Genomic DNA, 576,716 nt, shown 5'->3' with positions numbered 1-576,716 from the left:
CAAGAATATGAACATCTTTCCCTCAAGAAAAATAATGTCTTTCCCACTGAAGTTTCAAAGCGTATTATTTCTTTGTACACTGTAATCTCTCTGCATTACTGAGAGCAAATCACTTCCTGACATGTCTGGTAAGGGTTATTTCCTCATCCATAATGCTTACCAACTATATTGAAATCTTGACACACTTTTTTCATGGCTTATAGATATGTTCCCAGCTAACTGTGTGAGAGGCTCTCTCTCACAGAGAGATTAACTTACTTTGCCAGGAGTCAATGTCATCAAGGAGTATTAGGTGGCTGATCAACAGTTGTTAGCAGCCAAAGCGAATGGCTGTGATGCCGCGATCTCTTCAGTCACAAGCAACTAGTGATAACTTGGTTAAGAAAGCCCAGTTAGTTCGACTGGGAGTGTAGTTTGGATTTTGTGGGACAAATCAGGTGGCACCAGAACAATTAACCTGAAATTTAGTTATTGTTATATGTGATTTCTAAAAAATTAACACCCATTATCTCTGAAGACAGTGACTATGTAGGGAAAAAACTAATCAAAACGCAATCTTATTTCAATTCTTGTTATCATCAATTGTATCAAGACTCTTCAAATCCACCATTTTAAAGTTATTCATCAGGGTTCATTTACTCCAGTAGAGTCAATTCTCATCCAATTATTTTGACTCTGCATCACTCATAGGCACCACACATTTTTTCTTTGCTAAATAGTTTCTTCAGGAACCATACAATAAACTTAATGAGATGCAGTCTGTTCTAGCTACCAACATCTGGCAGAACTTATCTAGGTATATTCCTTTTTCACAACCTATTGGAATGAATCACGAGTGGTAGATAGAGAGTAATAAGCACCATGGGATAACCTCTTCACACAGGACGGATTCCAAACTGATGAAGCATGTGAAAAACCTTAAATATGGACACAACTGTGTGCAGTAAAAAAAGCAAAGCTGGAAAGGGATATGAAGAGAAGGGAGGAATAGGTCAAAGAAATTGGGAAATAATTTTGCAAAAACAATGACAGTGACCCTAATTCTTGTTATGGTTTACACTGGTCTATAGTCTTTCATTTTGAAGGTCCTCTGTTTTTAAGGCTCTCCTATCATAACAAAAAATATTTAAAATTTTTTGTTATGTAAAGCAGTTAGTGAGAAAAATCCTGTTCTGAAATCTCTGATTCAAAAATATTATAAAAATTGTCCCATTTTGACTTCTGTGCATTCAGTTGTGCAAACTAATACATGTGTTTATTAAATTCACGCACATTTTCTGATTAGCTATTTGTCATGATTTTAAGATTTAGTTTTTTATTCACAGTCAGGCTGAGGACATTTCTTCAGAAAATCATTTATTCTTGTAAAATGGAGACGTTGTTTTGTTTTTTTTTAAATAGCAAAAGAACCAATAGAAACCATTAGAAGTCTCAGGATCAGTTTCTGGTGGTATCTACTACAAATTCTCAGTACAGAGGTACCAAGAAAGGATGAGAAATCTGTAGCTTCTGTCACCAGCCATCAAGGTATGTGTGATTGTGTTGCATTACAACGGTGAAAATACATGTTTACATTTCTGGAAAGGTTCTTAAACTGCATTTTAGACTTTCCCCATCAAACCTCGGTTCAGCTATTATATAGACTTAATTAATGAAGCATTTTAACAAACAGAAAGCTCATTCATAAATTTGTCTTCATAAGCTTCATCTCAGTGTTCTGTGATGACTGAAATGAGAAGTCAAGGACATCTTGGGAGATGAAAGTATCAGTTACTGCAACTATCTGTAACATTAAGGATTTCAAATCTCAAGATTCTTGCTATGAAAAGCAGCAATGCAGTAAAAAATTATTTTTTTTTAATAAGAATGTATATTAATGTGAACTTGTCCCCAATATTTACCCTGCTTTAATTGTTTTAGTGAACTAAAAAGGCATGTATTTCTAATTACATGGAGATAACTGCTGTTCACACTACGGGGATCCTTTGTTTAAAAGTAATTCTTGCCATTCTTTAAAGGCTGTTGGAGAAATATTTTAGAAAGAACAAAGTCACAAGCCTTTGTTCAGTCAAAGCAGTCAGTAACTTTAAAAATAATATAGCTGAATTTTTTGGTAAGGTTAGAAATGGATTTAAAATTTGAGATTTATCTTAATATGTCTGATAGGATTATTCTATCTTTAACTCACATCTATATTTTTTTAGCATGTCAAATGCATTGACAATTTGAAAAATATATAATAATTATGGAAGAATTAAAGCAGGTGTACATGTATCATGGAGCAGTCTAAAAAATGTGCCTTTTAATAGCAGGTTCCTATAGGTTATGTTGTCCATGGTAATAACATTAAATTCTATAGATGTATGCAAATAGTCCAAATACTTATTATTTCTCTTTGTAGAAAAAAAATTACATAAGTTTGAACTTCGTAGTTTTATTTCCTTTCTCTGTTCAGTTAATGGTGTCAACCAGCCACATGTAGTTAACGGCAATAATGCAAATAATTGTTCCACTTCAAATGAAAAAAGTCAGATATCAAAGACATTAATATGTATTTAATGAGTTCAAGAAATATCCCTTGGTTTTCTCAGAGATGTGAAAACTACCATAGTACAAACTTCCTCCAAACTATGATCTCCACAGAACAAACAAGATATTCCCTGATTTAGTAAAAATTTCAGTGTCTATGGCATTAATGTGAAAGCGCTTACAAAACATAATCCCCTCAGTACCTGCATATTACAGAGACTACTGAGATAAAGTCAGTTTTATGATTTTGAAAAATAACTGGCAGCACTGAAGAATGAACCAACCAATTATGCCCTGAAGCAACCAGTGTGACTTTGAATAGAAATAAGGCATTGTAGGGTTATTTAATACAATATTTCAAAGAGAGTGTGACGATTTGCTCATCTTCTGCATGTAGTCAGTGTTCTCATTGTACATTGCAGGATATTGTGCTTAAATAATTGTTGACATTTTATGCACATGGTGCATATATTCTGGAATACAATAATGATCAAAGGAGTTGCCTGGGCCACTGGAGATATTATGTGTCATTGATAGAATGCCAGAAAAGAGAAAGCACCAACAAACCAAACTCACAGAAAGTGTTCTATAGCTAATAACAACTGTCCTCCTGTCACCTGGAGATGAGAGGAAGGTTAGAGCACAAAAAAAATCCTGTCTACATTCTAGCTGAGTGACTCTTAGGAAGTATATTCTTTATACTCTTGTCCCTTCTGCCAACCTTGATTAGTGATCTCCAAGGACACAATGACAGCTCTGCAGATTTGCTGGCCATAGGTTATGTTGCCAGAAATATTCTCACCCATAAATACATTTTTTTGATAAAATATCCATGTTATTTTGCAATAACGGTTTTCTAGTTTTTGAGATAGAGCTCATATGTGGACATCACCTATTGCAGTGATACTCTGAACTTTTTTATTTAGGAAGGAATGGTCTATTGATAGGCAGAACTGTGGAATGTACTTCTTAGATGTCCTCTTTCCTGAAAAGTGTCACTTCAGTCAAATGTATTTACACATTGCTAAGGACAGAAGGGAACATTAGGGTCACCTAATCTGAAATTCTGGGTTAAAAAAACCTTACCAATGTAGCACACATAAAAATGGGCTGATAATGCTAGAATCATTCCCTGCTCATCTAGTATTTTCTCGGTCTAATACCAAGTAACACAGCATCAGCTCTGAGATGCAGAAAAACATTCACATTCTCCTGAAGGAAATAGATACATGGATACATAGATACACATGTAGATTAGATAAAACATAGCACATGGATTTATGTTGTCACTTAACCAGGATTAAGCAATACCTACTTGCCACATCCATTTCAATGCCTGATCTACAGAATCTCATTGCCAGTCAAATCAATGGATATGGGTATGTACCAGGCATCTCTTTTGAAGATGATGGTGTAAGTATCTGAGAATCTTACACAACTGTTGTGTCATGTATTTCTTTAAATTCCAGTGCTGAGGAACAGCATGGACTTTTCAACCCATTTTCCCACTACTGTTCCCAAACTGAAGCAAGTTGGTTATCTTTATTCAGAGCATAGTACCATTATATAACCTCATCTTAGTGTTCCTCCAGCTCCCCAGTTCCCAGTGCTTGGAAATTTCCCTCCAGAAGGGAAAAGCCACCACTTCCTACCAAGCAGATTAGAAAAATAGTTTGTTTTAAAATGGTGGTGTTATCTCTGCTTCTGAGAGGAGAAACCAATGCACCACTACTTTACAGTGAGAAATGCGCAACACAATTGTCCCAATGCAGCACCTTGGAAACCACAGTAGGGAGTCAGCGGGAGGAAAAGAGCTATTATCATCATGAGGATGTCCTTGCTGAGGGCTACATCTCCTTCTTTCTGTTCAGAAAGAGCTGTTCCAAAACCAGAAAGAATAACTGGGATTCAGAAAAGTCTTTCATGACACTTTTATCTTGTTAGTTAAATAGATCTATGAATTCACACTGGTATCACTACCCTTGGGCAGTGGCAGCACTGGGATTTCTAGGAAAGGTAGTAAAGCCCAAAGATGCAGTGTATAATTTTTACCTAAACTTCTCAGGACTGGAGGGAAGAGGACATCTTCTGCAGTGAATTTTCTTTACCTTTTTTATGCGGGAGGCCAGAAGGGAGAGTGATAAGGGATCTACTTGCAGGGCTTGGCAGTGAAGCAGAAATAAAGACAGCAGTTTTGGTGGTAATTCTAGTTCACTTAGCCAGATAATGTTCCATGATTCTTTACAACTACTTCCCTTTTCTCACCATTGAGTTTTTCTAGTCTCTAATGTCTACTTTTCCCTCAAAGTAAAAATGTATAAGTACCTTCTATATTGTCCCATAAGCAAAGGAGACAGGGCTACAGAACTAGCTATCTTCCCATCAAATTCGAAGGACAAAGATTCATGTCCAGGTTTCCCTGTGTGTTAACTGGAGAGGGTGGATTCAGGCTGCTGTGCTTTCTGTATTAACATGCCCCAAAGTTATCTTTTTAGAATTTTCCAGTTTAGCCTTTCTCATCTCATTTCAGTGCCTGGAAGTAAGACTTGTTTTTGAAAAGGACTTTCTGTTATATTCTATTTCTTCATTCAAACTGCATAATCCTAATTAGATTAGAAATTTAACTTAGTCCTCCATTAGTCCTAAACTCAGTGCATCACAGGTTTCTTGAGCTGGAATGGGTGCATTTCTTGCCACTTTATTCATGTCTCAATAACTGTATTATTCATCTTCTACATCAGAGATTTCTCTTCTGTTTCTCATTTTCGTTTTTACGAGCCATCAAATAATTCTCAATTAAAAAAAATTAAAAAATAGGATCACAGAATTATTTAGGTTGGAAAAGACCTCTTGTATCATTGAGTCCAACCTTTGACTTATCACCACCTTGTCAACTAGACCATGGCACGAAGTGCCACATCCAGTAGTTTCTTGAACACCTCCAGGAATGGTAGGTAGTTGTAGAAAGTGATAAGGTCTACCCTGAACCTCCTTTTCTCCAGGTGAAACAACCCCTGCTCCACCAGCTGCTCCTCACAGGACTTACCCTTTAGACCTTTCACCAGCTTCATTGCCCTTCTCCGGTCTTACTCCAGCATCTCAATGTCTTTCTTTCTACGTGACCTAACAACATGCTTGTACTCTTCCTGAGCTACTTCCTTTCCCAAAGATCATAAATCCTCTTTTTTTTCCCTGAGTTCCTGCAAAAGTTCCCTGTTCAGCCAGGATGGTCTTCCCCAATAGCTCAACTTTCAGCACACAGGGACAGCCTGTTCCTGCACCTTTAAGAAAAAATCCTAACTTTTTAATAGCCCCATCTTAATTTATATGGCTTTAAAATTAACGGACAACTTCATTTTCATCTTCAACACTTTAAGTCAAGAAAATTGGTGGTCATCTATATAAGAGAATAAGTGTTATGTTATATTATTAACCAATATGTACTAAATAACTGAGATCTCAACTTTTAGGTAAAACAAGACTGCATGAGTTGGTTGTTAAGTGATTTCCTTGAACTATGTTAAGGTAAATAGCACTCTTTCCTAGGCATACCAAAAACATTAGAGATTGAGTGTGTTGTTTTAAGACAGGTTGCTAAACAAGGCTAATTACGAAAGAGAGAATGTGCCAGAATGTGAGATGAATACTAACATAAGCAAGTTGGGGTTCAGTTTACAGGCACAACAGTTTCCAGTGGGTTCTGATGCTATTTCAACATAAAATTGACCCTGTTCTTTTCCTCTAACTTTCAAAATTTCAGCTGTTGTTTAACCACTGCAGAGGAAGGTCCTCAAGACGGTTTGTCTGTTTAAAAAGTTCTCATCTGGAGTTTTTCAGGCTAAAAACTATTCTGTCATTTAATTAAGTGTATAGATATATTAAATATAATGAAATGACAAAAAAATAAAATTAAAAAAATAAAAAATAAAAAAATAAAAAAAAAAACAAAACAACAACAACAACAAAAAAAACCCCAAACAAACAAAAACCAAAACAAAACTCAACCAACCATAACAGTGTCTTGAAAGTAAAAAACAATGGATGTTTTCCTTTCAAAATGAAAAATATGGCATTATAGTGTCTTTACTTTACAAGAAAATTGTTTCATATATAAATTCATGCAATCAAAAAATGTTCAGGCAACTGCATTGCTTCATTGGCTGAACATCCCTAAGTACATTATAATTTAGGTCTTAAGGTTTAATTAGCAGAATACAGTTTGGGCAAATGAACAGCATGGAGGTGCCAAAACATGAAATCCTAAAAATAGGAACCGATAAATCTTCCCGCTGTGGTGCAAATATGCAGCTGTACTGTATCTGATGGATTGAAAACGCCACCTGAAAACAGCATTAAGATTCGCAGCAGCAGAGGAACTCGACTGAACAAATTTCATAGGGCAGCAGGAATTTATCATGTTTGTTCTGTCAATGTAACTCACATCTCACTCACTAAACTCCATAAAGGAGTGCAGGAAGCAAAGAGAAAAAGGCGGAGGAGAGGAAATGGAGTGATATCAAACAGGGATTTTTTAAAGAGATTTATACATAAGCTACTTTGAGACTACACTGCTTCTCAAGAAAAAAAGCAAATGTAAAATAAAAGAATCATTAACTAGTATATTGTTTTTACTTTGCACTATGTTTTATGACATAGTGCTTTTCTGAGGTGCTCTGTCAAAATACCAATTCCCAAACCTTTTCAAAGGAGTGCATACAGTATTTCTACTTGAAGAGAAGTAGATCATAAACCCATATGGTGCGCTCCTACAGCAATCACTTTGACAGTTCTTAGGACAGTAGCCAACACAAATGTTTTCTTTAGAAGAAGAATATAATATGAGTTTATCCAATCTTTCCTGTTCTTGTTTGGTCTTTGCTTGAATCGTACAGCCTAATAAACAGTCTTCCTTTCTGAACAGGATAAATTTTCTCTGTGTGATTGGCAAGTAGAGGTGTGAAAAATCATGAGATTGGCATAAAGTTCATGATATAAACCCAAACTCAGAGGAGTCCAAGAGAAAGAGTTTTCTGACACAATTCCCATCTGAAGATGGAAAGGAAGCATCTCTAGTCAACTTTCTTTACCCAGGTGATATTGTTTCTACCATGAATTCTACCATCTAGTTTTCATCACTTGGAGTAAGATTTGTTTTCAAGGTGTGAAGGTGAGAGACAACCACTGGCAAAAAATTCAAATGGGGGTCTGAGGACATGTGCAGCATATGCTGTGGAGTGAGTGACTTAAAGATTATGAGTAACAGATAAAGAGTTGGTATCAAACTCCAGTATTAGTATAACATTGTGGATTAACTCTTTGGTGCACAAACACTGTCCTAAGAAATATTCAAATTACATCTGTATAGACGGGGGTCCCATGAGATGATTCTTCATTGAAACATCAGTGCTGTGAACTTTCCAGTCAGTGTTAACCAGACTGTTAGCAGTGCACAATTCACCATAAAGAGATGTGACAGATGGTGACTCTAGTTCCTATAAGACAGCAGGAGCAGAGCTAATATCCCAGTACAAAGTCAACTAGCTCAACATCAATACAGGACCTGACAAAACATTTCTTCACAAATGAGCTAATCAGATAAGGAAGGAGGGCCAGCCTTCACAGAGGGACTTAAAGCATGGTCTGTCTCTTTCAGCGCAGAGAAGCTCAGGTACCAAAGTCTATATTACCTGCAGAAACAGAAGCAGGAACAGCTGCTCCTAAACTGCTACACAGTAATCAAGCCATTTTAAGAGGTGCTAAAGACCAAACAATTTTCCCTGCATGGTGCCATCACATACAAGTCACGGTTAGCAGCTCTGCACCATGTTCCACTTTCTGCTGTACCAATGTCCTAAAAAGCTGCTCCTTTGTGAAGTGAATGGTGCTTAGCTGTGGCTGTACAGTGACTAAACTCCAGGGGCCCATCCTGTGTTGTTAAGATTCTTGTACATAAATAGGTATACCTGGTTATCATGAGTTTTTTTTTAATGTGCCTTTCTCGTTTTCCTAAATAAAAATATAGTAGTGAACCCATAATCTCTAAGACTTCCTGAGCTCTAACAGAGGAATGACATCTCCAAAAGTGACCAAGGTGCTGCAGGCAGGAACAATGTAGCAGAAAGGGATTCAAAACTTAATTTTATTGAGAGAAAGTCCTTTCATATAATCTGATTCAAGTCTTTGTGCCTATTATTGGCATCTGACAAAAGATTCCTGAGCTAAATAAATGAGTTCTCAGAATGATTTTCAGAGCGCTTAGGTGTTTCTCAGCCCTTTTCTTAAGAAACCATTGCTTTTGGCTAATGTCTTAGAACCTATCTCACAATGATCCCAAAAAAGGAAAGACAGTGAAGGATTGTGTGAAGCAGAGCACGTGCCTTCAGCTGGGTTTAATAACAGATCAGACCTTTCTGCCTGATAAAAAGTAAGGCAAGTGGATGATCTGTCTACCTGAAGCGCAAGGCTGGAGCTATTTCTTCTTTGATACTAGAAGAGAGAGGATATTTTAGATGTAGGCTGTTAATAACTGTATAGGAAGAAACCACATATTCACAAAATAGACCTGCCAAGTTGTCTTTTTTTCAGACATTTTTTCAAGTACAGGCTAACTGGAATGCAAGAATCATCTAGAATACAGTCTCCACATGTGTGAGACAGAGCTGGGTACATCAGATCTGAATTACTTCCTTCCACTGGAAAAAAAAATGCAGATTGAGGGCAATGATTTAGAGACCAAATATTCTGACCTGTGTTGTAATATTTCATTGCAAAACTTCCCTGGTTTAACCCACATGTTTAAAATCAGTATGAAATGTTTTATTTTTGTCAAAATTGCTTCCTTTGAACATTTCTTAAATATTCCTGCACATAACTGCCTTGTGACAATATGCAGAACAGATACAATATTGAATTTTTCCATTCAAAATGGACAAATTTCTCTAAATAGAATACAGGTATTTTCTGCTTTTTAAAGAAACAAGAAGGATTGCTAGTCATTAACATAAAAATACTGCATTTGCATCTTGCTAGCTCTACTGCTATATTCTTCCCAGAGGACATTCCTAAGTGGGGAAAGCAACAGGTATATCTATAAAATAATAACACCTCCATCAGGTGTAAGTCATGCAATCTTGCAGCTGTAGAGTTCATTTTCTCTTCATTCACTAGGGGTGGAGTTTGAACTCCCATTTCTTTGTTGTTGCCTCATCAGCCTCAGAAGTGCTTAGAAACACGCTGAGAGTAATTCCCAAGAAACATAAAGCAGAGCCAGGTTGGAACAATTCATGCCACTGTTTTCAGCTGGTTGCTCTTTTCCATTTTCTCTGAACGATCTCTTCTTCTCTTCCCCCTTCCTACTCTCCATTTTCTTTGTCCCTGCACACAAATGAAAAGAGCAAAGCAAAACCAAAGAATATTTGTGAGTGCACTCCCTCTCATTCTGCTGTAACCCACTGTCTGACCAGCAGCTGCTGCCTGGCTCCATGGTGATGAAGAGAAGTAAGTTAGCACCCTTACTATTATTAGTACCTCATCGAAAAGGACATGAGAGCAATCAGAGAGAAGACATGAGAGCAGGTGGGAGGGGAGATGTGGAATGAGGAAAAAGGTGTCAGGGAACCGTTCGTTTGTTCTCTGATGACCAGCCAGTTGTTTTCCTAACCTGCAAGAATGAATAAGCCATGATAACATATCCTGTAATACTAATGACTAAGTGCTTATTATTTGGCTGCAATTCCTCTGTGATAATTCAAGATGGACAATATACTATGTCATGATGAATGCTGTTAGAGACATAATCTTCCCCACTCCGCCAGTTTGGTTTGCGTTATGTTTAGGGAAAGATGTTTGCTGAAGAGAGAAGAGGAAGCACATTGCTTCTCCCTCCTAAATCCCACATCCTCACTCCCTCTCTGCGACTCTCACATCCAAGTCATTTGTATTCATAGCCAACTAGTTAAAGGTAAGGACTGAACTCTCAGAAACCGAAGGGATGAGAAGAAAAACTGATAGGTTGGTAAATCCGTAAGGCACATAGTGAGCAAGAATAAGAGTCATTATGATTTAAACAGATCATTAACCTACACAGTACAGACACTAACAGGCCTAGAAAACTCAAGCAGGAAATTGTCAGTTTATTGTCACAGCTTTATTGAAAGCCTAACCATGATGATGAACATTGAAAGGTACTGCTCGGCTCTTCCCACATAGACTGAGAACTAATCCTTCAGTCCTTCCTAGTTCTAAATAAATAAAAGTTTTCCAAAATGAGATGACATAACACAGAATCCAAAACAAAACTTAAGAAAAAAAAAATACCCACTACCTACTCGTCAGCATCAGTCTGAGGCTGAGGTTCCTGTGACATCTCTCTTTGGCAGCTCTTAGGTGGCTTCAGCAATTTCTATCCCATGATTCAGCTGTTTGCAGGACTGTGTGAGAAGCAATAGTGGTGAAGTACTCTGGCTAAAACAACTGTAAAGAAAAAAGAGAAGGTTTGTTTCTCCTTTGTTGTCGTAGTTCCTTGTGATGCTCAGCAAACAGCAGGACCAACACAACAACAATCATGGCACAGGAGCAGGGAACCCTATCTTGTCGAAAGAAATGCCCATGCTAGACGAGTTCCCCTGGCAAACATCCATGAGAGCACAGCCTCAGGTTATAACCACTGATATGGCAGAGGTCCAGACCAGTAGAGGAAAAGTGAGCAAGCCTGCCAGGCTGGCTCGCTGCATCGATTTGCTGTGCAGGCAGATAACTGTCAGGGCAAAGACAGGAGATGCCCTGGGATCAACAGGTGGGACCTGGAGGTGGAGGACAGGGTAGGGCAGTTAAGAAGCTATGGTGGTGGATCCAAGGAGGGTAGAGCAGGACTGATCTATTCAAAAGGAGTAAACTGTAGGATGAGAGTAGCTGTCCAGTCCAGCTGCACTATGAGGGGGTTCCATTGGGGTACCTTTCCCACATCTCCCCTGACGAAACTGCCATAAGGTCTGAAAGTCCAAGGACTGCGTTTCACCCCCCCTGCAAGTGGGCTTTTGTGGTGCTTGGAGACCTGGGCTTCACACTGAGGGATCAGTGCCATGATACGAGTAAAAGCTGTGATTCACAGGGTTACTCCTAACGCAGAGATCCAGTGGTCCCTCCAGCACTTGTCATTCAGCTGAAGGAACAGAGAAATGGGGAGAAGTCCAAAAATGGGGAGAAGTTGCTCCCATGGAAGACAGAGATGAGAGCTCAGAGACTTGCTCCACTGGATTAACCACAGAAGGAAGGACCCAATGAAACTACATCTTAAATCCATTTAGCACTCTGTCGGTCAATGGGTTAAGGTGAATTAACCTGTGTGTGTGGATTTTAGGTAATGAGGGCTCCAAAATTACTCATATTGACCATCTGGTAAACTTAAACTGACAGACTTTTTTAGTATTGTAGATTTTTTCTGTTTCGTTGTAGGATTTTTATGTACATGCTACCTCATAATCAATAGTTGTACTTTGCTGAAAAAACAAAATAAACGTTATGTGCTTCAGGGAATAAAGTGGTTTTAGCAGAAATGTTGAGCAAATCCAGAAATTCCAACTACTCAGCTTGTGGTTATGAATCCAGGTAATAAACTTGTCCAACTCCATGCATTCTCAGCAAGCTGCAAGACGATCTTTAAATATGTATGTATATATATATATATATTTTTATATATATATATAAATGAGACAAGTGAACCAGTTGGCCATTCATTTTGGCTGGAAGAGGCTTAACTACTCACATCTACTCACTCAACATAGTGCCTGCAACTATTTCCAGGATTTTGCGTACACAAAGTACCATCTCACTGATGTTGGACATCACGACAAAATATGAAATTAACCCCTTATTTGAGTCCCTACAGGCCCCGCTCATATGTCAGTATTCCATATCTCTATCAGTGACATACACTAAAATTGGAAGCTCCACTGTCCAAGGTTGAAATTGATTTCCAGATAGTGAAACACCAATGCCAGCTTAAAACTTCTTTCCATAAAGGTTCTCTAGGGTGACACTTCATTCTTTAAGGATGAAATGCGGTGTAAGTAAAAGGGTTCTTAGCTTTACATGCTGCATTTGTCAAATGCACTTTTTGAATACTTTTAATACAAACTTTCATCTTGTGATAGTGGTTTTTCCAAGCATTTTTACATACAACTGCATTTAAGTACACACACAGGAATGCAGCTTCAAGTTTGGAAATCTGTATGGAATAGATCCCACAAAAAGATGCAGAAAGCAGCTTTTTAGGCCACAGAAAACATGACTGGTTCCAACTGTAGGATCAAAAATTATATATATATACATATCTTTTTACTTGGACCTATTTTTTTATATTATTATTTATTTTAAAAGCTTAGTATGCAGTCAGTCTTTTTTTATTCTTTAGAACTATATAGGAACTATTTATCCCTTATGCTTCTCAGTCTTCTCCTGAGGCTGAACAGACCAAGTGACCTCAGCCACTCCTCACATAACTTCCCCTCCAGGTCCTTCACCGTCTTCGTGGCCCTCTTTTGGATTTCTTAGAGTTCATCTCCTGAATAGAGTTTTAGTGTTTCAGAGTTGCTACCCAGGGGTTGTGAAGCCTGGAAAAAGTAGATGAACCTCATTCACCTCTACTAAATGGGAAGAGCCTGATCACAAAGTAGCAGAAACTTTCTCTGGGCAGCTGACGGACACTGCTTGTAGTCATTTAGAGGACCTGTCATTAGACTATCTCATCTTCCTCTGTGGACTGAACTTCACAGGTGGATTTCACCTCCCTTAACGAAAGGGCAAAATAATAATGACTACATTGCTGCAAGGGAGATTTATGTTAGACATCAGAAAGGAAGTTCTAATGGGTTAGATTCTGTGGAGAGTATTTGGAGTCATTGGTACAAGAGGTCTCCAGGTAGAGGCTAGAGGAAAATACAGGTATAATACAGGCACAGCTGATCCTGCCATAGGGTACATGCACTCCCAAGGCTTGATTCTGCGTCCATATACCATGGGCATCACAGCAACTCGCTCCCCTTCCTACTCATTGTCCTCAGCCAGAAAGGTGATGGCAAGGGGAGGTGGGAGGCGCAGTCTCATGCTGGAGCCTCTCTAGGACTCAAAAAAAGGTGTTTGAGTTCTAAGGGGGAGTTTTTTCTGATCCAATAGATAGCTGCCATGTACATTTACTAAAAATAATGCATTTTGCCTTGTAAATTGACATTGCAGTCTTAAGAGCAGAAGCTTTGTTCCAGGGCTTGGGACAAATCTCGCTAAGAAAAAAAGAAAAGACTAAAATCTCAAGCACTGATAATATAATCAACTCACACCAAAATCAAGGAACTTTTAAGAGTACCTGCAACCTCACAGAATCAGAAACCATACCAGATGAGATAGATGTACTGTAGGATAAGAGACAAAGCTTTGTTCAAACAAGCTGCAATAGGATTTTTGATTAAGATAAAAATGCAAACAGTGTGCTGTAATAATGTGAGTCATTTTTTTATTTAATAATTTGAAAATTCACTGTAATGACAACATCCAAAAGAGACTTCCACTGAGGTCTGTAGACGAAAAAAGGGAAGTGGAAAAATAAGATGAATGGGGCTGTTAAAATGCCATGTTTTGTCACTAAAACACCTTCAGAAGGTACTCTGCCAGACCCACTACTGGTGGTTAAAAGAGATTCTGAACCACTACTTCTGAACTCTGTAATTTAGAGGTACAGTCTCTTAGTGCAACTTCAACAAAGAGATATTGACACTGAAAGACACAAAGTTAGATGTTAGTAAATGCCTCAAAATAATTCACTGTAAAAGCTTGACAGAGGAGGGGAAAATGTGAAGAATAGTGCCAGAAATCAGATAAACAATTCATTAATATATCTGTACTACATGGTCATTTCCTGTTACCTTCATTTAAAATACTATTTGAAGTAAGCCAAGGTGGCAAAATCTGTCTCACTTTGTTTTAGAAGATCATTTTGAAGCTATGTTCTAATGTATTTGCAGTCCTACAGTCAGACCGAAAAAAAATTGAGTACTGTGAAGCTATTCACTTTCAGTGAGAGACTAACTAAATATGCTTCTTCATCACTTTGATACAATAATACATTATACAACTACTAGTTAACATCCACGGAGATAACTCCAGTAGTCAGCTCTTGAACAAAACTGAGTGTTAAAACACGATCTCTTACAAAAAAATTCTGTCCTCAATCCATCTTACATTGTCCTGGTATTTAATCTCTCTTTGCAAATTCAAGCTGAATATTACCCCACAGAAAGAAGTAAAGAGTAATTCTCATCATCCAAAATGTTAAGGTCATCCTTCCTGCTATTAACAGGATTTTTCTTTTTCTGTCTATTTATGTCAAAATGTTCCTTAAGAAATATTGATGTGTCTAATGGCTCTAAAATGCTCTCTCTTTTTTCCACCTCTCTGGCATAGCTGATAATTTGACTAGAAATAATATAAGATAATTAATATTTAATTAAATAAATGTGTGTTCAAGCTTAGAAATATTTTTGTTCATCACTAGATGTAGAAAAGCATTCATTAATGTCTCCTTTAAAAACTGCTTTTTGCAACTTAAAAAAATTTATATTTATTATTTTTAAATAAAAAAGGAAGAAAAGCAATTCTGCATCAGGCTCATGAATTATGTGGAGCAAATAGAAACATATTTTGGGTATCCATCTTGGTAATAGCAGAAGCTGGTTCAGATGCAGATTACATTTCCTTTCTTTACAATGAATACAGCCTTCATCCTGCTGATTTTGTCTTTGATTTCAACACTAGCCGAGGTCAGGTACTGCTTAGAATGTATCCTTCAGTTGATACACTAAGGTTAGTGCATAAAATATCAAATGAGGGAATAAATAGTAGCAAAGCGCACTAAGGTCTTTATAACGTGCCCAAAAGATGACATAGAAAGCTGCTATCAAGCCAGTTAAGCCTTGGAATGTGATGTGAAGAGAGGTATTGCACAGTCTCCATCCTTGGAGATTTTCAAGACTCAATTGGAAAGAGCCCTGGACAACTCAGTCTGATCTCTGAGCTATCCCTGCTTTGGGCAGAAGGAGTCTCTTTTAGACCAGAACTATCTCATGCTCTAGGATTCTGTGCTCGCAGTTTAGAAATTACAACAAGGAAGAAGGCTGGAGAACAGAGAGAAGGTGGGAGGAGGCTGAGGGTGTTTGAAAGGAAGCATCAGGCCTGCTATCTCCTACCCATTTCTGCTCACACCGGTTGCAGAAAAATCTGGAAGACAAATTGGTATGAGTAAACTGGATGTTGAAATGTTTTCCCTGAGGAATAAGCACTAGTGTTCAGAAAAAGCACTTTGAGACAGGAGACTATCAGATCATGGATCTATACTGATTTGGATTAGATGTTGTTTTGTGAAGGTAGTAGTGAAAAGAAGCAAGGGATGGCAGGGTAAATTCAGTAATTAAGAGTAAATTAAACTCACTGGGACAAATAAGGGAGATCCAAGATGTATCAAAGAGAGGAATACAAAAGGATCATGGAAATTTGTGGTTCAGTTAATAATGGGCTTATAAAGGGACAGAGGAGCTTTAAGGTTTCAGAAATGCAAATTAGATCCAAGAATGACAATACAAAGGAGTGGCTAAACAGAGGAAGACCCACTGTGTACCTCTCAGGCTGCCACCTCAGAGAAGACAAGCATGCAAAGGACCAAGAGAAGAAACAGTTAACACCTGCAAACATCTGCTTTAGTTCACAGTCTAACAGCAACCGGGTCCTGCTGTGTCCTGAAACCTTCTGGATACTGGGAACTTGTAGCTGTCCTTGATTATAGCCCACTATTTGCTATCTTAAGACATCATTTGGAAGCAAAGGGATTCCTCTTAGATTTTCTCAGTACGTGAAATACATATTTTTAAGAGACATTCAAAATTATGACAAAAGTTATGTTTATATTTCCATCCCGTGTCATACAAAAGCTCTCACTCAAGAAAATTTATTCACGCACCCTTGAAAGTCTGCGAGTGTTTGTGTTTTCTCAGCTGCTGTTTACCAGCCTGGAATGCTTTGAAAATGATAATTGGGGAGTTTCAAGGTTGACTACCACTTGACTTCACTGGTTTCTATGAATTCCTCACCAGAGGAGGTGTTCCTCAAAGTCTGTAAGGGTGGTAGAAACCAACCTCAGCACAAAGAGCCAATATGTAGTTGTTTTATAGCACAACACCAGAGGGGAAAAGATGACAGTGAAAAATATCTGAAGATTACAGTCACACATAAAGCTTTTAAAACACACGCTGAAAATGAAGCACTGTGTTCTTTGACTTAAGAAGAGTTGTTCATCTTCTTAAACTTAAAAACATGTACATCTTAGGAACTGGATCAGGTCAAACTTTTCTACATAGGTCACTGATACAACTAAATATTTAAACCCCTCTCTGTCAAGGGCATGATTAAAGAGATGGAAAAGCAAATCAAGTTGAAATATATCTGGGCTATGGAGTAATCTCTGTGTTATTTTTAAGTAATCTGAGAGATACTTTGTAAGAAATCATTTGCTTTGTGATCATTGGGATGCACAGAAGTTAGTGACCTGACTGTTTTAGAGAATGAAAGACCCAAGCTGTAATCTTCAAGTTGTTCACAAGCTATCTGCCTGAGCAACTTACACTGAAATGTGTCAAAAATAAAAATAAACATTTGAAACAGCCAAGAGAAATAGCAAGATGAAGAATTTCACTCAGTTGGCACTTACCATAGGAAGAAATATTCTGTAGTATTAAAGCATACCAAGAAATATTTTATTGGTCCATTAATGCACATAATGGGAGCACTGCCAAGCACAGAGATGATACAGAGATGAATGAATTTCTTTCAGTGATGGATGAAACGGTCCCTCTGTATGTAATCTCTACAGCCTTCTCTGATATTTCTGTGTGAAAGTAGGAGACAAATATCAATAACTTTTGTTGCCTTGGCTTTCAGGAGGATGTGGTGATGTCAACTTCTCCAAGACACGCAAAGTCATCTTCACACATGTTCTGATGCATTGCTTTCCTCTGTGTAGGGCAAGAGTTGCCAAAGAAATTTCTGTAATAGAATAAAATAAAATAAAAAAAAGTGCAGTGGTAATCACAAATACACATATTAAAAAAAGTAAATAACACATGAAGCTGTCTTTGTCACTCTGCTTATGAGGTAAGAGATTTTCCATAAGTATTATTGAAATACACATGAAAAGATATTTCATAGCAGCTGGTCACAAGCATACCTTATTTATTTTTATCTCCCAGCCACAGATGTTTAGAAACTCCACGGATCACTCTAAGGGTCTGCAAACACTAATCAAAGCAGATATATTACTGGTAGTCTTCATTCATTATACTAGGGTCAATGCCTTCAGTGGAAACTTTTAGAAATCAAAAACAGTGTAAAACACAATGAAACACAATATAACACAGTGAAATTTAACGGAACACGTTCTTCATTAATCCACCCCAAACACATTAGCATGAGCGATTAGACAATATGCAGGGTCTTGCTGACTTGTCTCTGTTAGAAAGAGAAACTCACAATGTAGTCAAGTATTGCTTGCATGCAATCCTTCCTTTCAGGGAATGTATAAAAAGTTTTGTTTCTTTCATCACATGAAAATTAAATAAGAAGATATTTCTTTTTCTAGTACTCCAAGCTGGCTCAGTTTTCTGTCTCCCTCCCAGCACTATCATACCAATGCGTCTTCAATTTCCTGCTTCTTTTTTCTGGCTTTTCCTGCTAGTAGTTTTTCTCTTGTTTGTTTCTTCCCAACCGATAAAAGTCAAAAGCAAAACTGCCGCATTGCAGCCCCAGAAACCCATGGATCCTGTGGCTAAGCTTCTGTTCATCCTGCTCTAAAGCTCAGTACATGTTCCTGTGGTTTCACCTATCCTAATCTGTACTGGGCTAAAATGCTTTTTACAGTGGTTAGCACACCCATTAACCTCTCTGTTATTCAAGGTCTTTCTTTGCCTATCAGCCGCTATTCCTGCTAGTAGCCATCAGCCTTTCTTAGCCTGACAGGGTCATATAGAAGCTGCAATGTTCAGAGGGCTGGTGACCAGGAATTTCTGACAGTGGGCTGAACACAGAAATACCCTGTGGCAGAAATCCTAGAGTGCTTTCAGGAGAACTGAAAACTTTTAAAAAAAATATCTATTCAGTGTTGTGTTACAGCTTAAAGAGTGGCAACTGACAGCCTAAAGTGAAGAAGATTACTTGATTTTGACCTGTTCTGCTTCTTGGATGATGTGGAAGTTTCTTAAAGAGGGAAATTTGAAGTCTTCACCACCACCATATTAGGCAGACTTCATACAGCAGCATCTTTTGTGGAATGTCTTTGGGAGTCAGGATTACTTGACATTAGAAGTTCCCACCCTACTCAGCTTTTGATTTTTTCTTTTTTTTTCCTTGTTATTCCCAATGAAGTATGGGCAGTCCAAAGGTTTCTTATTGAGGACATCTCTTTCTGCATCTCAACTGGAAAAAGACAGAATGGTTGGTCCTGCTCTATGTATGCATCTCATTGTATCTGGGCCAGAAGCAAAGAAAAAACTGAGAGGGGGAAGGTCACCTGAAGCTAATGGGTATAGCAAAAAGGGGCTTGTTCATGCACCTCTAACAGAGCTGGTACTGCTGTGTTCCCCATTTGACAGAAACCATTAAGAACCTGTGGATGACAGTAAGCAATCACAACCTCCTCCCTAATTTTTCAGACGTGCAAAGAATAATGTACAGAGAAATAAGGAATACAACAATTTTAGAGAAATAAAACATATCAAGAGGAGAAAATGGAGCTACGTTTTTGTTGCTGCATCTACCTGCTCAGTCATCTTCCAGTTTTATTTTCAGCTGCTGAAGCTGGGAGCTGAAGTACAACTTTTGATGTTCAGAAGTACAGGACTGAATGTCAGGGAGCAAAGCGATACTTCTTTGAAAGGAAAAAAAAACAACAAACCAAAACAAAACCATAAATCAATATAAAAGTAACATGCATTTGTCTGGTACTTTTCCTGGGGGTACTTCTGAGAAGAAGAAATATTTAGAAACTGCAGACAGCACAGCAGTAGTTGGGAGAAACCTAGAAAGCTGATCTGAAAATCTGAAGAAAATTACTGTTTCAGATCCCTTATCTGTTTAGTATCCTGTGACTATCTTCTTGCTGTACAGTAGTCAAAGGATCAAGTAATTTTTAAGTCTGTAGTGAAGAATGCAGAGCTCAGAAATGTGTTTCATATCAGGAAGTTAAGTATATGTTAGACTAAGGCTGTGCCTTTGCCCCGGCAGAAACAATACCAGGTGCCAGATATAAACCTACTTTCTCTTTCACCCTCTCCTTGAAATGATGCATTTTCACCAAGACTCAGACAAGAAATCCAGAGCATTTTATACGTGCTTGCAAACCTTGACCAGAAGCATGGACTCTAAGTTGTTTCTAGGAGTGTGATCAGAGCATTGTCACCATGGTACTGCACTGACATTCTTGGCCACCTCATTTCCAGAGGGCCAGGCCAGCATGGAGAAAATCCAGTAGGTCAGAAAATTCCCTTTATCTTCCAAGTTTCCAGAGATCAATAGGCTTATTTTACCAGACTTTCAGGTAAGAAAACTAAGGCAGGTGGAAGAGACATGTTCAATGCCATTTGACAGGAACCATTTACTGAAGGTGTTGCTGAATAGCTTGCAGGGTGTAGTACTTTAACTTACCCAGATCTCTTCAACCAAAAAGTTCTCTGTATGAAGCCTATTCACATGAAAGACTAAACCAATACCAGTGTGGAACATTGTGGGGAAAACTTTATCACCAGCAGGGATGGTGGGCAATGAACTGTGCAGAGCTGTACAGCTGTGCCAGCAAAACAGAGTGGTCACTTGGTGACCTACATAAACTGGGGAGGAACAGACATGGTGGTTTCTTGAGAATAACCTTTCTTAAACATCAGTCCCTTTATTCTCTGATCAGTTGTCCATGGAGACTGAGTAAGAGAAAGCTTAGCTTTATCCTTTGTAGAAGGAGATATTATAAATAGAAGCAGATTATTCAGAAAATAGTCATCTTTATTAGTAAGACTTGTAGAAGTGCAATAGTCCACCCCATCTAAAATACACTGCTAAACTTAGAAACCCGAAAATTTAGAAACAGCCAAAACTACTGCTTAGTGATATAAGGCATCACTTGATTTCATCTGGGAGGAAAGAAAGAGGAAGGAAGAGAACACAACAGATGGGAAACATGATCTGTAGTCAAATAGTTCAAAGACAGCTGTTTCTTGCTGGAAAAGGAAATGATAATTTAATTTTGTATCCAAGCCACAGAAAGTTTATAATAAGGTAAACTGGAGTTTGATTACTTGATACCCACCATAATTTGGCTTGGTATTTTAGAAGAAAAATGTCCTCTTTTACTATTCTGTTAGTATCTTGCAGTTTCCTCATAACTGCTTCTCTAAGGGCTGAGCACACTAGTTTAGTAAATAACTATTGACTTGTTCTTTTCAAATAAATGTGTTATATATAGACTTGGGGAACATAGATATATAAACAATGCAGAACCACCCTGTTAAACTTTAAGTCTAAGTAACCACTCTGAATCCAAATAATGGAGAAAGACTTGGAGACAAGTCAGCATAAAACACATCACAAAAGTGAGCATGTTGAGGAACTTAAGAAATTTAGGTGTAACCATGCTTTCCAGCATTTGTAGGGAGCCAGGATATCCACCTTATCAGAAAGATCAAATGTGTTCTGAGATTTGTGCAAAAAAAAACCAAAACAAGAAACAAATGATATTTTATGTAATAATAGGCTTTTTTACTTGGAGGTGTGAGCTCTTGGGAACAGATTTCCTTCGTGCACTTCAGGTAGCATTTTGACTGCTGTATGAGAACAGTGTTTGATGAGGAACAGTAGGTTTTAGGTTTCTGAAGGTTTTTTTGGTTTTCTTGTATTGCACAATACAAAGAAGGTAGATCTAAAAATTTGCCTCCTCATTTTTCTGCTCCTTCTGTCATAACACTCTAGCACTTCAGTTTCAGGGACTTTGAAATCTTTAAAGTCTCTGGATCTGGAGCCTGCCACACACAAAAGGCATGAGCTTTCCTCTACCTCAGAGGTGGCAGCTGCCAGGAAAAGGCTAATAGCTTTCTGTAAGAAAAGGAAAGCCTCTGATGTTTTCTCATCTAAGAAACTATAACTGAAGCTACACCTGGCGAAGTAAGCATGGGATTGTGTCCTCTTTTTCTTTTCCCTGTTTTTTCTGGAAGAAAAACCCACAGTTTACCAGGATCTGACTTTCCTTTGGTTACTTATGTTACTGAGAATGAGGATCTTTCCCATCCCCAGTGCCTGTATTTTTTTATTCCAGACATGACTGTCTCAACAGTAGAACCAGCAGGAGGGAATATGTACTTGTGATTCAGCCCCTGCAAATCACAGTGCAGCCTAAACTGCCAATTTGTGTGATTTTGCACGAAAATGTACTGAGAGTGATGAGGTGGGCACACACTCTGCCTGTAGACCCTCACTGAAGGGTGATTCCTTGCAGTTGGAGGAAGCAACTTCTAGCACCACACCAAGTGTTGGCTCGATGAGTGCGTGAGTCCATAGCTGTTCTCTTCCTTTAATTTAAGTAAACCGGTATAATTTTTCTATGCAAATTAAAATCTAAATCCATTAAAATCTAATCACGGGAATGCTGGAACTGGTTCCCAGCAGAGTGGCTGTCACTTTTGACATTTGCTGGTACAAAGTAGAAAAAATGGGACAAAGCAACTGTGTGACACATCTCACTTGTGTCATTCATCTGCTTTCTTCTCCCTTGTGTCCTTTCAATGTCAAGTAATGTAAGAAATTTTTTTACTGCTCTTGTAGTATGTTATGACCCTTTTTCTTCTTTGGCAGACTGTTTGAACAGTAGAAGACTGCAGAATCTAGTCTGTGTTCCTCTGACATGAGGTGAGGTTTCATCCAGTCTCATCTGAAGCTCAGCCCACTTTGTCCCACAGCTTTCTGAGGAAGAGAGCTTTCCTTTAGTTTGCTAGCATGAATGATTGCAAAACAATGTGTCTAGCTCTATGGACTCAAAATTGAAAGACTTTTACAGATTTTATTCTATAGTTGCAATAATAGTGATTCCAGACTGCTATTACTGCACATCTCAATATATTAATATATCAAGGCCTTTCTCCAGGGTGTGTTATAAAACCACTCAAAGATATCACAGCAATAGTTGTCTGCTGATTCTTAATTGCTGAGGGTAAACGTTTCTCTTCAGGAAAGGACTTTAAACCAAAACATTTTTGTTTCCTCCGGGCATCTTGCTACACCTAAGAGCTATTCACAGTCTGAGAATGTTCTTTTTTTGGAAACAAAATTTCACACTATCTTTGGGCTACATACCTGTAGAAATTTCCTCTCCTACTAAAAACACCTGTGCTTCCCTTCCTTAATTTCACTTGCTCCCTCCAGCTGAGACTGCTCCCCATGTTTAGTCATTCAGCAAGTGGAATTAGCTCTGGTAAGGATAGAGTTTCTTTTCCTGGTTTGTTTTTGTTTCATTTTGGTTCTGTCAAACTTGTGAGTAGTGTATAGGTAAAAAAACATGTTTTCTGTAATTTGTCAAAAGTCAGAGGATGTAATTTGGCCAGTAATAGGACATCTTCATCTTTTATATTAAAAAAAAATTCTTTTATATAAATAACATTAAAAAAGGGGCAATCTTTAAATTATTACTACATGAATGTTTATTTCTCTCTGAGTTGAAAAATATGTTTCTAGAAAACCAAATTCAAGTTTCAAGATTTGCAGACTGGTGCCTCTGTGTCTATAAAGGGAATGTGTTTCCTCTGCAAATTGATATTTATTTATTCAAAATGATGTCTAAACTGATTCTGTGAACCATTTGTAGAAGTTTTCAGGCTTCCAGTTGTGTAAATACTTCCTTGACTTTAACTGTATGCTTTTACCTGATTATTTAAATCCCTGATGATAGAAAGTAGTAATAACACTGCAGTAGACTATGTAAAATAATAACAAGAAAGACTGAGACAATCTGTCCAATCAGAAGAGGACAGTATAAAGAGTATTGATATACTAAATTTTCTTCTTTTTTTGATAACTTTTTATGTATTCCATATAAATCTTAGAGGAACTGTTTCAGACATCAAGCACACACGTACCATTTACAGAAAGTCATGCATGGTTTTTCAATTTTTTTTTCCCAAAAAACCTACAATAGGTACCATACTGTGCCCTTGCTTCTTACAGTAAACAAATGTATTGCATTTCAGTCTAGAGAGAAGCTGGGGGATGTCTTGTCTCCCAGAACACATCAAATCCATTAATTTCTTTTATCATTTTGCTTACTCTTGATTATGTTGCTATTGCTTTCTCACTCAATTTTCAATATTTTGTCCTTAGCTGGTTTTATGGGTTCACTTCCATCAGTAGTCACCAATATTAACTTCTATTACTTCAGCAAAGAGGTTTGTGTTTTTCCTACCCAGAGGTATTATTTGTTTGCTGCTCTTACACACTCACTTCTTTAGTCTTGCAGTTCATGAACATACCTTCCATTGCTTTCTCAAGTTTTCTTTCCCTTATCAACTTTTACTCTATTTCTTTTCCCACTTCATCACCAGATTTTTCTTTTTTAATTATCTTACTACTTGCTCTGTATCCTTTTCTGTATACTCTAGCTTTGTGACCATCTTTGTAGTAAAGCTCAGGTATTTGCAGCTCTAATTTGGTTATATTCCACATCTCCTGTCTGCATACTTCATCTCGTTGTCCCACTTTATCTGTCTTTTACTGAAACTTCATATCAAGTTTTTTTAGCTTTAGTTTCTGCCTCCAGTGCATCAAATTTATGCCTTGAATTAATAGAGGTTGTGTAGGTGGTTTGGATTAGGTTGATGGTGTTTTTTTCCTTTTTGGTTTGGTGGGTTTTGGGTGAGATTTTTGACTGTTTTGGGGATTTGTGGTTTTATTTGTTTGGAGGATTTTTTTATTGGATTGATTGTTTTACCAGCCTTTCAAATTTTGCTTTCTGCTTTTCCTGTAAGTAATTTTTTTAATAGGTAGGCTGGTGTAGTTGATAGTTCATAGGAAGCAATGTTAATCCATTAGAATAAAGATCACATAGAGCAGATGTCTGTTACAGTCCTTAATTTCAAGTAATTTTCAAACTAGGAACTGTAAATAAAACAGAAGAAAAGTTTGTGAAGGAAACTGTGGAGCAAAGCCAAGCCCACCATCATGGAAACACTGCTACAGGAATATCAACAGAGACCATTGGCAGAGATTTAGAATGGCATTTTTCTTGTCAGCAAAAAGGAAAACAATGTGTTCTGATTTTTGAAAATTTTCTAAAAATAAATGAGTGAATAATAAATTGAGGAATTCTGAGTGGTGGCTACCTCTCTCCAAGCATACTGCAACAAACTGAGAGCTTTACAGACCAAGGACGTTTTAAAGGCTGGTGATGCTGGAGACAGGGCATCCAGAAAGGAAGCAAGAGCAGACACATCATGAGCAGACACAGAAACCAAGACTCCTTGAACTGTGAAGCTTGACTGAGCAACAGATGTAGTTTTATCTCAGATGCTGAACTGCCTGCTGTTTGTTTACCCTACTCTGCTCTAGGAACCTGTACTTTGTGCTTATTTTCTTTAAATAAACAAGATTACACCAAATGATATACCTGACTTCTATTTTTCATTTTAAGAACAACTTTGGCAGGATGTATTGGCTAACTGCTTCGGTAAAGTGGGTAATCGTATGAATTTGTAGTGTAAATTTAGAGGAAGTGACAAAGTTGATTTGAAAGACAGAATGCAGTAGATGACACTTGTAAATCAGTGCTCTACATTCACATGGTTTTAAAAACTAGCCTGTCTCCAGTTAGCTATTTAATAGTTCTCATCAATATAGATTTAATTAAAAAAATGTCTAGAGCCCCACTTGACATCTGCCTTCCTGTCCTAAAGAAACAGTAAATAGGAAGAAGAATACTGTTCAAGTATAATAAAAGGGGCAATTTTTAAATTAGCATATAAAAAAATATTCATGGGGCTTTGAACTAGTGTGATTTAAAGTTGCCTAAAGTACTGTCACATTTTCTTGTATTTTCACATGTCCAAAAATTTAATACATCATCATGAAGAATTTTACAAGGAAAATGTAAACTCAGCTGACTTGCATTTTGTAAAGCAAAATCATGTTTGTGTACTCACAGAAAGAAAATTACTCTACTTTGTCCTTAAGCACTAAAGGGTGGTAGAGTCTGAATAACAGTAACCAACTTGATTTTAGAAGGTGTCTTCTCCTGCTGACACTGGTCAGGTAATGCATATCATTGCTGTTCTGTCACAGTGAGTACTGACTGAAAACTGGAATATTTGTTCAGAAGTTGAGGCATTTTGAACAGAAGAAAAGGCCCTTCATATCAGTTTAATTCGAGTGTTACACTTCAGTGAATCACAAAAGTTTTGTTCTTTTATGAAATACTGTATTTTTGAAGAGGTATTTTGAATGGTCAGATTTCCAAGACTGAATGGCTCAATTCAATCAAATTGTCATTTTTATAAAACATCATCTCATCACAAAATGATGTATTCTCATACAATAATGTATAATAATCTAAGTAACAATATTTTCCAATTAGCAAAAAAAAAAGTGACATGATAATTTAAAGTCTCCTATTAGCAATTCATTTAGTAGCAGACACTCCCATAGACACCTCTCCCTTCCACTTGATTTCATATTTGCCCCTTTGAATTGTGAATAATTGCCAAATATGTCAAATAATTATTTACCCTTTCCATTTGGAAAAAAATGTGCTCCTTGTGATTGCTCACAAGTGAATTGTCCAGCTCCACTCTCACTGATTTTTAAGATCTATTGCTATGAATGTAGATAGGCAAAAATGCTAGCTTTGTGATTTATTATGGAGTCAAGTAAAGAGCTATGAAAAGAAAATATTCAAAATATTCACTGCAAAGACAGCAGGACCTTTCAGATCATTAATATTAAACGGCAGCTTTATCTGAGTGAGGATGAAGAAAGAGTGAACAAATCTTTCAGGCCTTGGTTTTTTATGATAAAAAATAATAGCAAAAATATCAAGATAAGCAGATAATATTTCTCCCTACTGGCTATTATTTGTTGGTTTTATTTTCTCAAATTAACTGGTTACAGTTCCTAATATTTTGGCTAATAAAAGTAATTTCATAACGTCAAGCAATACCCATTGCTGATAAATGCTATTTGATGCCTCATGTCTCTGACATCATATATAAAGACCAAATTTCTCCAGATATCAGGAATTTTGCTCTTACTGATTGTTTATTTTTGGGGGTTTTCCCAGTCTTTTCAGAGTCTCTTTCTATTATGGCCAGCTCATGTATTTTAGCGTGTGAAAAGAGTAAAGTCATACTATTTTTAACCTATTATAAAAAGTTACAAATTTAATTTCACAAATTTGGAGCTTTTGATATACTTGTATTAGAGACATAACTGGTTAAAGCATATATGTTTTTACACAGCAAACAGTTATAGTTTAATAATAGATTCATCAGATGCTGAATAACCATCTTCAAAACAGAAGTGTGTTTTAAGACACACTACACTGTGCCTGTAAGTGTCAGGTGAAGGTTATTTTTAGGTTTTTGAAAATTTTTGCCCTATAGAAATAGCTTTAATCAGCCAAGGCTGATTGGATTAAGTAGATGTTTACTGTGAGAATAAAACACAGGAACAAAATATTGTTAAAGCCAGGAAGGAAGGGATGCTCCTTCTGTTTTTTTGTCATAGGATGAGTTGTAAAGACCTCAAAAAGCCAGTCTGCACTCACAAATAAAAAACACTTCAATGAAGTAATTTTACTGTTGAAAGTGCTTGTTGTTGTTTTCTACTACTTACTTCCTCCAGAATTTCTACATGACTACAACTTCAGAGGTGAGTGCTTATGCTGGGTAGTTCTAAGATACTGGCTTCCCTTCTAGACTGAGAGCATCAGCCAGCTCCACATGTTGTTTCATAGTACCTGCTGTCATTCCTAGCAGTGTTGCTAAAACATCCCTTTGCCCTTGCACAGCTGTGCTGAGTGGTACTCACCCCACAGTTTAGGGGCCCAGTCTCTCTTTTTCTGCTGGGGATATTATTCTCTAGATTTGCCTTCCTATTCCTGATAATCGTTGACAGGCTTGTCAGATGCTGGTGACAACATGTGCCTCACTGCAAGGAAGAGACATCACAAACCTTTGCCTTCTTGGTTTCTAGGTGCCCCAAAGACGGTGACAACGTGGAGATGGGGAATGAGGGATATCTGTGATGACAAGTCTGGCTGAGAGACAGTAAATTTTGTGGCTCTTGCAAAAATAAGGTAGCTGTGCCTCTATTTTGTTACAAAATTTATGTAGCTTGGACTCAGTCTTAAAGGTACTTTTCTGAGCACAAGATAGGTCTTAGTATATTTTCAAAGGTTTCTTGACTATTTTGTATTGTCAACTTTTTTTATAAAAAATCAAATACATAGTTTTCAGTTATTCTTGACCAGTTGTTCTAGGCTATTAAACAAATTGCCATTTCTTTTTCTTATCCTACAGCTTGAGATTTTAGCATATTCTGTGGCCTATTTCTTGGATTAAATATATAACCTCAAATGGTGAGAAAAAATAAATTTCTCAGGAAATCTTAAGATATACTGTACACTTACCCAGAATCACAACAATATTTCTTCCTTACTGATGACAAGTCTCATCAATCTTTAGCAGATAGAAAAATGAAAATATAAGTTGTGATCCATGCATAGTATTATAGCCACAGTTTACTGGTAAAAAACTGTTTAAGTTCAGCTAACTGCAAGTTTGTGACTTCTTCACTAACAGAAGCTTTCTCTCTACTCCCTCTGTGATGCTGGCAAGCCCAAAGGCTAGGATCTAGCATTTGGGTTTGTTTCTCTTACTGCTTTTGAAAGGAGAGTGATAAAGAATATTTGTGTACCATTGTGGTCACAAATACGGCCAAACCCCAAGAGATTTGTACAGAAAAGACAGCACCAGGTTCAGCCAGTTTCTTTCTATATTAAGAATCCTCTTCTTCCTGCTCAGGAGTTGCAGATAGGCTTGACCTCCCATGTGTATATGTCACCTCTCATACATTTTAAAATTAAATATAATCTTGCATACACTTATCAAAACCATTAATGACTACTGTGCCATCATCAAGGTTTGCATTTCCCAGCAGACACTGAACTGAAGGATCTTCAGCACATCTAAAAGTTAATAATTTCTTTTGCAAAAGGTGTTAGGGTTCCTCTGTTCCACCTTTCTCCCTCTTTGTCTCTCTTGGTGTTTATTTCCCCTCTCTCTTTTACACCTGCCCTCCAGCTGCAACTGGTGTATCCTGAGGTCTGATTTCATTTTGTAATGATTATTGCAGAGCCTCTGTGATCCCTAATCTCTGGTTCTGCAGACAAAGTTTTCTTTGTCATGTTGTTTATTTGCCCAGTCCTCTGAAATCCTGAGGAGTAAAAGATGTGGAATAATGGCTCATTCAGAAATAAACTGTTCATGTTCCCGCTTCACACACTGTTACCAAAATATCATCTATTTTAATAACAACACAAGTAATTCCAGTAGATATTACCGTATCTAAAGTGCCTTTAGTAATGGACCTAATATACTATTTATTGCCCTTTAACTTAGTACTTGTGCTTGAATGACAATAGTCCCACTGTGAAGCAATTGGGATAAGTTGTCCTACTGTGCTATTATGTTTTAACGTCTCTTACCACACACTTTTATACTCCTGCAAACATTTTCACTGTGATATAAAATGTAACTGATATCAGATTTCTCTCTTCTTTATAGTTTAAAAAAAAAAAAACAGAAGTGCCCAACTAGATTTAGAGGTTTTGTTTTTTGGTTTTTTGTTGGTTTTTTTAAAGAAATATATATCTATAACGTGAAGATACATATATTTATATTTTTATATTTATGTATGTATAAAATGAACTTGATTTTATTTTCTCCACTGAATTCAATGAAGCTGGTTTGGTTAAATGACAGAAGCAAGCTGTATGTGTATGTGCTCTGTGTGAATTGCAAAATATCCTATTGGGACTAATATAAGATTAAGAATTAGAGATTTTGAATGGCAACTGTTTTGGAAAAAGCTGTTAGATATGTTTCTAAGGAAAAAATAATCTGTCCCTTCTGAGACCCAGTTAAGGAAAGGGTGACATTGTTGGTTTTACTGGGTATCTGTCAGAGCTGAGTGAAACCATCTTTGGGTTTTATGAGAAAAAATATTTGGATAGAAATTCACATAATTCTTCATGAGAACTGTTTTAAAATTATATGTGAATTACAACTTTCAAACTAGAACAAGTGTTTTCAAGCTTTTCTTCCTCCCTTTGTTCCAGACAGCTGTATTGCTGTTATGCTCTTCTACTAACACTAACACTAAACTGGGCCTCAAAAAGGCAGCTTGCTACAGCAGAAAGTAAGAACAGCAAACCAAAGGTCTTTGCAGCACTGCAAATGGCAAGGCCATGCCTCAGATAATATAAGACATTCATGCACAAAATGTTTACAAAGGTCTATTTTTCATTAAAGATTGCAATGTCAAGACATATAATTATATAACATGATTTTTTAAAAAGCTGAGTTATTTTCTTTGCATGTTGTTAAAGCATTCCATTATAAGTTTTATGTGAAAAATAACGGAATGGGCAAATAAACAGTTAGTAGGGTTTTTTAATTGGTGATATATTTACTAAAACATAAAATCAATTACATCTTTATTATTTTATTTCTCCATGTACATTATGGTGTTAACACATAATTAAACTATAGAGTGGTTGTTGCTTTTTGCATTGTGAAATAGTAAAAAAAAAAAAAAAAAAAAATTGGAAATAGATTCCTGCTTGACAGATGCTGTATCACTTGCAACTCAAAGTGTCAAACTTACACATCAGGTTCAAAATGTATGCAAAAATGAATATTCGAACTTGTGCTGTGATTGAAATAGAATAGAAAATCATCCCTTTCCCAAAGGGTATGGGAAGAAAATAATTTGGTAGAAATAATGAGAATGTCGTTTAGTATATATTACCTTTTTTTTATTATCATTATTAATAGAAAAAACTTTAATATTACAATCAGAGTTAAGAAACCCATTCGTTTCTTGTGAATTATGTATGTCTAGTAGTTTATTTAAAATGAAATGTGGTAACAGAGTGAAAGATGCACCTCCTCTGAGCTCCTTGATCAGATTGATACTTGGAAGACTTGCAAAAAAGCAAGGTTTGTAACCTTTTCTGCACATAATATCATGCTTTTTGCTCTAACAAGTGACAGTCTTATGTTACTGCTGTCTACAAGCAGGAACTGGAAAAACTATCAGATAAGTAAAATATAAAAGGTGAAACTCATAATCAATGTTTGATGAGGAGGATGGGAGAATAAGCAAGATTTCAATAACTACTAAAATCCAAAGCCTAGGTGGTCAGACCATTGTTTACTCTAAATAATATTTTGCATGAGTAATTGTCCTGTAACTCGAATTGAAAAAATTGTGCCTTATCTTCTTTCAAATTACAATATATAGACTCTCAATATGACCCAAAGTAAAGCAAAATCTGGCTCATGCCCTTTGGAAATGTTTAGTAGTAAAAAAAAGAAATAATCTGAAATGTTTTAACTAGTTTAGATATTTTAGGAGGAATTAACAGGTTGAGTAAATTAGAGCAATCCCTGGAGGATTCCTCAGGTGGGCAAGTAGGAGGAAAAGTTAACATTAATTGTTGTTTTATTGGGGATTTTATAGAAGAAGAAAAAGCTACTTAAATCCAAACACATTTCTGTCAGAACAAGGGATGGATCTGATCACAAAATACAAATGTTGTGGAACCTCCATCCCAAAGTCTGATGCTGGCATGAGGGATTTTGAGCTAACAAAAACTGTGGAGCAAGCAACACCCATCTGAGGAAAACACCCATGATATAAAAGGCCAAATGAGGATCAATACCATTAACAGATCACTTTCCTCAGAGCTGTTTCCAGGTTGAGTATTTGAAGCAGATTAATAGACAGGCCTAAATTGTTTCAGTAAGCAATTTGGATGGAGTTTGATTCACCTTGAAGAGAAAGACAAAAGACCTGACACAACTCACAGACTGTGATCCAGATTCTGTTCAACACAGAAACTTAAAAGAATAGGAGGTGCAAGTAAGAAAGAGGTCTCAAGCAGGGAACAAACAAGTAATGTGAAGGTTATGACATTTTATTTTCCTGCTAAACTCCTTTAGAAAAACTGTCCATTTGGTTCTTGCAAACAAGGATTCCAGCTGTGTGTAGCAACTTGGTATGTACTCAAAATTTTACATGCATGGAATACACAACTGACAATCTGACCTGTGTTATTTTCTAGTCATTCAAGTTCTGGCTGCAGGCTGGCTGAAGGCAAAGGTTTTAACTAGAAATAGCTTGAAAACCTGGGAGAAAGCTTCCAGAAATTGTCTTCTGAAAATACATACTTGTTTTTGCAGTCCTTTGCATCAGTCCTATCAATTTTTTATTTTTCTTTCCTCTGAGATTTAATTCTTCTTTTAATTGCTGTTTCTAACCCTGCTCATAAGTGGAAGATAAATACTTTTATCTCAATTTAGCTAGTATTTAACAGATATGTGAAAACACAGACATTTAAATATACATGAGCTCTTTATGGGTCTCTATTTAAAGTGTTTAAAATTTGGTGATGAGTACTTAATGATTTTTAGAGACAATAACCTTGATTATGCATTCCAATAAATAATAGTTCTTTTGCAAATAAATATCTTTTCTCCTTTATGTACTATTTTAGTTATGCAGTTTAAAGGTAATATGCTAAAATTGCAGTTTACAGAATGAACTGTAAATGTCTGTTAAAATCCAGTTTAAAATTTTATGTAACTGCAGCTTATTAAAATTGAAAGAAATTTAGCATTTAGTGTATGGTCCTTACTTTTGCCTTAATTTATTACCCTGGCCCTCTTATAGATCACTTCAAGCTGAATATCATACAGGAGATTGCTGCTAATATTGGCTTAACTTGTTGGATGGTGGCACACACTGTCCCTTCCTCACAATAGGTTTATTCATCTATAAGGTGGTTTCTGTCTTATTTAATTAGGGAGACCTCATATTTATAGACTTCTGGACTTAGCATTCTCTTTGACTACTACCAAGTGCTAAATTCTTCTATTCTGACTGAAACATGTCAGGTGAGCCAGAGCAGCAGGGGCTGTCCAGTAAGGCAGTAGATAACTTGAGTAGGATAACAGGAGCTGAGTAGGTACTGAAATGTTCCAAGGAGAGATAAAGCATATACCATCCTAAAAAAGAAAGAAACTTCTGAAAGATATCTGACATTGTTAACCAGAAAAAAAAAAAAAAGCTTTTGAAACAGATGTCAAATATTCAAGACCAAGCATCTTGAGCAATTTCCAATTTGAGATTGAATTACAACAGAAATCAAGGGCCCCAACAGGAGAAAAGGATTCTCAGAAAGACTTTTTAGTACATAAAAAAGAAACGCAGATTTGGCAAGCTAAGAAAGGCACAACAGGCCATATATTTTGAGGGGAGAGAACAAGAAATGTTAATGCACTGGATAAGTAAGTCTTACAACTCCCATGAGCATACAGAAGTGGAATAAGATCAAACACTCAAAGAAAAGCCTAAATAATGAACTGAGTTTTGCTCAGAATAAACAGGATGAAAAATTGTGCAGGATAAGGAAAAAAAGTAAGATTCAAGCAGTGTCTGGAGTTTAGACAGACTATATTTGGAAGAAGAAAAACCATCTTCTAGAACAGCCAGTAAAGAATGACTGCATCTAAAACTAAGTTAATGATGAAGTTTTGGACAACAAGCAGAAGGAAGACTTTCACCATTGTGAAATTTATCCAAAGAATTATGTATGAGAAAGGGAACATCAGCTTAAATACCAGTGAAATCTTTATCATTTGCAAAGTAAGCCCTGGTACACAAGCTTGTGTGCTAGCAGCAACAAAGGCTTTGGAACAAAGTTATTTGTAGTAGAATAGGGAATGTTTGAAGAACAGAGCAAGAGAATAATTCCTAGTGTGTGAAGGAAGGTTAAAAAAAGCAACCCAACCTGTATCAAGTCGGTTTTTTCATAAAATAGGAGTAATGAGCTTCTGAACAATTATTTTTGTAATCTAGGAGTAGTTTCAGTAGAAAACTAAGGCTTTTGGATGTGAAACTTAAGTGCTTACTAAATGGGACACAGTAAATGTTGCTATGACAGGTAAAAGACCACATTCAATTATTAAGAGATGGAATGGTTTTCAGAAGAATAAGATCATAGGTATTTTACCACAGGTCCAGAGTGCCCAAGGTCAGTGGGTTTAGTGCTGCAGAAAATGACAGGAGAATGCTTTAAAAAGCTAGGAAAAAATCAGATTCTTATTTAGCATTTCTGAATTTCAGGGCAACATCCTTTAAATTTGATCTGTCACCAGCTGAAATGTGGTTTGACAGAAAACTTAGAGCCAGACACCTTTATTGTATAACCTTTTCTTTTAATTTAAAGGTAAGTTAGAAAAAGACAAATATAAAACAAAGAGTGTACTTGGGGAATAGAAACTATCATACAGCCTGTACATCCGTGAGACAACATACATGACGGACAAACATGAACAAACAGCAAATGTGATCTTCAGTAAAATTGTTCCAGTGAGGTTGTTATAGAACATAGAGGAGCAGTTGGAGATAGTTCCTCTTCAGAAAGAAACTGAAAGAATAAGAGGTGAATTCTAAAACTATAAGTATAGAAACAGAAGCAGCTATAAAGAAGTTGGCAAAATAAAACATAGTATTGCAGTAGTTGAAGAGGGGAAGAGTTCCAGGGATTCCTTCAGGAGACCAGAGGAAGGATACAAAAGGACTTCTTACAACAGATGGTTGTCAAAGAATCCCAGCTATATAAGCAGCAAGAAGAGGCAGTTAATGCAGGATTTGTCTTGTATGCAACTTTGAACATGTCCCTAGAGAACAAGAAAGGAATACTGATATTTGGGGCAATCTGCAACCACACAGCCAAGTGTCAGGTTGTTAATCGCATTCATGGCTGAGCCAACAGAAAATGAAAGGGTGCTGTGGAGACTCCATGGCTAGAAATCTTAAGGAGAGGTTATGCAAACACCTGTCAGGAATGAGGCTGACATAGTAGGTGTCACTGGTAGGTGTTCCCACTCATACCAGGGAGGTTGGAACTAGAAGATCTTTAAGGTCCCTTCTAACCCAAACCATTCTATGATTCTACAATAAGTGTATGAAGGCCTGGAGATATTTTTTCGTAAACTTTAATCTTGCACATTCTCTCCAGGAATAGTTTGAAATGTTAGAAGACTAGGATCCTGATATTCCTTAGAAATTAGAATGTTACAGAAGCCTTTTCAAAGTAGCAAGGGTACTCTAAAAACGTCAGTGTTCATTAAATGTTATCAGGTATTTTATTCAGGTATTTTATTTTGTTGTGCAAAAAAGTCTTGCTGTGCACAACTCTATATATACTCAAAGGAGAGAATTCATACCCTACTAGCTCACACTCCGGGGAAGAAAGACAAAAGATAAAGAAGAGAATGTGTTTTTATTCCTGTTTTACAGAAGGGGCACAGAGAGGTAAATCACTTGTTGTGGTCATACAAAAAGTGTATTACAACATAAAGTCCTGTAAGGAATAATTCAATACCTTCTGTTATAATATCCTTTCTTTCTTTATGAGTGTTGCATGACTCTGTGACCTAATAAATTATGATGCATTTTCCAAGGTCTCCATTATTATATGTTGTCTTTCCCACACATCTTTTGTTTAGCAGTCTGATTTGATGTTCGATGCCAGCCTGCAATCAGTTAAAATGGGCTGCAGATTCAGATGACCTAAAACTAAGCCCAGCAGAGGCCATTTGATCTTCCTCCACACTTTGGGAATAGATATTTTGAGGGACGAGACTGGTCAAAAGGAATTGATAATTCAGCATTCAGTTAGTTGTTGTCGTTATATGTGCCTGTGTATGTTGCACTTGGTTGACAGACTGCAAGCCACATTAAGAAGTAGTAATGAGAAGAGCAAGACAGGAGCTGAGAATTTTCCTTTTTGTGATGTTACTTCTGACGTTTCCAAAAGCTGAATCTTGAATAGTGAGATGATGGATAGTGAATCACTTAAAACCAAATCTTGTTTAGGTCTTTATCTTGTATAATAGGATCTCATTTAACAGAGCTCCTTGTTAACTTGTCAAGAAATTTCAAGATGGAACTGAAAACAGCTTTGCATTCTACCGGAAGGTGAGATGATGCATAGAGTTGTCTCTCAAGCAGGTGTATTTATTCTATTGATTCTTTCAAAAGCATTCCGTGGATTTTATGACTTCTATTTTTCTCTCTTCATTTCCTTCAATCTATAATTAATCTTGGGGAATGTTTGCCATGCATCATTGTCATTTGGTAATCCATGAGGCTGCTTTGGAAGCCTGTCTCTTGTAGACACACAGGAAGGATATTTTTCAACATACAGTCAGTACAAGAAATATCAGGAAAACCATTCATGACTCTTTGTGGAAACTGTCTGTAACCTCACGGATTAAAGGCAAGAAAAGTGATAGAGGAAAAAGTTCACATATGCATTGAGAGAGAGAAATAGGAACAGGAGATGGGAAAAGTATTTCTTTAAGTAAAATAACCCTGTTCTCCTCTATGTTTTGTTGTATTTGAACATGTACATGTATAAACATCTTTAAACATACAGCTTAATAAAGTGAGAGATGAAAGTGACTGATTTTGTTTTTCAGATAAATTACTAGGTAAATTTTGCAGCAAATGAAGTTAAAAATTTTATTGGATATATGCTGTCAAAGTGGTTGGACTCCAACGGTGGGAAAAAAATTTCATTACAGATGTAGTGGGTTTCTGTGGCTGGGTTTTGGTAGCAGAAGGGGCTACAGGGGTAGCTTCTGTTGGAAGCTGCTAGAAGCTTCCCCTGTCCTGTGGAACCAACGCCAGCCACCTCCAGGATGGATTTCCTTCCACTGGCCAAGGCCAAGCCAATTAGGAGTGATAGTAACACCTCTGTGATAACATATTTAAGAATAGAAGATTGTTGCGCAGGAGAAATTCCAGCCAGGGAAGAGTGGAGTGAGAACATGGGCATAACAGCGTAGACACCAAGGTCAGTGCAGAAGGAGGGGCAGGAGGTTCTCCAGGCGCCAGAGCTGTGGCCCCTGCAGACCATGGTGGAGCAGCTGTGCCCCTGCAGCCCGTGGAGGACCATTGAGGTGCAGAGATCCCCCTGCAGCCCATGGAGGAGCCCATGCTGGAGCAGGTGGATGCATGAAGGAGGCTGTGACCCCATGGGAGGCCCAGGATGGAGCAGGGTCCTGCTGGAGACCTGTGGCCTGTGGAGACGAAAGCCCACGCTGGAGTAGGTTTTTCCCAGATAAGACTTACGGCCCCTGTGAGGGACCCACACCAGTACAACTCATTTGTGAAGAACTGCACCCCATGGAGGAGTGAGCCACGGGACAGCAGTTTGGGAAGAACTGCTGCCTGAGGGATGGACTCATGCTGGAGAGGTCCATCAAGGACTGTCTCCCATGGGAGGGACCCCACAGGAGCAGGGAAGGACTCCTCTCCCTGAGCAGCGGAAGAAAAAAACAACTGACTGGAACCTCCATTCCCTGTCCCCCTGCACTGCTGGGTGGGAGAAGGGAGAACATGGAAGGAAGGAGGGGTTGGGGAAAAGTGTTTTTAAGACTATTTTATTTCTCACTCTTTGGCTCTTTTCCTGTTAGTGATAAATTTAAGTACTATCCTCACTTTGAGTCTGTTTTGCCCGTGCAGGTAATCAGTCACTGATCTCTCCCAGCTCTTATCTCTACTCGTGAATCCTGAGCTGGTTTTTTTACTCTCTCCTCTGTCCAGTTGCAGAGGGAGAGTGAGAGAGTGGCTTTAGTGGGTACCTGGCATCTGGCCAGGGTCAACCAGATAACTTAGAAATTTAAGGAATAAGAAAGCTTTTAAAGAAACCTTGCTCTTTCCAAGTTTAGGAATTAAATAGATTAAGACTTTAAGGTATTACTACTGTATTAATGAAGATTTATGTCACAACATTGTTGGACAGCAAGTTGCAATGAAGTGACGTTGCTTGGATTTGAAAAGGAAGGAAACACATTGATTAAGGAGCATATGTTCTCAGGAAAATGGGATTTGCAGATCAGCCTTATTGAAATGCTCACTGAAGTACTAACTAGGTGGAAAGATGTTCTTGTTTGTGCTTCACAAAATCATAGGGGCGAGTTGATTGATTTTTTTTAATTATTATTTTTAAGATACCCTTTCAGAGAGTAAGATAGGACTACCCTGGAGGAAAAAAGGCAATTCACATCCATCTGAGAAAGAAGCAGTGAATAGCCCAAATTTTCAAAACCCGAGAACTCAAAGTGTATTTTTTTTTTAGTGTAGATTTTTGTTCCCTCAGTTCTCACTCTGCAGCACAGGTACTTTATTTCCCCTCCCATCCTGGTGGCCAAACTGTGTAGCTCTTCCTTTGGAATTCACTTCTCTTGAGCCTTTGTGATTAGAGTTGTGTTTTGAATTCTAGATAAACTCTTGACAGGGTTTTGTAGGGAAGCATTCATACACTCTATCCTCATTAGAGTGACTTTGTCTGATAAATATTAGCTGTTTCTTTAGTCAGATTGGTGCCTCTTGTTCTTCCAAACTATCTCTGCATCCCTTTCTCCTTTCTGGTGGTGTCTTTCAGGTCTACAACCTATGGAAATTTCATTATTAGAGTTAGAAGTGTTTTCCTTGCTTAAGGGTCATTAAGGAAAAGCTTAAATGCAACATGTTCAAAGATCAGAGATATTCTCCCAGCAGCATCCCTCTACTTTGAAAGTTCCTTATTTACTCCAGTGTCATGCTTCTCCCTTAAAATTTCCAAGCCATCTTACAAACAGTTTCCTAATTCCCAATTTCTTTACTTTAGAATTCCCGTGAATGCCTTACTGTAGTTCAGGCAAATTGGATCGAACATGTTTCACTTGTCTGCAGAAAACAAGTATCTTCTCAAAGAAAAGTATAATCTGTACCTGGCATGATCTGCTTTCTTTCTATTTTCCATCTACTTTTCAGCAAAAACTACTCTTTTGGGCCTGTCAGTGGTTCTTGAGTTCTCCTGAAAGGTAATTACAACTTTTATTGAGGGCTCCATCTAAGAAAAATCTTCAGGATGATGTGAAAATGGAATTGCAATATTCTGTAAGAAAGACAAAGAAATGGCTGCACTTCTCCTGGTATATTTTAATGTCTCCTTAGTTAGCAACCTCTACAGAAACATCAGCATTCAGGTTGTGCTGATATTGATGCTAGTGCTGTGTAACGATTACAATAAACCTATTTAGATGAGGAGCACAACATGTTATACCAACAATGTCCATTAGTTGGAAATGATGTTGAGTTTTCTATGTTTTGCAATATTTTTGTTTATTTTGGAGCAATGTGAAGGCACAGGATCATTCTAGTTTCTTAAAACAGAACAAGGGTTTGATTATTTGTGATCATTTCAGATACTGATTTTAAGCTGTAACAGAGCTGAAGTCTTTGCTAGTCAAAGACTTTTCAGAATAAAAGAATTTGCCACTTTGAAGCAGGTCAGCTTAATTAAATAACTATGACCCTAATAGATGTGTAGACATGTAGAAAATTGTGACTCCAGCATTTTATGTTTTTCTAAATCTTGTATCGAAATGTTGGATTAAATTTACACCATAAACTTTGAAAATATGTGCTCAGTAAAACTGGATAAATGATGTATTGAATATAGTTTCTTAAGGGACTGCAGGAGCCGTTTTCTTGATCTTGAAAAAAAACCCTTATTTATTTATTTTTTCAATACTGGCTGTCAAGATGAAAGGAGAAAAACAAGCAAACAAACACAAAACCTGAGGGTACTCTGTTTCCTTTGTCCAAACACACATAATAACAGAAACAAGTGCAAAACATTAATAAATCTAATCCAAAAGTCATTAGTCATCTGTGGTCACTGCATAGAAAAAACTACATAGAAAAAGTATCTGTCTTAGTGACATGAGTGACAAAACCATCCAGAAGCTGTGTAACAACAGTGAGAATGTGTCAATAGACATTAACAGATTAAAAGCTCCCACCTAACATCTGCATGGGTTCAAATGTTTCCTTTAATTTTTTGAGTTCGAGTTATGGTCTACCTATTAGTTCTTTATAGATCTAAGAAGAGAGTGTCTCTCTTAAACTCCATTATTGATAGATTTTGGGCTTCTGTCAGAAACAGCGCGAGAACTAACAGCATTAAAAAGACCTCATTTTGCCTCCAGCTAAATTCACCAAGTGTCAAATCAAGTGATTTATTTATTTATAAAGCAAAAGCAACTCAGTTTTCAGACCACTAAGATTCATGTTAGGGTAGGGAGGTGGGGAAGTTTGGAGACTAAGTCACCTGCTTGGGTTTTATTTTATTTAGCTTGGTTCCCCAGTTAAATGTGACCCTGTGGCAGTTTATGGCCCCCACACGATACACACTTTGAGTGAAAAATAGACCCATTTGACCATAGTTTCAGGGAATGTTTCTTGAGAGTTTTACCCTGCTGAAAGCTTTATTGCTGCTATTTGTGGGAAAAGATAAAAACTTTCAAATAAATTTACTCAATATTTGCCTGTTTATTGTCTCCACTTAGGCTTACACTTTCTATGCAATTTCAAACAAAACTTCAATGAAAAAAAAACAGACAAATTGCTCTTAGTTAAGTTCTTATTACTGAATGGTAATTTAGGAGCTCCTTTTGCTAGGGTAGCTATCTCAGAGTTTGAATTTACTTTTTTTTATTTATTTTCCTTTTTTTTTCCCCCCTAAAATTGAAAACAATACATGGAGTGAAAGACTTTTCATATTTTTATTGGATTGAAAAGTTTTTTCAATTTTTACATGGGATCAATCCTAGGTCTTTCAAAGTTTTTATGGAAAACCACAGAAGGCAAGATATTAATTTGGTGGGTGACATACCTTCAATGCAGTAGGCTCAGCCTTAAAATGAGCAGGGCTAAAATCTTGGTTGTATTCATTACAAATAATACGCTAGCTGCAAAAGGTAAATTTTGGGCCAGTTGGCTATTTTGACACTCTTTTCCATCCAGTTTTGGCAAGCAAGAACATCCTGTAATGTTTCCACAGCAATTTTTTTTTTTCACAAAACCATTTTTCCAGTGGATTTAAAAAAAAAAAAATCTCAGCAAATGTTCTAATGGTGATACAAGCACCCAAAATTTGAAGTACTTGCAGATCTTGGTCACTATCTTTATATTCATGATATGAGACTCTTTGGTTTTGGAAATCCTGAAATGAGGAGCAAAGAAAAAGGCAGAAGTGCACCGTTTTATTAGAAACTTTTATTTGTTTGGGGTGGATATGTCTGTGCGTTGTTTTCATATCATAATTTGAAATGTTTGGGAAACCACTTCAGTACTTCACTGAACTATAACAACACAGCCTTTTCGATATTTTCATTTTATTCATCTAAGGTAGATCGAAATATAATATCCAATATTCAACCTGCCACATTTTAATATAGGATCATACAGGATTGTGAGTTCATAAAATAGTAACTACTTTATGTTATTGTTAATGTAGTTTCTCCTGGAACATGTGCAATGATATTCTGTAGTTAATAGGCTGTTCTTGCAGAATTCAAGGTACAGTGAAATAAATAAGTCATTATGGAATGGAAAAACAGTGTTTCTTTCAGGGGCTCAACTGACTCTGGTCTGCTCATCCAAAAAGAAAACGGACCATTATGTTCAGCTTCTTCTGTCAGGCTTGCAGCTGCTATGAGAGAGAGGTCCCCCATAAAGCCTACTTGCTTCCTGGTTGAAAATTTATATGCTGATGTCCTGTATCAGGAGGGAAAAAACACCCCCAAGGAATGCAATCCACAGGCACAGCTGCAATTGGCAACTTTGTGCAAGCCCTTGTAAGGCAGCAGAGAGGGGAATTGCACAAGTCATCAGGGAATGCTCTATTCCTTGTTGGCTGTATGTTCTAAGCTGCACCACAATGGGTAACAGCACACAGAAGATGCCCATGCAGCCTGCTAGTGCTCACACTGGCCTCTGTACCCTGGTGTCCTGCAGACAGAAGCATAACTTGAAGTGACTAACACTCTTTCTTTCCCTGGACTTTTTCATTTTAGAAACTGCTGAAAACCTGCAGTTTTCTTCTCACCAGCAGCCCCCAGGCACGTGGGAACACAGATTAAGCAGGAAGTTCCATTACTCTGGGAGATGACTGCAGTGCCAGGAGTCAGACTGACTTCTGTTCCTCAAGGTTAAACTATCTCCTTGCTCCTTTTGTCACTGTGTCTTTTGGTGACCTGATGAGATCATTTGGCTGGATGATAAGGAAGCTTCAGAGATCATACAATCCTCAGGCAACCCTAAAATAATTCTGTAGCTTAAGTACCGGAGAATCGGCAGCAAATAAAAAATCAGGGTCAGGCTTCTCAACAGATCAAAGTTGCCCAGATGGAGTACTCTACTGCCATGTTTATAATCTTTTGGTTGGACTTTTCCAGGTTACTGCACTCAGCAACCTAATTTGTTGACAAGTGTTTCACAGTAAAATAACTGCTACTTTTCATTGTTTTGCAGTGGGAGGCAAAAGTATTCCACACTTCACTTCTGAATTGATTCAGGCACCCTCTGAAAAACAAATTATTAGTCTTCATTTCAAAAGTTCTGCAAGGGAGCAATCTTCACCCTTGTTAGGAGTTCTAAGAGAATTAAAGCACAAAATGAGCAAAATGTTTATAACAAAGTTGGGAGAATTAAAACCAACTTAGGAAAGAAAAGACAGCTAGGGTAATCTACATTTTCTCATACTTGCCTGGAATGCGTATGCAATAGCTTTGTGGGACAAGCTCAGAAAAATCGATACTCTAAATGAAATATCATTGGAAAACTCTTCTCATTTCAGCTGTGGTCTCAGTGAGGAGGTGTAATGTATCTATGAATAATGTTTAGCTTCAATCTCTTTTACAACCATTCCAAACAGATGAGCAATTTTTGAAAAGTTACTGTGGAAGATGCACTTTTGCCTCTTCATCAAAAACATATAAAAATGAAATATATTGCAGTATTTATTGCAATGTATTACAAATGTTCATGGTGATCCAGTACAGATGCTTCTTTTTCTCTGTGGCACTGACCTTCAAAAGTGATGATATGAAAAACCTTAGATTTTATGACAGCTTAACTCAGAATACATTACAGCTTCTATATTAATATGTATTTGTTCTTCTGTAAACTTTGAATATAAAAAGAAACTCTGTACCTTGTACTCTACTGTAAAATTTAAATATCAAGAAAAAGAGGTTCATGGAGCTATAAGTAGGATTTAAAAATATTTATGTGAAATGAATTTCCCTTTCAATCGTTCCCTACCACACAAATAGTTCTTCCTGGGTATTTCATGAATTCTACATTTGTTAAGTGAATCTAATTACTAACGATGTAAAGGGCACCAGAGTAGCAATACATAGATCTGCATGACACAGCTATATATAGATATACAGGTCACTTAATAATTAAAAGCAGGATTCCAATGCAAAATGTGCATGAGCAAGAGCTGTGAGATGTGGGCTGTCTGTATCTGTAGCAAACTTTGTGATCCAGTTCTGTCAGCCTGAGCCATGCAAACTCTAACACTTCTCACTGAAGGACATTTGCTGTCCCAGTGGTGAAGACCTCAACAGAATTAGAGCAGTGATTCCTCTCTATTGTCCCTGATAGACTACGACAGTCATCCCTTCGAGGTGCTGGCTGACTCCATGTGTTGCTGGCTCTAGACTTTGAAGCACTATTTCCACAATCAAGGGCTCCAGAATCATGCACTACGTTAACAAAGGAGTGACCATAGTGATTACTGCTAAAGGCACGAAGAGCTCTTCTGCCAATTTTGGTGGTTCCTTGGAAAAGTAAAAAAAGACACAACAACCATTCCTGAGAGAAAGAGAACACCTCCTTTGGAAAACACCATTTAAGGTTATCAGCTTTGATGCTGTAACTGGCAGTATTTTGCTGCCAGAAGGAGAGAAAAAGATGAAGCAAAATGGATGACCAGGAATGACATTCATGGAATCATTCAGGGAGGGCATGGTTTGGCCTCCAAATACATAGTTTTAATTAAGTTTGGGTTCTTTGTGTTACTTAACCTGTTTGTCTCCTTTGTGTACATGTGTGTTGTTTTGCTCCCATGTGTTGCATGTCCACATCCTGTCAGGAATGAATTATGGCTTTGCTTCCATGGGCAATGCAGTGAGACAGTTCTGCCCGAGATAGCACCCTCACCTCTGCAGGTGAGGTGTGACTGATAGCCAATGAACAGCGCTGGCTTTGTGATACTTCAGATCTGCTCCTGGATCATAGCTGTGCCAAATAGGAAAAGAGCACCCAAATCCACAAACTCCATTTACAGAGACAACATAGGTAGGATTAGTGAGGTACGTCTGAATAGCAAGTGGAGAGAGACCTGCAGAGGATACTCCCTCTTTACCTAGGAATGTCTTTATGAAAGAAAAGGTTTGTCTTTAGGAACACTAGAGGCTTCTCCAATGCATGTGATTCCAGAAATTGAGCGCTTACCTCCTCCCTGGCCTGTGGTTAGCTCAGACATTGATTACAAAGACAAGGATGGCTCATGATGGAGTGAGGAATCAAATGAGGAGAAAGCCATTTCCTGCCTAGGATAACTACCACCCTCTTTTGTCTTGCTCCTGTGTGGCAGTCCCCGGGTACTCAATTCACCACCTTCTGGTTCAGACACATGGTCCCTCAGAGGATATGCACTGCTAACAGATTCCATGTTGTATGTAGCTCACTGGTGGAAATAATGAGCAGCAATGTGACTATGCAGCAAGTCCGAGAAGGAGCCAGGGATCTGTGGGATGTGAGGTCCATCATTTGGATCATACTGGGCTGTGTCTCAAGAAGATAAGATCAAAGAAGCACTTACTACTTGAATATGGCACAGTCACAGATGCAAAGGACCATGGGATAATTTGTAAATCCCAGCATCCTATCATGGAAGGCATGTCAGGGTGACTATAAAAGAACCTGGAGAGTTCTGTGATGCAGATGTGAATGCTGAACTTTTGGGCACTACTCTTAGTTTAGAAATATTATCTATGACTCTGGGCTAGTTTTCTGGAAAGGATGGCTTTAGCTGTGCCCCTTCTACTTTACAGGTGGTTTTCAGTGCATTCCCTTTTCTTTGATGTAACAAATATTGTTTTGCCTTTATCAGTTGCGTCTTGGCAATAAATTGGAACTTTCATATCATTCTCCTGTCTTGAACCAATTCTGATATTTGTATTGTACATTTGTATTTGTGACATTTCTATGTGCTGTTCCAATATGGACAAAAGTTCAGCTTGTGCTCAGAACATCCAGTTGGGAGTAGTAGTGTTATGGGCAGTGTGATGCTGAGACTAAGCAAACCAGCTTGGAATCTATTACCTCCCACTCACTGCTGTCTAACAAGTTTGCCTGGCTTCTAATTGTCTAAGAGCATGGGTGAGTTTACTTGCACCTCCTCACATGTGATCATTAGATATGACTTCAAATTCATGCAGCACTCTTAATCTTTGGAGAAAGTACTAAAAAGAAGTCAACTCAGTTCTTTGGCATCTAATGTGTCTCTTAATGAGAAGTTATTAGGAGGGACAAAGGTGAAGAAGACTCATGAAATGAAGTACCTTATGCACTGTTTAGTATATACAAAGCACGTAAATTTATGAAGATAACTAATCCCTGTGAGAAGTAATAAATAAAACATACATAGCATCCTTTTCAGTTCAGCAAGTTTAACAATATGTAAGCCAGATTAATACCTTCTGCAGAGAAATACATCTGATGCTTTGTATATAACACAGTGTAATGAGAAGACATAAGATTTTTTTCTTTCAAACCTGCCTCCTTTCCCCAGTGGGATTCTGAAATCTGAACTATGAACAAGGACCAGATGCAAAAAAAATTACTTTGGTACCTAAAACTCAAGAGAAGTGGAATTTAAGTCTCCCGGTCCAAAAGCAAACAATCCACACCACTTTTATTTAACTCATCACATCTGTCCATTTCCCTGACCTCTCAGACAAGCACATATACAAGTTATTGCACACTTAATGGAAGTTACCTCCTCCCAGCTGAGGCACAGCAACAGCTCCTTTTCTATTACAATGTACAATAAACCCTGAAAAGTTTTCAAGGGAACTTGATTAGTCTGCAGAATGGAAGATCATACCAACCATCAGCTCCTTTCTGCTGAGGAGACAGTAATTTCCATCTGAAGAAGGCAGTAACCTTTCACATTAAGCTAACATCATCACAAGCAGTCATCTATTTTTATTAGTAGTTATTTAGGTTCATAATAATCTGTTTTGTATATCCAGTCATACCAGACTTTTGGCTGGACTAAGCTGAACTCAGCAGTTTGGTGTCTTCTTATGTCTGACTTTCATGTACATCCCTAAAATAGTGATTGAAGTCATACTAAATTTGTCCTCCCATCTGGGACAGTGTGAAGCTCACTAAAATGCCATTGAGGTTTAAGAAAATCCAAGCTTAACAGCAGCAGGTTTAAACAAAAAGCCGTAACTGTAGCTTTCATATTTTAGAGGAGGAAGGTCTTGTTCCTACTGTCTTGGTGTTACCTGTTCATGCAAGAAAATCTAAGAAAGAGAGGGTAGTTAGTGTACAGCTCAAAGCCCAGTTTGGCACATTTGGATAGCAGTAGTAGTCCAGGCCTAGTCATTCCCTGGGGTGAAAGTCCTCCAAGCACTTCTTCTCCTTGACTAGTTCTATATCAGTTTTGGTAGCAACAATTGCCTGCAGATGGTAACTTTTATTTAGCTGCGTGGTACACAGTGCACCAATGGCAATGGCCTTGTTCCTCAGTAGAAAACACACTGTGTTTCACAGCCTCCAAAAATCTCAATGCCTTGCCTCCTTGTGCAAAGTATGACATTCCCAGCATATACCAGCTTTATGGGAGTACTGTGACCACCCTAGGAGGCTCAAGACTGAGTTGAGACACTGCTGCCACCACTCACAGTGAACCTTGAGGGTCTGTGACCAGCAGTCTCACCTTGGAGTCAGTTGGCTGGCCTGAAGGCAGAAGAAGCCTTCATGCAAGGGCCTTGAATATCGAGATGAATATTGCAGCCTATATTCCAAAGTATTGAGGAAAATCAATACATTTTTTTAATGCCAATGAAAACTTCTGGCTGACGGATGGAGCTGAGGAATAGAAAAAGCTAATTACTTACATCTACCGCAGAGGAAATTTCTAAAAGTTGATTACAACACCTTTTAGAGTACTCTGAAGCTTATAGTATAGTGAACTGTTGTACAGTCTGAAAAAATGCTGGAGAATTGTGGTCCAAGATTTAGGCAAAGGAAAATGAAAGAGGATAGCACCTGCCAAGTAGCTGTTGGGCTCGGAATTCCTGTGGAAATTGTTTAAGGGAGAAAGGGCTGAAACTGTTGAAGGAGTCATGTTTTTCTAGACCTGGAACAACAATGTGTTCATTAACCTTTGGCAGTGAAACTGTAAACAGTAAAACTGTAAGTAGGGGGCAGGCACCCTGTCACTGTGCCTGAGGCAGCCAGGTGGGTGATGGAGTACAGGCTAAGCCATTCCCCAGAGGGAAACAAGACCTGGAAATGTTTCTCTTTCTGCAAGCATGGCATTTAGCCAAAGGCTGGGGATTCTCGATCCAGAAAAAAACCAGCTGGGACAGAACTAACAGAAATGACACGAGTCAAGCTTTTCTAAATGGCACAGAGAAAGATTTTTCAAGATTTTTGTAGAGACCAGTGAGCAGAATCCCTGCATAAACCAAACCAAAAAAGCCCAACAAAGGAGTACCTTTCCAGAAATGCAGTTGGAAAGTGCTTATAGGTAAAGTTTCTCAGAGGGTCACAGAAAAAGGGATAGGAAAGGCGACAAATCTGTGTACCCAAGGAGCTAATCATAATAAAAATTATCTATTGGAGCTGAAGGGTCAGTGGGGTAGAGCTTGTGGGAAGAGCACAGGATTGATGAGTGGAAAGCACGGAGTAAACAGTCTCATCTCAGAGAAGCTTTGGGCCAAATGGTTTTACACAGGGCTTGAAGCAACTCAGAAAGCTACTGGGTGAATTGCAGGAAGGACCTGCCTGCAGAGTTCCTAACCGTGTTGCCATTGCTAGCTTTCTAAAGACAAACTTCCATGTATTTAAACTCTCTTCGGTGTTTATTGTGAAGTTCCCCAGAAGGAATAGACATCAGCAAGTCTGCTAATAGGACCCAGAAGATTCTAGTAGCCTTAATTGCCCTTACCATATTATCTCACATAGGGTCACCACCCACACCTGCCCATGGGCCCTGTGGCTTCTGTTTAAGTCAAACTGAGGGGGTTAGTTCTTTTGTAAGCTACGCTGTAAGTGTACTTACAGCTGGATCCATTTTCTGCTGCCCTAGCATACTGCCTGGGTCTTCTGTACATTCTGTAGCCTTACACTGTAGTTAGCACTGTCTCTGGGTTTGTATGGCAAGCTTTGCTAGTGTGGTCAAGCCACCACAAACAGTGGCTGGTGGTCCTTGTGTACCAGAGTTATACCTCCTCACATGAAAAAAGAGAAAGCTGTGCTAGTCTGAAGTTGCAGGTTGTGCTCATACAGCTGTACTGGGCTTCCAAGGACAAAATGCTTTGCAGTTCAATACCTAGCCAGCTTCTATGCTTTATAGAACATGTTGTAGGAGAGTAGACTGCAGAGCTTTGGACAGGGAAGCATGTCATCCAATGGTAAGTGCACAAAAAGGTGGGGGAGATGACTTTTGTATTAGCCTTGGTGACCATGTAGTAAAAAGCCTGGTTTTTTTAAATAAAAAAAATGCTTTCATGTTTCATATAAAAGCTTGAAGTCTGAGAACACTGAGAGAAAACACAAAACTTGTAGTTGCTCTTAAAATTGAATAGTGCCATATGATCTCAATAAACAGGAGTGCAATAGCCGAATCAGTCTTTCAGAAAATGCACAGTGTGCTGATAGTCAGTCAGCTCACTCGGGTTTAAGAGCAGCCCCTCCCTTTCAGCTGCTGTAACTCTGGGAAGGTGAGAGGCAAGCATGAGCAGTGCTGCTCAGATTGTAGTGGGAAGGTTTATACTTGTTGATGATGTGACTCCAGCCTATGCAGAGCTGGAACAGCATAATGCTTTGAAAAAAACAGTAGCCTGGAGTGCTGTGTGGTTTTCTGCAGGTGTATTTCCCAGCTAGCTTGTCATGCCTGCCTTTGCAAGTGTGCCTGGATGAACAGTCTCTGATGCTGCATCACTGTCCTGGATTTCTCTGTAGCATGGGTGAAGGCAGGAAGGGGGAAAGTTTTCTGGAAGTGTTCCTCCTCTGGGAGTTCAGGTGCTACCCCTCCAGATGCTGCAGCATTTGCTCACCTGTGCGGAGCCCTCTCAGTGCTAACTCTACACTTCTCTTTTGCCCTTTAACAACTTGAGCAGCCACAGAATCCTGCACTTAATAGAGCAACAAGGGAAGTTTCAGTGCCGCGTTGTGACTGTAACTAAAGCAGTTTAGGGTCCTTTTTCTGACTTTCTTTGCCTACATTGCTGAGGGAAAAATGTATTCCACATGAATATAAGGTAAATGATTTGATGAATTATGTAGCATGCAGGACCCCTGTTGTCATTAAATATTAGACTATGATGAGTGTAATGATTACTGTGGCAATTTCTGCTGTCAGAATGCAGCTTTGTTGTCACCAGCATTACTATTCTTAAGTTTAAATGCATGTAATATCTTTTCATGTTCTATCATGACCAATTGTCTCTGAAGAGTAGCACTGGGCACATGATGTTGAAGTTAGAGTCATGCTTACAGACTGATCCTGATAGTAGCATCTTTCACTGCGTTTACATTCAACATATTCTATATTTCCATTTTTCTTATCTTCTCCTTGAGGGTTTTAGTAATTCTGTTTGATCCAACTCCCTGCTTCTAAGGTGAGACAAGCAGCTGCAATTCTACTGGTCTTGGTGTTCATCTGTCCTTACACCTGTTTCCAGGGGACCCATTAAAAGCTAATAAAATTTTCCTGACTCTGGACTTGTTAAAAATACAGAGACAACTCAAGATGTCTGAAAGCAGAGTCTTGCTGGGCACAGTCACTGTCCTCTCTCTTCTTCAGAGTTGCTTTCCTTGGACAGACAGACTGTCAGCTGTAGAGACCTGCTCTCTTGCTGCCATTGATCACATCCCAACTTTGCCATTTATTGTCTCCAATAAATGACAAGACTAGGTTGTCTTTTATGGGTGTAAAGTTTTATTTAAGGCAAAATTATGACTAGTGTAGCACATGTCCATAAAATCAGTTTTCATTGAATCTTTTGAAAGAGTTCTAGAAACCTTTCCAGTTTCTAGGTTTGGATGCTTTAGGAATGTGCAACTGGAAAACAAGCTTCAGGTGACAATATTCGGAAATCCGGCATAATCTGATACACTGCCAGAGATTAGTTTTATATCTTAAGTATACCTCTAAATTCAGATGATCTCTGTAAAAATTCCTCTAATGATTTAATCTGAAATCCCAAACAAATCCTATTAAGCATAATGGAAAGTTCAAAAAGAGCACAGCAGGAAAATATTAAGCAAGACAGCATCCAGTTGAAACTATTGTGAATTTTGGTTAATCTCACTTGCCCTTCTCATTTGAATTTGCCACATTTGTAAACATATCCTTTGTAGACTTTAGTCAGTTTTAATTGAAAGCCAATGACAGTAAAGTCATTTCATACGTTTTTTAACACGTTCCTTAAAGAAATTGCTTTTGCTTAATGACCTTTTTGTATTTCTTATGATAATGTAGCAAATATGAATCTCTAGTTTAGAAAAAGCTGTTGTAGGGGCTGGACTGAAAGAACGGTATGTCTTCAAAATGACCTATTTTCAGAAATCACTTGGCAATTTGTCAGAATGAGAGATTTAACTAACAGAGACCCAATTTTGAAATAACTATGTAAATGAAATAATTTCAATCTCTTTTGAAGACAGGTAAAGCAAACTTCAGAGCATACTACAAGGATTTGATGTCCTCCCAGCCACCTAAAATAAATTACCTTTAGTCTCAATGGTAAAATCATGTAAATCAGCACAGATTGTACAGTAATCAATCAACAGTTCCTTATTGCCAAGTGAAGTGGTATATTTCTGCCACTGATGTATGGCTGATTGGAGAAAGGCAGATTTTAAAGCAAGGAGCAAGATTAGGATCAGTTGAGACAACTGTTACCTACTTTGATTCTGAAAGTAAATTAAAATCCTTTTAAGGATACAGGATCTCGACAGTCAGTACTGTCTAGCTTCAATAAAGGGGAGCTTTTCACCTGGGCTTCAGACTAACCAAGACTTCCCTGTAATGTCTTCCCTTCCTCTGCTGGTGTGAGCCATAGATGACATTTTAGGTGCTATCTCTTTGAAAGATTATGCTGAACACCAACCCAAAGTGAGATCATTCTCTAAGAATAAGTGAAATTTGGGAGTGTTCAGAAAAACAGACTTGATATTGTATTGTGGACCTTGGAGCATGGGAAATAAAAACTGCATATGTACAGCAGGTGAAATACATAAGATATTAAATGGGTATTTGGAGGAGAAGATAACTAGTTTTAACATCCACTAAAGCATGTAGAATATTTTTTCTTGAAGGTAAATAAATATAGTGTGATGAAAATTTTGCATCCTGTAAAACATCATACTTCATAAAATTTCACTCATTCTTACCTGATCATTAGGCTATGCAGCAAAACCACAAGTTTGTGTGGGCCACAGCATAGGATGCTTGTAAGGGATGATTAAGCTCAACGATCCTCAAACCCATTATCATCACATGGTTGGTTGCCATCAGGACTGACTTCAAGATCCAACCGTGGTCTCGCATTTCCATGCATTGATCTCTGATGCTTTTGTACCAAACATCTTTACATAAAATGGAAGTTTCAGGGTATGCCAGGCTTTAGGCTGAGGCTTGCACATTGCTTTTTCCACTGATCAAGGCATTTTGCTTGAAGATTTTTCAGTTCTTAAAGTGAGGAGTAAAAACCCAAACCGAAAACAAGCACAAAAACTTGCCTCTTTTTGGTGGTGAGCAAGATGAACTAGAAATAATAAGGACAGTAAATGATAGCTTTTTTTCAGCTGCTGTTCTCTCATGTAGTTGTGGTATGAGAATAAGCACCTGCCCCGACACCTTGGTCTTGCGTAAGACTATATGATGAAGTCTTCTACACAGAGTGAGAGAGGCTTTGGGACTTGAATTTGAAATAGTAAATTGAGTATTTTCCTTATGTACTGGGTGTGGCTGGATGGAGTTCACTGCTGTTATAACAGTTCCCATGGTGCTGTGTTTCAGATTTGTGACCAAAACAACGCCAATAACACTGTTCTAAGTATTGCTGAACTGTGGTTATACAGCATCAAGGCCTTCTCTGCTTTTCACTCTGATTTACCCCCACCCTGCCCAGTGAAAAGATTGGGAATGGGCAAGAGTCTGGGAGGAGATGTAACTGGGCAGATAACCCAAACTGACCAAAAAGCTACTCCATGCTGTGTGATGTCCTACTCAGCAATAAAATGGAGAGTAGAGTAGTTTAGGGAGTTTTGCTCATGGTCTGAGTGACTGTTAGTCTGTCCATGTGACATGGTGAGCGAGTACCTTTGCATCTTGTCTTATGTTGTTTCTTTATTCTTTCACTTCGTGTTTGCTTATTAAGCTATTTTTATCTTGGCCTATGAGTTTTCTCTTGCTCTTCATTTTCTTCCCCTATTGCACTGAGGATGGGGGAGGGAATGTAGTTAGGAGTGGTTTGGTGCTTAGCTGTTTACTGGAGCTAACTCCCAACAGCTTACCTAGTTTCCTGTGTCTTTTTGACTCTTTATAAATGTGTTTTCTTTCTTTTTAAATAATACCTTAACCTAGCTAGAGATTAGGATGTTTATAAAATACCTGGCTAACTGAAAATTCATCTGTACACCTGTGACAGTTTGAAACAAATATGACTACTCAGGACAAAAATTTCCTTCAGATTACTCAGAGTATAAAACATAATTTTACTGTAATACATGGGCTGATGTAGGAACTGGAAATTTTAAGAAGGAATAAAGGAGAATCGACTTCTTGTGATTGCAGTCAGGTCAGGTTCTAGAAAGAAGGGAAGACTGAGCTCCTGTATCAGGTTGCAACTGGCTCTTCTGTTTGTTTTTGTGGGTTTTTTTAAATTTAGAAGAGAATAACCAGCACTACGAACAGCACAGTGCAGTGTGGTTAATAATGACTTTCATAAGTATTTATTGTATTTATTTGACTTTGCTAGTCTGTTGCAGTTTACTACAAAGTAGAGTCATGTTTTCTGGGTTTTCTGTTATACTTTAATGGGCAGCAGATTTTGAGAGAGGTATACTTCTTCTGTTAAACAATAGTATGTAATAAACCTTGCATAACCCCATCTTTACTCTGAATTGGGTGTTTGAGCGGTCCAGTGCTCTCAGCATGAACATATTATGGTTACTTATCTCCTGTGATTCCCTGTAAGAGTGAAAAACGCAGTGTAGCTTATGTGCAGTAACCCCTACAGGAGTCTATGCAAAGCTTATCTATTCAGCATGAAGCCATGCAGAACGTACAAACTTCCCAAGACTATAGGAAGGGTGTTTAAAAAATCCTATCAAACTTCTAGTGTCTAATAGGATTATAAAATGTGTTGAGGTCCTGTGGAGTATGAGGCTGTACCACAGGTTCTAGGCATAGCAAATCTGATTGGAGAACTAGTTCTTATTAGTCCTTTTGTCAGCTACATCCCTATCACTCCTTTATTTCTGGGCCTACTGGTACCCACAAGCTGTAGAACATTTTGAGCTGTCTCACACAGAAATGGTTAAAAGACAAATGGTGAAGCTTATTGCTAATAAAAAATAGTACACCTTGTACATGTCAGAATTGATATGTATGTAGGTGAAAGCCTTTGAAAATAAATTTCAGAAGGAAGAGCTGCTGTTCATGGTACCCAAAGACAACCTGAGTAATATGTAATTAGCTAGAATGAAGCCCAGAATCTGCTAAAACAGTAAAAGGAAGGAATTTTGGACCTATTTATTCTTATTTATGCATTGTATTTATAAATTTGTAATGGAAATGGAGGAGGTCAGACATTATATTGCTGTAAGATGACACTAACCAAATAAAATAGCTAGATATTGGCACTTAGTATGTAAGAACAATTATTGGAGAAACAATTAGATATAAAGCATGCTATGGCAGATCCTTAGTTCTAGAATGTCTAGCTAAATTGCTTTGTCTCAAATATTGAAAACTTTGCTGGTGCTATTTCTGAGGGGGAAAAAAGTGATAAACAGGACTTATACACCCTCATGGAGGCTTGCTTTTGAATGGTGTGAATTAACAGAAAGGATTGCACCTAAATATTCCACGTTCAAGGAGATACTTACTGCTAAAGAAAAAGTGCACACTACCTTAAATGGCAAACTCCTTTCTAGTAGGAAAAGTTAAAAGCTAATTCTGTTGTTCCAAAAAGTATATTTTTGGTATGTGTAAAATAGATGATTTCTAATTGATGGTAAAAAGGAAGGGATAGAACCCAATACTGTTTTGATCATTTATATCTGGTGAGGTTTGCTGTATTTTTTCTTTTTCAGTGTTTGCAATATACTTTAGTCATGTTGAAGTATTGCAGTTTTGACCTGTTTCGATTTCTTATTTCATTGTAGCATCCTATTTTAAAGCCCAGATTCTACAGTGTAACAAGATTAGTCTTCTGCACTACAAGAGTGAGCTAAGAATGATTGAAGACAAACCTGGGATGGTGTTAAAGTGCTTTCTAGTTATGTTTTGGACAGCATTGCAAGCTGGAAGTATTTCTCCATAAGAGTAGGGCTACGATAACATGACATTGCTTCAGAGTTAGTGCAGGTATCTCTACAGAGTGCAGTACTATGCTGTGTTGACAGATCTATTCACAGCTTTGAACACATTTCATCTGAACTTGCCCATGCCTCTTTTTATCTTCCCTTGCAAACTAATCTTTAATGCTCAAAGGAGCAGGAGGCAAAAATGCCAGCATTTGTGGCCAGACTATTCCTGCAAGCAGATGCAAATAACAGCCTTAGTGTGTTGTGAGTACTATAGCTGTGCTCCAGGTTTTTGATACCTGCAAGGGCAGTGTGACCTGTATGTGCACAGAAGTCATCACACACCTGCTACTATCTGCACCATGCCCTATATATCACTGACTATTGCTAAACTCAAAGCCCTCTTAATTGAGATTAGGGGAACTACAAGTTGTATGAGAGACTGCCTCATACCCTGTGTTGTGCACAGCAGAGAGATCTTCACAGAAGTAATTTAACATACTCTATTTGATTTTTTTTTTCTTCAGTTATTCAACTTCATCATGGACCAGTTCTCTGTGTAAAACTGGGTTTTTGCCAGATTCTTGATTACAAACAGCCTTTTTGATGACTCTTGAAAAGTCATTCATCACAATATAACAGCAGTTTACTCGAGAGGTGATGGACATGAGGTAGTGGTTAATCTCTTTATATCTACTAGACAGTTCTCCTAGTCCTCTTGCTGGGGTGCACTGGGGAAAATGAGATTTATGTCCATGTCACTCTTGTGTAATTAGAAGTCAAATCTTTAAGAGCTTTGGCCAATGCACATTGCAGAGAGTCTGTTCTACCTTCTGTTTGAAAAGCTCTGGTAGAGTGGGCTTGCATAGAATTTCCTGACAGGCGTAATTATGTATAATGTCACTCGTGCTGTTTACAGAACATAGCATGGGGTGATAGTTATTGCTTTTGAGAAGTGTGCAATCTTTTCTGAAGTCATTTTTAAATATGATTCATGTGGAAAATTGACATTTACAGGTTTTGTAGCTAGACTTCTTATCCCTAGGAGCCCTTCATTTGGTTGTATTTTAGAAGTATATATTTTTAGGCAGCAATAGAAAAGGATGGCGAAGGGAAAATAAACAGAAACAAGTTTGTTTCTGAGAATAACTGAACCCAGGGAATGTTGTTTTTCTGTATCTGAATCATTGGGGTTTTACATTGATGACTGTACTGCTTCCTCTGGTTACTTCCATTTAAAACAGAGCAAAATTCTAACCTTACAGTGTCTTTCACTTCTCTTGTGACACCGACAACCTGATCACTCTCCTGTGAATGTTTTACTATCAGTCTCTCTTGTCTGTTTTGCCTTTCATCTTTCCATACTCAGAAAAGGCATTGGACGAGGTATACTGAAATTCATAGGAGTTTTCTAGTGCAGATTTAGGGTCTGTAAGGATTCTTCTAGTGGCCAGACCTGTGAGTCCACTGGTTATGGGTCTGTGAAATGGGATCGTATGATCCCAGACAGCATAAACTAACATTTTCATGTTGTTTCAATAAACCTATGCATTTTTCAGAACAAAAATATGTTCTTCAACAGAATCCAATACTTCACAAAATTAGGTCCACAGCATTTAGCTAAAAAATATAAATACACTTGAGAACTTGTTTAATAAGAGACAAAATGAGAGAATATGAATGGATAATAAAAAATATAAAGTCAATGTTGGAGAACATCTATTGTGTGCTTCAGCCCTCTCTTAAAAATCAAGGTCTTAGATTCTTTATTCAGAGCGCCATCAGTCTGTGTCCTAAATATTTTCAGTGAAGGAGAGTCCACTTATTTGGTCAACCTGTTTCCAGGTGTAACTAGGTTCAGTGAAGAACCTTCTTCACATCTGCCTCTGAGGTAAAATATGATACTGGCTTATGAAATCTGCAAGTGAACTGATTTTGCACATTCATTTTCTCATAGACTTCATTTATTCACATTGCCAAGATTATATACTAAATCATCAAAAGGTATGTTGTAAATGTTATAGACAAGATAATTAATGTTGCAGAGAGGACAAGGGGTGCCAGCTGTTCAGTCTTAACTTATTGTTGTGGTTCTTTATATAAAACCAAGATATTTTCATTCTTGCTATTTGAACCAAGCTTTTGTATTTTTAGGAGGAAGCAGTTGGTAGAGGATGACCCTTTGGTTAATGGATCTTGCTAGTTTGGGCCTTCACGAATCTTGGACAATGGGGAGTAAGTAACCTTTCCTGATTTTTCCCATGTCTGGTAGGAATATCTCTGTTCCTGAGGGACTAGTAGAAAAAGAAATGGCATATGAGATGCTGCAGCCTTGTCGCTGTCCTCCTGCTATTGTGATACAGGATCTTCTGCTGATGACACATCACTGCTGTGGTCTTATCAGGGTACAGTTCTTCTGGTCTTCATATTAATTAACGAATATGAATCTTATGAATCTAACAAATATCAGTCTTACTTCTGAGAGCAATATCTTGGGAATTGTGTTCTCTCTATCAACACAGACTATTAACCTTTATCATGCTGTTTCTTCCAGTACTTGTAAATACACATGCTCTGCTATTCATATTTCATTTGTACAAATTTTAATATTTCTATGGCAAATCTCTACAATTGAAACTTGACCCAAGTATGTGCCATGAGCATATTACACACCCATGTTTCTTTGACTCATACATGTATATATTAATAATAATGTTCAGCAGCAGAAGACAGCAGCATCAATTATTTACTGCCGCTCCTGCTTGTTTGAAACTGTCCACAATCCTCAAGAAATATCTTTGTTTATTTTAGAGGAAATCAATTACACAGGACTTGAGGGAGGAGTGTTCCAATTCAAACCTACAGTTACTCTCAATTTTGGAGGAGACTTCTCTCCACTAAGCTATTTATAACATAAGAAGCTATGGTAGAATTGGTCATGCTAAGATATTTTTTTATTTATCTTCCTTAATCCCACAGTGCTATGAAACTGCTGCTCCTTCTGTCACTTTGACATATCATCGCTTTCAAAAATTTGCCTAAGAACAGTAATTATTTCAAACTCCTTTGCTGACAATTGATTAAAACAGGTTCTGAGGACAAAACAATGCTTTTAATTAGGTTGAACATTAGTTTGAATCCATAATGCTTGAAAATAGGAAGTGCTGTTATTAAACTAAGGAACCCTTCATCAAAGTCATAAAAAATGTCATTGGCTCAAAGTGAAGAAATTAGCAAAGTGTAGGAGGAAGGTCACTGCTTGCCTTGAAGAACAGACCTAGCAAGAAGAGTGTATTCTTATTGCTCTCCTCGAAAAAAAGTAGTATGTGGCCTTTCAGCACAGCTAAATAAAAGATAAGATTATTATCTGGGAAATAGAACTTGTTTATTATTTTCTTTTTTATAGAAAACACTATTATCAAGCCAATTACATTAATCTACTGAAGTATGACACTAAAAATGCTTTTTAACTATTTTATACAAAGGAACATATTCTGCTGAAAATTATTGTTCTCATCTAGACCAACCTTCCATGGAAACCAGTGTGTGCCTGTTAGTTGGATAAGTACTTTAATATGTAGGCTGGGGTATTCTGAATTGAAGCGTAAAGACACTTCAGAGTTAACACTAGTTAGCAAACTGAATGGCTTTTACATATCCTCATTGGAGAGGGAGGAAAATAAAGGCATGAATGCTTCTCTAATAAATCATTGTACGTCATCTCTCTTCTGTAACTACCTTGTGAAAATTCCAGCTGTAAAATACTTGCTTACACAGCTCAGTCAGCTCTATATACATGCTGAAATGTTTCCCTTTGCTTCTACTGTTTCTGATGAAGGTTGGAATCCTTGACCTTCTACACATGTCAAATCTGCATTGTTGAGACACTGAATTACTTTCTCCCTGTTTTTAAGATTCTGGAAAAGGGCATAAGTGGAGTTCACATTTTGCTATGCCTTGCCTAAGAAAACCTCAGGCTGCTTCTTTAAATTAGCAAGTTAATGTAGAGGAAAGTGTTCTGGTTGCAACCAGGACAGGATTAATTTTTGTAGTAGCCAGGAGGGGGCATGGCCAGGACCCAGATGTTATTCCGTACCACCTCACATCGTTTCCCTGGACAGGGGTAGAATGGAGGTGGTTTGCATATTGCCAGTTTCTGCATGGTGAGCATTTGCATATGAATTGTTTGCCTCTCTTGTACCCTCTGTTATTAATATTGTTACTGTAACTGTTTGTTTTCCTATTCCATTGCTGTTTCCAGTGAATTGTTCTTATCTCAACCCATGATCTTTACCTTTTGTACCTTCAATTCTCTCCAGCCCACAGCAGGGGGAAGAGAAAGGGGGAGTGAGTGAGTGGAGCATGGTTTGGGGTGTTTCAGTGGGAATACCATTCCTAAACCGTGACAGGAACGAATCCAGCATTTTTCTGGGCTGAATGCTTCTTTGTTCATCCCTCAATATAAATTACAGTTATCTAAGTCTGCACAGCCAGCTTCTTCTCCTCTCCATATAAACTGATATTGCTTCAAAGCTGCTTTGCCTTCATATTTAGTAAGGCAAGTGAATCATCCTAAAACTCTGGGTTTGAAGAAGAATTCAAGCTGCTCATGATATGTCGATGTAAGTAGGACTGTTGACCAGTGAGTCAACAAAAATTTAAGAGCTAATTATTCTTGCTGGAGCTCAGCTTCAAAAAACCACTGCGATGTTCTTGGCATACCTGAAGCTTCAGTAGAAACCTTAAAAGAGAGCAGCAGCATCTCTTCTATCCTCATACTTCCCACCTCCCACCATACTGCCTATAGAGTTTGAAGTGGGTTTTGTTAATTCAGTAGGTTACTGGTTTGGTTTTTTTTTCCCATGTGTTTTTCCAAGGCTTCTATGTCTGAATTGACTTTTACTGGGAAGTAGGAGAAAGATTTTGTCTGAGCAGAACAATCATGAGGTCCTGAAGACTAACATTGTAAAGCTGGGGAAGGCTGGGTAACCCAGCCTTGTTCTATCCTCATCCTTGTTCTAACCTCATCTCTGCTGCAAGCATATTTCATATAAGGAGCACATGAGCTCCTGGGGAGTTCATCTGCAGCTTATTGTCTTTTCTCTCCCTTAACCCTCAGCACAGGTTTTGAGGACCATGATATTGATCTGAAGTTATGATTGCTCATGTCCATGTACCATGAGAAAACAATACTTATGACAGGTATTGTCTTGTAGCAGAGCTGTAGTAAACCTTACCTTGAATAACTACCACAGTACTTGACTTGCTTCTGTTTACTGAAGGTTTGCAAGCAGGTTGTCTTAGCTCTCCCATTATCTGCACTCCTGATTGTCTAGAGTCACATGGTATCATTGTATACCTTTGTAAAATCAAGGTTGTCTGGCATTTACTATTTTTATTTTGTCAACAAACTAAGACCAACCTTCACCTCTTCTCTGTACATCCTGGGTCTCCATTGCATATTCTGTGCTTGTTCAGTCCCTGTGGATAAAACAACTGCAGCAGGCACAGAAAAGGTGAAATTTCCTCTTATCTAAATTGTTTGCATACATTAGTTAAAAGCTACCTGACCTCTGAGGTACCTCACTAGTAAACTCTTTTCTTTCACACCTCTTATTACCTCTTCACTGTTTCCTATTTTTGAGCTAATTTTCTATCCTAAAGCTATTATTTTAACCTATGTACCATGACTCTCTGCCTTATTCAATTATCTTCAGTGTGGAACCTTATTACTCTTTGAAAATGTAAGTGTATGAAACACTGCAGTTCCCTTGCTCCTGCTGCAGCAATATTATCTCTTCAGAATGAAAACGAGTTAGTTTAAGCAGGACTCCTACGGGTCCACAATGGATATTTAGAATCAAATTATTCATGTGAAGGTCTTCGTAATGCGTCCTTCAAACCATTTCTTCACCTGTACCCCTTCTCCCTTAACTATGCTAACCAGGCTATAATCTGTTTGCCACAATAGACTTTTTTCATTAAATAGCAGATTTCCTGTTTTCCAGTCCTCTGGAGTATGTCCCGTGACTAGAAAACAAAGTTCTGTCTCCTTTGTCCTCTGGAAAGTTTGGAGCAAAACAACTGTTTAACAATCTGCCATCTTCACCCTTGTTGCCCATTCCCTATGACCACATTTTAGTGGACCAATTTTCTCTTTTATAATTTGTCAAGTGAGAAAATATGAGAGAAGTTCCTCATTTTAGTTGAACATTGGCAATTTGGATGTTTGTTTTTGTTTTGTTTGTTTGTTTTTTTATTTTACACCTCTAACCAGAAAGAAATATGCTGTCATTTACCCTGATAACAGACATTGGTAGCTATTAAACTCATCAGATATTTTATTGATTGCTACTTCAACGAGAGTTCTTTATTATAAGAGTGTAACCTCAGTCCTTCAAAAGGAGGATCACATGCCTTTTCATTTTGGGATATGCAAATTCACATCTGAAACTTGTGACAGACCCCTATTATAATAAAGTGCTAATGCATGTCCCAGTCTTCTCATCAAAAAGCTCCATTCTGTACAAGACTGATAAAACCAGTTGTTCTTGGGGCCCTTTTCTGCCTTTGTAAGATATGAAGGGCTTTAGAGAGTATGGAAGTGGGTAACACCCTATTTGGAGAGTATGGAAGCTTGAAAAAAAGGATAATACCAGTTACCGTTTGTATCCACCAAACTAAATGGAGAAATCAATTTACATTTAATAACACAATTCTTTCCACTGCTGTAATAATCAGTACACACCCCAGCTTAGCTACTGTGGCATGTGTTTAGCTGCAGCTTATTTATGGGGAAGTGCTAGTACTTCTGAGATCAACATATGTTAAATCCCACTGAACTTACCATGAGGGAAAGCTTATTTCATCTGGGTCATACCTGTATAATTGAATGCTTTAGAAACAGAAAATTGGAAATCTCTCATTCATTTGCAGTTTCCATATAAAATGGAAGGTGGTTACTTAAACTTAATAAGCCTATCAAAATCAAATTTATCTTGTGTTCTTTGATATAGTAGAATAAAGCTATGAAAGAGACTCATTTTCAAGACCTTGACAAATATGAAACGTATTATTATACATTTCTAGAGGGGGTTTGTTCTCTTTAGGATGATACCTTATAGCTTGTTTTACTCTATCCTATTTCAGCAATTTTAGAGGAGCTTGTAATACATTCCCCAGTACTACTGATGGTGGGGGGGGGGGCAGGGAGAGGAATCTGCAGTTCATACAAGGAAAAGTAAGTACTAGATCCTCAAGCAAAGATTCTTTGGAAATTTCTTGAGGTTTTACAGTTGCCCTTCTGCCATATATATGAGCTTCCTGACAGGTGTTTGTCTCCAAATCCCAAATCCTGCTGAAAACAGGATTTAGACTATTACTTGGCCAGACCAGGGCATAACTCCCTATGCAAGTATTACATGTTAACTCAATCCAAAGAAGAGTTGATGGTTTTCTTTCAGACTAATTTTGTCAAAGAACACTGATTTTCAGTAATATTAAAAACATTCTTAATAGCTTTGTCAAGATGATTAATAACAAAGCCAGGTTTCTTAAGTATGGAAAAATAGTTTTGTTCTGACTTCTGTACAAAGTTATAATGCAGAATAATCATGCTAAATTCAAAAATGTCTCAAATGATTAATGGATAGCAGAGCAAAATATATCTTCATGAGACTTGCAGAGGGTTGCCACCTGGGGGGACCTTAAAAGGCTAGAGTAGATTGGCAGAAACCTTGTATGTCCAGCAGAAGCAAGTGGAAAGTCCTGCACCTGAGTGGGAGGAAATAAATGTATACGTACAACTGTACAGCTGCTTGTGCAAAGGGACCTGGAGGGGAAGGTGCTTCATGCTCATGCTGCAGTCAAAGTTAAGCATGCAGGGGGGTGGATTATCCAGGATGTCTCTGTGCGGTTCGGGGAAAGGACTGTTCCTTATTTTCCAGCACTTGCGTGTGGAAAGTACCATTCCTGGTTTTACTCCTCACCAGAAAAGACTAACAAACTGGAGCCAATCAAGTGGAGGGCTGCCAAGTTCCTGAAGGGGCTGGAGAATGTGGCGTATCAAGAGAGACTTTATGACCCTGGGACTGTGCATCCTGGAGAAGGCATTTGAGGGGATCTTCCGGTACCTGTAGGAGTCTTGTTAGAGAAGATGGAAGATAAGGCCTTCTCTAAGGGTGCACAATGAAAGGAGAGTGGTCAGTCATTGCAAATTGCTGCAAGAAAAATCCTGGGTTATAAAGAAGAACTTTCACTATGACAATAGTCAAACACTGGAACAAGTCAACTGGAGAGGCTTTGGAACTCTTCAGAGCTTGACCGAATGAGTCCCTGAGTAACCTCACCTGACACTGAAGTCAGCCTTAAATTGAGCACTTAGTTTCCGTGGGATTAGATGGCACCTGGAAGTTCTTTTCAATATAAATTTTCTGTAAAAAACTGTGGTAAATTTTGATACAGAACTTGTTCAGAATTTTAGTACTATGGATTTTATGTTCTTCCAGAATGGGAAGAAATGGTCACAATTTGACAAGTGAAGAAAACTGTTGCAAAACTGTTCCCATCCAAATTGTAGTGAGATTAATCCTGATTCAATTTTAAAATTGTCATAAATACAAATGAGTTTAAATATGACACTTCTATCACTCCTTTAATTTAAGCAAGTAGGGTATTATATACCAGTGAAAAATTAGTATCTTTCTGCCATTTCACTCCCTGGCACGCTAACAAAGAGCAGCAGCATAAGTTCTACAGTTTGAACTCCAGTTTGTTAATCATGTTTCCTAGGGCAGTGCTCACAGACCACAAGAGATGGCAACCCCATGATGCTAAGTGCTCTGCCAGAACACTGTATTGTTTTCTCTTATATTGCAGAAAATGTAATTTTTCTAAATTACTTGATATGTAGAGTTCTGTAATACAAAAACTACAAGTATAAGATTGTTTTTGGCCCAAGCAGTAGGTTCGAACAATCAATGAGTATTTTTGTATAGTTTATTCAAAAGCAATCTTACTTGTGTACATGTTCATGAAGATCTTAGCATTCATTTCAAATCATTGTGTCTTCAGAGAAAAATTTGAATTAAGAATTTGTATTTAATGGCTTGCATTTGGTGAGTTATGTAATTTAAAAGGTATTACTTTTAGATCCTGTTGGAAAGTTTAATACATTTTACATCACTGATAGTGTGTATTGCAATCAGCTGTACAATGTGCTTTGAAAGTTGTGCTAGTTCCACGAGTTAATTTAGAAGGTTGCAGCTTACATTGCAACATACGTACTTGGATTTAATAGAGAAGGCTGAAAGTATGTACAAGACGAAAATTATTTACTGAAGCAATTTTTAACACTTTTAATGAAGCAGAGATAAGAGGATTCTTCATACACCTTGGAGAATTCATAAATAGGGGAAAATATTATGAATTAATCCCTTGTTTCTCTGCGAGATAAGAATATAAGCAAAGATCATGCCTATTTGATTTTTTTCTTTTAGACCAATATTCTGCCTGTGTCTAATACACAGATATGCTTTACAGGAGCACACCAAGTATTAGTTGTGTAGTTGACAGAGGACACAGGGCCTCTGATAGCTGCTTAAGAAAATCCAAGTGAATTTTAGTTAATTTCAATTCTTTTTGCCAAGAAAATGTTCTACTAGTGTTACTCATAAATCTTACTGATGTGGAAACCAATGCTTAAAAAAAGAAAAGAACAAAACACCCGCAAAGAAACCAAGAAATCAACAACTTCAAGAAAACGAACATGAAGGAACTGGCCTGGTGTTGAAAGTGCCAATAAAAGGTGGAATAAGAAAGATTATACCCTTGCAGCTTAGTTTAGTGCCAAAGACTGTTTCAGTGGAGTTCAAGGAACAAAGACTTCAGAGAGCCTAACCTGGAACTGGGGGGCAGGATTATAAAGTGTGTATTTGATAAAAATGACCAAGGTGATACAAAGTAATTGGGAGAGATGGGCAGAGTCACAGGAGAGATGGTAGTCAGGAACTATAAATGAGTTATTAAATCCTACTCACTCCATGATATGGGGGGGGTGGTGTGTATAAACCAGAAGAGAATGATGGATTAAACAGGGAAAGAAAGGGATGGAAGTGAGTAAGTGACATCTTAAAAACTGGAACAAGTGGGAGAGAGAGGGGAAAAAGAGAGCAAAGAAATACTTGTTCCAGGGAAAATTGTTATAGGAGAAAAATGGGAAAGGGAAGCAACTGAAGGTAAAGATGAAGATAATTTTGTCAGTTTTCTTTGTAGGGAGGGAAATTAAAATAAAAATTAACCAGAAACAGAAAACGGACTTAGCATCCAGGATTTGGTTAAGTTAAACAAATTATAGATATTTGCTCAGAAAGATGTTTTTTATAGAGGAACAAGCATATTTATGGCATTTCCTCAAACAATGCAACATACCACGAATACAGAAAGTTGATTTTGGAACTTTGGAACACAAGAGGGTGTTGCCAAAAACTGAACTTGTGCTCCTTTTGTCATAAGCAAATGCCAAAGCTTGGGGAGGCTGAACAGCTCTCTCTTCAAAAGAGAAAGAGCACTGAAAGCATATGCTGGCTCCTCAACACAGCTGAGCTAGTCAGCAGGGCTAGATTGAAGAGTGGGGGGCATAAAGAGGGGCTTGCTGAATCCTGGTGGAAGAATGTGGTCAATGAGAAAATTTGGCAACAGGGAAGACCAACAGATGAACTTTGGAAAACTTACAAAAGTGACTGCAGTGGAGCTGCCATTGAATGGTAGGACATAAATTCTTTTCCTTCCTGTGTGAACCTCCATTTCACTGTTGTTTTTACTCTTGCCTGTACATACTATGCTGCTTAGGAGTTTGTACAAGAGCTTTACTGTTCACATCGTTAGAAATTTAATTTCCAAACAAAACTAGCTCATAGCCATTTGTTCTTTTGCCAGTACCAGCCTCTAGTTTCAAGTAGCTCTGGCTTAAATACTTCTCATTCTCTTCTATAAAGTAGAATATCTGTATCCCTAGTAGATGATTTTGCTCCCTCTCACCTACTCGAATGCAGCTGACCAGAACTGTATATCCCATCTGGTCTTTCTATTGCCTTTTCCAGAGTGCTAAGAACTGCTTCTGGTGGTGATTGCCTTTTCCACAGCTGCCTGATGAGGGTTTATTCTCATTCTAATGTTAAACCACATACCTTAACTGAAAGAGAGTACAAGGCTGAATGAAGATAGGAAAACAAGGACACAGCTACCAGAGATGGAAGGCTTATCACCAAGGATACACTATAAAGTGTTATTCTAGAAGTGCTGCTCCTTTACTGCAGTGCTGCTCTGATTAACTTGACGACAAAAAAGCACTGCACCATGTCTTGGTTCAGAGGCCTCCAAGACTATCAGGGTGTTTTGTCTGGAAGAGCCTGATCTGTGGTGAAACACATAGACCACCTCAGCACCAGTCTGAAACAGGCCACATTCTGCCGGGCATCTGCTGTTCTGGACAGCAACACATAAAGTCTTGGTCAGCTCCTTCCTTGTAACTGAAGATGTTGCTGAAATATACGCTGCTCTCCCATTAGACCTGAGTAACACAGGCAAAGACACCTGGGATGTGTTTATGCTTATTGACATGAAAATGCTCAGTAAAATTTCTTAGAACATTAGAAAACTGGAGGTTGTTTTCCTTCCAGGATATCAGGACTTATACAGCACAAAGTAGTTAACAAAGAAACAAAATACCGCATTGCTAACTCTGGTCAATTTTACCTTTATTTTTAGTTTTTGAAGTCATTATCAAGTGTATATATGTTTTGTTACAGATTGCATCCTTAAATTTGTTTAAATTCTGATCACCTTACCTGATTTTTTGACTTGTTTACCTAGCAGCACTACGAAGTCTGTGTGTAAGTAATGGCAGCTTTTTGGTCCAGAAGTAATCTTAGCAAAGGAAAAATTTCAGCAGAACTTTCCAGTCATTGAGATCTTGCATCCATTTATTCCCCCCATGGCGCAGATTCGTTCTCTCTCAGCTGGATGGGGAAAGGCAATTGAAACACACTGAGCACTGAGAATCTAAGAACGAGATCCTGTTAAAAACAATGGGGCAAGATTGTAGGAGTACAGTTATTGGCAGGTGCTATGCGTTCACCAAGCAGATGGGATCAATAAAGCCTTCTAAGTCTATACCTACCATACTCTTAAAACTGTACTTCTGGATTTAGGGGATTGTGTGTGTGTATATGTATGTATATTCAAGGACCAACAACAATCTTGAATTTGTTGCCGTTAGTTTTATTTAGAAAAGGTACTATTTGGATACTGAGAGAAGTGAACTTTTAAAACAATATAAATCCTAGAATCTATATAAAAGCTTAGGCAGTAACCCCCGACAAAATACTTGACATACTTATTCTTTGTGTGTTGCAATAAATCCAGTTCAGGAATTGCAAACATATATTTTCCCAAATCAGCTGTTTATGCCGAGGCTCACACCATCAGCCCACAAGTGAAATAACTGTGGACCTCTGTGTCTTGAAGACTCTGCTCACCTGGAATCCACTGGCAGCCAGGAACTGGGTAATACAGCCCCAAAAGGCAGGGAATATCAATAGAATAGGAAAGAACATGAAGGAAATGAAAAGAGGAAGATTAAAGAAAACAATGTGAGGAACAGAAAAGACAACAGGTTGTGCGACAGACTTGAGAAGACAAAAAAGAAGAAATCCAGAGAGGTGAAAAGAGAGCAAGTGTTACCTTGGGGAATAAAGAGTTATACCCCACTGTTATAGGGGAATAAACAGTGACGGTAGAGGGGTATGTGAGTTTGTAGTCAGGCTGGGTAGTGGTTCAGTCCCCCAGGAGCTAATGAGAAATGAATGTCTGTCCCAGGGGAATTTCTCAAATACTTGTTTTTCTTGCTGTGTTGGGATGGTAATTCAAGTTAACACAACTTTTCAGTGTCACAAAAAGCTTAGTTTTGAACATGCCAGTGAATCAGGTTGAAGCAAGACACTTGTCCTAAGGACGGTGTGATAATAACCTGTGGTCCACTGCATTGCTGCAGTCTCGTTCGAACTGCGGTTCGACCATACTCCCTCCCTGTGTGGTATGCTGAAGTCCCCAACAGTGCCTGCATGTGGCCCACCTTGAGAAAGAACCTCAGTGTGTCAGAGGAAATGCGGTCTGGGCTCCTGTGGCTACGCTGGGATCCATAAAAATACATGCTGGTCAGCTCATCTTAAGGAAATGTAGGAAACTACGTGCATACCTTGAAAATGCACAGTTTTATAGCTGGGCTTGCTGGATTTACTGGTTTGTGTTTGGGAATTTGTGGGCACAATCTGAATTTTCCTTTGGACTCTACCTAGATTTTTGGTTTTGCTGTTGTACTATTCTTCCCTGATTATTAATGGTATTTATCTTTTTTATTTCTCTGTACCTTTCACATTTTTCTATTTCCTGTGCTAAGTCTAGTTTGTACTTTCTCTCCTATGTTTTTCCTGAATTCCAGTGTGCTCCTTCACAATTCGTTTTCTCCCCATCACAGTCTATCTCTGGTTTCTTTCCCTCCCATGTGTGTGCCAAGGCATTCCAATACAGAAGGCTTTATTGAAGCAAAATAGTAAAAAATGGGAACTGTCTAGCTTGCAAGTTACTCTTCTTAACGTTTGCTGTGTCTGTCTACATGGGAAACTGGTGCACTGTGAGTTCACATACTAATTTACAATAAATTTATGACACAGCAAATAAGCCTAGGCTTCTAAATATCCAGGTAGTTTTTATAATGTTATGCATAGTGCTTTCTGGTTTATAGCCATACAGTTTAAAAAAATGCACATGTAGTAAAATATCTTTTTAGGTTTGGAATATTCAAATTTTAAAAGTTCTGTGAAATTATAGCATTTCTCAACTTTTGATTTTTTTAAAGATTTTTTTTTATGAAAATGCTTTTTTTTCTTGAAGATCAATGCAAAATATGCCTGTTGAATGTGTCCATCCTTTCACAAAATTAGTTGTAATTCTGAGCACCTGCTAGTATTCCTCAAATAACTGAGAATGTGTCGTGTGGGGCTAGAAGATCCTTAAAATTACAGGAGACAAATTGCTTCTTAAAAAATGTGATATGCAGTGAGACTCAGACATGTACAGCTTCCCACTTGCAATGTAATGTACTGTACCCACTGTAGAAATTTGCAGTAAGGGAGGTTTCATGAAACAGCTTTCTTCCACATCTGTCTGTGGGACTGAACCTCTGTGGCAAACTGAGTCCCAAAGCTTTAGCTAGCCTTTGAACTTCAAAGTTTAGGTCAATGTCTAAAATTGAGACTAGTGACCTGTCTCAGACCTTGAGTCCTGGAGGATAAAAAGTTATTAGATAATACTTTCTCTTGCAAAGGGCTTCAGCAAAAACAGGAATAGGGCCTAGACACATTTTTTTCCCTTACCATGAACTGGTCCTTCTTTCCTGTTGTCTGCATTGGCCCCTTCACACTGTTCCCATTTAAATGCACATCCCTGCCTGGATGCCTCCTTAATCTTCTTTGTTGTAGTCAGTTATAGATCATGATAAAGTAGGCAGTCCCCGGTACATCACTGCCTTTAAATTGTTCATAATTACAAATGTTCAAATTGGCTTAGATTTATGCTCTATTTCTCGATTTGTTTGCTTTTATAAAGTGGTTTGGTTTTTTTTTTTTTGGTCAGTGTGCACTGTGTTTGGCAAACATGCTTTGCTCCTGGACTTATAACATGATTTAGTCATGGTTAGCAAATTATAATTTCAATGAGACTTTAAGTAGTCTAAATCTCAATAAACTCAACACCGGGGTTGATGTGTTGATATTCGTTTTCTTCCAATTTATGTCTAAATGTTCTTGGCTTTCAGTTGTCAATGAGTTAATTTTTCTCTTCATTTCTTAAGTGAAGATGTACTCTCATGGGCCTGAATCTCAAGGATAGAATTTTTTAAATGTTTATTCACATAGTAATTTTCATTATGTGATTGGAAAAGAGACACTGTGATCTGCCTGGTTATGTCAATAAGTGTGGATCAATGTCTTTAGACCTAAGGGCTTAAAATGAGACTCTGAGCTCTTAAAGCCTTGGGTGTCTTGTGAAATTCAAGTGCTAGTATGTTTAATGAAATCTTAAAAGATAAGGTAAAAATTATTTTGTTCTATTTGTTCAGTGTTTTACTCTATACCAGTTTTACACCACTATTAGGATGATCAGTTACCTATTCCACAGTAGAGACTGAGTTAACTTTTATGTATAAATAGGAAGACACATAAAGTAATCCATATAACTATAATAAAATATTATATAAATGTAGTATACTGACTGTCATATGCTGAATTCTGGTTACTCATATTAGGCAACACCCAGAACTTGAAAAGCAACTTACTGCTGAATATCAAATCATGTATTTATGGGCCTAAATATCCATATAAAATCATTGAACTACAATTTACAATAGTTGCAGGACTTAGTTGTCAGTATACCCCAGTGGTAAATTCAGTGATAGGGTGTACATTTCCTTATACCTCACCATTGTCTGGGATCAAGTCTTAAAAATAACAAAATCCAGCTTGGCAGGGCCCTGAGAGGTCATCTCATCCAACTTTCCACTCAAAGTAGAGTTAGTGCTCATTTCAGACTGACTTTGTCAGGACTTTGTTCAGCTGGGTCTTGAAAAACTTCAAGGAAGACTGTGCAGCCTGTTTCAATGTTCATCTGTCTTTCAGAGATTTTTTTTTCCTTTTTATGCAGTTGAAACCTCCTTTGTTTCAATTCAGGATCATTCTCTCCTGGTGTCCCACAGTGCACCTCTGTAAAGACCCTGGCTCTGCCATCTTAATCAGGAGGCTGTCTGCAGGGACAGCCCAGTCCCAGAAAAGTCCACACTTCCTCAGCTTCTGTTCACAAGGCATGTGATTGAGCCTCCTGGCTTGACTGTCTTTGCAGTCAGCATTTGCCTCAGTGTCTCTCTGGCACTGGGAGGCACATATGGATTGCGAGTTTCTGAAAGAGATTCCAAACTTGATGAGCCAGTTTGCTCAAGGTCATTTTTCTCAATTACCTGCCTTTCACAAGATCCTGCCTACCAAGATTCTTTGCAAATGTTACTGGTTTTTACTCTTAAATTAGTCTGTGGGTTTTTTAAGCCCAACAGTTAGTAACCTGTCTTGTCTGATTCCCCTTGAGACTATTCAGGCTGATACCTTTTTTCCCCGATTGTTTCTTGTCCCCCTCAGTACATGACATTATCTGTTAAGTATACATCAGGTCTTACAAACCTTGTCACTTCTTCCATCAGCTCAGGGAGTGGTTTTCTCCTAGGGTTCTCATTTTGCTTATTTTTTTTTTAAATAGTATTTCTCTTTCGTCGTATGGCTTAATAATGGAAGATGGCAAGTGCTCTGTTGTAATCTCTCTCTTTCTCGTGTAATAGCTCTCTTTCTCTGAAGAAACTCATTGCAGTCACAGTTGACGATTCAGGGAGAGAAAATCTGTCTCTAAAAAAAGAAAAACTAATCTAACCCAACTGATTATAATGCATATTTTTCATGCTTAAAAAAAAAAGATTCCTGCTTGGTGAAGGATTATAAAGGTATTGATAAAAGAAATAAATTAACTCTGGCAATATGAATGTTTTACTCTAGCCTGCTGTTAGTTTACAATATTTCAGCATGATGATTTTCTTATGTGCCTTTTGTTTATACAAATTGTTGACTTCTTTCTCCCCCTCTTGGTGCCTGCTGAGCATAGGCAACACAATTTTTGAAAATTTATACTTTGCTTGCAACTCTCTTTAATCTCAAGTTTTACTTCATCTCATGCTTGCAGCCACACAACGGAGGAAACCTAATAAAAATTAGTGAGAGAGAAGTTGACCGAAAGAGTTGGATAAAGGGTAACTTCACGAGAAAAACAGACTGACCTACATGAAATTGTTTTGTGGAATTAAAGAGCAACTAATGTCTCCATAGCCAAGACTGTGGCAGCATGCAAGTTACTTTCTTCTTGAGTAGACACATGGATGCTTTCCACTGTTTTCTTTATGACAGATTGCTTTGTTTGAAGTTCCTTTAATTCTTGTTGGTCTGGCTACTCAAGTTCTTATAATTATTTTTTGATCTGAAAACACCTAGCTCCTTTCCTATAAGGTAAACATAGCAACTGTCAAGCAATGTGTGACACTAAAATTATTACTAATGCAGTGAGGTAGGGTGGGATGGGTAGAGAGAACACCAAACAGTTTGGATTGTTATGATGCGGTTCTTTCCGACTTAAAGTGGATACAAAAATGTGCAGAAAATGACACATGAAATTTAGTTGACAGTAAGTATGCAAAGCATAGTAGAAAATTCACTAATCCATTTGGGGCTGTACAGAAGAAAACTGTTCTATAATTCAGACTTGAGATGCAGCCAATTAGTGTTCCTATTTTTATGAACAGCATGTGAAGTCTTTTTAGATGGCCTTTACTTGTTTATTTCTCTCCCTGTAACTGTCCCTTTTATTTTCATGTCTGATCAGAAAACCTGTTTTTACTCCATATGCTTTTCCACACTTTCACAGTTAACTGGACAAAATATTTTGTTCATGAGATGACATCAAAATAATGACTTTCTAATGCAATTACAGTAAGAAAGGGTGTTGAAAGTGCTCACCCAGAAGTCTTATGTAGTCCCTGTTCCATCAAAGCAGAGCTGGATGGCCATTTTGTTAAACATGAATAGCTCCATTTTTTCCTCTTCCAACAGTCTCGCTACCAGAGAATTACAGTATCATTTAATATTATGTATCTTTTCTTTTTAGTCTCAGATTAGAAATGTATGGTTAACAGCAAAAAGACATGCTCAGCCCAAACTGCTTTGCCTATTGACAATGAGAACAAACATACTGTTTTCCTGGAAATAAACCATAAACTACTAAAATGCAGACTGTGGTAACTGAAAAACCTTCAGAAAAAAACCCAGCAGGATAAAGGTCTTACAAAGTTTTCTACTGATACTGCTCTTTAGTTGTGTCCATCCAATTTTATTGTGTAAATAACTTAATTTTGTTGTCTCGAATGAGATGTTTCAAAGGGAATACAATACCAGTCTGTCCTATGAATAACACATTTATAAATGGGTCTGTGCCCTAGTTATGCTACTTTCAACCCACCATGCCTGTACACATAACTGCATTTGTATCAGAACCATGAACAATGTGGCACCAACAGCAATCCTACTGCTTGACCACCTATTTGCTCAAGGAAAGCAACAGATGCTGTATCCCTTGGGATGCCAGCCCTTTAGGTCCTTACTGGGTGCAGCTGCTCTACACCTAGACCTCTGTAGTGCAGGGAACAGACTGCATGACTCACAAACAGGCGCCTAGTGAGCCCAAAGCATTACAGGCCCTAAACTCTAATGGAGTTACTCAAAACTTGTTGTTACTAGACTGTTTAGATGCACCTGAAAAATGTGTTGCATTACAATGAAGAAGGAGCTTGGGGTTTTTCATTCAATGCTATTTTTCTTTTTAATCAGTTAACTGAGACTGCTGTACGCTGCTGGCAGTTGCGGATGTTTGCCTTTCAGGCTAGAGTTCTGTCGTTTTCTCCCTGCCTGAAAGCATCATGCTCCTGAGCTCTGCTTCTTGAGGGATGAGCAGAAAAGGTACGTTCTCTAGCAAACCTTTTGGTGATTGACGCTAATAAGTACCAGTGGGAAATGTGTTTAGTCTTTCCCTTATAGGGAAATTCCCCCATGTGAGGATTTGGATACTCTTTTGGAAGTAGAGTCAAGTAGGCTGCAGAACTCTTGCCTGATGTTGCATACACCTGCAGAGTTCATGACCCATGTTAGGATTTGGCAAACCGGTTTCATATACATCTATAGATTTTTTGAGTAAAAAGGGTTGAGCAAGTGTATTATTGGTCTAATATATTATAATGTTATTAAGGTAGGTAAAGATGGAGCAGTATGGTGACAGAATTGCAATCTATTGTTTTTTATTTGCTCACAGTATCAGTAATTCTTTGCCAAGGGAATCAACATGATACAGGCAAAATGCTTCTTCCTGTCACAGTTAACAAAAGAGCTTTTCCAAAGCTTTAATCTGGACTGAAGGGTGGATTGTGCAGTAAATCAGGTTTTGAACCAAATGACACTTTATTGAAAGAGGCTTTGTGGAAGGAGACTTCAACAAACACACATGAGAATATGTTGACTAATAAGATAAAGTAACAAAAGGTAAAGTTGTCACTTCAGTGAAACAGGTAAAAATAATTTAAAGCACCTCTACCTTATTACTCAAGATCTTTAATTTAGGTAGTTGTTGGCAGGCCTTCAAGTCATGAGTCAGCACCTCTAAATTCAAAGATGCAGATCCATCACAGTATTCTTGCTGATAATTCTAAATTTTCTTCTTGTATGTAGAAAGACTACAGCAGAGAAACGCAGAGGGGTTTTTTTGGATGTTGTATAGCAAGATAATTTGAATAGTAGGAAAGAGAAGGTCCATTTTCTTCTATATTGCTATGTTCTTTCGCGAGTTACTTCTCATATTGTCGAGCTCATGAGTAGTTGCAGCTTCTGGGAAGCCTCATCACTGAACAAACTTCCATTTTGGTAAATAGAGTATAAATAAGAGGACCTCTTAAAATATGTGGGTGGTAGGTTTTACATTGGCTGGGTGTCAGGTGCCCACCAAACTCTTCTATTACTCCCCCTCTTCAGTTGAACACGGGAGAGAAAATAAAATGAAAGGTTCGTGGGTTCAGATAAGGGCAGAGACAGATCACTCTGCAAGTCATGGGCAAAACAGACTTGATGAAATTCATTTATTATCAATAAAATAGGAGTAGTATAATGAGAAAATAAGAACAAATCTTAAAACACCTTTCTCCCATCTCTGTTTCCTTCCTGGTTTTAACTTCATTCCAAATTTCTCTATCTACTCACTCAAGCAGTGTAGGAGAATAAGGATTGGGGGTTGGGGTCAGTTCATCACGTGCTGTCTGTGCTGCTCCTTCCTCCTAACACTCTTCCCCTGTTCCTGCAACTAGTATGAAGCTTTAAGCATTTACAGAAAAACATGACCTTGTAGGTTGTGATAATGTAAAACCATGAACTGCATTTATATAAAATAAAATCTCCTTTGAATTCATTTTTGCAGAACTGGCTTCAGATTCAAGTCAACATGAGACTTCTCATCAACTTGACTTTCTTTAAAGTGGCTCAATTCTGCAATACATGGCTCATAAATCAAAGGTAATCTTCAGAATGAAAATGTTTTACTTCTGTAAGACTTAGTGTGGGTAATGTCACTGGGTGATATTTAGAACAGAGTTTTGAAAAGTCATTCAATAATTCCATCTAAATTATTTACTGAGTGGAGAATGTGATGGGTAAGAAATGGATGACCTTGGAAAAGAAAGGAGCACAACATCTGGAGTGCAGTTTGTAATCCCAGAACCACAACTCTCTCATGCTGCAGTTGAGGGTTAGTGAAGGTGACAGCCGGAGGAGAATCAGACATGTATGTAGTACAGCAAGCAGGTCACCCGGTAGATGTGATGCCTGTAAAGAAACTCAGCCTGAAATCTCTGTATCCCTCCTGTCTCAGGAGCAGATACACATATGGTACAGAAAGTTTGCAAGAAGAGGATGATGTGAAAGGCAGAGAAGGCTTGAGGTTTAGCTCTGCACTAAACAAACCACTAAACTTTTGTGCCCTCCTTCACTCCAGTTGTGCTCTGCCTGCGATGTATTTACAGTGAGTGCTCTGGCCTCTCCCCTGCAAGCATCTCTACCATGGACTGCTGAACTTCTGTGGCACATTAATACATTTGGTAGCTGCATTGTTCCTCCTGTACAGCTCTACAGATGGCACACAATGCCAAAAAAACTGGTTGAAATTATTGCCTTTGCTACAGATTTGATATGCATATGGAAGAGAGGAATTCTCACATAAATGCTCTATTCCTTAATGCAGTCCTCTTTGCAAAGTGCAGAATTATTTCTCCCTGTATACAAACAGCTTGCTGGAAAACATCGTTATTTTCTGATCTAAATTGTGAAAACATCCATTAATACTGGCACAATAAAACAGGTGCACACAGGCTATTTATTTTCCCATTTTCAACTCTGAGTATATAATAATAAAACAGATTTGAAGGGGGTAAGTTGGTTAACAGGTAAAATGTGGCAAAAACCCATTGTGTGACAGAATAGAAACTTGTAAATACCAAGGTCAGTCTTTTGTATTGCTTTAGAAAATACACTGTGCCATGGTGTTTCAATCTTCCACCACTCTCTTGGCAATTTGAAATGAGGGATGTGCCAGGAAGCATGGCCTAAACAACACCAACTGGAAAAAGCAGATTCCAGGTTTTTGGACCACGTGGAGTCCTGAACTTCCATAAAAAGGCACACATTTGAAGCTGTTCTGGGAAGTATAAAGCAAACTAAATAAGCATATGTCCATTTATGCCTCAAAATGTTGTTAATTAGCTTTAGTGATGTGATTCCTTGCTTGTGGAGTGTTTATGTTTTGATTCTGCATTGCTATCTTACACAAATAATGCTTGCTTAACAATTTAGATATAAAAAAGGTTAGTTTGTATATATTTCTCTGTAAACACACATGCATACATATAGTAAGAGATGGAGGCACACAGTGCCAAATGCTATTAGAAAGAATTTGTTGAATGAAATTGAGTAAATTTTAAATACTGAAACTGCCAGAATTTGCCTTGACTCAGAGTTTTTAAGTCTTCTGAGATGTCTAGATTTCTCACTGGTAATATTAAACCAGCATTATTTATGTACATATGTGTTTTCAGATTGATTTATTCTACAGCTGCAGTGAATTGTATTTGCAAATTACAAAGTGTATGTAATGTAGTTTGAGTTTACAGAAAATCAAAAATCAGCCTGGTTCCAATTATGATGGTTGGAGTAGGTCCCCGGTGTTCTATTTTCAAGAGCAGATTTCACTGCAGGTATTCACTTATGAATATCCACTCATGAGAGCAATGTGTAGAGTTCACCTTTTTTACTTAATTTGGTTTTAAATCCCCCCCCTCCAAACCCAACCTAACAATCTTGAGCTCACTAGGCTTAAATTCTCTTTGATTTGAAGGGGGGAAAATACCTTTTGTATCCAATGCTACTTTCCCCAGGTATGGAGAGTCAGTTTCTATGCAAGGAAAAAACAATGGGGATAAAGCAATAACATTGAGAAAGGGTGGATGAAAACAAAGTGTGGTGGTTTGGAGGTTTTGTTTGTTTGTTTTGTTGTAGGGATACCTCCTTCCCTCAAATCTTATGAGCAATTGTAATGATTCTCATGATTTTCAGTCTTGGAAATCAGAATCTACTGTCTCCATTGGTCCATGGAACTGTTCACCCACACAAATATGATCAGGATGGCAACCTTGACTCATATGCCTTAATAATAGAGGTGTAAATGGGTTTTAAAAAGGAAAGGGACAAAGTAGACCAATTTAATAATGTAAGACAATTTGGTCAGAAATGCAGCTAAATTCTTGATTGTCGCAGAGTTTTTTGTTGCTCTGCATGTAATCCCTCCCCCTTCTTTTTTCTTAGAAGCAAAATATTTGAAGTAAGGGAAACAGAATGATTTGGGAAGGGTGCTTACAGGACAGGGTGGGAGAACAAAATTTGTTATAAGAGAGATTAGTATAGGCCAGCTGAGGGTCTTCCTTAGCTATGTTGTGGTCTTTTCTGCAAAAGTGTTTTAATTCCACTGTGACTTTAGTTACGAGCTTTGAAAATGCTGAACTTGTTTAAGCTCAGTACAGAAGGCAACAGGGAATCATTACAATGACTCATAAGGCACTGGATACCAATATTGAAATAAAAATGAGTTGTTCCAAATTCTATGTTTCAAGCAGTAATTCTGTAACATCCAGGACTGCTTTATGAAGCACAATCATTTTCTTTAATAAGGAGATAATCAAAGACAAGTTAGCTGGGCTTGAGAGAAAAAACGGTGTTTCTCCTGGCTGGCAGGAGATCATAAAAATGTTTTTGACAAGGATTTAGAGAAAGCTCTGGCTGTATGAGGTCATATAGCAGAAGCTGGTCTTCTTGACCCCAAATATATATCCAATGTGATGATTCTAGACTTCGGGAGGTGTCAGAAAAAAATCTCTTGGGTTCTTTTTGTTACTACTTTGACAGCAACTAGTGTCTTGAGGCACTAGGAAGGAAAAAGTGAGCCTGATAGGATAGGAATTAATTGCCTCCATGACAGAAAGGAACTGCTGTATGTAAGGAAGTAATACACTGACTGCAGGAGGGTGAGGAAAAATAAGAATGTATATGAGGACAATGTCTTTTCCTTATTGAGTATCTAAAGGCATTAGTCTTTCTTATATTTTTTCCTCGTCTCCTACTTTCTCCATGTCATGAAGTGCACTTTTTTCAAGCTTACGTTTGTTGTTTCAGTAGGTTTTATTATGTATATCTTCATTGTACTATGTCTTTTTCACCATTTTGCATATAAACTCCATATTGAAACATCTCTCCTAATCCTACAACATCTTTTGATGCTTCAAGAGGTTTTTTAAATGGATGACATGGATATAAATCCTTCACTTACGCAACCTACCAGAGGCCTCGAAAAGCCTGAGCTACGCTGTGTCTGCTCTAAACCCTACAAGAAGCAATATTAAATGATTAGCAGTTGTCTTGCAAGAATCTCTTATCACCTTGTACTTGTGGGTTTGGATTTTTTTTTCCTTGGATTGAAGGCTCCTTTTCTGATACTTCTTGGTTTCTTTAGCTCTGCAGGTGATGTATAGAAAAAGGTAAAATGTCAATATCATTGATGTCTGCTGGTATTTTGAAGGTATCAAGTTGTTAGCTGGGAAGCAAGTGTTTAAGCTACTGTTCAAGTAATTAACAACGATGGTTAAAATTATTTCCATACTTTTTTGGTACATTTGTTTTAACTTTGATTTTCTTGTTTGTTTAGTTCTTCACCGTGTCTTCTGCTTTGACACTCCTAAACCTTTAATTCTAAAAATTAAAGATTAATTTTAAATTAACAATTTAGCTTTGACTTGTGAATAAGATTATTTCATCATTTTGAGATTTAGTCAGAAAGTAAGAAAATAGAGATGAGACTAGATAGAATAAAAACTTTCAAATACAGGTTTGTATTTGAAAGACAGTTTATTTACAGAAATAGGGGACCTTGAGATGTGAAAGACAAATGTGAAATATGGGGTAAAAGAAAGATAAAATCTGATGGTAGGGCAGGGATAACCTGGGGGTGGGGGGGAAAGAAAATATTTTTACTCCTATCATCCACACTTCTGCAATATCACATCTCAAAAACAACCTGTCTGATTCCTTAGACTCTTTGCTGGCAACAGACTTCATAAAAACATGAACATAGAATGGAATTAAAGGTTGATTTTTACCATTGTGTAGAGGAAAACAAGTCTCAGTTGTAAATAAGAACCAGCTATTTCTCACTGCTACAGATAACATTTTGATTTTCTTTCAGATGAAAAAACACAACAAGGAAAAAAATTTTGACTTTTTATGCTGTTGATCAAAAAGTAAGCATGATGTTAGAGAATGAAGGAAGAGCAAAACAAATAGGTTCTATACATGTGTACATGCTCTAAGTGGCTCTGAGAGTAGCATTTAGATGTGGAGATCAGATTGAACAACAATCCGAAGAAAGTAAACGCATTAAACTCAGTGGAAGAATAACTTTTTGATCTGTAGGTGAACAGCAATTTAACAGGGAAATTGGCCAGTGTCTTACAACAAGGGCAGCAAGCTTGCACAAGACAGAAATCCAAAATGGTTCATCTCTGGAGTTCAGAAGCATTTCTCTGACATCTATCTCTGAGCTAGAAATTATTCAGACCTTAAATGTGCAGAAGAAAATGAACTTATCATATTTTGAAGTCTTTTGGGCTCCTCTTCTCCTTTCTGTCAGGAATCAGTGACATCCTACCATATTTCACCTATGCCTGCCTAATTAACAAGTAACTTTCTTTTCAAGATAGGCCTATCATCATGCCATATCAATGCCACTCTTTCTTTCTCTAGTTTTTTTCCCCCTACTTTTTTTGTGGGGAGATTATGGTTTAGTATTAATACTAGTTCAGACAAGCAGAAAGAAACACACATCATTAATGACTGGCTTCACTTGGATACCATTGCACTGGTTGGCATACTCATTACAATCTGAAAATTATCTTCACTTATATAACTGTATTCATCAAAGTTATAGCATCTAAGCTAATAACTTAACAAAAACCTACAGAACAGATTAGTCTTACATTCTCTTCACCCCTCAGACAAATAGGCTCTATAAGCAACATCTAGTGCTAAACGTGCCACTTCAGATCTTTGTACATTTTCCTTGTTCCCTTTCTGCCTGTGTTTTTCTTGTCTTTTTCTGTTTGAACTCTGTCAATGCTGAAGAAAAAGAACGTCTCAATCTGAAGCACCAAAGCTGTGGAAGGGCATTGAAGCAAGACCTCATCACCTATGAACTGGCAGTGAGGGATATACACTGCATACTTAATAGCACCTGCAGAGCATCAGATTGATCACCTCCATGGCAAGTGCTGTACAAACATGTTATAAAGGAAGACAGTGCCATCTCCACAGAAAGTACAACTGAAAGTCTCTCCTGTCTACCTTCTGTTCACTTTCCTATGCCCATTCCAATTACTACTGCTACTCCTGTTCCTATTCACTATTGTCTTTCCACTCTTCTCAGGCTCCTTATGAAAAGGAAATTATCCCTTCAAACAGCTCTGTTCTACTTCTTTCTCCATTTCAAGTGCCTAAGTATAGAGTTAGTATGTTTTGTTCAGGCATAACCATGGCAGACCTAAGCTGGAGAAGGGAGGGCACAGTGTGAGGAAATGTCTCTGAGGGATGTGGTGTAGTTTGTATCATCCTCTGAAAGTTAAATATAAGTACACGAGGAATAAAGAATTTGTATGTAAGCATGTAATGGGCTAAAAAGTCAAACAAATCAAGACACAGGATACAGGGTAGACAACCAGGGAAAAGGCTGCATGTAGGTTACACCTAGGCTGCAAGTTCAATCGTATTGTAGTCGCTGTGAGATAAAACAGAGAGAAAGTCTGTCCATGAGTAGCGTGAGATGCAATTGCTGCAGCAATGAAAACTGAATTTTTTTTTTCTCAGAAAGGATGTAATTGTTAATGAATCTTTGATGAATTTGTTTTTAGGAATGAAACCCCTTTTGTCTTGCCCAAGTATAATTTAACTTGAATTACAACTTTGCATCTTGCAAAGAACAGCAAAGGAACGAATTTTGGCAAACTTACTCAGTGCCTCAGCAGGGAGATTTTAGAGGATAAGACACATGGATATTTTTAGTGATAAAAATTTCTAATCAGTTCTTTAATCCCAAAGCTAGCAGTCAAAACCTTCAGCTTTCAGGAAATGATGGAAAGAGCTGGAGGCTCAGCTTTTGGCTTACAAATGCTTTCCCATTGCAATTATTGAGAAAAAAGTAGAGAAGTATTTTAAGGATTTGAGCCCTTACTAGTTTGCTGTTTTCATGCTAAATTCTGGGAACTACATTAAAAATATTATAAGTTTACTGATTGCAGGAAATATTGCACACTAACATATGAGTGAACAAATGCAATATATCACCTCACATGGTCAATTTGTATTGTCAAGAGCGGTACATCTTTAATGTCTAGTCTTCATCTCCTTGATCCTTGAGATGGGCCATGAGCAATAGTTTCCGTGTCAGAGTAAAATCTGTGCTGAGAACAGACTTGGAAATAAAAGATGGTGTGATTTCGCACACAGAATGATCCAGGTGATGGACACAGCAGGAACACGTGGAAGGAAAGAACAAGAATGCAGAACAGGTCATTTTGAGATATTATGGTATCACAGCAGCATGCAAAAAGCAAATAGGTAGCGGGGCAAGAGGAGATAAAGAGATGCTTCTTTTCTCTCCTTACATTAGCCAACTTAGAACTCTTTAGGATGCAGGTTTGCATGGAAACAAACTTTGTAAAAAGTGTTTCTAGGAGATTTATAGTGCATTCAATTTTCTCCTTTTTCTTCCTGCATCGAACAAAGCTGATAAGGAACATTTTTGTTCAGGAATAAATGGCACTTGAAGGCTTAAGAAAAATATATGAATTAAAACTTAATAGAACATTTTTTATTTTAAAAAAATCATATATTTTATCTAATTTTTCCATTTTATCGTTCACAGTTCATTTCCCCAGAACTAGGAGCCAGTACATTCATGGGTAACTTTGTTGTTTCCCTAAAGATCACAAATATTCTTCTAAAGAAGTTGTGTTCCTGCTGCTAAATTCAGAGTCATCCACATATTCATGCTGTTCAGGTACTTGTAAATATGGTTGTCTAAGCATGTTTATTGTGTGGGGCTGAATATATCATCAAGTGACTCTTTCCGTAAAAGGACAATTTTGACTGTGCCTGCATTTACCTCTGTTTATTGTTGCTCAACCTACTGCACTATGGTGCCTGTTCTTATAAGCACAGGATGTACCACTAAGGCGGCATCCCTTAAAAAAAAAAAAAAGAAAAAGAAAAGAAAAAACTGTAACTTTAGTTAGTGTTTTTGACTGGATGAAATAAACTGGGAACCTTTGGCATCTTGGGAAGAAGTTCCTGGGATACCAGTGCATCTCTATAAGAACACAAGCTGGCTCATGTAACAAGGATGTTGTAGGTTATTTATTGGTCTGTTCTACATAAAATTATCTTGAAATATCATTCTGAATATCTAATTTTGAAGAGTTGTCAAAATAAATGCATTTAACATCTGTCTAATTATTTCATATGCAACTAGAAATTTTATGAAAGGACTTTTAAAACTATTTCCATCCTATGTTGCCATGCAAGAACTGAAAGTAAATTTTGGAAGTGATTCTTATCTGCCCTTAAATAAAAGGAAGTTTATTGTGACTTATCATATACTGTCCCAAACTTGGTATTGTGACATTTGTGCTAAGAAAAACAGTATCTTGATGGCAGCATCTTTCACCTATTAAGACAAAGATTCATTTCTTAACTGTATAGAAATCAAACCTTGATGAAAAGTTCCAGTAAAAAGCCTTATTGGCTTTGGGATCAACTCTCAAGTAAAGCTTATAGTACTGCTTTAACCTTTACAAAATGCTTTGAACCTTTCAAAATCAGATTGAGTCAAGTACTTCAAGTACTTCTCTAAAATATATTTTAGAGAAAAATATTACTTAGGCAAAGGAATGAACAAGATGCAATTAGGTTGACAATAAGTCTTCTATATGGAACTTCCTTTTTTGGGGGTCAGGAGGGAACTGTAGAACTGTAGAGAAGCTGACTTGAACAAGTCTCATTCTTTCCAACTCTCATGTAAAATTAGAAATATGCCAGTTCAATATGCCAGTTCATGCTTCTGATAAGGTAGGGAAATACAGAATTTTATGTAAAGACAGAGACAGATTTTGACTTTGAAGGTAACAGCAATCCTTCTGCTATGGGAGCAAATTGTCTCAGTCCTTTATGCTGTAGTATTTCTTGCCTTGTGCTATCAGTGGGGGAATAGCAGAGTCCTTTATAACAAACTCAATTCTAGCTGTGTCTCCTTCTCAAGGGGGGAACCATAGTGTGAATTTTCTGACTATGCAGAGAGTGTAGCAGAGGGTGAGTTTCACAGCTACTGCTGCACTATAAATATACTGTATTACTCACTTGATGGGATACTTTTCCAGTAAGGTAAGAACTTGTCTTGGTGTTCAAATACTACTGTCACCTGAATAGGATATAATAGTCTGGATAATGGATGTAGCTTAGAACCTAACAGAATAATGTATACAACTCGGGGTCATTATTTTTTGTGTATGGAAGAAGATATTTTATTAATTGTATTGAAAGTTACAGATTTTCTAGTCTTCTCTGAATTAAGAAACATGGCCTTAAGCTAAATCAAGAGGTCTTCTGAACACTTTGGCAGTACATTTCTTCTGGAACAGCTAAATGCAATTAATTGGTAAGCACATGCTGCCATAGCAAGAAAATTTGTAATCATTCTCATGCTTAGAGAATGAACTGCTACTGTAAGACAGGCCCCAAAGCACATAATCACAGAGTACTGACTTGAAAGTATGCTTTTTTTTCACTTGCACTTTTGCATAGTTGTGCTTTTGGGAGTAGGTGAACCTGTACAAGCAGACTGTGCTTTGTCTTAATTATAATTTTTTATTCTCTTCATGGGATAGAATATGGAGTAAAGCTGAGAGTTCTGTGCAGTAGTGCAGTAGCTTTCTTGAAAAATAGACCCTATGAAAGGATCTACTGTCTCCAACTTACTTGCACAGAATCACTCGAAATGTTGAATCATCACTCTGACAGCAGTAAAGTACCCAATACTCCTCAGCAGTAGACTAACACAGAGAAACTTAATTCTCTGTGTCAACTGAAACTTTTATTACCAAGGTATGTATGTTAATGATCTTTGCAAGAAAGCGATCCATGAACAATACTTGACTTCCAAAGATCTCAGCATTTTTCCCTGTCTCTATTAGGAAGTGACAAGTATCTTAAATTTACTTTATTCAGAAAACAATTTATTGTTTGCCCTAAACTTCACTTTAAAATGCTATATTTTCTGTGTTAAATTTCTATTTAATTTCGTCTTTATTCTCTGGCTAACATTCTTCAAACTGATACATTTTTATGTATAAAATGTCTATCTACTTAAATATTCTTATTTATATCATTGCAAAAAATAATGGCAGATGGAACCCTTTTGGTGTTTGCAAACAACAATAACGTTTGACGACAAATGCACATCACTGTTCTCCAAAATTGCTGTTTATGGTGAAATGCAGCCTTTAATAAGGACTTACTCTATATGTTGAACAGTATCCTGGATTTCTGTAAAATGCTTCAATAAACTTGTCACACAGATTTCTTTACCTCCTGGAAAAGACAACTTAATGCCTCCTCTATGTTTACCTCTGTTTTGGATTTATCAGTGAAGGCATGCATGTGTATAGACACGCTAGGAGGTTTCCATGAATTACACAGTTACTGTTATTTCCCCTCATACACAGAGTATGAGCTCCTTTCAGCCTGACTGAATTTTAATTCTATTTCAGAGAATAACAGAACAGGAAAGCATCAGTCAGGCTCTGAGAGAGCACATGTTGTGGGTGTCCTGCATAATCTGAGTGGCTGTGGGTGGCACAGTCTAGCCTTAGCTAACTGTTAGAACAACCTGATTTGTCTCCCATAACCTTACTTTCAGTGTTTGAGGAATTTATCAGCTGTAAACTCCTCAGTTTAGAGTTTTCCATGGTGTGCATATGCCTCCAGCTGTTTGTATCCAGCAACTCTTTGTGAAAGCTTCAGACCAACGTGGCACAGTTATTTACAAGATGATGATTAGGGAGAAACATGTTTAGTGCACTTGAAAGAATAAATCTGAAAATATTTTTGAGAACCATGAAAGATTTTTCCTTTTCTCAATCCACCAAACCCTGTGTGCCAGCCCTTGAGGTGGGGAATCATTACCTGCAAATGTTTTATTTCCATAAAAAGCAACCCACTTTTAGCCATGTCAAAAGCCTCTGAAAAAGACTTTCTGAACATGATCCAGCAGACTTTTTCAACGGAGCACCGGATTTTTCCAGAGATGACCTACATTCATTACACCCTGGCCCACTTGACAGTATTTGTCTTTATGATCACACTGCTCTAAACTGTCCAGTCTTGTGTGACTAACCATGGTCCAGATTTTTTAGTCCTGGTGACCGAAATGGATTTTCTCCTGAAATTATGCCTGAGGTGAGGTGGAAGCAACTTTGGAAATTGTGGGTTAGGATATCACCTCTTCCATGTTTTCCACCCTTTAGCCCTAAGGAGGAAGAGAGACAGAAGAGCTGTGAGCTCACCCTACAAGATGGTGGTGGAGGTAGGTGTGTTAGAAAAGAGTACTAGGACAGAGACGTGAAGATACTGAGAACTGGACATGAAAAGTGAAGAGTGGGGTGGTTATAGAGATAAGACAACACAAATTGGATCCCCACTGCATAGGGAAGGGAGGGTAAAACTGAGATTTTTGAAGTAATTTTAATTATTTGTTTCTATCTTTTCTTCTCAATGTAGATGATCGTTGAAACATGTGATGGTATCCTGAACACTTGTTTTGCATAATAGCAGCCTCTTATTCATCTCCCACCCCAATAAATATAGGAGGCAGTTTTAGCCTCTTGAGAATATCTCTATGTTGAGAGAATCTTAGATGATGCAGGACATATACTGCTTCAGGCCTGCTTGCACAATCCGGCCTGCGTGCCGGACGGCAGGGACCTGTGTTCTCCAGCAGCAGATGTGTGTCCTTGAGCAGCAGATATCAGAAAGCTGTATAGAGGAAAACAAGGAAGAAGGTTGTTATCCAGGGTGTGAGAAACCAGAAGATGGGGGGGCTTGGAAATGTGCCTTGGCTAGTAGAGCCAATGAAGTTATAGATATAGTGTGTGAAAATGAATGTAACCAATAGAAAGTTAGAATAGAGCGTGTGAACCCTGTAGGACCCTTGATAATGTGTGTATTTTTGGAATAAAGTTAGAGCATTGACTGTACCTCCATGAGGATGTGTCTTTGACTCTCGAGCTCCTTTTTTGCATCTTCTCGTTTTATATCTACTACTTGCCTTTTCGCAAAAACCAGAACAACACTTCCCTCATGTCACTTAACAGCCCTGTTCCTTGGAGGATACGCTGAGCCAGCATTGCATCACTTGGTAGCGTGTTTTGAGCTTTGATGCTCTATCCAGGACAGTAGAAAGAAAGTATTCTGAACATGAGAATTGACATGCTGGGGGTGGTTTAGCTTCCATCATAATGTGGAGTCATCTAGGAATTTTTTTTCACTGAAACTACTGCAAGTACATTTCTAATTTCATGCCAAAAGCACTGTTTCCTTCTTTGCTTAAATGGATATTTTTTTTTTTATTACATTGTGAAAAATGGTGCTGTGCAGACTACTTCTCTACAATATCCTTTTTCCCCTGCCTTTCTGATAACTTTGTAAGGTTGTTCTTTCCATTGAATCCAAGTTTGCATGTGCATTCCTGCCATATTAGTCAGGGGAGATGAGAAGAGGTGATGCCCTCTATGCTGGAGCTCTTCAAGGGAGTGGATGATGAACTAACCAAGAGCTTATTGGTCAGGAATAAAGGGAAGGCAGGGACAGGTGACTTTATAGTGGGGCTCTACTACAGGTCACTTGCCAGGAAAGACAGAGTCAATGAGGCCTTTTATAGACAAGTAGGAGCAAACTCACACTCACAAGCCCTGGTCCTCATGGGGGACTTCAACCACCCCAATATCTGTCGGAGGGACAACACTGTAGGGCATAAGCAAACCAGGAGGAGGTTCCTGGAATGTGTTGATGACAACTTCCTTCTCCAAGTGATAGAGGAGCAAACAAGGAGGAGTGTTATGCTGGACTTTTTTCTCAAGAAGAAGGGGCTGGTGAGAAATGTGAAGTTCAAAGGCAACCTTGACTTCAGTGACCATGAAACCATGGAGTTAGAGATCCTTAGGGTAGCAAGGAGGGCACAGAGCAAGCTCACTACTCTAGCCTTCAGGAGAGTAGTCTTTGGCCTTGTTACAGATTTTCCTGATAAAGTACCATGGAATAGAGCCCTAGAGGGAAGAGGGGCCAAAGACAGCTGGTTGGTATTCAAGGATCACCTCCTCTGAGCTGTGGGGCGATGCATCCCAAGAAAGAGATAAAAAAAAAGGAAGCTTACAGAGTGTGAAAACAAGGACAGATAGCCTGGAAGAAATACAGGGAGATTGTCCAAACAACCAGGGATCAGGTTAGGAAAGCTAAAGACCTGATAGAATTAAACCTCTCCAGGGATGTCAAGGGAAACAACAAAAGCTTCTAGAGGTACGTTGTGATAAAAGCAAGACTAGAGGAACTGTGGGACCTCTCTGGAAGAAAACGAGAGACATGGTAGCCCAGGATATGGAGAAAGTTGAGTTACTCAATGATTTTTTTGCTTTGATATTCACCAGCAAGTACTCCAGCCACACCACCCAAGAGGAAGAAGGCAGAGGCAGGAACTGGAAGAAAGAAGAATCACTCACTGTAGATTAGGTCCGAGGACATCTAAGGAATGCAAAGTTGCTCAAGTCCGTGAACCCTGATGGGATGCATATGTGGGTCCTGAGGGAACTGGCAGATTAAGTGTTTAAACAACCATCCATCATATTTCAGAAGTTGTAGCAGTCTGATGAAGTTCCTACTGACTGGAAAAGGAGAAACATAACCCCTATTTTAAGAAGGAAAAAAAGGAAGACCTGGAGAACTATAGGCTGGCCAATCTCACCTCTGTGCCTGAAAAGATCATGGAGCAGATCTCCCTGGAATCTATGCGAAGACATACGGAAAACAAAGAATTTATTTATGACAGCCAACATGGCTTCAGTAAGGGCAAATTGTGCTTGATAAATTTGTTATCCTTCTATGATGGAGCTACAGCATTGGTGGATAAAAGAAGAGCACTGACGACATCAGAGGAACTTTTTACCAAGGCCTGGACTGATAGGTCAAGGAATAATTACTTTAAACTGAAAGTAATGGTTTTGATTAGATATGAGGAAGAAATTCTTCCCTCTGAGGATGTTGAGGCACTGGAAGGTTGCCCAGAGAAGTTGTGGACTTTTGTGTCTGTGTCTGGCCCTGGTAGTGTTCAAGACCAGGTTGCTTGGGGCTTTGTGCAACAATGATCTACTGGAAATCCCTGTCCATGGCAGGGGGTTTGAACCAGATAGTCTTTAAGGTCCATTCCAACTCAAACCATTCTATGAATCAGTGATTCTATGTTAGGAACCATCAGCTTTATTTTTGCATACTCTTCTGTCAACTTCTTTAATTGCTTATTAGGGCCTCTATAAGCATTCTTTATCTGATGTTTCTTTTTCATCTTGTTCCTTGGTTCTTTATGAAGGAAAGGATTAATCTATCTGTATCTCATTGGAGTGCCTGCAGCCAAGCAAAATCTGCTGTCTTGATTCTTTCATACTGCATTTTTGAGCCTGTAGTTAGTTGCAATCTGAGCCTGCTTATGTACCATTTCATTCAACTTGAGCTTTTTCACTGGTCTTATTTGTACTTTGTCACCTAAGATTACCAGTGCATGTATGTTGACTAAAGTAAAATATATTTTTCTTCAAGTTTGTTTGATTCTTCTGGCCAGTTCTGTGCAATGTGTGTCCCAATTTCAAGCATGCATTGTTAGGGAAATGGTCTTCCTATAATCTCTATTGGCAGCATTCAGTATCGTATTTAGTCTTACACACTGAACTTAAATAGCCAACAAGACATTATTTTGCCTCCAGATGAAACTGGGAAATTGTTCTAGAAACAGTAAACCAACCTATTTTGACGTTTGCATATTGAACTAAAAATTTGATATCCTAATTTTGTCCCTTCCCGTGCAATTGTTCTTCACATACGTCTTATGTATAGTTGTTTATGTACAAGTGGCCCAGGTGGAAAGACATATTTTTCTGGAAAATTCTACTAAAAGAAAATTTATTTTTTTCCTTAAGTTTACTTTTATTATTAATATGAAATGTGTTCTCTGCTGTATTAGTTTTTCTTTGGAACTCCTTACCTATCTAGTAAGGGGAAACTTTAGCAGTTCTAGAACATACTTTGATAAAATTCTCCGAGGTATATCACTAAAGATTTTGACAGATATACATATATTTGTTAGCAATGTTATAGCACCCTTGTGAAAAGATTTTATTTTCTTCTACTTATGAATACATCCTTAATATTGTGAATGTTGCTTCTTAGCCTCAAAGTAATTGAAATACTGATCAAATTGTGCAAGTTCTTCAAAAAATATGTTGAATTACCTTCTTTCCATAGGATCATAGAATGGCTTGTGTTGGAAGGCAGCTTTAAAGGTCATTAAGTCCAAATCCCCTGTCATAGGACACCTTCCACTACATCAAGTTGCTCAGAGCTCTCTCCAAGTTGACCTTGAATGTTTCAGGGATGGGGCATCTACAACCTCTTTGGGCAATCTGTTGTGCTTTAGTTAAATTGGAAATGCATGTTCCCAGGACACTAAACAACTATCAAAGCAAAAGGAAAAGTGCAGGTCTTCTGCAGCAGTAGGTAGTTTAGAAGGATTGTATGTGACTGTTCTATCATTCTCCTCTTTAACTTTTGTCCTTCATACCAATATAGTCTGCAACATGTCAGCTTCCTCTAGTCAGAAGACATTATTGTCATTACTATATCCTGTTAAGTTCCTTCTCACAACATAGGAGCAGAGAATGACAAGAAAGAAATCTAATCACCTATAAAATATGGGCTGGGTAACATACTGAAGGGGATTAAATTCATGATCCCTACATTAGTTGAATGGAGTTGGATTTGAGTACGAGGTAGCACCTTCTCATCTGCTGTCTAGCTCATCTACCTCTCAGGTGAGAAATCCTGAAATTAGAACAGCACTAGAGCCCAAAAGTGGAAATATGTTGCCAGACTTCCCTCTTACTTCACAAATTCTGAGGATGTTGAGGTCGTCCAATGGAGGGGTCTGGCTAGGGTGTGACACGGCAAACCGGATGTCCCTTGCAAGCACCTACTTGCCCCTGCCAGGCCTCTCTCTAAGGGATAGGCCCGTGCCTATCCCTAAGAGTCAGAGGATACAAATACAACTCGCTATTGAACCCATTTTTGGCACAAGTGTTCAGCACATGTTTACACAGCAGCTACTGCAATGGATACTGCTGAGGCTTTGAGAAGCTTGTAGGTAAAAAAGTACTGCTCTGGCTTTCATTCTGGGAAACTCTTACTGCCACAGCCAATTGTGCTGGGTATGAAACGCACCAATCAAGATTACAAACAAAACAAGGGAAGGTACACAATGAACAGCCAGTGTGCTCCCAGGAATTCTACAAGCAACAGCCCTATTTGTGGCACAGTCCTCTTTTATTATTTCTAACACCCATCCTCTAAGCTTCCAGTTAAAGCCTAGTATAAACATGCATATGGATCCCAGTGGCTGCATTAGGACTGCAAAAGCACTGTGCATATGTGTATTTCCTGATCTTAGGTGCTTAAAGGTACAACCTAGCCCTTAAATTTGATTATTCTTTATGTGGAATTATGTGCTATATTCTTCTGCCTATTTTCATTCAGCACTAGTACAATGAGCAAAACCCAGAAACCTACTGACCAAATTTTATTTAAAAAAAAGACAAAATAAAAAAAAGAGAAATAACTGAGCTTAAACTTTAGGGCTGATGTGATATCTTTACAGTTAATAAAAATTTTCTGTACTAAGTGCCTAGGTTTCATGAACTATAGGTTTCATTTGTAGTCTATAATTATTCATGTTTATAAAAAGATGTGCAGCAGTAAAGTAGCTTAATCTTTAGAGTTTTAAAATAGCTTGATTTAAAGAAATGTTAGTATCTTGATAATGAGATTAGGGTATGGGGGAGGGGTTGTTTGTTTCTAGGTTTGTTGGGATCTTTGTGAGGTTTTTTGGGATTTTTTTTTTCTGTTGTTTGGTGGAGGGGGTTGGGTGTTTTTGGTTTGTTTTTTTTTTTTTTATGTTAGCTCCTGCCAAATACTAATGTCATTGCTTGGATTTCAAAAAAGGGACAAACTTGTGGCAATTTTAACTTTGCATAGTGGGAACATTTTCATTTGGAGGGCATATATCTACCATTTGGCTCAATTAGACTCGAACAGACACAGCAATTCATAATTCCTGGAGGTAAAGCAAGCTTCTGTTTCAGTAGCACAGATTCAGAGGGTTTCATCTCCGGAATGATCTCTGAGGGCATGAAATATGATTCATTTAAATCTTAAACTTTGTTCACAACCAAGTAAAATCTGTAACAGGGTTTTCTTACTCTGATTTCTCAGGATTTCTTTTCCCCTTCAGTGGGTTTTAAATATCTGCTAACAATGAATTATATATTTGTGACCGATCAAAAGCTGAGGTCTTGGAAATTACAGTGAATGCATGTGCATCCACATATGTTTTTGTGTGCATATGTGCCTACATGTGGTTGTAATGATTGGACTGAGACTGCATGAATATGTAAGTTGTACTAGTAAGACCCTGTTTCCTAGCTCTTTGACAATCTGTATCAAATCAAGGCCACATTTACCTTGTATGAGGGACTATCTTAGCTAAGGTGATTCGGTTATTCTTAATGAGGATGCCTGTGTTTTCTTCATCAGAAAACATCCCAACAGCTTTTTCAGTGAGAGCTGCCAGACTAAATGCTGATGTGCAAAGTGATCAGCACTGACCATTTGTCTACAGTGTCTGAACACCTGGCAGCCCTGCAGCCTGCCTGCTGGAGATCCAGAGACCCAATAGATTTCACCAGCAGCTCTAACAAGGGGAGGAATTGGGCGTAATCTCCTCAGATTTTATTCATCATCCTTCTCAGCCATCATCCAGTGGTCCAGGTGGTTCATATCTCCTGTAGTTGAATGTACTACTTGTCCTTCTCCTTTCTACCTGATGGTTCTTATGAATTCCCACTGAACATCCATGGAGACAACATTTACTGTTAAGGGTCAACAAAATAGGTGAGTGACCTGGCTGCAGAAAGTTCTTCAGAAAGTTCCCAGATTGGTGATTTATTTCAAAATCTAACCCTTTAAAAATTTACTTCTTGATATCCTTCTGTCGTCACAAACAGTAGAACTGAAAGTCTGAAGTCTGCTGGTTTTAGCTGGGGAAAAAAAAAAAAAAAGCTTTGCTGGGCCTCACCTCATTTTTCATTTTAAATGACACAGTCACTGGAAGCCCAGGAGAAGCATAAACTCCTTGAGGAGATGTGTAAAAAATAATTTATTTTTTTAAGCTAAACTTGGTAGTGACAGTTCAGAAAGGCCCTAAGCTGCCTTATAAAAACCCATCTCTTCTACAGAAAATGATGACAAGGGACTTGCTTTTTAAAAGGTCAGATCTTTGGGATGAGAGATACAGTATTGTGTGAGATAGAGAGCCATGACATCCAGGAGGCACTAGGATTAATGCATTCTACATCGTGACTCGTAATAATCGTATTTAGTGTAAGTGGTAAATATATTTTCTCCTCAGAGTTTGTGCCACAATTTGATATAAGCTTTTCACTTGGGGAATATGGTGTCAGTGCAGGAATCTGGAGAGTTTAAAGGCTTCTGACAACTGTCAGTTTGAAAATTGGTGACAGGAGACATAAAAACAGTGATGTTAAATCCACAGTAAGGGACAGCTTAACCTTTTGATCTTGAAATGTCTACATGTATTTTATTGCTTGATATAAACTTACACAATTTTACACATAGACAACAATAAACTACTGTGAAATATAACTATCGTGCTGACAAGTCAAAATGCATTTTTTAACTTAGGAAAATAAAAGAACAAAGAATGTAAGAACACTAAACATTCCTCTATCTTCTTTCAATGTTACTCCACCTAACCTTAAAAAGCTCTGCTTCTAACATAAGCATGAATTTCTAGACAAGACCAGAAATGTGATATTTCTGGTGTTTTTCAAGCAAATCAAGTGTAACCTACAACCTATCTGAATTCTAATGAAAGCATGAATGCATAGAGCTATAACTTTTCCTCTACAACATGATACCTGAAAACTACAGCCCAAATCTTCAATTACATGTACATGCTTAAGCACAAACCCTTGCACCAGTGCAGTTTGCCAGCTCTCACATAAACTGTGTCATGACATATAATATCAATATTAAAATATGAGCTTGCTGAGAACCTGAGTTTTCCTAGAAATAAATAAATTTTCTGTTGTGTAGAAGAACTGAGAAGTAAGAATCTAAAAGTCACAGCATTCAGGGCACAGACTGAAGATATTTCTGCAGCCATGTCAGCTATCTATATTTTCATTGTCAACCTCTGATGAAGCTAAATAAAAATACAGGACTGCTTTGAGGATGCAGCAGTTGACTTCTCTGTCCAAAATAAGACAGTCTTGAATTGGTATTAGTACTTTCCTAACTTTTTTTTTCCAGGCTCATAAAAGTTCTCATGCAGTTTCTTTAGTAAGTGCTCATTTTTGTGCAGCTATTGTCACCCGGCACTTGAGTTCTGCATTTCAGGGAAACGTATATATGCATTGTATTCCACCAAAATCTGCCCTAAGCCAGAAGTGGGTCCTGATGAATTCCTAATTAATCTACATGTCAGAGTAGGTGTGACTGTAGGCTAACTACAAATGCTGTTTGGATATATGCTGAAAGCTGTCAAAATGAGTGAAATTGTGTTCATTAAATTGTGCTCAACAAGCTCTTCTGCAAATTCTCTCCACTGATCTGAGCTTTCTCTTCAGTCTCCTTTCTTTTACAGTCTGTTGTCTAGAAAAGTCCCTCATGTATTCTTGTGGGTTATTTAAATTTTTAAAATTCAAGTTCAGTTTTGGGTGTTGCACCTTTGTAAAATTCTTGACATGCCGTGGGTGAAGGGACATGTAACTGAAGCCCTTCTCTGTCATGTAAAGATTCGTTCCTAGGGCCAGATTTACTTCTGGAATTTCTTGTAGACGCACAGTCTTCTGTGATGTGTGAATGGCCTTATGAGATTATTTGCTAATTGCAAGCTACTTGACAGAAAACAAGCTAGTGATCAGAAACCACTTGCTGCAAGATGACTTTTCACTGCTGGAATAGGAAGACATGAATGTAAATTAGAACTCTTACAGTATATTTATGGTTAGGTTCAATGATTGGGGTTTTGGTTTTTTTTTTTTTCATGTAGTATTAATCACCTTCTACCATTAATGTAACATATTGATAAGGAAATGTAGGCATAGAGTTCACTTGCTTCATATTTCATGTTTGTAATGTTATGGAACTTAGTGCTAGCTCAAGCCTCTTCAGAAATAAGTGGTTTGTACTAAATAAGTTCTGTCTGTGCATTGTTACTGAGGGTAATAATACTTTTCATAATAAAAAAAAAAGGTAGGGGGGTGGTAGTACCTTGATAAGTACCTGTAAGATAAAGCTATTTGTAATGCAAGATTAGCCCTTCCCTTAGAACTACTACATGACCTTGCACAGCTCACTGCTAGGAATGACAATGCAGTTGTCTCCAAGTGCAGTTGGCATTTCAGGTACAGCTTCAGGAATTCCTAATATTTAATGGTCAGAGCCTGCAAAAGGATATTAAGTGCTCTTCAAGACCAGAATGTATGACCCTAATTTGCCAAAGAAGATATACCTGAATGTTTGAGTTGGATTAGGTTTTCCTTCCTTACATGTACTTGAAATTCATAACCAGAGAATGCTCACAAATGTGAAGCCAGGTTTCGACCCAATTACTCAGACTGGCACAAGGTTGCTCCCATGGCTAATTGGCCTGAAGCTGAGATCATTGTTTGTGAGCCTGATATAAGACAACGTTTATTAATGAAAAGTGCAATTTAATCTCAGTGGAACTAGTAGTTTAAGTGCCCCTCTTAAAAAGAGCAGCTTTCTTTGTTGAAATACTTTTTTAAACTACAACTCTTTGATGAGGTACAAATAGCCCTGAGAATACTGTTTTGGTCATAAGGACCTTGGTGTATTTTATCTAAATTCTTGATCAAGATTCCAAAACTGATATAGAAACTGCTTCAGGAACTCCTTCAGATTAATAATGAATTTACTTTATTCTGGGAAGAAGAACTGCAAGGACTGCAGAAGTTGAATTTCCATACAGGGCAGACTAAATCTGTGAAGTTCAGTCATTTATACTCCCCTATTATCTGGTCTCTAAGCCATGATTTAATGAGCACTCTTTAGCTGGGACCACAGCAATCCTCATGCTAAAGTTCTCTGATGCCCCTTGGAAAAGAATAATTGTATTCTCTCAAATAAGTCAGAATGAAATAAATTTGCATATCCTTTGTTCTTTGGAGTCTTGTAAGACTTTCATTTACCAAAAAAAAAAAAAAAAAAAGGAAACCACAAATTAAAATTCTTGTGAAGCAATTTGATGCATAGATAATCTAAATGGTGGTAAGAATCAATATACGTGCCCAATAAATCATTCTCATAAAGAGTAGCCAGAGTTTGAAAATGAACACTTATAAGCTCTGGCTCAGGCTTGTTGAAAATTTTTTTCCAGGTTTTATTTTTAAATTACAGATAGCAGTGAATGATGAGGGGGGAAAAATTATGTTTAAATATAGAATTTCTAAAAAACTATGTTTAAATGTAGAAATATGCAGTGCCTGTAATTTTTTTTAGGATAAGAGAGCAATGGGAATAATTTTCCTATTTTAGTTAAAATCATATAAGCTCCATATTTTACAGTAATATTAATATTTATTACATGTAATATTAATATTTATTACATGTAATGTTAAAATTTATTACATGTGTATTTACCAGGAAATGGGAAAAAAAGCTGGGGATTCCTTGGAAATGATGGTAAAAAAAATTAATTTTTTTTCTTCCTGTTTTGTCAGAGGATGGGGGGTTAAGGGCATATGGTAGTTGGAAGAACCTATGAGTAGAGTTATGTTATAAATAGTTCTTCTTTATTAGACAGTTCAGGTAGCCCTTTGGGTGTTTGTTTCTTGGTTCTTGCTCAAATGATTCAATTTGTTTTAATTAGTTCTTGTGGTTTTTTTCCTGCATTTTGTATACACAGTCAAAAGCAACGAAATAAAATTCTGTAAAAAGAGTGAAGAATTCAGTTTGGATGGGGGTATGAATTTTCTCTTTTTCCCTTCAGGGATAAACAGAGTAATGCCTCCAATTTTGTAATATTTATGTAAACTTTTAAAAGGATTCTGTTCACATTTTCTGAGACTATCCAAACCTACTTACTTCGACCACACCAACTCTATAATTAATAAACTTACAAAGTTGCTTCCAAACTTCACTGCTAAAGACAATCAAATCTCTCTTCATTTTTTATTCTTTTTAACTGAGCTAAAAACTAGAGGAAACTGCCTTTCTTAAGAAGAAATAGAAAATACCAGCTTTCTTATATATCTATCTCTTTACATACCAATGAAAGTGAATATGTCTATGTGTGAGAGATATTTTTTTCTTGGAAAGCAGAGATATATCTGTATCTTCAGGGTAAGAAATCACTGTCTTCAAATGAGAATGGATGGTGTTTTATTAATGATCTTTTACTGCAGATAGAATGTGTGTCTGTGGTGAGGGTGGGTGGGACCTTAGCTATGTCCCTAGAGCCAGATGTTAAATATAGATCAGAGAACGGCAATTCTGCATCCTATGAAGAGCTGAGAGGGAGGGTGAAGGGACTGTTATGTGGTGGTTAAAACCAGCATTTCTAGAAAAACAGATATCCCATGGAGCTTCATGGAAGCAAGAGAACAGATTCATGGCCCAAGGGCTCCATCAGTTTTCATGTTGTGAATTAAGTTCGTACCATGTGGAAAGCAATATCCCAAACACATGCTGTGCATTAGAGCCACCTTTAACCATCTCCCAGGTCTGCTGCTGCCTCTGACAAAATGACAGTCACTCTCTGTGGGGAGAAACATTCAATGACATGTCATGGTAGGGGCACCTTGGCTAAGGGCAAACACCCAGCCAGCTGCTTGCTCCCTCACCCTCCTTAGTGGGATGAGGGAGAAAAAAGGCTTGTGGGTTGAGATAAAAGCAGAGAGCTCACATTCCAATTTCTGTGATGGAAAAAAAGAGACTTATCTTGGGGAAACTTAATTGTATTGCCAAATAAAATAGATTTGGGTGTTAAGACATAGAAAGACAGGCATTAAAACACCACCCCTTCTCCCTCCACCCTTCCCTCACCCAGACTTAGCTCTGGGAACACTGGAACCAGCTGTGTTCAGCATGGGGCAGCTCAGCCTCTCCTCTCATGGAGACCCCTGCAGCCCCCTGCCAGAACCTGGGCACCTGCACCCAATAGACTTATACAACAGGAAAAAGTGCATTAGTAGGGATTCCCAAATCAAATAGGATAAGCAGGTATGTCAGAAGGAAGTATAAACTGTATTAAAATAAATCCCTGAATGGTACAAGAAGGTAACATTAACATTTCATGGCCTTTCCTGAGATGTCCTGGAGACTGACTGAGAAAACCACATGAAGTGTTTCCCTCATTAAAAAAAGAAATAAATAAAATAGTCACTAAAGATTGTCCTTATGTGATATGGCCAATGAGATCGTTTGAAAAAGGTTCTTGGTATACTTAATAAGTTAACTAAAAAATTCTTGGAAATAATTACTTTTCTTAGAATTAAAAAAAGGAAGCTCTTCAGACTACCTAAATCTGAAGTGATACAGAATGCTTATTAATGTAAAGCAAAGACTTAATAAATTGTCAAGAGATAAAATAGAAGTAAATTAGTTAAAAGAATCTTTATGAAAAGGGCAATGGAACTGATAAAAAGATTCTGGCTTATCTCCTCAGGAGAGCTCATCTGAAAGCCATTTGTCAAATAAGAACTAAAAAGGGATGTGATAAGGGATCCTAGATCTATTAAATCTGTCTTTTAGGATTTTTATACCTATTGTGTCATATCACCTCACAATACAGAGTGAATAAAATCATATTTTAAAATGTGAAACTGCCATTTATATCAAAAGTTGCAATTACATTAGAGGAGGCAGTCTCAAATAGAGGCTGAAAATACTTAAGGTTTAATAAAACTTTTAGGAAGTTTGCTAAAATTTTAGAAACAGGAAGGCCTTTGAAAAGCCTGTGGAAGTGACAGTGTCTGATCAGTTGGTTTGTTTTCAAATTCACAGCTGAAGTCTTACAGAGGGATGCAAAACATCACTGGCGCTGTTTGCCATCGCAACAGTGTCATTGAAAGAAAAATGCATGTTTGGAAGGAGTGAACTTTGCTTGCATAATTGTGGGGTTTATTACAGTATTATTCTACTACTGTAATTATGTTATGCAGTGTTTCATGTTTGCAGTTCATGAAAGAGTGGTCATCCAGAAATCGTGCAAGAAGCCCCAACTGCAAATTTAAAAAATTTGTTCAATTGTTAGACTGAAGAATCTAGTTTCCAATCAGTTGTAGTATATGGATATAAATGCATGTATAGCTGGGCCTCTTATTGTCAGATTTCCCTTTAGGAGTTATTAAAATATACAGTGCCACAAGGAATGAAGATTAATGTGCAGTCTGCTACTAAAAATGAACCAGCCTGTATTATAAGGGTGGAAGATCCAGATAACCTGCTATCTATGATGAATGGAGTCTGCCCATGCTGCTCACAAGGGTACTTGTTTTGTCATCGTAACTCATAAAAGGACTTTGACTATTGAGTGGCTGTTGTTACTGTTTTGAGCTATTTTGAATGATACGAATTCTGCATGACCTTAGAGCACAGAAAAAAATCTGTTTTGTATTTATTCCAAGAAATAGCATTGTGTGTCAAGACAGATTGTGGAAAACATCAGCTCATTTTGTGGTTTATTCATAAATACTGTGACCTTCAGAAAAATCACTTAATCTACCCTTTAGCTCTATTGCCCATTTTATAAATAGTAATTCTCAATTTTAAGACCATTTTTGAGAACATAATCTATCAGTAGTTTCAAAAAGGGTAAGATACAATGATGATAAGAGACAGAAAAATGGCAAAGTAAATATTGTTTTGCTTTCTGTTCTTCTTGCTGGGTCATTTTCTGTAGCTATAGAGGCACTACCTGGAATATTAAACAAGTATATCTTAGTGCAAGGAAGTGTTATGGGTTTGGCGTAGGAGGTACCAGGGTAGAGTTTACAGTCTGTGACTCAACAGAAGATCAGACTTCACTTGAAAATTTAGTTGATCTTAGCAGTTTCAGACGGGAACACTGAGCAAAAGACCTGTTAATATATGACCTGAGACTAGTTCCACACAGCTTTTATTACTTTGCATATTTTCTCAGTTTTTCTGACCATTGCCTGTATTGGTAGAGATCAAGTGAAGAACAAAACCAAGACAGAATCATAGAACATTCTGAATTGGAAGGAACTCACAATGATCATCAAGTCCAATTCATGGCCCTGCACAGGACAGCCCCAACAATCACACCATGTGCCTAACCGTGTTGTCCAAAAGCTGTCTTCTTGAGCTCTGTCAGGCTTGGTGCTGTAACCACTTCCCTGGGGAGCCTGTTCCAGCACCCAACCACCCTCTGGGTGAAATGCCTTTTCCTAATATCCAACTAAACCTCCCCTGACACAGCTTCAGGTCATTCCCTTGGGTCCTGTCATTGGTCACCAGAGAGAAGAGATCAGTGCCTGCCCTTCCTCTTCCACTCACAAGGAAGTTGTAGACTGCAATGAGACCTCTCCTCAGTCTCCTCTTCTCCAGGCTGAACAGACCAAGCGACCTCAGCTGCTCCTCATACGGCTTCCCCTCAAGGCCCTTCACCATCTTCATTAGCCTCCTTTGGACATTCTCTAACAGCTTAATATCTTTCTTATATTGCAGTGCCCAAAACTGCACACAACATTCAAGGTGAGGCTGCCCCAGTGCAGAGCAGAGTGGGACAATCCCCTCCCTTGACCAGCTGGCAATGCTTTGCCTGATGGTCCCCAGGACATGGTTGGCCCTCCTGGCTGCCAGGGCACTGCTGACCTGTTTTCCGTTTACCGTCAATGAGGACCTCCCGGTCCCTTTCTGTAGCACTGCTCTTCAGCATATCATTTCCCAGTCTGTACAAACATCCAGGGTTGCACCATCCCAGATGTAGAATCCCGCACTTTCCCTTGTTGAACTTCATATGGTTGGTGATTGTCCAGTCCTCTAATTTGTTGAGGTCTCTCTGCAGGGCCTCCCTGCCTTCGAGGGAGTCAACAGCTCATCCCAGTTTTGTGGCATCTGCGAACTTAATGTACCCTTGAGACCCAAGTCATTTATGAAGATGTTGAAGAGAACTGGGCCTAAGATGGAGCCCTGCAGAACCCCACTAGTGACAGGTCACCAGCTTGATTTATCCCATTCACTATAATGCTTTGTGCCCAACCCATGAGTCAGTCGTTCACCTACTGAAGGAGGTGTATCCAGCTCTATGCTGGACATTTTGTCCAGGAGGATACCGCGACAGACAGTGGCAAAAACTTTGCTGAAATCCAAAAAGATTATACATCAACTTGCTTTCCTTGATCAACTAGGTGGGTTACCTTGTCATAAAAGGAAGTCAGGTTTGATAAGCAGGACTTTCCTCTCATGAAGCTGTGCTAACTGTGACCGATGACTGCATTGTCATTTAGGTGTTTTTCAAGACCTCCCAGAATAATCTTCTTGATAATTTTGCCAGTCACTGAAGTGAGACTGACAGGACTGTAGTTTCCAGGGTCAGCCTTATTGCCCTCCTTGAAAGCTGGAACAACATTGGTCAGCTTCCAATCAGCAGGGAGCCGCTCCAGATTCCTGAGACTATTCAAAAATCATTGAGAGAGGCCTCGCCATGACATCAGCCAGTGATTTAAGCATTCCTGGATATATCCCGTCAGGCTTCATAGATTTACAGGGATTCAGCTGGAGCAGCAGATCCCTCACAATTTCAGGTTAAATTGGGAGTTTATCATTCTCATAGTCATGCTCCTCCAGCTCAGGGCACTGGGACCCCCTTAGGCCATCATCAGTGCTGAAGACAGAGGCAAAGAAAGCATTAAACATCTCTGTCTTGTCTACATCCCTGTTTGTGAGTGATCATCCTCATTCTGTAATGAGGATGATGAAAATAGTTTCTCTCCTGGACTTTTTAAAGCCCTGGCTAAAAAAATACCAAAAGGTGTCACTAATTATACCCAACAAAGACTGTAATTGGATTCCCAGGCTTTAAACAATAGTATTTGATAGCTGATTTATTTGCATGTCATCAAACTTTACTTGTGTTAAGACAACTGGAATAATGGAGGCTTAGCCTTGAGATATTGTATTTGTTGATGATGCTAAATTTACCATGGCAACAGCTTTTCTTAATTACAAAACCCAAAGTATTTGGACGTTCTTCTAGAAAGAAAAGAAAACTGCTACAATTCCTGTCACCGCATTTAAAATTCTAGCTTCAAAAAATTAGAAATTGTTGAGAAATTAGTTTAGTAGGAAAAGGCATAAACTTCTACAGTTAGTTTAGAATCAGTCTTATTCCTGGATAATCAGAGAGGAGAGTGACAACATGTCAAAATGTATGTCAAAAGTACAAAAATAGCAAACTGAATTGTAAGGAAAGAAAGGAAATCTTTTTATGTTTCAAATTGAAAGAGGAAGTAGGCACAACAGAGATTATCACTACACGCATAAATTCTATAAATTATATCAAGTTTGATATAAACTGAGCAAACTTTCTGAAAATATGTCATAATTTTGGTCAAGATTGAGATGTTAATAACTAGCACAGCTGTAAGACAGACTTTTTCCATCTGCTTAAAAATATTTATTTTTCTTTTGTTGGAGGTAAAGGAGAGGTAAACGCCATCAAGTGTTGTTTTTGTAAAAGGTAAATGTGAATTATCACTTCTCTTCCATTTTTGTTCATTGGGAAAAATAAGTGAGGAAAAAGGGAGAATCTTGTGTAGTTCACAACAAAGTTTTTTCCCTGAAAGTGTCAAGCAAAACAATAAATATTTTGTTTCATCTTATACTTTTAAGAGAAAACACAGTCATTTTTTGCTAGCTATGATAGATTCTACTCTATGGAGAGAAGGTAGTGGCTCACAAAATAGGAGCCAGAGGAGGTGCAATGATGGAGATGATGTGAAATGGGAAACGAGCTTCAGGCAGATCATCGCTGTTTCCTGAAAGCATAGAATTACTGGTAGTTCCAATTACTGGAACAATTATTCATGTAAGAAATATTGTGCTTTTTCCAGGAACCTATATTTAGAATACAGAAAACTGAAATGTCAGATGCAAAACCCATTAACAGCCAAACAGATTCTTAAAATATTTTTTTCTGATACAAACCTGTAGTATTTTAAGGATCAACTTTCTCTTGTAAAAGGTCAGACTCCTGAGATGAAGCTTTTCAACTGATATAAATAGATATAATTCCACCAGCATCACTGAATTTCATCAACTGACATTTGGCTTTTTCTCAGCCCCATAAAGCAAAGTCTGCACAGGAAGGGATTGAGACAACTGGTTCTGTTTGAGGGAACCAAAGTCCTCAGAACTTGTGTTAAATGGGGCTTAAGGTTTAGATCTTTTTTATATGATTGGATTTGATCAATAGTAAGTGCCTACTTTGTAGTTCATGGCAAAGAGTGAAAGCAGACTTGGGGATTTATCTTTTCCTAAAGGACATTAAAGAACTTTAAAAACTGAAAATGTCAATCTTACATTGGAGGGTAGGTGATTCTAAAGATGAACAGAGTGCAAATTATATTTCACATAAAGACACACATACAAAATGTTATGCTTATTAAATAAATATGTATTTTATCAACTTGTTTTTAGTAAGGTTTTAAATCTGGTTCATCACTGTCTGAAACTGATTTTTTTATGATTACTATATTGTTGTTAAGATTTTTTCTATCTTCAAATTTACTGGTATATTTTACACAGTATCTAAATGGCTGAAATAGCATATTGGCCATATTAATAGATATGATCATTAAAAACATGTTATTACATATATGAAGGTAAAATGTGCACAAAAAGTTTTGTTACATTACAGATGTAAAAGAAATTGTTCAGGTTTTTATTCCAACAGCTGTCTGTGCTGTTACTTTAACAGAGAAAAATAGTTTGAGCTACCATAGCCAGGTTGAATCCAGCAGTAGAGAGGTGGTGTGGGAGAGTATTCTATGCTTTTTGCAGTAAATGAAATCTTAGATCTTGGTATGCACCTTGGAAGAATTTCACATTACATAGATGCTTCTAATTTCTTATGTATTTAATATTGTGAATGATATGTGCTTGAGCCCCAGAGTCTCTATGACCTTTCTCACTACAGTTTATTGTTTATGCCAGATGGCTGGATGAGTATTAAGGTTTTTTAATTCTTATTTCATAAAAAAATAATATATTAAGTATAAGTCGTAAGAACTTAATAGCAGAAGGGAGAAACAGAGATTTGCTTACTTTAATATAGCATAACTGATATCTCTTAAAATTGTTTCTGCTGATACAGATATAATGGAAAAATTCAAGATGGTAGTAGTATCACGTTGAAGGTAAACTCAGCACAAAGTTTCTATTGAGTGGAAAAGTTCAGAAGCAAAAAACATTCTTTATAATTGGCCTGAGAGCATTTTGTTCTTCAGAATTACGTGCTTCTTGCTGAGGGGACCATGCCAGTGCACTCTAACTGTATAGAAAGCCTTTAAAACATCACATAAAGTGTACTAATGTATACTGAGATTTTGAAACTGCACAATAATTTAGTGGCTTAGTAATTCCAATTGGTTTTGTTGCAACCTGATCCTTCCAAGGATCATCCACCTGAGGCAATGACCTATTAATTTTATGGCACAGCTGATCCATTTTCAGTTCTGTGGATACTTCTGGAGCCCTGCTCATATTAGACTGTACATAGAGGCTAAATAGAAACCATTTGCAAAGTAACATCTCATTTACAGCTGCTTCTGTAAATTGTTTCTATTTATGTTAATTACCACATATTTAAATTTGGAGAAACAGTCAATATAAAAAGCACTGGCATTTTCTGTTTTAGGTAAGAACTGCTGAGGTTTATTTAGATGCAGACTTTCTGATGAAGGTAGATGAAAAATAAGCTGCATAACCCAGTAAAATCAGACTTGTTGAAAAAGTGTGCTCAATTCTTTCACTCATCTAGTGCGAAAGAGATAATTAATTCAGGGCTATTTCAGGTACCACAAAGAGACAAGACCACTGCATTAGAATTTGACAGAACTATGGTGTGTGAACAGTCGAAGCAAGATTCTGTTAATATACGGTTTTGTCTGTGTTTTTTTTCTCCTTTTTCATACTTTTCCTCATTTGCAGATCATTATATTTCTGTAATAGCTTAGCAGCCAAGAGAGACAGAGGTAATGACAATCCCTAAGTAGAACTAGCTGGAGGAAGAGCTACAATTGCTTTTGGATTGCTGATTACTGTAGGAGTTTGCCCTCTCAGATTCTTTTTCCTTCTATTATTAAGTCTTCCTTATGTGAATATTGCCAATAAAGGTGAGAAAGAGAAGTACAAGTACCACCTTTTGAAGAATATAGCAGATCATCCACAGGGCAATACAGCTCTGCCTATTAAGCAGAGTCCCAAGCCAGTCATCCTTGAATTACACTATTTGCTATAGCAAAACCTAAGCTAAGACCACCAGATGGATTTTAATAAATACAGCCAAATGTGAAATATTCAGGTCCATTCATACCTGTATAAGATTACCTCACTGTTGTTATGTACTCTATGCCTGAGGAAGAGCCTAGAGATTTTTCTTTTTTAGTATCACTGTTCTTTTATAATGTGGTCCTATTGAGGGGATATGTCGGGTGTAGGTGAGATGAAGTTTGTTCATTTTCCCCACAGAAGCCCTCACAGTGTTGTGCTTTTCACTGGTAGCTACAAAGTTAATAACACACCAGTGTTTCGGCCGCTGCTGAGTAGGGCTCACACAGCAACAGCACCACACCTGTAAAAAATTCTTGTTCACTCTGTCCCAGCCTCAAATTATTTTTAATTTTTTTCTGTAGGCACATTAATAAATAACAGATCCATCCAGGTACCATGGACTTTAAATGTAAGACTATATAATCTAACCCCTGGAAATTTTCTGTACAAAATTACTTTTGATATTAGCCCATCTCAGCAGCGTCTGTGGGAGAGAGCAACGATCTGAATGTTTGAAAAAAGTTCACACCTCCACTCATAATACTTATCCTTTATATGACATGTTTCTCCTGAAAGTTCCTCTACTATAATCAGCTCTTTAGCCCACTAATTAGTTATTTTAGGGTTAAAAAGCCAGTGGTACATTTTTAAAAAGCATGCAAGCTATTTAGAATCCCAGAATATTCTCCCCTGCTTTCCTCAGCCTCAAAAGGAATCTGTGCCCAAATTTCCATATGTATTTAGGTCTTTAACAAGACTAGCCTAGAGAAATTTCAAAAGCCAACTTAAGTGGCCCACATATGGTTGAAAATCGAGCTGGGCCCCTGAGGCCATTTTGTGCATGTTTGAATAACTTTGAAAATCCAGAGACAAGGCATTTTGTCGTTCAGTTTTCATCGGCTTAGAATGAAACCTAAGCAGGTAAAAGCCAAAGATCCTGTTTTCTAAAATGAAGAATTTGAGAAAATATGGATACTTTTGGAAATCGTGCATTATGCATTTAGCGCTACAACAGACAGCAGGGTAGGAATCCTGCCACAGAGAGAAATAGCAATGCCCGGCAGCTGGGAAGGGAGTAGTACCAGGTTGCAATGACCTCAGGCAGAGGGAGGGTTTGGCTACACAGCTGGAGACTGAGCAGGTTGTGGTTTGGCTGCAATTTTCCTTTGGAGGTACAGAATAAGTGAAGTGAAGGGAGAGTGGGAGGGAACAGGGCACCACTGATGGTGAGGAGGAAGGAGGTGAGTATCTTGAGGAGGGACTAGCAAGTGGGGTGAGAAGGTGAAGTGTGAAGTGCCAGCAACCCTGGCAACGAAGCTAATGGGCTGAACAACCTTACAACAGGCCAAGTTTATGAGCAGGTATGTGAAGACACAAGCAGGAGCGATACCAGATGATAAATAGATCAATATAAAGAAGAAGAGGGAAAGGGGAAAAGAGCATGATGGGGACAAACATAGCCTGGTGTCAAAAGGAAAGCAAAGAGAAACAGTAGGAAACAAGGTGGTGAAGGAAAGAGTGAAGGAAGAATCAAAGCCTGGAGATTATTATCTACAGAAAAGATTCCTTCCCCTCAGTGAGAAGGTGCAGCAAATTGGGAAGATGAGAGAACCACTGGTGTAAAAGGGAGAGTAATGGAGTGCTGCAACTGAAAAGGGGGTGGTAAATGGCAGCTAACTATTGGAAGGGGCAGGCATTGGGTAAGGGAGGTGTTGGTGGCAAAGAGGACAGTGAGGAAAGGCAGAAGGGGAGGATGTCAGGTCTTCAAGTGAAGGGAAGAATAGCAACAGCAGCACAACAAGCAGTAATGCAGAATCACAGAATCAGTAAAGTCAGCTGTTTGACAGGAAATTATACTGAGTCTGGATGGGATAGAGTTAATTTCTCCATAGCAGTCCATATGGAACAATGTTTTGGATTTGTGACTAAACCAGTGTTGAAAATACACCAATGCTTTTTCTATTGCTTAGCAGTGCTTGCACAGTGTCAAGATTTCATTTGCTTCCACCTTACCTTCCCCTACTCCTCATCCCCCAATGGCGTGGGAAAGAGATTAGAAGCAGACACAGCAAGGATAGGTGACCTGAACTGGATAAAAATATATCCCATACCATACTTCATCATGCTCAGCAACAAAACTGAGGGCAGAAGGAGGGAGAAGAGTCTCATAAGGTAACTACTGCTTAGAGATTGGCTGGGCATCAGTCAGCTTGTAGGAGGTGGTGAATGATTGCCTTTGCATTGCTGGGTTTTTTCTTCTTGCTTGCTTTTTTTCGCTTGCTTATTAAACTGCCTTCACTTATTAACTTCACTTATTGGCCACATTAAACTGTCCTTATCTCAAGTTTTCTAGCTTTTGCTCTTCTATCCCACTGGGAAGAGAATAAGCAAGGAGCTATGTGGGAGTTTTGCTGCTAGCTGGGGTCAACCCACCATGGAGTTGAATACTGCTGCTTGGAAAGGCACTGAAAGCAGGCAGCTAAGGAGTCGGGAGGAGAAGCAGCTATGGGAAGTGGTGAAAAGCAAGCTGCATTACAGCTGGAAGCTTACAGGCAAGGGAAGTTTTGAGAGCAGTCGGTAAGGAGGATGAGGAGACTTGCCAGGAAATGAAGTAGCAATCACAGGCAGAAAGTGCTGGTGATGTGGCAAGAGGAGACTGTGCAGCAATGGGAGAGGTGCATGTCTGACAGGCTGGTAAGAGAAGGGGGACAACCAAGGCAAGTGGGAAAGAACGAGGACAGCAAATGCAGCTTGTGGGCAATGCAGAGAACGCAGGCAGCATATGGAGTGACAAGCTGAGGATGAAGACAGGCAGCAGATCAAGGTTTGAGAAGACATGCTGAGCATAGGGTGCAAATGAGGTGCAAAGTCAAGACAGTAGGCTGGCAACAGCAGGAAGCAGCAAACATGGTGGTGAAGAGAGATGGCAAACATGGTCCAACATGAAAACTGAGTGTGGTCAGCAAGTCAGGTATTGAAATGAGGTGATGAGGCCAGGAAGGAGCAGTGTAGAGAAATGGTGAAGGGTAGCAAGGAAAGATTGAGAGTGTAATCCAGAAAGACAGCTTTGAAAAGTCATGGGAAGGACATGTTTACAAGAACAGCAAGCAAGCAGTGGGCAGAAAAGCTGGCAAGACAGTCAGTGAGAACAGGTAGCTAAGGGAGGTGGTGAAGGCAAGCAGCAAAAGAAGGGGCTTGTTCTGTACAGAGTTAGCAATGGGCAGCAATACATGCTGGGAATGAATTAGTGAGAAGAGGTGGGAATGGCAGGGGACGCAGAGTGGCAGGAGGAAGCAGAAAGTGAAGGAGAAGTAGGGTGATGAGGGAGGGTGGTGACAGGCAGTGAGTGAACAAGCATGGACGGCAGACAGGAAACAGGGAGAAGTTGTGAGGGCTGTCTGCAAACAAGGCATCTCTGACAGGTGAAGACAAAATGAAGCAGCAGGATGGCAAACAGGACAATAAGTGATGGTAGGGCAAGGTGAGCTCAGAAAGGTCTGGTCATTCGGGGAGCAAGAGCAAGCAGTAAGTGGAGTGGCAAACAAAGATATTGTGTGTAGAGAGCAAACATGACTGCTAGGAGAAGAGGATGATGATGAGGAGGAAATATGCAGCAAATGGGTCTGGACGGAACAGACAGTGAATGACAGTAGCAAGGCACGTGGTGGAAAACAGTGCAGTTAAGAGAAGGGAAAGCGGAGGCAAGCAGAGAGGTGGATGGTAAGGACCAGGACAAAGATATGGGACCAGGGGGAAGGTGACAATGGGACAGAAAAAGATGCACATGAAGCAACATGAAGTAAAATTAGAGGCTGTAGGGGTGAGGAGAGAGGCAATGAAGAGAATTAGGTGAGGGCAGGCGCCAAATTAGGAGAAGCAGGGTAAGACAGGGACTGATGAGGCAGTAAGGAAAACATCAAGTGAGGTGATGTGGCAGCAAGAGACAACAAGTGAAAGATAGAGAGGAATAGAGGACCAAAAGAGAGAAGGTAGCAGTGGAGTGAGCCCAGCAAGGGTAGGCAGAATTAAAACAGGATATACAGTAAGAGATGGCAGAAAATGAGATGGCAGCAATGTCAGAGGCTGTGAAAGGGATAGGGTGTCACAGGCATTGGGGCTTGACTGGCATTGCCAGATGGAGGAAAGGGGCAAAAGGAAGTGCAAGTGGCAAGCCAGTGTATGCCAGTGATTCATGGGGGAGGAGAGAAGTGATAAACAGGTAGGCTGAAGTAGCAGGCAGGATAACAAGTGAAACAATAAAGATGATGCACAAAATACAACCCTGAGCCTTGCTGGCTGGAATTCATTGAACCCTAAAAGAAGTATGGACTTGCTTCCCCCCACCTGACTTTCTCCTGAAGGGGGAAGGACTGTACTCTTTCCCTCTTCTCTTCTCCGTTAATTTTTTTCTTAATCATTGTCTCCACAACACACAGGACTTGAAATCTACTGACAACAATACTTAGTTCTTTCTAGGAAGTCTGGGATGGTTATTAACAGAACCAAATCCTTGAATCTAAACACATCAGCATTTCCCCCTGGTCTGTGTTACTGACTTGAGGTGCTTACTTTTCACTTTTTCTCTACAACCTTTTTTTAAAGGGATTTGTTCAGGTTACAGCCCCAAAAATCTGTACCAGCATTTTGGATTGAAGAAAGCCGTAATCCACTGAGCAGGGCTCTGGCAAGATGACTGGAAATAGACATTGTCTAAATCTGACTGTTATGGTGTGAAAATAGTTAAAAATTTGCTGTGACTGAAGAAGTACTTGGACTCATTTTGTATTGGTCTAGTTGGTTTCTTAATAGGGGATTAGGAGTAATTTATTGCTTAAGTCAATGCTGTCTTTACTCACACATCAAGTGGGTAGTAAAAAGGATAGATGCATCATTAGACCATATCAAGGATTTACAAATAAGAAAAAATTAAGAAAAAAATCATTATTCATTATTTATACTTGCACCTGAAGTGACTCTGAAATTTTCAAATTGGTCTCATAGATCAGTTACATTCAATGGCAGATGCACATATTTTATCACAAGAGGTAATTTCACGATTTGTCGAAAGCTGAATCACAGTAAGCAAAGATCAGCTTATCATGCAATATCTTAAGGAGGAACAGCAAGGAAGCAATCCAGTGGAGTTGACTCAGCCCTTTGCCCTTCTAAAGCAGATGAATTGTATACTGTTTGCTGTGTGACATTTTTCAAATGAAACATAAAGGAAAGCAGACCTATTGACTTTGCCCGGAAACTATGGTCCATGTTTGTACCAGTCCATCTAAAAAATGCAGATCGAGTTTTCACCTAGAGAGTTACAATGTTGGTCAAGTTCCTTTCTCTGCTCAGTGAGAAAGTGCTACAGAGTTTATCTACTGCCTCATGGTGACCATATTCTTAACTTTGCCCCTCCTAAATATTTTGAGGATTAATCAGTACCTAAATATCATTTAAAATGGAATATGCACCCAAGAGTTCTTGGTCACCAGTTCCCTTTTGGTCGCAGACCTGCTTGCTACTGCTCACCCATGGAAGAATCAATGGATTCTGGTGATGCCATGCATATGCTGTGTATAATTAAGCACCAGGGTTGCCTGTAGGGTAAGTGATTATAGCACATTTATTTCCTGCATCAAAGAGAACTCACATTTAATTAGTTTTTCCCAAGTGAAACTGATACCATGAGACTGTCAGGAAACTAATTTCAGATTGTGTACCATTGCTAGTCAAGTTTCTTTGAAATATTTAAGGAAAAAGGTTTGTCAAATAAAATGTCACACTGTTGCTGGGTTTATGTCACCCTTTGTATAAAAGTAGAAATGGGGAGTTAGCTTGTTTTCTTCTTAAGTTGCAAGCTGTACTGTCGATGTGCCCCAGTTTTTAAAATTCTGAAAGAGATTAAGGCAACTTTGCCTGTGGAAATATAAGATAAAAGTAGTTTGGGGAGAACATCAACACTAATGAAGTCTGGTTTCCTCTGGATTTGCATCCTCCATTTGTATACCCGCATCACCATCAAAATAATGTTAGATTTCCATAAACTTCTTTAACAATCCCTCTAGTAGCTGGTACGAGATATCATCAGTGTTCTCTACTACTGCTGACTGACTAGGTCATAGGATAATTCAGATTGGAAAGGACCTCAGGAGGTCTCTAGTCCAACTTTCTGTTCAAACAGAGATAGCTGTTCCATCAAAGCAGTTTGTTCAGAGTTTCTTCCTGCTGAAAGTGACAAGGATGGAGGCTGCCCTGTTAGAGGTAGCATCATATTCACAATGCAATCTGCTTATCAATTAAGTTCTAATCTGGAGCTGTCTCCTCCACCCAGCTTTTGATTTTTGCCAAAGCTGGTGAGGATGAGGTAGTGGGGAGGGGAGGACCTGTTTTGCTGTCAGATCATCTAGAAATCAACCAATGGTAAAAGTCCCTCAGGGGAGTCAGGGAGAAAAGATGAACAGGTAGGCAAATACCACATCCACACAAGTGTCCTATTTCCCAGGTGTCCTATTTCCCAGGCATCCTATTTCCCAGGCTAAAATTACAGCTGCAAGCACTGAACCTCTCCACAGAAACCCAGATAGAACCATAAAATTAATTTATATTGACAGTTTCTACATTCAGAAGAAGCATGTAGTTCCCAGCTCTTATTTTAAAAGCAATATTAAGATAAAGTGATGCTCTTCTGTCTTGCAGAAACTGTGGCCGGACAGAATGAGCTAAGAGTGTTTTAACATAAAGCACAAAGAAACGATGTCAGTCACCTCAATGGTCTTTATTATTTCTGAAACAGCACTATTAGGATCACTATCGCTCATTACCATGTTTATATCTGGCATCTCAAACAAGTTGCTTGCAATAGATGAAAGTACCTCAGTCTTGGTCTTGTCCTCCTGAGGAAAAAAAAATCATGTCCTGTTCATGTGTACTGATTTTGGCTGTGGTGGAGTTAATTTTCTTCACAGTGACTAGTGTGGGGCTGTGGTTTGGATTTGTGCTGAACACAGGGTTGATAATGTAGAGATGTTTCTGTCACTGCTGAGCAGCACTTAGACAGAGCCAAGGCCTCTTCTGCTTTCCACAGTGCCACACTGGCAAGCAGGCTGGGAGGAGACATAGTCGGGACAGGTGGCACAAACTGACCAAAGGGATATTCCAGACCATATGACACCATGCTCAGTATATAAACTGGGGGGAAGAAGGAGGAAGCATTTGTCTTCCCAAATAGACGTTGGACGTGATGGGGTCCTGCTCTCCTGGAGATGGCTGAATACCTGCCTGCTCACGGGAAGAGGTGAATTAATTCCTTGTTTTGCTTTGCTTGTGTTTGCAGCTTTCACTTTCACTATTAAACTGCCTGTATCTCAATCCATAAGTTTTCCAGTTTTTACCTTTTCAGTTCTCTCCCCAATCCCACTGGTAGGGGAGTAAGCGAGCAGCTGTGTGTGGCTTGGTTTCTGGCTGGGGTGAAACCACACCACCATGTCAAGTCATCATTTGATATGGCCCTTGCAAGGTCTCTGCTGCTACTTCACCAATACTGCTTGTGGAAAATATTAGACACACTTCATCTGTCAGACCATGAGTTAAGCTATGAACCTAGCCAGGGTAAAAGTGAAATTGTAAGCAACTGATCCTTTGCTCTACAAATGAACAAAAAAACCCTGAAAGTCTTAGAGGAAACATCACTAGTACCCAAGTAAATACGTGCAAGATCAAAAAGAGCTTTTTTACAATTGGTTGAAATTACAGAGACCACAAATAAGCATGCAAAATGTATCATAAAAAAGAGGATTATGAAGGCACTGTGCTTACACCTAGCTGTACATGTACAGGTTGTCAAACAATAACAAATGAAATTGTAATGACAAATAGGAATGGGATAGCAAGTTGTTCTCAGATGCATCTAATCTAGCTATTTAGATGATAAGGCACATAATTCCTTGTTGTGTCATCTAACCCTCCACTGGGCAACCACTATGATCAGGATGATGTTAAATGTCAAGGAATTTGTTCATTCATTACGTGATAGGATGACAGTTTACTTGAAAGGCTTGCTGATAAAAGCAAGACATGTTTCTTGATTCATGCTCAAATAATTTATTCAGCCCAGATGCATTGCTCAATTTATGGAACTAAAGTGTATTAATTATACTACATGAACAAAACAAAGTACATCCTCTTGAAACTAGAAAAATTGTGAAGTTTGTATAAAAAGCAACCCAAATCTACCACATTCATATTATGGAACAAGTTTTAGACCCATGCAAGTTTTAAAATATTTACACAACTGTATGCATAGGAAGAGACATTGTTAATCTTTGGTAATGTTTAGTTTTCCTAAACACTTAGGCTGTAAATATTTGAAACTCATTTATTGGCAAAGACTTTTGTTCAGAGACTTTTACATGTAACTGAATGATGAATATATTGAACTAAACCAGCCAGAAGATTTTAGGACAAAGTCGAATGAGCTCCATTAGTCCCAAAGTGATTGAATTGAAAGAATTTTCTTACAAACTCAGAGTAATAAGGTTTTTAACAGTTCCAGAAGCTATTATCTCTTAGAAATGCATGACCTAAATGTTTTGTAATGAATCTGTGAAATGTATGAGTAAAATTCACAGCAGAATACAGTTTCTATTTTACTTCTGCCTTTTTCTCCTGTTGTTTTTTTTTCTCTTTTTAGAATATGTAAAATTATTTCACTTCTAAACTAAGACCTTTGTTTCTGAATGTGAAGTCACCTACTGCTTTTCCTGATAAAGCGGGTTACTGCCTGGTACCCCTTAGGGCTACATATGCTGATGTGTTGTGTGTCTGGTCTTATCACCAAATGATATGGCTCTATTGCAGTTCTGACATGATGTAATTAAAAATACTTCCTTCGGTGAATTGCATGGGTTTTTCATTAGAAATTCTTCAGAACTCCCAAATGATTTTGCAACTGGTCTCTGGTGCAAGATACCATTTTTACATATTCACCAGCCTTTGACAACGCAGAAGTGTGGCAGAAACATGTTATGCTGAAATCTCCAGGGCTCTTAGTGGCCCCAAGAAAATGTTGCAAACGTGATAGGAAATTATGAAGATACTTTGTCCCACAACAACATATTACTATTATCATTATTAACCTTTCTCTGGCTGTTATTATTTGGAGGATCTTGAAGTTCATTCTTGATCCCTAGTGGTTAATTAGTTGTACCCCATCCAGTTGATTTCAGACTGTAGATGAGAAGTAATAAATGTGGAGAGAAGACTATGATGTAAGCATTGGCTTCACCGGACAGGGGAAGCTTCTAGCAGCTTCTAACAGAAGCCACCCCTGAAGCCCCCACTGCTAGCAAAACCCAGCCACAGAAATCCACTACAGTGGGGAATCTGCTGTTTGATGTTGGTGTAGTGACTGGTGATCTGATCTAGCAGTTTGCAAACCCCATTTATACCTGTGAATAAAAAACTAACATTCTCCATACCAAAGATTTTACTATCAAAATATATTAAACATTACAGGTATATGTACAGGCACATAATTTCATATCTACCCAGGAGGTCTATTTTTTTTCTCTTCTGAAGCTGGAGTTGCATTTAATAATAAGGGTTGTCACCTTACTATCCCAAGTACCATAAATTTTAAATATTAATTCATGCAGTTTTATTTTTAGCTTATGATCAAGCTTTGCTTTGTAGTGAGGTTTTTTCATGTGTGAATCAGGTCTTAATATTCACATTAGGTTGTCTGAGTTGCTTGCATGATATGAAGAGTTGTAGTTTACATTCTGTTAGTCACCCTTGGCTGCTTTGTCTTCATCTAGGCACAGACTCAGAACTCTCTTGCACCAGAGGTGTCTCTGAGGGAGGGTCTAGGATCTGCTAGATATAAATTGTTATTCTTCACTGCTTTCTAAATATGAGTTGTGGGAGGTGGGGAGGGAGGGAGGGAGGGAGAGAGGGAAGAGCTAAATGAGACAACCAGTGGCCTGTGCAAAGCTGAGAGGCATGAGACTCAGGTCCAAGTCCCAGGTATGCTACAAAATTCCTTCATGAGTTTTTGAAACTGCCTTTAGCTATGCTTACCAGATATCTTGCAATGCTGTGGAAATGTTCCCAAGCTAGTTAGGGACCAAGAAGAGGGCTGCTATTCACAGAGCACTCTAGGCTACTTAGCCCCCCCTAACAGACAAACAGAGTATCTTCCAGGCTTGAGTATCTCTCTTCAGTGCTGTACTGTACTTGTTAACATCCCCTGAGGTACTCCGTGCTTGCACCTTTCTCTATGAAATCCTCTTTCCCTGCTCACACATTTTGGATGAACTGCAGGGAGAGGTGCTATTTCTCACACTATGTTTGGATGGCACCTAACAATGGATGTCATAATCTCTAGCCAACAGTGTGATACAAATAAACAGAAGGAGTGATCTGCTATTATTTGCTTGTACTGCTCTATCAGCCAGAGATAGCAAGCCAATTTTACACCCTTTGGAGTGAAAACATAGGTAAGCCTGCGGGTAGAATGATAAGATTGTAGATTGGATTAATCTTTCAAGAAGGATAGCAGGATCTGTATCACCTATCAGACATCTGAAGTGGTCTGGATGAACTGTCTTGTTCCAGTAGCACGACAGATTAAAGGAAAAAAAAAAAAAAAAAGCCAAGAAAGAAAACCGGACAGAATACCACTTAGACAGCGAAACAGTGATCCTCAAGTCAAACCCCACTGGCTATAGCTCTTTCCCGGAGCGCCTGGCTGGACTGTAAGTCTTCTCGTTAGCTGTCACTAGGTGGTGCAGAAGCCAACGTCCCTGCCAGGTGTGTGCCCAAGGAACCTCTTCAGGCTGGCATTTCTCAACAAGGGAAGAAAATAAGCTGCACTGCCTTCTCAGTGAGTTCTGCCTCCATCTTGCTGAGTGCTTTCCCCATTCCCTGTCTCCCTCTTTCTCTTTTTAGTGGTCTGCAGTTACTCCCATTTCGTTCTGAAGGATGAACTTTAAGAGAGAAGACCTGATGCTGGCTCAGAAACTTGCATGGTAGCCCACATCAGTTATTCTGCACCTTGTCCTTCCCCCTCCGTACTTTGTGGTACTGTCTACCAACACTGAATCACAAACACAATGGCAAAAAAACAAGAAAGAGAAAAGATACAGCACTTGCCTTTCTCAGTGTTGAGTTATACAGCACCTTACAGCCGAGTATAGCATATTCTTAGAAGCCAACTATTCTTCCAGCCATGAATCCCATGGTGCTCTACACCTAGCATTCTGAGGCATGCTGGGCTTTTGTTTACAGGGTTTTGATCTTATTTTAGGCTCTTCCAAGTCATAACCCAAATATTGCCATTATACTATAGACATAAGGTCACAAGGGCATGCTACAATTATGACAGATTAATGAGATGCTTCATTAACCTTTGCACTTTTGACTGCTTAGAAATATTCATCTGTATTATTTTCAAGAAAAAAGAAAAAGTATTAGCAAAAGGAAGCAAATACTTTGCTGTTGTTAGACCACTTTTGTGCCAGAATTTAGCACTGGTTCTTTTTACTTTATCTTCTCTACCTGCTCATACCTTCCACTGCATTCTTCTTTCCCTGCTTTCAGCTTTCTCTCCATGCCTGCTCTCACATCACCCTGAGAAAAGCAGTGATTTTCTCAGTGGTGGAGGGACACCTCACCAATAAACCACCCAAAATTCAGATTTTATTCAGGGAAGTTGGTACTCTTGTGACTCTAGTTTTAATCTTCTTTGATTTTGTGTCAGTTTTCCAACACTTCCCATGATTTAATGGTGATTTTAGAGACAAGGTTTATTGTAGGTAAAAGGAGAAAGGCAACTTGCTTTTCCCATAGGTGCTTAATGACTACTTTAAAGGAGTATGAGAACAACTCTAAACCACATATTTAAAAAAAGGAAAAGTTTACTTTCTGAGATTAAGTATTTTGCACTGCAGGACAGTTTTAGACTGTGCTAGAAATCTCTTACCTGCTGAAGTGAAGAAAATGAGTAAATGAGGAAATCCACAATAATTATAACTTTGGTCAAGCAGCTATTTTAATATGTTCAGATTTTGCCTTAGATAACTTGTTATCCAGTTCTTGATTTGGTTTTTTTTTTTGTCATACTGTACTTTGAATTTTTATAAGAATTAGAATTCAGTGGATCAAGCACTGTTCACAAAATTTTCCCATTGTACTAAATTGCTTTTTAAATCTCTTAAATCTCATTGAAGTCCAGTAAGCCTCAGACTCCTGAATTATTTAGGTGTTCTTAAAACTCTCCTTTAGTTTATTCTCTTTAGGGGTTACAGCCCTACCTCCAAAAGCTAATAGTTTAAAATTAGACAAGATAGTGAAATAATTGATGCGAGCCTGATTTGACAGAGGGAAAAATTCAAAGACGTATTGAAAGAGAAGGTTTCACACATGTCTAAGTACATCATGTAAACCTAACATCCATTTTTTTTCTGCCCTTCTCCCTTTGTTAACTCAAATATTGAGTGGTTTTTCTACGTCCGTGCTTGAACTGGTCAACAGACACCAGTCTGAGCTCTTGTTGTCAGAGTCCCTACTGCTATAATCACAGGTCAGTCCACCTCACTGCCACAGTCACTTTATTCTCTGTGTTGAGGAAACATCTAACACAGGGTCCAAAGGAAGAATGAGAAGTTCTGTGATCTCTGCAAAACTGGAAACTTTGCCTTTTTTATTTGTCTGTGGGATCCCACATCCTCTCTGAGGTTTATGAGAGTTGCTCTTTTCCTCCCATAAAAAGAAAGTGAAGGAGGAAACACTGGTGAACTGTGACTCCAGGATATTGCTCTATGCTTGGTAATGAACCTGCTTCTTCATGGAGAGAGATGGGATTTGGAAAATGCTGAGAAACCACTCACAGGTTCCTTGAACATGATTTACCACTGGAGGGACACTGGCTGTAAATCACACTGTCCTTAAATTTCACACCTGTAACAAGCTTCTGGCCCATCCACCCCAATTCAGGTGATGCTGAATTGTCACATCCCAGAGCTTTTCTTTGAATTTTAGTTTTTCAATTTGCTTCTGGACATGGAGGCTTCTCACTAATGAAAAACAACTCTTAAGGCTGAGGTACCAGCTGGTGATAACCAGTTAAGCTTGCATCAGTTTCACCTCTGTAGGTGAAATCCTGGCCTCATAGAAATTAACTGCATAAAACTCCCATGAGGGAGGACAAGTCAGGCAATCTTATTCCATAAGACCAAAGGTCAACAGCCCTTAACAGCCTTTTCATTTGCCAGATGAAGACCTAGATCCTTAATTTCATTTAAGATTTACACCCATATATAGGTTAGTAATTTAGCTAGTACCTATTAGTAACTTAGCTAGTACCTAAAACATGCAGTGTGTATTTGCTGTCTGAAAAAGGATCCTGGAGTCTGGAGAAAGGCTAATGCAGTAGAACAGTAACAAATTATTTATAAAGGAGCATCAGGACTTGTGTTGCCTTGCCGAGGCCTGTTTGGAAATGCCTATCAATCACCTTTAACTGGTGTGCCTTATCTCTCACTTCAATTTTAGGGCCTTTTTTCATCCTTTTTTTCCTGTAAATATACCTTTTTTTTTTTTTTTTCCTCATCACACAGGAACTGGTGAAGGTCAAACGTCAGTCCCTCTTTTTATACCGGACAATTTAAAGTCTATAACAATGAACTCTATATTGAACGCTTGTCTTAGTTCAAGATGTTTCTAACTTGGGCTTTTCACAAACTGTTATTGATTTCCACCTCTAAACCAGTAAATCCTTTTGTGTAGTAATTCCATAAATACAGCAGAGTTGGGAAGGCTTTGAATCTTTATTTGATCAAAAAGTTCCAAATCTCTCAGATAAATCTATAGCTCTCAGTGTCAACTTTGCAGATATTCAATCATCTTTCCTTGGACACTAAATGAAATACCTTGAGTTTATGTTTAATTTTTTGATAAGCTTCCATGACATCTGTGGTAAATATATTGTCCTCAGGCGACTGTCAATTAAATACAATTTGCATTTGTCATTATGAGAAAAAGGTTATCCACTTAATAAATTTAACTAACTCTTTTTCTCTTCTTCTAATTTATGGTCACAGACAGCTATAATTTCAGGAGGATGGAGGGGGTAAAATAATTACCTGAATCTGCCTAATGTCTTCCAGTAAAGTTCTTTTAAAACTGGGTTAGTAAACTCTAATCTCTATTTATTTGGACTATTTATAATAAATCCCATTAGACTCAGCCTTGAAAATATTTGGATTGGACGAAATTAATCTCTTACAGGCACAAAAGGGGCAGCATAGGTTACTAATTTAGATGTAGGGTCTGAAACAAGTTACCAAGTCCTCTTCTTGTCTCCTTGTTCTTTAGCTGCTTGGCAAAGTGGGAAAAATAGCTGCTTCAACAATTTTAGGCGGAGTTACTTCTTAAATTTGATAATAGATACCTGGCTGTAATCTGCATATTTTTACTGGCAACACAATTGCCCTGCTACTGGCTCATTTTCCTTTCTTTAGTCTGTAAAGGCTTAGCTGCAAACAATATTACAGAGGTGAAGATGTTTTTTTCCTGCAGGAATGAACTGCCATCAGATTCAGAATATATCTCTTTCATTGCACATCTTTTTATCATTCGCTACAATAAGTGTTCAAAAACACATCATGCATAATATCTCTTGAAGACGAGCACAAATCAAAAACTCTTGAAACTATTAGGTATTAAAAATATCTATTCATTAGTGATACTACTTTTATGGTATATTATAACTTTCCCTAATTCTGAGGCCTTGTCCATGTTCCACAAAAAACACCTTCTTGTTTCTGTCCTGCAGAGACAATCTTATGCTCTATAGGCAGTGTCCTAATCTGAAAGATATAATCTGAGTAAAAACCAGAGGAGCTGTTTTTAGTTTGAATTTGATTTTCAAGTTTGCTGCTTCTGTTTCAGACTTGGAGAAAGAAGATTTTTGCCTGAAAGTTTGTCTTCCCATTATTTGTCCAAATCTCTAACCTTTTCCTTCCATCCTTGATTTCATTATATATTAGCATATTACAGCTACAGCAATACTACTACTGTCAAAAGAAGACAATAACTGAAGACTAATTTGAAAAAATCAAGTTTCCTTCACAGGGTCCTAGATTTGAATTGTTTACTGCTCCTTTGGATAAGACCATCACTTTTTTTGTTTCATCTAATTCACTCTTGGCCAAATGCTTTCCCCTATGATATTTCTGCAGTCTCCAAAGACTTTCTCTGATTTTAAGAAAGTGGCTTGTTGGCCAGATAAAACAAGAAGGCCACAACTACACTTAGTTAAAGCAAGACCCTGTTATGGTTTTTCGATTTCTTTTCCAAAGGCTGAACATAGTACTTGAGTAGAGATAAGTACATGGAGGCCATTACTTCCCTAGTCCTGCTGGCCACACTATTTCTAATACAGGACAGGATGCCATTGACCTTCTTGGCCACCTGGGCACAGGCTGGCTCATGTTCAGCTGGCTGTTGACCAGCACCCCCAGGTGCTTTTCCTCTGGGCATCTTTCCAGCCACTCTTCCCCCAGCCTGTAGCACTGCATGGGGTTGTCGTGACACAAGTGCACGACCCAGCACTTTGCCTTATTGAACCTCCTACCATGAGCCTTGCCCCATCAATCCAGCCTGTCCAGGTCCCTCTTAGAGCCCTCCAATCCTCCAGCAGTTTGACACTCCCACACAACTTGGTGTCATCTGTATCTAGAGGCCAAGAAGTCAATACACAGATAGTAGGAGTAACCTCCTGAAGGCAATGCTTTCTTACGGAAACTAGTATGCGCTTCAGTTTGGCTATAAAGACACTGCACGTCAAGGTGTTGCTTAAATCAAGGCATAGATAACTTCCTTGGTTTCAAAAAGGGATGGACTTGTTATGCTGGACATTATCTAAAATGTTAAATTGTCCAAACAATGAGTTTCCCTACTGAAGTTGAAGCTATCTATTCACTACTATTTCCCATGGAAAATGTCACTGACAACATATAGATTCCTGCAATGTACTTCTATAAAACAGCTGGCATCACAAAACTATTTTGTCAAAGACAAAAAGAAATGGCTGTGCTTTGACTTAAGTGTTGTTTGGTGGCTTTTGATCCTTCATCATATTAAGACTGTGCTTTATGCCACCAATATATTTTTAAAATTCAGTCACTATGCCTTTATCTTTTGGACTTTCCTTAGGTGCTGTGAACAGTTCATGACTTCCAATTTCAATCTAGAAGCCTTTAAAATTTGCCCTCCTCAAAAATTGTCAAGTGTCAGAGACCTAGAGTTAGAAGCAAACAGAGTTGACAAGACCATTTAACTTCTATTCTTAGGTATTCTGCCTGTAATGATATAAGGATGGCATTAGGAGATGACAGAATCCATTATCCATTTCCTGTCCTGACATACTTAAAGTAGTTAATACAGGATTGGTTTATTGCTGAAAAAATCTTTGTGATATGTAGTCAAATACTTTTATTATTAATCTTGTGTTTAATAGGTGGGTTTTCTGTCATCTTTTGTTTTACCCCTAAAGTTTTTTAAGCATTTGCCAATTTCAGCTGCATTTTTTGGATGGGTAGACCCCTTAGAAATACTGAGTTCCTGCAAATTTTGTGGTGAGATGAGACTGGGGAGGAGAAATGAGATAACAGTGGATCTACATAGAAGCTTATCCATGAATCCACAGAAAACAGGGATTTACTATTTCTGATATTCAGAAATTAAAGTGCTTTTTTCTCTTGTCCATGTTGATGACTGAGAATAAACCGCACTCACAGTTAATCTTTTCCAGGTACATGCATGCTATCAAATTGGCTTCTTGTCTCTACACAATGCATACCCAGTTCTCCTAGCAGTCTGCACTGAACATATTTCTTCAGTCTTTTATCTGTTTAGTTGTCCTCATTGGAATCTTTCTGATTTATTTCATATTTTGGGCTGAAGCCATTGCTTTTCCACAAGCACCAACTTGACTTAAAAATAAATCTTGGCATAACAGAAATTAAGGTAATGGCAGCACCATAGTGGTGTGTACAGCTGCAGATCCAGCCTTGCAGAGTTGATGTAAAATAGTGCTGTTATTACTCCCTTGATTCCTCACTGGGTAATACTACTGTTTATGCATTTCAAAACAGCAATCAGGTCTTTTTGGAGCAGTAGATTCACACTTCATGCTTGTCTGGAGTTAATGGGCTCAGGCTGTACTGGGATCCCTTGATTAAGCTTTGGTATGGTGAAACACTTCAGGTGTACCTTGTTGGATCACAGCCCCAGCCTGCACACCAGAGCCTCTCTCTTTCCCCAGTGAAGCACCTTGAGCATATGGTTGATTTTTTCCTAGTACTTGCTGCAGCCTAGATACCTCCTTTGCAGTTTTAACTGCTTTTCTTAGCACGTCTCAAGCTATTTAGGACAAACAGCCCAATCTGGTTGTCTGCAGTTAGACATTTAAAGCACTAACCAAGCACTAAACAAATAGGCTGCTTCTATTCTGTTTTCCCTCAGTTTGTTTAAAATCAGTAGGATTCCTGAGTGCTTGAGAAGTCACGTTTGGGGCATATAAAGTTTGACCTTAGCGCTGATATTGTCAGAAAGTGGAATTTAAGGAAAGCAAGCTCCTCAGACACGCATCCCAGCAGAAGTAGTGGGAATCCATTCCCATATGCTACACCACACTGCTGTAAAGATCTGGGTTCAGGGACGTTGTAACTTGACTGATTTATAATGGTCAAGGAAGTTGCCATTCATCAGCTGAGATAAATCATTGGGCATACATTTAGCCGATCCCACCTATAGAAATCATGTCTCTCAGACTACTTCATTGTCTTAGTCAAGGCAGACTGAGAAAGGGCTATCACAGCTCAGCTACTTCTGAACACTAAACAGAACCTGACTTTAGCAAAATTTCAATTTTTATCGTGTTCCTGGAGTACCAGAGAAGAAAAAAAAAATGTCTTAATTGCTTCTCCAGTTGGATTGATTAGACTTTTCCTATGTAACTGATAAGTGAGCTCTTACTTCTGAGCTAAGGATTATGTCTCTAGAAGGATGACTCCTGCTGGAGCTTTCAGAGGCAGCTAATTTAAAGATCCCCATTCTAAGGTGTAAGTCTGCCAGACTGAAGTTCAGCAGAAGAAATATGCTGTCTGACATAGTTATTCCTTATATGATGTATTGATCATTGCTATGTCTAATGTAATTACTGTCTGAACTGATTTAATTTTGTCACAACTGTCTGAATTTATATACATACATATATACATATATATATAAATTTAACAAGTAGCATGTGCAGACAAAAACTCAGTTGTTTATATGTGTGGTGCCTGTGGGAAATCTTGCTTTTTTTCCTTGAAGGAATATAAGCAATCTTCCGCTACCCCGAATGTTTTGTATGGAAATTCGGACAGGTGATTCCCAAGGTCTTCCTTCTCTTTCAAACAAACTTCCAGTCCAAACTGGATTTCTTATGAGGGGTCACCCATGTCACCACAATGTCTCATGGATGGAACATCCCAGGTAGAAGCTGAAAGAGGACGCTAGAGCTACAGCTCTCATGTAGCTTTATAGAGCAGAAAACTTTTTCTTGAAACATCCGTATGTTTTCCATCTTCCAGGTACTGCTGGAAACAATATAGCTTTTTGTAAATGAAATGTAAGTTCTGGATGGAAGAGAACTCAGGAGAGCTGTAGAATAAGTTTTCAGTTATAGAGCGTGCTTTTCTAGCACAATGTCCCTTATAATTTGTGGTCACCTTTTAAGCAAGTAATTAAGCATTACTGTGAAGTACATAAGAAAAATTATACCAATTTAACAGATGTCTGAGCGGAAACAAGGCAAAGCAGTAGCCATTAGTCCCTGAGAGAGCCAGAAGACTGGATTCCTTTCCAACTGCTATATCAGCCTCTTTCATAAAATAGCATATTCTCTTCCAACATCAGTTTTTACAATTATTCCTCCATTGATCAATTTTCTTTGAACTAAAGCTTTTGAGTGGATCTTTTAATTCACCCTCATCACCTAACAAACAAATGCTCTTTATCTTTGGAGACTGTTTCTCTGAAATTGCTGTTTTTCCCTTGGGCAGCCACCTCAGGAACAATCTGGTGACATTGTAGAAGAGCCTGAAGCATCTAGCATTGCTGCATTGATAAAACAAGTTGTCTACTCTGGACTGGTGAAGAGGAAGCCTTTGAAAAATTGTTCCTGGTTGTAACTGTTCTAGTCTCCAAAATGCATTGTTGCTAGGCATTTGTTGTGTCTTATTTTGGTCATGGATCAAATATTTTATAATGTAGTATGCTGCCTTTCGAGAAGAATCAACTCGGACTTTTTTCTTTCATATTTCTTTACCCTGTATTTTATAAGCCAATTCCCCTACAAGCATATGAAAAACACCTTCCTTCTGCTGAAAAAGCTATTTTTTTTTTTTTTATAATTTAGCAGTACAGTTATTTTAACAAAATGGTTATTGTTATAGGCTTATTTACCCCCAAAAAAGAACCATCATTAATTGTTAGAGCCCCCAGGTAGAAGCTGCTCTTATTTGCATTACTGTAACACCATCAGGTCTCTTAAGAGATCTTGCAAGACCTTCAAATTACACATGGATATTATAGACAAACACTAAGATGCCATTTACCATTCCTGTCCCAGAAGAGCCCTCAACCTTCTTGTTAGCTGCCTGACTCATATGCTCATTACTTTTTTTTTTCCCCCTCCCATCCATAGACAGTTTATTCTTCTTTCTATATAGCTATTTTTACTCATAGGATTCACCTCTACTATGGTAGTGTTTGAAAACAGCAGTTATATTATTCTGGCACTGTACAAATACCACAGTCCCAACCTGAAGTACTTACAGTTTAAGATATAAGCTTGCTTCTATGGTAGGTTTATTTAAAGAGGGAATTGTGACTGAATATGAATAGAGATAGGCTAGTTTTATATTAGTTTCACTATGAAAGCAAACTTTCATACTCCATCCTAGATCTCTTTTATTTACTTTTTCTTTATAGTCATGTAATTCTATATACTTTGAGAAAATGAATTATGTCTCATGCTAGCATTAACAATAAGAGAAATAAATGCAAACAACACATTATACAGGGAAACACTATAGGACACGGCCATTAGAGAATATACTGGAATGCAAATTGTACGTTTCAGATGCTGAAAAAGATTGTAAGGTGTTTGTGTTTGGTTATTTTTATTCCCCTCAATTTAGTCCAAAGTACCCAAGATGCTTGGTGGGTCTGTTACTCTAAGATAGATTACACGATGCAATTACTTTAGCAGAGGGAAACACTTGCCTGAAACTATATGGAAGTCAATTTTATGCAGTTGAATTTGGATTTCAAAACAGTCTCCTACTTGCAGAACATAAACACCCTCCTTCTTGTCTAGGTGGAAGCAGTAAAATGAGGCTCCTAATTCACACTGGGTGGTAGGAAGCATGCTGGAACAGGGACCCGCTGCTGCAGTCTGTGCAAGAGAAGGGAGTCCCAGAAACCTGGGAAAATGGTGTAAAGCTGTTACTGTTAGTACTGCGGGTTTTGTAATGGCTCCACTGATAATTGTAACATTGGCCAATTTTTATTGGCTTTGGCTTTTTCTTCTCATTTCCAGATTTTGACTTTATTTTGCTCTTGTTCCTTTATTATTCTTTCCTCTACTCCAGGTTGTTGGGGTTTTTTTTAGTTTGTTTCCTTTCTTTCTTTCTTTCTTTTTTTTTTTTTTTTTTATAGTCCCCATCAAGCAGCTGTTCCTAGTGTGGGCGCCTGATCACTGCTGCTTTTCATTTGCCATAGTCCCTCCAGGACTCTCATGTCATCAACACCTGTTCCTTATTCTTTTGAGTGGTGACTAAAAGGCACATTAACCAGATCCTTCCATGTCATCCATGGAAATTACCTATTGCCAAGACAAACAAAACCCAACTAAGGCTCTAACTCTTGTTATCTTCCTTTTTGCCTTTTTTTGCCTTTTTTTTTCCTTTTTGTTTTCCCCAGCTCCTTCCATCATAGGAGGGCAGAATTCCTGGTCCTTCTTCCAGACCACCTATCAGCTATTACTAGTGGTGTCCTCCCTTGCCAATCCATTAGCCACTCACCTATCAGCAAGTCAACAGCATTCTTAGTACCTGCTTTTATACCAAATACGTGCAAAAAAAATTTGACTCATAAACCAGCTGTAAGTTTAACTTTTTGGCCTTTAATTTTTTTTTCATTCCATACTGAAATGAAGAGAAATGGACCTTTCCTCTGGTTTTGCCAATAGTTACAGACTGCAGTTTTCTCTCTGTAAAAATGCACTGTAGTTTGTGAGCTAGATTTAAGTCCTACACTTCACACTGCATTAGTCCTCCTCCAAAGTGGCATTTTATTACATGTAAGGAAGTCATAACTGATGTTATTGTTATAACTGTAGTGGCTCAAGTGTTTATTATTCTAGATATAAAATACATTAATTAGACTGGACTCACTCTCCAAGAAGTTAGTTTTGGTAGAGCTTTTCTTGGTAGACAGTAAGGAGAACTCAGTTGTTTATTTTTTTGGAAAGCTTTGATAAGATGTTTAAAGAACATCATAGAAGACAATACTAAATCTAAATCCTTCTATTTTTAACAGGCAGAAAATGCAATTAACCGTCTTTCCCCAGAGTAGCAATACAGCAGGCTCCAGCAGGTGTGTTACCATTGCAATATCAAAATAAAAAGTCTAGTCAGCTTTTCACTATAAAAATAAGTGAAATGCAGAGCAGATGCTGTAATAACCATTAATTTACATTCACCAACTATATTTGTTGTAAAAGTAGATGAGGACACTGGAAAAACAAGTTATTTTTGGCACTTCCATGCAATATCACAAGAAAACTACTGTAATGTGTTTAGCAGAGCAGTGAATACATATTGGCCAAATTTATCTCTGCTATAACCTTGCAGAAATGTAGAATGAATTCAGTCCTAAATTTCACTTTGTGGAAGGAAGGATAAAATTAAAGGAGTTTATTGAACATCACTGGAAGTTTTCCAGATCTGGTACTGAAGTAACTTTAAAAAAACTTCACAAGAAAAATAGAATAATACACAGACTTTACCTAAACTTTACTGTTCAGAATTTACAGCTAAAACTTCCTATAAGAAACAGATTTTAATGAGTTGTGTAATAACCTATATCCAGAGGAACTCAAAAGGAAAGTAGCATTTCTTGGATGCTGGTTTCTGTAAGACTTCTGTGCTTAGTGCTGGGGTCTTTGTACCAATTTAACCATACAGCATGTCCCTGCTGAGCCACACATGGGTGTGGGCACATAGCTACTGGACTGCTGGATGAAAGGGTCAACAGTATCTTAGGTTATATGGTACTTTTCACGTGGGGATGCTCAGGTGCCATATATACAGTTAAATGAAATTTGCCCTAGGTCAATTTATGCTATTTATTTATTTTTAGACATGAAAGCAAAAAGGTCAACCAGCCTTGCTGGTTTACTAGAAGGGTTGAAAGTCCTCCCTACAAAGCACAGTGTTCAACTACTGAAATAATTTGCCCTTAAACTCGTAGTACTTGTGTCACCTCTGCCTGTGGTGCAATATTTGACAGCCACTTCTACTAGTGGCAAAGCATAAGAACAAGAGAAATAATTTCAAAATTATCCTTGGGCTTCATTTCTTCATGAAATACTGGTATTAAAACAGAGTTTTGACTTCTCTGCAAAGTTGTCTTTTTGTATTGAGACTACAATCTAACAGATCGTGGTTCTAATACAATCAAGACAAAAGTCCTTTTTGTCTCTGATTGTTATTCATGTAGGTGGGTGCTTATGAAATTTTGTCTATATTTGTCTGTATTACAAATCAGATTTTTTTCAAAAAGTCCTATTATATATCTGCCTCAGTTTTGAATGGAACCTTGATTAATAGCTTTTACTGGTGACTTGCTAGATCTATGAAACACATCAATGGGAATTGTTTCGGACTGGTTGTAAAGCCAAACTCTCAGGGTTTCCAACTAAACAAAAAAAGCCACACAAAAAAAATTACGTAAGTTTCACTTCAGAAGAAAAATTTGCAGAAGCTTTTGTACTATTGTTGTTGAAAAGTTTAAGCTTTTTTTCCTCCCCCCGATTTTTCACTGAAAACGATTGGGCAAATTCACTACAGATTTTCTGGCAGATTCAGCTCAAGGTGTGCATTTTTCAGAGAGAAAAGAACATGCTTGAAATCTTTTTCCACCTGGAAGTGTTACCATTGTGCTTCACTGCATCCTTATTTTTTAGTAAAAGAGCCAGTGCTTAGGAGTTTCATGCTGAGCAAATTTGAGCAAGGTGAGATAAGTGGTCATACAGTGACTTTTAGTGACTCTCCCCTGTCAATCATATAAAGGATGAGGGGGGGAGGAGAGGAGGAGAAGAGGGGGATTCTCAAATGAAATGAGGGGAGGTATGATGGCTTGAGATGCTTTGGGAAAGAGAGACACCTTATAACAGAGACAGGGCAATAAAGGGAGAGAATGACATCCATGTATGTGTCACTTTTCAGTGGCCATGTGTATGTTACTATGGTTCTGGCTTTAACCCTGACATGGAGGAATATTCACACAACATGACTGTGGTGATTTTATGTTGTCAGATGCTTTCCCTGGACTCCCTCCATTGTCAGTGGAAAGCAAATACTTCTCTGGAGGGCAATTCAGAAAAGGAGCCTAATTTAGTTGTGCAGAATTGGTCACTAGAGAATATTTACTTCTCTCCATTGCCTATAGAGGGCATCTAAATCTGGGTAGATGGTGTGATTACTTTCTCTTTTCCTGAGCAGTTCTGATTTTAAACATCCCGAGTCACTGGACCATGTGATGTTTCTTCTGGAGGTTTGTCAGCTCACAAGGGAATGCATTTCAGAAGCCAGACTTGAAGGGCCTCAATTCTTAGACCTAATGCATTTAAAGGATATGGGATCCCAAATTTGAATCTCTGTTAACCCACTGATAATGAACTTATAAAGAGGATATGGTCACAGGGGCTATAACCAGAGTGCAGGATTGATCTTGACTAGCTACACGAGGCAGAAAGTGGGAAAAAAACACATGCCACAAGGCAGACAGGTTTTTCATATCAAATTGCTATCTGGAAAGGAAGCTTTTAAATTTATTTGCATTGAGCACAAAGCCACAGAATGGTGTTTTCAAGAAAACGACAGGTGTGAGTTTGCGGGGGGCTAGGAGGGTTATTCTTTGGACTAGCTTTAGGCGAGTCTTGCAGACTGGACCACTTGAGTGTGTGGGTGAAATTTGTGCTCTCAAACTGTTTTCTGATGCAGTTTTATCCTAGAGGTATGTATGTGATGCACACTAATTTCAGGAGGTGGGAGACATTTAAGTGACACTTACATATCTTTCACAGAATAAGGGAAGGAAGAAAGGTGATAACTATTTTAATAAAAGATCAAGCTTGCTGTAATGTGGCTCATACTACTGGCAAACAGAAGAATCTTGCTGTTCTGGTAAGGGTTGCAAAGCTTCCAACAGTGGTGAGGTGTTCCATAAACTCTAAACTAAAATCTCAATTCACACGTGCATTAGTTACCTTGAAGGAATGCCAACAGGCAAGTTACACATGATAGTAGAGAATGCATTTTCTAATTTTGTCATTATTATTTTTATTATACATTTTTATCCCTTTTGCCTTTATAGTTTTTTACACATCTCATTTATTTTTTCCTAGCTTTGAGTTATTTTTGTCATCCTTATGAGCTTAGTAGGACATCAGAGAAAAACTGATAAAGCCACATTGACCCCACTACCCACTGGCCAACTGAACAATTGCATCTTGACCAGTGTCTCCAGCCCATACAAACTGTGAAACAAATACCAAGAAGCTAAAATGCCTGTAGTATGCACTCCCTCTCATCCTGTACATAAGACAAACTAATAGCATGTATGTGCTTTAAACTTGCCATTAATTTTGTGCATAACAAAAAATAAATTACTACCTTACAATCCAGACAGTATAGCACTAACTCCACTAGAACTTTGCCAGGTTTTCAAGTGTGGGTAGTTAAGGACCTGCCAGCCTTGACTGTGGCACAATTACAACAGCAGTTTCTCCTACTGGCCTACTATTGCTATCCCCTGGAGATCTAGCTTTGAAGGAACAATCATCAGCAAATTTCATTCAGGCATTTGCCCACCTCCCAAGATTCTTAAAAGGGTAGGGAGGTGCATGTCTGTGTGCTTTTTAATGAAAAAAGCAGGCAGAGATTAGTGACTGCTGAGAGTATATGAAAGACAACGAAGCACAACCTGGGCAGCACTTCAAGCAGAAGCGACCTGAAGTCACATTTCTGAATTTCCTTTAGAGCTGTTGTGCTCAGGTATGATGCACTTCAACTAGAACTTGGAAAGAGTAAAAACAGAAATGTAGACAGGAAAGGGAAGAATGGTTTATTTACCTCACCTAGAATTCAGAGTTAGCAGAGAACTTGCCAGAGAAATGCACATTCTTATTGCACTTGCTATAGCACACAAATCCCATTTATTAATATTGCAGCAGAGGATGGTATAACTGTAATAATTTGTGATTTCAATAATTTATATCAATACACAATTCATGAATTCTGTGTTTGCACATTTGGAGAATGCTACAGCTGAAGAAGATCTATTGATAATGTAAGAGATGAGTAGTTCTAATAATTTCCATCTTCTTTTCAGTTCCCTGTAAGAACAAGACAGCTACAAAATGCAAAGATCCAGGTAATTACTGACATTAAGACTGCTGCAAAATACATGAATGCATGCAGGTCATAAAACAAGAAAATTACCCATGAACCTGAGTGTTGAAAACAGTGTGTAAACACTGAATTTTTAGCTCTTGAGTCAGAGAGCACAAAACCGTCTCCATTCAAATGAAATCAGCAGCTCACTTTTCTTTTTTTTGTTCTTCAGTACATATGTGTGTGTGTTTCTCTATCTGTGTCAGGTGCACAAAATGCTCAGCTATGTATCTTTTCAATAGATTCTGTTTCCAAAACAATGTGTATCAAAGTGCCATGTGACATGTAGTCCAGGGCAAAACCTTCCAAGGATTCACAGCAGTTTTGGGGCAACAGGACTTCATCACTGGATGTGAAGTGAGGCATTCTGATGTGATCACCAGCAACTAGGAGAGTGAGGGAAGTTCATCATTAACACTTTATAAATCTTAGGCTGAGGTGCATGGTGGTCTTTGATACATTTCGGGGGTAGTGATGTCAGTTGCAAGAGACTTTTCTTCTGGTTTTTTGGTGGTTTTTTGTTTTGGTTTGGTTTTTTTTCCATGTTTCAAAATTTGGGATGCCGGGGGTGTGCTGATGAAAGCCCATTTTTGTGGGCATATAGAGGTGGATCAAAGCTACTGTACATAGAGGGAAATACAAAACCTAAAAAATTAACTCTGCTACTAGGCTGTCAGTTCATGAAGCAACTTACATCTAGCAAGCACAAAACTGTGTAGGAAAGCAAGGAAGAATCTCCTCTGCTGGTAAACCAGTTATATTTGAAAAGACAATATGTCACCTGTCATACTCAATGGCATGAGAGCTTTCTTTTCTGGACATAAAATGTAAACATTGCCAGAGGTTAGAACTTGGGACTTGGCTCTTTGATTTATTTATTTATGTTATTTGTCATGAAAAAAAGACAAATTGACGCTAACATTTTCAAAAGGAAACTCATGACCGAATGAGAAACAACATTTGAAACAAGGTGAGAAATTAGAGTGGTTTAGATTTCTTTTGAAGAAAGATCAGCTTACATTTTTCTAGCTGTCAAAATTATTGATAGTTTAATTTGTAAGTCTTTTTGTGCCAACCTAATTTTCATTGATGACATGAAAACTTCATGACTCAAAAATTAAATTTCATTTTTATAGGTGACTTCAAAGAGGATTTTTAAATAAAACTTCAAAGTTCCTCTTAAACTGAATAATTTCTGCCTCAACTTTAACTAGTGCTTATATTCTTTTGTTTATGGTAGGCACTGTAACCAGTGTTAAAACAATCACAAAATTCTGGCTGCTGTTGTTTGTCTGTTGCCACAATTAATATGAGGACTAGCAGAGGTGATAGTTATAAAACCCCACTACTATGACTACTTTTGCAGTCACCACAAATGGTAGTGCAACTGTAGATTTGAAATTTTCAGAAAATTTTCATACCAATGATTGACTGAGCATGTGCTGCTTCCTGAGAAATGGAAGTATCCTGCTGAATACACTTTCAGTTCTTCTTTTAATAGAGGGCAAGAAAGGCCCCAAGGATTATTTATTGTTTGGGTATGAAAAGTGTCATTCAGAAACATGGTATCATAATGAGAAATTCTAAATCTATGTATATTTTTTCATCCAAAAAGCTAAACTATTCAACTCAGCCATCAAGGAAACAGAATCTGAATGATTAAAGGATCTTCTTCTTGTAGAGAAAAATAATTGACATTTGCAATTTTTGGTTTGATACAGTTCTGCCAAAAAAAAAAAAAAAAAAGGAAAAAATCCTGTTAGTATGTGTTGTTGAAAATCCTGTTTTATAATGCAGACACTATAAATTACAAGGCTATAAACAAAGATTCTAGTAATGTCCTTATCCAGATGAGCTGTGCTCTTATGATTAATCATGTCACCGAAAACCTATGTAATCTATAGCTACCTGTCTTATTTATCTGTTTATTGGGCTATCAAATGGTCCCATTTCATTAAGCGCTTGCTCTCTACTGAGAAGGTACTTAACATTTTGCATTGCTGCAGGCTTTTTTCAGGGCTCCATGCTCCAAAGACTAGTAGCCCCATTTAGCTTCTGCTATTTTCCAGGCAATGCTGTCTGTCAGCAGTTCTCCAGTTCCCACATCAAGGCCTTGTCACCTGTGAGGACAAATCTCAGATTAGAAGGCCTTCATTAGGGTGCTATACTCTTTTCAGTTATTTGGTTATTTGTAGGAGCTCTGTAAATAAGGCTAGACATTCTCTAAAAGTCAAAATGTCCTCTTTCTCCCTGTAGCATCTAGCATGTGCCAACTAAGTGACAAGAGGATGTCCTTGCCTCAGTGGAAAACTTTCTGTCTTGAAAGAAAGGATGTTTCTGTGCTTCTCCTGACTGTAGTAGGAGTCTAAGATGACCAAAGCTACAGCAGAGGAGCAGAGATGTGGAGCAATGGACAGGCTTTAGTTTGGCAAGAGAGCTGCAAGGTCGGGGTGCAGCAGTCTCTGAACAAACTTGTCATGAAGTGACAGGCAATCAAGTTATTCTGACTGTTAAAGAACAGGATAGGAGAGGAATTCACAGTTGGAAATAATTTTTAAAAACATTACTGAACATGAAAAAGATGTGACTTGAAGGATAGAACAAATGGGACAAATAAATCCTATGCTCCTGCCCCTCATTCTTCCATGTCACAAATTATTGGTCTCTGATTTTTTGTGCATTTTCCTGGAAGCTGACATTTTCAGAGGAAAAAATTACCCTTTTTAAGGAAGAAAAAGGGGAGTAGGGAATAAAGGAGACGAAACAGATTCCAAAAAATATGGAAAGTGAGTAGTGGTAGGGGAAGATTTGAAAGAGCAGAAAAGAATTGTGAAATGATGAGACTAATTTAATCAAATTTGATCAAGTTAATTTGTTTTTCAAACATGAATATGCATAGGATGCATGGTATGTGTGTGCACATAGGAAGGATAAAATCAAGAAAAATAAAATCTGTCACCTCCCAAGGATGTATTAGTTGTGCACAAACCATTTCCAGGGAGACAACCTGTTCTTAAAAACTCCCATTGGTGAAGGAGCTCCAGTCTTGCCTGGCACTATATTATAGTGTTTAACCATCATTATTTGTTCTCCTAGTAGCTACTACAAATCTTACTTGCAGTAATTTAAATCCATTCATGTCCTATTCATTGTGGAGAAGGAGAAGCAGGACGTGCTTCTCCTCTATTCTACAGCCTGCTACATATTTGAATAGTTATGGTGTTAACTCTAAGCATTCTTTTCTCCAGTCTTTACAACCCTTACTTATTCAGATATATTTCCTAGGCTTCTGTTACACCCAGCTGTTTTCCATCTTTATTAATTTGCATACCCAAAACTACTCAGAAAACTCCACTAGAGAGCATCTATCTCAGTTTCTAACTGATGTGAAAATATGACATATGACAGGTAGCACACTCATTTGCATGTGTTCTTATTTGTAATAGGAGATCACTATTGATTTGCATCTGCAAAATCTACTCTAATACCCATTTTTGCCCATGGTTAAGCATATAGCTTGCTGTCTTATGAGTGAAACTTGACCACTCCTGGAAAACTATATCTTGTACTTCTTGTCATGTAATTGCCTTTGTTTTTTCTAATTCTGGCCCCAGTCTTGTGTGCTCACTGTTACATCCACCTTGAGATCATCAGAAAATGTAAGAAACATATTCTCTATTTCATCATTCTTGGTACTTCTACAAACACTCACAGGGCCCCAGACAAACCCCTGTAACGCCCCTTGGTACATCTACATCAATAACCACTGTAATTACTCTCTGAATATCCTTTTCAAAATACTTGTGTGACCACCTTCGAGTAGTCCCATGAGGTAGCAATGATGCATTTAGACAACTTTTTCCAGGATGTGCAGTTCAGTCTCAGTTCTCATTTTTTGCTGCACTTCATAATGAACATTGGTATTTGTACAGCTGCCTTCTATCTTCCTGGTTGGCTGAATAAGGGCCTGATTATTTTCCAACAACTTTTGTAATTACCCTTGAAGAAGTAAATTGCTATCTGTTATGTACAGTCCATCTGTCATTATTATAACTGTTCCTCTCTTCGTAATATTTCCATGTGGGCTTTAACTGGCAAGCTTTCGTAGCTTGGCGAAGATTTCATGAGCTCTCTTGTCTGTGCTGTGAAGAACAAAGAACAAATTTCAAAGGTAGGGAGACAATACTAATGAGTATAGCTGCTACTCACTCACTATAAAGGTGTCTCTCACTCGTAACATGCCCTGGGTTTATGGTTTGTTTGGTTTTTAAAAATCTCTGTACTGACGCATGACATTAGCAAAACAGGGAAAACTGTCTTTTCTAGCATATGTTTTTCTACACAGCCTCCTTTATTTATATGAAAACGGTAGTGGAGAGCTCTCATCAGGCAACTTCATATCCTTTCCTGCACAAACTCTATGTACCTTCACAGTGCCTTGTTTCAGACTGCTGGCCGGAGTGAAAGTTTCTGCCTGTGATGTTAGTGCTGGCACTCTGTGCCTGCTCCCACCTTGGAATAAAATAACTTCCCTCAGAAAAGATGTTGCGAAAATGTTATTGAGAACAGTTTAGAAGAAAACCATCTGGAAGTGTATTAAAGCATAAATCTTTTGATAGCATCTTATGACAAGTTGCCCAGATTTAAAATCTCAAGTAGGTCTACAAGGCAGAGTTCAAGGAAATTATGTTAACATATATGCAGTATTACACATCTTGACTAATACAATTAGAGGCCTTATTTCTCCATAGACTAAGTCAGAACGTAACAAATCCTTACAGAATGCAACACTTTCAAATTTGAATCTTCAAAATGTTAATTAATCTTCTTTAAATTCTTGGGATCCTTTGGTTTGGTTTTGGTTGGGTTTTTGCCTTTTTGATGGGTTATTTTTTCATTTTTTTTCTTTTTTTTTTTCTTTTTTTTCTTTTGAGGGGAGGTGTGGTCTGTTATTTTGTTGTGGTTTGGTCTTAATTTTTTGTGAATAGAGGTAAGAAACTTTGCCTATAATTATCATGTGGCTTTAGATGAGAAAGATGGCTTTAAGTGAGATATATGGATAAAAAAGCTCTGGTATTGTGATTGTTAATATCAGCTAAATCCATCAGAGTGTGTTTCCTTTTTCGGAAGTTGTAGCATTTTATTAATTTGATTTTTAGTTTACTGTAGCAATAGAAGTGGTTAAAATAGATTAATTTTTGAAGTATGGGAAGGTCTTCATTTTAGAGACCACTTAGGCATTGCTTATTTAGCAATCCATAATTTGCCATTTGCACCTATCTCCATTTATGCTCTGCAATAGAATTAACACTTTCTTGATGCGTACTTGAGATTTAGGTGATGACAGTGGTTTAGGACATCAAGGGAGCTCCTCATTCTAAATCAGGGCTGAGAACTACAGAAAATGGTAGAGACAATATATTGTTGAGGCACGAGCTGTTTGGTGTGATAATATATACATGAGGCATTCTGACTGCTCTTAGGCAGTTCTACTGTCCCTTCTGTAAAATAAAAGATTATTATTCCTCATGATCAGGGACTTCAGATACAATAACTCTATTCTACATGCAGTTAAACTAACTTTTACCTGCATTATATCTAATTCTTTAGTTTGTTGCTTTGGATTTACTTTTAAATTTTTTTGGATCTAGCATAAAGTAGCAAAGTAAATCAGATGTGGCTTTCTTTTAATGGTAAATATAATAGCCTATATGTGATTCATTGGTTTTTTACAAGGTATTGTAATCTTTTGCATCTAGAGCATTCATTAGCGTGAAAGATGCTTATTTCTTAAAGATAAGTAAGTTCAAAGTTTGCATAAGAGGAAGAAAAAAGAAACTGGCTCATGGAAATACATACACAAAGCTCTTTCTGAAAATATTTATTTGATTGTCCTCCTCCTTGGTGAGCAGAAGGGAGCTTTTGTTGTTTGTGACAGAAGAGGTGATCTAATAAAGTTAAGCATGAAGATGAGACACAAAAGATTAATGGAGACAAAGCAAAAAAATGCTAAGTGCTTTACTTATACCAAATATATTGTTATACCAAAAGTTTTTCTGTGTAGAACCTTTAACAGATGCTTCTTTTTTTGCTATTTTTTAAGCTCTGAGAATTTTTTCCAAGTCACTTAACAAATGATCAATTCATTGTATTACAGACAATAAGCTGGGCCTCCAGATAAGTCCCTTAGTAGTTGGCTTCAGTGTTATTGCTTCACTCAGATCCTCTTCTGAATCAAACTTTGAATGCAGGGTTAATTAAGGGGTCAAATTCTCTTTTGTTGTTGTTGGAAATTTAGGGTTGACTACACTGAGCTTGTTTTAAATAATCACTGAGGTTAAAATATGCTTCATGATCTGCATAATATAGAAATAGGTTTTAAAATATATTGGGAGGAGGATTAATACCTTCCCAACGATCTTTGGCAGTGGTATTAGCATTTTTAAGTAAACACTATTAAAATTTCAAATTTAAGACCACTTTTCATCACTATGTGGACACCACTTGCTGATGAGAAGTTGCTATGAAAATTAATAATAAATGGGAACTGGCAAAATTTGTCTTCACTTGAGTGGTGCCATGGTCCAATTTACATAGCTTCAGTAGCAGGAGACAAATGAGCAGTGATTATCATTTATTCTGTCAGGAGCAATGGTGGTATGAATGGCTTTGTCCAAAATAGTCAGAGTGTTGGCTCTAAGCCAAACTGAGGGAAAGAGCAACACATGGTGTTTTACAGACCTAGATAGCCGTATAGCTTCTGACTGTGGAAAAATCTGAAGTGAATGGGTGGGATGGAGAGTGGAGGAGGAGAAGGAGGTGTTCTAGTACTGTCATTTCAGAAGACAAATATCAGACTTTCTGGTGCATGTATCTTTAAAATGCAAACAGTAATATTCTGTCTCTCATATTCTCTTTTTCTGTACTCAGGAGGATTAAACAGTACTTTCCAGCCTTTTCTCCATATGATTCAAATACCCCCATTCCTGGACAAACTGAAAGATCTGTCCACTGATCATATCCTGCTCATCTAATTTCTAAGGTAGTGGTTAAAGCACGAAAGATTGTGTAAGAATACTAAACGCTTCAATCAATTTCAATTTTTTGTGGCTAGTTGATTTTCTCTCTTTCTAATCTGACTGTTCACTTATCTGAAGTGGTCTTGAAACTCCCACTGGATAGGCAAAGAAATGTTTCCTGATCCTGCAGCTCCAGTAGAGTTCCTGCTAGATGGTACTGTTCATACGTGCTCTACATACATCCTCAATTTTCTTGTCACCATCAGGCACCCAAAAGGAAAAGTAATACTGTGCTGTCAGCTGGAAGGTTGGAAGTGAGCACACTGAAATTTGAGCTCTTTGTGAGAGGCTGCAGTTCCATTGGATCGGCAGCTATTATACACATTTTTGTCAGTTGAGGTGGACTAATTTGGAGGTTTGATTTCTTTTTAACTACCAAAAGAGCTTAGTGAAACAAGCATCACATTTATTATATAGTAATCCAGTACAAGAGTAGTCGATGTCCTATTCTGACAGAGTTCTTTACTTGCTGGATTTTACACGCTGCAGCCCTCTGAGATCCCTTCCATCATCAGAGAAAGGGGATTTTCAATCATACTAAGGATCTTAATTTGTGTAACCATTCCAGGAAAGGCTCTGGGCAACTTTTATCCAGCCTGAGGTGCTACACATTAAACAGTCTTGTGAATCCTGGAACTAATGAAGCCAGATTTCCTACTTCATTAAACTTACACTTTACTTCTCATTACTATTGTTCATTTTTGAAGTTACTTTGTTGTATTTGTTGTGTCCATCCCTCTACAGGAGCTGCAGATGAAGTTACTGAAGGGGAGCTGTGTTTGCAACAGAAAAGAAAAGGAAAAAAGTAAAAAGCATATTATGAGCTACTTTCTTTGTTTTTAAAATCAAAGTCAGTTGTAACAAGAGACAGACTTCCTGAGCATCCCACCCACTGCACTGCAGAGATAATATGAATGACAGCCATTGTGATATCACCTTGGGGAAAAGCTCCAAACAGCCATTCTTTAAAAGCCGTCTTATCTTCATACTGGCTGATTCATACATTAAGCAATTATATATGGCATAAACTGTAGCTGAGTAAAAATTATTTGAGTCACTTTAGGACAGGGAATATGATTTTTTTTGCAATCACTAGTAAAGGGCTACAGCTTTACATAGACCTGACAGAACAGAGTCTCAGGACTTAACCAGGTTTTCATTGGCCTAAGCTGTTTCTAGATGGCTTAATGCTTGCCAGCAGCCACCTGACTGGTGCCTAAGTTAATAGGCTTCTGCTTAGTGAGTCTCAGGGACAGCGAAGGACTGACAGATCCTGTTGTCCCTGTGTACACAACAGCAGACCTGTTAAGTGAGGTTAAGTAAGGGTTCTGTGCAACTTTCAAACCTCAGCTGGGATCTGATGAAGAAGAATGAGATTGGGATGTGAAAATGAACATAATTAGTCCCAAGAAGACCTAAGACTGAAGAGGAAGAAAATCCCACCATTAATGTCCTCCCAGCAAGAACTTCAGAATGCTAATGATGTGACTCCCCACCATCACCATGAAATAAAGGAGACAGAAACAGTCAAGCTTAGGATCCAAACGTATACCTAAACCATGAACAGGATTGGTCTAAGGCCATTTTGTACAAAAAATGTAACTGCACCATCAATTAAGTTTTTCTTTATTAATGAGACCATTGTGGACTATTGGACTGCTAAAGCAGTAACTGGAGTAAAAATGAATTCTTAGCTCAACAGATAGTGTGTTAACTTTTGCTCATAAGAAGATTTTCATAAGAAAATAATCCAACAGTAAATTTGCTGCACTATATTTTTCTGAATTAACATAGTTGGATTTGCACTTTATTCTGATTCTAACAACCTGATGCACAACAAAGCTTAGTGCCTTGCTCTTCAGTTAGCAGAAGTCAGACATTACATATGTCGAGGATAAATTGGTCTTTCCCTATTCCTTGATATTGCCTGTCAGAGCTTTCATTTACTAGGCCTCTGCCCTTCAAACCCAAACTTCATTCTCCCTACTTCAGTCAAGTGATAAAATACTCATGTACATGCAACTTATGTGAGACTGATTATAAATACTTAATAAATCTGTTTTCCCATAGTGAAAAGCTTTGAAAGTGAGTTTTTCCAGGAAGATTCTCCAGTGTCTTTAACACGTGAGTCTAGATTTTCCTTCCGTCATCACGGTTTTTGTCATGAAACTGGAAGAAACCTGTTTCTCTGTCAACATGAAAACTGAGCTGTAAATTCAAAAATTACTAAGGATGACCAAATTCTCTTTTTCTCACCTTTCCCTGTGATTTCATGCATATAGATCCTCACTATTTACTTTCTGAAATTTTGAAAAGCATCCATTCCTCTGCAAAACAGACTAAAATATCATTTTAGCCTATCAAGAAATAGCATTGAACTTGTTTCTTGGTCTTGTATTCTATTAGTAGGGTTTCTGAATAATGACAGAGACTTTCTAAAGTGTTTTCATTTTGTCCTCTTCATTGATTTGATATTGAGGCAACATATTATGCTCTGAAGACAAACTTGTATTCCAGTATACTGGATACTTTTAAATTACCACAGGCATTAAAGAATTTAATGACTTATTATCATGTGTTTTCTGCCTTTTGGTAATGTATGTGTTATTTACTGTATTAATTATATTTACTTCTTCCTCACGTCTGCCATGCCATGGTCAAAATAAATATTTTGTCCTATAGGATGTGTGGTAAAATATATTCCATAGTGAGAATGGAGTAAATAGCCCAGTACTAGATCTTTACTTTCTAGTTTCTATAGAACCGAGGGGGGGGAGTGTTGTTGTTTTGCTTTGTTCTTAAATCTCAGTGCATGACTGTTGAAGTAAAATTCAACTCTAATTAAAATTGGCCTACCAGGCTTCTCCCTTTCCTTATAAAATATTCTTGTGTAACCAATTCCTCTACTTCGGGTATGTAAATCTACCACATTTTGAAATAAGTTTCTCTAATGATGCATCTGGGAAAAATGAAAATATAATTTGCATCCTGCAACAATTTGTGAATGTTTTAACAGCCCCTCAACTTTAAGAAGTTTTAAGGTCATTGCTCCATCTGCCCTAGGATAACAAACCTGGGATAAAAGCCTGATTATAACTACATAAGGGAAATGGGATGCAAGGGGACAAAAAAAAAAGAATTGAACCTTTTATAATTGTGGCCTGTATAAAAATTATATTAAACTGACCCAGGAGTCATATCCCAGAATAAATATCTTCAGTAAATAATTTCATTGAGAGTCAGCAATTTCTTCCTTCCCACAAAGAACTTTAACTTTTCTTGGGATACACCATTTGCAGTGTACAGCCTCAAGTGTAACACAGATTTCTTTGGCTTAGCATCTTAAGTAGGTAATATTTGCAAGAGTATTCCCTTCTCCACTTTTTGCCAAGGCAGGAAGTAATATTAATCAGCTTTACTATAGTTACTCTGCTCCATTATTTCAGGTAGGAGGGCCCATGGGAAAATAAGGGTAGAACTCAATAGAAGGGAAAGAAAACTTAGGGAGGAGCAAGGAGGAAAAGAAAGGCATGAAGAAACAAATATTAAAGAGAGAGAAAATGAGAATAAAGGAAACATCCAAAGTATAGAGATCCTAATCCACAGTGATGTTCAGGTTAAGTATTAATTTTAAGCCTTTTTGAAGCTTCAATACTTTGTAGCACTGAGCTAAAGGAATTGCTAAATAAAAACTTGCACTAGTTTAAATAAAAACTGCTAGGTAGCTTGACACAATGATAATTAACAATCTGGTGTTTCAAAATATACTGAATTAAGAGCTTGGTTCTGTTCATGAATTTATCCCAGTCTACAAAACAAATTTCACAGATAAGATTAACAAATCAGTACAAGTCAGGCAAAAGTACATGTCAAAGCACAAGGAGTGCTTTGAATGGGATAAACTTCAGTTTACAAATGAACACCTGCTAACATCACCCTGCAACTAAGTTCACCAGAATTACACTATCCTTAGATACTTATGCAGGTGCAAGTTGCCACAGCCTGCTGTTAGGCATTGCCATTATCTTTTCTCTATTGCTGCCCTTCTGACTTCTATCCCACTCGCCACTTCTGCTACAGAGAGGGAGAGAACATCCTTGAGCTCTGTGCTCGTTACTTTACCCATCTCTTCCTTTTTCCAGCTGTGCTGTCAACCTTCTCTCTGTCCTTCATGGTTCATAGGCAGAGCCTTGGTATGTGAATAATAATGTTGCTTTAGTGATATTTAGTGATTATACTCCCATGACTGGGCTTATACATATTGAATCTCAATTTGAAACATCTTCCTCATCGGTATTTGGATATCACGGTGAAAAACCTCTTAGCAATGTCCCTGATTAAACTCAGAATATTCCTGTAGTAGAAGCCAGGACATGCTTCACACTGTTGGGAAGGGAACAACTTAAGAAGTGGCCAGTGGAATTAAAACATCTGAAATGGTAGGGAGGTTGGAATTAGATGACTTTTGAGGTCCGTTCCAACCCAAACCATTCTATGATTCTGTGAAATGGTACCAGGTAAATGTGATTGATATTGTAGTATACTCAACACAATTTCCTAAAGGGGAGGCAAGGAAAAGCAGAGGTTCTGCAGGAGTAGAAATGTGCTGCATGTTTCAGCAAATGCATGAGCAGCCCAGCTGGATGTGGTAGTCTGTCTTAAAACCCTTAGATGAATTTTCTAAGGTGATGAAATGCCCAAGGATTAATGTAATCAAATGTAGTAAAAATATCCTAGGATTCTAATCTGTATTTTAGGCACTTGGAAAATCTGATCTTAAGTCTTAAGGAAATAGCTATCTGTTTTCTCATGAAGTAGGTATAAAACCCCCAAACTGACTTGGTGAGTTTGTTCAATTCTGAATGCATTTTCTAGAAAATACTTTGTACATTTTTATGAATGAATGTGCTTAAGAAACAGAAATACTTTTTTTTTTTAAATTTTAGACATTTTTAGGTGAGTGTTGTATGTATAATGTCTTTGCACCTTCTTAGGCTGTACATATTCTTTATTAACACATTCGATGCAGATCCAGGATCAGAGTAACAAAACTGGATTTGATATTTTTCATTTGATGTGCATACCACTTTAAAATTAAGCTTATTAAAGATAATAGAATGATTCATCGGCAGGCCTTCAGCTGCAGACCTAGAGGTGACAGGCTATTTGGTGAACAATTTACTGAGTGTCTCACTCCCCTCTCCTTCTTAACCATGGGCATTGTAAGTTCATTCTATTAACCTTAATAGGTTTGCTTTCAAGGTGTTTTACTCTGAAGATTTAAATGTGAACTCTATCATATGTCAGCCTGCAGCTAACTTAGAGCAACTAAACTATGAGAAGATGCAACATATTTATCTATGTACATATTTGTATGTATGTCCACAAGTAGCAGCAACTAATGCATGTGAATAATTGATGTACTCTGCCTTGCGTGATGCTCTTTTGCTATAGGTCTTTCATTGTCTCATAGGGTGTCTCAGGAATTTTTCTTTCTCTCAATTAAAGGGGCATTAATGGCAGGCATCTCCAGACAGGGAGTGTCTTTGCATGCATGAGTTGAAAAAGGTTGTGCAAGTGAGAGAAACTTGTTTTCCTCACATAACTCCAGAAGGTATATCTGAGGGTTGCCCTCTGTCCCAGCAGGATGTTCTTTTCGCTTCATATGGGACCCAAAGGTAGAATTAGCAAGAAAGTGGTAACAGATTTAGTCTTTGAGTTAAGGGTAAACTTGGGCAGCTTTGTTCAGAATAGCAGCCATTATCTTTTCTCTATTGCTGCCTTTTAAACAGCTCATCAGACTGTACTGCCACTTTTATGGAACCTAACAAAGACACTGAAGCAGCTGGGTGCTTCCCATCATTTCCATTCCAGAGATCCCTCTAAGTGGCTCCCCCTCACAATGACACTGTCCCTGACAGATTTAGGTCCTTGCAGGACTCAACATCTCTTCCCTTACTTTGATGAGTTAAAACAGTGGCTTGGAGAGGTCAATACAGCTGTAAATGTCAGTTATCAACGGCCCCACTTTTCATCACCCTGGCAGTCATCACCATGGACACCACTTACAGTCCTTGGCCAAACAGCCCAGGCAGGGCAGAAGTGACACTAATGACTTGTTAGCAGAAGCTAGTCCTGTTCTTATCCTGAGCCATTATTCACCTTCTGATCTCCACAGACCTAGCATCATGCCAACTGTGCTGCATGCTCGAATGACTGCAGGCAAATGTTGCCCTTGGCAGTTTTACAAGACTGCTTCATTCCCGTGGAACAGGGATGAGAACCTGATAGACCACAGTGTGAAGCTACTGCAACCTGCTTTCTCTCACTCTGAATGCAACGGCACACGGACAAGGCCAGAGACACAGGACAGTATTCATCACATCTCACACCTGTGAGGGCAAATGCCATCCCATTTGCCCTCACATCCAGTCCAAATGTACAATATTCACTTCCAAATGCTGCCTCCTGAGAGAGCTATGCTTGTAGGAGTAGCACAGTTAACAAGACTCAGGGTAAAGACACAAAGAACCAAAACCACGTCTTTTTTAGTGCTGTGAAATGCATCGACATGAGAAATTAGACTGTGCCAGAGACCAGGTCCTGAGAGGAAACTGCAGAGTGATTCTCGACATTGGTTGTCCCACACTGAGAAAACAATGAGAGTTCCTGTACATGTCAGTCAAAGAAAGACAATTCTTCCAGGCAGAAGAGAGTGCAGCAAATCACTGGATTATTCCTACTTCTTAACTCTTCTTGTGCTGCCAGGTCACCACAGAGAAGGCCTCTCAGAAATTCCCAGCCAGATTAGTCAAACAGTTTGCCTATCATCTCAGTAATCTGCAGTCTCCTGACTTCATGAAGTCAAGAATACAGTCACAGGTATTAGCCTGCACAATCTCTGTTTACTGATATCCATAGTGTCTTGATCGCAGCTGATCTGATGCAAATGCCTTATTTCTAAAAGTTATCACTTCAATACACATCCTCTTTCCAAAGTTTATTTTTCATCCATCTTCATGACACAATATTGTTGATGATCATAATAAATCTTCTTCTCGATTTATATAGAATTGATTCACAAACAAATGCCATCTGTCTATTCATTAGTCATGGCTGGGCTTCGCGAATGAAGATTTGAGGAGGGCTTTACCCACGTTTGTTACAAGTGCGCTGGTGGCTAAAAAGGCCAATACGAGACCGGCACGTCCGGCTGCAAAAGGCACAGCAGAAAGACTCCTTAGGTGGTATATTCTGCAAGGCACGAATCTTTCTGCGTTGTCTTTTCTCCTCAAGAATGATCCTGCGTGCGTTCTCAAAAGCATCAGCAGCATTATAGATACTGTGTCTCCAGACCTCCCGATTAGAGGCCAGAGTAGACCAGTGATACTGATCAATATGGCCAAGGCTGAGATGTTGCTTCAGAGAGTCCTTGTATCTTCTCATCGGGGCTCCTCTCATGCGGCAGCCGGTGGTAAGTTCACAACATGGCCTCAATACTTGTGATTGCTACTTGTTCTAGAACAGATGTATTGGTCACATAATCTGACCAGTGAATGTTTAGGATTGTACGGAGGCAGCGTTGATGGAAGGAACTTGGGGGGACAACCTACACATTCCAGAATCTGCCATAGACCTTTTCTGCTCACAGTATCGAAAGCCTTGGTGAGGTCAACAAAGGTTACACAGAGACCTTTGTTCTGTTCCCTACTCTTCTCTTGCAGTTGTCTGAGAACAAACACCATGTCTGTGGTGCTCCTGTTGGCTCTGAAACCACATTGGCTTTCAGGTAGAATTCCTTCTGCTATACTGGGTATTAATCTGTTCAAAAGTATTCTTGTCAGGATTTTGCCAGCAATGGAGAGCAGAGTAATACCACGGTAATTTGAACAGTCTGATTTAATTCCTTTCTTCTTATATAAGGTGATGATGACTGTATCACGGAGGTCTGATGGTAGTTCACCTAGTTCCCAATAGGGCAGTACAAATTGTTGAAATTCAGCATGTAGTGCAAGGCCCCCACGTTTCCAGACTTCAGGTGGAATTCCATCAACCCCAGCTGCCTTGCCGATTTTCACCTGCTATATGGGTATTCATTAGTAACACAATTTCATTTGTATTTGGCTGCTGATCTCAGTTTCATTTAAAAGTATAGATATACCTCCCTGATGCCATTATACAGATGAGGCAACAAAGGCATAGAATGCTCTAAACTAGATCTCTCAAAGGTAACTTAATTGCTAAGAAATTATATACACTTGAGGCTATGCATCCATGGGGTTTGATTCTGTCTACGCAGGCCGGTGGTAGAGGGTGGATTAAAACTCAGGTATTCCGAACGCAGCGTCCTGCCTGGTGAGCCACAGGATTATTATCCCACTATTTTCTTCTGCTTTACTGTGTGACTTAATAAAATTCATAAGTTTTATCTCTGGCCTGCTCTACTCCACTACAGAAACAGATTGCACTTAACATCATATATTTCTGCAGTTTCATTATCTCTTCAGGCCTTGAAACAAATGTGAAGTTGGTTCTATTGATGGTTACAGGACCTGGACTTGAAGTAGGGGGGGTGTCTTAGATTCTGTCTGCCTGTGTTTGCAGGTCTTCTTTTTTTGTGGGTTTTTTTTTTCCCCCTCAGTGACTGTAACTTTTAAATTGGTGTTTTGAGTTCTGAGGAGGTTGTGAGGACTTAAATTGTTGGCACAGGAGAATTGCAAGGATATAATGTCTATAATAAAGCATCCCATTTATCTACTGATGCCTGCGTTTTTTGAATTATAAAGCACTTAGGGATGTACAGACAATCAGACAGCTGAGCTAGCTAAACATTCTCAGACTTATTATTCTGCATAAATACTGGGATAGATAACAGAATGAACCATCCCAGCATGCTAGTTTTAACTCTGGATTCATTTTAGTATAAAGTTAAGCTGTGGAGAGAAGGAGAAAATATTTTTGACATTTACATGTTGCTTGAATCCTGAGTGCCAGCCTTGTACAGACTGTTCTATTTTAGCAATAAAATTGGAGTAGCTGGAAGAACAAATGCCCCCTGCTTTATAAGCAGCTTGTTTCAGACATCACCAATAGGGACCTCTGAAGGTACTTTGGTAGTTTTGAGTCTACATGCTTTCCAATCAAAAGGCTCAGATACATGTTGCCAATTACTGAAATCTGCCATAGCTTTTGAACAGAACACAAAGTACTTCCAACTCAAGCACAGAGACATGATTCCTGTTTTGGTGAACAATGAAGAAGGGAAGGGAAAAAAAATAAAGCGTTAAATTATGAATTCTGGCATTACCAGACCTATTTGACTTTCATCTGGGAAAGAGACATTATGCCATGAATGCTAGAGACAGGCTCTATCTTTTTGTTGGACAAAAATCCTTAAATACCTTTAAACCTTTCAGTCTCAACTAGATTGGCCTATTTGAAAGAAGGAAAAAAATTCTGAAAGCAACTAATGCTGCAATAAATTAGCCTCAGCAGCATATCCACATATGCAGAGACTGATCATCCTAAGGAAGCAAAGCAAACGCTGCAGGCTTTAGCTCTCTTGTATAAATCCCCTTGCAATTCATTTTGACTTTCCTCCTCTTTCCTTGTTGAGTCCCGGGAGATGTTATGAGTAAGTAAAAGCTGGTGTCCTCCTAATCACCCTTCAACTCTTCCCATCTGATCAGTTTTAATGGTGCTGAAGTGCAGTGCTAGTCATAACTGTTCTCCACAGAAGCTACCCAATTGACTGCTCCTCTGAATAGTTTTCCTAAAGAAGAGGAAGCTATATGGAGTGTGCTAAGAAGGCTTTTTTACATATATAAATGTATATAATAATACATATACATTGTGGTTTCTCTTTATGCAGAGCAGTCATCAAGTCTGTAAAAACTTTAAGGGATAATATCTCAGGTGAGAGGCATGACTGGCTCAGGAACTACATCTGCTTGCCTGTTTACTTTCTCACTTAGGGTTGAGGTCACCTGCCCTCCTTTTAAATCAGAGGAGACAGTAGTAATCAAAGCACAGTATCAGTGGTCCAAGGATGCCTTTCCTGCATAGCCTCTCTATGTTCATCTGCAAATCTTGTAATGTAGGCATATACAACCAGAAGAAAAGAACAGGGGAGAAAGTTTTGTCTGAAGCTAAAGGAAAAAATGTATTGCTGAATCTCATACATTACCTGGAAAAACAGGTGTAATATTTTTTGAGGAATTTCCCATGTGTGACAAGAAAAAAACACTAGTTCAATAAATGGTAGCCCTTCACAGGAAAATTCAACGGATGTCCTAGCACAGATGTAAAGTGCAAAAAGTAGGTGAAAGTGCTTATTTTTCGAAAAAGTAAATCAGCCTGCTGACTGCTCATTGTCCTTAAGGGACTATCCATAAGAGAACATGCCAGTCTGTGCAGAGTTATTCATTTCGCTCTCTGAAACTTCCTCTACTAGATACCTTTGTTAGGCTCTGATAAACAGTATTAAATAGTTGTCAGGTCCTGCCTTAGAGATCAGTGCACTTTAGCATCGACTGAAACTATTCCTGTGGAGTTGACTCTTAAAAAGAGCTTTATACTGTGGATGAGAGGTTTGTATCTGAAGGAAAGACCAGCGAAAACAAGCCAGAGTTCAGGGAGAGAAAGTACATCTGACTTGTTTTCCTCTTTTCTATTTGTACAGTGGGCTGGTAGTTTGCCTTACCTTGCAGACTCTTGCACATCTTGAAAGGATTTAAAGAATACCAGTATCAGCCTGTTCTCTCAAAACTGATTTCTCTTTGCAATGCTATTGTTGTGATGAATCATGTATTAGTGTGATTAGCAGAGAGAGGTACAATTGCTTTCTTGCAGCAGTGGCTGGCAAAGGATTGCCTGGAAGCCCAGATGTGACAGAGATGGGAAAAGCACCTTGTGGGATATGAAGAGAACGGAGAGATGGAAAACAGGAGGAAGAAGACTAGTAACTGAACACTACTGGGAACTGGTACCTGAAAGAGATGGACCTTCCCTCTGAGCAAGTGTGGCTATTCTCATGCATAAGAAGCTGTTTATCAGCAACTATTTGTACCAGATGGTACTCCTCAAGCACAAATTAAAAAAATAATTACAGAGACACTGAAGAAGAAAAATAAGCTATCCTGGAGAAGGTTTAATAATTTTACCAGGCAATAGGAAAGTGCTTGTCAAAATTGAAAAGAAGAGGAATGGGGAGATACAGTAGAAAAACAGATAACTAAGAGTAGGAGAGCACAGGCCAATTGCATGGCTGTTCCCACATGGTCTCCTTTCTTGGGAGGGACAGCAAGCTGCTTCTTCCTAATGCTGGCTGTTCTTAACCTGCTTGAAGAACGAGATGCTGAGATGATACCAGGCTCCTAAGAGCCTTTGAAATTCAAGTTCTCAGTGGAGAGGGTAGAAAACTTTTAAATGACACAAAAGTGAAAAAAAAGCATTTTCTATTTCTATAGTGCAAACAACAGTAATCTTTTGATTTCAATATCTTTGTCTTCAATATCTTTTCTTTGTTCCCCAATAATCTCATTTCTCTCATTGGCAAGCACAAATGCTTCCAACACTCCTGAATTTCTATCAGTCTTTGTGGCCTAAAACTGCAGAGTGTAATCTCTTCTAGGTGGCAGGGCAGCTTATGTGAAAGGTGCAAAGCAAAGGTTTAGTGCTTGAAGCATCCAAATCAAAGGAGCACCTCCAGTCATTGGGGTAATCATAGAATCATAGAATGGTTTGGATTAGAAGGGACCTTAAAGGTCATTTAGATCATTTCAACCCCCATGCCATGGGCAGGGACACTTTCCACCAGACCAAGTTGCTCAGAGTCCCGTCCAACCTGGCCTCATCCCAGGGATGAGGCATCTACAACTTCTCTGGGCAACCTGTTTCAGAGCGTCACCACCCCTACAGTAGAGAATTTCTTCCTGATATCCAATCTAAACCTGCCCTCTTGCAGTTTGAAGCCATTCCCCCTCGTCCTAAACACGTGGTCAAGCCTCACCCAACACTGAAGTCACTTAAATCCTGTTGACCTGAGTGTGAATCTCAGACTAACAGCGTGGACTGAGTAGCTGACGTGTTGGTCCCACTTCCCTCCCGTTTGACGGGAAACCCTGACAGGGAATCATAGAAGCATTAGATTGGGAAAGACTCCGGAGGTCATCGAGCCCAACCACTGACGCAGCTCACACTGTCTTTATCCAAACGACCCTAGAACGAGACCTCGCCTCTCGCCCAGTCCCGTCCCAGGATGTTTGGGTGCAGGACACGATCGAGAAGGCGACGCGGCGGCTCCGTGCGGGGCTCGGCGGACCCTCTGGGCGGCTCGGTGCCTGCTGCCGGGACAGCGGAGGGAGGGACGGCAAGGGGAGACGACGGGAGAGCGTAAAAGAGGGAGGGAGAGGCGCTCCTCTGCCGCCCTCTGCTGCGGGGCCCCGCTCCGCTCCCTCCGAGCGCCTGGGAAAGCGGCGGTCCAGGGACAGCTCCGTGCATTCAGGCGAGGGGAGCGCGGCTGAGAACGCCTGGTACGAGGAGACGGCCGCCCCTGTCTCTGATGGATGGGATAGGGGGTACCTACAGGGAAAAAGGCTGGCCCAAGAGGTGGAGACACATTACAGACACGCCTTGGGGGATCAAAACTTGACCCCCGCGCTTCCAGAGCAAGCTTAAATTTAGCAGGTGCTGTCTATTTTTTTCGTAAAGATGATTAACGTCCCGGTTAAGAGTGCGTAAGTTAGCAGAAACTACGTATTTAACAAGTTTTGTGATGACACCTAAATAACTTTAATTGAACCTTAAGCTGCACCTACAAATGCCGCGTTACTCTGCGAGGTCTCGGAGACAAGGGCACAGAGGTGGCACCAGCGCGGTGCGGAGGCAGGTGGCGGATCCCCCACCCGCGGGGACAGCGAAGGCACAGCAAGCCAGGCTGCCACCCGGTAGGGCTTTTCCCGCATCCCGAGCACAACCGGCGCCGTGGGATGGCGGCCGCACACGGGCTGCAGACGAGGGGCTGAGGAGTCAGGGCACAGTCCTTGTTTTCATTCACTTTCCACGGGCAAAGAGCTGTTGGGAGGGCTTTTATTCCGAGTGAACAGTCAGTACAGCACCACGGGTGTCCGCCGTGTAGCTGCCCCTCACGGCCTTCCCAAGCGAGGCTGTACTGAGGTCGGCACCACGCTGGTGCCCAGGGAGGCCAGGTTCTCTCTCTCTCCCCCCGCTCCTGTCCTCCCCTTTTTTCTCCCTCTCACTCCTCCGCTCCCTTCCCATTTCCCTCTCCCCCGCTCCGCGCGCGCACAGTCGCTGGCGGGGCGGGGCTAGCCCCGCCCCTCTCAGGGGAAGCTCCTATAGGCCGCCGCCGCTGCCAATCACCGAGGGGCGGGGTTCGGCGCCTTCCTCCCCAACCGCTGCTGAATCCACCGCCGAGTAACGGATCGCGGCGACGATCGATTCTCTCGGCTTGCCTTTCCACCCCCCCACCTTCCCGGTCACACGCACCATCCCAATCCCGATCCCGGTGCCAGGGGATGTAGGAGGACGCGCGGCCGCAGGTACCCGGGCAGCGCCGCTGCCACGTCCCCCGGCACGCCGCCTACCGCCTGCAAGGGCGGGCGCGGCCGCGTGGCTTCAGGCGCTCCTCGGGGACACCGGGACGGGGCACCGCCGCTCCCCGTGCGCCCCAGCCCGGCCCCGCCTCGCCCTCCGTGCCTTTACTGTGTGCCTTCCCGCGCCCCGGGGCCATGGAGCACGCGTTCACGCCGCTGGAATGCCTCCTGCCCGCCGGTACGGTACCTCCAGCCCCCGCCAGCACCGGGGGGCGAGCGAGGGGCGGGGCGGCCCCGGTGGCGGGCGGTGCTACCGGGGCTGGGCGGGGTGGGGGCTGCGCTGTGCCCCCACCCATCCTGTGCCTCCCTCCCGCCGCTGCCTCCTGTCGGGGCTGTGCTTCTCACCCGGGCTGTGCCTCCTGCTCCGGCTCTGCCTCCCGTCCTGCCTCTGCCCCCCGCCCCAGCACCCGCCGGGTGCCGCCTCGGTGTGTGCTCGGTGTGCAAGCACCGTGGTGTCTCTGCCCTGCCCTGCCCTGCTTAGGCTGCTTTCTTTTCAATACAGCAATTTGTTACCGTGTTGGAATCAAAGATTTGTGTTTAAAGCCCCCAACCCCCGCTGGAGTTAAAGCTTTGTGTTTAAAGCCCCCAGCCCCTCCGAGTTCAGTCGTTCCCTCCCGCTTGCTCGCCGCCGTTTCTCTCGGCTCGGCGGGGCAGAGCGCCCCGGTGAATCCGGTCTTATCTCCTGTTTGTCTGCTGGCCTGGCTCCCTCCACGTGCCCTTGGCTCCCTGGCCCTGCCTGTGTGCTCTGTCCTGGAGACACCTGTGAGCCCTGCTTGCCTCTTCCACACAGCAACACTTTGGGGGTTTTCTTTGGTTTTCCCAAGGTGTCCTCCAGTGCTCTGCTTTTGGTATTATGTTTGAGACCTGAGAGGTGATCCTTATTAATATATATAATTAACATCCTTCCCTGTCTAAAGCATGGAGCACATGAAACAAGCACAGACTATCTAAGTGGCTCGTATGCTGTTTGGAATAGGCACCTCTTCTTCACTATGTTTTTTTGCAGTGTCTAATTCAGTAGGGTCCAATTTGTTATTCAATGATAACATTATAAATAGTAAATATTTTCATCTTTCTATAACATGATTTTAAAGCTGCTTAAAAATCATTTGGGCATAGCAGCTGAATTCTAACTTACACTGCTCTTTTCTGCTCTGTTGTGGCACACAGACCAGCCACCACAGTGAGGTGTATGTTGTTGTTTACTAGTAAGATCTGTAGGAAAGGCAGAGTTTAACAGGATGTACACTTTTAACAATTCAATACATTTTTATAGCTGGCAGTTTAAGAGCATGTTTAAACTCATCCCAGTATTTTTTTAAAATCATATTTTTCTCTGATTCTTAAAAACTTCTTCAGGATATGTTCAAAGCCAGTAACAGAGCTGTACTCAATGTATTCCTGCCAGAAATGTATATTTGACACTGCGTGCATGTGTATTTTGAGATGCACTGTTGCTTTGGATGGAAAGAGGAAATGAATATGGAGGTGAGATTTTAATGGGTTAATTTTGATTCATTGCAATGTGATGTCCTCTTGTGTGAAATGAGGAATAAGTGCTTGCTAAGTATGTAATAAGGCAAGACAAAAAGGTACCTTAAGAATGTAAGGCTACAAAGTTAAGAGAACTGGATAACCTCACTTATGAAGACAGGCTGATAGAGTTGGGGCTGTTCAGCCTGGAGAAGAGAAGGTTGTATGGAGACCTCATCACAACTTTCCAGCATCTGAATGGGCCCTACAGGGAAGTTGAAGAGTGACTCTTTGTTAGGAACTGTAGTGATAGGACAGGCAGTAATGGGTACAAATTGAAAGAGGGGAAATTTCGGTTGGATTTCAGGAATAAATTCTTTACTATGAGGGTGGTGACACACTACAACAGATTGCCCAGGGAGGTTGTGGATGCCCCAACCCTGGCAGTGTTCAAAGCCAGGTTGCATAAGGCCTTGAGCAACATGGTCTAGTGGGAGGTGCCCCTGCCCATGGCAAGGGGATTGGGAACTAGATAATCTTTAAGGTCCATTCCAACCCCTTAACATCATTCTATGAATTTATCCCTCTGGAATTACAGGCATCATTTTTTACATTCTAGGATAGTTGCTATTGATAGATGTTGTATGATTTTAGGGCTACCATGTGTTCTTAGTTTCCAGGAGTTGCCTGTCTGGTTGGTTTTTTGTGTGTGTTTTTTGGTTTGGTTTGGTTTTTTGTTTGTTTGTTTGTTTTTTTCTCTTTGGTTATGTCTGGTTGGATTTGAAGGTCTGGGATGTTTGTTCACAGTTTTCTGGTAACCCACAGCCCTCTCACACCAGAGGCTTCAGCTGGAGGTAAAGAAGCCCACTTCTTCCTAAGAAATGTCTGTGTACGAATCAGTTGGTTATACAGGATGTTGTGCCTATGAAATACACAGTGATGCTGTATCTGGATCCTTGTCATCATTACAAACATTCATTACGAAAATAACCAATTGGCTTAGCCTGCTCAAAGTATTCAAGGCTGAGCAGATTTATTTGGCAATTCCACAGTTTAAACTGTGTTATCCCCCTAGGCAAATTCAGAAATAAGATTTTCAAAATTGGGTAGGTAAAATGAGCCTCCTGATTTCTTCTGGAGGAAGTACCTAGCAGTAGTTCCTCCATCTGTTTGCTTCAGTGGGATACATTTTTAAAGGCCCAAATAATGTAAAGCTAATCAATATAGAACATGGCACTGCTTAGAGGCTAGATGTGGGCTTACAAAATAAACCCTTGTGAGGCCATTGGAGCACTATGGAACTTGACCCTTTCCTAAAAATACTATAAATAATATGATGTATGACAATGTATATAATGTTTCTGCTTGCTTTCTAAAAGCCCTGTGTAAACATAGTGGTACATTATGGTGGGGAGCTTGTGAAAGATTTGTCACCTATTTTTGGAGGTTATTAACTTTGTTTCTCTTCTTTGAAGGTGTTCAGAAATTATATGTATACTGAATAGAATAAAACACAGGTTTTGAAACACAACATTAGGTACCTGCATTGGAATTTCAGGGCCATGTGTGCTTTGGTAATTTTAGGCAGTGTAGTTAGAGCGTGTTCTTAGATTGTACGTCTCCCTGTATAGCACCTGATTGAAGTCGAAGTAGTGGATATTTGAGAACTGCTGTGCTAACTAGTATGCTCAGGGATTTCAAACATTATTCAGTCAAACAGCTGGAGCACTGTTGAAAATCACCATGCTACAGTCAGAACGCTGTGGTGTGAGCTTTAGAGCTGTGTTGATTTGCTTAATGTGGTTCAGAATGTGTAATGAGGTAGAATTTAAAGTGGGATTGAACTCTAAATTTGTGTCTTGCATGCTGAAACAAGTATATTTTCTTTTCCTCATGAAATGAAACCGTTAAAAAGTTCACAGAAGTCCACCATAGAGTCCTGTACGCTGTGGTGAAAGGGTCAGGCAGATGCTTCACAGGGTGAAGCTGTTGTAGAAGGCTCATCATGGTGTCACACTACAGCTCTTGAATTCATGACAAGAATAGCTTTGTTTATTCTGGAGCATCCTTTGATAGGCTCGACATTTCCTTCCCGCTGTTTATCCCCTTTTCTTGCACTGTCATTGCCTCCTGCTGCTTGTCCCAGACTGTGCTGCAGGCACTTCTGCAGAGAGACAAGTGTTTTTAATTTATTATTTTAATACCATGAACTTCAGGAGCTGAGTGTGCTGTGCTTGTGACTGCTTAACAGTGGAAGTACTGCAGCATCCTCTAATAAGGTTGCCCCTGAATACCACTTGAGATTTTGAGAAGAGCAGAGTGCCAGTTTGCTAAGCTGTATTTTCTCACAGGGAATGTTTTACATTGCCTTTCATAATATGGCCTGGATTTTCACTCATCTCTGGATGTGATTAATGATTGGCCTTGCGCAGTCCTTAAAGTGCGGCTCATTATTGTTTTTATCAAGTGGAGTGATGCAGAAGGAGGTATCTGCCTCAGTTTATAATCCAACAGCTTCTGATATGAGTGTCTAGCCTTGTTGAGGTGCAGGGGCGGCAAAGAAGCAGCAAATCTGGTCCTTCTGCTCTCTTCTGTTCCTTGCTGTCAGTGAGGGTTTGTTCCCCTGTTCCTGCTTCTCCATGCTCCGAGTCAAATGCACTCCTGAGCTATGCTGCATTGACAGCTAGTGGTTAAGACTTGGTTTCCTTGGTTTGCTGAGAAGTGGGGGTGCTGTCCTCATCTCACTGAAGCAAGGTCATCTATATACCATGAGAGACAGAGCAACAACAAATAGGACAAAGACTACTTCAGAATTATGGGGAAAATATATAGTTGTCTCTTTGTTCAAAGGGACTATAAAATTCTGCATTGAATTTAAAGCAAAGAGAACAAGAGAAAGCAACAATAAGCTGTGGATGCTCTTCCATCATTCTACAAGCTTGATTGTGTCTTGCTTTACTGTATGTCTTCTCTTGGAAATGTTACTGACTGGAAACGGTTTACCTCTGAAAGGATTGTATCACCACATTCCTTTTAAATGCCTGGGGCTTGAACTTCTTCCTTTATGTTCCCTTTTATCTGACACTAAGGATTGAAAGTTATTCTGTGAAACAGTGGCATGTTTACCATTCAGTGAATGACCTCCAGCCTGGTACAAGTGCCAATGACTATTAAAATGCCCCTTCACTAGAGCTCTATGTGGTCTCTATGATGCATTATAACTCTATGTGGTCTCTATGATGCATTATCTTGCAATCTAATAAACAAAATTCTGTGGTAGAAATCAAGACAGTCATGGAGTTAGGAAATCAGTCTGATGGTCTCTGTTAGCTCTTGAATATCAAAGGCAGATGGAAAGGGTGTGGGGTCCCAAACTATTGGATAGTGCTGGGGTTTGTGACACTGCTGTTGATCAAACTAGTGAAGTTTTCAGGTGAATCAGATTATTGAAAAGCAATTATTGAGTTCACCAAAGCCGAAAAATATTAGCAGAGGTGGAGTTCCTTGATGAAATTAAGAAGCACTTCCATATGGCTGTTATACTCTTCTGTCTTTTTTAATTGAAACACATTTAAAATGCCCTTTTTTTTTTTTTTTTTTTTTTTTTTTTTAATGTGGGTGTTGCTGATCTGCTCCTGCTCTTTGTTTCCTGTAAGAAGCAACATTGTTCATTTAGTCTAGTCACCTGGAATGCTTTAATTTGTTTTTGAAGTAGCTGTTAATACTCAGCCTTGGACCCTGTTGCTTGCTAATCTGCTGTGCTGGGTCAGCATTTTTTCTGTAAGCATTATTATATAGATTACTTACAGGTGCACTTGTGAGTGAAGTATTACAGATGGAATTAGGTAGTCATAGTCTTTGTTAAGTTCACTTTCTGTTAGATCTTTGCTTTCACACACTGATAGCTTTTGAAGTTATCTTTCTTTTTTTCAATGTTTTGTATGCAGATGTGTTATTTAAAAGGGGGCAACAAGGCATCTTTAACCATTTGAGCTAATAGGAAAAGTATATTTACTTATATTTACTTATCACAGAATCAGCTAGGCTGGAAAAGATGTCTGAGATCATAGAGTCCAATCAATGTCCAAACACCACCTAATCAACTGGACCATGGCACGAAGTGCCACATCCAGTCTTTTCTTAAACACCTCCAGGGATGGTGACTCCACCACTTCCCTTGGCAACCCATTCTAATATCTAATCACCCTTTTTGTGAAGAATTTTTTCCTAATGTCTAACCTAAACCTCCTCTGGCGTGGATTTAGACTATGTCCTCTTATTTTTGTACACACACACACACACACACACACACACACACACACACACACACACACACACACAAAGCCCCCTTTAGAAATACGTTGACTTCAAAGCCACTTTATGTGGATGATGGATTCTCATCTTGTGGAGGGTCAATGAACTGATAGTTCCATATCTTGCAGTCACTAATTGGGCATAGCTGGCTCCCTTTTGGATGGAAATATGATGGTGGAGGGGACTGAGGTGATCTCAAAAAACCCAAAAAACAAACGAACAAAAAAATCCCACCCATCAGAAAAACCCCAACCAACCAGCCAAACAAACAAAAAGAACCCCAAACCAACAAAAAAGCCCAACCCAAAGCACTCCAGACTATAAGAGCAATGATGATGTTACTGGAGCTTCTGAGACAAAAACTCACATTCATTACTGCTTTCACAGATAGTAAAACACTTTGATGAATTCCTTTTGGAAGGCCTTGTTATTTTCCATCAGTTGAGGCTTTCAAGAGTAGCTTGCAGTGAGTTCTGTGAGATAGAGCCTTAAAGCTATACACTAGCTGACCTCCTGTAGTATCTTTTTGTTTTGTTTTGTTTTCTTTTTATCCTGTGATTTAATATCAGATAAGGAGGTGGGAAATACACTTATTCCCATCTTCAAAATGCTCATGTCATTTGTAACCAATTAAATGTGTACAGGACTGCTAGAAACCATTTAAACTTGTTAGTGTTTAAAGAGCAAAATATTAATTTTAAGAAGGTACAGGAAGTCAGGGAGAATAGTGGACTTTCAAGTTTTGTTTTTCCTCTGCTGTATTCACTGGTATGTCTCTGGTCACCCCTTAAGAGGTTGCAGTAGTTTCACAGCAACTTTATCATTATGCTATATCTCAAATATGTGTATATACATATATATGTATAGAACTTAGTTTTACTTTTTGGGAGTGAAAAACAGAAGAGACTTTTTTCCTGTTTACAAGGTTCATCCAAGTCTGATTTATGGAGAAGTTGAATATGAAGCATAGAAATGAGGTACTTTTATTTACACAGGAGAAAACATAACACATGTAGGTTTCAAACTTTTCAAGATCCAAAATAAAAAATCCCAGGCATCCTTGTGGATTTGCTTTAAGTTTAGACATCGTAAGATATTAATCAGAGCTTGATCTATGTAAAAAATAGCAGCATCGAGAGTAAAACCTAAAATCAAAGTCTTAAAGAAAGGAAGAAAAAAAATAAATAAAAACCCCCCAACATGCCAAGTAAAGAAACCACCTGAAAACTAAGAACCAAGTTAAAGGGTTAGCAGCTTCTCTTCATTAGTCAGTTCTCATCAGCTTTCACTCCTAGTGAGTTTTTGGTTTGGGTGTAACCTCAGGGATTAGGACCTTTATGAACAGCACTGTTAACTTTGTCCGGGGAGGTTACTACTAGCAGATAGATAACAGATTTGTCTCTGTGTGACATGAAAATAACCTATGCCAGTCTCAACATACTGTTGTTGAAAAATATGGATTAAAAGAGGGGAGGGCAGATGCTTCTCTTCCTCCCCCCCCAAAAAAAAAAAATCAAAAATCCCCAAACCGATAGATAAACCAACAAACCCCAAAACCAACCCACAAAGAAACAAAAATTCCAACAACCATTAGTAGATCTTACCCAGTACAAAATGGAGTAAATCAACCGGAGAGAACTCTGATGTATACACCTGCTTGTTGTTAAGGTATAGAGCATTCCCTATCTCTGATCTCTACAGAGTGAGGGGAATTTGCAGTGTGTCCAGCAAGATTAAATAATCTGATCAGTTGCCAAATAATTTCAAAATTGAAAAGAAGTGACTATCCACTGTCCCTTCCACCGAAGTGACTATACCTGATCACCGTGCAGTATAAACAGTTCTTAAGATTTTTGGCTTACATCTTTCTGTATATTATAGCTGTGGTGGATTACATGTGAGTAATTTATGGAAACGGCTTCTCTGTTCCATCTAGCTGTGACCTTAAACATGAGGAATATGATTAACAGTGTTTTTATAGTACTGCCTTTGTAAAATTAAAAAGAGAATTGAGAATTTAAAGTTGTTACAGGAACATTCTGTTAGTTAAATTTTACATAGAGTGTACACATAGTAGCTTTTGGATTGCCTTAAATTAAATCTATTGCTGTATATCCAGTAGCAGTTGGAGCTGCTGGAAGGCTTTTCCTATAATTTCCTAGCTTTGAATTTTATTTTGAATGGCAGCTGAATTTTCTCAGTGCTTGTGCTGATTCTTTGTGGCTTATGTTGATGGATTGTCTGCCAGCCTTCCTCTCTGGCAGGACAGGAGCTGGAGGGATGCATGTGTTTATCAGGCCAATTGAAATAAATGGGAAGCTGGCCAGTGAATTCAGTAGGAGCAGAACCTGTCCCCTCACAATTTATTTATTTTATAGTTGTGACTCCTGGTATGGGTTCTGTTTGTTTTATTTCTTGTTTTGTCTTACTGTAGCTCTTCTTTTCTGATCTGTTCTTTCCTCCCAAATTATCTGTTCAACATTGACCCTGGGTAACACAACAATAAGAGAGTTATTAAGAAATATTCATACATACAGTTTTTGACTAAATTGTTCAGTGTCTTTGGTGCTAAAAACTGTCCGTGTCTGACAGCAGGAAGTTAGCTTTACTGCGAAAGGAAAATATGTTGATGTCACAAAATACAGGGGCCTCAAGAATTCATCATCTGGAAAAGCTTTGACTTCTGTGACAGTGTCATTAAGGGTGTCTGTGGACTTACTTGGTGTAGACACAGCAAGGGCTGTCAGGAGATTCATTCTTTCTTTTTTTTTTGCATTCAGATTTCGTAGCAGAAGGGCCCTGGTATGTCAGTGAAATCTCTGTATGTATGTATTTGTGAGATTTATTTGCTTTTATACATAGACCTGATTTAGATGTGGCAAGCAAAACATCGACATACAGACCAGACCTAAGTATAGGCCAAAGCTCTAGTTGCTCAGAATGAGTTAAAAGGCTGTTGGTTTGAAACCACACCTGGGCAGTTGTTCAGCAGATGGTGTGACTTAAATCACTTGAAACTTTCCTCAGGTTGATATGTGTCACAGAGCAGCTATGCAAAGAGAGTCAATCTCCAGGTGCTCCATTTTGAGACTTTGAACTCTTGGTGAGAGTTTATGGGGGAAATCCTGGAGGCTGAGGTGAAGTTTCTACTAGGAAGTTTGACCTGTGTATCAGTAATGCTTGCAAAGTACCAGGATCTTTGCTTTAAATGTAACTGACAACCTTTAATGCAGATACTTTAAGGCAAGTAACACTTTCACTTCAGGAAATGAGTGCTCTGCAAGCTGTGGGGGGTAAAAGCACATCCTTGTGAGTGTAGCGTTCCACTATACAGCTATTTCCCTCTTCAGTTTACAGTTACATTTAATAATCATCTAAGCAGTGTTTTGCCATCCTGTGAATCCAAAAGAGAAAAAATATATTAAGGGGGGCAGCTTGAGAGTCAAACAGCTAAAGATCTGCCAGTTGGACACCTGGACTGCCAGAAGAACTGGTGCAGTGGCTTCGCTGCTGCTGATACAGCAAGAATAGCTCTTGGGCAATGTGTCATCACCTTATTTCGTAACGAGTCAAGCTGGCTATGCTAGAGGTGATTAAGCTCTGATATGAAAGTGTGTGTCTCCATATTGCCATTTCCTGCTATGAATGAAAAATTTACCTTTTAAGTTTCTTAAAGAAAAGCTTGATTTATTCTTTACTTAAAAAAAAAAAAAAAATAGAAAGAAGAAAAGGGGGCAATACTAGGAAACTTTTGTGAAGGGCAAGTTAATGTTTGGCTCTCTGGACTTTTGACAGCAGTGTTCTTGAAAGGTGGTGCTGCAAGACTGCCTTAGACTGATTTAAAGACTCCACTCTTGTGAGACCTCACCTGGAGTACTGTGTCCAGCTCTGGAGACCCAGCATAAAGACGTGGACTTGCTGGAGGACCACAAAGATGATCGGGAGCCTGGAGTTCCTCTGCTATGCAGACAGGCTGAAAGAGCTGGAATTGTTCAGCCTGGAGAAGAGAAGGCTCTGGGGAGGCCTTAGAGCAGCTGTCCAGTACCTCAAGGGGGCCTACAAGAAAACTGGAGAGGAACTTTTGCTGAGAGCATGTGATAGAACAAGTGGAATGGCTTTAAACTGAAAGAGAGTAGGTTTAGTTTAGATATTGGGAAGAAGTTCTTTACTGTGGGGGTGAAGAGGCTCTGAAACAGGTTGCCCAGAGAAGCTGTGGGTGCCCCCATCCCTGGCAGTGTTCAGGGTCAGTTGAAAGGGGCTTTGAGGAACCTGGTCTAGTGGGTGGTGTCCCTGCCCATGGCAGGGCATTTGGAACTAGAATATCTTTAAGGTCTGTTCCAACCCAAATCATTCTACAATTCTATGATATGACTTTCACTTGGTTCAAAGTAGAATGGTATTATCTGCAGTTCTATCTTCTTAGGATGCTGATATATTCCTGCTGTTATTCAGAGTGCTTTTCTATTAGCTCTGCTTTCTTTGCACAGAATTCACTGTGGGAACGACATTTAGTACTGTATGCACAGGCTTTGAACCTTTCTAATGACTTTGGTAACTGTGAACAGAGAATTTGAATGGTCGTTTGTAACTGTGGGAAATAAAATCACTGAGATCAGATGTTCTTCCTTGAACTGACTTGTAAGGTTTTCACTTGGAACCTCAATTTCTTAGTTCCATATGCCTCTGTTTGCACTACTGTTCTTATGTACTGGTCACTAGTGCTGCTGCTGCTGTATTACCTTAATCATAGTAAGGAGTTTGCTCACTTGAACCTGTGGAAAAATTTCATTTCTCTTAGTCTACTATCCTGTCATAAGTTAAATTTTAGTGCCAACAAACCTTTTTGAGTCAGTAGGAAACTAGATCTACTGTGTAATGTTTTGCTTTGTCTTCTGCGACCATGTTTGTTTTATTTGTTTCTCTTCACACTCTCAGCTGCCATAGTTCTGTTGACAAAGCCCCTAGAGTAGGCCCGATTACGCAGAGAGCACAGCAGTTGTCACTTGGGAGGAGCAACAGCAGCGCTAGACAAAAATAAAATACCTTCTTTTAGAGTATGCTGCACCTGCATGAGGAGGATGTTCTGACAGTGACATGGACAGAGCGTGTTGTAACATGCACATGCTCTGCATGTCTCCTTTCGCAGCAGCGGGATGTTTTTTCCTGCTGATGAGATGTGAAGTTTGTGTGAAATTATCAGTCAGTGTCTGGCATCCCCAGAGAGGTCAGGGAGTGATGCGAGCTGGGTTGTGGCCTTGTGGTAGCACTCAGTGGAGATGGCCATATGGTGTGGGAGAGGGGGTGCTTCAAAGGGGTGGCTCAACAGATGTTTGATAGCATACTTGTTGCCAAAATCTTCAAGTGTCAGCTAGCTCCAGTAAGGTGGTGTTAGACCTGTCCCAGGGGTGCAGTTAAGGAGCAATGCTCTTTAGATAACACATATTATAATTTATTATTTGCATTGGTATTGCAGTAGCTATATTTTGTCAGGCAGACAAAGGTATGACAAGACACAGAGGGTGGACGTTGAAAGCAAAAAAATTCATACCTGAATCAGGTACAGGTTTTTAACATGGAGAAGAATAACCAACCATTTGAATACTGTACCTAGAGAAACACAGATTTTACATCAGTGTAAATCAGTTTCAAGTCATACTTAGCTTCAAAAAAAAATGAATTTCAGGCTATCCTTTATAAAAAAGGCTAAAGTAGATTGTCACAGCAATCCTTTCAGGCCTCTGAGTCTATACATTTGAAACACTTAGCCCACCAAATGAGACACTTCTTTTTCCTTTCAATTTAAGTAGAAGACAAACTTGTGGGAAGAGAAAAGAAATTATATATCCTGGGGTGCTGCAGCATGAAGTATCAAGTGGCTAGTCTCATGTCACAAAGGAGGTCTTAGAGAACTAGCAGCAGATTTCAGAGCTCTTGCGATGCGATTCAGAAATTTAGAGGGCTGTACTTCCTCCTTATGTTTTGAGTATGTTGTGTTTTTACAACTGAAAAAAAACCAGCTCAAAAAGCACTGTAGTATTTTGTCACGGTTCCTAGGCAGCAAGAAGTTATTGCAGTAAGATTTTACTACTCAGTGTGTTGAATTTACTGCTGGTTACTGTGAGCTATCGAGAGCTTTAAAATTATTTCCATATATTCTATTCTTATTTATCTATAAATATTGTAATTGTGAATCCTGCAAAGAGGAAAAAAAAAGCTTGAATTCAGACAGTGAAGCAAATAGTTATGCTAAACTTATACAACTTTTTGCCCAACTATTCTGTTTCTTGTGTAGATTTGCATTTTCTGAATACATTTGCTGAAATAAATAGCCAGTTTCCTTTGAGAGCAAAGTTGGAACTGATTAAATGTAAGCTTCAGAGTACTAACAAAGGGACTGAACTCTAAAATAGTGTAGTTATACACCCCAAATAATGTAAATTAGAACAGCAGAGAGGAAATGTAAATTTAAGAATACACAGGAAGAGCTGGTAATGTTTTGTGAGAGTTTATAAACTTATAAGTTTGTAGTCTTATCCTTTGCTGTTTTTTTCCCTTTTCTTCTTTTCCCCCAATGGCAAATACATATGGAAAACACATATCTTATGATACAAACACTAGGTGAGAGGAGTTTTGTTACTTTTCTCGAGAGAAGAAGCCTATGGAAAGAGGAGACTTTAGGAAGGAAATCCTGCTGTTCTATGCAGTGGAAGGACATTTGCAGCTGACAGTCTATCTGTATAAAATTGTCCCATTCATAGCTTCCTGAAAAGCATACATAACATACCTTGGAAATATGCAATTATATTGCAGTTGGGTGAGAAATGAATTTCAGTTCTAGCAAAGATGGCTTGAGTTAGATATTAGGGGGAAAACTTTGTAAGTAGCAGGAGGAAGCACTGGAATACATTATTTGAGAAGATGATGTAGTTCCTGTCACTGGGAGCCTTTCCTTTTTCAAGGGTACATGAAGAGGAATTTTTTAGAGAACTGATTTTACTTAGGGGTAGAGAAATGGACTAGCTGTACAAAAATTCGAGGTACAGATGTGTAGAAAATTGAGATGTGAATGTAAGAATCATATGCGTAGAGTCAGAAGGAGCTTCCCATATGTGTATTGCTGAAGGCAGGAGAGGCCAGTTCTGCGCACATTCTCACTCAGGTAGTTATACCAGCTTCATCTGGGACAAACAGGACTTATTCTTGTGTTTTGAAGTCTTCATACTGTAAATTACTAATGCTTTCTTCTTCGGTACAGTAATGATATTTATTTTTAGGTAAGTCACAGATGATAAAAGTACACAAATATGTGAAAAGAGGTACAAGGAGTGAAGCTCCGTAAGTTCTGAAATAAGGAGTGAAAACTGTGTGTAGCAATCACTATGAGTTTGCCATATGGTGAAATCTGTCTCTGTGATTTCATTTCATCTATTTCCATACTGTTGATAATTGGCATTTGAATTCATAGAGGTTTCAGAGAGATTACCTTGAAAAAAAATCTGAACAGTTAAAAGCTCTCTTAGTCTTTTAGGTTTTACAGATGATCTTTTGTAGTGATAAGAAACACAAATGTCTTCTAGAGTTTTCTAGGAATGTACTTTCTCTTCATACCCAAAACAGACTTTAGATTTTCAAAAAGAAAGCTTCAGATAATAGCCCCTAATTTTTTTCACAAGCTCCAAGTATGTGTTTTGGAGAGTAAAAATGAGCAAGTAAAAATGCATCTGCAAAGAGTTTCTCTACAGTTTAATCCACTTTATCAAGAAAGAGTTAATTTATTTCATTTTTGTGCATGTCACTCTAGAGACAAATCCTGCTGTCAGTGTAATTTCTGTACTCATTACCTTCAGTGAGAAAGTGTGCCTCAAATCACAGGATTTCTGGTGGTTTGAGGTGCATCGGTTATGGAATCTGTGTACATTGTGTTCATCTGCTGCGTTGGCAAATGGTTGAGGTGAACATCTACTCTCTCTTCAGCTTTGAAAGTCAGAATTGATGGCAGCATTGTCAAAATATGTCAGCATTTGAAGGGTGGTGTGCAACAAACCACTGGCTCCACAAAACGTCTTGGCACACAAGCTGGGGCATTGAAACAAACTATATTATTACTATACAACTGGGTTTTTGTGGTGGTTTTTTTTTTTTGGTTGGTTGCATTTTTTACTTACTATATACTTTGAGCTACTGACCTGGAGAAGTTAGGAAAAGGGTATGGCACTGAAATGTTTTACTTGATATCTCACATCAAGAAGCAGCTGTGCTTACATTGTGACTTATGCTTAACCCTCCGTCTTTAATTTATTTTGATAGTCCTGGATTGGCATGTCAAATGCCAGTGCTTGACAGTTTATAACAACTGCTTCATAGAAATAAAACTCTCAGAGATGGCAAGAGGAGAGCAGGAGGTTGGGGAAAAGAATTTTCTGGAGTGCTGTATCCTAAGTTGCTGAATAGTCTGGAGTAGCAAAAGCCATAGGTGATTTTCCTAGGCAAGGGCATAGGGGTAGTAGTAGTGCTAGTAGTTTTTCTGCTACCACTCTCAAAGTAGTCTATGACTATAGAGGGTGCAGAAGGTAATGTTGTAAAACAGAGGGAAGAAATGGAGCAAGATGCAGGAATAAATACAAGTAGTCTCTAATGATATGCTGGCTTGAATTTACTTGATGGATGCTAAAAGCCATTCTTTTTACTAAGAGAAAACAACATCCTGCCTGAGAGGACAAAGATGGCATTTTGTTCTTTAGGGGCATAAAACTAGTTACCCTGATTATTCGTGACATTTTGTCATTCATACTATGAGCTTCCTTAGAGGATAGAAGCAAATAGCCAATGTGAGAGTGAAACATAAACTGAATGAGTTTAAGAATTGAAATATGCTAGCATTGGCTCCAAACCTAAAATGATGTTGTTGGAATTCCAGAATAAAACAATGGGGAACAGTGTGAGATACCTAGGGTACGTTACAGAGGCAGACAGTAAACTTCTCCAAATATAATACAGGAAAGTCTATATTAGGAAGGCATTTATATGCAGTTTTATACTTCTGAAGTTTATGTAGAAGGCTGAACTTTGAATATATTATTGCTCTGTTATTCTCACACCCTCAAATCCTTGCAGGACATCTGCGGTAGAGGATGTAGATGACAAAATGCTATTCCTACCTTGAATGCTTTAAAGTCTTATCTTGCACAGAGCAGCCTCCTGGCTGAACCTGGCACTTCCGCAGAGTCAACTCAACATGGAGGAGCCCAGAGCCTGTGCAGAGGTACAGCTTATACAGCATTTGCAGCCAAAAAAGTAGCAGTTAAAATAGCCATAGGCATTTGCCAAAGAGGTACTTTGCAGATCATTACATTTATATGGAAATTCAAAAGATAGCTAAACGCACGTTTTTCTACAAACCTGATAATTCATTTTAGTTCTCGACATACCAGCGCTTTGTGACATTTTGTATGTATTAGGAAAGTTTTGTTCTGACACCCCAGATGTTCATTCAAGTTCACTGTTTCTCAGCTATTATGTAAAAAGTTGTCATTTTTTTCTTCGTAGCCACAAATTTAGTGTTTGCCTTAAACATTAATATTGCTGGTTATTCCACTTTTATGCAGTTTTCTCTGGGAAGGTTCTTGGGTGCAGAACAAGCGGTAGCATTTTTTCAGTTTGCTCATTTCCAGTTATCGTGAACTTGAAGGTACTTGAGTTTCTTTCCCAAGTCCTATGCTGCATAATGTTGGGAAAGCTTTTAACCTTGTGCCTCAATTCCTCATCAACAAATTAGAGACAACTATACTTCCTGAAATACCCTGTTGAAAAGCTCCAAACTTTATCCAGTAGTAATTGTACTTTTTTTTTCCCCCTTTCTTTTAATGTTCATGTTGATTGTAGATTTCAAGATAACACTATTTGCTTTGCCAGAACCTAAAGAATGTTTCCTAAATCTTTCCAGAAAGGTTGTTATTTCTGTTTCTTAGATTATAACCTCTGCTTCTGGCACTTTGAATGCCATCATTAGAAGCAAAGCAAATATAGTTGAACAGGTGTCATATAAAAGATATACAGGTCCCACCAAGGGTTTAGTTTTTCTTGTTTTTCTGAGATAATCTTTAATCACATGTTGATTTGATTGCTGTTTTCAGTTCATGATACAGCAGATTACAAAATCTGTGAAAAAATCACAGGAAAAATTATTTTTAGGAGACAGCTTTCAGAATGTTATGGCATTTAGAGACTAAATTAAGAGTTCTTTTTCAGAGGTAACCTGACCATTGTGGAAATGCAGCTGACTACTGATGGGCAGCTGACATTTCATGAAAATGTTTATGTAAACTTAGAGCAAGCTCTACTTTTATGAGAAAAGCAAAGAGAAGAGATTCATTTGGTTTGGGGATTTTACCACCACCCCAAGATACAGTGCTAAATGCGATGTGTCTTTTCAGGTGACCTTTATCTTAACTTTAATATTTCATAGCCTCTTTGGGGAAGCTGTATTATCTGATTGTCTTCCATGTGTGAAAATTTACTTTACCATCCTTTAGCACATTTTATGCTTTTAAGATGGATATTTATGTTACTACAATAATAACAGTGTTATGAACAGAAATGGCTTTTTGGGCATTTAAAACACTTTTACAGTATTAGAACACTACTTATACCATTTTTGTGTTGAAAAATTCTGTTAATCGCAAATAAAAATGAGATGGAAGAAGCTGAGATTAGAATTCATGTGTTAAAAGCCACTAGTTTTAAATAATAAGTATTTTTCTTGTTAAAGGTTCAGTTGCTGAGAGAGGATGCATGAGCAGCACCTGTAGCATCTTTTGAAGGTCCAGATTGCCAGTCCTTTCAGAATGAGGCAGTATAAGTGGAAATAATTGGAAAATAACCTTGAAGGTTTCTGTGCCTATTTGAGTGTGAATGGATGTATGTCAGACCTAATTAGGTCTACTGAGGAAAACATAAATGTCAATCGTTTTTTACCAGTTGCATGCAGCTACTTTTGAGATTTTGAATGGGGTCCAGTGAACATACAGCTTGCTTAATGTCACCTTTCTATCTTATGTCTTTTAGTTCTATCCCCTGTGATGTATGGCATTTGATTTTTCTTGAAAACAGAGTCAAAGAGCTTGAAACTAGGCATTGTCAATCCAGTGCTTGCTTAGCTAATGTATCCACATATAACTTAGCTAATGCAGAATATTTAATGAACATGGTGGTGGTTTTACCTTCCAGTGGTTCACAGGGTTTAACTGGTTAAATCATGGGGCTCTATGTATTTCATTTTTTGGAAACTTGATTACCCCTCCAGTGCCTTGTCTAACCTATTATTTTATTCTATAGCTGCGATTTTATCAAATCCTATTAGAAGTGTGAAATGCACATCCGTTTTCAACCGTGATTGTAAAAGGGTCTTTCTTGCTTAGTTGCATTAGGGTGCACCTCTTGTGCAGACTTGTATCCTCTTTCTTGGTAAGTGAGGTACTGCTGGCTTTGCTGGGTCATTGTGAAGGGTACCGTCTTTCAAATTTGTTCTCTCTGGGTGGGTTCTTTAGAAATATTTCTAGAATTCCATCTGTGTGTTCCTGTAGTTTGTTAGAAATAAGTAACTTTCCCTGGGGAATCCGTTAAGAGCGTATTAGGAAGAAAAAGTCACAATAAAAATCACTGAGTCCATTGAGTCTCTGATTGTTTTGAAGAGGAAAGAACACACCTTTTTTTAATTTGTTTGGGGAATTTGGAGAAAAGTGGTAGTTTGATATTGTTCACATGAAAAAGTTTATTCAGAGGCATGAGCTGTACTGTGTAAGTAAACTTTTACAAATCCCTTTATGGACTCTCTTTTGTGATGTGAAAGCAGCTTACTCTGTTCATCTTAGATGTGTTCCTAAGAAAAAGAGCTGAAATAAAACTTAAAAAAAAGCTTGTGGGAGCTGAAAAAAGAGTGTCCGTATAGCTTTTTGTACAAATATAATTAGGTTGGTTGAAAATCATACCTTCCAGATATCTATTCAGAATTTTCTTGGAGACAGTCCCTTACTGGGAGTGGAGAGGTGAGAGGCAAGTCTTTGACTTTCCAGTGCTAGCATTCATAACATTGAAATCAGTAGAAAATCATTGAAGGTCTCATTTTGGCCCTGATTTGAATTATGGACTGAAATTTTGGTAACTGTTACGTACATGACTTCTCACTAGCAAACTTAAGATTTGAGAAATTGACTTGCTCCTTTCAGTGTCTCACTTTCTAGAGATCAAGAGATATGTGGAAATATGTTTTGTGCTGTGCAATGCTCAGAGAAGTGCATGTGATTCAGGAAAGATATGGTCAGTGCTTGTAGCACCAGATAGTCCTGGAGATTCCTCCATTCATCATGCTTCTGCTATTACAGTTTATTATAAACTTGCTCAATTTTAACCTTATTTTCTTTCAAAGTGATTTATTTTTAAATTCAAGTAGTCTTTTTTATTAACTCACTGTAAATGTAACAACTTCTTTGATATTTTGATACTTCGTATGGAAACAAGAGAGAATAGAATCTCCTACTATATTGCAGTAAAACAGATATGGCCCTTTAAGGTATTTCTTTCAGACCATTTGCTAGAGCTACTTGAGCTCTCCATGGTTGTTATATTTGCTGGGTTTTAAACGTGTGTATAACTCAAATTAAATGTAATGGAATACATACTTAAAAACAGTATATATTGTAACATTATTATTTTTACAATTGTTAGTTATTTAGTTGTTATCACCTGAGTCACCTTAAATTCTCTCTTTGGGCATACTGGATACAATGCCGTGCTGCAGACAGCCCCAGAGTGGGCAGGAGGAGGACTGTTACATCCTGGCAGTGCTCTTGGTACAGAGAGGCGTGGTGCTACAGCAGTACTCCTTTGAGGACCTCATCTTATGCCATTGTGCATCAGTGCTCTGTACTGGGTAGGCATTACCTGCTGGCTCAGAATTCAGCATGTACTGATTAGTGTCCTTTCAGTGTTAGTGTAATTGTTGTGATTTGTATGTGATTCAGATTAGCAAGGTAATTGTCACTTCTGAAGGCTGGGACTTTATCCTATGCAAACCTGGTCATTGTAACATGAAGAGTAGATGTATAGGGTGGCTAATCAGAATTAAAAAGGTAATTACTTGGAAAATGCTTATTCCTTTTCTCTTGAGAACACACTATTCAACAATTCATTATTAAGCAATTATATTTTATACAATATTGCCTTTTTGCTTTATGTTATGCAGACAATACCCTAAGTTGTTCAAAGCCTAAATTAACAAGGGATGCTTCTAAAAGACAGGAGAGGATATCGTTATCTTCTTGAATAGCATGTCCCGCAATCAGGGAACATGGATTTTAGGATGTTCTGTTATTACTTTTCTTTTTGTGTCTCTCCTTATTTCTGGAAATTTTCCTGACACATTCCACATTATCTTGTTATATTTTTCTGAGCACGAGGAATGCGCTATTAAGACACACTAACGAGGCCTGTGCAAAACAAAATTAAAACCTATATTTGCACTGAAATATGTCCTGAAATATGAGGCCTGTAGGCTAGTGGTAATCCATGCGTAGACTGTAGACTAGCTGTTATTCAAAACTGTTCATGTACTAGTTCAAACTATGAGAAAAGAGAGAAAGGAAGCACCAAGTGAAGGTGATATGGCTGTAGTCAGCACCGTATATAGTAATCACGGCATGCAAACTGCTTAATTGCCCATCCATGTCTGTGGTATTGTGGCACCAGGTAAATTTTGAGAAATTCTCAAGGAGAACACATAGTGAGTTGAAGTTTTCACCGGTGTGGGATGGTTTAACAGAAAGCATTGGAAATTCAAATGTCGCTCATAGATCTTTTGGGCTGAAATCATTGCAGGACATCTGTGAGCAAAACACAAGATGTCAATACTGACAGAGAGGAGCCAGGAGTGGAGGGTATCATCTGCTAGTGATGCTAGTAATAGGATCATTCAGAAACAGTAGGAGGAGAGGGGTAATCAGACAATCTTCAGAGTTTTGAAAGAGAATAAGGAGTAAAGAAATGACAAAGAAATACTTGGGAAGCAAAATAAAAAAATGGAGACAGATCCATGACTGCATGCCAGGAACACATTGGCATTGTTAACCAAAGTCTTGAAACCATTCAGTAGTCTGGTTGTCTTACAAAAGCCCTTCTGAATTAAGGGGACTGAAGTGTTCATATGCAGTCCCAACTGGTGATGGCACTGACTAGGAAAGAATGTTAGTAGGGTAAAATGTCTTGATAAGTCTGAATACCCCATTTTTTCATCAGGTTATGTGAATTAGACTAGTGGTGTAAGCAGAATTGAATATGGCAACTGTCATGCTTCTTTGGTGTCAGAAAAGTATTTTGTGAAGCAATACAAGTTAATAGCTGTAGATTTCACTTGCTCTATTGTTGCATATGACTGCAACATTCCTTGGAGAAGAATCTTCCCTTTTAAACATTACAGATTTTTCAGAATGATTACCTAACTGCATAGCACAGCTTACTGCTTTTTCAGCACTTGCTCTCTTTGCAATTACACTCATGCCTTTTAGTTTTGTTTCTGGTGCCCATAAAATCTCTTTCTAGTCTTAAATAGCAGATCAGTCGATGTCCAAAGGAGGTTGGATCTTTCAGTTTTAGCATGTGCAAAACTGATAAACTAATGGTCCATTCAGGCTCTTTATAGGTGCTGTGTGTTTGAATACATTGGTTTGGATTTTGAGCCTCTGAACTCTGCCCTTTTATTTTGTTTGATTTTGTTTTCATATTCCTATCTTAATTTTCATTTCACTTTTAATTAGTTTCATTACATTTGATGGCAAAATGTTTGCTTTATCTTCACTGTTAATAGTCTAATTGTTTCTTTTGCCTTAAGTAATATCTCGTTAACTTTATAAGCCATCTTTTACACATCATCTACAGAATTAATTTCCCGTGCATGTAGCTGTATTGGTTGCAACATCTTTGCGAAAACTTTCTCAATTAACATTTTTATTGTTGTATTGGTTTCTTTTCTGTAAGAATTAAGCTGTGAAGACAGCTGATAAAAATTTACACTACTAGTTTGTGATCTTTTCAGACATCACTAAAAATCTATGTATTCCATATTGGTGAAAGAGCTTAGGAGTTTAGAGGTGATATAGGCATTTAAAAAAAAAAAAACCAAACCACAAACAACAGCCAAACAAACAAAAAGCCAAAAACCCCAGCTTCCATGAAATAACTGAGTGCTAATTTCTAAATCCAAATTGAAATTGTCAACACACTTTTGATATGCAAACAGCAGATGTGACTGGTGGTTTTACAGGAAAAGTGATGAGTGTAGTGATTGTTTCTCCTAGTAAGTATTTTATTTCCACTTTCTGTTGGTTGCATTCATCAGAAAGAATACGTGTAGACAGGAAACATGTTCTGCAAAGCAGATATGGTTTAGCTTTTAGAATACTCTTTCATATTCCCTTCCTTTCATTGAAATTACATAGCAGAAATATAGTGAAGTTATGATAGACTGCCACATTACATTTGGCCATCTTCCTTTAACATCTTTAGTGGGACTATTGAGTGGGTGTGTGTGTGGGGGGTGTGCACACGCAAGATGCATCATAGAGTGTGACATACTTCTTGGTTTTCAGATTCCAGTTATTTTAGCAGTATGCCACCAAGGTCACCTGTGGATATTGGAAGACTGGAGGCCCTTTTGAGGAGGTGCAGTGCTACTTCAGGGAGTCTTGTTCTGCTGGGAATGTTATGTTGTTGAGACATTTATTCACTACACTTTTAGCTCTTTGTTGCAAGTTATTTCAGGAGGGATCAAGGACCAAGGAGTCAAGTTATTAGGACAACACATATATGTGTCATAGATGCAGGTGAAGTAAAAAAAAAAAGTCATCTAAAGTGGTACTTAATGGAACTCTGTTGCTAAAAATATAACATATTGCATTTTTTAGATAAAAAAACCCCGAAAACCTAACAAACCTCAAGAAAATGGTGGTTCCCTGTCACCTGGTAAATCCAAAGAAGAAGATTGTCTGCTCCTGTGGAGTTCTGGAAAATCAGTTCTGTCCCCACTCCTTAAAGAAAGTTGCTGTGCTCACTAGGAGTCATTTTCAGAAGCATAAGGTTAGATAAACACCTGTGTTCACAGATACTTTGTGCATTTTCTGTCAGTCTTGAGTTGAGAGAAGATTACTTTGTTCTGGGAAAATATGCAAATTTTTGAAAGATGTCTGTGTTGTAAACTAGGAGAAGAAGTTGAATTCTCAGACAAGTTCCTAAATTATAGCTAAGATTAACCAAGTCACTTTCATTTAAATTATCTTAAAATGTTTTACTTCAAATGTGACTGCTCATGCTCATGCTTTAATAATGAACAATCTTGCTCAGACTTAGGAATAGTTTAACAGCTTCAGAGATTATGAAAACAAGCATGTTTATCTAACCTCGTCTTTCCTGTGAACAATTTGTTTTACTAATGATTAGTTATTCTGAGACAAAAAAATGTTTTCTCAAGTGTCCCAGTTTGCTCTATCTGCTGCACATTTTACTTCTGTAAACTCAGAGCCTAGTGCTACATGATAAAATACATGGGCTTCTTACAGAAATATTTTAATTTCAATGTTTTTTAAATTTAATATCTGCTTGTATTTCTTTGTAAGACAACAAAAAACCTGACAGTCAAGGAAAGACTACTTTGATAAATAATACAACCCTTATGTAAAATCTAAGACAGCAGTAGTTTATACCTGTACTTTAAAAAGGAAGGCAAAACAATGTCAGGTAATTTAGATAGGCATACTTTTTATATTAATGTTCATATGTTTACTGAACAATCCAGGCATACAGAAGATTATTGTGCATTGTAAAAACATTATGCTGAATTATAAGATGGAACTTATAATACTACGCATAATTACATTTTTTACTAAGTAAGATGTATCTAGTGACAGAGTCTCACATGATATGCCTTGGCATTTTCTCCCTAATTTTGGTAGTGTTGTGCTCATTCAAGGTAGCACCAGTGTGTACTTCCTAGGTTTTTTTTTAAGGTTTGTAATCAGTTATTAAGGTACTTCAAATACAGGTGCTGCATCATGAAGTTAGTTAAGAGCTTGACTTAAGATCATTGAACCTGGTGAGAGTTTTGTTTGCCTCAGGGTTAGATGAAAGCTGGATCAGACCAAATTTACTGTATAGGGCAAACAGAGGCAGTTTTGTACATCTAGAATTAAAAAAAGTTATAGAAATAGGTAATGATGAACTATCAGTGGTATGAAGTGTTTCCATGCAAAGAGACTAAATAGATTAGAACTTTAGCTTGGAAAAGAGAAGACAAAGAAAATATAGTAAAAGCCTATAAAATCATAATTATTACCAAAAAAGGCAAACCAAGACAAGTATTTTATGTTTGTGGGTTTTTTTGGGTTTTGGGTTTGGTGCTTTGTTTTGTTTTTTTTTTTTTAATGCCAAAGCTGAGGCTATAAAATGAAACTCTTGCATTGAAGTTTTGGAGCAAAAGGAGTAATTTTTGTGCATATTGCAATTAAATTGTACAGTCATTAAAGGCCTGGATGCACCCTTTGATTCAGTTTGTAGCCACTGGGTGCTGAATGGTGCAATAAGAGAAGTGTTATTTCATGCATGTATAATTTCTGCGCTCTTCACAAGTTTGGGGTTATTTTTCAGTACCTAGTACTGAATTTCTAAAGAACTAAAGGTACAGGCTTAACTGGAGGAATAACATTCTACAGATTCTTTACAAAGGGAAGAGGAGGGGCAGGCACTGCTCTCTTCCATCTGGTGACCAGTGACAGGACCCAAGGGAATGGCCTAAGTTGTGTCCGGAGAGATTTAGGTTGGATATTAGAAAAAGGTTCTTCACCCAGAGGGTGGTTGGGCACTGGAACAGGCTCCTCAGGGAAGTGGTCACAGCACCAAGCCTGACAAGGGTTCAAGAAGTGTTTGGACAATGATCTCAGGCACATGGTGTGACTCTTGGGGTGTCCTGTGCAAGGCCAGGAGTTGGACTTCAATTCTTGTTGGGTCCCTTCCAACTCAGGATATTCCGTGATTCTATGATATCAGTAAAATCCTATCAGAATAATTTTCGTAGCTAAGAATTGCATTATTTTGATTTTTTACTAGAACTGTATCACTATTATTTTTACTTTTTTTGTCATCAGTAAATACACAGTATTTGAGATCTTAAAAGGCATCTGACTATTCCGATGTTTCATATGGACCTCATTTCACGTGTTAACTATTCCTTGTGGAACTAAAACACATCATAAAGCAAGCTAAAGAACAGAAGAGCTTTTCCTCTTTGATGCTCTGTAAAATGCTTGAGCGCCTTGCATGGAAAACTCTTTCTAAATGCTAGACAATTATATTGATGATGATTATGGCAAAGTGCTGAGGAAAATGATGAAGTGATTAGATTCTTCTCTGCCTTACCCCCAAAAACCCCCAAAACAATAAAAAAACCAACCAACCAACAAAAAAAAAACCCAAACCCCCATGAATGGTGGTATTCTTTTATTACTTGAGAGATGAAAGCTATGCAGAAACAAAAGCAAATCTGGCTAGTAGTGTGTATATTTAGCTTTCAAGAGTTCAGTATGTTTTCCGAGTATGTACTTTATTACCTGAACTCAGAAAAAATTAATAAAATTGCTGCAACAGGCAGAATTCTACTTATATTAAGAAAAACCAAACCAAACAAAAAAGCTTATTTTGAGCCACGGTGCATTACAGTTTGTAATACAAATTTCCCAGCAGAGCAGAGTGATAAAAACTTGTTTGATAACCAATCTTCCAGTAAAAACCAAGTAAGTATAACTGTGTGTCAACACTGTACATTAACTACGGAAAAAGCTGTATTGAGTGCAGATCTCGAGAGAATTCATGACAGAGCATCATGCCCTCTTTGGTTTAATTATTGTTCAGAACTCACTGAAATGACAGCTAATGGAGAGTTCACCTGAACCGTGGAATGCAATATTGGGCCTTAAGAAAGAAACAAAACTGACTTCTGATTTGTGTCTCTGTAGAGGGACTGACACTATAAAGCTAGTAAATGGTTGTTCTGTTGCTCTCAGTTTTGGAAAGTCTCATGACCTTGTGTGGAAAAGCAGATGGGTTAGAAGTCTAGCACCTCACAGAGCCCAGTCTGCAGAGCTGAAACACAGGACCTCTGCCAGACTGACTGGTTTGGATTCAGACTGTCCCTGATAGTTCCCAGTATAGTAAATGTATTCTCAAGTGTGAAAAAAAAGGAGTTAAACTTTTATATTATCTAGTGTTAGATTATGTAATGTTATAACTAGATATGGATCAGGCAGTTGTGTACTTTGCAAATGCAATCTGTTTTGGAAACAAAAATGGTATTAGTGAAGGTTTTAAGTAATGTATTTCCCTGGATGTGTAGTGAGTGCAAGTTTTACAATGACTTGGAAAACTAGAAAGTAGAGGTAAGAAGAATGAAAATGTTTGGATGGGTCATCTAGTGGTTGACAATTTTTATCTCACACAATGTAATACTTTTCTTGCTTTCAGCTAGGTCTTCATTTTTATGTAACAACAGGTGGTTTTTGTCCTTTACCCTCTCCTATTTGGCTGATACTACAAAACATCATTGTTCTCATATCTAGAAACTAATTTCCCTTTTTTTGAGTAACATCTCCCAGTTAATTTGTGTGTGAACATTTTACTGCATGGAATCTTCCATAGGAGTTTTGTATCTTTTCTACAAACTTTTTGCTGTTCTCTGTATATACAATGCAACATATTTTATTTATTACTTATACAACTTTGTCGTCTTTGTGTGACTTGTAGTGATCTTGTGACTAGTTAGCATATTTACATACTTATTGTGCTTCAGCAGTTCATGATCTCCCAGCATACAGCATGTTTTTTTATTAGACCGACTCCACAAATGCATTTCTCCTGCTTTTGGTACTATTAAGCTTTGTGCAATTTTTATTTTGTGTCTTGAAGCCATGCATAAAATTCCATGAGATATCTATGTCTTTGTGTTGATGATGCCTTCTGACTTCATCATTAGTAAACTTTGTCTTATGCTACAGTTATTAAAATATTAAGATTAGTCCTGGCACTGATCCTTGAGGATCTACACTAGTAACCTTTTCTTCAGTTTAGTACGTGTCCTTTTGAAACAAATCAGTATCATTTGCTAATTAGCCAATTTCTTTTCCTTTTTAGCCACTTTCTACTGGTCCCTGTCTTCTGTAATTTGTGGTAAGATCCTGTGCAGCTTTATGACATATTCCTTTGCAGTAAGATCTTTTCCTTCATAAGGCTTCTGAATGTTGCTTTTGTTTCAGTCAGTTTACTATTTATGTTCTTTCTATCATCTTTTCACATTAAGTGTATTTGTGTCTGGCTTTTATTAAGCAGACTTATTAAATAATTTCTTAAGATCCCTTCTGCTTTAATTTTCTGTTTTGTTTTTATTTCTTCTTCTTCATGCTTGAGCTTCTACATCAAGAAATTTGTTTCTGGAGTTATTTTTGGCTTTAATGTTTTATGCCAATTGCTATATAAATAACAATGAGATTGAAAGGAGAAAAAAGAGTACAGACATATACAAATATGTTTAAAGTAAAATTAATAAAAACCTAATGAGGAAGAGGACACTTAGGAAAAGTTCATTAATAAAATCATAGATCCCAACATGTTATGGCTGTTTTAAGAGGAATGAGAAATTATGAATCTACATTCTTTTGTTAGTGGTTCACTTATGACAAAATGGAACTTAATGAAAAAAACATTTCCATCTCATTCCCTGAAATTAAGAAGGTTACATCAGTGATATATTTAATTGACTAAGCTTCTCTAATAAAAGGCCTCTCTGCAGTGCCAAGGTATAACCTTGTAGTAAGAGGTAATATTCACTGTCATCTGTTTCTATAACACTTTCCCCTGCTACAGCTGTGGAAAAATAGCTCCATTTAAACAAGGTTCAGTTCTTTGTCATTAGAATGAGTAAAACAAAGAGACATGTTAGAGTAATTTAAAATCCACTAAAATTCTCTGAGAGGAATAATAATAGTAGCTTTGCTAATTTTACAAATGAAAAAAGTATTCTTTCCTGCTGACAACTAGAAATTGCCTTTATCTTCAATAGTATCTTAACTCAATGCAACTAATCTCATTATGAGTACACCTTTTCTTTCTAAGCATACTGACTCAGCCTTGCTATGGCTCTTCAAATCACTCTCTGAAGCAAGATTTTCATGAAAGGCTTGGGAAGGATTTGCACTTAATCGCTTCCTTTAATTAAAAGGCTCTCCTCCTCCATCAAATTCTGTAAGGGATCAATAAATCACAGATTTGTGGTATTAAAATAGGAGTCTTTTGCCGTATTTGTTGCATAGCTATCTCATGGTGACTTCATCCGGAATATTATTCAGTGCTTTGGATTAAAACCTCTGAACTTGGCCACTCTGTTTTTGTTTGGTTCACTGACTGCTTGTATCTCTTTTAATTGTGTTGTCCATCTGTAGCATTTTAATTTTCTTTGCTGTAAAGTTCCTCTGACAACAGTAGGCCATGTTCTGATTGCATTATCCTGTGTAACTACATGGCAGTAAGACTACATAGAAGTCTTCCAAACAGATGCTGGAAGGCTCTAAGCACAACTGGATCTGTTGTTGTTTCAGATATTTCCTTTTATTTTATTTTATTTTTCTGTTTTCTTTCTCCTCTACCTGCCCCATTTAAAATTACAGAGTGCTTGGCAGACCCTAATACTCACACACAGAACCACTGATGGCATGTGCACAGCTGACACTGCTTCCTTCTTGAAAGAGCAACAGCAACCAAAAATTTGAATTACTTCTGCTTTCCTGATGTAGACAATCAGAGTAGCTCTGCTCGGGGAAGTAGATGCTACCTTTAAGGAGAAACAGCAGTCAGTCCAAAATAAGTAAAGATATGAAAAGTCTTGTATATCTACTGAACAGTAATTTGGGACCTGACATTTCAATTAAATATTTATTAAATTATAGATAATAATTAACTGTACTAGTATATATGCATTATTTTCAAAAGACGTCTGTATCCTTGAAAAGTTTCTGTGCTGGTTAGGGTTAAAATTCGTATGACTGGCTTTTGAAGTCAACAGGAAAAATATATGTTAAGTGTAAGAAGGATAGCAATTTAAAACTGAAAGCAAATTGGTTTGAAATAAATACATAAAAGGCTTAAGATTAGTAATTCTGTCTTATTTTATGATGAGTCGAGTATTCACACAATCACTTCAGCAGAGTAGATGTGAAGTGTGGCACTTTTTTTTTTTTAATTAACACTATAGAAATCCATTCCACCTGGATTTTGTGCCAAAGCCCTCAGATAGCTTTAGCCAAAAATACTTTACATCAGTTGTGTTTGGCCTGAGAACTGTCATATGAAACTAGATATCTCAGGGAACATAGCAAAACAAACTGTGAAACTCATCCTACCATAAAATTAAGTTGCTAAGTACTTTCACTGGGAGAAAATTCAGTCTGACTTAAGGGAACACAATTCCCAATAACTTCACCTGGATACTTGCCCCTGTCTTTTTAAAAAATAATTTTTCCCCCAACTTAATAACTTAGAAATTTTCTTTTTGCATTTTGAGCAAGTAAAAAGAAAAAATATCTCCATACTGGTATGGCTCAGTACTGCTGTGAACAGATGTTATTGAAAAGCTATTCGCTCCTGGAAAAGTTGGCTGAAATGTGAAGATGCAATAATGAATTTGTTCAAGTGCTCTTAACTCAAACATTATACTTCTTAATGACTTAATAGACTCTAAAATTAAGTTCTTTTTCTTCTTTGCTGTTTTTATTTTTTAGTATCAAAAATTTATTGAAACAGATTAAAAAATGTATACTTGAATAGAACGGTAAAGAGAGCAGGAGAAAGAGCAATTTACATTTGTTTTGGGACTATCTGTTTGAACCTTCAGAATCTAGTCTGTTTGAAACTGATTTAAGGTTCACCTACACCTTCCCTTGCTAGAGGAATGTCCAAATGAAATTTAAATTGCAAGATAATACATTATATTAGCGTCATCATAACTGCAAGAATAACAGAAATTCCTCTTTTTTGTTTGTCATGAGAATTGTATTGCCAGCTTATAAACCAAAATTATACATATTTTTGTCATCATTAAAAAATGTCACTGTAAGAGAATTAACAACTTAATGTTAAATGAGCTTGCTGTTAGTGCTGATTTCGACTCCTGTAAGTGAGAAGTGCATGTAAGTGTAAGGCTTTATATTGGATGAGTGTATTTACAATTTAAATATAATTTTTAATACATTTTTTTTAAAAACCCATCCCCAATAATTAAAAACAGTCTTTTGAAGTCAGTGGAAAGATTGTAGTTTAATTCTGTGAATTAGGCATAAAGTTCTTGGAGGCGTCTTTCAAAAGTAGCAAATATGATCTGGTTTTTTTGACATAGCTGTGCTGAAAGGCTTGGGGAATGAGGGAGAACTTAAACCTCTGTTTAAACTTAAGCATGTGCCTTAGTTGGTTTTCCCTGCAAAAACTGTTTTTCATTTTCAAGGACTTGGACTTTAAGTCATTCACTAAAGAATATTTTACTCTTGTGCTACGTATTACTCTTACCATGCCAAAGAGATAATTCTCCCTAAAACCGAGTTTCATTTGTATCTTTGTATTAAACTGTATTTGTGCAACCTTAGTCTTTATAAATGTTCTTTATCACAATTACTCTCCTGTTCTTTTTTCCTAATTTTTTTTTTTCAGTCAAAAGAACTCTAGCTTGATTTTTGGATCCACTTATATTGCAATTTGCATAATAATTGAAAGTAAGTTGATGTAAAAGTGTAAATTGTCAAAACAAAAAGGTTAGCATTTTGCAGTATTTTTTCAAATACAAGGGAAAAATACTTTGAGTTGCCAAATATATTGAAAATGAGAAGAAAAACAATTCGTTGGAGCTGGCAATGACGTGAGTATTCTGTAGTACAAGAATGTGCACTTTTTTATCATTAAAATATCATATATCTTATTCATTTTAGAACTTGCATTATGCTGCTAATGCATTTCTTCTATCACAAATGTGTATTATTTTTTATGATATTATAGCACGGAGGAAGAAAAGAAAATATGTGGGGAACTAACTGTAAAGCAAACAAAATTTATGCTTTTTGAAGGATAAAGGAAAGGTGTTGGAGTTAATTACATACAGTTCCAAGTAACTTTAGAACTAGCAGGAGGAAATTAGCTGTTGTGTGAAAACAGCATGAAATGTAATTCAGAGAAGCTGTCTAATTTATCAGCAAGAACAAACTGCTCATGTTCTTAAACTGTACTCAATTACTCTATTCAACCTTCTTTGACCTGTTCAGCCTGGCAGTGTTTGCTTAAAACTAAAAACTAAAGAAATTTTACCAACCTTTTAAAATAAACTAAAAAAATCCCCATGAGCTTCCTTTGCAATATACTTGTATTAATTTTTGAATTTGTATAACTCTGGACTCATCGCTTCTTTGGAAGAGATATATGACATTCTCTGCTTAACAGTGCAGAGTAAATAAACTTACATTATTTTGTGAATGATTTCAAAATACTGCCAAACTATGATGGCATATAACACCAAGCTGAGGGATTTTTTGCTATAGGAAATTACTGTGAAACTATAAAATCAAAATTATACTTTGCTGGTAGCCCATGGGATTGCTGCTTTATTCTGTGATTGTAATATTTCCTCATGTGCTGACCGTGACTCTGTTCACACTGTTTTTCAGAACAGTCTTTTAAACTCTGTTCATTCTACATTCTGGTTGGAAATTGAGCAAAATATATAAACCTACTACAGAACAGATGTTCGACCAGAATGAAACAGTGTAACACCACCAGTTTTTAATCATATACTCCAATTTATGCTGTCAGTCTCTTATAAAACCCCATCAGCTGTCATTGCAAATACGTCTTTTCTGTCTGCTGAAGGGAAATTACTCTTTGCATTTTAAATTTTAATTATAGTTCCTTTTTCAGTGTAGATAAGACATTTATATCACAGAACCACAGAAAGGTTGAGCCTAAAAAGAATCCTTGGGAGTTCTGTGGTCCAAACCGCTTTGCTTAAGCAGGGCCACCTACAGCCAGTGGCCCAGAACTATCTCCAAACGGCTTTTGAGTATCTCCAAGGAGGGCTAATCCGCCACCTCCCTGGGCAACCTGTGCCAGTGCTCAGTCCCTTCACAGTGAAAAAGTGTTTCCTGATATTCAGAGGAAACCTCCCTTGTTTCAGTGTATGCTGATTGCCTTTGGTCCTGTCACTGGGCACCAGAAGATTCTGTGTTATAGTGCTGGCAAATACTGTTTACAGACAGAATTATGAAATAGCATTTTTGAATGTCTCTGTGCTGTTTAGATGATTTAACAAACCTTGCTTATTATTCCTCTGATGAGAAGGACAATGGCTTTTATAGAAAACTTGCAGATGCCTGGTAATTCTGATCAGTGAAGCTTTTTGGTGCTTGACCTAAAAAACCCGTTTCAGATGATGTAATTTTTGCAACCAAAATGTAAAAAGCGACCTCTAGACCTTTTTACAATTTTCCCACTTTCCACTTTTTTTCTCTCTAAATTAAAGATCTATTTTGCAGTAGAGAAAGCAGATAATTATTCTGTTGAACTAATCTATTTCAGGTATATTTTCTATATTAGTAATGCAACTTGTACCTCTTTAGACATCCTTTTGGGGCATTTTTACAGTCTTAATAAAACTAACTCAGTTCTGAAAGTATACATCTAAATAGTTATGTTCTGTAAGGCAAATAGAAATGTGTAAGGTTGTATATAGATAAAAACCAAAACGTACCTCAGTAATAGTTACAGCCTTAAATCTACAATTCAACTAAATGCTTTTGAGAAAATGCCCAGCACTGGGGGCTCTGGACAAAGGTATTGTCAAGTGAACTAGAGCTTGGATAGAACACTTATAGGAGCAATGTAATGTTCATAGGGTTCTGTAGGACACATGTCAAGGTACTTTTGATTTAGAATCTGTTGTGGCACAAAATTAGAATAGTGTATCTGTATAGGTGATAGAGTGATTGTGTGACAGGTCTCAAAGTACAGCAGTATACAAGTGCTCCCTGGGAGGTCTAGCAGGATTTTGTGCATAGTCATATTTTGTCTGCAATGAAAGAAAATGCAAAATCATTACAGCAAGTGATTATGGACACAAAGATTGATGGAATGGGAAATAGCAATGAAAAGGAAAAGTACGGCGTACAGGATTTTTGGGTGAACTGCTTGTAGACAGATAGGGTTAAGTGATTAAAATTAAATCCAATCCAGTGTAAAAACTAGAAACAAAATGTTTGAATACAGAGAGGCAGGACTGAAGTAGAAACAATGATTCTAGTGAACATGAATTCACAAAGAAGTTCTGTTCCAGAGCCTATTTCTGTGCAAGGGAACCTTTTGCTACGTCTGGTTTTTCCTTCCAGTCCTTAATACCATGTCCATTTCTGGTGTATACTAATGGAGAAGAGCACTGAGAAATGAGGCATGCCATGAGGCATATGAAGCATACTTATAAAGGAAGACTAAGAGCTGCATTGATTTAGCTTGGTAAGAGAAGTTTGTAAGAGAACTTTGCTCATCAAGAGCTCTTCGGTCTAACAAGGGCATGCCAGGATAGAGTGTCTGAAGGGCTGTGTGTGGATGTTCCCTCCCAGCTGGTGTCATATTCCATCTTGAAACTTCTAAGTGCCTTCACCTTGCACCAGGCTCCAGTTTCTTGTCAGTGTCTTTGTGAGCTTTCCTGACTCAACTCACATTCCATTTGTTTTCTAGGGACTCACCCACATCACTGAACATTTTTATGATTGTCTAATCCTTTTTCATGCTTGGAATATGCTTCCTGGAGGTGCTGGGAGACATCACACAGCCCTGGGGCCTAATGCAGTTAGTTGGTGGTATTAAGCAAAGTTTATCCTTATTCGGTGCCCACACCTGTGCATAATGTGGGAATTGTGACAGCACTTCAGTATCTTGGCTGGCCTATTCTTGCTAAAAATCTATAGGGGTAGTGTTTTATGAGATTAAAAAGACAAGCACCAGATTTCAAACGTCTTCCAGTTCCTTAAGACTGCTGTTTGAGATGACAGAATCTCACAAATGAGCCTGAACAGTTTGGTTGTTCCAAACATTCCTTCCTTACTAGTTTTCTTTTTTTTTCTTTTGTTTAGGGATTTTCGTTGGTTGGTTCGTTGATTTTTTGGTGTTGTTTTGTTTTTGAGTTTTGTATGTGTATATTTTGTGTTGTTTTTTGTGGGGATTTTGGTGGATTTGTCATTTTTGTTGTGGTTTGTTTGTGGTTTGCTTTTTGTCTTGGAAAGCAACCCTCATTTTCTCTTCCTTGTTTTGAAAACTTTCCTGGGTCATGTGTTCCAGTAGGGCTATATGGCATATTTTGGGGACATGAATTATTTCTGTGCCCACTTTTACTCTGGTATATGAAAAACTTGTGCAAAGTGAAGAATCTGAGGAAGGGGAGCATGAACAGGTAGAAAAACAGGAGAAACCTTTCTCATGAAAATAGGCAGATGAGTGTGTATTTACTCATCAGTTAATAATGCATGAGTTCTAATTTTAAATAAAAGCATATGGAAAATAATTGTAAAAAAATGTTTACATAATCTTTTAATGATGAGATGTGAGCAGTTTTAAGGAAGAAAATACTTTTTCCTTGCAAATCATTCACAGGTGCAGAATTTGAGACAAATCTTGATTGCAAGCATTACTTCAAAGTAACAGCATCTCATTTTACTACAGTTTTTATGTAAGTGAAAATGACTGAGAAAGGTTTCAAGTCATCCTTGATTCTCTAAAGAGCCTGTTGCTGAAGAGAGAGCAGGCTGATGCCAGATGTGTAATAGTTCCCAAGAATTATAGAAGAGAGATTCTTGAGGACTGTAGGGAGTAAGGACCACAGTGTATTGGGAATGGCTAGTAAATTACAGATTACAGAATTGGTTGCCTGAAGTGGCGAGATCAAATTATCTTTGTCATAGCAGTTCTGTTTTTAAGGTGTGTGTGATGGGAAAGGGTTATTGGACTCAACCTTTGCTTATAAATACAAGTAGTTCACGAGCAAGTCAGGAACGGTCTAGAAGTAAAATAAAGTCAGTATTTTGTTTTGACAAAACAGACTTGAAAGTCTTCCACTGGTTAGGGATGTAGTGTACAAGCATACAGTGTATATATTATAGTAAAAAATAAATCAATTTGTCACCAGGATGTCAGGTGCCAGCTCAGTAAATTCATGGTGTCCCTAAATTTGCATGTGTGTGTAGCTGCACTGATCTGTATTCTGAGAAGAATGTGGTTCTTTCCTAAGTGGAAATGGAAGTGATCCCAGGGATAACTAGATCACAAATGTTTATCTTTTGATTCTGGTTGTTGCACAACAGGTTTGAGATTATTTCCAAACAGCTTGGTTGGACTTCCCTAGCTGATTTTCCCTCAAAAACATTTGGGAACCATTGTATAAAGCTTCTGCCGGTATTTGTGTGTTGGCCATGAACTCTGACAAAGGAGCAGATCAGGCAGATAATATGAGCTCTTCGCACAGTGACTTTGTGGTCTGTGCTTTTGTTACTGACATCTTACACATTTGCCATGTTTCACATAACTGAAATGTCAAATAATTTTAAGCTCTCTTTACAGACTAATGCTGACTACCTAAGCTTCATCTGGTGCAACTTATGTGTCTGCATTGAGCCACAATAGTCATGACCTTAAATACATCTTAAAGCAGAAAGAAAAACTGCAGCAGTTTATTAAAATAAGTGTGAAAGCTGATTTGTTTTTAGTGAGGACTCTCAATAGAAAAACAAGTGGTGGGAAAACGTTCCTATTTGTAAAGATATGTTGAGTAGATCTGTCATCATATCATTTATTCTGATAAATGGAGTTTTGGTTCCATCACAAACCTTAGTATTCCCTTCCCGAGATAAAAAAAGCACAAGTAAAAGGTTCTGTTTAGAAAAGAAGAATCTGGCCTGAGAATGGTGACCATTGACAGTCATTGTGAATATAGCTGAGTTATGATGTTTTGGCATTTGTTTAGATGATGTTGAGGCATTTGTTTAGAAACAGTAGGATTAACATGCACTGTTCAAATTATTACTTTGGCTTTGTTTCTTGTTCTTAGAACTTGCTATGTGCCTGACCAGTTGCTCGAGAAGTATGACATGAGTTTGTCTTGGTAGTCTCAAGGTTGGAGACAATCAGACAATTACTTTTTGTTTCACTCCTGTCTGTGTTGCTGGCATGATTCAAAATATATGGCAAGTGGCACTTTGTTTCAGTGACTTGATCTGCATTTCTCCTCTCTCCTTTTGGCAATTAGATCTAATTAGTAATCAACTCTTTAAACACCTGTTCTTGGGAGGTACCCTTTCAGTGAAACTGGTCTTCACTGGAGCTCATAGCTGTTACTTTAAAAAACCAGTAATAATACAGAAAGAAGAAAAATATACTGATTGTTTATCTTGTTGTCAAAAGGCTGTCCTTTCCTATAATCCTAGAATGCTTTTATTTTTTCTATCCAAGTACTTCATTGCACCATCACCATTCCTGCTTCCAAGTGGGCGACTTGTTAATGATCTCTCTGTCACTTAAGGAGAGGGATAACAAGGTCACTGGGGAGAATAAAAATTAGAGCAGAAAGTGTTCCTTGTGAAGTATCTCTCCTTTCTAATCTTTATTCTCCATAAATTGTAAATAACAGGATTTGACAGAAATATAGATTGCTTTACTACACAGTAATGAATGCCTTAAGAGTCATGATCATTTGGAAAGCTATGACAAGAAGCAGAGAATTTTGTCTTCAGTCATCCAAAAATGTGCATTACAGAGCTCATCTTCATCTTTGGCATCTATCAAGCAGGTTGCTGGAAGCAGCAGAGCTAGTAAACAAAGCGCATTGGAGTAAAATGGTCCCCTATGGGGAATAATTTAAAGACATAGTGAAGTGTTGTTTTCAAAAGACATCGAATTACATTTCCACTGGAATATCAGACATATTAAATGCATGTGTGATGGAGAGTTCAGCTTAAAACAGGCGGCTGCTTCTGCACTCACTTAAAAGCTCAACAACTCACATTTATCTCTCTCTGTCACTTTGTGTCTCTGTACAAGCCCACAGTACTCCTACCAATTTGTAAGAACATTATTTAAGATGTGTCAATATCTTTATTTTATTTTTTTATTAGCATGTTTTCTGTGTATGAAACCAGAAGCTAATAAGTAGATACTGGTTTATTGTTTCTCCATCTGGGCTGTTTTTATGTTTTCAAACATATACAGTATGACCATAATATTTTGATAGACAGGGTACAAGGACTTCTATTAAGGAAACAGGGAATTGCAAGTACAGTTTCCTAAGGGGTTTTTTTTAAGTATTATTGACTTGACATCTGTCTCCTGTTTCTTTGCATAACTGGAGATTACGTTTGGCCCAAGCAGTGAATTGGGTTACCTGAAAATTAAATTTCTGTTCAGAACCCTCACCAAGAATTACTGCATTCTCTAAACCAAGCTCCACAAAGAGCTACATACTTGGAAAGTGGTTTAGGAAGAGGATGGGAGGTGGATCATGGGCCAGGTTTTGCACTTCCTCTCTCAAACAAATATACTGTTTTGTCTTCTTGACATCTACTTAGCAAAAGGTAAACTTTGCTATGGTGAGCTGCAATAAACTACTGTGCACTTGGGAGAAGTATGAAAAGGTCTTCAAATCTATCACCCTGCTTGCCACAGTTCTAAAGTATCTTACCGTTAGTGAGCTCCTAATTACCAGAATTTCCTGTTGTCTCACAGACGCTTCCAAATAGCAAACTACTATAAATCACTCACCCACATGTCTTTTAGTGTTTTTATATGGATAGTCTGCTGTTATTCAGATAATAATATCTATTACTGAGAGTTAAACTGGGCTGTTCATCTGTAGACACCCAATTCTTTGCATATGATCATATCCCTCTTGTCATCTCTTCCATCAGGACCCACATGAAATTACTTTTCACTTCTTCCTTCTGTATACTGAATTCCTGCCTGCTGCCCCTTCCAATTACAGCCTTCCTGTCAGCGCAGCCTTTTCAGAAGCCAAACATGCTAACTGGGTCGTGGTTGGAGGCTGCTGGGGCAGGGTGAAATGTTGGGTGCCAGGGGCTCTGCTCTGGAGGGCTGTGTGCAGTGGGGAGGCTGGGGTGGGGAACAGTTAGCTGGAGAAGGGAGAGGGGACACTCCTGTGAGGTGCCTGGTGGATATATCACATAATGGGTAGGACTAGATGTGGAAATGAAGGCTGTGCCATGTAGCATCTCAAAGGAGAGAGCCTGAACCATGTGGAACAAATGCTGGTGAAGCCACAGGAATGCTTCAGCCATTTTCATGCTTTAAGGGGAGATGTTGGAAGAGGGGCAGTTTTACTTCTGTTCTTGTCCACTGTCGCCGCTGTGCCACAAGATTGGCAGGGCTGGAGAGCAGAAGGAATGCCTGAGTGCAATTCTGTAGCAGCTTTGTCTGAGCTGATGCATTGGGGATGCTGCTGTGCAGCATGTGTGAAGTTAGGCAGCTCGGATCTTGTTCATTAGGAACTTGAAAAAGGTACTCAAAAGCCAGTTGCAGGTATCCAGATCTGATAAAAACTGTTCCTTGTGTAAAAGCAGCCGTGTCAACCAGGGATTCTTAGTGCCATTGTGCATTTAGTTAATTTAGTGGGTGATTTTTGTTTTGTTTCGTGGGGTTTGATTTAAAGATGCAGAGCAGATGAAGTCATATGCTGCCACACCCAAAATATACATGGTCTACTCATTTGGAAAATCAACACCTTTTATGTTGTATTCATTTAACTTTCCTAGCCTGATTCACTTTGTAAGTGCTGCAGCAGGCTTGCTGCTTGGCTCACTGGTGGCTTTGTCAACACTCCCACTTGTAGATAGCTGCCTAGCATCAGATTTCCAGTATCTGTGTGTATCCCTGTTTTTCAGGTGTAACTAAAAAAGTATTAGAGTGTTTGAATAATATGCTTTAAAGGAGCATCAGAGTATTAGTGGTTTTCAATTTTTGGAGGTCACACCACATTATAGCAGTTTTTATGTTGTCACTCAAGAATATTGGGATATTTATTCAGTTCAAATCCACATTGTTTTGAAATTCATGGCTTTTAGATTTGAACTGGATATTCAAAAAGTTGAAACACATTTCAGGTTCCTTCATTTCTTTTTATGATTATAGCGTTTGGTGCCAAATGGGGCATTTTAATCACTTTTTTAATGCTGAAATTATGTGATTTTTTTTTTCACTTTCCACACAGAGAAGTAAGGTAATTAGAAGAAAATACTCATTTGTGTGTCTATAGAGGTGTACTTAGCAGTCCACTGAATTGTCATTTGAATTTCAAAATGCTGTAAGAAGCACAGGTTTACATTTGTTTTTAAAAAAAAGAAACAGCTTCAGCAAAAGTTTTTTGCAGGGCAAGCACCATATGTAGTTTTATTGTATTGTATATGGTGGTGATTTTAGCTTTCTAAGGAATAGAGAGCTGGAAGTAAACCTTCATCTGCACTCTACAGTTTTGTTTTTTCATCATTGAAACTTCATTGATTTTAAAACTACAGGTGTGAAACTTTCTTCATTAAATTGCATACTACAGTTGATAGGGCACATCCATCTAAACCATTATCTTCTCTATGGAAAATGAAAAAAACTGAAGTGTTGCTGACCTGTTTTATCTGAGCATCATTATAGCAAAAAAGGAAATAAGGGAAGGCATGCTCTTAGAATATATAAGATACAAGAATTCAATACATCTTTTAAAACAGCAATGTTTAGGGACACTGAAAAAGAGAGCTTTGTATTACTTGGCATTAGGTGGTTCTTAAACCCATCAAATGCAGCTATTGAAGGTAAGTACTGTGTGAACACTCTTGTTGGTATTGATTATTTCAATAAGTTTAAGGTAATAAGACTGGAGGTAATAAGGTAGTAAGGCAGGAGGAAATTTTGGGACAGGATAAACCTAAAAGTCAACATACTGGGTTGCAACATAAGAGCTACTTTGCTGAAGATTTAACTTGTTTTTGCCCCATTGAAATTGAAACATGCATATGCACACTTCATATCCAGATTTTCTTTCACTAATTTTTCTCCTAATGCTCAAAACAGCCTGTTCTTTTACTGTGTGTAAGGAAGAATGGCACAAGGGTGAAGGAAAGTTAGTGGCACTGTTGGCACATGGGATTAAATGGTGGCCCTTTAAAAAATCAACACAGAACTTCCAGCTGTGGGTTCAGGATCTCCCCAGAGGGTTCAAACTTGGGAAGTTGTTTGGACACTGTGACAGTTCCTGGGAATGGGGATTGTGCCCACTAAATTTAAGTTTGACAATACATGATTGTGCCAGTGAAATATTTGTCCAGTTATGAGACTGTTTCACCAGTCATGACTGCCTGTACATCTCAGTGCACACAAGTCACACTGGTGATGGCCCAGTCAGCAATGTCAGTACTGGTACCAGCAAATGCCACATGCCAGCTCAGTGTGTAAAGTTGCCCTATTTTTTGTAACCCTTTTCTTTAGCCAGTAGTGGTCCCTAGAAATCTGTTTGATTTGACTACTCATCACTAGTGTTGAGGGTTTACACTTTTGAATGTCTTTTAAAAATGTTCTTAAAAGAAAAATTAATGGTGCCTCAGTTTCATCTGCTTTAGACTGTTTATAATTTTGCTTCTTGGCATATGTGTTTTCTTCCATTAGTACTATTACTATTTGCCATTACCAGACTGCCATAAGTAGGACCTGTTGCATTGCAAGTGGTTCTTTTTGTGCATAGCAGTGTCTGGATTATTAAAGAAAGTTTCTTTTCTTTAAATAAAAGCTTTGACTTTTTTATTAGACCTAAAGGCTATTAAGTTTTAAATGCCATTTGTTTTTCATTAAAAAGGCTTTTCTATTTTAAATCCTTGACTTATTTTTATTGGAAAAGTAATATTCAGCTTTTTTTTTTAATTTATTGATGCTTAATCCATCAGCTAAATACAGAGTAGTAATCCCATATGACAAAATAGGCCTTGCTGTGTGTGTGGGTGTGTGCATATGTGTATGCTTCCATCTTTCTTTATTTTCTCCTTTGACTTCTGCTTCCTCTAAATTTATCCTGAAGCAGAAATTATGAATGTTGATTAAAGATTTATTTATATTCATGTGCAGAACTATAAAATCACCCTCAGTCCTGAAGGGGACTAGTGTTCATGCATCTTTTCTTTAATTCTGCTCATATTTAGAGGTGCTCTTTGAATGTACTTTCAAAAAATAAAAACTTCTACATGTTTTCCTCAGCTTATCTACATTTAGTTGCAGTGCTGCCTCCTGTTTCAAAATCAGACAGATGAACCTCTGCTGGAGGCATATGAGCATTGTAGACAGGATCAAACCTACAGTTTATCAGCTGTACCCTTGTTAGGTGTTGTCATATTAGTCGATAACAATCTTTGTTGTGGCTTTAGGGAGGAAGTGGGAGGTGGCATAAGAAGCCTGAAAGCTGTTAAGCTGAAAGGAACGTGTACTGCCAGTAGATCTTGCTGACAGGAAACCTTGATTTGGTTGTAGTGCAGTTACAGTGGAGCTGAAGCAAAAGTTGGTATAAAACAGCAGATCCCAATTTCTTCTTCTCTCATCTGGTGAATTTTTACACAGAATGCAAAGCTTCCCTCTACATCCTCCCTGACCTAATGAGTCAGGTGTAGAGGAGACACTCTCAAGTGGGCGACCCTGCAGTGCCCTGGCTGGGAAGGGAAAGGGGCTATCACTGAGATCACCTTCTTTAAAGATAAAGATTGACTCACCATGGTGTGCTGCAGAACTGATCAAGACATCTTGGTACTGGTGGTCAAACTAAACGTGTTTCACCCAAAAGTTTTGTTCTTGCCTGCCACCATCACTGACACACATTCACGTGTTAAAGTTTGACCGACTGTGGTTGTAGTCAAGGAGTGTTAGAGAAGTGACCATGTAAAGAAACACTGATAAAATTTCCGAAGACACAGCAGAGCAATTGTCATGCTGGGCACAAATTACATTGAAACCATTATGGATTTATGCCTTGACACAAAACTGTAATATGAGAGAGAAGTGATGCTGTCCTGAAATAAGCTACAAAAAACCACAGTGGGTTTGTCAGCTTTTTTTTTTTCTTACTAATTTGAACAGGCATTTCTGTGATTACAAGAAGTGTAAAGGAAGAAAAAAAAAACCTCTTATTACATTTAAATTATTTAATATTCCTCTTGACCAGTTGCTTATAAATTATGAATTACAAAATTTTTCAGGGTTGTAGCTGTAGCAAAATCTCAAATTATTATAACTCCAGTTTGGCATCTTCTGTTCTTTGTCTGACACATTGTGCTTGGAAAAGTAGTTTGATCTGTCCATTTCTGTCATATTCTGTATAAAATTTACTAGACTACTATTGAATTAAAAATATTTCATGTTTTTATTTGTTTGTTTTGACAGTTCATTTTTGTTTATGCTTTTCTCCTTTATGTACAAAATTGATTGTCCTTACACTTTTTGCGTATACAAGCTGCTGCAGATTGATTTCTTTGGCAACTATTGCAATTTTTTTAAAAATACCAGTTCTGCAAATACTTAGGGTCTCTGTTTATTTAAAGTTAGAAGTCTGCAAGCGTGTTTTTTACTTCCTTTACTAACCGTGGCTCTGTTGGTATCCTTTTTTGGCCAACTGATATTTGGGGAAAAAACTGAGTAGGTTTGAAGCTGATGAGAGATACTTTTGACTTTGTGGGCCTGACGCTGAAACTAAGCAGCTTTTTGGAGAATAGATAGTAGTTTTAAGGCTGCAACTTTGAAAATACCTTTTTCTACATGCTAGCCTCATAGGCCTAATTTTTTTTTTCATCCCCATAATTCTAAGAAAGGAAAATACAGTACTACTTCCTCGTTTTTAGCCTTTAATCCAGTGTGAAATTGGAAATGTTCGTTAAAGCTTAACCTAAGTGACCAAGTGATATTTGAGAATAAAAGATATTAAAATGATTTCAGTTAACAGAGAAGATGAGCTCAGTATTTTCCTGAGTCCTTGGACTTACCACACAGAAGTGCTTTCCATAACGAAATTTAAAATCCATAGGTAAGGCTGTTGCCACGTGCAGGAGCTGTTGTCCAGAGGAGGAATTATATAGAGTAAGAGAAATGTTATTACAGGAAATTGGGGTCTTTTGTCAGCAAGAGAAGAGAAAAAAGTGTGACGAGGCTGATTAAGGAGTTCTCCTGGTCAAACTCCAGTCTGTCCATTGCCATGTATCTTATTATTTCCTTTTTCTTCTGGAACGATGCTATTTCATTTATTTGTGTATTTTTTTGTGTTTGTACATTGCAATGACGTCTGTGATGACCATCTCCCCAGTGGTCCCAAAAGTTAATTTTTTAAGCAACTAGATTAATGTAAGGCAGAAATTCTTCAGATCTGACTCATGAGTTTCTAGTCTGTGCTCCTACTCCCATGCAAAAACCTTCCAATTTCAGATGGACTGTGTCTGGTTTTGCTACGGTGGGTATTGGTGGAGTCTGAAATTTACAGCTTAGGTGGGAAGAAAACCCTGGGGAGATAATTTCAGGCTCTTAACTTATTCGCTAGAGAGTGCTGCTTCTCATACAAATTGCTACAAATCTCTGTACTTAGTGAGGCCAACTGTGAAATGAGAATAATAATGCTTATGCACCTTTGTAAAGTGGAAATTTAAGTTCAGAGCATTATTATTATTAATAACCACATTTTCCACATAGGGTAATGAAGAAGAGAGAGGCATAGTTCCTTTTCTTAGTATCTTCTCCCAAAATGTATTAACTTGCTGGCCAGTGTGGGTTTCTGTGCCTCTCTGGACCTGACAAACAGCCGATAAAAGTCTTTTACAGCTAATGTTTAGTCTGCATAAATTACGCTTTTAGGTATTCAGCCATAATTTCCTCCATAAGTTAACCCAAGTGTTGTTTAATACAGAAAAAAGTGATTGTCAGGATAGAAACCATTTAAGTTTTTAAGGAAACTTTTATTTTAAGGGGGTGGCTGTAGACTAACTGTCAGATGATCAGCAGTTCTATAAATTGAACTAATCTGTTAGTCCATGAAGCAGATGAAGAAAGCCAAAGGTTTCCTCATGCAATCATACTACAAAAATCATTAGATTAAGAAACAGTAATAAACATGATACTGTTTTAATCACCCTTCTGTTTTAAGCCTTTAGGAGTTGCATTTTCAAGGATAACTCCTTTGCTGTGAAGTCCAGAAAATAACTTTAAAAGTAGGAAAGTCACTGGTAAAACTGTACCTGGGATTTTTTTAACATTGAAAATGGCAAAAACCATTGATTTTGAAATCTGTCAAGCCTTTGAAGCACTGTAAGCAGTTGTCTGTTAAATTCAGTTTCTGGTTGAAAGTACCAATATGATTCAGATTGCACTCGTTTTTATGAATTGGTCTTGTGCTCCCTAGGATGCTGATTTGGCAGAGGTTCTGGTGGAAGACCTAAGCACTGTTAAAATGGAAGCAAATGCGTAGTTCCCACTGAATGGATAAGGTGGTTTTAAGGTTTAAATCTGAGCCTACACTACCGCGCTGTTTTGGTGGATTTTGTGGAGTGTGTCACTGGTGTCTCAAACTGGGTGTGCTGTGTGTTAAAGGTGTTTTTAAAGCGCAGCACTTAATCAGTGAGCTCTTGATACTTCTTTCTCAGTATCATTCTGCCTGATGCTCTGAGGCCATGTGGACAGCTGTGCACACTCAAAAGGCAAAGAAACTTTAGAAAAAAATATTGAAAGAAGCTGTAGAGAAAGGCAGTTCTCTGCAGACTTTTTGGAGGATCACAAAAAGCCATGGTGAATTTGGATGGAATAGCAGTGTAAGCACTAGAATATGCATTGAGGTCCACTTTAAATAGTCAAATAAACCAAAAGAAATCAGGATGAAATTATTTTATGATGGTCTTTATATTCACTGCAGGAGAAGCAATAAAGTTATTTATATTACAAAGTTGTGTATAAGGAACCTAAATTAGGTCTCAGTAAGAGATATTGCGTATTTAAAAAGAGATGTTCACTAAGGCAGTCATATTACTTTTCTGCTGTATGGATTTATGGTTTTGAAATGGTTATGCCCCATAACTCTTAATTAAGCTTGACAGTTTCAGCACTGAAATTGAAGTAGCTGGTTGGAAAGACAGTCTGCAAACAAGGGCCTCTGTTAATGGTCCCAGAGCTGGTCTTTGTTTACAGGCTTAACTGTATTGTAAAAAAAAGGAAGAAAGTAACAGTTATCTTTAATTATACATCATCTGCAGCGTGTCAAAACAAGGGACTGTAAACAAGCACAAGTGGCTTATAATAAAAGCAGTTATCATAGACTTTGCGTAGTGACTAAACCTACCAAACTTTATTGGTGTGACAGGTATCTTACGGGAACAGTTTGTCATAATGATTTGGATGGTCTGCTTGAGTAAGTATTCTAGTTACAGGCATGACCTACTTTCTTGTGAGCCTGTATTTGCTGAATATGGTGTCCTGTTCTACCCAACTACAGTGATCCCAATAATGCTGTCAGACCATTTACTTGCAAAGGGCTTTTTCAATTTTCTTGAAAAGTTATATGAAGGATGAACAGCTCTCATTCCAAAATTTTCAACATTAAGTAATTTTTTTTATATCTCTGGAAGAAACAATATTTTGGTAGTGTTCTCTATTTGTTTCTTTATCACCCAGTGGTTTTATTCCAAGACACAGGTTTTGGGCAGTTCCTGATTTTAGTAAGCTTATTGGAACTATTCAATCCATAGAACGTTGTCTTATTTTTCTGCCAGATGCAACACAATGACGTACTACAGAATAAAATCTGAAGAGGAACTTCATCCAGGTTACATAAAAGTTCTTTACCTGACTGGTAATGTAATACAATTTTCATTGCCTTTGTGGGTTTTATCTTTCTTTTTGTTTATTTTACCTTGTTTTCTCTAAGTGTAGATTTATCTATTTATAAAATACATAGAAGTAGGTCTTAAAAATGTTTTTTAAAAAAGAAGCCAGTGGCAGATGTAAAGTTATAGAATGTCTTAAAACAGGTAGCAGAGCTGAGCTGCCTTCATTAGGTAAAAAAAATCAACTCTAGAAATAATAAAGTGAAGCTCATGAAAAAAGAAGTAATGCTTTTAGAAGTGAAACGTTTGTGAATGTTGGAAAATTACAGTCATTGCCACTGCTTCCTATATCTTTTAAAATAATCCTCATTATAATAGTGGACGAGGTTCCCCTCTTCATTACTCTTTACCAGAATCTTATTCTGGAGGCCCAAATGCCCTCCCATGGCCACCACTGCTTATGTGGGCTGTTGTTCTGACTACCATGAAAACCCCTTTTACCCTTCTAAACCTTCTGGATGGCATTCCGGTCCTTTTATCAGATCTACTCCCTTAAAAGTACAGAAGAATCTACTTTGGGAAAACAGCAAGACCAAAAAGGTAGTATGGGCATGAATGTCCTCCCTGGCATTCAGCCCAAAGAGGCTTAAGGTGTTGCAGAATCCAGTGGGAGTCAATGGGAGTTTACTTGTCAGTCTCACCCATTATATCTGAGGAGTAAGTAGTTGATAGTTGCAGAGGTCGCTTAGAATTTACTCAACTTTTTTTAAACTCCAAAGTCCATGGTAGCCTGGTTTCAATGCTATGTGCAGTTAAGGAAGAGCTTAATTAGTACGTGAGTGCAGGACAGTAGAAGATATTGTATTTCATTAGGATGGCTGAAGGGAAATAGAGAAACAGAAGTCTGTAAATTATCCAAACTAGAGTTTGGCCAGAAGCCATCTGTGATTTTTAATGTTTCTTATAAGATCAGGCTGAACCAGAAAGGAACTTTTGTTTTTCCATGCTGGCTCATTTGCTGACTAGGTATGTGATCTTCCTGCAGTCACATAATGCTTATTTTCCTTTTTCTAGAAATGTGACATTACTGTCTGCCCTTGCAACATTATAATGGAGTTTAGCCCTTGGGCTATCAGCAAATGTGTGTATGACTTTTAGCCACAGCATACTGGTCCTGAGCATGACCATGTTTATATAGGGCAGAGGGAGAATTTGTATACAAAGAGCACAATCCATCTTAATACGTGTACTAAGAAGGAATCAAGCTGAGCTTGTCGGTGGGAATACTATGAGCAGTGGGAAGAATGAAGCATCTAAAATCCTGCTCTCTTGGATTTGGACATCTTATGCCATACTGCAGAAAGTTATTCCCTCCTTTTGTGACTGCGAGTGCCAAGTCTTCTGAAGATAGTGAGAACCACTCTTCCTGCCTGAAAAATATCCTACAAAACCAGAGGTTTCACTTTTCTCTGAAAGCATATTACACATTAGGAAGGACGTAAGAGTGGATATAATGTTCCTGTGATACCGTGATGAAGTAATTGAAGGATTTATTCAAAGTGGGAAAGAGAGTTTGAGTAAGTAAATGCTGGAGTACAAACTGTATTCAGGTCAGTGGACTGTAGAATTGGACTTCCACATGCTACTCCTGTTTAACTGTTTTATGAAAATAATTCCATAGTATATTTAATTTTGGAGCAGGGAGGAAAGGATCTGCTTCCCCAAAAATAGTGTCATGCATGGGGAGGAGAGTGCTGTCTTGATTGAATTTGGATGTAAATTCCCTCTGACAGAGAGAGAACCTGAATATGGGTCATCAGCCTCCTGAGGGAGTGCTCTAACTATCCATGCTGATAAAAGGTATAGCTCCTTCTCAGTTTTTAAAAAGGAGATGGCTGACACTGTGAAGCTGTATCCAATAGGTATGCTCTGAAAAGAGCTACTTCAAATGTGTCCTTCAAATGAGATCACTAGGGAAATGTCTAGTTGGTGGATAGGAGTGGTATTTTGACATCAAAGGAAGCATGAAGTTCTGTCAGCCTCTTAAGGTGCATCTTGGTGCAAATAGAAATCAGACTTTTATGTACACAGGAAATGTTAGTGCCAGTAACTGAAGTGTCAGTGGAGTGTTTGGTGGTTTTAAGTGCTGAATAGTCAGGCACTTATGTGTTCCCATGGATCTTACTTTTTGGTCAGTACTCTAATATGTGAATCATTAGATACCTATTAAATTTTGTTAATCCTGTAGAAAATGCCCAAAGATATTTGTTGACCATAGATAGGTGAAATAAGATGGCATTATACTGTTTGCTGAGCTGAATGTTTGCCAAGGGTATCATGCTTTATACCAATTTACCCAAAGAGACTACTGACATCTGCCTTCTCTGACTTGTGATTCCTTGAAGTCACCTTGCTCCTGCAGTGTGCAGATTGAGCTGATGATACCGACTGCCAGGGGAGCTTGTATGCCTAGTTCTAGCCTTATAAATAGAGACATCCCAGATAACAAGTATTGTTAGCATGAGACATTCAGACAATGTGATACTGTGTTTTTAAAATGCAAGGAGGGCATTATATTAGACCTGGCTATTGCACAGTTACAAAGTGAGCAACTGTCTTGGGTTTTCTTTTAAGGTTGGAACTTCCTTGAATAGTAATAGTCGTGTGGATGTCATTGAAGAGGTTGTTCAGCGATTCCTAAAGTTTTTTGAAAGTGAAGTTATTCCAATATCTTTCCGAGGAAAAAAAAAAGTTAAGACTAGAACCTACTGTTATCTAGTAATTTGTGTTTATTTTTCAATTATTTTATTATTCAGAAGATAAAGTGGAAATCTCATAGATTTTCCTCCAGATTCACTTTTATTTTCACTTTGATGTAGATTTATACTCCAATCCTAATGCTCTGTGCCTAGAAATTTTGCACTCAAAAGTCAAATTTACCATTACACTATCAATATTTTTATAGCAAGCCTGTATGTCTAATTCTTGTCTCTTAAGGGCTTCCAATTGGTATCGAACTTAGACAGTGTAAAATGGGTACTGTTTCAGATGACAACTTACCTGTGAATAACGAAGCAAAGTATTTAGTTGTTTTTTTTTACAAGGTAGTTGCAATGAAATTCATGTACTTTTAAAGTTTACCTGAAGTATGAAACTTGTGTCAGATTCTGCAGCCTTGGGGACTAGAGTTCCCATTCTGCAGAAAACCGTATCAGAAATCTCTCTTTTTTTTTTTTTTTTTTTTTTTTTTAAATGCTGGACAATTTGAGTCCAGTCTTGAAAACTGGGAGAATAACATCTCAGCTAAAGAAACTCTGCTCCTTCCAGCTAATTCTGACCTTTATGGTGCTCAGATTGAAATGAAAGTCCTATTTGCACAAAGCACAGAATGATGGATGTGTGGTCTGGCCACATCTCTGGAGACAAGCAGCAAGGGTATGAGGTAAACCTAGCCCAAGGCTTTGCAGTGGCAAATGGTGCATCTGTCAGTGTGTCCCTTGAAGAGCCTGTTTTAGGGTTTCTATACCTTGCTACCTCCCCAAAGTGACTGGTTACTCCATTGTGTTTATTTTCAAATGAGAGTTGATAATGGGGCATGAGCATCGTTTCCATGTTTATAATAGTAAGAAGTATGACTGTTATGATTTCTATTTAAATAGACAAGTTCTCATGATTCAGCTGTTGAATGTTGCCCTAGAGAGTTGAATCCTGACATGAAGTTTCTTTGTGATGCTGGGCAATTTATCTAAAACTAAAGATTCAGTACTGGGAACTGTGTGATCTTATTCTGCTTGACCAGACAGATGTTTGACACATTAAGAGCGGAAGTCCCAAGCACTCAGATATGCAGCTATAGGAGTTAGTATGAAAACAAGTATCTCATCACACACTGAGATGAGAAATGCACCACTCACATTCTCCAGAGAAGCACCAGAATTAATTGATAAATTTCATTGCAAGGCATAACACCCTTCTAGGAGCAGCAGTGGTTGATGATGTGGGTGGGTTATCCCATGTGTATGTCCGTGTTTGTGACTTATTGTGTTAAATTAGTTGGTTTGAATTCATCCACATAAGTTCTTGTAGAGGGCTCTCCAGAGAGTAACATATTGCAGCTTTTCAATAAGACTGTTTGCACAAATCCCCTTTTCTTCCTACTCTTCTTACTGGAATTTGCCTGGAGAATTAAGAGCTGTAAAATCTTTAAAAATCAATAGAATTTACATGAAAAAATTAACACTAAAATGCATTGACAGGGATAACACTGCCTTTGCACAAAAATCAGTTGGGTATGCATATTTGATTTAGTCATTCAATAAGTTTGAGAACATGTTTATAAGGTCTGTGATCCTTTTGCATAATTTGTGCTGGTTTATTATTGGAGTTGTCATTCTTATGAGGAAAATTAAATGGCTTGTTTGGAGGCTTGGGATTCAGTGTGGTAAAATGCAGCTACACAATGTTTTATGAGTAGTGGCTATAATTAATGCAATAGTCCTAGCTTAAATGTTTCTCTGAATTAAAGCTGACAACTACTTCGTTAGCAAGAGCACAGATGGAGGAAGTGAATTTTACTGACTTGATTTGAAAGAAAGTTCAAGAAAGAGAAGAGCAGAATGAAGAGAGTTTTTGTATAAGGTGCACTATTTGTTCCGTACAAAGTGAGGTTTTTGCCTGAAAGATAAGCTTAAAAAGTAGCATCTTTGGATGTGATGTTAAGTGCTTTTTCATTTATAATGCTAATAAGCTCAAGTTTTGGGTTAACACCCCCCCACACTTTTCCTACCTGATAGATAGAAGTGTCAGTTTGTCTCTGAAGTATAACAACCTGAAGTTAGAGCCAAATTTTGATGAGTATAAGATTACAAAAGTGTCATGTAAATTAAACTGATCTAGTGGCATTAGTCATATTATTTTGGTAAAGACATCGGTTAAAAAGTAAAAAGGAAAAATTGATAAGCCACAAGCTATGTGGCTATTGGCATACTTATATTAGCATTTTGGTTTGGATCAAGAATATGATTTTGAAGCAAGTGTCCTGATCCTGCCTATTTACTGTGGTTTGCTTTACATGCAGAGTGGCTTTGGAATATGTGAGCTAATTTCCTTCTGGCTGAAAGAAAAATGTGCTCCAGGAGCATGCATAATACTCTCCTGATGCTAATGGATATTTAGTCTAGAGAACCAGACTAGCCTTAAACCTGAAGTAGCCTTTCTCCCTCTCTTTCTTCCCAAAACACGTGTAGTGTGAATATCATGCCTTCAGGATTAACAGTTTTGGTCTGTAGACCTGCTTTTATTCTGCCATGCTGCTTGCTAAGGTAGACCCAGATAGTGTTCATAGTCAACGAGTTAAGACATTAATTGATAAAACCAGAATCTTGTCTTGTGAGGCAGAAGTCAGCTTTCAAGAATTGCTACACTAGCAAGTAAATTGCCTGTTAGGAATTGTATCTGTGTAGCAGGTAGGAAGCTACAGGTGCTGAGTTTCAACGTCTAAAAAATAGAAAGCAAACAGCCACATTGAAGAAACCCTTTCAGGAAATGGGGGATGCTCCTTAGTCTGATGGACTCATTTCTCCTTAGTTTCTGTCTAATCAATCATTTACTTCATTTCTGGTGGGGAGACTGTTTGAGTATGTTTGGGAAGTAGATGGTAGCCCTTAATAAAAGCCCTGAATGAAATGGTTCATTTCAATAAGTTGGCCAAGTAGCTCTTTCCAGAGCATAACTTTTGGACTTAGCACTTGGAGACAGGTGCTTACTTGGCAGAAAAGGGTGTAGATTTGCTGCTGTTCCCCCAAACTCTTTTATTTTAGTTTTAAAATCCCAAGTCACTTCAGTAACTTTGATCTGTAGCAATAGCCTTATCTATCGTTGCTGTAATTCTGCATGAAGATTACTTTGTTATCTTCGCTGTTTTTATGAACTGCTTTCTTTAGGGTTTATTATGATGGGCTCCCATTAAATATAGCTTATGTGGAATTCTTAGAATCACATATTAATTCTTCTGCAGCAGAAGAAACTTCAACTGCCATAAAAAGAGCTGCCTCAACCTGTTGCTCTGCTGTCCTATCAGTCAATTTTGAAATTGTGAAAAAATGCCTTGTCCCTTCCCAAATACTCTGACATTTAAGCAAGCAGTGAGGGTTTGTTTAAAAAATTAATCTGAGGGGTAGGAATTTCCTGAATATGGTATGGTGCTGGAAACCAAATATTTTTATTTTTTTTAATATCATGGTATAGATATCTGTAGATTGATGTGAGAGCAGCAACAACAACAAAGGAAATTTTCAGTGAGATCGTTCAGAGTTTTTCTCTCTCAGAAGCTGTTTTATATTTGGACTTCCAGTTATGTGATTAGGAATATGTGTGACTGCAGTATGTTTTCAATGGATCTTAGTATCTTTTTTATCTAGATGTATTTCTATCAGTACAGAAATTTTCTGGAAACTGAAACTATCATCCAGCTTTCAACTCTGCCCCCATACTACCTGTCTCTTTCTTACTTCTTCCTCTGTACTAAACCTACCTCTTTGTAGATGTTTGATAGATCACTGGAAAGGAAAAGAATCACTCCTCTTCAGGCGAGCAGTAAAACAGAAGTACCAAAACCAAATCAAAACATTAACTGCTTAGTGTAAGCCCTTTTCTGTGGTTGAAGCTCTGACTTTGAAGTCATATTTTGTTAGCAACTTGAGGCATGCCTGTATCTTATCATAGCATATCCCCCATTGTATATTACTGCTTACATAATTTCACAAAGACAGGGAATAGTAATGATCTTTCCCAAAGGCCCCCTTGTTTGAAGCACTGAAAGCTTTTTTCCCCCCTTGGAAAATTCAATAGCCAAGAACCTCACAGGATGTGGGATAACTCCTAGTGATATTATTCTAACACTGAAAGGAAGCAGAGAAGTGGTATGTATTATTTTACTGGCTACCAGAGAAAAGGTTGTCTTTAAAAATATATATGCCTTTTGCATATGCTTTGTGACAGACATACAGCCTGAAGACTGGCATATGACAAGGGGAAATCAATAAAAAACACATAATGATATTATAAATATTTATAGAATAGCTAGATGAGTATAACATGGCAGGGAGAAGTCAAGCAGGCTTTTAGAATAGCAGAACTGTGCTCTAAAATGTATTGGAATTTTTCTGGGTGAGTTACAATGGGGTAAAAAGGCATTGCATAGGCTGTCGGGGACATTCAACAACATTTTTGATTAAAGTAATTTCTAAGCAACCATGAGAAAATCTTCATCAAAGAAGTACAGCTAAATAAAAGTTGGAAAGCAGAGAAGGGAAAAAGTTTTCAGAAGGGATGACATATTCACAGAGCGTCCCAGTAGAAACCTGTAGAGATTGATGATTGATTGATTTGTAACCTCAGAAATTAGGGAAAGGGTTCTCTGTGTTTCCAGCAGGATTAAAAATGATACAGCTTTATCCAAAGACTAGGAATTTTCCAAGTCTGCTAAAAGACTTTTTTAACTATATTTTTGCATATAACTGCCTATTGATGTAGTTTTGTATCTGTTAATACATACATATGTAGCTTGGGCCTGTAAGACTTCAAGGTTTATAAGCAGCCAATAGAAAAACAAAATGAGAAACAAATTTAGTTCCATAAATGAAAGTAAAATTTTCCTATAGTCATCCTCCTGTCCTGTAGAAATCAGGCCTTAGTGCACGGCTAATTTGTTTTCAGGAGGACTTTGACTGTGGGAATTGGCTCCATTTGTTGTCTGTGTTGATGTAAACATCAAGAATAGACTGGAGTTTTTGTTCAGAGAAATTTATTCTTTTCTGCTTGTGCTGCAGATGGTTGAATTTGCTCAGTCTGCAAAAGCTGTAAAAATACATAGGGAAAGAGAAAGTTATACTAAAAATGGAAGAAACTGTGCAAAAGGCAGCAAAAGACAAGCTTGTTCTGCCTTTATCAAAGGCCTGCAAAAGCTTCTTCAGTGGAGATATCCATGTCTGGGGAAAGGTTATTTTTGCTGCTGAATTCTTGCTTATAGAATCCTCTTTCCCGTTAATCCAAATAGAGCACAATGTCATTAATGGTTGGGTCAGGGTGCTAATTATCTTTGTGAAAAATGGATGGGCAGACAGTCAGGAGATAGATGCTTCCTAATTTGTTAAGGGCTTTTCAAGATAAATGCCCTTAAAGTAGATTTGTTTTCAAATGAATAGCCAGTAGAGTGCTCAGAGCAGTGGCACAGTGAGCTCTCATCAGTTTTTCTCAGAGTGATGAATGTTGCATATTCTGTCTGCTGACGTGGTCTTTGCCTTCAGATGTCCCAATTTATTAACAGTTTTTTAGGGCAATGGTGGTAAATTACTGCAGCTCAATTTTATTACTGTTTTACATCTACCGAGGACTGAGCCCTGTGTGCAGCTTTATATTAACTCAGCAAGCACCATTAAAATATTGACATTTAGGCTCATTTTGGTAGCATTAATCGTAGCATTAATCATAGCATTTTATCATGCGTTAATTGCATGAAATGACTGGTTTGAAATAACTGGAATGTTTACTTTTCTTAAAGCAGGAGAAACAATAATTTCCATTTCTCCACTTTTTCAACGTATAACTGTGCTTTAGAAAACTCAAACAAACAACAAACAACCCAAAATTCACAACCTGCCTGCTTCTGATTGTGTGTGTTGAGGGCATCTTCTTCTTAGCTTCCTTGAAACAACTGAACATGTAAGAGCCAGCAGCTCTTACGGGCCTCACTGGAAGCTCTTGGAAGTGTCATCTCTGAAAATCAGCCTCTGAAGTCTCAGTGTGAATACCCACAGACAGGCCTTGGCTTCAAAAATGTACCTCAATGTATATAACAAGACTACTCCTGATGTGCAAAAAATGCTGAAAATCTACAGCATTTTCATATGTTGATACAGCTTAAGGGTTTCAAATAGGCACAGAAATGCCTTTTGTTATTCACCAGCAGGAATAGGCTTACAGCACCCATGTATATTTGTATTACCCTATCAGTAAAAGAACCTGTGATATTTGCTGGCTCTTTTCAGAGGAGGGCATCACTAGATGATTATGTTTAATATAAGGAGCAGGCAGCCTCTCTCACTTAACAATCATTAGGAGATCTGCTGCGGAGTTCCCATTTTGTGAGGCAGTTGGAAAATGGCACTTAGTTTGGATTGTTTTCTACCTTTCTCCTAAAGTTCAAGGACAAGGCAAAACTGTTCAGACTACACAAAGAAAAAAGTTTTTTTCACTTTCCTTTGTTTACTTGGTCCTCTGACCTCTCTGTTTATTCCCTATGAAAATTTATTCCCCACATAAATGTATTCCCCCATATATACATGAATTAAAAGGAAGTGTGGACCATGTCAGGAAAAATGAAAGTGGAAGGCATGAGGGGAGGTATTTCAAAGCACCATACAGAAGATAGCTACGATAATCATGTAGACTTTTTGTGAGGTAAAAATTATCTAGGTCGTTATGTTTCTCTTGAAACTTATTAAAGAGGACAATACTGTTACTTCTGTTCTAGGGAACTGAGGCACAGAATAGGTCAATGGGGAAACCCTAAATCACTCAAAAGGCAAAATGCAGAATAGTGGTATCCCAGTCACTAACCTTCACTTCCTGCTCCTAACTATGCATTTAATTAATTATTTTAAATACTGCTCCTCCCAACTCTCACCCCAGGATGTTCCTACGTCTTCAGGACTTTGACCACCTGTTATTTTCACTGGTAGCATCATATGGCTTAAGCCATAGCTTCATCTGTAGCCTTCTGCCTCCTGCTATACAGGATCTTCTCAAAAGCTTAAAAGACTTTCTAGTGATAGAGGTTTTCTTTTTTCAATTACAGTGGCTTCATATGACCAAATAATACTTCATTAACCTGATTGCCTAAGGATATCAAGCTCCAGAGGAAACTTGTATTCCTGTATGATTGGCAAGATAATTAGGAAGTGCAATAATGCAAATCCCACCACAGGCAGCCGTCAAAAGATTTATGTATTTACTCTTTGAATTCAAAGTGTGTCATATCATAAATCCTTTTTTTCTTTTAAGGCTTTTATATCTGTGGGTTTATTATCGACCTTCACAATGCACATTTTGCTGGGGCAGGAGGCTTTATGAGCTCAATCAAGTTGGGCTGGTAAATCCACCGAGATTTTTAGTCTGCAGTATCACCTAGATAACACAGGTTCAAGTACACTTTTGCTTTTACTAGCTTTTGATTTGAAGCTCCTGGGTCATGGGCTTTCATTCTGTATTTAGAAAGTATCTACCAGAGTGGATCTACCACAATTAGAGCTTTTATGTGATATTAAAATGCAGGCACAGAAGCCACTGATGGCTGCAAGAGTTCTCCATTGGCCAGGAGGGTGGAATATTGGACATAGATTAGAGACATCTTCATATGAAGTCACCTACTGCCTTCCCTGTTAATAGAGGGCAGGGTGAAGCTCATGTCAGTATTCGTTGCATCTAGGCAGCAGCAGCAGCAAGCGGGAGATTAAATGAGAGAGCTGTATAGATATGGGGTCCTGTTGAGGGTGGCCTTCAGTAAGCAAAAGTCACTTATAAATTAAACGTTTAATAAAACCCTACCAAGTAAAAGGTATCTAATGAAGTTCTGACAGCTTCTCCATCTGAAAATGGTGAAACCTAAGAAGCAAGGAAATTTGTGGAGTTGATCTAAGGTGGTTGGATCAAAATTAATCTGGCAAAAGGAAAATAAAAAAAAGGAGAAAAAAAATCAATAGTCTTCCTAATGAGAATCAACATTTATCTTGCAGGAAACCTGAAGTTTTGCCTTCTGATTCTGAACCAGCCTTTAAACAAAGGTCATTTCCATTGTCTGTGGAGCAAAGGTAATAATAACTTACATACATCTTCATTTGCTTATTTACTTAGCTGCTACCTGGCTAATGTACTTCATGTCTGTTGAAATGCAGTGTGGCAATTTCCTCTTTGCTAGAGCAGCCTTCTGATGAGGGCGTAAATTGGCAGAATATGTCCCTTGTTGCTGAATGCAGCAAATAGGCTGATTATGCAAATTTTGCATCTCTGCATTGCATATGTCAGTGGGAAGTTTATGGACTGATCTATATAAGACCAGCTTTTCATAGGCAGCTTAGGAGCGATCATTGTTTTGCTGACAAAGTGCAGCAGATCAATGGTGCATTTAAGAGTCTGGAAGCAAGCATTCCTTTAAAGGTCATAAGTGAAATGTTTTAATTTTAATCAAAATAAAATGAACCGTGTAGATATTAAGTTGTGAAAGCGGTGGGAATTTGCATGCTTTTCAGAAATATGCAAATCAGATTTCACTACCCCTTTGTTAAATATACACAGTGCTAATCATCATCTCTGGTATGATAGCTTCAGATTTACTGACATTTTGTGAAGATATGTAAATCTCTACAAGCTTGGAACTATTAATTCCTCCAGTGCAGGAATGTAGTCCTTCAGAAGCTTTCTGAAAAGCCACAGGAACTGTCTCCAACTTGTTACCAGGATGTGAACCTTGCAGAGATTCCTCTTAACTGACTGAGGAAGACAGAGCTATTTGATTTCACCATAGACATAAGGACAGGCAGGGGGTAGCTGTGCAGTTGAAAGGAATTGGAATAAGTGGCAGGATGTATTTGTATCACTTAATTCCAGTAAACACAAATTAGGTGCCTATATAGCCAGACAAGTGAGAAAAAAAGGGAGAGAGCTGCACTAGATGATTCAAAGCATCTGAAGAAGTGCTGTACCCCAAATGGGATTGCTTTCATTTGCATAATCAGCAAGAAAGGGAAGTGGAAGGGCTGTCAAGTTATCTTATAGATGTGATTCTACTTATTTTTGCATTTAAAAAGATACATTGAGAGACCTGTTCTGTATTAAGTAATGAAAGAAAGAAGGTGAAATATTTTGATCTTATTTCTTTGTCCCACCTTTCCTGTTTTGAGGGTTGAGGTTAAAAAAAGAGACAGCAAATCAGACATGCACAGTTAATGGCAGTATTTGGTGTGTTGTAGTACCTTGCATGTGTTTGTGCTGTGTTCTGTTAATCAGACTATGTTTTTGTCTGTCCTTTAGAATTTTAAGTCTTCCTCTTTTGATCTAACCTTCCGACATGGAGTGCTTCTAACTGTTAACACTAATGATTTCTTAACTGTAGTGCTTCTGTAAAGGCTTGGGATAAGAAGCTGAATAAAATCGAGTAGACCTAAGACTACCTTGTGTGAAACTACCTCAATGGGTTCCTGTTCTCTGAGTATAATTGCGTGGACAGTGATTATTGGTGCTGTGAATAGTGTCCCAAAGAGTTTGTGACACTTAGGAGCAGAAGTCCTATTTAAGCTAATAAGACTTCTGCTGGTAGATTACTTTCGGAAATAGATGGATATTTTCTATCTAAGTAAAATGACGGGAAGGTGGTGACATAGTGGACCTGAAATGTTTTTCTTCAAAGCATCTTCAGTAAACCTTAGTGAATTCAGGACAAGGTTTTGGCAATACCTGGCTTACAATTCTAGTGGACTGCTGTAGATATCAGCAATCTTCTGGATTCTACTTCTGAAAGAGTTTCAGCACAGAGAGTGTTGGAGGACTAGGAGAACCTGGGGAGTTTGGTATGGAAACTGAAAGAATTTCTGAAAGAATGAAACATCCTTAGAAACTGTGCTTGATGACCAACTGTATATGTTTGAGATCTCATAAATGAGTGATGAGAAGGAAAAAATGGGGCAGTTAATCCACAGAATATTGCCAGCTACACAAATTAAGGGGGAAAGGGAGAGAAAAATGGAAAGGAAGAAAAAGAAGATAAAATACTGTCCATCTTCTCTAAGCTACAGCAATCTTGGGTGTTACACTGAGTACAGAATGTGTTATTTTCAAGTAGATTGTGTCCTGTCAAAATAATTCATTTCATTAGCCTTGTCAGTTTAGCATCAAGTAAAATTGAAGGTGTGATTGATATGTCCTGAGTTTGAAAAAAAATCACATCGATAAATGTGGCTATTCTAGGCTGAAATCATCCCAGGTGTAACTCCTCTTGACCTCAAGAAGAAGTGGTTGCAGCTAATTAGCCTTTGTCTTATTACAGACTTGTGAGAAATCTATTTTTACTGACATACTTTTGAAAAAAAGTATTTCATTCTGTACAAGTTTGCATGAACTTCCTTCCCTGTGCTTTGTGAAGGACATTGATCAGTTTTCATCACTTCCAGAGGACATCTTTTACCACCTTTGCCATACAAGCAGGGTAAGTGAAAATAGCGAGTTAGTACAAGTTAAAGACTATATGATTTTAGTTTATTTTATTCACTATGTAGTAAATCAATCTAGAACATGTTCCCTTTGTGTTAGGTACAGTCATGCAGTATTAGTGCTGTCCCAAAGGATGAAATTTCAGGATGAAATGTGGGAGACGAGGTAGTTTTTCAAAGCAGGATGAAGAATAACATGACAGAAAACACTGGTTGTTCCCTGAAGGATTTATTGGGTTGGGTATAGTGAGAAGGGACAAAGCAAGTGGCAAGCAAAATTGAAGAGAATGGGTCAGTAAAGGGGAGTAGGTAAGGGAAAAAGCTCTCACAGTAAGTGAAGCTGATATAAGGAGACTGAATATGGAAAAGTGAGGTGGATGCAGAGGGTTGGAAGTAGGCTATGAGTAAGCATAAGGCTGGGAACATCGGTCAAATCCATCAAAAGTGCTTTGACCGTAGCTGCTAATGCAGTGATTTTTACCTGAGGAAGTTGTATGGATTCCCTTGCAATCTTGATCCTAATTGTGGAAAATATATGGAAGAGTCAGGGTCCTGCTTTCCTCAGAGCTGCACATTTTTCTGTCTGTGAAGTCTCTGTAAGGAAGACTGAATCCAGTATGGCCTTACCTTAACAACACCCTTACACTTTCTAAATTCCTGCTTATGTGAATTTTCTAGTCTCTAGGGCTACTTTGCAAGTGGTTTCACATGTAAATATATCTTTAACAGAAATTACTCTGAATCTAAAATCTAAAGCTGTCTTTATTATAAGTATGAAAAGTACAGAAGCCCAGGCTTTAGTGGCTGAAAACAGAATGGGCTTTCTGGAGAGTTAAATGGAAGTTCCTGAGGCTTTGATTCTGCTCTTTAAAATCTCATTAATCAGAAATGCAATGACTTACTTATGCCAAGAATTTCACCAATGTCTAGTGATTGCAAGTGCTTCTGTTTTTTGATGTCTCCCTAGGGAAGAGGCAGAATAATTGCAGTGCTGAGAAATTACCTCTGTAAAATTGTCTCAAGTTCAGGACCTGAAAGTTGTTTCCTGTTTCTGAAAACATTGTCCCTACAAGCTACTCAAATGATCCAGAATTGTCTTCATGTCCTCACTTGATGATAGGATGTTAAATGACTGTACATTGTAGAGTACTTTCCTTTCTTAAATGTTGACAGTTACAGCTTTAAAGAGCAAGGAATTATGCTTTGAAAAATAAGATTATTATTTCAAGAATCAGAGTAAAATGACAACATTCTACAGCAATCTGATGAAGTTGTGCTTTACAGTAAGAAAATGGGTCCGTGGATATTTTTCAGTTCTTTCAATGGTTGTGATACATTGGCCGCTGTGTCTTCCTCAAGAGGATTGTGATCTTTTTCTGCAAATAAAGATGTTCCATGAAAGCTTTTAATCAAACAGAACATGCTGGAGTAGTTTAAATATTAGCCATTTATACTACCAAATGCCCTTGGCGGATGTACTATACTAAACTACCAATACCCTTTTGGAAGAGGCTGACTGAATCCTGACAAGGATTCAGTATTTAATGTTGGATAAGTAGATGAGAAGGAGACATCTGTGAAACTGGACTGCAAAAATATGTGCCCTTCAGATGTACATTGCTAAAAAGTCCCTTTCATGGACCCTTCTTTTCAAGGAAGGAAGTCGGAGTCTAGCTATGTTTTCATATGCTGCCCTACTGACAGCCACTTCTCTAGATGCATAGTATATAGTCATTTTATGACACTCTGTAGATTGTGATCGTGGAGGAATTCCAGAAAGAGGAATGTTGCCCACCCTGGAGCTTTCAGCTCTATATTTTAGGGGGGAGAATCTGAGTTAACAGAATGCATCCTTCTACACTACAGCAGCAGTGTAATAATTCAAATTCAAACTCTGTTAAATTGTCTTAATGTATTTTTTTACACTACTTCTGTTGTGATTGCTTATCCATAAATTGAGGTTTTTTGCAAGTTTCCATCTCTATCAATAGCCATATTGCAACAATCAAAGTGTCTAGTAGATTTTAAATTGTATCTTGAATGTGAGGCAAATTTCCTATCAAGGTCAGCCTACTGTGTGGTGAAAATGCGGCTAATGAATGGATGGTTAGCACCTGGAGGTGACTTGCATTGCAAAATATCTCCTCTTTTGAGTAATCAAGTTGGGAAAGGTGCTAATTTGTATCACCAATTTCAGAATCATCTCTCTTTGAATGCCACATGCTCCCATGCATTTTATGTTCCATATGCTTTTGTCTTCAATCTAATTGATGACTGATATTTTGAATGTCTTCTGTTGAGATCCAAGAGCTGTATGTAAAGGTAAATAAGATGCAAGTGGTGATGTAAAGCTCAGGTAGATATGCAGAGGGGATAGTAACAGATTACTTGGAACAGTTTTATTTTCTCAGAGCAGAGAAAAGGATATTGTAGTTTAATAACAGGAGGAAAATAACCTGACTTTCCCTGGTGCTATTTTTTCTTGTCCATAATTGATACCTTTTCCTCCATTGTCTTTAGTGGTTGAACTCACCTGCACTTTTGGAATTATTGGTATGTACAGCCATTCACTTGCCCTTTTACCTATCATCAACAAACTTGCCTTGTTGGCATATGGTGAGCTTTTTTCTCACCTTTTATTTTCATTTCTAGCTGAACTTACTTGTAGTATATCTCAAATTTGTACTGGACCCAGAATTGGCAGCTGGCATAAAACTTAAGGGAATTCAGAGCAGCTACTATTAATAAATAGGAAAATGTTCATAAAAATGGTGATTGGGATGTCACATGGACTGGTATGCTTTATTGCACTTTCCAGCAGGCATCCAGACTAGCAGTAACTCTTACTGTGGGCCTCAGCAAAACTATTCTGTTCTTCCCTGAGAACAGAGGACTATGTTCTATTAGATTCTGGATATGTCAAAATTAAGTTCATTTTTTCCACATTTGAATCAAAACACGAATATAATTTTTAGTTTGTATTCAGTAACTTAAATTAGCTGTTCCGTGCCACTCAATTTAGATTTTAAACAGCATTTTGTTGTGGTGGTGTGCCTGTTGTTGGACTGCACACGGTGAGTTAAGGTCCTTCAACCGCAAGAGTCTGAGAGAAGTTGTTTAAAGTATTCTTAAGGGTAGGGAATCTATGATTTAAGAATTTGAAAATCTGACCCTTTCTAGGGCTAGCTAGCCCCGTGCTTTAAGCTTGGAAATGAATCACAGAATCATTTAGGTTGAAAAATACCTCCAAGATTATTGAGTCTAACCTTTGAACAATCACCACCTTGTCAACTAGACCATGGCACTAAGTGCTACATCCCATCATTTCTTAAACACCTCCAGGGACAGTGACTCCACCACCTCCCTGGGCAGTCCATTCCGATGCTTAACAACCCTTTCCATGAAGAAATTCCTCCTCATGTCCAACCTGAACCTCCCCTGGTGCAGCTTGAAGCTGTGTCCTCTTATCCGGTCAGTTGTTACCTGGGAGGAGAGACCGACGCCCACCTGGCTACAACCTCCTGTCAGGTAGTTGTAGAGAGTGATAAGGTCTCCCCTGAGCCTCCTTTTCTTCTGGCTAAACAACCACATCTCCCTTAGCTGCTCCTCATATGACCCTCCAGACCCTTCACCAGCTTTGTTGCCCTTCTCTGGACATGCTCCAGCATCTCAATGTCTTTCTTGAAGTGAAGGGCCCAGAGCTGGACACAGTACTCAAGGTGCAAAGTAGTATCTGGATCTTAGTACATGCAGTAGTTTGCATTAGTAGGGATTTGGGGAAGAGAGTTTTTCTAGACTACACTTTGCCTATGACTCAGTGTATAAGCTTGATGTCTACCAGATTTTCATTGTTGAACTGGAAGCTTTATATTTATATTCATAAAACTAAGCTTAAAACTCCAGAAATATGGTAAATTTTCCTATTGGTGACTGTATATTGTTAGTGTGTGTCTGGTTCAGAATTGGGGCTCTTGAGAAACATAGCCTGGGTATGTGAACCTAGGAATTTGCAAAAGTGAGTCTCATTGATTTTTGTGAATTTTTAGAGAGTTACTAGCAAAGCTGAGAACATAGCTGATCTTCCAGGTCTTTTGGATAGTTCAAGTTTACTCACCATAGTAGAAACTGTGATAGAATGAGGTCTTTGGATAAAATTTGAGACATACTGGGCTATTTTTTTTTGTTGGTGGTGATTTTAATTTTCTGCAAATCCAGCAACAGGAAATTCTGAGATCTAAAAGGATTTTTTGTTTGTTTAATGGATTTGAGATTTTTTTTGAAAAATTAAATAAAAAAGAGTAATTAAGATTCCCCTCTGTGATGCTTTGAAAAGCTGAACCCCGCTGAGCTGAAGTTCAGAGTAACAGAACAATAGAGAATTACTTTGAAGTACCAGTGAGAAGCATAACAGATGATTACAGCACAAGAAAAAAATGAGAGGTTATTAAAGTGCTTTTTCTATGAAACCAGGATGCAAATCCCATTAGGGGAGTGCTATTGTCACAAGATTTGCTCTGTAGATGCCTTTGATAACATCGTGTTATATATCAGGTTACCATGATGTTTCCCAGAGGACTGTTGAAAGAAGGAGCTTTGGAAAATATTGTCAGGAGAATGCTTTGGAGCACCCCAAGCAGAAAGAGAAGCATAAGGCAGTAGAAAAAAAAAAAAGATTCATAGCTCATTTTGTTAGTATTCAACAAGAGAAATGGTACTGGGAATGAACCCAGGGAGCAGGGGTGAATGCATGAGGTTAGCATAAGTAAGACTTGTGACAGAAAAAAGCAGGTTCTTAATCCCATAAAAGGAACACTTGGATTTTCACTGCCTCAAGCTACACAGTGAAAAGCATTTAAAAAGATTGTTTCTCTGGGAGTTACTACAGGGCAAAAGTATTGTTTTCGTAGCTATAGCTTAACATGAATCCACTACAAGGGTAAAGTGTAAGGTCTTGTAAAAGATGGATGTTATTTAGAGTTGCTGGTGTCAGGGTCTTCTCACTGGCTGTGATGGCCTTTGGATCAAACCGTTGTGTTATAGTCTTCCTTTTTCTCTTACTCCAAGGTTGCCTTAGGGCAGAAAAACTGGTTTTATTAAAAAAAAAAAAAAAGGTAAAAAAAAAAAACCACAAAAAACCCAAACAAACAAAACAAACAAACAAAAAAACCAAACAAACAACCAAGCAAAACCAAAACCAAATAAACTAAAAAAAACCAAACACAAACCCAAAAGCAAGCAAACAAAAAAAACAAAAATACCAAGAAGTCCATACTGGTATAAATGTCTCACTTTGGTTTTCAAATCGTGATTGCTTTTAAAAAGTGCATCTCCTCTTTTTAATTTGCCTAAATCTGGTTATATTTCCAGATTTTGAATTTGAATTTGATTACTTTATTACCATGGTTGTAAGAATAACTAACTCAGGCAGAGAGCAGTTTAACTCTTCTGTGATATGTCAAGACTATGCTAGTATTTATTAGCTACTTGACTGATAGAGTGTAAATCTTTCACTGTGTTCAGGACCTGAAGTCGCATCAGTAGTTTGAGATTGTGGATGTTGGATTGCTGGTATTCACATCTGAATGGTTTACAGACTGTCTTGCACTCACCCGTATTATCAAGTATTAAAATTGAACTTTAAATTCATATAAGTAGAAAATAGCTAATTTTTCTGCTCTACTCATTATCTCTGCTCTTTTGTACAGATAGGCTGTTTTGTTAGATTTCAGCATTATATAAATGTGTTACTAAAAAGAGTACGTGCATTTGCATTTTGAAAACAACACAGTGAGATTATTTTTTTTTAATGTGTAATTGGTTAGATTTAGGCAAAAAATTAGCACGTAGAAGTGGAACCAGTATTGTGGCTATTAACACTCTTTTTTCTCACAATTCTTTATTTAATATACTGAGATGAGGGTGATGTCTTTGCTTTCATTGACAGTGAATTACACTGGAATAGAAATTAAAAAATTGTCATATATTTCTCATTGTGGAAGATTCCATTGACCTCAGAAATAATGGGGGCAACCTATAACTTTTAGGGTTTTTACTATCATCTTTCATTGTTGGAAGCTTTATGACTAGCAGCCTGATGTAGAAGCTCTTGATATCAATATGCCTTCAGTTACTTTGAATTAATTTGGTTCAGACCTTCATAAAATTCTTTCTTTAGAGAGGGCCTGCCTCTGTTTTCACTGAAATAGAGCTTAATGTTAACTTTGGTGTCCTGGATAAGATGTAAGCAATTGGTTCAATGTAAGCTGCAGTAGCACTGAAGTAATTTGGTACTTTAGAGTATGAGTATTATTCTGTTGGATTTTCTTTTGAAAAATCCCATCTGCTTATGTTCAGAACCCAAGGTCTGGCTCATTGGGAGTTCTTTTTCTGGCAGTATCAGTTATTCAGCAGGTAACTAAGTTTTTCCTTATGTTTGAACATGCACTTGTCTTTCAAGCTTCTTGATGTTACCTACATCAAGTACTTGGCTTCAGCTCCCCTCTTCCAGTAAGCCATAGTAGTCCATAGTATTAGCTTGGTGTTTGTGAGGTGTAATAAGCTATCAATAATTGATATGCAGGTTAAACTGGATGGTAAAATCTAGAACAGCACTCTTGAAATGTGTTTCATCAGAGGAAGAAAAGAGAAAGAGGGACTGATTTGACATTGCAAGTCTTTGAAGAGGTGCAGACATTTTGAAGTGGAAGAACTGGGGAGGTTCAGAATGCGTCTAGACTGCAGTTTGAAAACGTTAAGTGGCCTACAGAGAGCACAAATTTGTAACATGCTGTCACAATGACTTAAAATTAACTTGGGGATATGCCAATTCTGTACTTTACTAATAAACTCCAGATATTTACAAAGAATTTTGAGTAAGTTATTTAGCCTGAGAAAATACATGGTTCAAGAAAAGAACACAGCTCATGTTTTAATACAGGGTTAAGATGGGTCCGTTGGACTTTGAAGTCCTTTGAGGTACAAAGCAAAAGTGATCTAAGTGTAGTATCTGGCCCAGATCATACCAGAAGTAAGAGACTTTAATTATCTTTTGGGTTTTGGATGCCCAGATTGCCATCTTAAATGGACTGTGGTTTTCCAACCTTCTCTTTGACCCATCCAGGACTGAGCACTGAGCAGCTGAGGCAGTACGTATTAACAGCTTTGGCCTATGTTTCATCTTAACTTAAAACCACTGAAAACCCTGAATATTTGAACAGTCCATTTACTGTCTTGACAGATAATCCAAGATAAAGGGAATGAGAATTATACCTTCTATTCCTAGGAGGATAAATATTAAGTTCCTTACTCCTCACACAGAACATGACTGCCAACAAACCTTTGCAAAGCAGCGATGGGGTATATGCTCTCATTCTCTAAAATCTTCTGAAGTTGAAGAATTTTAGGAATCAGGAGAAGAATTTTCTAGGTGAGCCTACATCACAGAAGCAGTATAGAAATGGTCTCTGATTTTCATCGGGGTTTTTTTCCTATCTCAGTTTAAGTAAACATGGAAAATTGCATCCTCTGTGATGGATACTGCATTTGAAGGAGCCTCTGTGGTCATTTGGACTTAGATCTTTTCATTGCTGAAAAGATGTAAAGTAATTACAGATCTGGAACATGATTTTTGATGAGGTTTCTGAAGAAAGTGATTAATATCAGCAAAATGTCCTCAAGAAGTCACAACATTTGGTCACTGCCAAATGAATTGCCCTTAGCATAGCATAGATCACATGTCAACTCTTTAACTGAACTGTGTAATCATTTTGACAAATGTATGCAAGGCCGTTATGTAATATCAAAAGGTGTATTTAAATTGCAGGAAGGCTTTAGATCATCAGAAGACACTTCTGTCATCAGTAGTAGTCTCACCAAGAACTTAGAGCCAGGTGAAACCTTGGAATACCTCACAGAACTGGTTTAGTTCACTCTACTTACCTGCTTAACCAGAGACTCAGAGACTGTGCTTCTTGATTTGTTTTCTGAGGTTGGATAACTGTTTCAAAAGTTACTGTGGGAATGGAGTGTGAGCAAAGACATGTGCAGAGACAGTGGGAGAGGAACATGCCCAAGTACATAGAGCATTACTGTGTAATCCATCATTTTTAGGAAAAAAAGATTAGGTCAGGACAAAAGGAATTGCAGCCAATTTTAATTCCCTGGAATATTGACATATTAAGGAAGTAGTCTGGTTCTTCTGATTTGTCTATACATTGTCCTTGGTGGTGGTGTAATATAAATAACTGTGATATTAGCAACTGTTTGACAAAAGCTAGTCTCCTTTTTTTTTTTTTTAAGTTTTTATCTTTCCCTCTGCTTCCTGAAAGAGAATAGAAAGCGTAAGAGGCTTCATGAGGCATAGCAAAAGTCCACTAAATCTGACACTGACAAGGTTTAAAGTTTCTTCAGTAGTAATGCACTGGGTCTTCCAGTTATATCTCACTTAACTTGGGACATTAGTTTCTTAGTTTCCTGAGTTGTTGCCAGTGTTTTCCTCTCAGTCAGTCTCAGGAGATCTGAGTTGTCTGCTGGCTCTGCACGGAAATTTAGATATGTCTACTAGGTACCTAAAAGTGAGGAGGTGTGTAGGCCTGAATAGGAGCCCAGATGTCAGGTTATTTTTATTTCTGTTTCCATGGCCAGTTTACTGCAAAACCAAGAGGCAAGTGAAACAAGAGGTGTCTATCTGCTTTATATAGTCTCAGTGTTATTTGTCTTCTACCTTCAGATCTTTCCCACTAGCCATCTCAAACTTGCTTTCTCTATTTAGCAACAGGGGAAGGACAACGACGTTAAGACCCTGGAGACTGCAAAGCTATCATCTAATTTTGAATATGCCTTGGTTGTCCTTTTCCTTGACCACCTCTTTTTCTGTAGGTTTATGCACCTTTGTCATAAAGCAACATTCTCCTTAGAACTTTGTAAAACCCAGATACATATTAACAAGGTATCTGAAGTTGACCTTTTGTCTGGGAGGGAGATTGCTAGTGCTCTTTGCAGTGATTTGTGAAGTTTTCTTTCCTTGGTGAATTTAGGATCAGTTTAGTGTTTAAGCTTACTTCTAAATCGTGCATTTAATTTTATTGCTTTTTCTTTAGATCTATAGATTTGAGTGAACATTAATGCATTGGTCATATTTCATTCAGTGATTATAGTGCTTGATATCCTTTGTATTCACCTTCTAGAAAAGCTTTGGCAGCAGAACTGACTATGCCAAAATGGATAAGAAAGGGTAGAAATAATAAATGTACTATCAATTTGGTTGACACAGTTCAACATTTTAAGTTTTGTTTGACCCACTGTTCATCTCTGGCAATTTAAATATACATATGCAATGTCCTTTTTTAAAATGTGCAGGACAATAGGTAGGCTTTATTGCCATTAGCCTCATAAATCTTTACTAAAAGAGGTTTCTTTTATATTGCAAGTGCTTGCCGCTACTGTTGTCCTTTAGATATTAAGTTTAGAGGAGTACAAAATTTGTTGAAGTTTGCTGCAAGTCTTAGCAGTTTTTGTGGTGTGTAGGATTTGGGGGGGGGGAGAGTTTGTTTTGGTTTTTGGTTTTCTTTATGAATGTGCTGTCTTATCCTAGTAGGACTGCTTATAATAACATGAATAACTGCACATTAAACCTTTGTCCTTGTTGATTCAGTAGCATCACACTCTCTAGACCACTTCTTTATCAACGTAGTGCAGGATGCTGTAGTTGTTAACCCATCTTACTAGCCATAAAAGGTTGGGAAAAAGGATCTTGAGAACACTTCAGGGCAACAAATTCAATTTACATTTTATATGTTGCATTTGCAGTAAAGATGTAGCCAGCTCATTCCCACGTCCAGAATCATTGCCTGCAAACTGAATGCACCGTGTGGCAGTTTGAGCCACATTAGAAATCAAAGATCCAATTTCCAGGTTCCCCCACCCCTTCCCACAATTTATCCCAACACCGGAGAGAAACTTTCAGGCCAGAGGCTTCTATAGGGAAAGGGGGAATTATATACATTTATTTACACAAATAAATATACTGTACAAACTAAAAGCAACTATATATATATTATTACACTTCTATGAGTCCCTTTGAAGCTTCTCCTTTTAACTTTAGTCTAGGAAAGGCCTTTTCAGGCTGGGAAGTAACCAGTCTCTCCCTCATGGGAGTGTTCAGGCCCCCTGAACACTCTCTACCAACCTTCAACTGTTTGTGGAAGTCCTTCCTTCCTCACGAAGTCCAAGAAGGTAGCTCTGAGTCCTTTCTCCTCGGTTCCATGTCAGTCTCTGCTGTGTCATTCTCTCTCTCTCAGTCTCATACCTCGGTTCGCTGTTGCTGTAGTGTAGCTTATCACAGTAGGCATTTGGAATCTTCACTCTTCCAAGTCAGTTTTTGGCTGCCCCTGGATGGCTTTGGTAGGGCAACTCCCAAGCTTCTCTCTCTCTGGCCCGTCTCCAATTTCGCCTGGGATTCTTCTCCCTAGCACTGAGCTGCTTCATTATCAGCCTGTCCACTTGGCTCTGCTTCAATGCTGAGTCTCTCCTCCACTTTACAGCAGAGGGAAAGAAAAAGGCCCCCCTCCATAGCTTAACTGCAAAAAGGGGGGGGGGGAGAGAAGGTTTGGCTTCAAGGCCTGCCTCTCTCTCTCTCCCACTTACCAGTTATTTGTGAGTCGCATCCCTCACAAACATACACTCACTCTAATGCTGTCTCTAACTCTGGCCTAGGCAGAGTTGGGGAGCCACAGGGCTCCCCTTCCCCCCTGGAGGGGGGAAGAAGGAGCCCAGCCACCCCCTGGCCTTCTACACCTACACACAGCAGACACCAACAGAAAGACTGCCAGCAGCTTCCAGTGCTGTGTATATATGATTTTTAGCAGAAGTGAACAAGACGAGTGGTGATTGGCTCTCCAGGGAACACTGCCCTGGCACCCAACCACCTCTGAGCCCCCGACTCCCGGGGGGGCCATCTCAAACCATGACACACTGCTAAAAAGAAACTATAAAAGATTTTTTTTTAATGGTTTGGGGGTGTTTTAAACCTGTTATTCCTAGTTTGTTTGTGATACTTTTCCTAGCATTGTTTTATAAAAGAAGAATATCACTTGTTTCCTCTGAATTAGTGCGGTGGCTTGAAGCGGGCTTAATGAGATGTTTTTCTTCATTCATAGACGCAGTTGTTGAACCTGCAAAAGAGGAACTTGTGTGGGTGTTTCCTTTTTCTTACTGAGACTGCAAGACCACTGTAGACATTCAGGTGTGAGTCTGTGTTAGATGCTAGTGGATATCAGTGGATTTGATTATTTCTTGCTGAAGTATTTAGAATTAGAGAATGGTAAGGAATAATGCTCTCATTAGAGACAAAACCCACTTTGATATGGGCTGAAGAATTTTGAGCTTTGGTTTGGGAAACCAAGTGCATTTCTCCTCTTCACTTTTCCTCCATGTGGAGAGGTCAGAAATCATTTCAGTCTCTGTTCCCTTGGGAGTTACAGTGATTTCTTTTTCTATGATCAGTTAGGAGCTATTGGTCTTGCCTAAGGGAATCTAGAAAAAGTAGGACATGAAAGTGGGACATAGATTTGCATGAGGGCACTGAGTCCCTCCCTGATATCTCTGTAGAAGAACTCCTCTCTGTCTAAAGATGGATGATTGATTGTCTAGCCACATGTCTCTATAGGTCACTTAAGAGGTTTTCTAGGTCTAGAGATGTTTCTTGTTCTCATGTCATACCTCATTTCCTGTTTGGGAATCACTACCAGAATCAGAATTGTGATTCAAACCTTACTGCAGGAACATACCCTGCCTGTGGTCTTTCTGAAGTGCTAAGTGTTCCCAGACATTGAGGGAAGCAGTAGAAAGGAGGACCTGGCACCACAGTCAAGTTTGAATCATACATGTTCTGAGCAATACTGTGATGACATGAACGTTAAACCATTTCTGGGATATCTTCCAGTTCACTCAGCATTTGAAATGTAGTGCTAAAATAAACAAATTATCCCAGAGTTCACCAGAGACCAAGAACCAACCATTCATTTACTTGTATTAAAGCAATTGTTTGTTCAGAATGTTGTTTCAGTCTATTGTTAATTCTGTAGCATGGATTTATTTTGTTTAGAAAAGGCATTCTGCATTCTTATTGGAAGCAGCTGAGGGAAGCTGAGTGTGAAGATTGACACACTGTGTTTTCACAGGGAATATATGGCATATTTGGGCATTCCAAGGGAAATGTTGAAGTTACAATATACTTGAGCATAAATGAGTGTAACAGATGCTTTTTCAAAGTAGCTTGGAGAAGTTGTGCCATTTAAAATTCACAAGTTTCATTGCCTTCGATTCTTTGGAAAATCCTGTTCAAATCATGTAAAAAGTACATGTTCATCTAACAGATCCCCAGACTTTCTTTCCCCATTTACAAATGAAAGCTGGGAAAAGATCCTGTCATGCTAAGATGCGAGTATTCATACAGCGCAAGTCTTCTTTTTGTTCATAGTTGTTGTTGAGATCTAGTCAAGCAGTGATGTTCATCAAAGTTTAGGTTTTCAAGACTTACGTGGACAGGTTGGTTATGATAAGGCAAGAGGCCAAAAGTCTTTTATCAGCTGTGAAGGTTATGTATGGCTATGTGGCAATGCACACTGAACGCTGTCGTCTTCCTTTTTTGTACAATTTATTAATGTTTAGAGAACAGAGGTGGATAAATATTCTTTGAGCCCTTGTTGGCAAAACACTGCAAAGTGTTGAAACCACTGGTTAGCTTTTCTGTGACTATTGGTTACCTTTTCTGTAACTTCATTAAATCTTGGTTCAATGTCTATCTCCTTAAAGTGTGAGGCACTGTGAACGATAAGCTGGCATACCATTCTCAGTGTCAATTTGTTCAGGAGAATAAATCACAAACCTACAAGGTAGTAGGGTCTCACGTTTCAACAAAGAAGCTCATCCAGACAAACTCCACATAGCAACACTTTCCCAAGTAGTACTTTCCTTGAATAAGTGTTCTTTGGAGGAATGCAGTAAAATGAATCCTGAATGTTAGAGCTATTTTTCAATCTCAGCTTTTTTATCTGCCAACTTTCTGTTGGAGTATAATCTATTAAAGTTCCAAATGAGTGTGAATTCCAGTTCATTGCCCACTGATGTTATTTAGGCCATAAGACTTGTGAAATGGATTTTATTGACATGTTTGAAAGTTAACCCTCTCTTATGCTCCTGTTTAGAGGATAGCCTCTGAAAGCATAGGCTGCTGTACTTATCCTGTCCAAATCTCTGATGTAAAATCTTTAGAAATGTAAACAAATACTGATGGCTTGGGCTGCAAATAAATTATATTTGTCTCACTCAGAATTTTAATGCTTTTCAGTAGATTCATGAGGAAGTAAGTAATAAACTAATGTATAATACCAAGGTATTTATTCAGATGTTTTATATCATTAGCTTTTGTGTGCAGCCATAGGCACTTGAGACAGAACTCCTATTCCTACTTATGTCAACAGTAGTTGTTTCCTTGACTTCAGTCAGAGTTTTAGAAAGTGTTGTCCTCAGCCACCTTCACTGCCCTTGCTAATAGACCTCATTACTCTCCAGAGCAGCGAAGTCTATGCGAGAGTTGTCCTTCCCCAGGAGAAGAAGGGAGAAGTTTCCAATAGGATGAGCTGTCTGTGCAGAGTTAATGACACTTCATTTCTTCCCTCCATCACCCTACTCTCAAAGATGCTATAATGGAAAACAGATATGGACAACTGCTTCATCTGTTTCACATTCTTTATCTGAAAGTTGCATTTTTATAAGTAGCTCATAAAAGAGTAATAAATTTTGATTTACTAAAAGTCATCTGGTTAATGGATTGTTTCAGAACTATTTATAATAGCAGCTATCTATGTAATTAACCATTATAAAACATACTGTTTATGCCTATAAGTTGCATATTGCCATTGTTTATTAACCCTTTGCAAGTGATGTATGGCTGCATTCTAAAGTCCAGGACAGATTTTGTTTGAAAAAAGTGTAATATTGAGTTAGTGATTTTAAATAGCATTTGTAGCTGTATTGTGTCTCCAGAAATTGTCTCCCTTCATCAATGTGTGCTATTCTGGAAGGCTTACACCTTGAATTTAAATCTGGTTGTTGATATTGTTTCTTAACTTCAGAGGTTAGTGAAAGGAAGTGTGGTGACACGGCCTGAATTTGGTCAGCCTGAGCGATAGGTCGTAGAATATATGGATGTAAACCTCATCTTCCATTCAGCTGAAAGGACAGACATATTGTGAAGAGCTTGAGAGACAAACATGCAGAGTTTTGTTCTGATCTCTGTATTTACTTCAGATGTGCAGCACTGAGATTCAGGTAGAGTTTGGCAGACTTTCACCAAGTCCAGCCTCACCCCTCCTTATTTTGGTATACTCTTGCAGCTCCTCAGAGACTGGCACTGCACAGCTGGCTGCAAATTTGGAACTCTTAGGAACTTACCACAGACTTGCTGCTGACTGGTAGAATGAGCATGAGGAAGTGTAACACTGTGTCCTAATTCAACTACTTTTAGAAACAAAAAGGAAAGAACCTAAAGGTTTCAAATGGGTTTTATGTCCTTCTCAGGGATATTCAAACCTATTCTAAGAGGTGGAATACCACATATCAGTTCCTTGGGCTGTGTTCCCTGAGCACCACCTCTTTGTGGTGCTCAAAAGTCTCCTACTAATTAAGATTTTTTTCCTGACTGTTTCTTTAAAAGTCTCCAAGGATCCAGCAAAATAAAAATGCTTAGCTGATCTTGTGTGAAAAGAAAAAGACTGCGAACGTGCAGCAATTGCAGAGAAGTTGGCAGAAATTTTTAATGTGACTGAAAATGTCTGAGTGACAAATTAGTAATAAAAATGTCACTAATTAGACCATAGTAGAATCTTGATAATCAAAACTACTTGGGTGAGACTAAATATATTCAGATGACGGAGAGCCCAGATAATGGGAATCAGCTGAACAGAAAGACAAGCTGGCAGCTTGTTACAAAGGCAGGCTTAGATGGTGGGTGTTTTGAATAAACAAGCATCTAATGTAATTACAGAACACAGTCCAAAAGTAGTAATGAAAGGACAGCTGGATGAAGAATTTTAAATAGCAGGGAAACATCATCTCCCTTGAATGAAGAAGATCAAAGGCAGTGCTAGAACTTTGTATTTTTATTGAGGCAAGTAAGCCTGAGAAGTCTGGCTTAAACCAGACTGAAGTCTTCTCTGTTCTACTAAAAAAGATCCGGTGTGCTCAAAGGAGCATTTTGGGTCTCCTGTTCTGCCAACACAAGTTTGTGACATGGGACGTTGATAGGATTTGAGTCTGCAGCAGGATAAATTACCTCTTTAAGAGGGTTAGGGCTAGCTGATTTCCTCAGGTAACAGGTTAGTTCTGTGGTAGGAACTGGTGACACACCTTCTGGGAAAAGGGAGGAGACATGGGGAGGTTTGCTTTATCCTTGGGGCAGCTGGTTTAATAAATGCAGTTTAGTAGGAAATATGCTGAAAATGCTAGCAAGTGCCCTTTGCAGGAAGATGAAAGTTTGACAGTGAGGGAACAAGATGTCCACAGAAAAAAAAAGGAAAAGTCCAATATCAGTATCAGCTATTGTATGAGGAAGAAAAACCATCAGTCTTTGACAGGGGAAAGTCTTTTAAAAAGGACTTTCTGATTCCTTGGTTGTTAAGTTGCACTGACTTACAGGGATGCTGTGATCCTTTAACTCATTTATTCTGCTGGTTCTAATGCTGCATTTTTGTCATTCTTACCATCCCTTCTCAGGTGGGATTGTGGGAGAAGTAGTACATTAAGTACCTAGTTTAGTGTTTTCATGTGAAGCAAAGTTATGGTGTGAGGTGAAAGGGCCTCTATGGAAAAGAAAACAACCTTAGGGAAACAGGGCTATAGAACTTGTAGGATGAAATGGCTGTGCTATAAATGTCAGCTTTTCAACTAGCTAGTAGCTTCTCAATCACTATGTCATTGTGAAGGGTATTTATTACAATGGGTGAGAGCTTGGTTCCAGCTTTAAGATAATGCTTACACCCTCCAGAAAATAGATTGGGTGAAAATAACCTTATTCTGTTTTGTTTTTAAAAAATTTTCCTTGCTGATCCAGCCATGTCACACCATAGCAAGACTAAACACAAGTGTGATTCCCTTTATCTTTTCCAATTTGCTATTGTAATTACTGTAATGCAGTGTTACTGAGCTATCCCTTCTATGTTGCAGTAGGATCATTTGTGATGATGGCAATCACAAAGGGTGTTACTGCTACAGAAGCCCTGATCTGTTCTTGAAAATACCACTTCTCAGCACCATTGGATTTGAGGCACCTGCATTATCTGTCCAGGGGTCCTTCCTGGTGAAGGCAGATGCAGAGACACCTCCGTAAAGGTGACTTGGAGTGCCGACACTAACGTCCTGACCCAACTCACCCTGTTGAGTAGTCTCCTATCTTGTTCTTCTGACTGCTGTGCAGAGATTTTTAGGATCAGTTAGGCAGGATGAATCAGGGTCAGCATATGTATTTGAACCTTTAGTCCCCTTGATAATTGTAAGCCCAGGGTTTTTTTCTGCTTGCCTTCTCTCTGACACATAGAGGTTTGCCAGAGCATCCATTTTTGACATCCCCTGCTTGCTCTCAGCCTGGCTTCTGACAATACAACTCTTTCTCACACAGGGCCCTTTTATTCACATTATGCTTCGTAAATAGTTAATATCTGGCTGTTTCAGGTTTTTCCCTGGAGAACCTTGCATTCACTCACCAAGAATTTCCTCACAAATTGGTATCATGCTTGAGCAGTCAGTGGATGCTTACACTAGAGGTGGCTGTGACTTCTGCTTAAGGTCAGATCCTTGTATCTTAATTGATAACTGGAGAACAAGATGTGATTCAGATTTAAGTGGACTTCTCAGGAATGTAGTCAGCTTTTCAACTAGCTAGTAGCTTCTCAATCAGTATGTCATTGTGAAGGGTATTTATAAAATGGGTGCAAGTTTTAGTTCCAGCTTTAAGATAATGCTTTTACCCTCAAGAAAGAAGCACAGTCTTACTTCCAGAAATGAACAGATTCCCACAGGGAAATCATGAGTGGACTAATTGGGCTTTTATAGTTATCTTGTTGCAGTATATGCAACCATAATTTATGCAACCATAATTATTCACAAATTTGCATCTACTTTACCTCCACGATGAAGAAAGTGTGTATAGATTATTTCTGCACCTGGACTAACTCGGTAAAATATTAAATGAGCTTGTCTGATGCTGATAGATGACAGTCATTTTACACAGGAACATGGTGCTGGTGATAATGAAAGACAGGCTGGTTGGGTTAAGGGTTGATCATGCAAAAAGACTGCTGTGAGTTAACAGATCAAATTTAGACTTCAATTCCCTGTTGCACTAGTGTTGTAAGTAAAGAGTCAGTTGCAGCTTTTTTTTTGGCAGGTGCTTATGTGACTTCAGCAGCTTGTGAGTGGGAACACTGGCAAGTCAGAGCCTGTGCAGGTATTTAACATAGCACATCAAATTCCTGCATTTGTAAAACATGTCTTGGTAAAGTATATACACTGGATAGTCCAGACACTCTTCCATGTATCATAATAAGGAGTGCAGTGATCTCCTAGAAAATTTTTAACTTAAAATAATTTATCTGCTTACAAAGTCAGTGGTATTTTGAGCTGCCCCATATTAAGAAAACTATGTATTTCAATGGATAGAAATGTACAGTTTCCGTCTACATTTTCTCTTAGGTCAATATTGTGGCAGGGTAGCATAAGGTTCTTCATATACTAGCAGTCTGTATCATATCCACCTGTGGGGTATACTTTTGTTGAGCAGCTTTCTAAAGTGCTTCTTCAGTGGGTCCAAGTCATTTCCATTACTGAGCAACTTCATAGCCATGGGAAATTTCTACATATATATATTTAAGCCATCAACAAATAAGAAAAATAGCTAAGACTCATAGCTAAGACTCATAGCTAAGACAAGAATTACAAGATACCCCCCTTTTAATGATGTTACGCTTCTCTGACCTGGAAAAGCTAATAATTTAGATACTTTTATTTTGGCTAATGGTTGCTTAATGCCAAAAATAAATTTTAAACGATTCTTAATAACATCAAAATAAAAGTTGCAATGTGGGACAGGCTAGTGATAGCTGAAATCAAGCAAATGAACAGGCTGTTAAGGAACCTAGCTGGTTTATTTACAGGTACAGGGCTTTATCCTTAATTGAGCATTATTGGTGGATGCCAGTGCAAAATTAAAATGCCTGGCAGTGTGGGTATTTTCTGAATAGTGGTTAGAACTTTCTGATATATGTCTGTTAAATAAGATGAGATATCCTTACAAAGCTGACTGTCCAGAAACATTGCAGTTAAGGTGAACATTGGATTGTTCTGGTCATAGCACACTGCGAAACATTAACTACAGCCAGCCCTTGACCACACTGCAGTTTATCTTTTCACATAAACACCCTCACTCCCTGAGACTAGTCAAGGTGCACAAGCCAAGGTGCAGTGTACTCATACATGGGAAGGATGTTGCAGTTTTTTGTGCCAGCTTGTCTTAACTGCTGAGAATTAGTAGAATATTCTGTCTGTTCCTTTTACATCCGTGTAATGTCATATAAGGGATATGTGATTGTGCTGTTCTTCTTTCAAAACAAGTTTTGAATTGACTAACTTGTATTTATATTGAGAGAGGGATAAAAGTATCAAAAATAATAAGGTGCACTAAGCTTTGTGAATATAGGTAGCTAGTTGAAAGATGGTCCCACTAGTTCCTGACCCAGCATCTCACTGAAATTATAGCATAAGCTTTCAACTAGACCCCAGAAAACTCACCTTGTGTAAAACACTAAGATTGTTAGCCACAGAAAAGAGATTTTGGAAGTTTTCTTCCTTAAGAGAACTACCAGTGTTGCATGGTTGCCATTTTTCCTCCCCATGCTTCTCTGTAACAGTCAATGATCAGCCCCTCCTTTTTTTTTCTCAGGTGTTATACATGTTCACACCAATATTGATGAAAATAAACAAAACAGAGCTGTGATGGCTGACCCTCCTTTAAAAAGATGGGATGAAAATCAATGTGTGCTAAGTGCAAGTGGATAGAGAGAGTGGCAGAAGAAAGGAATTATTTTTTTTTAGCTACCAAGAAGCATTGCTCTCAGGGTAAAGGTAGAACATAATATCTTTCTTTTTGTAATGAAGTTTTTTGTAACCTAACTAATGGCAACAAAACCCCCTAACGATTATGTGCATGTTCCCTTTAGAAGAAAATTAAGGAAAAGATTTCTGTTCCAGAGATGGAGGGGAAAGCTCCCTTTTAAAACCTTTCTAATCTAAAAGAAGACTGATCCATCTTTTAGTGAGTCTTGCACACGCTGGTTTTTTTTTTATGGTCTATGATCTCATTAGTGTTTGCTGGAAATAATTAAAACCCATAGCAGAAGATTGTAATGGAAGGTAGGACAAAATAATATAATTGAGTACAGTAATGTAGGCTTTTAGATATTGTTGCCTGTTATTGTACATTATCTGATTTATTCCTCTCCAGTGTAAAAAAGGCTTCATTAGCAAAACCAAACCTTGTAGTAAAAAAAGAAAAAAGAAATTGATGATATCCCTGATTACTTACTCATTTTCTTTCTAATTCTATGAACAAAAGTGAGAACTAAAGCTAGGGCATAGAGAATAGAGAGACTGAAGCCAATCATAGTACAGGAAATACCTTGATATGGTGTGCACTGTTGTGCTTCTGTAGTTTTAACTAAAACTAATCCTAGGAGTAAAATTGCCTTTTTTTTTCTTTTTTTTTCTTTTTTTTTTTTAATGAAAGAAGGTTTTTCATTCATGTATCAATTTCTTCTACTAGTGACCTACTACCATAGTAGAAAGTATGGGATGTGGTTACTCTCTGTCTTTTGTGCTGGCATTTATTCTGAGGGTTAAATTTTCTTCTGGGGGTCCAGGTGAGATTGCAGGGCTCACTAGGGGTTTGAATGTGAAAGAACAAAACACTTGTGTGCTACCCTAAGAACTCTGTTCAAAGATTTATTAATTGCCTGTATATATAAAAATCATGCCAACTTAATATTCTGTGTGTATCAGAGATTGCTCCTTTGGTGGCCATTTAATGGACAGGACCTTAAAATTTGCTATTGCCCACTGGAGTGTCTCAGATGGAACTTTTTTTATAACACCTCTTGGCTCACTTTCACTGTCCTCTATTATAGTTTGAATGTGCCCTAGCACTTCCATTCAGTGGCTGAATTTGGCAGAACGTATTAAGAGTGTGCCATCAGATATGCTGCACTCGCAGTGCAGCACTTGTACCCCTCAGAGCTACAGAGCAAGAGGGAATGGGACTCTTCCTGGATTTCCTGATGTTCTTGCTTTGAATGAAAAAAACACAGATAACAAAACCAAGAAGTAGTAGAAAATCACTCTTTTGTAATTCACTCCACTCTGCTTATGAACAGCCATGCTCTCAAGCTGTAGATCTTAGGCAAGGCAGTGAACGAGTAGATGTTCCCTGGGATGATTGCAGAAGATTGTTAAGTGCAGATCAGTGAGAGAAGTGACTTCTGGAGTTGAGTGCTTTGCATTGCTAATGCTGGGTATGTCTCTTTGCTCTGACCTTCCTGGAAGCCAGACCCCTAAAGAGCTCTTATCTTTCCTTCTCCTCCTTCAGTCTCCATTGTGAGTCTTCCAAATTTAAAAAGATAATAGATCTTACTCCCCTGTTGAGGATTGGGTTTTGAATCTGTTGAAGGCAGATACAGCTGGAAATTCAACCTCTAAAGGAGTCTTGATTCCCATAGAGTTGGCAAAGCTGTGCTTCACTAACAGGTATCACACACCTGTATGTGTGCAGCAATAAGCCTGTCAGTCCTGAGGGAGTTTTTCATCTTTAAGAAGACTGTGTCCACCTTTTCCTGATGGTGTGGTGTAAACTGAACAGCAGTGAGGCTGGACTTAAACAGTGAACAGCTGATGCTGTGACTGAAACAGCATCATGTTAGCCCTACTAGTTCTCAAAAAAGTGATATGTCCCACCTAATACTAGAAACGTTACTGAAGCATTGGAGGAAAGCATCTGCTTATAGTGACTGTATATGTGGTGATAAGGAACTGTCCAGGAAGATGTTAGTACATGTAGGCTTTGTGAATGAAAGATTCTTTTTAGACTCACTGAATAGCATCTGCAAAGTTGGAACTTTGCAATATAGTAATTTTATCAAGGTTATCAAGATACCACAGCTTCCAGACTCAAAACCATAGGAGAATTTTCAGTCAAGACTTTTTTTTTTACTTGCACTCGGACTCATCTACAGCATTTTGCCTAGTCATAAGAGGATCTGAAAGTGGTATATAAATCAATCAATTGCCCTTGTTCTCTGGCAATGCAGAAGAGACCTTAGCCAGAGCAGTGAGTAGGGATTTGTGTAAATGCAACTGCTTTTCAAATATCTCGGTTTAGCTTACATACATTTTGTGTATGTAAGTGAATGCTGAATGTATGTTAAGTGTTATCATTGAATAGACCAAGACTCACAAGAATGACAAAACCTAATCTGCAATTAATAAACTCTTTTGAAATAAATATATGGGTTGAAGGAGAGAAATGGAGAAGGGAAAGGAATTTGTTGTGTATCTACTAAACAGGCCAAAGTGTAGTAGTGCAAGAATGATTAATGCTAGTTCTTCCTTCTTATTCTAGTAACTAATTCAGCTAGTAGAACATTATTGCTGTTGTTTGGCAATTATTTCACTTGCTTTCTTGGTAGCAGTGCAAAAAGTCTTAGTACTTCTTCACTAATGTTATTGAGTGTTGAGGACTCCCCTCCCTCCTAAAAAATAAGTGAAGCCAGACGTCAGAAATGGATGCTTAATGTGCACAGTATCAAAATATGCATTCATACATAAATTAATCACATTTTATATCAAAGGTGGGACTACAGTCTGTTTGCTGAACATGCATAAAGCTCACCACTTCTAGCTGGTTTCATCTACCATCACTTTTGTGAGCCATCTACGTAAAGTTGAGTAGGAAATACAAATTCCACTAATTGCAGAGAACTGAGTTCTCTGTGTTGTCTGTGGCTTAAGGAGGTGATTTATACCTTTGTGATTTAAGGAGGCTAAATATCTTAGCAGGACAGAGGATGTTTGTGTACACAGTGCCTATTAAAGTTCATGGGAGTTTCCAAATTCATATTCAGCACATAAACTGATGGAGGGAGTTGCACAGTGTGATAATATCCTATTGCTTCCACTTATGTTGTGTTCTTTATAGGGACATCTTAATGGCTGTACAAAAGGACTAAATCACAGCTAGCTATATAAAAAGCCAGTGATGAATAAGTGAGTTTGAGATTTAACAGAAATGTAGTGGGTGACTGAGCCAGTCTGATTTGTGTAGGAAGCAAATTTAAAGGATCTCAGGTAAAAAATTTCTGGCTTAAAGATGTCGTGTTAACTCAAATGGTCCATTCTGCAGGAAATGCAACATAGAAAAGATGGAGTGAAAATACTTTTTAATGTTTCTCAAGTGACAGAAGGCAAGTATGCAGGTTCTCATTGTAATAGAAGCAGAAGACTACAGACATCTTCCTCCCACTCCCAACTTAAGAATATAGGCAAACTGAATTGATTACCTGATTCTTCACTGATACCATTCATATAATCTCAGTTTACAAATTGCATAAAAAACAGTAACATCAGGAAATGTGAGCATCCATGGGAAAACTATGCAGTACAGCCAACAGCAGCAAACAAAAATTGGAGCCTTTCTCTTCCAGAGCTAGTCCCCACGTTTTCAGCTAGACACTAAATAAGTAAATAAATCCTAACCAGCTATGTAATAAGATATGTACAATGATATAAGGAATAATCAAATCAATTCAAACCTCCTAATTTATGCCAGGCACTAAATTTTAATTATAACAACATATAAACATTCATAGTGTAAATAGCATGGCAAAATTAAAGCAAACATTTATACTGAGACTAGGACAGTGCATTTCTTTGTTAATGTTTATTTCAAGTATTAGATCTAGATTCTATAATTCAGATTACTGGAGTGCTTTAATCATAAACTGTCTTCCATTTGCTTATATTTTCCATAATTCTCTCAGTGGAATATTCTAGGGTCTTTTGTCATTGCATGATGACTTCGTAAAAAAAGATTTGATCATAAGTATTCAGTGGTATTTGAAATATATAGACAGTGAGCAACAAAAAGGCATATTCTTCCTTGTTTCCAAATGACAATGTTCTAGGAATTTCTGATGTGAGGAGAGTTTCAAGTTTGGCAGTGCTGGGAAGACATTTCAGAACATACAAAGAACAAGGTGTTTGGCTTTGGGGGATCGTGCTTTAGCCAAGCTGTATTCTAGGGAGATTTTATGTTTGCTACATGCACAGTAACCAATGTGTCAAGTGCTTTCAATGAAAAGTTGATTCCAAAGGACCCTGCAGTTCTGTAATAGTGGAGATGAGTGGCAATTTCTTACTTGAAACCGTACATGGGTTTGAAATGTGAGAGCATGTTGGAGTAACTGCCCTTCCACCTATTGTCAGGAATACACAAGGAGGTACTCAATTCTTGGAGCTGACTTTAGAGTTTATCTTTTGGGTACAGATGTTGACAGCATGTAGAGGCTGATTGGCAAGAAGCAGGACTGGTTACAGATGTTGGCATTTGGATGTGTAACATCTCTGATTATTTCTAAGACCCAAGTGGATGTATGATACTGAGGGAACATAAAACTTTGATTCTTCTTTAATGTCTTTTGAGGGACTATCAAAATGGGTGTATAAAATTATCGGAGGAGAAGGCATGGGGTAGAAAACATCAGCAGTGAAATGAGGAAAATTACGAAAACTGTTATCAAAGCCAGCATCTGTCAGTAAGGCAGCTCCAATGCATAAAAATGCTTGGGTTTGAGGATCTGTATGTTTTTCTTGCAGTACTGAGGGCAAAAGCAGAACTTGCATGTTCCTGCTAGTACACACAGCAACACTTGTTATCCTCAAGGACAAAACCAGGGCCAAACATGGAAGAAACACTTGTCTGAAAAAACATCAGCATCTTAAAGGCTTCCTGTCCTTGGATACAGGCTGCATTTGTCTTGTTAAGTACCCGTAGACCCTCCACCATGAGGTGCCTAGAGCTTGAAATGCTGTATTGTTAGCATGAGGTTGAATATGTATGTATATGTATATATATAATTAGCATTTATTAGTATCACTAGTTAACAGTAACAGCTGAATCTCTGGTTGACATCTTGTTTTATCCAGCTCGCATATATGTTGTTCTTAAGTTATCAGCCTCTGCATTAATTGTTTTACTGGCTGTCATGTGGTCCTGTTGAAGAGAAAAATCTATTTGGTGTGCAAACATGACCACTTCTCCTGATGGGTCAGGAGACACTTCAAGCATGACCATTGACTTTGGATGTAAAGCATACATAGCCCGTTGGCAGCTTTTCCTCCAATTTATTTTTTTTCCCCTGCTACTGAGAATCTTTGAATGACAGTACATACTATGAAGGTTTGAGCACTACTGTTTTCTATGGCTACTCCCCTGTGTATCTGTGCCTGATTTTTTGCAGCTGAAAGAACTAAAGACAGTAAAGCATATGCCAAAAGTGCAAGCCCCACAGAGAATATTTTCTTCATGCTTTTATATATATCTGTTACCATGTAAACCCATTTTCTAGCTGGACATAGTATAAAAAGGGATAATGAAGATGGTGTTCTTCAATTTTGAGCAATAAGAGGACTGGCTACCCTCTTTCTCTGCAAGAGCCTCTTCAACTCTGGATTCCAGCTCTGTCTTCTTCCTCTTCCCCTTTCTCCCAACTCAAAATCCATGTCATTCAACATGCAGAAGAGAAGGCTTCAGGGAGACCTCACTGTGGCCTTCCAGTACTTTAAGGGGGCTTATATAAAGGAGGGAGAGGGAATTTTTATAAGGGCAGATAGTGACAGGACAAGGGGCAATGGTTTTAAACGAAAGAGGGCAGGTTTAGATTAGATTTTGGGAAGAAATGCTTTACTCAGACGATGATAAAGCATTGAAACAGTTTATTCAGAGAAGTTGTGGATGCTTTATCACTGGACAAGTTCAAGGCCAGGTTGGATGGGACTTTGAGCAACCTGATCTAGTAGAAGGTGTCCCTGCCCATAGCAGGGGGGTTGCAACTGGAAGATCTTTAAGGCCCTTTTCAACGCAAACCATTCTGTGATTTTGAGTCTACGATTCATTCAGCAACTTGGGTTAATACCTCTTCCCCAAAAAGCGCCAGCTCATATTTCATAAACGTAAGAAAACAAAATCTGTAACATGCCATTGGGCTGCCTTCACTTGATATATGAAGAGTAGGAGAGTGAAAAAAATACCAGTGTCTCGATCAATAATTTAGGTGGATGATAACTTCAAGAGGATCAGCGGCTACTAAGTGCTCTCACAACTGGGACAGAAGAGCCCCAGCTTTAAGCTCCGAGTATTGGCTCTCACTTAGAAAATTGTAGGTCTCTGCTAGTGTTGATTAGGGAAGATTAGTACCTATCAAGAAATTATTAATAGCGAACTTTGAGTTGAGTGTCATTTAAAAAAATTAATATAGGGGCAAGGGAAAGGTTTCATTAGAGATTATTATAAGCAGTCAGTTTTAAGAAAAAGAGCTTCATTGAATAGCAGAGTCTCAGCCTCTTCTATAATCAGGCTATGTTTGTTTTCTAGTTCTGCACCTACCTCTGCTCCCTTATCAATCTAAGCCCTCCTAAAGCTTTCTGTGCATGTTCTTGTTGCTATTTTCATATATTAGAAAAGGAATACATGCTTTTAAAGCTTTCTGCCCTATTTCAAACTACTTCTCAAGGACCTACAGAAATCCTAATAAATCCTAATCAATAGCAATTGCTAATAAATCAGAAGGTAATTGGGTTAACTATCTGTATGCTAATATTGTTTTTTAAATAAACTGGCAGAGCTGAATGGTGATTGATTAAACCTTTTGCTGTGGTGGGAAGACTGTAGTTATATGTGGTGGTCTCTTGCAGAGCCAGCAGAGCTTTGACAATTAACAAACTTTCTTGAGCTGTGGTCTCACACACCTCTCTGCAGGCTTCTCCTTTTTCTTCATGTCCATTCTGCAACACTGACAGGAGTCTGATGACTCCTGATTTCTGCTCGCAATTTCTGTTGTGGATCTGGTGAAGGTACAGGAGTCCGGAGGGCATGGTAGCACAGAAGTATAGTATGACTAATTTCTAGCAAGTGATAGTATATGTCAGTGTTATGCTGTCAAGGGATATACCTTAGGGGTGATATGTTTTCATTCTCATCACAGTGTGAAGTACAGATATGAATTGCTGAGGCAGTCTCAAGTATCTGTTTTCCTCCCTCAAGCAGAGCTTCAGCTGGCTGGCCATGTCTGAAGTTTTGATTTCACTTACAGTTAAGAGTGAATTTGTTGGGCTTTTTTTTTCTTAAACATTTGAGATTTAAGTTTTTAAGGTGAAAGTAAATATGCGTGGAAGCTAGGTGAGTGTGGGGAGAAAAGCCATATTACTTACTTCTGGAGCGTGGCTGCCAGTTTTTCCTCAGCTGACTAAACTTCAAAAGTGGGCTGTGTATTTCTGCCACAGCCTTCTTCCTGTGCTTTTCATCACTTTGCAAGGAGGTAGTTTTACTAGTAGTCAAAGCAGTAGTGAAGAAGATAAATCAAACTGCTTTTAATTTACCTCCTCAAGATTTGTGAGGGTTTTGTTTTGAAGTATTTTGGGGGCTTTTTTTGTTCATTTATCTTTAAATGAAAGCTCAAAAGGAGCTGGCTGTTGCTGTAGGTCCAAGGAGAAAGAGGCACTACCTTACTCCTTTGAGAACAATGGATCTGCAGTGCTATTGCTGTGCAGCGATCAAAAGGGGGAGAGAGGCAGGAGCAGCAAGTGAAAAATGACTTTTGGATTTCAAAATAAGCTTGTAGCAAATAGAAAGATGGAGTTTTGAATTGAAGGATTTTCAAAATGGCAAAAAGATCTTCCAGCTTCTATATTTGCCATTTCTATGGTGTTGGCCTTGAGTGGCTGCATTCCTAGAGCTGTCTGATAACAGCTCAGAGCTGTGCATGGCTGAATCAATAAGGCATATCCAATAATGTCTGAAATCTGCAAGCAAAGCACTTTCTCCTTTTTTATATTATGCTTTCTTTTGACATATTATTGTCCACTACTACAGTGTGTCATGAACCTTGGGAGCACACGGGGTGTAATTGAGAGGCTAAGTTAGACCATGTTATAACAACGTGTAAAAGCCTGATGTGAAAACCTCAGGGACTTCTCTTAGGGAGAGAAATTACCAGGTACAGCTGGCATAGGAGAGGATGTGAATTTTAAAAGCAACCTTTTTTTTTTTTCAGAAGGGAACAAGAAGTGGTTGCTGTGCTCTGGGTTTGCAGCTCTGTTTCACTCACACATGTCCTGTGTGAGATGGGAAGGAAAGTGTCACAGAACAGCCAGATGTTGGTTTGGTTTGGGTAGCTGTAGATTATGGGGCACTGAGAAGGATGAGAAATAAAGTTTTGCAACCATTTGTCATTCAGATGATGGGGGAGTGGTGATGTGTGAGGTCTATTCCTGATTGTCTCAGGCAAAATCCTGCATTCATCTGACAAGCAAAACCACACATTCTCTATGCAGAATGTCACAAGATGCATCATCCTTGTATGTCTGAGGGAGTTAAGGGATGCTGGGACTGAATATGGCAGTGATTCCTCAGTGACTCTGCCTCTCACTCTGAAGACAGGAGCAAGCAGGTGTTCAGCTTATTTTCAGGATGACCTAACAATTTAGTTTAAGCAGACACCACTGTTTCCTTTGCAGCTGGGGGAACATGTGACTGTGGCTGCACAGTCAGTGTATGCGTAGCACAGTATCACTCTTAACAGAGGAGCAACACTGAAGCTGCTGTGGCTGACAGGTAGAAACCTGAAGTGTGAAAGAAGTAGCTGAATCTCTTCCAGAGAGTTGCCTTGGGATACAACAGAATGAAATGAGAACTGGAATCTGTTCAACCCCTGTACTGCTTTTGGTACTGTGTTAATCCTTTACAAGTATCTGGCCAATGAGGACTTGTTTGTTGCATGGTATATATTAAGGTCTTTTACAAATGTGTCATTTCAAGGATAATATTACTACATAACAGTGCATATTAAATGGCAGTCATTTGTTATTACTATTTAGGATCTTCTCTGAGGGTCTTCTCCCAGCAACAAAAGTCATTAATCTTATATTTATTGTACCTCTTGATTCAAGGCATTGGATAAGCATCCACACTTCTTTGAATATATCTGCTTGGAATTTATGTACTATATATAATGTGGCAGCATAGCAACATGATGTTCTCTGTACCAATAGGACTATTTTTGAAGTGCTTTCCTGAATGATTTCCTATCATCATCTTCCATTTACCTTTGTCATGGTTGCAGACTGTTAATGATGAACAGACCTGATTTGGGTGAAAGTTCACTATTAACTTAATTATCTTTTATTCAGGTCCACTGGAGTACTGCAATAAGTGCTGATTACAATCTCGGTCTTTTTCTTACCCTGAGTTCTGCATTTGAACTGCAGATAGTCTGCTAAAAATGTGCCAAGGTTTTTTTTTTTGGTTTGTTCTGAATATCCTGACTATGGGATTCATGACTGACTGTTGGTCCTTTTAGAGTTGCAATATTGATATTAGAGCAAGAAAAGGGCTGTGGTCAGACAGATGCTTCTATCTGAGGCTGTATATCTCCTATATTCCTTCTGCATGTCCTTTAGCATAGGAGATGTTCACAGGTACCATCATTTTCTGCTGGAATCCCAAAAGGCTCTTGTTTAGAAGCCTAATTAAGATTTTGGTGCATAAATCAATGGCACTGCAATTCCATCTCCCCCTGTGGTGTTGAGCACCACTGTGTTACCTGTATATCTCAGCTTTGACTTCTGTGGGCAGAAAGTACACATACTAAGTCTGAAGCTGGTAGGAAAGTACCTCTATTCCTTTGTGGAGTAAACTCCATGGATCTTAATTTTTGTTTTTGTTCAAAATCCTAAATGCTATGCAAAGCCAACTTTCAGGTTTTCATCCAAGTCATGCCATTTTGCCTTCCCACCTCAGCAGCAAGAAGTGGTTTCCTTGACTCATGCTGTGATTTGTACTCGCGCTTCTGAGAAGCCTGACCTGACTGTGCTCAGGTGCTTCAGCCTGAAAGATTGACTTGTGACTGAAAGTGGTTGAGAATCATGGATTTATTTACCCTCGCATGCTGTTGTCACAGTTGGCTTTAATTTCTTACATGAAAGTTAACTTGAAGTAAATTTACTGGGTTGTTCCGTCTGTGCCATAGCTTACATTGTACTCATTGAAAGAGCAGTTTTCATTCAAATCTGTATCGATTTTGCATGTCTCTGTTACCTGCAGCTATGAAAAAACACCGCATCAGGGCATGCCGTGAAATAATCTCAGAGAGGGCTTTGGAAGTGGCAGAATGAAGTTTCTAGACCCCTATTTAGGAACTTAAGCACTTACACTTTGCTGACAGAGAAGAATACTCTGTGGCTCTGTTAGGCTTATCTGGTTCTTGGAGCAAGTCTCCTCTGATATGCTGTTTCAGGTGTGAAATTCATGTTTATAATCTGAGAGTGTTCCTTTAAAACAGTTTTTATCAGTGTGCAACTCTGAAATGTTGCATGACCAACTTTTTTGCTTGTCAAGTGTTTTTTATAAACCATGGCACATTGATATACTGTCACATCAATAAATTAAGTTTAGGGACTAACCTAAACAAATGCCAAAATCATTAGCAGTTAATTAACCTTCTGCATTTCTCTCCAAATTGACTTCAGTTTAATGGACAACGTCTGCTCAGTTCACTTGCTATATGCTCATACAAACAAAAAAACGTTCATGACACAGAATTGAATGATGGAGAGGGAAGAGGGAAAGTAAGGAAAAGATTGGAAAAGATGTGTGAACACATCTACATTACAGAGTACCAGCATCAAAATATTAACTGTGTGGTTGGGGCAGCAGAACTGGGAAAAAACGGGTGATGCTTAGGACTTTACTGTGCTACCTTTGCCCTTGGCACCCAGTAAGAATATCCTTTTGGGCTGCATGGCAAAGGTTTTGGCTTCCTAGGGTTTGTTTTGGAGTTATGGTGATATATATTTATTTTTTTAATAATACCAACAAACACTCAGTTTCCTAAACAGGCATGATGGCTCATAAAAAAATACCTGCTTGAAAGTCAGCAAGAGGCTCTTGGAGCTATGTTCATTCATGTGTTTTTATTGAACTCAATAATAGATGTTCTTTTTTTATTCTTGTCACTTGTTTCCGAATCACAGATGGGAAGAGCATAGCTCATCTAAGCTTGCTGGAGAGCATGCAAATGACTTTGTGTTGCTTCTCTGGCATGACCTTAATTAAAGATGGCATTTGTTTGATGTGTATGGCCAAGTGTGAGATTGTGCTTGCTTAGGTACTGGAGTATTTTGTGCCCTCATCTGGGAACCTGTGTTGGGTACTCAGCCTCTGTGCCAGTGTGCTCTGGGCAGTGTGTTAGTTCTGAACCAAAGCAGAAGTCTGTACTTACATCCCCCAAGGAGGCTTCCACAAGGCTCTGCATGTGTTCAAGCATTACTGCTGTGAATGATTTTCAAGATCTGACCTGAATTTGACTTCATGGTGGTGGCATTTTGTTAATGCTTTACTGCATTTCGCTCCCCTTTGGAGCTGTGCACCTTTAACTCAGTCCTGCTACCTTGTGTTATGCAGAAATGTCTGTTGTTTTGGTGAAACCACAGCGCCCTGTTTCTGACTGCTCTGTGTGGGATGCTCTTCACACTCGTGATATAAAATACTTTTTAACAACCTTAAAAAAGCTTGATCACAGAATCGTTTAGCATAGAGTTTGGCATAGAGTCCAACCTTTGACCAATCACCACCTTGTCAACTAGACCATGGCACTAAGTGCCACATCCAGTCATTTCTTGAATGCCTCCAGTGATGGTGACCTCACCATCTGCCTGGGCAGTCCATTCCAATGTTTAACAACCCTTTCCATGAAGAAATTCCTCCTGATGTCCAGCCCGAACTTCCCTAGTGCAGCTTGAAGCTATGTCCTCTAGTCACTGGTGGCTTTGTAGAACAGACTGACCCCCACCTTGCTACAGCCTACTTTGAGGTAGTTGTAGAGAGCGATAAGGTCCTCTCTGAGAATCCTTTTCTCCAGGCTAAACAACCTCATCTGGGCCTCATATCACTTACTCTCTAGGCCGCTCCCCAGCTTCAGTGCCCTTCTCTGGACACGCTTCAGCACCTCAAGGTCCTTCTTGTAGAGAGGGGCCCAGAGGGTAGGGAAGTACCCCAGTGCTGCTGGACACAGAACTTTAGCTGCAGCCTCACCAGTCCCAAGTACAGGGGGACAATCACTAACCTAGTCCTGCTGGCAACACTGTTTTTGATACAAGCCAGGATGACATTGGATGACATTGGCCTTCTTGGTCACCTGGACACACTCCTGGCTCATGTTCATCTGGCTGTCGACCAACATCCCCAGGTCCTTTTCTGTTAGGCCATTTTCCAGCCACTCTGCTCTCAGCCTGTAGTGCTTCATGAGATTGTTGTGGCTGAAATGTAGACCTGGCACTTGGCCTTGCTGAACCTCCTACTGTTGGTTTTGGCCCATCTTTGTAGCCTGTCCAGATCCCTTTGCAGAGCCTTCCTGCCCTCCAGCTGGTCAACTTTGTGTCATCCATGAATTTACACTCGCTCCCCTTGTCCAAATCATCAGTAAAGATATTAAACAGAACTGGGCCCAACACTGATCCCTGGAGGACACCTCTAGTGACCGGCCACCAACTGAATGTGGCACCATTCACCACCACTTTCTGGCCCTCCAGCCAGTTCTTAACCTAGCACAGAGTGCACCTGCCTAAGCCGTGGGCTGCCAGCTTTTCCAGGAGAATGCCCCATGGGAGACAGCATCAAAGGCTTTGCTGAAGTCCAGGTAGACAACATCCACCTTTCCCTTATCTGCTAGGTGGGTCACCTGGTCATAAAAGGAGATCGTATTGGTGAGACAGTACCTGTCCTTCCTACACCCGTGTTGGTTGCGTCTGATTCCCAGGTTATCCTGTATGTGCCATGTGATCACACTCAAGATGATCTGCTCCATAACTTTGCTGGGTGCTAAGGTCAGGCTGACTGGCCTGTAGTTTCCTAAATCCTCCTCCTAGTCCTTCTTGTGGATGGGCATCACATTAGTGAGTTTAACCACCCCACTGACTATGTATGATTCAAAAATATTTGTCAGGAACATTGTTGAAAGAGCAGATCTTTCATTTGAGAGCTTTTATTTTTTTCCCCACTCATTTTATTGCCTCATAAATAAATACTGCTATTCTAATGTTTCTCAAATAGGTTAGCGTAATCTATTGTGTTGAATTTTACCACAGTTAATATCAAGATCCATATACCTAAAATATTAATCAAAATATTTCTGAAACAGCGTTTGCTGTTCAAAAGATGGTGTTGACAATAAATATCTGTTTCAGCTTCCAAAGGAAGTTTACATAAATATAAAAAGGTTTTTCTCTTGTTAGAAAGAATGCTAAAAATATTTTATTTTAATTTAGTAGTGTATATTGTATATACAATGTTAATATGCATAGAATCAATTTTTATGTACATATATAAATAAAAAGTGCAGAACTTGGCTTGGTGAAGTTTTATTTGGTTTTGTTGGCTTATTTAGCACACTCACTAAAGATTCTAGTAGATTCAAAAGACTTACCCTGCCAAAGAAGGGGGTATCAGAATTCAAGTAGAAGGTCCTGATACAGATGATAATAAAATATGCTGGTAGATCTACATGAACTGTGAAAGAATAATTTCCATTTTCTTTCACTTTGAAAGTAATTTGTGATTGATAAACTTGTCTGGATTATCCTTTTTTTCTTTTGGAATGGGTGTTCAGTAAAGCTCTACTTGATCTAGTTCTGTTAAAAAATTACTTAATATATGTTTTGGTTTTTTTTTTTTCTTCCCTCAGAATCTTATATTAAGTTAATGACTTGAAAGCTGTGGTAGAAATTGTACATTTAAAATTCACAAGAAATAACATGTTAAAGCAATATATTTAAATCCACAGGAATTTGCTTGCTCAGTGACTTTGCTAATAATAAAAATTTATGTGCATAAATGTACACATAGAGATTCTCTCACCTTACTTATTTCTACCTCGTGTTTTCCCTTATCCCCTTTTCTGAGTTGAGCACTCCTCGAGGGAATTGGCTTTGAACGTACCGTGGGGCTACTGGGAAGTGGATTTGTGTGTTAATTTCAGATGGGTTTTAAGCTTGCTGATAACTTTTCCCTTCTGTGATGAGATTTCCTTTTATTAGTTAATGCTGACTTTGCTGCATTTGGACTGTATTCTCCATCACTCTCTATGAGTAGCAAAATTATAACCACCATAAATGCAGAGAGCATAGAGGAAGAGGAGGTGGAATAAAGAATTTATTTTCATGTGTTTGGGATTACCACATAATTCTCAAATGGCAGGGGAAAGTGGATTTTAATAATCTCCCTAAAGTTAGGGGTAGGGAAAAAAAAAAAACCAAAAATAAAATTATTTACTTCGTCTTCCTCTGTGTCTGTATTACTGTCATTCTTGTTTCAGACTAATGATTAAAAGATGTCTTTTTATTTATTCAGATTTGATTAGTAGGAGTGAGATGTAAATTGTATTTTCCTTCTACGTTAACAGTAGTTTGACAAGAGAGACTCAGGGTGAGCTGAATGTTAGAGAGTAGAAAGGGAGTTTCGAAGGCATTCCTGTGAAATCTAGGAGCACTATAGGAGTACCACACGTGGATAATTTGAGGCTTGCAAAATATTTGTGTTGAGTAGGGAGTAGGTGGAATTGGATGAATTTGGCTCTTCCTTTATCCAGTTGTATCCTGCAGCTTGGTCCAAATAATGAACTCTATAGCTTAGCTTATCAGAAGAAATTGGAAATTTTGGTTAAAGTTTGATTCTGGCTGTTTCCCAGATATTACTGTTTAGCTTTGCACTCAAAAGACACAAAGTGTAGTGTTTTCCATTACTCAGTTTAAGTTGAAAGGCAAAGGAAAGTTTCTCAAACAAAATTTCTAACATATAATTTTATTTTCCAGTAGCCTTCAATTTTGTAATAACTTGCTTGTTTTAAAATTATTTTACTGATCCAACTCTCCTGAACCTGAGGTGCAGTATCATTATAATGCAGCTTAAAGACTAAAAGAAATTGCTCAATTTGTAGTATCTCAAAAATGCGTGTTCTCAAGGAGCGATTTCTGGTGCTTCTTGACTTCTGGTTCACAGTGCCATTTATGTAGCCTAGTTATGACACCAGCTTTAACAGTTCTGTGAGAAAAGCATTTAATTTGAGTTAATATTGAGTCTATATGCTTGCTGGGAAGACTAGTGAGTGTGCGCAGAAGGCACAGATGAAGTAACTGATCTCAACTGAACATAAATAACATAAAAACCTCACTAAAAAAAGATACCATAGGTGATACTAAAGACCACACACTCTGATGTTCATATCATAAAGGGTATAGTAGCTTTTGATACAGATTATGTATATTTACAAATAGAGTTGAGATGAACGATTTTTTAAATGGATATTTTAAGATGATTTTGTGAAAAGAAGAAATTATGTTTCTGTAGCCTCTTATACCTTGCTAGTCCTTCTGAATCTGGCTTTTCAGTCTAGGCAGGTATCTTGGAGATACATATTCATGGACTATTCAGGTGTCTTTTCACTTTCACAGGTTTGAACATTCTGTCTTAGATAAAAATCCTTTGGATTTTGGTGCGATAACAGATGGCTTAAAAATGAAGGCTGAGGACATAAGCATGAACAAAAAGTGCACCTCTTGGCAGTGGGATTTTAGATAGCTGTAGCTATGTGGATTCACATGAACTGAAGCTGAATCTTTTCTAATGGTAGGACACCTTGGAAACTTCACACAACTTACTTGCAGGAGAATTACATTTAGCACTGCTAACTTTATTGTGGAGCTCTAGTCAGGTTGGGACATGGACCAAGCTGCTATGAACCATGTCACAAGAACATTAAACATCCCTTGGCCACCCACAAGGCATATTTCTGATATTATGGCAATTGCAGTAACAAAATCTAGTTTTGCTTTTAAGGGCTGCTTTTTAAAAATGTCCATGCAACTAGACAAAAGGGGAGAATAAAGGTATTTCTAAATGGTAAAACTACTAAAAAGACTGGTTTAATGCTGCCATGAAATAGTAAATAAAAACCTAGGTGAAAATTTAGCAGTCTTTAATACTTCAAGCTACAGAAAAGTGTGCTGAGCATATTGAGCATTTTGAGCAGTGATATTTTCTTTCTCATTGCACACATTACACCCTCCCTTTTTTCTTACATCATAATTACCTTTCCATACATTACCAGAAACATTTCTTTAGGAAAAGTCATGCCTTTTAAAACAGAAGCATTCAGTTTGAAAATGGTTTCTGATTTTACTACTGAATATGTTTTGAAACAGATTTCTCTGAAACTTGTCTGACAAAGCGATATTGCAAGCAATACTTTCCTTTTATATATACAAAAGCTAAGCCCAAGGAAAATCAAATTTTAACAGGCCATGCAGTTCCATCACCTTAAAAAAATAGGAAGACAGTCAAAATCCAATTTTTAAATAAAACTGGTGCCTGCTTGGACTGTAATCACTAACTTGATGTTAAGCTTTATGGGAAGCGAAACCTTTTACAACCTTATTCTTCCCTTACTGTGGTCTGTAGGATTTTCTTTCCTCCTCTATAGCTGCTTTACAGTGCAGTTATATAAGCTACTGTTGTGTCTCCTCTGGTTCAGGTTGTATTTTCAGTGTTTGGGCTTGACTTCTGGCTCCTAAGATGGATGTAGCAGCCAAGTCTCCCATTCCCCAAGCCTGAGTGTTGTCTGCCTCCTTTGCCTGTACCCACCCCTGGTATAGCTGCACACCTTCCTTGGGTCACAGACCAAGTACTGCTGGTGAAAACTACCACAGGAGTAGAGCAATGAGACTGACACCTCCTGCCTAGCCGATCACAGTCATGGGAGTCCAGTGGGGTCCAGTCCACAGCAAAATACATAATTTTGCTACCTATTTTTCTGGTCATAGCTCAGGATCTTTGCTGAACTGGTAAACAAGAGGTCTTGTTTGCACAGAGGAACAGAAGGAGATGATGAGTTTCTTTCCCAGAGCTTGTATTTTATTAGATATTGTACAGACGTAAGTAAGAGACTACCACTGCATTAGGGACTGGCATTAGCAACCTACAGGTTGCTTCCAGTGGGTATTGTGTGTTTTGTAGATATTGTGTTATCCATTTTCTCTCCGCTTTGTCTGTCTTGTTTTTATTAAGGCAGTGCCTGGAGAGGGTCTATGATGTGCCAGTCACCGTAAGCACAAAAACTCTTAGGCCTAGCTTCTGTTCATATTACATTTAAGAAAAAAGAGATAGGGGCTGACGAATGACAAGAGTAAAAGATGTACTAAAGTACTTTGCTTGCCTGATGCCCTGCAGTGCCTTCATGCACTTGTTCAGAAGCTGAGTTTTCCTTAGATTCTGGAAGGTCCCTGTACAAGGGCAAGTGTGCTGCTACATGTGTATTAAGGAGAGCTCGGGGTTTTGAGGATGGAAGAAAGAAGGCTCAGCTCAGTTAAATATTCAGACAATGGAAAAAGGAAGCAGGGAAAATCTGACAACCCTTAGTTGATAGTTGATAGTTTGGTTTGTGTTACTGTCAATAACTACCACTATGGCCTGGTGGTATCAGCTCTGGTGGTGGTGTGAAATAGCAGCTCTGGGCCTTGTTGAAGTGACTGTCTGTTCATGTTCCAAGTTCTTATACTTCTCCCCACAGGAAAACTATGACTGTGCTTCAGAGAGGGCAGCATAAAACGTTTGCTGTAGCAATGGTTTTTGTTTGCTAAAAAAACACAAAAACCTCAAGTATGGTCTACCTGCAGCTTTAAGGGGATTCCTTGATGAGAAGCTATTTTACCTTGCTCCTTCCAGGACACGGCTGGACAGGAGAAACCCTCTTTGCTCAAGAGTTTGCTCAGTAGTTCTGCTGATCTGTACCTTCTGCCAGGCTGCAGGCAGTGCAAGTACTCAGCACATTCTTTGCTTACTGTAATGTAAATCTCCTTTCTTAATGTTCTTTTTAAACAAAGTTAGCACCTCTAGTAGTAGACTTCGGTAGTGGTGATAAGAGCACTGACTTTATATCCCTTGCTTAAAGCCATTAAGGCAAGTCAAGATTTTGTAGAATCTGTTCTTAGCAGGATCAGCCGTCTTTTCCATCTAAGTAAATCATGGCACTGTAGTTCTAGCAGTCTCTGGACAGTAAGTTAGTATTTTTCTTGCCTTGTCATTATTTAAACTACTCCCCTTGCTTTGACAGGCTTTGTAGTAGAAGACTAGGTCTTAATTTTGCTGGCAGTTTCTTTGTAAAATGGCTCAATGCTGTAGCAGAAAATGGCTTTTTTGTGTCAGTGGTAACTGAAGGCTAATATTTCAGGCATGAAAGAGTAGAAGGGAGAGATGGCTTGACAGCAGGCTGAAAACCCTTCTGAAAAAAAGCCTTCTCTCAGGGAGACATCAGGCTCTGCAATTTCCAGGCAGTGTGGAGGGAAACACATTACAGAATCCTAAACGACCTAAAGATGGTCAAAAATGGTGATCCTTGATACCAGCCTCCAGCTGAAATGCCACATAAGTGAAGAGCAGAACAAAGCAGTGCCTGAACCTTGTTTTGTGCTGGGTATAACCCAGCTGACACTGCTCCCTAGAAGATACAAAATCCCTAACCTGGGATGACCGGACACTAGAGTGATAGGAGGTTATGCACATCTTTAGCCTTAAAAGGCCCATTACAAGAACTTAAAGGCACCATTTGGGCAGTTTGCAGCTCTTCTCAGGGGATTCAACAACTGGATGCTGCATAGAGTTCTGTTTGCATTGAATAGCAGCGAACTCTTTAATGTGTGGAACAGGACTGAGCAAAGTAAATGGAAAACTATACATAATGAATGCTGCTATGCAAGCTGTTACCTCAGTAGCAAGAATTTCCATGGTTTTTTTTAGGCAGGTGTATACTAGCAATCTGCTGTTTGATCATGTTTGCCACCAAAACACTTAGCACAAGAAGCGTGCACAGCTACCAGCTGTCAAGAATTTGCATGTTCTTAACGCGTACCATGAAGCATCTTTTGCCTGCTTCTGTTCTTGTTTGTGTCCCAATAATTTACTAATTGCCGTAGCTCTGCCTTACAGCGACACCTGCTGCTGCGGTCAGGCTTGGCAGAAAGCTGGTTCTTGGCTCAGAGGTGGCAATTTCTGCTCCCCAGGTGACTGCGAGAAGCTTTGCTAGAATATAGTCAAGTTCACTATCTTCTTCCTGATTCTGGTGTTATCGCAAAAGAAAAGAAACGTCCCTCAGGCCAGCAGTTGGAACACACATGGTGTACACGTGCCAGTCCCAAACTTAATGCCCATGAAGCTTTTTGCACAAATTGTGTTGGTCAACTTCAAAACTGATACAGAACACACTGTAAATTACACATCAATCAGCGATAGAAAATTAAGGTGTATGTTTGGAAAAGTACTTGAATTGGAGTAATTATATGGTTAAAGCCTGGATTTTGCTGAAGTACTTGCTAACCATGGTCTTGATCCATTAGTGGGGAGATTGATCCATAACTGAGGGGCTTGATTCCTGATCTGTCTTTGATAACCTCTGTAATTCAGATCTGAAACTGTTTGTGGCTTATACCGGAGGCAGATTTTATCAGATAGGGTGACTTCCCTCACTTTCCCTTATAAATCCCTGTTAGAGCTCATTTCTTCCGTATCCTAACAAGAAATTGGAAGGTTAGGGCCAGCTGGAGGATGTTCAAGTTGATCCATAAGTGTGAATGAAAGGTGGATGGAAACCAGTGATCCCACATCTTAAACTGAAAAGCAAAAGTTGACATGAGGTTGGGTGCCTTGGAAAATCATGTCACTAAAGTACAGATGTGTTTGAATATAAACGTAACTCTGATTCCCCATTTCTTCCTCCCTCCAAGCTGGTGTAGGGCTCATTTTCTTAGGATTCAGGTAGTCAAATGGAAAGACTGAATCAAGAGAGATCCTGGAAGGGGGCTGCTTGTGTTTTGTTCAGAAAGATATACATCTGTCAGTTGCAATCTTTTGTTCTTTCCTCAGGCAGATTTCCCAATAGTTTGGTCAAGGATTGAACAAGAGTAATTGGACTGGACATACTAACTTTAGGATATGGTCTCACAGGTATGCCACAAATCAAATGAGTTTGTGCAAAAAAATTAACAGAATTGCTGCTGGCTAGGAACTGAAAATTCACCAGGAGAGAAACTTTAGTGATATTCTCTTAGATGAGAGATTTTGTTAGTTTATAGTTCAGTGAAATATATTTTTCAGTGTCAAAATAGATAACTTATTTCAGTAATAGAAAAATAACATTGTTTTTTCCAGCATGAAAGTAATCCTACCAGGGATACACATACTGTACCATGCTAATATAATTCTACTTTAATATGAAGTAGAAATTTAATATTATTCCTGAGATGTTACTATTGCATTATCAGAAATGAATTTCAGCAAGAGCAAAATGACTGATGTTCCAAACAATATTATTAAAGTTTGCAGCAAGTCTCTTATAGACTGCAATAATAATTTAAAGGTTACCTTTAATTATTTGTTGTGTGTTGGGCTTTGGGTTTATTTTTATGTATGGTTAATTTTAATTATTTCCTCTTGTACAAGCCTTTCTTTCTTAGTATTCTTATTTTTTAAAAGAACAGTGGATTGATGGTTCTCTTATTTAGGTTTGTTTGTTTATTGTTCCAAATGCATATTGCATTGTTTTACTGTTGAATGGATGGTGTCATTCCTCTTTAGAAGAGGAAAGACTAGGAATGCCCTGGTGAATTCAGTTGTGTTAGGAAGTGAATGTTCTGTTAAACATTGCATGCTCTTTTTGCTGTGTGAGGAAATGCACCACTCATGCTTGAGAAGAAAAGAGATATAATTTGATTTCCTATCTGTCCCCATTCTTTACTATCAAAACAAGACAGATACCTCCCTGAGGGCAGCTGGTTGTTTCCTTCCCCTGCAAAGGCTTTCTCAGCAGTTGTGGTGGCTGGGAGAGTGGCATCAGTGGTGCCTCAGTGTGACTCTTTGCTGCTGGAAGAAGGCAGCATCTTTGCACCAGGTATAATATAGTGTGCAATTCCCTTCTCTCCAATGGTATGAGAGCTGTTCGGACAGAGAGAGCTATAGCACTGCTGTATCTGCAGCTCCCTGGGCACATACACTCTCCCCAAGACCTGTTTGCCTCCATCCTGTGCCTGCCCAGAGAGTGATATGAACTTTGAGAAACTGCTGGCATGGGAACGTCTTGGCTCAGTCATCTCATCCTTGGTAGAGTGGCAGGACAATGCATGAAGTTATTGCATGTCAGGAGAAATAGCATAACTGCTCGCCTTTTATTCCTGCTTATTTTGTGAGAACCTGTCCTCTCTGTTTTCTGATTTTTGTTTTTACAAAACCACAGAAAGTCCATGCTTGTCTGGTTACACTTTTAACTTTGCTCTCACAATTGCTAAATTTTAAGTAGAGTAAAATAATTGTGTGGGTCATAAAGCAGACCCTGAAATAGGAGGTATGGAGAAGGAGAGATGAAATGGTGGGGTGTGTGGGAGGAAGAAGGAGTCTGACACAGGGTATTTGTGTTGCTGTGAGTTGATGAGATATTGTGTGCATTTGGAAGCCAGACTAGATGAAATGTCAAAGAGGGAGATAGTAGGGATCAAGATAGATGGTGAACAGAGAAAGAGAAAAGATATATGGCATTATGACTTGAGCTGTTACAGGTGCCTTGTGTTTGGATAGAGTGCTAAATGTGGTTTGAATCCCGATACTTGAGGAGTAGAACTCTCTGCTCAGCACAGGTGGCTTCACTGAAGTCACAGACCTCAGGGGATGAGGACCAGCTACATGCAGAAACCTCTCAAATTATGGCTGAAAAGCAAATACTATTTTATGTTCCTCCAGATAAGCCTTTTAAAATTGTGGAAGTTAGGAGTGGGACTAATCACATAAAGGAAAATTTAACCTACTTCTGTTAGTCACAGCTATTGATTATGATTTGCTAAAAGAGCAACAACCTCAAATGTTTCTGAGACTGGAAAGCTAGCTGTTAAAGGAAATTTCTGAAACTTTTTTCTCTGGCAAGGGACTATTGATTGGCTGAACTGTGATTTGATAGTCAATTTGACCTGTGAACAAGCACCAGGATATCTAGTTCTTTCTCTTTTTTTTTAACGTTAGTTTAGTTAATAAAGATGCAATTTGGTCATCCTTTAATCTTTCACAGAGAAATCATTACATCAGTAAGCAAAAACTCCCTCCAAACTGCAAAACCCATTAGAAGTTCTGGTGTCTGTACCAAGCAGACAGCAAGGCCTTATACAGATCTCTCTCTTCACTGGCAAAACTGTGCTTGTTGCCTTTATGGTACAGAAGTGCCTCTGTAGCATCTGGTGAACCAGAGATTCAGAGATGTCTTTCCAGGTCTGCATGACAGTGAATGTCGTGTGTGAAATCAGAGCGTTGCTGTTCGTTGCTAGGGAGAACAGTCCCCCAGTGTTGGATGTTTAAATCCGCATACAGATACCTGCCTTAGATGTTTAGTCATGTATTATCACACCACGAGTAAGAGAAATCCTTTCATCAAACCTCTTAACAGAGACAATCCTGCTTTAAATACATTTTGCTGAAGTGCTCTGGTAGAACTTGACCTCGAGTGTCTTAGCTAATGCAGGACCAACACAGTTGTTTGGAAGTAAACCAGTAAAAAGCAGTGAGGAGATAAATATTTTAGATGAAACTCTTTTCTTACACACACTAATATGTGCTTGTTGTGGAGTTGTATTTTTTAATTTTGTTTTGTTTTTTTCGATGTGGAATGGTTGGTTGTTTGATTGTTTTTAACTCTCTAATGTTTGACATTTAAGGCTCAGGCCTGGGAATTCCCCTGTATGTTTATCAAGGGGTGCTATCAGAGGCATGGTCAAAAATGGATGAGCAGGAGGTGAGAAAACTGGTTATCGGGGGAAGACAGGAGTTCTTTTAGAACAGGGAGATCAGAGCAAGGTGAAAAGGTTGACTTCTGTATAATTCTTGTGCTTCAAAGCCCAATAGATAATGACACTGTAGGCTCCAAGGGCTCACGAAAGATGAAATTCAGGTTAAACAAGTAGAAGGTTTTTCTTATCATTTTACTAGCTCTTTGCTACCAATACTGATTTAAACAAGGCCAAGTGCAGGAACTCACTGCTTTAAATTAAAATGCTTCAGATTAGTACACACTAATCTGAAGTATCCAGCACATCTGGCAGATAGGGTAGCGTGGGATCAGTGCAGTGATTCAAATCACATTTCAACATCCTGTCTTCTAATATTTTTTGTTCCTGATAATGAACTATTTAGTATGGACAGAGCTTGTAAATTAAATAGAATATTGATATTCTTTTTGGCCAACACTTGACTGATTTAAAAACGAATATATTAGCTATACTTAGGACATTTTTTTCTCTCACCCCTATAAAACATGTTTCTATGGAAATTTTAGCAGGGTGATAATTTCCAATTTACTATCAACATTACAATGAAACACTTGTTATATTAAGATTTGCAGTTCTTTGGTGTTTTTTTTTTTCCATTGAACTATTTTGAGAACAAAGAGCAACAGATACAATATGTAATGTATCTGTGTCTTGGGGTTTTTCTTGTTTGTTTCACAGGCAATGTGTTCTTAAAGAACACCTTCAGAATAAGCTCAAGGCTTTATTTATTGAATGCACGTGTTTCATCTACAAGGGAGAAATGGTCCCAAAGAAGAGGCCAATATTTTTGGTCAATAAGGATTAAATGGTTTGGCTTATGCTCAAAGGATGGCAAAATGTTTCCATATTAGCATTAATTTAAAAGGGGATATAATACAGTTAGATAGGAGGTAATTTAAACAAAACAAAGAATTCGTACCTGGTTTCCGTGAATTCACTTCTGAACTTCAGACTTCAATATCTTCTAAAGTCTAGTCTCTCTCCTTCGAAATGAAAAAAAACCAAAAGACCAAAATGAGAGGGAAAAGTTCTTTAATTTTTCACTTTTAGGGCTATTTATCTTTGTAACACATGGAAATTGAACGCCTGGAGCAGTAATTCTGCAGCATTTTGATAAAAATCATGTGCAATGTACTGATCTTCTTTGTAACTGGAAATTAGATATGGACAAATTGGCTACTAAGGATAGTTTTTGAATAGTCCAGAAGCTTGCAGGTTTTTCTAAAACACTGAACAGTCCCAAATTAGGGGGCTGGAGTTTCCCCTGAGCCTCTACTTTTCCGTTCACTCTAAACCTCTCTCCCTTTATGAAGCCTTAGGAATCTGCCATAGTGCTGTTTCAGAGGTAGAAGATAAGAGCTGTTTCTACTTAATGTAAAGATCTATAAATTAATTACCTGTTTGCAGCCTTGCTATGAGGAGAGTTGTCACACGAAAGTTTATTCCCCCTGAGAGCATACTCTTGGTTTTGTACAGTAAACTCTAGACTGCTTCCTACAAATATTTTTACTTGGAAACTTAATCCTAAAGCTCTTTTATAGCTGTAATAAGGAGAGGTTTTGAAATCAATGCACTCGTTTCTTCATCACTTTTATGAATTGGGAAACTACTGCTATGCCATCTTCATTCATAACTGGACTACGTATAGATGTTGATTTTTTTTTTTCATGGATGACACAGTATTGATTTTGCATTTGTATTATGTAAGAGAATTGAGATGAGAAATCCCATTTTGCACTCAGAATTACAGTTTCTAGTCTAGTTTGTAGATGCCTGTCCAAATATGCTTTATTTGTGTCTTGTCATGATTTGATGTATCATTTCATCAAGATAACTAAGACCTTTCCAAAAATTATTGATGGTGTGAGTGTTTCTTTTGAAAATGTTAACTCACACATTCTATATTATTTTAAGAATTGAAAATATCATATTTTGGTTTTTTCTACTATTTTATCAAATATTAATGAAAGAAATGTGTTTTAGAAAATTATACCATAGACCTGATTTTTATATCAGTATGCCAGCTTATACTAGGTGACATTCTTTCTTGACTGTTGGAAAATTTAGCTAAAAGAAAGTGCCTAACGAATATTTTTTCAATTTTAGATTTATTTTGTGTAGGAAGATGTTGGATCAAGATTAGTCTTGATGCAGGTAGCTAAAACTCTTCTTCTCCTAAGAGGAGCCATATGTTGTACTATAAATATTGAATTCAGGTTCTTCCATGGAACTCTATTAAAGTACCAGTACTAGAGTAATAGCAATGCAAATCCACTGCTTCGTCGAAACCTTTCTGGTTTAGACTGGTGCAAACACCTGCGCATATGTACAAGTAGCTATTCCAAATATGAAAAAAAGTAGGTCAGATCGAGTCTTGTAATTTTATATTTCCAGTTTCTTCAAGAATTTTCCATTGCAGCTTACCACTACCCAAATCTGGGAGTTAGAAGACTGGAAAAAATGTGGGGGTCAGTCAGATACAAAAGGGTGAAACTGTCATAAATTAAATAACGATGGTTTGGGGGTTTTTTTGACCATTTCTCCTGATGGTATTTTTAATAGTTTACTGTTATGATTGTTTGGTTGAAAATCTATTGAAGAATTTACCTATTGGGAGTAGGGAAAATTATCTATATGCAAGAGTATGCACCATGTACAGAGGATAGCTGTATATTGAAAGAAAATAGAAAAAATTAGAAAATAAATGTTATGTGGAAATCTCTTCTGGGCTGCTAAGGTGCTGTGTGTATTTTAGTACCATGAGAATTAATATATTTTGTGCAATTTAAAATAAGTGTATGATTAATTTTTTGATGAGTTGCCGGCTACTGCAAATCCAATTTATGCAAACAAAATTTGAAATATAAATGCATTAGCTGAAAATATTTAATCATAGACATGAATATGAACTTATCATGCTCATTGCTTTACACTTGCAGGTTGGCTTAAATTATTAATGCATATTGTTGAGTGGAAGCAAAAGAGACAGTAACACTGACTCTGGCTGTGGTGAGGACTGCAGTCTTGCTGGTGGTCACTAGTAGTAGGAGATTATTTCTCCTTCTTTGCTGTTTTAGCACAGCTGACCACCCTTTCCAAATGTTGCCTCCCCGCTTGCCCATGTCCTGCACATTGTGGGATAGGGAGCAGTGATTTCATGCAGGCTGTCATTGCTGATGCAGTCCCAGATCAAAAAAAAAAAAGCTTTTTTTTTTCCCCTCTTTACTGTCTGATCCTTTGTGCAAGCGTGGATGTTTTACGGCTAATAAAGGTGCTTGGATTTTTTAGTCATCTTTTTTTCCCTATAGGAATAGAGTCAACTTATTATTGAAATTTGTCTGATAACAACGCTGACCAGCAATTAAAAATTGCAGGCAGTTGGAGTATTCCATCATGTTTGTAGCTGTTTATTTTCCTTCTGTCAGAAATCAATGCTGCAGCAATGGAAAATAGGAAATGAAGAATTAAAAAGTTGCATTCAAAGCTTGAAGCCAATGGAGCTTACACTGAATTATTAAACAATATAATTTTAAAACTTCAGAAGTAATATTAATGTTGAAGCCTCTGCATTTCATTTGATACTCAGGTAATGGATGCAGAGCAAGCTAGCTGCACACTCTTTCAGTTACTTTACCTTCAATTGTATTTCCATATACATGTCATATTGTGCATTTCCCCCCTTCTTTTCCTTCTTCTTCTTCTTTCCTTTCTTTTTTTTTTTTTTGGTGTGTGCTCTAATCGGTGTTTTTTTACTGTCACCTAGTGATAAAAGATGTGTGCTCAGGTCAAAAAGAAAAGATGATTAAATGTTACATTATTGCCTCAGCTGTCATTTTTCAAACAAAAAGCAATAAAAAAAGGAGAAAATGAAAAGAATAAACTTCTTCCTGATTCTTCCCCCTAGTGGCATCAAGCCACGTGGCCTTGTCATGAAAAGGTCACTTAGATTTTAGCTGAAATGATGACAGCACATGCTTTGTTTTACATTTGAGCTCTCTCCTCCTGGTTTTCTCTGTGACACAGCACGGGGCTGTTCCGCTTGTGGAGCCTGTTACAGCAATGGGTTTAAGGCAACATAGTGAGTACCAGAGCTCCCGGGTTTGACAGAATGGGAGAAGAATGACGGGAAAGAGAAAATCATATCCTAAGTGAGACTTGTAGGAATATTAAATCTAACACCTGACAAAAGATTACTCCAAACCCAGCAGCCTTGCATATGAATCATTGTAATGAACTCTGCATGGAAGTGCTCCTGATGACAGTCCAGAAACTCAGTCTGGTGAAATCACAGTTGCTCTCCTGCCTCTGTCTCTGACAGCATATTACTCCTACTATACTTACTAATACTCAAAGTTTTTTGCTTGCAATCATGTTTTTTGGTACTTAAGAATGTGGGTTTTAAAGGGTTGATCTGTTCTGTTTATTAATTTTTTCCAAAGTGAGCATTGAGATACAAATGTTTTTAGGATTTTCTTTTAAAGTAAGATTTTGTTTTGATGACTGTGTAACAGTTTTTGGCTAAAATTCATTGGTGGGTTTTGTCTGTGGGAAAAATTGTTTAATCTTTCTTGTGTTTCATTTCTGAGTGAAGCTTTTAGAGAGACATCGTTATCTATGTGGCTTTTGCTCAATATTGAATCAATGCACTGAAAAAAGAATAGTGTTTCTAATTCATTCTCACATTGGTTTCTTCCTTGTCTTCTCATATTTAATTGCTTAATGAATTCTGCCTCTGCTTGGCTGAGATCTCTATGACATTTACAGCTCAAGGCAGCGTGATTAAAGAAGCTTTATAGGAAATATATAATTACCTTCTTAGAAGTACAGTTGTTTTCCCTCTGAAATCCATAGTCCAGTCCATATGGAAGCAGACTGCCAGCTCCAGAGTTGGTGATGCATTTACTTCAAGACTACTGGGTATCTCTGTTCTTTGTGTGATACAGATGGTTTAGTAGTCAGGTATGAGACATCTGTAGCTGCTGTATCTTTCTTGGGTACACAGAAAAATTAAGAATAGCAACCACTGTTTTCTTTGCAGGATCTGTAAAACTAAAACTTGTTCTGGGCTGGAAGTATGCATGAAAAATTGTGAATTTCCAGTGGTAGAAAAAGAGTGAAAAAAGAGGAATCTTGGGTGAAATTCCTAAGAATGGGTTCTATCCTAGGAAGTGCTGAGTAGTATTACAGAAGGCTGACTCCTCTTGCTACTGCTGATTATAGCAGCATGAATATGCACCTGTAGCAGCAGCTTAGAAAGCATCTGTAAATCTCTTTAATTTCATTTGAAACCACAGAATATCCTGAGAGTGGGTGACATTCTTTATTGTGCTTATTTAAAGCCCTGTGCACTGCTACAAATTTAAAATCCCTGTGACATGAGCTGCATCTTTTCAGTTTTAGACAAATTAAGGTGTGATGGTGCATCCCACTCCCCCAATCCTCAGGCCTGCTCTGTGATCTCAGAAATTCTTGACAAGATTTAACCAAAGCAGCTGAGCCACAAAGCATCCCTTGACCAACTGGGCCATGAGGTACTTCCTGATCGTACCAGGAAATCTTGCATGGTAAAGGTGGGAACAACCAGAAGCATCAGCTGCCCTACTGCTGTGGGTTAAAAAGGGTTTTCCTCTGGAGTTGGAAGGCGGTTAATCCCAGGGGATGGTGTTCTTGGTGTAGAGCCAGTCAGAAGCTACAATTCGCCCCTGTGAAATGAACATATTACAACAGACTGGAAACGGAGACAGATTACATAGTTGGAAGAGAGGCAGCCATGGCTTGAGACACCATGTGTTAGAGCTGAGGGGCCAGGGAGCCCCGCTGGGGGCCAAGGCCCTCAGCCCTGGCTGGGGCTGCAGAAACCCAGCGCAGCATTAAAACTGGACCGGGTGCCGTGGCCAAAAGGCTGAGGGGAGTTTTCTCCACTGTGAGCGGGCAGCAGAAGAACGGCGGCAGAGACAGCACTGAGTAGAGAGCTGAAAGCCAAGAAGATAACCGGGAAACAGCAAATATGCCACATGGCCAGGCTGAGACGCAGAGGTGTCCGACAGAGAGAGAGAGAGAGAACCAAGCCTCAGCAGAGACTGCTTGGGGTGAGACTGAATTACTTCCCCAAAACCCTTGAGACCCCTTTTGGAAGGAGGGGGTGGGCTTCTATTTGAAGGGAGTTCCAAAATGCAGCAGCAGCTAGAGAGAGAGAGGAGCCGAAAGCTCAGAGACGTCCTGGAGCTGGATCAGGACGGCCAGAAGGAATGTGGGGGAAGTGGCCTTCCTTCCCCCCCTGCCACGTTGGCAGCTTGAGATGGAACAAAGGAGCACCATTAGAATACTTGGGGCAAAAAAACTGAACCGAGAGCCCTAAACGTTCTGACTCAGGGGGAATTTGACCCCCTGAGGAAGGGACTTTCATGGCATGCCTTTCACCCCGTGATATGACCATGGTAAGGTGAGTTTTGTCCCTGCTTTGCAACCCACGGGAGAGAGACCTTTGGTTGGAGCCAAAGGGCTGAAAGGGGTGAGAGAAAAAACCCTGCGTTGTAATGAAGAGGGAGAGAGAGATTTTCCAACTACGACGGAGTGAATCTGCTGCTTGGAAGAGAAGAGATTGCGCTGCCCTGAAAGTGATTTTCTTCTTTCCTTCTGAACTATTATTTGGAGGGAAAGGAGAGATTTGATCTATGTAAATATATTGCTTTACCATAAGAGAGATAGTTAGAATTGTTGTCTATAAATGTATTGTAGTATTTATTGTGTTAGTAATAAACTTTGATATAAATTCCCCATGCTAGTTGATGTATTATGTCTGAAAACCCCTCTCACATTGAGGCAAAGTGTGGGGGACTTAGAAATTGGATTTTTGGGGAGTCATAGCACGACACTAACCAAGGTTGGAAACAAAGGATAAGCAATTACATTTTGTAGCTTTGCTAAACCGTATACCTGAATCATAATGCAAGTGTAATGATACCATTATTACTGCACTTTGGGAAACAAGCCCTGTAGTTACCTACTTGGATTGTTGCCAGGATGGAAACCTATTGATGACCAAAGTCAATCATCTTATGACCCTATAAGCACTGGTCCTAAGTGAAGCCCTTTGAGTGGTCCTGGACCACAGTGGGCTGTGGGACACCTCGGAGATGTCAAGTCTGAAGTTTGCAATATTTGAAGGATTGTCACTGATACCCCCAGCCTGCCCCATCTCCACGCTTCTCGAGGTCCAGCTCTTGCCTGTTGGGAAGCACAAAGGGGTTTGATGTGAGCATTTCACTGTACTCAAGGGGAATTTTTGATAGGTACCTTTACGCAAATAGAAATAGGTGTACGCATCGGTTTACCTGTGTGCATGTGAATTGATTATGGTATGAATGTTATGATCTCACATCTATGGTTAAGTCTTTGTTATAATTGTAGTGAACCCTATTGAATTGCTTTGTAAATGTTAAAGTAGTCAGTTATTAAGTGCTCTTAAACCCTTTTGCACCCTTATCTTTGCATCTATATCCTTTGCACCTTTACCCCCTTTCGCACTCCCGGATTCTGTGTAAATGATTTTAAATTGCTTCTTATTTGACCTTCCCTCCTTGGATGCTTTAATCTGTGTAGTAAGTAATAGAGTGAACCTTGCCATTGAACTCTCCAAAGTCATATTTTCACAAATTCACATTAAACCCTGCCTTCACCAATACCTTTGACCGTGTTTCTTTAAGCAGCCAAACCACTCTTTTGCAACATAAGAATAGACCTAACTAAATAGTTAAAAAGCTTCTTTGCGAGACCGGTGTCCAAATCACCAGTGGGTGGTTTGCTATTTTCTGGTAAGAGCTGCAGCTGACCAGAAGAGGGATGTCTGCAGTTCACTGTACTTGATGTATAATAGCAGTTGCATACAGTCCTGATAACACAGGTGGAAACACATGGATAGGAGGGAGTAGTTTGAGATGCAGTTAGATCACCTAGCTAGCAATCTGCAGCTGTATAAAGCCATGAGTTTGCTAAATTTATTTTTGCAGTTTCTAAAGGACAAAGGAGAAAACGAGAAAGCACATAAATACAGATTATGCATTTTGTTGTCGATAACCACTATTTTTTTTAAGTAACGCTGGGACAAAAATGTGTTGGCCCAATGTATCAAGCAGACCAAGCAGTTTTCTGCATACCTCCCATATATATCATGTATGTATTACTACCAGCACTCCAAGTCATTAATTAAGCGGAATTCTCTTATGTGTAGATTATACTGGCAGGTTAATTATGGTTACCAGGCTACTGAATCAATAAAAGAATAAAGGAAACAGATTGCATACCTAGAAGAAGTTGTGTAAAATTAGAAATGGAACAGAGGGGATATACTAAGGCTGTTTAAGGAGAGATGTCATAAATTTGAATTTAGGCAAAAAAACATGGGTTGATTTCAAAATCCATTTTAAAAAAAAAAACAAAACCAAAATATTTTCAATGCTAATTGCAAGGAATAATAGAATAGGAATAATAATAGGACTAATAAGATTATGCTTTTCTTCCTCAGGTATTGCTGTAGTGTATAAACATATTCCCTTTTTATGCCCTCATCTTACATAGTCTGCTAGAGATGCATCTGTTCTGTGGAGTCTTTCCCCCTGCCTGAATTTACAGGGCTATTGAGTATGGTAATATACTTCCTTCTTTTCTGGAAAAAGCATCAGGACTAGTTAGCTTAGAGCCAAGACCTTCTTTTTTTGTGTTTGATATGTTATTCATATCCTGTCTCACAGGGACAGGAAGTATTTGCCAAAGGGATAAATATCAATATAATTGTTTCCCTTATTTTTGTTGTGTTATGATAATTTTTGTAACAACTAATAATTAGCCCTAAAATTGGTGCTTCAGCTTCAGTCACTGAAGGGTTCACTGGTTCATAGCAGAAGATGCACCATTTAAAATTAAGACCATTGCTCAGAGAGACTTTGGTTTCTTCGTCCATGTTGCCTGTGAGAAACTCTTAGATATCACAGGCTGATAATATGCTCTTGATGTAACTTTTCCTTGGCATAGGTGGAGATGAGGGCTCTTGCTGTAATTTCAGACACTACTGGACTTAACATATGCTGCTCCCATTAACTTGGGAAGTAGTTATTGTCAGTGGCATTGAGGTCCCCCTTCTGTACAATGAAACAGCTGATTTTTCAGTTATGTCTCCATGCCCTAGTTCACTGAATAACACAGGAATTACATCAGAAAGGAATTTGATAGATAGAAAAGGGGGTACTTTGGCAGATGGAGCTATTTCTGAGGAGTAGATCTTAACATAGAATATTCAGGTTGGAAAGGTGATACTTTGTGGTAATGCCAAGGAGTGCAGATTCGCACACTGAGCCAGGGCTGCAGTGCACTTGCACCCTTGTCCTCTTAGCATTGTCTCTTCTAATAACAAAAGCATGAAGCAGTACCTTGGGGCTCTCCAGCTGAGCTGGGCGGCTAAGAGCACGGGCCTCCTCTGCTTCTAGTTGTGCTGGTTAAAAAGGCTATTGCTCCGAGTTGCATATCACAGCATCTTATCTGATGGTGTTGGTCCTCCTCACCCCTCAGAGCTCAGTGAGCTACTTGAATGACCATTCCTTAGTCTGTCTCAGCTCACACAGGCAGGGTTAACTAAAAGCCTTCAGATAATGTCTTTGGTGACTTAGTTCTTTCTGACATTACATAAGCTAGAGAGTACTTCAATGTGTAGCCCACCTGGCAAATCTGAGGGGTCTCCAATAATGGGATGACAACCTTTGAGCCAGAAGAGAAGGTAAGTGCAAGACCCTCTATGTTCTGACTGACCGCTTAAGTTATTCTTCACTCTACAAGCCCCACCATCCACTTTGGTCACCCTGAAGATAACTTGGTTTTGACCCATGTGACCATTAGCACTTCATCCCTCTGTGTCACTTTCCAACTTTTCTTTTTCTTTTTTTTTTTTCCCATCTATTTAATTGTAGACATCTTGGAAGAAGGTGTCTCTGTTTTCAGGATGCCAAGCCAAGCAAAACAAAGCCCAGATCCTGTTCAGGTCCTTCAGCTTCTGCTGAAATAATTAATGAGGTTTTGTATGAGCTGTTGCAAAGTGCCTAGAGACTGCTAGATTTGCCTACACAGTTGCTGAGATGCACCTTGGCCACATAGTTGTTTGTTAAGCAATTTTGCCTCTAATATAAAAGGCATTGTGTAAAATCAGTTCCTGTTATCTTTTCATGGAGAATCTCCATCCAAACTTTAGCTTAGAATTGCTATCTCCTTAAACGCTTTCAGATAATAATGATACAAGTTCTTCCAGTTAGTATATGTCATTACTTTTTATAAAGCAAAGCTTTGTTCCTAGCTGTAGAAATATTGTGATTTACTGGCCTCTGGCCAATCTGTTAATTACCTACTAGTTCCAAAACCCCTGGGGTTCCAGTGTAAGTTATTAACTTGCTGGTAAAGGATAAGCACCTCATAGTTTCTCTAAATAACTTGACAATGCTGCAGAAGTTTAATTTTTGTATTTTTTTTTTCTTATAAATAAGAATAAATATGTGGGGGGCAGCTTTAAAGTGCAGTTATATAAGGCTACTCTTGATCTGAGATATCAAATAGTAGCCACATATCTATGTGTACTACGTACAAGTGTCACAGACCTGTTACTTAGGTACCTTCATGTTTTTGGGAGAATTTCAGCAGTTTTCAATGTACCAGACTGATTGAAGACTGGTTTGTTTTATAATGCTTAGTTTGGTTTGGGTTTTTTGGTCATGTTGTTTTAAAATAGTAAGATCAGATGAAGAGATCTTAGGCCAGGCTTCACTTGTGGTAAGTCTATTGAGAGAATTTGCAATAGTTAAAGGCAGTCTGGCTGTCTTAAAGTAATTGAGACAGATAATAGACTCTTTAATCTCTTTTTCTGTATCTCGTCCTGTCTTTTTTTTTTTTTTTTTAAAGGTTGTAAACCACTTATTTTTTTTTTAAATGTGGGATAATAAATATAAAACTCACTGTTCTCAGAAGGAAAAGGCTGGGACTGTCCTTGGCCTGGGAAGCATCCTTTAGGAAGCTTATGTACCTGAAGTTAGAAAATATTTTTTCTACAGCCCTCTTACAGTTTTGGATATAAAAAGTGTCTCAACTGATTAATTGCTTTTGTAGCTCACGGGGAGAGATTTTGTAATTGCCTAGGTCCTAGGCCTTGCTTAGATGCCTTCTATCTGCTAAATAAGCCGATAGACAGGATAACTAATTCAAGGACAGGTGTTACAGACTCTTCTTGCAATGGGCCATTAATATATTCGGTGTGAGCTGAACTCCCTGAGATAACTTAACAAATATGCCCAGGATAAAGAAAGTACATCAACCCATTTTTAGCTGTAAGCTCAAGTGAGAGGAGAAATTAAAATCATCCCATCAAACACAGCAGGCAAAAATGGTGTTCTTGTGTTGTTTGTATTCATAAGGATGGATAAGGAACCTGCCTGAAGCAGTGAATCACCATGGTAAATGGCTGGCCAGCTACCATAATTTAGAAATGATCTCACCTAATGAAATTTGCCAGGATCAAATCTGCTTGACCTTATCTCATTAATACGGGTTTGGAGGGAGGCTGGAAGGAGTAGAAGTAGGATAAGGAAACGGAGGGGAGCATGGTCTGTACAAGAAGGCTGAGAGTAGTAGGGCTTGACATAGTGGGTACCATAATACTATGGGCAAGAGAGAGCAGGGATCCCTAGAGCAGAGCAGTGCTAGAAGCAATACAGAGGAGTACAGTGCTCATTCTCCTGCCCTGGTACTGCATGGTGGATATACCCATACAGAACATTCCCCATGGTGGGAGTTCCGCAGTCACATAAGAAAGAGTGACTTGAGAGTAGATATAGAGGTGAACTTGGTTGTCCCAGTTTGTATAGGCTGTCTAAGTTGATGGCTAAGTTGATGGCTAAGCTAGGGGGAGGGCTGGATTGCCCACCTAATGCACACCAAAAGGAAAGATAATGGGTTTGTATCACTTCTGAGAGGTGGTTCTGACTGAGAAATAAACACCAAAGGAAAGTGGCTTTAGCTGAAAATTGGATTCTCAGCAGCAAGAAGTGCCTGATCTGATTGTTTGTACCTTTTCCCCCAAAACTTTGGCAGGCTGTTTTCTTTGTCTCTCCTCTTTTTCCCTTTTCTCTCCTCCAGCCCCTGGCCCTGGCCCTGTGACTTTCAGCCCTCTCAGAACTAGCAGTCAGTCTCTCTTTGCCAGGAAGGAACACTCTGCTCTACTGTGGAAGCGACAGTTCCTTTTATCTTGTGTGCGGTGGTTATCTGACTTGAGCATCTCAGAGCAAAACTGATAAAGACTGCTAAGACAAGATGGTCATTTTCAATCCTTAAGAGCTTATCAGGTTTTAAAAATCTCACGAAAGAGCTATGTGTTAGTTAAATGATGATTAATGGGGATACTTATGAATAAAATATACCAATTTATTTGATTTTGTAATAATAGCATTAGACTTGTCTCTTTTCTCTGTCTTAAGTCTATAAACAAAGGGATCACAAGAGAACAGCATGTCTGTGCTTGTTTAAATCAGCTGTAATTAGTGGCACATGCCCTTTGAGGTCCCCAAGTTAGGTGGAATCACTGCAAATTATTGTGATTTTGTATCAGGATAGTTCAAGATATTAAAGCCAAGACCTAACCCACCTACTTTATATCAGATGATTCAAACAGTCTGTGGAACAATATAGAAACTGTAACAGAGTTACCATTTTTGTGTCATAGGAAGGGAAAAAAAGAGAAAATGGGTATTGTCATGATGAACTCTTGGTTGTGTGTTGTTGGGTCTTTTCTCAGTTGTTATGCAGGTTGTTATAGAGCCACCATTGTGAACCTTCTGTCTGGATGAGGAGGTAGTTAGGTTTCCAGTGTAAGTTCCCACTTCGTGACAAATACATGCCCATAGACGGAGGATGGGCCCTTTCAGGTTTTGAATACTAGCCCCTCATGTAGTCTAAGCTGGCTGGGCAGTAGGTTAGGATAGATAGAAATAAGCGATTTGCAAGTACAGTGTCACAGGCAGATGAACATTGGCACTAGTCTGATAAAAACAGGGGAAGCAGTCATATGTATAAGAAGCTAAAAGCCGTATGAGATCTCAGGTTTATTCCCCATGCTGCCATGAACAATTGAGTTTATACAGCATTGTCAATAATGAAGTAACTGGTTGTGTTTTGTTTTTTTTTATAATGCAAATGCACTGATGTTCTCTTTCTTCTCTTGCAGCTGCCCTGAGAGCTTGTGCTGATGGAGGTGCCAATCGTCTCTACCACATCACGGAAGGGAGCCAGGAAAGGTATGTTAGCAATACACTAGAAGTCATTGAAGTAATCTTCTCAATGAAAGTAAAATACAGAGGAACAGTTACTGAAGTACCTGCCTGCTCTGTGCATGATACTTTAATGAACTGTGGCAGATAGTATAATATTTTCTCCACATTATCTTTAATTTTTATTCCCAACTACAATTTTTAAAAACACAGGTAGCCTGAAATACCATTTTCCCTGAAGCCCACTAATCTTTTTTTCCTCTTAAAAGATCTGCTCTCAGTCTGTCCTATTTTATGCATCCATCAGAGTTATGCCACTGAAAAAAATTGCTGTGCCCCTAGCAAGGGTTGCCTAGAGGAACATCTTATGCCTGACATGATGAGCTGAAACAAAGTGTGTCCTCTTCATTTTTCCTGTGAGGCCTTAGAGGAAATCTGCTTACTTTGTGAAGTGAGACGGGTAACAAAATAAGAAGTCTTCTTTCTGAATTATTTCTCAATTAGCATCAGGGCGTGATAAGTGACCAAAGAAAGTGCAGAGGTTATCTATAAATGTATATGCTAGCTGAGGAAGTATGACTGAAAGAATATGTTCTGTTTTTCTGCAATGGCATTTAAAATTGTAAAATATCCCAGTTTGTGCCTCAGAGTTGTTGAGCTGGGGTTGTGATGGAAAATACTGCATTCAAGTGCTTCCTTATTTTTGTAGTGGAACCATGTAATGCTGTGTAAACTTAACTTACTAAGGATTCTTTTTGCTTGTCTTTAAGATTTTCAGTTATTTTGAGCAAGAATTCATAAACAAATAGTTTCATAAAAGCAAATAAATTGATAGAACTGACTCTTGGGGCAACGGAATGAGACAGGCATTTGGTAGAACTTACAAATTTATGAACAATTTTGTTCATATAGCAAAATCTGACATGGGGTTTGCTTTTCATTTCATGACAAGTCTATGACAGAGACCAGGGGAAGCTTGGTTTCTTCCTCTCCTTCAGAGTAAAGCCTAGAGTTGGAGAGGAAGACTCCAGTCTGAAAGTAAAAATTATCTAAAAATTTCTTTCTTTGTCACCTGTGAAAGGTCTGGCTGAAGTTCTACAACTGCTAAAACAGAGACTGGAGTCTGGCAAGCACTACTGTCATAGAATATTCCTTCTGTGACCTTCTGTTTCTCCTTTTCTAGTACTCGCTCATAGAGCCATGCACAACTCAACAGGTGACTGTTTGAATTCAAGACTGACTTGCAGCAAACATTTCTCTTTGATAATGGTGATGCTCTCCAAAGAACAACATTTTAGAGCTTTCACTTTACCTTCTCCTGTAACCCATTCATCTCTTCTGCACACCTTTATGTTTGTATTAAATAAATATAGTTGAGGGGAAAATGGATGATTATACCTTGACTGAATAGTTCTTTCAGTCTTACGTACTTGGCCCTTGGAGTATTCTTTTCCTCTTTGTTCTCATCTTAATTGCTTTGGGTAGGTATATTTTACCTTCAAACTGCTTCTTTTGAAACAAAAAAAATAGATCTACATAATTTGGACTTTTTTTCTTTAAGGAAATCATTCTGCTAGAAAGAATATCCATTTACTTCTCTGAAGTATTTTCCTTTAAACTCCCTGTCCAGCGTCATTAAAGAGCTGTCTGCTCAGACTCTACTGACATGCTAATCATTTTTTAAGGCTGTCTTAACCTTCTGTTTAAAACTCTACTTTATTCGAAGCCCTGATATCTAATTGTATTATATCAAACCCTAAAAAGCTACAGTCCTTAAATTTTAGAGAGATTATTATATCCACGAGATATAAATAAGGAATTTGATTGATATTTTCAGCTTGATTCTCAGTGACACTAAAGTACGTGAAGAACCCTTTAAAAGAATGGGAATAGATGATAACATTATGGGAAAATAACAGCTTGCAATATGGGACTGTTGCACAAGTGTCTTCCTTTGGAGATAAGTTCATATTACACAATCACAGAATCAGTTCCCTATACTGCATGTGTTAGTGTTCAAGCACTTATTTGATTGTGTCAATAGCCCAGTAGGAGTGCAAAGGGATACCCCATAGTCCTGTGTTGTGGTTATGTCTTTGGATGCTTGTGCTTGATCGAGTTATTCCCTCTTAAGCCTCCTTTTATGGTCGCTTATCTCTGTCACACCTTATCTCTGTCAAGCCTGGCTATGTCTCCATCCCTCTTCAAATCTAGTTTAAAGCTCTCTCAATGAGCCCTGCTAACCCCTGAGCTAAGATCCTTTTACCCCTTTGAGACAGGTGGCCTCTCTTTGTTGCCTGCAGGCTCAGTGTCGTATAAACTGAGATACCATCAAAAAACACAAAATACCACTGCTAACACCAGTCTTGAACCCAGATGTTCATCTGCATAGTTTTCCTGTTTCTTACCCTAACATTCTCTGCAACTGGCAGGACAAAAAAACCCACAACTGGTGCTGCAGATCCCTTGACTAGTTGTCCCAGCACCCTGAGGTCCCTCTTACATTTCCACAGGCTTCTTGTCGGGATTTCATTGGTATCCACTTGAAAGGCCAGTAGCAGGTAATAATCAGTGGGCCATACCAGGGTGGGGAATTTTTTGGTGATGTGTCTTTTCCAGACCCAGAGAGGCAACAACCAACCCTAGGGATTGGGTTTGATTGGCAGTGAAATAGTTGTTGCTATTTTGAAGAGTCCATTTCCAAATCCTAGCAAAATACAGAGCTAGAAATTACTTCAAGAGATCCATCCTACTTTCCCTCTACTTTAAGGTGAAGGCAAAGCTATCTGTTCCATTCCTGATACATAACTAAGTTAGCTGGTTCTTAAAAATATTCAAGTGAGAGCTGTATCTGCCGCCCCACCCTGCATCCAGCCTACTCTGTTTTGGGCTAAAATGTGCCCAGCTTGTTTGGTCTTTCTACTGGTCATCTTTTCTTATTGCTCTTATTGGACTCTCTTCAGTTAGTTCTAAAAGTACTGTGGCTGAAGCCAGGCAAGATGCTCTACAGGAGGCTTACTCCATGTGAATAATTCTTTAACTTGCTTCTCATTAAGTTGGCCTATGTGTTGAACGAAAAGCAGGAAAGGGTGATTCAAGACCACCCCCCCCGCCTCCATCTGTTTCCTGTTTTTTCCACTGATGTTTTGACTTGCTTCTGTGCTCAAGTGGTTCACCTATTCCCATCAAGCAAAGGAAGTTCTCACCTTCCTCTCTATAGCACTGCACAGGCTGGCTTAGCAGTGAGACTTTGGGTAATGAGATTAACATACATAAGATGTTTTGTGTCTTCATCTGTGTTTCTGGTGTCATTTTTATGACATTTGGTTAATGTAAATAAATTTCTGTAAAAACTAGCTCAACAAATCTGAATTGCAATTATTTTTGTTTAAAAACAAACCAATCCAAGAAAATCGTTGTTTTTGTAAGTACTTACAAGGAGAAACCATGTTAAAACAAATGCCTTGTAGAGCAGGAGGGATAGGAAGAGTAACCAAAAGGGCAGGATAACTTTCCCTTAGAGAGGCTCATCCTTGGGAGCTGTGAGTGTTGGGGTCAGGAGAAAGGCAAGACTGAAAAAGGAGAGAATCCTTTTCTCTCTCTGACTCTACAGCCCAGGAAGGTTTTTTTCCTTAAACTACAGGGTTTTTTTTGTTAACACCAGTTCCAACTTAGAAATAAGGATTATTGCAAAATTGTTCTTAGTTGCTGAACATTTGCAACTAATCAGAGTTAAAGGTGAGTTACTAATATTTATGGTTTTTTGCTCTGCCTTATTCTGTCTGCCTTGCCTATCCTATTGTTTATTTTCTTGAAGCACTATGAAACACTGTTATCTGCTTCAGAGTTAGGCTTATCTGTACCACACTGCAGCAACTTGTTTCTCAACACTTTCTGGTTAAATCTTAAGGCATCGATGTACCTGAGTGTCACTGGCTTTGGGGTACATGAAGATGAAAATGCATTGAAAACTATCATTGTATTGGCACCTTTAAAAGCAATCATTAATACTTGTGTCTTGGATGCTGTTTTCTATCCTCTACTCAGATTTTGTGGTGTTGAGGTTGTCAGGTTGAAGAAGGGGGCAGTGAGCTCTATAAGAGGAAGGATAATACTATCATGACAAATACTGTCTTTCTGGGGTTCTGTTTAGTACTTCAGTATTTCAGACTTACTGTATGACACAAGTTGATTTGCCTACAGTCACTGAGAACATCACTTTCACTACCCTTCCTGTTTTTTTCTGTGAACTCCATAAAATATAAGAGCAGCAGTGAAAATGGAAAATGGTAGCATTTTCTACGTATTAAACATACATGAGGTGAACTCAGGTGTTGCATGAAAATACAGCTGCTACTATATAATTCTTCTCTGAGCTGGACGTGAATGGAGGCAGCTTCGAGAAGCTCTACACGTGTTTGAAAATTAGGAACAAATTTTGTAAACATTTCCAGTTGATGTAAACATTTCCAGCTTCTAAATTTCAAGTACAGACCTCAAAAAAATCTTTTTACAAGCAGTTTATATCTTTGACATCCCTGGCCAGATGCAATTTCACTTGGGCTTTAGATTGCCTGACTTCATCCATCCCCAAGCAGAGCTCCATTCACTCCAGCTGCCCTCTCACATAAAGGGCAACACTTCTTTCTCACCTTCCCATCCTGTCCTTCCTGAAGAGCCTGCATCCCCCCATTGCAACACCTAGTCCATTTCTTTCCACAATCACTACAAGCTAGTAGTTCTGCAACTGCACAAAGATCTAACTCATCATGTTTCCCCCATCCCATGCTACATGCATTTCCCATGGTTTTATTTTGCCTGAAAGTTTGAAAATTAAGCAATAGGTTTAACCTCTGAATAGGAAGACTAAGCTAGTGTAACTTTGTAACTTCCACAAGGAAAAAGTAGTCATGCAGTAGCTTATATGAAAGGTGGAAAAATAACTCATAGTGGAGTTTGTCTGTATACTTGGATGGCTTCATGAGTGCATTTTAGCAATTAGTCAGGGTTAGTAGTGCATTGGCTACTTCATTTGGCTATTTATATTTTGTACTGGATTTGTCTTATCTGAGAACAAGTGTCTCCATTGTCAAGGTAATCCAAAAAAAAACCCAAAAAACCACACCAAAAATAAAACCAAAAAAATCCAGCCTGGCATCAGCTAGCAAAACCCATCTGTAAAATGAGATCTTCTGTCTTGTTTCCTGAATAACCTTCTACTCATGGAAAAATGGGTCCCTAAGAGGATTATTAGAGTGAGAAATTCATATATACTTCACTGTGTTCCATATTGGATTAGAAATAGGGTACTTATGAAGGTAATTAGCCATTGATGTAGCTTAATGTAGAGTTGAGAGGAATTCTTTGCTTGAACTCTTCAGATTAAACTGGGTATTGTTTTTAAGCTATCTTATATTCAGGCAAAATTTAGGGCACTGATGCAGAAAACATTGAATGAGATTTTCTGAATATAGAGTTGTATTAGAAGAGTACAATGGTCTTTTCTTGTCTTTAAAATCTATTCATTGTATGTGAGGATGTGAGATAGTTATACATGTGAAGTTTGTGCTTTATTTGTGTTGATATAAGGATATGTTTCAGTAATGTTTGAAAAAATATTTAGCTTCTGAAACTGTGAGGTCAAAGCACCCTTGCTGCTTAGTGATGAAGGATTCTTTGAATTAAGGGATTACAGTCCAAAAACCAGGAAAGCTGAAAGCTCAAGCAGTGCTTTATTTGTCAAATGGTTTAAGAAGATCTTTTATATCAGACATCTTTGCCTGACCTGCAAACTATAGCAGCCTTTAAAGATCAAAATTAGGATCTTGAGTTTATCCTAATAAATTATGCAGGAGTGTTCAGAAAAAACATCCCTATCCACAGCTTCCTGCTTTAGGTAATACCTGACTTGGGACTCATGTTTAAATCTTTAGAAAACAGCCAGGCCCTTATTTTGTTTTCAGTTTGCTCAAAGTCATCCAGTGAGTTATGAAATCATCTCAGATTCTCAGTTAGTCATCTTTAAGATGCAGACAAATAGTTCTTAAGAAGGGCTAAAATGCTGTCATCATTCATGTGATCTAATCAGAATTTCTGATATTTCTTTGTTAAAAGATGAGCCTACCAAAGAGCCAGGTATCATTCCTCGTGAGATCAGTATTTAATAAGGAATAGTAGGTGGAAGCAGACTTTATCTCCATGAGCACTCCAGGGATCTGCACACTTTGGCATAAATCCACTGATATTTTTTCTCTTTTCGGATACCTCAAGACATTCAAAGATGGCGTCAGAACCTTGTTGTTTCAGCCACATCAACTAACATTAAATGCGAGACACTGCTTTTCTGGAATTATTCTAGTCTTGTTAAGGACTAGAGGGGAAGGACCAGGACAAAGTCTGGGGAGATGGAGTGATGAGCAAACACAAAACAGATGGACAGTTCAACTTCACAAACCAGTGTCTTGGCTGCCAGTGAGGTACTTTGGCCATGAACCTGCACTATCCTAGTAAGAGCACAGTAAGCCAAGTTTAAATCGCCAACCACTAAGGGTCACAATTTGTCCAGAAAAAAGTTCTAGAAAAAAACAGGGAATAAAGGGGCTGAAGAAAGGAAAATATAGAGACACTTTCAATTAATCCCAAGTCTTTCAATCAGAGAGTTTGTAGTACTTCAGCTTCTTCTTCAAATAGCTGTATCTGTGCCCCTAGTGTACTGTAAGCAGAGGAATGTCATTGCCATCTGGGTGATTTCTGACTTTATGACATGGTAAAAATCATTTATGGCTGCCCCAATGCTAGAATTTAGGACTTTGCAGTGATAAAATATCCTTGCACTGAGTCACATCTGGAGCAAGCAGCTTGGAAAGGACTCCTGAGCTGGCCAAAGAGCACTCAGCACTTTACAGTGGTTTGATTTGCTGTGCCTAAGGAGTACTTCTCCAGATCCAGGAAAAGCTGGCTCTGTGTGTAGTGTTAGGGTGAAATGTATGGCTTTGTTTCTTTTGCATCCCTGAATATCAATAGAAGTTCGGGATTAAGCAGTCAATGCTTGCTTTTATGGAGCAATGCTTTTTACAGGTGTTTAGGGCAGGCTGGGCAGTGGGAGTTTTCCTGTGCTTGAAACAAAGCAAAACTAGAAGGTTCTTACAAGCCTCAAACCAGGCTGCAATAGTACTTATCTTTTAAAATTTAAAATACAACGTTTTTATTGAACATGGCAAGAATGATCTTAGGTTTGAAAGAAGCTCTGTTAAGACTGAGAAGAATACCAAGAGCAGTGTTCAATCAGGGAGCATAGAAATCCATGTGCTATCAATGCCTTTAAATGAATGTATGTTAATAAATGACATTGAAGTTGACTAATCTGCACTGATGCACTTCAGAGATTTAGGGAGGGATTACTAGTGCTATAGCATCCATTCACTTTTTCATTTTTTTGTTGTCTTTTTTTTCGTAGCCTAGAAAATTCCAGGAAAGACCAGTTATAGTCCCTTCCAGGTGACTTCAAATCACAGAATATTACATAATTAATGGGATTGAACACAAAAAATACCCACAGATAAATTATTCAGATTAGTTTTTGCTGTCTCTAAAATGCTCTTTCAGTAAACTTATTAGTGATTGTTGGAGCATAAACATATTCTGGGTGTTTATTGCTTGGTTTTCTTTCCTATTCTCTTTCTTCAGTAGACTCTACTCTCTTTTTATGAATATGTGAAAGGCAGAAGTTCTGACTTTTAACAATTTGCATTCAAATGGGCACCATTATTTTGAGAACAGATGATTGTATACTTCAAATCTGTTAAAATTTAGTGTTAGTGAAGCCAGAAGCTTGCAAATGGGGGGACTTTATGCATTGTAGAATATAATGAGAAGTGAAACTTTAGAATATAAATCCATTCATCTTTAAACTGTTTTTCCTAGTTGTTCTACTAAGATTTGTTTTTAAATGTAATTGTATTCCAAGAGTGTTTCCATTTTACAAATGGACTCTTTCAGCTTTTCATTTAAAAATGTTTTGTGCTACTGTTGTTTTCACAGAAAATACTATCAAGAACAAGGAACTGTGTTCTCAGACTATGACCAAGGCTGTTTATTACAGTTGATAAATGAGAATATTTAATAAATTCACTGTTTAGGGTCAAGAGATGTTTGTCTCTTGACAAGGACAAACCATAGAGCAAGTTTTTTTTTTTCTTTTTGCAGAACCAGTTGCAAAGCCATCTATATGAAAGGCTAAACATCAATTAATCATTGGTTGACTGAAAGTTGGACTAGGTAAGGTTGCCAGGCAGCTCTACAAATTCAATAATTTAAGACACAAGGGTTATCCTTGTTAAAAATTTAGAGCTCTGAGACATCATAGAACAAGTTTTGTTCTGCTAACAGAAATAATTTGCTCAAGCATGTAGATAATGTGTACGGTGGTACCTCCAAAGCTGCTCTTGGATATGTTTATATTCAGAGAAACTCAGATCTTCTCCTTCAACTCATAGTTCATACAAAAATCACACTCCTGGGTGTGCACACTCCTCTGCAACCACCATACTACCTGCCTTAATTTTTGAGCTTTATTTTTGCAAAATTGGAGAGAAAAACTCTTGTAAAGTCTTAGTTGTATTAAAAAAAAAAAAAAAAGAGAGAAATAATTCGCTGTCTCTGTCTTGCATGCAGACTTTTTTAAAAAGAATTTTAGTCAATATATCTGATAACCATAGTGAATGTCAATTGCAGAGAAATGTAGAGAGTTCTGATTTTTAGAGCAAGGGAAGAAAGATCTGTTTTGGATAACAAGTGAAAACATATCAGGCATTAATATTAAAAGACAGTCAAAAGGCAGTTGGAAATGATACAAGCTGTATGGGAATATCTTGCCTATTGATGCCAAATAATTAAGCAGAATGATGTCTGATCATATGGCAGGTAGATCGGACCCAAGATTACAGAGCGTCTTAAAATAAATGGAAATGCATAAACGTCCACTGGGGTTGTCTCATGATAATGCTTTACCTGTGTGGGATATTCCATACACGCAAGTCTAGAGTCTATTTGCAAACTGGTTTTGGTGTCTCTGCAGAACCCTGGATCAGTATCAGCACATCATTTAGCTCTGGCTCATTAACTCAACTATGAAATAGGGAGTGTTTTGGCTGAAACATGCACTAAAGCAGTAAGATAGTTTCTGATACCAGAGTGCGTATGTTCTGTATGCTCTGGGCAATGCCTTTACTTGCAAATAATTTCCATTTTGCTTATCTCTTTGTAAGCACTTGTGTACGTACCAGCACCTCAAGAACAGATTAGCACTGCAAGGATATGACTAGAAGAGTGAACTTTAGAGAGATGAGAGAAGAGAGCAGTAGATAAAGGGCTAGATGACAGCTTCAGAATACCACCAAAATACCTGTATGCTGTGAGATAATCTGATCATGAACACATTCAGAATAAACATACATCTGTCCTGCAATAGTTCTTTTTGGCTCAAATAGGGGGATATGCATGTAATGCATAAAGAAAGTACTGAAATGTGCTAAGGAAGAGAAGCATTCAAGTAAGAAGCTCACAGCTTTTATTGGCTGTGGAGCAGAGTCCTTGTTTATTCCTCTGAATAAACTGACTACAAATTAAGAAGGGTCAAACAAATAATACTTGAGAATGAATACAGCTGAACATGGTTGAAATCTATGTTCCATTCTAGAGAGAGAAAAAACAAACCAAAACTGACCAGTGACTGTCTCTGTCACTATCTCTGTCACTCTCTCTGGGCATACAACATGGAGATCCTGCCAGAAATTAGGTTGTGATTTTCTTCAGGATTTTGAAATGCACGTGGTGAATGAGGGGAACTGAGATTCTGTGGAAGCTTGTCAGAGCTTTTAACACAAGCTAAAAGCTATGTTTTATTTTCGTTTTCTTCTTAGTGTTACTTAGGGATTTTTTCTTTATTGTCACAACATGGAAATGCGTGGGGCCTGTGCTTGCTGAATAGGGACCCAGATCACCTTTTGTACAAATTCAGGATCTTCTGTTGACTTGGTTGGGATGATATGAAGCTCTAGATGTCTAAGCAATTACATCCTCCCCGTGCATTGCCCTGAATTCTTGCACTGTGTTTGCAAACAAGGAAACTGCCATGACTGGATCTCATGTTTTCAGCAACCTGATATTGTTTCAACAGCCTATGAAATGGATGGAGCAAGAACAAGATTCTTACTGCTACTTTGTCAGTAACCAGGTCTTCCAGAGACTGGGACATAATGCATTTTTATGCCTTGTGCTTTCAAAAAAATCTTCAAACAAACAAAAAACATTTTAGCTGTGTAAATATTGTTTGGGCATCTGTTACTCTGATTTGAGCATTGGCAATAGTTGGAAATTACTACTGCTTATTGTATTTGGAATAACTTTGCAGTGCCTACACAGTGATCAAAATATTTAGAATAGTAGCAGTAACACCAGGCATGAAATTCATCTTGTAGCAATAAATTATTTTTGGTCTACTAGCTCTTGAGGGATATCCCACCTACACAAACCGCTTGACTCTTAAATTCTCTGGCTTTCCCTGGTGGTTAAGAAACTCCAGCTGGAACAAGTTTCTTTCTTTTGAAATTAAGCTGAGTGGGCAATTGAAGGTATTCACATCACATGACTGAATGTGTAGATAAGATGTTTTGCATCAGACAGAGTACATGTGTTTGCAGTTTGCTCTTTATTTTCTTCGGTGTGTTTTTGAGTGCTATGATCTCCGTGTAAAAGGTGTCTGGCACATATATAAAAAAAGAATAGAAGCAATAAATAATCATGTAACTGTTCCCTTTCATTTATTCATTATAAGCATTGTGCATAAGTAAGAGTCTAGGTGAAAGCAATATTAGGGATTTGCAGCTTAAGACTGGATTAACTCATTAGTGTGGCGAGACCTAATAGGATGCCAGTAAAGAAAATTGATAAGGATCAGTGGGTTAGGAAAGGTATATTTTTAGAGTGCTTGGTGTATGAAACAGACACAGGGGATAGCAATGGCAGCACCTTTGTACTTCCCCTTTTTCTTCAGCATAAAAGAGAGACTGATATGTGGGTGTAGCTCAAAATATTTATTATGAGGCTAGTAGGATTTTTAGATTGCCTTTTGTTCTTTGGTGTTTTTATAAGCATGTGAGTGGGTAGTAGAGCGGTTAATTGATTGATTGTTTGATTGTTTCTGCAATTGGTGTGTGTTACAAGTCCAGTGACCTTGTTCAGAGTGCCGGGCATCCAGCTGTGGGCCAGAGAGCAGTGCCTTTCGTTGTCATCCCCTCTGTGCAGTAGTGAAGTCACTCTGCAAGAGCTTGGAATCGTAGAGTCTTTACGCGCTGATGCAACAGAACTCTGAATATCTCTGTTTCTTTGTCAGCAGGGTTTTTGCCTTGGTCTTTGGAGGATCTAAACAGGTTGGGCATGGACATAATCTAAAAAAGGCAAAAAATTTGAGGGGAGGAAAAGGTGGAAAGGGAATGAAACTGTTTTTGATACTAAAGATGAAAAGGAAAAAAGTCTCTTGAATAAATCTAGCTAATAACTCCAGTGGAGCAACTGTTATTCTGTATCAAGAAAGAAAGAAAGGAAGGCTTTATGGTAGTAAAGAAAAAAATGTTCTTTTCCTCTGCCAGTTCCAGCAGTACCTGTGGGAGAATTGATGTTTTCTAATTCTATAAGCTGCAGCAGGCATGTTAAATAGTGGTGACAGATCAGATTGGAATCTTGCACATGAAGGTTTTTGAGTGGTGAAAGACGGACTGTCCCAAAAAGACACCTGAAAAAGAGTCAGTAAAGAATTCAGTGCCTTTTTTTTCTTTTTTTTTTGCTAAACCATCATCTGAGGGCTTTGACAACAAATACGTGTAATTAAGGAAGTGACAGATGTGGATGTCAATATCTCTACTTTCTAATGCTTTCAATTGCAGGAAGAAAGAAAGCTGTACATAAGGTGATTTTGGGATGGTTTGTACAGGAGAGAATCATGTGAGGAGATTGATGGGGTTTTTAGCTCTCAGAGGGAATTCTCAAGATGGTGAAGAATCCATTTTGAAGAGTTAACATTGCTAGCAAGTGAGTTACTGAACCAGCGCCCACTCTGCAAGCACCAGTCTGCTCTGATTGGCGTCAAGGGGCCAACATTGATCCATCGTTCGAAGCTTTGCAACAAAGCAATGAAAGTGACTGCATGAGCTGTGGTTCTGCCTCTCATCTTGTGAAAAGGTTATTGCTCTCCGATTTCCTTTCAGAATCAAAGTGTTTCAGAGTGAACAGCAATTTCTGACAAAGACAGGAGCTGGAACTGCGCTACACTGTCATTTGGCTTGGCGGGATACTTAAACTTCTACTGGCTTAAACAAATAGGAATTTAAGGACAAATCCCTCCTCATTTGCTTACTCCCACTTCTCTGCCCCACAGTAAAAGTAATAGGGGAGAGCATTCATGATCATGTTTACTGTAATGAGCCTCTCCTCTAGGGAAACTCTTGTGACATCTTTTAATGTTAATTTAGTATTGATTTATGGTTCTAATTGATATGCTCTTGCTTTTGTTCATTAAGTGACCACATGCAGGGTTCTCGTATTTTGTGTGTTCCCTGTAAGAACCTGTGCACTTCATTAAATCTCAGCATTAAAGGAAGTGTTTCCAGGCAGAGCAATATTCTAACAGCACGTTGCAAGTGCGCAGGAGGGTCCCAAGGTCACAAACTCCTTTCAGAGGTTAATTAAGTCTGAAAGAAAGGTATTCTGTTGTAATTAAATAGTAATGAATGAGAGGCTAGTAATATTTGGTGTATAATGCAGTAGCATGAGGCAAAGCCAAAATAATCTGCAAATTTATTGTTTTATTTCATATTCTATCATAAAATACCCTTGGGTGTCAGTGTAATTTTTATTCTCCAACTTGCCTATGACAGAACAGGGATTAAGTGGTCAGTACTGTCATGCATATATGTGATCATAATACACCTCAGGAGTGATTTCAAAAACTCTAATAGCATTCCAAATATGCTGCAGAGGGCTTTCATCAGGAGGGTAATGCCTTCCCCATTCCGCAGGATCGCATTTTTATTTAGAAGGGAAAGTGCTTTCTTTGCCACATTCACACTGGAAAAGCCACGGCAAGTTTTGACTTCTTTTAGTAGAGCCAGCAGAAATACAATCATGTTCATGACCCTGTTTAAGAGCTCATCAAAATTTCCCTTTCAGTTCTTGTGCTTCTGGGGTTTAATGTTTCAGCCTGTTCAAGTATATTTGGCAGGGTCTTGGCTCAGGACCACAGGCAAATTGTCAATCCAATGTAGATTTTTCTTTATTCTTTTTCCCAACCTTCTTTGTAAATTAGCTGATTTAGACATTCATACCCTGGGTTTCTCCCCTCCGTTATCTCTGAAGAGAGAATTATTTTAATCTGTAAACATATTATAGGAATCTAGAGGCCAAAAGCATGGGTTATACTAGCAGGTTGTAGCTTTAATTCCTTACTTCTGTGTTTTAAAAGCAATTTTAATTATTTTTTTTTCTCATCTGAAAGCTGCATTTGTAAACTATTTTCCCCACATTGTAAAAGAAAGAAATGGGGAACACTGCTCATATCTACTCATTCTTGGGGTAGACAAAGCATAGGCATGAATCTAGGAACCTGCATTTTGCGAAATTCTGTAAAAGTTGAGAATTCTTCTACTTTACATGAGCTCTTCCATGTACCAACATCAGCCAGCAGTACAACTGAAAAGAAATTGCCCTTTGATTCCACAGCCTGGCCTCTGGAAATGCTGCAGCCTCCCCTTCTCAGGCCTTGGACCTGGCTGTGACCCCAGTGGCTCTGACAGGGGAGTTTGTGTTCACCACCTCCCTCTCTATCATGGCCCTAGGCAAAGGACATGGTGTTTTATGGAGTTAGAGAGCCACATCGCCTGAAACATTTTTAGGATCCCTAAAACTGTTGCAGTGTGAACTGCACCTGAGGTTCATCGCTACTTGGAGAGAGTGGGTGTGCTGCACCTTCTAGAGTGCATGAAGCTGAATTTAAAGGTGGAAATGGTCCAAAATCTTGGTGCCTTTTTATCTGTCTGTCAGTCCAAATTCCAGTTTGTTACTAGCTGTCTAGCTGTAACTGGCTGGTGCAGGCTTGTTTTGCATCAGAACTTACCAGGTATTTAACAGTCTAGGATTTAGGCAATGGCTTTGCTTATAATGAAATAGAGTTCTCTCTTAATCTTCAGGAGGACTTTATCTCCAAGGACAATTACAAAAGTAACCTCGGTGACAGTTTTTCTGCCATTGCAATAAAATATGGGTCTCTTACCTCATTATCAGACAGATAGGTTTAAACCTCCTAACTTTATATATTTTTCAAAAACTTATCCACCTATGAATTAATATCCTACTGGTATTAAAATGTGTTGAAAAAATTATCTAGTAGTAAATTTTACACTGAAGGAATAGGCCACACTGTCATTCAGAATCTTGCTCTTCTATTGAATGACATCTCTAATGATGGCTACATGTCATGTCACCTGTGGTGATTTTCATGCTACTCCCAGAGCACCTCACTATACACTGATTCAGTGTGTCTGATTCACAGCTCATCTGTGCCTAGTCTTTTCCAAAGCATTTCCAATGCTGCATCCGTTCAGAGTTCTCCTCTCCCTTCTTTGTAGTGTACGTGGTGCAGATGGTAGCAGGAGTATTAGACCACTGAATTCTTCCCTGAGGAGCAACTACTATCACTGTATGTAATGGGAGTAGCTTTTAGTAAGAGCTCATCATTGCATTTGTATTATTTATGGGTAGATCTGTGTCCTTAAGATCTATTTCTCATCCTATAAGAAAAGTTAATTAGTGTGTTGAAATTTAATAAAAGATTAAGTCAAAATGATAATGACAATAATAGAACTTAGTAGAAAAGTAGTTAAGGGGGTTTTAATCATAATAAATTGTGAAGTTCATATGGGGGTATTGTTAATTTTTTTTTTAATAATAAGCAGGGCACCAACAGCACCAGAGTTTACATTAAATTTCTTTTCAGCTACTCTACTTGATAGAAAATTACTTGTACAGAGGCCAAGACAGGGCTTTTTTGGACTATGTGTTACTTATTGACAATTAGGTGTTTTTTGTCTGAGAGTGGTTTTATCCCTCACAGGCAAAAAGAGGGAAAGGAGGAGGACAGGGGAGGGGAGAGATTGAGAACAGAAAACTCTGTAATATCATGTGTACTTTTGTAATGTTTCTAATGCCTCAGTCGTGTGTGCAGGTTTTTTCTGTGATTGCCATTTATAAATAAGCACAAATCTATACATTGACCTGCCTGGATTTGATATCTGTCAGGTAGGTAGTTATCTAAATGCTATCATTTGTGCTCTAATTGGAGGTAGACTAAATGATACAGGTACAACAGGAGGACTAGCTCAGGTTCTCTTCAAACCTTCCCTCCACAGTATGATTTCCTTGCTTTTGATAGACCATTAATGACAGCCAACTTAAGTCATAGGCAGGAGGAGTTTGGTGGGTGGGTCCCAGCTACAGTCTGGGTATTGAAAGCTTAAAGCAGTAGTAACACATACCTACTTGCTCTACTGAAAATACACTGTAGCACCTCAGTCTGACTAATAGATCGGGACGGAGGGGGCTGGGAGGGTGTGTGCAGAGAAGATGGACAGACATACACATTTGTTTCTTAAACACAGTTAAGACTCTTGATGCCTTAAGCCCCTAATGGTTTTTTATTTTTCTAATATTGGTAAGCCTTATAAGTTTTATAAGTAGATTCTAAAAGCAGTAACCCTCCCCCCTTTGTCCCTTGTCCCTTATCCCTTTCCCTCTAGCACCCTTGTTTATGCATTCCTTAACCCTCTTACCCCATTCTATGCTCCCCATATCAATCCTACTTTTGAATACAGCAGAAATGTTTATTCTTTTGTCAATTCAAGGCCTAGATGGTTGACAGAACAGCATATCAAGGCCTAAACCACAGAATACGGTCAAGAATTAGGTAACTATGTACCCTTTGTGCTCTGATGATGGTGAAGGTGATGAAGTAGGTGGTCCCGAAATGCACCCCAGACCTATTTTCAGGGGGTGGACCCCGGGGCGGACCAGAGTAAAGGCCACAGGATGGACACATCTGAGATTGGATGGATGGTATTATAAAATGTAACCTCTCGGGCACAGGGGCGCGCGTCGTATACCATCTACTGCCTTGGCAAATAAACCCTTTCTTATCTCACCCCTAATTAACTGCTCTGGAGATTTTTTCAGCACCTAAATCCCACAGCAACACTCTCAACCATGAAGCTGGCATTGTTCTGGAAACAAGTGCAGCAGCACAGCAAGTGCTGCCATCACAACTACTCTACTACCAGTCTCTGAGCTGTTTTAAAGCTAGATCAGATTTATATACACTTCAGTCAGCCAAGTTCTCAGTGTGGCCTTGAAGACCCTTCACAGTGCCCTTTTCGTTTCTCTTGGTCATGCTTGCATCTTTTTGGGGGTGGGGGTGGGTTGGGTTTTATTGTGATTTGGTTTTTTGTTGTTGTTTTTATTCCTAGCAAGGATCATGTGCTCATTTTAAATGTAGTAAAATATAACAACTTAATTTTATTTCCTCTTCTGATCTACCAAGTCTGAATGTAAGCATGAATTTGCTTCTGAGCTTCAGTTTTGCATTGAACTCCTTGTGGGTTCTGACTCACCAGCTGAGTTGCGTGTAGCTGTGCTAGTTACAGATGGAGCTGATACAGAGCTTCCCTCTCCCTGGAGGGGAGAGATGCTGGTTAAATAGGCCAGCAAGGCTGTATGTGTCTGGATTTGAAGGGCTGGGACCTAGTAAGGATTTTAGCACATGCATGCAGATTCCTGGTGTGCTTATTAGTGATATATATATATAGTTGAGACTTCACAGTGGTAGAAGTCTACTAATGTGATCTGAAGGAAGTATTACTTGCAGATCTTGACCTCTTGCAGAAATTTGCTGCCTTGATGTATTTATTATCCTTGGACTTTTTCAAGGCCAGGTTGGATGGGGCTTTGAGCAACCTGATCTAATGGAAGGTGTCGCTTCCCATGGCATGGGGCTTAGAACTAGATGATCACTCCTGTGATTATGAAAGCCATTGTATGTTGTGCTTAGGATCAGTGTTTCCGTAGTAAGATTAGTTTAATAAGCAGCAGGTGAAATTTGTGTTGGTCAAATGAGTGCAGTGTGTCCTTGGTAGCCACTACACAGGTGTGGGATGATGTCTGAGAGGAGATGGCCTGCTTCATGTTTTTAATATTTATCAGCTGTGGGCTAAATTGTGAAATAATTAATATAAACTATATCCTTAGCTCCTGTAAATTATCTTAGCTTGATTAGCTACTGGTGAGTTATTCCAGCCTTGGACAGTAGCTGAAGATGGGAAAAAGTTATACCTTCTGTGTATCTCTGTGGCAGCTGGTGCTTTCAGGGAGTCAAGGAAACTCTGAGAAACAAGAAGGACTTCAGGATTTGACATGGTACTTTGGCCAGTGCAAAACTTAGGTTCTTTCCCTCTAATGAATATTTCCCACCTTTACACTAGATACCATGGCTATGTAATTGCTCTCTCCCTTTTTTAGGTAAGCCATCCAGGGACATGCAGGAAGCTTCCCTATGGTGGTAATGACTAACTTCTAAAAAGGCCTTTCTTTTGGAAGGCATTGGAAGCTGTGCTGACTGCCAGGAGGAGGAACCTGACTGCAACTAACCTAAAGGAGAATGTTAACAGCTAAAATAGCATGTCTGGAGTCTTTTGGAAAGCAGACAGCTCATATAGTGGCCAGGGTGAAACTGCAGCAGGTTTTTTACATTACTAGGTTTCATTACATGTAGGTTTGTTTACTAATGAACAGTGGAAAGAAATAAAAATTTAGATCTGGCAAGCCCCTTTCAACCAACCATTCTTTTGCATCTGTTAAGGTGCAGAGCATAGGTATGAACTTACCTCTTTAGTAGAGCAGTTTAAGCGTTTTACGGAAGAAAATGTCAAGAGAGCTGATTTTTCATTAGATGAACACATTTTGTCAGTTCCTCATTCTTTATCCCTTAAAAATGTAGAACAAATAAAACCTCGTTAGAAAAACTATTTCAATTAAGTACATCAGGCTGTGATCAGAAGGTAGATTTATTGATACATGAGAGTAGCAGCTTTATTTTGTTTCTTAATTTCATCCATATGTCAGGTAACTATAAAAGGTGGGTTTATTCTTTAATTAGAGCTTTATCAGAGGCATTTTAATTGCATCTGTGCTCATGAAAATGGTCTTTGAAGTATTTCTAATCTTACTTGTAAAAGAGGGAACTGTTTGTGTGTATTCATACCTTCTGACTTAGTTAACTAAAATATGGCCCTGGTACTTTGTAGAGTTGGTGACACAGTAAGAAAGGTTAAAAAAGGATTAAAGTGAGTAGGATCTCTGCCAGCTGCAGGAGCCTTACCCAGCTGTGATGCTCCAGCCCACTGAAGACAGGGACATTAGTACATTAAATAGTTTTCCACAAGTTCCTTCAGAGTTCAAGGCCTACCTTTCACCTTTCCAATCAGTAGGAACCTTAAAAGAATTTCTATTAAACTTTGCAATACATTGTTGTCTAAATCACAAGTTTCAGAAAATTAAATAGGGTCATCCATTGTACAGCTAAACTGTGGAGAAATGGGAGTATACCTCCTTCAGTTTATCTGATGAAAATGAGGATGCTTTTCGGTAAGGGTTACTCAGCATCAAATAGAGCCCAGCTCTCATTTTGTATGCACATTTATCTTCTTCTCTCTCTCTCTAATTATTGCTGCTGTACAGTGCTGGGCAAGAGGTGCAGGCACCTTTTGAAATGCTAATGCTCCAGTGGAATATCCTGGTTCTCTGTCAGCACCAGAGAAGCTACAGCAGAGGTCAGCAGCAAAAGGTTTAATAAAACTTCTGCCTCCCAGTGACTTACCTGATTTCTGCCATACAGAGACAACAGACTTCAAACAGCTGTCCACTGTTGTGTGTCTTGTCTCCATTCTTTGCCTCATGGGCTCACATTCCCTAAAAACATTGAGTAATACGTTCTGTCCCTCTGTGTAGTCCAAGTGTTTTCAGGATTGTCAATACATTGTTTCTCTGCAAAATGTTATGTACCTTATCAGTGTAAGGGCTCAGAACCTAAAGAAATTATATTAATGTATTTAAGGTACTCAAGCACATCTTCACCAAAAATAAAAAAAGAGTCAGAAGTTTGCTCAGTGACTACAGGCAATCACAGTCCAGGATAGGAAACATTGTGTGGAATCAACTTTGCCTTTCAGAAGTTGTGTTTTAATCAGATGTTCTGGTTTCCTCCTTAAGACTTTTTGTCTTCTGCATAGGTGTTTTTTTAATAAATTTTTGTATGGAAATTCACTTTTTAAGGCTGATCTTCCTCCTTATTGATAAGCGCAGAGATGTCTCTTTTCTGGCAATGAAACAAAAATTCAATCTATAAAATGTAGGTGGAAATCAGAGAAGAAAAAGCAGGCCCAAACAGGAGAAGCATAATTAAAACTTTTGAAAATCTACAGATTTCTCCTTGCCTGCTTGGAACAGATTGCTCAGTAAGGCGATAAATCTCTTCTCGTTGCACTCACAAGTCATCATGTAGAAAAGACTAAAGGATTTCTTATGCAAGCTACTTACTGCAGTTTCAAGCCTTGAAGAAGCAAAGGGCTTCTTCAAACTCAACCTACCCTGCACAGGTCTTCTTCTCTGGTTTTGGAAGTATGTGAACAGATGCTAAACTCAGGACAGGAGGTACTTAACGTACTCAGGAGAGAGTAAATAAATTAAGGGAAGCGAGGAAATCCCAGTGAACATCTTTCACGCATAACTGCTTACTGTTTGATTGTGCTTGACTTTTAAGTGTTCTAGTGGTGTGAAAGTTCACAGAAAGGACATTTAGAGTTTAAATACTAGTAATCAAAACTGATTTTTAAAAGTGTATAATGAGTTTGCAAGCCATACTGGAGGCTTTGTTAGTAACTGTCTGATTAGGTGGAAAAATATAATCTGCCTGTTTCTAACTCTTCTGGGAAAGAAGAGAAATTGTCTTGTCTTGGAAAAGTTTGTTCTCACCTTGGAGCAGCAAAATCCAACTTTGGTGGCATTCCATAAAGAAGCCCTGAGCCAGCTATGGCTTCTAGTTCCACCTTTTTGAGACTATTTTCTAAATCTCAGTTTGTGTCGTTTGTGACTGTTTTGACCTAAGTTTACCGCATTTTATATCCCATCCTATTGACTCTTCACATGCAGTATAAAATGTTAATAAACAATGTCCCTTCCTCTAATGTAATGGCTGATTTTTCTCAATTTTCTGACCAAATTCTGCCATCTGTTACTTTGACATGAAAACAGGAAAAACAGTTTTGGGTGTCTCTTCAGCCTCTATCTTCACAGTGAGTCAGATGTTCTCATTTGTCAGAGGTTACAGTGCTCATCTTCTCCCCTTTCCTCTGGCCTTAGGTCCTAGAAGACTAGACTCTGGCACTTGCAGAAGTGTTCTTATGCTTTCCCAACCTTTCAAAATCATGTGCTCATGACTGACTCATGCTGAGGTACTGGAACTTGTTCTCCTACTGAGTTGATATGCTTGTCCTGAGCCTGCTACCCTGTGCAGGATGAAAACTCACAGCTCGACTTTCTTTTTCTGAATTCCTTTTGATAAGGATCCAACAGCAAAACACAGTGCTTGAGCCTGTGCAATGCTGAGTTGTGCTGAATAGCTTCAGCTTTAATTGGCTCTAAGATCATACACTGCAGACATGTATCCTTTATTTTAAGCAACGCTTCAGCCTGTGAGTAATAAAAACAAAGGCACAGGTACTTAGCAGCAGTCTCTGGGCGTTGCTTGTCCTGTGCACACTGGGTTTTTCATGAAGTATGTGTATTTACCTGAACACAGGAGGATGTTCAGCACCGTGGAAAACAAGTGAAAAGTTCTTAAATCTTGGAGTATGACTTTATTTTGTACTGTATCGATTGTAACTGGAGAAAAGTTTCAAATATTGACTATTAAAAAGAAAAATGCAGCAGTTGTAGCTATCATTAATGCTCATCTTTGTCACTGAGGGATAGGGTTTTGAGGCAGGGTGTAAGCGGCTTGTTATTTGTAATGATATTTGGAGAGAGTTGGTGTCTACTGCAGAAGATGTCCCCCTGATGTGTGCTTTGCATAGCAGTTTGAGCTGAAGGTAATATGTTCTCCAATTTATTTCAGATATTTTTTTATTATTTGCAAGGTGACACTGCATACCAGGCAAGCATAAATGAATGCATTACTGCCTTCATATCTTCACACACTTTTATCTTTTTCTTTAAATCATAGGGTTTGCAAATGAAATAATATTTATATGCTCTTTAATACTAAGCTCTTTAAAAAGTAAGGAAAAAAGAGGTTGTTCTTCAAGGTTGCCAAATAATCCAAGTACTTTTAACCACAGAACTGTCTGACTGTAATACACAGATTTGCTAATAGTCTGTGGAAAGAATTCTGGTTATCTGTGTATGGCTTGATGTATGCATATATTTGCTTTCTTTGTTAAATTGGGGTCTGCAGTACTTTTGCTGTACCCCCTCCCCTTTTTTTTTTCCCTTTTTTTTTTTCCCTTTTTTTTTTTTTTTAATTTGTTAAACCACATCTGGATTTACTGTAGTGTGCAAAGTACTGTTTGGAAATTATGTTCTGCATAAGCAATTGCATAATAAACATTAGGTTTTATTAAGGTCTTTGAAGAAGGCATGGGCAATTGTTGAGGGGTTTTTTGTTCTTGTTTCTTTCCGAATTCATACAGTACTAGCACATCCTTGTCAGTGCCACCCTAATACAAATATTGTATAGTGATAAGGGAGGCTTTAGAGGCTTTGGGGGTTGAAATAACAGTGATGTGAACCATGGAGTCAGAAAAAGTAAACTTACTGACTTCAAGACAGTCTTGATTGGGAAGTAGAGAGTGAAGGAGCTAAGGACTGTGAGATGTTTTTTAAAGGCCTGATGATAATAAGAAGTTATGGAATCATTCGTGAAATCTGTTCAAGATGAATCAAAGCAAAAGTCTTTTTTATGGTCAGTTTGAAGTTCATTAATTTTACTGGTATTGGTGTTTGGCTTCTGAGCTTCAAGTGTGATGCTTACATTTGGTAACCTTGAAGATAATACCATGAAGGTATTTCTAGATTGAATAGACATTAACTCTGAATATATCTTGCAATCTGATATTTCTCCTTTCCCCTGGAACTCACCTCTGTACAGCTAGCTGGGACATCTGAATATGCTGCTCTAAGACAATATATAAATGGCATCTATTTGTGCTGTACATGTCTCTGGCAGTTAAAAAGGCACTTTGATCTTCACAGCAGATAACAGTATTCTTTTGACAGATTTAAACAGACTTAAAACCTTTCTGATGAGGGCAGCCCTCACTTATACTTCCTGTCAAGGCTGACAGTCAAGAGGACAAGCTAAAAGTGCACCTTAACAGTTAGCGAACGTGGATTTGGGGGAATTAATTTATGTTTGTTGGGGTTCTTTTGTTAAACTATTATTTTAATATTTATCCTGAAGTAATGCTAGAGAGTTTTGTCTCCTGTATTCTCAACTAGTAGATGCTTACAAAAGTCAAAGCTGACTTTAGTGACTTTGCTCCGTGTTCAGTCTACAGCATTTTATCTTCACTGAACTTCTTTTCTTCAGAGATGTAGCTTGTATGTGTGTATTAGTCCAGGGTAAAAGGCACCTGTTTTGACATTTATTTTTAGCTGTGAAGGAAAAGCATGGGGAACCCACTCTGTGCCCTCAAAATTGTGCAGCTGGGACACATATGCTTTGTTTATGTGGGATTATTTTCTGTGCTGTAACTGAAGGAATCAAAGGGTACACAGATACTGCCTTTAAATGTTCATATCTCTGATGTTAACATTTGTTTAAAAAAGGTTAATTGCAGGCAATTATGTGCTGAAGGAGCTACATCACAAGAAAAGTCAATAGTACTAGGAAACTGTAACTTTGAATTAATGATAGAACTGAGCAGTTGTACCAGAGCATTTTATTTAAGGAGGCAGCACATTTTTCTTATTATAAACTCTAAAATGTGATGGTTTTGCATGAGTTTTTGGGTTTTTTCTTTTTCATAACTCTTAAAAAGGCATATTTAACCCTTCACACTGAATTCTAAAAGTGAGTGAATAAAGAAGCAAGTATTCCGATGTTTTAAATTTAACACACTGTTTATTAGTGTTGAATATTTAAAAATAATACTACTTCTTGAATTAAACTATGTCTATTAGATGGATCACTTGAAGGCAAAAGACACAGTTGTGCTTACTTAGCATGAGAGCCTCAAGAGTTTAAATAGCTTGTGTTTATTTTTGTAATCTGTGTCTATGATAAGAATCCATTACTGCTTTATGGTACTGGTGACTAAAAATTTATTGGTGTATCTTGAAACTATGTCAAACTTGCAGGAATCTGTCCTTTTTTCCCCCTACTTTCCAGCCCAGCATCCTGGGAGTTCATAAAACTGTTCTGTTAACGTTCAGCCTTTATCCAATTTGTATAAATCCTCTAGCTGGGATCTGTCTCAAAACTGGTGAGAAATAGTGCTGTTTTTTCTTGGTAAGCTAGCTAAACCACTAAAGATTTCACACTGAAATTATGGGGGTTTTTTTAAAAAAAGTTGCATAGACGAAAGATAAGCAGTCGCTATCAAAGTGCCTTCCGGTCCTTATCTGAAAGTAATCCTGGCCCTCCTGACTCCCTACTCTTTCAGACAGTTGCAGTATGATTTTAAAATACCCTCATGAGAAAAAAAAAGAAAAAAACCCAACCAAACAACAACAAAAAGCAACAACCTAAATCCAAACAAAATAAACCCCTTGACACCCCAAAAAAAGGAAAGAGAATGAGAAGAGAAAGAAAAACTCCAGCTGACCCAAAACCTCTGAAGATTTTTTGTTGCCCAGTTCCTGGTGTTATGCTGCTTGACAGCTCTAGAAAAGACTTGGTAGACTAGGCTGATCTTACAAGAATTTATACTTTCAGTCCCATTAGGATTAAGGAGTTGGCTCACTCCTGATAAATGCCAGTATAAAGCAGCAGAGAATCAAGCCAGCTGAGCTGGTCATGACCTTATATGCATAGTGATAATTAATAGGTAATGAGACTGGTATAGCATGGCTCTGAAATGCAGTAGAATACATCATCTAGACTGTTTAGAAATTAAAATTTTAAATCACACTTTAAGAAGGAATTAAAGACATCTTTTGCCATCATGGGCAAAAAAGTTAGTCCTTCACTAAAGGATGTGTGCCATATGTGTCACTGAAATATGCAATCTTCAATACAGTTATGCAATAGAATAAGAATTATTCATGAATTTGAGGTCAGAGGGTAGGGAAACATGGGTTAGACTAATATAATACCTGTTTTTAATCTGTAATTTAAATAAGGGCAGCTGTTTTAAATTTCATGGTGAGACCTTTCTTGTTCTTGTTACTTTTTTCCTGAGATAATTTGTTCCACTCACATAGTAGTAAGCTTGATGTGTGAATCTTCCAAGCCTGTTCTCCTGCACTAGTCTGTACTCAGGAGTAAATACAAAACTATATGAAAACAAACAAGTGAAAAAACAATTATTACAAAATATACATGAGTTACTTTAGTAGGATTTTTTTTTCCATATATCTCTCTCTCAACTATTTCCCCTTTTTCTATATCAGCTAGTGCTAATCTTCTATGAGGGTAGTCAATCAAGGACATCTCTTCACACAATGACTCTTCTTCACTTGTGTTAATTGGAGAAGAGCCTTGACTCAATTCTGCTCACCTGGATCAGGCAATTTGTTCCACAGAACTCAAAAAGGACTGTCTCAAATGCAGTCTTTGACTCTGTACTGAGTGTTGCCTTGCTTTTTATTTGTTTTCATAGTCACTGAACTACAAAGAGCAGCCGTCCTCCCTCTGAAGATAAAGTGGATTTACTCTTTTTTTTTTTAATTCATCAGGCATGACTTTCTGAACTTTCCTTGTTTCTGGTGTTTTTAAAAGGGAGGAGAAGAAAGAATTCTTCTCTTCATAATCATTAATGTGAGGCCTAGACTTTTTGAAATTTTGAAGTTCCCATCCACAATTCCTTATTCCCTTTAGTAATTTCTGGTTTTGTGGTTGCTCCAAGTGAACAATTTAGAGAGGGTGTTTTGAAAATGGGCACATAGTGCTTCCTGACAGAGGAGATGTTCAGGCAGTGCAGCCAGGACCTCTGGCAGAGCCTATGGGAGATACAACCGAAATTCTTGTTCTTCTGCCTGTAAAAATTTAAACACAACTTCAGCTAGCTTTTTTTCGTGGAAATTATTTACTTTGGGTGAGAACAAAAGCTGTGCAGAAGTATTTGATTCTGAGAAGATATATTTTTTGACTAATTCTGCTCCCACTTATACCTCTTGAAGCACTCAGGAGAAGGGGTTGATTATTTAAAAGCATCATGATCTATAGCTGCTGTAGAGGGAAAAAAAGAAAAAAAAAACAAAGACACTTTTGGAATTATGTATAGCATTTCAGTAAGAGAAATGGCTTTTTCATCAGTGGATGTGTATGTCGTACCAAGTTGGCTTTCCATGACAACTGGCTGCTGTTCTTCCTGCCCAGCCTGCTGGAACATCTCCAGAGCTTGCATTCAGGGCCACCACTGAAATGCCTAGAGTGAGTTTACTTTTAATGGCTCTGCTTCAATCAGGAAGAAATAATTAGAAAATAACAAATTGAAAGAGAGTACCTGCAAATTTTTAGGCTTGTTGTATTCAGTAAATATTTCATTAGAAAACTCATGGAAAGGTAAAAAGGCAGCAATTAAAAATTTAATTTTTGAAAATGTGGTATATTTTGTACATTACAAAAGTCTTACAATGAAGGAGCAAACCTAATTTTCTGGTTAGCTTTTGCTAGTTTTGAACCGTACTGTCTGGGGAATATGAAACAGAGCACTGAAGCATTTGCATTTCTCCTACTTGATTTCTGTGTCCTCAAAAAAACCCATTGCAGAAGGGACTGCCCTTCCCACCACTGCAAGCGTGGGAGCATCACTTCTGAAGGGATTAGTTTCAGAATATATCCTTTTATAACAGCCTTAGTAAGAATAGAGAGCAGTGAATTTGAAATGCCATAGTTGCACATGACCTAACTCACAGCATTTGTACTTACCAGCTTCAGCTGAAGCACCTTGCAGTTTTCAAAGAAAATGGTGGCCAGTGACCACGCGTCTCCTTTGAAATCTTTGCCAGAACATGAGACTTTTTTATAGGTTTTACTGATAAGGAGACTTTGTAGACCCTTCAGCATTCTTCTAAAATCATGAAGCAGAAAAATATGTCCCGGTATACTTCACTCAATTCATCTAAACTTAGTTTTAGCTGGAAACTAATTTGCTGATGAACTCTTATACACTTCATGAAGCATGGTAGTCTTGGAACTAACCAAAATCACAGCTTTAATTTCAAAACTCAGTTCAGCCTTATTTGTTGGAACATTGACAACACTCTCACCCGTCTTCTTAGTTGCTTCTTAAACCTAAAGGAATTGTGCAAGGTGGAAAACTGTATTTCTGTGCTGGGGTTTTGGTTTTTTTGGTTGGTTTGTTTGGGGGGTTTTGTTTGTTTGTTTGTTGTTGTTTTTCAAATAATATTCTTAGACTGTTCTTTCTATTGCAGAGTTTAAGTTTCATTATGAATTTGATAAGAATTTATACAATAAATATTTTAAAGCATTCTACAATTTAAAAACTACAAGAAGCAACTTGAGATAAATATCTCAAAATTATTTCCATGTGCTTTGCAGCAATATTACTGTTTGAGTGATGATTAGGAGTTGAAATGGAGTTCGTACACGTTTTGTATATCGAAGATATGAGTTAAAAATCACTGAGCATTTGGCTTCTATATTTTGGGAGTATTTTTAATAATCTAGAAGATTAGAAATGAGATGACATCACTAACAACTAAAATACAAATCCTTGAAACATTTATGGCACACCAGCTGTCCAGGCATCATCATCATCATAATCTTCTGACAAATAACATTCTCTGAAGCTTGATGGATAGCACTCTGATATGCTATGTCAAATACTTTGCTGACTGAATGATACATCTGAAAAATATTTGAAAGTTGTCTTTCTAAAACGGGACAGATACAAGTCTTGCCTTGCTGACCTAGAGAGGTATAAGAGATGTGTAGCTCCCTCAACAAAGAAGGGATAATAGATTTACCAGTTTTATGTTTTGTCTTACCTTATTTTGTATCGCTTTATATCACTTCTTGTTTTAACATGCTTTTAAGGAACTCCTAAGAGATTAATGCTTGTACCCCTTAGTATTCTTGAGAAAATAAATATTAAATGTAATAAGATGGATTAATTTTTCATTTCACTGCTCATTGCTTTTCTTTCAGCTTCTTGCCTGATTACATCAGTGGTGATTTTGATTCCATTCAGCCTGAAGTCAAGGAGTTCTACAAGGTCAAGGTAAATTAAATCTCTCTGATGAATTTTTGTGTGATAGAGCATCGTAAGATCCAACCCATTAGTGCCCGCGTTGGTCATTAAGTAATTCTGGCTTCGTTGGTTTCTTTAAGGCTGCAGTTGTGAAGCACCTTACAAGCCCAGAGGTTAAGCTTCATGTGACACTGTACTAATGCTTAAAGTAAACACAGGAGGTGCAGTACTGCCTGTGTAGGGTGACTTTTCATAGCATGAGGTGAGGAAATAGATTGTATGTTGCTAGAGATTACAGTAATGAGAAACTAGGATAAAACTTCCTGAAAAATCTGACTTCTTTTGCATGGTGAGATACAAAGAAATAAAGATTAACTTGTTGTAATTCCCACCTGGCTGGCACCTACAGACATTCTAAAGAGAGTTTCACTGTTTGTTATTTGTATGATATGACTACCTTTTTCAAGGAAAGCTGCAGATGGAGACATCTGTCTCTTTCCTCACCCACTGAAGCACTGAATTACACCTGACTACTTCTGCTTCACCAGTGCAGTGCCCTCCTTAATGTGTTACTGGATAAATTCCTGCATATGTTAATTTATTTCCAGTGTAGCCACCATGTTTCCAGTGAGCAGCATAAATGTAAACTCACTTTGCTTACCTTTGCAGCAGGCTGCATTTGCAAGAGGAGTGTTTCATCCTTGTGAGCTAGTTGATTTAGTCTGCTGCTATTGAATGTGTGAAAATGACATTTGCCTGAAATCTTCCCTAATGAATGGTTAGAAAAAAGGTTTCAGACTGTGAGGGGTGGGCTGGAGGAGTGGGTGGAGCTGGGTGGGTTTTAGTCCCTCTCTGAACACTGTAGAGTTTTATTTCCATGTTCTACCCCATTTTTTAGAAGGGAGAAGTGTGTGATGGCAGTTCATATTAGGAGAACAGCTCAAGAAAAATGCTTGCGAATCTTTAAATTACAGCTTGGGAAGAGAAAATAAAATAAAAAGTTTGGGGTTAATGCTATTCATTACAGGCTGGAAATTCATGATCTGTTAATGAATATGGAAACCACAAAAACCACTGCTCTGTTTGGTATGGTCATGGGCAACCAACAGTATCAATACAGGCTGGGGGATGAACACACCGAGAGCAGCCCTGCTGAGAAGGACTTGGAGGTGCTGGTGGATTGGAAGCTGAACGTGAGCTGGCAATGCAGTCCAGAAAGTCAGTTGTGTCCTGGGCTGCATCAAAAGCAGAGTGGCCAGCAGGTCAAGAGAGGGGATTCTGCCCCTCTACTCCACTCTAGTGAGAGCCCACCTGGAGTGCTGTGTCCAGCTCTGGGGTCCTCATCGACCTGGAGGGACATAGACCTGTTGGACCAAATCCAGAGGAGGGTCACCAAGATGATTAGAGGGGTGGAGCCCCTCTCCTATGAGGAAAAGCTGAGAGAATTGGGGTTGTTCAGCCTGGAAAAGAGAAGGCTTCAGGGTGACCTAATCATGGCCTTCCAAGTACCTGAAGGGAGCCTACGAAAAAGCTGGAGAGGGACTTTTTACAAGAGCATGTAGTGACAGAACAAAGAAGAATGGCTTCGAAGTGAAAGAGAGTAGATTTAGATTGGGTAGGAGGAAGAAATTCTTTACTATGAGGATGGTGAAGCACTGGAACAGACTGCCCAGAGAAGTTGTGGATGCCCCATCCCTGAAGTGTTTTAAGGCCAGGCTGGATGGAGCTCTAAACAACCTGCTCTAGTGAAAGGTGTCTATGCCCATGGCAAAGAGGTTGCAACTGGATATTCTTTAAGATCCCTTCCAACCCAAACCATTCTATGATTCTGTGATTAATGCTTAAATAAACAGCATGGTGGTAGGTAGGTAAGTCCTACCAAAGAATGCAAGTTAAGGATCATTCAACAGAGAGAGGGAAGAGATGGAAGAGGCAGAAGGTGGAAGAATACAGTAGGGTATGGAAAGGGATAAGCTAAGGTAAATGGGTATTACACTTTTTCACAGCTATTACTTTTCTGGCCATAGCATCCCTTTTGTCAGATCATTTGCAACGTACTGTTGATATGCAGGTTGCATCTTCTCTATGAACACATCGTGAACAATTCTGCTTCATACAGAGTTAATACATCTGTGCAAGTGCTGAGCTGATAACCTGTAAAGAAAGCAGTAATTCAACAGGATTGTAAAGGTGTAATGAACAGAATACTCTAATCTACAAAATCCTTGCCTGGGGTCCTCATACAATGCAGTTAGACTTTAGGATTTTAATTTTGTGTGTACATGGAAAGAAAAATAATGTTTTTGCATTTTTGAATTAATTTTCTCTGATCAGAAAATTAGAATGGTAGATACAGGCAAGTGTCTAAGGATATCTTGAGCAAAAATTATAATAAAACACCGAATTTGGAGAAAGTTGTATGTTTCTTCTATTGTAAAACATCTTGTTCATTAAAGCACTCTCTGTAGTCCAGACAATTTCCAAAGTCACTGTCTTTTGGAAATGTTGTATGTGTTCATGACCCAAAATGTATTAGGAATACTTAAAACAGATTGTGAGAGAACTTCAGGTGAGTAGATCAATGTAGTACTATTGACATTAGGGAAGTATGTAGCAGCATGTTGTGAGTTAGGGTAGCTTCCCATACCATCCTTCCTTACCGACAGGCAGATTACACCCAGAGACAAGGTAAGCCACTATCATTAGAGAATTTTACTGTATTGTTTCAAGCATTCTCTTTTATCAATTGTTTTTATTTTTTTTTATAAAAGCTACCTCTATGGGCAGAAATTGATACATCAGGGCTTTTTTTTTATCTATCCAATGATAGCATGCCACTGCTAAGAGGAGTTACTTTTTCACAGTAAAGCTTATGGACATTAATTATTGAGTCAGAAAACATAATCCTATGCAAGTGTTTTTGTCAAAGACAGACCAGTGTAGTGCTGAGTAGGAAGCAGAAAGTACTAAACTCAGTGTGTGAAACTAATTATGGTTCTGTGAAGCATTTTCTATAGGCAGTTGTATCACCATCACAAAACTGTAACAACCTGACTCTCCATCACACCAGCTTCATGCCAGGAGGTTACTCCTGGACTTAGAAGGCTTTCTACCTCATTGAAGTGATGAAAGCAAGAGCAGTATATGCCACTACAGGAAACATTATTCCTGAAGTTTTACTAGGGATATCTTTAAGCCACTTCCTCTGGTGTGGCTTGAGCAAGGATTACATGACAAGTGTTTCCATTTTCCCTTTAGGAGGACAATCACCATTGTATAGGGGAACCTTATTTAAATAAAGTTCATAAACATGAACCAAATAAATCCGTTTTATCTCTGTTAGGTGTGGTGTGCCATATTTAGTTAAGAGATTAAAGGCAAAAGTGCTGTGATGGAAAGTAACTGTGTAATAGACTTACTAGTGGAATGTGTAAGTGATGAGTTGGATATGTTGTCCTTCTGGGAGAGAATAAGTAAGCATGCATCAGAGGTTATTCAGCTTTACTTTTTATTTTCTGTGGTCTTAGTTTTGCCTCATTGACTTGTCAAGGATATGCTTGTAGTCTTTTATTCTTTATATTAAAAGATTAGTGATTATTTCCCCCCTTTCTCAGAGTTAAGTAATGTTAAAACTGGATAAAACTGCACCACAACTGGAAAGGAAATGTCATATTTAAAATTTCCTTTTAAAATCATATTGCACTATAAATGAAGGATAAAGAATAACAATTCAATATTCTTTATTCTGTGTATTTTCTGTCATTTTTAAAATAGATATTGAGAAGAGGTTTTGTACTTTCATGATAAATACACATGTTCATATGATCCCATAATAGATGCACTGGCAATCTTTCTCTGTACAGTCTGAAGCGCGTTGGAAATGACACTGTACAAAGCAGGGAGGATTTGTGGTGATATTTCTGTCATTGCAGTTTCATCTGTTTCTTGCTTTAGCTGAATGTTTCTATTATTGAAACCTTTCAAACATTACTTTGAAGTTAAGGCAGCCATTTGTATTGTTATGCCTCAAACAATGTTCTGTTTCTGAAGTTTTGAGACCAAAGACATTATCTAAAATTATACCAAATCTGTACTTATGCCTAGAAGCAGAAGGTTGAATCCAGTGCCCTTTGAAATCCAGATTATGCTATTTATGAAAAATCCAGTTTGGCTTTTCTGCTAGGTAAACTTCATGTGCTTTGAAAGGCTTCTGTAGACTTAGTAGGCTTTACTTCAGATCTGTAATTAAATGCTGTAAACTTCTTTACAAATCCAGTTTTTTTCCTATTCTCTTTTCAAGTCCCATAGAGCTGCTTATTTTTGCAGGCAGTTCTGCAGCTATAGCACTTTCTCTTTTCCATTTCCAGGGTGTAATGTTTATCAGGGCTGTAGAAATGCTTAATAGGTATGGTGTGAGTATTGTCTTTTTGTTCTGTGATGATGCATCTGTAATTAGATTCACAAAATGTATTTGTAGCACTGATATATTGCTCGTATGTCTCTCTAACTTCTACATTTTCTTGCTAACCTGCATGTTTTTTAATGCCATGTTCCCTGCTTGCTTTCCGAGGCAAACTTTTTAATAATTTTGTGAAATCCCAATATTAATTGATTTATCTCAGTTATATTATTATAATTTAAGACATACAAAGCCATTGAGTTTTTCATGACTATTTTATCTTTTATTCCTGAATGTTAGTATGTTTTCCTAAAACTAATTTTTAATATAGATTGGGACTTCAGATATTAAAACGTTCAACTCATTTAGAGCATTCTTGTTACATTGAATAGTTTTCTAAGAAAAATATGGTTCATTTTAGACCCTGATTCCTTTGTGAGAGGTTTTAAGGTTTCAGAAGGAGCTGTAAAAATTGTGCAGGTGGATCTGAAACAGTTCAGTCTTGCTATTGGACTGATTACTTCCGCTTGACATTCCCCACTTTAGCTTTCAAGCAGTCCCTTGCTTTGTGTGTCCTGCTGAAGATACCTTTGACAAGCATAAAAAGTGCTATGCCTACCTCAGTTCAGCTTCTGATGTGTTAAGGGTGCCCAGTGCCACCTGGACTTAGATCAAAGTTGTAACCTTTTTCTACTGAGGTACATTCATTGAAAGAGCCTCAGTGTCTTAATACAGATAAAATCATCAAGTCAAGATGATTTATAGGGTTGGGATGGTCCTGTTATTAACAGTTCAAACTGTATATGACTGTATGCAATTTCGGATTTTAGACTGGAAGCTTTCTGTATGCCTTAGTCATGTAATTATTCAACAGTAGCTTTCATAAATGGTTCCATTCTTGAATAGTACATCGGAGGTCTTGTCAAGACTGTGTTTCCAAGTGACTTGTCTAGGTGAATCTGGTTATATGATTTCTTATCATGCTAAATGAAAGTAATATCACAATGTTCCAGATATGTCATGAATTTGTAAGAGAATCTGTGCTTGGTGGCACATTTGTTAAGGTGAACGTGACATACTAGGTCATACCAAAGGTTCATTCAGCCAGTGTCTGGTCTCAGCTGAGCCAGTACAGAATACCTTTGAAAGTATGTGAATACACAGTGGGGCTTCTTTGATACACTTTTCCATCTCTCTGTAATGTACAGCTTAAAGATTTCCTAAGTCAGAGGTGGTATTTTTGTGTTCAATAGCTTCATAGATTGATTTAATTTTCCTCAAAATTCGTCTACTCACTTTTCTTCAAAATATGGAGATGATACTGCAAGTATCCACCAAAAAAAAAAAAAAAAAAAAAAAAAAGGCTACAAGCAACCACAAAAAAACCCCGTGGCAATATGTTTCCCACTTTAAGTGTTTACAGTGAATTATAATCTGTCTTTTGGATGTTATTTTGGTTTTGGATGTTATTTTGGTTTTGCACTTGACTTTTGGTAGTTACATTTGAGTCTCCTGAATTTTTGTATTGTGATAAAGAGTGGATAAACATACTTGAACCACCTTTTCACTGCTGTTCTGACTGTATTAACATGATTGTGTCTAGCATTCCTGTAGGTATGTAGGGGTGTATGCACAACTATGTCAATCAAACATATGCCATCAAACTTATGGCCTAAAATTATGTACAACCTGTAGAGATGTTTTGTGTCCCACTGTGTTAATATATATATAATGTCTGTATGATGTCCTGTTGAAAAGAATCTTCCTTAATGCAAAGGACTCCAGGACAAACAACCCCCAAAAAATCTCTGTCCATTTCTAAGATCACTCTTTACACTTTCACTAAGGTAGCAGTTTACAGAAAACAATGTATCTGTTTAAATGCAGATGAGATTTGCGGGGACAGGGAGGCAGAGAAGGCACAAATCAAAACAAATTCAGTTACACAGGCCTGCATCTTTCTAAGCGATATGTGTTCTTTATATCTGGGAGTTGCGCATCACTCCTTTTGAACCTGAAGAAACAGCTAAGACCTATGTGTTGTAGGATCAATATAATATCATTGAGATTCTGAGAGTTTTGAGGTCATTGAGAGCTACTCTGTATGTTTATTAGGGCCTGAGTCAGTCCTTAATTTATCTAGCAAGTTTGTGAATGCAATTTGATCAAGTTCTCATTCCTCAAAAAAAGTGCTACTCTATTTTCCTTTGCAGTATTTTGCTGCTTGTAATGTAGCTTTTGGAGACAATATATAGAAATTAAGAGATCAAACTTTTATTAGAGGTGGTTTGTCTATCTTTTACTTAGGTTTGAAATGACAATTTGCAGTTTCTTGCTTTCTTCTCACAAATGCTTTAGCTGAAGCTCAACTGCTTGAATATAGAATATGCAAGAAAACAGTGCACCATATAACAAAAATGATGCTGGTGGTATTTTAGTCTTGCATCCAATTTCAGTTTAATATTATGTTGCAGTACAAGATTTATTTCTCCTTTCCATTGGTTATGGCCCGAGGAAGGGAAAGGCTAGAATCTATATTGCATTAGACATTTGAGTTACTTTCAAGAGTTTTAAAAAATTTAATCTGATGTTAATCTCTGAAAGAAGTCATTACTCTGGCCTGTCAGCCTGTGATGGAGAAAATAACAGAAAGGTTTAAAAAAATAGAAAGGCATTGAATTAGCTTCATTTCCAATGCAAGGAACAAAAAAGGAGTTTTAAACAATGACAGCTTAATCTGGAGAAGGAAATTGAACAGTTATTTTGTGATTAAGCCTCTTCACACAAAAGAGATAACTTTGATATGGTACTAGTGGTTAAAGACTCAGATGATACATCCTTTTAGATGTAAGCAGGATTTATACATCCATCTTTTCTTTTTGAAGAATATAAGAGAAATTTGTTCCCAAAGCACAGGGCTCAGTGCCCTTGCCTATGGACCTCTAATTACAACAGTATCCAATGAAGCTGCATAACCCACAACCTCACAGCTCATCAAACATAGCTGCGCACTCAAGTTCAGTTCAAATGCCCGGTGGGATTTATGAGTTTGATTCTGTTGTGCGGCAGCTCATGAGCTAGCCAAAGCACAACTCTGGCGAGCGACTGGTGCACAAACCTGATCATTAACCAAGGAAAAGATCCCCAAAATCCTGATGCTACAATTTTCAAGTATTTTGAGAAGCAGCTTGTCAGCCTGTGCAAATGATTCTATTGTGCACCTTGTCAAATAGCAGGCAGCTCTCATTTCAGCAGCAGAGTGAAAAGATGCAATCTGTTGTTCATTTCAAAGTAGGAAGGTTTGCAGGTGGGCTCAAGCGGGAGAGGATGAGGAGGAGTGCTTCCGACATGCTTTCAGAGACCTGCAGCAAGAATTTTGGTGAGTTCCCTTGCTTTAAAAGGAGCCTGTGGACTACTCAGGATCATTCTCCTTACCCTCCAGATACAGATCCACCAAGGCCACCATAACCTTCGCTTCTTCACTTTGACACCTAGGAACTTTAAAAGGCACAATAAATTGGGATACATGATATGGAGACAGTATGTCTTAACTTACCATAACATTGCTCTTGTGGTGCTTACACTTCACTTACAGAAATACAATTGCAAAACCTCAAGGATGACAATCCAGATGGAATAAGGTTGGATTTGTTCTGTTTGTGTTCACACAGATAAGTGTTCTACAAGCCAATAAATGGAAAAGAGAGAAAATTATGTGTGTTTTTCAGGTAGAGGAGTTAAATGATTTTGTATCTTTTCTGTGAAACAAGGTATGAGCTGAAGTTGCCAAATTTGAACTTACCTGTGTTAATTAACTGAATCATGGAAGTGTAAGGTTATTTATAAACCAAGAGAGGGGTAGTCTGACAGAAAAGTTCAGGTGAAGCTTCTGGAGCACAGGTAGTTATTTTTATTAGTTCAATTTTGAGTTAGTCAAAAGCATGAAAAATACAAGGTTTGTTTTTATAACTGCACTAAGAAATAGGGCAAGATGGTAAAAGTTGCATTTGCATATACCAGGAGGAAACTTAATTAATAAAACATAACTAACTGCAATGGAAGTTTGAATATATTTACAGTAAATTTACAGGTGTTAAGACTATTTTGTCCAAATTCTTCAGCAGCTGCTCCTGTAATGTATAATGTGTCCAAGCATCCACTAGTGATGTGTTTGGATCCTACCTCAAAAGTACTTCTGAGACATAAAATGTCAGCCTTTGCCTCCATTCTGTCTTCAAATCAAATATGGTTATATTTCTTGGGACTTTAAGATACATTTCCCAGTGGAAATATTAACAGGTACAGTAGTGGAGCACACTAGCGTCAGAATGTGCTCTGTATCCTGTACTTATTGCACGTTTTTGGAGCAAATAAGTGTACTCATATTACCTAATATACCTGCAGAGGTGCATTTCTGATCTGGCATTGACAGTTGTTTCACAGCTGAATGTGAGGAAGGTCTCTAGAGTGATTAAAAAAAATCTTTTATTTAATGAGGTTACGTTCTTGATATCTTCAGTTCATCCCAGAGTAGAAGTGGGCCATATGAGGGGAGGAAACTGTCAATACCACACTTCAACTTCCATTTTATTCTCCCACTCATAAGGTAAAAGAGACAGTGCTGGGGGTCTGTCACTCCTTTAAGTGTTTTTCCATCTTAAAAGCTCCATTACAATTCCAAAACAGTTCTGCTCCCACTAGACCTTGAGCAAGTATAGTTTGGTTTGATGGGCAGGGTGTTGCAAGGGACTTTTTTTATCAACAACAATGGAATCGACTCACACAGATTCCAGAATAAAAATATGTTGGGCTTGATCTTGGACAGGGGTAGGGATAAGTTTTCAAATATTTTTTGTAATTTTTTGAGTGTTTGGACAAACCAACTCCTCCTCTCCCCAGGCAGTTATGGATTCAAGCATATACCTTTCCTTTATTACCACGTTTAAACTGCTCTACATGCTTCAGCCCTTGTGCCACCCTCAGTGCACTGAAATAGCTGGTTGTGGCCAGACTCAGTTTCTTTCTGCTTTGCTCCCCTTCTGTAGAAGAGCACCCTTCTAGCTGCGAACCTTTGGAGTTTCAGTGCCTTAAATGTAAACCAACCTTTCTCCTTCATGGGAAAGTCTTTCTGAACACTTTTTCATCAGAAATAACTGGTTTGTTCCGATTGACTGCAGTCCGTGATGAAGTGTTGATTGTAGTCCTTGGCACCAGGCTTCCAAAGAAAGTGTCATGCTGTGCAGCACGTCTGCAGGAGGCATGGCTGGCCGGTGTCCTGGTGTGAACTGCTGTTCCCATCCAAGTCAGTGGCAGTTCTGCTGATTGTGACAGGACTTTCAAGATGGGTCCTCCCCGTGGCAGCCATCTGCAGAGAGAAGGCCAAAAGCCGTAATAATACCTCAATTCACCTCTTAGAGTTAATAAAAGGAAGTAAGTGATGAATTTGAAAACTTTTCCACTTATTTAAGGCTATGACAAATAGTGAGGCTTTCAGGATTTTGAAAGGGGGCTAAATGGAGATTACACAGCGTTAAGAGTGAAAGTCAGTGATTCTCCATTGATTTTACCTTCCTGTAGAGAATACAGGACAGCCCTGTGTAATGTTTTTGTGTGTCGATAATATGCCTAAGTGCCTCACAGACCTGAAGTGTGAGTAGATGCATAGGTAGAGAAATAAATTGATATGGGAAAGAGAGAGTAATTGCATTTGATGTTTTTTTGACAAGATCTTCTTGAACTTGGTTCTATATAGTGTGAAAAATGTAAGTATGAATTGACAGCTTATAGATGCTGTAGAATAGGTCAAAATTCCCTGTGGCAGGAGGAGAGTGTGGTGGAGCAGGAGACAGGCATCAGTGTACAATGAGTGGTTAGATTTGGAAAGGAAATAGTAAAAAAAGTTTCAGGTCCCTTAGGGAGCACTACTTATCACTTATGTGATTTTTTGTGGAAAACTCAAGATGCTTTGAAGGGTTAGGGTAAATCTGATATGGTTTGATAAATTCTGTAAAAAGATGTAAATTCTGTAAAGATGAACTGTCCCCAAATCATATTACTGATGTTTACACTGTCTCTCCTTTAGTTAAATTCACTTTCAAAGAAGTTGCACAAAAGGTACTATAAGGGCCGGTGCCTGCCAATCCTGTTATCTGATAATAGATGATTTATTTGTTCCAGCTGCAAGCCATCCCACTCTCCTAGCTATTTCTTTCCTTGCTACTTCCAATGACTCACTAGTTTAAAATGACTGCTCCTGAGCCTTTCTTGCTGAGAGTTTTGTCTGAGGTATGAGCAAAGTTAAGGGCATTATGATTGGACCCAGAAATCTGAATTAAAACATAGTGGGAGAGCCAGACTTTGAAACTGCATCTTCAAAAATGCATTCATTAAATGTATTTGTGTAATAATGTGTGGAACAGTACACAGACATGCTTTCTAAATGGCCACATGTCCTTGAAAGTGATATTGATGAGGCTATAAAATCCCAGACATTTCAACCCCAAATGTGCCTGAGTGCAGGAAGCCCATTTCTGGTCTCTGATGATTCAGTGGAAGGGTGTTTAGAATGTAGTTAATTAGGACTGCAAGCAGCAAGTGTGATGAGACAGGAGGTCTCTTCCAGTTACTGTGTTGGCAGATAAGATAGTTTTTGAAGTCTGCTTGTCAGACACTTCTGTGAGTATCCAATTTAGAAACATATAGTGTCCTCTACCTGCCTTTCAGTGGTTAATAAATATTTAGCAGCTACTTTTTGTGTTACTATCACAAATTTAAAACAAACCAACCTGATTTGAAAGATGAAACCACAGGATTTATATTTCACTAAATTCATACATTTATCTTAGAAAGTAGACCTAATTAAAGTGAATAATGTGGCACTATTTTAATTAATTCCTCAATTTGGTTTAAAATCATGCAAAGTAAATAAAGAAGCTTTTTAAAATATGAACTGCTGAAAGTTAAGGAGAACAGATAGAATTGGCTACACTACTAGTTCAAGAATTTCAAGCTAGAGTAAGCTAAAGAAGCTTTTGATAGGGGATTGCCATAGAGTCAGAGATTTTTTTATTATATTTTATTGTAGTAATTTGACTTCAGTTCAATGCTTAGGTTTGAAAAAAAGTAGAATGGTTTATTTTCTCTTTCAGTGTATGAATAAAAATGAGGTATGAGATGATGAGAAGTACCGCTCCTAAAGTGCGGAAGGGCTTGGTGATGAGAAACGATCAACGTTATCTCTAGATACTGAGTTCAACCATGTGTCCAGTAAATCAGTTAATTTTTAAATGCAAAATGTGGTTAGCAAAGCTTATTTGGGTCTCTGTAGCATATTTATGTCTCTGTAGCATATAAAATAGCTTTGTTTAGTAGAGGATAAAAACACAAATTGGGGATTAGAGCATAGAACAGAGGGAAGTATGATACAGTGTGGATTGGAGTGGGAGTTGGTCAATATACGTAACCCAGCTAGAAAACTGGATAGGGTCAGCAAGGAGTAATTGAAATGCTTTGTTGACTATTGTAAAAGAAAATTGGCAGCAAAACAGAAGTACTAAGCCAATTGTTATTGGTATGCAGATAGATTTTTACAGATTTACTGGAAATATGGCAAAGTAACAGGCAAGGATTAAATGGAAATATTACATTATATAAAGGAAGGTAATGCGAAATTACAGTCATGAGGCATGAGGGAAGAAATGCTATTTAAATGGTAAAACCCAGGTATACCTGACTGGTGGATGGCAGATAATATTTCAGCATACAGTCTCTGAAGAAATGAGAAGTTGTGGTATTTTCAGTGTTGTTCTGATAGACAGTAAAGCATTTCTGGTACCTTTGGGGGCCAAAAATTACTTTGGATAGAATGATCGGAAGTTGACTTGTGAACTGTGGAGATGAATGAAAAGTCTGTGAGGTCTGTACTCCACTCCAATTTTGGGGTTTATTTATAAATCTTATGTAATTGCATTTCAAAAAGGACGTGCCTTGAGAAACTGAGAACAGAAAGCCATCTGTGTTGGAGCTTATGCACTAAACAAAGAGAAGGCAAATTCCCACCCCTTTTGTCTTAAAAACTGTTGCGTGTAACTGATTTGTAAACAAAAAGATAGACAAGAAAGACTTCAGATATAACCATGTGAACTCATAAGGGAAATTAAGAGTACGTGTGAAGCATGGAAGAGGAGGAGGACTGATCAGCAAAAATACTGTTTTGAAGTACAAAATGTGCAGTGAGTTAGAGCTCTCTTCTGTCAGCTCCACTTGTAGTAATGGGTATTTTAGTTACCTAGAAAATGCAGAAAAATGAAGCAATCAGACTGACCCACGAGGACAGCTTGGTTATTGAAGATAACAGTCCATGGCAAAACAAAACTTGTCTTAAGTGTTGGGAGAGAGGACAGGGTGGAAATTGGGAAAAACACACTGACTAATGGGAAGGAGAACATGGCAGTGAAAATTGCTATTATCAGAAGGTGACAGCTACACACTAGATGATAAACCCGCTAAACCTCCTCTTAGCATCCTAGTTTGGACATAAAAGCTGGGTTAGGAGACTCAATTTCCACATATCACACAGAGCTCAGGCTCACAATCGCATGTGCAGGAGAAGAGATAGACTTAATGACACTGGACGTGTCATTTCACAATATGACATCAGCAGGAGCAAAGATGATTCCCCGATGAAGGAAAGATTACAGCCAGCAGCAGGATCTCTCTCAGTGCCCCTGTAGAAGGTTTTGATGCTGCCTCTGGAACACCACATACATCTCTGATAATCCATCTCCAGAAAACATGAACCTGTTTTGAAGCAGGCTCAAAAACTACCTGCTAAAATGAGCAGGGGGCCCAACAGCCTCTTTTAGGAGAAAAGGCTAAAAGAGCTCATATCATTTAGCCTAATGAAATTAAAGTAAAGTAAATACATAAACACCTAAACAGGACGACTGGAGAAGATTAAAAGTAGTCTTGATTTAGGATCCGTTCAAATAAAATCAAGCTGCGAATTATAAGTGTGCTGTTATCCATTGGAGGATTGAGCCTTCCAGGAGATTGTAGCTGGGGCAGAAGTAGTTTTAAATGGATGCTAGAAAATTTGTGAGAAGTATTGACATGTTCACGACATGTTCCATTGATGACACTGGATTAAATTTGATGAGACAGGAGAATCCTACCTGTCCTAGATTTTAACTAAAATCTTTAACTGCTTTTAAAAATGGGAAATAGTGGTTGTGTGCATTTTATTTTGATTTCAATTTCCGTCTGAGCGCAGCTTGATTATTAAAAAAAAAAAAAAAAGGAAAAAACAAAAACTGAGAAAATCATTCACCATTTTCTAGAAGAATAAAAAGATGTATAAAATTAATAAACTGATTAGAAGCATTTAGACAGAGTTGTCTGGGAAGATAAACGTGTCATTTAAGAATAACAACAGAACTGTTTTCTGGGTTGAGCTTGTCATGATGACCTACTGAGAAAAAAACCTTGCTTTTAGTAGATAATTTTTGGGGGGTTTTTTGGATGATCCGTTTAGATGCTTCTGTGACCTTCACAGAATCACAGAATATACTGAGTTAGAAGGGACCCAAAAAGAATCATTGAGTCCAACCTTTAGCCCTGCACAGGACCATCCCAAGAGTCACACCATGTGCCTGAGAGTATCATCCAAACACTTGAACTCTGTCAGGCTTGGTGCTGTGACCACTTCCCTGGGGAGCCTGTTCCAGTGCCCAACCACCCTCTAGGTGAAGAAACTTTTTCTGATATCAAACCTAAACTTCCCTGACACAACTTCAGACCATTCCCTCGGGTCCTGTCACTGGTCACCAGAGAGAAGAGATCAGTGACTGCCCCTCCTCTTCCCCTCATGAGGAAGTTGTAGACTGCAATGAGGTTTCCCCTCAGTCTCCTTTTCTCCAGGTTGAACAGACCGAGTGACCTCAGCCACTCCTCATACGGTTTCCCCTCAAGGCGTTTCACCATCTTTGTTGTCCTCCTTTGGATACTCTCTAAGAGCTTAATATTTGCCTTATATTGCAGTGCCCAAAACTGCTCACAATATTCAAGGTGAGGCTGCCCCAGTGCAGAGCAGAGTGGGACAATCTCCTCTCTCAACCAGCTGGTGATGCTTTGCCTGATGCCCCCCAGGACATGGTTGACCCTCCTGGCTGCCAGGGCACTGCTGACTCATATTCAACTTGCCATTGACCAGGACCCCCAGGTCCTTTTCCCTGGCACTGCTTTCCAGCATCTCATTCCCCAGTCTGAATGGACATCCAGGATTGCCCCATTCCAGCTGCAGAATCCAGCACTTTCCCTTGTTGAACTTCATATGGTTGGTGATTGCCCAGCCCTCTAATTTGTCAAGGTCTCTCTGAGGGGCTCTTCCAACCTTGTGTCTAAATCATTTATGAAGATATTGAAGAGCACAGGGCCTAAGATGGAGCCCTGTGGAACCCCTACTAGTGACAGGTGGCTAGTCTGATGTTACCCCATTCACTATCACCCTCTGTGCTCAACCTGTGAGCCAATTGCTCACCCACCACATGATGTGTTCATCCAGCTGTGTGCTGGATATGTTGTCCAGAAGGATACTATGAGAGACAGTATCAAAAGCTTTACTGAAATCCGAAAAGATTAAAAAGATTACATCAACTGGCTCCCCTTGGTCAAGTAGGTTTCATAAGCAGGACTTTCCTCTCATGAAGTCATGGTGAAACCAACTTGACTCTAAAGAACAGAATCCAGGCATATGGTTTTCAAATTGTAACTCTAATCATTAAACAGAAATAGTGCAGGTGATTGTTTTGTTTACTTCCTTTTAAACCTGTTCAATCTGCAATAATAAGTAGTCCAGAAGCAAAACTGGATTTTACAATCATTGGGTTATTTTTCTTCTGCATGTTTTTAATAGCCAGTTTAATGTGACCTGATGTGATTTGCATCTGTTGCAGAGAGCGCTTGTATTTCATTTTAATGACTTTATTGGTAAATTTGACAATAGATAGATTAAATCTTGTTTAAAAATACGGGATGAGAATGGGCTTAATTTGAATCTTGATACCAACGTTCCTTCTTCAGTATTGGCAAATTAAGTTGATTGTTACCACTAATACTGTTCCAAGACTTTTTCCCCCAAAACTGATAGACCACTGGAGAGCCAAATATAAAAAGAAACTCTCCAGAGGGAGAGTTTTCCAAGGTCAAATATTGCTAGGACAAGAGATTTTAAACTGAAAGAGGGCAGGTTTAGATTAGATATTAGGAAGAAATTCTTTACTATGAAGGTGGTGAGGCACCGGAATAGGTTGTCCAGAGAAGTTGTGGATGCCCCATCCCTGAAAGTGTTTAAGGCAGGGTTGGATGAGGGTTTGAGGGTCCTGCTATAGTAGAAGGTGTTCCTTCCCATGGCAGAGGGGTTGAAACTAAATGATCATTAAGGTTCCCTTCCAACCCAAACCATTCTATGGTTGTCTTAGTGATTTCTAAAGAGTACAGCAAAAGCTAAAAATAATAGAGAAAAAGCATGCGTCCTAAATTTTCACATCAACATATATCTGATTCACAGATTCAGATCTTAGGCATAGTTTTCTAAATATTCAACAAACTAAGAATTTTAAAGTATATGCTTTTTTATTTTTATTATTATTATTATTATTTGTCCTGCACTTTCCTAACTGCTGGAATGTGTGTTCTAAGGCATAGCACTAGTTCTTTCAAGGAAAATAAGAATCTTCATACTTGCAGAGCTGATGTTTGCCTTTCACTTAACTATATGTACTAATCCAAGTGAGCAACTACTACAGTGAATGTGTGCTTCAAACATTTGTGCCTTTGAGCTACAAAAAGTGCAAACAAAATTTTCCGATCAAATCTCCTGTTTGACCTCCAGACAAACCAGCCACCACATTTCATGCAAATTTTAGGTAAGGAATTCGGACAATCCATCATAGAGGACAGTCCACAGCTACATTAATCTGATTAGTCTGGATAAGTATCCTGAAAGGACTGTACTCAAAATTAAGCGGAGATGCATCTTTGCTGTAAACAGATGCAGATTTTTATCTGCTCTCTTGTGTCCTTCTATACCAAGCAGCTTCTACATCAAATGTCTTGTTTGTGGTTATGATGTGGGTTACAAGCCTGTAGTTGAGGCTGATACTTTATTGCTATTTATAATTTGTGTTAACCTTTTTCCAGGTACTGTAGAAATACAGTACAAAAGGAGGGAATGAATTTTCCTTAACTAAAACAGGACTTGCTTATAGGGTCATAAGGAGGATAAGTGTGACAACAAAATAAATCTTGATTTTTACCTTTTTTTTCTTTTTATTTCTGCCCAATCATATATAGTGTTTCCTTTCTGTACTTGTTCCAGAACCAAATGTCTGTCTGATGTCTCTGTTTTCTGGCTGAACTGCAGGTTGTCAAGCTAAGTGCTTCTGGCTAAATTCCCTTCAAGACTCTAGTGCCATACCTTGTCTTTTGTTCTGTTTCCTCTTCTTCTCAGCCTTCCCTGCCAGCACGAACTTCATTTTCAGCTTTGAGGGCAAGTTGATTAGGTGTCCACTACAATGTCTTTATCCTGATTGACCTGAATGCCTCTGCAGCACGACTTTGGTTGCTCCCAACCTTGAGAATGATACAAAGGTGTCTGGAACAATTCTCCCTGGAGTGAGCATGGAGGGATCACGGCTTGTGCCATTGGGTTTCACTTGTCTTGTGCTGATAAGTCATAGGTTTGGAATTATCAATAAAGAAAAGTCCTTAACAGCTGCCTGAGAAATGCAGAGTGTTTAGAATTGAAAGTACTTCCAGAGCAATGCCATGCCCTTGACAATTGGTTGCTATATGTAATTATAACATAATGTAATTATTCCACTAGTTGTCTTTATCACTCTGTAGTATAGGAAGTAATAAAATCTGCTCCGATTAATTTTTCAGCTGGAAAAGCCATCTCTGTAAGCATACTGCTGAGCAAGAAAAGCTACTGTTGTGGTAGGATCAAACAAAGTGTTTATTCTCCCCACCCCTCTGCCTCCCCAGAGAGTTACTAATAGCTTACTTGAAAGCAGGTGCTTCATTTAATCTTGTCAGTGCTATTTTGCACCTATGTACAGAAGAAGGATGGCCTAAGATATCTCAGTAACAGAGGAAAGGATGATGTTAGTTTAGGGATAAGTCACAGTTACAGGATATGGGGTAATACAGATTATCACTAGCATTTCAGTTTATCAGAGATGCCTTGCAAAAATCCTTTGTCCAGCATTGCAAGGCCAATTTATTAACTCATTGATCCATGTCCATGTGTTTCTTAATACTTTGTTTCCCTCATCCCTTTTGCTTTATTGATTTCACTGTACAACATGCACTTTAGGAGTCAAATGTATGATGTCGCAATTATTTGTGGTGTCACAGTACCTATGAGCCCCATATGTTTAGGTTTTCTTCCCTGCCCTCCTTCCTTCCCCCCCACCCCATCCTCTACTCTGGTTTTAAAAGAGCAGTTCCAGACAGGGACTGTACTCCCTTCACTCATACAAGTGAAGACTGGCTTCCCTCCAACACAAGATGGCCCTTGAAGAGGTTTACCAAGACTGGTCAAGCACTCTCACCTTCCCTGTAGTGTCACCACTTGTTTGCATTATTCAGTGCTTCTTAAAATTCAATTCACACACTGATATTCTTTCACAGTCACTAGGAAAAACTGACTAAAGAAGATCCTCAGGGCTCAGGTAGAGTGTGTGGGTCTGTATATGTTCTTCCCTTTCCCCCTCCTTGTACTGTGATGTATATGTTCAATACTGTACTAATCAGCATCTTGCTCATTCTACTCCATCCAGTTGTTTCTCCAAATGTCAAGCCAGAGGTTGGAGGCATCTTCCAAGTGTTAAAAACATTGTCTCATTTCAGAGACTCTCCGGTTGTTGGTGACAGAGCAAGCTGGCGATGGGAACCCCAGTTACTTATCGGGCTAGGAGGGGACAACATGGGAAACCCAAAACAGTGGCTAGAGGGACACCTTTCAGCTGGAAGCCAGGGCAGATATGGATTTAATTGGAAATATGTTTTGTTTTGCTTTGTAATGTAGTTGTCCAACAAAGGAGGGCCGAGGCACTGACACAGTGTGGATCCTGTCTGCAGCAGCTTTTGACCAAAATGTTTAGGCAGAGAAAATAAGTTGTGAAGAACAGAAATGGGTCTCAAGTGAATAAGGAAAGGCTACTGTTGGGAGGAATTATGTAAGTGTAAATCCTAACAATTTGTGGTTTATACTGTCTTTATTTCTACTTCTGAGCTAGAAATCTGGGAAAGTGGTTAGCGAGTTGAAACGCGGGGGATCAAAGAATTGAATATTTTGAATAGAAGAGGAAGAAGTGAGAGCTGGGTGGTGCAGCAGGGGTATCCACTCAGATCATTTGCTTCTGTCTGAGTCACTGGAGATTTTCAGGATGATAGGGGAGTTCAGTATTAAATAGCTATTTGGTTCACTGCTTTTAAAGAAAAGGAAATTGGGTAAGAGAAGCAGGCAGTACATCAGCCTTCTCAGAGATGGGCTGTTCACAACAGAGATTGGCAGCACTTGCAGGGCTTCCACTGAGATGAATGTGGTATGTAAAAATAAGTATCTGAGGCAATAATTCGTTATTTATTCAAAGCAGATGAGGTACCATGAAAAATTAAATGGAAGATGAATATGGAATGATGCAAATCTTGGTAGCAAATCCAGCTCTAGTGTTTTGAACTCTTACTGCCTTTGGACTTCCTTGGTTATGTCCGCTGCTTTGCCAGCCCTATGAAAGTCTGTGCAGCAATGTCTTCCAGTGTATTGGAACTATTGTCTGCTTAATGCCTTCCAAATTCTCCATTTATGTATGTTGTTTCTAATCTTCCATGTCTTCAGAAAGAAACAGCTGAATTCCTTGAAGTATAGTTGTTTGGCCCTTAAGTCTAAGTGGGTCTTTCAAGGAACATGGAAGTCTCCTGTCCCCCCAGACTAGAATCTTCACCTTACATCAATGTTGGCATAAGAGCAATGACAGAGCAGTAGCAGAATTACTGTGCCCTCTTTGGAGTTATCTATGGATAAAGCAACTGTGCCTAGTTAGCTAAAAAAACTTGGAGAAACTGCCATATTTTCCTGAAGCAAAGGGAGATCTTGCTCTTAGTTATTCCAGCTCAGCAGGAGAAGGGCTTAGTTCAATGTTGCATCATGCAAAGCATAGGTGCTGATTGAGTTCTAGTTGCAGGCACTGGTGATGATGGCAGGTGCTCAGAATACGGCATAAGAATTTGATTTTCAAGATGAGTTGAAGACTGTAAGAAGTTAAGAGAAGATGTGGCTTGAAGTTGAATTTTACATGATGCAAGTGAAATAAAACCCTCATCCCTGTTTCTCATGTCAATTTAATTTTTTGCAGAGATGCTTTTTTGAGAATACAAAACAAGAAGTTTGGGGAATGGAAACCCTATGCAACTACATCAAACATCTTAATGTTGACTAATAACAGCAATCTGTCATACAAACATATGTAAATTGGCTGTGCTGCATTGGTAATGTTGATCAGACTGCATGGCAGTACCTTCTGTCACCAAAATGATTTACAGTAAGTGTGCAGATGTTATTTACAGTGACCTACTAATTCTTCTTGAGTGAGGGATTCTTTTTCTTCTTGCACATGATAATCTTGGTTCCTTTAAAAATAAGATCTGTTTTCACTCTCAGACAAATTATTTAGAACAAATAAGTAGTTAATAAAAATGTCTGGTGCTATAGCACTATCTGAGTTTTAATATTAGCTAAATTTTGGCTGAGCTTGCTAAGAATAAAGGAAAATGCTCTGCTGTCAGAAGAGATGTGTTACTATCTTTTGCAAAACATACCGAACACAAAGTTTTTTCTTAGTGCTATAGTCTTGCCTAAATCTGTGGTGGTTCTCTTCTAACAATCTAGCAAAACCCTTTACTTGCTTAATTGTAATTTGAATGAATTGATCACAGTGGGTTTAGATTTTTTTTCCAGTGAATCCATTAAAAAAATGTATTTTACGCTCCACTAGACTGCATTCAGATACCAATTTTGGTGTTAGACTGTCACATTCAAAAAACTATCTGATTGAAAGCTGCCGATTTAAATTTCATTTGCATTGCATGCATAGAAGAGTTGAAAAGAGTTAAAGTATCTAGGGTATAAAAGTACAGACAGCATAAAATGTCTAGAAGTGTAACAGTAGTTCATGAAGGTTACATGAAGAAGGAAGTGTTACATAACTGTCTTCTTTTACTTAGTAATAATATAATTTTATTTAAAAACCCCAGCTTTTGCTTTAATTCTGCTGCAAAATCATTTTCACTGCATGTCTCCAATGTGATTCATTCAAATGAAAAAATAAGTGTGTCACATACTTCCTCTGTTGTAGTATTTTTATTTTTACTTGATGCAGCATGTAATTGTAGAGTGCTTAGTCTTTGAATTTCTAAAGGAAGAATTTCTAAGATAGATAAAATGGGGGTGTAGAAGAGATGATGATTGCTACCTTTTTATGGTAACTTCTTTCTGTAAAAGTCACAGTAAAGAAATTAAGTATTTAAAGAATTTTAATATATGAAAAGCAGAGATAAATGTGCATGGCTATGTCTTCAAAAATTGTGGAGAAGAGGGAGGTGTTTGCCTTAAGCAGTTGTTTATCTGGTTAGGATTATGATTACTTTACATGTGTGTACCATGATGGTTCTGGTGCTATAGATTGCTTCCTGAATGCCTAGTCACTTGTTTTCACAGTGCATGGTACAAGTATTAATTTATTACACACTTGCAGGACTGAAATAGACCAAAACTCTCAGGTCTGAGATGGAGAGAGGCCAAAATGAAAGCCTAACACACAAAGAAGCTAGGAACCACTTAGTGGCCAAACATGAGTTTGGACACTGTGCTCTGACGGCTTGCTCAGGTCACACAAGATTCCCATGGCAGCATCAGCAGCTGAACCTTTAGCTGATGAATGTTGTCTCAGTGCCTTGATCTCAAGACATTTTCTTTGTGAGTCTTTTGGATGTGGATTACAGAACTGCAGGTTGCGATGCATAGTAAAAGTAGGGCATTGTCTCCAGAAGCCATGGGTGGACAACTACTAATTAGACAGATATGGAATAAAAAGTGGTGAGGTAGTTTTTGCTTGTATAAGGAAAAACTATCAAGTTTCTGAATGTACTGTAATCTGCTGATGTTTAGAATATGATCTGCAGCTTGAAAAGCAAAGCCTCTTAAATAATTTTTGTGGTCCAATTCAGGCACAGGATTGCCATCCCATTATGTAAGGAAAAGCAGAATGAGTTCCTGATAAAAGGAGAGCAGCTCTAATGCCTTCTGTCAGAAGAGAAAAGCTGCTTTCTATATGCCACATGTATTGCTTGTGTATTCTTTGGATGCTGGGGATTTTGAAACATGAGTTTGAAGGAAGATTGGGAAAGAGACTGTAACTAGGCATTGCATGGACTGGGGAGATATACTTATGTAGTGCCTATGTGTGAGGTGGGATACAGCTGAATAAAAGACTTTAGGAAATATCAGAAGAAATACCTAGAGGGATCAGTTGTGGTGTGGTACATTTTTTTTGCTGGAAAGAAGCAAAACTTCTGGAGCTTGAAAAGTCTTTTAATCAAACTAAACACAACATTTGAGAGTAAGTGGAGAAAAACTCTTTCTTTAGAAAGATGGACAGGATAACTGAAAAGGTTAGTTTAATCTCCATGCTTTATCACCTGATTAGTGTATATATTACCTTCTCACAGCAAATCAAGCCCTGGAAAATGTTTAGAAAGAGTTTTCTTTTCAACTGTCCTCATCACTTCAGAAGTGTCTGACAAATCTTTAGCAGAATGGGTTAAAGGGTAGTCACTAATGTTCACCATTGCTTGAAACTGCTCTGCAGGGAGGGGCTTTTAAGTGGGAGAGTAAGGCATTAATTGGCTCATAGGGCTGTTCTGGGCCTGCTCAGTGCAGACATAGCCTTCCTTGCTGTGAACTAGGTCACTGGGAAAACCTACCTATCTATGAACCAGCTACTTGACCGTCCAGGGGCAGTGGCAGTATTTTGATCTTTTTAGACTGTGAAACCCACCAAAAAGCCAGAGGCTTTTGAGATGAATTTTGTTGCCCACTAAAGCTTGGTTATGTCCACTACCATTTCCAATCACAGCGTTGACTAGGGTAGAGACATAACCATCATCTACAAACCCCAGATGGAAAAGAACCAAATATTCAGAAAACTTCAGAATTTGGGAGACTATATATATCTGCATATATGTCCATATGGATGAGCTTCAGACTTACAATTCAGGCAAAGTTCAGTGAAAATAATATGTGTGGAAGATTTGCATGAGCTAAAATAAAAATTAAAATTACCCCTTCAAAATGTGCACATATAGCCTTGCTGAGCTTCTGATGCATCTTCTCACAGCTTTTTGAAGCTGTAAGCTTTTTTTAGATCTCTGATCAAAATGCACAAGCAGGTCTTGATATCTTTTTTTCTTTTCTTTCTAACAGCAGTAGTTTAAAATAGAGGATGGGCAGGACGAAGGAAAGCAGAATAGGAGAATCTCACAGATGTGATTATGTGTTAGAATAGTATGTTATGGAAATTTTATATTGTGCCTTACTGTCCTAAGTATTGGTATCAATGAATGCTAGTTCAGGTTCACATAGCTCTCACATTACCCTATGTAGCTGATAGGAAGCTCAAAACACAGTCAAATGTTCTGGAACCTTATGCTTTGTCTAGGCAGCAGTCAAGGAAATAACTTGTCTTGCATCTTTCCATATTCCAGATAGTTTGTTAGGCCAGTCTGCCCTTGTGCGTGTACGCAGCTCCTTTTGACGCTGGCATTCGTGTTTTGGCATAGTATGTAACTCTACTTTTTTTGCTGCATTTAGATCCTACAGATCTGTTACAGCTCTTTGCACAAAAGGCTGTGGCTTGCATTTTGAATTACGAATGTGCCCTGACAGTTCCATTGCTCTTTGTCAACAGCAGATGCAGGAGGCCAAATTCTACTCTCAGTCATGTTGGGGAAGATCATGGGATCTGATATTTCATATAGATGTCACTTCAGGCATACAGCATTAAAAAACATCAGAGTGGGCCCCCTGCTTTCTGGAGATGGGCATTCTGTGATTCTGTGATATATCACCTAAAACATAACCTCTCCAGTGGACTGTGACTGGTCAGAGCTCACAGGATGGTTACTGGAGTGGGTTCTGAACAGACCCTGTAAGAACAAAAAGACAACTACATAGTTCCTTTGTAGTGTTTGTATCTATTGTGTCATATTAGCTTGGTTTTGCCAAGGATCACAGCTATCGATAAGAAAAGCTAGAAATGTTGACTTCAGAGGTCACTGTTCCTATATAATGCAAAGGAATATCTAAAGATATATCTAGGGAGATATCTAGGGTATACCAATGTAAATTATCTTATTGCAAAGCTCTGTGTTACTTGCAGAGTAATTGCTATTAGTTGGCTACACATTTTTTTATTTGGTTTTATGTCATATTTTTCACCCATTCAAGGCTTGAAACATTTCACATGTGTAATGGAAATATTTTCAGTACAGTAAGCTTGGATATTCTGATATCTACTTGAACTGAGTAGTTGTTTATACATCACGTGGAAAGGAGAGATGGAGAGAAGGATGTACAGCCCAATTCCAAGTGTTAGGTTTTTAAACCTGCAGCCTCTTCCTATTGAAATGCAGGCCTTGAAGATAAAACTGGTTTCCTGTTTACCAAATAATTAAGTGCTCTCAGATCTAAAGACTGAATGTTTATTCAGCAACCTCACTTTCAGTTGAAGCCCTCCACAAATAAAAAATGCAGCAACTGCATGAATATGATGCGTGACCTTTTATTATTCAAGAATCTACCTCAATTATGTAGAAATATAGCAAATAGCCTGAATTTCACTTGGAAATGTGTTCGTACTCAGTGGAACACTTGGTAGTGATGCAGTCAGAACTGCTGTCCTGGGCAGTGATTTAATTCCCAAGCTTTTCCTTATGTCTGTCAGAATGTCAGCGTGTCAATTATTTCTGTTCATTGCTCCCAGATGATTGGTGATCTTTGGCAGAAATGAATTGTACAGCTCAATGGTGGTAGTTGCTACTGTTGTTATTATAATTATTATAATTATTATTATTTATTTTCATTGCTGTTAGCTTTGCAATATCACTTGTTAAAATACGGAACATAGAGAAGGAGAAAAATGACTGGAAAGAAAAACTGAAGGAGGAAAAAGAGGGGACAGCATGTTGAACACAGAAGCTGATCTACATTGTGCTAAGGATACATATAGTCTAGCATTCTCCTTTTGATCTATGTAAGATGATCCTGAAATTATGGGGTGTTGTAGACAGTGAATAAACTCTCCCGACAGAAAGTTTCTTCTATTCCTTGTGACATACAACTCTTACATTGAGGCTGAGAGGTTTTAGAAAGTGTCAGACAGAACAATAAGAAGGAAAAAAAAGAGTATTCTCTAGGCACATACCTAGCCAAGTTAGAACTTACTACACAAATTGTAGGCAGTCAGCAGTTCATAAGAAAACTAACAAGCAGTGGGAAGTAATCAGTGACTTTCCTGAAGGATCAGTCTTGGAACTAATCTTGCTATTTTCATTATTATCCCAATACCAAAAAGAAAAAAGGAGCTACTAAATTGTATTGATAGCACAAATTTCAGAGTTTTATACACAATAGGAGGATATTTCTCTTTTCAATTTGCTGCCTTTAGGTAATCAAGGTCTTTGTACCATCTTGTACATGTAGATAGTTAGATAGTTGTGTAAGAAAGTATTCTTTTTTTTTTTTTTTGCACTTAGGACACATTTAGGGTCTGGTCTCAATTAATTCTATCCAGTAATCAATATCTGAAATGCGGCTCACTCTCACAATCCAAATTCTTTTCAAAGCAATTACATATCTCTGAAACTAAGGACATACTGGTAGATACTAGGTGAGGAACAAGAATTCTGTTGCATAAAGCCTGTCTGAATGCAAGAGAGAGGGACTAGTTGTACTGGTCATATGTACTTAAATAAAATTTATGATTAGATGCCTTGCAGGGAATTTTATACCGTCCAGGTTAACATCTTTTTTGCCATTTTCTATGCATTTTTCATAGTCATGTTGCTCTTGGGTCCCTGGGTTGCTGGCAAAGGATCATGTTAGGATAGTGTTTAGGATGTCTAAAATTTATCAGCCCAGATCCTTGAAAACATGCCTTGCTGTTTCCTCCGTGTTTTTCTTACCTTGAGATGATCTTGAGAATTGGCAATTAGTCTGGAAACTGAAGTCAATTCAGATACAGTGTCTGCTTATTAACTTTAGTTCTTTGTAGTGTCTGTCATCCTATGTGATAAAAAAACAAAACTTGTTAACCTGAAGCCCTTTTAATATAAGAAGAAAAAAAAAAAAAGAACAACAAAAAAAATCCCACAAAACCCAAAACAAAAACCTGTTCGGTTACTGTCTAACAGTGGTGTGGGATATTTGATGTGTAGATGGCCTGTCTCGCTCCCTCCCACCTCAAATGACTGAATGTCAAGGAATAACTGCATGCCCTAGTGCTTCAGCTTTGTGAGCATAGGATTTGTGATTGGGCAGCTTTTCCGTTTGGTGCATTATTTTAGGAGAGTGCTTGACTGTTATTTGCACTGTCAGTAGTGCAAGTGCCAAAGATAGTATTCGTTTCAATATTGGTTAAGTATAATTACTACATTTTTGAAAATGATGCAGTTCTTAGTATTGGTTCGAAGTGTGTCCAAGTCAACAAAAAAGACTCTCATCTACACGACTGGGTGGTGGCTCATGCTGTCTACAATCACGACTACATGCTTCCCTTCTGTCAGAGACTGATGCAATTCCAGCACTCTGATTTCCCTTACACCAGCTACCTCATATCTTCTTACATAAATGCACACAGATAGAGTACCTATTCCTGTTTCCAAGTTATTTTCCAAGAAAAGCAAGGTACTGCAATCAGTCTCATCAATAGGTTAAGATCCAAAGGGCCTAATCAGCTTGGTAGACAAAAGCTTTTCACGCTGCCGATTACAGAGGGAGCCTGACCATCAATTAAAATTTCTCTCTCTGAACCTTTGTTTTTCAGACAAGGAAGTGAACATAAGGGAAATTTCAGAGAAGATCCAAAAATAGCAGGTGGCTGTCACTGCTGTGCTGTGCTCATTTTTAATCATCAGATTGGAAAAATAACATGCTTGGGTTGCACAGGGATGTAAAAAAGTAGGTCCACTGTTTAAATGCCAGAAATGGGTATGAAAAGACATGGGTTGTGTATATGCGACTTTGGCTCCTGACAGACCTTTCTCACACAACATTCTTACCTTTCTGCTTGGTTATTTAAAAGTCTTAGAAGATGTTAGTGGCCTACTGATAGAGGTGTTTCAGTGACGTGTATATTACTGCACTTTCTGACCTGTAGGTTAGTATTCAAGAAATTTGCTTTCATTCACCAAACTTAATACATCAGAAGAATTTGCTCCATTACAGATGAATACTGGGAATTTTTCCAGCAAATGATTGTTAACTATACTGTTTGGTTTTTGTTTTGTTGTGGCTTTTATTGTTTTGGGCTTGTTTAAGCTTGGGGCTTTTTTGTTTGGGTTTGATTTTTTTAGATTTAGAAACCTTCGGTTTCCTGCTTTTCAGTTTCTATTAGATGTAAAAGGCATGTTGGCTTTCTTTCTTTAGTATTGGTCAGATACCAACTAAACAGATTTGTATTTTGTCCATTTTAAGTAATTGCTACAATTTCATGAGCAATAGACTTTTCTTTTGAAGGGGAGCAACCTAATTAATGCAGAAGAACTCTGTCATCGCTATTATCTCAACATAAAATGTATGGTACCAAAAATCTACCCTCCACCAGAAGCCAGGCACTGCCTTGCTAAAAACAAAATCAGGAAACATTTTATTTACTTTGAAAAAGATCATATGAAATGGGGGAAGGGAGAAGAGGTTGCAGCTGTTGCAGTCAAAATTTCAACTACAGAGCTCTCTTTTTTTTTTTTTTTTAACACTTGTCAAATTTGACAAGTTCTGGGTTGTAGAGCTATGCATATGTTTACATATATTTACTGGTTTTGTTTCCTGCCACCAGGTAGTACTTGTTTAATAAATCAAGTTATGTTATGTAAGGTTAGAAGTGATGGTCAAACCTGAACATTTTTGGTTTATTTGTCAGTAATGGGGCTTTTCACTGGAGTATGAGTTTCAGTTATTTGGCTTCCGGTGCATATACTTCAATGTGATTAATAACTTATTTTAGTCAATCTGAATGGCAGTGTCACTGATGTGCAATTGGATGAGTCAAAACATCGTCAACCTCAGAACTGAGGGCCAAGCAATCTGTACAGTATTAACTTGATGCTGATGCCAAGCAGTCAGCCAAATTTGAGGCCAAAGACTGAAAGAAAATACATTTCACTTAATTAAATATTTTTGGCTAGTTAAAAATCCAGAATAATTTTCACCAGTTACACATACTCATTTTGTTCTCCACTACAAAAATGAAAAGACAATCCATACGATTAAGCTGATCTAAAGAGAAGCTGTTTGATATTTGTTATTCAACAGTATTTGAAATTCCCCAAAGAAATCAGTGAACTTAACTGCTTTGCTTTCCTTACTTGCATCATACTCCCAAAATGCAAAAGGCTTCAATTCACAAGTTTCCTGCTGGTTGTAATTCATAGACATAAACCAGCTCCATTAGTTTGGTGCCGTCATCCTAAATCAGTCTGCAGAAATTTACTGCCTATAGGAAACCTATGCAGCTTTTATGGTTATCAGTAGCTCAAGTTAGAGGTTCTTGTTCTGTCTATCTCTCTACAATCCTGTCTCTTTAAATGTTTTCAGAAACCTCATGTGACATTCTAGCCTGACTCATATTTATCCCATGCTAGACTTGGTTTCAATTCTGGTAGAGTTGCTTTGGATCAGCTGTGGAACACTGGGCCAACAATGAAGATAGCTACTGTCTGGGTTACTGCTATCTCTGCAAAAAATGTTTCCCAAAATAATTTTTTCTTTCTGGTACTGATTGAATGCTCTGGTCTCACACTACCACCCTCCTATGACAGATGAGTAGATGTCTGTTATCTGTTAAACTTGTTTGGTTATGCATCCACATGCTTTTTTTTCTTTGCTAGGCCTTATCCAAGACCCCCAGTCAGATCCTGCAGTTCATTTCTGTTCATCATTCTGTATAGAGCAACATCTCTTGCTTGCATCCATGTATGCTTTTCCCTAGAGTTGCTTTTCAGTATCAATTCCATGGAGTCCAGTTCAGAATGTAAATACTTGTCTGCACATTTGGGTATGAAAATGTTTGAGGCTTCAAAATATTCGGGTAACTGAAGATAGTATATGAAGAATGCAGAGGTTTAGAGTTATTCTCTGAGTAGGCAAAAGAGGTAGAGGATACCAGAGAGGCAAAATGAAATTCCCTGGGGCCAGAAATTAAAAGGAAGAGAAAACTAGCAACCCTCTGCCTCCTTACTGTTAATTGACTTCTTCAAGCTCTTAGATGTGGAAATACTGCGTGCCAATAGAGCACAAGTGAGGGAAATGTATTTTAGAGAAGTCTAGAGCACATGATGTGTGAGAAGAGGCTGAAGTAAACTGGTTTGTTCAGCTTCCAGAAGACAAGGTGAACAGCAGATTGTATTGCTGTCAAACTTCCTAATGGGTGGGCAGAGAGAAAATAGAAAGAGACTCTTCTTTAAGTTAAGTAGGAACAGGAAAAGAAGTAACAACCCCAATTTGCAATACAGGAGATCTCAGTGAAAGGCATTGGGAAAGAAAATTTCACCACAACAGTGGCCAAGCCCAGAGAATTGGAGTCTCCATCTTGGGAGGTGCTAAACGTGGACTGGAAAGGGCTTCGAGCAACCTGAGCAAATCTGTCCTACTCTGAGCAAGAGGTTGGACCAGATGACTTTGAAAAGTCCCTTCTAACTGAAATAGTGCTGAGAATCTATAGCTCTTACTTAGTTGGTCAGTGAGATGTTAGGATTGAGTGGGTGCGTTACAGTTTGGGTAGTAAAATCTAGGGAAGGAGCATGTTTAGAGATAGCATTAGTTTTCATAGGTTTCTTAAACTTTGTTTGTCTGTGATGTGATTTTGAGATGCTCTGTAGACTGTCTCCTTTCTTCTCTTTTAACTTGAGGATGTCTGTCTTTCCTGTGTCTACCATTAACACTATACATAAGTGCATCTGTTTGAGATGGATACCTCAAAATTGAGCCTCGGTGCATGGGAATTATTAGAGGACTGAACTGAATGTCACTGGTGCACTCAGTGAGCACAGTCAGATACAGGCTTCAAAAATAGTCTCGAATATCTTGTTGTATGAAGATCTTGGAGATAGAGTACACATTAGGATATTTTATGTATTCTAATTATATTCTTGTGCTCAGAAAGATAAGAGAAAGAGCAAGGATAACTTTCTCTTAATAAAAGGTTAAGAAGAACATGGGAGAGTGGACAACTCCACACTGCTTTCTCCAAACACGCAACGTGCTGTGATGTGTAACATTTCTAAAAATTGGAGAAATCCTGAAATGTTCAGATTGACATTTCAGTGCCTGTCTAAATTCAGTGTCTGTCTGAAATATAGGGTTCAATAATCCTATTATGTGTGTCTGACACACTCCTCCTTCTTTAGCAATGTGCCTCCCATAGCTGCTATAATAAGACAGAACAGCCAAAGCCTAATATTGTGTGCCTCATCCTATCATTCAGCAAAGCTATATCGTCATCAGATGCAATCTATTGTGTTCATTCCTGCTGTGTGGTATTGATTTTTCTAACCTTTCCTAATGTTAAATTTGTTTGGCTTTTTAACTTTCTTACAAAAGGTTAATGTTATTAAGTTGAGCAGGTATCTATAAAACTACAAGCGTTATTGCCTATCTTGCCATTGTTATACTGTCCTTTCATTAAACTCTGGCTGCAGTGGATAGCTCTGTCTTGAAGATTTTTGTCATTCCAGAATAATGCAGTGGAGGTTGAAAAGAACTGCATTACAATTGTCATCCAATTTCATGGCATAAAATATTGGATTTGATATATCAGGAGCAACAGATTTATCTGAAGCTCTTAAACCATGAGTGAACACGAACTGCACAGACATTAATTCCAACAAGGCTGTAAAGAGGGCGCAGGATGATGCAAGTGCTGCTGCTTGTCCCCACCCCCAGTTCAATCTGGCCATACCAGTCTCTTTGACATTGTGGCAAAAGGAGCAGTTCTAAAATCTCTGCCAATTCCAGAACTGGTTATCTGTTTGATGCGGAAAGAGAATGAGAAATCACAGTTTAATTTGAAGGGAGTTGTGGATTTAGTGGTAACACTCTATCAACATTTTTTGATATGATGATCTACAACAGTACTTGTATAAAGCATCAAAGGTACAAGCAGTGAGTAAGCAGTTTCAGGATACCCCTCCTAAGCCACAGTACCTTCTTGGTACTGATATTGTTGGTACAGTAATGTACCTTTAATGAACTGTGCATTTGGCATCCCATCCACATATTTAGATTGGGTTTCTGTGATGGGTATTTGAGGCCTTTTATGGTGAATATGCAGAAAAGACAGTAGCAGGTCTGAACATATGTTTTCTATGTGTGGTACATCACAGCTTTCTTCTGGACTGTGGTAAATGATCTTCAGTGCTCTCCAACCACCATGCTAATGTTATCTTGCCTTGGTAGTACCTTGTAGTTGCTTTAGAATATTTTTCTTATCAAAGAACATCTTGAGAAACTGGGCAAGAATGGAACTCAATTGAAATGTTCTTAATAGTAGCATAAAATAATAAATAATAAAATAATTTAAGCTGCTTTAGATCATCACTTAAAAAAAAAAAAAAGAACTTGGCACTTTGGTCTTCCCTGTGGGGAAAGCAGAATAACAGCATACCTGCATCTGCCAAAACCTGCCTGTTCAAGGAGATCAGGCTTGTTAGTGACTGCAGGAGTATTTCAAAGTGCTGAGGGAGAGTGGAGGTTAAATTTTTTATTTATAAATTGGTACCTATAAAATGCTTACTTCTGCCAACACTGTGAAGCCAAAGAATGGCCATGGCAAAAGACAAAAAGCTTTCCTTCTCTACTGCCAATTTAAGAGCTGGTAACTGAGGTTGTGTCTCTTCTCCCATACTCAGCAGTAGCTGTCCCTGCCATTGATTTACTCTTTATCTGTCATGTTCTCATGCTGTTCAGCAGCTGTCTGAGAAAGACTGAGGAGGTTCTGTCTGTTCAAAGTTTCTCACAGCTTGGTGTCTCTTCCCACTATCAGTGCTGATATTGAGACTGTCTGAGAGCACCCCATCCCTAGTGAATGAAACATCTTTTCATTTAGAGTGACTTTGATTAACAAATCCCCTTCAGTAGTTTTCAGATCCAACCATGAGCTTTCTGGGTGGGCCTGAACACCCATATACCTTTCCTCGGCTCCCTTGGTGTCTCTGGCTGGTGTTGCCAAACTCACATGTTCATTATAGGCTCCAGATGGCTTGTGTCCCTTCTTCTCCTACCAATTACCCTTTGGCCTTTCCTAGTGAAGAGTGGAGATGTGACAGCTCTTCAGGTTGTTTCATGCTTAGCACTGAGTCCAGGATCCAGCTACATTTTCCCTAACCCTTTTATGGGGGCAGCAGCATCACGTCTGCAGTGGAGGTCTCTGATTACATGTGCTGTTGCAGCAATATGATTCTTCATCCAGGCAAGCCTGAAAAGATATTTAGGGCAATATCAGGTATCAGAAAGGCTATTACTTTTGACCATGTTTCCTTTCAGAAGTTTTTGAGGGGAGGAGAAGAGGTATAATAAAAAACCGTCATTTTCTTCTCCTCCCTTACCTCTTCTACTTCATCCAAATGCAGCCCCTTCTGCATTATGGCTTTATTTATTTTTATATGCATTCTGACTGTGTGGGGAAACACCTCAGTGATAATGTATGTTTTCCTATTGGAGGCTTGTTACATTGTTGCATGCAATTCACTAAACTCCATGCATTCACTATCTGGGAAGTTTTGTCTTCTGTGCCTTTATTTTCACAACTAATGTAGATGCAACTTCAACAATTTGGTGTTGGTTGTTGGTTGTGGTTTGGGGTTTTTTGGGGGGAGGGGGTTTGTTTGGGTTTTTTTGGTTTTTGGTTTTGGTTTATGGGTTTTGTTTGCATTGGATTGGGTTTTTTTGATGTAACAAAATAATGGACTTTATAAACACAGGCACACGTACAAAGATTATATAGTCTGAATGTTTTTCTCTTATCAGTTGTTATTATGTATAGGAGAAAATTAAAATCCATCAGGTAAGTCAAAGATAAAAGGCTTTTAAGGGAACCTTGTGGTACGAAAGGGAACCTCTAAATGCAGCGTGTATGGTTTTTATTTTAATTTACAATGCTTTACTTGGTATTTTGTGTTCTTGAAATGTCTTTGAATAGTGACTTTATGTGGTAGAAGCACTCCACTTTTCCTTACTCAGCTTTTTTTCAGAGGCTTAGGAATTGCTTTAGTTCTTAATTAAGAAATCTGAACTCCTGCTCTTCTCTACTTTAACATGCTCTCATCCATAGTACCCCACTGCAAGGAAATCACTATTGGATCACTGCAAATTAACTTCTAGAACTGCACCGGGGTCTGGAAGCTTGATCACTTTTGTATGCTTACATTTATACACATTTGAATATATGTAGCAGCATCAGAGAGAACAGTCATTTTCATGGAAGTTACTGATCACCCAGGGCTTGCTACACCAGAACTTGCTCATCCAGCAGAGCATCATAAAACATGCTTATCCAAAGACACAAAGGTACTCAATGGGTTTTGAATATCTACTCTTCTAGCCATCAAACTGCTATTTCATAGTGACTTGTTAAACTGGGACCTACAGTCTTTGGGCTCTGGTAATAGTCTTTTACTTAATTCTGCATCTCCATGCAAAGACTCTGAGTTATTGACTGCAGTTAAATTCACCAAAGACATCATTAGTTCTCAAAATTGAAAAATGATTGACTTTTTTTCTCTCTCTGTTTTACTGCTTCCTTCACTAGGGATGTGAGTTAATTGAGACCATGGATCAGGACCTCACAGATTTCACCAAGTGTCTTCAGATACTCCAGAAAAAGATAGAGAAGAAGGGCCTCCAGGTAAAGACAACAAATCTTTTGTCTCTGGTTTTTAGTAATTACTCTTTCTCTCAATGTATTTAGGTTTATCTTATAAGTTTACACTGAAATGTAACTAGTTTCTGTAGCCTTGCCATTCTGCGGTTTTGCCATAATTTACTGCTCACCTTGTAAGCATTGATGCTTCTGCTAAAAGGAATTATAAAGTGTGTCGATGAACAAGTGTTGGCTTTCTTAAAAGGCAGCTTGCATTGATTTCTGTTAATGAACTACCCAAAGTACAGAAGAGCTGTTGTGGTTGATGTTCAAAGAAAGAGTCCCACTTTGGCATGTAAATATATTTTCAAGACTTGGCACACTAAGCCTTGATGTTCATCTCCTTTCTCTCCCCATCCAAAGGTGAGATGGAGAGAGGGAATCTTATCCTGCCAATATTACATATGGTAAGCAATACCTCCTTCTGCAAACAGTTCCCCTGGAATCAAAGGGAGCCTTTGCAGAGCAAGGAGTGCACTAAACTTAAAAGGAGCCAGATGGAGTTGTCAGCAGCTCATTTCATTTGAAAGGCAAGGAAGGCAACGTTCTGCCTCCCGTTCCACAGTTTAGTTTCGGAGGCCCACTTGTTTTGTCTCGCTGAGATGAAAAGTTAAAATTCCTTAGGAATTTCAAATGTGGTGGGTCAGTAGCAGATATGCTCTTGGAACTACTACCCTTTCCTCCCAGTGGAACAGTCATTCATAAGGGCTGACCTCTCTCTTCTGCTCTTCACCTGTGGGTAAAGAGAGGAAACATCTGCTGCATCCTCTTACCTAAAATGAGGGCAAGAGACATGTAAGCAAATTAAAACAGCACAACATGGAAGAATATGGGTAAACCTCCTTTTTCCCCATTTTCATTGTAGCAGGATAAGGAAGTTGTCTGGTTTTCTGAGATCACCGTACTCCACCAAAGCAGCAAGGGAGGGAAATGCCAATACCCCTCTCTCTTTCTTCTTTCCTCACTCCAGGTTGATAAAAAATTAACCACTTTTTCCTTAAGCTATTTTGAAATGTCATGTTCTTCTAAAGGAAATAAATGTCCATGGGACATTCTGGAGTGCTGTTGCACAATGCCCATCTGCAGTTGCATCTCAATACATACTGTTGTTCATCAGAGTTATTTTCTCCATCAGTATAGACAGATACAGGAAGGTTTCACCATACACTTCTCCTATCTGTTTGGCTGTGAGCCAGGAAAATCTTTGTATGATAGTTTATTTTCTTTTCCCCTATAATTTATCATCACAAGTGTTCAGAGGAGTGTCTTCCCATCCAGAATGGGAGTGATAATAAGTGCCATTGGAACAGATGTGCCTAGGATTTGTTCTGAATTTGGCAAGTAAGGTGCTTTCTTCTTAACAGAAATACCCTTAGAACGAAGGAGAACTTGAATGTTTCCTGAATTTTGTTCATTATCAAATCCCAGCTATTATTTTAGAGGGAATTTTTTTAAGATATCACAACATGTTTTATAATGAATAATCAATGTATGGTTAAAATAAGAGCAATTGGAACATGGCAGCTACAGATATGTTTCAACAATAAGTAGTCTATTTGTAGAAGTTTGAGTTCTTTGACAACTCTCATAATAAAGCCGTGTTATGTTGGCTAAAGGATACTGCTTTGTAATCCTGGATGATATTTTCCAGAGAACAAGCCAGAGTGTCATTGCAGTAACGCACTAAACCCAAGGTTTCCATTCAGTTATATTTTCATGCCATTACATGTAAGAGATGTGCTTTAAATACAATGAGTTTTTTAGACATGTAAAAAGTAACACAGATTAATTTTCTAAAACTAAGTACCATGTTCATTAATCCTAGCTGCTTCTTGTTTACAGTGTCTATTCCATCAAACACAATAAGATGCTATCAGCTGATTAATGCACACTAGCTACAGCATCATGCATTTCTATTTTTGGTCTTCTGCATTCTCTGATATAAGGTCATTGACTCAGGCAGATAAAATGTGAAACTTAAACAAATGGAATGCAAAACTGTGTCACAATTGTATAAATTACAAGTTTGGTTTCCAATTTGCCCTTTGTTCAGAAGCATTGAGTATAATTTGTTAGTAGGTGATTAGCAGTTCTTCAGAATGTCCTTGTAATGCAATGCATAGCTTGATGTCTGGTTTCCCAATAGCACACAGCTTCTGAGCACTTGCAAAATACACTGTCCTCAGTTTATGGATGTAACCTCTTGGCTCCTCTGAAACTCTAGCCACTTTAAATACTTAAATTTGCACTTAGTTTAGGGGTTTTTATTGGTAACATTCTACCATAAAAAATGTCAAGTGGTAAGAAAACAGCTGTCACTGAATTCTATGTTCACCTGGGAATCACATACAGCTGAGAAGAAAAGAAGGTCCAGGGTCTGAAAAGTAGAATTGGATAAAGAAGGGGTTCTTCATCTGCATGTAGTTTTTTTGACCTCAAGTACAAACTTGCATCTCACAAAGTAGAATTTTTTTCCTTCTGGAAAAAATATCATAAAAGCTTTCCTTTTAACTGAGAGTATTAACTAGGTGGAATATGTCTTACTGGTTCCAGGAAAAATATGTGTGACACCAGTTTTTATTTTTTCCCACTCTGTCTAGCTTATCCAAAGTATTTGTCAAAGAGGAATATGACAAAGAGACATTACAAATCTGTTTTCTCATAAGTTATAGTTGAAATAGCTAAACAAGGAACGTATCTCTTTAGTATCTTTAAAAAAATGATACCACAGTTGTGATGTGCTTACTGCTCTTTCTGAGTAGCAGTATGTTAAGCTGGGAACTAAATTGCATTGGGAGTATGCCATGGATCCACAATCCTGTGATGTAGTTTGTCTGGATGAAATTCAACTGTGAGTAGCTGAGGTATTTGAAATGGATGTTCCTTCATTGGTTGGAGAATAAGTTATAATTGATCTGCTATACTGAATGGATAAAATTTCTACTCTGATTTATCAGTCACCTCTGCAGAAGTTCTATGTCAAGGAGGTTTTTGAGATCACGTGAACATATGGGGGCAATATTTTGTTCCAAAGGAATTAAGTTTGTCTAATTTCCTTTCCATGTCTCTGCACCTTCATCACCCTCCTTCTCTTCCTTCCTGATCATCCAAATAGCTTTTGAACAAATAACTTTTGAATAGAGGAATAGAGTACTGAAAGATAATCATGTCCAGCAGTGTTCTTGGATGTCACCTGAGGGGAAGTGGAGATGAGATAGATACTCAGTATCTATCTGGAGAGAAGGCTGCAAAAAAAGTTGGTTTCGATTTTGAAGGTGTTTAGAGAGTTCAGTTTGAGAAGAGGCCTTAGAAATGTCTTTACAACAAGGAAATATGCATTTAGAGTTGATGGTTAACTGAGACACAAATTTGGGAGAAAAAAATGCATTAGTTCCTGAGCATCTTGTTTGATATAAACAGCAGTAATTCTGTCTTCTAGAACAATTAGTCAAATTTGTGACTGCTTTTTCTTTATTTCCTAAACAAACACTCTTAGACTAGTTTTAATACTCAGGGTCATTTATTTCTAGTTTACATTGCATAGTTTTGTTGCATAGGCAAGTCATGCAGAAAGCACCATTTGGGTAATTTCATGAAATCTAAGTCACCTAATTATATGTATTTATAATTCCATACTGCAGTGAATTTTAGAACAAAATTTTGCAAGCTAGAATCAGGCTTAATCTTTCCTCTCCGCAGCCCTAATTCATTTGTGAATTGCATTCTATTGGATGGGTGAAGCAGTGAAATACCACCAAGAGAATCTGACTCCTGAACTTTCTTTCCAACCTAAAGGCTGTTAGATATTTCTCTTTCTCTTTCTGCATGACTCTGAATATGCATGCACACATATGTATGTGCAAGTACATTTGTAAACGCACACATTTTCTGGCAGTGCACCATTCTGCCCTAAGTGGTGCTTTTTAAATATCTTAATAACTCTCTCTTTATTGCTGCTGTGTGTTTCTTTCACATTGTTTATGGTCTATTAGGTGTGCACACTAATAGATTAAAGCTTTACTGCTTTGATCACTATTTAATTCATCTTGTAGTTATGTGAATACTTTTCTTTCTTCATTACAAGGCCTTCAAATAAACTTATTTCTGCCTGGTACTGCTTTCTGTTCTTAACTTTCTCTCATCTTAACACAAGCTATTTCAAGAAACCAACTGAACTGGCAAAATGATAGGCAAGCTTACAATATCTCTTATTTAGGGATCTGCAGATCTTGTGTTAGAAGTGTACACTATTATCTTCCATTTGCAGATCAGAAAGCAGAAGTACAGAAGCAACTTGTCCACAGTCTCCCAGCATGCTAGTGGTACAATTGGGGATGATACTCCAATTCCCAATCTTCATCAAATGTTCTTTCCATAACAGCATCTCTGGTCTGACTCACAGGTAGCCCGTAGCAGCTCACACCAGTGAGACCTGGAAGTGTGTTTATCAATTTTGCAGCTCCAAGAAGAATCCTCATAATATAAAGACAGATTTAAACCTTTATCTTTATCTCAGAGTTACAAACTCTGCTTTCTTTAACTGTTTGATCTAAAATACCATTTAGTCTTAAAACTAAGCTCTGGGACTTTTCATTTAACTTTATTATCTTTTCTGCTTAAAAAAAGTTAAAGCAGCTCATTTAGTTATATGGGCTGAAGATATAAAAAATGAATTTTATTGAAACCTACATGCCTTTTAGTGGTTTAATGTTAGTGTGCTTAAATTGATAAAAGTACCAGTGTCAATATGAAAAAGGGAAAATATCCAAACCAACTCTTCCTAAAAACACTTGGCAATAAAGGCATACTATACTAACATTTCCATTTTCAAATTACACTTTAAAGGTTCAATCAGTCAGCAGTCTAGGATATTAATTCTTTTAAGTGAATGCAAACATTCTTCTCTTGCATTTTTAAAGAAAGTGTCAGATCAGTCCACTTTCTTTTCTGTTGAGGGAGGCTAAACATGATGTTAGCGCAGTCCTCTGTTTATGAAGTGCTGAAGAGGTGATGAAGTGGTAAATGAAGTGATGTTCATTTACCACCTTCAGCTATGCAGTGTCCAAACAGCTTATTAAGCCCTCTCTGCTTTGTCTTACATGAGGAAAAAGACCTTGAAGGAAAACAGAAAATGCTCTAAAACAAAAATTAGAAAATACTTTAAAAGCGAATATTTTTTTTTACATAAAGAACAGTCCTACAGAGAAAGGGTATAATTATTGCAAATACTGTGCTCTGTTCAGCTTAGGTTTGGGGTTTTTTCTATCAGTTGAGGCTATTCCTGATGATTTGACTTTTTTTAGCACTAAATACATTGGCTTCCATTCCTGACTGAGTTGTAATTTTGCTGCTCATGTTAGTAGTTGGTAATTTCATGATGGAACACTACTTGTTTTCATTTCTGAAGACTTTTGGGGATCCAGGACAGTAGTGGGAAGGGCTTTTAAAGCAAAGCTTAGGAATGAGGACAGTCACACCAGAATTTGGGAACAAGAAAGTGACTAAATACCAAAATAAGAGAGGAAAATACCAAAGCAGACATGGAGCTGGAGTATGAAGCTTTTATAAGAATCATGGAACCATAGAATCATTTGGGTTAAAAGGGACCTTAAGCATCGTCTACTTCCAACTCCCAAGCCACAGGCAAGGACACCATCAACTAGACCAGGCTGCTCATCCAACCTGGCCTGTAACACTTATGGGGCATCCACAACTGCTCTGTGGAATCTGTTCCAGTGCTCCACCACTGGACCTGAAGGACCATAAGGACCCTGAAGTTTGTGGCTTTATCTCCAAATCCTATATAGGAGGCAGGATTGAGAATAAACCTGTTCAGTTTTTGTGGCACCATTGAGTTTTTCTTCTTAATGCTTCACAGAAGGAGAAAAAAAAATGCAAATGAGATATATTTTCAGGGAATTAAATATGTGTAATGAAAAGGTTCTTATCATGCCAAGTGCTGCATCAAAAGATTTTCTTGAGTTATTAATAGTAATCCTCCTCATGAACCTTTCCTGTCCAAAAGAAACAAATGGATCTAAAGTGTATCCTGTTAATTCCCACTTCTAAAATGTAGAACTTCATAATACCTTCCAACTGGAGTAAATCCCTCCTATAGGGTTTTCAGACATATCCTTTTAACTCTAAGGTCCAAGTCCACCTTCCAGGAATGCAGTGTCTAACCCATGTTTCCTACTGAATTATTTTAATGCTTTCCATTGTAAAGATATGACAAGGTGCATTTCGTGCAATACAGGATATCAGAACTTGCCAGTTCCCAAAGAGAAGCACCCTAATTTCATGCCAAGGAAACAAGCTGTCTATCTATTCCACTATAGCAAGAGACACCAAGTATATCTTTGTGTTAGAATAATTTCATGCAAAATGAGTGTCTGCAAGAACACGGTGCATCACATACAAAGAAATTTTCTTATGTAATCCTTCTGTTTTCTACTGGGGCTTGTATTTGATCTAGGATTCTGAAGAACACATTGATTTCAGTTTGTTTGTTTAAAAAAGTTAAACCCTGTATCAAACATTGGGGAGAGGAAGAACAAGGGGGAAAATACTGTTTATTAGGCAGTTCAGGGGATTTAAGAGATCAAGGGTGTGCTCATTAACAGGACTGCAGAAGCTAATAAGGAAGCCAGATACTGTTCTCTCAACTTAGTCAAAAGCTAAATACATTTGAAACAGAAAGTGTGAGGTTACTACAGGTGATGTACTGCTCCCTTTGTAACCACCAATTTTGTCCTGTTTACAACTCTTTTTCATAGGAGATGTGATTCTCTCCCTTCCAGCCCCTTCTGCTTCACAGGAGCAGAGCTCCCTGATAGCAGGTATTGCTGATGTAACTGCCTCCATGCTGGGAAAATGGTCAGGCTACACTGACATACCATTATTCTCAAAAGACTATCATACTTGAATTGACAGAGTCTTGGAGGTGGATATTGTAGTAGGAAATGCTGAACAGCCATAACTTTTGACACCAGGAATTTTTGTGCAGTTCACAGAGTGAGAGTTCGGTTTGTTGCCTGAGATTTTCATAAATAACTTGTTTGGTTCTTTTTCCTGCTTGACACATGAATACTGAGGTGCTATGAAATCTCCCATAAAAATGAGTATTTTTATGAAAATCTTTTTAGTTAATGGTATGTAAGTTTCTCATTAAGCATATTAAGAAATTTGTGCTAGTATGGTAAATTTTAACTGCAAATTATAATAGTCAGGGCATTTTTTACATCTCAAATATGGTTTCTTCCTTGCTAAATCTTGAGATGCTTGTCGAGAATAAATGACAGGGTTTTGGCTATTGCTGAGATAGTTTCATAAAAACTTTAGCAGTTTTCTACATTTGTGAGTGTAAGAAACACTGGCTTTAGAGAGCGCACTTTCATAACTTCATGAACTGCAGTGATCTGTTCCTTGAAGCAGTAGGCGAATCAATCAACAGATTACCTTCTCTTCTTTTTTTATCCTCTTCAAGGAAACTTATTTAACCTCAGTAGTGCATATAAGAGTGCTTCCTTACCAGTTTGGGATTATTTTTTTCGCATGACATTTTCCCTCTTTTTGTAATATTGTATGGCCTTTGAATAGCCAAAAGAAACACTGAAATTGTAATAGTGGTCAAAGCTTTTGAATCCGTGGTGGCTCTTCCTCTTTTTTTTTTTTCTTTTCCTTACCTAGAAAGGAGTATTAGGGGCAGAGGGGAGAGGAAGGTATTAAGGCTGTTGGAAAGTAAAAGTGTGTGGCTGGTGCTATGCAGAAATGGTTTAGCCTGTTATTCCTGAGGCCTTGTTGTCTTCTGCAATCCTTTGACTTCCCCTGACATCTATTTCTACACCACTTCACTGACACCAGTGATGTTCAAGAAGGGGCAGAGGGGCTTACAGTAATTTAATTCTTCATGAATATTGTCAAAATGAGGCAACCTCGTAATATTTGAAACACCCCTACAGTATTCCCACTGTCAGAGAAGGCAGTAGCACAAGCTCAACAGAAGTAGGGTCTTCATAGCAGAGCTGCACTGGAAACCAGGCTTTGCTAGTTCTGATGCTCACGCTGCTTGTTATTAAATCATCTACCTGTTACTTTGACTTTTTCACTGACGGGATGGTCTCTTCAACTTGCCTAAAGAACCCAGCAAGTTTCCCTTTTAAACTACTGAACAATTAAGCACTGAACAATTAAAGCTCAATATTTTGTTCAAATTAAATGTTCACATAAAATGTTTACAGCTTCACAAGGGCCTCCAGTTTAAGAAATCATGCTTCATTTCTTTTAAGTGTGTAGCTAAACTTATATAGTCTAGAGGACAGTGTAGAAAAATAAAATAGATTCTGTAATTGTTCAGGCTATGTGTAAATTACCTGCTATAAATACTGAACCTATACTGAAAAGGAAAATTGGCATCCAAATCGTAACCTACTTTCTTCAGTATAAAAATATATCCAGCCTCTTATAAACAAATGTATAAATTCAAGGCTTCTTTCTGCAAATCTGTCTTCCCTTACAAAAAAAAAAAAATTCTGTACAGCCCAGGTATTCAGAGAAATCACTCAAAAGAGGAACCATTCACAGAATAAGGCCTGAGAGGCACAGGAAAAATTTTCCATCTTTAGTTTCAGGTCTTATATCTGTCCCTGGAGTATAATAGGATAAGCTATTATCCCCTTGTTCGTCATGAAGATTAATGTTCAGACCAGCTGAAAATATTACTGTTCTGTTGGGACCTATCAGGAGATCTTCAGACCTGTGTGAACCCGAGTTGAAACATTTTAAACAGCAGAGCTAACATCTTGCCCTACCCAGGCACAAGTACCTCTTGCAATTATGTCCTCTGCAATGCTGCTGTGGGAGAGTTAAGGTCTCCCAAAGCTCTGCCTTATTTGTGGCATCTTTTATACAGACTTCACTGCTAAATGCTATGATATGCAGCGAAAGTGCCTGAGCCATTACCTCTTACTCAGATGAAATAATAAAAAAAATTTATATATATAATAGAAATTGAGATTTTTAAATTTTCCATATTTTGTATGGAATGTTTCTCCTTAAAAATCTGTTATTCTTTCCTTAAAATTTGACACCTAAACTTAATACGACAGAATTGAAATAAAAATAGGTAGAAAGTTAATTTTAAGGAATAGACCCACCTGGTTTAGGAAGTCACAGGAAAAGGTCTCACCTCTCAATAGTGTTGAATTCAGCTTTCCATGTTCATGGGGGGCTGTAAGCGCCTGAGGGCTGCTGGCAGAGCATATCATATAGACACTCTTGTCTACAGAAAACCTACCCCCTTGCCTTGCAATAACACAGAGGGTTTTTATCTTCCTTTGTGGGCTTTCCAAGGGTCCCAAACCAGCATCTTAGCAGGAGCTGAAACAAAACCACACAAAGGTGTGGTGGGTAAGGAAAGGGAGATTTGTGGCCGAGACACACATCTTCTATTCATCCCAGCCTTCTAGAGAAACAGAAATAGTAAGGAGCTAAGTGATGAGGGTTATTAGTTAGCCTGAAGTGGGGACTTTTATTCGGTTTTGTGTGCCCAGGTGCTGGCAGGGACTGCAGGGATGTCAATGAGGCGAGGTCTTGCTGCCCCATGCTGGCCCCTCAACCCCGGGCAGGGAAGGATGACAGGAAACAGGGGAGAAACGTCCTTGCCAGTGCCGAGGGGAGAGCAGGAGGAGGGACAAGAGAAGCTCTGGCCACTGAGTTCCCCTGGAGAACCCCATCAGAGCAAGTGGGTCTCTCCTGAGGGAGCTGCAGCCTGTGCCGGTATCTCTACCGGAGCAGGTATCTGCCCTGCAGCCTGTGGAGGACCATGGTAGATCAGATAGCCGCAATGCAGGCAGCAGAGGGCCACATGCCAAAGCAGGTGGATGTGCCCTGAAGGAAGCTGCAGGCTGTGAAGTCAAGCCCAGGCAGGGGCAGGCTCCTGGCAGGAGCTACAGTATATGAGGGACACACAGAGAAGCAGTTTGTTCCTGAAGGGCTGTACCCTGCGGAGGGGTCCCCACACTGTAGCAGCAGAGTATGTGAAGGAAGGAGTGGCAGAGAGGAGGTAGTGTGAACTGACCACAGTCCCCTGTTCCCCTGTGCTGCTTGGGGAAGGGGAAAATGGAGGAGTCAGGAATGAAGGAGTGGAGTTGGGCTTGGGAATAAGAGGGGTGGTGGAAAGGTGGGTTTAGTTTTCTTTTTTCTCTTTCTAACTTGATTTCTAATTGACAATAAATTAAATTAATTTTCCCCAAGTTAAATCTGTTTTACCTGTGATGTAATTGGTAATTAGCAATCTCCCTGTCCATGTCCTGACCCGTGAGTTTTCTCATCTCATTTTCTCCCTCTGTCCTATTGAGGAGGGGAAGTGAGAGAGCAGCTGTGTGGGTGCCTGACAGCCAGCCAAGGTTAACCCACCACAGAACTGTAAGGGAAGTCACAGGAAATTGTCAGGGCTCAAGGAGATTTGCGAAGGCACACACACTCTTATTGATATAGGATATATATCCTGTTTGTGGGCTGGCAGGCAGAACATTGTCTGATCTGTCAGGTCCTGAGTAGCCAGGGACCTTCCTGTACAAGATTGTCTATCTGCCAGTAGGCTGCAGCAGGAGCCACAGACCAGGCAAGGCTCCCTGGTCTGGCTCATGACCTGTATCCCTTGGGGAGGCTTTTAGGGAGACTCTTTGCAGCAAAGAGCCTCTTCCTTATGCAGTGCCCTTCCCACCTGTCGACCCTTCAGCACTGGCTGCAGACTGGCTCTAGTTGAAGGGTATGGAATGACAGGCATGAGCACAGTGGGGTGGGGGCCCTGCTGGCTGGGAGACAGCGTGTTGTACTTCTGTTGACCCGCTGATCTTGTGACAACATGGAAATGTATTGGAGGGAGAGGAAGAAAGGCTACTACAGTAAAGATTGACAGCCAGAGTTAAGTGAAATATAAAATACAAAGCTCGCAATTAACAAATTCTCTTGAAGAGGATGGAATAATTTTTTTTCTTCCTTGAGTTGTTCATTGATGAGAGGTTTTAGATAGTTTGTGTTTCTTTTTTTTTTAGCTCTTAGAGCAGTATACAAACTTATTAAAACCACACCATGTGCCCAACACAGTGTTCACAGATCATTAAAGAGGTTTGCTAGACCATTTCAGCATAATCTTTTGAGGGCCTCCTGCATTGCTGCTAATACAAATCCAGGACTTCCTTTATTAGGGATATGATAGTTTGGTTATTGGTTTTGTGCTTCCATGGGGGTGATACCATGGTGAGAACTGTGGATAACAGTGGTTGAGTTATGGGAACAGGAAGATTAGCCTGATGCTCGTGAATGTCTTTTCATACTGCTTTAAAAGATGAGGAGATTTTATGATTTTTCAGCAGACACATGACTGATAGTCCTGGAATCCCTGTTCATGCACAGAATAAATGTGTCTGGGTCAAAACCAGCACACACTTTCCCACAAAGCCTCAGTGAATAAATTGCTTTAAGAGTTTTAGTGCACTTTTATTTACTCACAACAGCATGGTAACAGTCTGGAGTGGGGACAGGCCTTTCACCCAGAAAATGTGAGGCAATAAGGAATTCCAGTGACCCTGATCTCACATGCAGAAGGAATTGTAGAGCTTTCTCCAGCTGACCAGCAACAGCAGAGTGGGAATTATTGGTGTCCTTACTCCGTCTGAGGCACAGTGAGTACTGTTTGATCAAGGTCATAACACGAATATTCAACACAAAAACAATCAGTCAAATTCAGATTGCTTGGAGTCCAACAGTTCCTGTAGTTTTTTTTTAGATTAGGTTTCTTTAAGTGAGAAAGAATTAAGACAATGGTTATGAAGTTTATGTTCCATAAAATTAATGCCACATGATGTTATATACACTCTCAAACATTCCATTTACCTGCAAGAAAGAGCAAAGCCAAAGCACTGAAATGAAATAAGGTCATTTGACCAGAAATGTAAATACAAGTCAGTAGTAAAACGAGGTTTAAAATGTTTCCAGCTACTCAGATCTGTTACTGGATTTGGAGATTATCTTTCTCATTTCCATCTTACTGTCATACGTGTTACTTGCTTTAAGCAGACAAATGCAATCTGTTTGCACAGTTACTGTCATTAGCAGAAAGAATTAACCTCTTATTTGAAATAAAAAGGGTTATAAATAGAGAAAGCACTCGAATAAGAATGTAAGAAAATGAAGGTAAGAAGCAAGAAATGCTTTGTGAAGGAGCTAGAACAATATAATATAAAGATAAGTGGAGTCAATGAGGTGAGGATGAAGCTGATTGAAGGTACACAGACAGGATGGCAGCCTTTGGCTGAGAGCTCTTGTTCCCATGAAGACCCTGATGTCTGAAACAACAAGGAAATTCTGGCTAGAATAAAGAGGATTCTACCTGAGCAAAGTTCAGATGCTGCTGTGTGGTTCAGCTTATCATTCCTATAGGAAATGAATGCCATACCTTCATGTAAGACACTGAGCTAGAGAGCTAGTAGAATCAACTAAAATATATAATAACTTGCTATATATTCAACATTGGGTAATAGGATTTTAATAGTTCATTAAATTTACACTGCAATTCTGAGGATGATATAAAAAAATGACTGTATTCTGGCCAGCACAAGAGCTCTGATACAGCTATGGACAAATGAGCTAAAATCTACTTTGGCCCGTTTGTTATCAAGGGAAGTGCTTGCTGTGTTTTAAAGTCTTCAGTATTGATACAAAGACTAGAAAAGATATATCTGGAGTTTTAAACCACATCCTAATTTGACAAATTGCCTTATGAAGAAAAAAATGCTTTTCTGGTAAACTAGTCAAAATTGAAGTGATGAAGCAATAAAGCAATATTAAATTTAGTATTCACATTACTATTGGATCGTTTTTCAACATATATATACTTCAATATATAGGTATTTCATCATAAAATATGCTTCCAATGTACATGCATGTTACTACAATAATTTTATTGTCTATGCCATATTCCTTTAAAAATTAAAGGAGTAGGCTTGTGAATGACAGAAAATAAAGAAAGGCTGTGGAAGATGTAAAGATTTCAGTGAAGTGAGGTGATAAAAGGAAGCTATCTGACATCTGACCTGTAATTGACATAATAATGTCTTGGATATTAGCAGTAGATAGTCTCCATGGTCTCAGAGGGCGGGAGTTTAATCATGACTTCAGAGCTTTTACAACATCTTCCCTTTTTCCTTTAGGGGAGGTCTTTTTTGCAGTTCTTTCAGTGCTGTTTCAGTAAATGTGTTTCCTTTCACCTACCCACTTCTCCAAACCCTAAGCATGTTTGTTTGCAAGTGTTCTGGCTGAAAGTGAGCTCATATGAAAAAAAGTCCTCTGAGTTGTTTGTCTTCTCCCTGGGGAGAGTATTTCTTATCAGAGATAATGAGCATGGTTTTGAAAAGAGCGGGCATCCTTTGCTGTCAGTTTGAGCCTTGGACTTCACTCTTGTATGTCATGGTGATGCTGCCATTACAATGAATGGTATTGCACACTTTTCACCCACTCCAGGCAGTTCCCAGCTTCCTGTATCCTTAAATACATGTTCCTCAGTCATACAGTGAAAATATTCTTTGTATTTAATCCATTCACACCATAAACAGGAATGTCAGCTGGATCAGTTTTAACAGACCATGTTCAGCAAGTCTGCAAAGGTTACAGCAGGTTGTCCATTTCAATAGTCTCTGTGAGAGTGGAAGCAGGAATCTGAGCAACTTCATTCTGATGTGGTGGGAGCCTCAGCTCCCCTTGGTTACTGTACCCTCTAAATTACAGCTTGGGCAAGAAGGAAGAAATACCTCCCTGAAATGCAAGCACAAAGTCTTCCTTTATGCTTCCCTTCTCCTATTAGCTGCTTTGCTGTTTGGTAGTGACTTCTAAAACTTTTTTAAGAGATAATAACATATAGCTGTATCATTTAAATATGACTGGGTCATACCCTTAGATCTTCAACTCTTTCTAAATTAAAACTTCATAGTCTTTAAAGATGCTGTGCATTACATTTAAGTCGGGTTATAGATAGTCCAAGAGAATGTGCCTGCAATGATCGAAGCTGTTCTTTGTAGTTATTTACGATTTTATATCCTTTTTTCAGGAAATGAATAGCACTGTGTGAAAACAAATTGTGTAAAGGGACTGGTGATGGGACATTTAAGTGAAGCATGGACATTTCAATTGAAGTACAGTGTGTTAGTCGAATGTTACCTGCTGGGCTCATTAGCAGTAATAGTATTAATTCTGAGGCCTGTGTTATACAGGAAATCAGAGTAGAAAAATGAATGACCTTTTGTCTCTGTAGTGTGGGAATATATGTTTCTTGTGCATTGGTATTCACTTTGTCTTAGGTTGTAGAATGACCAAGAGTCGTGTATGCACTTTCATGGCACATCCATTTTCTTAAGTGCTTGACAGAGTGAGAGGAGCAGTGATTGCAGGGAAGGAATGGATTGTTTTGTTAGTTTGTAATTCTTGGGTTATGTGGGTTTTTTAACAGAGATGTTAACTTTAGAATGGAAAAGCTCTCGAGACTTTTGTTGCACTTAGTCTCTCTGTGTTTTTGTTAAATAAACAAAATGTGTATACCTAGACCTTCAAATAAAGGTTCCAAAAGTCCTAAAATGTCTGTATGCCTGTCACTTCTGCAAGATTATCCAGTGAAAGGCAGGACTGTCAACTGTCGTAGGAGTGCAGAATTCTAGCTTTTCTCTCAGTCTGCTGCTCTCGTACTCCAGCTGGGTTTGCTTGCATACCTGTCACATACTTGTGTTTTTCATTTTCACAATCCATGCAAGTATTCTAAGCAGTAGCTACGTTTCCTTTTCAGATATCTTTATTAGCCTTCTCCCAACATACCTGAACCCCAAACCTCTGGTTTATGAATCCTTTTCAATGTATCTACTCCATGCTAGATTGGTTTTATTTTCTTACTTTTTGCGAACCAATCCACAAGACTGCACTGTTGCCATTGAATAAGGAGTAGGACTTTAGGATCACTTCTGTCATACTAGAAAATACAGAAGTATTTTTTTTGTTATGTTTTTCTTCAACTTGCATGGCTCTGACTATCTCTACCACAGAAAGCTGCAGTCACTGAGCACTTCATTGCTTGAGATATGTCCTGTACTTCATGGCAAGTACATGGGTGTGAATAACAGAGCAGAATTTTTCTGACATTCTGGCAGTTTTACAAGAGAAAGAAGACACATCAGAATGTTACTGCATCATTTTAATTCCAAGTCAAAGAGAGTCTGTGTTTCCTTCATTCTTACCTTTCAAACTGTACAAAACATCAAAGCCAAAACAAACAAGTTCATGTATGATGAGACATATACACCAAGAAACTATACAGAGTTGCTCAGTTTCTTCTAGATGAGGCTAGGCTAATATTTAAGCTTCAGTCCCATTGCTCAGAAGAAAAATAACATACATGTGGATCCTTTGCCAGACACCTTAACTTCACTGTGGTTCCAGGTTAGTGTAGCAGATTTTCCTCATGGCTTCTACTGGGGGAGGATGGGAACATTTTGCTGCTGATTGTCTGGTAGGGAACTGGTGTTGATGGGTCTTATTAATAGTTTTATCTTCAGAGAATTGATCCACCCTTTTAACTCACAGTCATCACCAGTCAAACAAAAGCAGTTTGCTTCTACAGTGGAATCAATAAAAGGGAAAATATATTATGGTATTGTGGCTTAGCTGGGAACACATGCTTTTTACTTTTTACTATTTTATCTTCTGTTTAAGAATAGGTTTTGCTACAATTCATATTCTGTTGGTGGTACGTTAGGTCTATGTGATCTGTAATCTGCACAGAAAATACATGCTGTCAGCAGTACAAGGGTAGTTTTTTTGTTTCAGTGTTTGCTGCTAATATAATGTGTTATATTGATCCATTCTGGCCTCTCAGGTATTTTCCTGGTGGTGAGAAGAATGGTATATTTCTTCAAGGAAGGAAAAGACAATTTTCATGCAAAAGAATATTCAACAGAATCATAAAGCCCTAGACCTGGTAATAAAAATAGAAGCTGATGCTATTAATACATCATTCCAGATTCACAGAGCACCATTATGTGGCTCCTGGGTTGAGTAAAATTTCATGCAATCACAGGAGCCATAGACTTAAGCTCTATAAAGTTGAAAACTTCACCAGATGGCCATCGTCAAGGCAGCTTCTAAAGACTTTAGAGCTGCAATGTGTTAGGGCCCTAGATATGACTTAGTGGTAGCTTTTTAAAATACAATTACTGAACAAAACTGATCAACATTATGGAAGTAATAATAGTAATACTTTGCACTCAATGACCTTTTGTCTGAGGACCTGAAAGCTCTTAACTAAGGCTTTTAAATACTCCCTTTCTGATTATAGGAAATAAAGTATTCAAAGTCTAGAACATTTGTGTGAGAGAACTGAGCAGGAGCAATCCAACACCATGGCCTACTGCAAACAGATAGCACTTTCTGTGTATCTGGGATTGGGACAGGAGAGTGCTCCTGTGCCTGTCTCTGTCCCTGACAAAGATGATGTCCCAGTTGATTGCTTAGGGTGGAACTTCCTATTCAGCAGTACTTCTAATCTTGGGCAGAGCCAGCCTTTCAGGGGTATTGCTTGTACATTGAAATGCTGTGTGGCAGGAATGAGAATGACATATAATGACCCTAACCTGAAATTTCCTTTATTTGCTCTATAAACCGTGAGGATAATACTGAAGTGATGTGAAGAACTGGGAATACTATGGCTCAGATATACCACACTTACCTGAGGAGCTTAGATATGGAGAGATAGATCTTGGGCTCCATATATTTAGGGCAGACAGATAAATACCTTCAAAGACTGGCCTGTGTTTTAGGGAGAACGATTATATCCTTTTAAAAAGTACAACATGTTGTCCATGCATTTACTCAGCCTCAAAATCTCATAATGGTATTTATTAGTAATGGGAGTAAATAACTGTATTTGACATTCTCTTTTCTATAGTCAGTAGTTATTTTTTTTCTTTTTTTTCCTAAAGTGATTTTATTGTGGATTTTCAGGGTCTAGAGATCATTCCTGAGAGTTTTCTCAGTGACTGTTTTTGTTTTATCTTTTAGGTTGATGTGATTGTGACTTTGGGCGGACTTGGAGGACGCTTTGACCAAACAATGGCATCAGTGGAAACGCTTTTTCATGCAACAAATATCACTCCCTTTCCAGTCATAGTTATCCAGGAGTGCTCACTGATTTACCTGCTTCAACCTGTAAGTGTTGTGAAAAGTTACTTCATAATAAAATTGACCTTCCACCCACCCTGACACCATAGGTCTTGCACCATTAAGTGCTCATTTTTTCAACTGTGTTCTGTAGGGTCAGGGCCTAATAATATACATTGCAGACAAATGAACAGCAAATGATGGGATCTGCATTCCTGCCTTGGAAAAGATTTTGTTGAATTTGTTCAGAATAGATTTTTTTTAAAGCGGAGAAAGAAGAAAAAACAAATATAGGATTTTGATTATAAATGGGAAAAAAGTAAAATTAACCTTTTAAATTACATTCCAGTAAGTTTAAATTTAGCACATAGCCCTTTTGCATGTTGAGTAGCAATAAGGATGTCTGCAATAAGAAGAATAAAAGAAAGACATGAGAGGATGATATGAGGGAATTCCTGACATACACATCAGGCAGAGCTCTTATGCAGTCCCAGTGGTGCAGTTCATCATGATGGGAATCCATATAGCATCAGCAAGAGAATTTCTTTAAGATGTGTTATTTTTGTGGTTTTTCAGGTCTGTTACTGCATTTATTGATTCATAAAACAACACACGCAAAAGATCTTGCTGATCTTCTGCTTCTAAGATTTAAATTAAATGCAAATCTAAACATCAAACACTATTCTCTAATAGTGATTCATTTATTTGTTTGGAAATATCTTTTCCTGTTGTCGAGGTTTCTAGAAGCTTACCTAATTTTCCCAATTTCTCTTGGAAAGCTTATTTCATTAAAATAAATAACGTTCACAGACAAAACCTTGCACCAGGTGTGCTTCATTGTAATTCGAGAAGAGCATTTCTAGAAGAGGTTCTATGAGTTTATAGATTTAAAGCCACAGGGGCAGATACTCTATTAACAATTTGAAGCACTGTGTCTGCAGGAAAGATAGTAGGCACAGGAGGTCTTTTGTCAGTATGATGAGGAATTACTCTGATCATTAGTTACACAGCTAAGTGGATAGAGGGAGGAATGAGGGGGAAAGAGGGCTAAGCGATAACTTTGGTTAAAATCTGAAAGTGAGGAGAAACTTGCTTGTGATTGATCTGTGATTGCAGTACTTCACCAACCACTGTAAATTTATTTTAGGATATTTTTAAGAACATGTTGAAGATGAGATAAGATGGAGAATTCCTAGTTTAGCTTACAAAGCTCTTGCTCAGACTGGAAAGACTTTTAATTATTTTCATTCGTCTTTTCCATAAGTAGCTTTAAAATGCCATGCGTAAGGTTGCTTTCACAAGAATCTTCCATGAATAATTAAACCCTTTATAACTTGAAAAAAATCACAATCTGTGCATTTAAAACAGAAATGGGAGGTTGTTAATTGTTTGTGTTTGCTGAAAACTTCTTTGTTCTGTTTTTAATAATGCCGTACAAGAAGCACGTAATATTTTTTGTAGATGAGGAGGGTTCTACAGGATATTATTTTTTTTCTGCTGTACCTGGCTGTCAGTTTGTATTGCCAGTAACTGACTTCTGTAACTTCAGGTTGTTTCTAGTGTACAGAAATAAAGGGCAGATATGGGGGCAGGCCATTTAAACAATCTCTGTGCTAATTTTGACACAAAATTGCTTTTGATTGTTGTTTAAACCTGTCACTGTCAGCGTCTTCAGTCAACTGTCGTGGTACCTTGAGATAATAACTTTAATCCTACCTAGTTTAGATAAAAATCAAGTGAGTAGTTTATACACAGAAAAAACCAAGGATCCTAAGCTTGGAAGTGCTTTTTTTTTTTTTTGTATGAAGTTCAATCTGGTATTTTTCTCTTGCAAACAGCCACAGTCATGACATTCTCTCTTTTCCCCCCTCTCCCCTTTGTAATTTAAAATCAAGGTAGGAGGGAGTTTAACACAGTGGGAGACCACTGACTTTTCAAAATGCAAGTCTCTGGAAACTGCAACAAATGAAGCAAGGTTTTGAGATTCAAATGCTAATGCAAATTATAAAGTTAAGAGCATGTTTCTTTTTCTATAAAATGTAGATCTGAAACCTTTCTCTCATGGGGAAGAAGAATCTGATCTTTATTGGATTTTTGGATAATATATATGAGCAAAATATAATTATGGTTTTGCTTCAAAATAACATTAGCCCTCTGTTCACAATATCAGGAGTGTGGTTCTCTATCATGTGTACCTAGGCAGAGTCTAAAATATTTGGATACAGCAGATAAACTGGTAATCCCATAACAGCCCTAGGAAGGATACAAAGGGGAGTAACAAGTTAAGCTGCTGAATTTTTAATTGCTAATGCAGAAACTAAGAGGAGGATGGTGTGAGTATATATGTAAGTACACCATAAAATCTGTTAAGTAATTGCTTTGAAAGAGAGTGATTTCACATTATTACAGTGTTGATATATAGGGTTACAGCAGAAGAAATATATTAGTATTTAACACACTTGTAAAGGGTCCACATGCTGTAGGAAACATGATTATAGACTTCTTGAAGGTCTTCAGGGTGATAAGAGGAAGACAGCAAGGACAATGTCTGATTTGGGATCCACTGCAGACGACCAAGCAAGGGGGACCAGGTAAACAGAGCCTTTTTTCATCAGCCAGTAAAATTATCCGAGTACTGAATGTCAGAGTAATGGGCACTTTGAGTATTGAGGCATTTCTTGAGAAATAGATGGACAGACAGTGCAAGTTTCTGAAATATGTAGATAAAAATGTTTTGGCATGGAAAGTGAAGAAAACGACAAGGAAGTAAACTCTCTAATGTTCATTTCTGACCTTTAAGGATGAGCTCCTCTAACAAAAATAGAAAAAAATGGTGGGAATAATTACACCCCATAAATATCTGTCTACATGGTCTCTATGGAGAAATGGGTGGGAGGCTGAGATCTAACTATATACGCTGTAGGTATCTAAGTTTAGATAAATGAATTCCAATATATGTCGAATTACTAAGGAAGTATTTAAAAAAAAAAAAAAAAAGCAGGCATGAAATGAGGTGCCCCTCTGGAAGGGCCCAAGAAATGAGAACCTAATTTGTAGCTCCATAAGTTATAAGTTGACGGTGAAAGATTTTCTCTTGTCTGAATGGGAAAGGAAAACTAATAACAGGCAGCCTAAATGAGCACTTTTGCTCAATCTTCACTAAAGCAGAATATTCCTTTGAGCAGATAACCAACACAGTTAAAATCAGTGGCAAAGCCTGAAGATTTTAAATTGCTTCAGAGGAAAAGCAAATAGAAGATTAAGTTACCTTTGATTTTGCCAACTCCAACGGTTGTTACTTTTTGTGTGCCATGGAACACTAATTAGGATAGGAGTCAGAAATAGGGAGACTTTGTAAGAATTCCAGGAGGTGATGCTTGTTCTGAAGCATTTTCTAATGTGATGGTTGAAACTAAAAAAAAAAAAAAAAATTAAAAAATGTACCTGTGTACTGAATAGAGGTCATTTTTCTTTCTGTAGTAGGAGAGGAAGGAAAGCCTGCATTTTTAATGAGTAATCCCTCTTTATAAGCAGAATATTTTATACAACAGTTCATGCATTTTATGCTTGAAATTTTGGTAATATCAATTACTATTAGACTATACCCTGGCTGAAAAGCATTAGGCCCTTAGAGTCATGTTTATCATGCTAGCCATGCTCAATATGAATGGCTTAAGGTTTCACATACATACTTTCTCATTTTCTGGTTTTGTGCTTCTCAGGAGTACAGAAACATTAGCTTCTGTACACTGAGCATAAATTATCTTTTATCTGTGAGTTTTATGGCAGTTTGTAATACAAGGTAATAGGATTTATGACCAAGAAATGAGAAGATGTCCAAGAGTTAATGAGGCCTGTCTTTTACACACACCGAGCAGTTCAGTTTTCCCCACGCAGGATTCCAGCCCTAGGATGTGGAGAAGAATTGCTACCTACACATGAAAATGTGTTACAGCAGCATATTTTTGTCAGTTAGCTAACTCTTTTGAAAGAGTGTGTGACTACTTAGATAACTCTTTTTCTTGCACACAGCTTTTCTTTTGAGTGCATGCTTGCCTTCCCTGTGAGAAATTATGAATAATTTAGCATCATAGATAGTGGTCCAGCAGCTAAATGTGAGCAATAAGAATCAGGAATCCCATCCCTTATCTTTGGCTCTTTACTACCATATACTTGAATAGAAGTATACTGTGCAGCCTTTGATCTCACAGTCTCCTAGTTTGTAAACTGTGTAAAACCCACTTCCTTCTCTGAATGGGTACTTTGAGGCTCATTTAGTTCTTTACAAAACACGGTTACATCCTCATCTCAGCACGGGGGTGGAACACTATTATGGTAATAGTAAATACCGTATTAGTAAGGCCCTTAATTAACATAAATGTTGCCATACCGAGGCTCTGCAGATAATTAGTTAGCATGGTTCCAAACTCAGTTTTAGGGGGAGCTAGGTGTCATTCTTGCACCTGTGTCTGGGCACAGTTCAGTTTTAGCACAAGCCAGTAGCGTTTGGAAGGTGCTACCTTGTTCTGGGACCAAGAGAGAACAGCCACATGCGTATGAGCACTGCTGTGCTACTTGGCTTGAGTTCCAAAGAGTATTACCTGAACAATTTTACAGATGCAGACAGAGTGACCAGGCATGAAGATCTGCTCCTAGATGGAGACACTGCAATAGACGTGAGAGAAAGTACAAGATTGGAAACGTTGCTGAGGTTTGTTGCTGCAGTTCTCTATGCCAGTGTTACTTGGTTTGGTTTGTATCTACGCTTGTAAAGTTTAATGGGAAGTTCAGGGTATACACCTTCAACCTCTGAGTTTTTTTCAGGGGGCCAGTTCCTTGAATTTTGCAGGAACTTCAAGAATGAGTTATCCAATTCGTTCTGTACCTCCTCATATGTGTAAGGAGCAGATCTAACTTGTCATGGCTCAGTGGAGAAAATGCTTGGTGAATGTGCCTTTTTTGGAGGATAACTTTGGAATTTGGAAATTTAATGTCTCCTTTTCCTATACATATTTTTGGTGCATAAATTCAGTTACAAAAAGGCTGCAGTTGTAAAGGAAGGCATTTAAACAAATATTTAATATTTAAACATATGTTTAGTACTTAAAATACTAAATTCACAAATATACAGCTTCTTGTTCTTTGATAAATACCTCTTTTTTATTACTTTCTATGAAAAAGCCAGCCATTCAGCTGGACAGAAACACTGCTATGTCAAAAATATTAGCAGTGGCAAAGTCTTAATTAAGCCCTTCTCTGGGAATCTGAATCCTTCACAGAAACCCTTGAAGAAAGGGATTTTTGCTTCCAGAGCTTTAGTCTCACATTTAAATTACTTCTCAGAAAAAAATAGTTGCTATGTTGGTAGTTTAAGTGCCTTAGTTTCCTTCTTAGGTAAGAAACTTTGAGGATTCTGTTCTTAAAATAAGACTTATAGTCTATGTTTTTATTCTTGCCTGAGCAAATCCAGCTGGACTAATGATAATTTAATCATTCTTATCATGTGTTAATATAGTGGGACTCTGTAAATATGACCTTCAAAAAGCTACAGATCAAAAAAATCAGGTTTATTTCATGGTAATTCATGGCTATGAAGTGGTGTTGCTTCATGTTTACCACAGGATTTCTGTGTTTTACTGAATATCAGGAATCCAAAATTAATTCATATCTGTCAGTAACATTCTGACCTGGGAAAGATTTACTTGCTGTCTTGTTTCTCACTGTTACTAAAGGAAACTTTTAGGTGGATTTTCTCATAACAGCTAAATTCTTTGTAACTTTGTTCTATTCCAGCATCCGCAAATGTGTATTATGAAATATACAAAGCTTATATAGTACCTTAGAAATAATAATTAGCTTTTGAAACCGTCAAATCCTTTTAAACAGTTTATTTAGCATCAGTTAAAAGTGCAACCTGCATCAACTTTATGAACAGTTTGGAATTATGTGGATTTTTGTGAACTTTTTTGCAGAGGATGATATCTAATACTTATGGATTACTTCTGTATAATGAAGATTATGTAAAATATGTTTTTTTAGTAACTCTCATCCTACAACCTTTGCTTGGACAAACAGATAACAACAAATTCATAGGTCAATCTGTTAGCTTGTAGGTAACTGCTTTAGAAAAAATACTTATCGTTCAGAAAGGAAAGGAAAATACCACTGTTAAAAAAAAGAGAAAAAGAATAATCATTACTAAGTGAGATTTTTATCTGCTCATAATTCTTAAGAAACAAGTAATACTCTATAGCAGGATATGATAATCACAAAACTGTTTTTAAATTCACATCTTAATGGTGTCTGGAAGAGAAGACAATGTAAGGAGTCTAATTGGATTACCTCGATATTTCTAAATTCTGAAGTCATCCAGTTTGATTCTGAATCAATATGTTGTGCTTGGTAAGTGTCAACAGTTCTGCTCTCAAATTTTTTTCAGTATATGTCCAGATTTTTAATTAGCTACTTCAGCAGCTGATGAATGATCATCTAGGAGAACCTTGACCCTAAATAAAACTCTTCCAATGAGGTTCCTGCTCTCTGTTGTTGCCCCTAGCTGTTGTGATGTGCTCTTGTTAATATATTAATATCTATTTTCCTGCTTTATGGAAACCACAAGAAGTGTTTTTAGCTACAAAGTTAGCTACAAAGCTAATTTTCTTAGAGTTGTTTTTTTTCCTCCCAAACCTCTTAATTACTTTTCTTTCCTTTGAAGTCTTAATCCATCTTTTCATCCTCAGCCTTAACATACTTCTTTCTGCAGTGGTCTGATACTTCGGGGTTTTGTGTACAATGTAGTATTAATAATTTTGTGTACTGTAAAACAATTCTTCTGCTTTATATTAAATGGTCAACAATAAAACACATAATGTTTGTCTTTGACATTTGCTTATCAGAAGCTGGTGCTTAAACTGAGATCAGTAGGAAGCTGGTAAAACTTTCTGCTGTTTTGACGATAGCAGTAAGCTGAAGAAGACCACAGCAATATTTTCACTTGCTGTATGTTCATTTATCTTTATTCTGTCACTGAACAGAACAAAGCTGGAGCGTGTGCATGTGTGTGTTCATTCCAGTTTTGTTTGGGGTTTTTTCCAGGTAGGACTTTGATGCTGTATGGGGATTTTGTAGCAAGCTAAACAATTCCCAAGCTTTTTGTGAATAAATTTTTGACCAGGAAAAAAAAAAAATCAAAAGCATTTTAAAATACTGTTAATATGGATTCCAAATTTGGTCAAAATTTTTAATACTTTGTGCATAATTTAATAAGCTTTATATTTCTACAAGGTGCCATATTTTTTGTAGTTTACAAAAGAAAAAATATTCAAATGTTTGTCTGTATGATGGTCTCATAGACTGGCACTTTATGGATTGATTTTTTAGTATTTTTATGAATATTGCTGTGGTTTAAAATATTTGTCTACCATCTAACACCTGGAAGGAGTAATGAAATGTTTTGAATTTCAAGGTCAGCCATTAGACATGAAGAACTAAGGGGACTTAGAGGAATAATTATGAACACTTTATGTGACTTGCCTTGTAAGAGGCCAGCCCCCATACTATTTAGTTACCATACAGCAACATCTTACTTTTTGTCTAATCTTGTTTTTAATTCTTTCCCTTTTTTTTTTTTCTCTCTGGATTTTTCTTGGATCCTATCAACTGTCTTTTCATAGCATATCATGTTATCCTAATTTTTCAGTTTAGTTTTGTATAAAATGTTCTATCTTTAACTAAAGCAGCCACTGCTGCCCTGAAGTTTCTTCCCGGGATTTGTCTTCCCCCAGCAGTTACAGTTGTGTGCTACAAAGCATTAATTCATCAATGCCTAGTAATTCTGGCTTAATCAATTCATAGAATCATGTTCCTCTTGGGTCACACTACTGTTTCTTCTTTATTCTCTTGTACCAATGACCAAAGTGGCCCCATCTGTGTAATATTGGAATCTACTGGGGTGATGTCTGCTGCAGAGTGCCTGTGCATCACCCTTGAATTATTGCTGCATTATAACTCTTTGTTCAGCTTTATTGTATTAGCCCACATCTCTCAAATTCTGGGGTTCTGTTCTACCCACTAAGTGACACTGTCTTTCTGAAAGCATCTTACTGGCTTGAATTTCACCAGAGTTTTGTAGTAAGAACTTTTCTCTTTGAGTATTAAATGGATTTCAGTGCTAGTTTGGGGGTATGGGATTTTTTTTCACTCCCTGTCTGAGTTACAGAAAGTTCAGTAGGGAAACTAACAGATATCGGAAGTCTGTACTCTGTGACAGAGCCTCCTCTGAAAAGAAAATATTTTACTGCATACAATTAAAAATATAGCAGGGAAAAATCAATATTATTATTCCTAAACTGAATGTAAATAACAGTAAAAATTGTGTGATAGTGGGTGATAAATTATTATCTACTACCAAAAAAAAAATCTGAATGCTGAACACCTAATGGCTGACCAAGTCTGAAGGGTTTTTAGAATCCTTTAGAGGTAAATTTAATAATGGTCCCTTCTGCTCACATCTGAGTACTGGCAATAGTTAAAGTTGTAGAAGGTGAGCATCTGTACTCTGGCCTCAGTTATATTTGAAAATATGTTATCTCTTCAATTCAGTCCCTTTGTGAAATGGCTTAGGCTTTTCCAGTCCCTTATAGTATCACTGTTAATTCTGCATCTGCCAGGCCACTGGTGTCAACTGTATGGATTTTTGACATTTACTGTTAAAAAGGGGTCAGGGAAGAAGAATGATAATATTTGGTAATATCCGGGGTTCCAGGGAAAATGCTATATTACACTGATATACAAGATTTAGCTAGAACTCTTCAGCTTTGCCATGGGAAGTGATTGACTTAGCAGTATGAATTTTCTTCGTGTTGATAACAACTGATTACATTACTTCAACACTCTCTCTCTGCCATAACAGAACATCCCAAGAGCAGATGGTGATCAGGGATTGCATTCTTCATTGTCTTTTAAGACTGTAATGTGTCTGCCACTCTCATGTCAGCTCCAATCAAAAATACTTGCGAGCAGTGCAGTTGGACTAATGACCTTCATGGGAGTGCACAGGCTTCCTACTCTTAATAATAAAATCAAGATATTTGGAGTGAATATATTTCTGTTAAAAGCAAGAAAAGGAGTCTGGAAAAAAATCTTCCAGGATCTCTGAGGAGATTATCAAGAAGATAAAGCTAGGCTTATTCCTGAGATGCACAACAAAAGGATGTGGGACAGTGGTCCTAAACTGAAATGGGAGATTCTGGGTAACTATAAGGAAAAGTTTCTACTCTGATGTTAATTATATACAGGAATAGGTTGCCCAGAGAATCCTCATCCCTGGCAACGTTCAAAGGCCAGTGGGAAGGCTGCACTCAATGACCTCCCAAAACCCCGTCCTACGTAAGTGATTCTGGGACACTTGTGGAAACACAGGTGGACTGAACAGGTATGTTAAAACCTCACAACAAAAAATGCTGGAAGGAGAAACAATTGCTGTTTCTAAAGGCATGAGTATGCAATGGTAGAAGAACTCATTGAGAACAGCCCTGTGGAGAAGGACGTGGGCATGCTGGTGGAAGAGAGGCTGGACATGATTCAAAAATGTGCTCTTGCAGCCCAGAAAGCCAATTGTATCCTGGACTGCATCAACAGAAGAGTTGCCATTGTGTTGAGGGAGGTGATTCTACCCCTCTTCTCTGCCCTCATGAGAATCCACCTGCAGTGCTATGTCCAGCTCTGGGATCCTCAGGACAAGAAAGATGTGGACCTGTTGAAGCAAGTCCAGAGGAGGGTCATGAAGATGCTCAGAAGGCTGAAGCGCCTCTCCTACTAAGACAGGCTGAGAGAGTTGGGGTTGGTCAGCCTGGGGAAGGAAGGCATTTGGGGAGACCTTAGAGCAGCCTTCCAGTACCTTACAGGGTCTTATAAAAAAGAGGGAGAAGGACTTTTTATATGGGCAGATAGTGACAGGACAAGGTGGTTGTAAACTGAGAGCAGGTTTAGATTAGATATTAGAAGGAATTGTTTACTGTGAGGGTGTAGTGGGTTTCTGTGGCTGGGTTTTGATAGCAGGAGGGGCTACAGGAGTGGCTTCTGTTAGAAGCTGCTAGAAGCTTCCCCTGTCCTGTGGAGTCAATGCCAGTCAGCTCCAGGATGAACTTCCTGCTGCTGGCCAAGGCCAAGACAATTAGGAGTAATAGTAACACCTCTGTGATAACATATTTAAGAACAGAAGGTTGTTGCACAGAAAGAATTCCAGCCAGGGAAGAGCGGAGTGAGCACATGGAAACAACACGGTAGACACCAAGGTCTGTGCAGAAGGTGGGGGAGGAGGTTCTCCAGGCTCCAGAGCTCTACCCCTGCAGCCCGTGGTGCAGACCATGGTGGAGCAGCTGTGCCCCTGCAGCCCATGGAGGAGCCCATGCTGGAGCAGGTGGATGCATGAAGGAGGCTGTGACCCCGTGGGAGGCCCAAGATGGAGCAGGGTCCTGCTGGAGACCTGCAGCCCGTGGAGAGGGAAGCCCACACTGGAGCAGGTTTTTCCCAGGTAGGACTTGTGGCCCCTGTGAGGGACCCACACTGGTACAGCTCATCCATGATGCACTGCACCCCATGGAGGAGTGACCCATGGCACAGTAGTTTGGGAAGAACTGCTGCCCGAGGGATGGACTGATGCTGGAGAGGTCTATCAAGGACTGTCTCCCATGGGAGCGACCCGACGGAAGCAGGGGAAGGACTCCTCTCCCTGAGCAGCAGCGGAAAAAACAACTGACCGTAACCCCCATTCCCTGCACCGCTGAGGGGGAGGAGGGAGAACATGGAAGGAGGGGTGGGAGGAAGATGTTTTTAAGACTGTTTTATTTCTCACTCTTTGGCTCTGATCCTCTTAGTGATAAATTTAAGTACTATCCTCACTTTGAGTCTGTTTTGCCCGTGAAGATAATCAGTCACTGACCTCTCCCAGCTCTTATCTCAGCTCATGAATCCTTAGCTGTTTTTTTTTTATTCTCCTCTGTCCAGTTGAGGAAGGAGAGTGAGAGAGTGGCTCTAGTGGGTACCTGGCATCCAGCCAGGGTCAACCCACTACAGGGGGTGATGAGGCACTGGTTGTCCAGAGAAGCAGATGCCCCATCCCTGTAAGTTTTCCAGGCCAGGTTGGATGAGACCCTGATCAACCTGGTCTAGTGAATGACATCCCTGCCCATAGGATTCTATGACTCTATGAAATTAGGGGAAAAGTCACTAGTTATTCATCTGATGAGATTTCACAACAACTTTCTGAAAGGGAAAAATGGGGAGGAGTGGGACAGTTAGAAACAGAGCTCACTATGTTGATTTTATATCCCCAACTGTATTCCAAAAAAAAAGTGAACACAAAACTTTCAAAAGTTGCTAACGTGTAGGCATAGTGTTTCCAACTGCCCTTATTTGCTGGTATTTAAACATGAAGCTGATAGCCCTGTTGGTCAATTTGAACCATGAGTCACATGAGCCATGATGGTCTGGGACCAGTCTTTCAGCAGTGCTGGTTTGCAAACAAAAGCATGAATTCCAACCCCAGCCATGGAACCTGTTTCACAAATGTAGCTCCCTTTTACATTCTGTTTACTGTACCTGGAAATACACTGTGTCCCATACCATCCTCGAAGGTAAGCTTAGAAAATGTGGGTTAGATGAACTGACAGTGAGGTGGATCAAGAACTGGCTGAATGACAGAGCTCAGATGGTTGTGATCAGCAGAGTAGAATACAGCTGGAGGCCTGTAGTCAGAGGCATTCCCTATGGATCAATAATGGGTCCAGTCTTATTCAACTTGTTTATCAACGACCTGGGTGAAAGGATAGAATGCACCCTCAGCAACTTTGCTGATGATACAAAACTGGGGGAGTGGCTGGTACACATGAAGGCTGCACTACCATTCAGTGGGACCTTGGTAGGCTGGAGGGCTGGGTGGAGAGAAACCTAATGAGGTTCAACAAGGGCAAGTGTAGAGCACTGCACCTGGGGAGGAATATCCCCAAGTACCAGTACAGGTTGGGGGCTGACCTACTGGAGAGCAGCTCTGCAGAGAAGGAGCTGGGGGTGTTGGTGGATGACAAGTGTGCTAGCAGTGTGCCCTTGCTGCCAGGAGGGCCAATGGTATGCAGGGGTGCATCGAGAAGAGTGTGGCCAGCAGGTCAATGAAGCCACATTCGGAGTACTGTGTCCAGACAAGGTGCTACTGGAGAGGGTCCAGTAGAGGGCCACAATGATGACTAGGAGTCTGGAGCATCTCTCGAGGAGATAAGATCCTGAGCCTGTTTAGAGAAGAGAATACTGAGAGGGGATCTCATTATTGCATATAAATATTTCAAAGGTGGGTGTCAAAAGGATGGTGCCAAACTCTTCTCAGTGGTGCTCAGCAACAGTAGTAATGGCCATAGATTAAAACACAAGAAGTTCCACCTTAACATGAGGAAGAACTTCTTTACATTGAGGCTGGCAGAACACTGGAACAGGATGGTCATGGAGTGTGCCTCTCTGGAGACATTCAAAACCCACCTGGACATGTTCCTGTGTCACCTGCTCTGAGTGCCCCTGCCTTGGCAGGAAGACTGGACTAGATGATCTCCAGAGGTGCCTTCCAACCCTAACAGTTCTGTGATTCCATGAAATCTAGGCATTGTTTTTGTGTATGCCACAAGAAATCACAGATATCAAAGGTGGTTCAGCAATCAGGGAAAATTTACTAGTGTGAAAGTGTATACCTTTTGGCTAGTAATGTTACCAGTACAGAATAAATTTAAGCATATGGCAAAGCAGATTAATGAAATCTAAGCATGTGCTAAAGCACTTCATTTAATGGTGGTCTGCAGATGTAAGTACAGTTATCTCATCTGGTGCATAATTCTAAGTTAAGATGTCTTTGCGTTTTCCCATCTACATGACAGCCACTGATGCTTCATGGGGCGTATCTGCATTTCTGTGGCATCAACATCTGTTTCTGAATGGTTAATTTTCATTCACAATTCCTATCCATTGTTAATTCAATTATGGCCTTCAATTTCGGCAATGTCAGATACCTGAGGGAGAAGAAGGAGCTGTACCCAGAGGGGAATCCTTTTATTCTGAAGAAAGAATAAATTATCAGATTGAATAATAATTAGCTTGCAGAATTCTCTGCTAGTAACCACAGTGTTGGCAATGAAATGTACCCTTGCATTATGAGTCTGTCTCCCTACCTCACAACTTAAAGGTTTTTAGATACAAGCATCTAAAAGCTGCACTGCAGCAGGTATCTCCCTCTCAATAACGAGGTCACCTTGTTCAGTTCTTTCTTAGCTATTGCTTTTCTTTTGGGGAAAAGCCTCTCTGGTAAAAAAAAAAAAATCTTTTCTTTGTAACCACCACAGTTTTTCCTCAGCTGGAGAAGGTACTTCAGGGTGAAGTGAGAGCAGTTGAAGATCTGGAATTAGTCTTCTGGTGCAAATGATGCCACAGGCAGACAGTCTCATCAGCTGTGAACTTGATGGGGTTTTTTAAGGAGAAGCTGCCTGTCTCCTTTATGTTAGAAGAATTTGGGAACTGAGAATAAAACTAAGATTTTCATTCTACCCAAAGTATTGGCTGAAACTTTAAAGCAATTGAAAGAGCACCAAGGGAGGACTCAGTAGGTCTCTGAGGGGCCAGTATGTCTCTGCGTAAAGTTCCAGGCCTTCCTGTTCATTCAGGATTGTGTAGAAGTTATTTCCACATGTCGCAAGTGTGCAAGGTACCACATGCAGCCGTAATCCACCCATGCTCACTGGTTCTTGAAATCCTTGAGGAATGTGGAGTCTGGTGTATTCCTGTTGCGTGCGATGGGTGCCCACAGGCAGAACTCTTGAGCAGCAGCCCAAGTTATCATAAACAAAACCATCTCCTCCAGTGTGCCCGATAATGTATGCCACAAATGAAGGTGCACTTCAGAACCTGTGCAGTTAAAGGAAGTAGTTAATCATCCCTATTATACATAGTTTATCAATTTTCTGTAAGCTTAATGATATCAGCTGAATTAATAATGCCATTCAGCTGGTGTAATTTCTTGGTCTTTCATCTGTCTGACTTCTGAATCTCCTTTCCTGTTCATAAGCACTCAATGATACTGCAGAAATATCAGGGCAACATGTAATTTCCGTTATAATTTATCTATATTAATGCCCTTCATGAGCATCTCTCTTCTTTTTTACTCTTTCTTACTTAAACCTAGTTCCAGATTACTGTACTATATGCATTGTGTCTCCTTAGGGAGGTATTATAAAGCTGTTGATTTAGAAAAGTTTTCCAGCAGCAGTCAAGGAAGTTTTTAAGTACTTCCAGCATGGGAGCCCATTGAACTGTCAAATGTATTTCTAGAAAACTTAAGGAGGCAAAATACTTAAACATTCTTTTTTCATTCCAAGTCACCTGAGAAAGTGAATCAGTTTTAGCTATTTAGTGGAGTCTGTTAAAAAGCAGAGAAGTTGTGTATGCCCCATCTCTGGAAGTGTTCAAGGCCAAGTTGGATGGGGCTTTGAGCAACCTGGTCTAGTGAGAGGGGTCCCTGCCAAAGCCAGTCTTCAGGTAATGAAATGAATGTAATTGCTCATTTCTGTAGTCCTTGGAAACTCGTGCATAATGATGTTCAAATCTCTCATCTTTAAAGACAGTAGGAGCTCGTGTTTCTGAGACAGGCTGAGACAACCCCTGCAGTTCAGGGAAACTAACACCCTGCTGGTGTCTCCTCCTGGAAGCCCATGCCTGTCAAATGCCTGCATCTGGTTGCTACCATGCAAACTTCACTTTCAGCTGGGGAAGTGAGAACAAGATCATCTCTCCTTGAAGTTTGGCAGCGTTTCTCCACGGGACTCTGGAAATGCAGGGTGATTTTAGCACCACCTTTTTATAATTGGACATTTTTTTCTCATCCGAGGGATAAAAATCCAATGTTGGGTCACGAAGAGCTTACCTGAAGCTGATTGTTTTGATTACTCCTGCTTTGTAGTCATCTTGAGAGGGGGAAAGTGAACTAAGTCTGAAAATCAGCTTAGTATTTAGGCATGTTTTATACTGGCCTCTACAGTATACTGGCCTCTACAGTGTTATACAGTACTGTACTGTAGGACCACGATTCCTTTCCTCCAGCTTCTACACCTAAAATCAGATTATTGTGGCTATGTCTATTCTCAGCATTTTTTTATTGTGCAGGGCAGCTGACATACAAAGTCTTTTGTGGAAGTAGTTACTCTTAGAAGAATCCATAAGATGAGGAATAATAACACCTAGCTTTTCGTGCAGGCTCTGATCTTCCATTAGTGAATCTCGGACTATGTGTCATGTCACACTCTTTAGCTGGATCTCAAGGTATATTACACCTATATTACAGAGGGAGAAAGAGAGACAAAGGCATGAAGAAGTGAAATGATTTGCTCAGCTACTCAGGGAGTCAATACCATATTGAAAATTGAATACAGTTTTCCAGGTTTCTACCTCCAGTGACCTGTCAGCTGGGGCCTTTTTCCTCCTTCTTGGGGCTTGTGACTTTGTTAGGAGTGACCTTTAGAGATGATGGAGATTTTTACTGAAAGTGCATAATCCTCTCTGAAAAATCACAGAAGCTCATTTTTCTACAGTAGTCAAAAACTCATCCTAACTTCCTTAGGAGAAATTGTGAAGAGATGGATATGGATAATAACCTCAGTTCTTAAGAAACATGAAAAAAACCCTCATGCTTGGATCTGAAAATGCCATTGCTTAGAGTGGCAAAATATATATATGCCAATTATATCAACAGCTGATTATTTCTAATGAACAATATATCCAGGTAAAAAAAGAAACAAAGAACTAGTCAGAGTGTGTCAGACAATTATTAGAAGTAGTAATTTCTACATTTTTACATCTTTTAGCTATCTGCCCCTGTGCATGACCACTGTGCCATCCAATAAAACATTTCTCATCTCATCAGAATTTTATAAGTTCTATTTCCATTGTCATAACAAAAAGCAGTTCCCAGGAGACATCAGAGGATGGATATTTGTTCCCTCCTGCCTTTTTTAAAGTGTTAGAGATATGTAGGTTAGAAATGCAAAATGCAGAAGGGAAAATGACTATAGCTATCACAGTCTTTCATAGGCCACTGAGCAAAAGAAAATCCTAGGATATCACATAATAGAGCTTACAGCAAGATTTGTTCTCATTCTCTGAGGTGTCTACAAAATACATATATCATGTCTCGGTACAGTGAGCTGTCATGAACACAGCTTGCTCAGGCATAGCAGCATGTTGATGCTCCTTTAATATGTAGGCAGACAAACTTCCATGGTTGGATGGACAGACACATTTTCCCCTTTTCTTATCCAAACTAGTCTCTAACTGTAGATGTTATATAAGCCCCTAAGCAATTTGATTCTTTCCTTTCTTGGAAGAGCTGCTGACCTATCTTTTTAGAGAGGCCAAGTTTCTTAAAATTAATTTAAAATACAGAGTTGAATGCTCATTTACCCCAGTTGTATAGAACTAGCATGCATTTCTCTTTTTTTTTTTTTTCTGAAATTAGGAAACTTTAAAAATATGTGTCAAATAAAGCATTTGAAGTGTAGTGTTCAACATGGAGGAAGAGACAGAATAAGCTATGAGAAAATCAGAATCAGCCTGTTCTTTTATAGAGGAAAGGCAGAAAAGGTTTTTAAATGTTGGATTGGGTCTGTAATCTAGGCCAAATTATCTAATAACTTTGGAAATGCAGGGTAAACATTTGTACTTAATGTGCTACAGGAGTGAAATTGGTGAAAACATGCAAAGAGAAGAGAGAGGCAATGCAGATCTTGCAAACTGTATGTAAACTGGAGAATGCTATGGACTTTAGACAGGCTATAAAAGCAGAGGATGAAATGAATTATGTGAAGAACTAATTGAGTATGGACATGGTCATTTTCTACTAGAATAAAAATTTGAAGCATTTGTTGTCCTATTGTATTGTTTAGGAAAAATTTCTAGAGGTGCTCATAATCATTATCTGGATCCATGGTAGATTGAAAGGAGATTGAAATGAACTCTAAGGTCATAGCAGAGTATCTGTTGCAATTCCACATGCACACAATCAGTCTTCTTGTGGTGTCGACTGCTTCCCCAGGCAGTGTTTATTCATGTAAGGAACAACATTACAGGAGAAGGTTCTTTTCTGTTTGATTTAGAGGAGACGAAGGGAATGATTCTTTATTGCTTCGGTTTTTGTTTGTGATTTCATGTTAAACCAATGAAAATATTCACCAGTACACTAATAGTACACTACATTCTGGAAAGATACCAGTACCTTATATAAAAAATGTGCTGTCACTGACTGTTTCTAACCCAGTATTTGAAAAATCATGAGTAATGTATGCTTATTTGTAGTAAATTATCTCTTAGCACCTAATATGGATTACGTGGATAAACTCTGTTCACAAGAAGCTACTTCTTGTTATATTTGTCTCTCCTTTTCTCATTGATTGTATAGGCTTTCACAGAGTGACCTCCCTAGTCCCAATCAGATTAGTGGAAATACGTTTGAGTCATTCAGAATAATCTGGGCCTCTCATTCCAAACTACGGATGAAAAGAGCACAACTTTCTTATTAGACCTTCATACAAAAGCTGGCAGAAAGAGCTCTCTGGAGCCCAGGCACTGTGGCAAGTACAGGGCTGGTGTGGTAGGTGGAAACATAGCCAGCTGAGGAGACAGACACAAAAAGATTGGTAAGGAGTCAGAAGCAGAGGGAGATATCTGGAACAATGAGCATTTTTCTTAATGTGAGCTCTGTTTCTGCATCACAAAGCAATGAGTTTCCCAAATTGTACATGTACAAACTCTTCCATTTCCAAGGACAGAGAAGGTCATGCAAAGCATGCCAGTGTTTTCAAAGTGGGCTACAATTGGCACTAGCCAGGGCCTTAATATTCATTACCTGCAATTTAGTGGCACATGAAAAGTGAGATTTCTTTTCTTCATCCTAAAAAATATTCCAAGGAAATAAACAGAATTGCTTCCAGTCTGTTCCTTGCAATTGAATGGCCCTGTTGAAATAAGTGAGGGTCAAACAAAGCCAGAGCAATAGATAGAGCTTCTCAGAAGTAATTTCATCTCTGAGTAACTGATGTGATTTCCGTGAATTATCATCACATAAACATGATACATCATGTAATACATAATGAGGATAGTTTGGTTTAAAGATTTTAGGTCTGTGTGTTTAATTATAAATAAATCACAGTTAGACATGTATGAAAAAAGATTCTCTGACTGTGGGATCTTTCCACTTGCAAAACTCCTGAGATTTTTTCTGCCATGTGGATGCGTTCTTACATACCTGAAGAAAATGACATAGTTCTAAAAATTGAGTGCTATCCAGTAAAGAACATTTTGCCTACTTTCATTATAGACCCATAATATGTTCTCAAAAATGGAACATGATTTTTGAAGGGGAAGTTATTAACCACAGTGTTATAACTGTTATGCTCCCAGGAGTATGATAGATGAATGGAAAGAATATGCTTATAAGTGTGCCCAAATGTGCTACTTTATTGTTATGGAAGAGAAAAAGCAATATAATGATATTTGTTGGAAATTACTTGAAGGCTACTCTGTTTGAACTGATTGATGCTTTTACTGGTTAAAAAGGGGTGTTTCCATTTTATGATATTAAGACAGATTAGATAAAAACTACGCGTTTTAAAATCCAGCTTTCATCCAGACAGAAGTGTAAAAATGAGTCTGTACTTACAGTCTGTAGAGTAACAGAGGTAAAACACTCTCAGAGTCTTCTCCAAATGTTTGTGTGTGTTTTTTAAAAGGCAAAATTAATATAATATTGGCTTTACAACAGAAATTTCCCAAAGACATCTGTCCTAGAAATATAGGCACAACTTCAGGATTGTGTACACTGCCATTTACTTCATTAGAAATTAAAAATATTAACGCTTTTTGGATCTCAGGCATTGCTCAGACTCACAGACCTTTTTTGTGCATCAGCAGGAAAAGGCATGTGTTTATGAGAAAGCTAATTGGAAAGTGGAAGGAGAATATTTAGCACTATCTGAACTTTTGTGTCCACGTGGATGAAAAATCTTACACTTCTCTAAGACAGTCATGTAATTTTGTTGCCCAGAAGAATGCAGTTCTTTGCGGGGGAAAAGACAAGACCTCATTTGCAGGAGTTAATTTTTTTAAAGTCTACCTGAACCTTCCTATCAAACAAGGTTCCTGACCCCTCTTTGGTTTACCTATCTTAGCAGTGCTAGAAATAAACACCTGCATTTCTGTAGGTGTGAGTATTGAATAGCAAAACTGATATTGCTGCAATTGTTGAGAAGGGATGAGGATGAAGTTTGACTCCTTATTTCTCCCCTGATTGATATTTATGTTGGGTGGGAAATGTAGGTGTATTTGTGTACACAGCTAGTTAAACCACATAGGCTTTTACAGTAAAGCATAGAGTTTAAGAGCATTTGTGACTTCATGAGTAGACAACCAGCCACATTTTGAGAGGTTACAGGCAGAACACATTCTGGTAGAAAAACATCCTATTAGACAGCAAACATACACTGTATATGTCATGCATTTTTATTATTGTTTCCATATTCATTAAAGTTTAAGGCCTTAAATGACTTGTCAAAATGTTATGCCAAGCTAAGAAACATTTCCTTGATGTGCCGTAGCTTAGCAAGTCCTCCTGGCATTTCTAGAACTCTGAGTAGTCAAGAAATAAGCCCTACATTTCTCAAGTCACTTGTATGTTTGTCTCCATTATCCACTTCTCATTTTTCTTCATTTTTGATATATTTTTCAGAATTTTATACCTTTCTTATGTAACTCTTGTCTAAAATGTGATCAGTTTTGCTTGTGCATATATGTATGGTCCTGATTAGGGAAAGTTCAGGTAGATCTGAACTTTCTCCAGGTTCTGGGGAGGTCAGATTAGAGAGTTAGTCCAAGACCATCCCATATGTTTCTTTTATTTATGAATAAGAGGGCTTTGTGTAGGCTTGAGTCCATATGCTTACTGCAGTATGAATAGCTAAATTCAAACATGGTTTGACTCATGTTGATCTTGGGATGTGCTGCTTTATGTACAGGAAAATAGAAAAATATTCTGAGGATAAAGAAAGTAAAAAAAGAAGAATGGGGAATGAACAGAGTAAAAAAACGAAACAAACAAACAAACAAAAAAGGAAGATATGAAGGCCAAAAAAAAGAGAGAATAAAGGTGTGAGAAATTTATGCTTTGTGTGCTTTTGCATAAATTATATGTCTGGTAGGATTTGTCAGCAGTGCATAGGAGTTTGAGATGCTTTATTGTTATGGTACATTGTAAGTAAGCACCTGCCTCTGGCAAATGAACTTTGATTGTGCCAATTTCTTAGTTTCTAAAAATTATAAAGAAGCTCTTAAAGGAATTTTGATAGGCTTGAGTCTGGGGTAGAAATGAATGGGGAAAGAGTTTTACAGGCAGGATAGTGTGTCATGCCTTTATGTAAATACCCTGTATGCATAACATTACAATAAAAAAAATTCTGTTTGATTCTAAAGATTACTGTTATAGTTCTCTACAGACAATTTTATTGGACCAAATGGGAAACTAGTTGTTTAAACAATTGGCCAATGCATTTGAAATAAGAAAGAAAAAACCATGGAGGAAAGATGGTGATGGCAGCATTAGAAAATGAATGCTCCTCTTTTTAAACAATGTTGTATAAGTAAGTCATTATTAACATGTTTTCAGAAAAGGTCCAGTGTGACTCACCTGAGCTCCCACTGGACCCTGGGGAATGTTAATGATGGTGATCTTAGTGAAAGGAGAGGCAAATGGGTGCTGAGTGCCCTGAGAACACCAACTTTTCACTGAAGTGCAGGAGAAACACTACGATTGTATGACCCACAACGCACTTTCTTTCCAGTGACAGCTCTGGTCTGTGAGATCTGTAAAAGGGAGCTTTTTGTCATAACAGCCAGCCCCTCCCTTCTCAAGAAAAGTGTTTTCTGCCAGACTTTGCATGTTCTCTGAAGTATTGTAGACCTAAAATAAATATCAGAACAGTTAGACATCTTTACACTCCAGTTAGCAAAACTTAATTTAAAAGTAAAAGCTATTTTTACCAGACTCACTGATGTCAATGACTTAGTAGTGCTCAAACGAGTTTTTATTATTCTGAACAAACTAAAAGCATCAACTTTAGTTTTGTGCCTCTCTCTGCCTAAAGCAGATTTTTATGGTATAGTTAGGTGCTCTTGAAAACAGGCTTTTATAAGTAAATATTCATGGATGATTAACCATCCTAAAATAAAGCTGTTGTCACATGTTTAAACTGAGAGAAGGTATGTACATGTTGACCTGTAAGCTAATTTCTACATTTCAGTACATCTGTAATGATCAGTAAAACTGAGGCACTTGCAGATTTACTTCCAAGGACTTCGGCTTGAGGAAAGCATATCTTTTTAATTTAATTGATTCTAGGGTTTGGAAGCAACAAAAAAGTTGTGGCATGGTAAAGTGCTTTCCTAACTTTTGCAGAGTAAAGGAAGGGTGTCTTAATCAAAGCAGATCTTTCAAGACCAAGACTATTTTTAGGAAGTTTAAGTGGAATAGAGATCAACTGAAGAAATGGTACCTGGAGAAACATGGAGAAAAACCTGTAAATGAGTCTGCAGAAAATGTTTTTATGTGTTCTTTTACTGTACCCATCAATATACTGTTGGCTGGTTACTTGTCACTGTAGGAAAAAACAATGGATGTTGTAAATTGATTTTCTTAGGAAGGCATCTTAGTTTCAGATAAGTATTTTGCACATTAATTTGGCTTTCCTCTTTCATTCTTATTTCAAGCAGTATACAGTCTGTAATTAATGCAATGGACTCAGCTGAACAACCTTGTAACTGACAAGAGATGGTCCCTTATGACCTTCATTTTAATATTGAAAAATTAGGCAAAACCAAACAACTTCTACCAAAGAATGAGTAAAAGATGGTTTGGAAGGTGTCCTTTTTCAGTAAAATAACAATATTCTGTTAGATGATCCATTAGTCATTGATAATTGGTCTGTTTCTTTTGGTGGTGAAAGCAAGTAATTTTTTGTGACCTTTATTTCTGTTCAACTTATCAGAGAATCTGATTTTTTTATTATTTCTATCTTCTGCTTTAGAAATATTAGATCTCACTTAGGAAGATGATGTAAGAGTTCAAATTGCGATTTTTCATCCTCGTATGTCCCAGTGTCGTGTACCTTTTTTCACTTAGGAGTAAAATGAAAGCACAGACATCTGGGCTGCAGGGAGGGCTCCCTGGGAGCCAGGACCTCTGTAGGGGGCCTGGTAACCAGTTCAACAACCCCAGCCAGATGGCAACCCCAGCCCCATGCACTGGGCACCTCCCTGGAGAAGGGTACAGGACAAGATGTGAGCCCAGGAGGGCAGGGCCATGGGGACATGGTGACACTGGGGCAGGGGCTGATGGCCCCAAATTCTGGGCCACAGGCAGAGTAGGAGAGCCCCTGGAGGCTGGGCAGCCACAGTCAGAGCAGGCAGTGACTTAGGACCTCAACAGGGTGATGGGAAAGGGGTTTAACGTTTTAAGTGAGTGATATGTTTGTCACCTGACAGGGAGTTCCAGGTGCTTTTACTTACTCTGTGAGTAAAGCCCTCCCCTCTGCATACTCAGCTTTTCCATAAAGACCCTCACCCCCGAGTCTGTTTGTTACTGCTGTCTTTCTGAGCACTGGAGGACAAAGTGTTGCATGAGAGGTGGATATAATGTGCAAAAACTGCATGACTGCTGGTGAGAGATGTTGCATTGCCTTGACAATAAGTACGTTTTCAGTCTGCTGATTGACATTTTACTTACTTCCCTTGCTTATAGTTTCATGAAGCCTGCTGGTTTTCAGACAATGAAAAGAGATTTCCTCAGGAATGTGAGCCCTGGGTCAAAAGAGTTATTTACACAAGGGAGAAAACTGAACAGACCTATGCGCTGCATGGAAGCACAAGGTTCATCAGAGGCAGCATGTTTCATGGCATGCAGAGGCAATTACCAATAATCTTTTTTGAATATGAAAATGAACAGTCATTCATGTTTCTCTGGGTTGGTTTGGGTTTTTTTCTGTCTCATTTTCCAGCAGGCATGGGAGCTCTCCCCATCAGGCAGGCATTGTGGAGCTGATCTTTAGACAGCTGCAGAAAAAGCATCCTGGGGTGCCTTTTTCAGCCTCTGGTTAATAATAGCTAATATGAAAGTAGGAATAGATTGAAGAGGTTATTCACATACCTGTCACACTTGCCAGCTGACTTTCTTGTTTGTACAGTGAACCCTTTGAGACTTTTCCAAGAGGGAAAAATTTGCGTTTTAAGTGAAAAACAAGCCGCTCTTCTTTGGCCTAGGCAGGGGCTGCCAGAAGTAGAAATATAAATGCCTTTTAAGGATCTAAGATGCATGACTTTCCTCATTCTCCTCAAGTTACCTGAAGCCTCTAGAGCATGTTTCAGTAGTGACTCAAATCTACGATTGTTGCATGAATCTGTGGAAGCAACAAAAAAAAATCAAAAACAAACAAATAAAAAAACCCTCCTACCTTTCAGTCATTTAAATTTATGGTAAAACATTGCCTTGCAATGAAGCGAAGATTTGGCCTGTAGCCTGATGGGTTTTAGTTCTGCCACATAATTACATGCAGTACTGTTCACGCAAACTGAGACTGACTGTGCGCCGATAATTTGCGAAGTCATTAACGAGGTTTTTGAGGAAATGGTGAAAATTAAATATTATCAGCTGGATGGTTAATGGGCATTTACTGCACAGTCTAGTCACTGAAATATAAGATCTTTCATTCACAAAGTAGGAACACATTTGTTCATTTTGTTCTGGCTCTGCAGATGGCAGTGTTAAGAGATTATGCATTTCGGGAAATGTCTTAAAATATTTTTGCATGTTAAGAGATTATGCATTTTTGGAAATGTATTGAAATATTTTTGCATGGTGATATAAAGGCAGCAATGAAGAAGAAATTCTTGAGGTGCAAGAGGAATATTCTGTTTACTTATGAAGCAGAAAGTACTTTAAGAATTTGAGCAAGTTTATGTTAATAAATCCTCATGGTGAACTCTACCTTTGGCTGCTGTTTGGCCTCTAAGTCTTAAAGTCACCCTATTTTTTTTAACCAAAGTCAGAAACCTTTGTTATGGAAGCAAAGGAAGTGGACTCTTATTTCTCCCTTGCTGAATGAATAGGTGCCTACAGCAAATAGTTATTCACATCTCAACTGTGTAGATGTGATCAGCTGGTAGCCTGATTTAGGAACAGTATTATCCTCCTGTACTTCACATAACATATTCCCAGTATATATCTTGTACTTCACATAACATATTCCCAGTATATATCTTGTGTTTACTGTTCAGCCCACTCCTGTGTTCAGATTAAACTTCAGTGTACAGTGAACCAGTTAGAAATGTAACCAGAATTTGCTCTTTTTACACAGCATAGCAGCTTATCTTAAACTTAGAAAACGTTAGAACTTATCTTTCTGAGCAAGAATTTTTTTCCTTTTCATCATGGGACTTGTATTTAAAAATGTGTGCGATGTGGATGGGATTGTAGATGTATAACTGCGTGGAGATCTGTGTCATACAGACAGAGGCTTAAGGTCCTTGAACTTCATAAGAATCTCAAATTACATTCTAGATATCTTTAAATATTTAAAATTGCAGGTTAAGAGTACTTGTAATTAAAAACAGAAAAAAGCATGTTTAGGTACTGTACCATTTATCACACATGTCCTTTTTGGAATACGGGCAAAAATGAAGTCCCTGACTCCAAGATACTGAAAAGTTATACTAGAAAAGTTCACCTTTGGTTCTAGAGAGATGGCCCTTCCCAGATTTAACTACACTGAATTTACAGAATGGGCTGTTGAATGTTTAGAGCTGGAGAATCCATTTTATAAAACTTCATTCAATGGTTTGTAGAGATTTATGGTAGTAATCACATGTGGTAATAGTTCTGTATGTCATACCTGCATGCACTGTGGGGAGACAAGTGATTCAGAAAATATGCAGTATAATTTCAGGTAATACTCAATGTATTTAACTCTGATCTTTGAATTTAGGGAAAGAGGCTAGTTATTCACAAAACTTTTATGCTTTTGGGAAGTGGCAAAAGATATGTGTAGTGTGTGATTGTTTATGTACACAAACTTCCCAGTAGAAAACACAGTACTAGTTGTCCAGAGGTTTACTTTGTGACTGACATTACTTTCAGTGATACCTGGAACAGTTCATAAGAATATATGATAGGCAAATGTTTACTTGAAGCTCTTTCTGGTTCTTCTAATTTTAGAAACAAACATAAATTTTGGCTGCATAGACATTTCATGGAACATACAAATGAGATATATGAAGTCTGAAAATATTTAAATCCTACCAATATGCCTATGTGTATTGACACAAAGTACACACATACAGGAAAGAAAAAGAGTAGGCATCAAAGCTGTGCTCCAAAGTGCTTGGTATTTAAAACAAACTCTCCAAACTTAGAGTGAATTTAAGGCTACCTCAGCTGCCAATATCAGGAAACACAGTGGTGTTTTTAACTTCACCCATTAGTAGTTTAAGATGCAATATCCTGAAAGCAGGCTTGCTGCTTTGAGCATGAAACTTTAACTACTGCCACATTTCTTTTTGATGTATCTGCAGTAACTCTAGGTTAGGGGTAATAACTCAAGTTTAAGTTTTGTTAGGTCTTGATTTTTCTATGTTTTCTGGGATTAAAAAAAAAAAAAAAAAGTGAAAAAATCTCTGTAGTTTTTTTTCAGTTTGTTGAGAAAATCAGTAGCTCCTCTGATGAAAACTGCCTACCAATTACACATTGTGAGGCAAAATTTAAGGATTGTGCGGTTGATAACTGCAAAGACAGCAGGTAGAAAAAAGCATAACCAATGAAGCAGCTAGAAATTTTGATGTATGGAAAATTAACCTCTTTGCAAAACAGAACCACCACTAAGTTTATAGCTGGAATTCCCAGATGCTGATGGACCATCAGAGACAGAGCTGTCTCTTATGTGTGATGTGTAAACTGAAGACAATCCATCATCTCAGGAAATTGCAAGGCAGTGGTTGTAATACAGGTGTTGTTTCAGTTTCAGCAGCTGCAGCTGTTTAAAGAAATGAAAGAAAGACTCATACATCCAGCAGATAGGCAAAGAGACTGTACAGGAGCAATAAGATGCAGATGTACATTTTATTTTTGTGAACAGAAATCTGGAACATTGACATTTTTTTACTTTGTTTCTGTTCTATTAGTTTAATCTAGAACTAAAAATAGATGTATATGTTTTCCATAGATATTCCTCCTGTGATGGTCTAAAAGCAAGTTTCTCTGGTGAATCACATTTTGCAGTAAGAGAAAACCAAAACTGTATTTTAGCATTGAAGATTTCAGAAAAGCTTAGATTTAAGGTTGGATCTGAACTTTTTGATTGTTCCATATCTGATTTTTGTCTTCCCTTGCACATGGGTGTAACCATTTCCTAAGAGAAAAATGTGTTTCTTTCTAGAACAAATCAGTACCATGTGTATTGTTTTTGAAATAAAGAAACATGTATGGTTATAATTCAGGAGGAAAGTGGAGGGTAGAAGTTTAGTAAACAATCGATTTATTATTTGATCTAATTATTTATTAGTTCCTTAGTTAAAGTTGGCATGTAGGGAGTGCAGAGCAATAGTAATTTTATTATTTAAAGCTATATACATGCTTTGTGTGAATAGAATGGTTATTTTTTTACAGCATCTTAGTAACCATGCCCATAATAATTTTGAGAGGAACCAGCTCATGCAGTGAAGAGATTGCAGATCTAACAATGTGCTACTGTTGGTTTTTCCCTGCATCAGTATATTTTTGGTTTTTACTTTATTTTATAGCTAAAGAATAGTTTACATGAAGAGGATGAGAAAAGATCAAATGGAGCAGAAATACAAAATATGAATTATGCTTATTAACTTGCAAGCAGATCACAAAATGTCACGGTTTTTAAATTTGGTGTTGAGAAGGTTAAATTTCAGTTTGGAGGGGGTGGGAGTTGCTGTTTACTGCTTCTAATTCTGTCAAATGGTTAGCCTTAATCATCTCTGGCAATGGCAGACCTGTCTTTGGAAATACCCTGAGCACGATCCTTAACCAACAGCTTCTCCAAAGGATGTTTTCTTCCTTGCCACGGAGTGACAGGTCCTTTCACACAGCCAGAACCAAATTGTTTGAATCCAGGATTTTATCTGGCATCCTCTGAGCCAATATTTTTTGTGTAGAGTTAAAAAGTAAAATCTTTGCAGTTGTTCATTTCTCCATTGTATTCTAATAGATAACTATTCAAGAAAAATTTATCCTGAGCTGGCCTCTTTTTGCATGACTGTTTTCTCTAAAATCTACTAAGATAAACTACAGTATTCGTAGAGTGGATCATGCCACTGTACAGCATTTTAAAATTGTTGCCAAGGATAACATAAGTTGTTTCAAGACATCAAGAATCTGCTTTCCTAAATCTTGCTGAATGTAAATTTGCCACTTTCTTTGGAGACAGATCATGTTGCCCGGTAACTACTGTTGCCTTTGTCTTAGACCTCCTTCTTCTCCAGACCCTGTGTCTATGACAAAAAGCAGTGCAGACCGGTAGAAGGAGGTTCTTAGGGCTGAAACACTTTGTGATGTCTGATGTCCACACTGTACACTTTCCAGAGTGTTTTATTTCAGACTAGTCTGGGTCTGCGGTTCTGTGAATGCTCATTAGTGAGTGGAGTGCTTTAGGGGTCCTTCTGAAGAGCATCTTCCAGTTTAATTTTGTCCTGAAGGAATTTGCTGTGCGTGCTCCAGCTCACTGTGAATCAAAGTGTGGAGACAGTCCACAGTATTTAAAAAAAAAAACAAACCACACAACAAAACAACTTTCCCAGGTCTGAAATAAAATATCATGCTAAACACACTATGAATTGTCAATAGGAAAAACCTACTGGTATTTATGTTTCTATTTTACAGCTTTAACCCCTTAAAGTTTTCCCCTATTTTATACATGTAGGTATATTTTATTTAAATTTATTATAATCCCTAGTGGATTTTTTTTTCCTGTATGGAAATTACTTCCGTGATTTCAGCTTGCCCCTCCTTCATTTCAGCTCTAATTTTTTGTCTTGTCCTCCACTACTAGATTCAAAGTTACCTTACGTTGCTGAAGTCTCTGGCAGATGTCTTTGTCTGACCTGAGTGCTCCTTAGCACCTGTCAGCCTTCTTTCTTATTCTTATTTAAATTCTCAAAAGCTTTATCATTTTTGTTTGCCAGCAGTTTCGCTCCAGTTGGATAGAAGTTCTGCTGGCCCAAAACTTCTGATGACCCAATAAAACTCTGCTTTAAATTCTCTAGTTGTATTTAACACAGGCAAGTGTGACACTTCTGCTGTCTAGCTATGTTTGCATTTGCAATGGGAAGCATTTTAGATATCTGAATTCTTCGTTCTTTTCTTTTTTTTTTTTTCCCTGCATGAAATCTAAGTGCCAGCTTGCAGTTAGCCTGACATAAAGCAGATGGGGGAAACAACTGTTTTTCCAGTTTGACCACCAAAAGATAATTTAGGTAAAATTGAAGGCTTTTGGATTTTACTTAAAATTTAGCATGGCACTTAAAGCCCAAGTGTGACAACAGATAACCTGATGCACATATGTATTTTGATGGGCTTTTACAGTATCTTTACCAATAGACAAGGAAAGGATTTGAATGACAGAAAATCAAAACCCACTGGGTTATGACACTCTCTTGGCATACTCAGGACTTATACTCTGGGGAACCTGGTCCTGGTGGCTGAGAGCAAACAGTGAAATGGTTTCCTCACCAACCACTAGTGATAAAACAGTGATGACTCATTTTCATCAGAAGTAATGTTTTCTTGAAGTTAACAGAAAACACTTATCTCAAGAATTTATTAGTCTTTGAGGCTGATAAGTTGCTGTCCTGAAACTAGCTAAGAAAAGTAAAGGAGAGAATGAGAAATGGAGGAAAACAGGATGTACAAATTTAGAAAGCAGACCTGAATTTTATTTTTTTTTTTATTCCTTGTATCCCAAAAATACAAGTTACAATCCTTTGGTCTAAAGTGGAGATGAAGGAACACGAGTGGTACCAGAAGTCCCAAGACCCAAAGATTATATATCCTCAGGTTCAGGCAGGAATGCCCAGTACTTCCCTCAGGGCGGGAAGTTCCACAATGGGTGTGAGGACAGGAGCATCCTCCTATCTCACAGGCCTCTTAACACCCATTTTATAGCCTGAGGGGTCAGGTGTGCTCTGGGCAGCTGCTGTAAATGGTTTGTTGTTAACAGTTTCTGGGAAATGGCATGGAAGGGTATAGAATACACAATTTTGGGTTACACCCACACAGTGATGAGCTAGTCCCAGATGTTCTAACTAGGACACAGGGTTTGACCACCCTCTGGGTAAAGAAATGTTTCCTCATGTCAAATCAACCCCCACCCCACCCCCCATGCATGCAGCTGTGAGCCATTCCCAGATCTCCTGGCACTGGGTACCAGGGAGAAGAACTCAGCACTTTCCTCTCCACTTCCCCTCCTCAGGAAGCTGTAGAGAGCAGTGAGGTCACCCCTCAGCCTCCTTCTCTCCAAACCAGACAAATTCAGTGCCCTCAGCCCCTCCTCAGAGGACATGTCTGCTGGCCCCTTTACCAGCCTTGATGCCCTTTTTGAGAGAGGCATCAAGTACCTTCGCATCCTTCTTATATTGAACTACACACACTACTCAAAGATGAGGCTGCACCAGCACTACAGAGTGTGATTATCCAATCACCTTTTATCACTGGCTGGTGATGCTGTGTTTGATGCACCTCAGGATGTGGTTTGCCCCTTGGCTTCCAGGGCACACACTGCTGACTCCCACTGAGCCTCCTAACCAGCACCTTCAGACCACTTTCTACAGGGCTGCTCTTCAGCCACTCCTCTCCCAGTTTAGTCACACTTCTGGTGTTTCTCAATCCCAGTTGCAGAATCAGGCATTTGGTCTTGTTCAGTTTCGTGCCATTTGTGATTGCATAATCCCAATCCCTATCCAAATCCCTCTGCAAGACCTCTTGTCCCTTGAAGCAGTCAACAGCATCTCCCAGTTTGGTTTTAGCTGCAGACTTACTAACTGTGCATTCAACTCCAGCATCCAGATCATCAATACAAATATTGAACACAACTGGCCCTAGAATTGAGCCCTGAAGAAAAGCACTGGTCACCAGCCAGATGTAGCCTCATTCACTACAATCCTTTGAGCCCTTCCCTTCAGCCAGTTCTTCACCCAGTATGCCATCTACGTGCTTATTTCACAGTTGGACAACACGTCTAGAAGGATGCTGGGAGGGATGATATCAAAAGCCTTGCTAAAATTCAGAAGAACTACATCCACCACCAGGCAGGTGACCTTATTATGGAAGGATATCAAATTAGACAGGACTTTCCCTTTGTGAACTCACGTTGACTGGGCCTGATGATTGCATTGTCCTTTAAATATCTTTCAATAGCACCCAGTAGAATCTTCTCCATAATTCTTCCAGGTACTGAGGTTAGACTAGCAGGTCTGTAGTTTCTTGGAGCTTCCTTCAAGCCCTTCTTGTAAATCAGAATAGTGTTGGCTAGTTTACAGTCAGTGGGGACCTAACCAGGCTCCCAAGATCTTTCTAGATGTTTGAGGGAGGTCCTTCCAGAGTATCTGGTGCCTCCCTCATTAGTCCAGCATTAATCCCATCAGGCCCTATAGACTTAAAAAAAAACCTAAAAAGCAAAGCAAAAACAAACAAATAGCAACAACAACAACAAAAAAGGGCATTAATGGCTCTGTTTCTTCATCCCTGTTTGTCAGGTGACCGTCTTTAACAAGTATTGGTCCCATGTTTTCCTTGGACCTCCTCTTGCAATTAACATGCTTGAAAAAGCCTTTCTCACTTGATGCAACACTGGCCAGTTTCATCTCTAGTTGAGCTTTGGCCCTTTTTGTCTTCCTTGTGCATATGTGAACCACAGTTCTGTAACATTCTGCAAAGCCTGACCTTGCTTCCAGAGATCATGCAGTTTATTTTTCCTCCTGAGTTCCAAGAAGAATTCCCTGCTCAGCCAAGTCTTCTATCCTGCTTGCTTGACTTCTGACACAATGGGGTTTACTGCTCCAGTGCTTTTAAAAGGTGATTCTTAAAAAAATGACCAGCACTTGTGAACCCATGAGCCCTCAAAAGCAGATTCCCGGGTGACGCTGCTCCTTGAGTAGCGAAAAGTTTGGTCTCTTAAAATCCAGGTTGACCTTTTTTTCCTTATTGTACCAAATTTTATTACTCAACCATTTCATGCTAAGGCTGAGTATGCTTCAGCATGTTGATAATTTTTAATACTTATTTGGGGAATATAAGAGGTCCTCCACATAGGTCTAAGGTAAATGCCACGTGGGCTTTTTGTTCTTTCATTGTCTGCTATACAATACAATTTCTTCTGCCTTTTGGTATTTTAAATAAAGCTACAATTCTTTTGGGATGCTTCCTCAGAATTATAACTGTGGTGACATATGGGGTGCTGGAAAGATGCATTCAGCATTCAAATTCTTGTGAGAAAAGATACCAGGTTGACTGTGTTTGTTTATGGTAAGAAATCACTGTCAAATATTTAGGACTCAAGTTGGCCTACTTTGAATGCTTTTAGTGTGTTGTGCATATTCCTCTGTATTCTGAGTGCCAAACCTGTCATTGATACCAGTGATGACATGGGTACAGTTCCCACTGAAATGCAAGGGGACTGAAGCTATATTCTAAAGGCCATTGCAAATAAATTTCACACCCCTATCCAAGTGTGACTTATAAATGAGGAAAGTGGAGTTCAGGGCACTATAGTATTCTGTTTCCCCACCAATCCAATAATGGATTTTTGTGTGGACTGTGATTTCCGACTGACTACTGACCTATACAAGAAAAAGGGAAGAAGGCTGAAAAAAAAAAAAAAGGAGAAAAAATTCTTTATTTGAATAGCCAGCTTGAAGTTTCTTTAATTATATTTGTCCTTCCTGACCTGAGTAACACATCTTTGAATTTCACAGGTGTAGAGAGAAGCAGTCAGTCATTGCTAGTGCAAGATCTTGGGTATAACACTTCTTCAAAGCCTGCTGTTATAAAACAGAAGCTATTTTCCTGTCTACTGAAAATAGATATGGTTTCTTATCCTAGGTCAGTTAATATCTTTATAATATCGGCAAATTATTTCTTCCTGTAACAGAGTTCAAGAAAGTGCAAAATTTTTTCCAAAGTTCATTCTTTGCTACTTCAAACCTCTATCTTTCTTGCTTAGAGGTATATGAAAGTAACAGTCAGAAATGAGAGGGAGAAAGGAGCATTTGTGGGATTCCACCACTCAGTGAAAAGAATTCTGTTAATAATTGTTGGCACTGAAGAAATCATAGAGGCCAGGCTTTTATGAAGCCCCTAATCCTAACATGAACCTCCAAATATGAAGCCAGTTCTACTAAAAGGATGGTGGTATATAAGAGGATTTGTGGGCTCATGATTTGCTGCATTGTATAACATATAAAAAAGCAAGGGCATCCTATGGACATAGATTGAGAAGTACAAGAAACTAAAAGGTGTTGGCCAGCAGCCTATTGATTATTCTTCTTAATTATGCAGTACAGAAGATTTCCAAGTGAGATTTTGGAGGAGGAAAGCTACAGAGATTTGCCAGTTTGTCTGGGAAGACTCCTGAGAACAGATAAACAGATTTGAATTCTGTGTATTCTTATCTTACATAGCATAAAGGTGCCTTCCAGAAACACTTAGTAATTCAGTGAAGAAGAAATTATTCCTTGCCACAAGTTAGGTGAACAATACCCTGTCTTCTAAATTAACTCCCATATTTCTCTAATACCCAGGAAAATAAGAGAATGAAGTCTAGATAGAAGGGATTCTAGGGACTCTTCTCCTCTAGAAATGCACAAAAGAGAATGGGCAGTGACCCTAAATTTATTATGAACTGATGGATAATGAGAAGGATTATGCTGTATTTTTTATCACTTGGGAATTACAGGGTATTAGTACCCTTAGTGAAGGCCCCTCTAGGCTGACGATTTAACTGCAACATTGCATATTAATTATACAGGCAATATGAAATCTTCAGCAGCTTGTCTACTTTTCATTCCTATCTGCAATCTATTATACTCTGTAGTCTCATAAATGGATTTATAGAAAATGGTTCTGATTTTTTTAAGGCATCACTAAAAATGCTAATTAAACCTATAATGATGTGCCTGCTGAGGATAAGGCATCAAATGCACAAGCTCAAGGATAAAATGTCACACTGGGCCAGTCTAAGACTTACTTGAATGTAGAGAAGGACCGGTAAATTTTTGATTATCGTAGGTGTGTTCTGCATTTGTGGTGTATTTTACATTGATTTATGGAGAACTGAAGAAAATGTTGTGAAATTTCATTTCCAAGTGGGAAGCCTCAACAGAATGAGTTTTTCTTTTGGATGGTGTTCAGAGTAGAACAAGAGTTAGTATTTATGACATTTGTCAATCTTTAAGATATGTCTGTGTCTTTTAAAGTAGCTTTTGTATTCCCAGGCATCTTTTTAGCTTGATAAAATGTTTTCATCCCTTCATTTGTGTGCATGTTACCAGTGTCTACACTGCTGGCAGTTTTAACTTTCACATTTTTTGCATTTATGATGACTGGGGTTTTGTCACTCGTATAGACTGGACTGCAGAAGATAGAGTTGTTTTACAGGCTCATGCTGCTACAAGTGATGGACAGTCAAGGGATTCACTCACTGTGCTCAGTAAAACATAGCCTCACTATTACATGAGGAGTGTACTCTCAGGAGGGTTTTACCAGGACTGTATGTAAGATGTTCTTGTGTGAATGTGTGAAACTGGAATCATTTCCTCTGTGAATAATTTGTACATTAGATATACAGTGGCAACGACTTCAACAAATAACCTCAGGGTATAGTAAATCTCTTCTGTTTATTAGCACTCACCTCCACAGGAATTTCCTTCTGTACCCTTGACATAAACTAGTTTGAAACACATGTGTTCATTAATTGGTTCTAATAAAGATTATAATATATTCTTTCTCTCCTGCCTGGGAATTTATTCACTATAAAGTCATTTTTTATGAAGTGCTTCTCCTGAAGGATAGCCTTGGTAAGGCTCTGTCTTGCAAATAACTGATATACTGAAGTCTATCCATTTCAATGCAGGAACACTAGAAACGTTTGATAGTAGGGATTGGCAGGATTGGGTCCAGTAGTTTTCAATATTATTTTGAAGAATAATAAATTTGCTGGTTTTTCTATACGTGTTTAAGCAGTCATTGATATGACAGGCAAGAGCTTTTAAACTTCCTAGTTTTTGCTGGCACTGTAACTACTTTTGTTTTCAGCAACAACAAAAAGCCTGATTTGCTCAGAAAATGTTCTTTGAATAGCATTCATGTAATCGCAACTTGGCACTGTGTATTTGTGTGAAAAGACGATGATATTTTAGGGTTATAATAAAATGGCTCTTCTTAAGCACATCCTTTTAGAAAATTGGCTGTATTTATCTTGCTCAGAATCTCAGCCTAAAAGCTTTTATTATTGTTAAGTCAAGCTCCTGCACAACTAATGATTAGTAGAAATATTTCTGGAACAACTGATATTTGATTTTAAACATAAATGTTCTCAGCTTTGTTTCGTACTTGTTCCTTTTCTCCTCCTCCTCTCTTCTGCAGTCTTTAGTGATTGTGTTGATTTCCACCCATTCTCCAAATCTTTTATCTATATACAATTTTCTGCACCCAGATGTTTATGTACTAAAACAAACTGTGGTTTTTGCCTTTTCCCTGGGTAACACTATGACATCTGTATTTAGTTTTCTGCTGCTGTTGTTGCTTTCAAGTGTGTGCTGCCATCTATGGAGTAATCAAGTAAATAAAGCTGCTGTAAAAAAGATGCTTTATCGAAAGATCATGGAAAACAAGATCTAGCTAGCAGAGGAGGTACTGTAGAGCAGTTGGCCAAATCTCAAGAAATCCTGTTTCTCTGTAGTCCCAGATCTCACAGCAAGTACAGGTACCAGTATACCTTTTAGAAAATCAGTGATTTCTTAGATTATACTGGAGAAACTATCAGGGCAGCCTGAAGATCAGAACAAGGTTGCTTTGCCCTCTAATCAGGTAACTCATTCTTTTTCCTTCCCCGTTACCTTTCACATGTCCTAGTTCTTCAGCAGTTTCCAAGATCTACTTACAGTGTCTTTCTTCACTTGTTTTTTAAAGCTTAATTTTAATTCCTTATTCTTCCCCAGCATCTTGTTAACTCGTCTGTGTACAGTTTCAGCCTGCCAAGTTCCAAGTTTCCCTCCTTCAGATCCCTTCAGAATGCAGTACTGAAGATCAGTCCTCATTCCCTCTTCTCTTTCATAACTTTTTGTTGCTTGATGTCTATTTTAGAGTGTACATTTATTGCAGCACATTTATTCAAGTTGGTCTGAAAAGCACTTGGAGAAGTAATTTTCTGTGTACTGGGATATCTACATACAGAGAGAAGCTATCAGCTTTTATCTTGATACTGTTCATGTGCTTTTCAGCTTGAAAATTTTTGACTAAGGATTTTAGCATCTTACCACCTTGAATGGGGTTAGGTATATGAGTTCCCAGCAATCAGACTTCTATTCATTTCAGTTAGGAGATGTTACAAAGAACAACTATGTTATTAGGTCTTTCCTCAGTGAAAACAGTGTTCAAGTGGGTGTATATTTAACCACTACTGCTTAAAGGCCTTTTATAACGCAAGGCATTAGAATCAAAAGGAAAAGTTTAACCTATGTGGATGAAGAATTCTTAAAAATATCTTCTGACATTTTCCTCTTATTGCTGAACTCAGAAATTGATCTTATTTACCAGCATCAGAGACAAAATGAAGGAAAAAAATCAATGCTGAAGATTGATCAATGTTTTTCAAAACTGACTTAATAAGATAAAAATCAATGCAGCTGTATTATTTGCCATTCTTTTATCACCAGGAATTACCATTCAAACATGGTAATATTTGATTCCTAAGTTAAATGTAAAAATATTTCAGTTATCTCCTGCAGAGGAAAAAAACTTAAGAAGGAGGAATTTATTTAGTCAAACTTTGGTTTTCTTTTTAAACCTAGTTTTAGAACTTTGAGTTCTGCAGAAACTGAAAACAGTTTGATATTTTAAGTGTCAGTATATAATTGTTCCTTTAATCACACAGACTTAAATAGAACAAATTATTACTTGTATTTGCAAATTAGAAGCTCTGATCCTCCCTTCCTCCTGCAAATATCAGTTCCATCTTGCTTGGTTGAGAGATCTGTACTCAAAAATTTGAAGATAAGCTTGGGCATTGAATTTCCCCCATGATAGGCTCACAGTGCTTTGAATTTAGAGTATTGTGCAAATGCATTGGCTGGTTAACCTTTTTTGGCAAAAATTAGTAGGTTACTTGGAATTCATTTGTTTGGGTTTTTTTCCCAATGTCCATTTCCCTTTTCTACCACCACTATACCCAGTAATATTAAGAACCCTTATTGACTTATATAAAGAGAAGTCTTAAAAATTGACTTCTATTAAATTAGTGGAGTAATCTCTAAGACATAAATTTCTCCTAACAGTTCAGAGGGCTTTTTTAAAAAAATAATTTGCATTTCAATATTTCAATTCCTGTTTACCTGCTGCCCTGAGTTAGCCCTTTGGGTTGCCGGTTTGCAAAATACAACTGAGTGCTAGAAAATGTCCTTTTAGGGAAGAAAGTTAATGTTCTCACATAATCACTGAAGCATGTGAACTGGGATTTTAGGGAGGTACTAGACATTGAAAGACTCCTGATAAAATCCTAGATATTGATGAGCCTCTAGTATTGTTTAAAGATTTATTTCATGAGCATAGGAAGACAGCTTTCTGCATAAATTTCCACTGAATTGTTTCTTTATCTATAAGCTGGGTGAGAATGTCATGAAATAGGAAATGCAAACCTCATAGTAGTTGGACATAGATTTTGAGAACACAGAACTTAATCAGGTTCTCTGTGGGGCCAGCTGCTTTTACATCTGCTTTTCATATTCCCTTACTAATAGATAAATATGGTGAGTTTGCTCCTCTCCTAGAGGAGCTCTGAGCAGCAATATTCATTGGAAATAGATAGTCCCACCCCTTCATCTCTCCTTCATTATCAGCTTCATAACAGACAATATTTGCAATCGTATAACAAGAGAGCTTGTACTTGTACCTCTCCCTTTCCTCCTCCCTCTGTGCTGTGAGAGAGAAGTAGTGCGGCATATTGCATAGCTAAAAGGTTATCAAGCCTGAATTTGTTACACCTCTGAATTTGGCAGGCAAGCATTCAAAACCACTACGGATATACATGGCTCATCACCACATGAAGCTGGACACCCTGAGAAGACAGATGATATTGGATTGGTTTTCTTGTTGCTCTGCAAACAATCAAATAGGCTTAAGCTATGCAATCTGATACTCTCTAATTGACAGCTTTTCCAAGGTTCATTTGTTAACTGAGAGCATGACATGTATTGAAGTTGTTTCTTCATAATGCATTTGGCATTAACGGGAGAAGTTGTTGAATGCCTCAGTTATCATGTCTCAGCAATAAGATATTTTGCCTCCAGTTTTGACTTTCTAACTGGTGACTTTGTATTTGCAAGAGCATGTGAAATGACTGGACAGGGCATGAGGAAAAAGCTTAAATACATTTCCCTTAGAAAATTTGTGAGAAAGTGTTTTTGCTACTTGGGACATTTACTTGATTTTTACGATTCAACTGGTTTTTTTTTGCTCTCGGTATAAACCCTTGGTTTCTTGTTTAACAAATTACTGAATTACTGAATACTCATTTGGTTTCAGAGAGTCCTTTTATTTTGGTATATTTATAAATAGGGATATATGATTTTATTTATAGTGATGAAGAATTTGTGTAAAAGACATGCTCAAGAGTTTCACTTGCCCATGCATCCACAAGCAAATAAAATAAACCCTTAAAGATTCTTAAGGTTCCCCCAGATGAAGCCCATGTTTATTTGAAAGAATAAATTATCTGTGTAGAAGAGAACAGAGATGGTTTCTTCACTGATCTTGTCACTACTTGGCATTTGCTGTTTTCTTGTAGCTAGTTTCCATAAACACCTCTTTAGTTTCTTAGAACACATACTGTGCCAGAACTATAACACTCAGCACTTTTTTTTTTCATTCTGTAAAAGATTTCCTCTATCTACTCTTCCTTGCAACTGTTCATATGCTGATACCTGGCAAGATGTTCACACGGGGTCTATAAGTGCTAATTAAGAGCTTTGTCACATTCCATCATCATTAATAGCTGTTGTTTCTCCTGCATCCCATGAACTGGAGAGTTACAAGATAAATTTATCTTAGGTGTACAAAAAATTTTTTTTAATTTCAGTTTTTGTTCTTAGTTATTGTAAGCATGTTACTTTAAATATTTAGGTTAATTTCTCTAGCACCTAGTTGAGTTTCTGCACATATTTGTCCTTCTGGGAAGAGTACATGCCTGGGGAAGTACATGAAATTTTACAGATGTTGTCAAAATAGTGAAGGAGTTTCAGTGGCACTTTGACTAGCATTGTTTAGGAAGTGAAACACAGCTGTTTAGATGAAGAAAAAATGAATTAATGGATCAGGGCGCCTGCTAGGTGTAAAGCGCCTAGCTTTGACAGAAGTGTCTATTCAAAAAATGATAGGGAAGAATGCACAAAGCCAGACTCTGCTTAGAAAAACCTAGAAACAAACTTCAGAAAGCCCTGAGGTCTGGAACCTAAGCACACATCTCTCCACCCTCTGTAAACATTAATGGCCTGATGTCATGGTTTGAGAGCCCCAAAATCCAATTCCCTAGTCCAAGCCCCCTCCCACATGTCAACCTAATGTGAGATGGTTTTTTCCAGACACCACACGAGACTCAAATGGGGGAAAGGGAATATATTACAATGACTGTACAAATAAATACTACAATACATTATATACAATCTTAGCTATCTCTACCATGACATAAGTATTTACAATGGATCAAATCTCTTCTCCCCTCCAAATAAAAGTCCAGGAGGGAAGAAGGAAGTTATCTTTTTCTACTCTCAGAGCAGTAGTCTCTAAGGCAGCAGGCTTTCTTCCTCTCATGCATACAGCAGCTGTGGCTGGATCTCTACCAGTACTCATGAGGGGGTATCCAAGCCCCCTCGGCCACTCGTTTCCAAGCGAGGGTCTTCTTCCGTAGGCTGTGTTCACCGGGACAAGGGTCAGTTCACTACATCATATCACGAAGCTCAGGGGTCTTCGTGACGGTCCTTATCTTCAGGGGATTCAAGTTCCCTAAAGAGCTCTGTACTCTGTCTCAAGCAGCGGGGGGGCCAAGGTCACCCTCCACATTCTTCTCAGAGCTTTTCAGCTCCTCTCTGTAAGTGCTGTAGCACTTTAAGACTCTTTCAAGTAAGAGTCCATCATCTTCCTCCTTTCTTGGAGGTCTCAGAGGAGTATGGGGTTTTATTTCAGTTCTTACCCCAACTTCCTCTCTCTCTCTGCTGCTGCCGGCTCTCGTTCTCTTTCTCTCTCTCCTTCCAGGAGTTCTCTCTGTGTGCTGCCTGCCTGTTGTCGCTGTTTGGTCTTATCTCTCCTGGCTCTCTGCCACTGCTCCATCCACTGCTGTTCTGCCGCCGCTTTTGAGTATCTTTTGCTGCGGCTCACAGTGGAGGAACATCTCCCGGCTCAGCTACAGACACTTGGCCCAGTCTAACACTGTTCCAAGTCTCTGCAGCCCCCAGCCAGGGCTGGGGGGGCCAGAGCCCCCCCAGGGGGGGCTTCTGCTCTCACTCCTTGTGGCTCTCACAACATGGCTACTTTTTCTACCACCAACTACAACTACCTTCTCTTCCATTCTGGTTGTGATATGTTTATATTTTGCAGAAGCACTCATTGGGTAAAACCGAAAAACTTCAAGGGTCACCACCCCCTGGGGTTTAACCATTTTATAACTGCAGGGGGAAAACTGTTTCCCCCCACCACACCTGAGTTCCTGCTGCAATGAAATATTCCTGAGCTCTTGGGGGACATTCTGGACCTGTCTCCATCTAAGTACTTTCTGCTTTATTTGCAAGGTCTGTGAGCAGGTTTGGGTGCCTGGCAAGCGTTGACTCCAGAAGCCCTTCTGTCTTGCAGGGCAAGCACAAGCTGCGTGTGGACACAGGACTGGAAGGCACCTGGTGTGGCCTCATCCCCGTTGGGAACTCCTGCGAGAGCGTGACCACGACAGGCCTTAAGTGGAACCTCAGTAAGTCAGATGCCTCTGGGACGGTGGGTTTGATGTGGTCCTAACCATACATTTACACCAGCATCACCGGTGCTGAAGGGCCTTACAAGTTTAAAGGTGGAGCCTGGCATTGAATCTCTGCCAGGCCATTTTTTTTCTTAGAAATGAAGGGGCTTTTACAAAAAAAAGAAGAGAAATATGTTTAAACCTGAGATATCACAGGCAGAAACATGTTTTCCATTTGGGAGTCATTGTGCTCTTCAAATAGAACATTTGTTGAGGTCATGATACATTACTATCTTGATACATTACCCTCCAGGGAGGAGAAGCCATGAGTGTCTAAACTTCTGTTTATAAGCCGTAAAGTTACAACAGACAAATAATAATGTGATACAGATTATTAAAGCTACCTCACTTCCCCTGAACTTCTTCATGTATATTGTCTGTTTGTCAACTCTGAATTAATACATCTTTTTTCTAATTTTAAGACGGAAAAAGGTGTGTTTGATCTAGAACCAGGGACATTTATCTGTAAAAAAGGAGGTTTCATGATTTAAAAAAAATTGAAGCAACCTTCATCCTCCTACCCCTTCCTCCTGTACTGAGTCATTCAGGATGTATATACAGAGGAAAGTAACGGGATATTTTCAATAAAGATTCGTTAAAACTTAAGGGGGAGGAAAGCAGTAATTGAGAGGCTCTGGTCTCACAGTCTGACATGACCAGGCTTTAGACCCATCCCATGTAGAAAGGGCATACGGTTCTCACAGTTTATAATGTAGTGCCTTTGCTGGCTAAAATCTGAGATTGACCCACTGTGCCAGGCAGCAGAATACCTGCTAGTCCAGGGAATTTCTTACTCCACTGAGAGCTTGAACATGTGCAATTAAGATGGTGGTAGGCATTAGTACCTCAATAATGATAAAAGATATAAATATGGCATTAATTTTGGGATGTGAGAGAATTGCCAGATAAAGAGATGCCAGGCTAGCAATGCTTTTGTCCTTTAAAACTGGATTGGAAGAGCTGACTATATTGTATAAGGGACATTCTTTTAATTTGAAAAAGCGTCAGATATTTTCACTTGTACTTATAAGTGCAATTGACAAATAAGGTTCTGAATCTGCATCTGCTCATCTCCTGTTATACAGTGAATTTTGTGGCCCATTGCACTGAGATACTGATTTCTCAGAAAATGTTCTACCTGCCACAGTGAGGGGAAAAAACCTCAAACCAACGTCATGTTAATGAAGGAAGCATCTCTGAAGCCTATGTCAAGCCTATTGCAAAAGGCTACTGTGTGGATCAGAATGTGGTAGATGCTGTAAGGCTGCAGCCTTTCTTGTGGTTTTTACTATTAGTTTAAAATGCTGTTTTTCAGATACATCAGAAATTTCTTGAGCTTAATGACAAAAATTTCATCGGATTTACAAGGTGCTCATTAGAAAGACGATAATTTTAAAGATGGTCTGTTTGCTCCCACAAATGACATGGCTCTGTGGCTTTGTTAGTATTAAATTATGATTGCCTGGTCTGCTGAAGCTAAGGAAAAAGGGATTGCTAGTCTAGCTGTGCCAGCTGAAAGAGGGCACAGAGGGGATATGCAATGACAGCAAAGGTTTTTCCTATCTAGGGTTGGGTTGAGATATCAGTTTCTTCAATGTTGGTCATTCTAGTTGTGCTGTAGTAAACTTCTTCAGGTTTCTTAGAGACATAACTAAATGTGGACCTATGGGGAATTTTTTTACACTTAATTTCATCTTTTTTTTTTCTTTTTTGGGGGGGGACAAAAAAGTATTTAAAAAACTGTTTCCTATTTGTTTCATGTTAACACTACACCATCATCTATGCTTCTCCCCACCCTTGTTACTGTCTCCAGGAGGAAAGAGAACAGACTTTTACAGTATTTTCCTTAGTGATGTGTACAGTGTGTCCAATTACAGGCTATGCTTTCAGACTCAGTATTCATGTTTCTCACAGGTCATAGTTCCTTCATTTATTTCTCCATTTTAATCACAGATGTATGTATAGAGAGATATATAAAACCAAAAAATTATCTGGTCTTCCTTGTACATATTCAATCTGTCTGAGACATCAAGGTCATTACAACCTGAAACTACTCTCTTGCCCAACTGACTAGAGCTAACCTTTACTCATCCAAATACAGAATAACCTTGGAATAATATTATTGTTCAGATAATGATAAAAAAAAAAAGATAAAGTGCAGCTGCATTTCCCAAAAGGGAAACCAATAGCTCAAATACAGCATATGGTTAGTAGAGACTTGGTTGGGTTTTTTTCATTGGAAAGTAGGACCTACATTCAGATAGCTTAAGTTTGATATTATCTTCCATTGTGTTAATGACTTCTATGCTGCCTGTAGTTTTGCAGTTATTTTTAAAAATATTAGTCCTCCTGTGAATTGTGATGGAGAAGCAAAGGCTCACCTCGGAAGAAAAGGGAATAAGAAGATAGTGAAGTGTGATATGGATGTCAGCCTTGCTGCTGATGGCTGGCAGTGGCAGAGCTTTCCCTATTCATTCTTTAATGGCACTCTGAGCACACACCTTCATAAACCTCAGTAAATAAAAATGTTTGGCTATAAATTAATTTTCATATGTAAATCATAGAAGAAATTTTAAGCCAAATATGACATGAGAGGCCTGTTCCTCCAGTTTGTTATGGAATTAATTGGATGTGACCTGGCAAGTTTGATTTTAAAAGTAATTTTTGAGTCCTCAGAATATTTAAGTATCCAGACAGTAAACTAATTACAGGATTTTAGTTCAAACACAGATGCATTAGGTGAGAGGGGAGCCCTCATCTTTGTGAACAAAAATTTCCAGCAAATTAGAATTCAAGTAGGACTGCAGTGCAAGAAAGAGCTGGCTTTGTATTAAGGTTTTTTACGTTTAACATTAATTTCTGTCTGAGCATATCTAGATTACTCTGCTGATTAAAATTTGTAAAACCTTCAACAGGTAGTCAAATATTATCTGTGTCCAGTCTACAGGTGCTGTCTTAAGACTTTATAGATTCAAAGACAAAGATAAATACCTAGGATAGAAGGTGTATTGAGGTTAAGAGTAGGCTACCAAAGGTCTCATTTCAATGGCTGAATTAGATAAACCTGAAATCTGTAAGTTATTCTGACAGCAGAGAAATTACAATGTCTTTTAATATTGCAGAATTCAGTATTTTTTGTATGTCCATTTGAGAATGCAGCATGTATGCATGCTTTTATGCATGCTTATCTTAGTTATTTGGTAGCACTTGTCACAAACAGAATTTTCATTTATTTTAGTTCTCATGTATGAAAGAACTTGGAGAAGAAGGTGGAAAATTGATTAGAGAAAATATTTTTATCCATACTTGCTATTGTGTAGCAGGCACTCAGAACACATTATAAACATATTCTTTCCAATCCCAAAGGGATACAGATCTTTTCTCTATTAAAATCTGATTTACAGCACAGGAATCAGATAATGCTTTATCTGATTTGACTCACCTGGCTGCTTGCTGATAACAGCTCTCATGTCTAATAAATAAATAACCAAAAATCCAATAATGCCAGAATTACCCAGCATTCTTCATTAGGTCCTCAGTGGTGCTTTCATGAAAGGTAAATAAGAATGAAGGTAGAAATCAGCTGCACTTTTCATCAAAGAATAGGTTGGAGAGTAATGGTAGGCTTTTTTAGGAAATGATTCCTTCTCTAGGAAATTAGTTTAGAAAATAATCTTACCAACTAATTCATGCTTCATCCCTATGGCCTTTGATATGCTGTATGACATACCTGTTCTGAAAATGCCAGCATATATGTGCGTATGTATATATAAACACTGTGTGTATGTGACTGTGCTTTCCAGGTAATTCTCATGCAGATTTGCTTCTTTAGGCAGAAAGTTAAATTGCTGTAAAATGCTACCATTCAACAGAGTGCTACTATCATTTCACTTTAAAAGGCAATAACAATAACAACAGGAGCAAGACCTTTCTCTAACTGTAGCAGCAGAGCATCCACTGACTACTAATGCCACAGGTAGACGAACAGGATCCAAAATCTTTTTGATACTGTTTACATTGTTGGTAAAATTGAAATGTTTGCACTGTTTTATGGCATTGGGGTTTTCTTGACATTGCATTGTAGATGGAAAAAAAGAGATTACAAAAGCAGTGGAGGGTTGTGTTTTAGGAGAATACAGAGTCTAAAAGATGAAAGAAAACAAGTAACTCCTTAAAAAAAAAGTCAAATGCTAAGGGACTGTTCTTGGAAAGGCTATAAATTAAGATGGACAGGTATCTGTGTGCTAGTGAAGCTGTTTGTATAAGCACTCTGTAGCCTATTTCATAACTGAAATAGTTTATATCTCACATTTTGCTACCCAAGTTCATTCTGACTGAGGCAAACTAAGCGGCGCTTCTGGGAATCGCTCTGTTTTCAGTGGGAGAGTAAATATCTTCGCAGCTGGATTCCCTTCTCCTCTGCTTTCCTCTCCTTTCCTCCTTTCTCATGTTCTTCACTGGTAGAAGATATATTATCAGTGATGTACTTTCTCACTTATTCATTGCAGCTCTAAGACTCTGGGTAGGGTGGGGTGGACAGAAATGGTGCTGCTGATCCAGAAGCATTGGGTGGCTTTGACCTTTAGTGAGCTGTTTGCCTGCACTCCTGCGCTGCTGTCGGCCTTCCAGGATCACATCATTTATTACAAGGCAAAGGCTGCTGAAATACTTTTCCAATGAAGCAGATGTTCTGATCATGACAGCCTGGCATCCTACTGGTTTACTGAAAGTCAGCAAAAGCAACGAGTGCATTGCTTAGCATTGCAGTAGATGATTTTGGACCACAAAGACCTTTGGTCTACATTAAAGGACTGATGAGCACTGAGCTCAGTTGTGCTGGGCCCCTAAACCTGTATTTGAATTTTTTCTGAACAGCAGCTTGAAACTCAGTCACACTTTGTGAAGAGGCTTGAAATGGGGATTTGTGGTCACGTATTCAGTTCATTTTCACATATTTCAATATATGTTTTGAATTAGTGGGAGACAGATTTGGTTCCAGCTCCTCTTTACTGAAGTAGCAGGGTCCTGGCATCCAGTTTGGAAAGGGATCTTTAAGATGATAAACAGATATGCTTTTCCAGATCCACTATTGGGGTGACATTACTACTGTAGGACTCCACTTATGGAAAGATTCATGTGAGTACCTTAGTTCTGAAGCAGCTCAAACCACTTCTGGTGGTTAGTTTAGCCCAGCTGGAAGGCTGTCTTTAATGGGATATAGGTAGTGTATATATGATCCATCCACGCAGCATTAATAGGCAGTAATTGACAGGGAGAGATAGGAAGAAAAAAATCTCAGAGAGACTGCTCTAGCACAGCTGTACACAGAGTAGATGACTCTCCAAAACCTGAATAATACCATCCTGAAGTAAACTGAAGATACACAGAATCAAAATATCCTGAGTTGGAAGGAAACCACCAGGATCATCAAGTCCAATTCCTGGCCCTAAAAAGGACAACACAAAGAATCACACCATGTGCCTGAAAGCATTGTCCAAAAGCTTCTCAAACTCTAGCAGGCTTGGTACCATGACGACTTCCCTGGGGAGCCTGTTCCAGCACCCAACCCACCCTCTGAGGTGGAAAACCTTTTCCTACTGTCCAACTTAAATCTCCCAACACAACTTCACATTGTTCCCTTGAATCGTGTCACTGGTCATCAAGCTTTTCTTGGTGTACAAGCACAGAATCATAGAATGGCTGGGTTGGAAGCCATTGACCACTAAGTGCCCTCTGGATGCAACCATCCAACCCCTTTCTTATCCATCTAACAGTCCAGTTTAGAGAAGAGAATGCTGAAGGCAACCATGTCAAAGGCTTTACAGAAATCTAGATAAACAACATCTGTATCCTTTCCCTTGTCCACTGATGTAATCACTCCACCATAGAAGGCCACTAGGTGAGTCAGACAGGACTTGCCCTTGGTGAAGCTGTACTGGCTGTCTCAAATCACCTGACAAATCACTGTCCTCCATGTGCCTTAGCATGGCTTCTAGGAGGATCTGTTCCATGACCTTCCCAGGCACTGAGGGTAGGCTAACAGGTTGGTGGTTCCTTTCAACACTTTTAAAGATGGATGCAAGGTTTCCTTTTTTCTAGTTTTCTGGGGAAAAGTCACCTTTTTTTCTTCACCTGGCTGCCACGACTTGTCAGATATCACGAAGGGTGGCTTGGCAACTACATCAGCCAATTCCCTCAGGACTCTGTGATGCACCTCATTGGGTCACATAGACTTATGTACATTAAGGTTCCTCTGAACATGATCTTTACTTAGAGTGGGAGGGGATTTGCTCCCCCAGTCCCCATAGAATCATAGAATCAACTGGGTTGGAAAAGACCTCCGAGATCATCAAGTCCAACCTTGATCCACTACCGCTGTGGTTATTAGACCATGGCACCAAGTGCCACATCCAGTCTCATCTTAAAAACCTCCAGGGACAGTGAATCCACCACCTCCCTGGGCAGCCCATTCCAATGTCTGATTACTTGATTTGTAAAAAATTTCTTCCTAATATCCAAACCTCCTCTGGCAGAGCTTAAGACTGTGCCCTCTTCTCCTACTGCTGTTACCTGGGAGAAGAGACCAACACTCACCTGGCTGCAACCTCCTTTCATGTAGTTGTAGAGAGTGATGAGGTCTCCCCTGAGCCTCCTCTTCTCCAGGCAGAACAACTCCAGCTCCCTCAGCCTCTCCTCATAGGACTTGTGCTCCAGCACCTCAATATCCTTCCTGAACTGAGAGGCCCAGAACTGGACACAGTACTCCAGATGTGGCCTCACCAGCGCTGAGTACAGGGGAAGAATCACTTCCTCAGTCTTGCTGGCCACACTGTTCCTGATCCAGGCCAGGATACCATTGGCCTTCTTGGCCACCTGGGCACACTGCTGGCTCATGTTCAGCTTCCTGTCGATCCAAACTCTCAGGTCCCTTTCTGCCTGGCTGCTCTCCAGCCACTCTGTCCCCAGCCCTTCTACTGTCCATCCACTTGAGAGGTGTGGGAAGAGAGGTTGCCATTGAAGACTGAGGCAAAAAAGATGTTGAGTACCTCAGCCTTCTCCTCATTGTTACCAGTTTTCCACATTGTTTATTGGGGGAAGGTGTACCTTCTTTGACCTTCCTTTCCCGGTTAAGATACCTGTAGAAGCCCTTTCTTTGTGTCCCTTGCCAAGTTCAGTTCCAGCTTCACCCAAACAGCTGTATTTCATCTCTATACTATTCCCAGGTTTCCTGTCCTTGTTTCCGCTGCCATGCCACTCTTACTTTCTTTGCCTGATTTCCTGCTCTTGCATTCCATGAAAGACTTCCTTAAAGATCTACCAGCACTGTTCCACTCCCTTGTCCCTGAGGGCAGCCTCACAGGAGATCTCACTGACTATCTCCCTGAAGAACTGGAAGTTTGCTTTCCTAAAGTTCAGGGGCCTAACTTGATTTCTTACCTGACTCATATTCCTCAGGACTACAAACTCCACCTGTGTGTGATCACTGCAGCTTAGGCTGCCTCCAGTCTTGCTGTCCCCAATTAACTGACTTCACCTCCCTTGACCAGAACACTTATGCATGTGTAACTGCATTGTCGTGGCACATTGCAACTGTGGAAACTTAATTTCATTATTAATATAGAGGGGAGAAGGTTGTCAAGAGAGCAAAATGATCTCTTCTTTCCCTTGCATCCCCTATGTTACTTCAGTCCCTGTTTCTGCTAATGCAAATGTGACCTGGAGGTATGAGGAAGTAGGTGCTCTGCTTCAGCCCAGATTTGGTGCAGATAATCCTCATCTCTCTGGTGGCACTAGGTTGGTGAGAATACTAAAGTCACATGAACATCAAAAGCAACCTACTGCTACAGAAGGATGGTGATTGCAAAGACAAAACACCTTTCTGGGCAAGATAGAGATTTGCAGAGAGCCAGAGAGCTACCGTTTAGATTGGATGGGGGGCCATTAATTCTATGGATTTCAGCAGTGACTGAATCTTCATAGGTGAGTTTGGAGGATGAATTTGTCCAAGAAAGAGACTTCATAGTTTATACTAAAGACATTTAACCCTAAAGGCATTCTCATCAATCAACCTGCCCATGGATGCCGGGAAATCATCTTGTTCAGACAATAGTAGAGTCAAAGCTGAAACATAATGGTGTACTTCAATGAAAATCAGTGAAAAATTGGCCAGAGTACAAATGCTCATTTGTCATATCCCTTGCAAATATACTTTAATTGTTTTCATATTTAAATGTTCAGAATCAGCCATAATAAATGTAAATGTCACACTGCTGAGAGATTTCCAAAAACAAAAAAGCTCTCAGAGGCATGTGGTGAGTTATTGCCATTACCAGCATCTCTGCAGAACTACAAAAGGGCAAGGACTGGTAGGAGGACAAATCAATCACGTCTGGCTAGAGTCTCCCAGAGTTAAAAAATGAGATGTGTTTGTGTGTGGTGACTCAGTTAATGAACATATGCTATTTAGACTGGGGGAAGTTGTTCAAATAGGTAGGCATTACCACTGAGCATTGACTCCTCCTTTCCAATTTGTATGCCGACCTTTTAGTTCTGTGTATTTTTTAGTACATACTGGTGTATATGATTGATCTCTTCTCCCCAAAAACATGACACTGAGGGAAATTATTTTCTCTGCAGTGATCTATTCCTGTACCTTAATGGCAAACAGTCCTGGCTATCTCCTCTGCAGTGTCTCAATTCTTCACTGGCTGTTCCCTTTGTAAACACTTTGCACGTTGTATCTGAGGGGGCTCTGCTCTCTCCCAGTTTTTGCCTCTAGATGTTTGTGGAAATGAAGAGGTGGATTTTTCCTTGCTGTTATGTGAAGTTCCAGAGAGGACAAAAGTCTGGTGGATGTCATCACTGACTTTTGTTTTATTTTATAAAAAATTATGTTTTAGCTGTAAGTTGTTTATGGCATCCTGATGTGTAATTAATAAGCCATTAACAATTGAGTGTAGTGAGCATGCTATGGAACTATTAATTTTAGACGTACATACAAATTACAAATCACTATGCAAGGCTGTTGTTTTCAGGTGAGTTGGAAAATACAGATTTCTGATAGATGATTCTATGTCTTGCCATAGAAGCAGCTGTGACTTCTTTTGGGCAGTAAATTCACATGGCAGAGGGAGTCAGGGAAACAGGAGGAAGGGGAAGAAAAATCAGAGGGAGAGAGACTGGCAAAACTGGGATGTGAGGAGATTGCATTTGGAATTAGAAACATGTTTTGGAGAAAAGGCAGATAACATCAAAACGGGGGAAGATATGAATACAGAGATTGAGAAAATGAGAACAGAGGTGTTTTAAGTAGATAGTTGACATCTTCTCTTTTGAAGCGCTGAATTGAGACCAAAATTTCTCAGTCTTGTTATTTCTCTGTTGTTAGCAATTTCTCTTATTTTCCAGTGCTGTCCAGGCATTATAGTCTACTTTTACTGTCAGTAAACTGCTCAGCTCAAGTCATGCAGGCCTGTCCACAGGATATGCCTTTGTATTGATCCAACAGCAAAAGACGGCATTAGACATTTGATTTGAGAACAAGAGGAAAACTCTTTATTTGCACTCTTATGGATACTAATGCAGGACTCTGAAACTAGGGAAAACCAGAAACAAAGAAATAAAATTAATGAGTGGGTTTGGATTTAATCATGCGTTTAGATTGAAGACACCAGCATCACTCAGTGTCCAAGGTGTATTCTCTAGGAATGAATCTGCAGCAGTAGTTGACGGTACAGGTGTGTACAAGCTCAGCCTCTCCCACTGCAGAAGCAGAGTCACCTGAGACGAATAAGGTCAAGTACTGCTGAAACGTGGGATTTTCTTGAGGTTCAGGCAGTCAATTATCTGGGGTTGTTCTCTATGCAGGTACTTTAGCTACTTGCAAGACAGCCGTTCATTTCTCTTAGCACTGGAGCTGAGCTCTCAGCACCCTAACATTCCTGAGAGCTCTGCACAGGATAGTCCAAAATGAAAGCTGTAGTATCATCTCTGAGATAAGATGTTAGTCTATTGGAGTCTTTGCTCTTGCACAGTTTAGCATGTGCAATGGTATTATCAGTTCTGTTGTAATGAGCAACATACATACAAGCCCATGAGGAATGCCGCATGCATGCATTCGATGCAGTTTAAATCTATGCAGTAAATAAGGCATAGAACACTGTGATGAAAGTGTGTCAAATAAGAGAATACTATTTACTGTAATGAGTCTGGCCTGCTTGATTAATGTGACTGTATAATTAAAGGATGAAAGCTAAAGAACATGAATTAAAAGTTCACAGGCAAACTTTAATTCTGGCATCTCATTGCTCTCAAGTCCATGGCATTGCAACCTTAGCATTTCTTAAGAGTTTTCTTCCATGTGTATTATTTCCACTTGAATGTGGGTCCAAGTGCTGTTTGACTGTATGTATGTATGTAATGTATGTATGGTGCACGTCACATTGTATCAACAGAAGTTTAGGTCAGCATGTGGCAGCTGAGTTTCCTGTGTTACCTAGATTTCCTTGTATTTAATAAGAAAAGTTCAATAAAACAAATTAAACCTTTCAAACAATTCCAAATATTTTTAGTATATTTTAAGTGGGGATACATGTCATAAACCAAACAGTAAACCCCAACAAATGGAGGAATGAATGTCAAAAGATCTTACCATCTGTAAAGTTTTCCTAAGGCATCACTCCTGAAAAACCTTAAAGGAGGTTCTTCTTTTATGAGCTTTCAGTTCAACTTTGGGGATTCCTTCATAATAGCTTCTTCAGAAAGTCTGCTCCAATTAGGGTTTTTTCTTTCCTGTATTCTGCAGATACAGGATGTGATAAACATATTTTCATGCTGTTAAGCATTATAACACAGCATTTATAATCTAATTGCCAATAAGAAATCTCAGAATTGTACATTTAGGTTCCCCAAGCGTAGGGCATAACTATAATTTACAAAGGCACCACCAATACCACTGTATCACTGCTGATTGGCATGCCACTAATGATGCTGTTTATAAGACAATTTTCTAATCAGCTGCATGAACGCTCATCAGGAGCTTGCTTCTTGATTTAAAGCAGAGTTGGAGAGAAATATGGAGTTTGTTTTGCTTATAAAAACAAGCCAGGATAAAAAGCAAGTTATAAAGAGAAATATCAGGTTTGGTTTTGGGGGTTTTTCCATTTTATGAAGCATTGATGCAGTAAAAAAAAAGAAAAACACAAATATAGAAAGCTTTGATGTCATGAATCTGGATTATGCTTTTAAAAGTTCAGTGTAGAATTGAAAACTGTGGCATGAATGAGTCAGTATTCTTCAGGCTATTTCCTTTGTGCATTTTGAAAACTGGATGATGATAGCTTAAACATTAACATTAACATTAACATTTTTAACAGGTGTTACATTTCCAGTCATTGTTTAATAATAATTATGTGGCATTGTATGTAGTCTGTCAGGGCTAGTCAGTTGAAGCTGAGGCACAGTCAGTTTTCCATTCCTTTCACATGTCAAATTTTAGCTTTCAGCCCAATAAATTTAGCCAACCCTCTTTACCACTCAGGGAATAATTAATTATTCTTTGCCTTCTTTCTATCTATTTCATTCTTTTGTTCAGTAACAGATGGAATAGCTTTAATTTTAAAAATGTTGTCTATACCACATGTAAACTGAGTCAATTTTGTCTGGCATGGAAATGATTTATTGTACGATTTAAGAGGTTTTAACAAGATGAGCTTCAGTTGACCTGCACAATTTACAAATAGTTTTGGTGTACACAAATAAAGTACCTTTTCCAAATTTATCCCCTAGTAATCATTGTAAAACCCTTGCAAACAAACCTTGCTGTTCTGTAGTCTGTATAACCAATGTATGTTGAAGAATTCATATTTTATGAAAATATTAGAGCTTAACAATGAGCTTGTGGAATCAATGGGAGAATTACACATTGAATTTACTATAGTATGTTAATCTGGAGTGCCTCTGTCCCTTCCTTACTAGGGTAATTTAACCCCCAATTCATCAGAATATTTACTCATTCATGCATTTTCATGCATGTTACTAGTTCCATTGAATATAGAGGGATTATTCAGTGGGTAAAGTTAAAACATATACGGAAGTACTTACTGCAAGTCAAAGTCTGCCACAGGAGAACATAACCTTCAAAAATGTCTGAAATGGCTTTTCTGTATGTAAAATAACATGGTAGTGACTTTAATCTCAATTTCCAGGGTTAGCTGTCAGGGCTCGTTCCTACTCGAATTCCTCTTCTCACTCCCCAGTGCTATAAAGCTCCCTTTTCTAGCTCTGCACATTTTTTATGTGTTGCTCTTTGACTGTAGTAATTTACATGAATTCCTCCTGATTTTACTGTTGAATGCCTCAGCAAAGTATGAAGACATGGTAAGACAAATGACTTTGAAATATTTCTCACATCTGGCTTCTTTGTTTGTAGTTCAACAGATGTGGTTTCCTACCGGTACAGCTGTCAGGACCATGTATCAAGTGAATTTTTCATATGAGAATTCTGGAAAAATAGGTTAAAGACCCTTTCTGGATACCTACCAGAATTTTTAAACAATCATAAAGTTTTCATAAATAGCCAAAAGAATTAGAATATGGTACATGTCTGCATAGTTGTAAGAGAACAAAACATTCTGAATAGAGTGAATCAACCACAGTGGATTTGAATTGATTTTTTTTTCTTACAATGATACAAATTTTCCACACTTTTGTGTCTCTGCCATATGTAAAGCAAGATTTTCAATCCACATAAAAACCATGTATGCAGCCAATGCAAGACACCCACTAGGGAATAAGGAACATTTTCTATATCGTGTTATGGGCTAGAATGTATGAAATACTAACATCAACATAAATCTTTTTGCACTACAACAATTAACTATTGTTCCTTTTTTATTTTAAAATGTGAAGGGTAGTTATGTTTACCTTTTAACATTCTAAAAGCCTGCAAACTGTCTTTTGGCAAGTGTGAATCAACAAATGCTGGCAATACACTGAAAGACAGCTTTCTGTTGTAAGCTTCTGTAGAGATTTATGTTGCTCATTTGCAATGTACAGTAGGAAGGTTGGTTGGTTATTCAGAGCTTATGCATGCCACTTTGCTGCTACCTTTTGTTATCTTGTGGTGTTTATGTTAGCATAGCTCTGGACCATTTAAGACTTGTCTTAGATTTCTGGGAGCTCTTCTGCTGGTAATTATTTTACCTCCCAAATATCTCAAGAAAACATCGTTGTCAGTGAATTTTTAGGTTAGCTTGTGTTGCTTTTAATGCCGTAATTATTTTGTGTCACTTCTGAAATAATCTCAAAAGAATTTTACTCACCTATTGTGAGATTCACTTTTTCCAGTCTATGCCACTCTCTAACTTCCCAGAGTAATGATTTCCTAGATGTTTGTCAGTCTTGGGTTTGTACCCATGTTTTCTGAATTTCTCTGCCAAATTTGTTCTCTATCTGCTCTGATGCCATTTTCAACAAATCCTTTAGAACTTAAAAACAATTAAAAGAGTCTTTAAAAAAACAACAAACCCACAAACAAAATAAAACAACAACAAAAAACCACATCAAGAAACTTAAATTGTTGTCATGGCACAACACCACTGACTGAGTGGGTAGCACACCAGGCTGGGAATTCAGCAGTATGGCTGGAACACACCATTCTCTCTCGTTAGAATGCTACCTCACTTGTCCCACTGTTTGGGACAGGGACTGTACAGTGCACCCTGTTCTGCCTGGTAGTGAGGTACTACGGGGAGAAACATAATTAATTGCAATTGGAAGGTGACTTCTGGAGTTACTGTTGAAAGCTAATACCATGGAATGATTCCTGATTGTAAATAAATGCATATTCTTTATGTTAGAGACTGCATCTGGATTATTATCTTCAGAAAGGGTATTGTGGAAAGAGAAGAAAAATCATTGTTTAACATACAGTGCCATCTACAGAATAGGTTGTGCAGCCTGCTCTTCATGCATTATATGGGATTTTTCGTTTGAGTTTCTGTATTTTTTTTTCTTTTTTTTCAAAGTCCAGTTGATATTAATGGCTGGAGTGTGTGTGAGGAGTTTTTGTCAGATGCCTGCAGAACTGAAGGCTGAGGATGAGAGTTGAAGAGCCCTGAGTCCTGACTGAGCTCTGGCTGAAGTGTTGGGGTGCAGTTCCTGATCTCTCAACTGCTGCTGCTGCTTGGGAAGTTGATTATGTCACCCAGGGTACCCAAATAGGACGTGGTTTGTGTGCTCATCTGCTTCAGCTGTAATCTGCAATGTCCATAGGCCAGCCTTCATCAACACCACCCAGTATTAACTTTCTCTTAGAAACCTAAATTTTTGGGGGTTGTTTTGTTGGCTTTCGTTTGTTTTTTTTTTAATACAACTATTTCTAGAAATGCAGTGACTGCAGGTAGCTTTCCTAGCAATTGCATGATCTACTACAGTGGTCTGACAGGCACACAGAGGTGCAAAAAGGAGGGAAGGGACCAGAGAGAAAAAAGGCCAATGGGATTATGCTGGGAATATGAAGTATGCTATCGCACCTTGTCAGCTGTCCTCTCTGTTAAAAGTCAGTTTAAATGTGGGAGAGAAAGGGAGCAGGTCCTCCCATGTGTTACCTAAGCACATGCTGTAGAGAAAACTGTTAAGCTGTAGTTCTGTGTTTGCATGGTTCACTGATTGCAATGACAGTATTGACATTGCAGGGAGAGTTGGATTTAATCCCCAAAATCTTTAGAGTGCTCTTCAGAGAAATGTTAATTTTGGTGCAGAAAACTCAATAATACTTTTTTTCTTTTAAGACAGAAAAGGTGAAAGAACACACAAATATCACTCCTTCTACTCTCGGGAGTCCATTATGTATGTAATATAGCAAATTAAGTTACTGTACTCACTGCAGAACAAAATGTTGACTGTCCTCTTTTGTCTAGCTTCTGAGCATTGGAAGTTATCTGACCTTTTAGCTGTTACTAGCTCAGGAGCCACTGTTTGGCATCTTCAAATTAGTGGGGTTGAAAAACAGAAATGGGAAGGGAGGGTTGAGAATGAATTCTGACATCCAGAGCAGAAACAAAATAATTTTCTGGCAGATGATATTGGCAGAGGTGAAGAGGGATAGGGTCTTTGTTTGGTTTTCTTTTGTATAGTTACTTGTGAAATCCAATGTATTTAAAGTAGCAGCAGAAATGGACAGGGAAGCTGAGTGTCTGAGACAGCTGAAGTTACATGTTAAATAGAGTTTATGAGACTAGTCTACCATTTCTCACCTGCAGTGTCGCAGTCAGTGCATGTGACTGTGTAGGTGAGTGGGGGTGTATGTAAATAACAATTCCTCTTTATTTAATATACATTAAACCTGAAAAGGGACAGAAATATGAGTTAGCAAAGTGCTACAAAATGTGAAGTTAATTATGTAGTAGTTATCCTCAACATTTCCATCTTTAAAGTGGTTTTGAACTGCTTAAGTGCAGCAGTTACTGCAGACTGTGATTAGATAAACGGATGCAAATGGTAATTGTAACTGATGAATGATTGATGATGGCTTTATATGTTTATCATTATATACCGTTGTAAACACTTTTTTACTCAGCAAGGATGGAGCCTGTAGGCAAAATGATGATGCATGAAATATGAATTCAAACTATAGTGCTTTAGAGTAGAAGGCCAATATTGCAGGCTGAGATAACCACAGAGCTGTTACCTGAGTAACTGGTGAACTTTGCCATTGATATCATTGGGCTGAGCACCTAATGTCTGCCAGCTCACGTTCAGACCTGAATACAAGTGCAGCTGGGAAGGTGGGTTTACAGGAGAGAGCCTGAAAGTACAGATGGGGAGGCTGAGCACTCTTGAATAATGGCTTTTGGTGGGGAAGGCCCACTGATCCTCTGCTCAAAAGAAGAGGAGATGTCATTTCTCTTCATTTTTCTATTGTTTCTCATGGCTCCTGCCTTCGCAACTTTCCAGTGTCCTGTCTCCTTTCTTCTGCCCTGTAGATCTACCGGGCATTTATGAAGCAGTATTTGACAGCCACGGAATGATTGTGTTACACCCCCATTGTAGGAGCCATTTGGGACAGAAAAAGTATGTTTGTGATGTGAACAAGGAAGCAACCAAGGCTGTCTCTAGAAAACCAGGGTGAGATAAGAGGTTTATATAATCTAAATGGTGCTGTAATTCTATTTGGTTTGTCACCTGCCATTTGCTAATTATTAATCACGGTAACAACCTTTGGTAGTTAGATTAATTGAAAGGGATTTTTATTGCAGCAGCTTGAGTTTAATATCAGCTCTTTGTGTATCATACAATGCAAAAAGTAACCTGTGGTAATTAAATTACAGGCTAAATCTTCGTTCTACATAAATTATTCTATTCGCTGAGAAAAAAATAAGCAGGATATTACCAAAGAAAAGGCCCAGATCATTAGCAGCCTCTATTCCCTGCTCTGTTTGCTTCACTTGCGGTGCTGAAATCTGTCTCTTACTTTTCCTGTGGTGTTGTAGAACTGACAATGAACTTGCTGTCTTTTCTGTCTTGTGCCTGCCCCTAGGCTTGTATAAAAGAAGGGAATTAGGTTGTGTTTTGTTGACCTTTTAGATGCAAGGGAAATGGTAGTCCTGTTTCCTTACACATCAAATGCTGCCAGGGTGTTGTCTGTGTTAACCTTTGTGGAGCACCCTGATGTGATTGTTACCCTCCCACCAGGACACAGTTGTCAGAGAGAATTGAGAAGGGATAAATTGGAGGTGCCATGCAAAACGGCTCAGCTAAAGACATTTTTCTCCTGCACCGAAGAAAAGGTATTCTGTATGTGTTTAACTACTTAGCTGATCTGTGAGTCCTGTAATTTGCTTAGCCAAACAGAACTTCAAAACAGATGGTTTCTAAATTTGGGGAAAATAACCATTACAGTATTTTTCCCTGTGCAGTCTGCAGTTATGCTTTAGTACTGAAATTATTTGAAAATTAAACCGGAAAATAAAATTTGGATCTTTACCAACTGAAAACTAATTTCAGGAACATACAATTTTTAGTATGTATTAGGTTTTCATCTGCACGTTTAGCCTAAGATTTGTTTATGCGCTGATTTAGTGTGTCTTGCTGCTTACTTGCATAAACACTACCAAATCAGTCAGCTGGAGTCACCAGCATTTTTAGCTCCCAGCTGCATTTACTCATAAAAGGAAGAATGACAAGTTTCCTCCTTTGCAGAGGAGGAAGTAGAGAAACATTAGGAAATAATTCATTGCACTTACATAGCACCTGCCATCAGCCATCTCTACAGGCACTTTACCAGAATTAAGTCCATTACTGTGTCTGAAAACCATTTTTGTTGCAAGAAACTGCTTCATCCCCAATCTCTTAACTGAGGAAACTGAGTCACAGAGCATTTTTCTGGTCCAAAATTGTAACTGAAGCTAATTTAAAGGTAGGAATCCTAGTATCTTGGGCTTTGGAATTATTTTTTTTTATCCAAAGGAAATAACTGTTTGATATTCAGGAGTTTTTTAAGATATATGTAATATTATTGTACTCAGTATTTTCAAAGTGTATCTAATAAAATTATATTTAGGAACACTGCCTTTCTCTTAGAATATATAGTCAGCTCTTGGTCATTTGATATGTGTCCATCCCTGAACGTAAAGAGAGTGTGTAAGTATAAAAATGGAGTTAAATTCAGTTTTCTGAAAAGTCAAATGCAGTATTTGTTCTCCACTTCAACAGTCCTTTAACCATTAATTATCAGTGTGAGAGCACCTGTATATTCTCAGGTAGCCTTTGAGATAACTCATTGCCCGAGAAAAGAAATTATCTTGGGTTGAGGATCACTAGAGAGAATTTTGGGGATATGACTCATTTGATTCAAGTCTGTGTTGCCTCAAACAAGCATGCCGTGTGATGATCAGCCATACCCCATTGCACAAGGCAGAGCTGGGCTGTGAAAATCACAGAATACTGGGAACCACAGATATAAGTGGGTTCAGGAAAACACTTAAGCAAACACAGTGATACAGTCTCTTCCTCAAGAAACCCTTGAGCTATAGATCCTTTGAGGAAGGGTGTGCTGAGGGAATACTGCTCCATATTGCCCTGCCTTTTAAGGTCTTTCCTGAATACCTGTTATGGACAATTGCCTGAGGCTCCTATTTCAGTGTCCTACTAAGATAAATTTTTGGGATGACAACAGTGGCTGCTTTTGTGCTCTTTTGACCCTTAGAGTCTGCAGCTCTTTTTCCTCCTGAGAGCACAGTTATCTTCTTCCTGTTGGGCTTTTCTCCAAGCTGTTTTGTCCCCTGTTCAGATTAGGGATTCATCTTTTCAGTTTAAATTATCCTTTCTTGGACAGAGGACTAGAACTGTACGCCCTTCTTCAGAAAGCATTCCCTTGTACAACGTACTACCTGTACTGTGGCAATAATAGGTGTTTATCTCTGCTGAAAACATCTAACCTGCCACATGTTTTTTACCATCTCTAGGCTGTTTCTGCTAGTGCAGCTGTAAAATACAGCCTTCGATTGCTTGCTAAATTGTCAAACTCAGTTGGCAATTGAGAGGCTGCCTCGGCATTTTAATGGGCTTTGTCTACAAAGGTTTCAGAGAAGGACTTTTCTGCTTTACTTGAAAATCTGCTTTCTGGTTCGGGTTTCTAAAGGTGGTGTTGGCATCAATGGAAGTGGGTTTCTGGGCCTGAAGCGTGGAGTCTCAAGCAGAGAACTGACTTCCCTTATTGCTCTCTCCTGAGTTTTCAGACTTTTAACAGAGAAAACTGTTTGGGTTCATTTGGTTGTTTTGTTTTAACTGGTACAATTGTAGCTTCCCTGCCAGAGGCTATGAAGTGAATACACGTCACAGGGTATGCAGCTACAAGAGCACTTCAAACCTTGAGCGGTAAGAGTAGAGGCATAAGTAACTGAAAGCAGTTATCCATATTATGCCTTAGGCAGTTGATCTTTCATTAAATTCTCTTGTTAATTCTCTGTGATTGCTGACCAAAAATGCATTCATAGCAGCTCACCTGACAGGTGGAAACTCTTCACTGCTTTCCTTAAGCCCTCTTTGGGAAAGAATTAAATAACTTAATTCTCTTCAAATTCATCCCATTTGTATCTTCTCTGATGCATATTGTCTCTGCTGGCTCAAATAGAATGCTTTGGGGCAGAATATAGCCGCAAAGAAGGCTTTTGTCTAGTCCATGTTGCTTTTAGAGTTGTAGTTTTTATGTAAATCAGTTTTAGGACTGAAACTGCAGTTTAGATGTTCCATGAGTACCTTCTTGGCATGTTGCATCACTGACTTGAAAGGTAAAACTACAGTATAATAGCCACTTGATGGTGCTTTCTAAAGGCTGTAATGTCTCTTTAGTTTGCTGCAGATATAGTAGCTGGCAGGAGCATAAGGTTCCAGAATTCTTACCACAGCCATTATAACTCTGTGGCTTTTGTTACTATTTAACATTTATATACAGGGTGATGGGAAAGGAAGATGAATGAAACATATTTGCACTTTTTAGTAACAATATCCAGCATTTACAGGTTATATTTTATTCTGGAAGAAATGCCACTTTTTGGAGTTCATCTGATGTTGTAATTTGCATCTTGATTGGTCATTCTTGTGATTGTTAGCCCATTATGTTATAAAAAAATTTCAATAACCTATTTGTCTTGAACTTCCTTGTCATGAGTTTACTTCTAAATCTGTAAAAACTTAAATTCACATTTAGAAAGGTAATTGAATTATGCTGTATGAAGCAAAAAGTGTAATTTTCCACATCTTTCTAAAAGATCCTGGTAGTTTAGCACCTTGCCTACTAGGAACATCAGGTGGATGGTATCCTTCACATCCATGTATATATCCATCACCATGCAAAAGAGAACCTTCTCTCTTCAGTCTGATTTTTCATTCATCATCATGGCTAGGCTTTGGGAACAAAGATTTGGGAAAGGTTTCTACCCACGTTTGTTACAAACACGCTGGTGGCTAAAAAGGCCAACGAGACAGGCATGTCCGGTTGCAAAAGGCACAGCAGAAAGACTCCTTAGGTGGTATATTCTGCAAGGCACGAATCTTTCTGAGTTGTCTTTTCTCCTCGAGAGTGATCCTGCGTGCGTTCTCAGAAGCATCAGCAGCATTATAGATGGTGTGTCTCCAGACCTCCCAATTGGAGGCCAGAGTAGACCGGTTATGTTGATCAATATGGCCAAGGCTGAGATGTCGTTTCAGGGAGTCCTTGTATCTTCTCTTCGGGGCTCCTCTCATGCAGCAGCCAGTGGCAAGTTCACCATAAAGCAAGATCTTAGGGAGGCGGTGGTCCTTCATCCTTGAGACGTGTCCTGCCCCACGCAGCTGTGTTCCCAGCAACATGGCCTCAATACTTGTGACTGCTGCTTGTTCTAGAACAGACATGTTAGTCACATAATCTGACCAGTGGATGTTTAGGATTGTATGGAGGCAGCGTTGATGGAAGCATTCTAGGAGTCAGAGGTGGTGGCGGTAGATGACCCATGATTCAGACCCATATAAGAGAGTAGTCAGCACTATGGCTCTGTAAACACTGATCTTTGTACTTTTCTTCAAGTGTTTATTTCACCAAACTCTTTTATGAAGCTTTCCGAAGGCGCTATATACCTTAGCTAACCTGTTGTCTATCTCTCCGTCAATCTTACCATCCGAGGAGATGAGGCTACTTAGGTAATTAAACTGCTGGACTGATTTGAGCTCTGATTGGCCAATGGTGATATGGAGATGATGGAAGACTTCCTGAGGTGCAGGTCGATAGAGAACTTCTGTCTTCTTTAAACTGACTTCCAGCCCAAAGAGCTCAGCAGCATCTGCAAAGCACGATGTTAAATGCTGCAGAGCTGCTTCTGTGTGGGCAACAAGGGCGGCGTCATCAGCATAAAGCAGCTCCCGGACAAGATGGTTTAAGGTCTTGGTGTGGACCTTCAGTCACCTTAGGTTGAAAAGGCTTCCACCAGTACGGTATCGAATGTAGATACCATCCTGATCCTCAAGATCTACCGTGGCCCTTTGGAGCATCATGCTGAAAAAGACTGTGAATAGGGTTGGTACGAGAACGCAGCCTTGTTTCACACCATTAGTTATTAGAAAGGGCTCAGAAAGTGCATTGCCATATCTGACTTGGCCGTGTTCATCCTCATGGAGCGAGATGATCATTTTAAGGAACTTGGGGGGACAACCTAAGTGTTCCAAAATCTGCCATAGACCTTTTCTGCTCACAGTATCAAAAGCCTTGGTGAGGTCAACAAAGGTTACATAAAGACCTTTGTTCTGTTCCCTACTCTTCTCTTGCAGTTGTCTGAGAACAAACACCATGTCTGTGGTACTCCTGTTGGCTCTGAAACCACATTGGCTTTCAGGTAGGATTCCTTCTGCTATAGTGCGTACTAGTCTGTTCAAGAGTATTCTTGCCAGGATTTTGCCAGCAATGGAGAGCAGAGTGATACCACGGTAGTTTGAACAGTCTGATTTAATTCCTTTCTTCTTATACAAAATGATGACAGCATCACGAAGGTCTGATGGTAGTTCACCTAGTTCCCAACAGCACACCACAAACTCGTGAAATTTAGCATGTAGTGCAAGGCCCCCATGTTTCCAGACTTCAGGTGGAATTCCATCAACCCCAGCTGCCTTGCCAATTTTCACCTGCTGTGTGACCTTAAGGGTTTCTTCTAAAGTGGGGGCAACGTCCAATTCATTCTTCCCTGGTTGCTGTGTGATGTGTTCAATAGCTGAGTCTTGGACTACACAGCTAGTACTGAAAAGAGTCTGAAAGTGTTCAGACCATCGATTCAGAATGGAGGTTTTATCTGTCAGAAGCGTTTGACCATCAGCGCTGAGTAAAGGACTTTGTACCTGGTATGCAGGCCCGTATGCTGTTTTCAGGGCCTCATAGAATCCTCTGTGATCACCCGTATCTGCACATAATTGAGTTTTTTCAGCTAGATTGATCCACCACTTGTTCTGTATGTCACGGAGTTTCTGTTGGAGCTTGCTGCATGCAAGGCAAAAGGCTGTGTTTCTTACATGACAGGATGGCAGTGCAAGGTGTGCTTGGTGGGCGGTTCTCTTCTTCCTCAACAATTCCTGGATCTCTTGATTGTTTTCATTGAACTAGTCCTTGTTCTTCTTGAGGGAGAATCCTAAGGATTCTTCAGAGGACTGCAGGATGCTGCTTTTAATATGGTGCCAAAGTGTTATAGGAGAGGTATCTGTAGAATCTATGGAATGCTTATCGAGCCTAGTTTGAAGATTAGCCTGGAATTTGTTTCTCACTGTGGCTGATTGGAGATTGTTAACTTAGAGTCTTCTCCTTGGGATGCTGCCCCTTTTAGGTTTGAATTTGAGATTGAAGTTGAGTTTGCAGTGCACAAGTCGATGGTCTGTTTGTCATTCTGCACTGGGCATCACATGGGTATGGTGGACATCGCGGTCATCTCTCCGTCACACCAGGACATAATCGATGAGGTGCCAATGCTTAGATCTGGGGTGCATCCAGGTTGTCTTCAGACTACTTTTCTGCTGAAAGATAGTATTAGTGATGGTGAGCTGTTGCTCCGCACAGAATTCTAGCAGAAGTCAACCATTATCATTGCAGTTTCCAACACCATGCTTGCCTAATATTCCTTTCCAGGCTTCAAAGTCCTTTCCTACTCTGGTGTTGAAATCACCAAGGATAATGATCTTATCATCTGCAGGCACCTTTTGGGTAAGGTGGTACAGGTCAGTGTAAAATTTATCTTTTTCAGCAGGGTCAGCTTGGAGAGTTGGGGCATATATACTAAAGATGACAACATATTGCTTGTTGTTTAGAGGAAGGCGTAGGGAGATAATGCGGTCAGAGTGGCCTGTCGGCAGATTTTCGAGTTTAGGAACAATAGAGTTTTTAATCATGAAGCCGACTCCTGAGATATGCTTTTCGGTTCTGGGTTTACCTGACCAAAAGAATGTGTAACCAGCACCATGTTCTCTGAGGCTGCCTTCCTCGTGAAGGCGAACTTCACTGAGAGCAGCAATGTCGATGTTGAGATGTGACAGTTCATGGGCAATTAGGGCAGAGCAACGCTCAGGACGTCTGCTATCCGCAGAATCAAGCATGCTTCTGGTGTTCCAGCATGCTAGAGTTAATTTGGGTACACCTTTGGAGGCAGATGTATATGCCTTTGTCTTTTGATCTTTGTGTGACTACATTTGTAGAAGATGTCGCTACAGGGCTTTGCAAATGTGGGTAAGGCCTTTGAGCCCGTGCAATGGATTTTTTAGGTGAGATGCGGTGTGCGCGGAACTGAACCCACCCTTTGATCCTAAGGTTCATCTGCCAGGGCCGAGCGAGCTTGGACGATGGCAGCGAGGTCCTCAGGACGTAGGTTTAATTAGAGTGACCTTCTCTTAGATGGATGGCCTTACAGGGCTAATCGAGCTCCATCTGCCCGGGTTTAGAGTTGTCCTTCTCCTCTGTGTGCTCCGAGGCTCCCCCTCTCATCTCTCACAAGGGCGCATTCCGCGCCGGCGAAGCTTCCCCTCTCTCTCTCCTTTCCGCGCCCAGGACCGGGCCACGCCAAGCGCCCACGGGCTGCACCGCATGCCCAAGTTCCAGGACAGGCCAGGGCCGCGCCCTTTTTCATTCAAATGCCTTGACTAAAGCATTACTGAGATAATGTAGAAAGTAATTAAGTAATATCCGGCAAAGGGTTGTGAAATTTTATCATATACAGAAGAGATGTATTATAGATATTACTTGTTTTGTTTTTGTTTTTTTCCTTGAGTCTCGAACCTCTGCAGCCTGCTCTCTACAAGGAAAGGAAGAAAACCCCAAATGGTCTCTTGTGGGTGGAGACATATCTGTAAGCACAGACAGGACTTATATATACAGTAGCATGGTATATATGGGGTAGTGGATTCAGATTGTCGGAGGCACTTCATTATATAATAATCAGAATGAGTAATATGCCTTAAGAGAATTAATGTTAAACTTTGTTTTGAAGTAGCTTATACCTTTTTTTGCTCTGCTTGCAGCACCTAACTATGGCAGTAAGCTTATTCACCAAAACTAAACCCCTGAGGGTAAATACCTAGCCATAGAATCATATAATCATGAAGGCTGGAAAAGACTTCCAAAATCATGAAGTTCAACCTTTGACTGAATACCACCATGCCTACTAAACTCCCAGGTGACAAGTAGAGTGATAACTGACCTAGAGCAGATACAGTCCAAAAGTGGTGCTACTGATGTAACTTTACCTTTTTGCAGTGTTATTTTGTGTTGCTTGAGTAACACCAACCTCATCCCATATTTGCTTATTCTTTATGCTTCTGTAGCCTAAATTACTCTGTCTCTGCACCATTTAGGTATAATCATATCTTGGAAGAGAAATGGCCCATGACTTGGAAGTTACAAACGTGAATGGTTCAGTCTCATGTTCTGGGCCTTAAAGAAAGGTAGGGGATCCTTTATTGCAAACAAAGGCAGTGCTGTGCTCAGCAGGCTACTGAAAAGTCTTGGATTTCAGGAATCAAATTGCCCCCGTTGGAAAAGTGATCTGTAATGAGTGACCTGAAATAAATTATTTTTCCCATGTGATAAATTGAAAAGAAATTGATGGGAAGAGATGATGTAGAAGTTTCTGCCCCCTAATCAGTGGTTCAGCTAACTTACAGTACTAGCAGAAAATTTCCAAGCTGCTGACTGTATTGCTTCAGAAGAAGTAAAATCATCCCATTACTTGAAAATGCAGTGTTTTGTCTTGGAAAGAAAAATGCATTGAATTACGGTACTTAGTATTTTAGACCTTCTGCCTTGTTATGTCAAGGTTCGCTGGAGCTAGTAGAGGCTGATTCAAATATATAGCTTTTGCCATAGCCTGGAGATGACATTTTAGTCTCACTATTCTGGCTGGGAATGACAATCACAGTGATAATTACATGGACACTCCGGGGATTCAGAGGCAAAGAAAAGCAGATCCTGCTCCAGAGAGAATTTGTTTCTTGAACAACCAAAAGCAACAAGTCAGATTCTCCTGTGTCTTAACTGATGCAGGTCACCTGATGCTATCATATGACATTTTGTATCAAAGCAGAACTAATTGTTAGTAGAATTGTATTGCCTTGAATGTTTTAGTTTTGGAACACATACATATTTATTATTCTGTGTGCTCTCGAAAGACTTAGCAATTGGTTATTACAGTTAGATAATTACTAAATATATCCTGTCCTTTTGGAACTTAGATGAAATGGAGACATGGGAGCCAGCAGAGAATACTCAGCAAAACTGATCTGTGCTAAATCAAAAACTGATAGGAAGGTACTGCTTTCTGCAGTGCACAGTTTCATTTTGGAGCACATTGGGTTGAGATGGTGTCAGCACTAGTTGTGTGTGACTGCACGGTATTCCTTCAAAGTGAGTGCCTGGACAGCAGCATGTAATCCTGCCTGATTGCTTTGTCCTTGACTGCCTATGATATAATAACCTACAGTGTGCAATGTCCACGACAGAGGCAAACCATCATGAGAGCTCCTGATGTGACAATGGTGGAAGATTTGAAACAGTGGATAATTTATTTCAGTAATGGAACCATCCATAGTTAAAATAAAAAAGACACAAATGCTTCTTGAACGTTTTGTGTTTTCATGACTGTAGTCAGCCTTTAGGGGTTAGAATGATATTTCCCTGGAGAAATATTCTAGCTCTGTCAGAACTGCCTAGATTAGTAGGGCATTGTTGTTACCTTTGAATTTGGTTGGGAAGTTACCAAAAGAAAAGAGGCTTCTCGTGAGATCTGTGTACCTTTTCCCATAATTACTCCTAGTTCTAGTTTAAGGCTTGTTTGTCTCACAAACCGTTTGTATAGAATATTACCAGCTTTTGGTTGGCTGCATGTTTTTAAACTCTAAATGAATACATGCATGTGCAAACATAGGTGCAGTGAAATGTTGCCTATTAAAAGCCTAACTCATAAAAACCTGCTCGAAAAGTAATAGACCATCAGCATCTTCTTTTATAGAAGAAAATCAATTTAAAAAGAAGCAACTTTGAATATAATTAAACATCATAACTCTGGTTTATATGTGTTTAATAGGTACAATAATACTTACCTACTGTATCTCACAGGAGTCTTTTGAAGTTTAATTAATTAGCATTTATAAAAGCACACTGAAATCCAAAGATGAGAATAAGTTCCAAGTACATTATGTCATTGCTATTGTTTTATGCACAGTTTTGAGAAAAATCTAGTACTTCAGAGACCCGGAGTTTTTTAGCATTCCATCATAATTTTACATTCACATAAAGCTAGTTTCTTATTGTTTTCATAATATTTTCCACCTCCTAGAATCAATACTTAAGGCATTCGTTTGCCTAAAACCCAAAATACGTATTTAAAGCAACTTTTAATGTTAGATAAATACCATTTCTTTCCTATACCTTGTTTGTTTAACTTTCTTTCAGAAGCATGAGGCATAAATCAGAAGTAATTAAATAACTTACAGCCAATCTCAGTGCAGTATTAACAGTAACTCACACTATGTAGTAAAGTGGTATTCAGGGCAACTTAACTAGTGGGAAGGCAGTTAAAAGTCTTGTGATAGGTCTCAGTGGTTTATATTTCCTCATTACAGAACGTTGTTTTTCAAAAGGAAGTGTTGCAGGAAATATAAGCAAACAAACCACTGCAGAGCCTCAGTCTTCAGTGAGAATGGAGATTTGGGAAGTCCCATGGAGGGATCCCAATCGAGGGATCCCTATAAAGGATGGCATCACAGCTGATTCATTAACTGTTTTAAAGATGAATGTTTAATCATTTCTGGAATTAGACCACACATTTAGTTAACTAGAAAATCTTAAACCTTTATCTCTGTGTGTAGGGGAGAGGGGCAGAGATGTCAGAGTGACAATTGATTTGTGTCACAGGTCTACAGTCTAAGGCAGGAGGAAGGACTTAGCACCAGAATTAACCAACTGAAGGCATGGGAATTCCTGGATGGCTTTGTCACTTCAGGAAGAGCTTTAATAATTATGAGTTATGGAGTATCCTTTACTTTTAAGCAGCACTGTCTTCAGCACTGGATTTTCCCCATGCCTCTCATAGAGTTGTGAAATTGAGGAAACAGGCTTCATTATGTACAAAGTGTTTAGCAACAATCATAAAATTCTGCCATTTTTATTATCTGATGAGTATCTGTTGTTGTGAGTGTCCACTGCCTGTATTCCGGATAGTTGTTCTAATATTCAATCTGTATTTGACCTCATAAGAAAAAAGGACCATTAAAGTTTTTAATTATATTTTAGATTAGAAACATCATAGTCCAACAGATGGGGAATTGTGCTAGGAATCACTAGACGGGCATTTTCTCAGGTTATGCTGGGTAACCCAGGGCCACTTCAAGCATACTTCTCTGTGCTTCATTTTCTCCAGTTCAGAAACAGGAATAATGCCACTGACCATCCTTTAAGTGTTGTGAGATCTACTGATGAACATTTCTTTACAATAGGTAATGCTGCTGCTGTTATTCCTGACTGGGTCACTAGATGTGCTGCTGTCTAACTGTGGCAGAAGGCTGCACTCTTCATTGGTTTCTTTCTTCTCCCATCTTCTCACTGTCTTGGTTCCTTTGACTGGTAGGTTTTTTTCAGGACTGGGACAATCATGTAGTTTTTCCTTGCACAGTGCCCAGCGTAATGAAGTCTGAAGGCAATGACTGCTATCACACTGGTAATTAAAACTGAATTTGGTAAGTTGATGGGATGGTTATGTTAATAGCCTGTAACGGGATGGTTATTATGTTAATAGCCTGTAAATCCCTCTTGTACAGAACTGGATCATTCCTAACTTGTTGAGTTCTTGTACTTGTGACATTCTGATCTTGCCAGGTTTCTCACTGTGTAAAATGGAAAACTTGATTTTTAGGCAAGTTAGAATACTTTGAGAGGAAACACAGTCATTGGTCAATTTTTGAAGTATATAGGCTCCATTGGTTTCACAAAGCTGTTCTTAGGTATTTGTTTCTCTCTCCTGCTAAATTAACAAGCTCCTTTGCCTTTTGAAGTGAAACTATTTAGGATCTTGTAATCAAACAACAGACAGCTAATTTGTTCTTTATTTAAACTACAGTGTTTGCATGGTCTGTACTTCCAATTCTGTATAGTTTAAATTCAGTGGGGGAAAAAAACTGTCACAGAATATTTTAGGTTGTCGTTTGGGCTTTGGGTAGGAAGGAGTATTTCTATTCATTCTGTTTACACAAGTACTTATATAATGACTTTAGAAGGCCTCAGTTCTCACCAGATTTAAGAGTATTGCTGCTGAAAGGCTCTTGCCAACTCTAGGGATTGAAAAGTTAGGAATGCACTTTTAGAAGAGAGAATATTAAGCCCATGCAGGCAGCAAAGCTCTAAACAAACCATCAATCTCCATAGCCTAAAAGCTAGTCCTCTGGCTTTCATCTGGCTCTGCACATGGGAAGGAGACAGCTGGGCAGTCCTCACCTGGTCCTGCACACCCAAGGAGTCGTGGTGCTCCAGCCGTGCTGCAGCCCCTTTACTGCAGCAGCAGTCAGGTCTGAGGACAGCCTGAAATATTTTAAAGAGGGATCCAAACAGAGCTGCTGAACAGGTAGAGGGTTTGCCTCTCTCTGGTCTGCTGCTCTTCCCCAAGTCTTTAAAATTCCTGCTATACCCACAGGTTTTTCTGAGGTGAAAGGATCTGTAAATATACCAGACTCCCAGAAGATATGTTGTCCTATGCTAGTCAAAAGGATAAAGACATACTATCCTTACTACTAAGAGTAATTGGAGAGGTGCCAGTGAGGAGCCAATTTAGAGAAATTATTGCAGTGAGATAGTTCCCTACATAATTGATATTTGGTATGGACAGATTTATGGAGGTAGCTGTTACAATCCTATTAAATACTTAGCTGAAGCACTTAGTGCTGTCACTTTTATTAGCACAGTTTTGCACACTCATCCCATGGTAATTTGAGCTGTGTATATTTTATCCTTTGTGTGACTGCCTGCATTGCAGGAAGACATCTTTAAAACTCTCACCATCTTCCTTTATACTCGTGATAGGCAGATTGTGTTGACATGGTCTTCACACAGGATCAAGCACCTTTTTGTTGTCCTGCCTTTGGCTGTACTTCCCTTTTCCATCTGGACATATCTCCTGGCTTATGTTTTCCTCACTTCATGCCAGAAACATACTGCATATCTAGTATATTGTGTTCAAAAAAAGCCAAATTTGCTTTTTTAATACAAGCTCTTATCTCTTACCAACCATAGATCTACAAATACTGTACTATGTCCCCTACAGCTATTCTCTGTTTAGAGATTCTTCATCATGTGTCAGACAGATGGCACAATCAGTGGGTTGTATCAGAGCATTAAAAAAAGAAATTCTTTCTCGCTGCTTCTACCCAGACTGTTTTGAATTCAGTGAGATGCAACAGCTGTAACACAATCTTTCAATGACAACTCTGAACATGGTGGTGAGGAGGGTGTAGTTTCATTTGAAAGTCAAAAAATATGTAGCAAAATTGTCATTTAAAAAGAAACATAAAGAACCTTAACAGAGCTTTGGAAGTTGCAAGGTTAAGAACCTGACTTCTTGGAGTTGTTTATTCTCTCAGCTGTCTCAGATCACAGGTGGATCTCCATTTGCTGCTGCTAATACAAACAACACAGCTCTGTTTTTCCTTCTGTCAAACACTTCTTAAAACTGCTCCATCACTTGTTATTTAATAAGGTATCTGGTACTTACAGAAACCTTGCCAAAGCATCAAAGACACTTGTATTCTTAGTGAGCATGATAAAAAAAGTAGCACTAATAATCTACATGTTTGCTGAGAGGACAGCCCTAACAGTTGTGCTTGACCATTACCAGTTTTGCAGGCATGAAATTTGGTTTTAGTATCAAAGAACCTGAAATGTTTGATAACTGTTAAATCATATATAAAAAAAGAAGAGATCTTATGTTTTAATCCTCATCCTACACAAGCCCTAGTAATCTTTGTATGATCTGTTCCTCCCTATCACTCCTGCCCCCAAGAGAAGTGGTCCTAGTGCAGCTCCTATCGTGGGTCCCAGCTTCCCTCAAGTAAGAAATACAGCCAGAGAAAGAAGCAGTCATAAGCTTCCAATATGCAGAGGGTAGTGAGTATGGTCTTGACAAAAGGTTGGAGGAAAGACGAGGGTCACTGCAGGGCTGGCAAAGAACTGTACAATGGAGATGAGGGTAGTTGGAGGTAGGAGGAGGGAGGCACTGGGAGAGCCTTTGGACTTCCAGGTGAGTGGTCATGGAAGGCCTCTGCCTGCTGCTCATATTCAGCTTACTCCTGGGAGAAAGCCTGACATGAAATTTTTAGAAGCAACATCATGTTCTTTTGTGTCTCCACTGGCACATTTTATAGCGAGGAGATACACCTTCTTTCTTACTTGCGTCATCATCCACTTTCATAGAATCACTGAATCATGTAGGCTGGAAAAGATCATGGAGTCCAACCATAAACCTCACACTGCCAAGTCCATAACTAAACCTTGTCCCTAAGTGCCACATCTAAATGTCCTTTAAATACTGAACCTTGACTATTGTACTTATTCTTCTTGTATAAATATGAGTCATATTTCTCCCATAAGAGCTTTTTCATAGCTTCTTACTTCATATCCCTTCAACATTCGTGTTCCCTGGTTATATCACTACAGTCAAACTGCTCATGTAATGCTGTTTTAGGTGCTTTTATTCCTAGAAATTGCAGCTTTTAAAGCTAATCTTGTATCTCTGCCCAGGTAAACTTGAGCTTGAGAAGGTGCTCTCGGCTAATATAAGGAATTACATGAGAATAACTGTATCAGTTTAAATTCATATCCTATTTAAATCTGAATATTTTTTCACATTAGCAAGTTGTAAAAGAAAGGAAGTTTTTAATTTAGTCTTTGAACAGGGGGGAAGACAAGAGCACAGACTAGAAACAGACATTCTTCCCCTGATGTTGTTGCAATATTGAATTCTCTATCTGGCACTGTGTGGGAGGCAGTTTGGACTGTGGGACAGACTTGATTTTTCTGCTAAACGATCAGCAATTAAATGATTGTGCTGATATTTAGTTGTCACCTTTTAGGTTCAATAGTTTAACAAGTCACTGACTGATGAGGTGTCTGTTGCATCTCAAAGCCGATCAGGTAGCATTTACTTTGTCTCGCTCTGTGCACTTCTTCAAAGCTGTCTTCTTAACTGTGATGACTAGAAACAGAAGCAACGAAAAGGAAAGGATTGTGCAGCTGTGGGTGCATCTTGGCAAATGCAGAAAGTCCTGCCAGAGGTTCTGGACCACAGAAGTATACACTGACCTGTGTGGTGCTGTGGTGTTCTGTGAAGCTAATGCTGCAGCTTAATGAGAGGTGGCACTTCAAGTCACTGTGAGAAACGCCAGCCAGCAGCTTGACAACTTAATGTTCATTGCACTGCCCTATTTCTACACATACTAGTATAATTTTCCCAACTAATTATTATTGCCCTCCTGGGCAGTTGGTTAACTCTCTGTAAAATTCTGTTACATCAGAAGCAGGGGAACTTGCCCTTTTCCAACATGTTCAGCAACACTGACACCGTCTTTTGTTAATTTGTGCATTTTATTATCATTCTTTCCCCATGACAACATGAAGCAGTGAACAGCTGGCCAGCTGCAGAAGTGCTTCTGCAACAAGGAAAGGTTAGGAAGAAGAGGGAAGGGAGTCTGGTTGAAAATTACTTGCCAGCTTTACTGCAGAATTATGATTAAAATGTTTTGTTGAGAGTTAAATATATTGTTGCATGTGAGGGTCAGCAAAACAGCTTGGGCTGCCTTCTGTTTCCTTCTCTATTTGTTTAGCATACAATTTCTCAAACGTCACATTTACCATAATAAATCTCCTTTCATTCATATGATATTAATCTGACTTTTGCAGTGCAACTCCTGTTGCACTTTAGATGAGCTCCCAGTGCAACACCAGAGTTGGGGATTTGATTTAGTTCTTCCTTTGCTTAACACTGATCGCACATCATTTCTTGTGGACTTGTTCTAGGTGATGGAGTGAACAAACTGAAAAGACAGTTTCACTGGAGATGCCTACAATTCCTAGTGCGGGAGAAACCAAGGGGCTCTCTGGGAACTGAGGTCACTCTTTTTATTAAGAGTCTATCAATATCTAGCTCATAAAACATCAGTAGTTGTTTGGATGAATGTAAATCAGCAGCTGTAGTTTGTGTTACTCAAAATACTGCATGCTACTTTTGACAGTATTTTAGACATTTTTATGATATGTGTATAATCAAGTGGAATACCATTGCATCCTTACCTTCACAGCAAAGGATCCAGGGATCCATACATACCTGCATAGTCCATTACAGACAATTTTGTAAGTGCTTCAGACTTATAACAGTGATTGCATTTCTCTCAAAATATAACTGGAAAAATATGTAGGAAACATAACATTTACAGGGGGAGAGGGGACAAGGGATTAAGGGATAAATTGTCTGTCCACAGTAGTGCTGTTAGGAAAATGTAGATACTCATGATGTGATTCATCTTACCAAACATTATATTTCTGCAGCTAGCTATTCACAGTTGCTCCTTTTATGCTCAGAAGATGAGTGGGCAGTTTGAAAGTATCATTTATTTGATTTACTTCTTATGTTTAGCTTAAGATGAGTCACACCCCCTATACAGATACAGCCTTAGGGCATTGTAGGTGTTTGCATTTACTCAGATGAATCTCACTCCCATTTCCTCTCCTGAGCAAAGTATATTTCAGAAAGAGAAATACTTTATGAATTGCCATCATTCTTATTTCTTTCTATTTTTGAGGATTGTCATTGTGGATGCAAATACGTATGTTTGTAAATCCTTACTTTATTTAGAGATTTTTCCTCTGCAACATAGAAGGTCAAAATGCTTCATCCTCTTGTCCTCTGCAGAATTTGAAATTGACTGCGTAGGGAGTGGATGCCATCTCACACCTCTGATGATCTCTAAAGATGACCATGACTGTGCTGACAAATGCTTCCTTAATGTTTTCTTAATGCAAATTACTTGTTTTCTAAAGTGTTTTATTAATAATTGGTGCAACTCAGAAAACTGAAAAATTAAGGCACTTGTGGTACGTTCATGCTAGCCAACATATAGCACCCGCTTTTCTATGGTTTTTTACTGGCTATAAATCAACACATGTAATCGAGAGCCTTTATAATAAATTGTTAATGTCACTCTTGCAAAAGAAAAAAATAGCCAACAATATAATGTGGACTTTATTCCTCTTTTTTTTTTTTTAATAGAACAGAAAGTCAATTAATTGCTCAAGCTTAATAGCAGCCCTGCTTAGACCCCCCTCTGTTCTGAGATCAGCACTGTTTGTTGTTTTGAATGGTTAGTAAAGCTGTCAGTCTTTGTAAAATCTGTTTCTGAATTCATAAGATTTGTGCACTAAAATCTGTAATAAATGTTGAAAAGATAATTATGTAATTTACATGAAAAGCATGGAGGAGACTGACCCTTATTTTTTCCAGCTTTTTTTAACCTTCTTTTTGTTTCTTCGTTGCTTTCATCGCTTAATTGTAATTTTTTGTCTATGATTGGTAGGTGGGTTTGGTTTGTTTGTTTTAACTCAGACCATAAAGAAAATTATCTATAGAATAGGAAAGTAAGAATTAATTTAGTAATCTGACTGTTAGCACCATACTCATTTTCAGCTTTGCTGAAAAATAATGAACACTATTTGGTGCCCTACTTCACCTTCTTAGGGAGGTGAGGAATGGTCCTCAAAGTTAGTTTGAAGTCAAGGAAGTAATTTATTCCCCTTCCCTGAAATTTGAGACTGAGTTAGCAACTTTGTTATTTAAAATATAAAAGCTGATGTAAAGCATCATATCCTGAATATTATCAAGCTTCTCTATTTCTGAACTACCAATAGTCCTGATAGTGTCAGCTCCTCTCCCTCCTGAGAGCAACCTCAGTCTCAATCATGTTTTGGAAAGACCACTGCTAGTAATTGGAGCATTTTGGAGATATTTTTAAAGAACATACGTTACTCTTGTTGTATTCCATGCTTTGGCACATCCTCAAGGTCCTCAGGAGCCTTGGAAATTTTATTTAGTCATTCACTTTTCCTCTGTTTTTCAGCAAGTGCAGTAGTTATAGTTTTGACTGTCTGAAGTTAGTTAGATCAAAAAGAATCCTTAATTTACTTAGATGATACAATGAACCTGATTTCTAGTCAGGATTAGTAGATGTTGTTGTATTTTTCAACATGTATTTTTTTTCTCTGTTCATTGCATGATACCTTGGACGTTTCCTGTTCTTAGATGCTTCTATGACAAATCTATGTCCTTAAAATTTCAAGATTCTAGTTTTAAATTAAAATTAAATGTTGTACCTTAAACCTATCCTTTGACTTGAGTGTGTCTACTTCCATGGAGGAGGTAGAAACAATGTACTCTGTGTGTCTGCATATGAATGACATTAAATGCAAAAAGAAAGTTTAGTGCCTTGAGGTTAATTACTGATTTTGTGTGTAGCAATCGTTTGACAGATCCTAACTTGCTGAATCAGCAGGTTTTCCAAATACAGAATTTTGAACCAATTTCTTGTTGAATTGTTTTCCCTTAATGCAGAAATTTGGTTTTGAATTAATTTAACCTGCAGAACATCGAACTTTGGCACTTGAAAGTCTCTATTTCTGCTACTACTTTTATGTTCCTCATATTCCAATATTCTTATCATGGCCTGAGGCCACCTAGTTTGGCTGTTCACCCCCATTCTTTGTGCTCTTACCTTCATGTTTCTCCGGTGAGTACCAGAGCACTCTATAAAACCATGGACAAGTAAAAGAGGGGTTGGTTTGTTTGTTTGTTTTTAACAAAGTATTAATGAACAACTTTTTCAGTAATAATAATAATGGCCCATAGTTTAGGACACAACACCTAATAGCACTGAATAGTCAGTGCACTTTACAAGCCAGCATTTCTACATATTGAATAAAAACTGTTCGTGTGAAATATGTCTTTCTTGGTTGAAAAGTAGCTGAAGTTCTGCATGAGCTTCTACAGTGTGTTAAACCTCAGACAGAGAGCACTGAGCTATAAAATTGATGCAAAGCCTAAAAGTCTCAAGGAAGTAGGGCAGCTTTGCCTCCCTCTGCTAGCAGGAGAATTGATGCTACATGTAGGAGACTGGTGTGCCAAGAGTTGCTAATATGGTGTTCTTAAGTATGAACATGTGCTGCATGTGAAATGTGACCTTGAAACATGCAGTTCATGAAGTAAATATTTCCTCAGACAAAGAAATTTGACAACTTTCAGGGTCACACATATTTACAAGAAGTGTATGAGCTAAGCACTGCAGAGGTTACTGTATTTTGCTTTGATTTGCTTTAAACTGGTACAAATCATAAATTACTCAATTAACCTCAGTAGGGTAACTTTGGGGTTACATTGTAACTATTAGAAGCCAGGATGAGTTTGACATTGATTTTATGCACCTTTGAGCAAGAGGTAACGTTTAAACTGCAACATCTAAGAGCAGCCATGCTGACTGCATACTTACATGTGCCTGACATAGGGAGATGTGTGATGACCCTTCCCTTCTTTAGATGGGAAGAACAATACTCTCCTGCTTATGCATCACCAACACAAAGTGGAAACCAACATCTTCTGTTTATCTCAGAGGTGGTGACATCTGAATGGATTACAAGAAACAACTAGGCAGTATCCCTCCCACCATCCTTCCTTCTTCCCTGGAATATACCTTGGCATTACAGAGTGCAGTTCTCTTACTTTCTCATTAGAGGTGTAATCTCTGTCAAACTCTAGACCTATAGTAGCTGTTCTTCAAATTTTGGTGTGTAAATATTTAACAGTGCTTATGAATTAGACCCTTCCTCATGCAGTTAAATAAATAAAAACATAACAAAAACAATAAAACCTTGTTGCAACGAACCAGTGTTTCCAACTGTAAATGCAGTGTAAAATCAAGGATGGCACTAGAGTGCAATATCCTGCTTAGAGATCAGTTGCCAACATTAGTGCTCAAAGACATGGGCATTTGAAGGTTTCTGTCATGAAGGAAGGACTAGGACTGACTATTCCAGTGTTCATTTAAGGAATCTTAGTTTTTTTCCCCCGTAAGTACTGTTGTGAAAGAAGGATTTTTCTACTCTTTCACCTGTTTAATGCTATGTAAAGATTGCTTAACTGGTGTTAAAGCGAACTACATTTTTATAGCAGGAAAGAAGATGCCATGGAAAGTTTTCCTGTTTGCCTTTTTGTGACTTTTGGTCCTGCTATATACTTTTGACAGTTCTCAGTGCTTGCAGTATTGTTTGCACATCATTAACAATTTATACTCCGTGTCAAGATTTAGATAAGCTAATGACAAGTCAGATAATATATGTGCTCATTTGCACACACATAAAAATATCTTGGATAAAGAGGTACAGCAAACTGCAGAAAAGTTGCTGAATACTTTATGGTTACTTGTGTTTTATTGCTCAGTGGACATCTTGAGAATAAATTGTCTTATATTGTAGTAGTAAGAAACTTTTCCGTATGCATCTATAATGTCTTTTCTCATGGGGAAAAAGTTTAAAACTGTGAGGTCTGTATTTTGGGGTTTTTTCTGTTTTAACTACAAAAAGCTATATTTGAATATAGCACAATGCTATATTCTAGGATCATTTACACTATATAAGTGGATATTTGCATACATACAAATGCACATTCAAGTCTTAACATCTCTAGGTCTAGTGTACCTATATGTCTTGTTGGCTAAGAAGGTATAAACATACGCTGTCATCATGCCATCAGGTAGACTTTCAGTGAGATAAGACCTGTAGTAATGTCCCCAAAAAATGAGAAAACTATTCAAATTCCCATTTCCAAAGCAGTAAATTTGTTTGACAAATGCAGTGATTCTTTTTTCTCGTCTTGAAGAGGAAGACAAGCATCTTCCCCATCCTGGAGCAGTTTAAGTGTTTCATGTAGGAGTGTGTTCACCACCTAATTGACTCTGGCTTGTTACATGTTGTCAAAGTTTCCACATGTTTATGGACGTATGCAGAAGGAAGAAAAACCCTGTCCACCTCCCCATGCCTCTTAGTGGGCAGGTGGCCTTGCAAGGCAGGAGTAGTGAGAAATAGCAGCTTTGGTAAGCACTCGCATGGTTTGGTGTTAGAAAGCAAATTGGTGAGGTTTGACAGGTCGGTAATTCTGTCATAGCTGGCTTTACCTGAGAGAGTTTTATAGCAGGAGTGCACTCTATATTAATAATGTGTAAAGACGTAGCTGCCCTTCTGGTGCAGGCAGCATCCCAAGAAAACATTAATCATGTTTTCCTGAAGCAGCCGAATTGATTTCTTGGGAGAAAAATTTCTTTGTCTACTCCCCAGCCATTTCTGAACCCATCACCAGCTTACAGTGATCTGAGCAGCTAATGAACAAATAATTACCACCTGTTGATCACCCAGGAGAAAGGGTACAAATATTGTTTTAGGTTCTGAGCGTAAGTCACTTCACTTTTACCGGGGTGTAATGACCATTTTGTTCTGTCACCTGTTTTATGTTTAGGGATTTTTCTTCTCTTTTCAATCCTTGGGTTACACAGAAAGTTATGTTATATTTGCTATGCTAGGAACAGCTTACATTTATTTATTTTAGGTTTTAATACAATACCTGTTGCAGCATCCTATGTAAGCTTTCACAAACAAAGGAAAGCTGTTTAGGTTTTGTTTACTTTGTTTGTATTTGCACAGTTCTCCCCAAGATGTAGCTCAGTTCTGCCTGACAAGTGAGAAGATGGCTAAAAATGGAGCCCATTAACCCAAGCAGAGCCAATGCTCCATGAGCTATAGGTGAGGGTAGGAGAGAAAAGGAGAGGGAAAGAGTAAGAGCAGCTAGGATAGTCTGATGTGAACATGGAGAGTATTGAAAGACCCCTTTATTGCGGTTGTCCCATCATGATGGATTAGCACAGAAGGCCCTTAATGTAATTCCTTGCATTCCTTGCCATGGCCCCTGTGCAGACCTGATGCTACATAGTGGGAGAGGTGTATCATTACTCCCTCTCCTCCTCTACCAGGCTTGCTATTCCATCAGTCTGCTGTCAGAGCAGGTCACCTGTGCACTTCCTGATCTGCTGCAGGCCAACTTAGCTTTAACAGTTCCAATTGGTTGGCTGAGCTAACCTGATTTATTTTTGTGTCCAAAGGAAGTAAGGGACAGTCAATTTTTAAAGGCTTGCTGTGCCAAGCAGGGGAAATGAGCATTTGATATGGAGACATACCTGTACCTGAAAAGAGATGTCTGCCTGCAGAGCTCAGATCTAAATGACAGGATCTGCCACTACTCAAAGCTTGACCAGTTGAATTTTCATTTTGTATTGATTTTTTTTCAGGTTTTGATCAACATGAAATGTTCACATACTAGGTAGAGTTAGCTTAAGTCATTCTCCATGAAGTCACATCATTTGTACCAGACTGTTTTGATTGAGTTCCTGCCTACACATAGGAGACATGCCCCAGGTGAGCTGGTTATTACAGTCATGATTCACACCAGTCTCATTTAAACTTCACTTGTGTTTTGGCTGTCTCTTCGTTTTTCTGCTCCACAGCATCTGCAGGTGAGGTGGCAAGAACGAATATCAGCTGGCATTTCTTAACATAAGCTCTTTAGTGGCCTGCTTCTCCTAGAAATTTGCCCCTGTAGGTGACCCCAAACTGAATTCTCTTGAAACTGAAAAGTGTGAGCTGCAGTAGAGAAGAAAATGTTCCCCTCTTCACTACTGGCCTCTTCTTCTTGGGAATACAGGGTTTCAGGTCTGTTTAAAGAATACGAAGAGAATCACTTTCAAGGTGGACACCACAATTATTTACACTTTGCTGTGTTGCTGTTGTTAGCCCTTCCAGTTCCATATGCTTATGATCCACAATATTCAAGAAGGTCACAAGCAGTGAATGAGAAGTGGCCTAGAAGTGTCCTCCAGAAACCTCTTTTAGGGCCCCTCCATCACCTATTTTGAATCATTTTATGCTTCTAGTTTAGGTATGATTTAGAGGCTTAAAATCAGGCAACTCAGTCCCTCTTGTGATGCAATGCAATGGTGGGGTTCTTCTGTGCAGTTCTGGAATTACTCTTATTTAGACATCAAATTAAATGTCTAAAGAAAAATTTTATTAACATTTACTCATGAGACTATTAGAGGAAGTTTCATTATTCAAATGCATTTGTATTGTACTTGTTTGTGGGGTGATAGCAGGTAATGTAAATAAGACAGAGCTAAAGAAGTATTAAAAAGTTTATCAAAGTTTTATAAAATATATATTCATTTTTGTCTTTTGACACTGGTTAAAGTCCTGAGGTCCTTGCTTTGCTTAACTCCAGATCTTCTTTGGGCCACATAAAACAAAGCTGAACCATAAGTCTCAGCATTTAGAAGTAAATAGCCTGTCATAACTGATTCATCCTTGAAAAAAGATTGCTCTAATGATTATATAACCATTATTTATATATAATTTATATTATTTATATGTAATATAAAGGCATTATTGTCAGTTACAGCTGAAGTTGCAACTGGGTTAATACTGGCCTAATATTATGATTTTATTCATACAGGTCTGATTCCATGTGAAAAACCCTTTGCTTCACCATAAATAACTTCTTTGTTGTTTCTTTTCCATTATAGCTTCAGTCTTAAGGAAAACTTTTTTCTCTTTAATACTGGAAGCATACTCAATGAGTTATGTTCTCATAAATGTCTTGCCTTAAAACATTTAAAAGGGAGGGATCTCTTTTCCATGCATTTTCCTCGTATTTATTAGGGTAGAAGTGTTTGATTTGTTGTTGATTTTACTTTGCAGAGATGTCTTCTTTATCTTTGTTATTTGTAACATGCTCAGTCCATGAGCATGAGAGGTGCCTTATGGGTTTACAAGATAAGTAAACATGAGGAGTGATACTGTGCAAATTTCTCTCTTCTTCACTTCCACCTCTCTATGTTCACATTGCATAGGATTGATTTTCAAAAGACAAAATAAATATGGAAACCTGGCAGCTGAAAGCACCATCAACAGGGAACTTGTGGCCTGATTACACTGTAGGAAAGAGATGTTTGTTTTATTCTGACTTATGAACAGGGCAATGACTGCCCAGGTGCTGGGCCAGCATCAGCTATTTACTTTCCTGCATAAAGAGAAATGAAAAGCATCAGACAGCAGAAGGAGCAAATTTATTTTTTTTAAATATCTCAGCTAAGTGGATCACAGTGCTACTGGTGAGCAGCAATCTATCTTTGCTGTTCTGAAGAACACGTTAACCTTTCTGGAGACCGCATCTCACTGTAGGGTTTTGTCCTGAAATTTCTCTTTCCCAATCAAAGTCCTCACCCATAGTGCCTTTTAAGTGAGGAGTGAACAAATGGCCTCAATACCAAGGTGAAGCAAGCTCATGCTGTTTCTCACCTTGTGAGATTTCAAAGCATTTCAGACACCAGGGCTGAATTCAGCATTGCCACAACTAGAGCTGTACATAGGACAAAAACCTTTCAGCACTGCTGGAATAAACACAGTATTAAGTCAGGTCCAGAATATTCCACAGGCAAAACTACTCACAGAATCGTAATTCAAGGGTCTGAATAAAACACCTCTATCAAAGAGGCAGGAATTGGGAGAAAAAATAGCTCCTGTGTAAGTGTTTAAAATTATATCTTAATGGATGGGTAAAAAGGACACAAATAATTCTCATCAAGATCAGTTGAAAGGGACTAAGTGATACTGCTAACAGTGCTTTTGGTTTATTTTGTGAAATAAATGCATATCTTGTATGTATGTGTGCAAAATCCATGTATATGAGGGCCTATGTAGGAAAAATTACTTCAGCATTATATTAAATGAGTAGCTAATCATCTCAAGCTGATAACATCATAATACCATTCAAAGCATTATAAGCAAATTCTTTTCCTCCATCATCTTTAATTATTTTATATAGGCCAAAAACTTTGAAAACTATGAGAAGGTATATTGATATAGCTCTTCTTTGGCTGCCTGGTGGGTTTTCTTTGTAGAACAAAGAAAGCATAATGGAATACTGTGCTGGTTTAAAGGTAAACTGGCAGGGAAAATGAACCCAACTCAAAAGAGACATTATAAGTCAGAATAACAATTTAATAAAATAATACAATAAATACGATTATACAGACAAACAATTGGTTTTAACCCACAAAACCCAGATGTATAACCCAGCACCCTGGGGCATGAACAGAGTGGTGTTCTTTGGGCCCCCTTTACAAAGTAAAAAGAGAGGGAAAAAACCTGTTGGTGAGAGTGCTGTTGCAGTCTGGTCAAGAGTGATGGTTGCAGTCCGGTCGAGAGTGGTGGTTGCAGTCTGGTCGAAAAGTGGTGATCTGCAGTCCAGTTGAGAGTGGTGGTCTCAGTCTGGTTGAGAGTGGTGATCTGCAGTCTTCCTCTGGATCCCACGAGTGGTTAAAAAGTTCCAAGACTCCAAGATTATATATCCTCCAGTTCAGGCAGGAATGCCCAGTACCTCCCTCAGGATGGGGAGTTCCACAAAGGGTGTGAGGACAGGGGGCACCCTCCTATCTCACAGGCTTCTTAACACCCAGTTTATAGCCTGAGGAGTCAGGGGGGCTCTGGGCAGGTGGTGTAAATGGTCTATTGATAACAGTTTCTGGGAAATGGCATGGAAGGCTATAAAATGCACAGTTTTGGGTTACACCCATACAGTGATGAACTGGTCCCAGCTGTTCTAAATAGGACAAATACTTATTAATTTCAGATATTTTTTGTTTGTTTGTTTTTAAGCTGAAATACTTCAATTACAAACAGAAGGGATTAATTACACAGGAACTGATAATTGGTTCTCAGTGTCTGACATTATTTTTCATGTGCATGAGGAAGTTACAGGAGTTTTGACTGATGTGGAAAATAACAGTACAATGGTTTTAAATTGCAAAAGGTATTAGGCATTTTTCCCTAACTATGCATTTTCCGTGCTACCATGACCAAAATGTTTACACACCCTGTGCTAAGTGTCCTGATTTTTCAGAGATGCTTAACAAATTGCCTCTGATAACCACGTTTAATAACCGTTACAGATAAAAATACCCCAAAGTCTTGAAAATATCACCCTTTAATCCATCCTTAGTTTGCTTAGCACAGATTACTGTTACTTCTAAAATCGGACTATGTACTTGGATTCTACCTGTGTTGTATGTCATGGATTGTATTTCTAAGCTGATGAAATTTCATTTTTCAGTCATTGCTATGACATTTAGAAGCTATAAGCAAGTTTAAAAAAGAGTGTATTAACATACAGTATATATACAATACCTTCCTCCAAAGGCTCTTAATCTTGGGAAAAAAATTAAATAGCAGGAAAATAAAGCAAGGAGAGTGTAGCAATAGAAGGAAGTGGATTTGCATTAACCGGAGGTCACAGCCAGGGAAAGCATTTTCCTTTTAAAAAACTAAATTAATATTATTTTTAAATTAATATTAATTTTTATTGGCATAGCTGTTTTTTCTGTCTCCCAGGTGATACATTTCTTTAGTAAGACATACTGATTTGTTAAAAAAGTAAAGTATGATTCTTTTTACCTGATTGTTTCTTAAGTACCTTTGTAGACATAAGGAACAAATATCACCTCATGGTATCTTTCTACCTTTTCTCTACTCAGAAGAGAATTTAAATCCACAGCATATAAACATATTTTTCTGTTCTATTGTTTTTATATTATTCTAGGGCTCTGAAACTGTTTGAATTGTATCTTTCACAGCATATGATCTCTTATGCTCCATCTGTTTGATGAATTAAACATAATAATGACTATTAACCTTCATTACAGGGCTTCTCTGCTTTTTAAGGTGGATATGCATTTTTCACCAATTTTTACATTAGTGATTACTGAAATTGGAACATAAAATATATGCTACATTTGCTCATTGGTTTTATGGCAGAAATTGATATTTGCTTTCTGACTCTCTTATGGGTTAACACAGTATGTAAAAAAAGTTTCATTTCAGTACAAAGAATGAAAAGGAGAGAAAATCTTGGCCGCTTTCTCAGTTGTGGTGCATTGGATTCCTGGGGTGCACATAGGCAGGATTTGAGAATAAGTTTTGTCCAGTGTGGTGTCCTTAGAAAGCACTGTTTTTGTGATATGTGTGTGTTCACAGTAAATGGGCAGTTGCCAGGAAATACAAATTTAGAGCTCAATATGCAGCTCTTCAGCATCAGAGCTTGATCAAACCTGATTTTTTTAGCTCAGTCATTAGTACCAGCCAGAATAATCTCTTGAGACTTGATAAAATTGGTTTGCATATCAGTGACTACATTAAATACAAGGCTGAAGAAGGCCAAGGTGAATCAGAACATGCGATCTTAATTTTCCTTTGTTTCAAATGTGCCCATGAAGTGTGGAGGCAGTAAGTCATTATTTCACTGATCCTGTATTAGTATAAAGCTCACATTACAATGGGCCCTGTCCTGATTTTGTCATCTTTTCAAGCATTTAATATCATGCTGCTTGGAAGTCTTCGTGTGATCTACAGAGCTAACAAGGCGTGAGGCAGACCATTGTGGAAGACATTAGAAATAGCAAATGATTTGGAAAGCTGACACTCTTTCTAGAACAGATCTTTCTGCATGCATTTTGGGCAGAGTTCCTTCTCACTTGACAAACTGCAGGTGCTGAGTAGCTTGGAAAACTCAGGTTGTTATTTTGCTAAAAGAGTAGGTACTTCTTGTTGTGGGGAAGGGAGTCTGTGAAGGCTGAGTGTGGTGACTGGATGAAGGAAGAGCTTGCCAGCCTATGCAGGAAACATGAAGACTGATGGCTGGGTTTGAGAGGGAAGAGGAGTGGTCAGAGCACCTGAAGGACACCACATTGAGGGTGCCAGGGAGCAGCACCAACACACGGAGGTGAGAGGGAGGGTGGGAGACTGCATGCCCAAAAATTGGAATGAAGTAATGTGCATTTAAGCATAAATAAGATTGGTATTTGTCCTTCCATTAGTGGGTATTGTTTATACTGATTTAGAATGTTCTTCATTTTCTGCAAGTGGCATTGTAAAAATAGTGTAGGACACAGTACCACCCCTCAGGGATGTTGTGGACACCTGACACGCACTGCAGAGGTCCCTTCAGCCTCAGGTGCTGAGGGGCAGCGTGGAGTTTGATGTCCAGCCCTGCTGCTCCTAAGAAACGGGGAATGGCATTAATCCCCCACTGCTGCTGGGTGAGTGGAGCTTCACCATTCCTTTCTTAGCTTTGTCACCTCAAAATCAGGTGGCCTTAGTGGGCCAAAGGACAAGGCCTGACTCAGTAGGACTCTGGGCTGGCTGGAAGAAAAACAGTGCATCTCATAAAGGTAAAGCACCTCCAGACATGAACTAACATCACTTCGGTATACATAAAAGCATTCAAGATTTTAAAGTCAGATGTCTCTGGATCATCCTTGGCTCTACATAGATGCTTTGTAATCCCTGGTAAGCTTATAAATTCCTTCTGTCTATTGATAAAATAATACATGAATACTAACTGTAGTGGACTGTATACCTATCATGGGTCCAGACCTTACTATTAGATTTTCAATTCAAGGCACTTGTATAGAAAATCTATTTTCAGTCATTTATAGAGGCTTCTAAAATTTTACTGGTTATAGTCTTTCTCAAATCATTGTATGATTTCACTGATGGCAGCTGAAGTATAGACTCAGGCTTGCAAGCCATAGTTTCCATAAAATTTTGTTAAATTCCTTTTTATATATTAGCCCTGCCGTTTGCAGCAAAAACCAGGGAACATAAGTGTTATAGGTAAGTTTTATTAGCCTTTCTTTAGGATGATCTGCACTATGCACTTACAGCTTTCACACACATAATTAATGCAGTCAGCCCAAATTCACTGCAAAAATGCCACATCACCCTCGATGTGTTTCATATACTGTATATATTTTTGTGTGGTAAGTACATGTATCACTGGATGTAATTACAGTGAACATCTGTGTGTATATGTACACTACTTTTCTTCATGATAATAGCAGAAAAATTGAGGTAATTGGTGATGATTTTTTTGAATTAGTTATCCTGGCTTCTAATCCCGTGATCACTTTACACAAGGACAAAGCAAGGGTGTTTTCCCTGGGCATGTATAATAGTCATTCCCACTACCCAACTATAGTTATCTGAACATAAAAAAAAAAGCTTTAATAACACAGTAAATTTACAGCCTTTTCTGTGCTTGACAAAATTCTAGCCATAATTTGATTTGGCCATATATACAATATATGTTTTTATTTAAGTAATCATGACTGAGGAAGAGAAAGTTTCCTGAAAATTAATGGCTGGCTGAAAAATTTTATAGCCCAAATTCAGCCAAGGGCCATTAATCCCAACTGGTCAATTCTCCATGAAATGCCTTATGTCAGGGGTCATTTGTTACATTCCCATCCTTCCCACCCACCAATAGAGAAGTAAAATTAAATGTTACTTTCCTCCTATGGCATCACTGAGCCTTGAAGCAGCCACTGGAAGGCCCTGCTAGAAAATGTTGTTATTGCTGCCTGGCGATGAAGGTTTCTCAGTGGACGAGTGATGGAGAATGTTTCGAGAATGGTCTTTCACTGTCTATTACTTTACATTTCTAAGTGAATAAAGCTCTTCAGTTTGCTTGTTGGAACGGACATGGAAATGAAAAGACTGCAATGTTTCCCTTGTCACTAGAAAAGTTGTGGCATTAGGAAGTTGGGGAGAGTTTGCATTCCGCATACATCACAAATCTGTCTTATCTATGATGACTGCCATCCTTCTAGGATCTTGTATTTATTCTGTTGTATTTAGTGACCAGTATTAAATACTTGCAAGTCTAATGTATTCTCTCTGAATATTTAATTCATTGTTGGTAAAAATTGGTGTATTCATTGGGGCTACATGGTGCTATTTCAAACTGGAGGACAGGGTACATGTACTGACTATTGAAGAGAATTAATGAGAAAACCAACAAAATAATTGCAACAGGCTGTCAAAAAGGTCATTGCTAAATATTCAGGGGGGAAAAAACCTCTTTGCATTTTTACATTCTTCAGAATCAGGTGAAAGCACTGCATTTGTTTTTGCAAAGCACGATGAAAACCACATCCGTATATCATTATATGTGGCAAATCTGTCACCAGGATCTGTCACCCAGCACTTCCCCTCTCTTGCTAGCAAACACATACACCTTTACTGAGGAAATAAGCTCTAATGACAAGGAATGATAACTTGTGGGTGGAAGGAACAGTGATGACAAAAAGCCCTCCACCTCTTGGGCTGAACTGGCACAGCTATACCTTCAATCATATTTCTGGCAGTCTTTTCCTGTCCTTCTCAGTTTATCCTGGGGCAAATTCACCTGCCCACAAGGGGCTTTTGTTGCTGCTTTTCAGGAATAGGAAAGAAAAGCAGTTGGTCACTGCCTGTTCAGCCTCATTAACCTTCAGAGTCATACACTTTAGGTTATAACTATTTATCTGTTTATTATGAGGTGGATTCTTAGATAGTAGTCCAGGAAACTAGAGACTTAATTTTAATTTCAACCTACTACCTCACTGAAAAGAAGGGTACGAGAACTGGGCTTTCATTCTTGCACTCATGAAATGGAACAACAAGCCTTTCCATTGTTAAAATTTTGACTTAAAATTGGAAGAAAGCATTACAAATACAAAACTGAACTTATGTTATTATTCTATTTAAGCACTAGAGTTCAAGTGGTTGACTTTGAATGGTCAGACAGTGTATCTGTATAGAGGGAAGATGTAAAAAGCCCATTATTTCAATTTCAAGTGCAAAAAGATTTTCGAGATCTCTCAAACTTCATTAGTACATGAAAGAAATACTTCATCTAGTATTTTATGGCTTTCCCTGGAAGTCTGCTTTAGTGATCACAATTTCAGAATATTGGATGATAGAAAGGGTACAGTGAGCCAAGGTGAGACAGAACATAATTGACTCCATTTCTTTAAACAGAGGGACTTTGATGATTTGAAACTTCTTCCATATCCCTTATGTAATACCTATATACAATGTAATATTGTTCGTAGCACTTATCTAAAAAGCACAACGAAGTAAAAGTGGATTTAATTCCCCATTACTTTTAATAAGATGGATTTTTTTTTTCAAGTGTTTTGTTGTGCAAACTGTGTCGGAAGCCATAGTCTTGCAAAGAGTTTCACACAAGTTGTGAAACAATAGTTCACACATTGTGCAGTGAGACTACTCATATGCATGGCTTTGCCTGTGGATGCTGGCATTTGCAGGATCACAGCCGTTTTCATTAAAATGCTTCATCTTTAAAGCAAATCACTTCTAATGAAATTACATGAGCTTGATAGCAACACCACCACCCAGACTGGATTTGCAATCTGGTTTTTTTAATTATGGAATTTAATTATTTTTCTTCTAATATTTACTATTGAATTTAGTTTTGATTTTGTTTTTATCACTTCAACATCCTAAATTTCAGGGATTCACTAAAATGTGTCACATCATTATAACCCTTATTATGAATTATTCACAGTAATTACTGAGTTGTTGCAAACTTCATTGTGAAATTTAAAGTACCAGAAAATCTGGTGGTGATGCTGTTTTATTCCTTGGATGTTCTTAAAATAAGTCAGAGTCAACAGATTGCAAAAATATGCAATTACAAAGTTATTAAAATGCAGATTTTTGGCAGGAAGCCACGGTAGTCTCCTATGTTCACAGCTGTCTATTTACAGCAAAACTACTCTGAGCAGCCTGTGGTGACTTCTTTGAGCTATTACAGCTGATTGGGTCAGGGCAGTGGCCTCTCTGAGGACAAAGTTCAGTAACTTTTTACATCCTGGGTCATAAGTTTCACTTGAAATTATTTTTTTAGGCAGGAGGGATTGATAGTGGACTGTCATCTTTTGTTCCCTGTCACGCTGATGGTAAGTCCAGGGTGCCTCTCCTGAGACTGTGTATGTACTGTACCTACTTCTACACAGATGGTTCCTTGGATTAGAGTGTAGACCATTCAGCAGCATAAATTTTGAATTACACTTTTGAGGTCAGTGTAACATGCATTTTCCCTGTTTGGAATTGGCTTTAATCATTGCTGCCTTCACAATTCTCTGAGAGCAGGGCATACTGGAATATTAACAAAGTGGCAGATGTCTTGCTTTAATGAAGAAGTAAGCACTGTCATTTTACCTTCATCCTGTCCCCCATAATGTCACGGGGTGCCCCAGTGGTTTTTTTCTTTCTCTCTGCGCAGTGACTTGGGAACAAAAATTATGACCTACTTAGTGTAAAAATAACTTTCAAAGCTGATGCTCAAAGGGTTGTGTGCAGATATTAAACACAGTTGCTGGCAGCCAAAAACTGCTATGGTTTAGCATCCAGGTAGGATCAATATATGGTGGCTCTTTCTCAGTGTGTGTTTTTGCAAGGTGCTTGCAGTATGAATTTCTATCATTCATTTGTGCAGCTTCTCCCTAGAAGCAAAGTTCTTTTCCCTCCATGAAATTATGAGACTGGCACAAACCATGAAAAGGAGGGAGAAAGTTCTGCAAAATAGCGTCTGTAGCATCTAAACAGCAACAATGAAATGAGCAAATCATCCCCGCTGTGTAGCTAGGGTGATGTTCCCAGAGTTTGGAGAGGCAGAAGTTCACAGTGTCTATGACAAAGTATAATAAAAGCATCTCCCCTTCTAAAGCTCAAACGTCTCGTAATGTTGGGGACTTGCTGGCTGTGTGAAGCAGATGTCATTAATATCAATGAGGGTCTATAACAGTCTCCCACAGGACAAGTGGCATTTAGAAATTCAAGACTGGAATAGAACAGGCCCATTAGAGAATATATTAGAATCAATTAGTATTATATTGTCCCATTATATAGGGGACTACCTGGTAATACTTTAACTTGTTCCTCCTAGAAATACCTTTCTTCTCTCTCAGTCAAGTCCAGTCTGTATTGTCCCAAAAATTCAAAATGTTTCCACCCTTTTCATAGATTTTCCTAACTGATAGTGAAGAGCCTAAAACTTTTAAGCCGTAAGTCATCATTTAAAAGCTGTGTGCATCCTGAGAAATTTTGCATGGGCAATAGCACAGAATATTGATATCTTAAAAGGAGGAAGATGCAGTGAAAATCCTAGCAGAACCTTTTAACCTCAGCATTGCCAGTACATACTGTTATACAGGAGCAGGTGTTTGGAGGTTACCATGAGCAGAGAGAAGTACATCAGAAGAGCTTCATCTTGAGGCTCTCTGGAGATGTAAGCACACCAGAGGACTGCATAGATGCAAAACAGTGGTGTCATTAAACCACTGAATTGTTATTCCCTGTGCTGGGGTTCCTGAGCCATGCAGGAGGCAGGCTGGATGCTGGTATTTCATGCGGCAGCTTGAGACTACTTTAGTTTATGCCTATAGACACAGCTCCCACAAGCAGTTCAGCTGATGTAGGAGTGGTGAAGCACAATGTGCTTTTCTTCTACCCTAACAGACCATCTCCTTGGCTGCAGAATGAAATGGTGAAAGAGGAGGAACCCAGCAGAGATTCTCCAAGGATCAGGGACTGTACCCTCATGAGCAAAGGCAGAACACTTGGTCATTTGCACAAAGGGCACTCCGCTGATTTCTATTCCCAGTCCTGATTTTCACTCTACGGGTGGAGAATTGGGCACCTAAACACAATGATGAGCATTTCCTATGCTGCTGGTAATCGCAGTTTTCAGAGTCCATGTGGGAAGAATACTATAAAAATCAGGACTGAAAAAGGTGCTGAAGAACATGAGGCCACTTCCCTTCATAATCTCCTCCCAGGAGCTCCCAGGTATGTTTTTCCTTATGCAGTTTTAAATGTCCTGAAACAAAAGAACATTAATATATGGGGCTCAAGGTCTGGGACCATGCTGAGACTCATCCAGAGGGATTGAGGAATGAGAGGAGAGAAAGTCTTTTCTGTATGCTGTAACTTAGAAATTGAATCTCCACAGGAGAAAAGACAAGGGGTCAGACTGCTTTAACAGAATAGAGTAGATTTTGATTCCCAGAGAAAACAAAGAGGGTTACAAAGGGTATTGGGTAGGGGATTTAAGAAGCTCTTGGGCAGGTGGGTGATGACGCTGGAACCAGCAAAATGTGTTGTGATCAGGGAGAGAAGATGAGCCGTTGCTGCATGGGTCTTACAGCACAGGGTGCTTGAGATGATGTAGGAGCAGACTGACATTACTAGCACATCATGTGCTCCTTCTGCATCAGTGTTGGTTGGTACAGAGTTAACAGCAGCTTTGACCATTAGATACTTTTTAGGATTAAACCAAGAAGGAAGGAGGCGAGCTTGCTTCGTATTCAGCAGGCCCCTGTCTGAGTACTCTTCCCCATTTTCTCTCGAAGTAATCTGTTATCGCATCTCAAGAGAAAAATGACCCCAATCTAAAGATTAATAGAGCAGTGTGTGGACGTTTCCAGTGATGTGTATGAAACTCATTTTTTTTGTTGCTGTATGCACTGAGGTGTCCTTTATCAGCAAATCTCTAGATCTTAAAAACTAGGCTGATTATTGAAGAGGGCAGCAAGCAGTTTAGGGCACATGGTGTTTTCTTATGACAGAAGTTTTGCTGTGAAGTACAGTAATTTATGTTGATAAATTGCAGCCATCAGAATGTCTCAAACGCTTCATAGGATGAATTTCTAGGCATACATCTCTAGTTTTAGTAGAGGAGGGCTGGGAAAGGGGTATTTGAGAGATTGGGGAAAAGATAACTCTTGCTTTTACTATTGCTTGAAAAGCAGTGCAGAGCTTTCATGTGTTCCTAAAATTGACTCGTTGTCACTAGGGTCAGATTAACCCACTTTTAGTTTAATGTGACAGGTTAAAAAACTTCCCTCCTCCATAACCAAGCTGCAACAAAAATGAAGGAGTCTATACAGTGTCAAGACTGAGTAGTTTTTGAACACTAGATCTTTCTTAGCTAAGGTTTTTTCGTTTTGGAGTTCTGTATGCATGCCAACATGTGAAGCCAGCTTGGTTCAGGCAAGTCATGTGTAAATGAAGCAAACCACCTTCATTTATTCAAGAGATACTGAAAATTAGCATAATTGTTTTAAGAAATACCACTTTGGGGAGAAAAGAGAGGAGTTTTCATACCGTGTTATTATTGATGTATCTTACTATCATTAAGGTTATAAATAAAGAGATTAATTTTTAAGTAGAAGGACTTTGCTAGGCTAAGTTTTGGCTTGTTTTACTTGCACTTTAAAGGCACTGGGGGGGTCTAGATGTTATTGTGAGAGGTTGCAAATATATCTGTCCTCTTTCCATCATGTTCTGTGGTCTGAGGTTTTAAAGGGAATTCTTTGGACTTCCATTCAGTATAACACAGGCTGGGTACTGAGGTTTCTATGACAACAGTGACATGTCTATGTGGATTTAGCTTAAGCACATAATTTAGTCCCTCTCTGAATTGTAGCCTACAGAAATGAACAGTGGACTAGACTGACTAGATAAGGTCCAAATTAGGCATGAATTTACCCTAAAGATGAGTGTGCATATGTCTTGAAGTTGCAGTTGTCCCTGAACATGATAGTGAATGTACTCAACTATCCTGAAGATTTGTACTATTTGAACCCCATATCCCTAAGGAATGATAGAGAGACCTACCAGGTATTTTCAAAGCAGGAAATATATTCAAAGTTTGACCTGTCATGACCCATCTAGATTTGCAGATCTTTTGCAAAGATGACCCTGGGTTACAGCCTCTGTAAAGAGGGAGTGGCTTAAGTTCTAGGATTTTCAGAGGGACAGAAACTGAAATTAGCCCTGTTAGCAATTAATGGGTTTTGAGGGAACGGTTTGGTGTTTTAGAGCATCATGAATCCATGCAGAACTTGCTAAAATAGTGGTGTTAATGCTACATCAAACTGAGTGGGCTGTGGCATATGGTCTGATATTAGTAACTGTAGAAGATCAGAATTTAAACAAAAAAAAATCCAACATTTGTTTTAGTTCTGGAAGAAAAGGTTTCTGTATTGACAGACAGAGAACTACTGTGCATGTCATTTCCTAACCTTATCTCCTACGACTTTGTTATACAGAGCTGCATGTATATATGCAGCAGGAGGCAAACTACAACATTACCTGTTTACTAATAATGGTAATTCCTTCAGGCTGAATGCAAGCATGGCATATTTTTATGAGACACTTGTAGAACTTTCTAAACAGCAGCAACTAGCAGTGATTTCTAGCATGCCTTCTGGAGCTCAGGAAAAGGGACTTTTACTCATCACTAAGAATAAGAGGCAGTTGGGGTTTGTTCAAATGAGCATTTTCCTCCTTGATATATATAATTCTGTCTCCAATTTTACCACAAGTGTCTTCAAGTTGTTATAATTTCTGTGTCTCCCTTTTTTTCTTCTCCAAGATTTCAACCTTCCATGCAAGTGATCTAGAACATACCAGTCTGCTGAAGATAAACTAAGATATAAACTGAGGTGGTATGTCTCTCTCGGTCGTGTACCATCTCCTAAAGCAAAAAAGTGAGACTTGAATTTTGAGTTCATCTTTCTAGTGCAAGGAAGCTTCTCGGGGTGTTAACTTTTGTTTCAATACCAAAAAAGGCTGATGGAATCAATTACAGCTTTTTCTTCTGTTTTCAGACCTGAACTAAAAAAGCACAAAAGCGTTCAGTGCACTTTTGCCTGGTGTACATTGCAATGTAATTGCATCATTCGATAAAAATTACCACTGACTCCACAGTGTAAGGGAGAAGGAAATGAGAAGCTGGCAGGCAAGTTCTGACTCACCTTAAATTATACATGAGGAGCATAGTGTATCAATGGAGGTGCAGATAGGATTAGTCCCTGGGGTTTGTTCGCAAATGAGAAGGGGGAGTAGGCTGGCAGACTCCTAAACTTATTAATTATTTTCTATTTGGAGAAGATGAAGTTTTGAAGAAAAACATCCAGTAATTACTGGGGTACTGTTTATACCATCATAAACTTGTGTCAACTTAACTGATTTTAATAATGATTATTATTACAAAAACCAGCAATTCTTATCTTCACCACTACACACGTGCTGTGGTAATGAGGAATTTTCCTTTTTTTTTCCTTCTCCCTTCTGCTTCTTCACACAATACCCAACTTAACTCAATTTTCTCTCCTCTTCTCCCCTAGCTGTCAATCACTGTCACATTACTTTGCATCATATGCATCAAGAAGAGCAGCTTTTTCCATCAAGTAAGCCAATTCTAAAGCTGCCTTCCCAGAGGCTACACAGATTGTGCAAGCTGGAGGAGCTCAGGAAAGAGTAAGCTGGACAATAACAAAGGCTCCCAGAGCTGCTTCTGCCTGCCAATCTCTCATGCAAGTATTCACAGGCACTATATATAGGGCATGCCTCCAGGGCCAGAACCACGGCTACCAGCTCAGCCAGCAGACCTCCTCTCCACACCATTAATCACAGTGGGGAGGAGGGAAACGGCTCATTACGCTACATCAATGATATTGTCCATTCTGTCTTCCACAAATTACAGGAGCTGTCTCAGTGTTGCGTTCGGCATCCCCTGACTTTTGAAGTCCACAATCCAAGAGAGGGAGCAGAACTTAACAGGAATGTTTACCTGTGGGCAACAGAGGTTAGCCAGCAAAGTGCATTTCACGAGTTTAGTGTGCTACAGCAAGGCAAGCTTTCCAAGGCATGCTTTTTCTACTGTTAAATCTTTGATAGTGTTCCTTCTCCCAAAACTACATATTTGAGGGACTTTTTCTGTTCTGAAGCATTGTTTTCAAGCCTCTCAGCCCATTTCCAGTATAGTTTGTGTGTGAGCCATCTGTAAGGCATTCTTTATGGCTGACTGATTTCAGGTATATTTGAGTAAGAGCTTCCTGCAGTATTCTGCCCTTCCTTAAAGATTCTGTGCTTTACTGGAGAATGCTAGAGCTAGTTATGGATATCCTTTCAGCACAGCATGCAGAGATTTATTTCCTTGGCAGCCAATAATATTAAAAGTCATATAACTACATTTTTGCTCACAGCTTTTAAACATGATGCTTTATTGCTCTTTTTTATGCTTATGTACCTGTAAACGAGCCCTTCAAAATCAGTATTGTTCAGGTTTCACTCTTGCACATGACATGACAAACCTCTCACCATGTCCTGACCTCATTGCTGAAAGGCTCCTCTATACCAGTCATGTACAAATCTTGCAAGGTTCTCCAGTTCTTCCTGTAAATGTTGGTGTTTAACTGCGTGTTTTCTAAACCCAACCCCCAGTAAGGTTTAAGCTCTTATCAGACTTTCCTCCTGGCTGATTTTGAGGATCACTGCAAAGTGCTTCCCTTGGTCTCATGAAGGCTGCCTTGTAGTGGGCATGCATGTGACATTATTTTGATGGTCTTGAAACAAACCTACCTGTTTCTAGAAGAGCAGTAGATATAACCGTTCAGAGATCACCAAGCTTCATGTTGGGTCCAAACCTTGCATGAGATACCTTTAGGTTTTGAGGGTTACCTTGGAGATATACTGACCTCTTCCATGTCACTGGGTGTCTTCTAGTGATATGTAACAATATCCTTCTAAAATTATGATAATAAGAGGAATATATGCCTGTACCCACATCTTCCAAGAGGTCAAATAGTGTTGTAGGGCTCACTTGCTTTTAGACTTCTGAATTTGGTTAAAGTGTCTACTCTAATTAAAATATCCCAGGATTAATCTCTGGATGTGTCAGTTCTTAGGTACTTCTGTTTACTTTGTAATCATATAGACATCAGAGGGTTTTTTTAATGTGGATGTTGTAGGACGTTTAGAATAGTACAGCATAGAAGAATTCAAATTAAACTATTATTGCTATGTCAAGTTTTTCCCATGAGCATTAGTCATAGATACATCCATCTTTTAATGCTCTGTGCAGCAGATGTTGAGACTACTGGTGGGAAACCTCATAGCAAGTTGTTAAAGAAATGGTTATAATTTGTAAATAATGCGTGCTTTATTATTGATCTGCCTTATTTGAAAGTAGAAATTCATGTTGCTGGGATTTTTTTTTCAATTTTAAGCAAACACACCTAGTTAAATTTTGAAACAAGATATGAAATAAACTTCTACATCTATTATTCTCCCCCCAGGATAAAGAAATACACAACCCTACTCATACCTTTTTTAACTGTACTTTTTTTTTTCTCGCACTTATGCCACACCTCTAAAATGTTGCATTAGTCTGCTGTAGATGGTGAGTTAATCAGATACCTTTTACAGTGCTATTTTTCTTCCTTCAGATGCTTTTAAGGAAGATGTGAATTTAAGAGGAATCTAAGCTGCTATCATTGTTTCTAGAACTAGCAGAAATGTTTTAATAGTAATTTTTAGCAAAGTTTGCTTTTCCTCTGAGATAATTTTGCTTTCACTAGAATTTTCCATATTTTCAAAATAAAAAAGTATTTCACATCTAGTGATTTTAAGCAGTGAAATACTTTATGTCAATGAAATTCTGCTAGGTATCACACATTTTGTGAAGTGACTACAAAACAAACAAAAAAAAATGGAAAATATTGACTACAACAAACGGCCAGGATGGGAAAAGCAATGTCAAATAAGATACAGTCATATTTCATAGAACAGTTCAGTTTGGAAAAGACCTTAAAGGACATTTAGTTTCAACCCCCCTGCCATAGACAGGGACACCTTCCACTAGACCAGGTTGCTCAAAGCCCCATCCAACCTGGCCTTGAACATTTCCACAGATGGGGCATCCACAACTTCTCTGGGAAACCTGTTCCAGCGTCTCACCACTTTGATTTTGAGTTCAAAATATAATTCAGAAAGGTAGCTTTCTTAACTGTTGATAGGAATGTTTCTCCTACAGTAATCCTCAGACACTGATAATTAGTGAGGAATTACAAATGTTTGAAGATGACAGTAATTTCAGGTAAGAGAGAGAACATTCCGGTCTATAAGCAGATCTACTTCATGGAAGCTCCCTGTAGTTTAAAAAAAGAAGCTGTTTGAGGAGGCACTTCCTTACTTGGCAATTGTAGCTATCATGTTCTTTCAACTCCAAGTCCTAGAAATTATTTGGTGTTGGCAGCAGACAAGCTGTAATGTAGTTGGCTTAGTCTTTTATTTTACATGTGACTACTGGATTTGTAGTTCCTTTTCCTTCCCACTTCTTGCAGTGTTAGGGTAGTTTATTGGTAGCTTAAAAGCCAGTGTCAAGTCCTCCATGCAGTAAAACTGAGAGCCTGCTGACATGTATCACTGTGCCATGGCATGACTGTTGCAATCCATCTTGACCAGTGTGTTTGAAAGTTGAACTACATATAATCAATTGCACTCTTAAAACTTTAATGTCTTTGGCTGCACCATGTAGCACTACATTAATTTAGTGGTGCAGTCAGTCTCTACGTTTGAGGTTCGAGAGCTTACCCCACCTGGCCTGGGCAGTGCCTGGCTCGGCACTGCATCATTAATGTAGAAGCCTTTCATCCCTCCCAGCCCAGGCACAAAGCATGGTATAGCCCTGCTGAGGCAGAGTTCCCTAAAGAAGAAGAACCAGGAGAAAATATTCCCCCAGCCACTGAATACTTTCAGGGCCTTGAAGTGCATGACATGTTTCTGAATGTAAAAGATGAATAGCTAAGCCAGTTTGCAAAGAGGGGAGGTGGGCAGGGCAAAAAAGGCTTTTCAGAGGACAGGAGGAGGAAGCACACCAACACGAAGAGCACTGCTCATATTGGAAATCATTGCTCAAAATCAATCAGATTTTTTCCAGAGTGCACAACTGGCTAATGGATTCTCAGTAGCTAGTTTTCCACTCGAATAAAGTCTTTGACAGTCGATGAGACTTAGGACTTGTCTTTAATGATGAATCTCCCCTTCTTCATTTTGGGGACAAACTTTATATAGAAGCTGTTTGTATTCAGCAGCATCGATAACAAACCTGAATCTTGCATCCTCCCAAAAAAATTGTAAAAGCAAACAGCCAGGAACTTTAAATGAGCCATGTGCAAGGACTTACTGATTCATATAGAAGGCAGATACCACTCCCGAGTCCTTTCTGGAGCAAAGGGTTCTATAGAGGGGTGAAGTGGCTTATACCAGCTAAAACAGGCTTTGCTGTGTCATAAGTTACATTTTTTTTTTGATTCTTTTGTTTTTAAATCAGACTTTGTAGCTTAGAAAGAAGGAAAATTGAAAGATACATTGAACAACACTTTTTCCAAAAAAAATCCTTTATTTTTTGGAGGACATGGAGAGCCATCTAATCCAACTGACTGCCTATGAACTACAAACAGTGTAGTTTTCAGTCTCCTATTGAATCTCATGTTCTGTCTCAGGGGTTGCAACACATAAACTTTGCTGGATTCCTGTGAGCGAGTTTGGAGGAGCTGCAGCTCCATGAATGTCAACAAATGTTTTAAGTTTATGATGCAAGGTTGAAGATAAATGGAATAGAATTAATAAGTATCAGTAATGGCTTTATAATTGAAATCATATAGACATTAGAGGTACATCGGATGTTAGTAACCATATTAATTATTTGTTAAGAGAAAGACAAAGTAATAAAATCAAAAATCAAAAAGCTTAGTTGTTCACATGCAGATCTAGGGGGACATTTTGTAACAGAAATAATTGCTTTTGTTTCATCCTCAGGGTGATACTATCTGTGTCTAATTGTTTTTTCTCAAGAAAGCAGAGCAATCTAAAATTCTAAGTAATGCACAGCAATTCTAGGGGTGAAAATAACCCCATTTTAGAAACCTCTTAACAGCATCCCACCCCAATGCAGTGAAAGGAAGCAGTGCTGCTAGGAAGGGTAAAGATAAATGGAATTACTTTTCTATTAGAAATGTAATAGACTTTATTAGTTAGTTACCTGTGCCTAGAATAGATCAGCTGTCAGGGAGAGCAAGTAGGTAAACATGTACCTTGTGAGCTGTCAGGAGCAGATCAGTGTGGGTTTTTTAAATAATAATTACCTGCTTCTAGAGAAATGTTTTAGACAAAAGCACAGCTGCTGTATTAATGGTGCCTTTTGTAAGTAAGGATGTTGTTTGTTCTCTTTATTTTTCCATGTAAATGTAATACCATATTTCCATAAAACTCTGTTAGGAAATGGTGCCTTTCTCTGTTAAAGCTAGCATAATAAAATTGTTTGTCAGGGATTTAATTTGATTGAAGTTGATTATTTGTAATAAAGTGCTAGTAGCTAAGAGGGGTTGGCAGCTTGCTTTCAAGACTGGTGATAGCCCTCTGCAGGCCATGTTGCAAACAGCTGTCCTGGGATTCAATGTGGCAGGGCACATATCCTTCTTTGCACTCTGACCAGTGCTCGGAGTTGAAGGCAATTGTTCACTTCCTTGTGGTCAGAGGAACTTTTTGAGCACTAGGACTGGCATTCTATCTCATTGGGCAGCTTGACTGACATGAGGCCTTGGAGCAAGAAGCTCAGCAATTGGTGGTCATGAGAATCTGTGGTTCCTGGGGGGCCATCCAGGAGTCTGAACGGAGCAGCCATCGACTAGGTCAGTTCTGGTGCAGGGCTGGACTTGGAGGGGAAAGGTTTAAATATGCAATATACTGAACCCCTCTGTGAGGGCTCAACCATGGCTGGATGTCAAGTACTCACTAAAACTGCTCTATCACTCCTCTCCACAACTGGACAGGGGACAGAAAATATAGTGAAAGGTTCGTGACTTGAGACAAGGACAGGGAGAGATCACTTACTGATTCCCATCATCGGCAAAACTGAACTTGGGGATATTTAATGAATTTATTACCAAAAATATCAGAGCAGGATAATGAGAAGTAAAATAAACCTTAAAAACACCTTCCCCCCACCCCTCCCTCCTTCCCTGGGCTCTATCTCCCACCCCTCAGTGGCACAGGGAGACAGGGAATGGGGGTTATGGTTTGCTCAGCACACATTGTTCCTGACACTGCTCAGGGATAAGAGTCCTTCCCCTGCTCCAGCATGGGGTCCCTCCCACAGGAGACAATCCTCCAAAAACTTCTCTAACATGAGTCCATCTGACGGGTAACAGTTCTCCATGAACTGCTCTAATGTGGGTCCCTTTCCATGGGGTGCAGTCCTTCAGGCAAGCCTTCTCCAGCCTGGGTCCTCCACAGGGTCACCAGTCCTACCAGGAGACCTGTTCCAGTGTGGATTCCTCTCTCCCCAGATCCACAGGTCCCTGCTGAGAGCCCATTCCAGCACAGGCTTCCCATGGGTTCACAACCTTCTTTCAGGCATCCACTGCTCCAGCATGGGTCTCCTTCATGGGCTGCAGGTGGATATCTGCACTCCTGTTGATCTCCATGGACTGCAGGGGCACAGCTGCCTCACCATGGTCTGCACCACGGGCTGCAGGGGAACCTCAGCTCTGGCACCTGGAGCACCTCCTCCCCCTCCTTCTGTACTGACCTTGGTGTCTGCAGAGTTGTTCCTCTCACATATTCTCACTCCCCTCTGGCCACAGTTACATCTGCACAATAACTTTTTTTTCCCTTCTTAAATGCATTATTACTTAGGCATTACCACCATTCTTGATTGGCTCAGCCTTGGCCAGTGGCAGGTCTGTCTCAGACCTGGCTGGCGTTGGCTCTGCTGGACATGGAGGAAGCTTCCAGCTTCTCACAGAAGCCCCCCTGCTACCAAACCCAATACACCCTCCTAGAGTTCAGAAGATCTACTTTGATCTTTGCTGTTGTAACTTTGCACGTTGTGCGCATCCACATTTGCTCTGCTACAAATACTGGTTCCAGCCCACTGCTGTGTGGCTGCTCTGCTGCCTGCCCCTACAAAACATGGCAGAAACTGGAGTTAAGGGCTGAGCCTTTACAGAGCTTTGTCAAATCATATTTAATTTTATTTTGGCACTGAAGCCCAGTGACAAAGCAACGTGTGCAGCAGAACAAGACTCTGGATATGGTCCTGAGCTAGTGCTGGCAGCACTGGAGAAGATAGCCTGCTTAAATTTGGGTTTCAGGGCAGGTTAGGGACTGGCTTTAGATCAACTCCCTTAGGAAAATCATATCCCCATCGCAGAGAAGGAGAGCAGAGAAGTGCTAAATTTCTTAGGAGAGTTGATGCTGGGGGCTCTTCCTACACACTGGTAGGCGGTGTTAAGAGGTTGGCCAAGACTGTTGTGCAGTATTTATGGCATTGCTGCAGTTCTCCTCCACAGAGAGGATGAGCGAAATCCCCATTTAACCCAAGCTGTGTAGGTATTTACCGAGCAGATATCCACATATCAATATTGCAGCTACAGGCCCGGTTTGATTGTTACAGGAATAATCATTGTATCTGCACATTTTTGCAAATGATGGGAACAATGGTATGCATACAGAAGCTGAAAGACTTGTATTACGAATGTGTTTTAAAATCCTCTTTTACTGCCTCTTCTTGTGAATATATTAATCTAAATGTGACAGGATTTATCAGGATTCCAAAGAATAGAAGAGAAAAATAATTAACATTGTGTTCTAGTTAACTAATATCGTACTTTAAAACACACTGAAGGATAGATAGGGGTTTTTTTCATCATTATATATAGTGCTGGAAAATTACTGTAGCTAGAGGCAAGTTCTTGACCATGGTCAGTCCTGGAGCTGGTTGTGCTGAAAAGCTTTCTGGTGCCAAGTTATTCAAAGCCTGACTACATGGACATAGTCACCTAGCCCTGAGATTTGGATCAGGAAAAGATTCCTTCTCCTTCCTCTTCCCCCATCTCTCTTCCCTGTCTCCAACAACCCAGTCATGAGGAATGTAGGGAGAATTTCACTCCTTTCTGCAGCACTGTGTGTGGTCAATTGCTAGGATCATTTGGATTTCTCTAACAAATTCAGTAGATTTCACTGCTGCATCGTATCAACTTGGCAGCATGGCAGCTTTCAAAATAGCAAGTATTTTTAGGTTCTTTGCTGTCATGTCAAACCAGAGCTTCAGACCAAAATGCCGTGACAGAACACCATTGTTTTAAGCTAATCTCAGGTTTCAGTATTGCACGAGATTGCCATCCTCAGCTTTGTGTGACTAAGTAATGTCTCTAAAGCCTAACAGCATAATAGGATGATGTGTGTAAGGAGGTGTCTTATGGACAAGTTAGAAGTAAGACAATTCATTAGCTGATGCATCTCAGTATTACTCTTGCCCTTTTTCTCATGAGAATAGTGTTCTTTATCTCACAACACAAAGTAGAGACAGACCAAAATAGCAACAAGTTATTTTGTCTACCTTATATGCAAAATCTCTGCAGCAGCAACTGTCAAACTGAAGCTACATTTTATTTCTGCAGCTGTTTCTTCAGTGCTCTAACATTATTATTAATAGTACCTGTCACCTCTACAGCCCCTAAGAGTTGTAAGTAGTTTGATAAACATTATACAAACTTACAAACATTATACAAATGGAAAGCATTAAAAATAAGTAAACACCCTACTTCTTACTGGCTAAACTCAACTCTTACAGTTACTTCATAGCCTGGCTTTCCCTTTAGCATAGTGAAAGTCTTCCAGACAGCTATTTCTCTGACTTACTGTTTTTCCTAAATCACTTCTACTATTGTAGTATTGGTACAGCTTTATCATATCTCGTCTGGAAAGACACTACTGAAAACAGTATATACCATTTCCTTGTCTTACTTTCCAGGTCACTTTAACTAAGTTAAGAGGCCAAAGTGATCCTGAACAAACACTGAAGCACATCTTGTTAGTAGTGCTAAAACGCTGCTAATAGCTGGAGAAACTCCCTGCAGTTAATGATTCTTTTTGGTCTTGGTGAAGCAGTAGAAGCAGCAGAGACCTAAATGTAGAAAGCACTCTGATTCTTAGCATCATTTTTATCAGCTTATCATTTTAAATTGCCACCAAGCAGGTGATGTGACAGGAAGAGTTAGAGCAGTTGTTACAGTACCACCGTGATTACAAAGCTGGAAAAAAATGTGTGCTGGAAATAAATTTGAAAACTTCTGACATCCATTTGCATTTCTGAAGGCTCACCCAACATGGTTGGTTTCTATCCAGGGTAGAACACACAGTCCTGTTAACATATTTTTCTTTCTTTTTAAATGAAATTTTGAAGCCTTGACAGCCAGTGCTTTTGTTGTCACCTCCTGAATTCCCACCGATGTGAGGCCAAGCAGCCTGTGCTGCAGAGCCCCTGCCAAGAGTCTTTGCCAGCATCTGAACCGGTGGAATAGCCACCTGGCCCTGCCTGCTGGACCCCCTTCACCCCATATCCTCTCAATGCTTTCATAAGCCTGCTTGTATGAATACACTGAGATTGCAAAACCCTTGTTTTGTGCTACAAAGCCAGGTACCAAAAGCTACAATAGTTATAAAAATTGCCCAATGCAATTTTCTGCTTATTCAAAACTCCCCTTGGCCCTGAGGGGATCAGCGCAGTAACAGGCTAGCCTGTTCCCTCCCAGCAGACTCAACAAGCCTTTATGGTACTTCTGTTGCATCAATATTGAAAATAGTCCATGTTTTATTGTAAATTACTGTTATTTGCAACTTCCAGTTTTGCAGTTCCCACTGCACAGAGATCAAGGACCCAATTTTTCCTTTGTATCCATCAGTGTAAATCAAGATTAACTCCAGTAAAGTCAGTCTAAACCACAAGTGTAAAACTAGGAGGAATGAAAGGAAAATCAGTCCACAAACTACTTGGGTTCTTTTATTTTTAAATAGCAAAATTAATGTTGCTGTTCTGCAGACACAGGGTGACCTGCAAAGTACTATCTCATGCATTACTAATGTATCTCCATTTAAATGCAGATTTTTGCTCCTAACACAGAACTTCAGGGAAATCCTCTCCAGATAAACTGTAACAGGATACCAAATGGTGATTCAATATTTCACTTTAGCTTGTGTTTCAGCTTATTGATCTTTATTTTCTAACATTTTGATGAAGCATTTGCCTAGGGGGAAGAGGATTACGTTCACTGAAATATGGCTTTTAATTAATAATTAATTATTTTAATATTCCAAACATCTATGCCAGAATTGGTAATCTGCTTGTATTCCTTTCCTTGTTTCTATTTTCTGTGGTGGAAACCAGCAAGGTGTGACTTTACATATTTCAGGAAGTAATTGAAACACCTAGCTGAGAAAAGGAAGCATAGTATAAGTATCACAGTATTATGCTTATCATGATATTGTTTTGTTCTAAGTCATTTGTGGTAACAATGATAAGAACTTGACATGATTTGCTTTTGCTATAATGACAAGTTTATGATGAAGTTTTTCTCTGAATATGCCTCCCTCAAGCCCTGTGTGTGTGTATATATATATATATATATACACATATATATATCCTAAATAGTACAATGAAGTTATAGAAATAATGTTTATAAATCTACTAGATCATGAATAGAATTATTAAGAGAGATTACCTGATAATGAGAGTTAGTGTTTCTGCAGCACCCAATATGATGACTCCCAATCTATTTATAATTAGTCCACACTATTTCTCAGTTTCCAGGCTGAAAGCTGGCAGCACAAAGATTGCAAGCAAGGCTTAGGAATCATTTATGGTACCATCAACTCAAAAATAACTCCTAACTGTGGTAGAGGTATAAATATGATGAGATTTTGAAATAAATTTTCAGGTTTGGGGTTTTTGTTTGATTGTATATCTTGACTACATATAGGGTGCATTTTGTTAACATTTCCAAATGTTGTTCTTGCAACCTTAAGTCATCAGTTCTTAAACTGAGATTAACATTGTCCACATGGCACTCTTAGATTTGCATATTTTAAAAAAAATCAAAATATGAGCAATAAAATCGTAGAAATTGGCAGTCTCAGGGTTAATTTTCCTCTTTAGTCATATAACTTGGTCAGCAAAAGACACGTCTAAGAAATAGTGATCTTTGTGATTATGCTCCTTTGGGAAGGTTACCTACATGCCTTCAAATTTCTTCTCTAAATTATTTCTAACATTCTCAAACACTGGCAGATTCAAACACCTGATAAACAAAACAAAAACTGCTAGAAAAACATTCCTCCACTACCTCATCAAAATAAGTCCTCTCTATGCCCATGTTTTGGTCTAAATTAATGGTATGTTGCAATCTATCAGAAAGTCCTTACTGATAAGAACATAGGGCACACCACAAAAAGCTGTCTCTGGTTGTGTTGGGTTGTTGGGGTTTTTTTCCCCCAAAAAATAAAGGCAGGAACAGCATTTGCTTTTAGTATTGAAGTCTATGCTGGACTGGTGGAGAGTAATGTGAAACACTATATAGCTACAATGGAGGAGCTGGGTAGAGTATTTTTCTCATCAACAGTCTATTATCAGTAAACACAGTCTGAATGGAACCAAAGCACTAAGCAAAACTTCTCACAGTGCTGGAAGTTGGGGGGGGGGGGGGGTTGTTTTTAATAAATCACTTATGGGTTTATCCAAATCAGTTCTTAAGAGTTCTCATGAAAAACGAGAGAAGAAAATTTTCAGTGATCCAAAATAAGATTTCTTTTAGTTAGAAAATTCTAGAATTCCCAGGTTTTTGAGATTTAGATAATTTTTTAAATCAAAATGTGAAATCCTTTATTAAAATTGGGTTTGCTACCCAGCAAAACTATAAATGCTAAATATTAGAAAACAAAAAATTGGTTTTCTTTGGAATGCATTTCATGAGAAATAATCTCAAGAGCAAGAATGGGTGTTGTAATAGGGTTTTTTTTCCCAAGGTATAAGCTCTTGCTAGGGCTTAACAAATATAACTGAAATTCATCTAAAAAAAGGAATGGATCAGGTATGAACTGATAAAACTTCCCACTTCTTTGACCTTGTAAACTTCACATCAAAATGCATGACACAGCAGGATGTTTGCCTAGCAGCAGTATGTATGTACATCCTCTTTATTTCCTTTACTGGCTCAAACCTAGTTCTTCACATTAATTACTGTTCATTTACTGAATGGAAAGCATGCATTTTTAATTATGTTAGTAGAAATGTTGGCTGGTTGTGAAACCAAGTGCTTGGAGTTGGTCCATTTGACCCACGTGAATCAGCAGTACTGTTTTATAGTTTTTGCATTTTTTCACTTCAGCATTTCAAACTGTGATCCTTGTGAGAAGAAAACCTGATAAAGATAAAAGGCTCCATCTAGCGGGCAAGAATTTTCTATTTAAAGAAAAAAAATGCTCTCATTTTCACTTAATTTTATGCATGAAGAAATACAGCTTTAGATTTTGTTTCATTAAGCTGCCATGTTGTTAATTCTTGCCTTCTACAGAGCCATTATTTCATATGCAAAGCTGTGAAACATTAAGTATTATTCTGACTCTTGAGCAAGAAGCAATAAATGATACTAAATGAGTGGGTTTATACAGCAGTTGATCCACAAGGTTCTTCCTCCCCACCCCCTTCAATCTTCAATATATAGTAACCAAATATGGGTAATTTGTGTGTCAATAATTATTTTAAACTATTTACGGTTCTTTCCTACTTAAAACTGACTGGCAGCACTCATAACTTGATTTGACTTAACACTATTTTAGGAGTATTTTTACGCAGGGAACTCTACCCATGTGTTACCTCATCATTAAATTACTTTTTTACCTGTAAACAGTGAAATCTGGGTTCTCTGGCAATGCAGTTCCAGGGCATCAACTTCTGGCAAGACCCCAGTGGCCTCTGCTGTGTGTCTTCCAAAGGCAAACACCAGAACTCATTGATCCTGGCATTTGTCTAGAAGCCTCCCCAGTGCTGTTGTGTGTCCAAAAGCACCCTGATAGAATGTAGCACTTTTATTTTAGGCACGCAGTTGATCAAATACAGTGGTACTTTTCTTTGCTGAATTTCTGCACTGCATTGCAGTTATGCTCCCAGCTCCTGAGAAATTCAAATGGCAAGACTCTTCCATTTGCAGTAGTACTGAAACTTGGGAATTACTCTTGTTCCAACACAGCTAGCAGCTAAAACCTTCTCTTCAGTTCATTTCATTTCAAGCTAATAACAAGCGTAGGAGTAGCAATAAGTAGCAGCAAGCACAGATTTGGCAGAAGAGATGCTGAACCACATGTCCTGGCTTTTGTCAGACTGTCCTTTATTTTAAAGCCATACAGCCTGGCAAGATCCATTCCTCCTGTGCAGCTTCCAACAACAGATAGTGTAACATGCATTGTGATCATGCACTACACCCAAGTGTACTACAGCCTGTGTTGATATTCAACATAGGAAAATGTGTCTCCTGCACAAATCACAAAATAGAGTTTACTAAGTTGCTCTGCACACCTTTCGATCACCGGGAGATCTCAATTTGCAGTGGGTCACTCAATAGCAAACCCAGAGGATTTTTCCTTCAGTATTAATGCACAATTTGGCAGTTCTGTTAGGCCACACAGACTTGCTGATCTTCCTGAATAATTCTCCTCAGTGCAGCTCTCCATGTACCCTCCATGGAAATCTATCTCTGTGCTGCCAGTGAGTAAGAGCTGTCATTTGGCTTGTTTTACAGGCTAAAGCAAAGAAGACTGAGAGTTCTTACTCTGAACCTTTCTACAAGCAAGGACTAACAGAACTGACTAATTGTGGAGTACCATTGCAGAAGTTGATATGTTTGCAAAATGCAAGCAATGCTATCTCAGAAAGGGAAGAAATTAAAGACAAAAACTGCACGTTTTGGTATTGTTAAGAGTAATGCCATCTGGTTTCTAATGTACACAGACACCTACCTCACTAGGCATGCAATAGAAGAAAACATGCAAGTCACTTGATTCAAAGTTCTTAAATAATACCCCTTTTAACTGCTAGCCTTTGCTCTAGAACTGTTCATGTTTTAAAAGATTATTGGTTTGTTGCTGAGCTAAAGCAAATCCCGAATTTGGAAGTAAAATAAGATCATCTGCCTTGTCTTATTTTAAATACCTTTTCTAGCACTGGTACTTGAGCTGATGCTAATGAAGTACAAATTTCCAGATGTGAAACTCTGGGGAATATCTGACATACTGCTTTTGTAATAATCTGCTATAAAACCAAAATGTTAATTTGGGGATTAAGTATTAATTTATTCCCACTACAGGTCATCAAAAAGCTTCACTGAAGCCTTCTAATTAACATTTAACGTAGGTATTTTAATTATGTTTATCTGGGTTAGATTTATTCCGCAATTTTTTCGTTCTTTGTGGGAGCAGCTATCTTTTGAAACAAATGCACTGATGTGCCTTTATTGTTGAAGAGTAACACTAAGTCTCTTAATTCTTTTTCACAGCTAACCAGGTGCTGAAGTTTGGAACACTCGTCAGTACTTCCAACACCTATGATGGCTCTGGGATTGTGACTATCGAGACAGACAAACCTTTGCTGTGGACAATGGCTATCAAAAGATAAGATCAGCTACAGCTGCCTTTTCTGATCCAACACAACGCCAATTACTGCAAAATTTCACTGAATTAAGACAGTAAAGCTGTTCCAAAAAATATAAGCAGGCACTGATTTTATGTATCGAATGGAAAACAAGTCTGAAATAAAAGTTACTTGAGATCCAATCGAAATTACTTGCAGAGAGTCCTTCATTCTGGTACCTCACACCTCCTAACCATTAGACACATGAGCAGCCACCCACTACAGTCACAAACAAAAATGAATGTAAAGAAACTGCTACTGCTTATCTGGTTAGTCCAGACTACTTTTGCAAAGTATTTTATTGCAATACTGAACTGGTTTTCCCCTTTTGCCAAAAGAAAATACAGTACCCAGTTGCACATAGTGTAACTGTATTACAAGGTTAACTAGGACTAGTTAATCTCATTTTTCTGTCCTGGTTTGTAACATATGTAGCTGCTGGTGAAGGTTTCTCAAGAAGAATAATAGTTTAACTTTTCTACTTAGGAAACAAGTTTGTGTACTGAAAAAGCTTCAGTTTTCCTGTAATATCAATATCAGATTTCTAAGTATTAAGTGCTTTTAAAATCTGTGATAGAAGTACCATTGTAGCTTCTGCAAATACTAAATGCTTACAGTAAGCTTTCTGGAGTGAAATAAATTTCTTAATCTCAATCTGAGGAGGAATAGCATTGCACCTACTAGAGTTTTTGCAGGCTTAGTTCTTAAAATCAAAATGTTCACTCATTTAATAATGAAAACTTCCAGATCAACATGCAGAACCCTTTATAATTCTGTGTGCAGAAGAGTATCCAAAATGCTTGTATATCCTATCCAAGTGTGAGGAAGTTGCAGATTTGCAGAAGGACTGCTTAGCAGCTCTGACAACTAAATTATCCTCAAGTGGTACATCTCAGTAACCAACTAAGTTTGGCTTTTTTAATTCTGCCATCAGAATAAGGACTGGCCATGCAAGTTCTTCATTTGATGGAGGATTTTTCCAGTCAAGTACATAATATAACCTAGCAGGACTTCCAAATGCAGAAAGGAATTAGTGATAATGATGGTGATTCTAGAAATTAGTGACAAGAATTTCAGTTGATAAGACTTTTAAATTACCACCTGAAAGGATACAGGAATGCTGTTTTCTTGCTGTCTACTTTTGCTGGAACAATGCTGTTCCTATGCTTAATTTACCGCTTAGTAAACAGCTCCTGAAGAGAGGTCATACAGTTGTCATCCTTGGAGGCTTCCAATATCTGACTGGACAAAGCTTAAGCAATCTTGTCAAGAGTGCAACACTGACCCAGCGAGGAGCAGGACATTGGACTAGAGACCTCCCAAGCTTCCTTCCTACCTGAATGATTCTACTACCAGTTAAAAGATGTAACAAAACAAACAAAAGGCACTACTACTAAAAAAGAAAAAAATCCTGTAATATAGACAGGTATGATCACATACACTTTAAAAGAAAAATAAGGTGACAACAAGTGTTTGAAAACCCAAACTGAGCTTGTTTAATATCAAACAAATTAAAGCTGTGAAATCGTTGCAGCAGGTGTCACAACTGTCTTCTTCTTCTTCATGATGAATATTCAGCCACCTCTGTTGAGAGAACAAAGTATCAGTTTCAACTAATCAAGTGATCCCACCTGAAGACTAATTTATCCTCCCACCACTGCATTGCTAGGACAACCTTTACTACCATTGCAGCTTATCTCCTATTTTCAAACACTTCTCCTTGCCTACAGAACCACTCTTACACGTATAAGCAAGCCACACATCATGGTCGCAGAACAGTATTTAATCTCTTCCAGTGCTAGAAAGGGCATTACATCAGCTCTGAATAACAGGAGGAGTTTTAACTGGTAGTGTTAATGGGTCAGTACCATGGTGCCAGTCGATTTAAGGGTCAAGATTTTCCTGCTGCATCATTCCAAAAGGGATTTTACAGAATGCAGTTACACATAAACCAAAAAGTTTCAAACACATCTAGCAGTGAGTAAATGAAACAAGACCAATTTTGTTCTGTGCTCTGTCATCTTGCAGGACACCCACTCAGTTTTCTCTACCTTACCATCCATCTGTTTACTTTGGATACCCAAATTATAAACTGCAAATTGTGAGAGTATAAGATCCAAATAAAGTAAATGTTCTACGGTCAAACACACACTGAGGAACTGGAAATGAAAGCAGAATACTCAGAAAAAAAGTTTTGAAGCAGAATACTCAGAAAAAAAATGAAGATCTACAGATCTAATATTTTGCAGCATGCTAAATTAACAACCTACTTGCTGATTAAGTTCTTTGAATCAAGTAACTCCTGTTACATTACACTACTGTGAAATGCAGACACTAAAGCAACATGGATCCTGTAGAGCTCACTGACATCCTCTGTTTAAAAATGAACAGGTAAACATTTAGTGAAATTAAAGGTCATATTTACTTACACAATTATATTGTTGATTGGGATATGGATCAATTTGACAAAGAAACCAATAAATCCCATTATTGCAAAGCCTATTGCTGTTGCCATGGCAATCTTCTGGAACTCTGCAAAAACAAAACCAAAAAAATTTGTCTAGGAAGCCTCATGTACTGGCATATAGATGGGTACTGCAGTGACCACAGGAGAGGTATCTCTTTAGAGAATAATGTTAACACAGGTAATAGTTCTGGAAATAGTCACTGCAGTGACCCTGAGAAACACTTTTTCAGAAGACAGATGATAATTTTAAGAGAGAAGGTGCTACTTTCCACAAAGAATGGCCAATCACAATTTTTTTAAGTAGCAAAATCAGAAATATCCACAATCCATGACAATTCGTGGAACATTTTTTCCATTATCTTTCCTTTACAACCCTACAGGCCCTGAAAATAATCCCCAATACAGTATCAAAAATATAAAAGCTCCATTTATGTCTGTCACAGAAGGACAGCACCTTAAGTCCCCACAAAAATTGAGTACTTGTGATATTTTCAATTATTTTAAGACAGCAACCATGAAGTGGACTAAGAAGGTCAACAAACCTGCCAGTCTGACCATGGATGAAGTTCCCTACTGATCTCAAAAGATGCCAGTAAACTTAGAGTCATAGAATTGTTCATTCTTAGCACATAAATAAAGCATTGTAAATATTAACAGTAAGAATGACCAGTTGCATTCTGGTTACAGTTAAAGCTTCTCTCTAAGGCCTTTGAGAAAGTCCAAAACCTCTCTTCTATACTCCCAGCAACAAAATTCTTCCCATCCCAATCAGGCAGTGTCTGACAACTGTGGAGCACTGAATGGGCACTACAAAAAGCAATTCTGGCTCCATTGAAGTCTCCTAAAATAAAGTCTTTTCCACTAGAATTTCTCCCAATTTCACTGCAATCAGTCACATCTGACTGCTTCATTTGTCACTTCAAAGTGCACACAAGTTCTTTTCAGATCAGTTTACTTAATACATAAAAAGTATTGCTTGCCTGTCTCAAAATAGCTAATTTCAGCTACTTAGCCTGTTTCATAACCTGAGTTTTACTTCCACTCACACACCTACGTACGTACCAGAAAAGAACACATCCAAGTTTATTACATCCAGAACCATAAATCCATTACCATTTAGACAACTGCTCAAGTTTTAATCTCATACTGGCAGATGAGAAACATTCACAGCAAATTAATCAACAGAAGTGACATATGGAAAGACACGTGGTAAGATATAAGATGAAATAAAGTTTGTGTTCCAGTTTATTGTGTGCTTTACCTTTCCTGTCAGGCTTGGTGCATCTTTTAACAAGTCGTATGGAGTCTTTCACAAACTGACGGCTGGGTTCCACAAATTGCATTACCTGATCCATGATTACCTGCAAAGGTGAATGCATTTAGCATTGATGGTTCCACATACATATATTGTAAAACAGAATTTTCTGATTACAGAAATAGCAGTTACCTACGAAATTTGTAAAGACTTAACTTAAAATTTCATATTCCAACCTAAGTGGACTTTAAAAGACACTTCCACTTTGCAGAAAATGAAGAGACTGTATCAGCAAACAAACATTAGGGCCTACTTCTGACTGAAAAAAAAAAATAGGAAAAATTATGCCTTTCGGCACAGAAAACAACAGCTCTATCAGATTTCCCTCTCAGCTTATGTCCTACGCCGCGTTTCAGAAAACACCGCTGAAGATGTCCGAACAGGCAGAAGTCACCGGTTTCAAGAAGCGCCCCCAGCCCAAAGCTGCACCGGGGGAACGCTGTGGCCGCGTCTCGTTCTCACAGCACACAATGCCAGCACTGCCACCCCGCGCAGGACCCCAGCCTGGGGGGATCCGCTGGCATTAACTCACACGGACCCCCTGATATCCCGACAAGAGGCCGGACCCTCCCGCCTCTCCCAGCGCCTCCCCTCCCCCCAGCTGCGGCCAAGGCCGGCCCTGCCCGCCGCAGCTCCCCCGCCACCTCCGGCATCGGCCCCCGCGCCCTCCTGGGGCTCAGTGGCCCTGCTGCCCGACCCCTCGCGCCTGCCTCCCCGGGCGGGATCCACCGCGGGATCCCCCCTGGCCGCCCCTCTCCCTCACCGCCCGCGCCGCCGGACCAGGGACACGTCGCACAGAGTAGCGCAGGCGGGGCTGTGACGTCACCGCGCCGCGCGCGCGGCCGCGCCCCTTCCGGGGGGAGGGGGGCGGGTTTTGAGGGGCAAGAGGAGGATTTGGAGAGTGGGGAGTTGGTCGGAGTTTTGTTTTCTTTTGTTTTGGGTTTTTTTCTTCCGGTTTCCGGGACTCCTCTGAGGGTGCCTGACGATACATTTGCTTTCCGTGCGGTTGTAGCCTTGGGATCCAAGGGAAGAAAGTACCGATGTTGTTCTCCCAGGCAACAAGAGACAGGAGAGAGGACGTAGTCTTAAGCTGCACCGGGGAACGTTTAGGTTGGGCATTAGGGGGGATTTCTTCATAGAAAGAGTGGTTAGATATTGGAATGGGCTGCAAGTCACCGTCCCTGGAGGTGTTTAAGGAAAGGCTGGACGTGGCTTTTATCTCTGTGATCAGACTAAACTCACAATTCCAGCTGTGCTGCATGATGAGCCTTACTGTGAACCATCTCCAGAGTGGAATGGTTACCGTAGCACTAGATTCCTGCTGATTGGGAAAAAAAATTAACCTGAAACAAGAAGAAATGCGTGTGAAACACTTCATGACACAGACTTCTGGTTGGATTAGATTTTGATTTTTAAAAGCATTTGCTGAAATAAAGCTTCTCCTCCCCCCCCCAACCCCCCTCCCCCCCCCCCAATTTCTATTTGAAGTTGTTTTTCCTGGGGAAAAATGTTCTGGAGAATCATAGTGCAACTTGATTGGCTTAGCAATGTGGCTTTGTCATGAATTTGTACCATGGGTTTGCTATGGTGGGGTAGAGAAGGTATCAATTGTCCTGCCTCAGCTGTCTTTCACTCTAGCACAAACTCTTCCTGCCAAGCTGCGAGTTTGGACCTTAGCAGTTTATGGAAGAGGCAGAGTCCTGTTTTGTACACAGATAAGGTTTGCTAATCTTCCTTGAACTATTTTCCAACTTTCATCGTCTTTTTAGTGTCTTTGAAATAATACATTGTTACTTAGACTTGGTCTTCAGGGCAACTATGTTACTCTTCTGTATATATTTAAGAAGAGACGTGCATTTATCGAAGATATGAAAAGGTTTACGTCTCCCAGACATGTGTATTTTCCTTTCATTGAAAGCTAGACTGTTACTAGGGTGTTTTGTTTCTACTTCTTTATGGTTCTTGCAAGGTTGAGGAAGAAAGTGGTATGCTTGCACAGCTAAATTTTCATGGCAGTTTTGCAAGTCTACATTTACGGCAATATCTAATCAGTACATAACCATTTCCTCAACAGAGAAAAAAGACATTGTAATGCTGTATAATAATGGGCTAATGCTGATTTGCTTCTGAATATTGCATAAACTGGAGCCACACCAGGGAGCTTTTCATCCTATGTGTGCTCCAAGGATGAAAGAGTTGGTTTTATGATAGTTTTATTTTGCATATTTACACGTTTTGCTTTGTAGTTTGTTTGTCCTTTGGAGGACATGAAAGATAAATATCTGCTTTTAACTATGGGAACATTAGACTGTGATATGATATCCATCCCCCTGTATCTGGACACTTACACATGAACAGTGAGATCAGCCTCATCTGCAGCCTCTCCCGTTCCTTGCTGTCCGCCTGCCTGCAGGACATGGTGGGGTGGCAGGAGTCAGAGAGCTGACAGCAGCTGCAACAAGCATAGTTTGGGATCAGCTGGAGAGGAGAAAAGACACAGTCTTCAGTATGAGAAGAAGCTCAGCCTCTGCATATTAGGCATACATGCAATCCCCAAGGAGTGTGAGTAGAACAGAGAAATAGCTCTGTCTGAATGGGTCTCCAAGCTTCCCTGTTTCCCTCTGGGTAGAAACCCCATTTTCCCTACCCTGACTATGCTCCAGCCCCAGCCAAAGAGAAAGAGCAAAGCATCTGCTCCTGCTCAGGCTGCATGAGGCTAGTGCTGCCTGGCCTCAGCAGCTCCTCAGTGGCAGGGACAGTCCTCTTCTCTCTGCAAGCCAGAGCAGAGAGATCAGGAAGTCTAGGTTTTTTTGTTTTAAGGATTACTCCCCATATCTTAGAAAAAAGTACTTGTAGTGGTCCTGACAGGTTTCCTGTGCCTGCACAAAAAGTGATAGATTTTGTATATGAGGTCTTACTGAGCTATCTCCTTTACATCCCAACCCATCCCATGATGGACAGCAGGAACTGAGCTGCTCTCCTGCAGGAAGAGCCAGAGAGGTGAGTGGGTGGGCAGGAGACACAGCCAATTCTGTGCCCAGGATCTCTAAATGCCTGCCTTGTGGTAGGCCATGAGGCATTTGAACTGCAGAAGGCAAGGCAAAAGACCTGCTTCTTCCACGGTGGAGTTTTTGGGAGGGATGGACTGTTTTGAGCAAGAGTAGCCTTTAGGGACAGAATCCGACTTGCCTTCACAAATTGGAGAGGGAAATGGTTATCCTGAGAGACAGCAAAAGCAAAGAAAAAGACTAAGAAAACTAGGAAGGTGGCCACTTGGGGACTTTCATATGCAAGGAAGATAGGCCACTGCAGAGAGTGGGCATCTGTGTGCGCTCTGGGTGAGAAAACAGGTAGCTGAGAACAAAGACGCAGCAGCAGAGATTTCCAGCCCAAACAAGGGAGCAATGCAGAGAAGGAAGAGAGAGGAGAAAGCAAAGTAGTGATGTGGGAAAGGTGTTAGGGGACCTCCTTGTTGAACACTACTGCAAGTAGATTCCTTATCAGATTTTCAAAAGCAGCAGCATAGTAGCCCTATTCACTGAAGTTATGCTAACTCTCCATTGCCTGACAGTCGGTGTTTGTTGGATGACCAAATAACTATAAAATTCTGTCTTTAGAAATTGCTAAGATATATGGCACCTTTTATTTCTTAATTCTACATTCTAATAAATGTGTTTGATTAATTTATAACTTGAAAAACCATTGGACTATCTATATTCTTTTGGCATTTAAAAATTATTTTTAGTTTCATTCTCCTGAATGATCCAGAGACTCTGTTTGGGCTTGATAAGCACATCTGCATGATTTACGATGAGAAGAAAGATTATTTCCCTCTTCAGTAGCTGTACAGATGCAGAGTAAGAACATAAATGAGGAATTAATGTTAGGAAGGAAATGGTAGCTCAGATTTGGGGTTCAGAAGGAAATGATGAAGTGCTTGTGGTCCGTGTCTTTGGGTTAGCCTCATTAATTATGGAAATACCGCTACATCAGGCTTTAATGCCGTGGTTGTGAAAGTTGCTAGTCAGAAGCAGTCAACAAACTCTATCCTTTGATTTGTGCTGCTGTGATTCAGTGGAGATGAAATACGGGGATGAGAGAGAAGTGCTGTTAAAATAGATTTTTACCAGCGTTAGATTTATTGTATATAATTTTAAAGATGACCTTTTAAAAAAAGGCTGTGTTCAATTTTATTTGAAAGAGAGCACATGGGAGATTTGTGTCTGCGTAATGATAGATGCAAAATGAGAGAAACAAGGGCAGTATACTAAAATGGCATCACTAAATGATACTTCAGACTAAAAAAGGTCTGAAGGTAAGGTTTCTAGATAGCAAAAGCTATAGAGGAAAGTTAAGAGAGGAATAAGTGGTCCTCCATCAGCTCTTCAGGTCAGAGAGATAAAGAAAAATCAAATACTTACTAGTTGCTCTGATGCAATGCTTGTAATGGTTTGTTTCGTTTTAGTACAACTGATGGCTGTAGTTTCTTTCTTTGAGGTACACACCTTTTAAGTTCTTGGTTTGTTTTGGGGCAGTTTTTTGTGCCAGTTAATATAATTCTCCCATCATTTCTGGGCATATGCAAGAAAAGTAGTTAGAAAAACAACTTTGATAAATAATGGGCCAGAAAATGCTTCCCCTGGTAAATAGCAGCTGATGATACAGGCCTTGTCCCTAACTTTGCAATTTCCATCTGAAGACTTCTGTGTATAATAAACAATTTGCTGACTCCTTCATAATAAAAACTATTTGTGAAAATGCTAATTACCACTTCAGATAAAATAAAAAAAAGGCAAGTTAAAATTGGAAATAATCTTAAATTTAAGTTGATTTTTTTTTTCTCCAGAGCACAAAATTTGATTAAAAATGAAGTGATAACTTGCATTTTGTAGCAGAAGAATATTTTATGTCAGCACAAACGTTTTTCAGGTGCTCTGTGTCTGTGTGTTCAGACATTTAAAAATGGCTTTCGAAAGTATGCAATGGATACATGTATTATACATGAGACTCAATCATACAGTGGACACAGAAGTAGCAGTGAAAAGTGCAAGCAAAGCATGTGTACAGAGTGTATTGAATGCAGCTCCTGTCTGCTTCAAACCAAGGTGGCAGAGCGACCAACATATTTAGGAACCATGAAAAAGCAGTTCATCACTGCATGGCTATAGTGTCCTTGTCTTTGGAGGTTTCTTTGAATTTAATATTTCACTCTTCTTGCATAAAAATAAACATGTGAGAAGCTAACACTGTAAAATAATAGTAATCCGTGTTATATAACATGCTGATAAACATCACCTGAGAGCTTTTTCTGGGCTAAGGAAGCTATAAGTAGTCTCTTTACATTTTTACCCATGCTGGGCACAAACACTGCATACTCATAACTGTTCAACGCTGACTCATGAGCATCTTTTCTGCAACCATTCCTTTAGCCACCTCTGTCATCCCTCAACCCTTAGCCTGATTTGCACTGTAAAATAATAGCTTTAATTACCCTTAGTTAGTTTCTGAGAAGTCACGTGCTTAGGAAAAAAACCCTTTTTCAGTACACTCAAACTGTAGGAGGGAGATAAGGAGGTGTTACTCTGTTTCCCTACAGCAATGAAGACAGGGAACATTCGGGTGTGGTATGTAATGTCGGTATGGGGGAAAAAGAATGAAATTTTGTGTAGCATGGTCGTGTAAGAGATCTGAACTGAAGTGTGAGCTGAGGAGCCAGAGAAAATGCAAGGTAAAGCAGAGAAGGACTGGTTACCTTGTCAAAGTACAGTAACTCTTTTTGTTTGGTTTTTTTTGGTTTTCTGCTACTTCTTGCTGCACTTCTGTGTTAAGCTTGTTTACCAATTAAATTGCAAAGCAAAGCATCCTTTGTCTCAGGGGACAATAGTGTGGTTTATTTGTATCAAATTGTCTCTCTGGGTTATAAATAACTAAATAAATTAATAGCTCAGCTGAAGGAAGTGGTGGATCTTCAGGTGCCTGTTCCACCTTGGGTGAAGGATAAAGATGCCTGGAGGGAAGTATTCCAGCTTTGTCTCTGGTATTTACAAGGGCTAATATGAACATTTGTAGGGGTTCTTGTTATTCCTTTGGGGCTGCAGTGCATTTAGACTCCTACAAATAGTTTATAGACATGAACCCGACAAACATACTGGCCACTGAATATGATGTAATTAATCGTGAATTAATTGTTAGGCTGTTATGTATGAAATGCTGACAAATCTATGGCTTGTCTGCTGCATACTTTTAAGGTTTTTAAAGGCTGACAAATCTTTATTATTGTCAGTTCAGCATTATCGATACCCCTGGCCTTTAAAATACACAGCTTCAATTACATAAGTTAGGGTCTTTTATTGCATCAACAACTTTTTAGTGCTAATCTACACACTGATGATGTGTAGTTTGTTATGGATTGAGAGGGGTAATGCTAATAAGACTTCTGATTTTTAAAGTACTTGGAAAATATGTTACATGGAAAACATCCAAGATGCCTTTTTCTGGTCTTTTACTCTAGAGCGGTGAATGCCTCACTTCTCAGGGGTTGGAACCTGACAGGGGGCCAGTGGAGATGAATTATCAAACAAATAATCCCATGAAGTTGTTCTAAATGGACAAGACTTGAATAGGTCTTGAGAACTTGAGAGGACTTGGGCAATATGGGCTCTCCTATAGCAGTTGTAGGGTCCATGTCCTCTCTTACAAAAGGAAATGAAGAGCCACAGCTGGAGTCACTTGCAGATTTCACGTGACTAGCAATGTATTCTGGAAATAAATGGCAAACACCAGTTTGTTCCAGTCTTACAACTGTTAAGACATAACCACGGACAAATTGTAATATGAGTTAGGCTGGGCTTCCTTTTAGACTGCAACAGTATAAGATTAAAGGTTTTATACATAACTCCCATCTTTTCTGTGAAGTGAGTCTTCTTTATGTCATTTTTAAACATTCATAATTCTGCTTTGAGTTCTTTGTCTATATGTACTGTTTTACTATAGGAGTACCTGTGTACAAGCACTGAGCCAGGTGGCCTTTGTTGGCTGCAATAACAGGGCCAGTCCTTTAGATTTGAAAGTGCACCCACCCACCAGGCAGCTGAGGAATGGTGTTGCACCTCTCTTAGTTTCTTGGAATGAAACTAAGAGAGGAATGGTGTTGCACCTCTCTTAGTTTCTTGGAACCTTTTTTCTTTCTTCTCTGAAAGCGCCCAGGACTTGAATGTAGCATTGAATGAAGAGGTTCTTCAGTCTTCTCTGGCTCTTAATTACTCCTGCAGGTTTTTTAGCAGGGTGATCTTTACTTGTCCATCCTTGGACTCCTAGGCTTTCTTGGAACTGCTTGAAATCTTAGCACCATCATTAAATATCCCACTCAAGGTCTTGAAACAGTCCACGGAATGGAAGATTTTTTATGCTTTTCCTTAGTCCCAAACCTTAGGAGGAAATGCTACCCTGCTATCCACAGCTAGTATTGTTTTTAAAATTCAACTTTGTCAGCTCCTCTGCGCTTTCAAGTTTTGCTTCTGCAAATGGGTCCTCAGGGTAGAAAGCCATCTGTAGCTCTGTTTCTCTCAGGACTTTTCTCTGAAAATTTGAAGTTTACAAGATGTTACTTTTTAAAAGTCATCCGGCAATGGTGACTTCCTTGATTCCACTGATAGGTTGCCTGTGCCAAGCTAAAACTGTGGTTCTGGGGAAGTTTTGTAGGTACAGTGTTTTGTTATCTCCAAGTTTTGGCAGTGGAGTGTGTGTTTCAGAGTAGAAAGTAAACTAGTGCTTCTATTCTGTGAAAGGCTTCTCTGGCACCAGCCCATGCATTTGGGGGTGTGTAGAGGGCTGCACACTTGGAAAAAGTTCTCATCATTGTCTATCCCAGTAAAGCCTAATTCTAGGAATCTGGCTATTAGTATGGCCAACCAAATGGACAGAGTGGCCCAAGGTTTGGACATCCAGCCTTTGACCTTACAATGCTTTCTCCAGTGTTCATTGCTGATTGTTTTCTGCAGGAATTCCTTTCAGAAAAGCCCAAGAAATGAAGATTGTACTGGAATTTAGGCAGTCAGGAAAGGTTCTTTTGCTCCGGGTGAGCTATGTTAGAGGAGTTAGTGCTTCGTACCAAAGGAAACAAGATAGGGAGTGGAGATTCGTTGCAGACTGTAAGAATCAGACTGTGTGTGTTTTGGAAATGTACCAGGTTAGCATCCCTGGTGGCAGGGATTACATGTTCACACAGTGTTTCACAAGATATTTCTAAGTTTCAGGTGTTTGGATTGTGAGAACTGATGCTTTTTAACCGATTAAAGCCATTTCCAGATGCTAGAAAGAAAAGTTGGAGTCATTTGGCTGCCCCAAAGTTGCATGTTCCTTTTGCCAGCCAGCCAGGTCAGGGTGGCTGCTATGTGACATGAGCCCACACAGGAGGTGTCTGCAGGTCTGGCTCAGTGTCCCAGAACATTCCTTTCTGAATGTGGTTGTCAGTGTGCCTGTGGCAGTTCTGAGTTGCCCAGAGGTGACAGATCCTAAGGCAGCATGTGAAGGGACACCTGTTTTTCCGTGAATATTAAATGTGAGGACCAGAAATGTCAATGTGGCGTAGATGCAGACAAAAAAATACAAACAACTTTTGAAAACCTTGAATTTATTCAAGAGACACATAAGAATTAAATTTGGAAAATTGAAGTTTTCTATTCTCATATACATCTCATTCTATAAAAAAATCAACAGATTGATACCCTTTTAGATTTTAAAATACTTGGGGCTATTTCAGCTTTATTGCCTTTTATGCCATTGTTTGGAAACAGTTTTGGTTTGTTTATATCTGAACTTCAGATTGCATTGCAGTACTGCATTTCACTAAGGTAGCAGATGTTGGTGACATTTTATAGAGCGTAAATAACAGCTGTGAGTTGTGAAGTCATGATTCTGTCAGGGGATCTTCCTTACAGTTTGTCAAAATAAAAGAGCAAGTTTTGAGTGACAAATATGTTTGTATTTGCCAGTAGTTTGCTTCAGGCATTGCTGGGTACCCAGTGCTTTCATGGCACTAAATACATGGGCTGTAGATGCTGGAACAACAAACTCGAAGGTGTCTTAACATGCAGCAATTTGTACAACTGAGAAGATCCATCAGATCTTGTATGGGAAGAATCAAGTTTTACATATCTACCACAGTGAACAGAGTATTGCTGTCTTGGGGAAAAACTGGTCAACTTACAAGGTTTAAAACAGGCTCAAAGGGTGTTAAGGAAATTTCCCAGTCTGAACATTCACGAGACCCTTTGGCCATTGCACTCCCAAGGCCAGAGACTTTCACTGCGGGGACTGATGTCCCTTCACTGCAGGTGGCTCCAGTGAGCTAATGGTGCTCCACTTGACTCCCTGCACTCCCCAATCACACAGTCAGACCAGCTTTCCTTACTGGTTGGATCCCAAGTCTCCCATAGCAGAGTCTCAGATATCTCGTTCCATAAAGCCATCTATTCATGGTGCAGTAACACAGAAACAGACGGAGCCGGTGCCTCCAAGGAAGAACCCCTGGGCTTTTATCCCCTCACAGTCTACCCAAGCACAAATCTCACAAGTCTTGCTCTTCCTCCCTTGAGTTCCTGCTGTGTCCTTCAATGTCCACCCACTTTGCTGGTGCCACCGGTCTTTGTGCTCTTTGTTATGCAAAGGATTGGTAGACCAAGGCCTGTTATCTCTCTGAGCTCCCAACCAGAACTCAATCTGCATCTCAAACTGCAGCTTGCAAATCGAACTACCTGCACCAGATGTATTCCTCAACAAAGGGGCCTAAGGATTTATTCATTACAAGTAAGTGGCAATCTGTGAACTAAACTTTCGGGATCAATATGAGCAATACAATAGGTAAACCCCAATACCAGACACAAGATATTAATAAAGACCTTTGGGTTTCTAAGCACTTTGTAGCTCATCCCAAACACAACCACGAACACATATTCACTGTAACATACGCCCCCCATGATACTGTTTCTTGTGCTGTGAGACAGAACGGTGCAAAGGGGTTATACATGAGGAGCATCTGACATGTCAGAGTTTTTTCCTCTACAGATAATTAAGGCATCTCATCATCTATTCTGCTTGTAGATATATTCTCTTTTGCATGGACTTTGTCTGTGTGGAAGTTGGGCACTTTCAACTTTGGTCTAACAATTCTTTGGGTGTTTGTCTGCATACATAAGTATATATTTCATATTTTCTTAGATTTCTCAATGTATGATCATACATATGAATTTAAAAAAATAATCAACAGGCAGACAGAGTGTCAGCCTTTCTTAGAATTAGCAAAACAACAGGATCAAAATCAACTTTGAAACGTTTTAATCTGACCAATTGTCACTGTAATCAGTTGTCAGATAACTTTTTAACGTCAAACCAGTGAGAAACTTACTGTTTATTTAAAAAATATTCCATAATTAAAAATAGTTACAGTAATTTTTTAATATATATGTGTAATAGGGAAGTCCAGAAGAGTTAATGAAATCTTCCCATACAAACGAATATTCAAGTGTTGCTGAAAAATCTGTTTACGTCTTGCCTTTATCAAAAAGGTGGCCTCATGAGTGGACATTCTGTCTCCTGTAGTGTGCTTTTCATGCAATCATTTCAATGGATAAGTCTGAATGTTTCGTGTTGTACCTGGAGAATGTAAATGGCGCAGTGAGTCTTTTCTCTCGCTAGATGGCACCGTTACCCGCAAAACAGGGTCAGCCACAGGCTGCATTTTTCAGTGAAAGGTTTACAGAAGAGTAGATTCACTTTGTTTAGGTTAGCTGTACTTTGTTTGGGGTCTGCAGATGCGGCAGATTAAACAAATTCCTGTTGCATCAGTGTTAATTCTTGAGCCTAACTGGACCGTTCATTTTTGCTCTGGGTTTGCTGGGTTTTCTATCCATGCACTGAACAGTATTGCAGAGATGGTGCAAACGTAATTCTAAGTTGGCTTGTTAGCAAAATTAGAAAAGGTGGCTCAAAGACTGCAAAGAAAGCAATGTAGTCTCAAATTCACGTGGTTGTTTGGTTTTTTTTCCAAATCGTAAGATATACGGACTCTGGAGAATATATCTGAATGACCTGAAAGAACAAGCAATGTCTTCATTGTGGTGGGGGAGGGACTGGGAGAAAGGAAAATAAGAAAGAGAGTGTGAGTCCCAAAACTGTTCTGGAGGAAGGGCTAAGCCCTGAAGCACAGATCAACCAAAGGTTCACTGAGGCCACCCACAAAGCCCATTTGGGACTCTTCTGAATCACAGTGGTTGCCAGAGGTGTGATTTGTTGTCTGACCCACTGACAAACCAAGGGAGAAATGTTTGTTGAAGACCTGAGCTCAGTTTGGAGTCATCTGTGAGTGCTTTTTCCTTTAAAGTAAAATTCCAAAAGTATGCACAAAATTGGTATGTCTTTTAAACTGTATTTTTTAAATTAATATTTGAAGCATTTCCCGTGCCTTATTTTGACCCACATACAAGCTCTCACACAAGACTCTCCAAGAAGAGTCCCAGTTGCTGAGGTTCATTTCTCCTGCAGGTTCAGTTTATTTGCATGTGCATACATATTTGGCATTCTTGATGGCTCCTTATCCAGGAGAATGAGGGGCTTAGATTTTGAGAAGCATTTGTACTATACTCTTGGGCACAGGGTGTGATTCTTAGGGATGGTCCTGTGCAGAGCCAGGAGTTGGACTCAATGATCCTTGCAGGTCTTTTCCAACTCGGCATATTCTGTGATACAAATGGTGGGAATCATTGCTAAAGGGAAAGAGTGGGCATTTAATGGGGACTTAAAAATGGCAGAGTGAATTCATGGTGTGCAGACAAAATGAAGTGGTGTATTGCTTCTGACATATGGTGGCTTTATGGGATCACTGTCTGAATTGCTTGAGGTCTCGAAAGGATTCCTGCTTGTCCAAGCTGCTCTCTGCAGCTCTCTGATTTCTGATCCTGAAGTCAGCAAGTCCCTTTATAAGTGCTGGCTTTAGTCACCTGAGGTATGTGTATTGTGTTGGAGGCTTGCCACTCAAGCTCTAGATTTGTTTCTTGAAATGCCTATTACACAGTCACTTGTTGAGGCCTGCAGCCATTTAAAAACTAAACAACGGGATTTGAGCCATTATGGCAAAATAAAATCAAACCAAACCAAATCATGGGATAGTTGTAAAATAATTAAATTTCATGTGTTGTGAACTATTTTTTTTCTGTCTTTACTTATTTAAATTCTATGCTTTTAGTCAAAATGGCTTTATTCTCCAAACTTTGCCCCTGTGAGTGCTGGGAGCATCTAACTTCATTTATTTTGAGGATTAAGTTTTTGATTACTTGATCCAAGGGATTTGAAGGATATGATAAACTCCAAGTATTGTAAAAGCTGACTGAAAATATTTTGGTGTGCATTATATATGCAGCAGCCCAAAGTAAATGCAAGGGAATATTCAATTTCCCAAATACGCATGGGGAACAGAACCTCTGGTGTAATTGCTGCAGTTGCTGGTTCGTTGTGGCAGGAGGCTCGTTCAGCTGATGCTTATTAGCAGGAGAGGGATTTGGAGAGAGAGGAACTGTTAGGCTGCTTTCAAGGGGAGAGAGGAATTAGAAGTGCTTGGGTTGGATGAAAGATTCTGAAACGATTTGAATGCTGAAGGAATGGATAGGAGCTGCTAGAGTAATTGGGTAAAGTATTACTGTTGTTTCTGTTCAGTGGTACTGTTGGAAGAAGTCTTACTCGAGTTGTTTTATTCTGTATTTATGAGTGGTAAGAGCTTATTCAGGATGGGTCTTGTGTTTGTACAAAAAGTTAATCCTATCTTTTTATGCCTCTGCAAGAAAGGGGGTGAAGGGCTTCCTAGAAATGTAAAGACATGGTAAATGTAAAGCAGCCTTGTTTCTGTCTCAGCCTGCTAAATGACTGCTTTGACTTCCCGCGTGGTCTGCTCTTGTGTTTGAACATGCAAGTCATTTAGTGTTACAACGGCACTTCAAAAACAGCGCTGAGGAAAACAGTGTTAGGAAATGAGTGGTGTTGTTATCTTTGGGCTGACTCTGTTGTTATGTTGAGCCCTGACCCTCCCCTGCCAAATATGTGTCCATCATAATAGTAGAGCTTACAGCTGATCCTTGATCAGAAGTGGGGAGATCTTGCACTTCCTGGGCTAAGGCTACGGTTTAAAATAATGACTGTAACACGGGTTGTCTTTAACTGTTGCCTTTGTGATCTTAGCTTTTCAAACTGGGGGTTGATCTCCTTTTGCAGAGTATCTCAGGGCTGTTCACAACGAGGAAGGACCTGTTCCAGGGTACCCACTATGGCCATGAGAGCTCCTGTCATGCTGGGAGATCCGTGGCAATTGGGAAGCGGAATAAGTACTGTCTTGGAATGCTTGTCCAGGGAATGAAAGTCTGGGAGAAGAGCTGTCTCCCTACAGGGGATGGGTTTATATCATGCAGCTACTGGCTGTATCTTAGTGTTGGGCCATTTGTAAAACGAGTTTTCTCTCTCTCTCTCCTTTTTTTTTTTTTTTTTTTTTTTGGTCAGGCAGTGTTAAAAACAAAGGAATAAGGAGTTATATGGTTAGGAGAAGAAAATGAAAATGGCAGTTTGTCTTTGCACAGGGTGCACGTCCTCAAAAATCTGTTCACATGTGTGAGAGAGAGGGGGAGAAAAGGAGAGAGGGAGACAAAAGGTATCCCAGGCAGAGATGTATTGTATAAAACTTGGGCACAGGTCTCTAGGTACTATTTTTAATAAGAAGACAAAAGAGTATTTTACCTAACATGCTGAAGGTAGTTGATTTTGGTGACAACTGCCAGAGGTTCTCGTACCTGCTTTCAGAAGAGGACATCTTTCCTATATCCCACCTCTAGGACATCTGATGCACTCTGTCCTCTGCATTACTCTTTGCTGTCAAATGTACCAGCACCTTGTAAGGCATTATAAATTAGCAAAGCACCTCTTAGCTGAGCGTACTGGGTTTTGGGGCTTGAATGTGGTACCTGGGAAATCCTGTATTTAGTTGGGCCTGGGCACCTTAAGTAGAGAGGAAAATGAACAAGTTTGGTGCTCAGGACCAGAGAGTAATCAATGTTTTTTCTTCCCTAGACAATCATTTCAAGTCAATGAATCACCATCACTAGCAGCCTGTGATCTATAATCAGTCTAGTATTTAGCAGAAGCCTTTTATTTTTACCTTGTATTTAGTAATAAATGCAGTCTGACATTTATCTAATAATTTAAAAAGTACAGGAGAAAGCAGATAGCTGGCCAAGGACACAGATTCTCCTTTGTTCTTTTGTATTGTGAAGGAGAGGTTGCTTTCTTGATGCCTCCTCCCTACTTGGGGGTTATCATTTTACATACTGAAGGTTAGGTGCTCTCTGGGTGGGATGAGGGAGCACTGCAGGAGCAGATTTGCATGTGGCCAGGGCAGTCCAGGGCAGGGCAGGTGATGTGCCCATCAGGAGCAATGCTGTGGGGTGTCACTGCAGCACGCCGTGTGCTATTGCTGCTCTTGGCTGCGAGGAGCTGTAAGGAAAATATATTGTAGAGTTGCTCCAAAAAATATCATGACTGCCTTTATGTTACTCATTGTTAGTCAGGATGTCAGATTCAGTGATGTGGCTTTGTGGGACATGCAGATGCAGTTAGCCCAAGTGAAAGACCACCTTCAGAGTAAAAAACACAGAAATTGGTTTCTTGGGGTTGCATAGAAATTTGAATTACTGACATCCTCTGATGAAATTTATTGTGGTCTGACTAAAAAGGAGAGGGAAGAATGTGTAATATTCACTGCCAAATCATCCTTATTAACATAGTAAAGCACCACTTCTGATTTTGCTTTTGGTAGTTCTGTTCTCACAGGTACTGTGACCCTCTCTAGAGAGGGAATAAAATGGGCTGGAGTAGTATTGGGTTAAACATTTCATATGGAAGGAAAGGAAAAAGCAAGATAACTATAGGAGTAATACTGTAGTACTAGCTATTGCACAGAGGACAGTAATTTAGAATTATTAAGAATATTATTACAGTTATTTGGAAGAATAATAATAAAATAATTATGATGTTCACAAAAACTTGTCAGACTGTATGAAATCCTTTGGCTTCCATCTGGATGCCTGTTACACCAGAATGAGGAATGGAGACCATGGTCTCTGTGCCTCTTCCTTCTTGTAGGATTCAAAGAAACCAATTCTCTTGGAGATGCACATTTTGAGAGGCTTCAGGGTGTCTGTTTTCTCAAGTGGCCTGTAGGTTTCCCACCACAACCCTGTGCAATCAGTGAATCGGAATTCCCCGGACTGAGGGCAAAATTTGAGGAAGAAGTTGGCCAGAGCACATTTTAAAGTCCATTGTTACTTACAAAGACCTGGTAATATTGCACAGCTTACACTCATGGTTTACTAAGAAAGTCTCTCCTTTCACCCTGTCACTCCCCTTTCTGCTTCCACCCATGAGCTCTAATCCTGCTGTTATTAACAGCTTGTCTTGGGGAAAACCCCTTGCTGATAAAACTGCAGCTTTCCACACATTTTAATTTCTAGTGAACCAAACAGGATTTATTTCTTCAGCTTTTCAGGGTCAAATGAAACAGCCATAGTCAATCCTACCAATGGAGGCTTTGCAAGCTTGGGAGCTGTTAAATCGAACTGCCAGGAAGGTGGTCTGACTTGATATAAACTGTCTCTTTTTAGATTATGCCTTTTTTTTAGTGGGGGGTTGTTATCATTTCTGATCTATGCTTTGTCTGGTCTCACAGGCTGCGTGATACAGGCAGCAGCAATCCAACAACTCAGACTGACAGCAATGTGTCTGTGATGGAAAAATGAACTGTGACCCTTGAGAAAAAGGATTATCCCATAATCCTGCTAAGGCGGTGGAGGGACTCTGTTAAACCAGCTGTGCTGCCTTGGCAGAGATGACTTTTCTGGAGGGTCTGCAGGATAACTGTCCAACATCTCTCCCTTGGCACAGCAGAGCCTGGGGCTCGGTACAGATTCTGCTGTGAGAACAGAGACCACACTGCTAAGCTTCTGACCATGTTGGCTGACTCTGCTGGTTAGCAGTTGTAAAATCACAGTTCCAACTGTGATGTGTAATCTCAGATGTGGGCAGGATTTATCATGGAAAGAGTTGGATTTTGGCTGCCTTGATGAATAATAGCTCATGTCATGAGTGAGAAAGTTGCATCAGAAACCAGCACTATCTGACACTGGAAAATGTAAACTAATTCTGTCAGTATAAGAAGTAGGACATCACCAAGAAGTCATGACTTCTGTATACAGTTGAAGTAGATCTGAATTATTGACACTGTCTGTCAATACCCTCAGCAGTTGAAATACCAAATATAGATAATATTTCCTCACCACAAGAGAAGGAAAATAACTATTGGATTCTTCAGTATCTTTTCTTCTGATGTTCTTGTCGGTGTGATTTGATGTCTTCTATCTCCTTTCTGTACTGACACCATAAAAATTCGGGTAGATTAAAATATTAATCATTCTGAATTTTAATTCTACTCAGTTTAGAACTAATCTAGAATAATTCTGCCTCTTTGACTTGGAAAGAATGAATTATTGACCCAGTCTCTCCAGCCACAGGCATGCGAGTTAGTCACTCGAGGATGAGAAGCTGGGAGTGAGAGCATGCCAAGCGGGCTTTTCTCCCATGAAATCTCTTGGACTTTACACAGAAACACTCTACTTGCTAAATACTTGTCTTTCCCCCTTAGTACCTTTAAATAAGAAGAAGATTTTAAGTGAAGAATCTATGAAAGACTGCGTAAAAGGAGAGATCTTCCGTGCTCCTTCACAGGATCCTTAGGCAGCAGTTTGGTGCCACCTCTTGGAGAGATTTGTTTTCTCCTTCCTCATTTCCTGGGTTTTCCTCATCCCATTTCCCATCTATTGGCACCAAGGGGAATGGAGAACTGGACTGCGACATTTAAAGAGAATTAAGTAGACCTCTTGTCCAACTTGTGGGTTCCTCTAGATAATGAAAAAGGAAAGTTTTGCTAAATCCAAAGGATTTTCATGCTAAGAAAACTTAATAGATTTTTAATTCAGACCATGTAAATCTTTGGAATTTTCTGTCTTAAGAGAGGAAGATCATGGCATATGTTTCCCAGCTATCAAAGTGTTATTCTGCAGATAATTTTTTTTTGTTCCCTCAGATAGCAATAAGTGTAATGTATGGTAGATTTCAGGGCACAGTGTTCTCTTCAGGAATTATTTATATAGCCCTCTAAATTTATAAGGCAGTATCTCTGTATCAAGCAACACAATACAGCTCTGCATCACACCCTAGGACAGGAACAGTGTATGTTCTTGAAAGTAGAAGGGAATGTTGGGTAGGTAGGACATCCTAATCTCTAAACTGTGACTGCAGTAGGACAAAGGAAATGGTGTTCCTGCCGTGGTAGCAGTGAAGTTTTTAATCATTGTGGTGGCCAGAGTGAGACAGACTTTGGATTAAACAGTAAGGGGAAAAATGCTTAATAATGAGAAAAATTGATCCCAAGCAGTGTGGACAGCATACTATCAGTAGAAGTGTTAAATAGGTTAGATGAACTGTCAGGTGTAATCACGCACTGAGTATGATGTAACCTGAGGGGGTGACCCAAGCGCTCTCTCTTCATGGTCTCATTATCTAGGGTCCTATTGTGGACCAGTGCCTTTACCACATCAACTGGTTTCTTAATTTTGCACAAGGTTTTATCATCACCATCTGTTATTTGGTGGTTTGGATACAGCAAAAATGTCACGGCAAGGATAATCTGTTCTATAAAATGTGTGTGCATTGTCTCACATTGCCCTTGCAGCAGCAAACCTTTGCAGCTCTTAAAATGAGATATCACTTGTGCTGGTACGTGGCATCCCTTGGCAAGCTGAAGGGATGGATCAGCTGGGGAAGGCCCACAGGCAGCATTTGAACTATTCTTTTAATTGGAGATAAATAAATGTTAAGGTAGAGCCAGGACATCTATTAAGTTTTCTACTCTGAGTATTGTTTTGCTGAAAATACAGAAGTCCATGACAAAATCCTGATAAAAGCAGTGGGTGTTACAGTACAAAAGGACATCCAGAAGGGTGGAAGATGAGACAATGCTACTTGAGGAGAGGTAACAGCAGGTGTTTTCAGTGGGGTGGAGTGTGTAGGTGAATGCCAGCAAAAGATTTCTGCATGGTCTTTGAAAAGAGAAAATGATCAAAGGAACATAAAATTACAGGCTTCAGTTCTGGTTCTACACAAAGAAATTTTCTGGTTGTTTTTTTTTTAATTTGCCCTGGTTTATCCTTACCTAATATTTGGTAAGAATATATAAATTAAATCCTTACTGCATGCGTGAACCTGGATTTGGCGCCATGTTAAGTTCAGTGGGATCACTGTCTGCAAATCCAGCCCTCAGTAACTGGTCACAAGTCTCAGGATTATGACCTTACCACAGCAACTGCCTGAAAATAAAAGGGAGGTGGAAATTAAGAAAACATCTCATCATGCAGACAGGCAGTTGAAAAAATAACCCCAGTGCCACAAACGGAAGCATTCCTCTGCTGGGGCTTGGGAGGTTTGCATCACTGGCTAGTAGGAACTTGCCAGCTTGAGTGGAGTTACCTCGATGTTAAGGTGAAGAATGTAACTAGCAAATCAACTCATGGAAAAAAATATCCTTCTGCCACATACATTCCACTTCATACAACTTTTTTCCGCACTTGTATTATGTTTTTGGCAATTGAAGTCACTTTTCCTTGGGGCTGCTGCACTTAGAGATTTTGTCCTTTTATTTATGGAAAGAAGAGCTGCATCTCGATGGTAATAATATAGACTTCTCTACACTGCCCTAACATTGCTAGGTTTTTTTTGCCTTTTCTGGACAGACCACATTTTTATTTCTACGATGCATTACTCTTTCTCTTACATGCAGTTGTTCCAGCTGATGGGTCAAGACCAGTCAGAGCAGCAACTTCAATGATGTGGATGTTTGCTAACAGGAATCACAATCCTAAATTAATTTAACAATGGTCACTGAACTTACCTGCATGAAAAATACAAACTGCTGAAACAGGAAAACCTGAGAGATGAGCTTTCTCTGAAGACATGTTCTTAAAATATCTGAACACATTCAAATAACCATAGGGAAAAGTGTTACAAGATTTTTGCAGATGCTTCCTTGCTCTTATGGGAAACTTGTTAATCCTAAAACCTGTGAAAAAGTTGCATATTTGCTGCATTCAGCATAATTTCGTGTTTCTATGTGTGGGAAGGAAGGTAGAGGATTAAATAACTTTGCTGCAGGCAATTAAAACAGAGGAAAGAAACTACCACAAACCCCAAATAGGGAGAAAAAAATCCCAGAAGTTTCACTGAAGCCATGCAGAGATTTGAAGAAAGAAATCGTTACAAGACATGAAATCTGCTTTTGTCCCTGTGGTTTACAGTGACCCTAGCTTTACAACACTTAGTGTATTGCACTGCTTGGGATATTTCATGCAGCTCTTGCCTTGGTGAATGCTGAAAGATGATGGATGCGATTCCTCTGCTATCCCCTATTCTCTCTCTAACCTCTTGATCTTTAACCAGTGGAAGCAGCATATTTTCTCTCTCTGGAAAACAGACAGCTGACAAGATGACTGTCCTCTGGATGGTTACTGCTGGGAGGTAGTCATAGCAGGTGGGAGATAACAGCAGTGAGCTGGCTGGGGGCAGAGTATCTCTCAGGAGTAGACAACCACTGTCTGTTTCAACACAGTTTCTGAGCTGCTTCTGCTCTGCTCTGCCTTGCCCTGAATTCTTTAGCAACCCTTGGACTAGCCAGTTGTTTGTCTTGAGAAATATGGGGATTATTCTTTAAATTTTTCGGTCATTCTGATGCCTTGTAACTTCCCAGAAAGGGCTTTTATAGGTTTATTTGAATTTTGACCACGCTTGACTTGAACTGCAATCCATTATTGCATTAACAATGAAACAAGCCCAAGTTAAAAAAAAAAAAAAAAAAAAAAAAAAAAAAAACCCAAAAAAAAAAACCCACAAACCTAACCCTTGTAAGCCTTTATTAAACACTCATTGTCTGCATCCAGTGTTCCCACATTGAGTGTGACCATGCTGGCGGGGAATCTGCCTGTGAGGCCACTCTAGCCATGGCTGAGAAATAAATCCAGTGCCTGAAGGAAGAGGGAGGCAAAGTCCTGTTCACAGCAGAGGGGGCAAACATCACACATTGGCCCTAAAGGGATTGTGCCCTTTTGTGGGCTCTTTCTACTAAATACCAAAGATAGTGGTAGCAGCACTGACTGGCCTTTTTATTGGGAGCAGGGGATTTTTTTTTTTTGTTATTTGCAGAACTACACAGTACTGCAACCACTAAGAAATAGATCAACAACTTTGATTTCCCAGTGTGATGTGTGTTTATCCTGCCTCATCCAGCAGCTTCAATGTTATTTGCAGGTTCCATAGGATGCTACGAATCCTGAATAATTCACTCATGATATCTGTAATATCTCTACACTCATCTTTGCAACAGTGTTGTGAGGTACTGAAGACACAGGCTCTGTAGAAGACCGTAATCCCCTTTTTTTTTGTGTTTCTTCCTACTCAACTTTGAAACTCTGCTTTTGTGTTTCCTACCTTTTTTCTGGCTTTGAACTCTGCTGTGCATTCAAAGGGCTATGCCTTTAAATAGGCTTTAAGAATTACTTCCTTTCTGTGGAGACCCTGCCTATCCAGTTATGCTTTTGAATTAGTTTCTGCAGCAAACCTGCAGCAGGGTGGTTTTCCTAACTGTTACCCACTTTACCCAATCCCAGGATTTTATGATCAATACACTTTGTTTCTGCCTTAGGCCGGTGCAAGTCATATGTTTGGAGCTTGATCAGCTAATTTTCAAAAGTCTGGAAGACTATTTCATAGTTGTATTGATTCAGCCCTGCTTTTATGAGCCACAAAAGAATAAACACAATATAATAGCCAGTTATGTTGCTTGTTTGTGGACATGGATCAGAAGTATTCTGTGAGAAGGGTGCCACATTTCCAATCTGTCTTCTGCATGCAAGCAGTGTGAGACTCAGTGGATGGGCCAGCGCCCTGTTCCCTCTGCTAGGCAATGCAAATCACAGCTGCTTCTGTAGGCATTAAAAGATTAAATGCTATTTCCATATTACAAGTGAGAAAATGCAAACATGCATTAAGAGATTCAGTGTCAGGACTTCATAATAGAAGTTCTTGGTGTTTTCTTTGTCATACATTACATGCCCTTTAGATAAAGGGTAAGGACTAAAAATCAACATAACCTTTTCCTTCTCCCATCTAGATCTAGATCTGTGCCTATTTAGGGAGTGTGCATGTGCCTGGAATGATAACAGTTTACTTCTGGAAGAGCATGTGAAAACTGTGGTGCTAGAGAGGCTCTAAGAAATCTTAAACTCAGGCTTGAATCGAATCTGCAGTTCCTCAGGATCCGTGAAACTCGCAGCTTGACAGTGAAGTGCTGCAGTTTATGTAAATACGCAAATGTCCCACTGGCAGGTGTTTTGGCTCACGAGTGGATATGTATGATCTCTACTCCTGTACAGACCTCGTGGTTCAAACAGGACTAGAATCTTTAGAACTGTGTTGATGTCTAATTCTCATGTAGTTGTATGGGAGGTGTTTTTGTCTGAATATTTTTTTTCACAAGGTGACCCATAGACTGCCTTGCCCGCAGTTCCTCTGCTGGACCGCAGTGACAGAAGTACTTGCTCAAAAGAGAGGTTGCTGATACTGATACTCTAAGCAGCTCACAGTCTCTACACATATATGCCAAAGTGAGGGTCTACAACCACTAATGGTAGCTGCACAGTAGTGTCTAACAGTAGAAGTGTAAGGAAAACCTCACGTATAGTTAGTATGAAATGGGATCACTACTGTGATCGCCTTGAAGTTTCCCTCTGATATCCACTGCAGTGTGGTACCCTGTCCTTACCCTGCCCTGCCATCAGACTGAACAATTTAAATCAATCTGGTTTCTTTCTGAGGTGACACATGCCTGAGACTGGACACAGACCTCCAGCTGCAGATATATTTTACACACATGCATGTTTTGCTTTTGTTATGCTCTAATCAGACTGGCAGCACCTCCTAAATTAGAAGTGATCAGCAGTAGTGGGCATCAATGAGGAAGTTACATCTAGATGGCAGTGTTACTTCAGGAGAACATTAAAACTCGTCCCAGTTCTGCATGGATTGAGTCCGATTGACCTTACTTAGCAGGAGGAGAACATGCCAAGAATTTATCCTATACAACCCGTTAGTAAGCTTTCAGGTTTCTTGAACCTTAGAACAGTCATTTTATGTCTTTACAAACCTGTTCCACCTGTCTGCAGCTTGTCAATATTTATTCTGTGGCTTATTAAATTCCCAGGCTTCATAAAAGGCATTGATCTGTTTTGCTTAACCATTTCTTTGACTGTCTCCTACTGTAAAGCACAATGTGATATTAAATTATATCAAAGTCCAAACTCTAGACTCACAGTGGTGCATTCATAGTATTTTCATGCTGATATTAAAATAGCCAATTTTGGAAATGACAAACATTGCTAAATACTTCTGTTTAATTTTTACTTCCCTCTTAAGTCTGCGAACAAATGATAAATATTTCTTATCCTGAGAGCATATGAATCCCTACCAAATATTGTCTGCTTTCTGGTTTGTGCTTTTTAAAGAGCAAGTCTCATTAGCATCTGGAAAAGCCCCTGTGGTCACAGCTATGCCATGCCATTGCTATTCTGCTGAAGCACTACAGAGCTCTTTGAAGTATTTCAGCAATGTCCTATGCTATTCTAAACCTCTGCAAGCTTGATGTGTACCTAGATTCAGATATGCAGATCTACCTTTAGGTTTTAAGCCCAGAATATGCCCACTCATGCTTTTAGGATGTGTGTGTTGGCTTTATTTTTGGTCCCACATCCCACCTAAAGCCAAAGCCATTCAGCCTTTGTTGTCAGGCTGCTGTTGTTCCACACCTGCCCGCTCCATGACTTCCTTCATGTGATAAGAAAAACAAGGAGATCTTCACACCAAACCATGTAATCCTACTTTTTCAGTACCTAGACTTAGCACAAAATTCCCAAAAAAGGTCGAACGGAGAGACGTGTCTGGCAGAGTAAAAGCTATGATAACACAGGCGGCTGCTTAGAGTTGCAAAGATCAGGTAGAGCAGGTTCAGAGACTGTGTGTGTGCTGTGAGGTGCATGTATAATGCAAGACTGTCCTTGGCTACAGCAAGTGTTTTAGTGCTGTATTGTACTGCCCTAGATGAAGCGCTCTTTATAAAAAGTTTTAAAACCAGCAGACCCTGATGTGGTGTCCATTCTTGTCCGTGCAGTCAGGAGTTCCCCTTAAACTTATTATAGCTCACATTTTGTCACTTTTCAGGACTAAATTCCACCACACACATACCCTTCCCCCTGCTTCTTCTGCCCGAACAGGGTCGTTCTGATCAATCATTGTTTACCGAGTTTTGTACTTTTTATTGGTTGTTTTCACTCCCCTCTGGAAAATGGACTTCAGGTTCCTTTTATCTCAGTGGAAAGTTTATCCATACCTACCCTACTGGTAGTATTTCAAAAACAGAAATCTCGTTCAATCGCTTTCTAAAAAGGAAAAGTTAAAGCCTCAGCAAACTACTTTCATTCATGTCAGTTTTATGTAACCAGTGTTAACTACAAAATACTTAAAGATATTTATGGAGCTATATCAAAAGCGTGTGTATCACTTAGCTCTTTGGCATCCTCTGAAACAAAAAGTTGTTTATCAGATGCTGTATCTTTATATGTATATGAATGTGCGTGGTTTTACTCCGTCCTATGTCAAATTATAATATGTATTGATGTGTATATCATCTCTGAGTGCAGATAAAATTCTGTTGATCAGCAATGTTTTCTTTTCAAACCTTGCTAAGATCAGGAAATTAAGAGTGACTCCAATGTAAATAGCACTGAGAGTCAGCAGAGCTATGTTCCCATGGGCCTCATTAGCTTCTTTAGCATGAGGACACAATCCTTTCCTCCAGATCCTTAAAGATAAAAATGTCATACCCCCAGTATGACAACAAAAGTGTTGGGGGTTTTACGTAACTCTTTCTCCTTTCACTGACCCCATGAAGATTATGAAAATAAAACATGCAAACGGTAACTCATATATAAAGAAAATAATAACTAATATTCAGGAAGTTTCATTTTTGTTTAAGCACTTACCAGAATTTGAAATTTTATTTTAATATTTCTTGTCATTCTCAAAGCATCTGTTGTGCCTTCTGAAATTTTTTTGAATAAACCCAGGAAGGCTTCCCCAATTTTTTAAGGGTTTTTATTCTCCCACGCTGGTACTGCAGTTTGCTATCAGCACTTGTCAACAATCAGTAAGAAGGCCCCTAACTTTCTGGAAATAAACTAAAACAAAATGCAAGCTGAAATGGGAAATGGACCCTGAGTTCACCACAAGTGCTACTATTATCTCTGTGTTCAAAGTTGAAAAATATGGGTTGTTTGCTTTCCCATAGTTTTGAATAAAAATTCTTTTTTTTCTGGCCATAATAATAGAACACAGTCATAGAAGACTTTTCTAAATGTCTCTTTTCCAGCATTCACTCACAAGCTTTTAGGCAAAGTAGGAACTAGCTCTGTCTATTGGTTCCCAGTGACATGGGCATTTGCCTTTGGGAGTTACTGGGGTGGATCCCTGGGCCATACACATGATTGCATGCTCCCTGCATAGCCCCAGGCATTCAGAAGAGCTCAGTCCACTGTGAGACCTACAGATCAAGTTGTGAAATTCCCCAGCCAAAGTTGTATATTTTTTTATGGATGTATACCTGTAATCGTGATTTTTATTGTGTGTATATGTGTGTATGTGTGTATATATACATATATATATATGGCACATAGCCTAAGCTACTGCAGCACTAATGTCATATCTATATATTGAATTTTCATGTATAATTTAATATATCAATATATTGATTATATTACTGGGTTTGTTGCATTATTACTATATTAGTATTTATGTACGGTGTGTTTTTTATATATAGCATAGCGTGTTAATTGCTTCCACAACTGAGAGCTGTTTCAATGTCCAGGCTAAGTTTCTGCCAAGGGTTAATGTGCTGGGGGCTAGAGGATGGGAAGATGGGAAGAGGTTCATGTGAGGTTTGGGGTGTTTTTTTCTTTCTTCACTTCAGAGCATGATTGAACAATGCTGACTCATGCTGCCGAATACAGATATAAAACTTCTAAAGATCAAGTCTTCAGTCAAACTAGTTTTGTGTTTTCACCCCTGTAGCAAGAGAGTGAGATACTAATTCTCAATATAAAAAGATCAAGAGACTGTGGTCTAATAAAGAAGCTCAATCGATTTTTACTGACAAAGTGAAAAAACGACCCAGGAATTCCTGAGTAATGCAACAGATACCTTTTCATCTGCCTTGGCAAATAAGGTAAAACATAATGTGGATTTCTGCATCAGGTTTTGAGATTTGTCCTGTTGGCACACATATCCCCGCTTTCCTTGCTACTGGAACAGACCTCGCTGCTGCTTGTCTTATGTGTTGGGTCACAGGTGCCAAGGAAAAGGTTGACACAGTCACCTCCATCTGCAGGGCAATATCATTTGAACCAATTCAGCCGTCACTTCATGTTTATACCCCGAAGCAATGATCTTCGAGCAGTGCTCACCTACCTACCTCTTGAGAGGATTGCTGCCCTCCTCCCAGCTCCTGTAATTAGAACAGCAGAGAAACACCTCCCGTTGCAATAAGCATATCCTAAAAGTGGGCAGAGGGGTGAAGGGGAATTGTAGTATTCAAAACACCAGCTCAAATGAGAGTGTGTTAGCAGAGCCAAACCCAACCATAGCTAACGCAACTCAGCTCTGCATTAACTGCCTGTGGATGGTGTTGGGAAAACAGATCCTTACTCTGCCCAGAGGCTGGAAAGGTTTTCTAACTCTTCTACTACAAGTCGTGCTCCCATTGAGTCTCTTACCTCTGCTAATGACCTCATGAGATGAAAAGGATTTATTTGAGCATGATTCATGATGCTGGATAAGAGACTCCACCAGCAATGTCTACATCTTTCTGGGTATGGTTGACAGGGGATCTGTCTCTGGAGATGATGGGAGGCAAGTCCTGTAGTAATTTTTGTGACTACAGATCCTATGTCAGCCTGCAGGACTTTAAGGGTCCAAAGTGCAGATTTTCTTTCCTTTTGAAATGCTAATAAAAACCAGCCCGTGTGTCTCTGCCCTCTCTTTGATAACAGTGATTTTTACTGTGCTCACATTGGGCAAGTGAGCAATTTACAAGCAATTTGCTTCCTTTTGTCCAGTACCAGACACCCCATGCTAAGCGTCCTGCTCAAAGTGTACTGGCTGCTCAAAGTTTACCCTGCTTTGAGAAGAAGTCTTTTGCGGTGCATTTGTTTGACAGCGCATTGTATGTGATTTGCACTTTCCTTAGCCGTATTCATTCATCTTGTTTATAGCCCTTTTATTAAGGGTCATTTACCAAACAAATAAAAATTAATTTAGACTTGTTAAACTGTAGAGAACTGCTAGGATGAGACTATTACCTGAAATCTGAAGGAAGAAAAAATCGTCAGCAAGGCATATTTGAAGGTCTTAACAATCCCAGGAACAGGTCTTTTCTTATGTACTTAAATCTCAGTGATTTTAGTATCAGATGGCCCAATTCTACCAGGGTAATTGGCATATATTACATCCCATCCTTCTAATGGCATTAAATTTCTGGGTAACACCCCTCCCAGCTTTCTCCATTGCTCCTGCAGTTTTGTGTCCATCTAAAAGCATTGACTTTCCTCAAGTCCAGCTCACTGCTGTGTGTGGGTTTCTCTGGCAGGGCAGCACTTTTATTGTTGGCTACCCATCATTTTCTATTTAACATCAAATTGAAGGACACAGGCACAACTCAACATTTATTTTTGTTATCTCATGAGATTGAAATTCTTGTAAGTACCATGTTGACAGAATCTGAGGTGCTTTCTCAGCCATGTATGTGCTACAAGATCACTTTGATATCAGAATAACAAGCTGAAGATGACTAACTTGATAGACAGTCTCAGTAGAGAGAAATCCGAGTGCTTTTTTGCTGTACTGCAATTCTGGAGAACTCTCTTGCTGAAGATGTACAGCTCAAGGTGTTTACCATTGCTGAGGTAGAAATGGACTGTGGTTCGTCTCCACTAAACTCTTCCAGAGAGTTATTCTGATTTGTGAAGTACATCTTTTGTTAAAATACTACCATTGGAAAGACATTCTAAAATGCTATATGGGAACAGACTTTCAAAATCATAGGAATTTAAAAACTGTCTCACCCCTTGAACTGCACAAATAGCTCTGAGGGTTGGAAGACCCTGCGTGATATACCTCTGTACTGATCTGAGATAAACCTGTTCTTGATGTGCAAGCATAGCATCATAGAATGCCCTGTGTTGAAAGGGACCTTAAAGATGATCTTGTTCCCCTTGCTATGGTTAGAGATACCTTTCACTAGACCAGTTGCTCAACTCTAAGCTGTTGACAGCTCCCTCTGGATGTGACTGTCCCACTCCTTTCTTTCCATCTAACAGTCCACTCATCAAATCCATCTCACTCTAGTTTCAAGAGAAGGATGCTGAGGGCAACCATGTCAAAGGCTTTACAGAAATCCAGATAAATGACAACTGTAGACCTTCCCTTGTCTACTGATATAATCACCCCAGCATAGAAGGCCACTAGATTTGTCAGACAGGACTTGCCCTTGGTGAAGCTGAGCTGGCTGTCTCGAATCACCTCCCTGTCCTCCATCTGCCTTAGCGTGGCTTCTAGGAGGATCTGTGCCATGATCTTCCCAGGCACAGAGGTAAGGCTGACAGGATGGTAGTTCCCAGAGTCTTCCTTTCTGCACTTTTTAAAGCTGTGTTCAATGTTTCCCTTTTTCCAATCTCCTGGGGCCTCACCTGGCTGCCACGACTCTTCAAATATCACAAAGAGTGGCTTGGCAACTACATCAGACAATTCCCTCAGGACACTGGGATGCATCTCATTGGGTGACATAGACTTATGTACGTTCAGGTTCCTCAGGTGCTTATGAACATGATCTTTACTTTCAGTGGGAGGGGTTTTGCTCCCCAAGTCCCCATCCTGCTGTTCGTCCACTTGAGAAGTGTGGGAAGAGAAATTGCCATTGAAGACCGAGGCAAAAAAATCGTTGAGTAGCTCAGCCTTCTCCTCATATGCTGTTACCAGTTTTTCAGCATTGTGTATTGGGGGAGTACATAATATAGGGAGAAGAAATTCAAACTCTGAAAAATGTTAGATAATGCTCTAGCTGATCTGCTTGTTTCTCCTAAATGTTGTTGAGGGCTTTCTTAATTTTTAATGACAGTCTTGACAAATTTAGAAGATTAAAGGCAGCTTCATCAGGATGTGATGATCTATGTGGTAAAAGTACAGACAGTATCTGTCACAATGTTTGGACACGCATGAGTACCTGTAGTTGCTAAACAATATATGACAAGGTATGTCATTAAGCCATCAAATTTGAGTAGCACACAGAGTTGTACATTTTAAGGAAAAAAAAGTTCAATTACAATTTTTTTCTATCAGTTTGTTAATGTAAAACACACTCAACCTCCTTAAAACGTTTTTTAAAACGTGCAGATGCACCTTATACCAGTAATTCAAAGAAAAGAGGTACCACTGCTAAATTAGGTATTATTGGATGCAATATATGTCTCTTTGTTCAGTTTTAAGAAAGGTAGAAGGAAACATGACAGCTGTGTATATTTGATCTATCCTGGCTCGTACAAAAAGGGAGAGAAATATTTTAGGCATTCATGAGTCAGACATTTCTTTGCCTCGGAAAACCAGCTGAGGTGTCCGTGTAAACAGAACAGCTTTCTCCCTCACTGTAAACCTGCAGAGCATGCCAGCATATCCTTCTTCATGTCTGGGTGTACCAGTGGTTGGTAGTGTTTTTCTTGTTTCTGTGACACTTGGAAATAGGTACCTATCTGTGAAACACCTGACAGGTGTTTACCTGACCTGTTTACCTAATTAAAAAATTTTGTTCTAGAAGAATTAATTAAAAAAAAAAAAGTAATTATCTTTCATAGCAGAGAAAAATGTCCTGTCCTGAATCTCCTATTCCTTTTGATCAGTTAATCCACGGAGTTACAGAGAGACTCATCAGGCATGAAAGTATGACAGACAATACAGGTGTCAGACAGTAAGAGGGCAGATAAAATTAGTGAAAACAGGGTTATAAAATGGGACGAAGACTTCAAGTGCCATAGAAAGGCAAGGAAGTAGAAAGGGAGATTAATTTATTTTTGGCCTGGAATTTCTTTTTATGCTTTTCCCTTTTCCTATACATCTCCTAGGAAGTGAACTTTTTCCTGTGCCAAAATATTGACACCCTTTTTGCCTGAGCATCCGAGTAACAGGTTGCTGTTACCCACCCTCATTTACTCTTCAGCAAATCACCACTGCTTATCAAAACACTCTTTTGTTTATGTATTTCCTGCTTGGTTTCCTCTTAAGCTATTATAGTTATTATAAGGTTTTTCAATCAGTATTCATGATACAACTTTCAAAAGATGTAAGAAAAGTAAATGACATGGACAGCTAACAGTATCTTACAATAGAAAAAGACTTAGAATCATAGTATCTTGGCTTCAGCAATAGAATAGGTTTTTATTTTCTCAGAAGAAAAACAAAAGAGTATTTATTATTATTTGTTTATTAGTAGACAGTAATAAAGTTAGTGCATGTTTTATGCTAGAATGATGAGGAAGCTGATACTCCCCCCTTGGACTATTTATTTTTACTACTTCTTTTTCTTTGCTCTGCTGTCCTAGGACTCGTGCTCCAAATAAGTCCAAACAGAAATTTCAGCTCAACAATATCTGGCAGCCTCCATGAAACAAAAGCTGCTTGTGACGGGAGGCAGCTCCATCCAGATGGACAGAGGTTCCTGTTAAGGGAATTCATCCAGTGGGCGGGATTTTTATTTTATTTTTAAATAATATTGCATTGGGGATAGGGGCACAACAGTGGCTTCATTTCAAACCTTCTCCTGAAGGAAGCATTTCTGGTGGAGATAAAAGGTTAATGTCTTCCCTCCCTCTTGTTAGTACTTGTTGACTCTCATTGTGGTGGATGGTAACAGAAAACACTGCTAAAGCATCACCTCTGGTGATCTGCTCCCCAATGTGCCACGTTTAAATGTTATTTGAATCCAAGGAGTGAGTAAAAAGAGCCATTCAAGCCTGTTGTAACTGTGTCAAGACACAGCATTTCTGTCCGAAAGGGAGCAGGACATGGTTGCTGACTGATTCGTTTGTGCTTTGTGGAAAGGGTAGAATATGGTTGAAAGTCATGGAACAAACTGAATGTTTTGGGTTTTCTTAAGCTATGACTAAGAAAGAAACTTAAGCATAGAGGATGGCTCATTACAGATGGTGTTTAAGTCATCAAAGGAGGCAGAGGCTGTGTGAGGAAAGAATATTAATTATGAGGAACAGTGAGGGCTACTATTTAGTTTGATCTGTGGCAACCGTAGGAGACATTCCTGCTCCCAAGTGCAGAAGAAAAGGCACATCTCTACTGCTGCAAAGGGTGAACTCTTCGTCATTTCAGGCACGCTTATTGTACCATACTCAACTGCCCATTTTCCCTATAATGTCAGGTCTAAAATAGGTTAATCTCAGCACTCTGCAGTGCCCTTTTGTAATGATGCCACCAAACTGGCACATGTAACCCTCAGCGTGCCAATTGCAACTGCAGGAGAAGGCTCTGCTTCATCTTGAAATGAGCATTCTTGTAAAGATGAAGGAGGTCGAGAAAACTATCATTGTGGGACAGACCATGGAATTGAAGCACAGTACGGCTGAATAATTTGCCACCTAGTGTAGTAGATGAGGCTGGTGACAGAGCTAAAAGTATAATTCATTCTAGATCAGAACGTGGTTGCAAAACAACTAGATTTGGTTCCCATTTCTTAGGAGGAACGGGATAAAAAGCAGGGGATGAAACAGGCCAGATTCCCATAAAGTTTTGCTTGAGGTAAAATTTGAACAGTATGATTTGTGATTTACTTTATCTTTTTTTCCTTTCTTTTTTTTTGTTCTTACTCATCCACTTGGCTACTTCAGAAGGTGTAGCCAAGCTGCCACATTACTGTGACAGGTTAAATAACAGGAAATTCTCCTGTTACATTTCTTTATATTCTATATCAAAGTATACACTTCTTTCATTTGGTTTGAAACATTTTTAGTCAAATTTAGTATGCATCTACCCAGATGGCCATAGCCAGCTGTGGTCCAGATGCTGATTATTGTTGCGTTAAATGATGCGGTGTTCCTGCTGCGGGTCCTGCAGGGCACTATGGCAGACACAGGTAAGCATTGTTCTGATGGGAAATAAAATATTCTAGATATGCTAGAGATTAAGTTAAAAAAAAAAAAATAAAAGAAAGGCTTTTTACAATCCCTCTTTCATTGTCCTGCACAACCCTGCTGGAAATGTGCCTTCTGCCCTGTGGGTCATGGCAAGGAGGCTGGTTTTCAGTCATGTAGAGCCTGTGTTGCAGTTTTGCCTTGACAGAGAAGCAGCAGGGGTATGTGCAGCAGAGGAGTAGGAACACGGGGGGGAGGAGGCATAGGAATGCAGTCAGGATGGGTAGGCAAGGGAAAGCCCATCAATCTGTTCTCTGGAGCTCGAGGCTGGGCAGAGAGCTGGAAGGCAGGTAAATGATAGTGGAGGAAGAGGAGGGTGTTCACATGTTTCTTGGTTATTCAAGGCGGGGAATGCCTTTTAGCTTGTGTAAGGTGTAAGATGTAAGATGATGCTGATCCTGTTTGGGACTTTGAGGTGTTGCTGGAACACTTAAAGAAGAATCTCGTGTGAAAGACAGAGGCTTCAGAGAAGGACCAGTTGAGCCTTGAGGCAACCAATTGGTGTTTCTGAGCCCTGGGGGAGAACGACTGAGCTCTAGCAAACACAGGAGATAAATGTACCTGATAAATAACAAATTGTCTTCATGCACAAAGGCTCATTCTGTGCACATTGTTTATCAGTTGTTAGTCAGATATGCACGAACATGCCATTCAAACCGCAGGGAGCGTAAACCAACAAACGTGGGACCAATTTTAACGGGATACCTAGAGGCACAAGCTGTGAGGTGCTGAGTATCATTTAGTAGAGTCTGGCTCCAGATGTATTCATGAAGTATGACAAAGGAAATATGTACCATATAATAACCTTAATTTTCAGATGGAAAATGAGAGAAATGGGTACACTTACTAGCATGCACTAACAAGACTGCTGTTGCCTTTTTGGCCTGTGAAATAAATTTTATTGTCCCACTCCACCCTCCCTCAGGTGACTAGTTTGATCTTGCTTACAAGTTTTAGATTTGCTTCCAAATTCTCAGACAGTCTTCTCTAACTCACAGGTTAATAATTACACCTCTCCTTTAACAGTATCCTTCATGTTGAGGAGTTGCAAAGTATTTCAAAGTCCGTGCCAGTATCTGCTCTTTCACCAGGGAGAATGCAGGGTAACTTAAACTAGTGGAGAATCAAGTAAATGGAGGAGTTGGCTCTACATGTAAAGAGGTCTCTTCACCTACAGCCAAAAAGGAGAGAACGTGGTAGGCACTGTGCTCTGCCAAGTCAGCTTCCAGTCTCTGTTGGCAGAAGGAAGAAAAAGGCTGTTTCTAATGGAAAGTATTTAAATGCTGAGGACTGGGAGGACAAAAGGTGGAAAATGTGCCAAGGCAGCTGCGTTATTACCTTTGTCTTAACAAAACTATTGTACAGTTCTTGATTGTAGCTGGTATTAATGTAATTTTATGTCATCAGTGTTTATCACTCCCAGGTGTAAAAAACTGAAGAGTCAGGCTTATTTTTGGGGATGGACATTTTGTCCTACTGATTTTGAACCTTAGGGATCCTTTTTCCCCCTCCTATTTTTTTTTGGTTTTTTATTTGGTTGGTTGGTTTTGTTTTGTTTTTTGTTTGTTTGGTTGGTTTTGGGTTTTTGGGTTTTTTGTGGGTTTTTTGTGGGTTTTTTTCTTTTTTCTGTGTATAGCTATAGACTAGAAACTGTTATCCTTTCCACTTAAGGCTGAATTTCTCACATATTCACTTGCTTTCTGGAGCTGGGGTTTTAAGAAATACATTGTAAGTCCAGACTCCCCTTGAAAAAAAAAAAGCCTACAAAAAATTTAAAATATTCTCATTTGTAAAAGACTGAATTCCTTGTGGCATTGACATCAGTCCTGCCTTGGAGTAAGGTAGAGGTGTCCTATTTCTGCTTTCAGTGCTGGAGACATACATGCTTTCCATGTTACTTTAATCTTCTGTACAACAAGGCTTCCCTTACTGTTTATTTTCTTTCTAGGACTGCTTGCCCATTAATAGACAGATTGTCTTATGAACCTGACTCCTCCCAGCATCAGTGCAATTGTTCAAGTAGATATGATGAGAAGCCACACATCTTTAATCAGCGAACTGTATTTGTGACAATAACCTTTGCACATCACTGTAGTTGAGTGCTTTCTCAGCTTTGACCTTTCTGTAGGAAGGAAATTACTCCACTCGCTTCATACTTTTCATTCTATGTTTTAATAACACAGTCTGAGGAAGGAATTAGCACTAACCAGTTAGTGCTGCTACATCTAGCAAAGCATTGCTCAGCTCCTCATTTCAATGGTGATATAGTTCACTTAACTAAGGAGGGCCTTGGGGCAATGAAGTATCTGAGAGGTTATCATGAGGCTATGCAGGTGGGGTATTTAGGACAGGAAGAGTACATATAACTAAGTAATGCAAGGATAAAGATGGTTCAAATATATATAAATGCTTAAAAGAATCAGAAATCTGAGAAAGCCGGACCCCTTACTCCCTAAATAAAATCTCAGTTAACCAGCAGACCTGGTCAGAGATAAGTGTCCTAGCGTGCACTTCCTCACTGTGCTCTGACTTTTTTGGAAGTTTATTCTCTTTGGTCATTACTCAAACTTTAGGTTTCTCCCAAGTGCCACAAAGCTTTGTTTATTTAAAATAAATAAAAAAGTAAATGAATCCATTCTCTTTGGACAAAACAACGATTGAGATGCTACAAAAACAGACTCTAATCAATCTCAGGTCTGTGTGGTTTTTACTGGCATGTTTTCTTCAAGCTTAATACCATAAGCTCCAAACTTTAGTAATGGACGAGAAAAGTCCCCTTCTCCCAGTTCCCACACTCTCCCTAGGCAGCATCCAGCCTTTTGGATGTAACAGGCTGGTTTCCATACCTCTGCACAAAATGCAAAGAGTGTAATTATTTGCTTGCAGGCTCATTTGTGGGAATCAAAACAGTCCACATCAGAAAGGAAAAGCCTGGACATGTAACAGAAGGATGATCCCAGGTAATAACAAGGCTGTGCAATGCCTTGGCAGTGGGGGGAGGGTTCTTGTATAACTCCATACGCTGGAGTGGAAAGGGAAATATGTTTTATGATGTTACCTAATGGAGTAAGATCGTTCAGGGCTGGACATATTTATCATGCACCTGCCAATTGACAGTCTTGTCCCCAGGACAAGATTTCAAAATCTGTTTCAGACTGTACTGCCCTGATTTTAAATAGAGAAAAGCAAATCCTTATCCCAGTGAGTTCAGTCACACTGTGGATTTCAGCTGGATCAGAATGTTTTTTCTTGCAGCTTTTTCTGAATATCCAGTAGTTAAGCGCACCTCGCCAACATGTGAAAAGAGGAAGGGTTTTTCTACAGTATGATTACACTGTTTCTCTACCTTCATTTTACAACCTTACTACAGCTGCCACACTGATACAAAGAATGTGTCTTTGTAACACCCCTGTCTACCAGACACCTTATCATCATGATGCATTGAAGGAAAATAGATAGATTCAGTAATTTGCTTAAAACCCAGAGTGAATTCACCATAGGGTGGGCACTCTGTGAGTCCTCAGTTTCAAGCAGAATCCTAACCACTGAATAATCTTCTCTGGCTAGATCAGCATACAAAAAGTAAGTATTAGGAAAGACTTCCAAATGTATAAATTATTAAATTAGAAAAGCAGGAGCTCCATTGTGAGAAAGGTAAGAAAATGTAGTTCCAGAAAGTCACCCTCTCCAAATAAATGCTGAGTTTTTGAGAAATGCTTTGTGATCCTTAAGAGCCCCTCTTAGTAATCCTTCAGATAACTTGTGTTCTTTGATTGACCTGTCACATCAATGGTCTTGCTTTTATGATGCATATTTCATGTCTGGTTCTTAAGTTACAGATACCACTGTAAATGGATTCTGAAGAATGTAATGAAGCTTTTCAACACTCAGGAAACCAAACTTGTAGTTACCAGAAGAGAGGGGGTCATGCAGCATTGTCTCTGCATTTTGGTAGGTGTGACACCTGGTGCTGCACCTGAATGCAGGTATTTAGCATACACAAAGGCTTGGTGTTACCTCAATATGGGCACAGCGTGTCTGCCCCATATAAAATCTCCCTGGCAGGGCATGAGAGTGTTACAGGTGAAGTGCAACATGGAGCTCAACTAAACCATGGAAGCCCTGAGCCTGAAGCAAAGCAAAGACTTTAGTGGGAATCAGAAGAGGATTTGGTGCTTGTACGGATAATGACAGAAGCCATAATTTTTTTTCTGATTTGTAGAAAGGGCATAAGCTCTCATTCTCATAGCATGAGGTAGCTGCCAGCATTTGGAGATTAAAAAGGTGGTTTTTAAAAAAAATATGGATGTTCTCATAAGAATACAAAAAGAGATTTTGTTGTGTCCTTTTTACAAGTAGCACTGGCCACTTTTTGCCAGGGGACTACATTAGAAGGAAGACCCTCTCCGGCTTTGCAGTTCTCCTGTGATTTCTGTTACTAAACTCCGAGTCACAAAGGAAGTTACATACTAATTTATTGAAAAATCAGGCAAAGATCTTGGGAATTCTTTTTGCCTCATATAGTTGTTCACTCTGTTCAGTCTGGGAGGCAGATCTCTTAACTTCAGTCCCTCTCTGTCTCGTTTAATCTCATTGTCCATACCGTTACTCATCCTGAACATTTAGTGGCCACTCACAAACTGGCAGTGCTTCACCTGTGACTCACACCTCAGTCACTTGGCCAGAAATGAAGCCATCCTGGGCACTGTGGAAAGGGCAGACAGCACAGGGAGGATGAGTAAACCCCCTCCACTAAACTTTCTCCCTTGTGCCTGGTGTCATGTGTACTTCAGGACTGGCTTTAGGGAAGCCACCGGCATAATGAAAAGCAGCTCATGAATGTGCCTGTGAGTCAAAGCTGCTGAGATCTGCACTGTTTTACTTGCCTTGAGTCTGAGCTCCCAGACAAAGATTTGCCAGCTTAACCTGAGAGGAATTGTCATCCTCCTTTGTGTGCTGCCAGTGGCACTGAGACCTGACTATAATGATTGTCGTGTTTCAGAACAGCATGCTCTCATGGCTTGTGGGCAAATTCCTGTGCAGTCCAATGCACTGTAACAGAGTAGGGAAAGACTGCAGTCAGTAAACTACAGAGACAGCAGGACAGCCACAAGAGATATTTCCAGAAAGTGTTCTCAGGAGTTTTATCACTTAAGAGTTGCTCAGGCAAGGCATTTTTCTTTGAAATAAGTAGGGTCCCAACTCATGGATCATGGCATACATTGTCACAGTTTTCTGACCTGTCACTGAAAATTTGAGCAATCATGTTTTCTATGTCTGTTCTTCTAAACTTCTGCAAATGCTCTCTGGCTACAGGGATAAGAAACATACTTTTTACACTGTCTGTAGCAACTAGAAAGTGCTGTCGTAGAAACATAATTTCTTGTCAAGACTGTATCTTCTTGTTTTCCTTATTGGAAAAAAAGAAAGTGCATGTACTTTCTTGCTTTTTGAGTATGGGCTAATGTTTGGCAGAATTTGAATGGAAATGTAGGGGTAAAGATCAAGGTTATATAAACTGTTTAACTTATTGCATTACTAAAGGAAAACAAGTGAAAATAATTAATAGGCGTAGTGAAAATAAGCAACCCTCAATAGATACACAGCGAATTAAAAGTGGGTCTCATCTCAATAATTTAGGGTTCTTTAGTCCAAAATAAATTATTAAATATATGAACCTGGGCATAGTATGAGACTGGTACTCTTAGCAGTAGATGTTCTTACAGATGAATAATTGATTAAAGACTGGAAATTCCCCTGCTTGGTTCTTTCCTTCACTGGAGAATTCTTCTGTGATATTAAACAGGCACTTACGTTTATCAGATCCTCAAGAGGATTTAATTGTCTCTATGTGGATGCAGCCCAAATACAGAGCAACAGGCAAGACTCCCTCCAAAGACCTTAAGGGTCTGATTGCTTAGCACCTTACGTAGGAACTATGGCAGTTCAGAAATGGGATAGAGAGTGTATAAATCTGGGGTAATATTGTTGAAATCTCTGAATACACTTAATGTCTTTGCAGGCAGAAAACAATTGAGAACAAAGCACAGCAATCTGTTCCTTGCCTAAAAAGCAAGATGGGAGCTCTATTTCCTTAGATTTGTATAATTGTCTAATGGTTTGAGCATTTACCTAAGAATGGAGCTATCTACATCACCTCTTATTTCAGGACAAAAGGATTTACCTCTGCAACCCACATCCTGAAAGAGGGACCTAACCTACAGGTTGCTTATGGTCAATATACAGCAAGGGATGTAAACAGTGGGCTGGAACAAGAGGGAAATAAGTAAAGACTCTAGGTGCAAAGCAGTGTGGTGGTTGCTGCCTGGAACTGTGCTCCTGGAACTGTGCTCCTTCAACGGTTTGCTGCCTGGGATTAAACAAATTAGGCACATATACCCATATGAGGAATGACAGCTCAGAATAAACTCCTTAGGACTTTAAGTGCTGCCACTGCCAGGCGATCATCAGTCTCCTCTTTTGCTCTGCCTCTTTTGGCCCATGGCTCCTGCCAGCTACACAACAACCTGATTTCTTCCCACAACCTAAACAGGGATGTTTCAATGGGTAGGTGGATGAATGCATATGCATAGGAACTGGGAGAGTATTTTGAATCTGTAGCAGAAGAATCTGAATCCCCTCTTAGGTGCCCTAGGCATTAGGATCTTACAAGTAATATTGGGTGACTGTTTTGTTGCTCAGATGGATACTTTCCAAGTCAGGCTTCGGTGTTCTGGATTAGACATTGTATGGAGGATCTTGCATGCCAGAGAGATTACAATCCTGACCTAGCTTCAGAGACCAGCTCCCAGAACGTACTTTGAGCTTCCTGGACCACCAACGATCTTCTCTGACTCTGTGCTGTCTCCATGTTAAATTTAGTGGCACTGATTTGGGCAGGAACATAACTGCATGTTGGGGGTAACTACGATGCCAAACTTGCTGCCAGCCTTCACTTTCTCAGCTTCCTTCATTTAATCCTACACAAATAAATCTTTCAACTTTGTATTTTTAAATGTCTTGGCAAATCCAATTTCTTCTGTAAAAGTGGTAAAAAGGTTTATTTTTTTAATCCATGTTCCGTGGTGCCAAGATGCTGAATGAGCACGTAGATTCACATCCTTCAATCAGCATAAGAAAAATGCATTTCCTACTGATGTAAACCTTTGCTCAGTTTCACAAGCCCATACATGCAAGCAGTGATTAATTCTCTTTGTCAAGGTTGCAGTTTTCACAGGTTATTATAGTTCTAGCATGGCCAGCATAGAATTAACTTCCATAGCCTCTGGCTTTAATTCAGACATAAAAGGGATTAATATGAAGGAAAAATCGCTACCAGATATACCACCCCATTTAGCTTTCCCAGCTACTGCTTCATCTCTAAGAAGTAATTAATAATAAACAAGACCGGTGCTGATTAGACCAGGTATCATAGAGAAAATTGTACTGCTTTATGTGGAAGGATGTGCTGTCTAGTTCAGGAAGCTTTTCTAAATAAGATTCTCATGGGCTTATGATTTCAGATCAATATTTCATATTACTTACACTCTAATATGCTGGAAAATTATTTCTTCCCTGTCTCTTTGCTCTCAAACAACTTTCAGTGGGCTAATACAATATTTTAGGAAAAAAGTCTACCACTGTTAACTTCTATAGTCTTGCATGTAGCTAGTTACACTAAAAAATTCAGTTGTACTTACAAAAGTGTCAGAAATTCAAATGGTGCAAATACTACTCCTAAGGAGCAAGCACCCTCTTTCTTTTTTCATATTGTGAATTCTAAATTCCCCACAGTATTGTAAATGACAGTATATATTCTGTATGTATTGTATTGAAATAGTGGTATTTGCTTTGGTAACAGATACAGTCTATTCCCAACTATTGCTGTCAAAACCCAAAGCAAGCCCTCTGTGCTAGAGGGCACCAATGATACGTTTCTTGCTACAGACAGGGGACAGGCATTAAGTGAACAAACGCAGCAGATTCAGCCCTTACTTAAAAGGTAACAACATTTGAGTGTTTATGCAGCTTAAATTTAGGGGTGACACTCACTGCAAGATTTCAGCAGACTGCATAAATCCAAATTACCCTCCAGGCCATAGAGTTGCATGGTATATATTACAGATAGTACTTGAATATCAAAGGGGTGTGAAAATAACTTTGCTTAGAACTGTTAAGAAGGATCTAAGGGACATCCCTTGATTGTGTCTTCTTGCATCCATTCACATGCAATTTTTGCTCTTCAAATACTTTGCTCATTTTGTGTTATGATATCAATATAAGATTTCTGTGAAGTCATAGATTAGATAGGATAATAGAAATGCATCCTATATCAATAAATGAATGGATAGATAGATAGATAGATAGATAGATAGATAGATAGATAAAGAAATAAACAACCACTGAGTGTTCTGGCCCAGGACCACAGACATGAAGCCCAACAATCAATAACAGCCTTTCCAATTTTTTCTTCTCTCTTGCATGGGGTAAATATCAGAGTATTTAATGATAGGACATGTCAAGTTTATTTCATACAAGACCTGCTTTGACGTGAGAAACAATATGATAGATATAGTCAGTGGTAAATGGTTTCTACCTGTGGATTTTGGCGCAGAAAAATCAAGGAAAGGTGAGGGAACTAATACATTGCATCCTTTGAGGGTATAAGAGAGATTCATACAACGTAAGACAAAGCATCTCTTCTCTGTAAGTCCATCAACATTTAATTTGATATTTATTTTTCCTGAGAGGCATTTAGGTGATGCAGTCCATGTTAACAAGAAAGCAACTGACAATAAGAAAGGTCAGACTATGAAAGTTAAAATACAAGGATTTGTGGAGTAGCTAGAGAAGGTCAAACACAATGAACTAAAACACCTGGGGAAAAAAAACAAGGCCATTTAGAGAAAAAGATTTTTTTCTTCTTTAATGAAGGGCTTATGGGAGATAACACCCAAGGGTTTAGACAGAAGTTACTTAACAACAGATGGGTTGGAAGAGCTTAATGACATTAAATGTATATATTTTGTAGTCTTCTACAGCCATGTTTTAGTTGTACTGACTGGCTAGTGCTGCAGCTGCAGCTCTGAAAATTAGCTGTGGTTGAATTGCTTGGTCCTTCATATTTGACAGGAGATAACAAATCCTGTGTGGTGTTGGTTGGGAGAAAATTATTCTTGTCTTCCTTTGGCATTTGCAGTCCAGGAATGAGGAGACTAAGTTTGTAAAATGATAAAATTAAATTCACGTTTTCTCTTTCGTTTTAACATGCATGTAACTTGCAGGATGAGCATTAGCTCTTAGTGAGCTTAGCTGCCTTGGGGAAGGGGTAAAAAGGTGGTATTATCACAAGGGAAGCCTACTTTCATATGCCATCTCTTATCAAACATGTGGATTGAAAGCTGCAACACCCATACGGCATTCTTGCCCCAAAGGTGAATGCTCTGGAGGAAATACTGCAGCACAAAGCTGATTCATAGTTAAAGCTGGCTAACCAGTTCCCAACACACAGCTTTGTATATAAAAGCAGTGTTTAAGGTCTGTGAGCAGCCTGAGCCATTTATGAAATTCAGTACTGTCATCTCTGGGCTGAAGGCACAAGAGGAGAGCAGGGGAGAGCCAGCTCCCTGCACGCTGGAGCCCCGCTGCATGGCTGAGATGTACAAGGTGCAGGTGTGTGCAAGCAGAATCTGAAGCAGAAGAGAAGAGCCGTGCTTGGAAAGAGAGGGCATACAGCTTTTGTATTCTCAATTAATCAGCCCCTCCACTGCAAATGGCCTTGGTGTTTCCTTTCTGAGAGCTGGCCATGGCTGCTCAGCTAAGATATTTGATAGCATTCTGTCTGTGCCCATGTTCTGCAGTCTTAACATCTCCAAGACTGAAATTTGGCTGTTTCTAAGACACTCAAGATGAGATTCATCCCTTTAGTGAATTAATTTTCCACCCAGTTGTATGGCCAAGAACCACATCATTTAATCTGAGGTCCAAGGTAACATGCAGGCAAAGTGGGCCAGCCAGTGACCAACGATGGTTGAACCAAAATATTGAGTGGGAAAAAATTATATCTGAACACCCGCTTGTTTTCAAGACTTTCTTAGTTACTATGACAGCCATACTGTTTGATCTAACATTTACACACCTGATGTCCTCCTCACGGTACATAAACCTTGCTGAGGGGTTGAACCGTCAAGTACTTCTGAATGTGACTGATGTGAGACCACACGCTCAGCATAAATTAATTCTTTTTGTCTCACCAGAATGAATTACTCCAAATATCCAATATCTGCTTCCTTACTGCAGGCTAGTGCATACACAGTTGCAGAAAGATGTTTTTTTGTTAAGTTATTCCTTTTTTGCATCCTTAAGTACTTCAACCAGTTTCTGAACAGACAGGATCTTCCTCTTGAGAGTGTTACTTTATATTTGTGCATGCCAAAGACTTTTTTATGAATGGGAATACATTCTCAGAAGAAACAAACCAATATAAATATAGACTAGATTTCTGTGTTACTTTTTAATTTCAGATCTGAGTGACTTGTATCTATTTTAATTAGCATTGATTCTACTCTGGCAAGTTGCTTTTGTTACTTGATGAGTGCAGTCCTCTTGGTCTCCACCAGTGATCTCTGGCAGCACAATAAGAGTGTGTGTTGTTTTACTACTCCTGTTGTGCCATTTCAGGATGAAGAACAAGGATTACAGAGAAAGCTGGATTTTGTGTAGCTGTGGCCATCAGGGTACTACTGGCTTAAAACTGAGCAGCAAACAGTTGTAGACCCACACGGGAATTCAGTCCGACTGAGACACTTGGTGACACTTTTACTGCTGAACTCAGAGAGCACACACGTAAACTAGGAATGAGTTTACTTCACTTAGATGTCAAATGTCACAGTGGCCTTTTGTGATTACCCTGTACCTATTTCCAGAATTTTTTGTCTCACTAATATACTAAGTTCCAGTGGGAAAACATAAAGAGCCATTGGTTGTTAAAATACATTACCATAAGCTATATTGTGATTGCCAATAAATTACTTGGCTTTTCTAGGTAACTAAATAAATGAGTCTTAATATTTCATTTATTCATTTTTAGTGAGCAACAGATGACAGAGTTTTATGTTCTAGTTGTAAAGACATGCTGGCTGAATCCTTTGAAAAATCCTAACGTGATCAGTACATCCGACCTAAAAGAGAAGGGTTTTTGAACCTCCAGTCTAGTAAGTGCCTTGGAGAGTGGAGGATGGGAAGGGAGCATTGGAGTTGCAGCTTGGTGATGCTGTGGAACATTCAGGTCCATTTTTTTACAGTTGTCTCTTACCCACAGGCTGACAATCTGTAGCATTGTGCCTGAGCACATCCTCGCAAACATGCAGTGAGGCAGGAAAGTGCTGCTTGACACCTTTTCCAAAGGGGAGGCACAATGTCTGACTGGTCCAGGATCACATGGGGACTGAAGAGAGGACTAACAAATTGAGTGCTGGTCCTCTAAGCTGGAATCCTATGCTGCTGAATAATCCTCTCTATCAAACTTACTCTCCATCATCCTCTCTTGTATTTCATGTCAGGGCATTCCTTTCCCTTTCATCTGTCAGACCTTGTTCTTGCTGCAGCATTTCTGGTCAAGAGAAACAGGGGCAAGAACTTGTGTCTATGTTAGCATAATACAAATCATCAGCGCAGACCCTGTGCTTGGCCAAGAGCCCCATGTCCTCACTGAAGCAGAAGAGGCCTTTGTTTTTGTGCTTTCTTGGATTTTTACCCTGCTCCTTGAAAGCAGTTCAGTGGAACCTTTAGCCAGGCTCTGCCTTTTCCAATGACAGCCTTCAAAGGATTGCTGTAAGGTGAGCTCCTTGCCTTAACAGCTTGTCGTTCTTTGCAGATGACTATTAACTTAGTGGCTCTAATAACCCGGTAATAGCTACAGCAATAATGTGAATACAATTATTCAGGGGAGTTTTGCTGGCTGCAAAGGGGAAATGCGTGTACTTCACTGCAAGGACTTCAGGAGCTCTTGTCCCTGCATATGTGACCACTGGCTTCAGTCTATAACCAGCTTAAGCCTGCTGTGTCTATTCATTGACAGTACATAGACCTTATGAAGATGTTTGTTATGTTGCTTCTTTTACAGGGCTAAACATCCTTTGGTTCCTGTGTTAGATGCTCACTTAAGTTCAGAACTAGGCGAAAATTTACCCGTGCTGTTGTCATTGATAGTAGTGAGGTCAAGCGTAATGGTGCTCAGGGAGCAGCATCCAAGCCCTCCCAAGCTCACTCTCAGAGTAGGGCAGATAGCTAGACACCATGGAAAGTGTAGGCATCATAGGAAGAGGAAAAGGAGACAGCCACTAGACCTGATTTTAATGTTACTGATCTGTTCAAATCCAAATCTACCCCACCATATCCCATGCTTTCTAACAAAAACAGATATCTCAGAGCTCTGCTTCTCTACTAGGCTTGTTTGGTTTAGGGAATTTGATTTCTGTCGTCAGGAGGAACAGGTGGAATGGTGACACATTTCAGTCTCTACTCACCACCATATAAAGGAGTAACTGTACCCTTTCAAAATAAAGCACCAAGCAGAGCAAAGAGGGAAGAAGAACAACATACAATACTCTTATTTATCTATTTGCAATGACATCGCTATTTGAGATAAGCGTACTTGCCTAAGGCAAGATGTGAGCTCTTTTTGATCAAAAGAATTCATTGCGACAACTAATGCAACACTGGGGGCTGTAGCTAAGCTTCTGCATGCTGGAGCACTAAAAAAGACATGGTTCAACATGTGCTTTATAAACTAGGCATGTGAAATAACTCAGACAATAATTTACCTCTGTGGCAATAAACTTGATCAAAATAGAAAAGGGCATTACAATAAACCAATCCAAAAGAAGGATGGAACAGCTTCTCCACAGCCTTAGCTCCAGGGAAAGAAGTAGTGCTCTCTAAATATGTTACAGCTGCGTACAAGGCTGTTGCCCATTATCTGTTTTGACTACCTTGTAATTGCAACCTAAAGAAAGTGGTGCTGTCTCAAAGAAGCTGAGGCAGTGAATCTCAGGGCATCCCCATAGCATCACTTATGTTTCTAATCACCCACTCTAGAGAACCTGTAGTGTCAAGTACTCTTCATATACTTCAACATACTCACAGCTCAAGGGGAATTGCTATTGTAAAATAGGGGGGAGAAGCATGCTGTATCTGTGATTGCAGTGTCAGACTGTCAGAGAGTTATAACCTAAGTGAATAGTGAGCTAGAGTGGAAGTCAGGAATTAAACTAGACCACAGAGGGACACAGTGTCATGAGATCTGTTTGGTCTTTGTCTAATTCTCTTTTTGGCACTCTCTTCAATGCTGAATAGTACTAGAGAGTCTTTATGATTTGGCTACCTAAACCACAGGTGGCTCCAGCTTTCTGATGCTCTCCGGAATTGGTTGGAATATGCATGAGGCAGAACAACTAAGCAAGCAGCTTCTCGTGAATTTAAATGGCTTGCTTGAAAACTGAGCTTGGTTTGGGGCTCACGCCCATCTACCTTCAGAGAAGAGGCACATGAAAGTGATGCAATACGACTCATGAAAGCTGTATAGACCAAGGCAGGGCATATATTCACAAGATGTAAGACCCAGAGCTGTGGGCATGTGAGTCCTGTTGTAACTTTGAGCATGAGGTTCTCTCAAGTAAAATGCAAAAGGTGGTCTGTGGGGAAAACAAAAAGTTTACCTAGAACATTAACAAACACTGTATTATCTATAGTTTCAAGTTTGCTACACCCAGCTTGGTGTCACTGGAGTGAGAGAACATCACAGATACTGGAAGGGTACAGGAGAAAAGGGAGTCTCTTCTCAGGTCCAGATCTGTTCCCTATCTTCCACGTCTCTTTTGTAGTTATTTCATGTTGTTTACTTTGATAGTACTTTGTCACTGAAGTATGCCTCTGCAAAAGGCATTTGCCCTGGAGACTTGAAGGCAATGCCTCTGCAATACTCCAAGCATCGTTAACCCTGGTAAAGCTAAGCCAATGGAAGTCATCAGCCAGCTTCATCCTAGCTGTACAATTATTTTGGCAAGGGTCAACAGCACAAAATTTAATTTGGCTGTGCAGTAAAGGAAAGTGTATGATGGTGCCAGTCTCTATTTAATCTCATAACTCATGTTTGATACGTGTTCTGCCAGGGAGGTTGTGAGCAAAACATACAGAAGATTTTATGATATATCTATTCCTTAATAAGAAAGACATTTGGTAACATGTCTACACTATCTAGGTGACAACAGTTCTCATCGTTTACAGGAATTGATGGGTTTTGGTGTAATTACCTTTCAGGGCTGATCAATGTATGCTTCATTGTGTGTGTTTGATTTTAGCAGAATGAGTTAACTTCAGATCAGAAGGTTGGCCCCTCTTGGTTGGATACTCCGAAGTGTATGTCCCTCTTTGACTTTGTGTACAAGCTCATGAGGCTGAAAAGAAATAAAAGCTGTAGTTTACAAGAGGTGGATATACTTATTGGCAGGGGAGAACACAGAATTTAACCTCTCTAGCAAGGAGATTTTTTCAATGTTACAGAGAATATCTCATACTATTTAGCAAAGATTTATTTGGTTATGTCTGGTCTAGAAAACTGAGAGGAAGAAAATGCTAGCACACTGCTGAATGCATCTAAACTAACCATATGATCACCAAAGAAATGAAATAATCTTCCAGAACAAAGAGACTAAAAAGCTCCTGAGTCACTGGTGAGCTTCTGCTGTGGTAACTATATGAACTGGGGAGACTCACTCAGTGTAGTCCACTGGGAGGCTGCTTTTGCACAAAAGTCTGCACTGAGCATTTCTACACATAGGCAACTGATCTCCAACAAATTGTATTTTGAAACAAATGTACTGTTTCAAACAGGATTCTCACTATTCATTAAATAGGACTTGTTACCAAAAAAAAAAAAAAAAAGAAGATTAAAATCTCAAATGTCAAAATGTGTTTTCACTTCTTAAAAAATTAAAATGTTAAACCATTTGTTTCAAAATTGTCAATTTCAGGATTTTTAAAAGTTACCCAGAAAAGAAACAAAATATTTCCTTCTAATTCACATCCTAATGAAGGAATTTATTTTCTTTTTTTTCACAAGAGGCAAGCCACTGAAAGTAGGCATTGAAATAAAGATTCCATTTATTTGCATTGCTTTAGTTGGGGTTACCTTCTGAGAGTATATCCTGCAAGAACTTGAAGATCAGCAACTGGCAAAATCTGTTGCACATATTATTGGGTGTGATATTTACAATGAAGTAACTAGCATTATGAGGAGGTGTCAACAGCAAGCTATTTTTTTTCCCTTCCATCGAAATGTATGCCCTTATTTTCCAATAGATGTGTGTTGTTACTGCTCCTGGCAAGGGAGATAGCTCTGATAAAACCCAAATCCATTTACTTACAACAGTATAAATAAGATACTGACTAAACCTGTAGGCAGGCAGCAAAACCTTCTATGCAGGTTTCCAGGATGGAGCTGGAGATCACAGCATCCAGGTTGGCAATTGGGTAGGGTGTTTGAAGAGGTCTTTTACCTTTCCCTGCAGAAGAACTAGAGTCCAAGGAAGACCACTGTTTATCCAAGTCTCCCTGCAGGAACAGAGGCTTGATAATTTACCAGCACTTGAGTGCAGCAGGTGCGTTTAAGAGTTTGCTGCTTTATTTATCTTGGAATGCAGAGACTCTAGAAGTACCCAAACTTTCATGTACCTCAGACAGATTTCAGTGTTGTTCCACTGGGAAAACGTCTGAGTCTCTTAAGATTTGCTGCAGGCCTGGGTTAATTATGTTTTCTTGCCAAGAGCAGTTGGAAAGGGTAAAGCATGGCTAGATAACACTTAGCAAAAGGTAACCACGAGGGCCTGTCTCACCATGTTGTTCTTGTTCAAAAATGCCATTTTTGTTCTGATTTCTATAGAAACTTGAGGTGCTTTTAAGTAGGCTGCTGTACCTCAAGATGATTCCTAATTATACTTCCCAGAGTGTAATCCATGTCAATAGGAGAAGCTGAAAGTCAAAAGTCTGGCAAACGGCAGACCAATGCTCTATTAAGCTAAAGGAGACAAAGAGGATTGTTTTCCTGTAATTCCACTACTTATTCAGTTATCAAAGTGGGATTCTGTTTTCATTCAAAATGTAAGGATTTACTGATGTTTCCAAAACACAGGATTTTGACAGGAGCACCTAAAAATATCTGAAATGTAAAGATGTAAGAATCACAAGTGTATCTGTCAGAGGTCAGGAATGCTGCCAGTTTTGCTCTCTATTTTTTATTTTAGTTCCTTCTCCCAGAAATAACCAGTCCATTACAAAAAAAGACTTGAAGTGACTCCAGATGTAATATATTTTCTTCAAAATCCATGCTTTCATAGATATATAAGCCAGGAATATCTGGTGGAGCTTAGCTATCTTACCAAATATGCAGCATCTGTGACATTTACAGCAACACTTGACAAAGTTAGAAAGATTGTGATAATAAGGCAACTTTACATAGTTTCTCTTTCTTGTAGGATAGGAATCAAAATATTTAAACTTGAGAATATCTAAGCAACCCTGTGTGTAGTAAATCACAAAAATTCCACTGAATGTTCTCAGGCCCGAGTGGTGCCACTCTCCTGCAGTCAGAGTTGCTTAAGATGTGAATCTGTGTCTGTTTTGTGTGAATGTGTGATTGTGAGACAAGAGGACATAGCATTTAAGTTGTTCTTTTTGCTTAGCAATAGTGGACTGAATGTCTGCCTCCCCTCTGTGTGTACACATTTGCGCTAGGAGAGAATGTCCTTTCCTTCAGCTCTTCTGAAGGTGTGATCCAAGCAGAAATAGTCAAGAAAAAAGTGAGAGAGGCAGAAAAAGAACAAACATATAGGTATCATACCTCAAAGAATTCAAGTTACAAGTAACTAGCTGTCTTTTCTTTCTCTGGGATATGATCCACTTATCTGTGCATTCTTCAGAGTACTTCAGGCAGTACACTATACTCAGTATTAACAAGAGATGAGTTTTAAAGACCGTCATGAAAAAATTGAGCTTGATGCAGTTCTGCTAAACACCTCTGACTGTCTAATATTGGATGAAGGACCTGAAAAATTGTCAGGTGTCCCTTGCTAGTGGAAGTGACTCATGCAGACCATGAGGATTGGGACAGGAAAACAGCAAATAGTCCTGAAGCAGAGCAGTGCTGTGCAGAAAAAGCTGTCATGCACCTTTGTGAGATTATTAGCCAATTAGGGCCTCGAACAGGTAGGAACGGAAGCCTCACATCTGGCCATCTCGTAGTTCTTCGAGGCTTATTTGCTTGTGACAAGTGAAGGCTACTACCCTGAGACTGGTAGTGTCAAATAAGTCTGATCTGACAGCTTCAGTGCCATCCTCTTTGGTGATGGGGTAAGTGATGGTGTGGCTTTCAGCCTGCAAGCAGGGCTGTATCAGTGTCCAGAGTTTCCTAGTCCTGGTGGCTCACAGTCCTGGGATTGAGACCTATCCCTATTGTCACACAGGAGAAGGGATAATACGCAAGGGGCTTACCAGAGCCTGGCTGGGAGAGAAAAACTGTCTTTGCTGGAACGGGTGTATGTGCTCTGGTCTGCTACCTGAATACTTTTTACCAGTTCCCAGTAATAGATGTTGAGTATTCTGATGCTGAGGTGGGATTGATCCACTGAAAACTGAGTGATAGGCTGCCACACTCCTAACTTCATTTATCCAATGATCCTATGATCTCTCTTGACCAAGAGCAGTTGTAGGCACAAAGATCATGCTGTTTTTCTTAAAAGCTCTGAAGTAACAAGATGTTTATGCGATGTTTTCTGGGTTTAGAAATCTGCAGAATAAATGGCCACCAGCAGATGGACCACAGGTGTTCGTTGGGATGATCTGATATTCATAGGAACATGTGGCACCAGGTACAGAAGTGAAATGCCATCATAGGGCTTTCACATCATGTAAGTAGCAGGAGGAGGATTAGGCCACACACTTTGCTACATATGAGGGCCTTGCAGATATCTGAAGTCAGAACTGGGTCAAAATGAGAGAAAAAATAGTAAGATGAGAAAGGAATGGCAAACTGCATCTGATTATTGACTGATGCCAGCTAAAAAAAGGCTTCTACTTATTCCATGGGAGGATGTGGAAGGCATGTCTTGACTCATGTGAGTGCCTCATGTTTTGAGCTGGGATTTGACCTGCATCTATAAGGCTAATGGAAGAGAAATCCTTGGCTCTAGACCTTTATGACTCAAAACAGTTCAGAGTATAAATGAACCTGCACTCCATTAGCTGAAGGAAAAACCATAAGATGTTTATATGGTTACCTGAAGAGAGATTTTAATTCCACAGTGCTGAGCAAGCAGCAACTGCTTTATTCAAAATATTTCAGATTGATAGTCTGGATTTTTTGTCTCTGAACACAGAGTACACTGTTTTTGCTGAGGGCAAAAGCAAGCAACACCACTCACCTCTGTAGCAGTAGGGTGTCATTGGCTTTGGCCATCATCAGCTGCTACAATCTACTGGGCTTGTGAGTCCCTCTGACAATGGTTTGGTTGAAAAGAAATACTGTTCTGGTTATTCCCTGCTGCATCTTCCCCTCATTCCTCCCCAGATAGTTCTAGGTTCAACCTCCTTTCCTCAGAACATCAAAGATGTTTGTGATAGTTTGCTTTTTGTTCCTGTTTTGCATCAAAAGAATCAGATAGGGGGCTGAATACACTCCAAAGACTGGATACAGGGAACAAAAGAAAGAGGAGAATGGTGTGGAAGGCAAATCAAATGTCCTAGGAACTGTCACTCTGCAGAGCAACTGTGGAAAGCTTAATATGCAAATTAAAATAATCAGTGATTCCATACCAAGTTATTTGACTAAAAGTGACTTTTGGGAGTTAGGGGTGGCATTTTTTGTGGCTGTTCAGAGCTGACTGGATGCATTTTAGTTGAATTTAGAGATGAACCATTTGTCTCAAACTATAGATGCTCAAATTCCTTTTTTTATTTTACTTCTTGAAATAGGTTTAAAATAATAGATACAGTGAATCTAAATGGGTTAATTCAATGCTTTACGTATAGGTGAGCTTAAACGAAACCTTGGAGTCAAACATCTGTGAGCTTTGGGGAACTCCAGATTCATACTTTGCAGCTGAAATTCATCTTGGTTTTAAATACATTTTTGTGACAGATGCCAAAACTTCCCATGAGCCATTTCTCCCCCCTCTCACACCCAAGTCAAAGCAAAATAGCACTGTGGCTTCATTAGGGAACTTTTCTTTGCTTGATTTTTTTGCATAGTAACTTATGGCCTTTTATTAAAAGGTTGTATTCCAAACTCTCCTTGAATGTAACCTGAGATAATTCCCTGCTTATGCATCTTCTCTGCTTGAACTGCAAAAGGTAGCTAGTGTCTCTTCTGAATTGTTTATCTTTCCTTTTTCCTTTCCCCTGCTTCATCTTACTGCAATGAATTTTGACTTGGTATGAGTTAAAGCTGGGCATCAGATCTAAACATGTAGTAATTTTGTTTCTGGCCTGGTAACCTTTTTTTATAGCAGGCTGTATAATGGAACCTCATGGAACATGCAGATATAGGTTAATGTGAAGGGCCAGGTGCACATGCCTGTTAATCATCTTAAATATCCGTTCGGTATCTCTTGATGTTATTAATATGTTTGTCCTTCATTTAACATGCACCAGGGAGGAGGAACTAAGATAAAAAGTATGAATTAACAAAGGAAGGGTGAAACTAGTATATAACGCTAGAATGTCCCTCACAAACAAGCAATAAAAGAATGAAAATGCCAAAATCAAAAAACCTCTCGCAGTTGATTGGATCTCCAGGTTACATTCAAATCCTATAATTGGATTCTCCTATGTATTTGTACATATTTACATATATATGATGTATATACCAGTCCTTATAAGCCCACAGGACTCCAGAGAAACCTTAGAGAAAGTTTATGCATCAGTATATACATAGTTACAGAACTAAACTGCCCGTTCCATAGCTCAGTCAATGGACTGATTCAGTGCTTTTATTAAATTGGTTCCAGTTTAGCATTGCGGGGCGGAATCCAGGAGCTTAAACCATCAGATAGGTATCACTACCTGTAATACCAGAGGTAAAAGGATTTCTACTACACATTTCATGGTCTGTTGGAGCAGCTCTGCACTAACACACTTTATTGTTAGGTGTAGAGCCTAGCTAAGAGAGGATGGCAACTGGTAATGTTGCTGCAACTTGCTCTTCCATAATATAAAAGATATACCGACATCTGCAAGCATTAGCTGTTAGCAGTATCAGAATCATTATTTGTAGAGAGGTTACAGCTACAGAGGAGGGCCCATACCAGCTGCAACCATGGATCTGTTGTCTTTTATTGTTTGGGGTTACTATGCTTTGACCTTTGTAAGTTAATATGGTGTCCATCATCCTTGTACCTGACTGCCTTGTAGATTGCAATATTCTTCAACTTGTGATGTGATGAGATATTTATATTCCCATCTCCCAAAAGACACACATTAGGATCACAGAGAAGATCTTATTGCTGCCATTTTTTGTCACTATTGGCTCCTCTGTTATTTATTTAAGTATTTATTTGATCTGACATGTTTTTGGTTATTCTCTTTAATCATTTAAAGTACTGTTTACTCTCTTCCTTCTTTTTCCATCTCCAGGGTTCATTACCCTGGTTAAACTTGGCTCTTTGGAGCATGCACTGAGTAACACTCTAAGAGAAAGATTGCCTATTAAAGAGCTCCAGCAGCACTTGTGCCTGTGTACTTGGTGGCATAAATGAAGATATTCATCTAAACTCAGGTGGAAGAGACATGATTGTTAAATCCGGGGGAGGGGTTCTAAGAGCATAATTGTGTCAATTTAATTAAACTGTGATTATCTTTCTTCTTTTTTTCTGCTCTTCCCTTCACTCTCTATAGCAGGCTCAATTAACATAATGCAAGACTTTTGGTGGGCATTGTCTTGCTTAAGTGAGGCACCTATTGATTTAGCTCTGTCAGTTTGGAAAAAGAGTTGCTGTCATCAGATTATCTTACCTACCACTTATTGAGATAATCTTAATCACAGATTTATTATTTCATTATATTTTCAAGTATTTGCAAGAAATACAAATATTCCATATTCTGCTTTTTTTATTTCACATCGCTTTTCATCTTTATTGCTTGTTTGTAATAGCAAATATATTTTATTGTCCTCGTGGCAAAGGAAATCACCCACTCTTTATTTTGGCTCATATTCTGTAGAATCAGTCATGCTGGCAGAGTGACATACGATGGCAGTGAAAGTGCAAGACATTTTTTCCAAGCCACTTCTTTACTCTTTTGGATCTAATTCCAAGCTTCTTACCACCACGAAGAAAATATTATTAATATGTTGTTATTCTTGGCACTTGTTGAACATGGTGTTGGTGCTGAACAAGTGACTTTCCTTCCACATGCCATGTGGAGCTTCAGGGCCAGCTTCCCATTCCTCTGTGTACATGTCAGATCGATGTAAATATGATAAAACCAAATAATGACACAGTTTTCTGTAGTTTCTCGGGATTAGGTGCTGTATGACTGCAAGTAGAAATCAACTCACAATGTCTGCCTCATCTAACTAGTGTTTCCAGCAGCACAAACATAAGAGAACCAGCAGAGAAGTGGCAGTGCTGAGCTCACTGGTAGACCCCTGGCACTGCTATGTTTGTGAAGGTTTTACTTCCTTATCCAGTTCTTCCCAGATCTTTAATTTATTTAGCATACAGCCAGTCTCATTATTGTTAATAGGAGCTGTTGAGAAGTGAATATTTTTGAAAATCTGCCTCTACATGTTTACTGAACCTGCTCAAGGGAAATCAAACATTTGGGATTCCTATTGAAATTCCTCATTGAACCCCAAAGATTTTTTTTAAGCAGAACGAACAGTTACTTCATGCAGAAAATATGTTTTCCATGTGCCTTGTTTTTTCTCCCCTGAATCCCTTTCTCAGTTACTATGTGAGCATATTTTCACTGTGTTTTTGGCATATATTGCCTGTATTTTACTGCCCAAGACGCAGGGGTAGAACAAGAAAACTATATTGCAAAATCTGTATGTGATGCAGCACTGGTGCAACTCATTTAAGCTACTACCATTTGGGAATCCAAGATAGATGCTGGAAGTGCCTGTTTATACCACAGGAAAGTACCTAACGTCTAATACATGTTCCAGCAACTGACATAGTTTTACACTTTTTGTCTTTGCCATCTAGCATAGATGGCAGTTTTTCTCTGGTCAGGACAAAAGGCATCTCAAGTTATAGATGCTATACCACTATACCACTTTCCATAGAATCCCTATTTTTACTCATTGGGACTCCTCATGATCCATGTTCTGATTTTCCTTCTACATTAATTACTGGGAGAAGGGGAAAGGAGGTCACCTTTCTCACTGTGTGCTAGGGTCAATGAGTTTCCAGGATGACACCTAGGCGAGCAGTAGATAGTCTCCTTTCCCTGTTGTGACTACTGTGTCCTCAGGAGGCAATGCCAACCATTTTTCTCCAGTAAAAATTTTAATACCTACAGCAAAAAGTCTGCTCTCCTCAAACAAATTTGAGCCTTACCTGGCTGGTCTCCGCAATGAGATCACTGCAATTGCCTTGTTTTGGCGTGGCCAAAATGACCAGGAGCATTCATCTGGGAAAATGTCTGTCTCCTGGCCTCATGTGTGAATCACTGTCTTTTCATACCTCCAGAAGCACCTTTCTTCAGGGCTTACCTGTCCTAATGGTGATCTCATCGGAAGGCATGAATCACTTCCAGTATCTGTGAGTCATCCAGCCTAATCGGAAGATTTAGGTAACAGCAACAACGCTGTGGAAGAACTGCAGCATGTAACAGAAAACTCTTGAATTAATTCCATTAATTTGAAATCCATCTGTAGATTATTGTAACAGGGTGCAATTGTCATTGTGCTCAAGAAATGGCTTTGGGATTTTATAGAAGTATTATCTATCAAATTCCTTAGACCTTTGATCTCACTAAAGACCTAGCTTCATTTGGGGTTGTTTGTCACCTTCTGCGGTCATCTTTCACAGTGAAGAATCATATGAGGATGTTTAATTTAGACTCCTTCCAACTTAACTTTCAAATGAGCTCCTCCCTCCTGCTGATTGGTTCAAATGATCTTGGGCTGAAATGATGGGGAATCTTTGGTTTTGATTTAAGCAAAGCTGGGATTTTAGCCTCAGACTCTCACATCTATCTCTCCTGAAAACCGTGAACCACTTGACATATAACTCCTGAATTTGGCCTACCATTTTGGCCATTCAAAGGGCTTTTCATTTGCAAAGCCCAGCACATGGGCTTCCTGCTTGTTTTTTTAATTCAAGATGGCCTAGAGAAAATTATCCAACCAGACTGAAATAACAAAGCTACTTCTTTTGTTTTATTTGTAGATCTGAGAAACAGCTAAGTAAATGTCAACCAGATTTAATTCCAAAAGAAAAATAGCCTTCTATCTTAGGTGCCAAACTTCACTTTGAATAATAATGAACCCTGAAATTGCTGATAGGTAAACTCTCTAGCTTAGGAAAAAAAAAAAGGGGGGGGGTGGAGAGTAGGATCAAGAACTATTATTGTAATTCAGTGAACTATTATTGTAATTGATGAATTACTCAATAGGGAGCAGCTCTGCATAGTTAATACTGAGTGATGAAATTAGATCTCCAAATCTAAAACCTCAGTTGTATCATTTGTCCTCTCCTGGGAGAAAAGGAAGAGTGTGGGATAGATGTGATGGGTGTCCTTCATCCTGGTTGCCCAGCGGATCCCTTCATTTCAGACACATGAAGTGTGCAAGCACAGTGTCTTTCTGTTTTGGCAGATAAGTGGAAATGATGCACCAGAGTGATGGTGTCAGAAGTGCAGTGAAAAAAACCCAAAACCTTTCTAGGTAATGCTTTTTAAGCTGCTCACATGACAGGCATATGAAAGACATAAGAGTACAGACACACTTTTCTTCTTCCCTGTTTTTGTCTGAGAAAGTAATCTTTCTCAGGGACAAATGAGGGAAACATTTAATTATGTTGATGAGAAAGGCAACAGAGACAAACAGTGAGCTTTCTACTCTGTGTGTTTGTGTGTGTTTGAACACTCTGGGTGGAAAAGAAAGTCTTCTCAGCTTCCTTGGTTATTCATTACATGTCTGAAGCTTGCTTAATTGCACTCTGAGAGGTTATCAATTCTAACAAAGCAGTCATTAAGGGATACTGATTTTTTTTTCAATCGACTTTTCCAGTGGCTCAAAATTGTTAATATTTATTAATGGAAAGAAGTCAAGGTAGGAGAAGAAAATCAATCTGTGAGCTAACAGTGTGGAGAAAAAAAAGCACGTAACTGCTAGTTCTTGGTATTGTTGTTAACTATTCACCAAAATTATGCTAACATTATGTCTCTACCTCATTTAAAATAGTGCTTGTGATAAATGTGGTGCCCAGAGTAGGTCCTAAGAGAATAGTAAAAATAAAGACCCTTTTCTTCCAACTAATTGCATAGTATAGAAAACTAGGTTATAATTGAATCTAGGTATATTTTAGTGAGACAAATGCATATTTTTTATCTGTCATGTCTAGCTTTGCTGCTAGACATGTCAGAGGAAGAGATAAGAGCTATCTTTTGAATATGTTTTATTTTATGGGCTAGACTGCAGTCATCACTTGGATTAAATTGCAGTAAAGTGTGTGGGCCTAACTAGCTTTGGTCATCCATGCCAGTTATGGATTCAATATAATGGGATGATTTTGACACAGCAAGTACTTGAGGACTGGCACGTTTTCAGAGCTTTATATTCTGCTTTAACTGCCATATTCCTATCGGTGTCATTGGGTTTTGAGCAATTAAAACCAACACTTGATTTGAAAGTCTGTTCCTGAGTGTCATGGTAGATTTATAGTTTACTACATGGCATACCAGAAGGTTATATCCAGGGCATGATGTCCATCTGTAATCAGCCAGAAATACAGACACTGGGATTCTTCACAGCTGCAATAATATTACTGTAAGATGTAATGTGTGAGGCCAGTCATGTCAGCTCCATATATCATAGATAGCCCCTGAAACAGGATGCCAGATTAGATTCCTAATTCTATCCCCTTAGATCTGAATGTGTTCAAACTTTCAAAAGCCTTCCCCTGGGAAAGTCTGGGGGAGAGGGAGGGTAAAAACCAAGCCTTAAGATGCTTCGTCCTCTTCTCTTTAATCCTATCACCTTCACTGCTAAGCCTCTTCTGGGAGAGTTGGTATTGTATCCCTGACTTCTCTGTTCTTTATGCCTCAGCTTTGCACTGTCTTCTGAAAGCTCTGTGCATTTGTTTACCTGCCTAGTTTTGGCAATTCTCTAGCATGCCGTGTGTGATTATAGTAAAAATGAGTTCAGGAGAAACCCACTTAATAGGCCTTTATTTTTTTTTTTCCTGATTGATAAATAATTTGCCCTGAATAGAAAAAAAATAGAATCTGACTTCAAATAACTTTTGTTCCCTATTGATTTTTAGGCGCATAGTAGATTTATATTATGGGAAAAAGTCACAGGGAAGAAAAATTTCAGTTTTCCATTGTGTATGAAATTATTTTACTCAGCTTGTGAGAAGTGATACAGGATAAGAGAAGCTGAGTGCTAAGGCCAGTTAAAATGTCTGAATTTGTTTACATTTCTCTTGCCGGAAGGTCAGGCTGTAAAACAAACACATGCTGCCCTGGCAGGTCACTCCACAGGATTCCATGTTGCTAATTTTGCTTTAAAAAACCTCTGAGTGATATGACTTGTGTTAATTCGGCTTCCTAAAGGTCAGGTTGACATCCATCTCCTAAGTGTTATATGACAGGATTTCCTGAATTCTGGACTGGGCAAAATATTTTTGCATGGTAGAAAACATCTTTTTTTACATCCAAAATGATGGCTGAATTCTAGACTGGATGGAGAGATGGACAGATAGTGGGCCTTACATGTATGTTACCTAGAACAAAATATTATCGTACTTTATCTCCCTTCCTGAATCAATGCCACTTTGGCTGTCTGGATCTGATAGTTTTGAGATTTCTTGCTTAGCTGCTCTGCCACACCAGCCATCCTTCCTCATCTCCTCAACTTTCCCCCTGGTGCAATTTAGTTTCTGCAAGATGGCCAGCAAGACTATTTGGGAGCTGATAAATCCTGGCACAAACTAACTTTACAGTCAGCCCTTGGCCTACCAGTAAGGAACTCATCATAGGGATCCCAACACCATGAAGTCTCAAGTATAATTTGCAGCATGAGTTCAGACTTGGATGTTACTTTGACTTTCTTATGAATATGCCATCTGATTATTTTTTGCACCCAGGTTGCAAAGCACCAATCTTCTTTTTTTGTCTAGAGCCTGATGTATTTAACAGCTTGGAGAATGAAAACAGTGCCAGCTGCATCTGCACCACTTAGCCACACAAAAGATACTTTCCAATACAAACATAGGCATCTATATGTGGAAAATCCATTCTGAATCTCTACTGAGGAAGTAGAAGTGCACAAAAGTTAAAGGAAAGATCCTTTTAGCCTAGCAGTTCTAATCAAAACCATTCAAAGCACCCCAAAGGAACATTATTCAATGTATTTAACTTCTACCTGAGCATTGGCAAGCTTTCACAGTCCTGTCCTGAGCTCAACTATGAATTGCTTTGGAACCTGGGAAGCATGTATGTGTTGAAATGGTGTTTGGATCCACAATGACTGCACATGTTCAGCTATGTAAGAACAGAGCTGGAAGGATGAGCAATCAAATAGTTTTCCTTGCACCAAGACACATGGGAAGATATTGTTGTTTAAATTTACCAGCAAAAAGGTGGAAATATTGATGAGATTCGGGGAACCTTCTGCCTGGAACTCGAAAGTGTGACACTCTCCAGGAGACAAAAAGCAGAAATATCAGCAAGCTCTAAAGGAATTAAATCATCTTGGCTGGGATGGAGTCAGATTTACGGTGTGCTCAATGAATCCAGGGGAGCCAAGTTGAGCACATTCCTTAGCTAGCACGTTGTAGCATCTCACCTATCAGACAGAAAGATCCAGTCTTGCAGTTTTCTCCTGTCTGACCAAGGTGAAAGTGCATGACATGCCAGAGCTTACCAATAGGATTTTGTTCATGCATAGGACTCCTCTTGAGCAGTGTAAATTTTCTAGGATAGATTAAAACAGTTTCTCCTCCTTTCCACAATAAACCACTACATAAGTTGACTATCCCTTCCTGTTGCTCCCACCAGTAGCCAAGTTACATGAACTATGTTGTGACTGAGTTGAAAAACTCCTTTCTGCAGGCAGGAAGGCATTTGTGATTATCTCTGGCTAGGGGATATTGCTTCAGTGACTTTTTAGGAGGTCTTGAGAAATCAGCCTGGAATTTCCAAATGTTTGTTGGATGAGGAGCGTCATGGCTGGTGAGGTTACTGAGGACAAAGACTGCTGTACCAGGGAGCAGCTGAAGATCTAAAGGTTAAATCCCCAGTGGCTGTAGAAGACCAAGTATGAAATACCAACAGCTATATAGTATGCCATCTTTCACAAGACTATTGAGCAAACAAACCACTTTCACAGTAGGGTATCTTTGACTGCATTCCTCCCTGGTCATTGTTTCTGAGTGGGCTCTGTCTCCCTCTCCCCTGTGGAGGACAGGCTGAGGATGCTTTATATCCTCACCTGGAAGTGACTGATCCTTTTATCACCACAGACTGAGCTAAGCTATTGCTTCTGAGGGTGATGTGAAACATCAATGCTTTTAACTCAGAGACTAAAATCTTCACAATGGACTTTTTGCCATGACAGTTTTATGGCCTAGCTATGGGCAATTTGCTGATATGGATTAAATCATCTATTTTATTAGAATTCCCCTTTTTCAATGGTTTAAGATTTTATCCCTGAAAGGACTGTTTTGATTTTCCTTTAAGTTTGGCCAAGAATTAATGTATGTGTAAAGTTCCAGCAAATACATTCTGTTTTTTCTGCAAACTGCCAAGTGTGAAAGGTCTACCACAGGGAACAAGCAGCATGTGGTGTCTGGTTGGGGCACTGGTCTGAACGCCTCAGACAAGGGAAAGATGACTCCAAAGCAACATGTAATCTTCACAATCCCCAAACTTCTGGGAAACTTAAATTTAAAATCCTTCTGTTGCAACTAACTCCCATGCCACTCCGGAGTGGGGTCATCCCTGCTCTTGCATATCTAAAGATCTTGTGATTTGGTACAGTTTGGGATATAAACCAGCACAAAATACAATTCGTGGCTTAGTACCTTTTACAACTTGATTTGCAGATGGTAGCTTTGAATTTCTTAGCTTCTCTGAATATTAAAAGTATATATTTTTTAGTGCAAGATTTGATTCTATTGATATCTGATGTTGGAGCATTTAAAAAATGACTAGATACTGGATAGGTTGCTGGGAGTGACTGCATTAAGGTCTTATTCCTGAATTAATAATTTCTAAGGTTGAAGACGCAGCACAGCCAGCTACAGTCTGATTACCTCCTTCCCAGGTTTAGAGCAAACCTCAAAATGCCACAGGAGGCTTGACTCCAAGGAGCTCAGCCTGGCTGCTGTGCAGGCTGAGCTGGAGCAGACAGTGCACCCTGAGCCTGTCATCTGCTTACCGGCTGCCCGAGGGCCCCACCGCCATCTGCCTCCAGCCAAGCAAATGCCAAGGGGGAACCGAGCCACTAGGCTCGAGCAGCCCCAAAATGCTGCACTGCAGATCCCTGAAAGGCATTTTCTTTTAAAATCAGTTGGCAAAAGCCTTTTGTGGGAGAGAAAGAATGAGCAAGCAAAAACACTTGTCAGAGGTGGTTCCTACAGATGAACTACTTGGAAAGAAAACAGTCATGAGTAATGTCTTGATTGGAAAAGATGCAGAACCTTACCACACACAAGACTTAGATTAACCTGCATGGTGACATCAGTAACTATGTTCCTGTTATACCTTATGGATTTTGCTTTGGTCTATGAATTTTGTATAATGGCACTCTCTGTTGATTACCAAAGGTTGAATTGATTGCCCTCTAGCATCATGATGACATTGATATCCCCATACTGAGTTGATGGCATTTTACGAATAGCTAGGCAGGTCAGATTGACTTGTGGCTATTGTCCAACTGAACCTTGGGGTTTTGGATACTGCTGCTCATATCTGTAGCATCTGTCTGTCTGGTTTAACCTCTCTAGTACTAACACAGGCCCTAGAGACTACAAACTCCTTTCCATTTTGTGTTGAATTTTCTGTTTGGCAAGGCTGTGTAGACACTTTTAGACTCTGAATGTAGCATAGGTTTATCAGTACTCCCTCACTCAGCTTCGCACTCAGTTTTTTTCTGATAGAAGGTCCTTCCAAACTAAAGTAAGACCTCTAACTTTACTGTGTAATTCTGTGTTGTTCTAATTATAGCTGAACAATATATTTTACTATCTGCTGGCAGTTTGCTTATAAATTGCTAGAAAAGCTCACTTCATTCAGAAGCTTGTCATTCAAAGTTTAGTCTAAAAGCAATTTCTTTGGAAACAATGTTTCCAGATGCTTTCCTGAAATGAAAACCCATTTTGATTAAAAACAAACAAAGAGCTGAAAAAAACAGTGAATTTTGGCTTGTGTCTAGTCCATGGCATGATGTTTTTTCCTCTTCCAAACACCAGGAGAAGTAAACCAAGTACACACCCCGGTGTTTAATTGGCACTTCAGGCTTGGAAAGGCCTGTGAGCAGGGTAGTTGGAGATGGTAGGGGTGAGCTGGCAGAGCAGGGCTGGTCAAAGTGGGCACATCATCAGCTAGGCAAATCCTGAGGGAAGGTACCAGGCTGTTAAACATCCTGTTCTGCCTTTAGGCTGTGCTAATAAAATAGTCACCTATTATATTGAAAAGGAAAACAAAAAATTTAATGTCCATTCGGAACACACTTGGTTCCCAGTGAACTAACAAGACCAGATAACCACAGTCATGAGATTATGCCCAAGAAAATGCCTTCTTCCAAAAATGTGCATTATTCCCTGAAGGGAAGAGGCCTGAGGCTTAGTAGCCAGACATGTTTCTTGTGAAGGTGCAAGGCCTAACGGCAGTTTTAAGAGTACTTTCTGTAGTGGGTCTTGCTTTATGCATTAGTTAATTGCACACAAATTTGCAACAACAGAAAAAAATCCATTAACAGTCTCTCCTAATTTTTCCTGTGGCTGGATACTTCCCTACATCAGGCAGATATCTCAACACAAGAGAAGAATGGTAAAGCCTTTCCTCTTTCGCTCTCCCTCACCCCCTTTTTCCACTTGCCCCAGTTGCTGAGTGCTCAGATCTGCTTTCCCCCTTTGTGGAGGAAAAGGGCAAGGTTTTAGCCTATGAATTTTGCTGAATGTAAAATGAAGGTCATTCGTGTGTGAAGAGAACCTACATGATATGCAAATCACAGAATCGCAGACCATGAAGGGCAGCCTGAATTTGACATGGCTTTGGAACTAGGAGGAGATTTCAGTAGCTGGGAGGAGAGGAACAGATGACCATCACTCCCAACAGGAATCTGTGTGACCAGTTTTTTCCTGGGGACAAAGATGGTAGCCAAACTGTAGCAGAGGAGGGGTTGCAGCTATGATCCATCTGAATCATAGGGACAGCCTGGCAAAATTCAGGTCTTATTAGTCTGCTTTAAAGGCGTTCATGGAAATGGAGATTCAAGAGCAAATATGCCAATATTGCAACTAACCCATGTTCCTATTCTTCTTACGTAGGTTGTTGCTTGGTTGTAGCACTATAAAATGTTTGTGTATTTATGTGGATGAGGGCTGAAGAAACCTGTAATGCAGTGACTGCACAGTGGGGGACAGAGTGGCAATCCAAAGCAGACACACTTCCATATATGGGTACAAATCCCTTGCATAGAAATATTAATCTCTCTTTGTCTATCAAGGAATTTGCATAAGGAAGTGTCGATTTCAGAATGGTACATATTTTTTAGGTTATCAAGCATTTACAAATAGCAGAATATACATTTAAAGCAGCTTTAGTACGAGGCTTAGTCAAACACTTACCATTTTTAAGTTGGGTCCTGATAAATTGTGTGAGTGGCCAATATCTCTAGTCTCACTTGTTGTGAGATAACAGGGAATTTTACTGAAATTGGTTCAGTTAGTAGCTGAAAACAAGTGCTAACAAATATCCATGCTCCTCACTACTCCTCCTTCTTTCTTTCTTTGTCCCTCTTTCTGAAAATAAACCAAGCAAAAAGCCCTTCTAGACGTTTTGTAGCACTTGTAATGTTTATAGGAAGCTGAACAAGCCTCAACATTGCCCATACTAAGTGTTGGAGTCTTGGCTGCTATTTGCAAATATTTTTTGCTGCCCTCTGAGTCCTCATAAATGCCCTAATTTTCTGACGCCCCTGTGCCCCAAGGCTTCAACTGATGCTGAAAGCAGGTGTGCACTGCTTTGTACATCTGAGAAGTACGTTATTTTTTCGGGCACCAGTTTCTACAGTGACAGATATCAGATGTGCTAATTTTTTTAACATGTTTTAGGTGGCCACCATCAACCGCGTCCTTGGAAAGGCAGTAAAGGCTCTTATGGCAGCATGTGGAAAAATAGTTCTTCACAGAGTCAGGCTCCACATCTTGAAACCTTTTTTGGAGAAGAAAACGGGAATGGAGGCACTGTGACTCAGGCTCCCAAGTGTTCATAGTCAGGCACTGCACATGTTGCTTCTACAGGGCTTGCAGAAGAGAGAAGGAGAGGAAAAGGCAACACAACTAAAATCTGTTTCCAAAGGTCTGGTTATACAGATTGACAAGGCAATGACTTCTTCCAAATGTGTGTATTAAATCTTGTAGTGGTGACCTCAGCTTCCCCAAAAGGAAGAGGTCTGGGGCTTAGTAGCCAGACAGGTTTCTAAAGAAGAAGCCAGAGTGAATGGCAGTTTTAAGAGTACTTTCAGAATGGGCCCTACTTTCTTTATTGTGTTGTTGCAACAGTGGAATAAAATTCACCATGACAGTTCCTAGAGACAGAGCCTTCTATGTCTAGGTGTGTTGGCTGGACATGCAGAAATGTCCACATATTAAGTAGTGTGGGATCAAACAGAAGGCAGATAGTGAAATCCTTCTGAAAAGAAACAGCCTGCCAGTGACTGAGCAGTGTTCAAGCTCCCTGTAACTGTATTGAACAAAGAAAGTGTCTCCAAGACATTTTTGTCCAGCTCCTGATAAGATAGCATGCTGTATACTGTGTTCAAAAGGATATTGTTTTCTCCCAAGTCAGCTTTTACAGAGGAAAATAGTTACTTCAAGTTTTTTCTTAGAGCAGCTCAGATGGAAGGAATGAGATTTTGGCAAGTCTGTAGAAAAGGGTGGGGTGTCCTAAAGAAGACGCTAAAATGGAAAAATTGACTCCCTTGAATTGAAATGATTCCATTATCATTTGGATATGACACAACTCAGCAAATTCTTTCTGTTTTCATAATCCTGGGAATTGTTAAATTTGTCACTGTAAAGGAGAGAACTGTAAGATAGAGTTCTCTAAAAATCTCAGAAAGGTCTTTACATTAAATGTAAGCAAATCATGGCTTTGAGTTTTAAATTCTGACTTTTGTTTGAGGGGGCAAAAAAAGGTCACCCAAGAGACTTCTCAGCTTTCCACTTTGGAAGAAGAAATTCTTTGGTGGGTCTAATTTTTCTAAAGCATCAGCTAAAGTAGGAACAATTAGTTCTGTCTGTTTTCATACTAAGTTTTAAGGATAGCCTACCTCTTCTGATCGTGGTTACCTTTGTCACCAGAATTGTGTGGACGCATAGGAAAGAAATTATAATCTCCATCTTCATGTTAGTCACCTGGGAGATGTATCTTTCTTTGCAGTGACAGTGTATGGGAGCCATGTCTGGTGAAAATGGCTCTGAGGGATACCCATAGCAGGAACAGATCAGAGGTTCAAGCTATAGAGAAGTCCCCTTCTGCAGACATTTTTATCTCCGGTGAGTTTGGGATCAATGGGACCAAGCTGGCAGTGCACAGTTTTGCTTTTCAGCTTCACAAACTCCTCTGTTAATGCTGGTTTCATCAACAGCATCTTATGCTGACTGCCTCTGTTATCTCTTCCCACTAGGTTTTCTGAGAGAGCTGCTTACGCCAAACCCAGAACAATGTAAAATACTTAAGACTCAATACCAAAATGAATACCATGTACTTCTTCAGTGGCCAAGAGTCTAAGGACCAATCTTTCATTACTTGATACATAATTATTTTTTCCTTATTTTCAAATGCAGCAAAATTCAAATCTTCAGATTTTAATAATTTTGTAATTAAGAAGTTTTGAAGTGAGGTATAAATGAGAAGCGAGGGAGCACAAGCATTTCAGTGCAAGACCCCTAATAAAGAACTATATGGGAATATTATAAATGGTCTAAGACTTCATGTAGCACTTGAATCTGGCCAAGTTCTAAGCATTCTCATTTATTATAGTTGGGGTGAGGGGGATATAGGAAGTGAGAAGTTTTAGTTTTGGACAATAGTTCCTGATCAGTCCAGAAAAAAATTCAGTTTCTCCTTGTTCTTTGTTTGTTCTTGGATTTACCTGTGCGAATTTTCTTCTGTGCATCAGAAGAAGCAACAGTAGGTCTCACTGTCAGTAAGTGCAAGTAGTATCAATAGTTTCTGCTGCCAATTCTGGCTTCTTTTGCATTGGTATCTGTCTCCTTAAATCAGACACATGTTGAGAATCCTAAGCAGTAGTTGCTAACGCAACCTGTCACGCAAAATGCACAAACAGACCTATAAACAATACAATAGAAGGAATTGCTGCAAGCAGCCCTCAGTGTGAGCCAACCTGCAGTTCACATGTGTATGCCAGCAAGACTCCATTGTGAGGTTCAGTCAGTGCTCCCATGGGCAGTGCTTATTTTTCCATTACATGCATACACAATCAATAAAGGACATGGAAAATAGAAGCTAACTTTCACCAGTGTTTTTGCGTCACGGAGGACGACTGTATGTGCAGTAGAGAAAAATAACCGACTCTGGAAACTGGCAAAGTAGATGTGATTTTCTGCTGGTAAAGTGAGGCCTCTGAAGCCAAGGAAGAGCTGGCAGAGACAGTATTTCCCCTGGGGGCTTGAGGAGTACAGCTGCCATTGCAACTTGGGCTTGCCACCTCAGAGCTTTGCTCCTTAAGAGTAAACCTCATTAACAGTGAAATGAGGTTATCCCACAGTGTTTGCCTTCTGAAACAGACTGTTCAGCAAACCTCTCACCTCTGGAGTAGTGGAAGAGTTACATATTTCAGTAACAAGTCTCTGAAAACCCAGACATAACAAAATTGTAGCACTTATCTAGTATATTGAAGCCTTCTGCTGTCCTTTCCCTGCAGCCAACAGTAGCCAGTGATAACTTTCTGGCTGCATTGACTGGCTGGCTTGTACCCATCATATTAGTCAGAAGACAGCTGTGCTCATAAGGAAGCACAGTTTAGATAAGATAAGATGTGGCTGGGCCATGTTTCTGTGCCAGATGGGAGAGCCCTGTTGTCTCACCTGGCCACATATGAGCAAATAGCCCTGGGTGCCTGTGAAGGAGCTCCAATATACCTCCTTGCTGTGCTATGGAACAAAGGTGGTGGCAGTGGTAGCTCTCAGCAAACTTCCGACCACGGGGAAATGGTCAAATTGAATATTTGAAAATAAGTTTATGTGGCTAAGACACTACTACAGTTAGAAATTGCACTGCTTTATCTGCTTCTCCCTCTCTATCCCTTACCCTTTGACATTAAATGGAGATTGTAGTTGTATTTTAAAGCACTCAGTGTGTGTCACCTGTAACTTACTAAGAGGAATCACGGTCCTGGGCTGTATCTCAAAGTCTTAGCTGTTTTATTCCAGAGTTACAGAAACAAGTGAGAGGTGTATCTCTCTCCTTCTCTGTCAGCTATCATTTCCACTTCCCATCCCCTTGACCCAGCCCTTTCATCTAAGCTATTCCCAAGTGAAATACTATTGATGTCTTAGTGTCTGCTACTGAAAATGCAAGTGGTGGCACATCTTCTATTTGGGTAGACCAAAATGAGCAGTTTTTCTGGCCTAGGCATCTGACCCCTGCTGTGCTCCAACCTACTGAGCCATGGCCCTTGTTCATCCAGGAACATCAGTGGCCTTGTTACACAGGATGTGAATATTCAAGAAATACCTTAGCTCTCATAATTTGTACTGCTGACTTGATTATGTCAGCAATGGGGTACTTTTCTTCTCTCATCTGCTCTTCCAAATCCTTTCCTTGCTCCCATGTACGTTGATCTCCTGTGCCTTCCAGCAAACATCCATGTATGTACTTTATTTGTTTTTTTAACAATGGGTTGAGCAACTTTTTGACTTTTTCATATTTTTTCCAAATAAAATGAAGCAGATGGCAGCACTGTGCTTTTTTTATTTGTTTGTTTGTTTCACTTCCCACCAAGAGTGAAATCTGGAGCGACACAGGTTGGATGTAGGTCAGGTTCAAGAGGTTCTGCATGCCCCCTTGAGGTACCAGCTCACATGCAAAACTGGCTGAATAAAGGTTAGCAGAGCAGTCTTTGTGCGTGTCAGGTAATCTGTCCTTCTTGTGAGTGATGAGCAGGTGCCTCTTTAGGGAGCTATGTTCTGTATTCTTTGTTATAAATGCTTAACTACTCATATCAATTTTCCTTCACGAAAAAGAGAGGATGTGACAAGCCTGGGAAGAGGTGTCAAGACAATAGGACTGTCTGAACAAGTTCAGAGCTGAAGTCTGATTTCAGAAAGGTCTGTTCAAATCTAAAAACCTTACAAAAGCTCTTCTCTGGTTTGGGTAGAGGGAAGCTATATGTGTATGTGGCTCAAAGACTACAAAACCAAATCACTCAGCGTACACCTCTCATTCCTATCACCCTAGAAGATAATTAAGATTTCAGGACAGTCTAGATAACTGTAGTTTTCAGAGCTTTTAGAGAAGGACCCCTGAATGTCACAAAACTAGGGCTTTATTCTAATTGCAAGAAAATTACATCTCACAAGCAAAAAAATAGTCTCTTATTTTCCAGTAAATCTTAGTAAAACCCTTCAGTTCACTACTCCTGCTCCCCTGAAAGTTGCATGTAGTTGTGTAGGTTGCATACTGATCTGTGTGGAAGGATAGAAACAGAAAGAATAACACTGGAAAGATGATTAACTGAACACTTGTTCTGAAAACTTACTCATTATTCTAGAGAAGCACAGAGGATGCTAATTTTAGAAGTACCAAGAGTTGTGGGTGGGCAGCAGAAAGCCATGAAGAAAAAGTAAACCAATAGAAGAGCATTTGATAAATAACAGATATTGAAGAATAACTTGCAAATTATGTTTAGTTTAAGCTTAGTTCTGTTAAGAAAGAGATTATTTTGGTGATTGGTGTCTGACAAATTAGGAGAACTCACTTGACTAACATCCTGAGCCAAGTGGCTGTCAGGTGACAGATGAGAGAGGCCTGGTTTAGTCTCCATATAAATAGTATTTGGAACGTATGAAGTTTTATTTGCCCACTGTGCACAGCCATGCTATATTGACTGTACAAACTGGGTCAAGATGAGTGTCTATAGATGGGCAGAGTTTCAGAGATCAGGTTCCCCATTAAAACAAGGCCATTATCTCAGTACAATGCTAAAAACAAATGATCTAGTAGATGTCAAATGTTAGGTCCCTGAGATCAGAAAATGAGGCTTGGCAACAGGTTGCTTATAGATGAGAGACCTCCAGGTTGTGTTTCCATCATATGTCAACATGCCCTTTCACAAAGCCTAAAGAACAGGTCCTTCTCTGAGATATTGCCTATGTTAAAATAATATTTTCTAATTTGATAGAGCTGCTTTCTGTCCTGCCTGCTGAGTCTGATAATGAGAAATGCATTTTCCTGCTACTGACAGTCAGCAGCTCTTTTGCAAGCCACTGACTACCAAACTCTAACCAGCTCCACATAGCAAATCTGAAAAACAAGTGACGGTGAACAAGTTCTTCTGAGGCCATCACTCAGCCTGCAGCACCTCGTGACAGGTGGCCAGACAGAAGGACCTGGCTCTTGGTCGGCAGTTCAGAGACCTGGCAACAAGAAGAAAGAAATACTGCTCACAAACTTTGTTGTCCCAAAATTACAGTATCCCAGAACATTAATTTAACAGTCACTTTTCAACTCTGTGGCTTTGTTGCTTTTAGCCTTCCAAGCCTGGTGTTCTGGTTTTGTTTCTTTTTAAGGCATAGAGAGAGAATGCACCTGCACTGCCAGGGACTACGAAGGCTCAAAAGATGGTTGGGGAGAGCCCAGCTCATGTGCATTCATGCATAACCCCCAAATGCAAAAATCATGTACTGGACAGTGTGTGTGAAATACCAGACCTCCCTCCAGGGCTGTCAGTGTGGTTCCAAGACTGTCAGTGTCTTTAGAAACCACAGCCATCACAAATGCCCCATTAGTCAAGGGTTAGCTGGTCCCACAGCTGTCACTGTGAGTGCCTCTCTTAAGCTCCATCTACAAAAGATTCACTTGCCAACACCAGTCTTTCATGAAGAAGGGGACAGTGGGGTGGCAGGACCATCTGCTTAGTTTCAAAGGACCAAATCAGGGCCAAAAAGTAATTACAAGTGCGTTGCAGGGAAGATGTCGCACAGGGCCATTTTGCAGCCCCCTGAAGAGAGAGCAGACCAAGCTGTGCTTGTAGCTACACTGAAATTCACTGTGAAGAGCTTTATCTTCAGGGGTGATGCTCAGAGATTACATTGTCTGAAAAAGGTAGATATAACTTCAATTTCTACAATATTTTGTGGTCACACTGAAGATATCATTTTCTGTATAAAGCTATACAAAACCTTCACAACAAAAAACTAATGTACAAATGTATATTATATAGCCATGGAAATTAAAGCCTGGATGTTTAAAACTAGATGTCAAAATTCTGGGCCACAAAACAGAAGCCAGACTTTAAAAAATGCTGAGCCACTCACTGAAGTCAGCAGCTGAGGTTAGTGCTTTTATTTCCTCTTGTACACTGCTCTGATTCATATACTGGAAAACATTTTCTTGAATTTCAACCCAAATCTCAGTGGTTTCAGGGGAAATGTGCTTGTCCAGTGACATAACTTTAATCCTATAGCTTATACTGTCTTGAAGCTATAGGACACGTGGAATAATAATGCAAACCTCCAAATACTACAGTTTGACTTTTCTCAGGGGTGTCATTCTCCCAAAATAAGTGAAGAGAAAAAAAAAAAGATGAAAACAAAATTTTAGTGAGTAATCGTTTTGCTAAAGATTTATGTCTTGGTTCCTTGTGAAGGACTTTCCTTTCAAAAACCTAAACATTTTACTTTTTTTACACAAAACCCCATATATGTGTTTTAAAGACATTTAATTTAAAATCGCTAAAACATAATTATTTCAGTTTTGCTGAATTCTTCGTAGCAAATAAATTTAATGCTCTCATCCACACTTGCCCATTTTCCTCATCTGTATAAAAAACAACAGAAGTACACTTTGATGCTGTATTCTAGAGTTCTGGTTCGTAAATATTTCTGCTATCCCATATAAAATACACAATCAGGCTCTTTAACATAAGTGTCTTGGAGTTTATTGCTTGTAAGCATGAACTGAATACAGTGACACTATTTTGTTTTGAGTTGCTATAAATTTTGACATTTGTCTAGGCTGATAATTCATGAAGCGCTGTAGGACCGTTGTTTGAATTCCAGCAGAAAAAATGTCTTGTTTTGAAAGAAAGCCTTGTTTAAAATCACAGATCTCAAATCAGAAGCCAAAAAAGGGAACAAAAACAATTCTTACAAGGCAGACCTCTTAAGCTTTGAATCGCCTGATATATGAGCTGCCAGAAATCCAAACTTCACCATGTGCAGATAAATGTTTTTAAAATCTATAAGGTAGGAATTTCTTGACAGTATGTATTTTCTGAGTAGCATTTTGAAAAATTTAATCCCTTACAATTGTAAAAAGCTTTCAAAACTATGCCTTCCTGCAGTAGAAGTGTCATATTAGGGCCTATTTTCAACATTTTGCTTGTGTTGGTGTGATCATTATTTCTGTGCCATTTTTAGAGCTAATAAAGGTGTGTATTCCTTCAGTTTAGCTATGATACATGAACTTCCTAAACATTATTGTGTATCAAACTTATTGAGTATTTATGAGGTAGAATACAGCATCTGAAACCTTTGGTGGAAGACCACATTAGATCCATCTCTAGAGAGGTGGATCACAAGTGTTGGGTATTCTCTGTAGGAAGCTAATGTAAGTGGTGAATGACTTACAGTAATGTGGGAAACAGTTAAGCCTTTAACACTTTATGTCCCAATGCACTCAAGACACCTTTAGGTTTTGCTAATATCGTTTATTTGTGTGGCAGGTTCACACCAAGCCAGAAAGATAAGTATCAAGCACCAAGAATACTTTAAACCCAATCCCATATTTTAAAACACCTTCTGATTGGAGAATTTCTTGCACAAGATCTAGGTCAGTAATGAAAAATACCTTTGGTCTGATTGTGCATTTTCTTGGGAAACTCCTTATGGCAGTTTCCCAAGCAGGAAAGGGTTGTGAAAAAGAGGAACTGGACACTTAGCAGGATTCAGGCCACCCCAAACCTGCACTTAGATGAAGTATAGCAAGACCTGGTCTCTGAAGATGGTTAACCCATACTGCCCTTCACTGGCCATAAGTCTCACAGGATCATAATCAGCCATATACAAATGAGAAATGAGGGGAGCAGGGACTACAAAGAGAGAAGGCTCAGCTGATGCCTTTTTAAGTGGAAGGGAAGAAGAAGGTGTCCTGCAGCTTCATGGTAGCTTAACTTATACAAAGAAAAGCGTTCGCAGCAAAAGCTATATGATGCCTCTCTGGCAAACAGAAGACAAATTTGTTAGCATGTCTTGAGGAGTCTTGCAGTCTGTGAGATGCAGGTATCTTTCCACCGGATAAAGAAGATTTATATATTCCAAATCTCTAGTATGTGCAAAGCTGGTTAAGAAATGGAGATACAGCTGTGCTAGTTAGCTTAATGTACAGGACATTAGCCTAGTGGGTTACTAGCTTTGTGCAAATTCTTTACTATACTGTGGGACTAAAAGTGATGCCATGAGCAGTAACCTCATGATTGTGTGGGCAGCTATTACCTCTAATGCTAGGGAATGCTAAATCAAGCTCTGCCTTAAAAAGAATTAAACCTTTTGCATTCTGTCCTCCCAGTGGCATGACTGTTTCAGATCCTCTCTGCTCTGCTTGTTAGAAGCCTTATTTCCCATATGAGATGTAGTTATGGCTCATTTATGCTCAGTCTGAATTGAACATTTAGGGGAAATCCAGGACTCATGGTATATTCAGTGCCTGAGATGGGCTGTAAGTGCACCGAGGGAGCTGCCAAAGAGCTCTGCTCAATGGACAGAGGTGTTTGGAGAAGGGTGGTGCCCTTGCAGTTGTGAAAGAATATTTTTCCATATTATCAAAACATAAGCCTGTAGCTCAGCTGGTCCCAGTGGATGGTGAGTATAGGAAAGATTCTTGTCTTCTAAGCCAAATTTATAAAACTTCCAAACATCTTTTGTCTCTTGAGCTCAAGTAACAATAGGCTTCATTTTCTCAGCTTCAGCTCTGTTCACTGAAATGAGAAGTATTGGTTCCCAGGGGGAGAGCTGAAGCTAAGTAAAACAAGCTGTGTGCAATTACTGCTTTCTGAAAAGCAGAAGGAGCTGGGCCAGTACAAATGGTAAGGTTCAGTTCTCGATAAGAATTTTTCAGAGGAACATTGAAGGGCAAACCCCAGAGCCCTAATTCAGCTAAACCACTCCATGTCCCAGTCTCACTAAAAAAAAAAAAAGATTGAGCAGTTTGTCTGTGAACTACAATTGCTTTCTCAATTCCTTTTTAAAAAAAAGATATCATGTTCTACTGCATCTCATTTTGCCATAGCATTACTGGTTGCCAGAGAGATCTTCACTGGATAAATAGCACTGAAGGATAAATAGCAAGTCAGTGGTGTTTGAGGATCAAGCAACACCCTCCACACGTCCATGTTTCTCCCTCCACTTGCACCACTTCCACATGCTTCCAGGTTTGTAAGTTTTGCATCTCTTCCACCATTCCTTCCCTGCATGTGAATCCACACAAGTCTGTTTAGGAAATTGTTGTGATGAATGCATCAAGAAGTCTCAGCTTGTTCTCCTTAAGGAGCTGTGTGCGTTTCATAAAAAGACAGATTCTATGATGGCCTCTCATGTGCTTGCAGTGACATTATTGGAGGCTGTAGTTCCCTATCCCCTTCCCAACTTCTTTTGAACTGCTGTCAATATGAATCTACCTTCACTGTTCCTGAGGGACTTGTTCAGCTCTAAGAGAAGGTATCAGAGAAGTTTCCTGCTGGCGTGGCCCTGCATGTGCCCAGGTGCACTTGTCACCAGCTGAGAAAATAGGGCTGTCAAGAACACAGGAGCTAGAAGACAATGTAGATCCCTTTTCGAATGGTATAGCATTTTGAGGCTGAGAGGTGTTTCAGGAGGAAGGAGTGAGTGCAGCAGATGGGTTGTCACCCAAATTAACTTATGGCTCTGCACACAATGATTTAATACTCTTGTATGACCATAAAATACAGTCTTCATGATTTTCCAAGATGGTTCCTAATCTCCATGTCCTGTTATTTCTCTCTCTTCCTCCTCAGCAACCAAGATAGCAGAAGCAGCTCCCTGCATCTCTTTCTAAGTGGCAGGTGGGCTAGGAAACACTCTGTATTTTTCATGGAGGCAAATATTTTTGTCTTTCTCACACTGCCCATCTCTGCAGGCATCGTTTCTGGACTTTCAGGCTGTGAGCTGAGAGACTGTCCATATTCAGCCCGCACTGCAGTGGAGCTGCTCGTTTTGGACATTTGCAAGGTGCCCTCTGCCTGCCTTACTTTGTTCTCGGAGGGGCTGTTAGTACTGTGGGGCTTTCAGACTGAATGTGAGGTTTAAATCCAGTTGAAAGGTGTTCCTGCTCTCTCCTGCTTCTGAACTGTTCCTCACCTATCCTTACTGTTGATGAGGATGGGTTTTGTTCTATGCTGTCTAGAATGACTGGATTTTAAGAACAGGGCTGTTTTACTGTGTCTTGAGGCTCTGTGATTTTAATAATTGCTGCCCAAGATCCTTGTACTTTTGAGGGGGAAAAAAAAAGAGGACTCCTTCAAGTTCTTGAAGGACTGCTAGTTTTGAAGTTAAATCAAGCAGCTTTACAATTGTCAAAACACACAAGCATTTATTGAGTATCTAATCTGTTAGTGCAGTTTTTAAAAGGCCTCTTCTTCCAGTTAAGCTGCCAGGGATAATTTTAACACACATTCAGAGTCCTAAATGAAAACATTGCTGATGAATAGTGCCCCTCACAGAGCCTATGATGGAGAGCAAGCTAAACTGAATAGCTAAACTTTGTATAGTTCAGAGGTTCCTATTTAGGACACTACGTACTGCTTTGTTGCTTACTGTTGGCATCTTTTTTATGTAAAAACAAAACAAAACAAACAAAACTTGTTACCATAGTTATTAAGCTTTTGAAAATAGATGAAGTAAACTCTGAAAAGGCAGTAAGAGCTGCCTCATGAGAAGCAAACACTGACACAGTAACCTAACTGCTTACTCTGTATTCAAAGTGCAGCATGCTTTCACACAAAACCTTGCTGCAGCTTACAAGAGAATGGAATATTTTGTCAGGGGGATCTAGAGAAAATGAGAAAAGAGTACATGACCATGCAGTGGTTAGTGATAACTGCTCCCCTTAGTTCCATGCTGAGCTTCAAAGCAAATATCTAAGCCCTTCCAGCAAAAAAGAAGCGTGATTGCTGAACAAGTGCATGCCTTGGAGCCCACTGTTCCAGTTACAGATGGTAACCTTAAGTCGTATAATTTCATTGTGAGGCCAAGAGCTGTGTGTTTGTTTCTAGAACTGCAGTAATTTGTGTTTAGAAGTATTTGGTCATTTTTATTAATAATTGCAATAATTACTTCATCTATCTGATTCATATCTAGCCCTCTCGAGCAGAGAGGAGTGAGGGACGTGCACCCCAAACTTTCTGGTCTGGGTTAAAATATTTCCCTGTGTCAGGGAAAGTGCAGTCTCCCAACTCTTCTGATAGAGAAGGAGTTGAACCTGGCTCTTTCACATGAAAAACAAATTTACAGATCATTGAATTATTGCTTTAAAAGAGACTGGGAACATCACCACCAGTCCCACCATGTCCTCTTTCCCCTATAGCTATGCTTAGTTGGAGTGAACCATGAGAGAGAGGAACATGAGGGTAGTCGGTAAAAGGTCTTGGTGGGGCTTGGGAGTGAGCAAGTTGTTAGTTGTTTGGTGACATCAGACAGTGGAGTGAGTCAGCTAAGGTGTATTTCATATTTAAATGAGTTACCTTGTGTCAGCTGGGCTGGTAATTGATTACCTGCAAAATATGGGGTAAAATGCATGACCTTGGATCTCATTGGTTTGCCATTGGTTTGCCCACTGCCAACACAGAACAGCTGAAAATAAACTTCACCAAGCATCTTTCCCCTCACATTGTCAGTGGATTATCCTGAACTTTCACACAGACAGATACTAAGTCTTATGTGCACGTAGCCTTATAAAAGTTGACATTTTGTACAGAGAAATTGTTCTTCTGCCGTAACAAGGAATTGCTTTTTTGAACTGGGTATTTTTTTTAGTTCTTACCAATATAATATATACAATCTGAATCTGAACTTACAGAATATACTCATGCTAAAGTCAAGATAGTTATATTTTTATTCCTCATAGTTTAAAAAGGAATTTCGTGTAACTCGCCAGATCCCAGTTTCCTCTGCTCTGTACTTTAACCACCAAGGCCACAGCTTTTCCATGCTGCTCTCTGAGTTGCAGCAGTAAAGCTATTTGTGAGGCTGGGCCACGAACCATATTATAAATTGATTTAAAAAAAAAAGCAGGGGACGGGTAGAGCAGAAAACCACCCAGCAAGACCCGCTATTTTTTTGCCTCCGAGAACTACAGAGAGAGTTGCATACTCTTATACAAAGTGAATGTCCCATGGGCAGTAGACTTGTTTCAATTCAGTGACTTTTTATAACCACCCCAGACTCACTTTGCATAGAGCACAAGGAGAAATCAGGCTTTCACGGAGTGAGGCAACAAAGAATTAGGGAGGAGGTTCACAAAATCTGAAATAAATGTCATTGTGGGAAAATGATCAAAGCATGCACTCAGGGAAGATAGATGTAGACTGCCTAAAACAGCTGTGCAATTCTTTAGGGACTCTGGAGTTTTCACTGGATCTATGTTGTAATTGTTCTTGTGGTTCATGCTTTCTAAATCCATAGTTTGCTCTGACTTGTAGTTGTGCGAATTTGATGAACTGCTGCTTGGGTCATTTGACATTTATTTCAGTAATTTAAACTTAGGGGTTTTTTCCCCCTTCAATAAAATACAACTGAAAAGCAACACTCCAGGCTCTTCTACAACACAAATTTAATCCCATAGATCTAAAGATCAGAACTGAATAACAAACACAGAAAGTATACTTGAAGAGATTAGAAGGATTAAATAAATAGCTTTCTATAGAAATAATTTTTTAAACTTTGTGGAACGTGATAGAAAACTGAGGTGCAGCAGTGTCTCTGCGACCATCAAAGGAGTGTAGTTCAAAGGACTTAAGTGCATTCTGGAGGACTTTTTGAATGAGAAATTTGCAGGTCACCTTCCTCTCACTGCTGGTCTCATCTGCTTTTTCTTTGTCAGTTGTTGAAGGAGTGGCCCTCTTTCCCAAATCTCTGAACGTGGTTGATTTGGGTTGCTGCTCCAGTTTCCCAGCTGTTACTTCAAGGCCATTTTGAGGTTTGAAATACCTTCTCTGCCTCCCTTGTTGAGCCCATAAAGCCCTCCAAGAAAACTAGGGGATTTGCCAAAGTACACAGGCTCAGAGGGAGTCCCCAGAACCATGGCTGCCCTTGCAGAAACAGCAAAGCGTGGCGACTGTGGCGTGGCAGTCCCAGTAAGCAGAGTAATTTGTTTATCTGGAGAATCAAGAGGATTCCATGAGTCTTTTTTTGCCTTGGTAGGACTTGCAGCTTGTCTTGCTCATGTCAGTGGCTCCATGTCTGCAGTGTGTGAATAGCTCAGTCTGAGCAATCTCAGGCATGGCATTACACTTGCTGTTGCATCCTCACCTCATTTCTCTCAGATCCTACAATTGCTCATATCTCTCCAAGAAGGTTGAACAGCTATTGGACCAAATGAAATCGAGAAAAACAGAAAGAAGAGTGCAGTGATGTTGCTCTGCAGTAGAACTTCTAATGTATTAGACATCCAAATTCACATGACTGTCTAATATTGTATTATGGTTTGGGAGCCTTTTAACCAAAAGGGTGAAAACAGATGGATTCAAGACAACATGAAAGTAGTCGCCATTCTCTTCCTGTTCAGTTGTGGGATTAATTAAGACAATGAGTAAAGTTCAGCAGTTGAACAATTGTTGTCCCTGGACCTAGGATCATATCGTGTGTTAATTACCTAGGCTGTGTTAAGTTGTGGTTATAGCAAACGTGTCCCATCTGAAGATAGTTGTTCTGTGTCCCCCCTTGGTATGCATTTGATGGATTATTTCATTGTCTGCATTTGAAACTATTAGAAAAATGAAAACATTATTATAAGTCTCTGCCTGCTGTATCATCTAGCAAGGTTCTTGCCCAGGCAGTGCTGGTCTGTTCAGTCTATGTATGGCACTTACTAGGTGTGTGCATCTCATGTGTCATTGTCTCACATTTATTCAGTTACAAAAGACTTATGGTAACCCTTATAACTATTAGTAAACAGAGGCCTTTTTGTTATTATCACTGTATAAATATGGAAGACTACCCTAAGCAATACCACATACTTAATTGATAATTTTGGATGGTACTTTTGTGTTTTGTATCATGAGAAAACTGACTATCCAAATATAGTAATTGTTGCACCATATCATAGTGTTGCACCATTTCTTTCGTAGAAACCTGAGTTTGAGGCTCGTGAGATGGCATGCACTTTGGACCATTCGTAACTTTAATGCATTAAGATATTTTGTAACTTACAAACAACATAAAGTCCATCTGTTCATACCACTTACTTCTAACTTCATAGCATCTATCCAGACCATACTGAAATGTGTAAACTTTGCGTGAAGCCCATGGCAAGGCAGTGAGATCACTTGAAATTTAGCCCAGATTTGGTCAAGACCCCTGTTTACTTGGTTGATTCAAAAACTCTGGAGACCTCATTCAAATTGTGGGTGATGAACACTGTGTACTATTTTCTACATGTAAATTGTCACATAAAAGGGCAGGTTTTCTATTCTCTCTATATAACTGTTCTTTCTTGAGCTCTGTGTCACCTTTTTTAGACTTCCTTTGGATGTTATTGGCAAAAATGAGAAAAATTTTGTACAGAAAAGCTAGAAGAGAAGTTTTAATGTTTGAGGGTGATCTTAAGAACTGAGTAGGAAACTCAGGTGGTAAACTGGAAGAAATAAGAAATTACCCGTATCACCCAAGCCTCTGGGAATAAATGTTAGGAAGCCATATGCTCTCTTCTGGGCTCTGCCAGCTCAGACCTTTAGTTTGGAAGTTACGCTGATCTAAACTGCTCCCTTCTGTCACCTCTGATCCCAGCTCGTTCTTCCCACATTGTTCTTCTTGCCCTCACATGCACACATTTGTTTTCTCAGTTGTAAACCAGTTGCAACTCAGAGAGGGGCTAAAATAAGCTCCTCTAATTCTTTTACAGTATGGTTCATTGATGTGGTTCCTGTTCCCAACCCATACTGCTTGAGTTTACAAGTGACATGATGAAGCAAGACCAGGAACTCTCTTAGCTGGGAGTCAAATCCACAGCTCAAAGTCAAATCCACAGGACAAGGGTTGTGGTCTGGTGCTCTGAATTGCCACCTGCCCATGAGCATGTTGTTTTATATTCTGTCTCTACTTTCCCCCTCCTTAAAGCCAGAAGACCTTGCACATGACCATTCATCTCTCAGAGATGGTTGTAGGATTAAATAGCTAATACTGCTTCAGGCCAAGGTTTCTCACACTGATACTAGGCTGTCAAAAATTACTTGGGCCTAAGGAGTCTCAAAATAAGGCTCTGAATTTTATAAGGGTGGCATGTTTGACAGTGATTATACAGAAATAAATAGATTTACGCTCCCTTCCACAAGCCTGAACATGACTGGAAAAACCTCTGCATTTCCTGGTCATTTGAGCTTTCATGGATGGTATTTGCTGCCATTATTTTTCCCCTGTTTCTCAAATTGTTAAAGTAATGAAAGAAAAGTAGAAAAAGTATCCTGTATTAGCTTTTAAGCAGAGAAATATAAGCCTCTCTAAAATGGATTAGCATAATGTATTTGAAATTTCAGAGAAATACAAAGATTTTAGCATGCCATGCAAAAGAGTGGAATTACTGTTAACATCTTTCATTCATCTAACTCTGAAAAGCAGGCTTTGTTGTATGCTGTCTACTGAAGCTCAAAATATCCACCTTCAAAACAGAACTTTTCCATCTCTAATGAGAATAATGATAAGAATCTTCCCAACATTCTCCTTGTTCCCTTGCTCCTGCTTCTTACTGCATCCAAACCAAATAAGATACCAGTGAGGATTAAATCCAAGTCCAGTCAAAGGCTCCATTGTTTCTTCTTAACAATACAGGGTTGGATTAATTTACAAGACTATTGTTTCTTTTTCATCCCTATTACATTGTTTATGATAAAACTGTGCTTGTACTTATGACCAAAGACCAAGAATGGAAAACATAGTTCTCAAGGTGCCTTAGAAATTTTAGATAATAAAAATTCCTGTTTTCCTTACAAACCCTGCTATAGGATTCATGATCAAGTGTTTACAAGTAATTGATTTTGACAATGACGTAAAGATATATTTCTTTCACATAATGGAAGAGTTAATTGATTTTTTACTTAGCAGAAAAATAAAATCTACCTCACCAGTCAGCAGAACAAGATTTTTATACTTGCAGGGGTATATGTTGCTCACATTTTGCTCTCCTGTCTGCTGTCTTTACTTTCATGAGAGGCATGTTTCAGATGAAAAACCTAATGCAGTGTTTGGTCTTCCAATGCCTGGAGTGGGGAAGGAGTCCAGTGATGTCTTGTCAAGAGGAGTGAACATGAATGACAATAATAGATAGGCCTTACATATCTGATTTATGTTTGTTTGTGTTATAATATTTGGAGCATTTCTGTAAAAAATATAAGCATAGCCTAAAGTAGGGCAGTTTTATGAAGTATAAAAATTAGGGTCAAGTAACTACTTCTAAGTGGTGCTAGAGTCATCTTAATTCGGGGTAATAATTTGCAACTTTTGAGTGCATAAATCAGAGTGTAAAAGAAAGGAAAGTATTTGTAAAATGTTACCATTTTGAAATGACAAAGTATTTGCAAAGTGTTACCCTTTGATATGCCTGTCCTTAGTCTTTGCTCTACATCTCCTGAAGAGCAGGAAGAGCAGAGGAGTGAGGAATTGGCTAGAGGGGTCAGTAGAGGAGTAGCAGCTATATAGGATGGGCTGGGGTCCCATGATGTGACATGACAATACTGCAGAGCTTAACACCCTTCAGTTGCGAGTAAGATGTTCCCACATGAGGGCAAGTAACCAGATGTCCTAGCTGATTCTCAGCAGAAAATCAGAGAGGGATACTCACAAGTTTATTGCTATACTTCAGAAAAGGAGCAGTTGGCATTGCATTCTACCTGTTTTATCTTTTTCTAATCCTTTCCTGTTGTTTCTTAGCACATCCTTTGTACAGTGGCCTAATACGTCCTTTGCAAGTGGGAAAGATTAGCTCATCTGAGCACTGAACAGTTTTTCTCAAGTTTATGGGAAGATGCTGGAGCCAATAGTTATTAATAACTCCTAACATTTGAATTCATCTCCTGTTTCTGCCAATCAGAGATCAACAGAAAGATTACACAATGAAAAAACTCATTTCAAGGGGATTTAAGCTTCTAAATACCTTTTACAGGCTTTACCTGTATGGGTCTCAGGTTCCCATTTTCAATAGGAATTTCTATCTTAAATGAATTGCAAATCTGTGAAAAATTATGAAACACCTCATTACTGTAGAGGGAAGAGGCATCTGAATACAATGCCTGGCAAGGGTCTTAGACAGACAAGTTTATCTCCTTGTGTGTATATACACTGCCTTATGGGGATCTTGGTAGTTAAAAACAAAAAAAAATAAAGAGAGAGAGAGAGAAAATACCATGCCTGGACCATTTATTATGCCAGTAAAATTACTAGAATTGTTTTGCAATTAACATTTTACAGATTCATTTTACAGAAAAAAACTAGTCTTTGTCACCTCCATGGTCCTAAGAATAATTTTGTGTTTAAGCCCCTTAGAAGTAGATTTCGTTTTTCATCTGTTCATTTCCTCAGTCTTACTATATGAGAGACTTACCAAAAATGTTCCAAGAAATTAAGCAATACAGAACAAAAGACTGAGTTTTTGGAATACAAGGGTACATTCTTTGGAAATCCTTGAAACAGAGAAGTGATAGACAGAAATGTTTCACTGTAACTTCCAAAAGAACTTTCAGAACTTGACACTTCAGAGCAACTAGAGCACCTGTACAAGGTCCTGTGTTATGTTTTTGCTTTGATCCGTTCATGATTCTCCCTCAAATTATTCCATTGTTAGCCTTAAAATGAAAATAGGCAAATCTATTACACACCTACAAAATATAAAACTATGGTCCTTGCCTTATGCAAACATCTATTCACATTCATAAAACTAAACTAATTTGTTCCAACTAAGAATGTAACCTTTAATACATTCCTTGATTTCTAAATGTAATAATCAAGAATTATTTACTGCCTAAGTTTCAGATGGACTTAAATATGAATGTACCATAAACCTTTTCTCTCTCTTTTTTTTTCCTTTTAAATCCAACCAGTAGTTGTTATTATTCCAGGCTTTTCCATCTCCACAGAATTAACTTTCTAGCTGAGAGGCATGGTCTGTATTCTCTTCCTAAATATTTTCTGTGTCATTTGGTGTATGCTTTATACTCATCTTGTCCGAAAAAATAGCATGAAACAGTGTAGTCATGCAACCTGTCTAAAGATAGATTAATTTCAGGGATTTCTTTCACAAACTATGTACTGCAGTTGAGAGCCTTTTAATGCTAAATGAAGAGCTGATCTTCATTTCAATATTTTACTCTTTGTAACTGCATGTTCCCCACTGCTGGCTGAGGATCTGGTAGAAAACTACGACTTTGAAGGTGACTAGAAGCCTGCCTAAATCAATCAGGACTGGGCTTCTGTTCGCCTAAGTCTGGATTATTTTGTGGGATAGAGTTTAAGCAACATACATTAATACAGCTGATGAACTGTAATTAAATAGGAAAGGCATAAGACTATGCTCACCATTGCTTATTATTAATGATCATGTCTGTGTCAGTGGTTTTTTGCGCCTCTGCCTATTAGCTTTTGAAGTTGAACATGTCTAATGGGCCTTTTTGAGGGACGAAAGATGACACTAAAATATTGGAGAAAGCAGATCCATGAAAAAATAATGATGATGGAAAACATGGTGAGTAGAAGAAAAGTAATTTGTAAGACAAAGGGATTAGAGACCTTTCCTCTCTCATTTTCTCTCCCAAGGCCGGGAAAATATGTCCTTCAAAATTTCTATGCACCACAGTTTTTTTCCATTTCAAGGCCAAAAAGGACCATTGCAGTAAATCAGTCTGATTTTCTTTGTAGCATTAACCACAAAACGTTCTCAAATTAAGCCTTGATCAAAACCATGTCCCAAGGAGAGTATAAAAAGGAGCTATGCCATGAAAAATCAGCTGTTCCTTCTAGGTGAAATGTGCATGTGGCATGTCCTAATGCTTGCATTTGGTGCAATTTGGAACCCTGGCAAGGCAGCTGCCATTTGGTCAGGGGGGCGACCATGTGCTGAGGCAGTGAGACAGGAGGTGGTAAGGCAAGGGATGGTTGGCTGGGTTGCAGCCATCTGAGGCAGAGTTATTCCTTCTTCTGTGTGTGGTGTGTAGGTCTGTTAACTTTCTATTAACACAAGGAAGACACAAAATTAAATCATTGTATAGATAAAACCATGCTGTGCTTAGATCTTGGTAGTTGTGGGTGATTCTGGACCAACCCAACCAAAACAGGCAGCAAAACTGGCATAATTGTGGACAAATGCAACAGGGGTTTTCCCAAGTATGAGATGTCTTCAGTACAAGGAGACATAAATAGACTAGGACATTCAAGGTTTCATAAAACAGATGATGTGAGGAAGCTGGTCTGTGAATTCATGTATGGTGCAGAGAAAACAAATGGTGAATCCCTTAATCATTTACATAGCTTAATATTTCTGTATTAAACTAAAAAGCTTGTAATGAAATTATGATTCAGCAGCTTTAGACAAAAGCGAAGAAATGTTGGGTTTTTTTATTACACAAATTTTTTGATAGTATTGCCATAATTAACTCATTGCTGCAGGACGTATTAGAGTCTAGAACTGTAAACAATTTTTAAAATACAATTTAACATGAAGGGTAGGCCTGTTAGTGATCCCCAAATACAGTGGACCATGATGCAATCTGAAGATGCCCTGTGAAGCTCTAACTTGGCAGTAGCTAGGAGGTCATTGTGATCACAATTGCTTTGTAACAAATGGTTTATATGAATAACTGTTATATTTTATGGTCTTCTACCTTGAGTTTCCACTATTTGTATTTTTAAAATAGGACGCTGGGACAGACAGATCTTTCAGCTGAGGTAGTCTGCCAGATCTTATGTTCCAGGATCTGGAGGAATTACTCCACATACATTTCAGAACTTTTCCACTGCTTTTTCCCCAAGAAAGAGGTCAATTTTACAGGCTTTATAAAAATAAAGCTGACAATTTTCTGTTTTTTCTTCCACATTTTCATTTTCTTTCAGTGAATTAATCTGTACAATGACCTTTATTAAAAAAAAAAAGTATTGAGGCTCAGAGACTTGATTCTAAGTAAATATAAGAAACCTTCCCATCCCCGAGGCTCATTAAATATTCATTCAAATTAGATGTTGCAAAGTTAGAAGCATACTGGCAACTTGCTTTCAAAGATTGGACTTTTCAGCATTCATAGGAAAGCCTTGAGTTTTTCTTTGTGCTTCCTTTGGTGTCCTGAAGGAGTATTGTTGAGGGGCCAGGTTTTACTCCTGGTAAAGCACTTTGAACTGTGCAAATTTACAGGGTACTTGGAGTTAGCAATGTGAGAAATTTTAAGGGAGGAGAAAAATATGGACTACAAGAGTAGATAAAGTACATATTTCTAGTTGTAGGCATAAACTGTATCCTGGCTTAGACCCCAGGAACTCTGTTGAACTGTCTTATTATATCTATCTGAATAAATCCAAAGCCATGCCATAAAAATTTAACAATGAGTCATTCTGATACAATGAGCCACTCTGAATTTAGGAAGAATTTGGCCCACCATGTGAAGGTCTCCAGTTGGCACTCAGCGCCTGTCCAGTTCTGCTTCTCCCATTTGAGTTTAAACAGTATTTCCCCTACCTTTGTTGTTGCTCTCTTAAAGTTCATGAAGTGCATACCTGGGAAGTACACTAAAATTGCAGGCACAGACTTGGAGTATCACTTCCTAGTAACAAAATCCCCATTGAAGTTGCAGTTTCCCCAGAGATACTGACAGAGCATACAGAGTGAGAAAATGCAATGTGGAGGTGTGTGCAGTGCCAACAGCTCATGCAAAATAAATATTCAGTCCCTTTTATTTCACTTGTGTCAGTGATTTCCTCAGCCAGGCTTCGGTGGTTTTAAAAGTGCAAACCTGCTGCTTTCTTCATCACTCGCAGGGCCACTGGGACCTGCACTCAGCATGCTCTATGAGAGTCAGCAGCTGCTTAAATCAGAGAAGGCATGTGGCTGATTGAATCACCTGTCATATTGATTTATGGAGCTCGAAGGTCATTTTTCCGTGGCTTGTAAGTGATTTTCTTTGGATGAAAAATATAAAAGAAGAAATTGTGGATGACCTCTTTATTAAGAGAAATGTAAAAATAATGAATAAAGAGAGGTTTATTTTTTTATTTAATTCCAATGGAAGGAAAAAACCTTTATCCCGTACAAACATCCATTGGTTAAAAAAAAATTAAATAGAGAAAAAGAAAGTCTTGGTCACACTGTCAATATCTTTACAAGGTACTGATCTATCTGGTGTTTTTTGATTTGGTGGCTAAGTACTTTGCCTCTACTCTTCAGACTGAATTTGGGTACTTGCTCTGCAAGCTCTTACCAGAGATTAAAGAAAACCTGCTTACAATGCACTGTAGGTTCCTGAGCTTCTTGCTCTAGTTTTGCTATTGCCATTCATCCAGCTAGCATCCAGCTCTTCATTTCATGCTCATTTTCAGAGCATAACTTGTAGAGTAAAATGCTGAATGGGAAAAAAGAGAGAAGAATCTGTTCTGTAAGAATACAGCAGGCATACTTAGGGTACTACTGCAAGAGATCTATTGCACTTTAATGAGGAACTATTTCTTCATCTGAAAGAACTTATCTTTTTAAGCTTTTAATTTAAAAAAAAAAGATGAAAGGCTAAATAGAACATATTTTCATTTATCATCATTACACTAGAGTGAGTATGTCTGGAGAAGCTGCTTTTTTTTTTCTGGCATGTTAGAAGCCATGCGCAAGAGCAAAACTTGGCCTATTTGTTCTATTCTTTATAAAGCCTTTTCCTCGTGCCCTTCATTCCTTTCACCTATCACTCCTGAGTAAGAATGTTGTTGATCGCATGAATAACAGTGAGACCAAAGCTCCATGAAGACTCACAAGTTCAGAGTTTCACCCTTGGTCTCCAGGTATCACATGCATCAAATATCACTTTATGTTTATGGAAACAAGGAGCTTTTAAACAGTGAGACCCCTGATCACTGAGTAATGTAGATATCAGGGCAATGCCAAGGCCATTGCCCATCAGAAATTCTCAAAATAACCAGGAATGCCCCATGGGACACGCAGAGCTAGAATAAGTAAAGCTCAAACTATGCAGAAAAGATTTCAGATACTTAATTTGTAGTTTGCAGAACTGCAGTTCTGGTATAAAGTCTGGGGTTTCTGATTTTTTACCTTGTTAATGACACAAACTGGTTTCTTGACACACACCAGGAAATTTTGTTCCATAGACCTGTACAATTGCTGTCTTAGCAGCTGAGCTTGGTTTCAGTTCTGTCAAAGGAACTGAGGAGTTACGCAGGGAAGAACTGAAGAAACACAGAATTTATAGAACTGCTTACAGCTCTGTCAAAAAACTCTGACAGCTTAAATTAAAAGTAAAAGATGGCTTAACTGTATAGGTACATATCATTAATATAGATTTATTTCTTTGTCATTTTGCAGTGATAAGTCAAAGCTGATCAAAAATCAAAAAAAAATCCTTTCAAAAGAGCTGATTGGGAAGCCGTAACGATTGCTCTGAATGATGGCCTCTACGACCATAAAGTCAGGCAGTCTGGATGAACTGATTTTAAAAACATAATGATTTTTATTTTTAGAGACAACTCAAATCAATATTTCCCCTTTTTACTTTCCAGAAACATTCATCGTAACTTTTCCATTATTCTATGCCCTTTTGAAATTCTAGATTCCAGACAGGACTAGAAGCAGAAGTGTAGTAATGCTGTGAAAGAAATGGTTGTTCCAGCATTTCTGGCTTCTCAGGAAGGAAATAAGTAGTATTATATTTTCCATATAAAAGAATAAACATATGCTTCCAGTTGCAGTGACCTTTCAGATTAAGTGAACAAGACGAGTGAAAAGCACCATCTTTGCGAGAGGGTGATGGTGTTGACCTGATTGCTGCTGTCTCGAACACTGTTAAATAATTTATGCTTGTGCAAAGTGGATGTACAGCACTACGAAATTGCAGGGGCACATTTACTCTCACTGCACAGGAGTTCAAATGTCAGCATAAGGCATCAAACTGAGGGGGGAGGTAAAAAAAAGTGGAAGGAGCAGAGCAAAAAAGGGACACAGATTTTTTTTATTATTTTTTTAATGGCAGTCGTTACACCAACTAGTAGCTGCCTCCTGGACTTCTACCCATGTAGGGATTCAAGAAAAAAACAACTCTGGATTGCTTCCTACACTCCCTGTAATAGTGATAACCACATAACAGGCAATTGCCTTGGAAATTTCACAGCTCATTTGCCACAAACCCAAGAGGTCTGGATAGTTTGAATAAACCTAGAAATCCAAGCACTTATCTCAAGAAAGATTGCACTTCAAACTTATGTTTTCAAGACTTATTTCCTTTTTTCCTCTTCCATGCCATAAGTTGTAAGTGACTTCTTATAGGGAGGGAAGGTATTTCTATCTGCCCCTGGAAGGAGCCCACAGGACCCTGCTGTGGTAGAAGGGCCACCAGCTGGAGCTGCCATTAGGAACTTGTACCTCCTAAGAGGAGCCTTGCTCAGAGACACATGCTACTCCATTATGGGCAGTTCCATACCCTCGCTGGAGGTCAACACATGCTGGGGGTGTCTGGTTGACTGGTAACTGCTCAACCAGACCTGACACGTAGGACCTCAAAGCTGAAGAGAGACTATCACGAGAGGAAGACCCACCATATAAGTTGAAATGTCAAAGGGATGAGATTTGCTCACTATTCAGTAAATTCTCAGTTTTATTTGTTTTTTTCCAAAATGAGCGTGTCTTTGGAAGGGAATGAACAATAAAATTAAGTTTTTGTCATTTCTTGAGCAAAATCCGAATATCAAATAACTACAATTTGCTTTAGTTTAAATAAAAGTCAAAAAAAGTCATGCATATATAGCATAATTATATTGAGATATATATATATATTTTAGTTGTTACAATTATTTTGGCTTTTCTCACAGAGGAGTTTTGCTTTATTGATGGCAGCCAGTGATGGATTTTCAGCAGCCTGCAGTAACATCTGTAGTGGTTCGGGTCTTCTCACAGACTGTCAGACATTTTACATTAATAAGAAGCTACTATTTTCTTCATCTTACAGATGAAATACAGACAATAGCACAGGAGCACAGGAAGGGTATTTTTTTTTGTTGGTTTGTTTGATGTTTTTTTCTTGGAGTTCCTCAAGGAGTTGGTGCAGGGCTGAGATTGATGGCCATGCAAACCATTCCCAGGAGCTCAGTTCTTCTCAAACGTGTCTGTTGTGTTTCAGCTGCAGATGAACGGAGAGATTTGCTGCCTCTGAGTAAAGTCCTGCAGAGACTTAGTCAGAAGTCTTTTTTAGGCAGAGAAAAGCATTTGTCTAAGACTGCTAAGGTATCAGCACAGAAATCTTGTTTACTGGTTGCTACTTTGTAGTTCATATGAGGTTTTAACAGACATAATCTGTCTATTATATTTGCCATTTTGAAGTATAGCTTTTAACCAGTGATCTTAGTAGGGACCAATATTCTGTGTGGTAGGGTTTGAGGAGGGAGGGTTGCTTTGGTTTTTGTCCTGGGAGAGCAAGCACGTCTGCAATGCAAGCATTTTTGAATCATCATCTGAAGCCCTTATGGATGATTAAGTGTTTTGTAAATCAAAAGTGGTGAAGACGTGACAAGGTAGGAAGTAATTAATTCTGGAAGTAAGCAGGTCCACCTGTATACAAAGTTTGTTTTAGATTTACTGTAAGATTTACATTGTAGTGTAAAAGACCAGGGCATAAAATCACTTGACAAGCAGTTCTCCAGAGAAGTGGTTTCAGAGCACTCACAGCCCATGAGATGCTTCTGAGGCAGTCAATGACAGGTATTTAAGAAAACAAGTTGCTGTGTATAAAATGATAATTTCACTTGTCATAAGGCTAAAAAAATGTTAGGAGGCTGCAAACCCATTTAGTAGAAAATTGTTAACCTGGTGTATTCTGTGTTAATGCAGGTCTGTAGGAGGGTAGCGGGTGGTGGGAAAGGTTGAATTTTTTCAGGGTTAGACCATTACATTTTTTTATCATCTAAAGTAAATATAAGAAGCCACTGTCTCCTAAAGCCCAAGGACGCTGTCTTCCTCCTGGGATTCTTGAAGTGGAGAGGAAATGGGTTGGTGCTATGGAAAGGATGCTGTTGTACCATGGTTTGGAATGCCTAGATTTTATTTTTAGCACCATGTAACATCAGACAAGTCGCCTTTGCTTAGATTTCTCGCTTATAAAACAGAAATTATATATAGAGATATTGTGGAGCAGGGTCATCTCAGAGCAGACTTCTTCCCTCTGGCTCAGGAAACCAATCTTATGAAGCACTTATCCCATGGAAAGTGGGAGGAACTCATAGCTCTTTCTTAAATATTCCTTGCAAGTGACTGACAATTCTTCATGATCCATGTTGTCATTCTGGGATCTGATACAGTAGCTGAAGCTAAGACAGTGAACCCAATCTGCTGAAGAAAAATTAATGTTTTGTCAGAGCCACACCTGACATAGCATTTACAACTTTAGCTTTCCATTACATAACCCTTTTCCTGCAATATTTTGGAGAGACAAGTAGCCTTGAGAATGTGTACTTCCAGAGTGGAGCTGTATTTCTATAGTCGTGTAACTTTGTGGATTTTTGAAATAAAGTAAAGGTCTACTACCATGTTAAGTGTACTTGATCCTGATCTGAAGGAGAATACTCATTTGTGTCTGAGAAGAAGAATCTGAAGAAAATTCATTTAGCTTTGATTGGAAAGAACAGTAATGTGTGTTTGGACTACCATATATGGATTTCTTTTAATTAATATTCCTCATCTTTAATTATATTTGTTATATTTCTTAACTTCTCTTTTTCATGCAGTTCTGCCATTAAATGTTCAGACATTAATTCATGGAATTTGTACCACAGTGTATACTACCAAACTACCTGGTGGAGCAGCAGACAGCTCATGAATGAGTTTTCTGCAGTAACTGCAGGAACCATAGGTCTTTTCCCAAGTAATTCAGCTACGTGGAGTACCTAATTAGGAATTGGATGGGGTGGACTGGAAGGCACTGTTTTCCCATTACTAGTCAGATCAGCTGAACTAGAACCAATTTCTTAATAAATCATTAATTTTATATTGCAAGAGAGAAGGAGCATTGAGTTACAAGTCTCTCTGCATTGCTGTTTTCTTCCAGGATGTCCTTAACAGTCACAACGAAGTCCATGTGAAATATAAGATACTTGTTTTCTATGGATTAAAAAAAAATCTGGATTTCAATGGATTTTCTCTGCATGGGAAAAAAATGCATATATGCAAGGGTTAAATAAGTCATTGTTATCATGTGCACTGTAAGGAACTTATGTAGCAAGGAGTGTCAGGTAGTGCTCAATGTAGTATTTTGGCAGAAAAATTTAAGTGAATTATGGAGTCAATTACATATTTGGTGGCACTGGCAGCGGGAAAGTCTGACCTGTGAGATACAATGCACCCTTTAAGCTGCAGCCAGAGATCTAATTAATAACAAATACAGTTGCTGCAACTGCAGTCTACCCTTCTGGACCATGCAGCTATGTAAGAAGTAAGCCGGTAACATAAAAAATCAATATATCATTTCTTTCATGCTAATATACATTTGTCTCAGTCACAGAGCCAACGACCACACAAATCAGATACATATGACTTTTCCTTCAGTGTGCGGGAACCAGAAATCTTCTTCAGCACCCTTCCTAACCAATTTTACCATGATTTCCTCTGTCTTTATGACTTCTAAAGTGAGAATAACGCTTTTGCATAAATAATTGCCCTGAATTCACCTTTAGAAGGTATGTACAGGACCGGAACTTGGCAACAGATACAGTATCTTCTGCGTATGCATCTGTTTGCCAAAGTTTAGGTGGTGCTTTGGTCATCTGAAGACTTGACTGGATTTCTATCCCTGAAGTAGGAAGCCCATGTCCTAATGTGGCATATACTGTACATTTTACACCCAATTTAGGGAAAACAGAGGATCTCTTTGAGGAGGCAGTAGACAGGATTTGCTTTTTTATGTCAGCAACTGACGTAAAATGCTGCTTTCATTATAGTCTCACGGATTGAAATTGCTTTCCATGGCCTGGGATGAGGTATTTCTTGTATCATATTATACATTATGTAGTTTTATCCTGGGAAATAGACAATAATGATGTAGCAAGCCTACTAATAATAAGTCCAACATAGTCTGCAGTTTATAACCAAGTTCCAGAATGACTTTGCCAACTTCAGAATGAATTTTGGTAGATGTCATGTCAAAAGGGACCTCATCTACCTAGTCTGATCTTCATACTACCAGTAGAACAGCAGGGAGCAAAAAGTGCGTCCTTACCTGAGTGTTCTAGCTCAGACTATCCCAGCAAGTTCTCCTTTGCCAGTTACTAAGGAAACTTCCCAGTCTGACCATTCAGTCCAGACCATTCTGACCAGTCAGACTCCCCGGCAGTCACACTCCCAGGACCAGAGACTTTCACAGCTGGGACCAAAGTCCCTTCACAGTGGACAGCTCCAGGGCCACGCTTGACTTCCTGAACACCCCCCTCACACAGTCAGACCAGTTTTCCTTACTGGTTGGACCTCAGGTTTCCCATAGCAGAGTCTCAGATGTCTCGTTCCATAAAGCTGTTTATTCACAGTGCAGTTACACAGAAACAGCCTGAGCTGGTGTCTCCGAGGAGGAACCCCCAACCAAGGAACCCCTAGGCTTTTATCCTCTCACAGTCTACACAAGCACAAATCTCGCTCTTCCTCCCGGGTGTTCCGTTCCTGCTGTGTCTCAGTGTCCATCCCCCTTGCTGGCGCCACCGATCTTTGTGCTCTTTGCTATGCAAAGGATTGGCAGTTCACCGCCTTTTGTCTCTCTGGGCTCCCATCCAGAGCTTAATCTGCATCTCAAACTGCAGCTTGCAAGCCAAACTACCTGCATCGGATGTATTCTTCGACACCAGCTGTGCTACCTGGTGTGCTACGGGATTGGAGACTTGGGCAGAGGAGGTGGAACTGGAGAAAAATACAAATGCTGCATTCTAAGACAATGCTCCTGACAGTTTTTTTCCAGGCTGGGCACCCCTGGCAAGGGCTTCGTCGGCTGGTGTGTCAGGAGTCACATAACAGTGTACCTTGACCAAGGTAATCAAGCTGTTCAGTGATTGACTGAGAAGGGACTGCTGCTTTGAGAGCATGTTTGGTTTCCCTTGCTTCACGGATTTCTCTGTAGCACCCCAACTCCTGGTATGGAAAAAGCCTTATGCAGCACTTAGCACTCTGGGTGCCCAGCTCCCACTGGACCCTCAGGAACTTTGGTGAATATTAATAATTAATGCTACTTTTATGATATTTCCCACACATACATGCACCATCCCCCTCCTTGTTTGGCTACTGTAGGCATAACCTCATCCTCTTGAACTCCAGCTTCCATATAATGGGACTATGAACTGCAGAAGACTTCTTTCAGCTGCAACTAAGAATGAGACTGGGCTAAACGTGCTTTTCTGTGCAGCCAGAGGTTTGTGGGGAGAGTTTTCTGAAGGAAGTGTGTCTGCTTGTAAGAATAGGGAATACACTTCAGTTCCAAGACAGTAATTCTAGACTTACTGCTCGGGTTGCAGTCTTCTCTTAATCAACTGATCTACTCTGAGAATTTGGGATTTACCCCTGGAGTCATTTGGGATTTACCCCTAGAGTCATTTGTGATGATTTCTTCAACTGTGTAACTAGAAGAGAGAAGTAACTGTGATATGGGGAGCCAGTTGCAATTCTTTTGACTGGCAGCAAAGGGAAAAGGATGGATTTGGTTTCTACAGACCTCTGGCAAAGTACTGCCCTGGGCTGTTGCCCAGAAAACTGGCTATTTTTGAATAATAAGTCCTGGTTTTGGAGCAGAGATTCGTGATTATATGAGACCCAGGCTGTTTCTCTTGCACTGCCTCACTTATCCCACGCACATGGCATGTTGATGTCAAGTCCAATAGCTCCACTGAGGTGTAGCCAGGGCTCGGCTGCATCGATGGAGCCCTCACCAAATGACTGTTAACCCTGTGGTGGAAGGCTGTTCTCCACCACCCACTGCACCCTCAATGAGGTGCTTCAGCTAGCTGGTCCCGATTGCTGTCATTGCCAGGCAACTTATTGACTGCCTACACCTTGAATTGTTTTCTAGTTGCCCGTGTTGTGAAGTGGGTGTCCCATAGTCCTAGGGACCCACAGATGACCCTTGATCCATCTGGAAAACCAGAGTCTTGCTGCCTGTTCCTTGTTCTGGGCTTTCTGTGCCTCCAAGCTATAAGCCTGACAACCTTACAGTAGCACAATTCGGCACATTCAGGAACAGCTGGCTGTTTCACACATTATTTTGCCGACTATAATTTGCTCAGTTTTATGGTGTGGTCAAGACCTTTCAGACACCAGTTTCTCCTCGTACTCTCTCTTCCCCTCTGCCAGTGGACCCACCCTTCTTGGTTGCCACTGCCCTGAAGCTTTCAGGAGCAGAATGTCCGTGCTCATGCCACCTTCTGCTGTTTTTTAGGTGGCTTTCCCCCAGATTTTTTTCTTCTTGGCTTCTCTTCCCTCCCCCGCCCTTCATCTCTGCATGCAGAGTAGCTTCTACAGGCTAGGTCCAAACTGTGTCAGTGAATGCACCGAGGCAATTTTCCCATGTAATAAATATACCTCACGTGATGCTTAAATCAGATTAGAATCATGCCCAAGGTGTGTTTTTAATAAACAGGAGAAGAAAATCCTATCCCACCCTACCACCTTCCCCTCCGGTTATAGAGTATTTCTTTTAAGTTTGTCTTTCAAGACAGCTTAAAAATGATCTTTTGGCCTGCTAATTCCCTTTCATCAAGTAGCAAGAAAACCACTCCTGTCCTCGGTGTATATGTAGTTGCACATAAAGAATTTTTGATTTTTTTTTCTTTTTATTTGATCTGACTTTGACATCCAATGGTTAAATTCAGCCACAATTCAAAGCAAGGCACATTCTTATTTAATTTCTTGGTTTAATTCTAGTATGGGAATGGTACACTATTAGAATTAGCTATTTGATATCCCTGGAAGTGTAAAACCTGTGTGTGGTAGAGTAAAAATGGTACTAAGTGCCTAAAAGACCTCCAGCTGAGAACTTTTATCTGATATCTCTCTGTTTTACTTTATTTTCTTTCTTCCATGTTAAAACTCATCTGTTGTAAACTGGTATAATTCTATCTGGCTCATGGCAAGGATTAAAGGAAATATTCTCCTTTTTTTCTTACCTACACAGAAGAGGAGTTTCAAAGCCTTGGTCACACTGGGCATCCCTGTGTGTCAGGTCTGCCTGAGGAACTTGGAAGGGAATACAGAGAGGGAACGCCAGGGAGAGCAGGGCAGAAGTAACTCACTGGCTGGGCTGGCAGTAGGGCAGCAGGAGCACTGAGTCACAGCCCTGCATTCTCTGCCTCATAGCCAAAAGCGCCTCCCTCCCCATCTCTTGAACATTAATACAGGGGTTTTTTTCTGATCTCTCAGTCAACAGTTTGGAATGTGATGTGCAGTACTTAGGCATTTCTTGCTTTCTATATTCTTCTATATTATTTTTTTATTAAGTGCTTGTTGTTTTAAGGTGCAGCTGAGAAAACAGAGGGTGACTTTGCTGAGAGGAAGCCTTTGCTAGAAGAGAAAGTCCCATACTTGCTACAGTCTCAGCTTAAACACATCTGATTCTGTGAGGTGGCCCATGGAGGGCTGCTTGCAGAGATGATGCTGGTGGCCTCAGACTGGAGGAAGATGGGATGCTGCAGGAATCACCGCCATGTTGGCATCAGGGTTTGGGCAGCAGGCAGTATGCCCTTTGCCTGCCTGGTCTAGCCCTGCAAGGTAGGGCAGAGCTGGGACTCTGTCATCTCTCCAGTGGAGTTCTGCTGGTGCCAATGGACTCCGGTACCTGGGATGTGCATGCCAGCCCCCTAAGGGCAGCCCAGATGACTCCTGTCAAGAGCAGGAAGGAGGGAGAGGGGGAAGTCTGGTGAGCCATCGCATCTCTTTCATTTTCCACTCTCTCTTCCACTTGACTTGGAAAAGATGCCACAGAGTTGTTGAACATTTTATTTCTCCATTATTTGTGTGTATAGCTACAAAAAATGTGTGTTTCATGGAGTCTGATGGTCAGGGAAGGAGGATTTGGAAGAAAATAGGAGCTTGAAAGAGACTTTTTCTATCGTGAAGTGCTGGGAATGGCTGGAGGCACCCCATGAAGTTGCCCCATGGTTACACCGATACCTTTGAGCCCACATGTCACCACACTGCTGGACAGCAGAGAGCCTCCACAGCACCTCCTCATGCCCACCCCAGGCTGCTCACTCACTCCTGTGCCCCAGCCCTGGCTGCAAGAGACCCTCTTTATCCCCGCATTCCCAGAACTCTGGTGGGCTGCCCAGGCAGACCTGTCTCCTCTGTTAACCTGGGGGAAGAAGGGAGAACCATGGAATCCCTTTCACGTTGTCATGACGTAAGGTTTAGGTGGGATGCATACAGTAGTATAATGCAGGCAAGGAAAAATGCAGGGGAAAACCCATGCATGATGGAAAGGCAGAAGGGAAGGGAGAAGAGATGAGTTTGGGGCTCAAGGTAAGGATTTATTGTCTGGTTTTATGCTTTAACTCCTATACTTACAAATGACTCAGTTGTTCTTCCTCATATGATCTAATGGGCCCCATGTGAAATTTCTGAGGTTAAAAAAACCTTGTGCTTGCATAACATCACTTCTTCAATATGTGCTTTTCCCCAGTGAGCATCTGGGGGAGCAGAAAGGTTAAATGTGATAATTGCCAAAGGACTTGCACTGTTACAGGAGCCCAAAGAAAACAGACTTTCTTGTGTAAAATCCCTCAAGACGATACAGAAAAGCGAAGGCTGACTCCGTGGTTTACAATGCTAAAAGCAAGGATTGGCTTGTGTGGGGAGCAGGGAATGCTGCCACACATGCCAGACACACTTATACTGGAGGAGGGCCTCAGACATAGAAGTCTTTGAGGATTTAATAGGCTAGAGTGTACAGCCACTTGTGGGACCAGGTTGGGTTGTATGTGGACTCTCAGGAGCGTGGTATCCTATGCCATGATCCTGGATGTGATGAGAAGCCTTGTCTTGAGCTCTGTGTCCTGACCACCAAGTATACGTTTCCACTGAAATACCATCAAAAAGGGACTACCTGTCTGCACATAGCAGTGACAGTGATCTGCTTCTTTCTTCTGTGAATGGAGATAAGTAGTAAATGTAGTAAATGATATGGGAGTTGCAAAGTAACTGCAGGCCTAAGCAAGAATGTTTTGTTCAAGAAGGAGAAAAAGAAAAATTATAAAGAAAAACAAAAAAGCACTAAAAGGGATAGTCAGGGCTGGCAAAATTGCAGTGTGGGAAGAATGGGAGACAGAATTCAAAGAGCTTTTGGTTCATTAGCAGGCAAACATGCTGTGACAGCTCATTGTGAAACAAATTCTTTTCTCCATATGAAAATGCAGGTGTTTATTTAAAACAAAGGCTGAGGCTAAAATTGCTTTCTGTGGCTGACTGCCTGGGTGTATGTGCTGTCCTTGGTAATCACTGCTTTACCTGTTCACTCAGGAGCAGGGAAATCTAATGCCCTGTAAATAAATAAATGTATGTCCACTCTGTATTTGTGCAGTATGTGACATGATGAGAACTTGGGGCTTCTAGGAACTACTGCAGCACGAATAATATCAGGAGTACCTTGCTGTCAGCAAACCTGGTTTGTTTTAAATTAGGTCTTTTATAGGAGTTAGGTGAATCACATTTTTTTTTTAATATGTAGTTTTGAGATAATTTGATCCCTTAACTCAAACAGTGCATTTTTCACTGCTTTTCTCTGCAAAGAGTTGATACATTTCCAATGTTCACTTACTCCCAAAATTATGTGCATTATTTCCAGGCATGGTTTTACTTGACTTCCTTTGTGAAGACACCCAGCCACTGATTCATAACCTGGAACTATGAAACGTGCAACTCAGGCTTCAGTTACTGTATAAAGAAACACAAAGATCAGTTTCTGCAGCATCAAAGAAACTCAGCAGGAGTGTTGAAGGTAGGATAGATATCAAGATTTGTTTTGCATGCTTAAGCCTACAAATAATACTGGTTGGTTGGTTTAAAAACAGCTCAAGAACAAAATTATTTGGAATGTGTACTTTTTTGAAACTGAAAATGTTTCTGGGGATTATCTTGATTTTATAGTGTTGAGAAGAGAAAATACTTAGATGAAGAATTCTTTTTTATTTACTTGGATGGCATCAATATATTTTTTCTGGTTTTCCATTTCTATTGTTCTTACAGAAATGTATTTTAATTTACATATTATTATTCTGTAATGGTTTATCTGTCATATCTCTTTGAAACTGATCACTTTGGCTATACAGTTAATTATGAAGTGTTCATTTTGCAAAATGTTTTCATCTTTTGCTGTACTGAAAAGTGGAAAAAAGTCAAAATATCAGTATTTTCTGGGAAGTAGAAGTGTGCTGTTTCTGATTTCTCATGTACCAGGCCCATTATGCAAAGCCCTTAGACATACTTTTGAAGTTCAACTCAGGTTATTGAGGATTTGTGCATGTGTTTAATAACTTTACTAGAGACATAAATGGAAATTAATAGCTTCGCCCTCTGTCAAAAATGCTGCTGTGGCCCCTTTTCAAGCCCATATATTATTACTGTAAGTATAATTTACAAAATTATTGCAACTGTCCATTAATTATTTTCTTGGCACTGAGAGCAGCCCCATAAAGATTGGTACTTTCTCAAATTTTATTCAGTGCTACATACATATACATACATACATGTGCATATGTATAAATAAATATAAATATGTACATATCTGTGAATACATTCAACTTGTAAATTCAAAGGCATTTTCTTGAGCAGGCTTCCAGTAGTTATAACAAACATGTTAATAACAGGGTCAGATAATTTTATAAACAAGATTATACCATAGTATTTTTACAGCAATAGGGAATTCACCTCTGACACATGAAGTGTCTTTTTACTGTAGACTTAAGATCCACTGGATAACTGAATATATTTATATTCAAGTGAAAAACAATAATATGATATTATCTACATGACCCATACTTTAGTCCTTAGAATACTCTAACACAGGTTCACTAAAAATTCAGAATCATATTTCAGCCATGTGGAAGAGTGTGATGCCTAAAAACCCACAAGCTTATTTAATTTATTAGATTTCCCATTGTAAATGTTGTAATAAAAATAATATCTCAGAATAAAAAAAGAATTATGATAGTCACTTTAAAATAGAAATATTTTAAAAATCACATACTGGAAATGAGGCAAGCTTCAATTTTGATTTATGAGAAGCTTTTAATGTGTGAACAGAAAAAGTAGATGTTATAACCTAATTAACTTTGTATAAATAGATGTAGCCCATTTTGTGGAGGTCATTTAGCAAGAAAATGCATTTGTTATTACTTTGGTAGGAAAGAAGAATGTCCTGTTTACAAATATGTCCACTGAATTAGATATTTTTACATTGTCTGGGATTGCTGCATTAATTTATAAGGATTCAAACTTGAAGCTGTCCATGGGGTTTTCCTGTATTTCTTTGAAGATGTCAAACTGCAGGAGATAACCCATAAAACATTTCCTCTGAGAGAAGCATTAAAGACACTGGGAGAAATTTTAATGATAGCTACAATCAAAATTTTCAGTCCTACTGAGTCCTGACAGACTGTCACAGACCATAGCCAGGAGAGGCCTTCTGAACTTGTGCAATTATATATCTAAATAACCAAAACAAGGCAATACCTTAAGCACATCTCTGTATTACAACTCCAGATACATTAGGTCACCACGTGGAGCTATGTAAAACACTGAAAGTGATTTCAAACCTTTGTTGCAAAAACAACATTGTTTCAATTTGGAGCCATGAAGCAGAAATAATGACTGCATCAAAATGAATGCCTCTATTGGTTAATGAGGGACATTTAGAGAATCTTTATTGTCATGCTCTACTTAATTGGAAAAAAAAAAAAAAGAAATTGAGGCTCTTCTTTTGGCTGCCCCTGTTAAGCCAGTGAGTAAAAGTGTGCCCAGTCTCCAGGAAAGGACTTGCGCATGTTCATTGAAGATAATGGGGCTTCTCAAAAGTTCAAAGTTATATTAAAGATACACATATACTTTCAAGTGTATTACTGACTTCAGGCCATAGTAATGAAGAAAACAGAATGTCAGGATAACCACAATAGAATTAATTAAAATCTTGTGCATGAATTTGAGAGGTCATGTCAGGTGGCCTAAATCTCCCTGGCTATTGACTGACTGTTGGCCTCCAGGACCAAATATTAAGACTGTTGCTGGCTAACTCCTGCCGACACGTAGCAACAAGTTGGGCCAAGCTACTTGTGCAAGATTTTAGACAAGGTCACGCCATTCTTTTCCTTCTTCACACTCTCTTTTAAATAGTGTAAGTTTTTTTGTTCATTATTTTGAATTTTGTTTGAAGAACAACACAAGATTTTGGATTGAAACATGAGGATTTGGTATCTGTTTCTCACATTGCTCATTTTTGCATTGCAGGGCTGGAACATGAGATCTCTAGTACTGATCACATTAAATATGTCAAAGATTCTCAGTCATGACAGGCGGAAGTTACTTCTTCCTGACACTAATTAGCCCAAAAAATGAGCCTTTGGCTTATATCCTTGACCTATTTGATCAGGCACAGACCCCTCTGACTTGAATGAGCACCAGCTGATAGTGCTGCTCCGCGTGCTAATAAAGGTGTTTCCAGCTCTGGAGGAAACCAAGATATTTAATACTAAGAGTGCCACACACCACGCAGAGACTTGCAGGATAATTTCTTATTTTAATTCAACTTGTTTGAATTCTTATGGGAATCCAACTTTTATTTAATTTTCTGCAATCAAGCTGGAAGCTCTCCTGGCTTCACAGTGTTCAAAAACATTACTCTCTCAGGGTGGTTGCAAGAAGCTTCCAGAACCCACTTTCCTAAGGCAGAGCTGTTGAATGTGTGAGCCTTGGAGCCAGGAGCACTCAGGTGTTAGCAGCTCTGGCAGCAGGATGGTAGCCCTCAAGCCTGTCTGCTCTGGGGCTGGAGACGTGTGAGCTGCAGATGCGTGAGCTGCTATGAGGCCAAGGGCTTCCAGGGTCTGAAGACCACCAGCCTCAATCAAACTCTCCAAGGACCCATGTGTGACTCAAAGTCTTGGACCTGGCAAAAATTTGATGAAAACAAAGTGTTTGTTTAAAAGCAGTGTTTTTTTTCAAGGAAACTTTGTTTCCTTGTTAAGATTTTCAACCTGTGCCATCAAAAAGCCTGTTTATGCCTTGATTTATTATGAATTCTTGGAATACACATCAAAAGTCTTCACGGATAGAGCTACCGTTTACTTTGAGGAGAATCTGTGTTGTATAACTGATTATATAACTAAATGTAATTATTTCTCCCAAAGTATACACAACAAAATCTCAGCACTTTTTACCTATCAGTAGATCTTGGTTATTAGAGTTTATATATTAATTTTCATCCATGCCAAGTGGGATGTGATCAGGCCAGATGTTTTCAGACCTATCCCTATTTGAGTAATATATAATAGCACAATTGCAAGTCTGTGTTCTGCATAGTGAAAATCAAGCAGCAGGAGCATGGGAAGTTTTTTGTTTTCTTCTCTGCATGCATCCAAGCATACATGGATTCTTTTATGCCTTTTCAGCTGGACGGAACTATAAGAAGCAATATGCAGCATCAGTAATTTCAAGACTGGAAAACATTTCTGTCTCTCTTCTCACCAACCTACCCCTCCTCCTCACGATATGGAAAAGTTAGATGTATGATGCAGAATCTTTGTCGTTCTGCTTTGAAAAAGGTATTGGTAACAATTGGCTCCATCTTTGTCTACATGATCTACCCTCTGATGTATTAGGTTCATGCTTGGGTTGCTCTGATAATAAATATCTATTTCTCTTTTGCAGGTTCGTCTGTTCAGGAGGTGACTAGAGTTCTGGACTACATAACATAACCCTTTTGGTGACTGTGTATCACCTGGGGAAGGAACACTACTCCAGAGCAAGATCACATTATTCTCCCAAGCTTCTGCTTGGAATGACAAGACTGTGTCTGTCCAGTGCTCTTCCTCCTGTTTGCCAAGTGCTTGGAGATACTACCATGTTTAAACTGTTCACTGTGTCACAGGAGAAGCAGCTCATCCTGCTGCAGTAAGGATTGGGCATTTGGGAACACAGACTTATTTTTTTTAAGGAATAATTTATGATTCAGCTTCCTAATCTGGTCTGAGCCAGCACTGTTGAAAGCCAGTTTTGGAAATGCAGGAGGTGTTTGGCTGCATATTATTTCATTGACCTGAAGAAAACCTCTGACTAAATGTTTGGGGAGAGTTTAGCTTCTTTAAATGGCAACCTTTGATTTAGTCTTTGCAAACTTAGCCCAAAGTTTGTTTGAAGGTAACTGGTATGTCACGCAAAGAGAGTATGCTGGAATGCAATAATGCAGGCTGAAGCTGGGGAGGCATGTTCATATTTGGGAAGGCTGTGAAAACCAGGCAGAGAGCAGATACACTCAGAGAGAGTTCATTATAAAGCTGGTGAACAAGGAGTGAACAATACCACGATGCTCATACAGCCACACAGGGTTTTCACTGATATTCATTATTCACTCCTGTGACTCAGAAAGCAGGAATATTCTGTCTTCGATAGAAGCCATGTCCCAAAGTGAATGTGAACTTCAGCTTGCTTCCAGGTTATTTACCAACTTCCCCTTGTCCGTCCATTCTTGAATACACCACGCTGCTAGATTTTCACTTTCACATCCCATGTACGAGTGAAAACACAAATATATCATTCATTTTAAGCATAGCAACGTTAAGGTTGAAAAACAGCAATGTATTTTTCTAGCAAATGCAGATGTTAAAGACAAAGCTCTAATCCTAATGCAGGCCTCATGCAAAAGCAGAGGTGTTCAGACCACCCAAATTTAGCCACCCAACTTGGCTGGTTAAACTAGCCAGCTAGGCTCTCCAGGTTCCCTCTGGAGTCAACGGATAAACAGAGAGGGAGAGGGAGACTTGCTTCCAGGAGAAATTCAATATGCTTGTGACAGGCTTCTGCTCTGAATTGCCTCTGGGAGAGCTTCTGTATTAAGGGAGTTCAGAAGGCAAACCAGGTAAATTAACCAGCTAGGCTGGGTGGCTAAATTCAGTGCTCTAGAAATCCTTCCTGTGCTGTAGAAAGCAGTGTCACTTACCTTTGTATCTGCACACAGTATTTCATGAAGTCACAAAAAAAAGCTCCATTTTCCCTGATTCAGTTTTTGTGTGTGTGTGCTCCTCATCTTTCCAAAATTCTTTGTCCCTCTCTCCTTGCACCCCAAGAGACCCACAAGTCATCTGCTTAGAAGCCTGGAGGTACCATTCGCATACAGTTTAGGTGTTGTCCAGTAATAAGGGACACACTGGCTTTTATTCTGTTCCTTTATGTCTTTCTACAGAATGATATTGTGGTATCCCATAATAAAAATATTTATAGCTGCAATTGTCTGGCATCATGGTGCAGTCTGGACATCTCCTTATCAGACAGAAGTATGGAGAAATAATGGGGAGTTGGTAGAACTGAATGCTTTGTTGAAACAGGTCAATTTTTTTGGCATTTTTAAAGGAAACCAGGCACAGCAACTCATTGCCTGGCTCATCGACAGGTCAGCCAGCAGACAGACAGGTCCTGAAAGACTTCGTCTGTTTTGCCAGAACCACCAGGATGTCAGCTTTGTCACCGTGACACTGAACATAAAGAGTCAGCAACTCCCTGGAATTTATCACACAGTGAAAAATCTTTTTCTGGTCAGTTCTGAGCTACCTAAAGCAGAATTGTTTTGGGTTTTTGTCTCTTCCCCCTCCTCCTCCTTCCCTATTACTAGGAAAAACTAGTTCATCTAAGGATCCGTTGTTATGGTTTGTTTTGTTTTCCCTCCTCCTTGTTCTAGTGCCTCAATTATTTCCGATCTGCATGTTTATTGTTTGGAAGCAAACTTGCTTTCCTGCTCTTTCACCCGATACTTCCTTCCAGAAGGTCTATCTTTCTGGCACTTGGAGAATGTGATTTCAGCTCCAGCCTCATCAACAGATGAGCTGCAGGCAGCTGCTGCCTCCAGTTTTGCAGTACATACTCAGACACAGCAAGGAAGGGAGGAATCAAGCATAGACCTTGGATATCTTTTCATACTCCAATAACAATTTTTTAAGGGACTTTAAGTAAGGCTGAATTAGGCAAGAGAAAGGACATGACAGGGACAGGATGAAGTAGTTGGCTCTGGAGCCAGAGTACCAAGGCTCTGGAGGCACATTCCTCTGGAAAGGGTCACTTGTTCATCCAGTCTGGGGAATTGGAGTCAGCCTGGTGTGATAACAACATCCCTGTCCTGTGGGCTGTTGGCTGTGGGGTTAGTGTGCCTTGGTCACAGTAGCATAATGGAGTCTTAAGGCTCAAGCAGGGCTTTGTCCTGGGCCAGTATGACTCTGCTGACAAGTAAGGCAAACCATTCTGTATTGAGTTGCAGATTCCCGTGTAGCCTTGAAAAAGGAAAGCTGTTCAGGACTCCTGTATTTTTCTTGAAATCTCCACAAAATGCGTCACTTGGATATTAAGAGCTCTCCAGAGATGAGAGCAGGAGATGTAGTGCCATGCTGAGGGCCAAAATATACAAAACCCCATATTAGATACCACTTCAGTGGAATATAATTAGTGTTGCTTATCTGAAGGAAGACAAACTATTTACCTATCCTTCTGTCAGGGAGCCCATCTCTGTGGCTGTTCTAGATTATGAGAACCAGTTTTATTAAGACGATCTCAAGCGTATTTTGGGGGGTCAAATGGCAAACACCCTGCCTCTGTTTTTTCTCTCATCCTGGGCTTGTTCATCTCATAATGAAACAATATAAATGTGTGCAGAAAAAGTGTGTTACAGCTGTGTATCTGTTATGCCTAGCTCGACATGCAGCCTTATTATCTGTGAGCCATTATTTTTTGATTGTTTTCTCTCTGACAGGAATTCAAGTCAAGAAAATCCATTTCAATCTGAATAAAATGACAGGCTATCCCAATTTAGAGGAGATACCATCAATTCAGACAGGCAGGCAGTGCTAGAAAATTATACAGGGACAGGTGCATATAATAGATCAGCTTAGGCTTCCATGCCTTCAATGCATTTATTATGATGATGGTGATGGTACAGTGTACCTTTCAACCAAAAGTCTCGCACACTTTGCAAACTGTATACAACACATACTGTTACATCTGACTATATACAACACATCTGTGCAACACTGAAATACTTGCATTTTTTGATAGCAGCTTTGTTCCCGAAGCCCTAGAAACACCAGTGGATTCTTGTTTAAACAGAAGGCCTTCCAAGAAAAATCCTCTCTGATGCAAGACAAATCCATTGCAATCACATGCTTTCAGAGTTGTGAACCAAGTATATTCCAGTCTCCACCCCAGAAAGCACTTTAGTTCATGCTAAACTTGGCAAACACGTTGACTGCAATGCATTAGCTGGTTGACTGCAGCACATTAGAATAAGTGTGTGCTTGAAGTTCTCCCAACTAAGACACTGGGAAGCCATTTCTTGAAGATTCAAACCATCAGCAAAGAGGGAGGAGAGGCAAGGATTCTGTTCACTGGTTCTCAAATTTAAGCCTATTCGCTGCTGCTGTAATTAAGGAAAAATGCAACAAATCTTGGCAGTCTAACCTGAGTTTGTTGTGCTGGCTGGAAATGCACTTTCAACCTGAAAAGAAATCTTCTGAATGCATGAAGGCTTTTGTGTCGTCCTGCTTGAGTGATGTGAAATGGAGAGTGTGCACAGAGTAGGGTCTAGCAGCAGGCAGCTTGGTTTAAAATCTCGTGCTGTTACCCTGCCATTCTCTCCATCATCTGCTTTTTGGTATAATCTGGTACATTCCAAAATCAGATTGATGTTAAGCCCTGAAGGCAAATCATCTCAGGTAGGAATGAGTTCATAGAAGTGATTTTTAGCAGCCTCATTATCCTCCACATTTTTGCATACGTTACAAACAGGAACAGTCAGGTCTCCTGAAGGAATGTTATTATCCTACCATAAGAGAGAACCTGTCAGCAAGGTGACAGGCTCCTTGGGACAGAGTGCTGCCTTGTCCTCACAGCAGGACATAGCAGAAGTGCCTCTGCTCAGTGAAAATACAGCCTAATTTACCATAGATGTGGTAAGAAAGGAGACGTCCTCTTAGCCTTTGTCTGTACCCCAGTCCTACCGTACGATCGCAGCTCCTGCAGTCACGCAAGAGGCATTTGAGGTGGTTAAGACAGTTGGAATGGTGAAAGGGTGGTAGTAAAGGCACTTACCCTCTCCCACTGAATGAGCAAACACAATTAGCACAGGCACACAGCATCACAGGCTGTAAAGGTCTGTGTTGGGTGGTGGAGTCACTGAGAGGGTGCCAAGAAATTGAATTTAGTGCCTGTTCATTTGAGCAGTTACGTGTTTGCTCGCTTCTCATAAACAGGAACCAGAAAATTTCATTCCCATTTTTGAAGGAAAAAACAGCCCTCAGATCTTCCCACCTCTGGGAGCAAGGAATATGCCACCGAACAGAGGCTGCAAGAAGCTGTCAGTAAGCAGTATGCAATCCCAGCCTGGGGCTTGGCTTGAACCTCAGCCTGATGCCTCCACTCCCACCAGAGCTGATGTGATCCTGGAGGAGCACCTCCTTGGCAAGATGCTCACATTGGGTGACACCCATCGTGCTCTGGAAGGCCAACTCAGCCAACTTAGCACAGTTACTTTTAATGAGACATTCCCTTCTTCGTAGTGTCCTGCTGGTGCAGTCCCACATGAAATCCAGCATGTGGCCAGCCTCTCCCTCGCCTTCTAGTCTTCATGTATGTCTCTCCTGAAAAAAAGTTTGGCCCCGTTGTTTAATATTTCTGAGCACAGGAATGGATGTAACTTCACAGCTGCACATTTTTCCTAAGTTTGCATTTACAGCAAGAAGTTTTATTTGGACAGAAATACAAAGGTAATTGGAGTTTGGCTAAGGACAGACACGGTCTAAAGGGACTTGGATTTTCTTATAGCACAAAGCTACCCAACATAAACAGATCCAAAAAAAGCCCATAAGAAACACAGATATTTTCTCTCTCAAGGCTTCTTCAACACCAAACTTCTAATTAAACAACAAAGGTGCACTGATCAGCTTGTGTCACCCGCTAGACGCACGCCGATAATTCAGATGCACCCAAACACTAATACACACAGATGTAGGAGGCTAAATTTGGAATGGCCTGAGTACAGTTTTTTAGAGTTCTTCACCAGTGCACGTCAAATAAACACTCTTGCCAGGATATGAGTCAAGCAACATTTTTAGCAAGCAAACTGGACTGATCAAATGTCTGAAAAAAATCAAACTTGCATAGGATTATTTTATGAAACCACACAGGATTAAAACATTAAAGCAAATAATTGGCAAACAGTTAAACTGTGAACAGCATTTCCAACAAAAGTGGAACTTTTGTGGTGAAACACATGGTGATATTGAAGGCATTGGTTTTACAGAACTGTTTATAGAAAAATAAAAAAGGAGAGGAAAATGAAAAAAATAATCGCAGAGCCTGCACATGAAGCCAGAACATAATGTACCATTTTTCACACACATGTGTGAAGCATTAAATGATGTGTGAGAGCCCCTTAGGCCTTGTTCATGATAGGCAAGCACTCTCAGAAGCATGAGACATCCAAATACCATTAAGAAGTGGAGCTTGTGGCAGGACTGGATGTGCTCCACAACTTGCAGCTATCATGGCCAAGGATGATGGACATGTGCCTTTACACTGGGATCTGATCTTCCTTCCTCCTTTTTGGGTAAGGGCTGCTTTGCACTTTTCAGAAAAAAGAAATGGGGTAAAATGAATCCAAAAAGCACTAAAGATGTTTAACATTAACCCTTGCATGCCAATAAATGTACATACAGAAGTACTCACAGCAGTCTGGGACCCGAGCTTTGCAGGCATCATCTGTGCCATCATCAGGCAATAGAAAAGCCAACCCTGAAGTTACTGACCAACCACAAAAGCGCATGCGTAAAAATGCATATATGCTGAAATGTACACTGATTGGTTACAGAACTATTAGTGAATTTGATTTAGTATCAATTTAAATCTAACTAGATAACCTTTAAAAAAAGGAATTAAAAACTTAACGATTCATCTTTTTGGTGAAACAATTTCTCCAGGATACAGTTTAAATTTGTTGTTCTAACTACTTATTATTTCCATTGCTGATCCCAGAAAAAGTCACATTATTAAATTAGTATGTTTTTTATGTTCTGTTCAAAAGAATGAGAACTGTAGAAATTTGGCTTTTTTGGGGGCTGATACCAGCACAAAACTTTTTGACATCATGCTGATTTCATGAGTATTGTTGTATTAAATTATGAGCATCACATCCTCACAGCCAACAAAATATCCCAAAATATCTGAGAACTTGTTCTGGAGAGAATTCTTCAGAAATTGATGGCTTGTACAGATATTCAAAATCTTTCATTGCTATGTTTCCTCTTCTCTTTCAAAAGCATTCACAGTTGTCTGGAAGTAGCATGTAGCGGGGGGGGGAGGGGGGAGAAGTGAATCCTTTTCATGATGGACTAGAGCCTTATCTTCAGCTCAGGGAATTTTAATCCCACTTGTTATATTATCTACCATTAGATCAACATCTACAAGTGCCAAAATGGTTCTGGAGAAGTAGAGTTACCTGAGAAGTCAGATGAGGCTTCAGTGTCGAGCGCATTGCAAAGGCATGGAGTAACCCTGCTCATGTAGAAAGTCCTTCCTTGTTTTCTGCACAAAAACCAGCACTTGCTAAGAGGGCTCCAGAGCCTAAAGATTGTTACATGCCTCCTCTAGTATTCCCAGGAGCATGGTCTCCTGTTGAACTGTTATGCCATCTGGAGAACTTGTGGTATATACGTGGTATCCCTTCCCTGAGAGTTAGCTTGCTTTGCTCTCAGGATTTGGGAAGATTTCATAATAAGTTTTGGGCTTTATATTTAATATTAAACATGGATGGTATCTTTTTCATTATTTAAATTTTTCATTTATCACTTTGCAGCACATGAAAATGTGTTTTATCTTGAATCCTTCTTTCTGGGGCAATACAGAATATTTCCACAAAAGCTATGCAGCCCTGAGCCACCTGCCAGATTCCCATGTATTATAATATTTTCGGCCAGCTGCTGTGGTAGCTGTTCATGCCAAGGGCAAGAATTCCCCTGCACTAGTTTTAGCTTTCACACAGCCCAGAGCCTGCTTTCAGCCAGTGCTGAACTGCGGGTGTACAGCCTGAGTCAGTGAGAGCCAAAATAAAAGGTCAGACTTCACAGAGCCCATAACCAGTTGGTGGAGCCCAGGTGTTGTGTCCTGGTCCCAGTGTCAATGCAATGTGTCCCCTTCCTTCCCTCTCTAGTGCTCTATCCCAGTCCTTTACCAGGGGCATTCTAAGCAGAATAGCATATGTATAGGCATAGTGATCCCGGAGAAGATATTTGGCAGCAAATACTGATGTGGCTGATTGCTGGGAGCTGGTGTTGTGCCTCTGGCTGGGCCACTCTTAACCCTGGTTCTGCCAGGGACATGCTCCTGAACCATGTGAGTTGGAAATTTTTCCTATTTTAAGAGCTAATGACGGCCTTGCAATGGGTTTTTTGGTTGTTTTTGTGGGTTTTTTGTTTGTTTGGGCGTTTTGGTTTTTTTTCTTTTTTAATTTACAATTGGATATCAAATAGGCTTTTTTTAATGTTCTTTTCTGGTGCCTGGCATTTCTGAATAGTTTCCAGTTTTCTGGTGAACACCTCACTTCCTCGTCAGAATATTCAGTTATTTAGGAGTGTTCAGAAAACAGAAGCCTCCTTCCAAGTGACCATTTGTTTCCAGTGTCAGTATAAAACATATGCTGGGTATGGGGGTTTGATTCTTTGGAAATTCCTGACATTCTCTTCTGGAAGTCAGATGTCTCAGATGGGACATCCAAGATCATTGGCTGCTTTCCTGAAAAAAAAAAAAAAAGAAGTCAGGCCACAGTGTTCCAGGAATATATTTAATCACACTCATATCTGCAACATAGGAAAAATACCACCACTGTCTAAAGAGCTTGTTTCTGCAGACTGCTGATACAAAGAGAGATCATAATCAGTGACTTTGTAGGCACTGTCAGAAAGCATCATCAGAGAAATTTCCTTCTCAAAACTTGTTGGTATCTGAACAAAGCCAACTTTTGTGCCGAGCTAACACACCTCGGTGATTATTTCCATTTCAGTTCTGATCTCAGAAAAGGTACAACAGTCCAGAAAAAGAAATCCAAGTGGAAGAGGTAGATGAACTACTCTATGGCGGGAAAAAACACTCTAATGAAAATATGCTGTTGCAATTGCTGGAAAGAAACTCTCTAGATTCCTGATCAGGAAGTGAAAAGCCTTATCTTACTGTATAAGAGCTAGAAAAAAGGTTATGCTCAGCCACAGAAAAGGTACAAGTGGAGAGGAGGACATCTGGGAATAAGCAATGTACTGTGACGCGTAGCTGGTAGTTAAAGAGGCTCGGAGTTGTAGAGCTGGACTCCCACCAACACAGCTGGGAGCTGTGAAGAAGAAATGCTAGAGAGGTAACACATTCTGGGAGAGCTTTATGTACAATTTCGTTAGCATCTCTGAATTTTGCAGGGTGTGGAAGATCTGAATGCGTAGGATTCCTGCACATGAAGTTGTGAAGAAAAATTGGCACACCTTATACTTACTGAAAAAAAAGTATATCTGACTTGAAACAGAGTTAAAAGTGTCATAGTAATAATGCTTCAGTCTTTTACAACATATGTTGTGATATTCATGGCTGGCTCCTGAAAGATTATAAATTTGATATTATATTCCCTCAGATAGCCTCTTGCTGTTCTTCAATTGGAGACAGCAGATAGAGAGATATTACCTACCTATCTTCACTTGCTTTCTAGGATCTGGATCACAAGGTCCTGAGTGGTGAATACTCACTGGGGTTGTTCAGCAGCACCTGGCCAGCCTTATCTACCCTGGAGAGACAAGGGGAGTCACGGGACAGAGTTCATCCAATGGAAGGTTTCGTTATTTATTGATTTTTTTAAAGCCTGAACGGTCAAGTTTCATGTAACACAGTGCTGCACAACTGCTGCCTGTTGAGAACCTTCTCAGGTAGCACAGATTGGCCTTTTGGTATGGCAGGAAAATATTAATTTCATTTTGACTGCGGTGAGCAACAGATTACCGGAGTGTGTGTAGTCATGGCAAAGCTACATAAAAGGGAAGGATGCCTCTGAAGTAAAAGGGTTAACAGCCCATCACTTTTTAAAGTGCTTGTTGAAACCAGCAACTTTTCACTTGCTCTTCTGTATTGTTTTGGTTCTGATTGACACAGAGGCTGACCTGGGTGCTTTGTTGCCGAGGAGAGGAAATCTGGGGCAAGTGGCTGTGAGACCAGCACAGGTCATTCTCTCATTCGTGTTTTTCAGGCCTTTCCATCACATGGATCTCTCTCAGCATTCTCCAGATTGAGCTCTTTGCCACTTCTGCAGTAGATGTGGAGACATCCTTTCTGTGGAAGTAGTGTAGAGCTAAGGAAGGTTGAGCACTTGGACTGCAAATACAAATGGTGCCGCCTTCTTCCTTGTGGGTATGTTAATCCAAACAGCCTATTAAAGAGCTGAGCCAGTTCTCACATATTTAATTGTGTGTCTGATTTGGGGTTTGTTTGGGGGTTTTTTGCTCTGCAAGTCTGAACAACTGGCCCTGCTCATTCTCACCTATTTCTTGTTCATGCGGGTCCTAGCTTTTTCCTATGAAGCATGTCTCCCTTGTGAAGTAAGGGGTGTTTTGAAGGGAATTCTTCAGCAGAAGCACAAGGGCAAAAAACTGTATGATCATTTGTCTTCATATGCAAAAAGAAGATCCCATGGCAACTCTGAAGAAATTCTGCATTTTTGACTACTTCTTCTATCTGGTATTTCCTTGTGTCCTTCCCTTCATATCTCCCCCAACCCAGCTATGATTTATTAAATGAATTCTAAAGCATTGTAATCTTCATGTACAGCCAAAAAAGAAGTACATGTCCTAGTGACTGTCTGCCTGAAGTGAGAGAAGAGAAGAGAAGAGAAGAGAAGAGAAGAGAAGAGAAGAGAAGAGAAGAGAAGAGAAGAGAAGAGAAGAGAAGAGAAGAGAAGAGAAGAGAAGAGAAGAGAAGAGAAGAGAAGAGAAGAGAAGAGAAGAGAAGAGAAAGAAGAGAAGAGAAGAGAAGAGAAGAGAAGAGAAGAGAAGAGAAGAGAAGAGAAGAGAAGAGAAGAGAAGAGAAGAGAAGAGAAGAGAAGAGAAGAGAAGAGAAGAGAAGAGAAGAGAAGAGAAGAGAAGAGAAGAGAAGAGAAGAGAAGAGAAGAGAAGAGAAGAGAAGAGAAGAGAAGAGAAGAGAAGAGAAGAGAAGAGAAGAGAAGAGAAGAGAAGAGAAGAGAAGAGAAGAGAAGAGAAGAGAAGAGAATATTATTCGTACTGCATAAGAACAAAAAACTCTCTTGGAATACCTTTTGAAGTGGGCACTTTTCCATCAATTTCTACATATTTTGGATCAAATCCAAAAGAAGTCTCTCTGCAGTAGTCATGGCTAGCAGTCATAACAAACCCATGGCAAACTGGACTGGATTCTTTGGGGAATTGTCTTTAGTCACAGAGTAACTGAAAAGTAACACACCTGCTTTCATCTTGCCAATCTCCAAACACAGATCATGGACTGGTGCACAAATACGCATAACTACATATAACAGCAAATCTTGGATTCTGTGGCACTCTTACTCACCTTGAGTTGGATTTCACTGCTAGTTTTGATAGAGCTTTTGGGGTGAGAAGATAAAGGACATGAGTAAAGCTAGAACACAGATTCTTCATCTGTGTTTTGAAAGTGTATGGTAGAACACAAACTTCATGGAAGAAATCATTAGAATAGGATGATTTAAATCAGAACAGACCTCTGGAGGTCACCTAGTCCAAAAAAAAAAAGACCAGGTAGCTTTTTTTTTTTTCAGTTTTAACTCTGACTTCATACTATTGTCGCAATTCCTGGAAAAAATCAGGTATGCCATTACTGGGATATACCATGCAAACTATCAAATGAAGGCATCTATAAACAAATTTATTGGAGCTTCTTCCCACCTGGTTTTGATTATAATCTTGTGTCGGGGACACAACAAAAGAAAAGTAGGTTCTGTCTTGATGAACTGCTTCAAAATATGTAATTCCTCTCTATGAGAAGGCGAGTTGAGAGTTGGGGTCCTCTAAGAAATTCCAGGTAAAAAGATAGTATCATAATTGCAAAAATTAGTAGCAGTTCTGCTATTGAGTCCCACGTGTGATGACAAGTAACACAGAAAGCCCCTCTCATTTGGAAACAAACAGACTTTTTATTTGGCCTTCTCTAAGTTTCAGTAAGAACAAGCAAAGCCTTCTGCTATACTCCTTAGCATGTATAATTAGAAGGCTATTCTTTACTACAGTGGCACAAACCAGGGCTGTCAGAGGAGCTGTATACCTGAAAGATATTTGACCATCGTTTCTTCTCAGTCATTCTTAAAAAAACCAAATGCTTCAAATGACAAGTGTAGCCCCACATTTCCCACTTTTTTTTGAGTACTTAACTTTTGCTGCCCACTGCTAGGATTTGCTCCTCTGCAGCATAAACATTCCTGGGCAGGAAGCTTCATGTCTGCCCAGCCTGTGGTTATTCTGATTTGTATATGAAGTACTAGAGGGACTAACTGGTTTGATGGATGAGAGACGTCAAAGTTAGACCATATGGCCTGCTTGGTCTCTGTCTTTGTCTATGAACACAAACAAAAATATGCTGGAATTTTTCTCCCTTTGGAATTTCTTTCAGGGATTCCATTACTGACTGTGGCTTTGCAGAGCCTACAATAAGACAGAGGCAGTTAAAGGAAATTCTTCCAGTTCAAAGTCTACAGTGTGCCTATACAAAGGGTTATATGAGAACTAGGCTTTTTTCTCATGCTCAGTGACATGACATCAGCTAAGGACACAGCTTTTGTAGCCTTCCTCCCACCTCAGACTCCTTCTGACACTCCAGTCTCACTTTAATCAACAGCAATGTCTTTGATGCCTTAGGTCAGATTTTTTTATCCTGGTTAGATCTGTCTGTCTCATGTGGACAGTGCAAGACAGTCCAGGAGTATGTAAAAAAGCTTATAACTGGCTGTCCAACTTACAGTGCTGATTAACTAATTTGCATGTTTTTAAGGCAGAATGAACCTTCCTGAAATACAGCATTGAGCAGTCCTGACTCTAGACCTAGGAGAACTGTGGCTGTAGCAAGCAAGGAGCCCCATCCTCAAAGATGAGAGGACAGGTTAGCATACACCTTCTGCCAGAGTTTAACTACAATTTCATGCAAAATAATCTGTGTTTCATGGGCTTTCCTGCACATCATGAGCAGTGGCTATGAATTGGCCATTAAAAAGATACCACCTTAGTGAAACAAACACTGGCCCATCAGATTCTGCTTATGTGGGAGAGGCATCATGCTGGGACAGAAGGATTAACTGAGCTCTTTCAATTCCCCTTGATCTGCACCAGAAACACCCAATACAATATCTCTGACCTGATTATATTTTAAACCTCAGCTCCTCAAGCATTTGGACTCTGCACTGTCCTCCCAAAAGGCAAATGCAAACTCAGTACTTTTTAGGGTTTTGCTTGTAACAGCTTCTTTATTATAAAACCACTTAACTATTACTTGGCCAATTTGGTGCTGCGTAGCGTACCAAAAAGATGGTGTTTTGACTTGGAGAAAATGTAATTTGTGATAACTCCATCCATCACTTTGGCATTTACCCAAAAGTTATAATTAAATATCTATTAAGGCACTGAGACTCTGGAACACTGATCTTACATAGATCATTTCATCAAAAGGCTCAAATAACTAATTGCTTGTAAAGAGGATGAGCCAAAACTTCTGGTGATATATATATATATATATGCATGTATATATAAATAAAGTGTATAGAATTCTCATGCTTTCACAGGCAAAATTTTAAGACTTTTCTTTTGCAGGGGGTTAAACATAGTTAAGTTCTTATGTGTTTGCATGCTCTTAGTTGTTCCATTAAAGAAAACAAGAGAAAGAAAGTCTCAGTGGAATATTTTCAGTCAGGTCTAATAATTTTTTAAAAATTACTAACTTTTCAGCTCTTAAAGGTGTGCAAGCTGATGTATTCAAAACAGCCAGTTTCTGCTGTAGGAAACTATGCATGGACTTCAGTAAAATAATTCAAAAAGGTGTATATATGAGGAGAAAAACCTTCAACAAGTAAAAAAGCTATCTTCATTTAAACTCTATAGAAATTAAGGAATGATTTATAAAACATAATTCTTTACCTTTGTCTTTAGGAGCACAACTTCAGAGTTTCTTACGTAAGTAATAGATATAAAATGTGTTACTATCCATCCCACCAAGTAGACATTCCTTCAGTACTTTTTGCCACTTTATAAATATTATAAAGTATTTATATTTATATTTATAAATTTAGTTAGAGTCCAAAGGCAACACATGGTCCTAGTGATACTTGCTTTTCTAAAAAAAAAGAAGAGTCATTTCTTCTGCACTTACGTGTATGGACCCATGTAATGCATATGTTCCGTTCACAGTGTTTACTTATACAGGACATGGTCTGTGCGTGTAAACACACATGCAGGCAGCAGTGCACAAAAGGAGGAAGCAAACACATGAAGAGAATGTTTTTGAGATGCCAGCTCTTAGAACTACAGCCTTTTGGGAACATGGCAACCTCATGCAACACCTGACTGATCTGTTTTTGCAATGGAAGTTCTGTCCCAGTGCCTGAATGTGAGATTGATGTCTGCTTTGCATAGACAGCTTGATTATGGTGACAAAAACAAAGCAACATATTTACATGTGTGAGTACGTGCATAATAATGCAATTCAGAATACATACACTGCAGTCTTTGAGTAAAGCTGTTGCCATGTGACTGGGAGTGATACACCCCTCACAGGAATGCACTAGGCATCACAACATATATTTTCTGAGTGCTCCACTCAGTGACAAATAAATCAAGAAAGAACTTATCTTGGTTCCACTGAGATTGTCATTAAAGAAATGGTTCTCCTAACTCTGAACGGGAAGATCACCAGAATCTCCTGTGACTTGTTGCTATTCAGAGGTCCTGCACTTGATGTAGGGCATGAGGAAAATAGAAAATAAGGGAAAGTTGGGAAATAAGTCCTTTAAATTATTTTTAGAAAACACAGGGCTGAATTGCCAACTTTGATGTCTATTCAAAAGAGAAGAATCTGCAAAACTGAAGGAAGTGCATCTACCCTGTGAGAGGGGAGAGAGTCAAAACTGATGGAGATCTGAACCACTGCCCTACAACTTTGTGTGTCTTATTTCCAAAGTACCTTGTAACTCTGTCTGTTTAAGGGTAAGCCTGCAGGTGCAGATGTAGAGAGACATCCACCCTCCTAGTCAGCAGAGTGCAAGCCATTCAATGCCCTCCTGATTGCAAGCTGTCTTTTTTGTGTTCAGAGTGAATGATCTAATGTGAGGACTGCACTCTGTTCCTCCAGAGCACGTAGTCCATCCCAGGGCATTTGTTTCATGCCCTGATAAATGGTAGGAGGACATGCTAAAATATATAAGGGTAGAAGACCAGCTGGGATAAGTTTGTAGCACAGTGCAGAGTGAAAGCAACCAAAATCAGTGCAGCCTCATTCATACTGGCTTGTGGGGGATACCTCTATCCCAAACCCCAGGAACAGTTGATTGCAGTAGAACAAAATGGAGCCATAACTAAGGGTCTACTGATCATGTTTGCTCCTGGGACTTCTTATGCTTGTTTCTTAGGAAATATATAACATCCACATCAGACCTTGTCCAAGCCACTGTGTCTTAGACATTTCACAAGCCAGAGTAATATATCACTGTCTGCACCTCAGACTGGAGATAACCTTCTGTCAGCCAGATGCAAAGGCATTCAAGACACAACATTGTCTGTTCCTTTTCTGATCCTACATGAGAATGCGCTATGCTTGTGTGTGGAGTCTTCTTTTTTAGGCTACTCGTGTCTGGTGTTCTCAATTCTGTGCCTTGGTTCAATCCCCCTACCAAAGTTCGAACTACTTCCCAAGTGTACTCATACCTCATTGCACTGAGTACGTGCACTGGCTACATGTTTTAGAACATCTTTGAGACGGGTTAAAGGCATTTTGAAGGCTTGCTCCTTACACATGGAAAAATAACCCCCTTTGAAGCATCTCATGGTGGGTCAACCTGGGGGTAGAGGTTCTCTCTTACATTCTCTTCAAGTCTCACCATAAGTCAGGCAAACTTTAAGATAATTTCAAGTCTACTTAAGCACGTCTTTTCTGAGAGTCTTGAGTTATTCAGCTTTGTAGACTCATTAAAACCTGTCAAATCCAAACCCTTCCTCTGCTAGACATTAAGATGTGTTTTTACAGTACTTCTGGTTCATAGAATCATAGTTTGGGTTGGAAAGGCCCTTTAAAGTCCAACCTCCCTGCAATGAGCACGGACATCTTCAACTAGGTCAGGAAGCCATTACACCTTGTCTTGTCACAACAGACCCTACTAAAAATCTGTCCCTATCATTCTTATAAGCCCCCTTTAAGTATTGAAAGGCCACAATAAGGTCTCCATGGAACCTTCTCTTCTCCAGGCTGAAGAGCCCCAACTCTCTCAGCCTGTCTTCATAGGACAGGTGCTTCACCCCTCTGATCATTTTGTGGCTCTCCTCTGGACCCATTCCAACAGGTCCATGTTTTTTCTGTGCTGATGACACCAGAGCTGGATGCAGCAGTCCAGGTGGGATCTCACAAGACCAGAGTAGAGGAGTAGATGACATGCTGGCCACAGTTCTTTTGTTGCAGCCCAGGATAAGGTTGGTTTTCTGGGCTGCAAATGCACATTGTCAGTTGCTTACTTCCAAACTGGAGAGCTGTCAGTCTCACTGCTGACCCTGGCACCTCAGGTAACATTTATCCTTTGTCTTCCTTTGCTCTTTTCCCTAGAGCCACAAATCCTCTGCTTTGCCTAAAAGCTTCACATACCTTCCCTTCCTGATGTCACGGCAGTCACTAGCAGCCACCCTGCTCTCAAGAGCTCTTCTTCTAGTCTCTTTGACTCAGGTGTGGTGCAGTGGTCCTGCAGCACAGATGTCCCCCTATAGATGTATGCAGTCTGCCTACCCATTTGCTCCCATTAAGGCCAGCCAGTTTCCCTCCCGTAATATGTTTTTTCTGGAAGATGCTCTGACTCCCTCCATAACATGCCTGATAACGGGCACAAGCCATCTGATACCCCAAATTACTAAAATCACTTGCTGCTAATCTGCCTCAGGAAAGCCTGGATTTGACTCCCCTTATCCTAACCCTACCCTATATTCTAGTGAGTCTGTTCTGGGGGTTTTGTGTTTTTTCTGCATTCCAGTTCAAGGAGGGGAAAGAGGTAAGGTTGTTCTCTGAAAAGGCTGACAGCCAGTCTCACAGGCATAGTCTGAAAGTACTTCGTACGCCAGTAATTCTATTATTTTCATATTTAATGAATGCACGAAGGTTACAGGGTTTCAGATTTCCTAATCATAATCCTTTCTGGAAACAAAGAGCCAAATTTTAGTCCCTGGCAGGTTACTAAATCCCTGAAGTCAATGAGGTTGGAAATGGGATGAGTATTTGACCTAGTTCCTATATTTATTTTTTTATTAAGAAAGTAACTTCTCAGGTATTATGTTCATGTGAATTTCTGTATTTAAATACACATTTACAAAGTAGAAGAATACAAAAATAACTTCAGGAAAAACTACTCTTTCTATGCACCTGCAAATCCAAAGAAACACTGGACATTTGCCCACTGATAACTTCAGACACTTAAGCAAATTTTGGTCCTTCGCATGTTACTCAAGCTTCCCTAATGAATGATGGTTTGCTTAGGTGTTATTTGGCAGGGAGTTAACAAGGCCTCATTTAAAAAAATGTGTATTACTATTGTCCTGTCTAAGGGATGTTTTTTACAGTTCACTGCTATTATGCTGAATTAGCTCTGCAGAGAAAACTTGAGGAAACACATGTTCAACAACATAGAGTATAAATTATGCATCTTTGGGCAACATACATATGGTAGATACCTGAAGGGAGAGTCTGCCAGTTCAGTAACAAGCCTTTAAATAAAAACAGGAAAGTTCTTGGATCTCTAGGGCTCCTATACTGCCATTTATTTTCTATCAAGGGTATATATCTGTCTAGATCCTGGCAGTGTATGTTTGTAAATGAGCATGTGTGTGTATGTCTGTGTGTGAGAAAGAGATCAAAGTAACAAAAAGAGAAGTGTGAATCTCCAAAGACCTCCAGGTTTAGAAGGGGAAAAAAACTGTTAGTGAGTTTTTGAGCGACCCTTGGGATCTATCACGTCCCACCCTTCAGGACATGTATTTCCAGTTATTTCTGATCATCCTGTTTGGTAGCTTTTATGTTTTTTCATGCTTTCCCTAAAGGGAAAAGATTATTCAACTATTAGGTCATCTTGTACAACCGCTTTTCTTTCTCAAGAGTCCTCTTTTTCCAGAAAGGTACTTCAACTGAAATTGTAGAAGAGATTTCTAAAGGATGAGATACTGTTGACAAGATTACAGCCAAAGCCAGCATGACTTGACACTGTGTCACACCATAAAAAGAAAATAAGGTAAATTTTTTCTGCAGTCATTCGATGAAGCATCTTTTTGGAAATTTCATAACAGATAAAATGGAAAAGTTTTTTTCTCTGCCTTTCCAATGTTTGCATTCACACAAATATTTTTACACCATTAGCTATAGTGGCAACAGAGCTTCAACATAGATGGTAATTCTGGGAGAAAAGAATATCCATTTAAAATGTATGGTTTTGTCAAACACAGTTCTGAGATAGCAAAGAGCTTTTATCATCAAGTGAACATGACACCGCCAAAAGGCTGACTCCTTCTCTGGCTTTTAACCTCACAGCAATACCACTTTACCTTATGATAGCTTTAATGTTCAAACACTAAGAAGAATCTTGTGGTGATGCCTCAAGGTGTGGGAGGTATTCAATAGGGGTCATTCCCCACTGTGTTGATATGGTATCAAAGTGCAATATGTAAACTCATTTTCATGAGCATTTGTTTGCCCTCCTATTGAATTTAGAGACTGGACAACCACAACAACTAGCCATGTTGCAGTTGAGCATCCATGGTTTTGGAGGTAATACTGGTAATCAAATTTCATTTATTTCTTTGCTGGTTTCTCCACCTTGGCTGTGCTACCTGTCATGGAATAAGCTGGTTCTGTGTGCACTGCATTCTTGGGAGCACTGTTTGTCTCCCTGGGGTGGGCAGGAGCCCTGGATAGGTCCTGACACTGAAGTCTCCATGCATTCTTCCCCCAACTCTCCCACACCTCGTATCTACACAGTGCTTTCCACTGCAATAAAACCCAAGTGTGCAAGGTGGCTTGTCTTTGAACTAAAGAGCTGATCAATTAGCAGGTACTCTTTGCAACAAACCTGCTTTGCTGACCCAGAAACCCAAAAGCATTTAATTTATCAGTTATGGGTTTGCCTTTGTCCTGCAGGTCGTTTCTAGTGCTGGGTGGTGATCATCACCTGTGAATCATTAATTTCCAGCTTGTGTCACCATCTGTGGCTCCAGCCATTGTATTGGTAGTGGCTTTTCCTTGATACAGGTGCACACTGTGATTACTCCATCACACACTGTTAGTTTTGGACCACAGGAGGTTTCGTGGGAGCTCTTTCTGGGGGGATAGATGGACAGAGAGACACAGAGAGAAAACTGTGTGAACAGCAATCAACGTTGTCCTGATACCTTACCAGGGGTAAATTTTCAAGCTCTTTTCAGTGCTCTTAGGGCACAAATAGACCTTAATAGCCCAGATCAGACTCACATTGGCCTCTCTCACACCCTCTGACAGTGGGCCCAGAATCCCCATTTAAATGTAGCCCTGGCCTTTTGGTTCTTGTCTGAACTATATTATGGATATGCTTGTACTCAGTTCTGTCTTCGACCAGTCTCCTGGGTGGGCCTCTAGCTCTGCCTCCTGGTGGTTATGACTGGACTCTGGAATGTCCTCTGAACTTGACTCATCAACTTGCCTTATACAGGATTGTAACTGGATCATATTATTCTTACCCTGTGGGTTGCTTGCAATGGGATCACTCTGGCTTATCCCCTATCATGAAACAATCTTTCTCTTGCTGTTCTCTGACACGGTCATAGGTCTTGACAGAAATCCTCATTTGAAATTTTGCGTAAGGGATTATTTTGTGTGCTGTTTGGTTACCTAATTTTAGTGTATCTTGTTCAAAAAACCACAAGCTATGCTTATCATATAGCAATATTTAATCTGTACTCATCCTATGTACAATATGTTTGAGCCTCTGGAAATGGAAGCAAACGATGAAGATGATGATTCACCTAGGTTGGAGGTATTGCCAAGGTTAAACGAGCAGCTGAGGTCACTTGGCTTGTTCAACTTCATCAGTCTATTAACTTTCTCCAAGGGACAGTGAAGGGGGAGGTGCTGACCTCCCCTTTTTGGTGACCAGTGATAGGACATGAGGAGATGGAATGAAGCATCAGGTGAAGTTCAGATTGAACATTAGGAAAAGATGCTTCACTGACAAGGTGGTTGGGCGCTGGAATAGGTTCCCCAAAGGACGTGGCTAGGGCACCAAGCCTGACAGAAATTAAGGACCATCTGGACAGTGCTGTCATATATTTTAGTGTCCTATATTTTAGACTGTGAGAAGCAGGGAGTTGGACTGAATGATCCTTACAGGTTCCTTCCAGTTTAAGATATTCTATGATTTACAAAGCCCAGGACACTTCCTACTGGCTGTATGAAAGCAATGCTATTATAGGAACAAGGCATTGCTATAAGGAAAATGAACAGTACATTTGCTGATCTAACTCTAATCACCATTTTAGAAAGATAGAGCAATTTGCATCCAATTGGGTATGAGGAAGCAATGCTGTTTGATGAGTTGGCAGGCATTGCATGCTCTTTTTCCAGTCTTGTCTGTCTGCTGATGGGTCAGCTGTGCTGCTGAACAGCCAACATGTCCTCTGACCATGGATGGATGGCACAAAAAGAAGGTACGCTGTTGCAAGCTGATTAGGGTATTGGGAAAAAGATGTTTCCACACACTGGTTTATGCACAGGGCTTCTGTAGCCTTGATAATGTAGCCAATTCCCTGGACTGCAGGGAAAAGAAAGGTGAAAGAAGGAGTTGAGGAACCCATCCGAGCTATCTGTAGATCTGAGCTAATAATAGCCATCAGCAGCTAAAGCAGATGGGGTCAATGAGCTCTCCTCTCTCCTCCCTCACTGCTGAATTCACAACCATAGCTTGGAACATGTTGTAGTTGTCAGTCATTGTACAGGTAGCAAATTATTGAGCACCTTAAATAAAGAGGGAAGAAAAGGGCATGTACCATGAGAGGTTAATTTGTAAAGCATGATGGCCCTCGGGCCTACAGAAGGGCTCCACATCTTCACTAACACAGGTTATTTTTGTGTGAGTTGCTCTGCAGGGAATTTTAATGTTCAGTAGGCATCAGCGATGTAAGAATTGGGTAGGGGTACCCTGAATGAGAAATATGACAGTGGCCACGTCTCGAGAGGCAACCTAAACCTTAACCCATATCTAGGTCATACACAACTTATCCAAGAGCTGTGGAGATGGTGGAGTCTGGTTTCCTATGGTTTTGTCTTGCATCCAAGTGGATGCATACTCTCATTGTTTCTGCAGGACTAGATTTCAGGACATTTCACTCTGCACTCAGCCAGGGCATCCATGCTGTAGCCTTCTCAGTGGGAGAGTTTATAAGGGTGTTCTCCTCACTATTGTCTTGCATATTTTTCTTGCTGGAGGAACTTAAAATATCTGAGGCTGGCAAGTTTTTTTTTACATTGGACTGGTTGGCCAGCAGGATTAAAGGTTACTAGAAGGAGACTGAGTCAAGTTATGCATACAC

At 39.0% G+C, this 576,716-nt stretch overlaps 2 protein-coding genes across 12 annotated transcripts; one reads left to right on the top strand and one right to left on the bottom strand.

The window, feature by feature from the left end:
- The first annotated feature begins 151,205 nt into the window (after nt 1–151,205).
- Nucleotides 151,206–451,368, top strand: TPK1 (thiamin pyrophosphokinase 1). 8 transcript variants are annotated; one of them, XM_032700105.1, is made up of 10 exons: nt 151,221–151,599; nt 206,992–207,066; nt 226,904–226,963; nt 264,992–265,061; nt 292,522–292,594; nt 326,105–326,200; nt 343,316–343,462; nt 383,670–383,781; nt 450,901–450,943; nt 451,090–451,203. In XM_032700105.1, exons 1-9 carry the CDS (start codon nt 151,557–151,559, stop codon nt 450,933–450,935), a joined length of 711 nt encoding a protein of 236 aa, XP_032555996.1. In that variant the 5' UTR covers nt 151,221–151,556; the 3' UTR covers nt 450,936–450,943; nt 451,090–451,203. The 8 variants fall into 8 exon arrangements, with proteins under 8 accessions (XP_032556032.1, XP_032556005.1, XP_032555996.1 ...); XM_032700114.1 differs by lacking the exons at nt 450,901–450,943; nt 451,090–451,203 and adding an exon at nt 433,595–433,641 and having other exon boundaries at nt 151,220–151,599; XM_032700088.1 differs by lacking the exon at nt 450,901–450,943 and having other exon boundaries at nt 151,225–151,599; nt 451,090–451,368.
- Nucleotides 451,369–452,614: 1,246 nt separating this feature from the next.
- SEC61G (SEC61 translocon subunit gamma) lies at nt 452,615–455,845 on the bottom strand. Of its 4 annotated transcripts, none has more exons than XM_032700174.1 (4): nt 455,769–455,845; nt 454,952–455,051; nt 453,653–453,755; nt 452,615–452,807 (listed from the first exon to the last, which is right to left on the bottom strand). In XM_032700174.1, the coding sequence occupies exons 2-4, from the start codon at nt 455,043–455,045 to the stop codon at nt 452,798–452,800; spliced, it is 207 nt and encodes a 68-aa protein (XP_032556065.1). In that variant the 5' UTR covers nt 455,046–455,051; nt 455,769–455,845; the 3' UTR covers nt 452,615–452,797. The 4 variants fall into 4 exon arrangements, with proteins under 4 accessions (XP_032556065.1, XP_032556074.1, XP_032556082.1 ...); XM_032700183.1 differs by having other exon boundaries at nt 455,786–455,812; XM_032700191.1 differs by lacking the exon at nt 455,769–455,845 and adding an exon at nt 455,138–455,453.
- Nucleotides 455,846–576,716: the final 120,871 nt, after the last annotated feature.

This window comes from Chiroxiphia lanceolata, chromosome 1 (assembly GCF_009829145.1).
Source record: "Chiroxiphia lanceolata isolate bChiLan1 chromosome 1, bChiLan1.pri, whole genome shotgun sequence".
In the NCBI taxonomy this organism is placed as follows: Eukaryota; Metazoa; Chordata; class Aves; order Passeriformes; family Pipridae; genus Chiroxiphia; species Chiroxiphia lanceolata.
Note: the sequence above shows the minus strand (reverse complement) of the source record. Positions and strands in the feature narration are given on the sequence as shown.

Coding starts and splice junctions, on each gene's coding strand:
- TPK1 (XM_032700088.1), top strand. CDS start 151,557: ATGGAGCACGCGTTCACGCCGCTGGAATGCCTCCTGCCCGCCG. Junction 265,062..292,521: donor ACGGAAGGGAGCCAGGAAAG/GTATGTTAGCAA, acceptor CTTTTCTTTCAG/CTTCTTGCCTGATTACATCA. Junction 343,463..383,669: donor TGATTTACCTGCTTCAACCT/GTAAGTGTTGTG, acceptor TCTGTCTTGCAG/GGCAAGCACAAGCTGCGTGT.
- SEC61G (XM_032700165.1), bottom strand. CDS start 455,069: ATGCATTCACCTTTGCAGGTAATCATGGATCAGGTAATGCAATTTGTG. Junction 453,756..454,951: donor CACCAAGCCTGACAGGAAAG/GTAAAGCACACA, acceptor TTGTTTTTGCAG/AGTTCCAGAAGATTGCCATG.